The 483429-nt window shown below is 39.4% G+C and overlaps 6 protein-coding genes and 3 pseudogenes across 21 annotated transcripts; 4 read left to right on the top strand and 5 right to left on the bottom strand.

The window, feature by feature from the left end:
• Positions 1 to 8014: 8014 nt before the first annotated feature.
• On the bottom strand, positions 8015 to 26530 carry PAICS (phosphoribosylaminoimidazole carboxylase and phosphoribosylaminoimidazolesuccinocarboxamide synthase). Its single transcript, XM_045834253.1, has 9 exons — positions 26275 to 26530; positions 24388 to 24585; positions 17860 to 18038; positions 16962 to 17141; positions 16748 to 16861; positions 15976 to 16059; positions 14748 to 14928; positions 13662 to 13820; positions 8015 to 8823 (listed from the first exon to the last, which is right to left on the bottom strand). Exons 1-9 carry the CDS (start codon positions 26288 to 26290, stop codon positions 8657 to 8659), a joined length of 1278 nt encoding a protein of 425 aa, XP_045690209.1. The 5' UTR covers positions 26291 to 26530; the 3' UTR covers positions 8015 to 8656.
• Positions 26531 to 26965: 435 nt separating this feature from the next.
• PPAT (phosphoribosyl pyrophosphate amidotransferase) lies at positions 26966 to 62629 on the top strand. Its single transcript, XM_045834252.1, has 11 exons — positions 26966 to 27273; positions 51695 to 51761; positions 52324 to 52530; positions 54421 to 54533; positions 54635 to 54777; positions 55299 to 55371; positions 55961 to 56112; positions 56486 to 56613; positions 57556 to 57777; positions 59930 to 60050; positions 61312 to 62629. Exons 1-11 carry the CDS (start codon positions 27146 to 27148, stop codon positions 61506 to 61508), a joined length of 1551 nt encoding a protein of 516 aa, XP_045690208.1. The 5' UTR covers positions 26966 to 27145; the 3' UTR covers positions 61509 to 62629.
• A 10403-nt stretch (positions 62630 to 73032) lies between these two features.
• On the top strand, positions 73033 to 97229 carry AASDH (aminoadipate-semialdehyde dehydrogenase). 3 transcript variants are annotated; one of them, XM_045834389.1, is made up of 16 exons: positions 73033 to 73504; positions 74343 to 74425; positions 75612 to 75908; positions 77008 to 77128; positions 79335 to 79657; positions 81503 to 81695; positions 85360 to 85601; positions 85970 to 86076; positions 86529 to 86701; positions 87136 to 87328; positions 88528 to 88643; positions 89681 to 90476; positions 92929 to 93092; positions 94220 to 94342; positions 94856 to 94987; positions 96396 to 97229. In XM_045834389.1, the coding sequence occupies exons 3-16, from the start codon at positions 75679 to 75681 to the stop codon at positions 96813 to 96815; spliced, it is 3333 nt and encodes a 1110-aa protein (XP_045690345.1). In that variant the 5' UTR covers positions 73033 to 73504; positions 74343 to 74425; positions 75612 to 75678; the 3' UTR covers positions 96816 to 97229. The 3 variants fall into 3 exon arrangements, with proteins under 3 accessions (XP_045690345.1, XP_045690346.1, XP_045690347.1); XM_045834390.1 differs by having other exon boundaries at positions 73033 to 73904; XM_045834391.1 differs by lacking the exons at positions 73033 to 73504; positions 74343 to 74425; positions 75612 to 75908; ... (2 more) ...; positions 81503 to 81695; positions 85970 to 86076 and having other exon boundaries at positions 85492 to 85601.
• Positions 97230 to 101207: 3978 nt separating this feature from the next.
• Positions 101208 to 339530, bottom strand: CRACD (capping protein inhibiting regulator of actin dynamics). 5 transcript variants are annotated; one of them, XM_045834311.1, is made up of 12 exons: positions 339327 to 339530; positions 220912 to 221051; positions 209609 to 209692; positions 146191 to 146362; positions 126925 to 127060; positions 119476 to 119640; positions 116530 to 116598; positions 114263 to 114451; positions 110304 to 113199; positions 107025 to 107215; positions 106249 to 106411; positions 101208 to 104125 (listed from the first exon to the last, which is right to left on the bottom strand). In XM_045834311.1, the coding sequence occupies exons 3-12, from the start codon at positions 209673 to 209675 to the stop codon at positions 103965 to 103967; spliced, it is 4209 nt and encodes a 1402-aa protein (XP_045690267.1). In that variant the 5' UTR covers positions 209676 to 209692; positions 220912 to 221051; positions 339327 to 339530; the 3' UTR covers positions 101208 to 103964. The 5 variants fall into 5 exon arrangements, with proteins under 5 accessions (XP_045690267.1, XP_045690269.1, XP_045690268.1 ...); XM_045834313.1 differs by lacking the exon at positions 209609 to 209692 and having other exon boundaries at positions 220908 to 221051; XM_045834312.1 differs by lacking the exon at positions 209609 to 209692.
• Positions 104699 to 104795, bottom strand: LOC123815991 (annotated as a pseudogene).
• On the top strand, positions 331934 to 332302 carry LOC123815757 (annotated as a pseudogene).
• A 12437-nt stretch (positions 339531 to 351967) lies between the features above and the next one.
• On the bottom strand, positions 351968 to 413713 carry CEP135 (centrosomal protein 135). Of its 3 annotated transcripts, none has more exons than XM_045834636.1 (27): positions 413352 to 413713; positions 412156 to 412432; positions 410088 to 410245; positions 407784 to 407974; positions 406880 to 407047; positions 404601 to 404742; positions 402507 to 402591; positions 398492 to 398620; positions 396806 to 397021; positions 394687 to 394752; positions 392851 to 392989; positions 391856 to 392079; positions 388069 to 388221; positions 387030 to 387182; positions 383082 to 383159; positions 378064 to 378215; positions 371821 to 371936; positions 371593 to 371747; positions 371154 to 371209; positions 370140 to 370308; positions 368448 to 368558; positions 367985 to 368170; positions 363206 to 363415; positions 361920 to 362122; positions 360602 to 360706; positions 358300 to 358413; positions 351968 to 353459 (listed from the first exon to the last, which is right to left on the bottom strand). In XM_045834636.1, exons 3-26 carry the CDS (start codon positions 410198 to 410200, stop codon positions 358314 to 358316), a joined length of 3420 nt encoding a protein of 1139 aa, XP_045690592.1. In that variant the 5' UTR covers positions 410201 to 410245; positions 412156 to 412432; positions 413352 to 413713; the 3' UTR covers positions 351968 to 353459; positions 358300 to 358313. The 3 variants fall into 3 exon arrangements, with proteins under 3 accessions (XP_045690592.1, XP_045690593.1, XP_045690594.1); XM_045834637.1 differs by having other exon boundaries at positions 412170 to 412432; XM_045834638.1 differs by having other exon boundaries at positions 412430 to 412432.
• LOC123815919 lies at positions 378883 to 379622 on the top strand (annotated as a pseudogene).
• A 22688-nt stretch (positions 413714 to 436401) lies between the features above and the next one.
• On the bottom strand, positions 436402 to 482335 carry EXOC1 (exocyst complex component 1). Of its 8 annotated transcripts, none has more exons than XM_045834378.1 (21): positions 482197 to 482335; positions 477716 to 477849; positions 475234 to 475364; positions 472414 to 472573; positions 469355 to 469375; positions 467628 to 467815; positions 465612 to 465839; positions 465276 to 465408; positions 462704 to 462813; positions 461898 to 461951; positions 459378 to 459527; positions 455140 to 455245; positions 454181 to 454204; positions 449779 to 449942; positions 449122 to 449229; positions 447838 to 447914; positions 447075 to 447303; positions 443413 to 443596; positions 441686 to 441885; positions 438899 to 439093; positions 436402 to 437073 (listed from the first exon to the last, which is right to left on the bottom strand). In XM_045834378.1, the coding sequence occupies exons 2-21, from the start codon at positions 477837 to 477839 to the stop codon at positions 436921 to 436923; spliced, it is 2739 nt and encodes a 912-aa protein (XP_045690334.1). In that variant the 5' UTR covers positions 477840 to 477849; positions 482197 to 482335; the 3' UTR covers positions 436402 to 436920. The 8 variants fall into 8 exon arrangements, with proteins under 8 accessions (XP_045690334.1, XP_045690332.1, XP_045690335.1 ...); XM_045834376.1 differs by lacking the exon at positions 454181 to 454204 and adding an exon at positions 451186 to 451230; XM_045834379.1 differs by lacking the exon at positions 454181 to 454204.
• Between the last annotated feature and the right edge of the window lie 1094 nt (positions 482336 to 483429).

Genomic DNA, 483429 nt, shown 5'->3' with positions numbered 1-483429 from the left:
ACCTTAAGGAGTCGTTTGAAGAAGGGGGATAGGGAGAGAGACGGTTTCTTGCCGCCTGGGAATATTTCATACAGGAATTGACATTTGTAGGGGGTCTTGAAAGAGAATAGGAAAATCTGGGGTTGGTTATGAGTAATGTGGTAGAGAATCGAATCTGAGAAAACGCACGGAAGAACCTCCAAGTGCAAAGCATGTTTGGTGACACCCTTTGGCTGCCCTTTTAGTTCAGGAGCAGATGGCAGTATGACTGGAAAAGTGTTTTCAGGTGAGAATGTCCAGGTTAGTTCCTAGCTTTTCAACTCACTAGATGTCTGTGAAGAAATTACTTAATTTATCGAAGTATCGAAGCCTCAGTTTTACCGAATGCAAAACAGCGATAATATATAATTGTCCTGGGGAGAAAAGATAATTCAAGCATCCTCGCATAGCAAGGACTCAAGTAACAAATAGGCAGGAGGGTTAGGGGATTTTAAGCTCTAAAGTATCAAGATGTGTTTGAATGTCAGAAGAGGGTGAGTACCTATTGCGTACTCTTGAGGAAAAGACAGGCCATTTTAGTCCGGACTGGCGTCGCTAAGTGGATTGGGTGATATCCAGCAAACCGAAAGGTCACCCTGTCAAGGCACATAGCTGGGCCAGGTCCCATATTGGGGGCGTGAGAGAGGCAATCTATGGATGTTTCCCTTTCTCCTCCCTTCCCCTCTTTCTAAAAATAAATAAAATCTTAAAAAAAAAAAAAAAGGCAGGGCATGTCATTGAGCTGCTACTCTAGACTCCTGTCTTAGGTGAGGACCCTGCCACCTCCTGCCACTTTCCCTCTCCTGTTTTTCCCAGCAACCTGGCTAACTCCTTCCATCCTTCCCTATTTCTGCATCCTGGTTCTAGGTTTAAAATTACTACTTTGACATTCGTAGAGCTCTATGTTTCTGAGCATTGATCATTGTTTAACGCCTGTCTCTAGATGGACTATAATTTCTATGAGACCAGGGGACTGACTACATTTACCTTGGCTCAAGGATTTATCCCTAGGATCTAGCATATGGGCTGGAAGATAGTTGGTCCTCCACTTTTTTTTTCGTTTTGTGTCTGATACTAAACTTTTTAACTGAATGAGTTTTTCCTTCTATTTTCCCCCTAATCTGTGAGCTCCTTGAAGGCAGAAACTATGTCTGGCTCATGTTTTTTTCCAACAGTGCCTGGCACATTTCATGTCTGGTCAATATAATACAATGCAAAAACACGCATGGTAGAGGAAACTCTAACTCATGAGGATGTAATCTCTGTGAACTAATAAAAATCATGGGAAGAGCTGTGGACTTTTCACTGGCTGTGGAATTCACAGGTTTCAAGCCAATTATGCATAGACTTCAGCGGGTTAAGGGAGTTCTTGGCATATCCAAAATATTGTGTGAATATTTGAGAAAAGATTTTGTAGCTTCCATCGGCTACTCCAAAGGTGTTTCTACCTCTTTGAAGATTAAGAATCACTGCCTTAGTAGTGCTTTTCTAACTTTTAAGATCATTGACTTTAAGGATGTACAATTTTGGTTTCTCTTATCAGTCTGATCCCATATACTTTGTAGCTTCTATAAATTCCTCAGAATTCCTCTACCATGGATTCCCATGTTTCTGTTCTGTCATTTAAAAGAGTTTTCTGGCAAAAGGGATACAAATATACAGGTTTAATCTATTTTTGAAACAGAAGCTTTCCAAACCAGAGTGATCTTTTAAAGCATAATGCCACTCTCTGGGATAAAATCCAAACTACAAAGCCAAGCAATGTGAGCCCGGACCTGTGTGGTGCAGTTGGTTGGGCTGTGTCCTGCAAAGTGAAAGTTCGCCAGTTAAATCCGAGTCAGGGCACATGTCAGTGTTGTGGCACATACCAGCTTGGGGTACGTGCAAGAGATAACCCATCAATGTTTTTCTCCCTTTCTCCATCCCTTCCCCTCTCTCTAAAAGTAAATACCTTAAAAAAAAAAAGCCTAGTAATGTGAAGTCCTTTCTATGCTTGCCAACCCCTCACCCCACATAGGTCTTTTGTTACTTCCTATTCCCCTTACATATTATAGTCCTCTAATGTATGTGTAGTTCCATGTTCTACTTCTGTAAATTTGCACATTTATTTGTGCAACAAATATTTGAGTTCCTTATATGTGTTGGTGTCAGGCATTTTACTTGTTGCTAGGGATACAATTAAAAAGACAACACAGTGCACTCAATTTATCTTCTACTTGGGAGAGGCAGTAAATATGTACTATATTTGGTGGTTGTAAGTTCTACGAAGGAACTTAAGGTAAGAGAGATTGAGAATAGAATGCAAAGAGTTAAGAGTACCTCCTTTTCACTCACAATATACACTTAATTCTTTATACCCCCTCCTGCTTTGTGTGTTCAGAATACCCTATCCTTTACTCCATGTTATTGCAATAGTATTTTGAAATTGCCCAGGAAGACTCCCAACATTCACTGATGGCAGAAACTGGATGTTGTCCATTGTTGCATCCCCAGGATCAAAAACTTACTTTTGTATTAAACGGATTTAGCAATTTGATTTCTGAGAGGCTTTCGTGTAGTTATCATTTTTTCCAGAGGTAGGCAGAAAAAGTTATTTATAGTACACTTTACAAATGAGACTTGAAGCTCAAGAGGGATATGCCCAAGGGAATCTTTTTATTCCCATTCCACTGTTATATTCACAGTCCCACAATGCTTAACAATTCCACTGCAAGTATTTGAGGTTGTGAGCAGTTCCATGCAATAAATACCATTAAAAAGTCCAAACATTTTTGGACTTTTGGCCAAGATGGAGACATAGGTAGACACATTGTGCCTCGCTCAACCAAAACAAGGACAAAAAATTTAAAACCAAGAAATAACCAGAACTGACAGAAAAACCAAACAGTATGGAAGTCCAACAACCAAGGAGTTGAAGAAGAAACATTCATCCAGACTGGTCGGAGGGGCGGAGTCCAGCAGCCAGGTAGAGAGGACTCATGGCAAAGCAGCAGATGGCGGACTGGGGCAGGCAAGGCGGTGGCTTGTAGACTGGGCAGTCCCACATTTGCATGCAGATAAACTAGGAGGAACAACTGGGGAGCGAGACAGCACAACCCAGCGCCCCAGTGCAGGGAAATAAAGCCTCAAAACCTCTGACTGAAAACACCTGTGGGGGCTGAGGCGGTAGCAGAAGAAACTCCCAGCCTCACAGAAGAGTTTATTGGAGAGACCCACAAGGTCATAGAAAATACACAAACCCACCCACCCGGGAATCAGCACCAGATGGCCCTGGTTTGATTGTGGGAAGTGGGGGAAGTGACTGAAAGCCAGCAGAGAGCAGAGCAAGTAGCAATGCTCCCTATTAGACCCCTCCCTGACATACAGCACCACAAGGTAGCAACGTGAGTAGCCCAGCCTGGTGAACACTTAAGGCTCCACCCCTTACTACGTAATGGACAGACCGAGACCAAAGGTCCAAAGGAAAGAACAGTTCAAAGCTCCAGGAAAAAATACAACTAAGCGACAAATATACAGCCAACCTAACAGATACACAGTTCAGAACACTGCTTATCAGGATGCTCCGGGAACTCACTGGGTACTTCAACAGCATAAAAAAACACACAGGCAACAATGAAGGTCACATTATGTGAAATAAAGAAAAATCTACAGGGAACCAACGGTGACAGGAAGGAAACCAGGACTCAAATAAACAGTATGGAGCAGAAGGAAGAAAGAAACATTCAATCAGAACAAAATTAGGAAACAAGAATTTTAAAAAATGAGCTTAGGAACCTCTAGGATGTCTTTAAACTTTCCAACATCCGAATCATAGGGGTGCCAGAAGGAGAAGAGTAAGAGCAAGAAATCAAAAACTTATTTGAAAAAAATAATGAAGGAGAAATTCCCCAAACTGGCAAAGAAAATAGACTTTCAGGAAGTCCAGGAAGCTTAGAGTCCCAAAGTTGGACCCAAGGAGGAACACACCAAGGCACAGCAGATTTACATTACCCAAGATTAAAACTAAGGAAAGAATCTTAAAAGCAGCAAGAGAAAAGGAGACAGTTACCTACAAAGGAGTTCCCATCAGACTGTCAGCTGATTTCTCAAAAGAAACCTTACAGGCAAGAAGGGGCTGGAAAGAAGTATTCTAAGTCATGAAAGGCAAGGATTTACATCCAAGAATACTCTATCCAGCAAAATTATCATTTAGAATGGAAGTGCAGATAAAGTGCTTCCCAGATAAGGTCAAGTTCAAGGAGTTCATCATCACCAAGCCCTTATTATATGAAGTGTTAGAAGAACTCATCTAAGAAAAAGAAGATAAAAATTAAGAACACTGAAATGACAACAAACCCACAGCTATTAACAACCGAACCTAAAAAAAATAATAATAAAATGAACTAAGCAAACAACTAGAACAGGAACAGCATCACAGAAATGGAGATCACATGGATGATTATCAGTGGGGGAGTGGGATGGGGAGAGAGGAGGAAAAGGTACAGAGAATAAGTAGCATAGATGGTAGGTAGAAAATAGACAGGGGGAGGGTAAGAATAGTATAGGAAATGGAGAAGCCAAAGAACTTATATGTACAATCCATGAACATGAACTAAAGGGGGGAAATGTGGGTGGGAGGGGGTGTACAGGGCAGAGGGGAGTAAAGAGAGGAGAATGGGACAACTGTAATAGCATAATCAGTAAAGTATATTTTTTAAAAAGTAAACATGTTCATTGGCTTTCCAAGCACTGCTGGGCTGAAGATGGTGGGAAGAGGCTGTATGTTCCATGGCAAGTCATGCTTAATGCAAAGTATGCTTACCCTGCCCTCTCCCTCTATTTTTAAAAATAAGTAAGCTGAAGGGACTATCAAATTCAAGATAATTTTCATGGTGAATCAATTCCAGTCATTCCACCCACTAGTCTGCCAAATGGATATTACATAGTGGATTCATGTGTCAGGGTATAACTACATAGACTCATTTAGTTCTTATAACCACATGAGGTAGGTATTCGTCCCATTTTATGCATGAGAAAATTGAGGCACAAAAAAATAACTTGCTTAAGGTCACATCATTCCTTACCTGAGCTATAACAATCTCTGAACCAATCTCCTAGTTTCTTCTCTTGCCCAAACAATAGCCAGAGAGAACTTTGGAACATGTTAAATACATCATATCATGCCCTTGCTCCAACTTTCCAATGGTTATTCCTTTTACACTTTAGTGTGGCCTATAAGCAGTAACCTTTGCTTATGTCAACGTAGTCTCTCCTTCCACACTTACCCTTTCTCAGAGCTCCAGCGGTACAGCTGTTTGCTGGCCTCCAAAAAGGCAAAGCTGTTTTACTTCCTGTTCATCTAGAAAGTTAATTTCCTGTATCTTTACATGACTTGCTTGCTTTTATATCATAGCTGCTCTCTGAAAAACCTTATGCCCATCATTATCCTCTCACCTTGGTTATTCTTCATATGCACTTACACTTCCAGGAATCCATCCAATTTATCCTTTACAATTTGTTATCTCTGGTACAATGTAACTTTTGGGAGGTTGGGGGCCTTGTCTCTGTTCAGTGCTGCATTCTTAGGGCCTATATTATCAGGCAAGACAGGTATTTCTCAAATGGATGAATGAAGCTTCATACAGAGCTTATCTTTGTCTTTTATTTGGCTGCAATGTTTAAACCTAAGAAGGCAATAAAGCAACAGCAATCCTATGCATGGCTTTATGACACAGTTTTAGGTTCTGCAGTATTGGGCACAATTTATTTTTTCTTGTTTAGCTTTAAGTCCATAGAAAGCATAAACACCCAAAGATGGCAAACCAGTTAGGTTTAGGTGAGTTATTGTTTTACAAGTTAAAATACTTTCAAAAAAGTATTTACTCTAGCACTGATGAACTACTGAGGATGTATGTACTCTACTAAGAAACAGAAATGACAGTGGATAATGGTGAGTCCTATCCACCAGTCTCTATCAGTGATATTCCACCATTGTGCCACCAGATTTTTGTTTAATCCTCACCCGAGGACAATTATTTCATTGTTTTTCAGAGAGGAAAGGAGAAATATTGATTGGGTGCGTCCTGTATGTGGCCCAGACCAAGGATGGAACCTACAACCTTTTGGTTATGGGATGATGCTCCAACCGAGCCATACTGGCAGAGCACACAGTAATTTTTAAAATATGCAATAAGTCTGAATCACTGACCTTTTTTCCCCTTAGATTGTCAAATAAAAAAATGACAACAGCCAACACAATAGCCCTCTGGTGAGAATGAACCAAAATTGTACCTACTTTGTCAGATCAGCAAAAAAATAATTTTGATCTGCTGCAGAATTTGTGTGTGCCATAAGCTGAAAAAGTTTGAAAACCAATGGTCTACATCAATAAATTTTTTCATCTACTGCACAGAAACAGATGCAGTTTTTGCTAGATAGGGATAGAAGAGCTGAAATAGCAGCCATGACCACTGAGAGACCATGCAGCCAACGTTTAAAGATGTTAAACCAAAGTGTTTTTAATTTTCTGTGGAACACAGGAAATTAAAGAGTACATGATTTTTATAATTTCCCCATCTCAGTTAGGCATAGCATAGCAGATCATATGGCAGTTTGAGGGAAATAAAGTTTAAAATTATTTTCTCCAGAGCTTACAATCCAACAGAAGGAACTACTTGTAGCCATTGTAGCTAGAGGTCATTAGGGAATGTTTTGTAGAGACAGTGGAAATATAACTCTAGTAACTATGAATAGATTTTAATGCAGAAATAAGGACAATTTAAAAACTGAAGGTACAAAAAAGTACTAGTCCAAAAAGCACAAGGAAATAAAATTCCCTTGATGGCTTACATCAGCAATTCTTGACCCACAGACCATGGACAGGCTTCAGGGGAACCCAAGAACCAAAGGGTTCTATTGGTAACTTCTCAGGGTTCACTCTTCTAGAAAGAGGGGAAACAGCACTCATCATTTTCAAAGGTCAAAAAAGGTCTTTTTTGCAGTCAATGTTGCAAAAAAGATTTTAAGAGTTTATATTTTAAGTCCTTGGACAATCAACCTCTAAAAGGTTGGGTTGAGAATGAAGACCTTCTACATCAGGCCAATAATGTAGATTTTTTTTGACCTCTAATTGAGGCTTTTGTACAGACTTGGTAGACAGGGTAAATGCAAAACTTTGCGATGAGTTAGATGTGAAAGGTCAAGAAAAACATTGAGGATGAAATCAAGGTTTTGATTTGGAACAGTGAATATAGCCAGTTACAGTATTGGTGGAAGATGAAATAAGTTTGGAGCATTCAGAGACAAATGGACAGTTGAAAATACAGGTTTAGACATAGCTGGGAGTCAGTAATGCTAATTTTAGGTGAAAGAGTTAAGATGATCCAACCATTATTTGTAAATAATGGAGAGACACAATAGCAGAAAACATCAATATTTAAGAAGAGAAATATAAGAGGAATAATCAAAAAAGGTTGGAATATCTTGGTGTCTAGCCCAAAAAAGGAGTGGTAAGGTCAAGCACCCCCCTTCCAGGGATCAGCTGAAAGTAGTGGTAAGAAATGCCAGCTTGTTAGCGTTAGAGAGGTGAAAAAGTGCAAAGAATGTAGGCCACTGGTAAGGGTCTTGCCAAGATTTTATTTGTAGCAGATTGTTAACATTTTTAAAAAAATTAAATCACCCCCTTTTCATAAAAGTAAGGATATGCATCAAGTTTAAGGGGTTACAAGGATACCTGGATGAAAGCTTAGTGATCTATAAAATCCCCAGGGCTGAAAAATATTAACAGTGATTTCCAATCTATAAGGGTTTATAGATTGATGATGAACTATAACACCTCTCAGTAACAACTCCTTTAGAAAGGAATCTTAACTACTGTTAAGAAACTAATTATGGTTATCATTTGGCAGATTCCAATTTCTCAAAATGATGGTACACTGGGATTGTTAGTATGGCTAAAGTATGTATTATCAGAATTGAAAGAATTTTAAGATCCACAGAGACATACACCATAGCCAAGTAAGATTCACCGAATCTTTTATTTGGAAGCCAGTGGTGGCTCGACCCCATTACAAATTGCCCTCGCAGCCATCTGAAGTTCTTGCAGAAGTCACCCCTCCAAGGCTTCCACAATGTCCCTTCATCTTATGTTGTCTTTTCCCTACCCTTACCATCAATCTTAACTTTTCTTTAAAAAAAAATCAAAATCAAAACAAAACATCTCTATCAATAGCTAGAGATATACACCACTTTTTGAGATATTGACTGCAAATAAAAAACCATGTTGTTAGAATTTTGTAAAGATCATATTAAGAACTATATTGCTCTATCACCCTTTCTAAGATAAAATGATTTTAACTTTTTAGAACTTATGGGTTGAGATATAGTTCAAGTAGTAACTTCAGAGCTCTATAGTAGGACGTTATTGGCATTTAAGAAATATATTTGTTACCTACCTAACAATGACCATATAGTGCTAAGAGGTTCATTTAACCATGTCCTTAAGTTTGTATATATATTCTACTAATCCATGAATCCAGAGAAGCATTTATTCACTAATGGATTTTGTTTTCTCTGATTAAAAATCTTTTCATCTTATTTTTTCTGCAGCTAAACTAGAAAGTTATAATTTTTCTCCTAAAAAATGCAATGATGTTCTTTCTTAAATATTGCCATCTCGGATTTTCTTGTCAGCCTGCTTCAGGGAAATCCATGTGTTCAATATACTTGCTCGCAGTTTGGCCCACACCAAGTGGTTGTTTAATCCAAATATCTGAGCTGCAAACTGAGCTGATCCTTCTGGAGAAAGTATGGTTGAACAGCCAAGACCTATTGGTTCAGAAAGAGAAAATTGAGCTGTCAATTAATACTGAAAATACTACTTAAGCAAACTATTTTTAAAAAAACATTTTATTAATTTATTTTTAGAGAGAGGGAAAAGGAGAGAGGGAAACAAGATGTGCGGTTGCCTCTTGCACACCCCCAACTGGGGACCTGGCCAGAAACCCAGACATGTGTCCTGACTGGGAACCGAACCAGTGACACTTTGGTCCACAGGCCAGCATTCAATCCACTAAGCCACATCAGCCAGGGCTTAAGCAAACTATTTTATACTCAGAGAAGTCCTGTTAGCCAGATAATAAAAAGCTACTGCACTAGTCTTATTTCAAGTAGTTACCTGCAGAAGGAGTTACTACCCTTGCTATTGGAGTCATGAGGCAACTACAAGAGGAAAGTAATGTTTATATCTTTACTGCCATGATCAGGTGTTTTATACACATCGTCTATCACTCTGCTTTCTGAATCCACTGGCAAAGAAATTCACCTTTTTCAAAGTTCTTTTTACATACACAATCCCTTTAAACCCCTGGTGAAAGAAAAGAAAAATAAAGCAAGGGACAAGGTTAAGTGGGCAGAAGCACCTGTTTTTAGACAAACTTGAGGTATGCTAATTGCTTTTGATAATATCCTCGCTACTAATTTTGTCTTTACACTCAAACTATTGTAACATTTTTAAGTGGTAAAAAAGCCAAATCCAAGGGATAATCTTAATAAATATCAGGTTAGAAATAAATTCAATAGCAATAAGATCTAAAAGACCATAGAACAAAAAAGTAACTTCCTTAAGGGCCACATAATTTCCCAGGTAGAGTTTCATCAGGTGGTACTATTATGTCTGTCACTAAAGTCAAAGACTATAGTTTTAGTTTATGGATCCAAAAGCTCCACTTTTGTAATATTCGTCAAATTCATCAGGCTCTTTACTCTCAATATACTACTCCCAATAAGAACAGATTAAAGTACAAATCACAAAGTTAATTTATTTTGTATGAATACATTAATTTTTGCAGCTCTACCACTTATGTCACAATAGTCACTTTACTTAATGTTAATTTTAATGTCACTATCCCAAAGATAATGACACTAAAGATGGAATGATAATGTCGACATAAGAAACATCCAAACCTACAGAAAATTTGTATGAGTTTATTTGAGCCAAACTGACAATTGCCAGGAAGCAAAATCTCAATAGATGGAGAAAATGATCCAGATAATGGCAGTTTTACCTTTTACTTTATATATTGCACACCAGAATCAAAAGGGAAGACATAAGGGGGTTCCACAAAATCCACTGGTGACAGATTAGGGAGGTGGGAGGAAGCAAAGAGGGGGAAATCTCTGAGACTGGATAAAAAGTAAAATGAATAGACACATACTTCTTTTACATTGGTGGGTATAGGAGAGTTAACAATATTTACAGCACATAGAGATGACAGAATAAGATAAAGAGTTTCAGTGGTCTCAGGTTCTGGTGGGAGACTGTGCCCTGAGGGGTCAGGACAAGGGAGATTACTCTGACATTCCAAAGGTATGTTAATCATAGGTGCAAAAAGACAACAGGCAGGCTAAGTTAAGGTAAAGACTGATCTTTATCAAGAAAGATACCAGCCTAGGACATGACTACCATCATGACTCTCAGGAAGTTTTAATTTCAGACCATCCTATGTGGTTACTTTAGTTCTCTGAGTCTGTAAGGCCGCCATGCAGGCCTCCTCTGAGCTTGTCAGGTATAGTGTGTGGACCTTTTCATTGACAGTAACTAGTAGCTATCTTACTGAGGATTCAATGAGTTAACCCAGATATAGTGCTTGCAGCAGTGCTGGCACATAGTAAGTATTCAATGAATGTCAGCCTTTAATAGGAGTAGACTAAATAGAGTGTTCTACTCTAGCAACTGAAATACCTGTGCCTACCACACAGGACTCCCTTTCTGATACCAGGAAATCTTAATTAGCAAAATATTAGATTATCTAGAGAGCATGCCATAAGAGAAGAGAAATGGAGTTTTCGGGATTTTACTCAGGCCACTGCAATACTACTCCTCAAAAATCCCCAATTCTAGTTATCACAATGTACAATCCTTTGAATCCCTATTTCTCCCTAGCAGTAATAGATAAAAACTGCCTAATTTTACCACATTCCTATGGATAGCTTTTTCTAAGCTCCATGGATGACACCCACACTATATCTCTAGTATAGATTTGCTATTCTAGAGGAATATAAGCTTTGTTTATAGCTATAGATTTTAAACTTGAAAAGTTAATAAGATCTCTCTCTGAAATTGTTTAAAAAGTAGTAAAGGGAACAAAGAAAATAGACACAAGCACAGCTGAAAGGCAAAGAAGTGGTCACTACTTGGCATGACAAGAAAATTTAACGCTAAACCGGAAGCAGGGAAAGATGGGAAGCAGCCTGACTGACATTAGAGAACCAACTCAGAGGTCAAGGAATCAGTGGTACCAGACACATTAGGAGGGCGGAGTGGGGGGTGAAAATGGGGCTAACACGAAAACTGAAAGTCAAGAAGTAGTTTGGCTCACTAGTCCCCTTCCCCAGTCTACATACCTAAGCAATTGCCTCTTCTGGGTCACGACAGTTTTAAATTTTTCTGAAGGCAAAACAGACTTGTCCTGACTTCTATGGACTAGGGAACGCCAGGGACAGCAGAGGCAAGGAATGCCATTGTAAAATGAAGGGTTTAAGTTTACAGACAAATATTAAGATCCTCAGCTTCCCGAATGCCAGCAGCCAGGTTTACACAAGATAGGAGACTAAGACTAGAAAGGTACTGAGTCATTTTGGTCAAAGCACAAGAACAGACTGAAAGACACTGATGCGAGGGGCTATTCAAAGGACAACCCTATCAGATCACCCTGCAATGGAGCCCACTTTTGACAAGCCTCACCCACCTGCACAGAGCTTCTGACTGGTTTGTTCCAGTGCCCAACTCTAGGCACTGTAAAGAACCAAGGCAAGGAACCAATGTGAAAGACACAATAATAATCTCAGATAAAAGATGTTATGGCCAAGATTAAATAAGAGGATGCTTGGGGGATGGAGGAAGACCATAGAACAAAAAAGAGCTCCTGGAAGTTAAAAATACCATAACCAAAATTAAAAACTCAATAGAAAGGTTGGAATGTAAACTTGAGAAAATATTCCAGAAAGTACAGCAGCAAGAGAAAGAAAATAGAATAATATCAAGAAGGTCTAAATTTGAATCATAAATCTAAAATGACAGAGAAAATGGAAGAGGAAGGAAATTAAGTAATTCAAGAAAACTTCCCAGGCTTTCCTGTGGTGCCCTGGAGGCAGTCAGCTGCTTTGGGATGAAGCTGAACATCTCTTTCCCAGCCACCGGCTGCCAGATATTCACTGAAGTGGATGATAAACACAAACTCTGTACCTTTTATGAGAAGCGTATGGCCACAGAATTGCCACTGGTGTTCTGGGTGAAGAATGGGAGGTTGTATGTTTCGAATTAGTGGTGGGAATAACAAAATTTTCCCAGACAGCAGGGTGTTCTGACCCATGGTTGTGCCCGCCTGCTACTGAGTAAGGGGCATTCCTGTTATGGACCAAAGAAGGCTGGAGAAGGAAAGCGAAAATCTGTTCGGGGTTGCAGTGTGGATGCCTATCTCAGTGTTCTCAACTTGGTCATTATAAAAAAAGGGAGAAAGACATTCCTGGTCTCAATGATACTACCTTGTCTTGTTGCCTGAGGCCCAAAAGAGCTAGCAGAATCCACAAACTTTTCAACCTCTCTAAAGATCATGATGTCCACCAATACGCTGTGAGAAGGCCCCTAAACAAAGAAGGGGAGCAACCTAGGACCAAAGCACCCAAATTTCAGCATGTTACTCCACGTGTCCTGCAGCACAAACCTCGGCGTATTGCTCTGAAGAAACAGTGTACTGAGAAAAGGAAGAGGCCACAGAGTATGCTAAACTTTAGGCTAAGAGAATAAAGGAGACCAAAGAAAAATGCCAGGAACACATTGCCAAGAGATGTAGGCTTTCCTCTCAGAGCTTCTACCTCTAAGTCTGAGTCCAGTCAAAAATGAGATTTTCTTAGCGTAGCAAATAAGAACAGGCACCCAATTTAAAAGAAGAAGAGAAAGAAGTCTTCCCAGGACTAAAGAATCGGAGTTCTCTACATCAGAATGTGGAGTTCTACATTAAAAGCTCTCACTAAAAGCCCAGAATGAAAACAGACTCACCAAGACACATCTTTGAGAGATTTAAGGATGCATAAGCAAAATATCCTATAAGTGTCCCAAGGGAAAATTCATAAACAAATGAGAAGACTGGAAGAACCTGAACACTAACTGGAAATCAGATGATTTTAACAAAGTACCATTAATTTTTCTTAGGTGTCATAATTATGATTTAAAAACTCGAGTCCTTACCACTTAGAGGCCAATTTAAATATTTAAGTATGAAATATCTAAGATCTGCTTTAAAATAATCCAGAAGAGGGCTACTGATGCAACAAGACGTTAATTGCTGAAGCTAGGTAATGGGTATATGAGATTTTATTATTCTATTATTGTGCATGTTTATAACTTTTTAATGCAAGATAAGAAAAAATTTCAGTGTATATGCTCTGGCTGGTGTGGCTCAGTGGACTGAGTGCTGGACTGAGAACCGAAGAGTCACCAGTTCAATTCCCGGTCAGGGTACACACCTGAGTTGTGGGCCAGGTTCCCAGTAGGGGGTGCAAGAGAGGCAACCACACATTGATGTTTCTCTTCTTCTCTTTCTCCCTTCCCTTCCCCTATCTAAAAATAAGTAAAAATCTTAAAAAAAAATTTCAGTGTTTCTTACCACTGGGTAGTCGAAGAGAAGACCACACATCCTGAGCTCCCCAGTCTGGAGTGAGGGGAGGACAGCTGATAACTGGATACGCAGTGTTACCAGACATCACTGGTCCCAAACCATTGCTTCTGCCGGCCACAGCCACAAATACCGTAGGAATGCCATCCCCTAGGGAAATCACAAGTTTACAATCATGCTAAATATTTAAAAGCTATTTAAAGACAGGTTAAAAATAAAGGGGCTATGCTCAGCTCCTTCAGTTCTTTATCAGTTTCCAGAAAATGCATAAATAAGACATTATTAAATACATTTTCAAAGTACAAGGTTCACCCTGTCACTTATTGTATGTGAAGTAATGAAGAAGCATGAATGGGTTTGGCCATCTTCAAGGTCTAGAGCATAGAAGAGAGGAAGGGGGTACCAAGGTGCCAGTGAGAGAATGGCTCAAAGGCCCCTTCTACTGTTGCCATTTAGGCTCACCGAAACGCAAAATGACAATAGCCGAACCACCGTCGTTCAACTGGAGATTTAAGAGCACTTCTTTAAATAAGAGTTCAAGACAAACTCAATATAGTTCCCAAATATTTAAAACCATTCAATGTATTTTCTAACATTCTCTCTTAAAACATCTTATGATAAAACTTATAAATCGTTCCTTTGCATTTTTCTAGAGAGTTCTGGCTTTTATTACCTTATCAGAGGGTTCTGGAGACCCTCCCCAACCCTCCCAAAATTAGTAATTTTGCTCCTGTAGCTTCAACCTCAGGCCTCCTGTAATTGATATGGGCCCTATTTTCTGTTGGAACAGGTAAGAAATAGTATTTGAAGGGCTTCTTATTAGGCAAAGACTAATTCTAGTTTTTATCTTTCTTCTGTGCTTGAATTTTCAAATCATTCCCTTTGATCCATTCTTTTATGAGCTCCTACAACACCTTCAGCTCTTTGGAGGTGAGTACCATAAAAGCCTAGAATATCATATTCCACCCCACCTTGGAAATGTGGTAGAGCTCTTTTTCAGGATTATTAGTCTAAACATAAAATTCTTTGGCAAAATCAGAAGAACATAGTGAAATGCTCTAGTTATGTGAGGTTTACCTTCATACTCTGCTTTAATCCTCAGAGTTTCATCTGGTCCTTTATGAGCAGAGGTTACTCGAAGTTCACATGGAATGCCGAAATTTTCACAAGCTCTCCTGATTTTTTCACTGTGACTGATATCAGAAATTGATCCCATCAACACTACAACCCTGCATTGACTTTCTGGTTTTAGAAGCAACTGGAAAAGAAAAACATGGATACAGCAAAAGACAATAAGGACAAAAAAGCATATGAGTCAGTTTACAGAACTACATTTTTTTTTTAAATTTTCACATTTTTCACATTTTTTCATTGCTTTCAAGAGAAAAGAAGGGAGAGAAACCTCAATGCAAGAGAGAAGCGTCAACTGGTTGACTCCCATATGCTCCTGGATCAGAAATGGAACTCACAACCTACATATGTGCCCTGATGAGGAGTTGAACCTGCAACCTTTTGACTGTGGGATGATGCTCCAACCAACCAAGCCATACCAGCCAGGGCCAGAGCTACAGTTTACAGTAAAATTATATCTATCAGAATATTTTCTTCCTATATAGGCCAAATTTAAGATACATAGAACAAAATGATGAGATATTATTTTTCAAAATAATCTATAAAGTTCTTCATAATTAACTTAATGATTCTTAACCAGATAAATGTTTATTGTCATAATAAAAGGGGTAAATATATTTTATTCTAGGAATTTTAGTATATTGTTTAATGAAGGATTTAAGGCATAATCAGCCAAAATACAGAGGTCATTTATAAATCTTTTGTATGTTACTTGCATGGAATTCAAATGCATAGTCCTAGACATGATGTTCTTTCTAAAAGGAAGTTATGACCCTTGGGTAACCACAAACCCTATTCAATTTCCACAGAATTATAGTTATCAAAATACGATAAATGAAACGACATTTAATGTCCAATGGAGCTCCAATTCTAAACTCTGCTGATGGAACTCATGTTAATGAAACTCCAAGGAGCAGTGGAGAGATGGGTGGGAAATGTGAGCCTTCTCCTGCAGTGGCTGGGTAGAAACCCTTGTTTTTGGGAGGTGGGTACCGGCAAGCTTGACAGCAGGGAATCCAGTATGCCAATGAGGATAGCTCAGCTGGTACATATCATAAAGGTGCTCTTTCTTTAAAATTACTGAAAAAAGAAAAACACTGTACTCGCCCTTTTTGAATCAGAGAGTTCTTGGAGAAATACATAATACAATGTGGATGTACTACGCAAGGCTTACCTCTACTCTTTCAGCAACCCACTCAAAATTTTTCTTAACCATCTGGAGCCCTTCGGGAGTTACTTCCTTGAGGTCACGATATGACTAGAAAATAAGGTAGAAAGTTTAGAATGTAAGTATTCGATTAGTAATAGCCTTGCTATCTGAAATTTGGTTTCTGAGTTGTGGGTTACAGATTAGGATGAGCTTGAATAGCAAAGGATATATCTGAAAATGTATCCGAGCCTACAAATTCATTTCCTGAATTAGACTAAACAAAGTTTAGATAGTGAAGTATACTTATATTTTTATTTAAGGATAAGTGCTTTCTGCAATAGCAACTACAACTAACTCTCATGACAATTCTCATCTACAGTAAGTATAGAGAATCTTGTCCTTATTTGTTTTTCATTGGAAAGAACAGAAATAGAACCCAGTAAGATGCAGAAGACTTGGGACAGATTTCCAGATCTGCCACTTAATTGTAATTGTAAAGATATCTATCCTTTCAGAACCTCATCTTAAATTAGTCCAACAAGGATAACCCTTGCTCTGTTAGTCTACTGAAATAATAAGAAATCTGCATTGTATATGTAAAGTATTATTCCTACCTTTTTTTCAGGATATAAGAAACATAAGAAATATTTTTCTTTAAAATAAAAATAAATAGTAACCAACAACTCAGGTTCATACCATAAGAAATAATAATTGCCATCTTTTCGTCCCATTTTCCCTTTCTTCTGTACCCCAGCCTTACCTTACAAAGAACAAAAGACCCTTAAATATCACCTACCTGTTTGTCTTTTTGTTGGCTTCTATCTCCTGATGGCCAGAGTCTCCAAGAGTCATTATCAATAACATCAGCAAGAACAATTTCTTTGGTGGTGACATCAACACCAAATTCAATCTAGAAACAGATCACCAAAAAAAGTTTATCAAAACTATACTACTAAAGATATTTCTCAGTTGTAATTTTTTACTTTCAAATCTCCTTTTATTATTTGTACCTTCATATCAACCAGTGTACAGTCCTGGGGCAACCAGGACTTCTCCAGTATCTCGAAAATAGCCTGTGTAGCATGACTCATGATGTCCACCTCAGTCTGGCCTATATCAAGTCCAGCAAAGCAAAATTTTGCAGCAATGAGCTGCTCCTCGGACCACTGTGGATCATTATTGGCATCATCCTGAAAATAAAGTACAGAATTAAAATCAATTTAAATATAAGATTTTTGAACTTTTCTGATAATCTGAAGTCTTTTTTTTGAGCACGAGTGCCTCAGAAATATTCATTTCCTCCGCAGATTTAATTTTTATTTAAAATACCCTTTAATTCACAGCAATTATTTTTAATTTGTCTATTTGCAGTAGTTACTTTTAAATTCAAAATATATAGGTAACTTATTCTAGGTCATAAAGTATTGAATTTGCTCTCTATAAACTAATTTAAATAGTTTGGAAAGAGAAAAGCAGTATGAATAAAGAAAACCAATATAAATTTATAACTATGGATTCCTACATCCTTTATTTCATGCTTTCATTTATAAGAAACATTGCTAATAGTTTTTCTGTATTAGAATATAAAAAGATCCCTCATATTAACCTTTATTCCAAACTCTTCCACAGTAAATTAAAAAATTTTTTTGAATTGTTACTTTTCTTCCTAGTAACTGCTAATTTTAGTTTGTTCATTTTGTTAGTCAACTTGGTCAAAAGTTAGATAAATAGATTTTCACAAGTGTTTTCTTTCAAAAAGCTGAACTGTCATTGCTAATGGAAGTATACATTATTAACATTTCTGGAATGATAATTGCAATATAAAAAACTTTAATGCTTACATTTTTTACTTGGTAATTATGTTTGTCGCTACATTATAGTTAAGACACAGTCACATAAAATAAATACCTTAAAAAACATCTCCACTTTAGGAGGGTAAAATTTGTACCCTTCCTTGACACCAGGATTTCTTTTGAGGAAAGAACCAGTTGCTATTCTTCTACAAACCCATTCAATTGGAATCATTTCACACTTTGGTGCAATGAAAGCTGTCTCCCCACATTTTTTGGTGAAAGCAGTTTTGATACCTATATATTAATGATAAAAGGTAAAAAAGCAGCCATTAAAATTATATTTTAAGACTTAAAGTAGGTCTGAGGCATAATAAAACTCAAGCCTTTACAAAAAATCAAAACAATAACCCTATGTAGCTAAATGCACTACCCTTAAGTGGCCCTACCAAAAATAAATGTAATTTGGCTTTCTCCAACTTATCAAAATCTCAGGACTATTTCACTTTAATGTCACATGGAAAAATATACACTGGATCAGAAAATCTGAGTCCCTCAATGTCTTTACCATGCATTCATTAATCTATTCATTCAAAAAATATTTACTGAGTACCTCCTCTGCCAATGCATACTTAACTTTACACAAAGCACATAGGTTATCTAAGTAGCACTAAATTACCCCTAAATCAGTTCTGGTTGCAGGATTCTCATATTCTATGGCACATTATTATACAGGCCTTGTAAAATATCGATCTACTAGTCATAATCAGATATAACCTTAAATTTTGGGTAGTCCTTTTTCTATTAATATTGGAAGCAAGTAATCCTTGAAAAACCGTCCAACATGTAGCAATAGGAACATAATGGCCCATTTGGCCAAGAGCAAATAAAAGTATTTGTCCTTCCTCTCCCTTCTCTTTGAAAAGCTAGAAGGGAGTTTTGTTACTTAGTTTTGTTACTGAAAAACTAAGACAAAGAGCTGACTTATGATGTTTAGAATGGGAACTATTTTATGTGGTAGCCTTGGAAAATAACCATTTCTCTAAAAACAGTTACAATGTTTAATTATCAACCATATGATCCAGCATTCCACTTCTAGGCATTCTAGGTGCTAACTAATATTACAGCCTGAAAATGATTATGTTAAACACACCCAGATGTTTTATTTACCATTAGTGCTACGGTATTACTTTACACTGTGGTGTAGTAACACTTCCAGGAGAGGTAGTACCAAGAAGAATCGAAAGGAGGGACTCAAACAAGTAACTTGTATACCAATGTTCACAAGATCATAATTCATAGTAGCCCAAAGAGAGAAACTGCCTAAGTGTCCATCAAGAGGTGAATGGGTAAAGTGCAGTATATATACACAATGATTATTCAGTCACAAGGAGGAATGAAATTCTGACACATAGTACAACGATTAAACTTGGAAACACTACACTAAATGAAATAAAGAACAAATATTGTATAATTCATTTCACTTATGAGGTACCTAAAATAGGCAAATCTGTAGGGGAATAGAAAATTATTATTTAATAGGTCAGGGTTTCTGTCTGGGACCATGAATGTTATCAAAATGGACAGTGGTGATGGCTAAAGTACTGTATACTTAAACACGGTTAAAATGATCAATTTTATGCATTTATATTTCATCACAAATTAATTTTAAAGAGTCCTGACCTAATTTATGTCAGGAACTGTCAATTCATTTTCTTCTTGTTTAGTCCTCATTAACACCTGATAAGGTAGATAGTATGATCACCCAACAAAATAGGCAAGGACACCAGTTATGTCAGGCACAGAGGTTATGTCAGCTAATAGCAGGTACAGCAGCGTTTCCAACCCACACTGACCTCTGTGGGCTGCCTACAGGTTTATAGTTTGTTCTTGAGCGACAGCGAGAAAACTAGAATTCTGATTTACTGGTGCTCATGCTGGTGCTCTTCCCATTCTAATTTCCAGAAATACCTTAATTTGGAACATAAAAGCTGGTTGTAAAGACAGCAATTTTAAATAGACTACTGGTGATTAACTAGACATAGCATTTATTCAACTATTAGCAAACGAAAATTACACAAGGCTTTTAAAAGAACTCCTAATCTGTCACCTAAAACTGACTTAACAATTTTTAAAAACCTAGGTCTTCCTTAATTTCACAACATATATAAAACCAAGAAAACTTTGTTTCAACGTATCTTGTGAGCCAAATAAGTTTAAGCTATGCTAAATGTGCCAAAGACAGTACACTAAAGAGTACTTCTTTCAGGGTAATGAACTTCCCTGGTCACCTCAGATGCAGGACTTTCAAAGTCAAGACCAGGAGACTTCCTAAACAACTTGGAGCACCCTAGCCCCAGAAAGTACACTAAATAGTGCTTTACTGAACAAGCAAATAAAACCCTGAGCCTGCACTTACCCTCCATTACTATGAAGTATACGATAAAATCCCACAGCTATGTACAACTACCATGGGTACACAGAAACAAATTTATTAACAATTTATAGTGTTAAGTAACTTTTTAAGATTTTAATGTATATGGGGAGAAGGAAATAACTTAGGAGGTTAAAAATGGTTCACTTATCTGAACTGTGCAAGGAACTTAAAATTAGTTGATGCTCTTTAGAAATTTCCTCAGTCACTGGGAAACCACCAATCAAGGAGGCCTTAAAGTAAGAATATTGGATTGTACTACTTAGGAACTATGGGAAGTTCCTAAAATACTTACTCTGAATACACAATGGGATTTATTACGTGGATGACAATTTAAGTTGGTAATTAAACATTTTTTTTTACTTCTAAGTGTGAAATGGTACTTTAGAAGAGGCAAAACCATCAAAAAACTATTCTGTACTGACTAAGTGGATTTAATTTGAATTACATTATTTTGTGCAAGGCACTTAATCTATCTTGACTGGAAACAAAAGTAATAAATTTCCCTTTGGATTTCAGAAAGATTAATGTTTACTGGAAGCTCTAATAAATGAAAGGGCTGAGACTTCGGGTCAAGATGGAGGTATAGGTAAACATGGCTCACTTCCTCACACAACCACATCCAATTACAACTAAACTCTAGAACAATCACCACTCAGAACTGTCAGAACTTAAGTTGAGTGGAAATCCAACTACAGCGTTAAAGAAATCCAGCCAACCAGACAGGCAGCGGGCAAGATGTGGAACGGGCTGGTCCCACACCCATGTGTGGTGGTTAAAAACTCAGGACGGTTATCTTAGGAGTGGAGTCACGGCCCCACACCAGGCCCCCAAACCAGGGTTCCAGTGCCAAGAAGGTAAGACCCTATAACTTCTAGTTTCCAAAACTGGCAGGGATTGAATTGGTGGAAGAAACTGCTTTTCTTAAAGAACCCATACCTGGACTTCCTCAGACTCACTCCCTCCGAGCTCCAGCACTGAGATAGCAGCTTGAAAGGCATCAGTGGCTTACAGGAACCAAAGGTCTAGCCTCAAGGCATGAGCCGGGGGACAGTTTTCTCCCAGACAGAAAGATATAGAGAGGCCACTGTCCCTTTTCTGAACCCTCCCCACACAGTAACAGAGCTGACCAGCTTGGGGCCATTTCTGGAGACTCCATCAACCTGGCTGACACTGTTGGTCCTACTTTGGAGACTGCCTGAGGTTCTGTCCTACTCAATTCAGGGGCCCACCCAAGCTGCTAACTGATTTTTTCATACGAATGGCTGGTCTTGGCTCAGGCTTTACAAATTTCCTAAATCCTCTCAAACAAGCAACCACTGGCCTCAGTAAGCCCCAGCCCCAGTATCTCTTGCTAAGTGGGCCCAGGCCCTGCCCTAGCAGCAGCCAGCCTAACTTCACAGCCTGGCCTGAGAATCTCAAATCCCAGCACAATTAGCAGCCTTATGCTTTATAGCTCATGCAGGTGGCCCAGGCAGAACACAGGTGGGGACTGATCTTAGTTTGCACTACCCAGGAAACCCCAGAGTCTGTATACCGAGCGGACAGCTACAGACTACATTGGAGCACCACCACCCTATCCCTGCACAGCTCATCTTCTAGTGGGCAGAGGTCGTTAGTCAGTGATCACCGCCTGGCCTAGGCAAATCCCTCCCATGGCTCTGCCAACAACAAATAAGGCTCAACTACAAGAGGAGGGTATACCCAGCTGGGGTGATGGGGGAGGCTGTGCCACTGGACCCTACAGTACACCTACTACAGTAGGCCACACTACCAAGATAGGGAGTCATTGCAGCTCTACCTAATACATAAAAACAAACACAGGCAGGCTGTCAAAACCAGGAAACAAGGAAACATGACCCAAATGAAAGATCAAAGATCTAACAAAATGGAGATAAGCAATTACCAGATGCAGAGTTCAAAACAACGGTTATAAAGATGCTCAAGGAACTTAGTGAGGACTTCAACAGTATTAAGAAAGATCCATTTAGAAACGAAGGACACACTAATTGAAATAAAGAACAATTTACAGGGAGACAACAGTAGAGTAGATGAACCTGCAATCAAAGCAATGATTTGGAACATAAGGACCCAAAAAACAACCAATCAGAACAAGAAGAAGAAAAGAATCCAAAAAAATGAGGCCATGATCTGGAAAAACTTCAAGCATTCCAACATTTGCATCATAGGGGTGCCATAAGGGGAAGAGAAAAAGCAAGAAATTAGAAATCTATCTGAAAAAATAATGAAAGAAAACTTTAAAAAGAGGCCCACTCCAAGGCACACCATAATAAAATGCCAATGCTTAAAGATAAAGAAAGAATCTGAAAAGCAACAAGAGAAAAGAAGTTATCTACAGGGGAGTTCTCAGAAGACTGTCAGCTGATTTCTCAAAAGAAACTTTGCAGGCTAGAAGGGGTTGGCAAGGCTTTTCAAAGTCATGAAAAGCAGGGACCTGCAGCCAAGATTGCTCTACCCAGCAGAGCTATCATTTAGAATCAAAGAGCAGATAAAGAGTTCCCAGACAGAAAAAACTAAAGGAGTTCACCATCACCAAACCATTACTATATGAAATGTTAAAAGGACTTATTTGAGAAAGAAAAGCAAAACTATGAATAAAATGGCAAAAAATACGTATCTTACAACTACTGAATCTAAAAACCAAACTAAAGAAATAAAAAGAACAGAGAATCATTGATACAGAAAATTTTTTGATGGTTTCCACATAGGAGGTGTGGTGTGAGGAATGGGTGAAGAGGTGAGGGGATTAAGAAGTACAAACTGGTAGGTACAGAATAGCCATGGGGATGTAAAGTACAGTATAGGAAGTGGAGTAGCCAATGAACTTATAGGCATGACCCATGGACATCAACAACGGTGTGGGGCTGCCTCAGGGAGTGGGGGGTGCAGGGTAGAGGGGGCAAAATCGTGACAACTGAAATAGCATGATTAATAAAATATAAATTTGCCCTGGGTGGCGTGGCTCAGTGGATTGATAGAAGATTGTGAACCAGAGGGTCACCAGTTTGATCCCCGGTCAGGGCACATATCTGGGTTGCAGCCCAGGTCCCCAGTGAGGGCTTTGTGAGAGGCAACCACACATTGCTGTTTCTCTTCTTCTCTTTCTCCCTCCCTTCCCCTCTCTCTCTGAAAATGAATAAATAAAATCTTTAAAAAACAAGAAAATAAAAATTTAAAATATAATTACAAAAAAATGACAGGACAACTGGGAATACTGGAAATAAAAGGTGACAAAGTCATTAAATTATGAAATTAGAACTGAGATGATAAAGAACAAAGCTTTTATTTTACAGATAAAGAACTAGAGACATCAAAAGCTGAGTGATCTAAGGAAAGGAGGCCACTGAAGGGAAAAGCTTAAATGTTTTACTAGCTGAAATTTCACAGACAGACCAATCAGCTATCAACTGAATCCTGGCAGAAAACCCCATTATCCTAATTCCCCTTCCTTCACTTAAAATATTCTCCAAAGAATGTTCTGATCTTGGTTTTATCTTTCTAATAAATTTCTCTATTGAAAATAGTGTTTATTCAGTTTTGGAGTAGGAGGTAGCCCTGAAGATCTTTGATCTAGTCCAAATCCCTTAGTTGGGAAATGGCAGGATGAGGTGTGGTTAGTCTTCAAACACTTTTCAGAGCTTTCTGTATTAGCTCAAAGGAGTAGTATAAAGAATAGTTGCATAGAATTCCAGGGACTGAATTTCATTAATTAGAGCTGTCTAACACCAGAATCTGCTTTCTTCATAGGTACGTTCCTTAAGCTCCTTCATAGGTAAGTCTCTTAGGAAAATGTTATAGGAGAGAGAAGTTGCAGGGAAGATACATGTGTTAGGCAAAAACTATAGCAAATTGTTAAGATTCCTCTAAACTAACTAAATGACAGTACTTGCTAATTTCAAACCAAGTAAAGTGTTATAGTCAAATTTAAGAGTTTCTGGTTCAATTTAACTAAGCTTACTAGTGAGACGCCTCCAAACAAAACGTTGTTAATCCAAATAATGTCACCATTCTATGAAAAGAGATCAGAGTGTGTTGAAAGGAAGAGTTGGGGGTGGGGGGAGCCACTTACTTGCTTCATGTAATAAACTAAATAAATAAATAACATGCTAATACAATGTGTCATTTCCTCCTAAAAAGGACCAATATGTGTATGTGAGAGAGAAGGGGGAGGCAACTGGGAAAGGTACTTACCTGCTTCCTGTAACAACTGGAAAATACAACTAGTAATTTTATTTGATATTGCAGCTTTTCCTTCCAGGTGATTCTTTCTGGCTGCATTTCCTGCTGTAATCTGGTCCTTGGACTGCAGGAGGACTTTTCCAGGACTATCTACCAACTCATAGACTTCTTTTGTTTTACCCTCATAGAGTTTTTTACCAATGTTCAGTACTGTGGAGACAAAATGGAAACATCAAATTTCAGGAGGAAATTTCCCGAATATTAAAAACTAAATACTTAGGATGATGAATCAGTGAACATAGAAAGTGGTTAAGTAAAAACTCCATAGAATCTTATACTCTACAAAGTACTTTCGCATGCATCATCCCATTTCATTCACACGGTTTTGTGAAAAATTATTACATAAATAATTACAGAGCTTAAGAAACAAAGTTATCAAAAACATGGAGGTCACACAATTAGAAAATGGCAGAGTCAGACGAAATAAATCTGAGATCAAATTTTATGGTCTTTCCACTATCAACCTGACTCTCATGGAAGAACTTAAACACAATTAAGATCCATTAAAATTATATAGACTAGTTTTTCACATACATACTTACAACATAACTAAACTAGCTTGCATGGGGGGGGGGGGGTTTGCTTTCTTCCAGATGGGTTCTTTATTCCAAGTTAATGTGCAAGAGGAGGCACCTCCACCCACCATTAGCCCATTTGCAAGCAACTTTCCCTTATTTTTCAATCCTGTATCCCAATCCCACACCCTTAACCCTTTCTCTTAACAGTTGGCAGTATACTATGAGGATGTAAGGACGAGTATCCAATTTTGATGCAGGTTTTCAGCCCTAAAGAAAAGTAGACCCTCATCATTAGAAAAAATAACTTAGATGAAGATTAGAGGTAACAGAAGTTTAAGTACTTCAAATTTTCAAAGGCAGAAATCATTCTACATTTTCCCAGAACACTGACTCATTCCCAGTATCAGCATTTTTTAGTGTCCATGTGTCGGATAGTAGGGATATATACCAGTAAAAGGAGACTAAGTTCCTTCTATCAAGCGACTTGAGCCTGAGAGAAGGTAAAATTTTAGAATAAGGTATCATAATGTAAAACGTGAGAAACATACAGACTATGAGATCACAAGTTGCTAGCAGAGCCTAATTTAGTCCAGATATCACAAAAAAAGTCTAGAACATCTGAAGAATGATCAAAAAATTTAATCAGAAGAGGAAAAGGACCGATAACAACTAATGAAATTAAAGCAGCATAAATGGCACATTCTTTCCTGAGGATCTAATCACTTACTTGTGAACAAAATGATTATGTAAATATGACAAATGCAAGGTGAAGCAAGTAAATATTCTGCCTGGTGGTTTCGGAGCAGTCCAAAGGCCACCATGGCATCAAAATACTACTTTAAGAACACATACCCAAAGTCTGGAGAGAAAACAGCAAAATTTTCAGAAGGCTCAATTATTAAATTTCTGGCAAGACTTGGGTTTGAAGAGTCAACACTAGATGTTCCTGTGTTTTTCAGTGCCCATTGATTACAAAATTGATTCCCAGGCACCTCTCCAACCCCTGGCCACTTCTCGTTCCAATTATCCTCTTTCTCCATTTTGTTCCCTTTCCACATCTCAAGGGCAGTTCTGCGAGTTTCAAAAAGTTTGGGGAGGCCTGGGTGCGCTTTGTTTTCAACGCACCATTTGGCAGCGCCTGGGCCACGTGTCCACCCGCCCCCAGGTTTGCAGGGGTGGGGCACTGCCCCGGGAAGCTTACCGTCAGGCCCACGGGGCGCGCACGTGTCCGCGCCGAGCCTAGGAGCTCAGGGCCGGGGAGGCGGGAAGGCAGTGGAGAGCAGGGTTGCCCGGGGGACTCCTGGGCATGCCCGTTACTCACCCTGTGCTGTCGCCATTATCCTGGTGGGCTGGGGTCAGCCGTAGCGCTAGGACTACGTAAAAGAGGAGTGGTCAGAGAGACTGACGAGGCGAGGGGAGACGCGGCCCACAGACACTTCCCCGGCGGGGCGAGGTAACCTAGAGCGCGCGCTCTGGTCAATAACCACAGCAGACCCACGCGGTCTCTGCCCACCCGCAAGGACAGCGACTGCCGGGGCGAACGCTTCTACACAGGATTCCCGCCGCGCAGGCGCAGCGACGCAAACTGTCTGCTCCCGCCCTCGCCCCGCCTCCGCCCCGCCCGCGGGAAAGAGGGAGGAAAGTGGCGGGCACCGACGGCCCCCTCCAGTCCCAGCTAGACAGAATCTAGCTGAGCGTGTTCCCTTCTCCGCAAGGAGAGCAGTTCAGAGGTTGGAGTATACCAAGTAGTGACGGACGGGGGAAAACATGTAAGGAAGGGCATACAAAGTTTAAATCCTCTGGGAAAGAAATGAAGTTAACCCAGTCTCAAGCCTTTGGTGCTGAAAAATAACGGTGACTTCTACGTGCTGAGAAATTATCTTCCCTCCAGGATCCAGTGAAAGACTAGCTCCACCCCGCAGTGTCCGTGACACCGCCCCTCAGCCGCGGAGTGTGTGTGTTTGTGTGTGTGTCTCTCTCTCTCTTTCTCTCTTTCCCTCTCTCTCTCTCTCTCTCTCTCGCTCATTGGCAAGATCATCACGCCTGTTTAGTTGGGGAAAGCACGCGCCGCCGCAGTAGCGCGGGCTGAGCTCCTCGGAAGGAAGTTTAGGAGGCGTACAGGCCTTGCGGACCTCTGGTTGGCGCTTAGACCCCGGCGGCGGGAGTTCCCTCCACGTGCTTCCTCTGGCAACATGGAGCTGGAGGAGTTAGGGATCCGAGAGGAATGTGGCGTGTTCGGGTGCATCAGCTCAGGAGAGTGGCCCACGCAGCTAGATGTGCCACATGTGATCGCTCTGGGACTCGTGGGGCTGCAGCACCGGTGAGCTACCCGGTGAGGGGTGGGGGCGGCGTGGCGCGTGCTTCTCCATCAGCCCAGGTTGCTTTCTGCGGCCCGAGTTGGCGATCTCGCTTACGCCTGATAACCCCGGGGGCCAGACCTTTCTAACCTGAACCAGTACCTGCCTGCCTCTCCACCTTTCCCTTAGTGCTCTTTAGGGACTCTCCCGTCTCTGCGGTGTGTGCACTGCGAGTGCAGGCCCGTTTTAATTTCTCTGCGCCGAGAGCAGCACTTGTGATAGGCTTGTATCGGTGGCTGCTAGTGTTGGCGCAAAGCCTGTCTGCGAAGGCTTTTGATACGAAGGCAGTCATAGCTATAGGAACTTAGGAAGCCTTAGTTCAAACCCGAGGCCATAGGACTTACCGGTGTTCAAAACGACCGGTTCCAGTTCCTTTTAGATGTCATATAAATTATCTGGGGGGGGGGGGGGACGATTACAGGGAATAGTGCATCCGCAAGATTTATTGGTTTACGTTCTAGATACTGAAAAGGCTAGTGGTAAAAAAGGATACCAAAAAGTAACTGCCTTCTTTAAAATGAGGGAGTAGTTCTTGTGTGGCAAGATCAACATTCTGAAAAACTGGTAGATCCTTTTGAGTAAAGTAATTTTGCTTCCATGATCTTTTTCTTATATACTGTCTGACCTAACTGGAAGTTGATATAAATAGGTCTGATGGATTAAGAAATATAACGTAGGTTCGACTTCAACATTGAAATTATTCCGAAGTTTCAATAAGGCAAATACCACACCAACAACTTATAGAAGATCCTGGCAATAACACTTGTCAGCAATAGGGGTGCAACATGTATAAAGGCATTTCAAATGATTATGGTAGCTTTCCTTCAACAAGCTTGGAAGTTGTGTTTTTCCTCTTTCAGGGACCCACATACTTGAGCATGAGTTTCACATCTTGTATTCTATGTTTACTAAGAGACACTTAGAATCCTGGATGAATCAAAATTGATTATTTTTAACTTGAATGACTCTAATCTTGGCTAACTGGGTTGACTGTAATAAAGATCTTTTTTTAAAATACATTTATGGAGAGGACTAGCTATGTAATGCAACATCTACATGGTAATTCATTGCAACATTAATTTATAATATTCTTAGTAGTTATATTGGGTATTCTGTCATGGAAGAGGTGTGTAAAATATAGGGATCTATAGAGTTGCATGGTGGTCTGTGAAAAATATGAACTGACTTTGAACTTTTTTTTAATATTTACTTTTTAGCTAAAATAACTCAAAGTTTATTCCCATTATCTCCTCATTAAATATGAGGGGTGACCCCTCCAAAAATCGGAATTATGGTAGGTGAGCCCCTTGTAATACAGGCTTCCCCCCAGGTGAGTGTTCCAGGAACCCATCTGTATCAGGGTAGCAGCTGCCATTGTTGACAGAGGATGCATTTGGCTTCACTGAAATTTTTTTTTGAAGAATCTTTCAGTGCATTTGCCCATTTCATGATGGGTGATTTATGAGCTCACCTGCCCACTTGTTCAGCAGTTTTTGACCAAAAACAGCATGACCTCTGTGCTCCACTCTCCCTATTCACATGTCATCTCATGCACCCCAAGCGACATTTTGTTGTTTCTCCCAATGAAAAAAGCTCTCAAAGGGAAATGTTTTGCCAGAAACACTAAAAGATACCAAAATTGATGAGTTCAAAAACTGTTTTGAGCAGTGAAAAAAACATCCTGATAGGCATATTGCACCAAATGGAGAGTACTTTGAAGTTGACTGAAGTTTAAATACATAAAAATAAATATACAAATTTTTAAAAAATAAATTAGAGTTTTTGTGGATCCCCTCTGAAGGGGGCTGATTGTTTTTTTAATGATTACAGCTTAATGCCTAGTTACATGCACTTTTTACCTGTGCTTTTTTTAAAAAGATTTTTTATTTATTTTTGGACAGAAGGGAAGGGAGGAAGAAAGAGGGAAACATCAATGTGTGGTTGCCGCTGGCACATCCCCCCTGGGGACCTGGCCTGCAACCCAGGCATGTGCCCCAACTGGGAATTGAACAGGCGACTCTGGTTTGCAGGCCTGTGCTCAATCCACTGAGCCACACCAGCCAGGGCTCTACATGAGCTTTTATGTGAAATAATTATGAAATGAGATAATACAGGATAAGGACAATACATATGTGATTGTATGATTATACAAGATTTTCCTTGTGTGGGCATAGAATAATTAAGAGTGCCCTGAGAGGGCTAGTTCTCACCCATAATTTTAAGTCAGAATTTTAAATTAGCAAAGTCCTCACCCTTTATGGGAACTGACTCTGATTAGAACAATTAAATTGTTCCCTTAGGTCTGGAAGAAAATATCTGTCTACGCTGATAGGTAGGGTGTTAAAAATTAAGAACTAATTGAGTCAAGGAATGTCAAAACTATAAGCTTAGATAGGTTGTCATAGTTTAATATATAGTGGTTAGTTACACCATACATTGATAAATCATCTGTTGCCTACCTTCTGACCGCCCTACACTCAATGGTTAGTTTTAAAACAACAGCAACAAAATTTGATGTTTTTTTCCCTTTATTGATGCAGGAATTTCTCTCATACATTATCTTCCTAAAACATGGGAATCTAGAAGGTGATATTTCTACTGCTTTTGCATTATATATGGTTCTGTTTTTGTCTTAGGCATAATTCGACTTAAAATAGTCTCAGGGATAACAATCCATGAAAGTTATACTATTATGTATTTCACATAAAAACAGATGGATTATCAGTTGCTAAACAGTCATATTCTGGATACTTAAATCTATATAGGTTCATCCAGAAATACTTCTTTTTAGTAGTTTTGCTATTTGCAGATTTATTCCTTAGCTTTACTTTTCTGGGGGGCAATGTTAGTTTTTAACATTGGAAATTAAATTGTCCTCTTCAGCTGTGTAAGTTGTGTGCCGGTTTGTGCCAGATTTCATATAATCATCAAATGCTTTTTTTGGTCTTGAAAACATCAGTAGTTTGCAAAGCTCTGGACAAACCACACCCCCCTCTCAAAGAACAGTCTTAATCTTTAAACCATAGTCATATTTTATGGAGACTAGAATGATCTGGACATATTTGAAGATTCCATGAAAGGAATTACCAAAACTTCATAGATTTATAGCCCATCAATCAACTACTTGGTCTTTCTTTGGTTAGGAGATGAAAATGCCCTTCAGTAAATTATTGCTTCCCTGGATTAGGAAATGAACCCTATAGTTGGTAAATATTTTGATACCTCTCCTAAAAACTTATGAGATTTACCTGATGAAGCTGGGTCACGGAGGGGTTCTCCTGTCTACAGAAATAGTTTACGGGATCTTTTGGTTCTGTTATGCTTTGAGGAAACTGATTTGCGATGATCTCAGGAGCAGTTTTCTTAAGAGATACAGACACTGGCTCTGCAAACAGTGTATAACATCATCACAGAAAGACCATTGTCAGAAAGATGCGTTCAGATAAATCTTCATGGAATTAGTATCTGTTTTTTTTGTTGTTGGTTTTTTTTTTTTTTCATTTAGTTTGTTGGAGAACACAGCGTAAGTAGAGAATTTTCTTTGAGTTGCCAAATTAATGTTGGGGATAACTTTATTTTGACTTTAATCTTTTAGTAATAATGGCCAAATGTCACATTTCTATAGTGTTTTACATCCCCTAAGTTGGGAAAGTGACTTATTTTATTTTTTTAATATTTTATTGATGATGCTATTACAGTTGTTCTGATTTTCCCCCCCTTGCCCCTGCACATCCCACTCCCTCAGGCAATTCTCCCCACCATTGTTCCATGTCCAGGGGTCATGCTTGTAAATTCTTTGGCTACTCCATTTCCTACATTGTAGGTTTCATCCCCATGGCTATTCTGTAACTACCAATTTGTACCTTTTTTTTTTAAGATTGTATTTATTTATTTTTAGACAGAGGGGAAGGGATGGAGAAAGAGAGGGAGAGAAACATCAATGTGTGGTTGCCTCTCACACACTCCCTACCCGGGACCTGTCTGGCAACCCAGGCATGTGCCCTGACCGGGTATCAAGCCAGCCACCCTTTGGCTCACAGGCCTGCGCTCAATCCACTGAGCTACACCAACTGGGGCCCAATTTGTACTTCTTAATCCCCTTACCTCTTTACCCATTCCCTCACACCACACCTCCCATTCAGCAACCATCAAAACACTCTCTGTATCACTGATTCTGTTCTTGTTTCCTTGGTTTGTTTTTTAGATTCGATCGTTGAAAAATATGTATTTTTTTGCCATTTTATTGTTCATAGTTTTGATCTTCTTTCTCTTAAATAATTCCCTTTAACATTTCATATAATAATGGTTTGGTGATGATCAACTCCTTTGTCTGGGAAGCTCTTTATCTGCTCTTCAATTCTAAATGATAGCTTTGCTGGGTAGAGCAATCTTGGCTGCAGGTCCCTGCTTTTCATGACTTTGAAAAGTCTTGCCAACCCCTTCTAGCCTGTAAAGTTTCTTTTGAGAAATCAGCTGACAGTCTTCTGAGAACTCCCCTGTAGATAACTAACTTCTTTTCTCTTGTTGCTTTTCAGATTCCCTCTTTATCTTTAAGCATTGGCATTTTATTATGGTGTGCCTTGGAGTGGGCCTCTTTAGACCCATCTTGTTTGGGACTCTGTGCTTCCTAGACTTGCATGTCTTATTTCCTTCACCAAATTAGGGAAAGTTTTCTTTCATTATTTTTTCAAATAGATTTCCAAATTCTTGCTCTTTCTCTTCCCCTTATGGCACCCCTATGATGCAAATGTTGGAATGCTTGAAGTTTTCCCAGAGGCTGCTTATACTGTTCTCATTTTGGGGGGTTCTTTGTTCTGACTGGTTTGTTGTTGGTTTTTTGTTTGTGTGTGTGTGTGTGTGTGTGTTTTGCTTCCTTGTTTCCAAATTATTTGATTGTGGCTTCATCCACTCTACTGTTGTTTTCCTGTAAATTGTTCTTTACTTCAATTAGTGTGTCTTTCCTTTCTGACTGGATCTTATATGCTGTTGAGGTCCTCACTAAGTTCCTTGAGCATTCTTATAACCATTGTTTTGAACTCTGCATCTGAGAAATTGTTTATACCCATTTTCTTTAGGTTTTCTGGAGTTTTGATCTGCCCTTTCATTTGGGCCACGTTTCTTTGTCTCCTGCTTTTGGCAGCCTCCCTGTATTTGTTTTTATGTATTAGGTAGAGTTGCGTTGACTCCCTGTCTTGGTAGTGTGGCCTACTGTAGTAGGTGTCCTATAGGGTCCAGTCGCACAGCATCCACTATCACCCAAGCTGGATACTCACAGTGCATCCTTTATGTGGACTGAGTATACCCTCCTCATGTAGTTGAGCCTTGGTTGCTGTTAGTATCAATGGGAGGGATTACCCAGGCCAGTCAGGTACAAGGATTGATTGTGACCACTGACTACCATCCTCCACCCTCCATGGAGGATTAGCTATGCAGGGGCACGGTGACATCATCTGTATCCATTCACTGGGTACCCTGGCCCTGGGGATTTCTGAGGTGGTGCAGGCCAAGGTCAGGCATTCTCCTCCCTCCACCCCCGTGTTTGTTTTGCCTGGGGCCACCCTGCCTGAGCTATAAAGTAATCTGAGATGCCTGCTACTTGTGCCAGACTTGGAGATTCCCAGGCAAAGCCAAGCTGTGATTCTAATCTTTGGCTGCTAGTGCCCAGCCTGGGGCTCACTGAGGCCAGCTATTGATTTTTGATAGGATTTAGGAAGTTGTGTAGCATGAACCAAGACCAGCCTTTCATACAGAAAAGCAGCTTGGGTGGGCCCATAAGTTGTGTGGAGCTGAATCTCTGGGGATCTCTCGTGTGGATCAAACAGTATTAACCAGGTTGATGGAATGTCAGACATGGCATCAACCTGCCAGCTCTGTGGGGGGAAGGTTTAGCAAAGGGACAATGGCCTCTGTTCACCTTGATGCCAGACACGTCAGTTTCTCCCTGTATACCACTCGTGCCTTTCAAGCTGTTACTCCAGTGCTGGAGCTCAGAGGGAGTGAGTCTGAGTGTAGGTTCTTCGAGAGGAACTGCTTGGGGCTCCAGCAGTTTTTTCCACTGGACTACTCAATCCCCACTAGGTTTTGGAGCCAGAAGTGTGGGGACTTATCTTCCTGCTTACAGCAACCAAGGCTCTACTACAAGACGGGGGTGTACTCAGACCACAGGAAGAGTGCACATTGAGTACCCAGCTTGGGCGATAGGGGAGGCTGTGCCACTGGACCCTACAGGACACCCACTACATTAGGCCACATTACCAAGACATAGAGTCAAAGCAGCTCTACCTAATACATAGAAGGAAACAAGGGAGGCTGCAAAAATGAGGAGACTAAGAAACATGGCCCAAATGAAATAATGGATCAAAACTCCAGAAAAAGAGCTAAACAAAATGGAGATAAGTAATCTATCAGACACAGAGTTCAAAACACTTGTTATAAGGATGCTCAAGGAACTCAGCGAGGATCTCAGCAGCATAAAAAAGATACAGTCAGAAACAAAGGACACACTAATTGAAATGAAGAACAATTTATAGGGAAATAACAGTAGAATGGATAAAGCCAAGAATCAAATTAATGATTTGGAACATAAGGAAACAAAAAACAACCAGTGAGAACAACAAGAAGAAAATGTTCCCCCCAAAATGAGGATAGTATAAGCAGCCTCTGGGACAACTTCAAGAGATCTGACATTCGCACCATAGGGGTGTCAGATGGAGAAGAGAAAGAGTAAGAAATTGGAAATCTACCTGAAAAAATAATGCCAGGAAACATCCCTAATTTGGTGAAGGAAATAAGACATGCAAGTCCAAGAAGCACAGAGAGTCCCAAACAAGATGGATGCATGTAGGGTGGCCCACTCCAACATATCATAATTAAAATGCCAAATGTTAAAGAGAAAAGAAGTTAGTTACCAGACGTTAGTTACCAGGAAGAGAAAAGTTACCAGATGGTTGCCAAGTGGAAGGGGGTGTGGGAGAATGGGTGAAGAGGTGAGGGGATTAAGAAGTATAAATAGGGCCCAGGCTGGAGTGGCTCAGTTGATTGAGTGTCGGCCTGAAAACCGAAAGGTCGCCAGTTCAATTCCTAGTCAGGGCACATGCCTGGGTTGTGGGCCTGGTCCCCAGTTGGGGACGTGTGAGAGGCAACTGATGATATATCTCACACATCAGTGTTTCTCTTCCTATGTTTTTCCCTCCCTTTAAAAATAAATGAATACAATATTTTAAAATTTTTTACAAAAATGAAGTATAAATAGGTAGTTACAGAATTGCCATGGGGATCTAAAATAAAATATAGGAGATGGAGTAGTCAAAGATCTTATACACATGACCCATGGACATGGACAATGGTAGGGACAGTGGGGGCGGGGAGCGCCAATCAAAGGGGAAAAAGTCAAGACAAGCGTAATAACAATAAAATATAATTATAAAAAAATCCTAAGTTGACATAAAGCACTGAGAATTACAAAAATTTCAATATGAGGGTCAAGATATTTTTCATATATTTGCATTTGTAGAATATATTTTTAAAATTATAAGGCAGACTAATCCCCAATATTAATGAGGATTATTTAGCTGCATTTCATCAATAGGGAATCTTCACTGAGTATTTATAAATATGGAGAGTCTCAATGTTTACTAATTTCTTTTACTAAAAAGAATAGACATTTTCTTTCCTTCCCTGCCATATTCTCTATCAGCTCAGGTATAATGAGGCAATATACATTTATAGAGAGCTTCTCCATAAGTACTTAAACAGGTATATAGTAGACTTTAAATATCAAACGAACATTTAAAATTAAACAATTTAAATCCTGTACCTAGCCCAGTGGTCTTTTGTGATACTTTGGGGCCACCAAGTTCTGAAGCAGTACTTACGTTATCTTCTCTGTCAGAAAACAAAGAGAATAGTTTAAATTTGTTTACAAAACTAATATTTTGCAGTTGAAGAATGTGCTGAAAAACTAGCAAGGCACTGGGTCCCACAATCAAAACTAACCTTGAAGATAACATTTGCCACCTATAACTGAACTTTCAAATGGCCATGTAGGATTCACCACCATCAAAATCTTAGAATATTCTGCCTGAAAAGTCACAAGGCAGTACACTGTATACTCTATTTGGGAGTATGACAGCACTTGTAGACCCAGTTTGGTAACATCTTTCATTGTTACATTTTAATGCTTGACAAAGAGCGCTTACATGTGTTTTCTCATTTGATGTTCATTTTAAATAAGAGTGATCCTTATTGCAATGCAGGTAAAGGAGAATAGAGTAAGTGGTTTTAGCACCTTTCCCATTTAGACATTACAGCAGCCAGGTGATAAACATTTTAAGAAACTGATGGTGCTTAGCCCAGAAAATATAACATGGATTTATTCTAGTGTGCCAGTGTATGAATAGGATGTTTACAAGTCAGCTGTTTGTAATTTGGGGAGAGCTCCTCCTCAGACGCATATTTCTGTGTTGTATAACAATGAAATATTACTGTATAAATAGTATTCTTTTATGCCAGCTGTACTTAAACTCTGGGACATTATTTTTAAAAATTCTGTGTACAGGTGTCTATGCAGTTGCTTGTAATGTTTATTGTAAAACTAGGCAATGGTTTGTATTGACACACCAGTGAGGCCAAAGGTGGTTAGGGCCTTATTTGCATGGACAGCAATAGGTTTGTGGAGACTTACCTCAGGATAGGACCAGATTTTATTTAGGACATGTTTGCATGGTGAGACTGGGGTGAGTTTTAGCTTCTCAAGAAATATCAAGGTCTCAGGTGACAAGTTTTACTCTGGAGCCACATAGGGCTACCCAGTGAGTTAGTTTTTCTCTTGATTGAAATTTTTAGTAAGATAATTGTAGATTCACATGCAATTGTAAGAAATAACAGATCCCTTTTACACTTGGGCCAGTTTTATCCATTGGTGACATTTTGTACAATTGAAATATATACTGGTACATCAAGGAGTTTGATGTAATCCATTATTCTGATTCAGATTTCTCCAGTTTCACTGGTCATCATTTGTGAGAGTGTGCATGTGCACACACACACTTGCATGTGTGTGGTGCATAACAGTTTTGTTAGCTTTGTAGATTCAGGCTTCCACTATCAAGGTCAAGATAATTCCCAGTACCGTAAGGATTCCTCTGATTGCCCTTTTATAACTACACCTATCACCTCCATCCATGCCCAAACCCTTTCCACCCTTGCCCCAGTGGCTGCTTTTTGGAGAGGACAAGTCCAAGGTAAACTTTAATCTCAAACCTTATTTCAGCAGAATATGAATTTATAATTTATATAATTTTATTTAAGTGACTTAGAACTATCAGTTCTAGGCTCAGGTTCATGCCCTACCCCTGGGAAATAGAAACATTTATGGAGATTAGTTTAAGCACTGTGTAGAAATTTTGAATTAGTCAAAGAAAATAAGATGTTCTGTGGGGTGGGGAATCCTCAAATTTAACATCTTACATGGAAAGAGAATTTCGTCTCTTACTATGTTTCTGCCCCAACTGTGTGTACCGTGATTTAATTCTCACACTAACACACTAGCTACCCACAGTTAGCATCAGACTCGGGATCTTTATGGGCACCATCTTGAACAGGACTGCCCTTCAGTCAGATGCTGGCCACGCTGGCTACAAATTCGGGAGGGTGCCATGAGCCCCTGAAGTTCTGTAATTTGCTAAAACTATTCAAAGAACTCAGGAAAGTGCTATACTTAGGATTACAGTTTTATTATAAAAGAAAGAACTCAGAAACAGTCAAATGAAAAGATATGTAGGGCAAAGTCTGGGAGGGTTCTGGATACAGAGCTTCCATGTCCTCTTTCCATGGAGTCAGCCTATCTTCCTCCCAGAACATCAGTGTGTTCACCAGCCGAGAAGCTCCTCTGAGCCAGAGCTTTTACTGATGTGATTGATAATGACATGCTAAATTAAATCATTGGCCACACGGTTGAATTCAATCTCCAAATTCACTCCTGTGCTGTAGGTCAGGCTGGCCAAAAATTCCAGCCCTCTAATCACAAGGCTGACCTTTCTGGTGACCAGTCTAATCCTGAAGCTACCTAGAAATCCACCCTGGGTCACCTTATTAGAATAAAAAGATACTTCTGGCAGTAGCAATTCCAAAGGTTTTTGAAGCTTTGCCAGGAACTAGAGACAAAGACTAGATGTATTCTTTAATATATCGCAACTTCTTGAAAGTTAAAGTGAAAGCAGTAAGAATTTAAAATTCACACCTTTGTATTTAAAATGTTGCCTGTATTTGAATTTATCAGTTCACCTATGTCCGAGCTTTCCTTTTTCACATTTATAGTGTTTGGGTTTTTCTGAAATTTTAACATGTCTTTTTATTAGGTCTTCTATTGGCTTAATAATATTACAAGTTCTTAAATGTTTCCTGTGTGAATTTGTTTATATAATAAGTTTATTAGTAAGATTATCCAAATTATATGTAAAATGTACAAATGTGTTTAAATATTCTATTTTAAAGAAAATATTTCCAATTATTGGTCTATTAAAAAATAAATTAGTCAGTCCTGGCTTGTGTGGCTCACTGGATTGAGTACCGGCCTGCAAGCCAAAGGGTTGCCAGTTTGATTCCCAGTCAGGGCACATGTCTGGGTTGTGGGCCAGGTCCCCAATAGGGGGCACATGAGAGGCAACCGCACATTGATGTTTCCCTCTTTTCCTCTGTCTAAAAATGAATAAATAAAATCTTTAAAAAGAACATACCACTTTAACACTGAATTAACAATAAGAAAAATTAATAAATATAATATTTTAAAAAATGAATTAGAGACAAAAAAATGCTTGGCATACCTTCTGATACTAACAATACTTTAATAGATGCCCTCTGCTGGCTATCATATTGCTAAATTTTGTTAAATTATAGGGAGAGTGGAAATTTTATTTTTGGAAATAGCTTTTACTACAGCCAAAGAAAAATAGTTAATTTTTAAGATTATTCTTTTTTTATGATTTATTTTATTGTATTTTTCCATTACCATTTACCCCTTATACCCTCTTCCATTTCCACTTACCCCTCCTCCCCTCTGCAGTCACCACACTGTTGCCTGTGTTCATGAGTCTTTTTTCTTTTTTGCTCGATCCCTACACCCCCTCCAGAGTTTTAAGATTTTTTTTTTAAGATTTTATTTATTTATTTTTACAGAGATAGGGGAAGGGAGGGAGAGAAACATCACTGTGTGGTTGCCTCTCACACACACCCTACTGGGGACCTGGCCTGCAACCCAGGCATGTGCCCTGACTGGGAATTGAACCAGTGACACTTTGCTTCACAGTCCAGCACTCAATCCAGTGAGCCACCCCAGCCAGGGCAAGATTATTCTTTTTTTAAAGATTTATTTATTTATTTTTAGAGAGGGAAGGGAGGGAGAAAGAGAGAAACAGGAATGTACGGTTGCTGGGGGCCATGGCCTGCAACCCTGGCATGTGCCCTGGCTGGGAATCGAACCTGCAACACTATTATTCTTAAAAGAACAACATAGTCTTTCATTTGTGATTTTTAGGCTGAAGGTAAGAAAAACCCCCTTAAATGGGATATATTTAGTTCCTATAGAACTGTGTTACTTATGTCCAGCTTCACCCTTCTGAGCCCAAATTAACCTACCTGTGGCTGTCCTATACTAGAAGCAGTGACATGCAAGAATACCAAGATATTGAGACATTTCACCTCATATAAATGGCAACTGATATTGGAGATGATTAAGTCAATTTTGTTTCTCCTACCAGAAGAGATAAGTAGTTAAATAATCAAACAGAAGTTTCTAGGCAAATGGTCCTTCCTTCTCTGATTTAACACTCTAATAACACTCTAATTTATTTTTCCTGTTTATGCCTCACTCTACGAAGAAAAGTATATTTATTTTATTTTTTTAAAGATTTTACACATCATCGATCGGATGCCTCTTGCATGCCCCCAACTGGGGACCTGGCCCGCAACCCAGGCATGTGCTCTGACGAGGAATTGAACCAGTGACCTTCCTGTTTGTAGGCTGGCGCTCCATCCATTGAGCCACACCAGCCAGGGCAAAAAATACATTTACTTTAAACCCAAAGTAGTTTTGCATTTTTCATGAGCCTTTTTTTCTTACTTGTTGTACTAGGTATAGCCTAAGAATTCTATGATTTTTCCCAGTGGTTAACCCCCTTCATATTGCATTAGTCATGTACTTTTTAAAAAGATTTTATTTATTTACTTTTAGGGAGAGGGGAAGGAAGAGACAAAGGGAGGGAGAGACACATTAATGTGGGAATTTCCTCTCACATGCCTCCAGCTGGGGACCTGGCCCACAACCCAGGCATGTGCCCTGACTGGGAATCTAGCCAGTGACCTTTTGGTTCACAGGCTGGTGCTCAATTCACTGAGCCACACCAGCCAGGGCTAGTCATGCATTTTTAAGTGACAGTATATTAGAATTAGATCATTTTTCTCCACTGATTGGAATCAAATTGGAGTTTATACGTTACTCTTTTCAGCTCTCTACTAGTCTTACTCTCTAAACATGATGACCTAGCTGTGGTTTTCAACCCTGGCTGTGCTTGATGATCTTCTATTAAAATACAGTTGCCTGAATCCACTCCATTACCTATACTAGACCAAAATCTCCCAAGAGTTCTAAATTGGGAACTAAGTAGTTGTCCAGAATCCAGGGGGTCCATAGCTCTAGCTGAACTTTCTTTTCTGGGGCAGGGCTAGGGGGCATGGATTGAAAAAGAAGCCCCTACCACACATTTAAGATAGGAAAGAAATTACTTTGGGAGATCAGTTTTATGACCAAATGTCAATGTTAACAATAAGGAACAATGGCAATTCCAGGTACAACATCTCATTAGTAAAATATATAAAATGAAAATGAGGTAAACTCTACCTATTTTTACCTGAAAATATCCATCACTTTAATATGTTTTTGTTTTTAAAGAACATTTGATGTGAATTTTTTTTTCCTGAAGATAAATATTCCTATCTTTCTACCTCAACAAAACAACTTTCTAAATAGTGGAGTGACAATTTGTCCATCAATAGGTATATATTGCAGGTGTGCCTAAAATCCTTGCCTGTTTAATTTTTTTCATATGTATTTAGCCCCTAGGAGCCTTATGGGTTTATACCTTTGTTTCTATTTTCATGTAAAAGTTTAAAATAACAATTTTTAGATTGATTGTAAGTATGTCCCATGTCGCTTTCTGAATATACTCCATGTCAACATGAAAATCATTGGCGGTTAGGGCTGACTGAATTGGGATGACACCATTCAGTCCCTGGCAAGTTCTTAAACTAATATCTTACATATTTTGTCACACATACAAAAAAAAGAATGTTGTTAGGACTTCATTTTATATCTGTCTCTCTTAGTTCTTTTGACATATTACTGAGCAAGTCATTTTCAGTTGCATCTCTAGCACTGACTGTATAAACATAATGAGATATATAATGGGTTTTTTAAAATTCACTTTCAGTATTGTGTTTTAAACTCTATTATTGTTTTTCCACTTTAGAGTGAACCTGATACTAAATACTGTGATTATTTTTGCTTTCCTGTAGTTTAAATTCCCCATCCATAAACATCTTTTAGGCTTAGGTGGCTGTAGCTATCTGGTGTTACATCAACTAATTAGGTCTTCTGACATAGAAACTGATGAAATATCTTCAGCTGCATCTTCAGCAGTTACTATATAAACATAATTGTTGGGCTCCTTTATGTCTAGTCATTTTAACTTTAATGGGGCAGATGTGTTAAGTTCTCTAGCAGACCAGTATCTTTCTTGTCTACCAGTGAAAAACATCTTAGGACTTCCACCTCTACTTCCCAGTCCTAATTCTCTACCATTCCCCTCTCTCTCTGCTAGACACATGCTCATACTCTGAGAATTAGGACTACATCATTTAAGGCAGGTGTTGAGATCTAGAAACATTACGATTAGAAGAGATCTTTTAAACCGTCTTGTCCTGCCCTCTATTTTACAGTCAGGTCTAGAGGAGGCATTTGGTTGATTCAGCAATCCGAAGAGACTTAGAATTTGGATTTCCTGACTCCTGGTCTAGAAGTCATCCAGTGTATTTCATGCTGCCAAGTCCTTATGTGCATTGTACCTCAATCCTTTGGGATTAAACTCATTTTAAAAACCTTTATGATGTGTCCCAGAAGAACATACACTTCAAAAACATTCTCATGGGTTTTATACTCTTCTAAGTTCTTCAGTTTACCTGCCCTTTTCTGTTTACTTGCAGTTTTACCACACTTAGTATGGAGACTTCTTTTCACTTTTGCCATGTAGAGTTGAAGTTTTGCTTTATCAAAATTGATCTATCTTTAAACTCCACTGTGGAAATCAAATTTTACTTCCTCCTTTTGTATACTTTGTACTATTTTCTATGTTTTAGAGATCACATTAAATACTGTTTCATGATAAATTCAGCATTAGTTTACTGAATAGCTTGTAATGAAACCAATTTAACTTAGACTATATTTATGTTGTCATGCTATATTGGACATAAAAAAATTTTTGTAATCATTACTCAAGGATATATTAATTTTAGACAGCTGTGCTCTCTAAAATTAATATAAGTGTGCTGCCTGCAGCCTATGTATGTGTCCTGACTAGGAATTGAACCCACAACCTTTTGGATGATGCTCCAACCAACTGACCCATCTGGCCAGGGCCACGCTACTAGATATTTTATATAGTGCAGTATGATGTTAAGGTTACTTTTCTTTGCCTTCCTGCCTTTCTGGTTATCTTACATTTTTTCATTGTTACATTTGGTGACTTGTTCTCCATCATGGGATTCCTGTTCTTGTGATTTTTCTATTTTATTGTGTCCCAGAATAGCATCCAGTTCAGTAAAAAATTTCGTATTCTTAGTCATGCCTATGTCTTGAGCCATTCTTGTGATCTTACATTCATGTTTTAAGTTTTGGTACTTTGTTCTGCACTGCTTCTCGTCTCTATTCCAACTTCTGAAGCTTGGCAGCAATTTGTTCAAATATCCTTTTATTTCTCACTGTTCCCTCTAGTTGTATGCTTTTATCAGGTCAGGTGCCTATTATCAGGTCAGGTACAGTCCAGTGTTCCTCCTTCGTTTGCTACAGTTGGAATAAAAGGGGTTCCATGATTGATGTAGAGTTATCTGTATCAGGTAGGGAGACAAAGGGAGATATACATGGATTGCTTCCATCAGGTAACATTAGAAAGGAAAGTAATTTTCTTCATAGGAGATGGAATAACAAATCACAGCTTAGCTTTTTTCTTAAACTAATGGGGAAAAGAGCCTGAATGTGTTCCTTATCATGACAGCCACATCTTGAACATCTTTTTGTCTTTCATTTCTTTTTCATCCCACTTCTTTAGTATGTGGGGTATATGTTAGTATATAGTAAAAACTGAATGTATAATTATGTAATATTTACTTGGAGAAAACAATATAGTTAAATAGGAAAATGGCTCATCAAAGACAATTTTTGTTTTGTGATAGAACAGGTGCGAGCAGTGTATCTCCTTTCCTCCTTTTCCTTTAATGATTTCCAGTGCCTGCACATCAGAATCTCCTGGGGAGTTTTTAAAAACCTCTATTCTGGTGCCATCCCCCACCTGCAACTCCTCACCCCCAGATTATGATTCTACTTTGTGGTCAAGGTTGGGAACCAACAGTATTCATAAGTGAAAGGCTTGGATGAACTCCATTATAACAATTGGTGTATTTTACTTCTTGTGAAAATAAAAGCTATCCCATTGGTCAGACCAAATGTCATTTTGTGAAGTATTGTGTTCTTTTAATGCAAAGAAATGTGCCAGAAATGCCTTGCTCCTATACAGAATCTCCAGTTAAAAGTCCTTTAATGTAGCATGGTACCTTCATATTAGATTTCTAGCACAGTTTTTGAAACTCATTTTATGTGAATGATGTTACTTGACACTACATTGGTTATTTTACATAACCATACTATCCTGTGGTTTTCTTAGGTTTCATGTTCATGTTTAATAAAAATGTAGTTTGGACCCCAGCATATATAATGTAAGTCATTAAAAAACACGTTGTAGTATTTTTCTGAGGTAGGGAATTGTATTTATTTGTAGCTTATTTAATGTCTTTGTTTTGAAGTGCTTTTCAGTATTTTTCTTCATTTTGTTTAAACTTTGGTAAGAATTTAGAAGTAAAAAGGGGATTTATGTTGACTTTAATTGGGTGAAAAAATCATTGTTGACCTCTTTATGGATTTGATATTATTTACTTTCAAATGTAAAATTCTGTTTGTATCTTATACTCCCCAGAATGCTAAGTGATATTTAGCACCTACTACATGTAACTTTGGCCATCAGATTTCTTATTATACTTAAAGAATAAAGGTTAGAAATTTGAAGGCTAATCTTTCTAGGTAATTTATACTTCTAAAAGAAAACATTTGTTTTAAAAATGGTTTTTTTAGTATAGATTGGTAAAAATGAGGGAAACAAATTAATTCTAGACTGAGTCCCATTGGTCTGACATGAGAAACCGAAGGTAAAGGATTTCCTGAGACGTCTTCCTTATCTTCTAATGTAACTGGCATTTGGCCTGAAAAGAGAACAGAATTCCTTTTAGAAATAAGTACTAAGAAAAATAAAAATTAGACAAACATAACTAGTAATGCTAGTAGCTTGAGCTGAATATGATCATATCCATGAAGTTTTATAGATTTGTGACAGATGTGTATTGTAAGTTATGCTTAAATGGACAAAGAACGTGTCATTTAAAAGAACATGCCATCCTTGAAAAATGAAGTCTGTCCCTGATTTCCTTGTTTATAGTTTGGGGTTTTTATACAGGATTTTATAAAGTGAGGAATTGGCTACTTTTTCAGTTAATTAAAGGAGGAGGGTAATGTTGAGGGAAAAAGTAAACATTTCAAAGGAAGCCAGCAGGCAGAATTTGGAATTCGATTGGCACAGAGGTTGAAGATGATTATAATCAGAATGAGGTTGCCTACTGATCAGGAGGTAGCTAAGTACATTTTGATTGCTCTTTGTGATTTCTGAATTAAAGATTTATTCATCTTGTCCTGGCCCAGTGAATCAGTTGGTTGGAAAGTCTACACACACACACACACACACACACACACACACACACTCACTCACTTGCAGGATTGATTCCCAGTCAGGACACACACCTAGGCTGTGCATCTGATCCTGGGTTGGGTCTCATACTGGAGGCAACAGGTCCATGTTTCTGTCTCATATTGATGTTTCTCTTTCTCTCCTTCCCTCTTTTTCTCCCCCACTCCTTCCTTTCTCTCTAAAATCAGTAAACATGTCTTTGGTTGAGGATTTTTTAAAAAAGATTTATTTCATATCTTTTCATATATTTTTACAGTTTTGCTTACTGTGCAACAGAAATAGCATTACCTTTTACATTAGATCAACTGTTAGGTGTGGTTTTAAATGGCATGAACATTCATGTAAAATCAGGATTCACCATTTAGAGACATTCCATTAAAGAATAAAAAGAAGAATGTTGGTTGTCATTTCAAAAATTATATTAGGGATTTCTATATTGAAATAGAAAAACAAATGGAAAATAAAGGGAAGTACCATGATTTTCAAATGTCACAATTATATCAATTTAAAACTCTCAAACTAAAAGTTGTCAAAAACTTTAAATCAGGTTTTATAATTATTTGAGTCTAATTGTCAGTTAGGGAGTGTTTTGGGTTTAATTGAGAATATGAAAACTAAAAATCTGAAATGACATAAGAATTCTCTTTAGAGAGAATTATAGAAGACACAGATACACCCAGGTCACTTCACATCTTGGTGTGATGATGAGACCAGTAAGGAAAAAGGTAGGGTTTGCCTCGGTCTGGTTTGGGGCCTGGTTTTTACATCAGTAGAAAAGGGCCTGGAGCTTAACATACAGGTGGCCAGTGTAAAAGAACAACTCACCTTGGGATTTTTGTTTTTCCTTAAGTTAAATCATTTCTAGCATGAATCCCAAAAGTGTATGCAGAAGTCCCATGCCCTGGAGATGTTAAACTGAAACTCTTAATTATTATTCCCGATGTATTTGTATCAAGGTAAGAGGAGGGAGTTAGAGTGGAAACTTGGTCACTGGAGGAATGTGGCAGCAGTAGCCAAAGGTATTCTGAGGTTGAGGATGATTATAAGTTCCAGAGCGTGAAATGCCTCTTAGACTTTGTGTTTGGACCCTTTGCCAAAGCTCAGCCAGGCTACCTGCTGCCTAGAAAAGAGGACCAGCCCTGGCTGTTGTAGCTCAGTGGATTAAGTGCTGGCCTGCGAACCAACAGGTTGCTGGTTTGATTCCCAGTCAGGGCACATTGACTGGGTTGCAGGCTAGGTCCCCAGTTGGGGGTGTGCAAGAGGCAACCACACATTGATGTTTCTCTCCCTCTCTTTCTCCTTCCCTTCCCCTCTCTCTAAAAATACATAAATAAAATCTTTTTTAAAAAAAGAAGTATGATAAAACAACATAATAGACTCTACCAAAATACAAATTATTTTAAAAAAAAAAGGAAAGAGGACCAGATTCTTTGCCCTTACCACTTGCACGAGGTTGATCCCAACAGCATGTTTTCTTCTTTTCTTTAGTTTATCATACACCAATATAAATTTTGCTGGTTATGCAAAAAAAAAAAAAAAACAGAAGACATTGAAATTAATCAGATCTAGGTAAAGGGAAGCTTTCTATGCCTTATAAAAGGCCCTAACTGATTACATCAAAAACTTCTGAATTCTTTAGGTCACATAAAAATCAGCCAAAATTGTAAGGCAACAGAGGTCATGCATATTTCTTATATCTCAATTGACATGAAGTCAGGTTTTTTTTTTAAAGACTTAGTGACTGACCAAAGGTCAAAGATACCTCAAATGTTTCTATTGAAGTGATCAGGAATACAGTGATACTAAGGTGGAAACAATATGTAGCAGGATCAATTTTGATGGGAGAAGAGAGTTTGGTTTTTAAGCTGGGGGATTGAGATACCTTGGACATACATGGTTAAGCTGTAGTTATGGGCCATCTGCTCCTGAGTAAAACTGGGGAGTTTGCAGCCATGCAGGCAGCGGAATAGACTAGATGAAGACTCTGTTAAGAAGTAGAGATATTAGCACACACATCTTCAGTAGGCTAACCTCCTATAAAAATCAAGGCCTTTTTGAGAAGCTGAGTGATTTCTTATCAGTAGTCAATATTGAAAGTATTTAAATGATGGAAAGTGCAAGGTCATTAACTGAATAAAATAATGTAATTGCTGTATAACATGGTATTGACTGCAGAGCTTTCTCAGAATTTGGTATAGCATCAGGAATGTAAGGGGACTGACATCCAGCCAAGATAGAGACGTATGTAGATACACTTTGCCTCCTCACATAACTGAAAGAAGGATGACAACAAATTTAAAAACAAAAATCAACCAGAACAGCCACAAATTTGAAATGTATGGAAGTTGGACAACTAAGGAGTTACAGAACATTCATCTAGACCAGTAGGAGGGGCGGGTAGAGAAGACACGCAGCAAGGCAGTGGCTGGCACACCAGGCATTCCCACATTTGTGTGCGTACAAACTGGGAGGAACAACTAGGGAACGAGACAGATGGTGCAACCCAGGGTTCCAGCGCTTCAAAACCTCTGGCTGTAAGAATCTGTTGGGGTTGTGGTGGTGACAGAAACTCCTAGCCTCACAGGAGAGTTTGTTGGAGCAACCCACAGGGTTCTAGAACATACACAAACCCACCCACCAAGGAATCAGCACCAGAAGAGCCCAATTTGCTTGTGGGTAGCAGGGGAAGTGACCGAAAGCCAGCAGAGAGCCGAGCAAGTGGCATTGTTCCCTCCCTGACCCCTCTGCCACAATGCAGAGACGTGGGTTGCCCAACCCTGGTGAATACCTAAGGCTCTGCCCCTTACTATGTGACAGGTATGCTGAGACAAAGAAATATGGCCCAAATGAAAGAATAGATCAAAGCTCCAGAAAAAATACCTAACAAATGCAGAGTTCAAAACACTGGTAATCAGGATGCTCACAGAAATGGTTGAGTATGGTTGCAAAATAGAGGAAAAAGTAAAGGCTATGCAAAGTGAAATAAAGAAATATATACAGGGAACCAACAGTGAGGGGAAGGAAACTGGGTCTCAAAGGAACAGTTTGGAGCAGAAGGAAGAAATAAATATTCAACCAGAACAGAATTAAGAAACAAGAATTCAGAAAACTGAGGAGAGGCTTAGAAACCTCTGGCACAACTTTAAATGTTCCAACATCTGAATCATAGGGGTACCAGAAAGACAGGAGGAAGACCAAGAAATTGAAAACTTATTTGAAAAAATAATGAGAACTTCCCCAAACTGGCAAAGGATATAGACTTCTAGGAAGTCCAGGAAGCTCAGAGTCCCAAAGAAGTTGGACCCAAGGAGGAACCCACCAAGGCACATCATAATTATACCACCTAAGAATAAAGATAAGGAGAGAATCTTAAAAGCAGCGAGAGAAAAGGAGACAGTTACCTACAAATGAGTTTCCATAAGACTGTCAGCTGATTTCTCAAAAGAAACTTTGCAGGGAAGAAGGGGCAGGAAAGTAGTATTCAAAGTTATGCAAGGCAAGGACCTACATCCAAGATTACTTTATCCAGCAAAGGTAACATTTAGAATGGAAGGGCAGACAAAGTGCTTCCCAGATAAGGTCAAGTTAAAGGAGTTCATTATCACCAAGTCCTTGTTATATGAAATGTTAAAGGGACTTATGTAAGAAACAGATGATGAAAAATATCAAAAGTAAAATGACAACAAACTCACAACTAGCAACTGAACCAAAAACTAAGCAAACAACTAGAACAGGAACAGAATCACAGAAATGGAGATCACACAGAGGGTTATCAGTGGAGAAGGGGAGGGAGAGAATGGAGGAAAAGGTACAGGGAGTAAGAAACATAAATGGTAGGTACAAAATAGACATGGGGAGGTTAAGAATAGATGAGAAATGGAAAAGCCAAAGAACTTATATGCACATCCCATGGACATGAACTAAATTAAGAGGGGAGAATGCTGGTAGTAGGGTGCAGGGGAGAGGGAAATAAAGGGGAAAACATGGAACAATTGTAATATCAATCAGTAAAATATACTTTTAAAAAATGTAAAGGGAGTATGTAAGTGGAGTGGGGTTTTTTAACAAAATGACTTATTAATAAACTTTAAACAAGATGTCCAGATAACCCAGGTTAACCCAAATGCAACCACAATCTCTCATTTTAACCACCTTCTTTCTCATTTGGTACCTTTATTATAAGTTACCATATTCTCTTGGGTATTACATTTCTTCATGGTTCCCTCCGTTCTGTGGTTAGATTGCATACAATGGTGTACACACAAAGTAGGTATTATAGATTTTTAATTGAATTGAACATTTCTGCTCTTAAAAATAACATCTGTAAGACTTGGGCTGGGGGGAAATGTCATTACTGCTTTTGATTTCTCCACTTTGCCTAGTTATGTATTTGGTTTCTGCAGACAGTGAGCAATTTCTCTGTTAATAGTGCTGGATGTAACAATACAGCATGTTGGAACCTTGTTTTAATATCTAAATCATTTAACCTATGAAGTCTATTTTTATTTTATCTATTGTTAAAATGGAGCTGTTCTTCCAAACAAGTAATGAAGTTGTTTATCACGTCTTAGTATTGTAGTGCTTTTTAAATAACTTTTAAAAAATCCCTACCTGAGGATATGTTTGATTATGGAGAGAGAGGGAGAGCAAGGGAGGGAGGAGAGAAGAAGGAGAGGAGAAGGGAAGGAGAGGGGAGGGGGAGGGGGAGGGGAGGGGGAGGGGAGGGGGAGGGGAGGGGAGATATCAATGTGAGAAAAACATTGATTGGTTGCCTCCTAAACACACCCAGACCCGGGATGGAACCACAACCTTTTGGTGTACCAGACGGTTCCAAACACCTGACCCGCCTGGCCAGGGGTTTAGTGCTTTTCCTTATAAATTTAGGAAGATGGGAATGTTAATATAAAGCAGAAAGTTCTGTCTTTTTGGAGCTGTGGGAAAACAATAGTCAAACAATATATCAGATTTTTTTTTTTTTGCCACTCTTACAGGATTTAAACCTAAAATATTTTCAGAAACCATTCTGTTTTCCAAAAACATATCAGACATACATAAAGAGCAGTTGACAGTAGCAGTTAGTGTTATTTTAGTGCCTTTTTCCTCTGTTTTACAGATTTTAAAAATAGTGGTATTTTGGCCATTTTTGGAAATTAATTTTTACCTTATACAAAATAGCATGACAGGTCAATTGTTTCAATCATCTTTGACATTTCAGTCTGTATTTATCAAATGGACTCAGAAGTCCTGTATTTTGCAGCTGGCTGAGTAAAAACAAAAGAATGGCACTTTTCCTTTTTACCTTCCTGGTCTCTGGGGATGTACTTTGGCTCAGCGTTGCCAGGCACCTGCCATTTGCCTCTTCCTCTTTTAATTGAATGGCAGGCTCGTACTGCAGGATTGCATCCAAATCACAGAAGAATTTCACAGTTTTAGAGCTGTCTCCAGAGTTGTGAGCATATTTAACTGTTCTATATGTATATTTGAGATTTTTGTACTTTCCCAGGCATTGCTTTCAATCTCTGTATACTCCTAGAGCTTGCAGCCTCTTAGCAATGTAAATAAGTATTCCTTTATTTCTCAGTGTTCCGTGAAGTTTTCTTCATATGTTTTTTCCTGCCTAGACACATAGCAAGCAAAGCTTTAACCTCTTCAGTCCAGTGCTTTCCTGCTCCACTCTCCATGTTGAAAGTGACCTGGAAATGATTCACTATTTCTAGCCAAGGTTTTGTTACCTAGGAAACCAGACAGCTCATTTTCAATAAGCTCTAAATGGCTGGAAGGATCTAGTTTAACTGGTACAAGCTGCCTGAGGGGAGTAACGAGAAATTGCCAAATAAGCAGGCTGTGTGATTAAAGAAAACTGGACCTAAATGATCCCTGACCTTATTCATTCCAGCTTTTAAGGGAAAAAATTGCCCTCGAGACAAAAGGGAAAGAAAACCATTTTTAAAATAAGATTTATTTTCTTACATAATTTAGTCTGGTTTACTAAATGATTGTTGATTTTTTAAATTGGTCTGGAAATGGTTTGGTAGAGGATCTTCTTTCTGCCCTAAGGTTTATCACTAAGGTTAATTTTTTTTCCTCTGATATGAATCTCTCAGTCAGTCTTTTATTATCATTAACTCAAAGACCACATCATTTCACTAAGTAAATCCTGAGTCATAAATAATTCAGTCTGTTAGGGTGTGTAATATTTTCAGCATAGTATTTAATGCATCGATAATTTAGTAAAATCATTTCAATAATTTTTTAGATTTTTTTACTTTGCCAAGTACATTTAATGTTGTAGTTTTTCTTTTACTGAAATGCCTAAACAATTATAATATGTAATTTTGATAGAGATTCTTTTTACAAATAAATCAATGTATTATTAATGTATATGTACATATATGGTAGAGATTTACTTTATTTCTCTGTTGATATATATTTGGAACACAATTTTATTAATAGACATCTAATACTTATAGCTCTTGTTGAGAACAATTAAAAACTGCTGAACAATTAGAACCTTTACTTTATCATTTGAGTTTGTACTCCACAGTAGTGCACACCCTCTGAACCTTACCATGTGTCACCCTACCTCTGGGCTAGCTTTTGGTTTTCTTCTCTGTGTCATCACCTGAAATTACGAACGCAGGAAATGAGATACAGATTGCCTGATCAGCTTAAGGTTTTTAAATGCAGCATTTTTTTTTCTGATAGCAAAAGTGTCATTTGTTGGAGAAAATTTGAAAAGTGCAAGAAAGCAAAATCAAAATAAGTTTTGCTTATAATTCTAGTACTACAAGTAAGCATTTTAACTGCTATTTTATTTGGAGATTTTCATGTATAGCCATGTACTTATCTACATATTCAGCTTAGTTTAAGAGGTCACCCAGTATGCAGTGAGAAGCACAAATTCTGAGGGTTAGATTGTCTGTTCTAATCCTGGTTGTTCCACTTCTGTGTGATCTTGGACAAGTTATTTGACTTTCATTTCTTTAGTGTCCTCATCTGTAAAATGGGAATGGTAATCAGAGTAACTACTTCATAGGATTATTGTGAAAGCCTATAACTGAAATTATTCATGTAAATGTTTAAGGCAGTGCCTGGCACATGAGAAGTCAGACAATATCATCTACTGCTACTGCAAATTATTGTCATGAGTAGAATACTCAATGTTGTCAGAGTGAACTCATCAATTCTTTTGAGAAAAGGATGTTTCCTAAAGTTGATTAACTCAATGGGGTAAGTTTAAGTTGATATCTTCTTATATTTGCAGGGGCCAGGAGAGTGCTGGTATTGTCACCAGTGATGGGAATTCAGTACCAACATACAGAACACACAAGGTATATTTGAATATAAAAAAAGTTGATTATAAAAGTAACAATAGCCAGATGTTAACTGATATATGAGGGTGGGAGAAGGAAATCTGAATAAATAATTTGCACATAAAAGTTAATCTTTGTATCAACCATTTCTATTTGTCAAATTAGGGTGCATTTCTTTCCCAGTGATTGTTTGCTAGACTGATGCAAGCAGGTCATATATTTAAATACTTTAACATGCTTTGAATTTTTAAAATGCAAATAACTTAGTTTATGGTATTTGACAAATTTTATGCTTAATACACCAGCCCTTCAAATTCAACATTGTGAATGTATTAAATGCCACTGAACGGTTTTCTTTACAATGGTTAGTTTATTATGTGAATTTCACCTCAATTTTTAAAAAATGCTTTACAGTCCTTACAATTAAGTCCTTTTTTAAGATTAGCATTCTGAAGCACAGAGAAATTAAGTGAACTGCTCTAATTTGTGAGTGCCTGAGCAGAGCCTCATTAAAGCCTTTACTCACTAGCCACTAGTTTGTTTTTTTTTCTAAGATGAGTTTTTACTTTGACTTTGCAAGGGAATGGGTCTCATAAATCATGTCTTTACTGAAGACAATTTGAAGAAATTATATACTTCAAATCTTGGGATTGGACACACGAGGTATGCTACAACAGGAAACTGTGAATTAGAAAACTGTCAGCCCTTTGTTGTTGAAACACTTCATGGGAAAATAGCTGTGGCGCACAATGGTGAATTGGTCAATGCTGCTCGATTAAGGAAAAAGGTAAGTTTCTTTAAAACATTTTTTTAAAAAAGATTTATTTTTGGACAGAGGAGAAGGGAGGGAGACAGAGAGGGAGAGAAACATCAACGTGTGGTTGCCTGATGTGAACACCCCGCCCCCACTGCCCCCTCCCCCCCCCTCCCCGCACTGGGAACCCAGCCCGCAACCCAGATTTGGAAAAAGTTGATTTATGGTTGCTATTAGAAGCACAAAGTCAGGGTTCATAGTTTATGTACTCTTAACTATCACCTTAGCTTTGCCCCTGTGTTAAAAGCATAAGAAGAAAATGGAATGTAAACTTGCAGATGATAAATAGAAGAAGAGGTGATATGGAAACAATTACAGGACACAGCCTGAGAAAGGGGCATAGCAAGTTATATTCTGTTTTGTTCATATCGTGGGTTTTGGAGCTTTGTGTTTCATTTATTTATTTTTAAGATTTTGTTTATTTTTAGAGAGAAGGGAGGGTCAAAGAGAGGGAGACAAACATTAATATGTGGTTTCCTCTCGTGTACTCCCCACTGGGGACCTGGCTGCAACCCAGGTACCTGCCCTAGACTGGGGATTGAACTGCCAACCCTTTGGTTCGCAGGCTGGCACTCAGTCCACTAAGCCACATCAGCCAGGGCTGGAGCTTTTTGTTTTTATTGTGACTATCTTTTCGTCTATCATTTTGTTCCCTCCCCCTCTATTTAAACTACCTGGTATTTTTATATTCCTGGTAGCTTCTTACTTATCCATTGTTGCCATTCATTAATACATGCCAAGTTTCTTCAGTTCATTAGGGTCCAATAATCTTCATTTGGTAACCTCAGATAAAAACCTCAGGCAGTATTTAATAATAGGTAACACAGACACGCACATTCTCTCTGCCACCTCCACCCCCCAACCCCCGCCATTATCTCTTTAGCATTCCAGAGCCAGGCATTTCATGCTGGATTAATAGTTAAAGAAGTTGATCATGAATTGATGGGTGAAAAATATTTAGAAGCCACGTTTCTGTACAACTTGTCCTATTTTCAATTCTAGCTTAAGTTATTTCCCAAAGCTCTGTCCTTCCTGCCCTCTTCTTAGGCTCTGGCATTCTAAATAACAATAATATGTAGGGGGGTTTTGTCCCCAAATTAATTTTTTTTTAAATTGAGATAGGAGAATATAAAAATGAAATAAAATTAATTTTAAAACTCACCACTTGCAGATAACCACTACAAGTTCAGTTCAATTGCTAGACATAACACTTTAACCCAGGTGCTGGACTTCATCTGTACACATTCAGCATTCAGCTGCCCCCTGAAAATGTTCTGTGGTGTCTGTTTAACCTCATCCTCTGCGTGACAGTGGCGATGCCCATGTCCTGGTCAGACTTTCTCAGAACCTGCTCATCATCACAGAGTGTACTCATCCAAATTTTATTACATCTTTTATACGTTATCGTTCAGTACACTTGATTCCTTTCTTCCCCTCCATCAGTTAGTAACCAGTGAGCCAACAAACCCGGCTTGCGAGCCCCCCCTCTAGAGTGCCAGTCTCAGGGGACTGTGTCCTCTTTGTCAGCGATGTCAGGGGCCGAGGAAGCGAGAGCCACATTCCCAATCCTTGTGCCTTCTCAGCCCTTCCCTCCCCCTTTGCAGCTCTACATTCCTTCATACTTGGCTCTCAAAAGCTTTCCTGTACACTTCCTGAAGCACTTTCTTTCCTGCCTGAGAGCCTTCAGAGACTAACTTCCCGCAGCTGTTGTTCTCTGTTATCATATGCACATGCCATTAACAGAAGGCAGGATTTCCATAACGCGTCATCCACACAGTGCCTTATCTTTTCCCATTACAGTGGGCTACTGGGTGAGGAGTGCAGTGCAGCTCTAATGGTTACACTTTTCTTTCTTCTAACTAGCTTCTGCGCCATGGTATTGGTCTGTCAACAAGTTCTGACAGTGAGATGATCACCCAGTTACTGGCATATACCCCTCCACAGGAACGAGATGATACTCCAGACTGGGTAGCAAGGTAAATGTAGTAAATTTAAGCTTGCAGCTCTGATAATGAAAGCTTTGCCTAGCATGTGTTTATAAATGAAATTATTCATTCAATTATTTAATTAATTCTAGGATTAAAAACTTAATGAAGGAAGCACCCACAGCATATTCCCTACTTATTATGCACAGAGATGTTATTTATGCAGTACGAGATCCCTATGGAAATCGTCCTCTATGCATTGGTCGTCTCATTCCTGTATCTGATATAAATAAAGGTAATGAACTTCAGAAGGAATATACTTTCCTAATGCTTTTGTAGTTCCTGGTTCTGTTGGCACACCCTGAAATTGTTATGTATGTTGGAAGCATATGACTGAGAAGGGGCTGGGTGAAAAAGAAAAAAAATGCTACTTATTTTTAAAGTACATTTCCCTGAGTATTTCAGACAATGAGCCACTTTTAATATATTTAACATTCGTATTTTTTTGTATCTAAGTTGTCTATTCATATCCTTTGTCTAGCTTTTTCATTTGTGAAGTATGATTTCAGTGATTTTTCTTACTGATTTATCAGATGTCTTGTTTGAGCCATGAAATGCTTGAAGGAATCTTGGGATCATTAATTTTTACCTTTGGCTCAAGGCAAATGAGGATCCATGTGCTCTTAAAGTCATGGAAATGGATATTGTGTGGATTTTTAAAAATTATGTATCTATTTGGTATTTAATTGTCTTAAAATAAGTGGCCTCTTTTAAAATTTCTTGAATCCATTAACTGAATTGTCTTGTGATTTACAGAGAAAAAATCTTTAGAAACGGAAGGATGGGTGGTGTCTTCAGAATCATGTAGCTTTTTATCTATTGGTGCAAGGTAAGTTTTCTTACTTAGTATATTAGGTTTTTTTACATCAACAAAAATTTGTAAAAGCCTTTACATAAAAGTTTATTTTGATGTCTCCTAGAAGACATATTTATAAATGCAGGGTTTTCTGTACATGGTGCTCAGCGTTTACACTGACTTTAAAGTTCCAGTAGTATCTTCTAATTCTGAAACTGGCATTTTGCTTTCAAAATGCCATGAGACATTTTAGAAGGGAAGAATTCTTCTCAACAAGGAATAGCTACGATAAAAAAAAAAAATTAAGCCAGCATAAAAATGTTTTCTAGCCTTTATTCTTTGAAAAATCAATAAAAGTTAGGGCCTTTTCTGTTCCACCCCCCTCGTGTACAAAGAGGTTTTTTTGTTTTTTGGGGTTTTTTTTTATTAGAATTTAGGGGTAATATATTTACAGAAATTACTGCTAGAGGAGTATTATTTATTTTATAAAGCTATCTCTAGACTTTATATTAAATTGAACCATCTTTCCTTTATAAGGGAAGGGACTCTGTGTATACTTTATAATAAATGTTATTATCAGCTTTGAGTTTATTTAAAGTCTTTTTTAACACTGTTTCCTAAGATATTACCGTGAAGTCTTACCTGGAGAAATCGTGGAAATATCTAGACATAAAGTCCAAAGTCTTGCTGTCATACCAAGGTCTGGAGGAAACCCAATGGCTTTTTGTATCTTTGAGTATGTTTATTTTGCAAGACCAGATAGTATATTTGAAGGTGAGTAAAATTCCTTTATTAATATGAATCTGTTATCTCATTACACAAAGGCATCCTTTGGCTCTTTGAAGGCACATTGTAGATACGACACTGGGTCTCCAAGTCATAAGATCACAATTTTTACCTTTTATGTGACTCTTGAGTGTTGTTTTCCTTTAAGGAGTAAGTATTATGATCTTCAATATATGTATTGATGTCACTTTTTCAAAAATAGTGAATTTCCAAGTTTATGTATTTACACTTTAGTGCTTTTATATGTCTTTTTCCACTCAATCTGTAGAGTTCTAATAAGGTAGTTTCTTAGAATAGTGATATTATTCTATGTTATATTATACTATGTAAAAATAATCAATTTCCTTTTCAAACATTACAGACCAAATGGTTTACACAGTGAGGTACCGGTGTGGGCAGCAGCTGGCAATCGAAGCCCCTGTGGATGCGGATTTGGTTAGCACTGTGCCAGAATCGGCTACACCCGCTGCTCTTGGTTATGCTGGAAAGGTATTTTCTCTTAATGCTCAGTGAGTTGTTCTTCTAGCACTGGAATTGGGATTCCTTGTATATGGAGAGAAACTCAGTTTTTTTGTGAGTAAAAAGAAAATGTTGGTTCCTTTACAAGAGTTATTTATTTTCCAGCCTTTTCATTTCATGGTATTGTTTTAGTGGAGCCCGCAGAAAGGTTTACCTGAAGACTAGGAGAATAATCTTCATTTTGAAAAAATTACATCATGAGCCCTGGCTGGTGAAGCTCAGTGGATTGAGCGTGGGCTGAGAACCAAAGGGTCGTAGTTCAATTCCCAGTCAGGGCACATGCCTGGGTTGCAGGCCAGGTCCCCAGTGGGGGGGTATGTGAGAGGCAACTACACATTGTAGTTCCTTTCTCTCTCTTTCTCCTTCCCTTATCCTCTCTCTAAAAGTAAATAAATAAAGTCTTAAAAAAAGATAACATCATGAGTATATATAGACATTACTCAACATTCACTATATTGAAAAGTTTGGCTTACTAATTTTTAAAAGAAATAATGTGTGCTAATTTTAGTGAAGTATAGCCTTGAGATGGATAAATCACCTCCTAGACTGCATTTCCTTAGTCTCCTGGTTTTAAATAGGTTACTTTTTCTGACAGTAATTTATTCTTTGTCATGTCTTTACATGCTTAGTGTTCTCTTCCATTACAGAGAAATAATATTTAAGAGAGAAACATTACAAACTCTAGCAAAGTGAATTGGTTTTCCCACCAAGTATATTACTGCAGTGAATTTTATTTTTGCCTTTTCACCCTACAGTTTAAATAATGAAGGAAAATTGTAATTGCATAACAGAGAGTGCAGAATAACAACACTTTAAATTTTTACATACATACTGAAAATGACCTAGAGAAAATAGGAACCTAAAGTTCTCTGTATATTGCTGCTCATTGTCCTTTTATTTATTCTCTGTCAGTGTGGGCTCCCGTATGTGGAGGTGCTGTGTAAAAACCGGTATGTAGGAAGAACCTTCATTCAGCCAAACATGAGATTAAGACAGCTTGGTGTTGCAAAAAAATTCGGAGTATTGTCAGACAACTTTAAAGGCAAAAGAATTGTTCTTATAGATGATTCAATTGTGAGAGGCAATACCATCTCACCTATCATCAAGTTGCTCAAAGAATCTGGTGCAAAAGAGGTAAGTAATATTAAAACATATCCCAAAGCACCAATAATTAACAATATGGTACTGGCATAAAAATTGCAACTCAGGACAGTGAATGAAAATGCATAGTTCAATATAATAAACTGACATTTTTCAAGTTAAGTGTGTTTAGAAATAACTGCAACAATGTGGAAAACATGTAATAACCACTTTTAAACTAAATTAATTCTTAATAGATTACAAAGCTCAGTAGAAAAGCTTAAAGTTTTTTAAGCTTTTGGTTGCACTGTTGGTTGGAATGCAGACTGAAATCAATGTGCAAAGCAGTATAGAATTACCTAAAAATTCAAAATAGAACTGCCTTATGACCCAGAAATTCCATTTCTGGGAATTTATCCAAAGAAACTCAAAATACTGATTCAAAGGAATATATGCACCCTATGTTCATTTCAGTTTTATTTACATTAGCCAGGATTTGGAAGCAAGCCAAGTGTCTGTCAGTACATGAGTAGATTAAAAAAAAGCTTTGGTACTTGGGTATAAATAGAAGGAAATCTTACCCTTTGCAGCAGCATCGATGGACCTGGAGAGCATTATGCTAAATGAAATAAGCCAGTCAGAGAAAGACAAGTGTTGTAACAAAATGAACTGACAAGCAAAAGAAACACAGACTTATAGATAGAGAACAGTCTGGCAGCTGTCTCGGGTATATTAGTGAGGAAGGTGGAGGAGTTGAGCAAAGAGGAAAACAACTCATGGACACAGACAGCAGTGTGATGATTAAAGGAGGGAGGAGGGGCTGGGGGTGGTGGAGAAGGGTATGTGGGAATAAACAGTAATGGACAGAGATTTGGGGAAGTGAACACACAGTACAGTGTACAGATGATGTATTTTAAAATCGTGCACCTAAATCTTGTATAATTTTGTTAGCCAGTATGACTCCAATAAATTCAATGAAAAGGAAGAGGAGGAAAAAAAGAAAAGCTTAAAGTTTTTAAAAATTAATTTAAAAACTAACTAAAGCTACAAAACAGTACTTTAAATTTTGAGTATTAATTACTTTCTTTGAAGATGTAGAACCAATCCTACTGTAATAAATTTGACACACTAGGTTATATTTTTAAATTGCAAAGCTTATTCTAAGTCTAAATATTTCAGTAATTCAAATTACAGAAGTGAGATCATTTACAATTAATAGTTGGATGGATTTAAAAGTCAAATCTAGTGTAGGAGAAAGTGATATGGAAATGCTGTATGGCTATATTTAGAAAGCTTCAAAGATAATTATGATTTTTCATCCTTTTTTATGACTGATTATAATCTGGAATTCTATGAAAACTAATGTAATAAAAACAAAGAGGTATAAAGCAAATTCAGCATCTATTACAGTAATAAGAAAAAATAGACAAAGACAAAAGGAGAAATGGCTTATATATCTACCAGTAGGAAATAGTTTAGTAAACTGATACATCAATATGATGAAATATAATGCAACAATTAAAAAGACTTCATAATGAAGACTTCATAACTTGGGAAAGTCTTTGTTGTAACAATGATAAAAATTTAATGTGGACATTGATTGCAGCCATGTAAATATACCTGATAAAAAGCTGACAATAACACAAAATAATAGACAAAGACAGCTCTTTATAATAGGAAGGATTTTTTTATATCCTCATAATTGGTTATTATTCTTTTTAAAAAGGTAAAATAAGAGGTGGGGAAAGGGAACATTTAAGTGGTAAAATAGAGATGGTCCTAGAAAACTAAAGTTGTCATGTGATGAAAAATCGGAGAACAGAAGGGATGTCCTCGTTAACAGGTGACAGAAGGAAACAGTGGGCAGCTCTGTAACAGGAGTCCTCCTTTATCAGTGGCTGACATTTTTAAGTTCTTGACCCAGACACTGTGGAATGTAGAGCAAGGCTATTCAAGAAGGATTCGTTGGTAATGAATGAATTTTGAAAGTAGTTTTGACTGAATGTTGGAGTTCTGTATGTACGCCAAATGATTTTTCAGGATTCCTTTGCGTCTATCATTCAACAACAGAAATTTTGTAGTTTGCTTTATTTCCCATTATGTTGTTATTAAATATTCTGTAAAAATGATTTTATGTTACAATTTTCAATGACAGCATTTTGTATAATATTTTAACAATGAGTGTGTAAAATGATTTCTTTCCAAGGTACATATTCGAGTAGCTTCACCACCAATTAGATACCCATGCTTCATGGGAATAAACATACCAACAAAAGAAGAGCTTATTGCCAATAAACCAGAATTTGAGCAGCTTGCTGAGTATCTTGGTGGGTATTAAAGTTTCTGTAAACTTTGTTTTCAATCTTTACACTTTTTAAATAAAAAAGTGTCAAGTTTTAGTTAAAAGTAGATGCTGTCTATGTTGAGCAGATATTGAACATTATTCTGAATCGCGAGGGTGCCTGGTGTACATACACACCACACTGGGGTGCTGTGTTGGTGAGCTAGATCAAGGTGAGATCAGAGAAAAGGGATGAAAGGCTGTTCAGGCAGAGGAAACCGCATGCATATATCAGTTAATGTTTCCCAAAAGTCAGATCCTAAGAAAAACAAAAACGACTTCACCACAGATTCTAGTAGAATAATTTGGATGTGGACACAAATAAAATGAAGAGCTTATGTCAGCTTATCTTTAATAATGAGGTCAGAAGACTTGGAGAGCTAGGTTATCCTGCATAAGACATGTGCCTTTTAAATTCAGGTGAAGTATAAACTATTCCAATGGCACATAGATGTTCAGCCAGTGTTTCTTTTGACTGGTTATGCTTATGCCATGCCAGTTAAAATATTTTGAACATCACCCAATTGATACATTGTGAGCACTCACCCTTCTAGGAACGTTATCTGTATTATTGTAATAACATATCTGTATTATCACCAAACTCTACAGTGAGTCAGTGTTTCCCTTATCTTAGAGATAAAAAAGTAGACTTATGGAAAGAACCCAGATTTTCTTGACTTTAAAATCTACTTTCTTAATCATTAAAATTATTCCTGAAGCCTTATGAATCTGTTCTAGATTTGAAGCATTCACTGCTTTTTAAATCATCTCTTAAATTCCAATTTAAAATTTAAAAAAATAAAGGCCTCAAGTTTCATTGATTTTTCCCATACACACTTATTTTTTAAATTTATTTTTAGTTCTTTATTTATGTATTTTTTAAGAGAGGTAAAGGAGAAATTTTTAAACTGGCTTAAGTTTTTCTTTGTAAGTATTCTCTTTTTAACTTTTATTTTTTATTTTTATTTTTAACTCCTTATTTTATTTTTTTGGAATGAGACCTACAGTCTTATCTTTACAATTTAGAGGGAGAAAAAGAACCATTGATTTGGTGTTCCACTTATTTATACCTTCATTGATTGAGTCACCTTATGTGCCCTGACCAGGGATCGAACCTGCAACCTTGGTTTATTAACCTTGGTGTATTGTTTCAGTGATCTAACTAACTGAGCTACCCAGCCAGGGCCAGTCTTCCATTCCAAAAGAAGTCTCACATCCTTTTTCTTTTTCCCTCTTTTCTCCTACAGGAGCAAACAGTGTCGTATATCTGTCAGTAGAAGGACTGGTTTCATCTGTACAAGAAGGGATAACATTTAAAAAACAGAAAGTGAAAAAGCAAGATATTATGATTCAGGAAAATGGGAATGGTGTGGAATGCTTTGAAAAGAATGGTCATTGTACAGCTTGTCTCACTGGAAAATACCCTGTGGAATTGGATTGGTAGCTCGTAGCAATAGATGTGATGTTTCAAGATATGAAATTGGTCAAGGAGTTAGAGTGGTTACATCTTATCCATTAGTGTTACCCAGTTGGTCAATGTAAATGACACATGATTATGTTCACCTTTGTAAGTTTTGAGATCTTTTTTTTCCCTGAAAAGGGTACCAAAGTGCTTTGCTCTCTTTAGTAAACCTAAATATTTTGGTGTTATTTAGGAACTTGGATTATCTTCTCAGTTTTATTTTAGTAGTTTAGTACTTTGAGGCTATCCATTATGAGATCATCAACAGTAATATAAAGGTTGGGTAAATTTTCAATTTTAGAGGGGATTGCCACATACTATATACCTTACCACAAATTCTTATAGAATTTTGTGGAATGTTTCTTAGGTGTTATTGAAATTCAGTTATGGAATATTTTCATAATTGAACCTTGCTAGTTTCATATAATACAACAATATTGGCATTTTTTTTTTTTACACAGGCAACAGCTAGCCATTTTCACCTGGTCAGAAAAGGCAGGTGGTAAGTGGCACTTGCCAGGTCCGTGATTTAAAGAGTTTGCAAGCAGTTAGAATGAGATGATGTGACACAAACAAGACACATTAAGTATAACATTTCATGCAAATTTTGAATCTATTTTACCCCAAATGTGTCAAATCTGTAGAGTTCTGATTGTAAGCATGACTTTGGCATTCTTGTCTAACTTTAGACAAATCTTTTTTTAATGCCTTTTTGTGCCTCACTTTTCCCCCACGTGTGCAATGGGCTACTTACCATTTCTAAATTAAATAATAGGAATTTGAATATGTCACACCTTTGGTGGTTAGAGCCGTCATGTCACACCTGTGTGTTTTAAGATAGTGTGTGGTTATTACCTTTTGTAATGTTGGCTATTAGTCTGCCATTGAGATTTCATTATGACGAAGGGATAAACAGTTTAGCAGTGTTTCGCCCACCTGCCTTTGAGATGCCCTAACAATGATTATAAAAATATGTCTGTGGGAAGTTTTCCTGCATTTGACTAGGACGTGTGAATCATACTACTTAGTGTCCTGATAGTACAAAGCCCAGTGAACAACCCAGTACATTTGAAGTAAAAAATAAAATTTTAAATTCTAGAAAACCTTTCATTTTTACTTGATCATTTGCAAGCATGAGGTTTGTCCAGAAAAAGTCCAGCCATTGTTAATATGAGAACAGTTTGTGTGGCATCGATCTAAACCGGCAGCCAGAGAATGGGCTGGAATGCACATGCATGAACAACAATGACCTCACTGTACAAGTCAGTGGGGGTGGTAGACGCCCTTGAGTGAGCATGTGTGCTGTGTGGCTGTGTGTTCAAAATGACTGAGCGAGTAGAGCAACAAATCTGCATCAGATTTTGCGTTAAGCTTGAACACTTCTTCGCAGAAACTATTTGGATGATTCAGAAGGTCTTTGGGGACAATGCAATGAGTGCAGAGCAAATAAAAGTGTGGCACAAATGCTTCAGAGATTGTCAAGAATCTTTTGAAAGTGATCCACGTTCTGGAAGGCCTGCAACAAGCAGAACATCTGTGAATGTTCAACGTGTATGGACCGCAATCAATAAGGTGCTGACTTTGAAGACAACTGAGCCTTCATTTTGCTCTGTACAGTGTTTCTTGTAAATTGTATCTTCCTCAGTAAATGTCTGTTACCACGTGGCTGGGTAACTTCTGGACAGGCCTCATATACCTACATGTATATACACATGCATATCATTGCAGTTAAATGATCAAGTTCGAAATATTGTAGGGACCAATTTTATTTAAAGATCAAGGAGACAACTACTTTTTTGGAATTATCGTACCCATCTAATTTCAGACATCAACTTACGACTTTTTTCTGCTTAGTTTTATTGAGACTAATGGATTTGAATTTTTGAAGCTTTTTTCTTGTACTATCTAAAGATTTAAAATTTGACAGCTTTCCCCCAATTATTGTTTTTGTAAGATCTTTAAAACATAAAGTGTTTCTGTGTTACTGTTACCATAATTTGATGTATATAGTTTCTAAATCCATTTGCAAATTTAGTATTTATTAATAACTGAACTCTTTTGTTTTCATTTGGCATGTAGTCTCACATGTTGTATTATGGTAGGCCAAGATAAAACCCTGACAGCCCTTTAAGCCCAAGTGCATCCAGGCGGCAGGCGGTCGGGTAACCTTGTGGCAGTGACACAAGCGAACTGGCAATTAAATAAAGCCCTGGGACACTTGAGTATATATAGCCTCTTGTCTCAAGTGTATTTCTCACAGTGGTCTGAAGGAGGCAAGACTTATGGGTCAGTTTTGAGCAGCCTTACTTACATTTGATTTTTAAAAACAGGAGACTCAGGGAGAGTACTAAACCAAAATCGCTTATTTGACTTTTGTGTTTTCCATAGTTTTTGTTTTATTCAAATGTTTTTATAATGGAATATGATACTGTGACAGTTTGGTAATTCTTCAAATTTTTCCATCGTGGCCTTTTATTTCACAAGTTTCTGAAGTCTGAATTACAATTTTTTTAACCAACTTAATCTAAAAGGATTAACTGCTTTAAATTTATACAAGTAGAATATTGTAAACCAGAGAAGATGAAAAGTGTGTTTTCACAGGATCTATATTGTTGTAAATGAAACTAAGCCTACTTTTTTGTGACTTCATTGTGATGTGTCGGTGACAAATATATGTAATTAAGTATGTTTAAATGTGTGTGTGTTTTTAAAAAAAAAAAAGTGACTTAGTGAATTATGGTAAGCAGTGCCATGACAGTCATGTCACATCCAGGCTCCACACTTGACACCAGCTAGTCAGATCTTATTTCTCTGATCTAGGCCCTTAATAACTGGGCCATCTCTTAGGGAACACTGCTGGCTGAGTAGGAGGGACAAAGAAAGGAAAGTACTATTATCGTGGCGAGTTCTGTGGAAATATGAACGGGAACAGGGAGAGTGTCACAGAAGAGGCTTATATTTGCAAAGTGTGTGTGTGTGTGTGTGTTGGGGGAGCATTTTTTAAATCAAGTTAGGTAAATGAATAAACTGTGGCATATCCCACAATGGAATATCATTCAGCCCTAAAAAGAAATGGGGTATCAGCCATGAAAAGACTTGGAGGAAACTTAAATGCATATTACTGAGTCAAAGAAGCCAAGGTGAGAAGGCTGCACACTGTATGATTCCAACTATATGATATTCCGGAAAAGGTGAAACTATGGAAACAATAAAAAGACCAATGATTGTCAGGAGCTAGGGGACAGAGAAGGATGAATAGATGGAGCACAGAATTTTTAGGGCAGTGAAACTACTACAGTTGACCCTTGAGCAACTGGAGTTTGAACTCCACTCAGACACAGTTATTTTTTCAATGAAGACAGTAAAAGTATTTTATGATTTTCTTAACTTTTTCTTTCTAGCTTACTTTAAGAATACAGCACATATAACATACAAAATATATGTTAATAAACATTGGTAAGGCTTCTGGTCAACAGTAGACTATTAGTAAAGTTTTGGGGGAGTCCAAAGTTAATGCAGATTTTTGACTGGGGGGTGGTGCCCCTACACTCAGTGATATTCAAGGATCAATTGTCAATATACATTTATCCAAGCCCACAGAATTTGTAACACCAAGAGTGAACCCTAATGTAAACTATAGCCTTTGGGTGATACTAGTGCATCCACTTTTAAATACTTTTCTGTTTTAATCTGTATGCTTTAAATAGTTAACTTGTATTATTTCTTACTGTACCAATTTTAGATATCTTTCTCCTGCCCTAGAATTTAGCAAAATCTGCTTTAACAGGTAGGCTTAAACCATTCCATTATTTTAATATTGTTGCCTCAGAAAATCTTGCTCTAGAAGGGGTGTCCAACCCGAGGTCCAGGATGGCTATGAACGTGGCTCAAGACAAAATCGTAAAACATTAAAACATTATGAGATATTTTTATGATTATATGTCACAGTGTATTTAATGTGTGGCCCAGAGATGCCAAAAGTGGACAGCCCTGCTAGACCGTCACTTGAATCTCTAATGCCTTTTTCCTTTGTATTTCAAATACAGGCATACCTCAGAGATATCGAAGGTTCGGTTCCAGACCACCATCTAAAGAGAGTATCACAATAAAGTGAATCATATTTTTTTTTTTGCTGGTGGAGGGTCTTGCCTTCAATTTGCAAAAACAAAAACAAAAACAAAAAACACCTGTGAAGTGCAATAAAACAAAACAATAAAATGAGGTATGCCTGTAGAGCTTAGTCAACTCCGAGGAAAACTGGCTTCACGTTTCTTGAAGAGGTCAAAATGAAAATCCAGGACTCTCAGAAAAAGCTTCATGCTCCTTAGAGAGACATTGTAAACTGCAGTATACAGTGTAAATTTATGTTTCTATGTGCAGAAATACTCTTAAGTAGCTCAGAAGCTGTCGGATGGCGGGAGCCAATGCTTTTAACCTGGAAAGTACTCACAGGATTTACCAAACACTGAACTCCCTGCAGTGTGACTGAATGGAAAATGACTGCACAAAAGAGACCCACTTGGGCCCTTGTACTCTTCCTTGGTCCTTGAATTTGCTGTGTTGAAAATTACATTTCCTGTCACGACCGACATACCGATGGATATGTTAGATGTGATGGTTAATTTTATGTGTCAACTTGGCTAGTTTATGGTGCCCAGGTGTTTGTTCAAACACCAGTCTAAATGTTTTGAAGGTACTTTTGGATGAGATTAACATTTAGATCAGTAGACTTGAGTAAAGCAGATTAATCTTCATAATTAATGAAGGGTGGGCCTCATCCAGTCAGTCGAAGGCCTCAAGAATAGAGAGGTTTCTTGAAGAAGAAAGAATTCTCAAAATTGCAGCATGGAACCCCTGCCACAGTTGCCAACCTGCTGGATTGCCCTACAGATTTCAGACTTGCCAGCCTTCACGACAGTGTGAGCCAGTTTCTTAAAATCAATATATACGTACAAACACATGCATATATATTTTTTCTGTTGCTTCTTTTTCTTGAAAGAACCCTAATAGGCTTATTTTTCTTGCAAACAGAATGACCTCCCTCATCCCTTTATTCTTACCATTAGCCACCCACTAATTTTCTCTCTGCCTTCATTCAGGTGGGCAGCATTCCTTCAAATGAGGGCTCTAGATCCTCACCGTTTGATTGGTCCAAAGGCACTCTCCTGATTTGTCAGAACAGAGCCACTCTGGTTGCTCAGAGCTGTGCAAGTTCCCACTGACAGGGGAAGCCTCAGTCCTGTTGGTTGGAATAGGACCTCAGGAACTGGTGAGCTGGTTCAGATGGCAGAAACATGGTGCAGGCATGCCGCCCAGTGTGGAGTCAGGCTGTCCAGCACAGAGGCTTTTCCATGCAGTGCAGTTTGGGTGAGAGGCCCCTGTGCAGAAATGGCTGCTAAGCTTTGCTTTTTAATTTATTATTACATTTTTAATTTGACCCCAGTTAGCCCCCAGGAACCCTTCTTAGTCCTCCTTTTTTCTCCTTTAGTCCTTCACAAATTTCCCCTTTCATTCAGAACCTATCAACAGACAGCACTGATGACAGATCAGGTCATTGTGTCCTGTGTCTGCTTGCCACCTGCTCCGGCCCCATCTAGTCCCTAGGTGGGGCTCCTAGGTGGCAGGGCAGTAGCCAGTAGACCAGCTAGAGCCATTTGCTCTCAGGGATCCGCAAACTCCAAACTTCGGTCTCTTGCAAAAGCAGCTAGAACAACTTTGGAAAGGTTAAAGAACAACAAAAGCTCCCTGGCAGGTGTGGCTCAGTAGGTTAGAGCGTCATCCCGTGGACTAAAGGCTCATGGGGTTGATACCCAGTCAGGGCACATGCTTGGGTTGCAGATTTGGTCCTCAGTCAGTGCATGCAAGAAGCAACCAGTCGATGTTTCTAAAATCAATGTCTCCCCCTGCCCCACTGTCTCATCTCCTTCCTCTCCAAAACAATGAAAAAAATGTCCTCAGGTAAGGATAAAGACAACAACAAAAACAACAAAGGCATTTAATTTGTTAAGAAAAAATCATGGGTAATTGACAAAAGGTATTTGGCACCAGGAGTACAGAGGATTTCTGCCATCCTGAATTCCACACATGCAAGGCTCACAGTGGCTTGATGGATCATTTCCTACCCTTTATGTAACCATTACTTGAGTTTTTGTAGGTTTCAACATTTGGTTACACAAGGCATCAATAACTTGATAATGAAATTTATTGAACAGATTAGAATAACAATAAGGAAAAAAAAGTTTGCAACCCAGGCCTTAAAATAGCTCCAAGCCCAGTTGGGAACCAACTGAAAATGTCAAAAAATTTAAATCCTAACCAGCCATTGACACAAACAGTAAAACTGTAATGCCTCCTCAAGGGGTCTGGCAAGGTTTTTGGTTTCTAATTCCGCCTGGGAAGTATTTATCCAGATACAGCAGGAGGTACTGGCTATGGCACGAACTCCTTGCGCTGCAAACACGTAATCTAGGGTGACTCTGTTGAGGGCTACTCCTCAGGAGTTTAAAGATGTTTGCTGGGCTCAAATGGCTCTGGCAGTTGAGCGAACAATTTGGTCGATGGTTCTCATTAGCTTTCACATTATATCTAATTAAGCTGTGTCTAGGCCAGGCCCTGGAAACACAATTCTGCGAGAGCGATTACCCTCACCTGAAAAACCTTCCGGCAAGTCCACACCCCACAGAAAAGCCATAGGGGTTGCCTTCCTAAACGCAGGGATCCTTATCAGGGCAGTACTCTACTATTGATAAGGCCCTCTTTTTTCCTTTGATAAGAACTTGGCTGTTGTGGTTTTAAGGACAGTAAAAAAGAATGTCAATTGACCCAATGCTAAGGCTGATTTACACACAGACAAAAATATAACCTGTGGGGGCACAAAGGGTGCCCGGAAAACCTCTGCTCATTTTAGGGATTCGTTAACAGGAAGGGAGGTGAAAACATTTTCCAACCACGGCTCAGCATGGTTTGAACATCCCTCTAGGAGTTCTTCCCAGGATGTTTGTACATCGTGGGGTGGACATTTAGGTTCTTGACAGCGTGGGCTCTTTCCACTCTTGAAGGCCTTAGGGTTATTTCACAGCAATCACAACGAAATAGATGCAACCATATTCAAGGTATTTAAGATACAGGAAGTAATGTGATAAGGGTTGGCTAGTGACCAATTCAACTGTGGGAGATGGTTGGTTCCTACTTGGGAAGAGCGTGGCCAACGCAGAAGGTGGGTTTAGGTAGACACGAAAGCTGGAACTCCCTCTTGCAATTTAACCTGATAAGTTTCAGCAGAAAGAGGTTTAATGGAATCAATAGTAAGGTTAAGGACAGCTGAGAAATTGCTAACAAATGACTATGGGTTGTTGCGCGTGGGTCCCCGGCCAGCAGTGACCACGGAATGCTGCGGATGGCTCGACGATAAACACGCGAGAAAAAACGACATGCACAGAGACAGACTCGTTTCTGTGGGGAAGTAGGGACGGAATGGCCACCCCTTTTAGTGAGGAGCGCGCCAATTTACAGTCCATACCTGCTTTTATTGGGCTCATTCTGCATAATAATTCAGGTAAACTACAGAAGTCACTAGGGGAAGTAAGGAACTATAGAAAACAAAGAACTCTGCTGGTCTATTGAGTCAGGGTCAAAGAGCTGTAAGACTGAGGAACAAAATAACTTCCTCCTAAGACCCTTCTCATTCAACTGAGAGCATTCTAAACAAAGAAGGTTTCACAGTAATTTACATGTTCTTTCTTAGGCCTGATCACCCCGGGGAATCCGCACTTCCCAGTATAGAGCTGCACCACCCTGTCATTGTTTCAGGCTTAGGTGGAGCAAGGGAACTAAGGCAACTGGGAGACAAGGAGGTTTTTTTTCCCCAGACGCTGAGAACTCAGGCTATGTCAAAGCCGAGGAGTGAGGGTCCATCACCCCCTTTTGCTGCAGCCCCCCAAGTCCTTCTTTTGGGGGGCCTCCCAAAGTGATCGTGCCTGTCTTAGGTCGTTCCCCCCGTGGGGAATCTTACCCATCTTTGGCTAACCGACGAAGCTTTTTGGGGTTCAGTTATGAATAAAGCAGCAGAAGCAGCATTCCTGCCAGGAAGACAAGCTTTTGTCTCCTTGCTGGCTTACAGTTCCAAGGGCGTTCCCTTAGCCTTAGCCTAGGCAGGGGTTTCAGCTTCTGATACCAGTCAGGGCGGTTCCCAACAATGGGTCATCAGTTTTACTAGAGGTAGAAACTGGCATTGGATGACAATCCTGAAAGCATTGTATAACATACATCTATGCCCAAGGTTTGCCATTTTGTTTGCTAGCTCCAAAGCTAAAGAGCAGTGGACTAATGCACGTGCTTAATTAAACCAACATCCTTAGGCTACTTTTTATTTACTAAAGACAAATTCTAAATCATCTGCACTTCAAAAGCAATTGTATCAGTTTGTGTTACTTCTCCAATTTGTATAAAAAGTCTTTTGTTTTAAGCCAACTGAATGAGGCCCTTTCACAATCTAAATTTGAATTTACAAATCAATTTTTGGCAATATCATCCAGCCATAGGAACATACATTATCCATAACATAGACACACATAAAGGCACAGATAGCACAATAATACAAAACCAAAAAGAAAAATAATGGATCCAAAAGTAAAGAGAATGACTCCTAATTGACTTAAAAGCGACCAGTTTTCCTGGGGGGGAAGCTTGAACATCAGATGGCTGCTGCCCAACTAGAGACAACGATGGGGAAGGGAAAGTAGGCAGGGTGGTGGGCAAGGTGGGGGGCTGGAAAGTGAGGAATTTTCTGGGATTGTTTCAGTAAACCAGCTTTCTGAATCACAAGCACAAGGGCAAAGGAAAAGTTTTCCAACAATCCCACTTTTGTTCCAGTTTCCCTTTTAATTTAGCAAATGGTGACTGATCGGCATGTGAAAATTTAGAGCATGGGTTACCCATTTTGCACTCTTCCTTCTGGGTGGCATTCCCCTCGCCCCTGAATGCCTTTTAGTATGAGCATCCTCACAAACCTTAATGGACAAGGCCTAGTCCTAACCTGAAGGATACTCGCCCTAGGCACCAAACATGATGGAGGAAAGCCTTCCCTCCAGGATGCCTTCGCTGATGCCAAGTGCAAATTAGCGATACCCTTCCTAGGCATGAAACCCAAATCGTAAGAAGGGGTTCCCTGAGTCCAAACATACAAACTAAGGTCACCAAATAATGGTCCCCTATCTAAACTGAATGAAGTCTCTGAGACTTCGGTTGCAGACATGGGAGATCTAGGATTTGAAGAGACTTACCCGAGACCCTCAGGTGCCTCTGGGGAGATTACTGGAGCATGTTGGGAACAAGGAAATTAAGAACTAAATTTAACCTTAATAGACAAGAACCACATTGTAGCTAAAAAGAAATGATAAAAGAGACAAAGTACAGTTAAAGCAAACATCCTGTGTCTAGCAGACGCTCTCCCCTGGGTAGGCTAGATAAGCAGTGCTTTGTAGTTTTTAATGAGAAAATAGAAAACTAGCTAGCTAGAGCCAGGAGATTACTAGGTTAATGAACAAACATCCTGCCTTCCTGCCGTATGAAAGAATGCTTGGTTTGAAATTCCCGCGCGCGGTCTTTGTAAGTGAATTACTAACTGCCACGTCTGCTTCTGTATAACGCTTGCTTGCCCGCCCATATATAAGAACGTAGTTGTAAGCGCTCGGCACGGCTCTCGCTTTGCAGCTCCTTGTGGGCACTGTGTCGCTGGACACTTTGAGAGTTCGCCCCTGCGCAGGTTAAACTTGGCCAATAAAGTAACATCTTTGATACCCTGAAAGTCTCCGATATTTGTTCTCAAGTTTGCTGGATGCTACAGAGCACAGGGGTCGTTCAGGCTTCGGACAAGTTGGTTTCAGGATGGCGTCAGGAGATGCGGTCATCACTTCAGAGCCCCACAATAGGCTCCAAGGAATGTCAACTGATGGTCATTGGCCAACAAGAATTCCCAATTTGGATTTGGGGTACCATAAAGAAGGAAACTCTTCAATACAAACAGCGATACAACAGGATTGGGCTGTGAAAACGGCACAGGCATGGAACAAACACTAGGCCTAGGCAGCTCTGGAGCAAGGCTGCTTTTGCAGCCAGACAGCTTCAGTGTTCAGTTCCAGCCCAGCATTGCCAGCCCAGAAAGAGTTCAGCGGTAGGCTTTCATGGAAAGTAATCTCCCTGAACTGCACTGGAGCTGGCTTATATAGACACAAGTCCACACACCTGGTTCCTAATTGGTCCATTGTCATGCAAATTGTTCAGAATAGAGTCACCCTGGTCACAGCTGGGCAGCTCTTTGAAAGGGAAAGCCACAGTCCTATTGATTGAAGTGAGCCTCCTGGAAGTGGAAAGCTGGCCCAGGCTGCAGAAACCTAGTGCAGGCAGGCAGTTTAGTGTCAGGCACAAAGTACAGTACAGAGGCTTCTCCACGAGGTTCACATGAGAGGCCCCTGTGCAGAAATGCCTGTTAGATTCTGCTTTTCTTTTCTTTAAATTTGAGCTCAGTTGGCCACAAGGAGCCCTTCTTAATCCTCAGGGTTCACAGTGTACATTTCCAAGTATAGAAACAAAGATAAGTTACACCAGAGAGACCCTTCCCATACCCCACCCCTCACCCCTGCCCTCCTCCAAAAGACGTGATAGTTTAAGTGACTTGTACATTCTGGAGAAGGTCTTATGGGCAGGTGAGACCTTAGATTGCTGCTGCAGGTTCTTACCAGCAATACCTAGGGACACCAGAACACACTATGCGTTCTTCGTATATTGCTATCCATGCTGGGCTGCGTTCTCAGTCCGGCCAAAACAGAAAAACCCTCATCATTTTCTGTCTGCTACCTCACAGTAGCTTCAAATTATCACATTATGGCCCTTGCCACTTGCAGCAATTAATATGTCTCAAAGTACAATAACTCTCTTGGAAGCAGATCATTATTTACGTGTATAGGCTTTGTAAGTCCCCCTCAAAACTTTATTTCCTTCTACGTCCTACTGAAAGCTGAAGTTTTGTTACTGAAATCCGTCTCTTCTAATTAAAATGTCAGCCTAATTATGATAGGGATTTCATCTGCAGGTTTCATCGCTGCAGTCGAGGGCAAGTTCTCAGAAAATGTCAACGGGTGACGTTTACGCACTCTCACATTACACTGTGATTTCATCTTATTCACATCTAGGAAGTCTTATCTCCACTTATTGAACATAGAGACTGCAAATCAGAATTGAAGTATCTTGCCCAGAGTTTCTCGGCAAGTAAGAACGGGTACGGCTTCAAGCCAGTAAGCTCCAAAGTCCTCACGAGCCTATTCAAAACCCAGCACGACCACAGCAGGCCTCTGAGTTGAGAGCCCTCAGCGAGAACACGGTCAGCATAGCGGGCGGACCGGCTCCCTAACTTCGGCAGGGGGCAGGGCAACACCGCCAGTCCCGGGTCGCTCGCGTGACGTCAACGCAGCGACTCGGAAGATTTCCCAGAGAGCTAGAGCTTCCCAGATCCCCGCGGGCGGCGCAGTGGGCTAATCTTTAAGGCCTTGTGGGTGACCGACTGCTCTTTAGCAGTGTGTGGCTAGGTGTCTTGGGTGGGCTGCCAGGAGGTTTGGACGGGCTCGGATCTCCTGCCCACCCCTCAAGGCCTTCAGAATGGGGGGTGGCAGGAGCTTGAGTCCGGCAGGGGATTGTGTGAAGGAGGCAGGGCACCCCGAGACCTGGGGCTGGTTGTGCACCGGTTGTCCCAGCTTCAGGGCGACCGCTTGGCCTCTGATTTGAATCAGTGGTGTCTGGCGGGTTGGTGTCGTGCAAAGACTAAACCGATCTGTGTGATGTCCCCTGAGTCGTCCAGCCTTGGATCCCCTGCTCCTCCTTTGGAAATAATCCTGCCCTGCCTACTTGGTAGCTGGTTTCAAAGAGCGAATGAGAAATTGTTTGGGAAGCTATAAAGTGCATTGTTTTTAAACGTAATTAATAATGTAAGTTAAGAAGTTGGTGGGTACAGGGTTACGAGTTTCTAGATTACTTAACTTTCTTTAAAATACCAAGTAACCTTGGAAGAATCCCCAAAGCAAGAGAATTTGATGACACTCCTGTGATGACTAAGTAGCAGCTTCTGCAGTTGTAAAGAAAATAGTATCTTAAACTTAATGATCTCATTACTTACGAAATCTGTTTACCAGATTTTGCTTTTGTTTTTTCTTCTTGAAAGATCCAAGTCAGGCATCCAATAAGTATAGAATTCTTTGTTGGAGAGAATGTATTTGATTTAGTTAATGAAAATGAGAACCTTAAACAATAGATTTTGCATTAATTCTCTGGGGCAACCACTGGGAAACTCAAAAGTAGAAAAACATCTTAATCGAGTAGTTTTGTGTGGTGAGTGCTGTAATTTGTCATAAAAATGGCATTGTTAAAAATTCTCATCTGAGGATATGTTTATGAGGAGAGAGAGGTGAAAGGTGGAGACAGGTGAACGATGTGAGAGAGGTTACCACCTGAATGAGCACCCAACCAGGATAGAATCCACAGACCTTTTGGTGTATGGGAGGATACTGCAACCAACTTAGCCACCTAGTCAGGTGGCATTAAAAAAAACACTTCACTTTATAATTTTGCTCCTTACTTTGATGTTGAGTAATTTTAGAGTATAATCTATTGAGTAGATTGTCCTCAAATGAGAAATTAACTGCTATATGTGTTTTGGCATTAAATTTTTTTTTTGCATGTAAAACTACAAACATTTTGTAAACTACAAACTTTTGTAAAAATGCTTTAGTATAATACATTCTATAGTTTAGGCAGTTTGTTTTTTAGATTTGGCAGAGAGTAGCAGAAGGTATCCTTAGGCCCTGTTGCTTGGAAAGAGGTTCTTCCTCATAATCTGAGTGCATGCTATGGTAAGTCTTCCTAATATTTTACAATGATCATTTGTATGTGTAAAGGAAGCTTAAAATTTTTACCCTGTGCATCACAAAATCGTATTTGTAGAAATGCTTACTAAAAGGAATACTGTTAAGTACTAAAGATACCTTAAAATTTTAAGCATAACATTTCCTAACCTTATGGGTCTCAGCAGTTGTAGAATCATTTTGCTCTCTGTAGGAATATTTTATCAATGTTCTCTAATTGATAGTAAATGACATGGATGAAAATGTATTTTGAATCAGGAGGAAAATCAATAAGTATGAAAACTTTAAAAACTCGAATAACTAAAATCTTATTTACCTTGAAACCTGGAAAGTAGGCTTTAAAAAAATCACTTTTACCTTCAAGGAAATACTAGTAATTTTGAGTTTTTAAAAAGTTAGTGGTTCCTAAAATTTCTTTGATGAGTTTCAAATATTTTTATTTAATCTGCATTGAGAAGCCCTGAGAACATTGTATTGATATGGTGTTTTATTGAGTTGTGGTACTACATTTAGAGTCTAAATTTAAGTAAATTTATTGGCAATTTAAATATCAAATAGAATATAAAAACTTACTTCTTAACAATTATAAAGTGACTAGATGTGACTTGTGTAAAGTATTATATTAAATAGTAATTAGCATAGTTTATATATAGTGGATTAAAAATGGATGGATTGTGGGTAGAATTTTTTTCTATCAAAGGTTGATTTTGTTTCCTCCTAAATTCAGTTACTAAACCCAGACTTTATTTGCATTAGTCTTTTCAAAGTAACCATACAGGTTTTTAACCACTTTATCTGAGTCAACTTGTAACAATACTGAAGACAAAAATTAAGCATGTGGTGCTTTAATTTGGTTTTATTGGTTAACTTTATATATATGTATATATATATAATATGTATATTTTTACATTGTTGTCAATTGATAGAGAATTCTACATTTCTACCTGTTTTTGTCCTCATCTGTGTATATTACCACCCCCCTCCCAGATTTTCTTCCAGCTCTGACCCAGCATTGAGGTGATTGTATCATTAATTTTCAACATCATTTTTCTCAGCGAAGTTACCATAGACAGTTCATAAGTTCAGAGATTCATTAATTGTATGCCTTTGACACAGTTATTTTTATGAAGAGTGACTGTACGGAAGTTTCTCTTTCTCCGTCTCTCTCTACCAGGCTCCCTGAAACTCCCTATCTTCGTAACACTTCTCCTACCAGTGATGTTTAGATCAACTTCAGTGAAATGACTCTTCAGGAATTGGTGCATGAGGCTGCCTCCATTTATTCCAATAAAGTAGCTGTATGTTTTGATGACTGTAACAACCAACCTCCAGTTTATTACACCTACAAGACTCTGGTTAATACTGCTTCTGAATTATCAGATTTCCTGCAATTACACTGTGACTTCCAAGGAATTCGAGAAATTGGTCTCTACTGCCATCCTGGGATAAACGTACCCTCTTGGATTTTAGGGTAATATGTTTTAGAACAAAAAATTAGATGTTATTCTAACCTACTTTATGATGCTTTAATACATAGAATATATTGCAGGTTATTTTTCTCTTTACTATTGGATTTTTTGGTATTAGTTTGTATATTCTAGAGAGGCTAAAGGAGATCATATTTCCCCTAGGATTACTTTAAATTAATTCATCTGGGCTTATTTAGGAGAGACTAGAAGTTTTCACTAATAGTAGAACATTTAAATATTTCCAAAATATAAGGTCTTCATTTGTCTGCTAAAGGAAAAGTTACAAATTCTATTGCTAGATAAAACAAAACACGTATTTCAGAAATATTATGACTTTTTTTTCCCTTCTAAGACTGAAGGCTTAAGTATTCAAGTATTCAATAAGTGAATGAATAAATAATTGAGAGTTTTGCATAATACTCCCTAAAAATTGAGATATCAGTTGAGGAAGGTGCTAATTCAAACAAGTATTTGCAAAATGTTCAATTATTTAAGTTGTTCTAAAATATTATTCTTATGTAGTGATTTCTATATTAGGGTTCTGCAGTAAATACAAGCTGTAAAGAATTAGACAAGTTGATACTCCTCTCATAGTATGTGTGTTAATAGTTTAACTGTATAAATGTAAGATAAAAAAAGTTTAAAAATTTTTCATTAATGTTCTTTTCCCTTTTAAGGTATACTGGTTTTGGTGAAATATGTCTTTTTAGTATGCAGATTACTAGAGTCCCTCTGCATACTAATAAGTTACATGTGGACATTCAGTTTATTTTATGTTAGTCTACACAGATGAGTAAATAAGAGTCTGCTACCTGTTTGGTATCTAGTAGTGGCCAGTTAACCTAATTTATTTTACTGTGATACATTAGCTTTTAAAATCTTAGATTTCTCTGTATAGTAATGAGAATTTAATGTAGCAAACACTCAGGATATTCACTTTCAAGAGTTAGATAAAAAATAACTACTTATAAATAAAAATGTATCAACAAAAACATTGGGAATTTCCGTTTATGGCAATAGTAAAGTACGTAGAAAAATAGAAATGCTTAAAGATTATTTTCAATATACACTGTATGCTAACTGTATACTTTGTCTCTTTAGAATTCTCCAACTCCCTGCTGCTTATGCTCCCATTGATCCAGATTCACCACCAGCATTATCAACTCATTTTATGAAAAAATGTAATCTAAAGTATATCCTTGTTGAAAAACAGCAAATTAATGTAAGTATATATATTTAAGTGTTCTTCATGTGTTATATTTATCTTTCATTTGAAGGGTCTCCCCTTAATCCCCTCTTGATTTCTAAAAACACTAACTCTGCAGGGTTTTTCAGTCTCAGCACTGTTGACACGTTGAGTTGGGTAATTGTTTTTTTGTGAGGAGTCTCCTGTACATTGTAGGATGTTTAGCAACATCCCTGGCCTCCAGCCACCAGATGCCAGTAGCACCCCCTAGTTCTGACAGCCAAAACTGTCTCCAGACATTACTTAATGTCTGCTGGAAGTGCTCTCCACACCCCCCCACCCCCCCGCCGTCTGTTGAGAAACGCTGCTCTGTGGCATGAACATATCTTCTGGCTTTATTATAATAATGTATTGTGCTTTGTTTTGAATTTCCTTTCTCTCTCCAAAGTTGTTTTTATCCTAGGAAAGTTTTATACTACTTGAAACTTTTATTTTTATATATTTATGGTAATTTACAGTGGTCAGAACCATTAAAGAATTATAAGCAAGCTTAGATTTTGAAAAAGAGGTTGGTACTTAAGTCAGACCTTTCTGGAAGATTACATTTATTACATTTAAAAACTTTCTGACTGCCAACCAAAGAGCTAGCCAAGAAACACAGCTGTAGGGGCAAGTGTTGGTGTTATATGTTCAGCAAGATGCAGCCCATATTGCATTTCTTATTTAGAGTCAGGTCACCTGGGAGGGCACTGGTGTGTGAAAGAAGCCCATGACAGGATTCTTGCCCTTCAGCTGTCTGTCATTTAGTTGGAGGGAAAAGGATAATACTCCCAAACCTGTAAGGTCTGCATAGTGTGATATTGTCCTAAGTGAAGTAAATGTAACCTGGTAGAGATAGAAAAATTTTAATAGTAGATGATGGTTTTTGAGCTAAGTCTTTAGAATATGTAGTTTCCTAGTTGTTTGACTATTAGAGGCCACATTACACCCTACCTGTAATATATATATACTAAACAAACAGAGAACACCGCAGACTTCTGGGTTTTGATGTTTTTTCTCTCATTTATACTGAATGAAGACTTAAGTTATATTTCATTAAGCTGCTTCTTATCAAAATAAAAAGGTATATTCAGAGGAACCTCACTTTGGACATGTACAAACTGAATTTAGCATCTTTTCATCCAAACTTAGTTCTGTAGTTCTATATTAATCTATGTCTACCAAATACCTAACTCAGAAACTCAATCTTCTTGGGGCTCACTCTTTCCAGAAAGTTACCAAGCCCTATTGATTCTTTGGTCATAGACCCTTTCTGTTCACTCTGGTGGCAACACATTAGTTCAGGCTCATATAGCATATCTGAATTGTTGCAAACAGTTCATTAAGTGGCTCTCACTTATCAGAGTCTTGACAGAATAAAGTGTAGTCTATGTGGTTTCCATCTTCAATTGGACCCCATCACTCACACATTAAGGTCTTAACTCCTTAGTGCTGACTATGCAGAGTTATTCAGGATTAGCATTTCCTGTTAACGGCACTACTCACCTTCCCCTTGCCCAATTCTGCAGCTTGTTGGAATGCTTAATATTCTCCACAACACCAGTTTTCTTGGGTTTTATACTCTGTATTGGCTCTTTATTTGAAGAAGAGCTACTTATAAACACAAATATTACATATGAAGCAGCAATCTCTGACCTAGGCAGTTAAGTTCAACTTCCTTTGTTCCCATTAACATTTTAAGCATATTTCCTTGTCGTACTTAGCACATTATACTGCAGTTGTATGTTTTTATATGTCTTTATTTTGAAAATAAAGACAGCACTTTACTCTTGGAGGTTTGCAATTTATTTTTTTTTTTAATCCCTGGGTGTATAGCGAGTTCTCAAAAAAAAATTTAAAAAGCCATAATGAAGCCCTGGCTGGTGTAGCTCAGTGGATTGAGCGCGGGCTGGGAACCAAAGTGTCCCAGGTTCGATTCCCAGCCAGGGTACATTCCTGGGTTGCAGGCCATAACCCCCAGCAACCGCACATTGATGTTTCTCTCTCTCTCTCTCTCTCTCTCTCTCTCTCTCTCTCTCTCTCTCTCTCTCCCCCTCCCTCCCTTCCCTCCCCAAAAATAAATAAATAAAATCTTTAAAAAAAAAAAAGCCATAATGAATGAGTAAATGAACACTTCTTATTACTTCTAGGTAAAAAAGAATGTCTTTTAACATATTGGAAAATTTTGTTCTTCCTTGAACAGAAATTCAGATCTTCCTATGAAACATTATTGAATACATCTGAAACATCTACAGTAGAACATAATGACCTAGTACTCTTCAGACTTCACTGGAAAAATGCTGAGGTGAGCTGGATGCTTAATATTAGCAAGGAAGAATCTGAAAAAGAAAAAATGGCAAACAGCATGAGCTCTGAGAACAGCAATGAAGGAAAGTCAGAGGAGCTCATGGATGCGAGGCTGAAGCATTGTTTAGCCTATGTTCTCCATACATCAGGCACCACGGGGATACCTAAGATTGTCAGAGTCCCTCATGCGTGCATAGTGCCGAACATCCAGCATTTTCGGTAAGTTCTGGCCTCAGAGTCCTTCTTCAGTACTTGTAGCCCCAGTGTTATTCAACCATACACGTTTTATGTGACAGCCCTTCATAAGGAGTGAAGACTCAGAGATGGCAGAACCTGTGCTTGCTTTTGTATCAGGTTGAACAAAGTTGTGTTCAAAAAGTGACTAAGCTATGTGGGTAGGCCATGGGAAGATAAGAATTATTTTATCAAGGTCTGTTTGTGTAGAATTCTCTGAGTCTCAACTTCTGTTCCTTAATGATAAGAATGTTACTTTCCTTCTGGTGGAGAGAGGACAGTCTTTCATATGGGAATTTCAGCTCCTGCTTTTAAGGGGGGCGGGGGGGGGGGAAGAAGATCAGATTGTTTTTCTTTTATATGCTGTTTTTCCAAGTGCCCTTAACTCAACTCCATCATGAAAAGGTTAAAGTTAGAGGGCTTATATACCTAATTTGTTAGAGAGAGGGGAGGGGAAGAAAAGGCTTCTGTGGGAAGAACAAGTATGCTGCTTTAGGAAAGACAGACAGATAAGAAACTTTGTAATAATGTTGGTTTGTGCTGATGAGAATAGTCTTTCCTGCCGTGGGCCATAAAACTCCCCTGCAGAGGGGATTATGGTAGTTTACTCTTTGTGTCCTTACTGGAAGTAAAAGCCACTCTGAAGGGAATTTATGGCAGCCTCGTTTCCCAAAAGCTGCTGCTATAGTCAGATAAGGGATGCTGGAAGAAGGCTTTGTTCCTGCATCTGTTGAATCTAAAATGTCTTGAGCTTAAAATACTCATACCAACTCTGGGCTTCTGAATGGGTCCCCACATCACCATACTTGAAGATATTTTGAAGGTAAGGTAATCCCTGCTTTTAGATAGGTTAGGTTTTATGTGTTCAAATTGAAGTAGTGCCACAGGCTCAACAATGACTGTCCATGCTCTGTATTATCCTAGGTACATACGTTCTGTGCTGCTTTTTGTTTAGCTACTAAGAAAATGTGCCAGATAGTCAGAGAAGGGAGTCAGAGGTCTCTACTAAGCATCACTGAATAAGTAGGATAGAATAGGCCCAGATTCCTCCCAGAAGGGAAGAACCAGGAGGATATATCAGAGATTTATTGCAAGGAATTTGTTTATGGTTGTACGGGCTGGCTAAGCAACACTGAAGTCCGCAGGGTAGACAGAAAGGGATGGTCTTGAGTAGGTGGAACCTCATGGGCATGCGCTTGTCCACATGCAACTTAGGAAAGAAGATCCACGGGGTAGGGAGAGTAATTGCAGACTCAGCTGCTGTTTTAGAGACTCTTCTCCAGAAGAGACCTAAACATAAAGGCCTTCCAACTGACCAAGTCCAGCCAACCCAGTATGAGATCTCTTTTGATTAAAGTCAAGCTGATCAGGAACTTTAATCATCAACAAAAATCCCTTCACAGCAGCACCTAGAATAGTGTTTCATTGAATAACTGGCCAAAAGTGGGTGTGCTACCAAATGCAACTGCCTCCCTCTGTCTTCTAGCTTTCAAAAGAGAATGAATACCCTTGTCTTCTACCCAAATGGAAAACATACTAGAAAGGGAATTCTGGGGACTGTAGTTCAGTCCAGCCAAGTTGGCACATCAGAAAGCTATCACAGATGATAGAATAAGTCATAGTAAAAAAATAATATATTGCTTTAAGTGGCTGTTAATCCTTACATTTATAAAGAAGAGTTCTAGAATTAATAGCACTTTTGTTGAATCTTAAGAGAGAGAGTAAAAATCTGGCTTTTATCCAAAAACTTACTGATCATAAATTCTTTGTTAGGATATGTGGTTCCCAAATGTTAGACGTTTCTTATAACTGCACTCTGTTTTGCCTTAGGGTACTTTTTGAGATCACACAAGAGGATGTTTTGTTTCTGGCTTCACCGCTGACCTTTGATCCTTCAGTTGTGGAAATATTTGTTGCTCTATCAAGTGGTGCCTCTCTGCTGATTGTACCAACTGCTGTCAAGGTGTTCCCATCAAAATTAGCTGCTGTTCTCTTTTCCCATCACAGAGTGACTATTTTGCAGGTACATTTCAGAAGCAAATGAAATGTTTAGTTCTCCATGATTCAATGCTTTAAGTGTTTTAGAAAATATTTTGCACTCCTGTAGTTCTTTATAATGGATTCATGATAATGTAGTTCGATTATCAAAGACTGTCCCTGATGAGCTCACTTTTCTTTTCATTTGTTTGCAAATGAAAAAAATATCAGTTAATTCTGCCTACAAAATTACTTTATTGTGCATTTTGTGTATACTGTAATAACTAGAGGAACCCGGCTTTCACTCAGACTTGTTGGGATAGGCTGCCTTGCCTGTCTTAGAGTTTAAGTTTATTGTATTTCACACTAAAACCTCAGTCAGTTAAATTATAATTGAGTTAGAAATTTAGATTTTCTAATTTTTACATTAGCATATTTAACCTACAGAAACATATTAAGTTTGGCATTTTTAAAAATTAAAAAAAATATATTTGAAAGTATGTTACTGGTACATAAGCCTTAAGATATTAATTGCAAGTAGTTAGATACTAGAGAGAAATAATAAAATTATGTGTCTATCATGATAAACTAAAAACACCAGGATTATATATAGCATAATGAGACTCAAGAGGATGTTAAATTTCTGCCCCAAAGACAAAATTTGATACCAAGTTTGTTTTTTTGGCAGTGTATTTTTCATCCTGAAAAATAAATAAACACACATACACACACATATATACATACACATACCTATACGTGTGTACATGTATACATATATACACACACACCTACACTTACACATTCACAGAATGACTCACCAACAGATAAGAATTTATTGATACTTAGCAGGCCATATTGCTATACTCAATTCATATATATATATAAACATATCTGTTGGTGAGTCATTTTGTGAATCTGGGCAAGATTTTAATATAGCTTTTATTTTCATATAAAATTAGAGGAACATATTTTTCAGGCAATGTTTGCAAAGTGCCATAATAGATTTGAGTGATAGTTACCAAAGGAATCAGGAGACTTTACTTCTATGTCAAGTCAGTGAACTATACCTCTTTATTCCAATCCTCTTGCTTAATGTTTTAGCATAATCTCAAATATATTTACCTTAGCAGTGGTTTTTAACTTTTTTGACATCATTGCTCTTTTTGAGAAACTGATACACGTTCACTAACTCTGTTCCCAGAACACAGCAAATTTGCATATAGTTTCATGGTGATTTTATTTAACTGACAATACTTATTTTGGAATATTATCCACAGATCACATTTGACTTTGAGTAAGAAACTACAGAAACTGACAGGTTCTTCTTTCCTTTGTATAAAACACATGATCTTTAATTAATTAATTAACTAATTAATTTTATTGTTCAAGTACAGTTGTTTCCATTTTCCCCTCACCACTAACCCCGCCCCCTCATGTTGTCAGGGTTCATCTTTTACTTCCAAAGTCAGATTTCTTATTAAATGATATGTAAGTCCTCAAGAATTTGTGTGTGTTTAAAAAGAGCTCCCTGTACAGATTTTGTTTATAAATAATAACCTTACCCAAATATAATTTGATACTAAGCAAGGATCACAGAAGCTTAAAGAGAACACATGCTACTAAGATTTTGAAAGTTGGAAAAAATAGAACATGTTGAGTTATTGTGGAGGAGAAAGGCCCCAAAGTGAAATGGATTGAGCTTTTGAGGAAATTAAGGATCTGTTCTATTTGTTTCAGGAGTAAGGAGTTTCTTCTCTTGGGAAGAAAGGCCCAATTTTTCGTTCCTTACAAACCTAAAATATATTTGGGTATGTTTTGTTTACTTTGGGTAACAAAAGTTGTATTATTTATACCTTTTAAAAATATTTTTATTTATTTGTAGAGAGAAGGAAAGGGAGGGAGAAAAAGAGGGAGAGAAATATTAATGTGTGAGATGATCAGTTGTCTCTTGCACGCCCCCAACTGGGGACCAGGCCTGCAACCCAGGCATGTGCCCTGACTGGGAATCAAACCAGTGACCTTTCAGTTCACAGGTCCGAGCTCAATCCACTGCACCACACCAGCGAGGGCTATTTGTACCGTTTAATTAGAGAGGCAACTACGAGAACTAACAAGTTGGCCAAGATTGGAGGATATAGGCTCAATATACAGAATCAACGGTATTTCTACATAATAGAAAGAAAACCCCCAAAATTAAAATAATAAAATAATTATATTCACAATAGCATAAGAATAATAAAACAGGAATAAATTTAAAGAAGAGCAAAACTTGAACAGTGCAAACTATAAAATATTGTTGATGGATATTGAAGAGCTAGTTGGTGGCATGCAAGAAGTTGCCAACTAATGTTTCTCTCACATTGGTGTTTCTCTCCCTCTCTTTCCCCCTCCCTTCCCCTCTCTCTGAAAATAAATAAATAAATAAATAAATAAATCTTTATTAAAAAATTGAGGGGCTAAATACATGAAGAGATGTTTTATGTTTATGGATAAGAAGTCTCAATAATGTCAAGATTACAGTTCTTCCCCACATTGATCCATACATTAAATATGGTCCCTATCAAAATCCTGGCAGACTTTTTTGGGTAGAAATTGATAAGCTGATCCTAAATTTTATGTGGAAATGTAAAAGCCATTCATAAACCATGCCATGGAATACAACTCAGCAATAAAAAGTCATATGATCTGAGTGTATCTATCCACCACTCCTAAATTCACATTAGTGTGATGGTATTAGGAGGTGGGACCTTTGGGAGAGCTTCGGTCAGGAGGATGGAGCCTTATGAATGGGATTAGTGCCCTTGCAAAAGAGATCCCACAGAGCTCCCTAGCCTCTTCTACTTTGTGAGGACACAGCAAGAAGGCTGTCACTAGAACCCACCCATGCTGACACCCTGGTTTTGGAATTCCAGTGTCCAAGAACTGTGAGAAATAAATGCCTGTTGTTCATCATCTATCCAATCTGTGGTATTTTGTTACAGTAGCCTGAACAGAGTAAGTAAGACAAAAAGGAGTAAACTATTGATACACACAAATTAGAATAATCATGAAGTATTTGAGTGAAAGAAGCCAGATCAAAACAGAATACATGTTGTATGATCAAATTTTTAGAAAATCTAGAAAATTCCAGCTGATCATAAGTGACAGAAAATAGATCAGCACGTGTCTAGAGAAGGGGTTCAGTTGGAGGGAAGAATTGCAATGGTGTATAGGTAATTTTAAGGGTGATGAGTATGTTTATTTGGATTGTGATGGTCTCACAGATTATATTGTAAAATTTATATTCTATACCTTAAATATGTACAGTTTATTGTATGTCAGTTGTACCTCTATAAAGCTGTTTTTAAAAATATTCATATTGTTTTCTTTAAGCATCTTTTTTACCCCTTTTATGTACTTTTTACATAGAGATAACGGGAGAGGGGGTGTAAATTCTAGATTTTGTCATTTTTATCTTGAAACCTTTTTGTCTAGACTATATAATGAAACATAACTAATATTTTTCTCAAGTTTTTTGCTAAAGCAAAGTTGATACTCACTTTCAGAAGATAATGTTGCTCCAGGAGTTTTCAAAATATGATTTGCCATTTAATAAACATAGTCTTAATTTCCTTGTGGGCTCCCAATGTTAAGCTTTGAACCAATTATTGCAGTGTTTACCTTTTAAAGAAATGAAGGGGAAAAATAAATTATTTTTAATGTTTCTACAGGCAACCCCGACATTGCTTAGAAGATTTGGATCTCAGCTTATTAAGTCAACTGTTCTATCAACCAGTACTTCTCTTCGAGTACTAGCCCTTGGTGGTGAAGCATTTCCATCACTGACTGTCCTCAGAGGCTGGAGGGAAGAGGGCAATAGAACACAAATATTTAATGTTTATGGTATCACAGAGGTATCAAGTTGGGCGACTTTTTACAGGATTCCAGAGAAGATTCTTAACTCTACTTTGAAGTAAGAGTTTTAATAACTAAATAGGGGAGAATGAAACTATTTTTCCAGTATCTTAACACTAATAGAGCTTTTGATAGTCACTGGGGTAATAATTTTAGAACACTATTTAATCTAGAATTTTAAGCTGAGAATCCAGAACCTTTCTTATTATAACTGGTGCTACAGATCCTGCTAGAACTTTTTGTGACTTAACAGCAACAAATAACATGATAACTTTTTCATCTGACCTTTTCCTCTTGGTAATCTTTGAATTATAGCATAACAAAAAATATTTTGTTTATTTGATACAATGTGATTTAAATACATTGGAAAATATTCTATTCAAATGAAAGATGTTACATCTGGTTTGGATTGTTGTGTTTTCATAGATGTGAATTGCCTGTACAACTGGGATGTCCATTGCTTGGAACAGTAGTTGAAGTCAGAGATACTGATGGTTTCAGAATTCAAGAAGGCAATGGCCAAGTATATTTAGGTTGTTTTCTATTCATTGATTGGGATTTTTTTTTCAAGAAAAAATGAATGTTAATTTTATTTTTCCCTAGTTTTTCTTCTATCTAGTGTTCTTTTCAGTGATGATAATTTTAATCTCATCTTCACAGTGAGGAAACATTTAATAAGTTACTGTAATTGTTAGAGATAACAGAGGCTAACACTCTAAGGAAGTTGGACCTTTATATTTGTAGCCAAAACTCTATTTAATCAGTGTTCTAAGAATTTTTAAAATCACATTTGTTTTTAGAAATTTTTTTACCCTTATTTTACTTGAGGTTAGTATATCTAATTTTCTAATATTTAAAAGTGAGCCCACCTTTCTTATAAATCTGAAACTGAGTAACTGAACATTTGGAGATATTTTGATTTGAAGGTTTTTAATATGTTTTCCATGGATTTTTTTTATTACACTGATGTTTATATCTTGTGCAGGTGGCAGAAACAGAGTATGTTTTCTCGATGGTGAGATGACAGTAGCACTCGGCACCATGCGAGCCACAGGAGACTTCGTGACTGTGAAGGATGGCGAGTTATTTTTCTTGGGACGAAAGGACAGTCAGATCAAACGTCATGGCAAACGTCTGAACGTTGAACTTGTGCAACAGGTAGAAGTATTTAAATTAAATACTAAAATATCTATTCACATATGTGTGTATTAGAGGCAGCCACCACCAGTTTTCTATGCCAAGATTCTCTATCAGTGTCTTTGAAGCCTAAGATTTGGATATTAGTGATGAATTATAATATAAGGTAGGGATAATTCAGTGTGCTCTTTATTCCTAGCACGAAGAGATAGTTTTTTTAAAAACAAGTAACAAAATGGATTTTGATAACTGAAAATTGGTTTATTTTGCTGTAAAAGCAATTATTTTTGAAAAATATTAACCTGTGTATTGGCAAAAAGAACAGTCTTTTGAAATATTTAGTGTATTGCACAATATAATTTGACTGTGTTGATTTCAGACATAATGAGTTTGAGCATTTAGGAAGTTTGTTTTTAAATGTCCTCACTGGCAAATTGGGATGATCTCTCTCATAGGTTGCTGAAGGACTTCAGCAAGTGGAGTCCTGTGCAGTCATATGGTATAATCAGGAAAAAGTCATTCTGTTCATCGTGTCCAAAACTGAGTTAGTAAAGGATGACATCTTTAAAGAACTGGAGAAACAGCTTCCAAGTCATGCAGTCCCAGATGAGCTTGTGCCGGTTGATTCTCTGCCATTCACATCTCATGGTAAAATAATTTGAAGCAGATATGTTTTAGTGTCAAATGATACTAATTGTATTCATAAATAGTGTAAAGGACATGCAGATCCTTCTTATAAGTACTGTATTTTGCCGTGTATAATGTGCACCCACAGTTTTCTGCACATTATACACAGTATTGTTATACCCATGGTATGTAATCATCATACCCATATATAACACATACCCTTATTTTTCCCTCAAAATTTTGGGCAAAAAGTGACATTATACATGTTAAAATACAGTAATATGGAATATATTGTGGTAGACACTCTGTTAAATGCTTTGTGTGATTAACTCAGTTTATCTCCAGAAGATCTTGTGAGTAGGTATTATTATTCCTATTTGAAGATGTGGAAAGTAAGGTTTAAAGAGATTAAGTAATTTTTCTAAGATTACATTGCTGGTTAGTGGTAGAGCTGCAATTCTGTTTAGGATTGTTTGACTTCAAAACATTTGCTCTTAGGCCCTGGCTGGGTCGCTCAGTTAGAGCATCGTCCTGACATGCCAAGGTTGTGGGTTCAGTCCCTGTCAGGGCACATGAACATACAGCAGCCCGTGAATGCATAAATAAGTAGAACAACAAGTCAGTGTTTCTCTTTCTCTCTCACTTCCTCTGTATTAAAAAAAATCAGCCCTGGCTGGCATAGCTCAATGGATTGAGCGCGGGCTACAAACCAAAATGCCACAGGTTTGATTCCCACTCAGGGTACATGCCTGGGTTGCAGGCCATGACCCCCAGCAACCGCACATTGATGTTTCTCTCTCTCTCTCTTTCTCCCTCCCTTCCCTCTCTGAAAATAAATAAATAAAATCTAAAAAAAAAAGATCTTTAAAAAAATCAATAAAATTTTCTCTTAATTACCATATTATATTGCTTTCCCAATTTCATCTTTATTTAATATTTACTTCAAAATGTAATAATTTCCTTAACTCTTAATAGTACCATGTCTTTAACTCTTTAATTAGAAACATTAGCTAATCCTCTTTTCTTATCTGTATCTGTATAATTATTACCCATTACATTCTTGGTAGGATGGGACTGCTTTCTTTAGAATTGATTATCTATGACAAACTATGTAATAGATTTTCTAACCCTTACACTGAAAAATGTGTGTATTCTTGTGACTAACAAAAATAGAAACGGTTTGAGCTGAAATTTAAAAGTTATTTCTTTTTTATATTAAGGCAAAATTGATGTTTCTGAGTTAAGCAGAATTTATTTAAACTACACAAACTTGAAGTCTGAGCATAAGCTCAATGGAAAAGAGGAACTTTGGGAAAAATTACAGCATTTGTGGAAGGTACAACTTTTAAGATATAAACTTATTATTGTAAAGAGGTCGTTTAATATCTTTAGGGAATGATATCATCCTAATAAGTCCAATAAAATTTTCATAGAATGGTACTGCTGCCCATGTGATAAGGGGTACAGCTTCGTTTATTCAATTTCTATTAAAATAAGGGTTAAGTTCTCTGCTGTGAGATTAAATTAAGCTCCCTATAAAGCAATTTACTGGAAGTGAGGTAGTCAAAAAAGGCACAAGTGCACAAAACCTGTCTTGACGTAACTTATCCCTAAGAGGGCCAGTGGAGTGTAGTAATGCCCTTGTCACAGTTAGGAAAATAGCCAAATCTCGCTGTACCATAATCTGTGGTATAAGGGGGTACATCATTATTCCAGAAGAACTTTCAGCTACAACACATATTTCTGCTTAAGGGAATTTATATATTATATGATATACATCTCAAACAATTTTTAGAATTTATTTTGAAATATATATGTGTTTTTTATCATAACCATAGGTCAGTACAATTTTTCTTAGATAAAATGTGGAGTTTTTTAAAGGGTCCTGAAAAGAGGGTATAATTGTACAGTCTTGTCTGAAAATAAAGGGTATCCAGATAAAAGTCTTAATCTACTTCATTTTTGAATTTTCGAAAATGATTTTGGTTTGTATGAAGCAAATGAAGATAAATATTATTCCCATATTATAGAAATACCAGAAATTAGTAACTTGAGGGCTTTATAATTAGGAAATCAAATGTTTTTATAATTCCATTCCCTACTTTATGGTTAGGAAAACTGCTCTCTAAAGAGAAGTGTAATGTGAATTTTACAGTGAGTTCGTGGCAAAATTGGTAGCATAGAGATGGTTTCCTTTATTATAAAGAAAATAATTTTAAAATGTATTTTAATTATTAAAAACTTTTTTGTCTTATGTTTATATCATTACTGTAGGTGCTGTTATCTCTCCATATACTCCCTGTAAATGTTGAATCTAAATATTTTGATTTTAGGCCTTTATTTCACCATATTTCTCCCTTTTCTTATCTGTAGTCTATTCTGAGTCTCTCAGAAGATTCTTTGAAGGTTCCAGATGAGTCCCTCTTCTTAAACAGTGGTGGAGATTCCTTAAAGTCTGTACGGCTCCTCAACGAGATTGAAAAACTTGTTGGCATGTCGGTACCTGGGCTCCTGGAAATTATTCTCAGCAGTTCCATTTTAGAGATTTACAGTCACATCCTTCAAGCAGTGTTTCCAGACGAAGATCAGACGTTTAGCAAGAATTATGCCACAAAAAGAAAATACAGCGACATTAATCAAGAAGAAACTAGTGGAGAATCTTTACATCAGAAATCAGTTGTGCCTTTAAATTTAGACAACAAGATAAATGCTTTTATTGCACTGAGCAGAGGGAGTCAGATATTGCCTCTGAATGCTGCTGGGTTTTTATCTAAGTTAGGACATTGCCCTTCAGCCTGTTCTTCTGATTTAATTTCACAGCCTAATGTTCAAAAAGTGCAAAGCTTAAGTCCTCCAGCTTGTATTGGGATGTCAAAAGATTCAACCTGTGCTGAAAAAGTTTATGAAGATGAAACTCCTGTGATAGGGGCTGAGACAATGGAGTTACGTGTGAGGTGGAGGTCAGACACAGGCAAATGTGTAGACGCTTCGCCTCTGGTTGTAATACCTGCTGTTGAAATGTCATCTGCAACTGTGTACATCGGCTCCCATTCTCATAGAATGATGGCGATTGACCTTTACTCCGGGAAGGTGAAATGGGAACAGATTTTGGGAGATCGAATTGAATCCTCGGCATGTGTATCTAAGTGTGGAAACTTTATTGTAGTAGGTAAGTTTCTGAATTTGAGGTTTACAAAGTTATATTTAATTATTATACAATAATGTAGTTAAGACTAAGTTAAATAAAAAATAAAAACTTGCATATGGTGGATTGGGCTGTCAAAGAATAATGGTTAACCATGTGATTCTCAGTGTGAGCCATGGGGTAGAGTCTCTGGACCTGACCTTAGCTCTAAAGCTGTTACCAGCTCTGCGACCTTTGACAAGTTGCTGAATCTCTTAGAACTTCAGTTTTCTCTTGAATTTGTGGACACAGTAAATTAAACATGTTGCTGCCTCACAAATTATCCCAAAATGTAATGGTTTAGAGTAGCATATTTATTAAATCTCACAGCTTCTGTGAGTCAGGAATTCAGGAGCAGCTTAGCTGGAAGTTCCAGCTCAGGGTCTTTCATGTGGCTGCAGCCCTCTGAAAGCTTGACTGGGGCTCACTCACACTGCTGCTAGCAGGAGGCTGTAGTTCTTTGCTGGATCTTGGCAGGAAGCTTCAGTTTCTGCCCACATGGGCCTTTCCTTAAGCTGCTTGAATACCCTCACGCACGGCAGCAAACTTTCCTCAAGAGTAAGAGATTCAAGAGAGAAAGGAGGGATGCAGTGGTTTTATGACTTAGTCTCTAGAATTGCATACCATAATTTTTGCTTTATTCTGTTCATTGGAAGTATCTCATTAAATCTGGCCCACACTCAAGTGGGGCTCGGGGAGAGGGGAGGGGAGTGGGGGTGGAGGGATTAGGCTCTTGAAAGGAAGAGTATCAGATAATTTGTGGACAAAATTTAAAACCACCACAATCATAATAGAGCTTTTGAGAGGACTAAATGAGATCAGTGCTTGTGAACGTCTTAGTACATTGCTAGGCACAGACTGAGTGCTCATTAGGTATTAGCTGCTACGCAGTTTCATTAAGAGTGGGTGACTTTTACTTAACTAGGGCTGGGGGGGTTCAAGTGTGGTGCCTCTCCGTTTTACTTCCCCAACTGCATTAGGTTTCATTTTGCATGTTACAGAATCTTTTCATCAAAACTTTTCAACCTAAGTGTGTAGAAATACACCTCCCTGCTTGTGCTATTCTAGCTGGGATCTACTTGAATCTGTGTTTGATCCTTCCCTTTCAAACACCTACATTTTGAAAATTAAACTATAGGAAACTTGCAGTTACACATGTGAGTGATCATGAGTAATCCCCATCCAGGGAAGTCGGCTCATTGAGGTTACTGTCAGCATCCCATGTCTACACTGAAAACTTATGGTACATGGTGGTCGCTTAGTACTTTAAACAAGACATTTCTCTTTGCAAACTGCTCTCTGGCTACAAGCAGTAACTGCTAGGAAAAAAACAAAACGAAACAAAACAACCCAGCACAGCAAGTGTTCTGGAAATTGGGCTTCAAGTGAGCAGCAGTGGTTAAAACCATAGGTGGAAACAGCTAGTAGGGGTGTGCTGCCCACGGCCCACAGGCTGCATGCAGCCCAGGATGGCAATGAATGTGGCCCAACACAAAATTGTAAATTTACTTAAAACCTTTTTATTTATTTATTTTTGGCTTCTCAGTTTTCCTCAGTGTTTGTGTATTTAATGTGTGGCCCAAGACAACCCTTTTTCTTCCAGTGCGGCCCAGAGACACCGAAAGGTTGGACACCCCTGGTAGAGAGTGATGGGCCAACGCCCAAATTCAGCTTCCCCAGGGAACTTGAGTGATCCTTGCTTTCTGGATTTTGGCCGTCCCCACTTCCACCTGGGATATTTTGGCTACGCCAAGTCAGGGGCTCCTCATCCGTACCAGCAGTGTGGGAGAGGCAGTCCAGTGTCGCTGGAAGAGCACAGGCTCTGGAGCTGGATTTCTTAGATTCAGAGTCTTCTCTGCCACGTGTTAGCTGAGTGGTTCTGCCCTAGTAACTCACTCTCTGTGCTGCAATTTTGTCATCTATAAAATGTTGCTGTAATGACACTTGCTTCACTGTGAGGGTTAAATGAGTTAATAGATATGAAATTCTTAGAATAGCACCCTTCACAAGGTGAACACCATTTTTGCACTGGGCGTTTATCTTGATTTTCACAACAACCCCGAAAGTAGGTAAATCTGCATCAGCAGAAAAATAATCTGAGGCTTAGCAACGCTGGCTAATTTGCTCAAGGGTAGCCATGACTAGATTTGAGTCCTGCTCTGTCAGAGCTTCTCTCCGCTGCAGCAGGCTTCACTGTTTCCTCATCGGTGGAACACTCCACAGTATTTTTTAAAATAAGGTAAGCCTACTAAGTAGGTATTTTACATAAGTGATGACTGTTCGGTTTCTGCTTTGCGTTGATGCAGTTTGAACCCGAGCTGCACGTAGACCCTAAGTACACATGAAGAGCATCGAATATCAATTGTCATGATTTAGGCTAAAGAATTATTTCCTAGAGACATCTAAATGTCACCTTTTATATTTTGTTTCCCAACAGGCTGTTATAATGGGTTGGTTTATGTTCTGAAAAGTAATAATGGAGAAAAATACTGGACGTTTACTACTGAGGATGCTGTCAAAAGCTCTGCCACCATGGACCCAGCCACAGGACTCTTTCACCTTGGCTCTCATGACCAGCACGCGTACGCTTTGGACATTTATGTAAGAATTTGCCTCATCAGTCGCTTACCTGGCAGAGTGTGAAACTGTCCCATGCACTTGGCGAGGGATACAGGTGTTAGCTATTTTCCAAGTTTAGCATGGTGATCTGGGAAGAATAAGGAGTTAAACAGTCATATCTTATGACATTTTTTTACTTCCTTGCCAAATCTTCACAAATAAATTTGCTACTCAAAGTTTTGGAATATAAAGAACTTAGAATTACTCTCCTGATAATAGCAAAGAGTCACAAAGAAAAATATCAGTAAGACCTGATTACATAAAAATTTAAAAAGTTAGAATTACAAAATTTAAAAGAAGTTGGGGGAAAAAATTGAAACTCATGTGACAGTTAAAGCTAACTTATATTTATGAGTGGAAAAGCAAATACAAGTTAAAATGAAAAACATAAAGACCTAGAAGATGATCTGACTTTGGGTGGTAGGCACACAATGCAGTATACAGATCATGAAAAAAAAAAGGAAAGAAAAAGGAAAATTAAACAAGGGACTCCAAAGAAGAAATGGTAGTAAATGTATTTAAATATTTCAATCCTTTAATAATCAGAGGAACGAATATTAAAAACTGTAGGAGAAACAAAGAGCATTAGATTAGAATGATGACGTTAAGTGCTGAAGGGAGTGATGGAAGGCTGTGACCAGTGAAGCGCCTGAGGAGAACAGTTTGGCCAGAGGTGACTATCGCATACCCTTTGATTCAGTAAGATTCTTCTTCTCGGAATCTGTCCTGGCAAAATAATCAGAAACATGGACAGATATGTGCACCAGGACGTTTCTTTCCAAGTTGTTTATAATTCCAAGGAACTAGATGCAAACAGTTTCCAATGATGAGGTAGAGAGATAAATTATTTTTTGTTCATATGGGGTATTATGTATTAAAGTAATATTTAAAGAGTTTTACCAAATAAGTGAGCCAGATTAGACACCAAGTATATATTCTAAATGATCTCGGCTATATTAAGCTCTGTGTGTATGTGCATATACCATTTATTACTTTTATATTAAAAATAAAAACTTATATTAGTTAAATGGACATAGCATGTATGAGACAGGATGTGTGAATTTGTTAACCACCAGCAGAAACCAATGAATTTGCTTGCTTATTTGCAGGAAAAGAAGTGTGTTTGGAAGTTAAATTGTGGAGGAACTGTATTTTCTTCGCCTTGTTTGAACTTGATTCCACATCACTTGTATTTTGCTACACTGGGAGGACTTTTACTGGCTGTAGATCCTGTAGGTATAAAATAGTGTATATTGATTCTATTACCTGTTTTTATTTAATATTCTTTTATTTTTACTTCGAATTGTGAACATCAGAGGTAGTTTCAGTTACATAGAACCCAGATATCATTGATCTCATTAAGAATATGGCATGAAGGCTAGAAAGATGAGTAAAATCAACTAAGCTGTACATGGCTTTTATCTCATTTTTAAGTTTACAGAATTTTCTCATTCACATTAGAAATTCGAATGGTCTAAGGATGGAAATTATGTGCTAGTTATTTCTTACCTGGTTGTGCTGCAAGTTTTTACCTTAGCTCTCATAAATAGCACTGGTTGATTTAATAGCTGTGCGTATGCACACCAGCTCCGCTGATAATCTCGGCCTGTCAGTAATGTCAGCATGTCACTGTAGCATTTCCTGACTTTTATAACTTTGCCTCCAGGAGACTTAGGAGTTTGTTTTGTACAGGGTAATTGAGTACAGTGATTGAAATGGGAGGAATTGCTTTCTGCCCATGACAGGCCACTGGGAACAGAGTCTGGAGACATTCCTGTGGGAAACCACTCTTCTCTTCTCCTCGGTGTTGCCTGCAGTATGTGTGCATTGGCTGTGTGGATGGGAATTTACTGTGTTTTACTCATTCTGGAGAACAGGTAAAATTTTCTAGTTCAGTTTCATGTATCTTTCTCAAAGCAGTAGGAATTGATGACAACTGAAGTCAAATTTTAAATGTCATTATTCAAGCTGTGTCAAAAACTAGTTCTGTTTTGTCAGGCCATGGGTTTCTTAATTTGTAAATGGTGCAATAGTAGATTCAAAAGATTCTATCCAAACATTGTTATACTTGTGCCATTCTCCTTTCCCCAATCTTGAAAAACTTTGCAGTTTTAAGCCAGTCTTATTTTAACTTCTGTTGAGGTTATGAAAATTTGAAGAAGCCCCTGTTTTTCCTATGAAAACAAAAATCTGTTGTGTAACTCACATTCCGTGGCAGAGATCCCATCTTTAGCTTCATGACTGGCAGGGCAGGCCCCTTCCGGGCCGTAGCCGATCTTTTGTTGGGAGCAGTGCCTGCGCTCCTTTAAGTAACCGCAAGTGACTGTCACTGGTGGCACACGTGCAGCCAGGGGTTTGATTTGGGGGATTGCCTTATGGACTTACAGGTGCCCTAGCTCCAACATAAGTTAGCCCATGGATGGCTAGATTCGATTCTGTGTGCTTTCATTCCACACTCACCCCTCATTGCCTAGCAGTTTCCTTTGCTCTGTGTGACAATCACTTTTTGATGAAATCTTTTATTTTGTTCGTATAATGTTTTTATTTTCAAAGTTCTTACTAAGAAGTAAGAGGTGGCAAATGCAATTACTCCTGTTTGTGTGGATGAACCATAGACAGAGTAGTGACTTTGTCCACGTCAGGGTCAGAAATGAGATTATAAGTCATATTTCATGAATATGCCCATTCTTTATTACATTTGTTTTTTATTATGCTGCTGTTAACAGTGTGCGTTTGTAAACACTACCTTAGACTTGTGCCTTTTCTTCAAAATATTGGCCAACAGGTTTTTCTCTAGTAGAAGCTTTGAAATAAGCAAATAGTATATATCCACACGTCAGACACACATCTCATAGCTTCTTATTTAAAGCTTTAAGTTATTGAATATGAATTCTTCCTTTCAGTCCACTTACTTCCTTCTCCCTGCATTAGGAGACTACAATGAGATATAGTTTTTGATAATATACATTGAAAACTCAGTGCAGTTTTATTTTTAAACTCAGTGTCTCTAAAAATGCTAGTAATAACTCTTGAATGGGGTTCAAATTAATTTTATTTAATATTGTGCGTAGCAACGACTCATGCAATAAGTATACATGGTGTATTTTGTGCTGGATTTTAACACTGGACAGAGGGTGCTACTTTCAGAAATACCCATGTTTTCTGTGTGTAGTTACCATTCAATAGCCTCCATCCCTTACATTTTATTAAGAATTGCATGAAGCCTTAACATACAGAATTGTTGAAATGAAATAAATGAGTTATTTTTGCCTTTTCACCCTTCAGGTTTGGCAGTTCTCTACCAGTGAGCCAATCTTTTCATCCCCATGTACCTCCGCATCAGAGCAAGAAATATTTTTCGGTTCCCATGATTGCTTTGTCTACTGTTGCAGTATGAAAGGTCACCTCCAATGGAAATTCCAAACTACCTCCAGGGTGTATTCAACACCATTTGCTTTCCATAACCACGATCGTAGCGATGACATGTTGCTGGCAGCAGCATCTACTGATGGGAAACTGTGGATACTGGAATCCAAGAGTGGACAGTTGCGAAGTGTGTATGAACTTCCCGGGGAAGTGTTCTCCTCTCCTGTGGTCTGGGAATCAATGCTTATTATTGGATGTAGAAATAATTATGTTTATTGTCTGGATATGTTGGGGAGCAACAAAAATAATCAAGTACAGTCTTTAACAGAATATAGCTGAGGTGTTTGAAAGTATTTATCATTATAAAAAGCATGTGGATAGTTTTATTGCATGATAAAGATTATATTTTGTTTAAGAAACTTGTCTATTACACTTTATTGGAGAAAAACCATGTTTTATTTCCTGTAGGAACAACAGATACTTTTTAAAGGAGTTATAAAACAAAACACATCAGTATATTTAATAGCACTTTTTAAAAATCAGGCTAGAGCTATTTGCTTTTTTATAGAAGCTCTCTGTGGAAAAAAGATCAGAATACACTTGGTGACTTAAAAACTTAGTCTCTGAGGTAATACACCATTCACTTATTTATACTGAGATTCACAACAAAAGATTAAAAAAAAAAGATTTTATTTATTCATTTACAGAGAGCGGGAAAGGGAGAGAGAAAGATGGAAACATCAATGTGTGGTTGTCTCTCGTGCACCCCCTACTAGGGACCTGACCTGCAACCCAGGCGTGTGTCCTCACTGGGAATCAAACCTGTGACCCTTTGGTTTGCAGGTCTGCACTCAATCCACTGAGCCACACCAGCCAGGGCCATAACACAACATTTTTAAAGGTAGGATCTATTCATCAAATCACATTCCTTATTGAGTAATTTTAATTTTTTAAATTGAATTGTTTTGGATAACATTGGTAAATAACATACATTTCAGCTGTACAACTTTATAATATGACATCTGTATAGTCTGTTGTGTGCTTACCACCTGAAACCTATTCTCCTCTCACCATATATTTGACCCCCTTTACTCTCTTCATCCTACCCTAAACCCCTTCCACTCTGAGAACCACCATTCTGTTGTCTATGAGTTTGTTTGTGTGTTGGCTTTGCTAGTTCATTTGTTGCTTTTGGTTTTATATCCCATATATGAGTGAAATCATAGAGTTCTTGTCTTTTTCTACTTGACTCATTTCACTTAGGATAATACTCTCAACTTTCATCCATGTTTGGTCAAATGGGACTATCCCATCTTTTTTTATGGCTCAGTAGTATTCCATTGTGTATATACACCACATTTTTTTTCAAATATAAGAGAGTTTATTTAGGAAGTTACAGAGGTAGGAAACGTGAGCTCTAGAAGAAACGGGCTGAGGAAACAAGTTGCAGAGGCAAAAGAAGGGCCCTTGGAACTTAGGAAAGTGTACTCCAAAAGAAGATTTGAGCGGGCATGCGCTGGGGGAGAGGAGGAGAGAGAGCACTATACGTACTGCATTTTTATCCAGACATCCTTCGAAGGAACCTTAGGTTGTTTTCACACCTTGGCTATTGTGAATCATACTGCAATGAACATAGGGTACATACGTCTTTACAAGTGTTTGCAAACTTTCTGGGAAGATACCCTGAAGAGGGATTGCTGGGTCATATGGTATCTATCTTAATTTTTTAAGGACCCTTCACACTGTTTTCAATTGTGGCTGCATCAATTTACATTCCCACCAGCAATGTGCAAGTATTCCATTTTCTCCACATCCTCCCAACAATTGTGATTTCTTATTGATAATAGCCATTCTAAAGGGTGTGAGTTGTGGTGCTGATTTGCATTTCCCTTACAACTGGTGATGTTGAACGTCTCTTCATGTATCTGTTGGCCCTCTGTATGTTTTCCTTAGAAAAGTGTCTATTTAGGTCCTCCACCCATTTTTGAATTGGATTGTTTTTTGTTGTTATTGAGTTGGATGAGTTCTTTATATTGGATATTAGCCCCTTATTGGAGGTGTCGTTTGCAAATATATCCTATTCAGTTGGTGGCCTTTTTGTTTTGTTGATGGTTTCTTTTGCTGTGCAGAAGTTTTTTAGTTTAATGTAGTCCCATTCATTTGTTTTTGCTTTTACTTCCTTGCCTTTGGGGGTCAAGTTCACAAAAGTCCCTCTGAGACCAATATCCATAAAGTTAGTGCCTGTTTTTTCTTCTATGTATTTTGTTGTTTTAGGTCACACATTTAAGTTTTAATCCATTTTGAGTTACTTTTTGTGTGTGGTGACAGATAATAGTCTAATTTCATTATTTTGCATGTGGCTTTCCAGTTTTCCCAACACCATTTATTGAAGAGGCTTTCCTTTCTGCATTGTATGTTTTTGGTTCCTTTGTCAAAAATTAGTTGCTGTTCTATGTGTGGGTTTATTTCTGGGCTTTCAATTCTGTTCCATTGGTCTGTGTGGGTTTCTGCCAGTGACATACTGTTTTAATTATTGTAGCTTGTAGTAAAATTTGAAGTCAGGGAGTATGATATCTCTGCTTTGTTTTTCTTAGGATTTCTTTGGCTATTTGGCATCTTTTGTGGTTCCATAAAAATTTGAGAATTTTTAAAAACTTTTTGAACAATGCCATTGCAATTTTGATAGGGATTTCATTAAATCTGTATACTGCTTTAGGTAACATGGTCATTTTAACTATGTTTTTCCTTCCAATTCATGAACATGAAATATATTTGTATTTCTTTGTGTCATCTTCAATTTCTTTCAACAATATCTTATAGTTTTCAGTGTATAGGTCCTTCATTTCCTTTTTTAAATTAAAAAAATGTTTTTAAACTTTTTTTCAAGATTTTATTTATTTATTTTTAGAGAGAGGGGAAGGGAGGGAGGGAAACATCACTGTGTGGTTACCTCTCACACCCCCCCACCAAGGACCTGGCCCACAACCCAGGCATGTGCCATGGCTGGGAATTGAAACAGCAACTCTTGGGTTCCCAGGCTGGCACTCAATCTACCGAGCCACACAAGCCAGGGCCATTTTGCTGTTTTGATTGGGTGCTTTCCACTGTTCTGTATTCTAGGTTGCTAATCCATTCGTATGTATTAACTAATCCGATATTGATTCTAATGTATTCTTCACTTTGGGTAATATATTCTTCATCTCTGATTGGTTCTTTGTGTCCTAATTCTTCTCTCTTAATTTCTCTATTCTATTCTCAAGTTTGTTGAGCATCCTTATGACCACTTATTTGAATTCTTTATCAGCACATTACTTATCTACATTGAGGTTTTTTTTCTTGTTTTTTCATTTGGGGCATTTTTGTTTTGTTTTCCCATTCTGTTTGATGCTGTTCCTATGAGTTAGATGAAATAGTTATCTTTCCCAATCTTGAAAAAGTGGCCTCGGTGTAGACTGTTGCGGGATGGTTGGGGCAGGCCTGTTGTAGTTGGGAACTGTGGTTCCCAGGGTGCCACCTGACCAGGCGTTGGTTCCAGGTGGGGCAGCCTGGTGTGTGCTCACTTCCTTACCCTTCTGATCTGGGGCAGGCTTCCCGGGTGCCCTCAGTGCACCCTGTCGCTTATTTGTTGCCTGAGCCTGGTCTGGGTGGGGCTGCTGAGTTCGCGTGTTGCAGTGCCTACTAATTTCACACTTACCCTGGATGAGGCAGCCCCGTATGCACACACAACAGCACTTTGCTGGTTTCACCCTTGCTCCAGGCAGGGCAGCCCTACATGCTCGCATAGCATTGCCACACCAGTTCTGCACCCTCCAGGAAGGCAGCCCTGTGTGTGGGCACTGCAGCGTTTTGCTGGTTCATCGCTCTCTCCAGGCAGGGAGGCCCAGTTTGTGTAGTCCAGTGGGTGCCTGCGTCGGCACTCTGCTGTGCACACTCTATCAGTCTCCAGGGGAAAGGGCCCAGGTGTAAGGGCTGTAGCCCCCTCCTGATCCTGCTGGGTCTGCTCCAGGAAGCATGGCTGGGGACATGCCAAAGTGGCCCTGCAGGTCAGCCAGAGAACCTGGACAGAACTCCTGCCTGCTGTCCAAGGGCAGGGGAAACGTAAACAATGGTGCTCACCAGTTCTTCTGGTCCTAGACAGTCTCCTCAGCTCCCGGAGAGCTCCTGTGCTTCCCCCACCTTCTGTGCAGGCTCTCCTGTGTGCAGAAGCTGTTCAGTTGTCCCTCAGTTGTCTCTCAGAAGAAACTGCTTTCCATGAAGATACACATTTGATGTATCCTTAGGAGGGGGTAACTTCTTCATCCTCCTCCACCTCCACCTTGGAACTGCCTCCAAAACAGTGTCTGGGGTTGTTTTGCACCGGAGGTAAGTACCTCACTCACATTACCACTTCGACCTCATCCAGCTGCACAGGTCGGTAGGTCTGGCCCAGGGCTGTAAGCTCTCCACGTACGCCCGTGCTGCTGTTCTGTGACCCACGCTTTGGGGGAGGAGGTTGTCGGATCATATTCTCTGAGACACAGACCCTTGATTCCAACTTAGGATTGAGATAAACATTTTTATTTGACCCTATTCAGTATTCTTCTCCAAAAACACCTAGTAAAAAAAGTATAATAAAGTACCACATAAAATACTTTGAAATTTTTCTTTCTCAACAAGAGCTATGTAAATAGGAGGTCCCTTGAAATTGGTAAAAATGTCAACTTGCAAAGGAGATTCTGTCAGTGCTAGAGATCTTGTGGGTATTTTTTATTGAAAGATGATTTTCCTTCAACAATGGACATTTTACATTGAAACTTTATACAACCAAAATCTCAAAATAATATTAAAATCACACTAAGGTATTTTCATGGTTAAGCCTCTACTTAATTTTATTGTTGGTAAAAATATTGCAAGACGCTTGTAACTCTAATATTTCTGCTTTAAAATAAGCAATTAAACGTCACAAGAAGAGACAATGAATACATACTACAGTTTGCTGATAACTGGCTAAAATGATAATTTAATAGTGATTAATGTATAAGGAACAATTGCACTTGAAAAATTTAAAAAGTAAACAAAAAAATTCTAGTTTTATATATAGGTGTCTATGAATGGAGGTTAATCATCTATAACCTTGCCGGGACAAGTGTTTGCTTTAATTTTTTTAAAAAGCTGTATATGTAACATAGCAATGAGATTTTTTTGTCTTGAATCTTTTATGTTTTTACAGAATTTCCCCCAAAGTTTGTTGATGTGAAAAAGACTGCAACACAACTAAAGCAAAATAACACTTCACTGGTATTTAGTGCAAATCTGGAGTATTTTTATGTGAAATATTAAACATGTAGCCTTTAGGAGTTTTGGGAAGTCAGTGCTGTGACCGTGCCTTCCGCAGTATGCTCTCCTGTCAAGACTGGGAGGAAACTTCCACTGTGGCATTTCTCTTACTTTGTATGGGCCTTGCCAGAGGTGAGCCAGGGCAGTGGACTCGTCCACCATTCTTGGTTAATACGTCCGACTGCTTTGCTTGTTCTCTGTCATTACTCTGATATTATCTAAGGCTGATAGGATGAATGAAAAGGTCAATTCAGAAGAATTACTGTAGCACAGGACTCTAGGTGGAAAATTCCTATTAAAAAGTGTTATATTAGTGAGGAAATCATCGAAACTAACAAATGCTTACATATTTGATTTGGAAATGAACATCAGTTGGAAAATGTGCATGGACTATTGCTCTCCATAGCAACACAAAATTAGTTACACTGATTCTTAACAAACTGGAGGTCCAGTATATATCTATAAAAATCCAACTTGTAAGAGTACAGCTATCCGTACGACCCCACATCCTAGCTGCTACTATAAGGCTGAGCCATTGTTTGCAGAAAGAAAATGCCTTCTGTATGGTAAATAAGTTTGCTGTCATTCTTTCTTTAAGGTAAATGATAGAATAACAGCACAGAATAACAGCACATTGTCTATTGAGTAAACATAAAGGAAAATAACAATACATATAATAAAATGTGTTCTTGTAGGGGAGGAAAAAAAGGATGTATTTCTCCCTGGACTGGGCAAAAGATTTGTACTTATACTTTGGGGTCAGACGCGAAGGAAACGGGAATATGCCAACACCGTGGAATGTCAAGTTAGTAGCAGCAATGTGTGGGCTTGCCGTGTGACTATGTTTCACATAAAGCAAATTTCGGGAAATGAGAGAATGTATGTGGCTTTTAAATTGCCAGGTCCCTTCTGTGTATCGCATGTGTATGATAACAAGGCCACTTAAAACTCCAAGATGTTTTTCAAAGGTAGCGTGGTGAATGCTCTAAATTACAAATGCTATCGAATAGTTGACTCTAAGTATGGGTTACTCGATTATGGGAAAGAAAGGAACTTCTGCAGGAGGTTCTCAGTACAAAGGCTCCAAATCTCACCTTCCTGTTAACTTTCCCTACAGACTTAGGGGCTTTTCAGAGGCACGTAATGTCAATAGCCTCTTGTACCTTGTAATAAAGAGCTGGTTGGAGGAGGGGGCGTTATTATTTTTCTTGTCTCACTTTTGCTTCTCTGGGTGAAATGAGTCTCCCCTTCAGAGTTTTAAGAACTAGATTACACTAGAAGCAGTGTGTCCCGAGGTTCTCGGCCTTTGGGGTGTAACAGGATTCGTGTGAAGAGTTTTCGCCAGAATATGCATTTCTGGCCCTCTCCTCACAGTAGGCCTCAGGTGGAGCCTGGACGTCTTAAGAACAACTGCACTAGGTGGGGCTTCTCAGAAAGAGAATTTGTAGCTTCCTTTATCATATTAAAAATGTTCCCTAGGGGCCAAATGGGCCAAATGTTTAACGCGTCCTTAAAGGAGAGTACTGGTACTGTGGGGCCCGTGGATCAACGGTGCGGTGGAAGTGTGGACGGATTCGCTTTCTGTATCGCAGTGTCAGGTGGGCGAAATTCATGGAAACCAGACGCGAGCAGAGCTGGGAGGCAGACTGTGACTCGCAATTCCTAGTTAGTCGCTATGTTCCGGAGAATGGGAGTCCTTATTTCTATCTCTGTATGATCCTCCCACCATTACTGTAGAAAAAGGTAGAAATCCCGACATATGGCAGGGTAAATGTTTTGGATAAAAGAAATTGGAGTATAGAGTCAAAAAACCAGTACAAAGATTGGCAAAAGGACGTGTTCGAGGGAGCGTGGGCGAGTGTGGGAGGCTGCGGAGTGGGCATGGCAGGCTCTCCTGAGGGGTTCTGCGTCTGCAGGTTTTGCCTCGTGTGGTCCCTTGGACAGAACTGTCTCTTTAGAACGAGGAGGAGCTCAAGGCACCAGGACCTAGGGTTGTGCAAATACACTCTTTATAAGGAACACCACCAGTTCTGTTTCTAAACATTATTTCAGAGCCTATAAAACATGCTGCTTTTCCCTAGCTTGGTTTCTTTACCTCATATAAAAAATAAATAAATAAAAAGGGCAAGAGAGGAGCCAAGAACCAGGAACAGGATGGACAAGAGTCACTCTTTACTTAATGATCTGCGGGCAGTCGCTCCAGGCCTTGGCTTTCCTTTTGGCCAAAGCTAGCCAGGCCGGTTCTGTGGACGCGGGGGCGGCGTCCGGGGTGGAGAACCTCTTGGTGACTTCTTTCACCAGCGGCGCTGGGGCTGTCGAATCTGAGATCTCCACTGGGTTACATTTGGAAGGAAAAGGAGAAAGGTGTAAGTCAGAGCCATATTTTGATTTATCATACATAGGGGATTCAGAAAGGAAAACTCATTGAAACATGGGCATCTTCTGTGACAAGAATCAGAGAAGAAAGCTGGGTGAACGTTACTTTTACACGCATCATTACAGTGGCCACAGGGCAGTCAATTCTAATTTCAGAGGATTTCTAGAGGCACATTTTTCTCTGTGCACAGAAGTTATGCCTGCATGATAATAAAATGTAAGAGGTAAATTTTGTGGTTTTAGTCACATAGCCAATCAATTTCATGAAGAAAAAGATCAAACCAGCAGTTTGAATTTACCAAGCTGGTGAAGTCAAAAGTACTGCTCCACCAAGCATGCTCTGGGGTCTCTTCTTCCTCAGGCCCACAGATCCTGCCAACTCTTAGGACTCTCAGTCTTGTCTAACAATTGCTTTGCATCATTATCACGTCTTTACCACACCACAAAGGCTTCTGAAGGTGAGGGCTTCCATCTTACCTTTGGGTCATATTTAGTGCCTGGGGCAATGGCCCACACACAGCAGACTCAGGAAATACTGATGGAAAAGAAATGTTTCATCCTTGTGCAGGGGCCATGCTAATCTCTGTTTCATTCCAGTTTTAGTGTGTGTGCTGCCGAAGCAAGCACAGAAAAGAAATACTTCAGAACAAAGGCTTGCTCTATTAACCTGAGCTGCTCTGAAGTGCATGAACCCTTTGGAGCTTCCAAGAAATCAGGCAGGGAAAGGTGTAATCTCTTAGACTTTGCAGCGTTCACTTTGCTTTGAACTAATTCTCTCTGGCACACCCATGTAATGTATGGAACTCTCAATTCTTGGGTATAAAAGTCAAGGGAAATAGTACCCACAGAGGTTCTTGAGAAATGAGAAGTGCTCCAAAGCGGTTTTCAAAAAGGATTTTTTTCTTCACACCAAATAGTAAATATAGCTTTAATGGTGAGGCCTTGGTACATTTCCAGAAGTCAGCAAGCAGGTAACCAAGGCACACAAAACTCCAGGGTCTGGAGGTCAGGTGCCCTCCAGGAACAGGGCTGCCCGGTGGGGAAAACAGATGCCCTATGAGCCCCTGGAGGAAATTAATTTAGATTCATCCGTCCTCCAGGTGATTTGTAATAAGCAAATAGTTGGAAACATTCCTGGATTATTTTTCCTTTTATCAGAATAAAGAATTTTTTACAAATGTGTGTGTGTCTTTTACGTGTCGCGAACATGCAAACACTGCTGTTGTTCATCACCATCGAGGACTCCAGGCTGAACAGCCTGGCCTCTCCCAGTCACAGCCGGGTCAGACACTTGCCCTTTGACATCCAGTCCATGAAAGGGACCACCCACCCCACTTCTGCCGGGGGCATCTGAGCCGCCAGGTCACTGATTCAGAAACTCAGCTCCTATTTCTGCCCCGGGTGCCGGGCTCCAGCAGGGGTTCTCAGACAGGACCTCCGCACATCTGTTTTAACTTCCTAGTGTCAGAGGAAACAGGGCTCTGGGTGCACTTTTCTGCTCAGGCTTGACGCCAACCCCTTTATGTACACCTGCGCCCTTGCTTCGCTTTAAGCCTATCAAAACACTGCTCCATTTAAGTTTTACCTAAACTTCGCCCTTTCCCCAAATCCTACTGTAATCTTTTGCTTTGTGTAGAGGCCCTTATGGTCCATAGTCTCCCTTATTACAGCAAGTTCATAAACCTAATTTTATTGGACTATAGGCAGGGGGGCATAGGAGATGGCTCACATCACCTTGCCAGCAGTTCAGGAGTTTAGCACACTACCCTGGTAGCTTGCACCTGGCCATGGAGGGAATATTTACACCACAGTAAATGGCAAATACTACAAATCAGAGGTTCTAGCCCCTGAAGAGTGGATTGTTAAACACGTGCCATCACACCACTGACAGGGTGACTATCTGGTGATCATTACTGGGTGAGCTTTATCGGTGGCCCACTTTATGAATGGGGCTGTGAAACAGCCTGTGCTTTGAAATGCCTAAAGTGCTGCACCGTTACTACCCTGGGGGAATGAAAGCATGCTCTAAGAAGAAACACCTCTAACTCTGGTTAAGTTCAAACGGTCCTGCTCTCACTACCTGTCACAGATGTCGGGAGGGTGTTGGCCTTTTTCAGCTGGTCTCTGCGCTCCAGCCTGGACCCTGCTGTCTCCGGTTTCTTCTCTTCTGGCTGAGCCGAGGCCTTGTGCAGGGACCCAGATCTGCTCACACTGCTGCTTCCTGGCGGTGGACCGACGCCGGCCTGGGCGGGCAGAGAAAGGCAGGGAAAGTGTGTTTTGCACCCAAGCACATGGAGAGACTGACTGCACAGGGCCCTGGGGCTTCTGCCTGTCAGCCCCCATCCTCTGCTCCCAAAGGAGCAGCTGAATTGCATTTGGGACCAATGTGTACTCAACCCCAGCCCCAATCATGAAGCAGCTCAGTACGGAAGTCCCAAAGAGGGAAAGCCACTTCCCTAGAAGAGCCCCATCAAATTCACTATAAAAGCAGGAGCATGGAACAAGACATTCTTGCCAACTCCCTGCTCAAATACAATTATTTTCATATTTACCTAACTATTCACTTAACTAATCACTTAACTATTGTGTGTGTGTGGATTGCTGCTACTAATTACATCGTGAATTTGGCCAAATGAAATTACCCTAACAGCACAAGGAAACAATCAAATTTCTAACTGAAAATGCCTTCCTGGGCTAATGGTGGTTAATTTGTTTATTGCTCTACCCTTTTTCTCAATGTTCTATGCTATTCCCAGCTAGCCTTCTTTCTTCTTTTTTAAGTCCTTGCAACCACACACACAAAAAAAGAGCCAAGCTCAGAAAGGCAAAGTTTAAGCTGAAGACCGGGCAACTCACGGGATCCTTGGAGAGCTTTTCTGCCTGTTTGGCCTCCCTGGCTTGCTTCCTCTCCTCCCGAGTAGCTTGCTGCTCCCGAAAGCCCTTCTGTTTTTGCAGCGCTAACGTTATCCACAGTGGCTGCGCCGTTTCAGCTTTCTCCACAAGTTTGGAGCCATCTAAAGAGTGTCTGCTCTGAAGCACTGGCTTTTCTGTGGGAGGAAAAGACTGACATCGTGACTTATGATAACAAACATATACTTGGTCTTCACTCCATTTCTGGCACGGAGCGCCTATGAGATGGGAGCATAAAGGTGTCTCATGTTATGTTAATGAGGTTATCGTGGGACCACACTTAAGGATGGGGCCTGGTTGCCAGGGGAACCAGCTATGTGACAAGAGGGTTGGGGCTTTCAATTCCACCCTCCAACCTCCTGTGGGGGGAGAAGGCTGGAGGTGATATAATCAGTCAGGCCTATGTAATGAAGTCTCCATAAAAACCCGAAAGGACGGGGTTTGGAGAGCTAGCTTCTGGGGTGGTGAACACGTGGAGGTGCTGGGAGAGTGGCCGCCCAGAGAGAGAGGGCACGGAACCTCTGAGCCCTTTCCACACCTCGTCCTGTACATCTCTTCCATCTGGCTGTTCACGAGTTATAGCATTTATAACGAACCAATGCTCCAGAAAGTCAGATGTTTCTCAGAGTTCTGTGAGCTGCTCTAGCAAATTAATCAAACCCAAGGAGGGGGTTCATAGGAACCTCTGATTTTAAGCAGTCAGAAGCACCTGGGTCCTAAGGGACAGATGATGGGACTGAGGCCTTAAACTGGAGAATCTGGCCTATCTTGAGTTGAACTGTAAGACACCCAGCTGGTTTCTGAGAATTGCTTGGTGGTGAGGGAACCCCTCCCTCCCAACACGCACCTTGGAACTGTGATCAGAATCAGTAAAACAAAAGCTGGCTGGCAGTGAGACTATTCTCTTCTCTCAGTACTTCACCCCTTAAAACTGGTACCTTACTAATCAGCCCACTAAACATTCAACTGCCCCTTCCTAATTCAACTCTGTGCTGATGCCTGAGTGCCTCCTCTGAGTAGGAAAGTGCTACCTTTGATCAACAGAAAACAAGAGCATTTCTCTTCCCTGGACACAGAAAAAAAATTTTTTTCCAGGGTCATCAAATCTCAGACCTATAAGGAACCCAGGCAGTTATTTGACTCATTGTTCTTTTTTTAAATTAATTGCTTTTAAAATTTCTTTTTGCCAGAACATTTCCCCCCAACAAAGAATATCCTGTGTGGTACCCCAAAATATGCAAGAGGAAAATGGGGCTCCACTCTGCCTTGTGGAGCTGCTGAGGGTGGGGGCGGGGGGGGGGCGCTCTGAGGAACGCAATGGGCAACCGCAATCTGGATTCAGTGCCCGCCTTTGATAGATGGGAGTACTGGGGTCCACAGTGATCAAGTGTCGTGCCCAAGGTCAGCCAGCAGTTAGTGTCTGGACGGCAGTTTCCGACTTCCAGTCTCTTTCTCTTGCGGTTGACTGCCCCGCCTTCGCAGGGGGTCACCAGGCTTCACAGGTGGTGGCGGCAGAGGCGGGCTCTGGAACTGAGAGACCTGGGTTTGACCTTATGTGACCTTAGGAAAGCTACTTAACCCTACAAGCTTGAGTTTTCTAATCCACAAAGTGGGGAGGTATAACAGCCCAGTCCTCATCAGGAGACTGAAGATCCTGAATATCAGCACATTTAGAACAGTGCTCGGCATATTGAAACCACTCTACAAAAGTGAGTATTCTTATTGCTTATGTTTGAGACAATGATCCCCTTCTCCCTCAAGTAAAAGTTAAGTGCTTTTGCAGATAATCATTCTGGCATTTGAATCCTTTACCACCTTGAAGGAAAAGGGCTCACTATAGTCCTGTTCTTTTGAAACCCAATGGAAGGTTCCACTCCAACCATCCAGGACCTTACCGAACAGGGCTCTCAGTCAACGGAACTTTGTATTGAGGAGAAAGAAAAATAATAAATTTGAATTAGGAATTCAAGCACAAAAAAAGCACATGCTGCTTAATTTTCTATATACTTTAGATTCACAATGCTGTACAAAGAAAATGCATATTTATAATGAGGCTTTGGCAGTGTAATATCCCTAATCATCAAATAAAGATTCAGTTATGATCCAACACAGAAAGGAAAGGTTTGAAAAAACAAAACAAAATAAAAACAAACAATGGAACTCAAAGGAACTCCACTCAATCCAGAAGTTTTGCATGCACTGGAACTGATGAGTTTCAGGTATTTTTAGTCTAGGGCCGTGTAACACCTGTTTGTAAAATGCCTAAAAACCAAATTGTCAAGATCTCAATGATATTTGTTGAAGCTATTATGTAAAAGGATACCCTACACTAAACATTCCGTCTGAACTTGCTGAGGAAGGTCATGAAAGCAGCTGGCCAGTTTCCTGCCTACAACTCTGAACGGCAGTTATCACAAGAGTCAAAATACCTTTAAATCATAACTGCCTAAGCTTGTGATTGACTCAGATCATTTGAAAAGACAAATCTGTGGCCAGATTTTAATTTCCATAGGACTGTAGCTTGAATAGCTCATCCTAGAGTTATGCACCAGGCGCTAATAAGGTTATAACACAATATGTAAAGGGCCTAACAGGTCTGGGTTGTGGTTGGGGACTGTAGAAGGGAACCCTTGTTTTAGTTGCAGTCAAGGAAGTCCAAATGGCCTGCAACAAAATAATCAATGGCACCTACTCCCATGTGGTAAAGTAAAGGGCTACATCACCTAAGACAACCCAGATGCCACTGCCTCTTGCTTCCGCGTGAACTTCCAGGCTGTTGCCCACAGCCAATCCTCAGGGACTCTGCACCTATCCCAGTACTGGCTTGGCTCTCCCCTTTCACCTTATCCATAGTCAGCGTAAAGTCTTTGAAAACCAGCTCACATCTCTCTTCCCCACATCCATTATGTAAAAAGCTCCACCAGCTCCAGAACCAGCTTGTCATCTCCATCGAGGCCTGCCTGCTGCTTCAGACTGCCTGCCCCGGGACCTGGTCCTTTCTCTGGCTACCACGTGGCTCAATAAACTTTTTATTTCAGAAAAGCTTTGATCTGCAAAGGTTTTCTTTTAACACAAATGAAGAGCCTCACTGAGACTCACTGCCCCCGGGAATGGCAAATGGGTCGCAAAGGAAGGGAAGTGCTCCAACGCCAGCTCCACTGGCTCCTTCCAGTCTTGGGCGATGAGCTGGACAGAGGCAGAGTTTTCCTGCCTACGGCTACCTACCTTTCCTCCCGGCCTCGGGAGTCTGGGGAGGCTTCTCTTGCGGGGCAGCAGGCAGAACTAGGGACGCAGGTTTCCTCTCTGTTTCCATCTCTTCCTCCTTATCCCTCCTCTGGGCCTTCCTCTCCTCAGGGGGTGGCGGTGAGGGTGGCCAAGGGTCACCGCTCTCCTGGCTCTCCTTGCATGGCTCACTGGACCCCAGGTCAGGTTTCCCCGGCCTCGGAGCCAGCAGCTCCCCCAGGTAGGGCCTGCTCAGTTTGCAGAGTGGGGAGGGCGGTGGGGTCTTATCGGCTGGCTTGGGTGCCAGGGCTGGCTTCTGCACCACTGGCATTCTGTTTGCTGCCTTGTGCTCTGGAGCCGGGGTCTGGAGGCTGACTGGTGGGGGCCCAGGCGGGGCTGCAGGGGAGTGGCTGGAAGGGCTTTCAGCAGAGTCCTTCCAGGTGGGCGGGGCTTGCTTCCTCTCCAGGGGAAGGGATGGGCCGTGCTTGAGGGCCACACCTTCTGCCTCTTTCTCTCCATTTGTGCTCCCTGGAGCAGGCAGCACCCCGTCGACGCTGTCCCCAATGCTGCTGTGCCTTTTCTTCTTCTTCTGTTCTGTCTGTTGGTCACAGTGGAAGCGCAAGGAGTAGTTGGTCCTTCTCAACTTTATTCCAAAAGGTGAGGCTTTTTCCTCCCCACCTGGCATCATGGCGTCTGGCTTTCCTACGCCACTGGTGGTCTCATTATCCGACAAGGTCGCAGGCTCTGTGTGGGCCACTGCTTTCTGCAGAGGGTAAGGAGGGCTTGGAACAAGGAAAGATGGAAGGTCTTTGGCAAATTTGCATCCCTCAGTGGTGTCCGCTGGCTCCTGGTGCACCCCCAGATTCTCTGTGCCCTTCTGGTGCTCACTGCTATCAGCAGCCAGGGGCAGGGGCGCTGTCTCATCACTGGCTCCCAACACAGGTCTTTTTCGAATGCCTTCAGCTTCCGTGCTCTGTTTGGAGGTCTCTGTGCCCCCATCAGAGAATTTCTGCCAGGCGGGCATAATAGAGAACTTTGCATTCACTGGTGGAGTCTTCCGGAGGTTCCCCCGGGAGTCACATCGGCCCCTGGGGGTGTGCTCATCACCAGGCTGAGACTGGTCTCTCTTGCTGCACTGGTCACTCTCTGAGTTCTTCAGGATTCTGGAGCGAATGGAAGCCCATTCAGCCAGTGCGGCTACACTGCTCGGGGACTCCTGGGGGGGCCTAGCCTTTCTGCTGCCTGCCTTGGGGTCAGTGGGGGCTCGGGGTGCGTTCTCCAGAGTGGGGACATCCACATGCTTCTTTTCTTCTGACAAACCCAGGAGAGACTTGCAGGCTGTGTCCTTGATCTGGCTCAGGTTGACAGCTGGGCCGCACAGCTGTGCTCCCGTGACCAGAATGGCCGTGTGAGGGATGCTCAGTGATGAGGGCAGAGTGTGGGAGGCAGGGCTGGCTTTGGCAGCCTTTGGCTCGTGGGGAGGAGAGGAAACTCCTGCATCTTTCACGGGTGTCACAGGGCTCAGGTTGACTTTGGGGAAGAGAATTTGTTTCCCACCTGATGACACCTGGAAGGTATAGGGTCTGGGCATGGTCTGCCTCTCGTCCACTTCCTGCCACCTGAGTTCCTCCCCCTTTCTGTCTTTTTCTAGGGTGGCAGCTTCTTTCTTCTCCAGGGCACCCAGCATCTCTCTCACTTGCACCCCTCGTTTCTGGTGAGGGGATATGTTAGCTTCTCCTTCCTTTTCCTGATGGACACAACCATCTTGCCCGTGAACATCCCTCTGCTTTCCCTGCTGCTCTCCTGATGGTTCAGCCTCCTGGCTCTGCTTCTCGCAAACACCTGGTTCCTCAGCCTTTTCTCTTTGCCTCTCAGGTTTCGGGTGTTCTTGTTCTGGATTTTCAGCAAAGTCAATCTGAAGTGGGCTCCTGCTGTCTGACTGCAGCTGACTCTCCTCTTCCACACTCAGGGCTTCCCGAGGCTCCTTTCCCACTTCCCGCAGCCTCTGTGCCTCCATCTCCTCCTGCCTTTTTCTCAGCTCTTCCCTTCTCTTCGCCTCCTCCTCCCGCTGTTTCTGCTCCTCCAGCTCCTCCTGCCTTCTGAGCTCCTTCATCCGTTTCTCTTCTTCCTCCTGCTGCCTCTGCTCCTCCAGTCTCCTCTTCCTCTCCTCTTCCTCCAGCTGCTGCTTCTCAGCTTCCTGCCTCCTTTGCTCCTCCAGCCTCCTCTTCCTCTCCTCTTCCTCCAGCCTCTGCTTCTCAGCTTCCTGCTGCCTCTGCTCCTCCAGCCTCCTCTTCCTCTCCTCTTCCTCCAGCCTCTGCTTCTCAGCTTCCTGCTGCCTCTGCTCCTCCAGTCTTCGGAATTCCTTCAACTCTCTTTTCTCTTCTTCCTGCCGTTGCTTCTCTGCCTCTTGCCTGCTCTGCACCTCCAGCTCTTCCTGCTGGGGCTCAACCTGTTTCTCCAGATGCCTCTGCACCTGTACTTCCTGGGGCCTTCTTTCCTCTTGCTCCCTCTGCTCCTGGCCTCTGCCACCTTGCTCTTCCAGCCTCTGTCTCTCTTCCATGCATTGCCTCTTTCCGGCATGTAGCTGTGGTTCTCTCTCCTCTCCCTCCTCTTCCTCTTCCTCCTCTAAGAGCTCCTGCCTTCTGTTCTCTTCCCAAAGCCTCCTCTCCAGGGCCTGAAGCCTTTGCTCTTCCAGGCGTCTCCTCTCAGCCGCTTCAGCCTTCTGCCGTTTGCACTTGGCCTCCAGGTCTCGCCAGTATTCTTCCTGGCGTCTCTTTTCTTCCTCGGAGTCCAGTGGTTCTGGCTCCTCTTCATGCCACACTGGCTTGTCTTCTCCAGGGTGTCCGTTCTGGTCCAGGGGCAGCTGACTCAGAAGGCCACCTTGTTCATTTGATCGATCCTAATATTGGCAAGGGAAACACAATTAGCCTTCTTTTGCATAGGCAGCCATTACTCATCCTAATCACAAGGTAGGCAGTCCTCTTAATCTCTAAAGAAGGGGCAGTTCTCTTGGTTTGGGGATAGATTTTTAAATGCCCTTGTGTACCCCCTGGCAGCCCTGTGCACTGACCTTCTGCCCTAGGACTGTGGCAAAGGGAGCCCTTTCCTTTTCTGGACATGGGTCAGGGAGCTCAACAGGGCCCTGCTTTTTCAGGTGACTCCTTAGGGTTTTCATTGCTTCTTCCTCACTTAAACAGTGGGAAACCCCTTTTGTTACTGCCCAAAGGAGTCGGTTTGGGACTCAAAACTTGCTCATTTTCTCCATGGGTTTTCTTGATTTCACTGGACTGTAAGCTCCAGGAGTTCTATAAGGGCAAGAGTTTTAGTCTGTTTTATATGCTGCTGTTATCGCCAGCATCTAGATCAGTGTCTGGTGTATACAGTAGGTGCTCAATGAAAATGTGCTCAATGAGAAAAAAGAAAAGGGAAGAAGGGGCAACTCTGAGTGCAAGCTAGGTACACTCCGGCTGTCACGCCAAGAGTACATTGTGGGGTGGGGGGAGGAAAGAACTGCATGTTTACTCTCTAGTCTCTTTATCCTTCTCAAACTCCTTTTTCTTAACATGAATTATTGTAGGAAAACCAATAATCCAGGTTTAGAAAGAAGAGGAAAAAATTAGATTTACCCTTTGTATATGTCCCCTGAAATGTGTACCTTAGAAGTCCACCCTAAGCAAAGTGAAGAACCTTTGGTTGAGCCACGGCAGAGGAAGGCTGGGCCACCTTCCTGCGGCAAAGCAAATGCAAGGTTGCGGCAGCCCCTCGAAAGGCAGCCTCTCTGAGGCCCCCCTGGAAGGGCAACGTATTGGAAAGGGCGATGGGGAGCAAACGGGCTTGCGTACGCCCGTGCCCTGCCACACACCAAGTCCCTGCAGGTCCCTTTCGCCACTACCTGGCTTGGTAGCAGTGGTACCCAGGAAGCAAGAGCAGCTGCCTGGTCTGCCAGGCTAGGTTCCACGTACCCTGGCAAGTCCAAGTCGCCTGTGCTTCTTTGACACCCTCTGGTTTTTTGGCTTGACGGACAGTTTGTGCTTGGCAGCACTGTTGTCTAGGCGAGCGATGGCCAGGGGGATGGCATCCAGGTTGACACTTTCGATGGTGCCAGCAGAAGAGAAGTGCCTTTTTGGCCGAGACGGTTTAACTGGAGCTGCCTATGGTGGAGATTAAAATATATAATCAGTGTGGATGAGAAGGCAACCTATGGGGAATCTGGGAAGGGGAACACTTCTTGGCGCCTGCGCCGCGGTGAGCAGAGGCGGCACAAGGCTACCGGGAAGTGAGCACTGCTTTTGGAATCAGAAGACAGGACGTTGACTACTTGTCCTGCCGATGCCGTTCGGTTAGCTTGTACTGAGTAACCTTTCAGGGGCTAATTTTCCTACTCTGAATAATATGGAGATTAGACTAAGGGGTGACAAAACCGGAGTCCTGCCCGAAGTCTGTTCTGGTAAAGTTTCGCTGGCACATAGCCACACCCATCGTCACTGCCCTGGGCTGCTTTCACGCTACAACGGAAGAGCAGAACAGAGAGTCTCGTAGTGGGACCTTCTGGCCACAAGTCCTAACATAGATAGTAGTCTGCTGAGCCCTGGACAACCTTACCTCTACTACCTGTTCTCCTACCTTAGCAAGGAATGTGTCTTTTTCATCTTTGTATCAGTCCTCTTTGTGCCCAATAGCAAAGCTCATTTGTCAAGTGCTCAGTAAATATTTGTTGAAGGAATGAAGGAACAATAGTATAACATCTCTGACTAGGGCATGAAATTTCTCACCTGCAAAAATGTTTTAGCACCATCACTCCAAAGTCACAGGGCACTGGGGGCCCTGAGACGTTAAAGGGGGACCAGAAATGTGGCACACACGGGGGAGACGGCAATTCTTCAAAGGATGAATTGCAGCACCGCTTGCTTGCATTCTGTGATACGGTCGTGATCACCTTAAGCACCACACCTCAGATGAATTGCACAGATTTAGACAGACTGTGGCTCAGCCTGGACCCAGAGGCTGCAATGAATCAGATGTAAAAAGCCACATCTGAAACTACATATAGAGTGTTCATAGGCAGGCAGCAAAGGGCCGGTTCCTGGCTGTGACACACACCACGCCGACTTGCGGCAGGGGGTGCTCACAGCCCCACTGCCTGTGCTGGCGCTCTCAGGCACGGGGGCTACAATAGAGGAGGCCACGGTTCAGCTGACTGTCCGAGTTCTAATGGCAGTATCAGCGGGGTTTAACCGAAGGCTTTGCTTTTTGCAATGACCTTCCATATTTACCCAAGAAAGCTGAAGCACCGAGCTAGCTCCAAAAGCAAGAGGGATGCTCAGTAAATAACAATTTATGACAAGAAGTACAGAAGTAAGGAAAAATAATTCCAGCCGTTGGTCCCTAGCTTTTACTCATTTATGGTTATCTTTGAATACATATCAAAGTCTGAACTATTGTTGAAAAGAGATGAATTAAACATATATTTCCACCACCTAATAGATGCATGAGTAGAAGGAGCTGGAACCAAATGTAACAGATTGAAGATACAGATTAGGACTAGAAGCTGAGGTTTAAATGCAATGTTTCAATTCTAGTTATTCCAGCTGGGCCTCTTCACTGTCGGGGCAATACCACTGTCTCGGGCCACCTCCCTCAGAAGACCCGGGGACGTGCCCTGCTCCTGGTGCCGTCTGCCAGACCCTGGGCCACTCTGCAGGGGAAAGTCCTCACAGGAGTGGACTGGCCTCTCCAGGAGAGGTGCCCACGAGGCTCCACAGGGTTCCCTCCACTCCTGTGGGGAAGACGCAGGTTTCAATGGCACACAGAAAAGTTAAAAAACAAAAATACATACAAGTAGAAAACTGATAGGGTTCCTTTTTAGGCATCTCTAAAGAGATGGAAACTTTTTTCCTTACAGACTCGGGGACCTTCAGGAATGTCTTTTTCAGCAACTTAACAGTCCTGAAGTACGCAATATGCTTAGGAAAACTACCAATGCTTATAGAGCTCCGAACGTAGGCAGGCTGGGCAGGTGGCTATTGTTCAGAGCAGGACTCAGTCCCGGCATTTGCACAGCCATGGAAACAGACACTCCAATACCCGCCACTGGTTGCATTTTGAAGAAATTTGAAGTAATGGAAGAAGACAGCACTGATGAATGGGAAAACAAGGCAGAAGATAGTAAGGAAAAAAGGGGGGTAGACATAAGGAAGCTAAATAAATATACAAGCTCAAATCACATTACCTTCTCTTCCATCTCACTTCTGGCTCCAGGCAGATTCAGAGGACTCAGAGAACCTGGTGTGTCACTAGACTGGAACAGTGAAGAGAACAATTTGGTCAAACGCCAGGACAGGAAGTTTGGGGCAGCTAACCAGACGCCGTCTGGGCCTGGAACCACCCCCTCCTCCACACAGGGGGGCAGCTGGCTTCAAAGGGCCGGCCGGAGTCACGGTGGGGACTTTGCTAATGTCCAGACTCCACAAGGACGGCTGAGGCACAGAGTGTGCACTCCCTGTCCCCTGAGTCCTACACATTTCCGTCGGGGCCATCTCCAGCCGCAGTCCTTGGTGTGTTTCCCCACTGCTGAGAGAGTCTGGGGGTGGGGGCCGCACTACCTGGGAAGCAGGGCTCCAACCTCAGAGCTTTCACTTTGCTGGCTGCTTGCCACCCCCCTCCCCGGCCAAACCTCTCACCTGTATGCCAGGCCTCTTCTCTGTGAGACGAAGGGAAGCCCCTACCAATGCCGCATGCAAAGGACTGAGCGGGGAAGGTGAATGACCAGAAATGAAACAACCCAGGAAAGAAGGAAGGAAAAAACAAAAAAAGGCTGAAGATTCCCACCCTGGTCACGTCGGCCTGCCCCAGGAACACCCACACTCCATCACTTGCACCTTGCTTTTTTTTTTTTAAGATTCAATTTATTTATTTTAAAGAGAGAAGAAGGGAGGGAGAGAGAGAGGGGAAAGGAGGTAGAGAGAGAGGGAGAGAAACCCTGATGGGAGAGACAAACACGGATCTGTTGCCTCTCATCTGTGCCCTGACCAGGGACCGAACCCTCCACCCAGGCATGTGACTTGGCCAGGAATCATACTGGTGGCCTTTCACTTCACAGGACAATGCCCAACCCACTGAGCCACACCGGTCAGGGCTGCCCCTTTCTGATGACCCCTTCCACCTTCCACCTGGTATTGCCCATCTTCACAAAAGGGTCTTATTGTCCCTGCCAGAGTGGTAGTGGCGGCGTGCCCTCCCGCAAGTGTTTCCTGCACCGCACTTACAGCCTCTTAGGAAACACAAACCAGACTATGCCACTGTCCTGCTTCACAGGACTCTGAGGCTTCGAAGTCACCCACTTCCAGCGGTCTTCAGGGTCCAGCCCCTGGGCCACACTCCACCCTCCCATCATCCTCCACCAGAGTCCACTGGTCCAGCCTGGCCTGCTCCGCCTTCAGGACAAGCTCAGCCCCTTCTCTGGGCCCAGGCCTTGCTCCCCGCTCTGTCTAGAACACATCCCACCCCCAGGTCTGCTCAGGGCAGCTCTGACCTCTTTGTCTTTCCACTTGTCCCCAACAAGTCACTCACTTTTCCATTACCCTGTTCTATTTCCTGTGTAGCACTTTTAAAAAAGTTTTATTTATTTATTTTGAGAGAGAGGGGAGGGGAGGGAGAAAGAAGGAGAGGAAGATCACTGTGTGGTTGCCTCTCATGTGCCCCCTACTGGACACCTGGCCTGCAACCCAGGCATGTGCCCTGACTGAGAATCGAACGAGCAACTCTTTGGTTCTCAATCCGGTACTCAATCCACTGAGCCACACCAGCCAGGGCCTGTGTAGTACTTTTCTTGATCTGAAATTACTATATTTATCTACTTGTTGACTTATATGTCATCTGACTCTTCTCGTTACAATACCGACAAACTGAAACAGCCCCTTGTCTAATCTTGTTCGTCTCTGTCACACCCACAGCCGGGGTAGCGGCTGGCTGAACAGATGACCCTCCTCCTGCCCTCTGGACCACAGCACCTTGCGGGTATTAGGTTACCAGTAAGAGTGAAGACGCTCGTCTCCGGGAGATCCGTGCCGCAAGTGCTGCTGCACTGCAGAGGCTGCAGAGAGCATTTCTGGCCAAAGTGGGAGGAGTGGGCCCGTCCCCGCTCCGTCCACCCCCTACGTGTGTGAGCGCCGGGAGTCATCAGGGCAGGCCCAGACAGAGACAGATGACAGGCGGGACAGCCCTTTTTTTTCCTTTCTCACTTTGCTCTGAACATTGCTCATCTTTCTTCCTATCCTTAGGACATATTAGCCAATAACCAGCATGACTGCTGGCGGGGCACGCCCATTTCAGTAACACTCAACGAAATTTTGGCCACCTTGGTAGGCAGAGCACAGACGACGCTGTGAGACTGGAAGACTCAGTGCTTTACTTAGAGAACTCCTCCAGCTCCTTTTCCACAAGAGGCCTGAGGGTGTCCCTTTTGTTGCTAGAAGGAGTCTCATTTCAGGATAGGCTCATAGTGTTTTTTTTCAGTGTCAAAGGACCAAATCTGGAGAGGACAGTGCTGGGCCAATGTGACTTTCTTTCTACACTAAGTAGACAACATGCTGGTCTGTTTGATGTATTCTGTCTTGTTGACCTACTCCTGTCTTTTCTGATTTCCCTTTAAGTTGGTCCAGTCCAACAGATAATTACTCTGTGCTACTAAGTAATCACTAGCAAAGTCCTGGGGAGACAGAGATGTGTAAGATACAGTTTTATCCTTGAGGAACTCAACGTTTAGAAATGGAGGAAACAGTTAGGTGACACAGATACAGATGGGCTCCGGGTGTGTGAGGGCTGAGGATGCACAGCCAAGGCGTGGGGGAGATAGCACAGCCTCGGCGTGAGGCCAGGCGGGGCTTCCCAGAAGAGCGGGCCGACCTGCAGACCTGCATTGCGAAGGGTAACTGGAAGACACCGGGAGGAGCATGTGCAAAGGGTATGTCTCCTCCTCTGCCCCTCCTCCAAGGTGGACCCCTGCAGACCCAGGCCCTGCCCACAAAGTACCCTCCAGCCCCAGGCCACTCATCAGGAAAGCTTCTCCCACCTTCCCCCCTTGCACTGCAGCCCCCCGAGTTCCTGGATGCCTGTCTGGTGCCCGGGATCCTCCGGGGCTCATGAGCAGTCAAGGCATTGCCTGGAGGAGCCTTACTTTGTTCTCGGAGTCGGAGAGGACGATGTCCTGCTGAGTGACAATCTCCATGGGACTGGCCAGGAACAGGTCCTCTTCTAAGCTAGCCTCTCCACTGTCCGCCTTCTTCATGGGAGTGGCACTGGGTGGCGGCTGCCCAAACTTGATGTTCTTGCCCAACTGTCGCTGGAGGGAAACAGAAGAAAGATGTTCTGAAGCAGCAAAGCGGTTTCCAGTAACCACAATCAGGTCCTCCCACTTGTCTAGTAGGCACTGAGGCACGTTCTGATCACAGATGCTTCTAAACACCGTGCCGGTCCGAGCCCGCTGCCGTCCATCACAAGTGAGTGTGTCTCCCACCTTCTGCTCACTTTCCTTCCCACCTTCGAGCCATGAGCTTTCTCATCCGGCCACGTCTTCCGTGGAGCCGTCTGTTTCCCAGGGGTAGAGAGACCCACTTCCGAACCAAAAGCTGGGATATGTGTTATGACAAAAAAATTTTGATTGACCTCTAAGTTAATTTATTCAAAAAGTCTTTTTAAAGTATAAGCACTGCACAGAAAACAGTTTCATGAAATACAGGAGCCCCCGGGGAAATCCAGTCCCCTGTGATGGCTGCAACAAGGGAGCCCGGCAGGCCCCTCTGGACACATCCCCCTTGAGTATTTTTACTTCCACTACCTTCCGCACCAGCCTGAACATCACGTTCTAGTCACAGTGGGTGCCACTGCCAAGGTGATGAAGGCCCCAGGGCCAGCACATCTTTCCATGACCAACGCTGAAACCACAGGAGGGACAGAATCTTGTCCTGCCACCAGGACCTCCTCTTTGCCTCGCTGATGCTGCCCACTGTGCACTAGGGGACAGATGACACCACGTGGAGGAGGGACGGAGGAGTAGGCAGGAAAAAGCATCAAGGAGGGACTGCTTGCCCATGGGTGGTAGCTCACAGGATAGGAAGACGGGATGGAAAAACAGGGGGTAGAAATCAGGAGGAAAAATAGTGTTTGGAATTAGAGAAAAGCCAGATTAGAAAAGGAAATACTTGTATATTCTCTGAAGAAAATACATAAACACGATAGCTAAAGACGGGGCAAAATATTTCAAGGGCTGTGTCAGAGAAAACAAACGGCGTTCAGGAAGGAAAACAGGCGTGCCGTGCGTGGTGACCTGAGAGACCATGGAACTGAGTGCACCGTACAAGCCGCCTACTGCCTTGGGCTGGAGCGGGGTTTCTCCAGCCCGGTCCTGCCCACCTTTTGCGCCAAATAATTCTTTGCTGTGGAGGGGCTGTCCTGTGCATGACAGGGTATTTGGCAGCACCCATGGCCTATGGACACTAGATGGCAGCAGCAATCCCTCTTCCCCCAGTTGAGACTACCGAAATTGTCTTTAGATGTGGCCCAATGTCCCCAGGGTGGGGGTGGGGAGTGGAACTGCTTGCAGTTCAGAGCTGCTGCTCTAGATCTAGGTACTTGGATTTCATAGTCTTTTTATGCCTCAAAAAAAAAAAAAAAAAGAAAGAAAGAGTACACTATCTGATATTTGTCTTTAATTGGGCTAATATGTAATCCCACAGAGCTGCCGAGAGCCTTAGCGATCATGTAGTTCAACCCCTCAGTTTGCAAACAAGTCAGAGGCCCAGCAGGGAGAGGTGGCTGGCCCAGGCTTATGAAAAGAATGAGTGGCCCCGAAGGACTATGGATCTAGGTTTGCTAAACCCACATTCAGTGTTGTTTTCATTGTACTCCACCGGTTCTTACACATTTGACAGCACACCTCCTTCTTACAGGGGCAGGAATGAAAACCTGGTGCGGCATTTTATACCTTACTGAGGTTTCCTGTCCGAGAACCCCTCAGGGGAAATGCCCCTGCTCCCTCTGAATCCACCCACCTGCACCCAGCTCCCCCTCAGCCTTGCACGGTGGATGGTGAGATTGCAGAGACAGGAAAGAGATGAGCCTAAGACTCCCCTGCCCGCACCCCCCACCCCGGCACCCCAGCATGCCAAGTCAGGAGCACAGAACGACAGGGACTTGTGTTTGCTCAGCTGGGATTTCAGTCCCAGCCCGTCTCCCCCAACACCAGCCACAGGGAAGGCACACATATCAAAAGCCTGAGGCCAGCCAGTGAAGTACAGCTCCAGCAGCCTAAGAGCATTTTAGGGAACAGAAGGCTGAAAAAGGGCGTCTCTGAAAACAGGTTCAGCAGGAAGCGGCAGTTAGTATCTACTCTAAGCAGGTCCATAAGCAGGCACAGTTAGAACAGCAGATGGAGTTAGACAAGAGGACAACGTCACAGGCCCTTCTCACTCTGCTGCCCTGTGGGGAGGGGATGGGAACCTGGGAAGCAGGGGTGGGAATGGCTCCCAGCCCAGCCTCGGGTGTACCAGTTGGCCCTTCTCTAGGAGTGTGGGCTGAGAGCTGAAAACTGTGCTAAATGCCCGGAGATGGAGACCTCTCGTAGTCAGGCTCCGCCCTCTACTACTGCTCCTGAATGACTAAATGAGGGGGTTTCTTCTATGTACAATGGAAAGAATAATTCTGTAACAAGCTTCCAGGGAGAACCTGGCCTAATGCTATCATGCCATTTAGTTAGGATTTTTGCCACCATCACAAAACAGAATGAATGTGCCGATATTTTACTTCATTAGGGCCTTTTTCAGAATGCTGCTGTTGGTCCATCCTGATGCTTAGGGGACAGACGAGGATGTGGCAAAATGTCATCATGGTAATCACGACTACCAATGGAAAAATGAAAGATAAAATAGAAAAAAAAACCAACAAAAAAACAAAACTCTGAGTAAGTGAAGGAGAAATAAGGTCCATGGGACAAAGCTGGGAAATGGGAGGAGTAATGCAAAGAAGTGAAGTAGAATGTTAAGGACCAGAGATGAACAGAGAGGAAGGTGCAGGCTCAGAGGAAATGCATGCAGAGGAGATGCATGGAGAGGAAGAGTGGCCAGCCCAGGAAGAGCAGTGGGCCGGACTGGAGGTGAGGCAGCTGAAGTCTGGGTGAGGGGAGGAAGGATGTGCAGAAAGCAAAGGGCTGATTTATGTCACAGATACGTTCAATCTGGCAACAGAAACACATGCCGTTGCTGTTGTGCACGACAATGTGCACCTCTGTGAAACAGCTGATTTAAATTCCCTCCAGAGAAAATAAATTCAGGCTGGTAGCTACAGGCCTTAGGAGGAGGAAGTGGGATTGCGGGAGGGGAGGAATGAAGGGGAGGAACCAGGTCATCAAAGAAATGACAGCCACCGTTTAGGGACAGGGCTGCAAACTTCTGTCCAGACAAAGGACTGTCTTCACAGACATATCCTGCCACTATCAGAAAGGAGACCCTAAGTGGCCTGGGGACAGGACTCAGAGTTCAAGGCCATGGGGACTGATCCCTAGGCTCTTGAGGTCAAGGCTCCTGCACCTGCACATTTTCCCTTCTCCGTGGTTCCCGCTCCATCCAAATGCTTCCTTCAGCTGACGGGAAGATTGGGCCCTCACCACACTCTGTGATTTACTGACAATGAAAATGTTATTGTGAAAGCCTATTTGGCAGTCTCAGGTATTGTGTGAATTGAATACAGGGATAAATGTGGCTTTTTGGTGATTTTAATTCTGCCCACTATTCAAGCATTGTTACAGAGAAACTTTCATATAAGCAATCACTGAAAAAACAGATTGCTAAATGAACTTTCCCTTCAGTTTTCAGAGGAAAAAATAATTACTACTAAAAAAAATGCTCATGGATCCTTATACACATGAGTATAACCAGAGGGGAGAGTGGAAAGTTGTGCCTATATGGGGAGTCTGTGCTGCTTGCAGCTATGAATGGTGTATCTGTTGAGACTGGAATGTGAGCTGAAAGGGACTATATTTTATTCATTCAAACTGGGCCATTTTGTCATAATATGGAATGTTGGAGAGTGATGCTATAGGAATGTGCATCCATATTTATGAGGCTTTTTTTGTGCTGTGGAAATTCCAAGCATGTCATATTCTGCAGCTCTCACACTGCCAGTCTTTAGAGTCCCCCAGATGTTTCATTCTTCAGACTACGTCTGAAAGAATAAAACAGAGGAAAAATAAAATTGCCATCTTCTTGAGTGAACTGCAGACACTCCCACAGTGAAAACACGTTGAAAAGCAAAAGAAAAGGCATACAGGTTGGAAGACAGCTACTCTGCGAAGAAGTGAGTAAGAGCAGGTATCTATTCTTCGTGTCCTCGACAGCAGCATGAGGTGTCCAAATCCTCAAGCACCTGACACTGGGGCATTTTCAAGTGAAATCCAGCTCAGCAGGAGACAGCAGCTACTAAGGATGGAGGTTTTTCCTCTTGAGCTAAATAGTTTGTGGATTAATACGCTAAGGACTTTATGACAAAGGTGTGGTACAATTCTAAAAATTACCTGCAGGCTTAGACTGTGGCGTTCCTGAGTTTTATCATGGGCTGGTAGATACTTCACAGCCTGGTCTGATCTAAAATAAACGGGTACCTCCCTGATCCGTGCCCTGGGCGGCTGTGGGAAATGTCAAGGTCACTATAGTCCAAAGGCAATGAAGTGCACATCTTAACAAAGTTACTCATGCTATACCAGATGAACAGAGACTCAGTCGTTTGCCACAGAAATTTTCGCAGGTGGTAGGTTCACGTTATTCAGAAAAGTGTAGGCTTATTTATGCTGTATTCAGTCACTCTGTACCCCACAGAGAGATACTAACCGCTGCATGTGCAACAGACAACAGTTTTAGCAGAGATGACTACATAGGGCCACTAGGGGGCAACCTTTTCAAATACACTCATTACAGGCACAGTTCCGTGGGTTTCCGGGGGTTGGGAAGTTTCTTAACTCAGAGAAAAATGTTTGTTTTGTTTTGTTCTAAATGGCATTTCAGTAGAAATCTCATTTCAAAGGAATGCCTTAATAATGGTGGCTAATCAGCTTGCTAGGACATTTACTGTCAAATAGGTTTTATCCATTACTTCTCTCTTTTTAAAATAAACATACACAGATACACAAAGACAATTTCAGACACTAAAAGAAAAACATACATGCCTCTGACATAACTAAACACCCTCATTCCATGCTGGAGTCTGCGAAGGGCGGTCTGTTATGCTGCTTACTAAGCATTAATACCAGCATAATGTCATGGAAAAATGCAAAGCATTCATGCAATTTAATAGAGTTAACTACTATTTCTACGACTTACCAGGAACATACTGCTTAGTCGACTGAAAAATAAAGCACAGCCTTTTGGGGATGATACAGTTATATCTTAAGTCACTCCAAAAATTACATTTTCTATGATAATGGTCCCCATTTCCCTCTTCAAAAAGCAAAGCTTTTTATTTATTTTTAAAATAACTACTGAGCTGTAAGGAAGCTTATAAATCTGTCTCACAGAAACAAAATTAGGAAAAACTTCATATGAACAGATATTGTCAAAAGAGAGCCCTCAAATTAGATAGTTATTCTGCTTTCCTCACAGTGTTAATAGAAAGAATTGTTGCTTCAGGGAAGTTGGTTGTTTTATGTTTATTAATTATGAGATTGGATTCTCTAAAACTGTGCCTTCCCGTTCATGGGAATGACAGGCAGTCACACACCTTACTGAGTTTCTATATTTTCAATACTGTAGGATTACATATCACTTACCACTCCAAAGCCACTCCTCTTGGAGGAGTGGCATGTGTTGTGATGTTACAGAGCAGGTATCACTTAAGATAATAGATTCTTAAAGAAGTCCTAGAAAGCCCTCCTAAAATACAGCTGTTTCAGGGACTAAAATCTGTAAGTCACTCCTCTTAGAAAGCAGATGTTATAAGCCAGGGGTTCAGAGCTTCTGAGGAACAATATTCCAGGAATCAAAAGATTTCAAGATGGAAGGGTAATTTTTCAACCTGTGAGAAGTGACAGCTTGCTTTTTCTTCTGAGTCTATAGATAACAGCACAGCCGGCAAGCACAAGAGCGCAGCCTGGCTCGGAAAAGCCAGCATCTGAGGGCAGTGCCTCCTTGGCTCGGGGACAGGACTGTGGCCTTGGGCAGTGGTGCTAGTAGGTGCCAAGATCTAGACAAGTTTGGGTGCAGTTCCAGGGTGCTGGCTATTTTCCTGCTTGCCATATGCTATGTTCAGCTGAGTGTGTGTGTGTGTAATGTGCAACAAAACACCAATCACAAAATACATAGCTAATGTTCGGTAGAAACAAGAACATTTCAGAAAAACAGAAAAATCTGAGTATAACCCTTCATCGTGTCAGCACCTACTCGAGCCAGCTGTTCCTTTCTTTGTCTTGCTCATTCACTCACTGGCTCACCCACTGCTGGGGACTAGAGACAGATGGAAGCCAGTGGACCAGAGTTCCCTGTTCCTAATTTGGATCGCCTCCAGGCACTCCTGTCTCAGAGATGAGCCAGCTCAGGCACTTGTGCCTCATGAGCGAGCTCTCCAAAGCAATCGAGCAAACAAACCTGCATAGTCAGATCCCAGGTGCCTTCACTCCCTTGCTCTCCCTGGAATCCCCATTTATCTGAATCACATTCACAGAAGAATTATTTTATTATACAGTTGAGCCTTGAACAATGCAGGCGTTAGGGGCACCAACCCCTGGGGCAACTGAAAATCCACATACAACTTCTGACTCGCCCAAAACTTAACTACTAATAGCCTACTGTTGACCAGAATAGCCTTACCAAGAATGTAAACAGCTTATGAACACACATTTTGTCTGTTATACATATCACATACTGTATTCTTACGATAAAGTACTCTAGAGAAAAGACACTGTTATTAAGAGAATCCTAAGGGAGAGAAAATATATATATAGTCTTTATTGAAAAAAATCTACATATAAGTGGATCCGTGCATTTCAAACCCGTGCTGCTCAAGGGTCAACTGTATTTTCATTACTAAGGAGTTACCACCCAAGTCAATTTTTTTGTAGGAAAACTGCCCAGTTCTGCAGCCGGACGGAGGGAAGTTAAGAGCTTCATGGCAGTGCTCTGAGCCAAGGGGGCTCAGGCCGGGGCAGATTTATAACCACGGCTCCGTTCACTGTCCAAGCAGGGAGCCCCGGAGAGTGAGCACTTGCTGTGCATGCCCTCCGCCGACAGCCAGCCTGTGCTTGGGGATCACAGCACCACTTTAGGGGCCAGGAACTCCTTCCTCCCGTCCAAGTCATGGAGCTTGTCTCGCGTACTTGTCCTCATGATGTCCACTTAAAAATGAGGGAACAGTTTGAGAGAAAAAGAGCGGGGCTGTGATGAAGGTGGGTGCAGTGGTGACAGGGCCCCTCTCACAGGTGGAGGGAAGGAGTAGAGACTCAGGTTCAAATAAGCAAAAATTCTCACTGGGAGCTCTCCCTGGACCTCCCCAAACATTACTCAAGGCCAAGCTGGGGGTTTCCCCCACTTCCCTCCATAGCCAGGCCCCCTCTTGGCTCTAACCTTCCAGTCTCAAGCTGTCTTACCTGAAGAGTTTTGACTTTGCCCAGGATGTTGTCCTGTGACATTGCTTGAACTGTCTGCTCACTTTCTGCTCCCCCATCAGGGATAAAAATACTGTCATGGGAAAACGCCCGGGTTCCCATAGAATAGTTGAAGGACCTGGAATGCAAACCATGTGCTTCATTTTATTAGGATGATAAAATTTCTTTTGGCAATTAGTTTCCTGCTCCTCCAGATTTGGGAGCTCCACCCACATCCCCAGTCTCGCCCAGCGCGTGTCCTTTTCTGCTGCGGGTCAGCCAAGTGGCCGGGCAGACGGAGGGGCCCCACAGGGGTGAGGGACCGTGTCTCCACCACCACAACGTGTCCGAGCCACTGGCTGAGAGCTCAGGCAGTTCTGCACCTGCAGGGGACCCGGGACAGAAGGCCCTGCAGGACTTCTGACAGGGGGAGCCTTTCTCCTGACGAGCTGTCACCACCAGTTCTACCCCACCAGGTCTTGCCACTCACCCCTTTTTAAGTAACATTTGGATCTAGAGTATGAGGCAAGAGTTTTCTTCTTTCAGATTACAATTGAATTGGAAGAAAGATATATATATTTGAAACGAGAAGTAGAATTGCGGATAGGGACTATGGGAATAAATAATCTCTCGAGACTCCATAGGAAACAGGAGAAAGGGCCATTCTGATGGGCTTCATGCACATTGGTCGGCTTCCTGGTGCAGGTGCCCAACAATTAACATGTCAGTTGGAGGCCTGGACTGCGCGAGAGGTCCGGACTTCTACCTGACAGGGAGGCACAGGCAGGGTGAACTGCAGGAAGAAGCAGCAGCAGCAGAAGCCAACTGGTCTGACCTGATCTGGGAAACAAACGTATTTCTGGGAAGGAAGACACATCCAGGCTGTTCGAGGGGCAAGCAGATCTCACACCCTCCCGAGGTGAGGGAGGCCCCTCCCCCGGGGTGGGCACACAGGCAGCACCCGTGGGTGACAGAGCACCACTGCTCCCTCTCCATGCCCCAGAAAGGTTGTACCAGTGACCACCTGCAGGTTCATCAGTGACCATGTGCCAAATGCAATGGGCCGAGGCCCAGCCAAGTCTAGGCTGAGTTGGACAGACTGAGTACCAAATCTAATTTGCCAAATTATAGGCAGTACAGTTAAAAAAAAAAAAGGCCCACGTGGTTAAGAAACAAAAGGCTTGGATGTGAGCCTCCTGGCTATGTGATTTCAGGCAACAACAACAATGACAACACCACCACCACCCTGTACACTTTGATGAACGCACTGTGCCGAGTTTTACTTTCACCATCTCATCGCCAGCAGCTGGCTGCGGATGACACTCAGGGAGCAAACAACCTTATCTTGAGTCATCCAACCGGCTGCTCTAAGTGGAGTGAGAAACTGAATTCAGATCTGGTGTCTCAGCTTAGTGGAAGGCCTTAGGGCATCCCTCCCACGAGTGATGCTCTTAATAGACTACGAGAAGTCTATACGCTAAGAAGTCTATTTTATAGATGAGGAAACAGACTAAGGCTTAAAGACAGCAAGAGGCTTGCCATAAATTAAGTGACTGTGATTGCAGCGTGGATCTGTTTCTGGCCTCTGTCCCACTGGCTGACTTGTGTTGGTGCGCAAGTTCGTTTTTTTTGCTTTTCTTTTTTTTTTTTTAGAAATTATCCACACTATCTTAATTAGCAGAGCATTTTTTTAGTATAGAATGCTCTTTATTTTTGTTTTTTCTATTTTTTGAGATATAACTCAATAAAGTGCTAAAACCACAAGTATACAGCTTGATAAATTTTTACTCACGTATGCAACTGTGTAACCCCCACGAAGATCAAAATATAGCTATTTGCTTCACCCTGGAGGTTTCCTTGTGCTTTTTTCTAGACAAAAAAGTCCTCTACCGTTATTCTGGTAATCACTGTTCTGAGGTCTACCACCACAGATTACACTATAGCTTGTTAATGAGCCTCTGTACTTAGTAGTTTAAATTCTCCAGCTTTGATTTTTTTTTTTCAAGACGGCTACCCTTATCTCTGTATTTCTATGATCAGGTTGCCTGTGACAAAGGACAAGTTTTGTTTCTTCATTTTTAATCTTACTTTTTCTGTTGGCCACATTGCATTAGCTAGGATCTTCATAAAAAGCTGAACAGAAGTGGTGATGGTAGACTTTGTCATGTTCCCAAAATGGGCAAGAACACATTCACTATTTTACCATCAGTTATGATGTTGCCCTATAGGATTTCTGTAGATTATAGTACTGCTTCTTTGAAAAGATGGGTAGTCTAGCTTTTATTTATAGCTGATTTTAAGATGTTATTCTTTCTCATTGCTTTCTGGCAGTTGTGGGTAGGTGTGTAATTCTTCAGACTTACTCAGGTGGGGGTGTATAACACTTCTTAAACCTGTGGCTTGGTGTCTTTCCCCAGTTTTGGAAAACTCTCAGCCATTACCTACTTGAATATTGCTTCTGCCCCATTTTTCCTTTATTCCCCCTCTGACTCTTCACTGTTAGAACCTTTCATCATGAGCCATACGTCTATGCTGGTTTCTGTATCTGTCATTCTTTTTACTTAATGTGATTCAGTCTGGATTTTTCTACCAACTTAGCCTTCAGCCTATCGATTCCCTTTTGTCGTGTGCAGTCTGCTGTTAAAACTACCAACTGAGTTCTTAATTTCAGTAGTGTTTTTCAGATATAAAATTTCCATTTGACTCTTTTTAATAGATTCTAATTCTCTGGTGAAATTCTCCATCTTGCCAACTGTTTTTGGAATATATTAATCACAATTATTTAAAAGTCTCTGTCTGAAACTGTAGTATCTTAGGCCCCTTTGGGTATATTTGTATTATCTTGTTTTCCTCATAACCTCCTTCTTAGCTGCCTAGTAAGTTTTTAATTGAATTCCCCACATCATGCATGAAAAATTGTACAGGCTGGGTTGTTTTCTTCTTCCAGAGAGGATTCACTGGCTTCTCTAGCTGACCTCAACCCAATGACCTCAATCCAATCGGGGACTGAACTCATCATCGAGGCTGGCTAGCAACCCTGTCAGGCCCAGACGACCTCTACTTTGTCCCCTCTTCTAGGGTGTACGTCTCCTGGAGCCTCAGCTAAGGACCTGCATTATTTCCTGAGGTCTTCCTCCTTGGTGGGCCCCAAAGTCCACTTTTTGTCTTTCCAGTACCACTGACTGCCCCAAACCTTTCAGCCCCTAACCTGTGCTGCTTTATCAACAAATGCCTCAAAATAGTTGTTGTCTAGGGTTATGTTCATTCTTCTGGTCTTGTCTGCTCTTGGGGATTTTAGTGTCTCAAGTCCTAGTTGTCAGGGCCACCTCTACTTCTAACTTTCCTGTTGCTGGCCCCATGAGAGGGACTGCAGTGTTGCTGCCCTCTCCACCCTTGACAGCCATCCTCAGCTGGAGTCAACTAACGCCCACAGGAAAGAAGCCATATGCAGCTGGGCTCAACGTAATGGGCTTCCTTTCTCTCCAGGATCTCATCGCTCAAGTCTGGTTCCTCAGCAGCAATCTGATGCCTTCGAACAGATGTCTTTAATATTCTATCCGTTTTTCCCAGTTGTACTTGGAGGCAGCACTGATATGCTCTAAGCTACTTCATTACAGCCTTAAGTGAAAGGGATCGAATAACTTTTTGGCATCTATAATGTTTCTACACATTAGAACATACTTGTCAATATGGCCATTGCTCTTAAGAGGATTACTTTGCAAAGTGACCCAAAACATTTGTACCTTTTTCTCCTTAAATCTGGTTTTTGTCCCATTTTAAGAAGAAAGAGTGGAGGAGTACGCTTATTGTTTTATTAATTATAAGAATGAACAATCTTTCCTAATAATCCAGTTTCCATAATGCAAGTCAACATTAGATGCTTGTCAATTTGGTTAATATAAATTTGTTTGGTAATCATGGGTACCAGTTCTGGCTCCAAACGGCCCCACAACACAGTTCACTTCCTAGTCTCAGAAGGGAAGGCTGAGACAAAGAGCGGGAGGAAACGTTGCCCCAAGTTCCAGAGTCTGAAGCAGGGCTGGAACTGAAGCTGGATAGTCCACATGCAGAGATCTCAGTGTGAAACTGTGTTATTGCTTAAACACCAAATCTGTCAATGCCAAATAGGATTCCAGCATCCATGAATTTTTTCATATTTACATAATATTGACTGAGATGTTTTTACTGTGGTAAAATATATCTAACATAGAATTTACCATTTTAATTCTTTTTAAGCATACAGTTTAGCACCATTAGGTACCTTCATATTGTTCTACAGCTGTTTCCACCATCTGTCATCCCAAAACAAAACTCCACACTCACTCCACAGTAACTCTTCATCCTCCCTCTCCCTAGTCCCTGTAATCACTATTCTCCTTTTTGTCTTTATGAATTTGACTATTCCATGTACCACATATAAGTGGAATCATAATATAATTGTCCTTTTGTGTCTGGCTTATTTCACTTAGCATAATACCCTCAAGGTTCATCTGTGTGGTAGCATGTGTCAGAACTTCATTCCTTTTTAAGGCTGAATAATATTCCATTGCATGTACATAGCACATTTCACTTATGCATTCATCTGTTAAGGGCATTTGAGTTGTTTCTATCTTTTGGCTATTGTGAATAATGCTGCTGTGAACACTCGTGTGTTAATGAAGATTTAAAAAATGCATGAATGTAGCATTATGACTCAAAACTAGGTGTAGACATGGCTAAAAGACACTACGGTACACTACACACTAATGCACAGTAAGTACGTGTCCCATAAGTCCTCATTCCACACCAAAGATCTGACGTCACTTCCATATCCTCTACCTGAATTAAACAGTGACTCTCTGGAAAGATTAGTAGAGTCTACACCACAAGAGAAGGAAGAGAAGAATGAGGAGGAAGAGAAAGAAGAAAAGAAGGAGGGAGGTGATGGGAGGTGGAGAAAAATGAGAAGAAGAGAGAGGGAGAAGAGGAAGAGGATTCCTTCATGTTTGCCTGAAGTCATGGGAAATTTTGAGGTGCAATGCTTGAAAAGCTGATCCTGGTGTCTGATTCACAGGGCAACAGCCCCTGGGTTCCATCCTGACCCCTCCCACCACAGAAGGTTTAAACACCATGAACAGGACCTCTTAACAGGAGACCAGAAGCTTCTAATTCTAAGAGAAGGTGTCTTCTAGTAGCACTAAGATTGACTTGGAGTGGCTTAGGGGTCCTACATTGTATTACATTTAAGCCCTAGCACCTAAGTCATTACGGTGTTGGAAGAACAGGAAGAAAGAGATGCTACTGCTTCTCCCCTACTCCACCTCCTTCCCTTTCCCATAACCAAGGGCAGCTGCACTGACTGTCATAATTCTGCCTAAAAGTGCTAAGAAGCTGCTTAATCAATAACGTGGTATGGTATATGTGGGCACACTGTAGCAGCAATAGATCAAGATGCAGGGTTGTTTTGAATGGCCTTAAAAGTTGTGAATGATTTCGGAAAACTCAGCTGAGGCCTGGATGGGTTACCCCACTGTGCTCTAATACATACAAGGTTTGTCCAGAAAAGTCCAGCCATTGTCAATATAATGAGAATGGTTTGTGCAACATCAGTGTAACCAGGCAGCCAAAGAGAGTGGAATGGAATGCGCATGAGTGAATAATGATTACTTCACTTTATAAGTCAGTGGGGGCAGTAGATGACATTGAGTGAGCATGTGTACTGTGTGGCTGTCGCATTCAAATGACTGAGTAGAGCAATAAATACACATCAAATTTTGCGTTAAGCTTGAACAGTCCTCTGAAGAAACTATTCGGATGATTCAGAAGGCTTTCAGGGATGATGCAGTGAGTGGCAACACAACACAAATAAAAGTACGACACAAATGCTTCTAAGATGGTTGAGAATCTGTTGAAAATGATCCAAGTTCTGGAAGGCCTGTACCGAGCAGAACACCTGAGAATGTTGAATGTGAATGGGCTGCAATCAACAAAGACTGACAACTGACTGTGAGAACTAGGAGATTCCAAAAACTACTGTGTCTGAGATTTTGACGCAGGATCCTGGCATGAAACGCGTCACAGCAGTCTGTTTGTGGCTTCTGCTACCACAGTAGAAGGAACATTTTGCTGCAGTTGCTAATGACTTGATTCAAACCGCTATCAATGAACCAGGTTTCCTCAAGAAGATCATAACCAGAGATGAATTGTTGGTCTATGACTATGATCCAGAAACAAAGGCCCAGTCATCCCAATGCAAGTCTCCTGGTTCTCCACACCCAGAGAAGGCTCGGCAAAATCACAGCAAGATCAAGACCATGTTAATGTGTTCTTTGATTGGGAAGGTGTTGTCCATCACTAGTATGCCCTTCCAGGCCAAACAATCAATAAGGAGTACTACCTCAATGTTCTTCATCAGTTGAGAGATGTCATATGACAAAAATGGCCACACTTATGGGCAACTGGTGATCAGCAGCTTCATCACGACAACACGCCTACTCATGCATCATGTCTTATGCAGTTTTTTTGAGAAACGTCAAATCACCCAGGTAGCTCAGACCCCTTACAGCCTGGATTTGGTACCCCATGACTTCTGGCTTTTCCCAAAATTAAAGTCACCTTTGGAAGGGAAGATATTTCAGACCATTGACGAGATTCAGGAAAATGTGACAGGACAGCTGATGGCGATAACATCAAAGAATTTTGCAGTGTTTTGAACAGTGGAACAGACACTGGGAGAACTGTGTGATGTCCCAAGGTGCCTACTTTGAAGGGGACTGAGATGTCATTGTCCTATGTACAGTGTTTCTTCTTCAATAAATACCTGTGTTTTTCATGTTATATGGCTGGATACTTTCTGGACATGCCTCATAGGCTGGATTATGACGCTAATGACCTTGCCAAAAGCAATATAAAGGTCACACTTTTTATGTTTTGCTCAGAGGAGGTTTTTATTTTCATTACTATTTTTTATGTTGAAAGTATTTAAGACTTACACAAACACTGCGAGTGTGGTGTGATGAGCCTTTTGTTTTCCTGGACCACTGAGAGTAAGTTGCTGGCACGATGCTCTGACCCCTGAGCCAGGCAGGCAGTAGAGGCTCTCACAGTTTGTTCTTAAACACATAGGAAGATGTGAGTGAGAAACCTCAGGAAAAGTGGGGGGGCTTCTGAGGGCAGTGGAGGGCCAGTGAGTGTGCCATTGTCCCTGTTGCCTGGGTTTCACCTCCAGCCTCCTGTAAGATGACAGATACCTGTAGATGATCTCCACCTGAAGTCCTCTCCACTTCTGTTCTCTCTAACCATCTGTTAACCTTAGAGCAGTGAATTTGCTAGCTCAGAAACCTCCAGTGGTTCCCTTTTGCCTAAATCCTACCAGGTGAAGCTGCAATAGTTGCTTAACATTTAAGGCTCTTCATGGTGGGGCCCTAAACTCCTCTGGACAGGCCTTGGTTACTCATTTGTTAATAAGGATGGCAAGAGGACCTACCTCATGGAGCTTTTTTGGGAGTTCAATGAGCAGTGTAAGTGCTCGTGTAAGTGTTACCCATTGTTATCAAATGTTCGCCTACTTCAAACCCAACCACTCAGTTCCCCAAATATCCTCTCTGGGCTCTATCGGCTCTTCCTGTCCAGGGACAGCCCAAGGCCAATCTCTCAGTTCAGGTCCTACTCACTCTTCATGGTCCAGCTCAAACTTATCAACTCCACACAGCCCTTCCTGCTTCCCTGGGAGAAAGGGGTCATGTACCAAAGATGCATGGACAAGGACAATGGGGTGGGGATTATCTTTGAGAGTGGAGGGTTGAACAGGGCAGGGGAGAGCAATGGGGGGAAAGGAGACAACTGTAACTGAACAATTAAAAGAAAAAGAAAAGGGTCTCTTTTTTCACTGAGAGCCCTATGCACGTATCTCTTGCTGTTTCATGCTATGCTGACTATAATCATCCCTTAAATGAGAGGGGGAATAAAAGTTGCTCTGGTATTGTAAAAAGCTACACAGATGCGATTCCAATAATTACGGTATCTTCTTATCTCCACCGCAGTCCTATGAGTTGTACGATGGCAGGGATCACATGTATTATCTTTGTTTCTTGAAAGGTGCTTTATATGATAAATTTTTGAGTAAACTTTTTCAGTGGATGAATAAATGATTAATATTGTAGGGTGGGTAGTTTGTCAGCTGGGTTCTCCGTGGAGAGGTCTCTGAGGGAATGCAACGCATGATGCAAACATGGTGAGGGGGGAGGGGGATATTCCCAGGTCATGGGCCTCTTTCTGGGAGGGGAGGCCTACACAGGACGCCACTGTGGAAAGGTCTGAGAAGCCAGTGGATGCCAATTCAGGAGGATGTTCAGCATCTCTTTTTTAAAGGTTCCTTCTGAGCTTTCTTTTCAACTCAAACCGGGAAATTGCTCTAGACTTTGCTTCCCACCTTCTATTTCAAACCTCCCTCTCACCAAGTTTTCCTGGTTTCATTCTGCCTCAGTTACAGTTCTTAGCCACAAGCGACAGAACTATGTCTAACTCAACCAAAGAAAAATTTACCGGAAGAACAGCGGAGAAGCTACTGATGAGGCTTGGGAAAAGACAGGACTGAAGAGAGCTCTAGCAGCCTAGACATCAGGGCCCACAGCAGTAGTCACTGGGCAGGAAGAGCCTGGCTCCAGAAGGCTCTCCTAGTTATCTCCCTTACCTCCTCGATCCGCCTGCCAAGTCAAAGCCCAGGAAGGAGAGATTGATTGGCTAGGCTAGGGGTCATGTGCTCATGCCAGGCTATAGTGGGACAGGGAGTGGCCCTTTTGGCGTCTGTCATAGGAAGCTGGTACTATGTCCTATCAGCGGTAGATACAGCAAGACAAACTTGATTCCCTGAAAGGAAATTTGGGTGCTACTGAGAAGGGGAACTAGATGCTCACAGCTCAATTACCCAAAGCGGCCATCACACTGTGCTTTTGGAACTGTGGCTTGATTCTCCTTTCCAACCTAGCCCATTTGATTGACAACTAGGAGTGCAGCTCTCTGGTGTTTCGATTATACTTCTCTTTTAAGAGGTTGCCCCTCTTCCCTGGTGGCATGTGATGCTGCCTGAGAGCAAAGGGTGCCATGCTCCATGCTACTGGGATGCCCGAGACCAGGTCCAGCGTCCAAGCCCATGCTTATTCACAGGAGTGCTTGAAATTAGACAGGGTGCTTGATGGCCTGTGGCCTAGAGCTCAGGGCACTAGAAGGTCACAGTAGAGAGAAGGTGAGAAGCAAAGCAAAGCAAACGAAGTCAGCCCTGTAGTCACGCTGTTCCATCCCTCACCCACGACATACTTAGTGCTAAGGAGAGCAGGGAGGAGTCGAGAAGAGCCAGGTCCATGTTAAGTTCTCTCATCTGGAACTAATGTCTGCAGCAGGGCCTGGTGTGAGAGGAACAATGGAAAACTGGGGAGGCGTTCCTTGGAAAGTTCTCCTCATTCACAAACCATGACACAAGACAGGGACAGTCCCCTTTCTGTCACTGGTTTTTGTCATCTGCATGTGACACCTGGAACTGTGTTGAAGATACTAGTTGTGTTTTCTGTTATAGCTGAGATCATCCTCCCCGACACAGCCTTCTGGCCACTAGTCTAGGTGCTGGGCACATTCTAAGACTCACTGACATCATCTAACCTTGAAGCCTATAAAGGGACATTCTCCCCACCCAAAGAAGGAGAAGCTTCTGGCAGCTGCATAGTTAACATGTGTCTCAGGTCAGTCCCCCTCCTCCTCCTCCTTATTCTTTGTCTTCTTCTTTTTTTTTTTTTTGGATAAGTATCATGTAATTTGGGGCCATAGATATTGGGTAATTACCACAGCAATGATTAGGGATTCACTTCAGGAATAAGGAAATATAATTATAGTCCCGTTGCAGCTTGTTTCCATGACAACAGGGGCAACTGCAATTGATCAGCAGTTTTTTTCCTAAACAGATCCGTGAGTCTCATTCAAATGAAATGCTGAACAGCAATTAACTAGCCTCATCAAACAAACTAGAATTGCTGGAAGAGACTGGAGTCAGATTATATTTTGTGTGGCATCTTGGAGTCTCACCCCCCAACTTGAGTATTCTAATGAATTTATACGGTACCCCCTAGGCTACAGAGTACCCAATTACCTAATATAATTACAGTAGAAACATCATAAAAAATTCAAGGAAGAGGAGAAAAACCTAGAATCTTAAAACACAAACACTTAGAACTGGAAGTCCAAGGTTCATCTACTCCAGCCTCTGGGTCTAGACCTGCATCACACAGAACGAGCAATCAGTAGGGACTCTGGGGGCCTCGTATTAACTCTCCCACTCCTCAGCTGCCCCACCTGGAGAAAGGTCTTTTCTTTTTTCTTTTTTTTTTTTAAAGATTTTATTTATTTATTTTTTAGAGAGGGAAGGGAGGGAGATAGAGAGAGAGAGAAACATCAATGTGCGGTTGCTGGGGGTCATGGCCTGCAACCCAGGCATGTACCCTGACTGGGAATCAAACCTACGACACTTTGGTTCACAGCCTGAGCTCAATCCACTGAGCTACGCCAGCCAGGGCCAAGAGAAAGGTCTTTTCTTTTTTTTTTTTTTTAAGATTTTATTTATTTATTTTTAGAGAAGGAAGGGAGAGAGAGAGAAACATCAATGTGTGGTTGCTGGGGGTCATGGCCTGCAACCCAGGCATGTACCCTGACTGGGAATCGAACCTGCGACACTTTGGTTCGCAGCCCGCGCTCAGTCCACTGAGCTATGCCAGCCAGGGCTGAAAGGTCTTTTCATGTACACATTTTTATCCATTATCTGAATCAGCTGGGTCTTGCTCTGCACTCTGGAAGTAGAAAACTCCCATATTTTGCTGTGTATAATGTGCACCCAAGTTTTTGTGCACATTATACACGGATTATGGTGCCCATGGTGTGTACTCATTATACCCATGTATAATGGACACCCTTATTTTTCCCTCAAAGATTTGGGCAACCAAGTGCACATTATACATGGCAAAGTACAGTAGTTATCAACCTCCCCTTTATCTCAGTAATAATATTACCCTGTATTTGTAAAGTGCTATCTTAGAGCAGATAGTATAATGCCACATACATTTTTTTTGTCCTCATAATAATCCTAGGAGATAGCATATCCATGTAACAGATAAAGGAGCTGGCTTGGCGAAGGGCACACAGCTCATGAGTGAAAGCACCACATTCAAAAGAGGACCCTGGCCCCTGATCTGTTCTCTCCCACAAATTGTCTCCAATAACTGCTGTAACCAATTCATCAACTTTCTTCCCCACTAGACTTATTCAGCCCAGCTTTATTAATGTCCCTGCATCGTACCCAATTTTTATTCATCTAATTGTTTTGTACCTCTTTTCTAATCTCTGTTCAATTTCAGCACATGCCAAGTTTCTATGAGCAGAGGATAAATGACCAAGTAAAACAAGTCTATCCTGACTTCATCTTCTGCAATGCAGAAGGCCCAGTGACCGAAGGCACATGCCGGTAATTGGGATGCCTGAGCTTCACTCTCAGTTCATTACACCAGCTGTGTAATCTCCCTTTTCCAGCAGGTCAGAGGCACAGCGATGCTCTTCACCACAGTGAGAAGCTGAAGGATAAATCAGACGTACAAGGACTGTCTAATGCGAAGAGTCCAGTGGTAAAAAGAACAGCATTCACGTACTCATTCATCCAACAAATAATAAATGAACGCCTGCTGTGTGCCAGGCACCGTTCTAGAGGCCAGCAGTGAAAGGCCAGTTACACAGGCCCATCCTTCGGGAAAGGGAAAGGAGGCTGTGAGAACAATGGCAGCGGGCCTCACCTAGGCTGGGGGGTCAGAGAAAGCATGCTCTCCTGAGGAAGGCACCTTTGTACAAAAGAATGAAGGATGAAGGGGAATTAGCTGGAGGAGGGATGTAAGGATGGGGTTGTTCCAGACAAAAGGATTGTCACATGCAAAATCAGCGGACTTGGATTCTAGTCCCACCTCTAACACTAACACCACTGTGATCTCGTTGTGCCGCAGTTTCCCCATTTGTAAAGTGAAGGTAGTAGAGCAGGACTAAAAATTACTTTAAACCTTTGACATTAATATGTATGTATGTGTGTCGATGGAAGAAGTGTATCATGTAAGTAGAGAGCAGGATTTATATTAGCTTTTGGGGGTGGTGGCGTGCATAGGGTCAGCCAGAGCCATATAGTTTAAGTAGGCAGTTTTGAACATGACCTGTGTCTCTTTCCCCATCTCCTCTCCCTCATGAAGTCCCCACCCCCACCCCACCACACAGGGGCTCAAAACCTCAAGCAAACAGGACCAGCTGTTGGCCCTTCCGAGCTGGCCTGCTCTACTCTGCTACGATGTCCTGCTTCAAAGTGATCTCTTCTGGTTCATCCTAAATTTCAAATTCCTATTTTAGGGTTTTAGGGGAGGAAAATAAGCCCCTACGCTTCCCTGCCAGCATGAACTTATCACCTCAGCCAGACATGACCTTTTCAATGCCGCCTTCATTCCCTTTTTAAAAACGTCTTCATTGAGAGTCACATCCATTAAATTCAGCCTTTTAAAAGTACACTTCAGTGATTTTTAGTCTATTCAAAGAATTGTGTGACCATCAGCCCCACCTAAGTTGAGAAGATTTTTATCACCCCCGAAAGAAACCCCATGCCTGGCAACCATGAATCTTTCTATCTCTACAAACATGCCTATTTGGTATTTGTATGAATGGAATCATATAATAGGTGATCATTTTTAACTGGCATCTTTCAATTAGCAAAATGTTTTCAAAGTTTATTCATGTCAGAACATAGGTATTTCATTATTTTTTTGTTCCCAAATAATATCTCTTGATGGACATTTGGGCTCTTTCAGCTCTTTAGCTATTATGAATAATGCTGCTATGAACATTTCTGTACAAGTCTTTGCGTGGACAAATGCTTTCATTTCTTTTGGGTTCACATGTAGGAGTCGAATTGCTGGGTCACATGGTAAGGCTACGTTTTCTGTTTTGAGGACCTGTCAAACTGTTTCCCAAGGCAGCTGCGCCGTTTTCCGTTTTCCACTGCCACCAGCAATGCCTGAGGGTTCCAGTTTCTCCACCTCCTCACCAGCGCTTGCTGTTGTTGCTTTTTTATTACAGCCTTCCTAATGGGTGTGATGTGATTATCTCATTGTGGCTTTGACATGCCTTTCTCTGATGGCTACTGATGCTGAGCAAGTGTGTTAATGGATATTTTTATATCTCTGGAGAAATGTCTATACAAATCCTTTGCCCATTTTTAAAACTGCTCTTTTTTTTTATCTTTTTATATTGTTATAAGAGTACTTTACTTATTCTGAATATAGTCTTGTCAGATAAGTGTTATAAAAATGTTTTCTTCCATTCTGAGAATTGTCTTTTCACTTTCTTGATGGTATTACAGCACAAAGGTTATTTTTTCATTAACTCTACTGGAGTGACATCAGCTAGTACAGGTTTCAAGTGTACACTTCTGTGACACGTGACCTGCGCATTGCATCGTGTGCCCACCACCCAAAGTCAGATCACCTTCCAAAATAACTTCCAAGAAAATTTATTTTTGGTGAAGACCAATTTCTCGATTTTTCTTTTTTCACTTATGCTTTTTGGTACCTAAGAAATCATTGCCTAATCCAGGGTTATGGATTTACTCCCTTGTTTTCTCACGAGTTTCATAATTTTACATCTTCCATTTAGATCTGCTACCCACTTGGAGCTCGTTTTTGTGACTGGTATAAGAAAGGGGTCCAAATTTATTCTCTTGCACGTGGCTGTCCATTGTCCCAGCACCATTGGTTCAAGTTCTGTTATGAAAATCGTCTGACCACGACATATAAGGCTTTATTTCTGGACTCTCTCAAATCCATTGATCTCTATAGCCAATACCACATTGTGTTGATGACTGTGGTTGTGTAGCAAGTTTTTAACTCAGAAAATGTGAGCCCTTCAAGATAGCTCCAGCTATTCTGGGTCCCTTGCATTTCCATATGAATTTTAGAAGACTCTTGTCAACTTCTACAGAAAAGGCGGGTAAGTCTTGTCAGGGATTGCAATGAATCTGTAGGTCGATTTGGGGAGTACTGCCATCTTCACATTACGTTTTCTTGTACATAAATACAGGATGTCTTTCCATCTATTTGGAACTTCTTAAATTCCTTTTATTTTTGAGTATGTGCTTAAGTAACTTATTTATTGGGGTAACACTGGTTAATAAAATTTATAGGTTTCAAGCACATAATTCCTAATACATCACTCATACGCTGCATTGTGTGTCCACCATCCAAAGTCAAGCCCCCGTCACTGTTTATCCCCCCCGGTACCCTCTTCCACATCCCCCACCCCCTCCCTCCTGCAGCCACCATACTGCTGTCTGTGTTCATGAGTCCCCTTTTATTTTTTTGCTCAGTCCTTCACTTTTTTCACCCAGCCATCCAACCCACCTCCCCTCTGACAGCTTTCAGTCTGTTGTCTCTATCTATGACTCTGTCTCTATTTTGTCTGTTTATTTTGTTCATTAGATTCCACACATAAGTGAAATCATATGGTATCTGTCCTTCTCTGACTGGCTCACTTCATGCAGCATAACATTTTTCAGGTCCATCCATGCCATCATAAAAGGCAAGACTCCCCTCTTTTTCATGGCCAAGTAGTATTCCATTGCAAAAACTCACCCCAGCTCCCCCACCCACTCATCTACTGATGGGCACCAGGGCTGCCCCCAAATCCTGGCCGTTGTAAATAATACTGCAATGAATGTTGGTGTCATCACTGTGCTTCTTTAACTTCTTTCAATGATATTGTGACATTTCCGGAGAATAGGCCTTACATTTCATTTGTTAAATTTATTCCTAGGTAGTTTATTCCATTTGATGCTATTGTAAATGATATTGTTTTCCTATGTTCATTTTTGGATTGTTCATTGCTAGTGTGCAGAAATATCACTGAAATACAACAATTCCCATCTTGTATCCTGCAACCTTGACCACCCTTGCTTATTAGTCCAATAGTTCTTTTTGTAGATTCTTTAGGGTTTCCTACATATAAGATTGTGGCATCTGCAAACAGAGATAGTTTTACTTTTTCTTTGGCAAGGCTGATGGTTTTTATTTCTTTTTCTTGCCTAATTGTCCCAGATTTAACCTGTGCTATAGTGAAATACAGTGTTGAGTAAACACCTTGTCTTGTTCCTGATCTTGAGGAGAACACAGTTATTCTTTCACCATTAAGTAAGTTATTAGCTATGGATTTTTTGAAGTTGCCCTTTATTAAGCTAAAGAAGTTCCCTTTGATTCTATTCAGGTGCTTTTGTTATGAGAGGTTGTTGGCTTCTGTTGAATGCTTTTTCTGCTTCTCTTGACATGATCATGTGTTTTGTTCTTCATGTGTTTTATATTGATATAGTGTATTAATATTGAAGGATTTTTGTATATTAAATTAACCTTGCACTCCTGGGCTAAACCCCCCTTGATCATGGTGTATAATTCATCTGAATTCAGCTGAATTATGTGTGGCTGAATTCAGTTGCTAGTATTTTGTTGAGGACTTTTATGTCTATATTCGTAAGTGATATTGATCTGTAGCCTTTTGTCTTTGCCCAGTTTTTGTGTTAGGGTAACACTGGCTTCATAGAGTGAGTTGGAAAGTTCCCTCCTATTCTATTTGCCATAGTCATTCTTGTGTGGAAGTCTCTGCTCCTGCCATTCCAGATCTGAAATGTTTATGCCTTGTCTCTTAGCTGCTCCAAACCCTGCCCATCCTCTGGAGCCAGCTCCAGGGCTCCTCACTCCGGACCCCTCCCTGACAGCTGCAGTCCCAGAGTGAGCTCACCCTCATGGAGCCCCTTCAGTTCTCACTGTGGCATAGAGCTGACACTCACTAGACAGTGCTGTAGCTGTGCGTGACATAGTGGATGCTGGGTGTGAGGCAGAAAACTGCACGCAGAACAAGAGTCCCAGCGAGTAGGAGAGCCCCAGTCAAGTAGCAACAAGCAGGAAGACAAACACCCGAGTCTGGTGACTCAGGACCAGCAGGACAACTCAGGGCCACGTAACTAGCTTCCTTAGGGAGGCTGCCATAAAACAGTGGAGGGTTAAGAAGGTCTTCCTCACTGTTTGAATTGTGATTCAGTAACTTACCAGCAAGTCACTCTCCGGCCTTAGCTTTCTCATCTTTCAAATGGGGATAGTAATGTTAATCTCAGATGTCTTGGCAAATATTATGAGTTCATCTATACACAACACATTGTAACAAATTCAATAAGTGGCAGCTTTAATATATCCTACAGGATACTCTCTATGAAAAAAGCATTTGTGGTTAAAGCAATCTTGGAAATGCTCCATATTACATCCTCCCTCTTGCAGATTCCCTGGGCACATTAGCATAGGGAAGGCTCTCAAAAGTCCTATGTAAAGGATCCTGTTTAATTTGTTTTGGCCTGGTATTTCCAAAACCTATTTACCAAAATGACCCTCTCTCCCTTTTTAAATTTAACATCCATTTCACACACTTCAGGAAACATAATATTAGTTGTATTTAATTAATAAAGGAAGTTACATTAAGTTGTTAAAAACTGATCCTGTTTTACTGCTTAGCTTTTCCCACAGGCATGTATAATTTAAAAGCAGCAGCCAAGGAAAAATGAAGGCTTCTAACCTAGAGAAAGAACAGAATGCTTTAAAGGCCCAAAGGAAATGAGAGATTTCAGGCAGAGGGAGCAGATCAATAATGAGCTATTTTCGGCCATGGAGACATTTCTAGAATTACAAATTTTTGGAGTTAAAGTTCATTTCCTTTAAATTCTCACCAGCACCAGAATCCCCTACATCAGTCCCCACCCATGCTGACACACCCAGCCTCCCCATTTTCAGGCAGCTCTAGTAATTAGTAAATTCTCCCTCGCACTGGACTGAAATCTGCCTCCTTGGAACCTCTGCCCAAGATCATGTGAACGGAATCTTGTGTTTTAATGAGCGCTGTCCATTTTGGACATAGCAAGTAAAAGGTACCGAAATGTTGCGAATCATTACACAACGTAAAGTAACACGTCAACCGATGGAGCTGGAATTGAAACTAAGAATGGTTGGAAACATCTTTCTTTCTCTCCATCTGTAAATAGGACACATAATCAGAAGTTCAGCTATACTGTAAGCAGGGAATGTAATATTTACTTTGTGGGTGAATTTATATAGCAATTGCCGATTTCCAAGAAGAAAAGGGGAACATGTGTTTTAAGTGACTTGTATATTCCCATCTTTTTTATTTAAAAAATATTTAAAGACATGATGTTTGTTTGTTTGTTTGTTGTTATCCTCATCTGAGGACATGCTTATTGATTCTAGAGATAGGGGAAGGGATGGAGAGAAACATTGATCTGAGAGAGAAACATCATCAGTTGCCTCTCATATATACCCTGACTGGGATTGAACCCACAATCTAGGTATGTGCCCTGACTGGGAACTGAACCCATGACCTTTCAGTTTACAGGACAACACTCCAGCCAACCGAGACAGACCAGCTAGGGCTAAAGAGACACTTAAAAAAACCCTGCACCCAAAGCTTATCCTTCCAACTTCATTATAAAGACAGGATAAAATACAGCATCTGTCACATAAATGTAGGCTTATCAACAAGAGCCGACAGTAAGACCGCTGAGGAGCACTTGTAGAGCTTAGATGCACTGCTTGCCTAAGGATTTTGTAATTTGTGCTCAACTGTGGTGTCTACGAGAATTTGCTTACTGATACACACCACAGAGGATGTTTTTGTCCCTGTACTTGAAATACAGTAAAAATGTCATAGATTACATCATCTATCCCTTCAACGGACAGGAGGACAGCACTCAGAAACAGGTTCTCAGAAACTGCAACTTTAAGCAAAACAACACATAATGAAACCAATTTTACTATAGGCTGATATAAATAAGAGTTAAGATCTATATTTCTGGTCACAAGAACATCACTAAATGTCTAAAATAAAGACCCCCAATACTTCTAATATTAAACATTGAAATAAATGTGAGCTACGCACACATTTTTAAAAGATTAATAAAAATGAGCAAAATCCCTTATTCCCAACCCACTTGTTGCAGTTTGGGGTGGCGGGTGGCTGGAGTCTGTTCCTGCAGCTGAGCGCACGAGGGGAGACCCAACCCTGGACAGGACGCCCTCCCATGGCAGGGGTGCTCCCCCGCATGCTCACTCTGCCTGGGACGCTGCAGACAAGCCAGCTCACCTCGCACACACAGCTTGGGGGTGGGGAGGAAACACATGCCGACCACTGCCTGGTGGGGGTGTCGCTTTTTTTATCCTCATCAATGTTATAATTAAATGGTGTTGAAGCAAATGTTATTCAAGGACCCCCTGTACTACATTGGGGCAATTTATGCAGTGCCAGGCATTCTCAGGAAACAGTTTTTGATCACTTAAGATGAGGCTGAATAGAACCTGGTTCCTGACTTCATAGAACTAGTAGTCGAGTGAGAGAGACAGACAAGCAAATCGATGATTTCCATACAAAGTGACAAGAGCCAGCTGGAGCCAGGCGCGTGGTATTAAGGGAACGCAGGCAAGGGCAAGCGAATCAGATAGGGCAGTGGGACCGGGCAGTGGGCACGGCTTCTTGGAGGAGCGGACTTCTAAGCTGTCAGCAGCAGAATTTAACCAACTCTGAGTCCACCTTCAACTCTCAGCACTCAGGTGAGAGAGTACCCTCTGACCCTGCTTTTTTGCATTCTTTACACTGCCATGGCCAGGTTTAGTGCCTGTGTTTGCTCTCAGAGAGGGAGAGGGGGAGAGGAATAGAAAACAGAGAAGAATTTGATATGTTATTGCAGACAGGTTCTGGTAGTCACCAGAGATGGCCAGGGGCATGAAGGGTGACCACCCTGTGCCCAAGCAGTCTGTGTCCTTGATATGGGTGTAAAAGCTAATCTATGACCACCCCTTCTCTTTGCCAAACAAGGAGACATGGAAACAAGGTCCTTTTCAATCCAAGGAACCCTGTTGAGCTAAGCCAGTGACACGCAGCCTCCTAGCGCTGAGAGGGCAGCGGAATGAAGGTTCGGACCTCTGTGCTCTCCCAGGGAGTGAGGCCACACCTGCCTACCAACTCCCCCGGGTGACTTCTCCACAGAACACACCAGGCACCCTGGAGTCGTCCACCTTCCCAGAGAGGGAACACATCTGCGATTCTGCTCCTGCCTCCTTTGGGATCCCTCTGCCCACCCCGGCACTCTGCCCAAGATCCTCCCCCTCAAAAAGTGTGAGTTATTACCTTAGATTGTCCTCCAGGGTCTCCTCGTCGGAAGAGAAGGTTCCATTGCTGATGCTCGGAGGAGAGTGACTCTTCTTTCCTGCTGACGCCTCCCGGGAAAACGAAGTGTCTTTCTTTTTCCTTTTGCCGAACAATTTCTTAAAAGGCTGGAACTTGCCTCCCTTCTTCTTGTCTGTGGATTGCAAGACAAACACCTGCTGCAGTCGGACAGGGCTGTGCCTCGGAGCCTAGGAGCAAACTACAGCTGAGCTGCCTCCGGCCCGGGGAGCTGGGGCAAAGGGCAGCCATCAGAGGGAATGAGCGACGGAGCCCTGTGCCAGGAATGCCAGGGCCTGCCCCTGTTCACCCACAGTCAGGTGGACACAAGCCAAGAGCACAGCAAGTCTTCTGCTTCCCAGCTCCCAAGAAGCACCTGGAGGCAGACCCAAGGGGTTCCAGGCTTCATGGTGGCCGGCGCAGCTCCCCCTTGCACATGCCGGACAGAGATGGTGGTGTCTGCTTTCTTTAACAAAGCAGATGGCCCCTGCCCTTTGCCACGGAAGAAAAACACGTAAGCCAGACAGTTGTTTAAGAAAACTTACATGCGTATATAGTGTCTCCTGAGAATCACTCTGGTTTAGCTTTTAGACACAGAAGGAAACTGCTACCTCTCGGTGTAAGCTTTACCCCCCAGTTCTCTCCATGCCCATATATTTCTGGTTTATCTCTCATCTCCTTTAAAACTACAATGAAGAGCCCCCAAAAGAATTGCTACAAACATCTTTCCCTATATTATTACTTCATCTAGTCAGGACCGAGGCTCCTGGCCAGCATCTCCTACAGATATTTCAGGGAATACCTTTCAGTTCTGCTTCTTCAGATACAAACTCCTCCACATCACTCCACTCCTGTCTCAGAAGAGGAAGTATAAATCGTCCCATACCAGAAGCATCTTCGCAGGCCTTTCCTTTTTTTTTTAAAGAAGATTAAAGAACCACTTATCCAGTGGTCAGGCGATCTTTTCTTAAATTATTTAACTCTTACTATGCATCACTGTTCTAAGAACTTTTCAAATATTAGCTCGATCCTCACCACAATTCTATAAGGTAGACACCATTAAGACCCCTGTTTTACAGACGAGGGGCCCTGAGGCACAGCGAGATGAAATAACTTCTCTATGTTATGGGAAACATATCTTTGAAGCTGGAGCCAGGGAAAAGGAAACTTGAAAATGTACAACGTGAACAGAAAAACACCTGCATAGAACACAAAGGTAGGAACCCCCAACTTAGTATCAGAGGTCGCAAAGCTGGCTGGAGTCTTTAGAGAGATCTAGGTATAACAATGAGGTTAAAGATGTTTAAAGTGGTCGCCTCATTTCCTCTGGTGATCTTCAGTCCCAGCCTTTCTGAAATAAAATTTGCAGTGAGGAGGAAGTGTTTTAGGCTCCATTGCTCTAAGCAGTGGCATGAGACAGCGAGGAAGCAGGTAGTCGTCAATTACAAAGAGACGTACACTAGGATCCTTAGTACGGGTGCAGGACAGACCTCACACTCCAGAGGTCCCTGAAACAGTGCTGTATTAGATCACATTTAAAAGGAAAGCAGATTTCTGACATGCGAGATGCCTCCCATACCTCAGGCTTTGTGCCAGGCATGTAGTCCTCAAGAAAATTCAATTTTCACTGTGTGTTACTTAAAAGACAATGTATGCAGTGCAACTGAGACAATATCATTAAAAAATGGTAAAAATAAAAAAAATGGGAAGGTTTGATTTCAGAGTGTTTGTTTGCTTCCAGTGGTGACTTATTCAGGAGTACGGGCCCGAGATTTTCATGATATCTACTTCTGGTTCCCATGAGCAAAATCTCCAATGAGTAATTTTCTTAAATTATCATCAGTGGATTTTGAAGACCACCAAAGAACATCAGGCAAGTGCTAAAAGAATTGACCTTACCTAAAATGAGTCCATTAAAATTTTTAAATTAAAAAATTTCTATAAGGCATTATAGCTATCATTACATTATTATAATGGTCTTTGGCACTGACTGATGAAATAAGTGAATCTTTTCTCTGTGACAGTTCAAGGCTCAAAATACGTAAATGACACATTATAAATGGGCATCATTATAAATGGTCAAACAGCAATTTATGCTACATTTCACCTATTTCTGAGATAAATTCTTCCTCTTTCCCTTTATATCAATCGTCTTTTTCCCACTGCAGAAATAGGTAACCCCAAATTCTCTAATCGGGAATATTCTAAAAGAACATAGTGAAATTCTAAAAACATTAGTTATGACATCATTACTCCAAGTCTGGGCCCACTAATCCAGCTTTTAAGCTACCTAGAGAATTTTAGGTTACTTCAGAATTTATTATAGGAAAAAACTGCTCTAAACTCAAGGCAGAGTTGGTAATGTTCAGTTGAGCTGGAATCAAGGGAGTTAACTATTATTAGAGACAGATTACAGTTTCTCGAACAGGTTATTGTATGTTTAACTAATGGGTGGCTTGGTCCATTGTATTGCCTCATGTCCAGAATGGTGGCAGCCACCACATTAAATATTTGTTGCAGTGGTCATATTGGGGGGGGGGTGGTGGATAAAGTGAAGACAGCCTGGGAAGACTGAACACAAACACAAGGCCGGGACAAAAACGGCCTTGAGGAGGGTGCCAGGATATGGAAGCCTTGGCTTGGAGACCTGGTGGGCTGCCTGCAAGCACAGGGCGGCCTCCTGCAGGTGGCCCCATCCTTCAGGTGCAGAGCTGGCCCGTCTGAGGACTGCTGGTGAACCAGGTACTCTGGCGCTCTGCGCTGCACATTACGGGGCAGTGCCCTGGCATGAGTGCACACTTATCATCCTGGAAGACGTGCCAAAGTCCAAACGTCAGAGAGCATACTGCTCAGAAGTGCTTGGGGAAGGCTGGTTCAGCAATGCCTTGATTGTTATCAGGAAGATAAAAGACCAGTAAAACCTACCTGCACTCCCCATCTAACAGCCCCTTCATCTTACCATGAGAAACACCAATGTCTCTTTGGAGGAGGGGTCAGAAGGCAGAAGCTTACAAGTCTGCTCCAAAATCTTGGTGTTTGGTCAGATCTTGGTTATAAAAAGTAACTTCCCCCTTCCTCATTTTCAAAATTAATAATATGTTTTGTTATAAGTACCTTTATATTTTAAATAAAATTTAAAAGTTTGTTTTTATGATATTTTTACTATCAACTGTGGCAATTAATTTGCCAGCACTAACTTTATGAAAAGCCCCAGTAACTACGTTGAGGCCCACCCTACATTCACACAGCAAATTGTGACTGAGCAACATCCACAGGGAAGGAAACTTTATAAACCAGATTAGGAGTTATACTCGTATTTACTTGATCCCCCAGTTTTATTCTCTAAGTTCATCATAACATCTCTCACATCATACAAACAAGTACCTCATTTTTACAAAACATTTGCAATTCTGTGCCACAACAACCACTATGAAAACTTGAGCTGTGTCTAGAAATATGCATTAAATAAACTATTTTAAGGTCAATTTATAATTTGGGACTATATTAACAGTCTGTCTCCACAGAATCAACTGGATGAAGTGCATGGTCATCACTAGAAGCCATATCCTTGTCAAGAAACACCAACTGTTACTGTGAGTATATTTGTACTGATGGGGCCTAAAAGATCAAAGCAACTTTAACAGTGTAGTAAAACAGAGCACTTCTGCAATGTTAATGTGATATATTTCCCAAAACAACTGCCACAGAGAGGAAGTCTAGCTTAGCTAAGTGTTCTCCGACATTAAAGATGGCATTTTGGAACTTAACAACACAAATTTACTTTTGTTGGGTGGTTAGGGTAGTGGGGAGAAGCAGAGAGGGAGAAGGAAGAAATGTTCTATTAAACTGTTGTTTTAATTGGCTGCAGCTCTAGTTAGGGGTTAAGTACACGGGCCCCAGAGATAGGAATAGTTGGCCCAAATCCTGATCCCATCTCTTACTAGCTATGAAACATCTGCTTACCAGCCTCTCTGGAAATGTACCATCTTAAGATGTAAGAGTGAATTTATTGGAGAAAAGACAGTGGGTGCCACATTGTCTTAATATTTCACCGTCTTTGTCTTGTAATTTTTCACATGAAAGAACCTATATATGAATATATACCGCTTTCAGGGAGATGGCAATTATCATTCTTTAAGTATTGAAATGAATTAATTTATTTTCATCATCCAATAATGACTTTAGGGAATTTTTTTTTCATTTAAAAAAGTGCTCATTATCCATTATTTCATGGACATAATTACCATTTTCTGGCTGCATCATCATAATTGCTAGATTACATAGAAGATTCTGAAAATTAAAAATCACTGGGCAAGTCAAGCAAATGTGATTCATTTTCCATTTGTCATAAGGATGCAATTCTTACATTTTCCTTTCTAAACCTAAAATAATAAAGGCACACAATTTCTCTGCATTGGATTATTTATATGGTATGCTTTTAAATGAGAAGCAGAGTTTCCTATCACAGTTCATTTGGAGCATCACAAATGTTTGAGTCTGGGGTTTCTCAGACTGTGCTCTGTGGGTCGGTCCCAGGTTCTTATTCCAAGACCAGTACACTGGAGACTTCAGGTAAAATAAAGTTAAATATGTTTCTTCACCGTGAGACCTTCCAGAGTCTGTAATACGCTGATATCACTACTGCTCTTCAAAAGAGCAAAGGTTGTGTAGTGCTTCCCAAACCTGTCTGGTCATGGAGACTCGACTTTCTAGACTTCCTTCATGACTCGTGTTCCTCTGGACATACTCTGGAAACACTTGCCTTCACCGTTGCTTTCAAACATCACTCGGTTTCTTTAGGCACCATGCATTTCATACACACACCACCCCTACATGCCAGACCACCCTGCTCAGTGAACCTGAGGGAGTTGACAAAAACATTTTGGTTAAATAAACCTAACATTTTAGGTCAAGTTCTGATTTAAAATGTGTATACTTAACATATGTGAATAGCGTACATTAAAACACAGCAAATAGCAACTATCCGAATTTGTATACTTTCACTACTTAAGGGGAATTTTGCAATGCCTTTCTTAGCTTTGGAACTTTGGAATACTTCTGAGAAGGAACCGTCTAGTTAAAAAAAGACTGCTCACTAGAAATACCTTGTAATACACGAATTCTCGGTGACCGTCACATTTTTTACGGGACTCGACAATCCCTGCACATTTCAACAAAGAACTGGGGAGTTGGCAACATGCCAGATGGGCCGTCCTCTTCGGTGCCGGGAGATGACAAGATGGAGGACCGAGAGGAAGGCAGGGGTATCGCGGCAGCCTGTCAAGTCACACAGGCGAAGAAGGGACAGTTCTTTTCTGGGGAAGCACGGAGAGGGGAAGATATCTGCTGCTGTGTGAACTCTGACAACAAGAGACAGGATCAATAACACTCTCTTAGAAAAGGGCAGGGGTCCCAGGAACAAATGGTGAGAGGCCTGGGGTGGTAGTGACTGCAGTTGTCACAAGCCATGGGTCACAGTCACAGGCAGAGAACAGGGTGACCAGCCCGTATCTGGAATGCCAGATCCTGGGCACGTGGGTGGATGGGCTATGGCATGTGTCGTAGTCTTCTAAGAAAGGACTAGAGCTTGGATTTGTGTCGTTTCCTCACCCAGAAATGTCATTTTCATTCTTCTCAGTGTGATGAAATTCTATTTAAAGACCTAGATCCTTGAAGCTTTCCCAAGTCCCCAAGCCCAGTGATAATTCATCACACCTCCCTCTGGCTTCTGTGTACCTTGTTCATACTTCTGTGTGCCACACCAGGTGTCAGGAGCTGAACGGTGTCCCCCCAAATTCATGTGCCGAAGCCCTAACCCCCAGATACCTCAGAATGTGACTGTACTTGGAGAGAGGGTCTTTAAAGAGAACATTAAGGTAAAATGAGGCTGTTAGGTGGGCCCTAATCCAATATGACTGGTGTCCTCATAAGAAGAGATTAGGACACAGGCACATACAGAGGCACAGCCACTTGGTGACATGGGGAGAAGATGGCCATCTACAAGTCAGAAGACACCGATGACACCTTGATCTTGGACTTCTAGCCTCCAGAACCCTGAGAAAACAGTTGTGTTGTTTGAGCCGCCCAGTCTGTGGTGCTTTGTTATGGAGCCCCAGCAAATGAAGGCACCACGTGATAGTTGCATGGCATCAATGAGATCACTTTGGATCTGCCGATTTACGATTTTGTGCCTTCACACCTTTAATCATGTTCTCCTACCTGGAATGCCTTTCTCCATTTGCCTAGGGAACTCCTAACCATCTCCCCAAACACATTGCAGCTGTCACATTCCCTTGAAAGCCCTCCTTGAACACTCCAGCCAGGGAGAAGGACACCTCCTTGGCTCTCTGTCTGTGCACGTGCTGATGCCTATTACAATACCGCAAAGAGCACTGTTGCTCCCAGACCAAAAGTGCCCTGGAGATAGGGATGACCAAGCCTTGTTTATTCGGCCTCTCCAGCACCCACGGTGATGCCTGACACAGGGCAACACACACTGATGTGGATCCTTGTGCCCTGCTCCCTTAAGGCGAGACATATCTTAGAAGTCACAATTTTTCAGATAATACAAAGGTATATTTAGACTCCAGGGGGGCCCATGGCAGCACTTTATAACCAAATGCAATATTTCTCCAAGACATCTATACTCACCTTGAGTTTTGCTACCAGATAAACTTGCGCCAAACTCACAAAGAGCTGTGGGAGTGGCGATCTCTCTACACAGTATAGACAGCCATGCAGTCACACACTTGCTTTCATGCAGACCTGTTCCAAAGTGACTGACCTATGCTATCTCATCCACCAGAAACACGAGGGGAAGGCAGCAAACTGCACCCAGCTGAACCGAGGTGTGTAGAAATACATGAAACTCACCCACACATACACCCCAGATACCCACCAGTCACCACAGACTGCCATCTGTGTGATGAGGCACCCATACACAGCTTTCTTTCCAATTCCGGGTGACCCCCCTCCCACTGCCTCTCAGTAACTCACAAGCTGTCGTCCTCCAATGATTCCTCAGTTCCCAAGCAAACTTCAGCTCATTTTCAAGGTAAAATGTTATATTTATTGTAGTATTTATAGACTTTGTTACCATTTAACATGTGGAAACTGCCACATTTTTTAAAGTTAGGTTCCTATCATTTTAAAATGTCACTGGTATATTTTTTTGTGTTGTGTTACTATCCCATTTTTTTCCCCATCAGCCCTTGGTTTCATTTTGTGGTTTTGCATAACATGTGTTGATTTCAGCAATGCATATGTCACATTCTAGCTGAACTGACTGTACATGTCTAAAGAGAGCCTCCTGAAGTGTGTTTGTACTGCCCTAGGTCTGTGCAAGGATCTATCAATGAGCATGACTTGGCTCTGTCTTGGGCCCCCTGTTTCTTGAAACCACATCAATCTTCAATTTTTCTAGTTTTCCCCATTGGTCTGTCTCCGAACCCCCTTTTATGTTTCACGACAATTCAAAAGAAACAGTATTTATAAATAGTAACAGAGGCAGATTATGATTTTTAACGTGAAGTCTCAGTGTTGGGCCACATTGCTCCCACACACTGGAAGATGTGTGGGTGCTGAATCTTTTCACTGCCAATCTCTGCTGCTCCAGTTTCAGAGGGTGCTGTGGATCAGTGGCCAACTCTGGGTGGAAAATGATGGCAGGGGGAGCTGCCTGCTACCTTGACATGCACGCTTACTTAGTGTAGCAGCAAGCTACCTCAACAAAGGGTACCTCCACAGGAGGGCTGAACACGTGACATTCCTTCAGTCCCACACACTGAACACCCAACCCCTGCAGGACTGGTGCGGGCCCAGCTGACAGCACCGGTGGATAAAACAAAAGCTGTAGGGACACCGGAGGCTGTTTTGATCAGGGTTTCATCCGAGGAGTGGGACCAGTAGGAGATCGTGTGTGTGTATGTGTGTGTGAGACATATTAGGAGATTTATTGCAAGGAATTGGTTAAGCCAGGTGGGGGCTGGCTAAGCAAGTCTGAAATCCTCAGGGCAAGTCATCAGGAAAGGCACCTGGAATTCGCAGGCACAGGGGGAAGCTACTCTTCCCAGGGGGAATTTCTCTTCTTAGAGAAGCCTTGGCCCTGTTCTTAAGGCTTTTCAGCTCCCAGGCCCACCCAGACTATCTGGAAAAATCTCCCTTACTTAAATCAACTAATTACGGACTTTAATTACATCTACCAAATACCTTCAGAGCAAAAGCTCAATTAAACAATACTTGTGTTTAATTAAATCACTGGGGACTACAGTCTAGCCAAGTCAACACATCCAAATATCATCACACTCCATCCTTTGTTGACTTGGTGCCCATACACATCTCCTTAAACTATACTTAATCTCCAAATAGAGTCAATAACAAAATAATGGAACTTTCACTGACATGATACCAATGTCTCACATGCCTCTGAAGACACACTAACATGTTTCCCAGATGAGAAGGGCAAGTCCTTGGGCAATGTTCACCCTTATCCTGTAACTTATATACTGAGATATGTACGAAGTTCATATTTAATACATCTTGTGTCAGGTTATAAGAAGATAAGAGAAGGAAGAAATAAAATATGTGTTATATACACACCCCCCCAAGATATTTATAACAAAATGAAGAAGAAATACCCATAACTGCTAGAGTCCCTGTGTCTGCAGCTGGTCTTGTGGTCGTAGCTGGGCTGTATAGCCGTCTTCTCCCAACACCTATTCCACATTCCTGTTGACCTCAGCAAGGACCTCAGCAGGCTGTGGCTCTCTGCCTGGTGAGGGGAGCCCAATGTAGATTCCTGAAGAACCTGGCCATGAGCTGTCCTGAATTAGGCTGTTGTAGCTTTTGATTACCCCATAGCATATGAGAGTACTAGAGATGCCCTAAGGGATCACCTGTATTCTAGACACACTCCTCTTTACCTCCACTGTGTAGGAGCAGCCCGATTTTCCCTTGGTAGTTAGGATCAATCACTGTGATAAGAATAGTAACCCCCTTCTTTGCCTGTGGATTGAGAGACACAAGGAGCTCAAAGGGACTTTTTGGCAGTCCCAACCACCAGTTCAATGGAGTGAATCTCTGCTGTGTCTCCTGGTGAAAACTTTCTTCCCATTGGAACTAAGAACTCTAGACAAGCAGAACCTAAAGTCAAGGGGATGGAGAGCAAAAGTTTTCCTAAGCGGTCACTAAGGGTAATAGTGAATGGAGCCACTCCCATTTCTAACCCTTGACTCCTGGACCAATGAAGCCCGGGTATGAAACAGCACCACAGATTGGATACTGACTTATACTACATCCTAGAGGACACAGTCCCAGCCCTACAAAGTATTGCCACCTAGCCAGCACCATAACTGAGTCATCCAAAGGCCGTTCCACCATTTGGCCAAGCCAGCAGCTTCAAGATGATGGAGAATGTAGTGAGACCAGTGAATTCCATGAACATGGCCTATTAATTTCTTCAGTCAGAAGTGATGTCTGTATAGAGTGCCATTATAGCAAATAGGGCATCCCATAAGTCCTGGATGACAGTTTTGGCAGAAGCACTGTATACAGAAAAGGCAAATCCATATCTGGAGTATCTACTTTAGTAAGAACAAAGCACTGTTTCTTTCACAATGGAAGTGGTCCAATGTAATGAATCTGCATCAGCTAGGGAGCTCATCACCCCAGGAAATGGTGCTATGTTGAGGACTCAGTATTGGTCTCTGTCAGCCTTGATGAGCGGGTCAATGAAGCTGAGCTCACGAATAACTCCTATCCCTGACACCATGGCCATTTTTCACAGGTCCATTGACAAGTGGCTGGGTAAAGAGGCTGACAAATATTCAGAGAATGGCTCCTTCAATGGACTTGATTAATAAAAACCTTCTGAAGTTATCCTTGGGTGAGCAGTCACACGAGACCAAATACATTCAAATCCTCTGCCCATTCAGAGAGGTCTATCCTCATACCCCTTCCCCAGACCTCTGTGCCACCAGATTATCTAATCACATTCCTTCCAAGTCCACCACCATCCAGCCAAAACACTGGCACTACCCAAGAATTGTTATAGACTTGTACCTCTGGCCATTTCTCCTTACAAGTAAAATGAAAAATCACGTGCATTGACTGAAGTTCTGGCCACTGGGAGAGTTTCCCATCACCACTGTCTTTCAGGGCTGTCCCAGAATGGGGCTAAAGCAGTACAGCTTTCAAGTGGTGCCTGAAGATCATGCAAAACCATCCATGAGCCAGGCCTGCGTTTTCTCTTCCTCAGTCAGCTAGTTGTGGGGAGCTCTCCATGAGGTCATCAGAGCAGACTGGGAGAGGGAACGGGGGTGTGGTAGGTGTGGGGACCATGGGTATTTGAGCCACTTCTTACATTTGTATAAGGTATTTGTGCCTTCGAGGCCTGCTTGAACCTCATATCATACATACCACTTCCTCTTTTTTGTCATAAACTTCATCTAAAAAACTTCAGTGTATAACCCAGAATGAGAATGAGGTATCTTTGTCATAATTCAGATAAAAAAAAAAGACTTGGGATTATAGCTAAACCCAGGGTATTGGTTTCCTGGAGTTGCCGTTAAAAACAACACAAATGGCTTACAACAACAGAAATGTATTCTCTTGCAGGTCTGGAGTCTGGAAGTCCAAAGTCAAGCTCTCAGCTGGGCCACACTAGTTCTGCGGGCTCTAGGAGAGAAGCTTCCTCTCCTGTTCTCGTTTCTGGTGTTCCTGGTATGCCACTTCCCTTTGATAGGGAGTGCCGCTGCGCACACCCAGTTTTATAGCTGGTGGGTCAGGCAACACCCAGTTCATAGTGGGCAGCTCTTAACCATAGGTGACGTATGGTTAGGCCTTCAGTATTTACTAATGCCCATTAGCAAGACAAAGGCTGTTTCTCAAAAGGTTCACTGTTATCTGCAGAGGATGGCAAGGTTTTGCTTCAACATGGTAAGGGCCTGTGCTGTGATTCCCCAAGAGATCTGCCAAAGGCTCCCAACAGCATCCCTCTCTGTCAGTGGCACTTCAAGCACCACTGGATCTGCTGGATCCTGCAGCCCGAATGGCAGGGCAGTCTGCACAGCAGACTGGACCTGCTGCAGAACCTTCTCTAATTCTGGACACTATTTCTTAACAACAAGGAGTAATGCTCATTTCAAGCAGTTGTGTGAAGGTGAAGAATCATGCCCCAGAATCTTAAAGATCTATGTTTATATGGTCATCTGCGCCATTTTCTAGCTCCTTAAGACCTCAGTTTTCACATCTGTAAAATGGGGTGACTAAACTGTATATTATGATCAAAAGTCCCTCCTGTTCTGAAATTCTATAAACAGTTCCTTTAAAAAGCTAGGCAAGTTTAGACTATATATTCTTGCTCATGAAACTTACTACTCTTTTCATAAATTATCTATTAACTATATTCATTATGCTTTCTCCATTCCTTTTTTGGTCTCCAAATTACACTGGTTTTGTTACCATTGTACTTATTTAGTAAAAGTAAGGAACTTCAGGGCTTGGGAGAAGAAAAAGCATAGTCTGTAAGTCAGTGAAAGAGAGCCCAGTCATTCCATCTGTTCGTGGCAGGACCCAGGTCCCTATTCCTAGGATGGGCAATGCCGAAGGAGAAGGAATGGTGTCCCAGAACCTCCACCCTCAATGCCCACCACCCCACTGCCATCCTGCGATCTGTCTCAGTAAGATGTTCTGAGAAAGGTGACTAATGTGTTGACTCACACATTAAATGTTTGCCTCAGATCTGGGCAAAACAAGTGAACCTGCCTTCAGACACACTTCTAAGATATCCGAGATGACATGAGCCACTCAGGGCTCCTCTAAAGTTCTGAGGGACAAAGTCAGATGGGCCCCAGAGAGCCTCTGACTTATGGGCCAATGATACAAATAAAGGCAGCTTTAGTTGCTGGACCAATTCTGCCCCAGCAGATTCAGATTTTGCTAGCCCTGCATTTTGCCTGCCTGCTTTTCTTGGTGTCTTGTATATTCAGGAATGTATGCCCCACCCAGACTCTTACTCCACCTAACAATCCTACAACTTTATATCCTGTCTGCAAACTCAGCCCATCCATGGCGAAGCCGTGTTATTCTGTCTAGCACAGATCAGCGCTACCTCTGCAAGAGCCCTGTTTCCACGGGTGCATAATTGGGACTGCTAGGACTGATGAACAAATGTTGACTGTGGTCCTACTGTGTGCAGAGCACTGAGCTAGCACTGACATATCACAGGAGTTAGTAAGTTTCTGATACCAGCTAATAGGGGGAATTAGTAAATTTAGCAGACAGAAATTAGTAAGTTGTTTTTCAATTCATACAGTTTTTAGGATTCCGGCCCCCTATGAGAAAAAGTGGAGTCTTACTAGGGGTAAAAGCCCTGTGAGCAGCAGATGGCACTCTGTCTACCTGAGTGCCTAAAGGGTTTATTGATAGGGGCAATGGTGTGATGATGAGGGTGGGGTGAGCTAGAAAGAGTGTGTAAGTCTTTCCTCAAGGGTATGTGAAGTCCAAGGAGGTTTCGACTAAGGGGAATCCCAGGCCAGTTTTCTTTAATTAGTGGGTGACAGCCCATTTAATGGATCCTGCAATCGATTTAGTGGGCTATGACCAAGAGTCCTTGGAAACTAAGTGAAAGAGAATAGAGTGGAATACAAAATTGAATGAGTACTATTTTATGAAGTTTTTGTTTCCAGATTATATGAGGTCTGTCTGGAAAAAGTGTAGCCACTGTTAATACAATGAGGATGGTTTGCGTGACATAGACGTAACCAGGAAGCCAAGGAGAATGGACTGGAATGCTCATGTGTGAGCAGTGACAGCTTCACTGTACTAGTCAGTGTAGGTGGCAGATGCCGTTGAGTGAGCATGTGTACTGTGTGGCCGTTCCATTCAAAATGACTGAGCAGAGCAATGAATGTGCATCAAATTTTGTGTGAAGCTTGAACATGCCTCCACAAAAACTATACAGGTGATTCAGAAGGCTTTCAGGAATGATGCAATGAGTGACTGGCAGCTTCATCACAATAACATGCCTGCTCATGCATCATGTCTTGTGCAGGGTTTTCTGAAGAAACATCAAATCACCTAGGTGACTTGGTGACTCAGCTCCCCTACAGCCCAGATATGGCACCCTGTGACTTCTGGCTTTTCCCAAAACTAAAATCACCTTTGAAAGGGAATAGATTTCAGACCATCAATGAGATTCAGGAAAATACGATGGGGCAGCTGACGGTGATTGGGAGAACTATGTGAGGTCCCAAGGTGCCTACTTTGAAGGGGACTGAAGCATTTATGTACATTTCTTGTATCCCATCTTCTTCAATAAATGTCTCTATTTTTCATACCACATGGCTGGATACCTTCTGAACAGACCTTGTATGTGTGTTTGTGTGTGTGTATACACAACTTTATACACACATACGTTCTGATATAAAGCATATTTCTTGCTTTAGATCCAAGTCAAAAATATTTGAGAAAGGCTAATCAAGAAAAATCACCATACTTCCAAGTAAGTGAGGCATTTCCACGCAAGAGTCAACAACTATTTATCAACACAAGCCACTGCATATGTGGCAGTCAATTTGGCTAAATGAAGATGAGAAAGCACTGCATACAAAAACAAGCTGAGAGCTGCCAAAGCCATTAACTGAGCTCCCAGACACCACCAGAGCTGGAGCCGACGTGCGGACTGCTGACATCTCCGCTTGGCTTTGATTATGTTGCTTCGCAAGTATTGAAACTTTATCTCGGGATCAACAAAATCTTCCATTTCCTAACTGAAGAAGGAAGAAAGCTTCATTAAACTTAAGACCTTGTGGCTGCTGAGCTTGGTTTTGGAACATAACAACTTATAACTTGGGGCATAACTTTACAAAAGAATTATGCCTTCTTTACCTTTTGTATATGCTGCACTTTCAATAGGAAATTCCTTCAATATGAAATTTCATGCAGGAAATCAAATCTGCATGCACCGGATTCATTTCTGCTGAATCGTATCACTTGGTATTTTTCAAGTGCCCTTCACAGGACAATTTTAAAGAGTTGGGAGTGACGGTGAAATCACTGCTTGCCTTGCACGTCAGACTACAGAAGCTAAGTTAGCTGAACAAGGTCAGAGGGTCGGTGAAGACACCGGGTCTCTGAACTGGGAGCTCGATGTCCAGCTGTCTAGGTGCTCAAATCAGAAGACACATGGTTGAGGAATACTCTATTCCATTCCATCAGTTTTTCAGGGATCCTTCCCTAGACGAATATCCAAAGTACTAACGAAGCCCGAGGGTATTAGGCAAAAGGCTGAAAAAAGACCATTCAGGAACCGTTAAATGGAAGTGCTACATAATGCTCCTTCACACATCTTATGGAACATTTCAGAACTTGTTATTAACCTCTAGAACTGTACAGAATGAAGACATTGACGGATTCGAGAAATCTTCAGACACAGTCATTAATGATAAATTCCCAATGGTTATGAAGGATATAAAGATATTTTGTAATATGTTTGTAATTAAATGAAGCTGATAGCAGAGGGGCAAATGCTATTTTCCCCATAAATAATATTATCAGTAAACTTTATTAAACTTTGGGTATGTGCCAGGCTTAAAATTTTACACATACTGTCTCACAATAACTCTGTAAATTCTTTCCCACATTTTACAGATAAGGAAACTGAGGCTCAGAGGGGAAATGCTTTTGCCTAGAGTTGCATGGCAGTAAGTGGCAGTGCTGAAATTCAATCTAAGTCTGTTTAAATCCAAACACCAAGCCCTTGCCATTGTGCCACACCTGAAAGTGTGTCTTGGTGACACTATCTGACTGAGAGCTCACTCTCTGCAAGTCCCCTGAGCTCTGGAGTCAGACACTGGGTTTGAGTCTCAATTCACTGACTAGCCATTAGACTTTGGGCAAGTTCCATAATCTCTTAAGCCTTTTGCCTGTAACATAGGGATAATAGTAATATTCAGCTTATTGACTTGGAAGGATTAAATTAAATACTGTGTATAAAGCATTTAGCAGAATGACTAGCATATAGTAAGTAGGCAAAAAAAGCTGCTATAATGCTAGTATTTAGAAATTAATTGACTGGTAAAGTACCTGATTGATTGTTTGACTACAATGCTATATACCTGAAACTAATACAAAATAATACTGAATGTAAACTGTAATTGAAAAATAAAAATAAATTAATTAAAAAGAAAAGAAATTCATTGAATTAACAAATGGGTGTGTGTTGACCATTATGTGGCCTTTCTTAGTTATTGTGAAAAAGAGAAAAGAGATGAGGAAAGGAGACAAGGAAAGGAAATGTGGAGGCAAAATGGGGAAAGAAGAGAACAAAGAGGAACAAAGAAAGTTAAGGAGCTTTAGATATTTTTCAGAGTAACTCAGATTTTCTCAAACATGCAAAAAAAGTTTCACTATCTTATTTCACCTCAATCTCAGAACGTTAAACCTCACTGGGATGTGACAGTATTCTGAGTAGCGAGAAAATAATATTAACCCTCTTTCAAGTTGCCTATGATTCTGGATAAACAAGTAATGTTTGTAATATGTCAGGTACTCAGGCCATAATGGATACATAGACAATTTAAAATGAGAGATCAAGGAAGTGCACCAGATAGAGTATTTTCCTTTTTTCTAGGAGGGCTAGAAACCAACCTATATCCTGATAATGGCACTGAACTCCACAGACAGGCTGCAAGGCTCTGGGTAAAGGACAAATAGACACGTTCTGAGGGGCATCATTCTCCCTCTAAAATGCTCCAAGGGGTCTTTGCGGAGATGGAGACTTTAGCAGACTCGGAACGACGACTGCCACGGTAGGTGCCTGGTATTTCAGTGAAATTTAGTGCCTCTAAAGAGTTCATTCAGCCTTGATTGCACCTTCCTATTTAAAAATCCATGCGTATGTTCCCACTCCAAGCTGAGCTGAGTGTGAGCTCCATGAGGGCAGCGCTCCTGTCCCCTGCTTGCTTGCACCTTTATGTGGCCAACCTAACTGTGGGGGGAGCAGAGAGCCACTTACTGACTACTGCCTGGCTGAGCTGTGGTTTCGGCTCATTGCAAGTGAGTGGACTGGCAAAAGTGGAAAACACAGCCTTTTGTATCTGAGCAACACCAGTTCCCTCAAAATGTGCAATTTTCCTCAGAAGACGCCAGGTCTGACTCGGTACGAGTTATTTCAGGCAATGTTTTTTCTTTTTTACAGCCAAGTAGTTTTCTACCATGTAAATGTCCCATAGTTGTTTCATCCACTCATCTACTGATGGACACTTGGGCTGCTTCTAAATCTTGGCAATTGTAAATGATGCTGCAGTGAATATAAGGTATTTATGTTTTTTCAAATATAGTAATTCAGGTTTCTTCAGATAAATTCCGAGAAGTGGAATCACTGGGTCATTAGCAGTGCCATTTTTCATTTTTGAGGTAACTCCATACTGCTTTCCACAGTGGCTGCAGCAGTTTGCATTCCCACCAATAGCACAAAATGGTTCCCCTTTCCCCACATCCTGGCCAGCACTTATTTTTTGACTTACTGATGACAGCCATTCTGGCAGGTGTGAGATATCTCACTGCGGTTTTGTGTGTGGGTGTGCGTTTACAGTTGTATGTGAAACAGAGTTTATCTTTGTATTATTTTAAAATTTTATTTTATTGCTTATGCTGTTATAGTTGTCCCAATTTGCCCTGCTTTGCCCTCCTCCACCCAGCATCCCCCACTAGCCACACCTTTGTTCATGTCCATAGGTCATGCGTCTAAGTTCTTTGGCTACTCCATATCCTATCCTGTACTTTATAACCCCATGGCTATTCTGTAACTACATATTGTACTTCTTTTAAAAAAATCTTTATTATATTTTCCCATTACCATTTAGTCCCCTTATATCCCCCTCCCCCCAGTTCATTGTGGTTTTAATTTGCATTTCTCTGATGATTAGTGACGTTGAACATATTTTCATTTGCCTATTGGCCATCTGTATGTCCTCTTTGGAAAAGTGTCCATTCAGGTCCTTTGACCATTTTTTTTAACTGGATTTTTTTTTTGGTGGGAGGGGCTGTTGGGTTTTGTAAGTTCTTTATAAGTTTTGGATATTGATCCCTCACCAGATGTATCAGGCAATATGTCTTCCATTCAGTAGGCTGTCTTTTCATTTTGTTGATGGTTTCCTTTGCTGAGCAAAACCTTTTTAGTTTGTTATAGTCCCATTTGTTTATTTTTTTCTCTTGGTTCCCTTGTCTGAAGGGGAATATCAGAAAAAAATACTGCTACGAGCAATGTCTGAGATTTTACCACCTATGTTTTCTTCCAGGATTTTTATGTTTCAGACCTAATAGTTAAGACTTTAATCCATTGTGCTAAGTGAAATAAGCCAGTCAGAGAAAGACAAATATCATATGATTTCACTCATGTGTGGAATCTAATGAACAAACTGAACTAACAAGCAAAGTACAGACAGACTCCCAGACAGAAAGCAGGCTCACAGCTCTGGGGTTGGAGGACTAGGGGGTGGAGGGATCAAGCAAAAAGGAAAAAGGACTCATGGACATGGACAATGGTGTGGTGACTATGGTGGGGAGGGGAAAAGGGGAGAGGCAGGAGAGGGTACAAGAGAGATAAATGGTAATGGAAAAAATACAATGAAAAAATAAATTTGTAATGTTAAAAGAAATATTTTCTAATAACTTGCATGAAGGAGGTACTCTGAAAACAAACTGCAGTGCACCGTTCTCTGCGACGCTCTGACTTTCCAGTGGGAAACAAACAAATCATGCTCCTGGTCTGTCTACACAAAGAACCTGCATCAGGACGATAAGCTGAGTGGCCTCCAATTGGATCCCGCAGCCCTGCCACTAAAAGATTAATCCACCTTCGGCGCTGCTGAGATGTTTTATTCATTTACTTATGTATTCTGGGGGTCTACCACATAGAGTCCTCAGCCTCACATGTTATTTATCTTGATAAAATCCTGTGGCACACTTTAAGTACAAAGTGTCTCATGCCAAACCCAGCAGAACTCTCTAGGTGTCTCCCCTTCCCAGTTATTAACTGGAAGGCTTCAGACTATGGGGGAAGAGCAACTGAGTTGAGATCCCTCTATAACTCTGACAGCCAAAACAGGCTTTTCTTTAGATTACAGAGTTACTGCCAGCTGCCACTCAACAACTGCTAGGTCACACAACAGCAAACCTAGCTGATGTATTACCAGTCACTCACAACACTGGAGCCCGGTGAGAAAAGGCTATTCTCATGTAGGATGGATCTAGCAGGAGCTTCAAAAGGTCCTGATGACATCTGGGCCCCCACTCTTAGCTTATGAGGCAGAAAGAGAAAACATAGTTTGTGAAAGGGTCTCACGCCCCAGTGGTTTTTAGCCTTATTTGTCCCACACGCTCCCATGACGGATGATCGCCACAGCCCACAAAGCTTGGATTACATGCAGTTCCCTTGCCCTAGTGACAACGCATCCCTTTCTCTCACATTCAACAGCGCTTGTTAAAAGGCAGGTAAATGGGAAGGACTTCCAGAGGGCCACCTCTGCTTGCATTCTAATTGTTTGAGAACTAAGGTACTTTACTAATAATAACAGAGTGCTTGAAGGATACACCTTTGTAGAATACGCTGCCATAGGGGCCAGAAGCGGGAGGCCATTCTCTGATGTCAGTAAGGGTAACAATGACTGCTTATCTCCCTTCACCCCCCACCCCCCCGCCCCACTTCCCAATTTCAGATGATGTGTCCAGGGCCTTCTCTTCACATGCCACACGCTTACCTTCGGCGCTGACTGAAGCCTAAAGTTTCCCAATCAAACAACAGATTCTTCCATCTAGTCAATTGTCCTAGCTGAAGACACTGCAGGGTGGCCCACTGGATGAGCTCAGGAGGGCATTCAATATGTTACAATAAAAAGTCTGCAGTCTGACTCAGGGGAGGTCCAAGCGCAGCTGGGCTGACTCTTGCCATAGTTCTAATTCCAGTAAGGAGGAAAACGGCCAGTGGAGTCTTCCACTCAGGATTCTGCCTCCGACAGTTGCTCTGAGAAACAGTGTGTACAACAGAATAACTGCCCTCCACACCACGGCGCCTGCTTTCCTTCCTGCCCCATGAGTTATCTATGCCTCAATGACCGTATTTCGCTGTGTATAATGGGCACTTTTTTGCCCAAATTTTTGAGGGAAAAATAAGGATGTGCATTATACATGGGTAGTACTAATTCCATATCTATACAAATGTTTTTAATTCTTTGATTTATGCTTATGTATTAAGAATATAACTCTAGAAAGCAAGAATGATATCTGTATGCAAAATAATACCCTGGGATATGATAACCGGCTTTGTTTCTAAATATAGATAAATAAAAAATTGAATTAAAAAAATTAAAAGATTTTTTTTCTTGAAAATTTGGACTCAAAATGTGGGTGCACAGTATACATGGGAGCACATTATACACAGCAAAATATAGCAGCTTCATTTACCCTCACCTCCCACATACAGCCCCATGTGAAGATATAAATGACCTTTTCATGAAAAGGTATCAATGAAAAAGGAGGAGAAGTGAGAGGAAAGACATTAGATACTTTCATTCCAGTCAGCGTTTTCTAGCTTTAGAGGAAGAAAATAACATCTCAGGGAAGTTTTATTTCCCCTCTATCTGACAAAGCTTTGCCAAGAAACTGCATTGCAGAGCAGGAGATCTTGCTGGGTGCTGAGGCCAACAGGGTGGGGCTGGCAATCAGAGCCTCCTGAACCCGGCAGGACTTGGCCATCGTCTCCTGCCCACACCCTTCTCCATCACAATCTACCTTGGGCAAACTAGATCAAGTCAGAGTCATCATGTGAGGAACCTATCAGGGCCAATATTTTGCCTGTATCTTATTTAAAAGAAGAGAAAAAGCAATTAGACGTATGCTAGGGGAAAGAAAACCTGTCTAGATACCAAGGACGTTAAGTGCACATTATTTGCAACCACGACCCAATACTGGAAGTTTGATTTTTAACTTCACTTCTGTGAAGGGCAATAGGAGAGTGAGGGGTAGAGAGAGATTATTGGGAGCAAGGTACCATTGGTATTCTGCTCTTGAATCTGACCTCAGGCAACGTTTGTCCCAGCCAAAGCAATGACTCATCCTCTGCTGCCAGTGTCACAACAGGAGCTTGAATTGCTGCAGTCCAGCAAACAGTGCAACACTCCTTAGAAGAAAAAGCTCTGCTCTAGCATTTCAGAAAAACTAATTAAATTCAAATCAGTGCAGAAAATGGAAAATTCCCATCACCATTTTATATCAGAGAGAGGCGACCAAAACACAACTTGAGAGTACCAGAAGCTTTACTTTAAACATCAACAAACATATCTGCATTTGTTTGTTTTTGGTTGTTTCAGTTATTTATTTATTTTTGGCATGCAGTAACATTATATTATAAAAATCAGACCCAGAGAGACTTTTGGGGAATGTAAGATTATTCCACATAGCCATACTAAAGAAGTGATGAAACTGCTGGCAACTAGATGCCAAAGATAATGGCTAGAGTCCTTTAATTTGGATTCATACTTTCATTTATGCAGCAATTAATTATCCCCTATCTACTATGAAAAAGACTATAGAAAATACTAAGATATTGTCAATGTAAGATGGGATGTAGTATGTTCTATGAGAAAGGGGTGGTTGTTTCAAGAAGGGATTTACCATTTCAAGAGAGGAAGGCTTCCTGGTAGAAGGAGAAAACGAACCGGGCCCTGGAAGCATGAATAAAACTCCTAAGTCAGGGAAAACTCTTTCTGAATAATGAGCACAAAGACATGACGGGAGAATATGGAGGGAGTCAGGGTGCCGTGCGCAGATCAGATTGCCAGAGCGATGTGCCAGGGACTCAGAAAGGAGGGGTACTAGGTTTGTGATGGTGACAATGTAGACTAAGCACGTGGATATGCAGAAAATGTGTTTGGCCTTCAGGAACCGTAAGCAGGAGTTAAATGGAAGGTTTTGACAATTAGAGCAGACAGGACAGCTAGGGGCTGGGACGGGGTTCTGGAGGCCCACTTCCGGGTGGTGTGTCAACCTGTCAGTTGCCGGGCTGCGGGGTGGTGTGAGCATGTCAAGGAAGGCTTACTACGGTAGGATGCTGGGGGAGGCACGGCATTTAGGGGGTGGGGAGTCTGAAGTATTTACCAATGGTCGCGGAGTATTTCTGAATTTTACCAGCCAGTACAGCCAAACCAACGTATAGTCGCTGAATCTCAGTTCTGTCTATGGTTAAAAAAATTGTCAAAAGCTAATAAAAGCTTGTGTTTTTCAGATCTATAGACTAAACATTTACTTTGATGTCAAATGCAGTATGTTAAAACTAAACCCACCATATTCTTTACTTAAACATGTGGCATCTTATGATTACATCAGGAATTGGCACAGTAAGTTACTCAGGCACTCATTTCAGAAATCTGGGAATCATTCGCAGGCCCACAACACCAGAGCCATCACGTGAACCCCCTTCCCAGTTTTCAGGAATTGTTACTGGGTGAATTGTGATGGCAGCCAGGGCTACTCTCTCTTCCTGACCCCACCTTTTGACTTTTTCATCAACTTATATTTTAGGGATTTAGTTGAATTACAGAAAAATGTGTTGTTAAAATATATTAATTTAAGCCCTGGCTGGTTAGCTCAGTGGATTGAGCGCGGGCTGTGAACCAAAGTGTCGCAGGTTCGATTCCCAGTCAGGGTACATGCCTGGGTTGCAGGCCATGACCCCCAGCAACCACACATTGATGTTTCTCTCTCTCTCTCTATCTCCCTCCCTTCCCTCTCTAAAAATAAATAAACAAAATCTTTGAAATATATATATATTAATTTAAAATACTATAATTTAATTATGCCTATATATTTGATTAAATAATATATCAATCTGAAAATACCGTATTATTCAACTCTGACATTTTATAAATCAATAATATAGAAATTGTTTTTGATGATTTTTGATAATTATGCTTGCTATTTTTTCTTCTCACTCTTTCCGAAACTCACATTAGTAATATGTCAGACTTAATGCATTATTCTCCACTTTCCTGATTTTTCTCACCATTGCCCATCCTTTTGTTCTTAATTCACTTTTTGGGAATTTTCTGAAACTTTATCTGGCAACCATTTATTGAACTATCTGACTCAAATGATTAATTTCCAAGCGTTCTTTTTTATTCCCTGAATGAATACCATCCTGCTCTTTTTCTTGTAGGCCAGGTCTCTCTCTTATCTCTGAGCATTTGGCTACATTTCCTTTGAAGCCTTCTTCCGCTCCGCTCCCCGCATTGCTTCTGATTCCTCTGAATTCCCTTTTCCTGTTTCTTCACTTGGGTTGCTGCCTTTCATGCTGGATGCTTTAATCACAAGGCTACTGATTCTTAGCTGTCCATTCATATATTAATAACGAAGCACTAAAAAGCTGTTTTGAAGCTAGCACATGTTATGAACTGGCAGGCTTCACTGTAGAGTATTCAGACAAAAAGCCAAGTGTTTGTCTGTTGTTTTTTAAATATACACAGCACAGTAGTTAGGTTACAGGCTAAGTTGCTACAACAAAGAGGCCCCCAGATAGAGTGATGCAAACAAGGTAGGATTTCATTTCTTTCTCTTTTAACATTCCACAGTTGATGGGTGGTGCGGGACAAATTGGTGCTACTGGGCTTTCTGTGCTATTTGCTGCTCCACTGTCCTCAGGGTCCTGTCCTTGCCTCTAGCACCACACTCCCAACTCACCCTGGCAGGGAATGGGAAAAGCAGGAACACAAGCTAGTTCTTTTTAAGAGGGTGAAGTGGAAGCTGCTCATACCATTGATAAGAATTTAGTTAGTGTTCACACCTCACTGCAGGGGAACCTGGGAAATGTGGCAGCCAGGGGAACCTATCTAGGCAGCCAGGTTCCTTGCCAAAACTTGGGGGCATTCTTTCAGTAAAAAGGACCAGGGGCAGAATAGATACTGGTGGACATTAGAGTCTTCTCTACTTAGGGGCTCTCAAGTGTTAGAATCTCCAGGTTTTTCTCTGGGGTGGTTCATTTTCTCTAGATGTGGGTCCTTCAGCGTCTGTATATCCAGGCTGCTGGAATTCACTGTCAAGTGTAGAAATTAGGGCTCCCCACTCCAGACCTCCACTGTGCCTGAGATCTCAGAGTCTGGTTGTCCTCTGGTTTACTTTCTCCAAAGAATAACTTTCTGATTTTATGTGGGGGAGGAGGAGGCCTTGTTACCTGTCTGTATGGAATGGTGTAAAACTGCTCCTCCTGAAATCTGTGTTCTCAGCTCCCTGACCCCCCTCCCATGACTGTCTCCTGTGGTCCCCAGTGCCTTTATTTCTAAGCTTTTCATGGGTTCTTTGGGCTCATGTACTGTGGGCACTTAGATTTGACCTTTTTGCTTTCTCGCCATTCCTCCATCAATTTTCAGTCTTCACAAATCCTAGTTCAGGGTCACACACCTCTCCTAGCAGCCTCGAAAATGACTTCTGCCTTTCTGTTTCTTGTTCTCCTTATTCTTTGCGGGATTTGAAAAAGGAGAAGGAAGTGAAAATGGCTGTTACTCTACTACCTTGAAACTAAAAAATTCATCTGTACATGATGCTATCATTGGAAATTTTATCTCAGGCCACAAACATCCATTTGCTTAAAATAAGAACAGTTTTATTTTTCAGTTCATCCTGTGGGAGTATACTCATGATTCTCCACAAAGTGACCACTAATTGTACTTCATTTTAAAGTGATTTTTAAAAGGCTTATTTGCAATGATATCTTAGACTTGCAATTGTGAAGTCATTTCTCACTCCCACCTCCCCAAATATTTACAAATCTATATTGAATTTCTTTGCTTCTTTTTTAAAAAATATTTTTCAAGTTGACTTTAGAGAGAGAAGAGGGAGAGAAAGAAAGAGAAACATCGATTTGTTGTTCCACACATCTATACATTCATTGGTTGATTCTTGTATGTGCCTTGACTGGGATCAAACCCACAGCCTTGGAGTATGGGGATGACACTCTAACCAGCTGAGATCCCCAGCAAGGGCTCTTTGCTTCTTTTATCAAATGATCTCTATGAACATACAAACCAGCAGTGACAGAGGCTACCGTGTCTTTCCTAAACAATTCTATATGGTACAAAATAAAATAATTGAGAGAGTGCTCTGTAATATAAAAGGTCTTTAAAGGCCTGCAGATAAGTCAACTAACTCTCTTTGTTCTGAAAGATAATTTTGGGGAGCAAAACTTTATACAAAAACTGTAATTTGCCATGAAGAACCTAGACTCTCACTTTCTTGTTTTTGCCCATTAGGCCATGTACACGGCACATGTACATGGCACGGCACATTCTTCTTCAGCCTTTTCCTCTGGCTGCCTCCTACTCATCCTTCCAGACTCAGTTCCCCTGTCAGCTCCTGCAAAAAGCCTTCCTTGTCCACCTCCCAGAGATATCCCCCAGGCTGATTGGGGGCTGCGCCTGTGTACTTCCATGGCACCCTGCGTTGCCCCTAAATAGCATTTACTTCATTGTAATCACTAGTTTATCTGTCAGTCTCCCCCACCTAACTGTGGGCTCTGAGAGGCCAAGGTCCATGTCCTATTTATCTTTATATTCCTGGCACCTATAAACCATGCCTGGAACACATGTTGCTAGTTACATATTCACTTACTGAGTGAATAAGACAAATGCTGGTTGTCAATTGGAAATTAAAATTCCTCAGTGAAATTAGAAGCAGACAAATCAGGAGGAATAACTCACTTTGGTTACTTTCAATCACTCATTCCCTCAGTGGCTAAATATTAACTGAGCCAAGAATAGAAAATTTCTCCTATAATACTCAAGTAAATGGGATTTCAGAAATAGATATACCTGAGGGATTTAAGCCATTGGCTTCCTGGCCAGATAAAAAGATGCATAAACTTGTACTTCTGGTATTTGTTTTAGTCCAGGCCCTTTGGTTGTAATGGAGAGAAAATCACCCTGGTTAGAAATGGGGGTTAATGCAACCAGAAAGCATACCACTTCTGTGATGAGCCGTCACAGTGGGGAGAAGAGCTGGAGAGGGTGAGCACTTCGGGTTATAGTCTGCCCCTTTCCACATGTCAGCTGGACACATGGGAGAAAACGGCAACTGCTCTTAGACTTGAACTTGCAGATTGCTTTGTTTTTTGTTTTGGGGAGGCAGCAAAAGTTATACTCAGAGACTATTTCTGTCATTGCCAGTAATGTATTTTGCACAAGTTCACTGTGGGAATTATAATTTCACAAGCCAATAGCATACACAATAATCTCACTTAATAAGCCAAATAAAGATATAACATGCTCCACATGAATGACAGCTTAATCACACTGTTCCAGGCAAGGGGAGGTGAAGGAATAAAGTCCAAATTTAATGAGGTGTACCTTTTCAGACAAGGAGGCACTCAGGAGACTCGGTGACCAACCAAAGAGCTGGGTTCCAGTGTTGGTAGGTGGGCAGATGAGGAGGGCCTCGCCAAGACAGGAACCGATGCCCCAAGGGTCTTCAGAGAGTTTTTAGGTTGATGAAGAGTCACCTTACCCAAACTGAAAATCTAAGTAGTCCTCACAAACTCTCAGTATTTGTAGTCCAAATGTTCCTCCCTTGCCATAGCTGCTTCTCCACAAGTTCCTATTGATAAGCCCCCAGCCGGGCTGCTCTGCAGCTGGGCTGCTGGCTGCTTGCTTATCAATGACAGCAGATGCAGAATGATGACATCCGGGCATGACTTACTCTGTTCTTGTACCAAGGCAACTTTCCTTCTGAAAAAACTTTTTCTTCAGTCTTTGTCATTGTTGTAATAAACAAATAGATTCAAGCAACTAAAGTCATGAACAAGTGGATTTGAAATCGCATGAAACCTATACACGATACAGGCTGAACAGCTGACCAGGAGACCCCTGCCATGAAGGGGCCCACCCACCATGCCGACAGGGCAGCCAGATGCCTCCAGAACCACGGTGGCCTTGCAAACAGACTTGATCACTGCTGCACTAACGGGACTCTCGGGGGCGGGCAACGTATGAGTAAGTTTCTAAAATGCAGGAGAATTGTTGAAGGAGCAGAAGACACACCTAAGAATCCCCTTTTTCTTTTTTTAAGATTTATTTATTTTTAGAGAGAGGGGAAGGGAAGAAAAGAGGGAGAGGAATATCCCAATTGGTTGTCTTTCACAAGACCCCAACTGGGGATCTGGTCTGCAACCCAGGCATGTGCCCTGACAGGAATCAAGCTGGTGCCCTTTTGGTTTGCAGGCTAGTGCTCAATCCACTGGGCCACACCAGCCAAGGCATTTAAAGATCATAGCTAAACGGAAGAGCAACTCTGTGGCTGAGCCCATCCACATATACTGTGCTTGAATTGTGGTGTGTCTCCTAGGACCAAGTTAGCAAGAAAAGAGGCCAGCAGAGCAAAACCTGAACACATATTGAGCAAGACTGTGTTGACAGTTTTGGTGTAGCCTATTGATTCGTCTCTGGGGGTGCCCCACTCCCCCACCCCAATCTGTGTTAGGTGTCCCCGTCCTCATCCACTCTGTGTCATGGCAGATCTTTGGCATAGCTCTACCAGGGTGTTTATCGTCAGCATCCTTGTCAATCTTCTCCACCTTGAGGTTGGGAATGATGTCATTTATTATAAACCATTTCATATACCTTTTAGTATGAGGAAGGGTACACATATTTAGTAAATGAATAAATGCCTTATAGTTCTGTATTCTTAGAGCCTAGCATGTGCCCAGATCATGTTAGACAGATGAATAATAATCATAATAAAAGAATGAATGAAATTAAAATATCTGGAATTTAATTGCTTCTAAAAAGCTCTGTAGTAAGAAGCATAGGCTTAATTTCTATGGCTTGCGTCTAATTTTATCTCACATATAAACACTAGAAGAGCAGATGTTCGCTGTCCTGTTTGAAATGCTTGTGTTCCAGAAGTCTGTAAGTTTTGATGTAAGTACGAGAAAAGCTTTTTATTTTGGTGTAGTGTTCTTAACACACTGGAGACTGGGAAAGGGCGTGGGGGTGGGGCCCACAGCTACCTGAGGCTGAGTGCTAACTGACTCTGCTGGTGGCAGTGTCTCACCACAGTCAATTTAACCCGACAACATCTATCCTATTTCTACATTTTGACACTTGCTTTAGGTGCAAGGATGACTTGAATTCGTTCCAGGTTCTGTCCTGTTTAAATGCACTTAGATGGCATTTAAGCCATTGCTCATTTCAGCTAAACTAGGGGAGAAGTGAAGTTTTGATGACTCTCTTCATCATTCTTCTATGAAAACAGAGAGTAGATAATGATGTTTCACATGAAAGATCAATTTCTGTATCTGTGAATTGAGCATGAGAACACCCATCTCACAGAGGCACGGTGAGGGATAAACGAGAGATGTCAGTTCCCCACAGTGCCCGGTGCGCACACAGCAGGTTCTTGGTATCTATTTGCAGATCTGAATCAATTTAATATGATAAGACTTCTAGTTCAAAGATGCTTCTTTTTTTTACCTCCTCATGGAAGACAACTTTTCTTATAAAGGATTTCTTTCTCAGGAGACTGCAGCCAAAAAATCGGAAGTTTTGATAAAACAATGGGGACCATCAAGCCTGCAACACAGAGGAACCCCCTCTCATTCCCATTTCCCTCTGAACTGCTCCAGCCCCACTCTGTTGTATTCTGCTGGGAAAGCCTCCGCTGCCTCCCTGCTCTTCCTCCTCTGCCTCAGGCGTGGAGCGATAAGAAGGCAGAGAGGAGTCAGGGGGCATCTTGCCCTCCCTGGCCTGTTGGAGCATCAGATCAGAAAACCACCTCTCACTCTGGACAGCCTCGGCACCACACCACCATGCTGAAGCCACTCTGCTGTCTTAGTGACAGATTTAGAAGGGGACACTGTCAGTAAGGGTTAAACACTCCAGTGCCCTGTGATACACAAAGAACCAAGGACTAGACTGAAATACCAAGTGAAAGTCCAGTAACTCTGTGCCCATCCACCACCAGCACCCTTGTCCAAGACACTCTCATTTTTGCCTGGATGACTAGTCCATTTACTCAGTACATGCTTACCTAACTCTAGCCCTTTCTCTGCATAGCAGCCAAGGGATCTCTAAACAAGGTGGTCAGAGGAGGTCCAGAATCTTTTTACTATTGCCTCACTTGCCCTGGCCTTGCCTGCCTCTCCAGCCTCATCTCTGCCCACAGGTCACACTGATTTCCTTTCAGTTCCTCAAACACACCAACTTTCCCCCTTTCTTTGGGTCTTTGTAGCCTCAGTGAAAACCCTTCCCCTAACTCTTGCCTAGATATCTCCTCTCTATCTTTCAGGTTTCAGCTGCCATGTCACTTCCTCAATGATATTTAAGTAGATATTTAAACAGACCCCCCTGCTCTGTGCTTCATGCACCCCGCAGTTTCCTTCACAACACTCACTGTGACTCACAGTTTCGTATTTATATTTTTTACTGTTTAACGTCCAGGGCTCCTAGCAGTGGAAAAGCTCCATGAGCGCAGACGGGCTGTTTGCATCCCACTGCGTGTGCAGACTCAACACGGAGCTAGACTCACACTGAGTTAGTGCAAGCAAAAAGGAGTTTGTTAATCATATACCATTTTGTTGGGGATATACTTTGGAACTGTACTGAAAACTTTTCTAGGAGATGTTATATAGGTAGGATCCTCTCCACAGACACAGGGTTCCTTTTTACATTTCTACAATAATGTTATTTTCAATCCACTATAGTCCTGAATGGGAAATTATTTTTAATCACTTGCCACATCTACCCAAAGTGTTGACTATCAATTCGAAGTGCTGAGTTACCTGACATAAGCTTTGTATGAGCTTATAGAACTTTGAACTTCGGGCTCTTCATGACCGAATTTCCCTATCAGTAAAAGGGGGTGGGGGGGGTAGGAACTAACTGCTCTCTGACTCTAATTCAGAATTTCAGCTATTATGGCTATCTTATTTTTCTGAAAGACATGAACCAGCAGCTCACAAAAGAAATAAAAATGTCCAATAAGCTTTAGTAGTAACCAAAAGTGTAAATTAAAAACAATGAGATCATCTTTGCAGATCAGAGTGGCAAATTTGGGAATGAATAATACCCTTGTGTAACAGTTTCAAGAAGAATCATTTTCATCACTGTACAGTATTTGGAGTGGCTATTTGGTGGTATGTATCAAAAGTCTTAACGAGTGAAGTGGACTGCATTTTCCAAAGATGACCGCACAAATGCAGCCCCTCAATCCCATTCCCGCGTCCTACAGGGTTGACGCTTCCCCCCTGACAGGTGGGAGTCACTGTGCCCTCCTCAGCCTGGGTGGGCCTGTAAACTGAAAGTGGTGTCTCATGGTTTCCAGGGCTAAGTTAGAAAAGGTGACAGTGCTCCACGTGGTTCTCTATTGGGACGCCCTTGGTGCCGTGTAAGAAGTCTAGCTCTCCTGAAGTCGACATGCTAGCGAACCCACATCCAAATGCAGGAAGATGCCTGAGGAGGCCCAGCTGTTCCAGCTTCCAGCTGTTTGGCTCCTTCCAGCCCTAGCACCAGCCATGGGAGTGAAGGAGCCTTCAGAGACTCCAGCCTCTCACCTTTGAGTCACCCAGTCTGTATCAAGTGATAAGCTATTGTAACTGAGCCCTGCCCAGGCTGCAGATTCATTAGTAAAATAAATACTGTTGTTTGATGTGCGAGGTTTAGGGGAGTTTGTGATGTGGCACTAGATAAATAGAACACTATATATACTGCTGGGTTAAAAGGTATCTATATATCTGTTCATACATATACATATACAGCTATAAAGTGTTCTGAGGTAGTTTGTTACGTAATACCAGATAACTAGATTATTATATATAACATATAAAAATATATATTGCTGGTCCTGGCTGGTGTGGCTCAGTGGATTGAGTGCTGACCTTTGAACCAAAGGGTCACTGGTTTGATTCCCAGTCAGGGCACATACCTGCATTGCAGGCCAGGTCCCCAGTTGGAGGCATGTAAGAGGCATTCATACACTGATGTTTCTCTTTCTGTCTTTCTCCCTCCCTTCCCACCTTTCTAAAATTAAATAAATAAAATATTTTTAAAAAAGTCCTGGCAGGTGTGGCTCAGTGGATTGAGTGCCGATCTGTGAACCAAAGGGTTGCTGGTTCAATTCCCAATCAGGTAACATGCCTGGGTTGCAGGCCAGGTCCCCAGTAGGGGGCATGTGAGAGGCAACCACACATTGATGCTTCCCTCTGTCCCTTCCCATCTCTCTAAAAATAAATAAAATATTTAAAAATAAAAAATATATTGCTGGGTTAAAAGATATCTATATCTCTACAAATTTTTGTATGTACATCTGTGTACATACATATAGGTATAGATAGAGGTATTTCTTTAACCTAGCAATTTCAGTTCTAGGAATTTGTGCTAAGAAAATATTTGGAAAGTATACAAAAATAGCTACCTAGCATTATTAACCAAATAAAATATTTTGAAACCATATAAAATGTTCAGCAACAGGCAACTGATTAAATATATTATTTTATATTCATAGAATCAATGACTAGGCTGCCACACAAAAATGTGTTTACTGTCCAGATAGTGAGTTATGAATAAAAAATTATAATTAATCCTATTCTTTGCACCTAAGGTCTATTTTTCTTATAATTTTTATAGGACTTTATGTGCAAATAAATGTATATTAGGTACAAAAAAAACACAAACTAATCATACTCATCATTGGTTCATGCCTGGCTCTCATTATTTATTTATTCATACAAAGGTATTAATGCATAATAATTGATATTTTGTTTTTAAAAATATTTTAAACAGATTTCATTTATTTATTTTTAGAGAGAGGAAAGGAAAGGAGGGAGAAAGAGAGGGAGTGAAACATCAGTGTGTGGTTGCCTCTTGCACAACCCCCACTGGGGACCTGGCCCACAACCAAGGGATGTGTCCCAACTGGGAATCGAACCAGCAACCCTTTGGTTTGCAGGCTGGCACTCAATCCGCTGAGCTACACCAGCCAAGGCTATTATTTTCTTTTTTAACAAAAAGGCATTAGACTCTACAAGTTATTCTGCAATTTGCTCCTTTATTTCATAATATATTATAAATATATTTAACATATCATAACCCTCCAGGTCATAGGTTTGGATTTAACTCATTCTAATAAATGTACCATAATTTATTTAACCTCTCTCCCATTAATGGACATTCGAGTTGTTCCATTTTTTCTTTTACATAACTACAAGCAATGCTAAAGTAAATATTTTGGTCCATTTATCTTCAGGCACTGATACTTTTATTTTAATAAAACAAATTCCAAAGAATGGTATTGCTGGGTCAATGTGAACTTAAACTTTGATGTACACTGCTAGATTACTTTCCAAAAAGGTTATAGCAATTCACATTCCCACAGCAATGTGTGAGATTCCCCTGAACCCTGAACAGTGACACATTCTCTTTCTTTCTCATTCTTTAAAATGGGTAGAAAATGGTGTCAAGGTTATACACTTTTTACATATTTAAGATGCAAACCCTGTCATCTGTTGAAAGCTTTTATTTTTTTGTCTTGGCATATTTTGCAGCACAAAAGTTTTAAATTTTATGTGGTCCAATCTATCAATCTTATCCTTTATGGCTGTTTGAACCTTTGTTTTAAAAGCTGAATATACTGTCAAATGAATTAGCAGCTGTGGGCATGGGAGTGGTTGAACAGGCTCATCTGGACAGGCTTTTCCTTTCAACACTGAACCCTGAAGTCTGACCTTCAGTTAGTACTTTGCTGCCACTACCCAGGGAGACCGTACACTAGCGTGACTGAATTCTAGAAATGGTTTGTCTGATATCTTTGTTCAAAATGAGCAATTCTATTCCACAAAGAACTCAGTTTTACTGATGGAGATGTGAACTGGTGTTTAATGAGTCTGCAGCACTACATGCTCATAGAACATGCTAATCTATTTCTTGTTCTTCTGAGGCAATAAAAATTATCTTCAAAATAATCTTTTCATAGACATCTCACAAAATGCAAGTTTCTAAGTCCTATAATATTTCATTTTTCTTAACAGAATCCTTTAGTGGTCTATGCAAATCCAAGCAGCTCCAGCTTTAGATATCTTATCGGTTTTTGATGAAAGCCTTGACTTGACAAATACTCCGAGATTTATTGCTTTATGGCATGTGGTCAGATATGAGTTAACAAAAACATTTACAATTTCTTACCCTGCTCCCACTGTACCTTCTGAAGCCCAGAACCTTGCATTTTTCTCTATCTGATGGAAACAAGGTGAGGCATTTAAATTATTTTAAAACTCACAGTTTGTAGACACCTTAAAAGTCTATTTTATCATAATAAGTATACAAATGTTAATGAATCGTTGAAAAACACTTTCTTAAACACAACAGGACTCTCCCCTGTAAGTAAGATTGGAGTGTGAAATGGAGGGCAGTGTGTGCTTAACTCCCTGATAGCGCCTGAGAAGAAACCAGAGAGCTCTCTTGGCTTTAACAGTACTGCTACGGCACTTTCTTACATTTTCATGCTTAACATTTCACCCAAGTTTTAATGTCCACCAGAACTTTCACTCTAGTCATGTCGTGTAATTACATCATATGAAAGCAAATTAATCAAAGTCTCTACCACTTCCTGATCTCTGTCAACGGCTTTAAAACTTCCCTGCTACCTTTCCTTTACCTTCTCATATTCTGTCGACTTTTTAAGCATTTATTTAGTCAACAAACATTTATTGCACATCTACTATATTTTTATGATGATAGAATTACATAACATAAAATTTAACATTTTAAGCATTTCTAAGGGTACATTCGCACTGTTGTGAAACCACCACCACCATCAATTTCCAGAACCTTTTCACTATACCAAACCAAAATTCTATATCTACTAAATGATAACTCCCCAGTCCCATCTCCCTCCCACCCAGGGCCTGGCAACTAACATGCTACTCTCTGTCTTCAAGAATTTGACTACTCTGGGTACATCATGTGAGTAGAATCATACAATACTTATCCTTTTGTGGCTGGCTTCTTTTGCTTAGCATAATGCTATGAAGGTTCATCCATGTCACGCCATATATGAGAATTTCTTTCCTTTTAAAGACTAAATAACATCCCATGTATGTATAAAGCACATTAAGTTGACCCAGACCCTTGACAATGGGGTTCTGGGTTGCTCCCACATTCTAGCTACTGTGAATCACGCTGTTATGAACATAAGCATACAACAAACACATATTTATATTCCTGCTCTCATTTCAGACGGGGGGAGTAAATATCCAGAGGTGGAATTACTCAATCATATGGTACTTTTATTTTTAATTTTGATGAATTGCCGTGGCCATTTTCCACAGCAGTTTCATCATTATACATTGCTACCCACATACACAAGGGTTCCAATTTCTCCACATTCTCACTAACACCTTTTATTATTTTCTATAACAGTCATCCTAGTGGGTGTGAAATAGTATTTCATTGTTGTTTTGATTTGCATTACTCTAATTATTAGTGATGTTGAACACTGTTTCATGTGCTTAATGACCACTTATATATCTTTTTGGAGAAATGTTTATTTAAGTCTTTTGCCCATTTTCTAATCAGGTTTTTGTTATTGAGTTGTAGTTATTTATATATTCTGGATATCAATCCCTTATCAGACATATGACTTGCAAAATATTTTTTCCTCTTCTGCTCACTACCTTTTCACTTAATAGTATCCTTTGCTGCTTCAAAGTTTTTAATTTTGATGAAGTCTAATTTTGGGTGTCATACTAAGAAATCATTGCTAAATCCAATATCATGAAACTTTTCCTTATGTTTTCCTCTAAGTTTTATAGTTTTAACTCTTACATTTAGATCTTTGATCTATGTTGAATTTAGATATGATGTGAGGTAACAGTCCTCATTTTTTAAATTTTGCATGTGGATATCCAGTTTTCTCAGCATCATTGGTTGAAAAGATTATCCTTTCTCCATTGAATAGTCTTGGCACCCCTGTTAAAAATCATTTTAGCATTTATACAAGGGATTACTTCTGGACCCTCTATTCTATTCTGTTGGCCCATATGTCTGTCTTTATGCCAGTACCACACTATTTTGATTACTATAACTTTGTAGTATGTTCTTTCCAGTGTTATTGAGAAATAATTAATATGCATCACTGTATAAGTTTAAGGCAGACAGCACCATGGTTTGACTAATATATACTGTGAAATGATTTCAGTAAGTTTAGTTAATATCATATGATTGTAATATAAGAAAAAGAAAAAAATTCTCCTTGTGATGAGAACTATTAGGATCTATTACCTGAACCATTTTCTTATATATCATATAGCAGTTTAACTATAATCATCATGTGCATTACATCCCTAATACTTACTTATCTTATAACTGAAAATTTATACCTTTTGACCGTCTCCTTCCAAATCACCTCCCCTATACTAAGTTTTGAACTCAGGAAGTATGAGACCTCCAACTTTGCTCTCTTTCAAGACTGTTTGGCTATTCTGAGACTCTTGAGATTCCATGTTAATTTTAGGATGGATTTTTCTACTTTTGTTGGGATTGCACATCTACTATACTTGAGGCAGTGTTACTTTCATTTATTCCTTTATTTCCACTTTACTGGACACAATGGCCTCCTTTCTGGTACAGGAGGCCCTGGAATAATGTTGTTTCATTATAATGTTGATGAGATGCTGTAGAAATTTAACACTAGTTTATATTAATTACCCTATGGTAAGATTGATTTTCTTATAGTCATTTCACTTAGAAGTTACAGAACCTATTGATAGTGTTAAGTGAGGACTTACTGAATTTCTTTCACAAATCCTCCACATTTTATGTAATACATTGTATCCACTACTATGAGATAAATATCCCTAAAACATCACATTATTATATTACTCATTGGAACAAAGACTTATAGTGCTTCCTAGTGCCTGAATACTCATGTCCATGCACCTTTGCTTGGTGTTTAAGACCCTCCATCGTGCCCTTGATCTGCCTATAATATTTATTCTCTACCCCTTCCTGGCACCAAGCCTGGGCTCCAGGCAATGTCCTTTCCTTCCCTCACATTCCCCTTCAGTTTTCTACAATAACCTGACCCATCCTATAAGGCCATTTCTAGTTTCATTTCTTCTTTTAAATCTTCAGTGACAGTGCTATTTACCATGATTGTTTCTTCTCCTCCACCCACCACTGTTTTTCCTTTTTGCAAAAAGAAATATTTTTGTTGTAACAAACTGAGTTTAAAATTAATGGAATCACCATACAAAAACTTGTATACAAATATTCATAGCAGCATTACAAATAATAGTTTAAAAGTAGAAACAATCAAATTGTCCATCAACTGAGCAATGAATAGAAGAATCCATATAATATAATGTTATTCATCCATAAAAAAGAATGCTACAACATGGATAAGCCTCGAAAGCGTCATGTTAAGAGAAAGAAGGCAGTAGCAAAAGGCCACATATTGTATGATCCCATGTAAATGATGTTCTGGTAAAGACAAAACTGAAGGCACAGAAAATGTATCAGTTATTGCCAGGGGCTATTGAGACGGGAGAAATGGGGAGGGATTGCTAATGGGTATTGATTTGTTTTGGAGGGTGATAAAAATGTTCTAAAACTAGAGAGGGGCGATGGTTGCATGACACTGAATGCACCCAAAACCATTGAATTGTATACTTTAAAAGAGTGAACTTCATTATCTGTGAACTGCATCTCCATAAAACTTATAAAAAATTATGAAAACTACAAATAAGCTATCAGAACTAGTAAGTAAGTATAGCAAGACTGCAGGATACAAGACCAATATATTAAAATAAAATGTATTTTTATGTGATAGTGACACTGTTGGAAATTAAAAAGGTGAAAACAATATCATGAGTAAAATACAACATACTTAAGATAAATCTGGCAAAAGATGTGAAAGACCCATACACTGAAAAACTACAGAACACCGATACAATATCTTTAAGCTATTAAAGATAGCTTAAATAAGGAGAAAGATATTCCATATCCACATATTGGAAGACTTGGTCTTGTCAAATTTTCCTTTATAGACTCAACATAATCCCAAATTCTCATCAGGCTTTTTTCTTGAAACTGACTGACTGTAAAATTCATATGAAACTGTAAAGTATCTGGAGCTGTTAAAACAATTTTTAAAAGATGAGCAAAAGTGGAGAAATAACACTGTTTGGTTTCCAGACTTATAAAGATACAACAATCAATGCGGCATGGTATTGGCATAAATATAAACAAATAGATAAAAGACAAACTAGAAGGTTTATGTGATAAACAAAATAGTCCAGCACACATATAAATATATAGATGACTGATTTTTGATAAGGATGTAAAACCAATTTAGTTAGAAATGTTAGTCTTTTCAAACAATGATGCTAGAAAACTTGGATATTCATATGCAAATAACTAGCTTTGACCCACATCTCATACCATATATAAAAATGAACTCAAAATGGAACAGAGGCCTAACTATAAAACCCCAAACTGGGAACCTCCAGAAGAAAAGTTAAGAGAAAAGTTTTGAGAATTTGGATTAGGCAAAGATGTCTTTATGTACAACACCAATACCATGATCAATAAAAGAACATATTGTTAAAATGGTCTTCATCAAAATTAAAAACTGTTCTTCAAAAGATACCATTATCAGAACAAAATAAGCCATAGGTGGGAGAAAATATGTCTAAATCATGTATCCGATAAAGGATTTGTGTCTAAAAGATAAAAAAAATTCTTGCAACTAAACAATAAGAAAATAATTCACTCAAATAAAATGGGGAAAGAATTGAACAAACATTTCACCAAAGTAAATATGCAAGTGCTAACTAAGCACATGAAAAGATGTGCAATAAAATTAGTTATGAGAGAATTACATATTTTAAGCGACAGTGAGATACCATTACACACCTATTGACATTCGCTAAAATTAAAATTATTGACTAAACATACCAACTGTTGGCAGGTAGAGGACCTGGAATTCATATACTGTTGGTGGGAAGGCAACTTTTTGAAAAATACTGGCAATTTCTTAAAATGTTAAGCACACAACTACCATGTGATCAGCCATTTCATGCTTAGGAATTTCCCCAAGACAAATGAAAACATACCCAAGAGACATAGAAGACTTGTACTAGAATGTTCGTTCACAGCCACTCCAGCAGGGAAACAGCCTAAATGTCCATCAACAGGTGAACTGGTAAGCAAACATGGGTATATCCACACAGCGGCACACCCTTGGCCACAAAAAGGATGAACTATGGATACATGCTGCAACAGGTGAATCTGAGTTATTCGAAATAATTATGCTGAGTTAAAGAAGCCAGACAAAAAGAACATACAGTGTGATTCTATAACACTATAAAATTTTAGAAAATGTGAACTATATATTGTGACAGAAAGCACTGTAGTGGTTGCTCAGGGGTGGGAATGGGGAAAGAAGCAGGAAGGAGGGATTACATATGCCCCTACTGTTCAAAGTTGTGTTGGTTTCCATTTTTCTCCAGGCCAATAACTTATAACTGCAATAAATACCATTACACACTAATATTTTTTGCATATAAGTATTTTTGAAATCCTCATTTGAGGACAGGTTTGCATTGATTTGAGAGACAGAGAAAAAGAAACATCTATGTGAAAGAGAAATATCAATTGGGTGCCTTCCACACATGCCCCAAATTGGGATTGAACCTGCAACCTAGGTATGTGCCCTGACCAGGAATCAAACTGGCAACCAGAATCAAATCAGTGTACAGGATGATGTTCCAACAAACTGAGCCACATGGCCAGGGCTGCGCATAAGTATTTTTTAATGGTGCACAGTATATATTCAATAAATGTCTTTTAGTAAATTAAACATTGGAAGATCAATTTTATATCTGCTTTAACGTAAAGTCTAAAAAGCTAAATTGCTGGGTCAAAGAATAGCCAGATTTTAATACTTTTTATACACTGGCAAATGTTACTCTAAAAAATGCCAATTGTTGGGTGGGTGGGCTGGAATGGGAGTAAAAGGGAGAAAACTGTACTTGAACAATGATTAAAATAAAATAAAAAAAATGCCAATTGTTAAGAGATTATATTTTCTATACCATACCATGGTTTTTATCCATACAAACCAGTTGCTGATTCATAAGTAAAAATGTTTACCCTTGTTTTTTTTTAAATTAAACTTATTGGGGTGACATTTGTTAATAAAATTATATAGGTTTCAAGTATATCATTCTATGATTTGTCATCTGGATATTGCATTGTGTGCCCACCACCCAAAGCCAAATCTTCTACTGTCACCATATATTTGACTCCCTTGACCCTTTACTACACCCCAACTCTTGTTCCTTCTATGTTTACCCTTGTTTTAATCTACTGTTATTTATATATTAATGAGTTTGATTATTTTTCATTGTTCATTTGCTTATTAGACATTTTCATTCCTTCTTCCAGCTCTTTTTGCACCAAATTTGTATAGCACACAATTAGCACTGCATTATATATTTTCATTTGTATTGGACAACTCAGTTATCATCTTAATATGCGATGTGGTTATATATGTTGCTGTTCTTGTTTCTGTGGCTTACATGGAAGCTTGACAGGGACTCTTAGGAGAAGCAACTGTTAGTCTTACAATCCTAGCATGCTTTATTATTATTTGCCGATTGTTTTTTTCCATGTACATATAGAATATATTTTTTTCTTTTTTCCCCTCTATATTTTTATGTAGATTTTAAGGTAACTGATATAAGGCCCATACTAATTATACATTACCAATATAAAGGCAGATTATATAATTGAGTTATAGATAATTAGTAGATGAGCTGATTCAGAAATAGAAGATTATCAAAGGATAGGGTGGAGTATTGGTCTGATGATTCCAACTGCAGTTCTTACAGCACCATTTTTTAATGTGACTTGGAGCATATTCTTTTATCTGCAGTTTTCTTCCCTATAAACTGCGCAAACTCGGGAGAGCATCAGCTTGGCAGAACATCAGAAATAAAACACAAGAATGGCCACCAGGAACCCGGGACAGTGTAAGAGTGATCGTCTTCAAGTGTAGGATCTACTAGCATCTTTTTTCCTATTTTCTATATTTTCTAGGAGTTCTAACCTTTTATATTAGACATACATTTTCATCTGAATCCAAAGAGTGCCTAACTGAAGATACCTATGATGTTCAGCAGCTATAATATTCTCCAATCTGCAAGGAAGTTAGTGAATGTTTGTTGAGTGACCGGTAACAGAATCCTATGTCACACATCTGGTACATGCTTACATATGTTCTTATATTTTGTTGCAAAGTCTTAGGCTCACATAAAATCAGAACTGGAAGAGATGTTAGGACTCGTTTTGTCTACTTGCTTTCAAATACCTTTAGTTCTGGAAGATTTTATTTGAACATTTATATAGAAACTAATATATAAAAGTAAGAGACTCAGAGCATTGAGAAGAGGCCTTGCGAACCATAGCCCTAAAGGTAAGCAGGTCCCAAATGTCAAAAATCTTTAAGAGACACTTTGAAAACCATTGATTCAATCCAATCCAATCATTTGCCAGAAAAAGAAACTCAAGCAAAGCCATAAAGCAAGTTAACTACAGAATCAGATCTTCTGACTTGGAGTCTAATCCTTTCTAACACAACACTGCTTTTCAGGTGGACTCGATGCTCTCTTATGGGAACAATGCCTTATGCCTCTGTCTCCCTTCTGGGCCAGCACAGAGAGCAGTGCTAAGGGCATCTTTTTAAATCAAACAATTGATGTATACCTGTTATTCAACTGGAAAAGGATAGATTGCCACCCAAGGTTAATTAGATACAGAAAAAACTATGCATGCTTTTTTAAAAAAAGGAGCTAAGGATCTTTTCAGTCTCCATACCTAACCTCCTCTGTAGCACCAAGGACATTGCCCAATACCAATGCAAGGAAGATTAAGAAGTTGAACAATAGAGTGGACAAGGTATGTAATAGACTTACAACCAAAAGCAGGAAGGAGATCTATACTGAAGAAACTTCTTCCTGCCCAGAGCAATTAATGTGGTGAACAGATGGGAAGGCAAGCGAATTATTTTCAAGCTTTACAGGGAAGATAAAAGACATGAAGAAATAATAAGCAGTAAGCCTACAGGGCAGGGACAAACAGGAAGGTATGTTTTTCTTCCTTCCAAAATTTTTTTTTTACTGTTGGCAGTAATTGCTCAAAGTTTTACCCTGTTACTTGTTATCCATTGATTATGGAGAGACAGAATAAAACTTCCAGAGAGAAATCGCATACCAGAGCAATGGGGATGAAAACGAGCTCCCCAAATCCGGTACATGCCTTACTCCTAGCTGAATTTATAAAAAGGCAAGCTCCCCTTTGTTCAGAGGGGAACATACAGTTCTGTTAGAACTGATGATTATAATGATCATGAAGTGGTGTTTGTATTAGTGAAGAAACCACATGGTACATGTTCACTTAAGTTTGATTGGGGATTTCCAATTGTGGAAATCTACAACCCACACACAACATAGTACAGGTCCTCTTCTGTCCATTCATGTGCCACTGGAACAAGCTCATCTCCTACCTACAGATGTATTCATCCTGATTCGCCCATGTCATAATATCCCTGCAATTTCTGACATATGCAGAGAACTTTACGATTTTCAAAACATGTTTCACAGCTATTTTCTCATTTACCTTCATGACATCTTTGTGATGGGTACCTGCATGTGACAAATAAAGAAACTTAAACTCCAAGACTATAAATGATGACTCCAAGGCTGCATAGTTAATAGTAGCAGGGCCAAAATGGGAACCTTGAATTTCTGGTTGTTAGTACCTCATTCTCCTATTACAACTTACTTCCCACTAAACCACAGAAAACACCATCAGATGTTCTTTATTGCCCTCGATAAACTCCACAGCCTCAGTGTGGCTTCCCAGTTCCTCCCCATCTGGCACCTGTCCCATCCTAACCTTCTCTCCCACTTCTCTCCAACATGCACTAGCTGCTTGTTCATAATAATACTTTCACCTGGAATGTCCTCCCTTCTTTCCTTTCTTTTTATTTATTTTAATTTTTATTTTCTCCATTACCATTTATCCCCATTATACCCTCTTCTACCTCCACTGTCCCCCTCCTACCACAATCCTCCCTCCTTGTCATTTTACTAAATTCTACACAGTCTTTAAGGTTAAACAGAAGGGTCAAGTACATATAATCTTCCAACAAAAGCAATTTATGTCTGAATTACATATTTTGACATTTTATTATACAGTCAATATCATTTTCAGTAAAACATAGCTATAAATCACTTCTTATACCACATGAGCTAAATTATTTCATATTTAGTTGTTTAATGTGTCAAAGTCTTGTTTCTGTTAAACACCAAAATCTTTGGTGGTAAGGGAGGTATCATACACTTTTATTCATGAACTTGTATCAGTATTTAGAACAGAGTAGGTACTCAATAACAGAAATTAATGTTTTTTTGGTTTGGTTTCAATGTGGTTTCTATCATTATATGACAATATTGTCACTGAAATGACTGGAGTAAAGGGGGGATAAGGCAGAATTTTAGTTTACAGGAATTGGGGTCCCCGGAGAGCTTGGAAGTAGGGACTCAAACCTGAAACTGGGTACACAATGAAAGCAGAGAAGCAGCAAGACTGACTTGATACTCTGCATATATCTCCTGCTTAAGGAAGAAGACTAACTTCAGTACTGGGCTAGAACTGAACTGTGTGTGGAGGTTACGTAGTCCCTAAGAGACACAGAGAAAGAGGGAGATAAAAAGAGAGAGACAGTGACTAGCCAGATTATCAGTGGACTGTGTCCTAGGAAATAGTTACCTTGTATAGGATAGTTTGTAGTTATATTACACCTGTTGCTGATCATGAGAAATGGCACTCATTTCGAAATTCCACATTTGATTTTTCAAATATCCATACTACCCAAAGCAATTTATAGATTCAACTCAATGACATATTAAATAGATATGCCACTGGCTATTAAAATAGATTGGCTATTAAGATACCAATGACATATTTCAAAGATACAGAACAAACATTTCAAAATTTATATGAAAACATAAACAACCCTGAACAGCCTCAGCAATCTTGAGAAAGAAGAACAAAGTAGGAGGGCTCATGATACCTGGTGTCAAACTATATTACAAGGCCACGGTAATCAAAACAGTCTGGTATTGGCGTAAGAACAGATACATAGATCAATGTAACAGAATAGAGGGCCCAGAAATAAACCCAAGTCTCTATGGTCAATTAATATTTGACAAAGGGGGCAGAAGCATAAAATGGAGTAAAATTAGCCTCTTCAACAAATGGTGTTGAGAGATCTGGACAGCTACATGCAAAAAAATCAAACTTGACCACCAACTTACACCATACACAAAAATAAACTCAAGGTGGATAAAAGACTTAAATATAAGTCACAACACCATAAAAGTCCTCGGGGAGAACATAGGTAAGAAAATCTCAGATATTCCATGCAACAATATTTTTACCGATATATCCCCAAGAGCAAGGGACATAAATGAAAGAATAAATGAATGGGACTTCATCAAAATAAAAAGCTTCTGCATGGCTAAAGAAAACATCAGCAAAATGAAAAGGGAACCAATTGTGTAAGAAAACATATTTGCAAAAATACCTCAGACAAGGGTTTGATCTCCAAAATATGTAAAGAACTCATACAACTCCACTCCAGGAAGACAAACAACCCAATTAAGAAATGGGCAAAGGACCTGAATGGAACTTCTCCAAGGAGGACATACAGAGGGCCCAGAGACAGGTGAAAGGAAGCTCAGCATCACTAGCCATCAGAGAGGTGCAAATTAAAAGAACAATGAGATACTACTTCACACCAGTCAGAATGGCCATCATAACCAAATCAGCAAACAAGTGCTGGCGAGGTTGTAGAGAAAAGGGAACCCTAGTGCACTATTGGTGGGAATGCAGACTGGTAAAGCCACTGGGGAAAACAGTATGGAATTTCCTCACAAAACTGAAAACAGAATTGCCTTTTGACCTGGCAATTCCACTGCTGGGACTATACCCTAAGAATCCTGAAACACTAATTCAAAAGCACCTGTGCACCCCAATGTTCACAGCAGCACAATTTATAATAGTCAAGTGTTGGAAGCAACCTAAGTGTCCATCAGTAAGTGAATGGATCAAAAAACTGTGGTACATTTACACAATAGAACACTATGCAGCAGAAAGAAAGAAAGGAGCTCCTACCCTTCATGACAGCATGGATGGATCTGGAGAGCATTAAGCTAAGTGAAATAAACCAGGCAGTGAAAGACAAATACCATATGATCTCACCTATAAGTGGAACCTGATCAACAAAACAAGAACCCAATCAACAAAATAAACAAGCAAGCAAAATAGAAACAGAGACACTGAAATAAAGAACAGACTGACAATAATCAGAGGGGAGGTGGGAAGGGATAATAGGAAAAATAGAGGAAGGGTCATCAAGGAACATGTGTAAAGGACACATGGACAAAGCCACAGGGGGTAGGACCTAGGGTGGGAGGTGGAGGTGGGTGAGTGGAGGAGTGGAGGAGGCAAAATGGAGACAACTGTACTTGAAAAAACCATAAAAAAAATCCCACACTTGATTTCTCAAATAAAGTGTTATTGGGACACAGCCACACCTATTTCTGCGAGCACTGTCTATGGCTACTTTTACACGACAAGGATGGAGTTGTTGCAGCAGACCTTAAAATATCTGGCCCCATACAGATGTTTGCTGACTTCTGCTCTAAAATCTAGTCCTGCTTTCCATAAGGAGATCAGGAAGCAATTTTTGGCAAGGAATACCCAGAAGCTGTCAGTAGATTCAGAAAGGCCAGAATGTTTCCTTCTGTTACTAAAAATCCATTTGCTCTGGCCTATGAACTCATCATTTGGCTATTCTGTCTTACAGCATCTATTTGTGATGCTGAGATTATTCTACCCTTTCCTGTGTCTTGGGTCTAAAGTTTTCTAGCAGTTGTGCAGTGTGTCTAGCTATGATTATTCCCTAACGCTCATCATCACATGAAATATTAGGGCAGAAAAAGAATGTGTTGTTTATACAGTGGTCAGTAAAAGGAGTTACAACAACAACTTGCTTATTTGCCCATAAGGAAGGAGCACATTTTGAGTTGACAAAATGTATATCCTTGTCATTATGTTTACCATTCTCACTGGAATCATTTCTTGAATAGATTTCATGGATTTTGTCTTAGCAAGAGTGAGAAAATATAATTTAACCATTTTTTTTTACTTCTTGCTGACTCAGGATCATCATAATGAAATTTTGCATTATAACCTCTGGGGCCACAAAGGAATGGAGGCTAACTGAGCTAACACCAAAAAGCTGAGCAACTGGTTTCATAGTTCTTTCATCTGCTTTTCTCTCTCTCTCACCTTCAGGAGCCATTCTGCTGTGGATTGCCAAGACGGGAAAGGATCTACAGCAACCACCAATCTCATGCCAAAATACCTAGATTAAAAAAAAAAGCCTATCTAATAGAATGGTCTTTGTCTTGGCCTGCTCAGGCTGCTATAATAAAATGCCATAGGCTGGGTGACTTATAAACAACATAAACCTATTTCTCACAGCCCTAGAGACTGGAAGTTCCATATTAGGGTGCCAGCATGGCCGGTTGATGGCCCTTTCATTATATTCTCTCTGGAAGGGGGCAAGGGATCTCGCTAGGGCCTCTTTTATGAAGCTACTAATAATGCCATTCATGAAGGCTCTGTTTCATGCCCTAATCACCCCCCAAAGACCTTACTTCCCCAAACCATCGCAGTGGGCATTAGGATTTCAACATCAGATTTTGGGAGAAGACACAAACATTCAAACCATAGCAGTCTGATCTAGTTTAATTCACCAAATCATCAAATATATACAATATGCCTTTTCTGGGCCAGCCATAATCTTATTCAAAGATGATTAAGACATAGTTTCTGCCTTTATGAAGCAAAAGATCCCAACCTTGCTAGAAAGCCCAATGCTCTTATATACGATTGTATGTGAATAAGAAGGGCCCACTTTTGAGAGCTTCACACTGTGCTCATTCAATGCTACCTGATAAAGCTGTTTTGCTTCCAGGGCTTCATTCACACATTAGTTAGATTTTCTAATGACATTGAGCAATCTCTAAATAGATAAGAAGAAAGTTCATGAGCAATCAGTGCACTTGCTTTCCACAATCAAGATTTTGCCTCACAAGAGTTTTAAAATGTGGTTTCTAAGAATAAATACTATGTAAAACTGAAGGGTTCTTTGTATCATCAAGTAATACCTCAAAGAATCATTTCTACAACAACTAATATTCCGATCCTAAATTTCTTGCAAAAGGTCCAAGGTAGAATTCAACATGATGCTCCCACTACACTAATTTAAAATTCCTGTCTGTTTCACAATGATGAGCTAAATGAAATAAAGTCCTAAATATTTATACCAAATAAAGCATGGTAAGTCCAGCTGTAAGATTTTTCTTTTATAAAAAGATTTTAACCATAGCATGACTCAAAATCAATTGTAATACAAAGAAAATGGGTTACCTGGGAAAGAAAAAGATGGAAGAGAGGGAAGAGAGAACTAAATGAAAGAGAGGTAAGAAGAAAGGGTTCAGGAAAGCAGGGGAAATGGAGGCAACAAAAAAGACAAGATCAAGAAGAAAAGACAAAAAAAGATAAATATTTAATCAAAATGTCTTTATTCAAAAAATTGCAATGTTGTGAGAAGATCACAAATAGAGAGCGATTTACCTAATACCCTTACAAGGGTCAGGGTGTAAAGAGCATAAAGTTTAGACTGAGGGGCACGGCCCAAGGCTTGCGTCTTCTGACGCCAACCCTCTCTAGATCTGATTCCAGTTGATCACAATTGGCCCTCAGATGCAGGGCAAAGGAAGCAGGTATGTCACCTCCTGCCAACGAGTCCTGGAAAAGCTGGATTTAAGCCAAAAACATCTATGTGGTAAAACAGTTCTACAACTGAGGAAAATAAGAGGTTTGAACGAGGATTAAGTGGAAGGTTTAGCCAATGCAATAGAAAGGAATTAGATGGACAAAGAGTGGAACAGAGTAGGTTAAATCGTCACTACTTATAGATGACATGATGAAAAACCCAAGTCAACAAAAAACTACGAAAACAGAAGAGAATTTAGTGAGTCTGATGGAGAATGAAACAAGGCCACTCATAAACAACAAACAGAAGATGTAATGGATAAAAAGACCTCAATGATAATAACAGCCAAAACAACAAAACACCTAGGAATAAACTTAACAGGAACGTGAAGGAAATACATGAAGGAAACTTCAAGACACTTCTAAAGGCCAGATAAGCGACCAAAAGAAAAGGCATGGCATGGTCTTGGGAAGAAAGCCTGACGTTATGAAGATATCATTCTCCTTAATTTAACCTAGAAGTCAAATGCCAATTTCAATAAAAAAGAACAGTAAGGGGAGCTCTGGGGGGAAAAAAGAGTAATAAAGGGAAAGTAGCCCTATCAGATATTAAGATGTTTTATAGATCCCCAGTAATGAAACCAGTATGACATCATTGCATGAATATACAGATAGATCAATAGAACAGAATAGAAAGCCCCTAAAATGGATCCAAATGCATTTGGGGATTTACTATATGATATGACTGGCATCTTCAATCAGTGAGGCAGACAGACCATTCAAATATGCTGTTGGGCTAGCTGGATAGACAACCGGAAGAAGGTAAATTTGGAGCCACACTCACACTACACACCAAGATAAACTCCAAGTGGAGCAAAGATTAAAATGTTAAAAATGGAAGAACACACCACTTATGAAGTAATGTTGAGAAAAAAAAATAATCTAAATTTGATAGCACCTGGCTTGGTACAACTACCAACTTAAAGAAAATGCAGAGGACGGAGGAACCGAGGTATCAACCACACTGTAGGAAGACGAAGAGCTAAGTCCAGACTGTGGGAGACTCCACAGGACACCCACGGTGCAGTACTCCAGTGAGAAAGCACGTAAAGTGAGTCTGACATACAGATTCATTTTAAGGGGCAAAAGAATATAGATTAATAAATTCCTGGATTTTCATAAAAAATTTCTACAGAGACTCACAGAAAACTAAAAACTGTGGTATCTTGGAGCAATTGGTATGAGAAATAGGGTGGAAAGAAGAGTTCACTTTATGCCATTTAAACTTCTGAATTTTTGATCTATGGAAATTCATTACCTATTCTAAAATTAAATTAAAGGAAGAAAGAAAGAAAGAAAAATTAAAGGACCAGTGAACTTAAAAAAAAAAAAAAGTAGCAGCTTTTAAACTCGTAATGACCATGATGAAAGCTCCCATGTAGAAGTTACGGGAAGGGTTCACAGCAGGCCAGGAACAGCGAGCACCTGAACTGGGCAATGCGTCTTGCTCCTTTCACCGGAGTGTGGCAACAGTGTTCCAACATGTTTTTCTGACTGCAGTCTTGCACTTTCCAAGCCATGCTCCATGTGTCTATCAGAATGCTATCCCTAAAATGCAGGTCTAATCATGTTTAAAAACATCCAGGGATTTCCTCAAAAATCTAAAAATAGAACTACCACATGATCCAGCAATTCCATTTCTGAAACTGAAAACAAAATTCCAATTCTGAAGCAAATGAAAACACGAACCCCAAAAGTTACCAGCGCTCTCATATTTATTGCAGCGTTACTTCCAATAGTCACGATGTGGAAACGACTTAAGTGTCCATGGATGGTGAACGGATAAAGAAAATGTGGTTGTGCACACACACACACACACATATACAACAGAATATTACTCAGACAAAAAAAGGAGAAAATCTTGCCATTTGCAACAGCATGGATTAAACTCGAAAGTATTATGCTAGGTGAAATAAATCAGACAGAGAAAGACAAATACTGTGTGATCTCACTTATACGTAGAATCTAAAAAGAAACTAAAAGCCCCAGGCTCATAGGTACAGGGTACAGACTGGTGGTTGCCAGAGGCAGGGGGCGGGGGGGAGAAGTGAAATGGGTGAAGGGGGTCGAAGGTACAAACTTTTAGTTATAAAACAAGTAAGTCATTAGGATGGAACACACTGCATGGTGACTATAGTTAATACTGTATCGCATATTTGTAAGTTGCCGTGAGAGTAGATCTTAAAAATTCTCATCACAAAAAAATTATAACTATGGTGACAGATATTAATCAGACTTACTGTGGTGATCATTTCATATTATATGCAAATATTGAATCATTATGCTGTACACCTGAAACTAATATAATGTTATATGCCAATTATTCCTCAATAAAAAAAATTTTCAGTGTCTCTCTTTCTCTCTCTCTCTCAGGATCACGTTCAACTCCCTAGCATGGCACAACATTCACATCTTTCATAATCTAGCCTTGACTTACAGGCTTTCCAGAGGTTGGCCCTATAACTTCTTACTACAAACCTCCCCGCTCCCTCTCACTAATTACAGGTACTGATCAAACTAAAATGCTACATTCTTCAGGAAGCCTGCCCTCACTTACCCCTGCATAAGTTCCAGGGACCATGCTCCCCTAGTACAAGTAATTCCCCCCTTCCACTAGGCTCACAGATTGCTTTGCTCAAACCTATAATACAGTGCGTGTCACAGCATGTTGTAACTATTATTTGTTCTACTCAGTATTTAATAAATGAATAATCATGCCTTACGGCCAACCCAACTCCTTTCCCAAAGGTCCTAAGTTCAATGAAAATGATTCCAAAAGAGAGTACCAAAAGCCAGGCTTGCAAAAATAATTTACTAGCCCACTGAAATGAATTTATTGGCTTATCTTCATTCCAGATGGTCCCTGAAATCAACATTCCGTACTACTCACACGGCATACCAAGAGCTGCAGCCAGGCTTGTGTTCTTTTCTGACAGGCTCCAGCAGGCTATCTGACCAGGGGCATTTACCAAGTAAACCCCCACCATCTGTTTCTTAGGGAGCAGAGTGAGGCTCAAAGAGCTTGTTTATAAAGTGCCGAGTGGCTCATAAGTGCAGAAACTAGACATTATAAGTGCTCCTAATTAGATCCCTGTGCTAATCTAGAAAGCAAAGGAAGCCTGCAATCTTACTACTTTTTTCTTATGGGGAAAGTAAGAATTTGGCTGCAGAAACACTCTTGAAAGGTGGTAAAGGCACTCGTGTGGCTGCCGATCAAAGCGCTGGAGTAGAGGAGGCCCCTCCCGACCAGTACCTGCCTACGGTCCCCATGTGTAGGTTTCTGAACACTTTGGCTCCTTTTCTTTCTTTTATTCAGATGTGATCTTTTGGTATCCTTTCTCATATTTTTTACAATCAAATTTCCCTAATTAGTTTTTTTATTGTACTTCCCTGCAGCACTATACTGTAAGCCTCAATGTCCTGAGTAATCATTTGTTTTCACAGATTATGTTGAGTCTCTTACCCACACCTTCTAAGATTTCACCCAACACATATATTTGGGTATTGATCTAAGTCATTACTATCAGCCTGAAGAAGAGTCTCACGCAATAGTAACCCTGGAATCACAGGGCTTTAGGCTGGAAGCTATCTGAGAAATCACCTAGTGATCCAAAGCCCACACTGTTCAGTTAGTAAACAGAAAGAGGAATTTACTTGCCCAAGATCACATTAGTTCATTGCAGAATGTTGATTAATCTGTTTTCCTACTATCTAGCTCATTTATTTCTATCACATCAAGCAATCCCAGTTCCTTCCATTTTATTTCCTTAACTTTAGATATGGTTTTCAAAGTTCTGTTTCATAATAAACTGTGGTCTAGACACCGGAATCTTCAGAGGAATTTTCTGATACCAGGAACATCCTCTTGAATTATATTCAAGAAGTGGATAGCAGAAGCAGGGGCAGGGAAAGAACTGAGGTTGGGGCTGAGACTCACGTAATATGCATCTCCAACTGCATGAATTCATCTTCAATTCATCTACCAGTTAAACAGTTCTGAGGGGACCTGACATTACTGATTTTTTCCCTAGTATCTTGTACTCAGTAAGCTGTATTCAGGGCAGTGAAGGTCAAACACATCAGGCTCTGCCGCAAGTACGTGGCCCTGTGTGAGGAAAGACTGTAGATTTAATTGTTCTGTGTTACAGCCCAAAAATAAATGAAAGAAACAATATCATTATAAAATAAATAATTCTTGTGAGAGTCTTTCTGTAATTATCCAAAAGCATTTTAGGGCACAAATTGTTTGCAACCATTATGAGAAAAAAAAATCCTGCCTAGTCAAGTGCATATCTGTTATGGGTTGAATTTTGTCCCTGTTGAAAAGAAATGTTGGAGTACCAACCCCCAGCACCTCAAAATGGAACCTTATTTGAAGATAGAGCCTTTACAGAAGTAATCAAGTTAAAATGAGGTCATTAGGGTGGGCCCCAATCTAATATGACTGATATCCTTATAAAAAGGGAACATTTGGACAGAGACGCATACACAGAGGGAAGACAATGTGAAGACACAGGAAAAACATCATGTTCGAGCCAAGGATCACCTGAGGTTATCAGAAGCCAGGAAAGAGGAATGACACATATTCCCCCCCAACAGCACTCAGAAGGCATCAACCCTGCCAACACCTTGATTTTGAACTTCAGTCTCCAGAACAGTGGGACAATCAATTTCTGTGGTTTATGCCACCCACTCCATGGTACTTTCTCATGAAAGCCCTGGCAAACTAATACAACATCCGATGACCAGTGGGTCTCCAATACTCCCCAGGCGATGCTGGCAGGAATCAAGCTCATGTTAACAGAGAGACTGCCTCTGAAAGTTAACAGAAGTTATATTGCTTATTGCAGAAAACAAATCCAAGAGTTTTTCCACTTCAGAATAATTGACTAATGTCTATAAAGGCCAATAAACACCACCCTGCCACTTTTGGCAAACCAGGGTACAAAAAGTAGCTATATACACACACCTACACACATAGGAAGAATATCCCTATATTTGGCCTTGGATAGATCGGAAGTTCCCACAGTTGCTGGGACTATGATTCCAATAATTCCTGTCAGTTTTTACCAGATGAGACTGAGCAGCTGCGTCTTCAATACACATCATTGTCTTAAAAAGATGCTCAGAGTGAATTACAATTAAATTACAGAGCTGTCAAAAAGGGTTATAATTATAGCATTTATTCACCACATTTACAAGGCCAGACATACACAAAAAGAACTAAAAGCTGAAGAAAAAAACACACAGAAAACCCAGTCTATATTACTTACCTCAGCAGGAAATCTGGATGAGGGAAGAGGAGTTAGTTATCATGCAAAGAGCCCATTTATTGCAAAACAAAAAAACCCAAAAACCCCACAATGCTTTGTGTTTCCAGAGGGTCTTCCATTCCAGCAGTCAGAGGCACTTTAAGACATCATCTGGTAGCAACTCATTTCCCTTTTACAACTGTAAAAAGGAGGGCTAGCAAGGTGGCAGTGACTCACCCAGTTACAGACAAGCAAGGGGGAGGGTGCTGGGACCTGAACCAAGAGCAAGGGAGACTCCGTCAGTGGGCTGAACACGGAAAGCAAAACCAGGACAGCCAGACCCCCCCCTGGTTGTGCTCTCATCTAGAAGAGGATATTAATTTATCCCGAAATTATTTATCATGCAGCTCTTGGAGAGGCCTGAAAACTGTCTTTCACTTCTCCTGCCAAAACAACACAAGGGAAAAGAGAGGAAGAAAATCTTCAACTGACATTTATGCTAGTCAATTCTGCACCTAATCAATAATGCATTCAGAATTGCTGGGAGAATGGTACAATTCACTTAGTCACCTTCAACCTCAGCGCTGGAAAAATAAATTGAGGCTAGTAATGCTCATGCAGTCAGCAAACTCTTTGAATACAAAAAAAAACCCCACAACCAACCCAAAACCCAACACCAAACAAACACTAATTTGATCACCATGCACAGTTTAAATCCAGCAATGAACAAATATCTATTGTGCGTTCTCTTCGTGTAAGGTGTTGTGCTAGAGACTGTCAGGGACACAGAGAGGTGTCACATTTTGACTTGTATCTCAAGAGCTCGTAGTAAAAGAGACATACAAGAGAGATAAAGCAAAACAAGGCAATAGATATCCAGTATTTTAAACTATCAGTTCAGAGGGGAGAGGAGAGGGAATTTCAGGAGAAACAGGAAAGGGTTTACAGGAACAAGTATAAAGGACACATGGATAAACTATCAGTTCAGTCACATAAACAAGTTCAGAACAAGGAGAAAACCAATTCTTTCTGATCTGTTTTTCACCCTTTCTTCCCTGAATACAATCATATAATGGTGGTTTGCTTGGTGCCTTTGGATGTATCTGAGTGTTCAAAATGTTTGCTCCGATTGGCCAATTAAACTTTCCTTTCCACTGTGTGTGCTACATACCATTGAATCGGTTCCGACTCCTGACAACCCTCTGAAGGAGTGACGTCCACAATATCCCGTCCTCAGCAGCCCTGCCCAGTTCCTACGGCCTCTTTTATGGAGTCAGTCCGTCTCTTGGTCTGTGTCCCTCATGTCCCGCCGCCTTCCATTTGCCCAGCATTACTGTGTTTTCCAAAGAACCCTGCCCTCTCTTCATGTGCCCAAAGTAGGGCAGCTTCAGTTTTGTCATTTTTGCTTCTGGTGATGTTTCAGGCTTAAATTCAGCTTTCTGGCGGCCCATGTATCCATGCAGCTCTCCTCCAACACTCCACTTCAAATGAATCAATCTGTTTCCCATCAGCCTCCGTCACTGTCCAACTTGCACATCCGTATGTAGTAACTGAGAATACAAGGGTGTAGGTGACCTGAGCCTTCCTTGGTCTCTAGTGACACATCTTTGCTTGTAGCCATCTTTCCTAATGCCTCCATTACTGTGCTACTGAGTCTCAGCCTTCTCTCATTTTTTTTGGTTGCAGCCTCCATTTCAATTGATGACTGAACCAAGGTAAGCAAAATCTTTAACAATTTCAATGTTTTCATTGTTCAAGTTGTGTATTTCTTCTGTAGTCATGACTTTTGTTTTCTAGATGTTCAAATGCAGCCCAGCTTTGGCACTTTGTTCCTTCACTTTCATCAGAAGTCATTTCGAATCATTGCTACTTTCTGCCAGTGCGATGGTGTCATGTGTGTATCGTAAGGTACTGAAACTTTTCTTCCACCAATTTTCACTCCTTCTCCTCTGTGTCTCAGAGGACAGTTTTTCATATGATATATTCTACGTACAGATGAAACAAACAGAGATGACATGCACCCCTGTCTGATTCCTTCGCCTAGAGGAGACCAGTCTCTCTATCTTCTGTCCTGACAGTGGCTTCCTGCCCAGAGCACAGGTTACTCACCAGGACAATCCAAAGCCGAGGCAGTCAAGCCTAGTCCAGAGCGCCCACAGCACTCCCTGACCCAGTCAAAGGTTTTACCGTAGTCTATGAAACACAGACTATATGTCTTCTGAAATTCTTTGGTACTTCCATACTATAGAAATCCTCAATGTGTCCCTCAATTTAAACCCTTTTGGTGGCGGTGAAATGAATCACTGGGGAAAAACAAAAATGTCTCTAACAGAAAGGCTGATGATAAAATCTGTAACTTTATAGAAGTTCTTCTCTGAATTAAGATTAAATATAGCAAATACATGACGTTATTCTTTTACCCTGTGCCCAGGGCAGGTATCTCTTATTGATCATGTAATTAGTTCCCTGCTCAGTCTGAGTGCAGCCCCACTGTCCCTCTTAGTACCATGGCAGCCACTGGCAAAGGGCCACAACTGACCTGTGAAAATGGAAGCTATTTGCAATTAAAGTCATATTTTTGTGTCTAACTTCTTAATAAGGTAATCATGTCATACGTTTAGTGATCTGGGTTCAAAATGTAATGAGCAGAATATGACCTCAAAGAAAATTGTGACAAAGATAGCTGTGTCCCGGTATCCATTGTCCTTTTCTGCAATGATGTTAATTAAACTCTATGATTTTCATTGGGTGCCTGGCTGTCCACTGGAAAGTTTATGGCTAAGCTCTGGCTAGTGGGATACAGGCAATTTCCAGAATGTGTGTTGAAAGGAAAGGCATAGGTTGTTTTCCTTCCCCTTCCTCCATTCTGGACCACATGGGTGGACACACACGAGGGATGACCAAGCAGGAAGTACAAGGAACTTAGGTCCCATATGTCCTTATGGAGTAGAGCCACTCCTCCTGTACTGTCCCTAACTGTCAAGCCCTGAGCAGTTATAAGAGACTGAAATAAATTTCTGTCATATTTAAGTTATAGTTATTTTGGGCCCTGCTCTTCATGGCTAAGCTTACATCCTAACTAGTAAAATAAGCATGTATTAATTTACGCCAACCTGGAGATCCAATTCTCTTATCAGCAACAAAACAATATGGAAAGAAAAAGGCAGTTTCTAAGTATAAATCAAAGAAAATATTCTTCTAGTTTGCCTTAAATATTTTTAATGTAAGAATCTCATGTTCCTATAAATTCTAGATTTATCTAGAGGAAAGATGAGCAAGCACACATGCATACATATTATATATCTTAATTTATAAATCTGCATACATATAGTATCTCTAAGTTCATAGGCACAATGCTGAACCACAGGGTACTGAATTCTGTTTCAAAGCCCTAGACCCTGAGGTTTTGCCACCAAAAATGACAGGAAAATCTGAGACAAATCTGAGGATCTAAGCAAGTAAACAAAACAAGGTATTTGTTTTCTATAATGGGCATTGGACTTTTAATTTCTAACCCTCTCCCCAACACACACACATAACACACACAGCTCGCACATTCACATGCTTGCACACTCAAAAACATTTAAATGTGTTATAAAAGAGTTTAGAAAAGTTCATGGGGGCTTATTTGTCAGTTTTGTATAATTTTGGCTTCTTTAACGTACATCCCCATAGTCCCTGACCCTCCGCAATCTACTCCTTGGTGCTACTGCAGCCTGAACACCAGGCTCGATGGTCATGTAGCCACTCAGCATGCCCCTTCCGCTACTCCAATATCATTTCATGGTAGGAATGTATGTGCAGTTTAGAAGCCAATATAAACAGAATTCCATCTCCCGTAGCTGCTTCTGAGTGTGTGTGTACATTTATTTATTTTTGGTGGGTGTGAAAAGGGAAGGGAATCTGATGTCCCTTCAATTTTTAATGTCAAAACTCAGTTATAAAAGACTTTCAAGAGCCTGACCTTGCTTGCCCTTTTTTTCTTAGTTCAGTCCTCACCTCTCCCTGGCTTACTTTCAGGTAAAGCTAGCCAAGAATTACAGATGCTATAAAGATTATAATAATTCATTTTTCTCTTTTTACATTTCATTAATTTATTTCCTTTTTTTAATACATATATCATTTTAGGAATGAGATGTAAAACTCTACCCACTTAGAATAGAAAGCTGAAGAAACATTCTAATGGACCTGTCTGCCCGCCACTAAAGGAACCCATTTTGTGACCCAGGCAGATGGGTTGCCAGATTCCAGTAATAGACTGTTTTCCATCACAAGAAAAGGAGTTTTAAAAATAAGTGAGCAAAAACAACCAATAAAAAGGATGAAGAGTACAGCATCAAGTGCAACCAGAGAAGCCTAAGTACTCACAAACCCCACATCAAGGGATTTGGGTTGTCATGTGGGAACTATTAAGGAGAAAGGACAGTCTAGCCTGGTGATCTTGCCATTCTGTGGGCAAGGAAGCAGCCAGATTGTCCCCTAAGCAAGCCAACTGTAGAGGATTTATGCAGGCTGTTCCTCACATGAGGATGCCCAGGCAGGCATGCTAGAGGTGAATGAAATCCAGCCTGCCAGGATACTTTCACTGAGTGCCAGGCTAGGTGCCCTAGCATAGGACTGTGTCTACTCGAAGGAAGGGTAGTCTTTTTTTCACTATGCACAGGGTTTCAAGTCATGGGCCCATGGGACTGTATCTGCCCAGAGAGGACACTGTAGGATAACAGAGAATGTATCCCAGAATATGCCCCTTTAGCATAAGGATGATTTTGAGCGGAAGGCAATTGAGAAAAAGGAGATTCACGAAAAACTCTCTGCCCTCTTCTCATATGCCTAAAAGCAGGACATAATTTACAAAGGTGTCCCACCACACCACCAAAAGGACATAAGTTAACTATTGGTGACAACTTTAGACCCTCATCAGCCTGGAGATGGCACTGGGAGAATCTATATAATGAACATTACCAACTAGCTCTTATCTTCCATAAGCATCCCCTTATATTTGCCTTCCAACAGTTTGCTGCCCCTGGAAACTCAAAGTCTTTTTCCATTGTCTTCTTCTGTAAACAGTTACTGGTCCTTTGCTAAGATGCTTTAGAAGCCCACATCCTAACCACCTCTTAGAGTTACTCATATCTGGGTACTCCCATATGTAAGCACAGTACACGTGGTAATAAACTCCTGTTTGTTTTCACTTGTTAATATGTCTTTTGTTAGTCTCATTTAGAAGGCCCCAGAGAGAGAACTTAGGAGGGTAGTAGGAAAAAGCATTTTGTTACTCCCCTGCAACACCCGTCCTTCCTTCTCAAAGAGTAGGTTTAGAAAGCCAGTGGCCCTATTAAGAGGTAAATAGTAGATGACCTCAAAAAAGGAAAGGAGGAGGATTGGGATACTATCTGCATGCCCTCTCTCAGTAACAGGATGCCCCTGGTCAGGAGGTGAGGCTAAGGTGACTAGAGCCGAATTCTTGAGCATGCAAGGTGTATAGCCCCCAAGGGCCCCACACTAGTGTTAGTGCTTTGCTTGTGTTGTCTTACAATTCTTAATTTTTGAACAGGGGGGACTGCATTTCCATTTTGCACCAGATCCACAAATGACATAGCCATTCCTTAAGGTGAAGGTGGCATAGCAAAATGCTGAGGAGTTAGAAACTACTCAGTGCTGCACAGAATTCAATATGCAATTCTGGACTTGGGGGTGAAGGAAGAAAGGGACCTCAAGAAGGTACTGACCAGACCCACCTGTAATCTAAGAATGGATGATGATAGAGTACCCAGAGTCTATTATGGAAAAGGGGGGACTTTTAAATCGTAATGGCAGGGGTGAGGAGTTTAGGATGGTTAACTTTGTAATCCAGTCACTCATCCTATAACTCTGAGTATTTGGTGAGGATTTGAATCCCTCAGTGAATTACTTTCCACCAAATAATATAGGCATTCCGGGCTAGTGATGGTCCTTCCCACTGTCACCAGCCTCTGACAATTACTGGCAGGCTGCCTATCAGAGCAGGACAGCTGGAGAGAAGCAGCAAAGATAAATTTCTTCACTGGTTGGTTTGGTCACAGACACTTTTACTCCCTTCTTTAATTAGTAATGTGAAAATTTAGGATTTGGTTGTCATACTTGTTTGCCCTCGTAGTTCCTTCTTTTTACCATTCCACATAATTATCCTTCTCTTTGATTTCTTATTAACAATGTGCAATGTCACCAAAGCTAATTTTTGATAGGTAAAATTCAGGAAATTTCATTAAGATTGTATGTAATCCCCTCCCCAAATATTTCAGCAATTAAACAAATGACTAGAGTGAAGCATACTCTCACTGTGAGAATAAAATCTTTCTGAAATTTCAAAGAAACAGAGGAAATGAGTTTTAAAACTCAGCCTACTGTGATCTCTAGGTGATAGAATCAGAGGTAATTTTATTATCTTATTTATAGCCTTGTTTTTGCAAACTGTTTTATAATGATATTTTACCTTTATGATTAGAAAAAAATAAAAATTATTTCAAAAGATTTAACCTGAGTAAAAGCTTTTTCCATATACTTTAGACACATCCTTTTCCATATAAACTGTTGATATACTAATTAGGAATCATTTTTATATGTTCATTAAAGTTAGTTTCTAAAAGCTTGATATTTCAGCTCAAATTGCTGTATTTTTTCCTCTTTGAAAGCCTTAGGAACAGCACCTAATTTTTCAAATTTTGGGTTTTAAGAACACAGAAAGGAAAAAAGTAAAAGTCACTTACAATTCAATCCATTAAAAATCATATAAAATAAGAAGTGAGTTATGTCCCAATCCCAGTTTTCCTACAAAAAAACAGTTATCTACAAATGCACTCTTTTTTAAAAGAAAGGGGGATTATAATATTTCTACTTTTTTCACATACAAGTGCATCACACACGTCTTCACTGGGAAGCTCACATCTACATCTACGTGTCTTACCCTCCTTTATGACAGCCTGGGCCGTGACTTCTTTGGCCAGGTTTCCTGTTGCTGAGCCGCAGATTGTTTCCAACTTCTCATTATTGCAAACAAGGCTTCTGTGACTGTCTTTGCACATGTGTTCTTTATCTAATGCTATCCTATCACTTCTACAAAATTCTTAATAGTACAATTCTTCAAAGAAGACAGACATTTCAAATTTTAATAAGTACCATCAAATTAGCTTCTTAAAAGTTGATCAATTACATGCTTAGAGCATATAAATATCCCATTTTCCACTTAACATTAACGATTTTTTCAAACATTCTTAATGTGATTCTCAGGGGAAAAATGCTTTCCTTCACATCTCCAGAGCATCTTTCCACATGTTCTTGGCCATGTGTGACACTTCTATACATGTGTTCGAGTTCCACTGTCCATGTTTCTACTGGCTGGTGTTCTCTTGTTCACTCTTATTTACTCATTGCTCGGTCCCTCCCACTGATGCTAGTTCAAATCACTCCTTCAAAATGTCCAACGTTTGCTCTCAGTTTGAGGGAACAGCATCATCCAAGGACACACCAGCTTTATTAATTAACGTAAGCTTTCAATGTTTTCACACCTTGGCACGAAGGAATAAAAGACATCATCTATCCATTCCTAATGATCGGAAGTCTGAAGCTGTAGCAGTACTCTGGAATGCCCAAATACCAGCAGAGATGACTTAGTGGAAAGCATCACACCACAGCATATACAGCCATGAAGTTATTTTCTTCACTTGAATAATTTCATGTGTACACACAGCAATAGGAATCACAGCACACCTCATCACACTGTGAGCAGCGTTAAAGAGACAGAGCCGTAAATTCTCACGAGAAAATTTAAAAATAAGCGCAGAGAACACTCTCATCATTCTCTGTAAAGTTCTCTGCACATAAAGAAAACTAAAGTAAGATGTACAAAAAGTGATAAGCGTTTGTTTAGAATGGTGAATTTGGGAGATATTTCTCTAAATTCTCTAAATGGCATTTTAATTTTGTCATCTAAAAGTAAATTTTAATTCTGAAATTAGAGAACAGTGATGGTTATATAACTCCATGAATATACTAAAATACAGAATTGTACACTTTAAAACCGCAATTTTGTGATATGTGTATTATATCTCAATAAGGTTATTTTTATAAAAGTAAAAATTAAAAGTTAAAGTATTACACTGCAGGGACAGGAAGTAAATGGGAATTGTACTCAGTTTGGCTGTGAACCTACAACTACTCTAAAAAATAAAGTTTATTTTTTTAAACTACAGTTCACTCTTTGTTAATTTTTGATGAGTTTTATGTTGACGATTCTGGAAGGCAGCAGCACACCCAGGCGCTACAGTAAGGCAAGCCTGTCCACAACCCTGTGTTCTTAGCTTCGATATCTGATGAGCAGTTGAAAGTAGCTCCTTATAGTACAGTGAAAGGAGTGTCCAAAACCTTCTGGGTGATTTTTTTATTCTGGAACAATTCCAGACCCTGTGTAGGGGGATCTACACTCCCACTGTGATTATTAGAATGAACAGTGTTAACACTGGAAGAGAAATATCCATTTCTTTTCTTTCTGTTCTGGCTCAGCTCTGGGGGCCCAGCTGATAATTAATGAAAATTTCATTGTGTAGAACTATTTCACAGAAAAAAATGTTCTAGGTTAATTAAAAACCCACAGAAGAGAAATGAGGTCCATTTCTCACCAGTGTGATGTGATGGATGAGAGCACTCGGGGCTGGCTGTTCTTTCAGAACTTTCCATTTAAGTGCTTGGCCAGAAAGACAGGGCTTGCAGCAAATATTGCCTCTAGAATGCTAACAAGAAGCCAGAGGAACATCAAGATGTTAAGTAACACACTTTCATTATAATGAATTTGGTAAAAATAGACTTCTGAATATTTTACAGTTTCTACTCTTTGAAAGGAAAGAAAAATACAATCCACCTTTATTCCTAAGTGATGAATGGGAAGAGAAGGATATTCCTGTGTCAGAGGGGTCTGGTCTATGGGAAGAGCTACTACCCCCAACTCGGGATCATACAAGTAGGAAGTTCAGCTTTCAGTGATGCGAAATCTGTTCCTGGAAGCTCAGGGAAGACAACACTTCTTTTTGGAAGGAAACTTAAGGAGTTTTTAGGCCTGAGGCGTAAAACATACCTGTGTTAGACTGGAAAGGAAGGACATAAAGAAATGTCAAGGAATCTCCAACCAAGCCTGTTGCTCACACCTACACCAACGTGCTGCTAAAAGCATAAAAAAGACCTAAACAATATCTGTGACAAAATTTCAGCATTTCTTTGACTTTTAGTCTGCTACCTTGATGGTAGTTTTTTTGGCTATTTCTCCTCACTCAAGGGGCTGCTTTTTCAGGTCATCTTCCCTGAAAAGGACAGTGTAACTTAGGGGGAGCATCTATGACTAGAGACAAATATCTTTAGGATTTGTTGTGCATGCGATGCCTCAAGCTGTGGGGGCTGACCTCCCCAAAATGCCACTCTGCTCTGAAAAAGCTGAGAGGGAGCCCAGCGAAACACAAACGAAAACCCAGAAGCTGATAAAATATAAGGGGATCCGTCTGAATGAAAAGCATAGGAAACATATTACTGAACTCAAGCAATCAGGTTCAGGCTACTCAGATTATACTCAATTTGAATTATCAATCATCAAGACAAAAACTGGTACCCTAAAGTTAATACTTTGGTCTCATTCTAAGGTATATTATTTTTTCTATGCCATTTATTTTCCCCTTCAACTTTAAGGGCGCAAATCTATTCTGCCTTTTTTTTTCTTTAGAGTCAACATTGGGAAAGGACAAATGGTTTTTTCTATCCCGTGGATACTAAAGAACATGGCTCTAAGGAAAATAATACTTGTGAAGGAACATTAGAGCACAGTGCCTGGCACACTGTAGGTAATAAATGCTCGTAAGTAGAGAAACAGACCTCTGCTGATGAAGGTTTCATATACCCACTTCTTCACAGATACTAAGTAGTTCAGCCCTTCCTTCCTTCCTTCCTTCCTTCCTTCCTTCCTTCGTTCCTTCCTTCCTTTTCTTCCATCCTTCTTCCCTCCCTCCCTTCCTATTTCCAGTCTAAATACTACCTCCTACCCCATCCAAGAAACAAATAGGAATCTCTTGCTGTATTATAGGAGAGTAGGAATGAGATCATTATGAATCTGTTTCTTCCCAGATTAAATACTAGAGTCAACTTCTATCACCAAAGACCTATGATAACACAAATTCCCTCACGAGAAAGTGGTCAATGGGCTGCAAAATTTCTCGTGCCTCAAATAAATAACAACTTAAAATATATGGCAGGTGTACTATTATGTATATGGCAGTATGCATACTTTTTTTCCTAACCCAAAATGAAATCTGGTTGCCTTGGAGTTTAGATAAGAGAAACTTGAGGAATCAACTCCTTTATACCCCAAACAACAAATAACTGTAGAAGTGTATAGATGAATCACAGAGCAAAGTAAAATTGTGATTTCCAGTGAGGAACGATAAGAAATAATATAGTCAAGGGAATCATCTGAACAAGGCAAATAAAATACATTTCTTTAAAAAATTCAACCTACACAATAAGGAAACAAGGAGAACAAATAGATTTTGTAACCTCCCTAGAGACATAGTAAAATCCTCACAGTATGAGTCACACAGATTACTGGCCCAGGGCGTGTATTGGTGAGCTGTGGGTGAGGAGGGGGAAGGGAAGCTTACTGCAACCATAGTGCAGAATGCCTTCCAAAGCTCTCACGTACCCTAACTTTGATATGTACTTTCCAAAAGAGAAAAGTGTGTAACATCTAAATAAGTTAATTTTAAGCTATTATTTTATTTTTTCCTTCTATAGAATTTATTGGGGTGACACTGGTTATCAAAATTATACAGGTGCAGGTGTGCAATTCCGCAACACATCATGTGTGTTCACCACCCTAACCTACTATTTTTTTAAGGGAGAAAAACTGCTCTGCCTAAAATAAAACAAAAGCATTGACCCTAGGAAATTGAACCAGTATACACGAATCTCTTCACCTCTGCCAAGAAAGTGGGGTAAATCCAATCACTGATAGTTTCCATGTAACTCATTTGGAGGAATTTTGAAAAAAAAAATTGAAATGGGAATTTAAAATCAAAATGTTCTGATCAGTAATGATAAGAATATGTATTTTAGGGCTTATTCAATGTACTGTGTTATGACAATTCTCATTTATATGATATTGTTAAAGGATGAGGCTAACGAACTGTTATCCCTACCAGTATCAAAATTTTAAAAAACAAAAAAGCATTTTATTTATTCTTGTATTATTATTTATTTATTTAAACCATATTTTTATTGTTTACACTAGTACAGATATTCCCATTTCCCCCACCTTTACCTGCCTCCCCTTTCTATACTAGATTACACAGTGAGTAGAATCTAAACTGTTCTTGATGTTTCAGGGCTATTATTATGAAGCTTAGATGAGATAAAATGGTATCTTGAGGGGAAACTGAAGTAGACAGGATAGTCTGTTCCAATGAATGGCCCTTCTGCCTCAAAGCCTGTTTGTGTCTATTTTAAAATAAGTATTCTGAGAGGGGCATGGGAAGATCTGGGTGCTGGCCCATTACAGAGGCCACCCAGTCTCAGACGTGTGCACACTTATCACTGGTCCAGTATGACCACCCCCTGCCTTCACACGCATCACCGCCATCAGCCTTTCCCCACATCACTGACCCTTCCATAAAACAAAACAAAACAAAACAAAAATAATAAATAAATAAAATAAGCATTCTGCCTCCTTTTTTCATGTCTTTAACTGTTACTACTTATTAGGTTGGTGAGTCTAATTCTCATAATTCCTTCTTTCTAGTTTAGCATAAGCTTATTGTGCCTGTGACATAGGAAAATAGATAATCAAACTGATGGAATTATTTGTATACAGAGAATCTCCAAGTGCAGAGCGAAAGCCTAATATGCTTCCCCGCTGGGTTAGGATGAATGGTATCTGTCCTAGCTGCCTCTGCTTTGCTTTGCTTACTTCTGGATGTCTTTGCTGCCCCCAGACAGTGGAAGTTAATGCACAAGTTATTTATGGTTAAATCCAGGTATTTCTGTACACTAAAAACAAACAGGGAAAAGACGGCTTCTGTCTCTTTAATGTGCAACTCAGAGTTTGTACCATACCTGCAACATCAGCACCCAGAGCCTCATTATGGACATTCTGTGTAAGTTTAATTTCCTCCATGGCCATGGTTTTGTTAAATGTTACTGAAATAAAAAGCACAGCATGCAATCTATGAGCACAAAGCTTAGGAAAATGGCGGGGGGAGTGCCCCACACTTACACGATCAATCCTGCCCTACACGTTCCACTTCAGTAAAAGAAAGCACTTTATCCTTCAGCATGTTGATGCATATAATATGTCATAAAATGGAAGAGATGGAGGAAACAAAGTGATACCTGTAATAAAACACTGAAATTATTATTACATTTCACAGTCTATAAAAACTGCACATTAACTGAATTATAGTCTCCACCAAAATCGCTGACCCCGGCAGTGGAAAGAGGTTGACTGTATTCCTCAGGCCTGAAAAGGAAAGGCAGGATTAGCTCAGTGTTAACAGAGTCGAGGTTTATACCGGATGCAACTGCATAATTCCCAAACCGTGCACACGAAAAATGTATCTTGCCAAATTGACAACCCTTTCACATCTCATCGCTTCTGCTTCAAAACACTCTCAAATATCCAAAGATTTGTACTCTGTTACTGCAATCTAATTTTCATAATATTTAGGATAGCATAATAGGTTTACATCATCATAATGAGAATTCTTTTTTTTTTCCTGCATTATTTTTCAAGTAATTCTAAGTTCTGTTCAGCTATTTATTCTCACAGAGGTTTTTGTGTGTTTTTTGTTGTTTTTGTTGTTGTTTTGTTTTAGAGAAAGAATATCCTGCATTGACAAGCTAAGGCAAAAAGAACTTTTGAAACATTCAATTTATATAAGGTCCATTTTTATTCTCCTGTTTTGCCAGATATAACACATTTCCATTATAAGTTCTGTTTCTTTAGAAAAATTAAATTCCATGTGCTTTCTAGCATATGCCCAGAGGTTCCTCTGGGATCCATCTTCCTACTCGGTATAATCACCTAAGTTGTCTTAATACCATGATGTCACTATTTTTAACCTTTTTCTACCTTTTCAAGTTATATTTTTGAAGTATCCATTTCTCTGCATTTCTGTAAATTTTCACATTTTGATTTCTGTAACCTGTATAGTTTTTAATCAGCTATACAATATCTTGCCATGAAATGTTTGTGTATCTTTTCCCTACATATTTATCACCACGTGTTGAATACGTTCCCTTCCGTGCCTTGAAACACCCACATTCTGCCACAGTGGCCGCATTAAGGAAGCTGTGTGTCCTCCCTACTTCCGCATCACAGAATGAAATATTTCCTTGAACTCAGAATATCCTTCTCATGACCTCTTCCTTTCCAAGGTCTTATCCTTGGAATCATATCACTCACAAAAAATCTCAAAACAGAAAGATGAAAATGATTACTTTTCTTATGTTTTATTAGCATTATAATAAAAAGTCTCTTTCTTTAAAAATTCCTGTTTATTACTTCCATCCTCCTAATGTTATTAAATTTACTGCTATGACAATTCACACAGTCGCAACACAAATGTCCTCTCTCCACTTAGACTTGGCCAGATCTATCTGAGAGGCTCAAGCCACTGGAAGAGGCCAATCAACCCTCGGAGAATGATCTGTTTTCCCCATGTTTTCACTTCTCATTTTGAAACATAAGCTACAATATTATAAGCTTATAATATCATAAGAAGGAATGGATCCTTCTTTAATTTTGATTCCTTTTACATATCTCTTAGCTGATTCCTTAGCTTCATTACTCTGTGAGTGGTAACCTGAAATTCCATTATCGCTGAAGAACTGGAGCTTTTGAAGCTTCACTACTCTTTTATGAATTGGTTACCACCGTCATATTGCTGTGAATGTCACGATATTACTTCTGAAAGCGATTTCCCAGGCCTGACTTACAAACGTCCTTTATTAGACTGGTCTGAAATCAGTTACGTGTTTTTTATTATAGGATCTATTGCCACTGTATTCTGCAAAGTACTGCCTATAAATCTGTCTTTTATAATGTATCCATCTGATCATGGAATGTTAGCAAAGAGTTGGGAAAATACAATATATCAATAGAGTTCATTGTATACAGGAATGTGTTTCATTTTATGCCTCTCCACACTGACTTTTACAGTGCTTATATTGGTCTGTGTTTCCCTCTAATCCAAGCCATCAACTACTTACCGTGTGCCCAGAAAGTCCCCTGTAAGTCATCATCTGTCCTCAGCAAATTTATAATCTCAACAGATGCAGCAAAGAATATAAAAAATAGAAATTCTTCTTCCTGTTTTTCTAAATAAAACACAGTAACCTATAAGCATTCTTGATTTAGGATTGGCCAATCTGATTATTTGCAAGTGACTCCCTGAGATGATGTATACAGTAGTGGGCAGACAAGAAGTAGCAATTTGCAATTTAGTTGAAGAATGATTCTCATTACTTAAAAGGAACATCTGAATCTCAATATACATTTTTTCTTCTCTACTCTTAGTGCATATGTTGCTTTGGTGGAAAATTACATGATGTAGTGAGTGAAATGAATGATTTGGGAATGAAGAAAATACTGACACGTGTCCTTTGAATTCGATAGTGTACTTCATATCGCACTGTTTAATCATCTTTTCTTATTATACCCCTTCTCTTGTCAGTTTCTTTTAAATAATTTCTTTCAAATGAATCAGTGCTGTGGTGGGCAGGAAGGGACTAATTCTGCAATCATTTTACCTGGTGTTCAAGGAACATGATGGCAACATGCCAAACTATGTGCTATGTATGGTTGGGGACTCCAAGATTAATCAGATGTTGTCCCTGCTCTGGAGGAATTCGGTTTTCTGAGATAGTGTTGTCTGTGTCTCATGAAGGGAGGCTGATACTCTCAATCTTATACCACTCCTTGTTACTGTCCGATACCATAATTCTCTGTGGCATTTCAGAGATCTTTTATGCTTAAATCTTGTAAGCTAAAGTTCACTGTTTTTGAGACTGGCAAAAAGTTTTCTCACTCGACTTATTTGAAATCAAGTATCTTTCTTAGGTTATTTGGTTTCCTCTGCATAGGACAATGTTCACATTTTTAATTTTTCCTAAAGTCTTTTAAAACATGACACCTGTCAGACATTGAGGCATTTTTCTATCCCTTGGTCAGCTTTCTTCTCTTGTTCATTTCTCTATTCTTCCCCTTAGTCAACCTCTTTCCACAAGTCTTCGCATTATTAGCCTCCTCATACATTGTGCTTTGTTTCCATGTTAACACTTGTCTCGTGGCCTCCTCACAGACTCCGCCGCTGGAGAATGTTGTGGAAGTCCACGGGTCAGTGGGCATGACATGGTGGAAAGTGAGACTGCCAGCACAGCACGGCTTCTTGAACAATGAGTAAAAACTCATTACAAAATGATGAGTTTGCTCTTCTTCCAATGTATAGTAGGTTAACATTTATATAGACTTTAAAAAGTCTTGAAAAACTGACAGGAAAAAAAAAATCTTACCGGGCATTTCTACCACATGATTTGTCTGGAGTATTGTGAAAACAGGACTGTACGCCCGAGGCCGTGAGAGAAGCGAGGTGAAGCAGATTCGTGTGCAGGAAGGCCATTAGTGATCTTTACTGTTAGGACTGCTGAGGTTGCCATAAAAAAGTTTACAGTTATCCATGGTTGTGTATCAGATGTACATTTGTTTTGCCGCACAGATTAGAATTATTTGCCCTTAGAAATAATGTTAATAATGTTAATAATAATAAGTGGGGGTTGTGCTGTTCTACCCGGATCTCCACTGAGGAATGAGGGAAGGGCTTCCTTACCTGACTGCTACAGAATGCATGTCCTGGGGTAGGTAGAATACTGGTCCCCCCGAGTTGACCACTTTCTAATCCCTGGAAACTGTGACTACATTACTTGCCATGACAAAAGGACTTTGCAGATTCAATTACATTAAGAATGCTGAGATGGGAAGATTATCCTGGATTTTCAAGGTAGACCCAGTGGAATCACAACCATCCTTTTAAAAGGGTGGCACTCATGCCAAGAGTCACAGGAAGAGATGCAATGACAGAAGCAGAGGTCAGAGAAAGAGAGAGATTAGAAAATGCTACCTTGTTGGCTTTGAAGATGGAGGAAGGGGCCAAAAACCAAGGAAAACAGTGGCCTCCAGAAGCTGGAGAAGGCAAAGAAAGGGATTCTCACCTCAAGTGTATAGGAGGAAACCAGCCATGCTGACTCATTTTAGACTTCTAGCCTCCAGAACTATAAGATGATAAACGTGTGTTGTTTTGAGCCACTAACTCTATGGTAATTTGTTATAGCAGCAAACAAAAGACTAATACACACCCTGAAAATAATTGTCAAGGTTTCTGTGGTCAAACAATTCTGGGAAGCATTATTCACTATATCGCCTTCTCAATGCCTACAGTTTGAAGAGTCCTATAGTAAAGAATCCTGTTTCACTTGTTTAAATCAAACCATTGATATTTTAAGGACTATCTTTTAACATTCCTCAGAATTACTGTTCATGGAGCCTACTTTAGGAAACAACGGTTTAAGGCTTTATGTTATGGATGTCAGAAATGAATTACAAAAGAGTTGGCATTTGAATTCATCCTTTATGCACAACTAGGCCTTGATGAGAAGAGAGGGAGGGCAGTCTGAAACGACAGCAGCAGGACGAACAGCCTTATCTATTAAGGCACTACCTAACTCAAGAACTAAGTTTTTCCCAGGGCTCTAAATTGGGATTCCAGTTTTAGAAAATTATTAAGTCCCAGAAAAAACACCAATATTCATCACAAATAAAAACAAAATGATACACAGATGCTTTTTGAAATAACCTAAGTATATATAACCAAATACTTAATATTCAGTCCTTAAATAGTATTAATGCTCCTTTTGGGGGTATTTTTCTGCATGGAAAGGATTTTCAAAGGTGTTTTTTCCTTTTCCTGGTAAATCTTCCAGTGGTAAGTACAGCTTTCTTCATAAATCCTTGGACCTCTGAACTTCAGTTCGGAAACAGAATGGTCTATTTTAAAATGTTTCAGTGCCAATTCTATGTGCATGGCTGGACCTAAAGACTTGGCTTTAATAGTAAATGGCCGAGGAGCTGTGCTGACATGCGCTTCCTGTTTGGTGTCAGCTGAGCTTCCAGCGGGGCAGAAACCATCTCTCTGTTCGGACACCCAGCCTCCGGAGCACTGCCTTTTCTGTGGGAGGCACTCATTGCATGCTTGTCGAAATGACGAAAGAACCATGGAAGAGGATGGGATTTGGGCAGGCGGCCCCAGAATGTACCACATTGGCATGTGGATTATTTCAAGCTGAAGACAATTAAGGCCCAGCAGACTCATGGAGAATTTTTTACCTTCCCCTTAACTGTCTAAGAGAATTTAGATAGGGGCCTGTATCAGGAAGAGACCTATTAGCAGAGAAAACTTGTTATATCAGAAAGAATTCTCTTCATGACACGGCAAACATTTGTTTACCAAACATTTGCTCTTCCCATCTTCCCATGAACCATCTTCCTCCCTTTTGAAGTCTCAGACCCCACCCCCTGCTCCTGAGCACAGGATGGCATGTGAGCCTCCATTGCCATATGGCTGTCTATGAGCCTTTTATGTCTCTGAGGGGCTCCTGTATGTATGAAATTAAATTTTCTTTTCTCCTATTAATATTTTTATGTCAATTTAATTCTTAGGCCAGTCAAAGAACCTAGAAAGGAAAGAGGGAAAAGGTTTCCTCCCCATCAAAGTGAAATCTTGGCTCCACTTAAGCCAAATCAGAAAAGGAAATAGTGTTTTTTTTTTCCTATTTATTTCAACAAGGAAAAGGAAAATTAGGGTAGGTGGCATTTTAGGGGTAAAGAATCCAGCAGAACTTTTCGGTGTGGGAGGGGCTTTCAGGCCTAAGAAGAAACTAGGCTATGGCTTTCTGGAAGAGATGCCTATATTGTCCCTGGGCTTGATCCAAAGCTACTGGTGGAGCAAACAGTCACTTCCTGAAGTTTCATTAAAGAAAGAAAGGGAAGGATTTAGAGGATCAAAGGGCCCCTCCCCCAAAACCTCCACGTGGTGTGACCTACGGAGATTGTGCGCCCCCCTTGCTTGTCTGGCAAACACCTTCTCGTCTTTCAAGACAGCTCCAATGACACCGCTGGGAGGCCCCCCAGCTCCCTTTGGCAGTTGTTTACTCTACCCTTTGTGCTTCCCGGGCACTCTGAGTAAAACTCTCTCAAATATCACTAATCACATTTTATCCGGTATCTGTTTACATATCTGAATTCAATTCAATAAAGTTCTGCTAGGGCAAGGCTAGATCCAATGGCTCAAAGGCAGGAAGGACTCTGGCCTTTAGAAGCGACTTCCTATTCTGGAAGACAGACAACTACACAGCTATGATTCTCTGTAATAGCAGGAGAACATAATGCAGAGAACAGAGAACAGGAAGGACAGAGTGACCATGAACTCCTGGATGGCAGGATCTTACTGCATATCTTTAACCCTTGGCAAGGTGTCTGGCACAGAACAAGTTCCATAGGTGCTAGTGGCAAGAGGGAGAGATAAGAGAAGAAAGGAGGGAGGGAAGGAGGGAGGGAGGGAGGGAGGGACGAAGGGGAAAGGAATCAACAAAAACATCCCCCATTTCATCTCCTCCATTCTGTTCTAAATTGTCAAACCAATCAATTAAGCTAAAGGTGTTATTTTCAGGCTCCTGGAAGATGTATTTTAGAGCAGATACTTGATGATTAAGTCACATCTAGCACATAATACAGTACCTGATAACCACCATTTGAAGGAGACAAGCCATAATCTGTCCTGTACTTAAGTCCCACAGCACATGTCACTAACACTCATAGGGGGTCTAAAGAGACTTACTGAGGTTGTATTGGCTGAAACCACTAGCACTGCACCGATTTAATTCTTGGGTTTTGCATTATTAGACCAGCAGACTCTTTTGCTCCTGTAAAAGGCTTCAGCTAGAATTTTGGTCCCCTCTGAACCTCGTTTGCCATCCAGGTCTCTATTTCTCTGCCAGCTTCATCTGTGCAACTCATCTTGGGTTACGTCTGGCAGATGGAGAGAGGAATCTTATTTCAAGCCTCTGCTGTCTGCATCCCAGAGCCCTCCCTGAGTAGCCTATATTTCACCGGGCAGAGAAGAGAAGAGGGGGGATGATCAGCCTCCCCAAGAGATGAGAGTGTAAAGTATTTCTCAAATTTTCATCTTCAACGGCTGGTATCATTTAACTCCCTGTGGGGGAGACTATGCTTTGTTGCTTAGGCTAGCAATATAATCTCTAGCTATCCCAATGCCAAAATATCAATTACAGGTTCATTTGGATGATGGGATAAACTGGTGTTCAGACCACTAGACAATGACATAAATTAGGGTGGGGGGAGAAGGTGCTGGAGGAGGTTGAGTCTCAAGAGAGAGATGAAGCTAGGTAAAGTTGAACTCTTCATATCCTTGCAGACTAGGTAGCTGAATTCCAAACTGCTATCTGCCTTCTGAAGAGAAATGCCTGCCCCTCCCTGCCCCCCGCCAGCGCCAGGAACGAACCTGAAGCAGGTATTCCTGAAGAGGTTTTCTTCTTGGAGGTTGTAATTAAAAGAGATGTTAACATGCCCATAGCACCCCTTTTTTCTGTCTTCCACAGACAGAAAGCAGATGGGTAATCACCAGGGTCATTGAAGGGAAGGGGAAATGAAGAGTTAACTGCTTAATGGGTACTGTGTTTTATTTTGGGGTGATGGAAATGTTTTGGGATGAAATAGAGGTGGTGGTTGCACAACATTATGAATGCACTAAGCACCAATGAACTGTTCACGTTTATAATGGTTAATTTCATGCTATGTGAATTTCACCCAAACAAAAAAAAATTAATAAATACTTTATAATAAAATGTTTTCCAACTAAAGGCCTCATTGTTTCTCATTGCTCAACAGTCTACCACTATTGGGAAATAAGGACGATTTTATTCCTATTCCACAGTGATAAGAGGGATTAAATAGGTTTCTAAGTTCTAATATTTGTCACCGTTTGGCCTTGCCTGTGAAAAGCCTAGTTTTTTCCCAGAATGCCTGTAGCTGTGAAGTAATTCAAACCACTGACCCCTGACTTGCTTGGCCATTCACAATCAGCAGCAGCAGCAACTGTTTCTCTGCGGTTGCAAAGTGCCGACTACACAATCAAAAGTCAGTGGGGTGCACCTGTGTTTATTAGACTGTGAGTCCCCTGGCAGACCCTTGGGATCCAGCGAGTTCTGGGGAGCGGTGGTGACATCGGACAATGACTGGAGGTCATTTTAATTCAGTAGAAAAATAGAAAGACCTTGCTCTTTCCACACTCTTTAAGGATCTAAAAGGAAACTTGATTTCAACAAAGAGTAGAAGCATCTTTGGAAGACAGGCAGCTTTTCCCCCTTCCTTTTGATACTAAGAAAAACACAGGCTTCAACACACAGATCCAAAGCAGTCAGCCCAAGGACTTAGGGGGAATAAAAACATACTGAGAAAAGAGTTTTTTTTTTTTTTTAAGGAACCTTGAAAAGAAACTATAAGACTATGTAACACAACAAAAAATGACTAACAACCATAGTTACAGTCACACTGTACAGTAAGGGCCATGGACAAACAGGCCTTCCAAACCCTCACCCCATTTTCAGAACCACTCAGTTTGTCTACTACACTACTTATTGATAGAGCTCTGATCTTCCCAGTTTTGACCATGTAATATTTTTTTCCAACCATGGTTTTGTCTCATCTCCCAGACTTAAGGTTTGGCTTTAAGCGTCTGCTTTTCTTGACTGAGATTTAGACACTCCTGTGGGGACTATAGCTTTTGGTGGCTGCACAGCATTTAGCCTGGTCCAGGGATGTCACACGTCACTGTGACTCATGGAAAAGCATTCCATTGTGTTTTAGTGTGCCCTTCCTTTTCTCAGGTGTATTCCGCAAGACTAAGCCTGAAATAAGGCTTTAGAGTTGACTTCAGACTCACAAGTGGTTAGACAAATTCCAAGTTAAGAAGGAATTGTTAAATGTAATGAGAAAGGAAACCATATTCAATGTTTTCGAATCCCCTATTTCCACTGGTATATTCCACCTGACTCGGAGAGCCATATGTTTTTTCTTATGTTGTGTGAGGAAAAAACACAAAACTGGTCCTGTCACAAAATGTTCACACACCACAGACACTGCAGTATTGGTCTTCCGGAAAAGTTCCTAAAGGAGGGAAAAAGCATCCGAGTCCTACGTTTGTCACGCTATGGAATGAGATGTGAAATGGGGAGTGGTGTATGGAAGGGACATCTATTTCTCACCGACAGGAATGCTGAAATAGAGCATCAATTTTGAGCTACGTATTAGGCAGCGCCATACAGATGGGGACTGCCATGTTGTATGTGTGCGATTCCCTGTCCCCTGCGACCTCATCTCCCTGCCACAGTGGCGCGAGAGCAGCGTGGTAAAGGTGCACCGACCTGGATCTTCTGCTTATTGACTCTGACCTTGTACATGTCATTTAAGTGTTCTGGGCCTGTGTCCCCACTTATAAGATGGAACCAGTAATACTTATTGTTTACTATTAAAAGTGGCTGTTATAGGTTGAGTTGTGTTTCCTCAAAAAAAACATTGAAGTCCTAACTCCCAGTGTCTATAGGGTTGCTGTAGATAGAATAGTTAAAGTGAGGTCATACTGAAGTAGGGTGGGCCCTTAATCCAATATGTCTGGTATCTCTATAAAAACAGAAAAGATGGCCACGTGAAGACAAACACACGGAGATAATGCCATGTGATGAGACAGGCAGAGATTAGAGCAATGCAGCTGCAGACCAAGGAACACCAAGGATTGGTGGCCACCGCCAGAAGCCAAGAAGAGGCAAGGAAGGATTCCTTCCTACATGTGTCAGGGGGAGCATGGCCCCACCTTGACTTTGGACTTCGAGCCTGCATAACTGTGAGATGATAAACTTCTGTTGTTTTAAGCCCCCCAGCTTGTGGTAGTGTGTTACAGCAGCCATAGGACACTAACACAGTGGTTGTTTTGTAATTTATTTAGTGTGTGTGCACTTGTGTGCTTTAATTGCAGAGAAAACAGACTGAGAATAAACAAAGTAGATAAAAAGTAAAAAAGGTAATTTTTCTTACATATCTAAAACAAGGAAATAGCATTTCCTTTAGAGCCAAAACTGCTTCTCCAAACTCATCTCCTAATACCTACCTCCACCGCAGCCCCATTTAATCTGCTCCAGGACACTGGCCCTCTGTCTGTGCCTGTAATGCCCCACCATGTTCCTTCCTTAGGCAGGGCCTTTGCATCCGCTTCTTCTTCTGCCTGGCACATGCCCAGGGCTAACCCCTGACTGCCTGTCTTTCCTCAAGGAGGCCAACCCTGGCCCCTCCATTTACAGCAGCAGTTTGTACTCCTGTCCCACCCAGCACCCCAAAATCCTCTTACTTGTCTACTTTTTCTCTTTTCCATGTTCTTATTGGCTTCTAATATCTTAGTAACTTACTTCTTTCTCTAGTGTGTACATCATTTGTGATCTGTCTCCCTCCTTGCTAGAACATAGGCTCCATGAAGGAACAAGTACCTACCACAGCACCTAGGTCATAATATGTGCTCAACAAGGATTTTTAAAAATCCATTTTTTATTTTTAATTAACCAGTGCTTGCCAAAACAACTAACACAGATGTTTTCTTTCCCTTGATACTTGTCTTTCACGTCTATCTTTTCCCCTACCTCCCAAAAGCAGTTAGTAGATATCTGCAGCCAAAGGAACAGTACGACGCTGTGCTTGCAGGGGAAGGAGGCAGGTGGGGAACAGGACGAAATTCCCAAGTTCACGGTACCAGGCTCTACGGTCCACACACACCACGGGACACGAGGCCTCTAACTACTCCATAGGATTTTTAGCAGCAGCAAAACAATAAACAATGATAATTACATGTTATTGTAATTTCTGCCATTACCATTGATACCCCTATACCCTCTTTCACCTCCACCTGTTCCCTCCCCCCCAGATAAACTGCATTTTATATTACTCTCTCCCATTTGCAAAACATTTTCATATGAAATTTTCCTTTATAGAGGAAAGAACTGGGGCTCAGAGAATTTAAGTGACTTGTCCAAGTTTGCTCAGCTGGTAGTAGAAGGGCTGGGGATTAAATCTAGAATTAGAAGATCATCAGCAACAGGATCTTTAATTTGGTATTCAGTGAAATGCGTGCTAACCATTTCTAAAGTCCCACTCACAGTACTCACAGTACAGGAAATGCAGGTTAGCATTTTCTCCATAAGCTACTTCCCACCCTCCCCATCTTCTAAACAAATGACTTACCTACCTTAATAGCCACGTGTGCTTTCCCTGTTGGGTAGCCTCCACCAAAATTTTCTTGTCAAAAGGAGAATTCACCTTCAGTGGTGAGTGCGCCAGAAAATGAGGTACATTTCTCGAAAGCCTGGGAATCACGGCTCTTGTGAACTGTTGGCAAAAAACACAAAACATCAAGAGTTAATATATCTCCAGTCTGCTCTCGGAATACCTTCAAAATGAATCTCTTTTCCATTCCTTGGCACAAGCCAGTACAAAAGAGTTTTTTTTTTTTTTGCTGAGATTTCCAATTAAATTTAATAATATTAAACTTGCATTCCTTAGCTTAAATTTATTCTAGGGCCTTAATAACATTTATTATAAACTGTTTCCACTTTTGAAGGGACTGAAAGAATCACATCCATGAATATTGAGGCTCCCATCCTTCTTGCACACAGAACTCTTACTCCTCATGGCAGTTTAGCTAAAATTCAAGGAGCTCGAAGACACAAATGAAACCCAGCAGAAGTGATGGCGGTAATCATTAGATTATTTCTTCCTCCTGAGATATCGAAAGCATCTTTTTCTTCAAATACCAATCACCGAGTTAACTAGGTTAATGGGATCCCTCTGGGGAGGGCATGCATGATACCTTCTAAAAATGGCCAGAGTGAAAACCATGACTGAAGGACTAGATTTTAACTGGAATGGAAGTGGAAATGTCTGGGCACCAACCCCAGATTCAAATACACCCTTTGCAAAGCCCAGGAAAAGAAGACAACTTTCTGGGGCAGTGATACAGGAAGAAACCTAATCTCAGGCTGACGATGGCTGTCTGGCCCTTGTGGGGAGATCGCTGTGTGGATTTAGAGGAGTCCCAGTTCTGGCTCTGAGAGGCTAGCTTGTGTCAGACTACCACCTTCCCACTGAACACAATGAGAAACACTAGATAAAAAATATTTGGAAAACCCATTTAAAGACATTGGAGAGCTACTAAGGTGGCCAGGGCATGAGAGGCCAAGGTCTTAGGGAGAAGAGAAATAAAATTAAGTCACGGTACCACTTGTCTTCTTAGGGCGCCCACTGATCTTGAAGGGGCACACTCCAGAACTGCTGAGAAGCCAAGCAGAAAGCAGCTGCTCAGAGGCACACAAAGTGAGCCAACCTCCTGGCAGACGAAGGAAATCGCAGAGAGAAGGGACATGCAGAGAAGCGAACTGGACATTCTGCCTCCCTAAGCACTTGCTAATTGATAAATGAGGCAAACTGAGCAGAAAGCAGCGCCAGGAGGCTGGGGAATTCAACAGAGCTTTTGACAGTTTCATGATGTTGGAGGAATTAATATCAGAGTTCAGGGCCCACCCAAAAAAGGAAAAGCCCAGGTGAATAGTCCCTGCTTTTATTTGGGGCCCCTGAAGGGCTGGCTCCTACCATGAAAGCCTGAAATAATACCCCAACTGAGCCTTTGATCGGTTCAGTCCCTCATCGGATTAAGGCAGTCTGCCCTACTGTGTCTTTCAGAAGCAAAAGGATCCCATGGAGAAGGATGCCATCATCTAAAGCAGGGGTATCAAACTCATGTTCATTGGGGGGCCACATCAGCCTCGCGGTTGCCTTTAAAGGGCCAAATGTAATTTCAGCTCCTTAACAGTTAAGGGGTAATTACATTTATACAGTCCTCGAATTATTTCAGCCCTTTGAAGGCAACTGTCAGGCTGATGTGGTACCCAGCGAAAATGATTCTGACACCCCTGATCTAGAGTATTTATGATTCTTTATACAAAATGTCTGCATTCAATCAACAATTACTAGGTATACCAGGGCACAAGTCCAAGAAAGAAAGAGACAATAAAAACAGATCCAGACATGATCCAAATAGAGTCATAGGATATGGTCTTTAAAATAACTGTAATTCATATGCTCAAAGTTGTAAAGATTGTAAAATATTTTAACTCACAGAACAAGCCCCCCAAATTAAGTAAAGATACAAAAGATTTGAAGAACACGATTAATGAACTCAACTGAAGTAATTGCTCTAGAATACTGTACCCAACACTTACACGAAACACAGAAATTAATCACATTGGGTCATAAAGTTAAGTCCCCAAATATTTAAACAAATGGTAATCATAGTGTACTTTTTGAACCTACGATTTTGAAATAAAACAGATTCATAGGACATTACAAAAATACTATTGTTTTCTACTAAAAATGTTTTTCTTTCATTGATTCCAGAGAGAGGAGAAAAGAGGGAGAAAGAGAGGGAGAGAAACACCAACGTGAGAGAGAAACATCAGTGGGTTGTCTCCTGCACGCACCCTGACTGGGGAACTGAACCTGCAACCCAGGCATGTGACTGAACTGGGAATCAAACCTTTGCCTCTTTAGTTTGTGGGACAACACCCAACCAACTGAGCCACATTGGCCAGGGCCAAAAATACTACAGTTTTTTAAATTGAGGGGAAATTTACATAGAGTAAAATACAGACTGCTCTTAGGTATACAATTTGACACATTTTGATAAAGAAATCCAACTATGTGACTGCCAACAGAATACAAACACAGAGCATTTCCATCACTCCAGAAAGCTCCCTCATGCCCCCTTCAGTCAATTTCCACATCTCAAACACAACACTGTTCTCATTTCTACCACCACAGATTGATTTGGTCTGTTCCTGAGCTTCACACAAATTGGCTCATGTAGTATATGTACCCTTGTGTCTGGTTTTACTCACTCAGTGTGTCTCTGAGATTCATCTGCACTGTTGAGTTTATCAGTAGTTTACTCCTCATCAATAAATAATCCATTATATAAAAATACCACAACTTATTGTATATTCTCCTATGGATAAATTTGGTTGTTTCCATTTAGAGATATTATGAAAAAAATACTATAAATATTCTTATACAAGTCTAATATATTGTGAATATATTATTTTTCTTTGGTAAATAGGAGTGGAACTACCAGATTACAGGATTGATAAGCATTTAACTTTATAAGAGATTGACACACATTTTTCCAAAATGGCTATATCACTTTATATCCCCATCCGTCATACCTGAGAGTTCTAGTTTACACTGCCTGGTCAGCATGTGGTGTGGGCAGACTTTTAGTTTGAGCCATTCTAGTGTGAGGTTTTGATTTGCATTTCCCTGGGGACTAATGATGGTCGTTTTTTGTGTATCTCCTTCTGTGTAATGTCTGTTCAGATCTTTTGTCCATTTTTAAAATTGTAGGTAGGTTCAGTATTGATTTATAGAAGATTTTTACATATTCTGATCACAGTCCTTTTGTTAGATATATGTATTACATACATTTTTTCCCAGTCTGTGGTTTATCTTTTCAATTTCTTTTTTCTAAAATATTTTATTTATTTATTTTTAGAGGGAGGGGAAGGGAAGGAGAAAGAAAGAGAGAGAAACATCAATGTGTGGTTGCCTCTCTCATGCCCCCTACTGGACACCTGGCCCACAACCCAGGCATGTGCCCTGACTGGGAATCAAACCAGCAACCCTTTGGTTCACAGACCAGTGCTCAATCCACTGAGCTACACTAGACAGGGATATCTTTTCAATTTCTAACAGTCTTTTGGTGACAGACGTTTTTAATGTTGATGAGTACCAACATCATTTTTTCTTTATGTAAAGAAAAATACACTCTGCTTTGGGTGTCCTTCAAGAAATCTCTGCCTATGTCAAAGTCTAGAAGATCTTCCTATGTTTTTCCTAGAAGTTCTATAGTTTTAGCCTTACATTTAGGTCTGTGATCTCTTTCAAATTAATTTTTGTGTACTATGTAAGGTAGGGGTAAGAGGTCAATTTTACTCCCATTTGTTCCAGCAACATTTATTGAAAAGATTTTTCCTTCCACACCGCATCGTCATAGCACCTTCACTGATAAATGGAAATATAGCCTAGTTTGTTTTCAGTTAAGCTACATATTAATGCAAAATTATAACCAGAGAATCCTCAAATGTTGACAATTATGCAGTGCACCTCTAAACATGGGTCAAGAAATAAATCACAAGGGTAACAGGAAAAAGTTCTTGACTTAAGTAATGATGTGGTGATGACAAATAAAAAATGAAATGTAGCTAAAGCTATATTCAAAAAAGTTTGGACATTAATTATTTATATATTCATCTCAAGAAAATAGAAAAATAGGGAAATAAATCCAAAGAAAGGAGGAGAAAGCGCCGAATAACAGTAGGAGTAGAAATAAATGAACTAACTGGCAGTATCCAGAGGGGAGAAGAGAGGGGATAACGGGGGAAAGGAGGGAAGGGTCATCAAGGCACATGTATAAAGGTCACATGGACAAAGCCAAAGTGGGGTAGGATTGAGGGTGAGGAGGGGAGCGGCCAGGGCTGGGGGTGGGGGAATGGAGACAACTGTACTTAAACAACAACAAAAAAACAATTTATTATCAGTAAAAAAAAAAACAAAAAAGAGAAAAAGACATGAACTAGAAAACCACCATAAGTAGAAAAAAATCAACAAAGGCAAAAGTGGGTTCCTTGAAAAAGACCAATAACACTGATAAGCCTTGCAGAGCCCTCGAAGGCAGAGCCGAAGCTTCTGGTCTCACTCTAGGACCCCAATTCTTCTCCCACTGCTTTCATACAGAGTCTCCTCAGTTCCCCTACTGCTGTTGCCGAAGACAAGCACAGGGTCTATTTCACTTGTAAGAGTTTTGCTTTTCTTCTTTACAGAGAAACAAATACAGAATAACAAATAAAGAGGGGAACATTGCCAAGCTTCCAGAATCTTGAAAATTAGCTCTTTGTCAGCAACTTTATGAGGTTTAAACAATGCTGACCTTATACTTGACAAGCCATTAGCCCCCAATATGTGAAACTGACTTTAAGACTATCTGAAATACTGATTTACATCCACTATTATTATGAGTGGCTTCATGCTGGATGGATAAGGTGCTTTAAAAGGGCAACTAACAATACTCACTATAAAGCCAATGTGATTAGCAAGACATTTTAAAATTAAGCCTCGAAGAAAAAAGAACCCTCATACACTGCCATGGGAATGTAAACTGATACAGCCACTAATGGAAAACAGTATGGAGGATCCTCAAAAAAAATTAAGAATAGAGTTATCATATGACCCAACAATCCTGCTTCTGGATATCTACTCCAAAAATTTGAAAACATTTATTAGTAAAAATATATGAAGTCTGTCCAGACAGTATCCAGCCATGTAATATGAAAAATAAAGACATTTGTTGAACAAGATACAAGGTACAATAAACATTATACATAGGACAAATGACACCTCAGTCCCCTTCAAAGTAGGCACTGTGGGACCTCACACAGTTCTCCCAGCATTTCTTCCACTGTTCAAAACACTCTGCAAAATCCTTTGTTGGAATTGCCATCAGCTGCCCCATCATATTTTCCTTAATTTTGACGGTCAGAAATCTCTTCCCTTTCAAAGGTGATTTTAGGTTTAGAAAAAGCCAGAAGTCACAGGGTGCCAAATCTGGGCTGTAGAGGGGCTGAGTCACCTGGGAGATTTGATGTTTCTCCAAAAAATTCTGTGAGAGGTGATGCATTATCGGGTGTGTTGTCCTGATAAAGCTGCCAATCACCAGTTGCCCACAGTTGTGGCCGATTTCATCGTTTCCATCTCTCTACTGATGAAGAACAGTGAGGGTAGTACTCCTTATTAATTGTTTGGCCTGGAGGGGCGTATTTGTGATCAACAACACTTGTGATCAAAAACCACAGTTACCATGGTCTTGATCTTGCTGCAACTTTGCCACTCTTTCAGACATGGAGAACCAGGTGACTTCCTTTGGGGTGACTGAGCCTTCATTCCCAGATCATAGCCGTAGACCCACCATTCATCTCCAGTTATGACCTTCTGGCTCATTGGTAGTGGTTTGAATCAAGTTGTTAGCATATGCAGCAAGATGTCTCTTCTGCTCTGGCAGCAGAAGCCACAAATGAATTTTGCCCTGACACGTTTCATGCCAAGATCCTGCATCAAAATCTCAGACACAGTAATTTTTAGAATCTCCAAATTAGCTTCTAGTTCTCACACTGTCAGTTGCCAATCTTTGTTGACTGCAGCCTGTACATGTTTAAAATTCTCAGGTGTTCTGCTTGTTGCAGGCATTCCAGGACATGGATCACTTTCAACAAATTCTTGACCATCTTTGCAGCATTTGTGCCACAATGTTATTTGTGCTACATTCATTGAATTGTCCCCAGAAGCCTTCTCAATGATCCAAATAGTTTCTGTGGAGGAATGTTCAAGCTTAACACAAAATTTGATGCAGATTTGTTGCTCTACTTACACAGTCATTTTGAATGTGATGGCCACACAGTACGCATGCTCACTCAGTGGCATATACTGCCCCCACTGACTAGTACAGTGAAGTCATCATTGTTCATGCATGTGAATTCCAGCCCTCTTTCCATGGCTGCCAGTTTCCTCTGATATTGCGAAAACTGTCCTCGTTATATTAACAATGGCTGATTTTTTTCTGGACAGACCTGGCATTTATCCCTATGTTCATTGCAGCATTATTCATGGTGGCCAAGACATGGAAACAACCTAGGTGTCCTTCAATGGATGACTGGCTAAAGAAGACATGGTACACATATATAATGGAATACTACCGAGCCATAAGAAAAGATAAAATATTGCCATTTGTGACAACATGGATGGATCTTGAGAATATCATGCTAAGCAAAATAAATGGGACAGAAAAGGACAAGAACTATATGATTTCAGACATAAGTGGGATATGAAATAGGAAGCAACAAATAAACAAAACTCGTAGAAAGAGACAACAGTATGGTGGTTACTTGGGGAGAGGGGTTTGAGGGGAGGTTGAGAGGGTAAAGGGGTCAAATATGTGGTGACAGAAGGATCTGTTTTGGGTTGGTGAGCATGCAATACAATACAGAGATGATACATTACACAATTGTACTTTATCTTTTATTTAATCTATACTTTAAATGTATTGATACAATCTTACTCATGAATGTCACCCCAATAAATTTAATTTTTTAAAAAATTAAGTTTTTTTAATTTAAAAACTTAGGATGTGCATACAAATCTCTATAGTTTCTAATGATCTTAAGTCCTGGTATGTAATACAATACTTAATAAGTATTTTCAAACAGAAGATAAAAAGCCACACACCAGCTGTGAAATATCTGTTCTCCTGCCACTGTAAAAATGATTTAAATAATACACAAAACCAACTACTTGTATTAATAATTTATCGACAATTAAATAATGCACAGATAAAATATGGCAATCAGTCAAATACATTCCTTAATTAATAGTTAAAGAAAATGTGTTGGAGGTTTGAGGAAATAAATATTTAAAAATTACTCAACATGCAAAATTTATAATACTGTTCAATGAAAGTACAGATGTTTCTGTCTCAATAATGAAATACATGAAGGACTATTTTTTTAGTGAGCCACTGAAGAAGGAAGTAGAGTGGAAGAATACATGTTCTAATAAATGACTTCTTCAATACAAACAATGTTTTATGGAGAGCCTATGCACATTGATCAAGTAAAGAGTCCAGGAAAAGAAAATAACACACCTGAAATGCATGCATTGCACCATTCATAGGCAAGCTATTATAGAAAGGAAATTGACTCCAGAAGAGCACCAAGTGCTACAGAATGTCAAGGGCACAGTTAATTTAGTGGAATCATTATAAATCCTTGTAATGAGATGGGCAGTGATCATGAAAGTTTTCATGCTACACGGTGGCTCCTTGGTTATTTCATACCAGAGCACCAAGAAGAGCTGTCAAATTTTAAGCTGCCTCACATTTTTCTTTTGCAGATAGAGAAGTGTTCTAAAATATCCTCACTGCTTCAGTGGCGGCAACTGAACATCAGTTGTATGCTTCAGGAAGAGGTATTTTTGGTTAAAAATAAAAAGTGAGCATCTTTATTTTTTCCAAAATATTTTCTAAATAGCAATACTGCAGATACCCCATTGTTATTCACTTGTCCGATAAAGTTAATGCTTTAACAAAGAGTGATAAAGTAACTACTTTTCAAGGAAATTCACTCTATGGGAAAGAATATCTGAAAAGGTGCGTTTGAAGAGGTTTTGATCATGTGATTTCACTGTTACTGAAAAGGATGGAAGTCATCACCTTGAGGAGTCATCTTTGAATTCTCTCTTTGTCACACTAATTGTCAGCAAGGCTGGTGTGATCTCCCTTCAAAATACATCAAGAACACAACCAGTGCTGAAAGAACCAGTAGACTACAAGAACCTTGATATCTGCACTACTGCTCATCTTCCACGCTGCTATCGCACGAGTCCTGGCCACTTCCTTGTCATTCCTAGATTATAGCAACAGCTTCCCAGGGAATCTTCCTGTGCATACTCCTCCCCCAACTTTTCTACCACACCACTGCCCCCAGCAGCCAGACTCACCTTATTAACACCTAAGTATGTATATTGTAGATCATGCCACTCATCTGCTCAGAGCCATCGATTAGTTTCCCCAATACCTCAGAGTAAAAGCCAAATTCTCTACTACGGCCTACAAGTCCCTATATGATTTGGCCAGTGCCTCACTGACATCATTTCCTGTTTAATTCTTCTTCACTTGATCCCCTCTGTCCTCTATGGTGCCGAACATCAAAGAGGCCAGGCACACTCTGCCTCAGGGCCTTTGCACTGGCTGTTCCCTTTGCCTGGACTATTTCCCCAGATATTTACCCTCCCCTTCTTCAAGTCTGTACTTAAATATCACTTTTGCATGAGTCACTCCCTGGCCTCCCTATCTGAAAGAGCAATTACTCCCAACACTTCCCATTCGCCCCTTTTGCTTTATTTTTCTCTTTAATGCCTGGCACCATCAAACATATTTTACCATAACTATAAATATTTGTTTATCTGTTTATTACCTATCTCTCTCCCCCACAGAATGAGGGAAGAATTTTAGTCATGTGTTCACTGTTCTACCTCCAAAGTCTAGGACAATGACTAGCATTCATACTTGAATAAGTGAATGTTGAAAGGGCCAGTAGACTATAAAAACCTTAATGTTTTCACACTTTAAAAACTTGGAAACAGTTTTCTGTATCTCTCAAATTATGAATTTTAATGGGTTTTGAACTGTTTTTCAGAAATACAAAAACATAACACCTTAAAAATAATTTGTAAAAATAACTGAATGACATGAGAAAATAAAACTTATTAGCTGAACTGAAACAAAAATCTTGGCAAAACTGGTGGATGGTACTGAAAAACATATATTATGATTTACTAAGTATAGCCAATTATGTATATGAACATTCTTGTATTTGAATCAACATCTCTTATGAGTTATCTTTTTTTAGCTATTAAAATCAATTAGCAAAATAAAGTGAACTTATAACCACACCATCAAATGTCTGTATCACACAGGGTTAAACCAAAATAATGCAGAGCAAAAAATAATGACATATTCAATTACTGTGCTCTCATGGAGCAAAGGAATTTTTGTACTGTTAATCAATAAAAGTTTTAAATATTTTATCTTTATCTCAGCCTTGAAACCTTCAACTTTGTAAATGTTTTAGGATACTCAAAATATTCATATATTCAATATTTAGAAACAAACATTTGTAGGAAGTGAATCTTCATTTACAGCTTGGTAACCACTGTGCTGGCTACTTGGGAAAGATGGAGGAGGCACAACTTGCCCTCGTTGATAGTAACAGAAAAGTAATCACATAATCACCACAATGTGACAGGTATTATGATAAAAGGTCCTTTACGACTTGGCCTCTGCCCTCCTCTGGGGCCTAATTACTCAAACTCTACAAAGTCCACGCTCCAACAACACCTAACCTCTGGCAATTTATCACGCACAACTTGTGATTTTGGACCCCTGTGCTTAGATCACCAGGTGAACAACAAATAATTTTAGTGTAAGTACAGTCAGTGCAGTATCTGAGTGTTCTGTATTTTATCTGGCACCTCTATGCCACAGAAACCCTTAAGTAGGGCCCCTAACTCAGAATTGGAAATGCTCCCCAAAAGAGGTGATACTTGAGAACTCTTTTTTCCTCTTCCTTTTCTTAGATGAATGAACCCTTAAAGGATTCAAAACACTGATGGCAACTTAACATTAATAATTTGGGGGGATACATTTGGCTACTTTACTAAAATTTTGGAATAAAAATGGAATGAGAAAACTTAAGATAGATAATATGGTAGCATACTATACTTGTTAGGATTCATTTAGCTGCAAGTAACAAAAATCAACTTAAGTACGTGTGAGGAAAAAATAAAATCTATTATAATTATATTTCAGTATTTAAACAGAAACTTGAGAACAGGTGTATAGCCCGGCTGCGGAAAAACATTTTAAACAGGAACTACAGACCTTGTCTCATATCTGCTTCCCTCTTGGTGTATACTTTTTCCCCCCTCTCTCTACACGTCTTCCCCCCAACCCCCGTTCTCAGTTCATAGGACAGGCAAAAGAGGGTCATGCCATATCTTTTAGATCTCTTCTGTTCAATGCTACAGTCCAGATTAAAGTTTAATCTCTTAATTTCAATTCAAAATTTCCACAAGAAGGACCGTAATTAGGCCCAGCTTGGGTCAGTACAATTTACTATGGTCTGAGACATAATTGTATGATATAGTAATGGGTGCCAGGGAATCATTCCTGAAGGCTTGAGATGGGGAGACTATAATTCCCAAAGAAAAAGGAATTGAAGGTATTGAAACGTTAGGAACTACAAAAGGGCAGCCAGCACCTATATCCAACTGTGGGTTACAAAGAACCCTCACATACACCAGTATCACCTTCACCATTACCATCCTTTGCCGCTGCCATGGCCACCACCACCACCACCACCACCTCCTTCTGCTACCTTCTCTACCTTTTCCACCTCTTCCACCACCTACAACCGTGACCTCTCCCCACTACCACCACCACCACCATTTAACACAACCACCTTCAAAGTGCACATTCTTCTCTCAACCTCTGCTGTTTTTATCAAGGAGATAAGGCTTTAAGGAAGAGATTAGGCAACAAAACACTGTGGCATTTGCCCCTGGCTATGTCTTCCTGACCTAAACTGGATGTTAGTCTACCCTGAAGGATTACTATAAAAGGACAGAGAAAAGTATCTAGAATCTTTGCTTTTAAAATCAGCTGAACACGAAAAGGCTACAAATGATTCATGGTGTTTAATGATTTAAAATAAATTCCAATAAAAATAAACACAGGCATTATTGCTTACCCCTTTCAGTTTATCTTTGTTTCAGGTTTGCTACAATAAGAGTAGAAAACAAACAACATCCTTCTCAACCCCACTCCAAAAAGGAAGCACAAAAAAGGAAGTCAACTCAGAAGACATTTTCTGGTGACTGGGATCAAAATAATGAGCAACATCGATTTTCCTAATGAAACATTAAAGGCAGTGGTAGAAACAGAAGTGAAAGAAAGGTAAAAAAAAGATAGTCATCAAAAAATTATTCTTCCTGCTCTTCTTCCCAATAGTGTCCAGAGGTGACCTCTGAAAATAGTTCACTATTCACTTGACCCAGAAAAACCCACAAAATCAAGAGGCTCAAATCTTCGTGTTCACTTTACGAACACTTGTGAAACCACTCACGTTGCCAAGGGTATGCATATTTGAAAAGCCACCAAGTAGCTGAAGGGTGTCACTTTACAGAAGCAATGTGTGTTACTCCGTCATTACAACGGTGGAGTTGGTAGGTGTGCCCAGGCCAAGCAGTGGGGTCAGTGGCCCAAAAAGCATGCTGAATTGTTGCTGCACATGCTTGCAAATGCAGAGAGTAATGCTGAACCTTAAAAGTTTAGATGTAGATTCTCTGGTTATGGAGCACATTCAGGTTAATAAAGCTCCCAAGATACGGCGTAGAACTTACAGAGCTCATGGGCAGATTTATACATACACGAGCTCTTCCTGCCACACTGAGATGATCCTACTAAAAAAGGGCAGATTGTTCCTAAGTCAGAGAAGGAAGTTGCACAGAAGAAAAGATATCCCTGAAGAAATAAAAGCTAATGTCCTGGGAGTAAATTCAGCATAAAGTAAATACTAATGAAAGCAAACAAAACGAAACAAAACAAAACAAAATTCTTCCTCCTCTCAACTCTTTAACCTCCTGTTAATGGCAACTAAGAAAAAAATTAGCATGAAATCACTGAGCAGAACCTTCTAGAGAGTCTCCCACAATGAACCAGGTGCTGAATAAGCTCCTCCTCCTTTCACAGGGCTCAAGCACCTAGCAATACCTAGGCTTCTCAGGCTTTTAAAGACTAGATCAAATCTTGCAATGTTTATACTTTTCATTAGCTATTTGGGATGATATTTAATATTCACTAATAACCCAACATTATTAGTGAAATAAATATATCTCATTCTAAAGGAAGCACTTGCTTATATACAGTTGACTCTCATTAATTGCAGCAGGTATGTTTTAAAGTAGCCGCAGATACTGAATTAAGGAATGCGGGACCAGAGCTGCCAGGGGAAATACAGGGCTAGGTGCCTGAGAACCTCTGGTCCCCTGTTCTCATCAAGCAGTCCATACATATACATAATCTTATTTTATGTGTGTTTCTGTTTAATGACACCTTATTTAATATATATGGTCAGCCCTGAACTCACAGCCAAGGGCACTATAACACATGCCTAAATGAAGCTCATCTAACACGCGTATTTCTCCATAAAGCACATCACAGCCTTCCTGAACGTAGGGAACACTAAACAGCACTTTGCCACTATACCGGGGGGCCATATTAAACAGAAAAATAGCCAACAAAAAATACAAAAATGCAAAAACCATAGCACTAAATCAGCTGGGAGAAGGACACTTGCTTACAGTGGAAGAGCAGGAAAAAGATGGCAGTGTTGCCTTGTTTGACATCAGCTGAGAACATGCATGTCAGGCAGCTCAAATCTTTCACCTCTCTGTGCATGTCTGCAAATGGCCACTCAAGGGTTGCAAGCATTCTTGGGGTAGTGAGCACACAGTATAATATACAGATGATTATACAGATGTATTGCAGAACTGTACACCTGAAACCTGCATCATTTTATTAACCAATGTCACCCCAATAAATTCAATAAAAAATAAAAAGAGAAAAACAAAATTACCAAAAGGATTGCATGAAACTGTACATCCATATTAAAAACAAATTAAATGATAATCATGAGTATTACATAAAAATATTAAAGTGAGTAGCTGCTTGAAGTAAACTATCAGGCATATTTTTATGTTTATTCTTTAATTAATTGCTCTATAATCTGAAAGCTTTTCTGCCTCTTCCTATGCTTCTCAGTGTAATATTATATATCCTTCCCCAGAACTCACTAACAGCTAAATACTTTGTACAGTACAGCATGGCATGAAAGAAACACATATTGGGTTGGCCAAAAAGTCTGTATGTTGTTTTTTTTTTTCTTCATAAAATAAAAGACACATTTTTCATTTTCACCAATAACTTTACTGATTTGGATATTTTGAGTATGTTTGCTACCTCCTGCATGGTGTAATGTTGACTGTTCTCAATTAATGTCTTGATTTGATCCCTATCAACTTCAACTGGTCTACTCAACCATGGAGCATCATCCAGCGAGAAATCTCTAGCAGGAAACTTCACAAACTACTTTTGACACATTTGACCAGTCACAGCACCTTCTCCATACACTGCACAAATCTGTTTTTGCCTTTCAATTACATTTTGACCTTTCTTGAAATAATAAAGCATAATACACCTAAAATGTTGGTTATTTTCTTTCATCTTCAATACTAAAATGGCTACACAAGAATTTACCAATTTTGATAAGTTTTTTTAAAAATGCATGCTGATATGACAGTGGTCACAATACAATCTAACAAAATTGTTTTGAATGAAATTAAACACATCTAAGCACTACTAGAGCCATCTTACAGAAAAAACAAATGAGGTTTTTGGCCAACCTAATGGTTATGTAGGAAAACAACCTATGTGTGGCTGCTACTTGGACTTCAGTATTGAATTAATATAAAGTCCATTGTCTGAATGACCACTGTTCCTCTGGGAGCCATAAATGTCCCCCTGCACTCACTGGGTAGGGAGTTCGGGCACAGAAGCCAGATAAGGCCACTCCAGAACTCCAAGGAAGGCAGCTCTGATCTCTGCCCCGTAGAGCATCTCAGAGATGCTGATCCAGGTGGTGGCCCATCCCAGTAACAGCCAAGAGGAAATGCAATCACAGCTGACTTTTCATTCTTCAGAAGTGTCAATTACACAGTCATTCATCAATAAACACTTTTAAAGCATAAATAAATAAAGTGTTACAAGCATTGATTTTAGGGTTATAAATGAATATAGCCAGTAGGCAAACTGGCAAATACAGAATCTCAGAATGAGAACTGACTGTACACATGGTTCTAAGTCTGAAATCTGGTTTTCCTCTTTCAAATTTCTTTCCACTCAGACAAGAGGCCTGGTGAAGCCCCAAGTGAATTTCATGACGCTCAGCAGTGTTTTAGCCCAACTAAACTAGCTTCATGGAAGCTCACTCACTGTTGAGGTATGAGTTTAAAATACTTTGTCCATCTCTATTCATTTCTTTTCTCACATCCTCAGGGGGTACTTTACAGAACACCTGAAATGTTAACAGTTTGTAATTCAAGAATAACTATAACCAGAGAGGAGGGGGAAGGGGACAGTAGGGTAGGGGGAAGAAGGGGAAAGATCCTTAAGGAACATGTATAAAGGACCCAGAACAAAGCCAAAGGGGAAAAGGATTGAGGGTGGCAGGGTTGGGGGAGTGACGGGCGAAAATGAGGACAATTGTTGTTAAACAATTAAAAAAAAGAGTGACTATATCTGGACACATTTTTCAGATATAAAACACAATCAGCAATAATGGGGCCATCTATGGTGCTACACCCTGGAGACGAACGGGAAGAGGAAGGAGATGGAAGAAAACTGTGACCCTTCAGTGGACCCAGAGTACGCACATCCAGATAAACTCCTATGAATACATCAACCAGTGGACTTTTCCCATTTGCCATGGCCATGTACAGGACGTTGCACAGCCCCTGCTCTCTGAGGGGTCCACCCTAAAAACAAGGGCTGAGAATGAGTCTCCCGTGTTCCAAGCTCTCAGCCCAGCAGTTGGGAAGAGTGGCTGTGAGGACCCCACCTCCAGGATTCATTTACTTCTGCGAGTTGGGATGCCGTGACCTGCCACTTGAGAACAGATTGTAACAGAGAAACCACAGCTGAGTTACTCAGAAGGTTTCTGTCTGGAGTAGTAATTGTGCTGCTGGTTCTGGCCAGCTGGAATTAGGTTTCTATCTGGGTGGCTTTGGCTTTGCAGACCCACAAAACATGGTCACTTTGAGCAGTGCATTCTCTGCCCATTCTCAATAGCAATTGGCAAGAGAAGCTGTGACACCAGTTTTAGTGTCTCCCAGTGGACAGCAGGACCCGAGTAGTGATGCTGTCCTCTTTCCCCTCCTCTAAGGCCCCCAATCTGACAGCAGCATGCAGTAGGAATGGTCTGCACTTTGGGCCAGGAGACCCATATTCCAGTCTTGGCTGGATGTGAAATTATACTGTGATATTGGAGGGGGAAAATATAAATCATCTCCTTCTCTTTCTCTTCTACTTCCATGGGCTAGCAGAAGGAGTATTGAAAATCTGCTTCTTCACCTCCTGCTTTCCCAGCCTCTTACCCAACAGAACTTCTGAGACCATGTAAGTGCAAAAGATCTAACTAAAACTGTGTGGCTGCATCAATAAAAGAGGAAAATCTAAAGCCATTAATATGTAGAAACATCTTCACAGTGTCTTATACATAGGAGTCCAGCTCAGGGGTTGAAATCTACCCCTATTCACCTCATGCAACCCCAACTCCAGATTGTATAATTTTCCACTATTCCTCTACACACACACACACACACACACACACACACACACACACACTTAGCCAAACTACAAGTTCTGGTTTTCTGTAAAGTTGCTGCTCTGAATTTCATTTCTTACCATTCTACTCAAATTGCATTTCTGACAGTTGCCAATGACCTCTGAATCCCAAAAAAAAAGTCTTGCTCAACTAGTTCATATTTGTCTTGATACCACCCTCCCCTCCACAGAGCCCTGATATGTGATGCTGCTAATAGGATACCACTATCTGAAATTGTCTATTACTTTAGTTTCCTTGATAACTCTCTTCCTGGTTGCTTTTAACCCTCTACAAACTCTTTTTCACCTCCACACATAAATCTTTAGAGCAAAGCAGATATCTATTCCTCACCAGCTGTAATAATAACAGTCTTTCTAAGATGGACACCTGTCTTTTTTTTTTCATTCTTATTTTCCATGCCTGATTAGTTTTTAAATTTTATTTGTTTGTTTCCTTGACCACCTCTTTAATCTGTTCTCGCTGTCACCATCCTGATCGAGGCTCTCATCTACTCATGCCTGACGTGCTGCAATAGCATATTATCCAGTTAGTCTGCCTCTGCTGTGCCCTACACATGAACACCAGGGTAATTCAGCCACTTCTGCTTGCAGTAAGTTACTCCCTTTCTATAAAGCATGCAGTCACTCCCCATTATTCACAGGGTAAATTTCTAGCTGAGCCTGGCAATCAAGGCCCCCCAAATCTGGCCCCACTCAACCCAGCCAAGCCTTTTCTATTATCTAACATCTACCACCCCCAATACAAATTGTCTACTCTGGACAGATCAGTGGCCTTGCACCCCATCACTATCCAGGATGAGTCTCAACTCTAAGCCTTCCTTATTTTCTATCAACAACATAGAATAAAACTTGCTTTTCCTTGGACATTGCACTTAATATCCCCATTACCACTGTGATCCACATTCCCAACAGAGCAACAGGAGATGCATGATCCCCACAAAGAGCCTGCACTCTTCAGAGCCAAGTGGATTCTACCAGGAACACTTACTCCACTGAAACAAGAAAGCATGTGGCTGGTAGGGAGCTTCAAGTCAAGAAATGAAGGGTCCTCTGTGTTTGTAAAGTTGGTATAGGGAGGTTATTCCAGTACAGAGGGTGGAGGAGGAAGAGCAGGGAAAAGGAGGGTGTTTTGTTCTGCTGGTCAGTGAAAGTAAAAACAGAACCTGAGCACCATAGACTGAACTCATTCAATTCCTTGCAGTAAAGTAGCTCACCCGATAAATACCTCTGCTTGTTGTTTGAATTACAAATGAGTAAACTAATCTGTTTCTTTATTTTCAACTTCTCAAAGGCAACTGTTCACAAACACATCTTAGGAAATAAATTGCATCTCCCCGATACTTGGCTGGAGAATAAATGGCTATTAATTTTTTATATTCTCAAAGGAAAATCTAAGTTTCAGGCATGAAAGGATAGGCATGATATAGGGTCACGAATCTGTTCACCTACTGAGACAGATGGACCACAATCCTCACCTTTTGGGAGTACTATGACTGAGCCAACGCTGGGAACACACGGTTCTTGGTGAGATGATAAAAATTATTCATACTTTAGACGTGATGCTCAGACAACAGCACTCTAATCTGTAAATTTCTTGAAGGCTCTTCTGAATTTCCTTTCTCCTATTTTCATTTTTCCATCTCTTTACCACCTTGTTTTATCTTGTAAAATATTTTTTGACTCAACTCAGGTCTGGTCTTCTTTGCTGACATTTGAGAATACAGTAGAGAAGCCTCGTGATTTAGCTAAAAAGAAACAGCTTAACTCCCTTCTCTGTTTGTTTGCTCTCTAGCAGTAGGCACAGACTTCCACTATTCCATGAACACTCTAGCCCCTGGTGACTCTTACCAGTGTCAGTAATGCCTGTGTGTATTGTCAACACAGGTAGTCTTCAACCTTAAAAATGTGGTTTGTTTTATGTGCTGGTTTGTAAAGTCAGTTGTTGAAATGCTGATGGTCTTTTCCTAAAGAAACTATGTGATAAATGGTGATTTATTTATTATAAATGCTTAGGTCCCCAGGCTAGCTCTCACTCCTAATTACCCTTAACACTGCAGGAGTAAGGGATCCAAAGTCTTTGTTCCTAGAAAGGGGAAAAGGATGGTCCAGTTTCTCTGTGTCTTTCCAGGGATCCTTTGTGCACACATATACAGCCATACATGCACATGTCTTCACCCCTTTCTCCCTTTCTGTTCCTTAAAGTGAAAATTAGATACAACACACACTGTCCTACACATTTCTGTTTTTCCTTAACAAGAGAGCTGGGAGATCATTGCATATCAGTACAGTAGTGGGTCATGTTCCTTTTAATAACTCTACAAATGTAACAACATATACTTTTTACAAATAAAAATAATTTATAAATTTATTCATAATGTAATAAAATGGGTTATTATTAAGGTAAATATAAAAATCTCCTTTCTTCATTGTAAAATCAGTAAATAACCACCACCACCAAAGAAAAATGAAGAAGTGAAAAAAACTTATCCACAATCCCATTAAAACTATGTTCTTCAAAAAATAAAAATACCACTTTGTAAAACAAAAGCTCCCAAATAATACCAATACTACTGCTTGTGGACCATACCAAAGGAACAAGAGGGACTCTCCCATATGTGCCAAGGAAGCAAAGATAAGAACATTTGCTGCAGCCCTGGCTTGTATAGCTTAGTGGAGTGAGCACTGGCTGCGAACCAAAGTGTCATCAGCTCGATTCCCAGTCACAGCACATGCCTGGGTTGCAGACCAGGTCCCCAGTAGGGGGTGCATGAGAGGCAACCACACACTGATATTTCTCTCCCTCTCTTCCTCCCTCTTTTCCCCTTTCTCTATAAAAATAAATAAAATCTTAAAAAAAGGAATGTTTGCTGCCAAGTTGTATTAGCAAATCTTTAGATAAAGCTTTAATACCATCTTGAGAAGAATTGATAAATTGTAGCATATCTTAAAACAGAAAACTATAGAACATGGAAAATTAATAAAATGAAGCTACATATATCAACATTATTAAATCACACAAAACTGTGTTAAGCATAAAAATAAAGTTCCAGGATGTTGTATACAGTATGATAGCATTTTTTGTTTCTTTCTCTACTTCCATTATTAGAGTTAACTGTGGTTCCCATTAATGCTTTAATGCTTTGTTTCTGTATGTAAATACAAGAAAGTATCTCATGAACTCATTTCTATTTTCAGTGTATGTATTTGGGCTAAGGTGAATACTTTTAAATCTTTTTATTGCTTATGTTATTATAGTTGTCCCAGTTTTCCCCCTTTGCTCCCCTCCCCACAGCCTGCCCCCCATTCTGATAGTCAATCCCCACACCACTGTTCATGTCCAAGGGTGATGCATATATGTTCTTTGTCTAGTCCCTTCACATGTTTTCAGTTAGCCCCATGTCCCTCCTCCCCTCCCACAGGTGTCAGTATGTTCCATGTTGCTATGTCTCTGATTCTATTTTGCTCGTTAGTTTATTTTGTTCCTTAGATTCCTCTTACAAGTGAGATCATATGGTATTTGTCTTTCATTGACTGGCTTATTTCACTTAGCATCATATCCAGTTCCATCCATGCTGTCGAAAAAAGTAAGTCTTCCTTCTTTTTCACTGCTGCACTATATTCCATTGTGTAAATGTACCACAGCTTTTTTTTATCCACTCACCTACTGACAGGCACTTACATTGTTTCCAAATCTTGACTATAGTAAATAACACTGCTATGAACATAGGGGTGCATATACTTTTTTGAATTGGAGTTTTGGGATTCTTTGGATATATTCCCAGCAGTGGAATCGCTGAGTTAAAAGGCAGTTTAATTTTTAATTTTGTGCAGAAACTCCATACTGTTTCCCAGAGTGGCTGCACCAGTCTGCATTCCCACCAACAGAGTGCACTAGGGTTCCCTTTTCTTCACATCCTTGCCAGCTTTTTGTTTGTTGATAGGTTAATGATCACCATTTTGGCAGGTGTGAGGTGATATCTCATTGTGGTTTTAATTTGCATCTCTCTGATGGCCAGTGATGAGCATTTTTTCATGTGTATCTGGGCCATCTGTATGTCCTCCTTAGAGAAGGTCCTTTGCCCATTTTTTAATGGGATTGTCTTCCTGGTGTTGAGTCATATGAGTTCTTTATATATTTTGGCGATTAATTCCTTGTCTGATGTACCTTGGCATAATAGCATTTAAATAAAATTTAAAACATGTAAAGTAATTTTAAATATTGCTTAGGTATTAGCACATGTGTTTTAAAAGCATTAAATCATGCTAGCAAATGATAACACCAAATTCAGAACACTTTTTTCAAAAGGAACAGAGAACATAAGGCAAAATGTTACTACTTTGCAAAGATAGACTGGTGGGTCCATGGATGTTTAAAATATGCTTATGCAACTTAGCAATTTCAAATATATATGTGTTAAAATGAAGTCATACTTGCAAAATTTCTGGATAAAAGTAAGATCTCTGAATTTTAAAAAAAAATTAAACAATTTCCATTTCATTTTACATTCAATGTTATTTTGTATTAGTTTCAAATGTACATCATAGTTGGTAGATAATCATATACTTTACAAAGTGATCCCCCTAATGTTTCCAGGACCCACTTGGCACCAGAAATAGTTGTTATAATACTATTGATTGTATTTCCTACGCTGTACTTTACATCCCTATGACTATTCTGTAACTACCAATCTGTACTTTTCAATCCCTTCACCTTTTTCACCCAGTCCCTCAACCTCCCTCCCCTCTGGCAAGTATTAGTCTGTTCTCTGTATCTATGAGTCTGTTTCTGTTTTGTTTGTTCTTTTATATTGTTCTTTAGGTTCCACACATAAGTGGAATAATGTGGTATTTGTCTTTCTCTGACTGATTTACTTCAACTAGCACAAAACCCTCTAGGTCCATTCATGTTGTCACAAATGGTGAGATTTCATTCTTTTTATGGCCAAGTAATATTCCATTATATATATGTACCACAGCTTTTTTTTATCTGCTCGTCTATCTATGGGCACTTGGACTTGGGCTGCTTCCAGAGCTTGGCAATTATAAATAACACTGCGATGAGGACATGAGTATATTCTTTTGAATTAGTGTTTTGGGTTTCTTCAGATACACTGATACAGTTTTTTTAAGACTGTGTTCTTAAAATCTGGTGGTTTGGAGAGTTCACACCAGAATCACCTTTGGTGCCTATTAAACAGGCAGATTCCAGGGCATAGTCCCACACATTAAATCACAATTTCTAAGTATGGGGCTTTGGCACTGCAAGATTTATAGGTGAAATTTGAAAGCTAATGTTTTATACATATGTTACTAAATTGTCTTCACTATCATTTTAATTGTCTGCATGATATACCACTGAATAAGTTAACTTATCTTTTCAACTGTTGTTGGACATTTAGGATCACTCATATTTCATCTTCATAATTCTTGGTCTTTCAAATTGTCCTTTGAAATCAAGTACGGGGTTAACAGCCAAGGCTAATACTTTTAGGAAAATTAGTCAAGTAGTGCCCAACTAACACAACTTTACTTTCACTTAAGACATGTATGTATACCAAAGCCCACCATTTCCAAGATACACTGGGGGACAACTAAGATGAGAAATTAAAGAGTCTACTTGTCAAGGAGTTTAAAACTTACTAGTTACTTTGCAATTTACAAATACTCAACCATGGTTCTGTTTACTGTCTTGGTCTGGGGCAGGGTGGGGGTGGTCAACTTTTGATGCCTCCAAGGCAGTGGCTCTGATGATCTCTGTTTTGCAGATGAAGAAACTGAGGCTTCGAATAATCAAGCAGCTTGCTCAGCATCACACAGTTAAGTGGAAGAGTTGAGATTTGAACCTGGACAGTGTGAGTCTAAGTCAGGGGTTACAAAATTTTTTCTGTAAAGGGCCAGATAGTATGTATTTTGGGCTTTGGGGCCAGATGATCCCTGATGCAAATACTCAGCTCTGCTGCTGTAGAGTAAAAGCATCCATAGACAAAACTTTAAGGAATGGGCATGGCTGTCTTCCAACAGAACTTCACTTGCAAGAACAGGCTCCTGCTCCAAGGCATAAACTCTTTACTTCCAGGCTACTGTGCTGCCTCATTCAGCCAGATATACTGAGCATCTTCTCTGAACTCGATAGACAAAGTTCTACAGAAAGAATGAAATGAATCTCTGCCCTCAAGAAGTGTTAAGAGAAAAAGATCATGTGATTTGAAGTAAGATTAATCCACACCAATGACTCAAATTTAAAGCTACAAACATTGAAAAATAGTATTTTTTCCTTACACAACACAGACGTTGTGAAGATTAATGGACAGTTTGTGTACGGGGATTGCCTCAGCTGAATTTTTTAAAGGTTAAATTGATGCTTGCTCTTTAGCAGTACCAAAGGAGATGAGTAACTAAAGCAATGTATCTTTTGCTTGCATAGGAGTCCTTATATGTTAATAAACCAGCAATTTTTATCCAGTTTGATTGCTATATAGTTTATATTTATGAAGCACTTTTTAAATTTGTTATATTAAATTTTTTATTGGGGCCAAATAGCTTTTAAAATTTTATTTAATACAATGGGAAAGAAAGAAATCTTTATCATTCAGAAACACTGCAATATGTGCTCAGCAACTTATATATCCACAATATCTCCCTGTTATTTAGATTTTCTGAGTTACCAAAGTTCTTTACCTATATCTCATGGGCATTCTGACACTCACAGAGCTTCTGCAAAAACAGGCAGGAAGAGTCAGACATTTATTGTTAGGAGGTAAAGAGGATGGTTTTTCAATTGCTCCAAAAATCATATACTCAGGGATAAGAGGAAATGAACTCCTGATCTGTGCAACAACATGAATGAATCTCAAAAGCATTATGGTGAAGGAAAGAAGTACAGAAGACTAGGTACTGTATGATTCCATTGATATGACATTTGGGAAAGCACAAAACTATAAGGATGTATTTCAAACTGGTGGTTGCCAGGGATTGGGGACAGGAAGAAGGGACTAATGGAAAATGGATACAAGGGACTTTTGTTCCTTTTTATGGAATTTGGGGTGACACTTGTTAACAAAATCATATGGGTTTCAGGTGCACAGTTCTACAACACATCATCGCTACACTGTATTGTGTGTTCACTACCCAGCAAGGGACTGTTTGGAGTGATGGAAATGTTCTATACTTTGTGATATAGTCACATAACTATACATATGTCTAAACTATCTTAATAAGTTTAAATGTAAATTAGACCTTAATCAACCTGTCCAGAACTGTTATAAAGAGCTCCTTGGGCAAAGATAAATGAAGAATAGCTTAATAGGTTCCAATGAATAGTTAATACTGAGATTTGGGTCAGAAGCATGCCATTTGTTTACTTTCAAGGCTGACCCCTCGAGGACTTGGGGCAGAGCTGGTCTCTGAAAGCAAGTGGGAGGAAGAGACACAGCTCGGGCAGCTGGAATGTCCTGACCCAGATGGCAGCTTCTGGCCATCCTTCACAGATTCCTGAGAAGCTCGTTTCACTGTGTTAAAGAAGTTGAGATAAATTATATCACTTTCTACTGTGTTCAGTCTGACCCACATTTTGACCTGAAACTGTCCCAGAAAGTGCAAAGTGCCGACTGCAGACACTCTAGCGGTCCTGTTACTGCTTCCCATAATGTTTCTAGGGCTGGTCATTTAAAGAATAGCCACTGAGAGCCTTACTGGCACCGACACAGCAGCAAACAAAGCCGAAATCTCTGCTTCCCTGGAACCTTACAAGAAGGATGGCAGGGAGTTGCTTCCTGTACCCCCCCTGCAGGTGGTCAAATAAACCGGAGCACCTTGTGTACATTTCCTCATTAAATAATGAAATAAAAATACATTGTTATACAGTTTAAAAATCCAAGCTTAGAAATAAAATAAAACATAAACACCTTTGTTTCAAAATTATACTTTTCAACAAAGTAGGTATTTGTAGTCTCACCTGCCCCAGCTGTGCTGCGGTTAATATCAGCTAGAAAGTATGCATATGTAGAAATGTGTCAAAACACAAAAGATGTATCACGGGTTTAAAAAGCAAGAGATTTCATTTGTCAGAAATGTGAAGATCTGGTGGGCATATGGAGCAAAACCATTTTCAGGCCCCAAATTACATCAATCTGTGTGGCTCTTTTATTTTTCCATTCTCTTCCCCAAATGCCAGAAGAAATTGGTTTTCCCTTCCACAGTCCCTCCTAATTTTGCAGACTGCCTAAACACGTGAGTTTATGCAAAAGCAAAATGCTATTTTAGTCCTGAGAGACTCACTCTCATTCAGTGATCTTCCTATAGAAAAGAAGCATCTCACGTTGCGTTACACCTACCAACCTAAAAGACTGAGAACTAGTCGTTACAATTACCAGGAACAATGAACATTTTTCAGCTAATTATTTTCTTTGTAGACATTAATGGGATTTTTTAAGCTATAGACCTCACTTAGGATGGGGGATACCTCCGTAGTTTTCTTACAGAGATATTTTTCTACCCAGAATCCCCAGGTAAAGGCTTCGTCTGGAGTCCTTTGTCTTCCTCTACATCTTTTTCCAGCACTAGTGCGCATCTTCAGGATAACAGACAATGAGGAAACATGTATAAGGTATTCTGATCTATTCGACACATTGCAAGAGGGTGAAGTGACAGGAACACAGTGGGCAATGAGTACCGAGAATGAAGCCAGACAGGTAGGCAGAGGTGAACAGACTCAAACTTATGGAGCAGATGCATGTGTGTGCGCCAAATCACTTCACTTACAGAGTGTTCAGAGTGCCTGGAAAGGGTAGGCATAATTGTCCCCCTTTTACTGAAGAAACTGAGGCTTCCAAGGTTTAAGCATCTTGTCCAAGTCACACCACTGACAAGGGGCAAAAGCAGAAATCCAATCCTGATTCAGGGCACAGTCTCTTTATCTGGTGTCCTTAATGATCCCTCAGTGCGGCACCTGTCTTCCGCAGAAGGGGGTGTGTCTTCCATAGAGTCTGTTCATGTTAGTGTGAACTTTATAAGTAGCTTTCTTGAAAAAGCAGGTATTGAGACAGTATAAGCCTTTCCCCCCATCAAAATACAGGATGGTTAACATACCAAAATATGAGAGTGACTTAGCTATGAGTTTTCTAGTATGGCTGCTTTTGCTGGATTTTCTGCAATAAACATGTATAAACTTTTATACAAAGAAAAATTCCAATAAAAATTATTTTTATTTTTTTCATATTGTGAAAGTCCAGGATAAGAGCAAGGTATTATGGAGCACTGTGCCCAGCAGGGTAGAGAAGAGGCTGCTAGGGTTGGCGAGCATGGTGATGATAGCATTTGCACAGTGTGAGTACATTTAGAAAGACTTTGTTTTGTGTAAGCTTTACTAAAGAGACTCTCTCAGAAACCAGGGGAAAATGTACTACAGATATGGCAGCAAGTGCTAGAATATTTTTCTCCCCTATGAATGCTAATGATAAACTTTTCCCCCTTTGCGTGATAACTTCGAAACAGGACTTGAAGAGTGATTCGTCCCCAGAGGGGTGAGGTGCCACAACACCACAGAGTGACAACGGCCATCATCTAACATACAGTATGCAACAGTTTCTGCGTAGAGGAGCTGGGAAGTGTTCTGCAGAGAGAATGACTCAGGACTGAATAGAAAAAGTCAGAGTTTTGCCAGATAGGAAAGCAAGAAAGAAAAGAGCATTTGGTTCAAGGGAGCAAAAGTGTAAGCTTGTGTGTCTCTGGAGTTCAGAAAACAATACTGAAAAAAAGCTCAGTGTGGTAATTGTGGTGGGGAGGTGGAGGGAGGTGGAAGAGGGTATAAGGGGGATAAATGGTGATGGACAGAGACTTGATTTGGGGTGGTGAACACACACTACAGTGTACCAATGATGTGTTGTAAAGCTGTGCACCTGAAACCTGTATAATTCTGTTAATCAGTGTTACCCAACGATTTCAATAAGAAGGAAAAACCTGTGCTCTAAGACTTGTCCTGAAATACTGGGTTGGCCAAAAGTTCATGGAGTTTTTTCCATATGATGGCTCTAGCAGTGCTTAGTTGTTTTAACTTTATTTGAAACCATTTTGTTAGATTGTATTGTGACAGCTATCATATCAGTGTGCATTTTAAAAAACTTTATCAAAATTGGTGAATTTTTGTGTAGCAATTTTAATACTGAAGATGGAAGAAAATATGCAACATTTTCAGCATATTATGCTTTATTATTTCAAAAAAGGTAAAAACGCAACTGAAGGGCAAAAAAAGATTTGTGCAGTATATGGAGAAGGTACTGTGACTAATCAAAAGTGCTTTGTGAAGTTTCTTGGTACCACTGACATTCTGGCCAAATAGTATTTTGCTATGGGGCTGCGTTATGCATTGGAAGCTGTTTAGCAGCACCCCTGGCCTCTACCACTGGAAGCCAATATAGGAGATAGCCAACATATAATATCCAAATCAATAAAGTTATTGGTGAAAATGAAAAATGTGTCTTGTATTTTATGGAAAAAACTAAACAGACTTTTTGGCCAACCCTGTAGTTCTCTATCTTCCATCAATATATGAGTTTAGAATTCAGCCAGAATCCTTAAAGAGCTGACCGAGGGCAGTGCCAGCTCAGTGACATCGCCCTGATGGATGTGGCAGTTTGCTGTCACCTCGTGATGCACATTCTTCTCTCTCCATCTTGACATATCATTGCACAGGTGACAGCCAGCCACAAAGATAAGGCATTATTTTCTCCTAAAACAAATACCAAGTAGACAAGCTGTGGGTTCTATGCAAAGACACTCTTGTGGCAAGCTAAAAGAACACAAAAATGGGCTGCTCATTTTCTGAAAGCTACATGTGTGTAGTCCAAACATTTTAAAGCCCATATTTATGCCATAGAAGGCTTGGGGGCAGCAGAGACACAGCGCCGGGTGTTTTTACTTGGCCTGTGGCAGGGAGGTTCTTCCTCCTAAGTGTCGGCAACCAAATTCAGAGGCCCTTCTGCAAATTGTCTTAGAACTGTAGGAATGCAAGCATGCATGTGTGTTTATTTATAATGTGCCTTGTTCCATAGGCATCCAAGATGGCTTTAAATAAGTACGTGCCTAACCAAATATTAACAGATATGTTGAAGTCCAGACACAGAAAATATAAGTGGGAATAGAAATTCAAGACCACTGAAATGAAAGACACAAATATGCATGCCGTAATTAAATTTCCACTTTGGCTTTGAGGCTCCAGGCAGTCCAAATAAAAAAGGCTCAGCCAGTCACATCACACTCATGAGCAGAAAGAAGGAGACAGGCAACACCTCGGGCAAGCAGAGAGTTCCTGGTCCGGGTTTGAAAAGGAAATTCTCAAAAAGGAGCCTTCTTTGGGGAGCACTAAATTAAGACAGCAGACACTGTCATCAAAACTTCCCTAGTAATTGTAGTTATTGATTTCATGTTATTTTTTCCTCTTCTATCATCCTTCGACTAAATTTAAAAAAAAAAAAACAAACAGAACCTAACAGGACAAAACATTAAAACCCAACTTTATGAAGGGAATTCTTTAAGATGCTAATGCAATTTTGCTCAGCAAAGAAAGATGGATGGGAGATATTTCTTATGATCAATCCTCCACAGAACAGGCACTCATGATTCAGTTATTTGTTCCTTTTGAGCTTCTACTAGGAGATGCTAGGAATCAAGATGGGTACTGTAGATTCAAAGCCATAGTAACACATGGTCCCAATCCTTGAAGAATTCAGTTTGGTAAACTCTGATTTCCAAAGATATTTTTTGTCAGTGACCTTATTTCCACACATTTTTACTGTAACTGGTCATGGAAACTTGGAATGGATGATACAAACAACAGTGTTTTCACCATGTTTCACTAAAAGAACTTATGACATGATTTCACACTTAATTCTCTAAAAAAATTGTTTTCTCCACAATTCATGTTGACATATTCACTCAGTCACTTAAAAAATATGTACTGAGTGTCTATTACGTCCAGGCACTGTTCTTAGCACCAGGTGATAGCCATGAAAAACACAAACAAAACCTCCCTGCCCTGTGGAGAGCACACATTCTATTGGGAAATACTGGGTGGGCCAAAAAAGTTCATTTGTCTTTTTTTCTGTAAAATGGCTCTAGCAGCACTTAGTTGTATTTAACTTCATTAGAAAGAATTTTGTTAGATTGTATTGTGACAGTTGTCATATCAACATGCATGTAAAAAAACATCAAAATCGGTGTGTTTGTGTAGCCAGTTTAATACTGAAGATAGAAGAAAATAAGCAACATTTTTGGCATAATATGCTTTATTATTTCAAGAAAGGTAAAGACACAACTGAAACACAAAAAAATATTTGTTCAGTGTATGGAGAAAGTGCTGTGACTGATTGAGTGTGTCAAAAGTGGTTTGTGAAGTTTCGTGCTAAAGATTTCTCACTTGATGATGCTCCATGGTCAGGTAGACCAGCTGAAGTTGATAGAGATCCAATCAAGACATTAATTGAGAACAATCAATATTATACCACATGGGAGATAGCCAACATACTCAAAATATCCAAATCAAGAAAGTTAGTGGTGAAAATGAAGAATGTGTATTTTATAGAAAAAAAAAACTAAATGGACTTTTTGGCCAACTCAATAAGTAATATGTACCAGAAAGAGTTCTAAGCTAACTCTGTATATCAATTCATTTGATCCTCACAAAAGGCCAAGGATAAAGTACTATCACTATTTCCATTTTACAGATTACGGACTGGGTAAGGTTCAATACCAAGGGTACACAGCTGGGAAGAGGTAGAGCAAGGATTTAAACTCAGGCAGTCTGGCCCCAAAGTGCAAGTCTCAACACACTGCAGTGACTGTCACTAAGAGCAGGTGCCCAGGAAGTATCTGCTGAGTGGATGAACAGAAGAGAGGAGGACAGAAAGGTCAGAGAAGAAGTCAGGAAGGATGCTGTAAAGATGAATCAAATCCTTACACTTTGCAGAAATCCTTAATGGTCCCAATGTTCAAATGAAATGTCCCTGAAGTTTTATGACCACCCTGTGAGGTATGTATTCGGATCCTCCTTATTCAGAGGAGACAGAGCCTGCCCCAGGTCATGCAGTTGCCAAGTGGTGAAGCTGTGTCTCCTGTGCCCTTTCTAAGGCGCCTCAGAGGCGGGAGAGGCGAACTCAGCTTGAAGTGCCAAGTAAGCTTCCCAGAGGAACAGGCATGGAGCTACCTTTAAGTGAGCAAGCAGAATTTTAAAGTCACACTTCCAGAAGATTAAGGAAATTAAACAAACAAACAAACAAACAAATAAATAAATAAGACTAGGCTTATAGTAATCACTCAATAAATATTTGAGCCAAAATGTCTGCCGATGTGGTGCACTGAACCAAAATGAACCTAGTGTTTGCCAATGCATTACATTGTACTACTGTTTCCAAATACTCAGTCCCCTTCCTGGTTCCTCAGGTATCCCCAGGATATCCCTGGTGCCTTCATGAATTCCACTGGGTTTGCAGGATCCTGAGGAAGGATTATTTACCCCCAACTCATTGACAGTAGGCTTGGCCCTGTTATCTGTCTTGGCCTTTAGCCTGTGAGTAGACATGACACACATAGTATCTGAGACGTTTCAACAGCCAGTGTATGCTTCCACTTGCAGCCTCTGCTCTCTGCTACAAGTACACCCTGCCCCAAATAGGGGCTGCCCTTCGGCCTGCATTATGGAATGAAAAGAACAGGGAGCAGAAGATCCAATGCCAGTCTGCCAAAGACACAGAATGCGTGCAAGAAATAACCTTCTCCCAAAAGAATTTTGAAAAACTTTTAAAAGTTAATCAAAATTCCAACTTGTCACAAGAGATTTCTCACAACAGATTGGAGTGTGTCTGATTTTAATAAATATGTCACAGAAATATTCTGTATTCCTATTCTGAAAGGTCCTTCTTTTTTTCCCTTACCTGCGAACCCTGTCTCCTGACAAACCTTACAGGTAATGACAGCACCTCTCTCTAGCTCATTTTCCACTCTCCGTTCACATTCTCTCTGGGAGACGTAATTTACAAAATGAAGTCAGGACACTGGCTTTTGAAGGCCTTTCTTATAAGCTCTATAGCCTTGTCAAATAAGCTATTTTTCATTTGAAGATAAAATAATTCACTGATGCAGGTTTCCTCATCATTTATTAATAGATTCTCACCTATTTTCTTTTCCTAGCTCAGTCTTTTGTAGTTTTTAGGAAAATTAGCTTCTAAAAATTATTTTATTGTTTTATATCAACAAGAGCATGTATGCTTCTTTTAGGCAAATGCTCTGTGTTCAGTTCCAGCAGTGTTGAGCACTGAGCCACTGCCACTCTCCTCTGACACTCTGTCATGTTAGCGCACGGGCACAAGCCGCTCTTCTCAGGAGCCTTAAGTCTAACGGGGAAAACAGGACAATAAGCAAGTAAGTAACCAAATGCCTTCAATCCTGTAAGGACTGTGAAGAAGAGAGGGTTTTAGTCCCATTATGACTCCCTTCCCCCCAGGATAAAGAAAAATAAAACAAAACAGAAAGCTGACAAATCTCCCATACAGAATAATTCAAAATAATGTATGTGCCTACTCTGCCCCCAAGGAGGTGAGGCATCACTCCCTACGCCTTAAGTGTGGGGTGTGCAGAGTAACTTCCTTCCACAGAATACGGTGTAGAAGGGAAGAGGAGTGAGTAACTTTACAGTGGAGACACCTGACCGGTGCCTCAGCCAGACGATCAAAGTCAGCATCACAAGTCATACTAATAATATAGACCCTTGATGTGATATAATGAGAATGATACTCATCTGAGAATGGTCTCCCTTCCAAAATACATACCACCTAAGTGTCATCATCATGAGAAAAACTCTCACAGAGGGACAGGCTGCAACATGCATGACCAATACTCCCCCAAACTGTCAAGGACACCAAAAACAAAGGAACCTGGGAAATTGCCACAACTAAGGAGACACAACTAAATGTGTGTGGTATCCTCGATAGACTCCTGAAACAGAAAAAGGCATTAGGAAAAAACTAAAGAAATGTGAATAAAATATGGAATTCAGTTAATGATGATATATCAACATTTGTTCATCAGCTGTGACAAGTGTACCACATTACATTAAGATGTTAATAACAGGGAAATCAGGTATATAGAAACTACCTTGAACTGTCCTCATACTTTTCCTATAAATATGAAACTGTCTTAATAAAAAGTCCATTTGAAATTTTAAAAAAAGAAAAGAGAGGGTTTTAAGAGAGAACAATGAGGTATGGGATGAGATGAACTTAACTGCTAACAGGGAAGACCCACCTGAGTGAGGGGCAGTTTCCTTTCACATCCTGAGCAGGGCAGGAAGACAAGTGTTCCCATGAGTCCCTGAGGTAGAAAGGGCCTCCAAATGGTTAAGAACTGAAAGGAGTCAGTGCCTCCCTTGCTCTCCACATTGTAGCAAGAGGAAGAGGTTGAGGAATGTGAGGTGGAACTGAAGAGCAAAGCATAGGTCGGGTCGGGCGGAGCATTGTTGGTCTGGATCTTATTGTGAGAGGAATGAGAAGACAGAGCAGGGTGTTCAGCAAGGATGTGATGCGGTATGATCTGCACTGATAAGAGATGTGTGGGAACAGACTACAGGGAAGCAGGAGGGAAAGTGCAGAATCCCATGAAGAGGTCGCTGCAAACATCCAAGAGGAAGGAGAGAGTGAGCCAAGAGGAACTGGAGAGAAGTAGAAAGACAGGAGGTCTATTTTGGAGGCGAATGTACAAAATTTTCTGACAGGCTGGAGCTGGGCATGGGGAAGAGAACAGATACTGAAGGCTGACATCTAGGTTTCCGGCCTGAGGAGGGAGGTAGAGGGTGATGCAACTGAATGAGGTGGAGAACACAAGGGGTAGAATCCACTTAATGGATGAGGTCAGAAATTCTGTTTTGAACAACTAAAACATAGGATGCCTGTGAGATATCCAACTGGATATCAGATAGCTTTTTCTGATTTCCCCAAATCTGGAATAGGAGCTCCTCCTATTTTTAACCCATACCCTTATTTCAGCATTTACAACACTGTGTTTTAATATCTTGTTTTCTTAACTCCATCCTTTAACAGACTAAGGCTCCAAGATGGCAGAGATTTTATTGTCTTGTCCACCAATTAATGCCTAGTACCCAACAGTATTCTGGGTACATAATAGAAATTCAATATAAGTTTATTGAAGAAATTAATTTTGTCATTGACACCAAAGATAAAAATGAAAGCACCCATAATAAAACTATTAGTCCATCTCATCTATGAATATGAATGTAAAATTTGAAGTAAAATATTAGTAAGTCAAATCCTGCAGTCTAATAAAAGAATAATGCATCAGGTCAATTAGGATGAGATTACAATAATAAGAGATTTATATATAAACTTCATCCTTGAAAATAGATACAAAATAAACAATTCTAAGACTTTAACGACAACTCAGCATTAGGAAATCTCAGAAGAAAAATTATATAATTCTTTGGATAAATGATAAAGAACACTTGATAGACTTTAAAGTTCATCATGACAACCATTTAGTAAATTTAAAATAAAAAGATGTTTAAACTGTTTATTAGAAAATTCAATCTTGATGAATCTACAGAGGAAAAAAACAAGTAAGACAGGAGGAGGCCTGTGTAAACTATTATTGCTTTGAACACTTTAGTTAAAAGTCAGTTAAGACCAAAAAAAGAAAGTGTAAAAGTTTTGGAAAAGAGACAAAAATTATCATTCTCTTCAGCTTATGACTATCTGCCTTGATACTACTTAGGATTAACTGGAAATTTTACTGTTTTCCAGATATAAGATAACAACTTTCCCACATTAATTAGTAGAAAATATGATGGAGAAAAAAAGTACCATTCATGAAAGCACCAAAAATATAAAATTCCTGGGACTAAACGTAACAAAAAAATACAAAACTTAAGTAAAGAAAAAAATCCCCAAGTTAATTTCTAATATAACTCCAGTCCAACCAAGTCAATAAAAATTTTGTGTTTACAACTGGATGTTATAATCTAAAATTCTTCTAATAAAAGAAGTGACTTATAATATGTACAAAAAAAGTGAAAAAGAAAATCAACAAAAAGGGGAATGCCTTACCAGATAGTGAAATGGAATATGATACTGAAATGTAAATACTGTGCTACTAGAATTAAAAATATCAAAAATAATAACGGAACCATGCTAAAATACATATGGATTAAAAAATTTACTGGAACTTAGGGTAAGTCTCATTTGAATTGATAAGTTAGTGTGGAAAAATGTATTATTTAATAATTTCTCTTCTGACAACCAAATACACATTTGGGAAAAATTAAGATAGATGACTACTTTATAAGTTATACCTAAGTATATCCCAGGTAGATTAAAAGAGCAGATGTTTTGAAAACGCATTAGAATACTCAAAGACATCATTATACTGCTGAAAGATGAAGGCTTTTATAAGCATCAAAACATAAGAGACTGGTAGATATAATTACACAAAAATTTCAATTCCAGTCTTGGCTCATGTGGCTCAGTTGGTTGGATGTCATTCCACAAAGCAAAGGGTCACTAGTTCAATTCCAGGTCAGGGTACATGCCTAAGCTACAGGTTCAGTCCCTGGTTGGGGTGCATGTGGGAGGCAACAGATCGATATTTCTCTCTCACATCTATGTTTCTCTCTCTCTCCCTTTCCTTCTTTCTAAATCGATATCCTCAAGTGAGGATAAAAAACAAATCTCAACTAGCATAAAATACCTAGCATAAAAGTTCTTTTTAAAGGTATTGGGAAAAGATTTGATAATTTCAAAATTTCTCCAGGATACGGGGAAAGGAATTTTTTTTTACAAGGTTGATAGTACAAATAATATAACCTTTCAGAAGGGTACTCTGGAAGTTTTTCTACCAAAAAAAAAATGAAGAAATGAAATAAGCCTAAATACCATAATTAGAGAAGTAGTTCATTAAATTGTGGTATGCAACAGAATACTATCTAACTAGTAAATATCATAGTGCAGGTCTATATTTTTTGATATGGAAAGATACCCATGATATATTTAAAAACATTTAGGAAATAATCTGTGTAGCATAATCCCTTTGTTGTTAAAATTTACATATATAAGCACAGATAATAAAATGGTAACAATGGTTATTTCTGAGTATAGGAAAATGGAAGATTTTTATATTTTTAAAAAATTTTTTTATGTTCTCATTTTTTTCAATGAATACCTATTACTTTCATAATGATTGAAGGGTATTTAAGCAAACTCAATCAAAACAAGAGAAGTTGAAATTTGTAACATAACTCATAAGTGAAAGTAAATAACTAAACTAAAAAAGAACAATCTTTATGGAACTTTTATTCCAAGTGCTGGGGTATCTCTTGAAAGCTTTAGTGACAGGTAAATCACTGTTAGATGACAGGTAATCACAACGAAATATTTCCAATATGTTTTGCAATCCTCTGTCAAGCATTTCAAGATCTTGCATCACCTGGCTCAACTTTATCTTCCAGCCTCCTGCTACTCCCTATATAAACTCTCTGTCAAGCCAGTCTTTTTTTCTTCAGTGCAAGACACAAAAAAAATCTGTTTGGTGTTTACCTCTGGTAAGTAGGATTTAAACAATTTTAGTTTTGTTGTTAAATGTTTGGGCTTGGCTCTCCATAAAATCCCACTTGGTGGGATTACCAGAAATAATAATAGAAAAGTGAAGAGAAGTTAAACCTTATCCCTTCTCTGATTATCCTGATCCAGAATGATCTCCCCTCTCCCTGACTTCTAGAACAATTATGCTGTGCCACCACAACTTTTTAGTTGTATGTATACGGGTGAATACTACTTTCTTTACATTCGTTTGTTCGTTTGTTCGTTCATTCATTCATTCATTCATTCATGCTTGGTTGTATGACTTTTTGTTTTCCAATGACCTCAGCAGCCTGAGAACAGGTACAGAAAAAGCAAACAGTTGGAATTCATCCACGGTTTAATTTTTGCTGGGCTTCCATTTGGGAACAGCAAGAAAGTTCACAATATTGCCAAGAGAGTAGCTGTTAGAATGGACTACGGATTCAATATGGATGGAACAAAAAAGAGGACAAGAGAACTGACAGATAAAGTGGATATTTCAGAGAACTAGCCCTGTGAAATGCTAACTAGGCTTTTCAGAATTGTTTTTCATTTATCTTTCATTACCTGGGACTACCAATACACATTTTTCAGATAATAAGAATGTGTGCACAACTGTTATATAATGTAGAATATTTATGTCATTCTATGTGGAATAAAAAATGTAGAAATCCAATAGTAGAGGGAAGTCCCTTCAATCAAACTCATTAAGGAAATATTTGTCTCTCACTGATGTGTAAGTGTATTCTTCAGAGACTGAGGTTATTAAAATGGCAAACAAACACAAATACCAAAGGACAGCTGTAGTAGAAGGTGCACAGGACAAGAAAAAGAGCATGCTAATAAATAACGTTCCATCCCCAAACCCACTCGGAATCATCTGCAGCCTCTGCTGTGACCCAGAGTAAATACTGAAGAATGAGGCAAGTCTGATGCTCAGTGACAGTACCTGAGAGACTTCCAGCCCTTCCTGAGCTCAGGTAACATGAACCTTGGAGAGTATCTCTGCACAGAAGGGATAAAGGGCAGCAGAGGAAAAATGATTCTGTCTTCTGTGACCATACTTTATAAATATGTGTAGTGAGAAAAAATACTAAACAAATTTACAGTAATGCATAAAAAATTGTTGAACACATACAAAATTTATACTATGTGAAGTTAACTTAAAAAACCTGAATACTAGGTTGTATTTGTTACCATTTTTTATTTCAAAATCATTATGTGGATGGGCAAATATTGAAAGGGAATACCAAAGTTAAAATATATGGGGGTGGTTATGGACATTTTCCTTTTTTACATGTAAATATATTTGTGCAAAAAAGAAAAATGCGAAAACACCATTTTTTCTCTTATGTAAAAATGTCCACCTGCACTGTATCCTCAGGGACGTGTTCCACCTATACCGTCAATCATCCCAGCACACCGAAGCACATCCCTTCCTCTTAGGGAGTCACTGTCTCATTTGCAAGCATTCCTTCTGAGGTAGTTAAGGCACTCAGGGGCTATGAAATAAAATGAAAGCTGAGCAGGCAATGCCTCAGCATCCTCTCAGAACCTTCTCTTTCTTTCATTATCTATTCAAAAACAAAGGGCAGCTCTAAACTTTTCAGATACAAGATTTAAAGAGGATCACTTTTCTCCTCTACATCCTTGCCTATGAAGATGATGTAAAAAGGAAAAAACAAGGCTCTTTCCCAAGTATCAAGATAGCAGAGAGACATGGGGGGAGGGGAGAGAACTTTATCTCCAGACTCAAAAAAAAAAAGAGAAAAAGGTAAAGCAAGGTCATTTTTTTCCTTGCTTGTAAGAAAGCTTTAGAGGCATGACTATAATATTATGACAAATGATGATTACTAAATATTGAAGCAATTTCACAAGTCATGTACCATAAAGGAAAAAATGATCACTTAAAGACATTTGTAATTGAATATATGGAAGCACCTTTTGATGAAAACAAATGTAAAAATAAATTTTCCAGCTTAATTTGGACCCACTGATAAATAGACACCAGCAACAATTTCATTAGTACTTTTCTTCATATCATCAGTAGGCCTTTTATCAGAAGAATTATTATACACACAGCCTAATTCTGACATCTACTAAAGTTATACTTATTATTGGAGACTCTAATAATCAGAGCTTTTTGAAATCTTATGAGAAAATGGAAGATACCTTTAGGAAAGGATGGGGAATAAGAATCATCAAATGTGTTTTCTTTGTTGATTAAAAGGAGAAGCTATTTCCAGTTCCTAGGTTAAAGGGCTTAAAGTTAGTAAAGGCATTTCTAGTCTTCAGTAGGGTCAAACCATTTCAAATCTCCTATTTCAGACTCTTCTGACAGGATGGTAAACTGTCCTTTTATACACAGAGTTCAAGTGCAGTCACAGGGTACAGGACAGTTAATAGATTAAGTCTGAATTTAGAATCAGAGAACTGGATTATTAGTGATTTAATATCATTCCCTTATCAACCCACCTATCTTTTAAGTCAATGATTTAAACCTTTAGATTATAATCTCAGAGAAAGTCACCAAGAACAAATGTAGGACAATCAGGGGTCACTGTCACCCAAACTTAGACTGTCTAATCCTCTGAAACATAATCAAAGGAAACACTTAATCAGGTAGAATAGGCTAATACAAAACCTTTCCATTGAAGTTCAGTGGAGAAAGGGGCCTCATCCAATTTGTTACCCCTTCCCGTAAGGCAAAAAGATCAGAATACCTGAAGTAATACTGTATAAATCCATATTGTTGTTTTAATTAAAAAACATTTTTAATGTTACCTGAACTATGGCCATGATGAAGTAAGAGGGACCCTATTGTCCTTCTCAGAGTAAACAACTAAAAAACTGGACAAAATATACGAAGTAATGTTTTTCTGACACTAGATGACAGTCAATGCAGGACAGTGCCCAAGAAAAGGAATAATAAAAGAGAAATAAAAGAGGTGAGCCCCATTTGTTGCCTGGAGAGAATGTACAGCCTATAGTGCAGGTGGAAGGAGGCCAAGGGCAGCCCCGTGATTTCTCTTGAGTTGAGGAGATAGAGTTGAGAGTTAGGGAAACAAGCAGCTGGAATTCAGGGACAGGGTAATAATAAAGAGAGAGCTACTACACAGAGACAAAGGTCTAAAGATTTGCAGAGGATTACCCCTGAGGCTTTAGCTGAGTACTGACTGGCACAAGACAGTGAGGAAACTACCTAAACTGTGCATTAGAGGGCACAGTAAGTGGAGTTCACACAAGACCATGAATCATTCATGTTCCCACCAGCCAGATGGGAAAGACTTTCTAGCACATGGCAAGAAGTATAATCTTTAAAGGAAAGGTAGTGCCTGAGTATTGGGAATAATTGAACACCAGACAAAAGACTTAATTAGTTTCTATGAAAAAGGCTAATGGGAAAACTTGAACACATCAACTGTTTCCCAAGAAGATCAAGCTGTTCCCCAGTTAACTATATCCTAGTACAAAGTCTAATCTTATTTCAAGGAACTTTTCACAAATTCCAGGACTCAATAACACAAGATTCACCCTGCTCAATATCCAATTAAAATTCTAGACATGCAAACGAGCAAAAATATGAGCAATAATTAGAAGAAAAATCAATCATTAGAAAGGGACTCAGAAATGACATAGTTGAGAAACTTAGTAGACAAAGTGTTAAAACAACTATCAACCAGAAGGTTTGTTTATCAGATCCTGAGAATATATAAAATATTCCCCATCTGTTCCAGAAGGCAGAGGAAAGTAGGAGCATGATAGGGAAATAAAAGATAAGGAAGACCAAGTCAAACTTCTAGAGATGAAAAATATGCTGGATGGGATTAACAGTAGTTAAGATAGTACAGAAGAAAAAAATTATTAAATGTGAAGGCAATAAAAACTCTCCAAAATGCAATACAAAGAGCAAAATTACTGAAATGAAGTAAATGAACAGATCAACAGCAAGCTGTGGGACAACATTAGGCGGCCCAACATAAGTATAATTGGAGTTTCAGAGGGAGAAGATAGAGGTGAGAAGAGAAAAAAAAATTTGAAGAACGAGTATTGTCTGAAAATTTCCTGTTTCCTGAAAACTACAAATTCAGGTCCAGTTAGCTAAACAAAAACTCAGGCAGAGGAATATGAATAAGACCATTCCAACATACAACAAAATCAAGTTACTGAAAGCTAGTGGTAAAGAGGAAAGTCTTTAAAGAACCACAGGGGAAAAAGGCACAGTATACTCAGAAGAATAAAAATAAGAATAACAACAAAAAAACAAACCCACAACCACCAACTCACACCATACGCAACTATAAACTCAAGATGTATAAAAGACACTGCTGGGAATATGCCCTAAGAATCCTGAAACACTAATTCAAAAGAACCTATGCACCCCAATATTCATAGCAGCACGATTTACAATAGCCAAGTGTTGGAAGCAACCTAGGTGCCCATCAGTAAATGAGTGGATCAAAAAACTGTGGTTCATTTTACACAATGGAATGCTACAGCAGCAGAGAGAAAGAAGGAGCTTCTACTCTTCACAACAGCATGGATGCATCTGGAGAGCATTATGTAAGTGAAATAAGACAGGCAGTGAAAGACAAATCCCATATGATCTCATCTCTAAGTGGAGCCTAATTAACAAAACAAACAAGCAAGCAAAATATAACCTGAGACATTGAAATAAAGAACAAACTGACAGTAACCAGAGGGGAGAGGAGAGGGAGATAACAGGGAAAGAAAGGGAAGAGTTGCCAAGGAACACATGTAAAGGACCCATGGACAAAGCCAAAGGGGGTAAGGATGGAGGGTGGGAGGTGGGGGTGGGTGGGTGGGGGAGTGGTGGCAGGAAAATGGAGACAATTGTATTCAAACAACAATAAAAATAAATAAATGATTTTTAAAGAAAGATATATATTCTTTTTTATATATTATGTATATATATAATATAAAAGAATGACAGATTTCAATAGGGGCCAGAAAACTAGGGCACATGTGTAAAGTCTAAAAGAAAGAAAGAAAAAAAACCCCAATGCACTATTAACTGAGAATTCTCTATTCCATAAAAATATCTTTCAAAACCAAACATAAAATAAAACAGCCCTGGCAGAACAGCACTACAAGAAATTTTAAAGAAAGTTCTGTAGGTAGAAGAAAAGTGATACCATGTGGAAATCTGTATCTAGAAAAGCATGAAGAGCCCCCAAAATGGTAAATATGGGTGTAAATACAAAATACTTGTTTTTCTTAAACTTGAAGTGTCCTTAAAAATAATTAAAATGTTTAAAACAATAATAATAATAACTTATAGAGTTTATAACCAAAAATCATATACAAGCAAAATGTATGACAACAACATACAAAAGTTGGTAGGGGGAAATGGAAATTCTATATACTATTGTAATATTCTTACAGTAGATGTGAAGTAGTATAATGTTACTTGGATATGGAATTTGATAAGTTAAAAAAGTACACTGTAAATTCTAGAATAACCACAAAAAATATAAATAATAAGCCAAGAGTGGAAATAACTGGAATCATAAAAAAGACTATTCCTGCCCAAAAAGAGGGGAAAAGGACAAAGAACAAACAAAAAAACAAATAGATGGTAGCTTTAAATTCAACCATATCAGTAATCAAATTAATTCCAACTAAAAACAGGAGAGATTGTCAGGTTATATAAAAAAGAAAAGAAACTCATTTCAAATATAAAGACAAAGATAGGCTAAAAGTAAAAGAGTGGGGAAATATATACCATAATAACACTAACCAAAAGAAAGCTAGAATGGCTATGTTGGTACCAAAGTAAAATTCAGAGCAATATGTATGACCAGAGGTAAAGGGGATCATTTCAGCCCTGACCAGGTGGTTCAGGTCGTTGGCATTTTGTCCCATGCACTAGAATGTTGAGGATTTGATTCCAGTCAGGGCACATACCTAGGTTGTAGGTTCCATCCCCAGTTGGGGCATGTACAGGAGGCAACCCATCAATGTTTCTCTCTTACATCAGTGTTTCTCTTTCTCTCTTTCAATGTATCTCCCTTCCTTTCTCTTTAAAATCAATAAACATACCTCCTCAGGTGAAGATTTTAAAAAAGGGTCATTTCATAAAGAAAAATATTTATGTACTTAATAACAATGTTTCAAAATATATGAAGCAAAAACTGATCAAAGTGAAAGGAGGAATAAACAAACTGACAACAAGAATCAGAGATATTAATACTGCTTTTAATAATTAATAGAATGAGCAGAAAGAAAGAACATAGAAAACTTGTACAACACTACCAACAATCTAGCCTAATTGGCATTTGTAGGACAATCGACCTAAAATTCTTCTCAGATGACCACAAAACCAAGGCCAAATGAATTCAAACGTATTAAAATTATACAAAGTATTTTCACAGAACACAGTGAAATTAGATATCAATAGGAGAAAGATGTCTGGAATATCTAAAAGGTAAAAAAAATAAACCTCTACTAACAAACCCCTGAGGCAAAGAGGAAATCAACAGGGAAATTAGAAAATGTTTTGAATGGCATAAAAATGAAAAGATGACATATCAAAATTTGGGAGATGCTGCTAAAGCCATAGAGAGGGAAATTTCAGGTGACTGAAATGTCAAAGCTCATCAAATTACACACTTTAAATATGTGCAAGGTGCCATATGCTAATTTTACCTCAATAGAATTGTGAAAAAGTACCCTGAGCATTCAACTGTTCCCTGCTCCTTTAATTCACAACTTCACATTTCTTCATTCCCAGCCCACTCAGCAACACCTACTAAAGAGTTCCGGAAGTCTGTCTTCACAGTGTTGGCATCATCCATGAAATGTATTTAAAATAAGAGATCTATTTTCCCTTACCAAAAAAGCAGGTGGAGGTGAAGGGATCAGGAAACAATAGAATGGATAGTTGAGCCACAATAATTTGGAGAATGCAGGGAGCCTGGAAAGCAACTGACATCCTTTGCTCCCTTTTATGCCACCTGGGTACCCCCTTTACCTGGAATTGCTTTGGAGCTTGGTACTCCCAAAGTCAATCTGTTTTCTTGGACAAATAATGTGTTGTTAAACAACAACAACAACAACAACAACAAAAACTGCTTGAGTTGCCACATGGTTCTTAGAACCAAAAACAAAGAAACCCACACATAAAAATCAGCTTTTCTACTGATGTACATGCTACTCAGAAAAGAACAACCAGGATGCATCTGTTCTTTCCATTTGAGTCACAGGTACCGCTCAAGTTCTACTCCCTCAAAGGCAACCAGCCTTCTTGGACAACTCTGAGACCTGCTGACTTGCTTCTCCCTGACCTCTGATCTCTGTAGAATTCTCAGATTGAATCATGCAATTTATCATTAAAACTGTTTTCTTAACCTAGTGTATGGTGGGTGATTTCTTCAATTCTCCCCACCCCCAAATTTCAGCTTTGCCTATGAGAACTTCTGCCCATACTTCTGCACTCTTAGGGAAGTAATGAGGGAGAAACTTTCACTCTTACCATTATTCTTATCTCCTCCTCTCAAGAGACATAAACAGCCTGGTTGGGGAGGTCAGCACCCCTGCAAAACCTGCTTATGGACCTTCCCTTCTCATGGGCAGAACTGCTGGCCCATCAGCAGAGCATATCCCCCGCTTGAAGGCAGCTTGCAGTTTTCCAACTGTCCTGCCTCCAGCGGAGTTGACCCATTAATTTAAGGAAAAAGGAGAAATGCTGTGGGCCTCATTTTGACCTGGGGTCCAAGCCACATTTCTCAATCCAGCTTGATCAGCAAAACAGCTGATGATACCCGGACATCAACAGGAGTGGAGGAGTGGTATGATCAATACCACCAACATCCTTTCTTTATTGGACTGTCAAAATGTCTGCCATTCTAGAATGACTTTTTAGCCATGGAGTCTCTCATAATTCTCAAGGACCTGATACATCATTTCCTAGCCTTTGCCCCCAAGTACTATCTTTGTGTCCTTTCTACAATATTTATTCTGCTGGGCACTCTAGTTAGTTGTATACATCTCTTGACAGTTGAATTATAAGCTCTTAGAAGAGGCTGGTTATATCATAGTGATCTTCATATCAATTCGATTTAACTTTTAAAGACATTTAATTTGGATCGCCTTTGTAATTCTTTGTTTACTGTTTGTTTTTAGGCAGACTGTGAATTCAATGAGGCAGGGAGTCACTTCCTGGAACTGCTGTATCTCTTCCACCAGCACAGGGCTTGACACAGATTAAATGCTCTACAAATATTTGTTGAATTGTACATTTTCTCTTACACATTCATATCAATGCCTAATAAATATTTGTTGGCTGATCAATTTATTAATTGATAGGGGAAGGTGAGATGTGGAAGATGAATCTAAAAATCAAAGTGCCATCTTATTTAATTTCAGAATAACTGATGTTAAAACATTACCAACAAATACGTACCTTTGAAGGTAACGGTAAAATGATGAAAATCATTCCTTTACCCACCTTTGGAATTTTCACAACTATAAATTGCTATGCTACTTAGTGTACTCAATACAAAGGGCAAAATCCAATTTGCGTAATCACATTGCTCTTGTTTCTAAATGATAACTCCCTAATGAAAAATAGGTTTTCACATTGCAGATATAAGGAAATTTGGGACATAGAATCCAGACAATCTAATAGTTCTGAAATAGTGACTCAGCAAAAGAGTGCAAGCTACAAGGGCAGTCTGACCTCCAAAAGCTTTTTGCTATTGCAAAATGGACCAGATATTCAAGTTCTCTGCCATACAGGGCCAATGGCAACCGGTGAGTCTTGGCCTCACAAAGGTCCCTTGATTTTCTTTCTTTCTTTTTTAAATGGTTTGTTTGTTTTTAAATACTTTATTTTTATGGAGAGGGGAAGGTAGGGAGAAGGACAGGGAGAGAAACATCAATTGGTTGCCTCTGTATGTGGCCCTACTGGGGACCAAACCCGCAACCCAGGCATGTTCCCTGATCAGGAATCAAACCTTTCACTTTGCAGGATGATGCCCAATGAACTAAGCCACACCAGTCAGGGCCCATGACTTTCTTTCAATAGCTCAGTAGCACTAGAACAAATATTTATTTTAGATATTTAAATTTAGATTTATTATTTCTAATTGATTAGAAAGGGGAAAAAATAAAGTCTAAGAAAGTGTCCAATAACTTAAACAAAAAACACATGCATACAGAAAGTGACTACTCATTGTCCAGTCTTAGGCTGGGGCCTTGACAAGAACGTGTCTGTCCTTTAGAAGTATATACTGTGTTTGATTCATACTGAAATAGTATAGCCTACAATATGACTGATTTGTACTGAGGCCAATACAGAAGAATGTAAAGTGGAATATAAGGAAGTGTGAAAGTGTGTGATTTCGCCAATCAGAACAGAGAAGAATGATAAGAAGGATGCTCCACAGTGAGCTTTAAAGAAAAAAAAATGTAGCAGGTAAAATGGAGATGAGTAGAGATGAATAGGGATGTTCAAGAAAGGGGGCAAATCTCAAGAGTTACAGTCTATTTGCCATAAGAATGCATTCAAAAGTCTATGTTGAATCTGATCTCCCTCAGAGAAGGTAATAATCCATTGACTGATCTGGGCGGCAAACTCAAACCTGATTAAGACTCTCCTGCGGGGCCTCTGAGTGGGTCCCATTTTCCAAGATGCCCTGAAAGTTCTGCAACCACTAAAGGCCAGGAAAGGGACATCACACAGTTAACACATATCTAATAGGACATTAATTACGACCATCCAATGATTATTATTTACTGCCATTTTTCTGGAGGAAGATGTCAATAACTTCACTGGCAAACCAGGTGGCCCTGGGTGACAGGTCCACATTAGATAGCTGAGCTGGTTATCTAGTGCAGTAGTTCCCAATTTGTGGGAAATATGAAGTTATTCCAAGGATCCCAGTGAATTCGTAGGAGCACCAAGCATTGTCTGAACACCATATAAATGTTTCACAAAAAGATACTGTAATGTTCCAAATATAAATAATTACTATGGTTTTAACTTTAAAATAGATATTTTAAAATGTAATTGAACTCAAAAAAATTTTTCCAGAAGGAACTGTCTGAGGGATCATGAGGATTTCTAAACATGGGAAAGGGAAGATTAAATCACTTGTTGAAAAATCATGTATTTTTTCCAGGTCTAAAGACAGAACAAAACATGTATAATGAAATCCAACTCTTTGAAGACATCAAAAAAGGAATTTTCAAAAAATTTCTTGTACAATTGAGCTGTTCAAATTTGTACATAATCATTTCATTTAAAAAATATTTTATTTATTTATTTTTAGAGAGAGGGTAAGGGAAGGAGAAAGAGAGGGAATGAAACATCAATGTGTGGTTGCCTCTCATATCCCATCACTAGAGACCTGGCCCGCAACCCAGGCATGTGCCCTGACTGGGAATCGAACCGGTGACATTTAGGTTTGCAGGCCCACACTCAATCCACTGAGCTACACCAGCCAGGGCTGCACAGAATCATTTCAGTCTTTACAAATAAATACATTTTTTTTAGCCTTCAGAAAAATGCAATTAAATTCATAGCCAGTTTCTTTACCACTATCATTTAGGACTCCTCAAGGAACTTAAAGATAATTACCCAACAAATGATGAATCGTAAGGAAAGAAGCACAGAAAAGAGGTTCATCTCACAGAGGGCAGTGGGGTGTAGAGGTGCCAGCAAGGGCTTCTCAGAGAGATGCTTGAGTTAGTATTTTTTAAAGAGGGAAGGTCTCAGAAGTCTGAACATTTTATGAAAGAATAATTTAGCTTATGTTTTTTCTCTAGTAGCATTCTTAAACACACACACACACACACACACACACACACACACACACACACATTCTGGATCATCTGGATGCCCTCCCACCTTGTAACTGAGCATGGTAGCAAGGTAAATGGGGATTTGCGGTTACGAAGTAGTCAGGTGCCTGATCTCCTGAGCTGAATTATATACTAGGCCACTGATAGGTTTAAAATAAAAGTGACACAATCTGAATTATATTTCTAAGAGATGATTCTTGTGAATGTATGCAGAATGGATAATGCAGACAGGCAGCAGTAGTAGCAGAAATACCAGTTAGGGAGCTTTTAGAGAAGTCCTGACATGTAATAATGGTTGTTTAGACTAGAGGTGCTGAAACGGAGATCGAAGGAAAGATTAAAAGGAAAACCTGAGTCTAAACTCAGGACTAAAGGATGAGTAGTTTGCCAGCAAAGGGGAAGAGAAAGGAAGACAGTGGGCAGAGCAAGTCCTGGAGGTAAGAAACATCACGGTACATTCGAAATACGGAGAGAAGGTCAGTTGTCTGGGATCTGCACAATGAGTGGAGGAGCGTGGTAAGAGATAAGTCTCCAGGCATGAGTGGGGTCAGATGGGGCCACATTAAGAAGTCTGAACTTCATCCTAAAAACAATGGGGAAACAATGGTTTTAAGCAAAGAAGTGACGACCTTTTCAAGGAAAGATGTGCACTGAGAAATGCCTGTGAGATTTAGTGACAAGGAGTAACCTGGTGAAAGGAGCCTCACAGGATGGAGTGCAAGTCCAGTTGGCAGGCATCCAATTTTGTCTCAGGCAAGGAAACAGAAAACAGCCATGTGATTATGGCATATTCTGCACTATCCAACTAGAGAATGAGAACATTAACAAGAATACATATTTTTTTTTCATTCCAACCTACCTAGAAGTCACAGATTAGACAGACAGATAAATAGCAACTAAAATAGACCAAAAGAAGTAGGGAAGGGAGGATCCACTGAGTTTTGATCTTAATGGATTTAGGCTAATTTTAAGATGGTTTTAAATCAAGATTAGAATAAAATTGGTTGTCAACAATGAGAGATTAATCAGAAGATAATGAAATATATTAATCTATATTCTTTTAAATCTTGCCCTAAGTAATTTTCCTACATGTATTCTATTTATGATTATTTTTAGTAACTGGAGATTTAGAAGTGTTTTTTATTTTTTAATTTGAGCTTTTTAAATTTTAGTTTATGGTCACAGTTTTACAGAAAAACACAACTTACATAAGTCTTAGAATCAGTTACCTGCGAGACTATCCTCACCTTAACCTAATTCATAAGTCAACCCTCAAGATGCCGCTCAGACGGAAGTTCCCTTACGGACAGCTTCCATAACATAAAGATTAGTCATGGTTTTTTCTTTGTCCTTCTGTTACCCTGTATGCATAACTCTATCACTTTATTGGTTTTGGGTCTGTCTCTCACAGGCAGGGATTCTGTCTTACTCTCCTGTGCATCCCCAGCATCTAGCACAGTGCTTGAGGCACAGGAAGGTCAATAAAGGCTTGCTGAACTAGCAAATGACGGGGATGCCCTTCAGTTTGGACTAAGTAATTATGCTGAGGCCCCAGCATCCACCTGGTGGCGGCAGCCCCACAGTGCAGCATGCCCAGGAGAGAGTGGGCAGTTGGTGGAGAGTTCCTCTAATAAGCCCAAAACATCTATAAAGTAGCAGCAAATGTACCTATACTCCCTACTCCCCTACTTCTTCTCCACCTCTTCTTCCACCTAAATGTCTAAACCCATCAGCAAAAGAGCAAGTTCAAAGTTTTAATGCTCTATCTTTGTTTTCTCAGAATCAATCAGCAACTTATGATGAATATTAAAAGAAAAAAAGGTTTATAAGTAGGTAAAAATCCAGTAGTACTGCTAGTAGTACTGCTAGCAGATTCCCACAATACTACTTCAAGAAATTTTACCTTAGAAACATTTTCTTGTTGGTTCAAACAATATTAATCAATACAGCCAAATCTAATACTTATTTTAAAGTATCTTTAGCATTTGTCCAGTTATCACAAAATATGGTCTTTGATTTTTAAAAATGTAGAAGAGAACATTTTATGGGGGAGGTTCAAAAACAAGAAATATTTTATTGGCATCTTATTTGAACTATTATTTTTATTCATCCAATTCATAAAAATCAAAATTGAAACATTTCTCTAATTGCTTTCCAGTTTGGCTGCATCTTGAAATAGCAGAAACTGACCCAGTCACCCTTGTTTAAAGGCATTTACAGCGATGGAATGAGGGATCTCCCCGGCAAACAAATTAATTACAAGGCCAGGCACCAGACTCCAGAATGCCAAAGTCAGCAGTGACCGAGGATTCCTTTACACAGGAGGAGAGGAAAACAGGAACTGTTTCATCCTAACAAAACTCTGCTGTGTTTGCAGAAGTCTTAGGGCTCTGAAAAGCACTAAGTTAAAATCATCTGTTATTTTACAGACTCTCAGACTAGCCAGTTTGGTTTGCCTACATTTTAATGGCTATATTTTCCAGGATTATTTAACATCCAGACCCCTCTACACACCACCACTACTCCTACACACACACACACACACACACACACGCACGCACACCAGAAACTGTTGATAATATAGGACATAGTGATGACTCCCATCTTATTTTGCTTGAATTGTAGAGCCTCCTTGTACTATCTCTTCCACTACAAGGAAACACTAGAGAGAAAATAGTAACATTTCCCTCTTCCACTCATTATGATCCAAGGACAATGTAATAGAAGCAGCCCTCTGTGCAAACAGAGCCTACACTCAGCTTTGAGATGTGCTGCCTTGGAGCTGGCCTTGGCTCTCTGGAACAAGGTGGAGATTTGATGAGGCTTTCCAGACCGAAGGTCACGGTGTGCTGAATAACAGTTTCTGCAAAGAGCCATACATTCTTCCTCAAGAGTTGCAGACAGCTCACAGACAACTAACAGATGACACTGAACGACTGATGACAGTTTCATAAAGCCAGCCACACGTGCACAGTGATCTATCTGGTGAGACCCCACGGTTACAGGTACTGTGCTAGAGGTACTGTACTGTACTACCCATGAACACCTCCTGTTCATCGGTAGAAAATTTCCATAATCTATGCACTTCCCAAAACTCCATGTTTGGCCTCTGCCTTGAAAATCATCACCCACTTTTCACATTAAATATTAGGGAAAGAAATTCTGGAAAACATTGATTTCAATAACAAAGAATTCTATTCTTCTTACACTGGAAAACTTAGGTGCCCTGCTTCTGTGGACTTTTGTTCTTAAAATAAAAATATTCTCCTCCTCTCTTCACAAGGCCATTCTCTTCGTTTGAAGGTCTTTTTCTCACTACATTCCAGAACTATTAGGAAATATAAGTGGGAATAGACCAGTTCTTTTTCATGAGAATAAAAACCAAACAAAAAACCCAAGGATTTTAGTTTGTTTCTGCTAACGTGTGACCTTAAGGAAATCACTTAAACCTTCACTGATCCCAAACTTCCTTACATCTAACACAGGGTTGAAGCATTGCCTGGGATCATAAGGAAGGTTTCTTATAGATGACTGGGCTTTAGAAATCCAAGAACCAAAAAAAAAAAAACTGTATGTAAGAAAATTTGTGTATGAGCAGTTTTCCAGGGCTAGAGTCCACTTTCATCAAATTTTTAAAATGGGCTGAGATTCAAAACTGGTAGAGAACTACTGGCTAAGACAATTTCTCAGTAAAAAGTTATTAACTCCAAAGAGTCTACAACTCCCTGATTTTCTGAGAACAAAAGACAAGGTAAAACTTTAAGTCAGTGAGAAAAGAGCCTACAAGTGTTCATCCTCAGAGAACAGAAAAACTAGAAATACTCCTTATCCAACCACTGACAATCCTAATGGATCTTGGGGCTGTCTGAGCAGGGATGAAGGATCTGGTACCTCCTCCCCATCCCCGACCGAACACCTAAGGCCATATCAAAAGGGGCATGGAAAGAAGCAGTCAGTACACCTAGCGCCCAGATCTTGGGTTCTGAACACCATTTTTCACTACAGAGGTGGGGATGCTTAAAGAAATGGCTAAGTTATCATCGGGGGTGAAAAACATAGGAGTTTCTTGGGGAAGAGAGCAAGGAATTACTCAAAGAGTAATCGATTAGGTTCAAAATTGACAGGAACTGGTTTGAGGGAGATCCCACTGGCCAAATTTGGGCAATATAAGTATTGAAAAGAATGACAGTAAAAGATTATAAATACTCAAAACTTAAAATCCATGAGTACAAAATAATTAAAGAGAGGGAGTGTAATCAGAGAGCAACTAAAAAAGAAAAATAAGAAAAGTTTTTCTTTATAAAAGAAATGCCAACTAATAAATGTAGAAGAAACAATCAAATTGGGAAAAAAATCACCATTTTCAACCCCATATAATAACTTATTTAGACAAGAATCAACAATGTATGTAAAGAATCCCCCAATATATTCTTACTACCAAGATTTCCATTCCCTGGATCTAGATTTTAAGAACAAACATAGGACTGGATATTCTAATTAAATGACATCCTGGTTAATTGAGATTAATTTTATCAAACACCTGTAAACTTACCAGTTTTCACAGAATTAGAACATATCACTTAATATACACACCGCATCATTTGGTAAGTATTTGAGAATTTATTAGGTACTGCTAGTACCTTACTACACTGCTTCATTATCAGTATGAACATAAAAGATAAAAGAATCACTGCACAGAAAGAGGTCCCCAACAGCACACTGGGGTTGTCAAGCCGGCTGTTATCCCTCGTGGCTTCCCAGTGGCCAGTGGTTCCACTTAGGGATATCACAGTCCACAATTGTTCTACTATCCTCTCCTTGGCTTTAGAAAAATAAACAGCAACTCTTTCTCAACCAAAGGTAGGGTGAGACAACATAGAAAATTCTACCAAACAAATGACCATGTTTCTTCAACAAATGGTAATAGAGAAAGAAAAGGGAGAGAAAATGCTTAGGGATTAAAAGAGACTTAAGAAACATATCACCCAAATAAATGCAATTTTATTTGGATCCTGATTCAAATAAACCAACTATAAAAATATATTTATGAAATGGGAAAACTTGAACACCGACTAGACATTAGATATTAATTTTAATTTTTAGGTGTAATAATGTAATTGAGGTTATATTTCTAAGAGTGCTTTTTGATAAGACACATAATGAAGAATCTACAGATAAAATATTATGATGACTGGAATTTGCCTTAAAACATTTCATTAGGGGTGGTAGTGGGAGGATATAGAGAAAATGATATTGGTCATGTGTTAATTGTCAAATCTGGGTGATGGGTTGCAAGGGTTCATTATACTATCCCCTCTAGTTTTGCTTATGTTTAGAAGTTTCCATCATGGAAGAATTTCTTTAAAGTAAGGAAGCCCTATTGGTTACAGGTATGGACAAATTGTTCCTAGTCAGGATGTGCCATTTTTCAAATTTCAGATTTATGTAGAATAGATTTTATTTCAGTAATCATTTATTGTATGCCTGCTAGCTTCCGGCATTTCTAGAACTCAGTGACATCCAATGGTCCTTTTAAGGACCATGGAGAGTGCAGTGGCTCACAGCACAGTCCCCGGAGCCAGACTGTCCACACTGGAATTCCAGGTCTGCCACTACTACCTGTGTGTCATGGAGAAAATTGCTTGATCTCTCTATGCCTCAGTTTCCTCATCTATAAAATGGGAATAATGAATCCCTAAGTCAGCAAACCCACATGAAGTAGTTAGAAGTGTCTCACACATAACAAGCACTCGATAGAAGTTAGCTATTATTATTAACATTCATCAGTTAATCATACGAAAAGGAAATCTATTATTTCTACTCTTGGGCCATTAAATCTCATATAAAACACTTTAATACCATTCCAGAGTGTCTAAAATTTAATGGATATGGCATTTGGCTGTGACACATCTATGCTTATAACAGTTTGAGAAAACAGTATGTTCCTTCATCTTAATTGACAGAAAAATATACCAGGATGCAGAATAATAAGAAGCCACCCCAGCTGCCCTTTAGTGAACCAATTTATTTGGGAACACATTTTGTCCTCAGGCAATGCATCACTGATATTCATCTGTGGATTTAAGGTCACACCAGCATCAGCAGGGCTCGAAAATGCATATCAGGTTGATTTACCAATAACCATTTCTACTATTGAGATTTTGAAGTGCAATAAAGCCAGAGCTCAGTTAAGAGGGATGAGACGTCCTGCTTCTTCTCTGACAACAAACATTTGGTGAAATTGGTAACGTTACTGGGGATGGGGAGTGAAGGTCAGAAGAGAAGGCAGCGGAAGACTGCTGAGTCCAAAACAGAGATCAGATGCCAGCTAAGCAGATAATGTATGTTTATCAGAGCAGGTTATAATAAATGGACACGTGGAAGAGAAGTCAAAACAATAATTCAAGACTGATCAGTGGTGTCTCAAGCGCCGGGCGGTGAGCGTGGTCTGCGCCAGGTGTAGACAACAAGGGATGTCAAGTCTGTGGACTATTTCAAAGCCTGGGTAAGCTGCCTGAACACAGTCTGCTTTTTCTTATCATCATGCATTGCTAATTCAAAATCGTGTCAGTGATAAAATATTCCTCCCCCCAAAAAATCTTTTGTTAGTCTAAATTCTAAACTGTCAAGTCACTGTCAAGTTTTAATAGCACATATGTAAGCTTCAGGACAGCACATTTTAAATTTTGTATCTCTAATAAACATTTATTCTATAGAGAAGTTGTTTTGGAGAATGCCCATTTATCCATCTGTGGAAGTAGTTCAGACTCACAGACTCATTTTCAGAAAAATTTGTGACAGTTCCGAATTGTTACATCTGGGCTCGCAGTCCATGTAAACCCTGCCATGCCACAGATCCCCACACTTCAACAGCATGTTCAAATAGACGACAATAGTCTAGTAATTATAAGAAGAAAAAATAGAATTTTAGTTCCTTTATTTCTGTCATTTAGATGACCATTTTAAGTTTTTAATTTGCATTTAAAACTGTGAAACAGTATGAATTGCAAAATGTATTATTTTGCTTGGTAAGTGCAAATTTTATTTTATACAGCAAATATTTTACTATTTGAAATTGATTATTGTTTATTACTTTGTTTAAACTAAAGAACACTGTAAGTGTTTTATAAAATAATGACTACTTACTAATATTACAGTGATCATTATATAGAAAATAATGACTTATTGAAAATAAATTATTATTAGCAAACATAACTATGTTGTACAGAAGAGGGAGTGCTAAAAATGACCTTCCCAGGTTAAATACATTAGGTACACCACTTTCTGTGATACTCTTCTGTTCTGCAATTAATCCCTTAATAGCACATGTTAAAAAACCCAAGACCTTGAAGATAAGCATCAGACCTAGTTGTGTTGACTGGTACTGCATTCTAGCTGTGAAATGCAAGGACAGGCTAATCTCTGTTATTTTGTGATATCACATGTATGAGTCAACACATTTCTTCAAAGGCCAGGACAACTCAGGTCAAATAGATAATTGTCTTTCACAAAAGAAGCATGAAACAAGACCCGAACGGCTGACTGCTGGTCTGAAGGGTACTGAGTTATGGTTCACACACAGGTGTTCACAAACATTCTCCTAGTTACTTGGCACACTGTCTATCTCATTTTCACATCCGATTTTTAGATCCTTCAGGTAAGAAATCATACACTGGGGCTCTATAATCAGAGCTGAAAAGACATTTGGTTAGTAGGTAATGAATAGCCACTCAAGATTTTTAAGTAGAAAACTGTATGATCTGACATTTAACTAATTTTACTGTGTGAATTAATGTAAATAAGGCTAAGATTTTCTAAAATTATTTGATCGGCTGCTTATTAATAGAGAACAATATGGTAACATCTTAGAAAATTAAATTATGCATGCCTACCCTAGTTGGAGTTCATTTTTGATGTTAAAATTATGTGAATTGTTCCTCTAACCTTCCAACATTAGTAAATGGTTGCCCTGTGTCTGGCACTGTGCTTGCTGGTGGAGACTGGGCTTCAGAGACATACAGGACTGGAGTCCGCTACTCAACAGAATGATAAATATAAGCAAATAATTATGAAAATGTAACTAGCGAGAAAGAAATATACAAAGTGCCACAGGAGCAAAAAGAAGTAGCTCACAGTAAGCTCCAAATTTCAACTACTTTGAGATCAAGACAATTCTGACAGGTATGTCAGAATTAAACTGTAATCAGTGAAAGTTGACTTAGCATAAACTTTTTCTTCACATCCAAGCAATCTGATCATGTTGACTAGTCTCAATATCATGAGACCTATTAAATTAACTTCACCACCAAATCCCCAAATCAGAATATTTTAGATAAATGACTGGAAGCAATGAACCATAGATGAGAGCAGAGTCAGCTATGGGGCGGCAGGAGAAACAAAGGGCAACATCTGGAAGCTTATGTTTTGGGGAAGGGCAGAGACAGCGATTCCTTAACGAATTCTGGAACAGAATGAGCAGATGCCATGAGCAGCTCTTAAGTTCATCTTTAGACACACTGTGTATGAGGTGCCCACAGAACAACTGTGCGCAGATGTCCCACAGACGTTGGAAAAGCAGGTTTGAGGTCATAAGAGAGATGGGGTCTGCTGGTAAAGTTTTAGAAGTCACCCATCGAGAGACAGAGATTAGAATCACGGGGCTGGAGGAGAATGGTGAGGGAGTGTGGGACAGAAAAGAATGGGAATGGAACTTGATTATATATGGTGGCTCCCTGGTGGCCTAGTGGCTAGGATTATATATGGTGTCATATTATTCCTTAACATTTTACTTTGCAATAAAAAGTATAAACTTTCCTAAATGACAGGTCCCTCTCCTTTCCTTCTTTTATCCAGAGCAGTTGTTAGGAGCCTGGGCTCAGAGACTGGCAGTCCTGACTCTGCCACAAAGGAGCCAGGTGATCATGGGTAACATGATCTCTCTGTGCCTTGGTTTCCTTATCCACACAATGGGGACATCCCAGTAACCACCTGTATGGTTTTTGTGAAGATTAGATGAGGTGATGCATTTAAAGTTCTTAGTACAGTGTCTGACACAGAGAAAACTATAATTGTTAGCTACTATTATGGTGACAATGATGAATTTTACTACAGTTCTAGCTGTATGGCAGGAACTTAATAAATACTAGCTGTATTGTTGTAGTTGTTTTTAAAATCTATGTTCATCTCTCAGTAGATGTTCTATATAGAGAGTATTTTGTTGCTATGAGTAAAAAATAATTCAGTATATAGTAAATAAAGACTGAGGCCATTCTCTAATTATGTACATACAACTGTCACTACATAATCAAGAACTTGACTGAGAAGTAATTGCATTCTTATATTCCTTCCATGTTGATATTAAGTAACAATCTGCTGCCTCTGATCTGTTTCTGCTTTAAACATTCTAAGTATCCATGAGCAAAAAAAAAAAAAACAAAACCCTGAATTTCCTAATCATTCATTACAACAAAGGATGAAAATGTTTAGGCAGAATGAACCCTATTGGTCCTCAAAGCTCTCATAGTTTACGGCAACATTACTGCACTTATTATATTGTATTGTAGCCATATGTGAGTCTGTTTATTCCTAGATTCATAGGTACTGTGAAGTCAAAGAAGGTTTTATATTCATCACTGTAGCCTCAGTATCCAACCCAGTACTTAGCACGGTGGTAGATACTCAGTAAGTGTCATGAATGGATGGATGGCCTCACTCACTCATTCATTCATTCACTCAGGAGCATGTGGAACAGGGAAAGAGATAGTTTAGATTGTACCAAGTAAGGAGGGTGGGCCAAATACACCGTGGTTCCTTCTAGTTCAGTTGATGATCAGTCTATGGTTGATGTATCTTATTATAATATTATCACATATATTACACTGTCATTGATGGTAAAAATCTGTCATTTGAAAAATAAATAATGTGAAAGAGGGACTTGGTTTTTTAGCAGTTTCAATATTGGAAAAGTAATTTTAAAACAAAAAAACCACCCTGGCTGGCGTAGCTCAGTGGATTGAGCAAGGACTGCTAACCAAAGCATCACAGGTTCGATTTCCAGTCAGGGCACATGACTGGGTTGCAGGCCACAACCCCCAGCAACTGTACATTGATGTTTCTCTTTCTCTCTCTTTCTCCCTCCCTTCCCTCTCTAAAAATAAAAATAAAATCTTTTAAAAAAAACTAAAAAACCCAGTCACTTGGGAAAAAACAAAAAGAAGCTATATTATGTCACTTGTTTAAATTGCATGAGTTTACTTACAATAAGGAAGCTAAAAAGAGATAGGACAGAGGTATGATAGATAAATTTGATGAGAACTGGAATTGTGACAGCAAAGCCTGTGAATATTCAGTCCTTTTAAGAAATCTATTAAGCAAAGCTCCCTTTCTAAAGTCCTATATGATCACCATGGTGCAGTACTAAGTGGAATGAAAAGGATCTGGGATTGAATTACAGCTCCATTATTTACTCTGACCTTGTAAAATGAAGACAAGAATGTCCACCCCATAGAAATGAAGACAATAATGCCGACAATGACTGCACAAAGGGTCCACCCTGCCACATCTAGGCTCTAGGTAAAATGTGTTTGATTTATTTTTTTCTTAAAAAATTCCTTGTCCCCTGTGCTATTATGAAACCGGAACATCGGTGCTATGCTTCCTGAGAAAAAGAGCAGGAGTTGTGTCATTCACGGAACTGGATAATACCTACGTGTGCAAAACCATGAAGAAAATTTATTACAATCTCTTACAGGATAGGACTGTTACAACTTACAATCTTCCACACTCCACAGAGAAGATGACTAAGCTTGTCGATTAAAGCAATTATTGAAGAGCGCAGGCAGAGGAAAACAAGGAGCAGCAAACACCTAACACTGACTGGCAAGGAGACAGATTGGCTGATCTTTTGATTCTGAAAATGGGTCACTGTATCCTCAGCAGTAACCTCAGAATTCTAATGACTGCAGAACCCAGGGAATGCTGACCAAGGAACAGGGCAGTGGGGATGAAAACAACTCACTTTGGTAGTTCTGACTGCGTTAGTATCAAATAACTTACAAGGTGTGAAATCATTCTTTTCTAGCAAGAATAGAAGGTCCTGAAATAGCATTCCCCTGGGTTCTCACTTCCTATTACTAAGTGGAGACAGTGAAAAAGCAGCAGTGGGCTAGGAAGCCGCTGACCCAGGTTGGGTTGCTGGCTTATACTTCATTACTTTAATCGCTTTGACTCCCCACTTCCTCAGTGTGAGCTACGTGAGACTGGACCACATGTATCTGAAACATCTTCCAACATTAAAACTCTGTGAGTCTTGGAGCACTTGGATTTTTAAAAGACTTTTGTTTTACTCTGTTGGCAGCACCAATCTTATAGTTCTATATAGCTTTGCCATTATCTCACCGGTAAAATAATGCAGCACATACATGACCCTATTTTTCCAGTAAGATAAGAATGCCAATTATTATTTGAGAAATGGTGGTAAAGATGATTTGCCCAAAAATCACTCTGATATCCTGGGATTTAGACAATGCAGTCATTTTTAGAAGAGACAAAAATAAACAGGTCTAGAATAAAATCAAGATATTCTTAGTTTTTATAATTCTAAAACATCTTGAATGTGAGGTAACTTAGGGTTCTGAGATGGGCACAATCAGCTAGCTCTAACACAGATGTGAATGGTCATTACAGGGGTAGAGGAAGAGGAGGACCCTCCAAGTCTCAGTCAAATGCCACCCCCTTCACAGACCTCTCCAAACCTTTGCTCCCTGTTAGAATTACTATAAACCCAGCTCCACTGACCTTCCATAGCACTTTTTATTGGTATTCTCTATAGATTTCTTCCTGTATTACAACACGTATTGCACATGTTTTTTTCCTCTATTATAAGTTTGCCATTTACTTCCAAATTGAAAGAATAAATATGTATAAAATCAATGGTTCTCCAGAACAATGGCTTTCAAAGTTTTTAGCTAGAATGCATAAGAAATATTTTACATTGTGACCCAGTACCCATCTACTACATATAAATATAAATACATAAATGAAACAAGTGTTTCACAAAATATTTGCATAATAAATTAAAATATACTCATAATTGATTTTACTCTATTTCATTCTTTTTAATAATGGCAGCAACTGATTAGGATGATGTTTATCAACCTCCAAGCCTCATTCTACAGCTTGAAAAACAGTACTCCAGAAGAGCTATTTAAAAAGGAAAAAAAAACATTAAAGGGAGATCTATTTCCTGAAATTCATTTTATAGTTTGATTACCCAAAAGTCATTCACAATCTACTTACTCCTCGCCTTCCCACAGATGCTAAAAAGCTATATATTTATCAGCCTAGGCTCCCTTGCAGCTAGGCACAGCCAGGCCCTACTTCTGGCCAATGAAAGGTAAGCAGAAGTCGTGGGAGTATTTTCTAGGAAAGTTTCTTTTAAAGGAGCTGGATTTTCCTGACATGACCTTCTGCCTTTGTCCTTCTTTCCCTTCTTCTTGCCTCAAATGTAGAGATAACACCTGAAGGCACAACAGGCATCTACTGACAAGCATGAGAACAAGGCCTCCCAGGAAGAATGAAAGACTAGAAGCCTAAGTCCATCATGACTTCATGGAGCCCCCAGGTCAGCCATGGGCTGCCTACCCCAGGCATTTTATTATATGAGACAAAGCCCTCACTTGGCTTAAACCACTGTTAGGTTTTCAATTACTTATAGTTGAATATATTGATCAAACTGACCTTATGCTAAATAAACATGTTTAGACTCAGTGATCCTCCATGAGAGGTAAATTTTTTAAAAAGAAAGAGCAGCTCTTTTTGAATTTATTTTGGAAGGGCATAGATTCTTCTATTTATTTTATTTTATTTTTTTATACTTTATATTTTTATTGGCAAGAAACTTTATTTTAATTATTTTTTATTATTTTTTTTTAATCATTGTTCAAATACAGTTTTCTCCTTTTTACTCCCAATCCAGTCCCCCCTCCCACCCAGATTCTTCTATTTATACAAGAAAGGCTCCGGTGACCTCCAGAATGGAAAATGCCTCCAGTGATCAGTTCACAGAAAAGAGCCCTCTTTGTAAAAATTTTAATCATGAGTTCATTTAATTTCATCCCCAGGCACAGTACTAGTCACTGAAGACACCACAGAAAGAATCCAACGCCTGTTCCTCAGAGGCTTATAAACTGGTGCGAGCAGCAAAGAAGTAACAGGCTTGTCCCACACTGTGAGATGGGTGCTACGGGAGGGTGCGGTCAGCGCTCTCGGGGAGAACAGATATGAGGTGGAAGGGATTCACATGCCTTTTAAAGAGTCACGGGCAATAAAAACTAGGAAATTTCTCTCTTCTTTCAAAGATTTTATTTATATATATATATATATATTTTAGAGAGAGGGGAAGGGAGGGAGAAAGAGAGGGCGAGAAACATCGATCTGTTGCCTCTTGCATGGGTCCCAACCAAGGACTAGGCCCACAACCCAGGCATGTGCCCTGACCAGGAACTGAATGGGAGACCTTTTGGTTCCAGGAAGATGCCTAGCCTAGCCACACCAGTCAAGGCAAAACTAAAACTAGGAAATTGTCTTCAATCATCTTAGCAAAATAATTTCTCCTCTAAAAGTGTATTTAAAAGGATCATTTTTAAAAATGGAATAATGCAGAAAAATATCTTCCCCTGGCCTCCAATGAAACCCTTCTATGATCACTAGAAATATCCCATGGGAAAGAATTTCATTTTTTTTCAATTAAGTCTTGAAATAGCTTCTGCAAACTATAAAACTTACTGCTTGTCATCTTGCATTACATTTATTTTTCATTTGTCAGTTAAACTGGTGCAGTTGTGGGTGTTAATTGACTTCTATTTTAGCACTTTGAAAAGAACAACAAAGATAATTTTTATTGATTTTTATTCATCAACACGCACTAAAATAAAGAAAATAGTCTAGAACAATCAGACAGTAAACTGTGTCAGATAAAGAAGACAAAAATTCAAAACAACAGATACTGACTAGGTTGATTTTTATTAATATGGAGATTTAATTAATCGAGTCAAACTACTGGAGCCAAGTCCATGTGTAGATGAGGTTGACCACAATGCAGAGGTTTCACATGAGCACCAGACAGACAGACAGGCCTACTATAGGGGAATTAAAGTATTTTAGTTACTTATTTTCTGATCTAGGATACAACACTTTTAAATGCAGTGACCATATTTGCAAACCAAAAATTAATACTTTAATTGCTGAAATTGAAACTAACCTAAAAAATCCAATAACCCAGTACAAATAACTACCACTGCCTGACCCCCACCTAGCCAGAAGAAATGGTTGAGAGAGAGAGAGAGAGAGAGAAAAGGACTGTGTTAAACACATATTGGGAGTAATATGGTCTAGGTACAATTTCAGCCCATGAGCATCTTTTTTTCCTTGAAGAAAACAAAAGGCTCTTAAGAAGCCTCAGATAACCAGGACAACTGGGAAAATGTCTTGTGTGCAAAGGTGGTGCTTCCTCTAACCGTAAATCCTTCAGTTGCTTTTTTATCACTCTGTCTCTTACCTGGTAGGGTCCATAAAAAATTCACTTCTCAGCTTAAATCAAATACTTAAGACTTTTCCAATGACTTACATTTGGGGAATTAGCTTCCACTTTTTTATTTACTCACTTTCATTTTTCATATTTATGTTATGTTTCCTTTAACACCAAAGTTGTACAGACAAGTAGTTTAAATAATCAAATAGTTCTACGTGGCTCATTATACCAAACAGTAGTGACTTCCCACTTCCCAGAGGGAGCCACATTATAGTCTTTTTAGTTATTTCTTTTGGCGTTCACCCCCATATCTTCAAATGGAATGTTGCTATATATTTATTTTTAGACAGAGGGGAAGGGAGGGAGAAAGAGAGGGAGAGAAACATCAATGTGTGGTTGCCTCTCATGTACCCCCAATGGGGGACCTGGCCCACAACCCAGGTATGTGCCCTGACTGGGAGTTGAACTGGTGACCCTTTGGTTCACAGGCTGGTGCTCAATCCACTAAGCCACACCAGCCAGGGTTATGTTGCTACTATTGAGTTTTTAGTTAGAAAGGTTTATCTTTTCACTTCCCATTATGAAAGTCACCACGTCCCCAACCCATACCCACATGCCCACACTTCCCATCCTCCCACTATAGTGAGATCATCATTTTGTGTGGTTCTATATCCAGTGTCTATCTTGTTACTGCTTAAATGCTATTTATAGCTCAGCCATGTCATATATTAAGGATTATTTTTCTTTTCTTGAACAATCGTATCATCACCGTAACCCCATCCTGAGTGACTAATTGCCTTATACATTTCTTTTAGTTTTTTATGTCTTTAACACCAATTATTTTGAAAAAAATTCCACAAATTGTTTAATCCTTCTCTTAAATTAAATTAAAAATTCTGTCAATTTCATCTTCTTAGACAAAGGGTCTCTGAAAATTTCTAACCTCAAAGTTGGACTATCTTGCTCCCAAGACTACTGCAAAGCTGTCACCTTGAGGTTTTCCTTCACCATCATCTTGGGGATTTCCTTTACCTTACTTTTGTGTTACATTTACTATTTCCTGCTTTCCATGTTTGCTCTGTCTTTCTTTTTTACATTCTCTGATGAGGCATATCTCCAAGTACCTTCCTGAGAAGTAAAATTTTTGAGACCCTGGATGTCTGGAAGTATATTTATTTCTCCCTCATATACTATTGGTCTGAAGATAGAATCTGAGGTTGAAAATACTTCCCTCAGAATTTCAAAAACATTGCCTCATTTCCTTCCTGTATTCTTCTAGTGCTTTACTGTGTCTATGTTTTTCAAGTTTGATGCCATCTGGCCTATTGTCAACAAGACAGGTAACAGTGGAGAAAAATGAACGCTCATTCACTGCTGGTAAGAATGTAAACTGGTACAGCTACCATGGGAAATAGAATGGCAGTTCTTCAAAAAATTAATAGAGTTACCAAATGACCCACAACCCCTCTTCTGGGTATCCACCTAAAAAACTCAAAAACATTTATTCACAAAGATATATGCACTCTTATTATGTTCATTGCAGTATTATTTACAGTGGGCAAGACATGGAGACAACCAAAGTGTCCTTCAACAGAAGATTGGATAAAGAAGGTATTATATATATAAATACATATACATACATATATATATACACACACACACACACACACACACACATACACACACACACAATGGAACACTACTCAGCCATAAAAAAGATAAAATACTGTCATTTGTGACAAAATGGATGGACCTTGAGAATATTATGCTATGCGAAATGAGTCATTCAGAAAAACAAACAGCCATATAATTTTACTTATGTGTGGGATATGAAACTGAAACTCATAGACACAGACAATGGAATGGTGGTTACCAGAGGGAAGAGGATGGGGTAAGTAAAGGGTAAGGGGGCCAAATATATGGCAATGGAAGATGATCTGACTTTGGGTGGTGGGCACACAATGCAATGTACAGATCATGTATCATGTATACTTGAAACCTACATGATCAGATTAACCAATATCACCACAATAAATTTAATTAAAAATTTTTTTAAAGTTTGATGCCATTTTGATTCTTAGCTTTGGATGTGTAACCTGTTTATTATCTCCCTTTTCTCTGAAAACTTTTTATCTCACATATTTTGCAATGCCACACCACTAAGCTTCAGTATGGGTCTATTTGCATATATTGTGCTAAGAGCTTAATGGGCCTTTTCAACATGGAAACTCATGCCTACAGTTCTGTGACTGTACTGACTGATTTCTTCGATAATGTTCTCCCTCCCATTTCTCCTTCGTGGATTTCCTGTGATTGAGATGTCGGTCCTCCAGTACTGATACTCTAATTTTCTTGTATTTTCTATCTGTCTTCTTTCCTCCACTTCCTGGGAGTTTTCCTCAACATTATCTTCCAAACCTTTTTATTACATTTAAAAATTTGCCTATGGTATTTTAATTCCTTCTTTTTTAATATTTAATTTTAAATTTATATTAAAGTTGCAAAAATTTTACCAGGTTAATATATACCTTTCACTCAGCTTTCCCTAATTTTAATAACCTATATAACCATAATTATTGAAACCAGCAAATTAACAATGATATATACTATTAGCTAAACTACAGACCTTACTCCAATTTCACCAGTTATTAATGACCCTCTTCAGCTCTAAGATCCAAACCAGGACCCCTCACTGCATTTAGTTGTTATGGCTCCTTAATCTCCTCCAATCTGTGACAAGTCCTCAATCTTATCTTGCATGACCTTGACACTTCGGATGAATGTTGGCCATTTATTAGTATCATGAATATTCTCTCCATTGAACTTGTCTGATGTTTTCTCATGATTGTATTGAGGCTATGCATTCTTATATACTGTGATGCTGTCTCCTTCACAGTACATCATAGGGGCATATTAACATACTGGATTGTTGGCAGTGTTAATTTTGGCTGCTTAATTAAGGTGATGTCTGCCATGTTTCTCAACTGTAAATATGTTTTTCCCTTTGTAATTGAAAAAAAGGAAACAGGCAGGCAGGCAACTAAGCTAACTGCCCCATTTTTAACCAAAAATAATTGCTGTGGGTTAACTAGTTACTGCTTTTCATGCACTTCATCCAAAACAAAAGAAAAAGACTTTTTCCCCTATGAAAACTTCAGAAATAAGTAGATCTCCAGGGCAACAAGACTCTCAGCATCTTCAGATCTGACACAGTCTGGACATCTACGTACACATTCTTTATGTTTATTGTCCCCTTTGCCAAATGACACTGAAAACTTGGCAAGCAGCTAGCAATGGCCTAATATTTGAATCCCAACTTAGACAGAAGTGTAGGTGCCTCCCCAAGGAGAAAAGAGTTCCTATACAAATGTGTCATCCCCGTGGCCTGTAATATGATCTACATCTGAATAACACTTCTTGCCTCCCACTAATAAATGCCCATCTCAGCTAGGGCACTACATATGGTGAAAGCTAAATGCCAAACTCAAGATACACTTACCTCTGGGGGACAGAAGGGAAATATGACCAAGGAAGGGGTTTTAAAATAATTTGTAATATTTTAATAGCTTAAAGTGGATGGTGAGTGCTCAGGTAACTATTACGTTATTCTTTACGCCTTTTTGTATGTGAAAAATATTCTTAACGTTAAAAGGAAGGAGGGAGGGGAAGAAATACAGGTTGCTTTTCTAAATTAATTTTGCCAAAACAACAGAACCTAATTACATATAGATACAGCCCTGGGAAGAAAAAGGGCTGGGTCCAACCTCAAAGCAGAAAGAGAGAGACCTGGTTTCTAGGTAGAGATGTGCCAATAACTAACCATGAGCCCCTGGATGACTCCTCGAAGCACTCCAGGGGTCAGTTTCCTCCTCTATAAATAAGGAGGTGCAATAGATGATGTCTAAGGTCCTTCCAGGTCTAAGGGTGCCTGGTTTCCTCCTGTAGCCCACTTCCTTACTGGCAACTGTCAATAGAGGGGCTAAATCATGGTTGGGTAAACTCATTTGTAATTCCATGAAGTTTTCAAAATTTGCATTTACCTTTACCTATAAAATAAATATCTTTTTATTCTCTTGCTCACAGTTGGTTCCTGTACTAGTTTGCCAGGGCTTCTATAACAGAATACCACCAGGCTATGTGGCTTAAATGAGACATTTATTGTCTCACAAGTCTGTAGGCTGAAGTCAAGATCCAGATGTTGGGAGTATTAGTTTCTTTGGCTTGTAGATGGCCATCTTTTCCATGTGTTTTTATAGTATCTTTCATTTGTGTGTCTCTGTGTCCAAAATTTCCTCTTTTTACAAGGATACCTGTCATATCGGAGTGGGGCCCACCCACATAACTTCACTTTAAATTAAGTGCCTCTGTGAAGACCCTCTCTCCAAATACAGTCACATTCTGAGAAACAAGGGGGTAGGACTTCAACTTATCCATTTTGATGGGGGATGTAATTCAACCCATAACATAGGAAAACCCTAAGTCTTTGTACCGATAGGCTTATGGAAGGAGGTGGCAAAATTAATCACTAATTTAAATTTATTACTCACTCTAACTCTGTTTACTTCTTATCACTAACTGTCATGTCTTTTCATAATTAACCTAGGGACAATTTATATGTAAGGCTGGTTAAAACTGAGTAAATCAATGATTAGATTTAGCTATTTATGCTATTCAAGCAAGGCTAATGCTTTCTGACATTGAAATTAAATTATGATGCTTTTTCCTTTAACAAAAACTCATTCATTTTCTAGAAATAATCTGGTTGGAAAAACACCACGCAACTGGTTCCTGAGGACAAACATCTGGTGCCAGAGTGGCACATACATGATTTCTCCAGGCTCTGCTCATGGAGCGACATGGCCGTTTTGGAGTTAGTTGGCAGCAACACATAAGGTATAGTATGATGTACAGTTGGCCAGTCTGTCCCACTTCCAGCACGCTACTCACTCAATTTAGCCCAGTGAGTGACAAATTGAACGGTGCTGGCTTGGCCTGCGGAAGTCCCAGTGACTGCTAACCCACACAGAGCTGCCTTTCTTGAGCCTGAAAGTCATAGGAAAGACAGCCAGGTCTCATTAGCGCAAAACTATCAAAGGACACTGGGAATCATGGAAACTGGCCATTTCGGAACAGTCAATATGCCAAAACCTAAAATGTCCTGCAAGGGCAGCTGACGGATACTGTTCCTTAAGCCAGAAACGCATCTATTTTTAACTTGGGGAAACCTGTGGTATTGGCCAAATCACACCTTTCTCCAAAGGCAGGCGAGCACATTGTCAAGACATGTCCCCAAAGCATGGGTATTTATAAGGTCCAACTCCATTTGAAAAAAGTAAAGGAGCCAGAGGAAACAGAGAACATCAAATATTAATGTCGGATCCTAGCCCTAAGAAAGGCACTGACTTGCATAGCATAGTCACCAGCAGACAGACACAAGTCCAGCCTACCCAGAGTTTTCTGTGTTGACTCTAAAGGCACCTACAATGCTCCTGAAAGATAGTCCAAGTTCTTAAAACAAACTTTGATGCTTCAGACAGAGGTCCACAATTACCTGTCCTTTCAAGTGAAACTAAATAGCCACTGCTCCTTAAGGAATAGTCAGCAAAATCTACCCAAATGCTGTCTCTAATGTAATTAACACTCAGGAATTCAACAGAGTCTGGTGCTGTTCACCTCGTTGAAGCACAGCTGCTGGGGGCAGGGTCAAGTTGAAACTCGGAGACCTCCTGGGAAACAGTTTGTTCACTCCTGGGAATTATCCTACTGACACCTCAAGTTCTCGTTATTAAGTGGAAGAAGTGCTAATTATATCAGTTATTAAAAATTAAGTGACATGCTCTAAATCAGTGACAACTAAAATTATTCTTAAAGAGTAAGTCAGGATAAGCCTCAATATTTTTTAAAAGTTGACCACATTTTGCAAAATTTCCCAAGACTATAATATTTACTTACATTTTTTACCAAAGTAGCATAAATATATGCACATATAAGGAGTTTGCATTGTCATCATATGTGAAAATTAAAAAAACAAATTTTTTAAAATTTCAATATGAAAAATCAAGGCAGATTTTACAAACGGCCCATAGCAGCACCTAACGCACTGCTCCACCAGAAAACCTTAAGTCCTTCACACTTTTCACAATATGCTTTATGTGCCAGCTACTGCCACTTCAATTTCACAGTAACTTTACTATGCAGCCTCATGTGCTGCAGTAAAACATTCAAGTCAGTGTGCAAAGCTAGCTTAAAGCACCAGAACTCTACACAAGAAAGTCTAAATTCATTGGATTTGCCAGAGGCATTTTGAAAAATGTCTTAAAGGACCAGCAAAACACATTTATGGTTTTTAAAAAACTTTTTTTTGAAAACTAAACAAGCATACAAATTTTTTTTTCATTTTAGAGTTCCTTTAGAGAAATTTAAGTGTTGATTCATAGAGTATCAACAACTGGGGTGAGAATAGGTTAGACAAACACACTTCTTTAAAGTAACCACCAAGTAAAAATCAGATTAAATACAAAAATGCTACTTCTCTAAAATTATCAATAACAGCAACTCCTGCATCCAACTCTCTGTATGTAGCTTCCTTTTCTCCCTCCCAGTATCTCGAAGAATTCCTTGACCCCACTGCACCTGCAAGCCATTGACCTATAATGTTTTCATCTGTCACTATTTTCCTGTACTCAAATTTCTTCTTAGCCAGCTGAGACCCAGGGTCCATCATAATAATCACTTCCTGGTACACACCTTCACCTCCCTAGCCCCTCTTCTCATTTCATCCTATTCACCAACCAAAACACTAACCCTAGCTAAACCCAATCCTTACCTCTTCCACAACAGTACCAATGTTTGAACTTGGCTAGAGAAACACACTCAACTAGACTAATTGGTCACATTTTCAATTCATGATCATGAACCTCAACAGCAGAGCCCCTAGTGTGGTCAGACAATGCTGAAATTGGATATATATTACCATATTGTCCATTCTTCCACCATCCTGGACAGCTGTTCCATACCTTGCCCCTCTTTCCTCAAACCTCCAACATGGGCTCCCACACCCTCATTCTTAGCTAATGGAACAGAGGGAATCGGAACAGAGGGAATCAGAAGAGAACTTCCAAGGCCTTCACACTGCATCAACTTACCTACCTGTAGCTGGGTCCACATATGGTATTCTCTCTTTCCTCCTATTACTACGGATGTCTACTTCCACAAAGCCAACCCTTCCACTCTGTGCACTAGATTCCATCCACTCTTATCCACTCACATGGAAGGCTCCAGCAATTCTCCCCGCTTCTCCTACATCATTGACTCCCCATTCTACTGAAGCATCCATTGGTATATATGCGATCATATAAACATGCTATCTTTCCCTTTAAAAAAAAAACCTCTTGAACCTTGTTTCTCTTTACAGTTTCTGTCCCATTCCTCTGCTCCACATGATGGTGAAACTCAAAAAGTTATCTCTAGTTGCTGTCCCCAGTTCAACTCTTTCTACTATCCTTTAAATTTATTCTAATCAATCTGTCACCACCACCATTCCACTAAACTTCTCTGGCCGGTGTCACTGATGATCACACCTGTAAACCCAACAGCCAATTCTCAGTCCTCCTCATCACTGGCCTCTCAGCAGCATCGAAGATGGTGGATTACTCCCCCTTCTTGAAATACTGTCTTCTCTTGGCTCCAGAACTTCATCATCATGACCTCACTGGAGAATCTCTCAGTCTCTGCTGAGACTCAGTCTCCTCATACCCCAAGCCTCTAAAGATAGAAGTGCTCCCAAGATCAGTCCTTGAACCTCTTCTTTTTGTGATTTATACTCACTTTCTGGGTAACTTCACCCAGTCTCATAGCTTTAAATACCAATGATACGCTGATGTTTCCCATTTGTATATTGCCAACCCAGATCTCTCTCCTGAACTCCAGCCTTGCATATCCCTCTGCCTCTTCTACATGTCCACTCGGATGTTAAATAGCAGTCCAAACTTATAAGTCCTAAACTGAACCTCTGGTCTTCCTCTCCACATCTGCTCCTTCCACATCTTCTGCAGAAAACAGACATCAGTTCTATCCTTCCAATGGCTCAGACAGGAAACTTCTCAGATGGAAGAGTCATCTTGACTCCTCTTTCTCTCACCTCCCACATCCAATTCATTATCCAATCCTGTTGGTTCTACTTTTGAAAAAATATGAAATCTATCAAAACTATTTAAAGCCTGACCACTTCTCACTACTCCATCATGAACAGCAAGAGTCTCCTACCTGGTCTCTCGGCCCCTTCACTGTTATTCTGCACAAAGATGCCAGAGGGACCCCTATAAGTGAGATTATATCACTCCCCTGTCAGAACACTCCAGTGACTTTCCATCCCTCTGAGGTAAAAGTCAAGGTCTTGAATAAGGGTACCAGGTTTTCTCATCTCCCACTGCTCTTCCTCCAACTCACTCCACTCCTGCCACACAGGTCCTGCTGTTCCTTGAACAAGCCAGGCACACCCCCCACTCGGAGCCCTCCCTCGGGCTCTGTCCCCAGATTGATTCACTCTTTCCTATAATAGCCACAGGCCGCCACCTCTGTTCTGTGCTCAAATGTTACCTTCTGAGTGCTTTTCTCCTGCTTTTTCTCAATGGAGGTCATTGCATATTTCTCCAATACAATACTAATTGTCCTAGTATTGATAGTACTAATAACCTGCATGTACTTGATTTTTAGTTTATTATCTGTCTCAATCACTGAAATGTAAATGCAGGAAAGCAGGGATTTTTTTAACATAGTACATCTTCAGAGCATAGAAGAGCTCCTGGCACACTGTAAGCAATAAATATTGTTGAATGAATGAAGGAAAGAATGAACATATATGATTCAAACTATATATTGTTTTAAATTTTAATGTAACTTACTATATCAATATTTTTGTTTATTAGGTATGCATTTAACATCTTGTTTTAAAAACCCTTCTTGTCTCAGATATAGCTTTATGCCATTTCTTTGAAAAGAAACAAAAAGTACAAGTCATGAAGGAAGGAATTAATAAGTTTCCTTATTTCTTCCTGACTAAAGACAATATAAATAAAAGTAAAAGGCAAAGGGCAGATGGAGAGAAGATCCAAAATATGTAAAGATCTCCTTGAAATAGGAAAGAAGACAAAAACAAAACATAATTAAGTAACTGGCAACACTGGATGAGGAAGTAGTGCACAGAAGAGAAGGTTCAATAGGACATTGATCCTAAGATGCCAGCCACACTGCTGTCCAGAAAATGGAAGTTAAACCAACTCTGAAATACCATTTTATACAAATAAAATGGACAAAAAACATTGAGCTATCTGTCAACAGTGAGTGGTGATTAAGAATAGTGATAAATTATAACTCGTACTTTTCCAGTGGGTGTGTAAACTGGTATACAAAATAAATTACATCTCTTTGCTTTTATTACAAAAATGTAATTTTAAGATTCCTGATAGATATTTCTGATAAATGTATATAGATCATTGTACACGGAACTATGGAATCCATGTAAATGAAATCATGTATGTCACTCTACAAATTCCTTCTGTAATTTCCTATGCCTACATTTGCAAGTGAACGACTGCAGTAGCCATGGACTAGTCTCCATCATCATCATGACTTACCAGGGAAGAAGGTGAATACGCTTGAGATGCAGGATTCAAAAGAAGTAGCTACTGGAAGAAAATATATGTAAACCAACCCAGCTTTCATTGTATTTTGAACAGTTTTCTTTTAAACATGACTTTAAAATCCCTCAGATATTTAATAAAACATCAAACAATTTTCCAACATGGGACTCAATAAATGTTCTCTGAATTAAATTAAAATTCAAGCAAACTTCTCCATGCTATCATGTCGACTTCTGGTGACCATCTGAACAGGGAGCCAAAATCAGTCCTGCAAATACTTTAAAGTTTCCTTATTTAAACCAAATGATCAAGACTCCCAGTGTCCCAGTTTGAAACCCAGGAACTGCCAGCCACGGTGCACACCTCAGAAGGAAAGACCTTTGTGCTTCTGCCAAAATGAAAAGCATCAGTATTTTCTTCCAACCAATCACTATCTCAAATGGCCTTGGGCCAGAGGGCCTCTAATTACCCAATCTCTTAAACCATAAACAAGTTCTTCAGGACTCTGATATTGTCACTTTTGTAGAACAAGAGTATCAAAAACATTCAGAAGATAAGGCATCAATCAGTTTGGCATGAAACCTGGCACCAGAATTCCTATTCAGGGCTTCCAAGGGAAGGACTCACCTACCTTGTGGAGAAAGACTATAACGTTTAAAGGAAGGGAAGTTAGCCTGGAGGCAGGAAACAGAAGGCCAGGCTCTGTGTGCCCAGGGAACTCTACAGAACCACTCAGGATACAATGCAATCTCTTTATTTGTAAAATGGAAATGACTAGCCTTAGCAGAGTAGCTCAGTTGGTTCCAGTGTTGTCCCAATACGCAAGGTTGCAGGTTCGATCTCAGGTCAGGATACATACAAGAATCAATCAATCAATGCATAAATGAGTGGAACAACAAATCAATCTCTCTCTCTCTGTCTAAAATTAATAAATTTTAAAATAGGCATAATTATTTTCACTTTAAAATAAAGACCTCAGAAACTCCACTTGAAGAGAATTAAGGCAAGAATGCAAATTAACATAGTGTCATGAACCTGCACAGCAATTTCTGAACACAGTCACTCTCTTCATTCCAAATACATTCCCAGGCATGACTAACTTATGTCACATAAGGAAGTGACATTTCTAAATGAGAGGCTAGCATGATTTTCCAGAGCCTAGCATACAACAGGCACTGTACCATATCTGATTTAATCCTCAAAACAGCGTGCAAGGTAGTACGATTAGCCCTCTTTGATGGATGGAAACAAAACAAACAAACAAACAAACAAAACTGAGGAGAATTAAGTAAACTGTCCATAGTAAAACAAATTCAGAGACTACAACAAAACCCGGTAAGTACTCCAAGCCCCATCAGTCTGAGTGTAGCTCTAGCTAATTCATCTCCACCAGCACTGTCCAACATTACATAACACGAGTCACAGGCACAGTTTTTAATTTTCTAGTAGTTACAAATGAAAAGAAAAAGAGCCCTTGCAGTGTGACTCAGTTGGAGTGTCGTCTGGTACACTAAAAGCTTTGCAGGTTCGATTCCCAGTCGGGGCATATACCTAAATTGTTGGCCCAAGCCTCACTTGGGGCAAATGGGAATAATCAATCAATGTTTCTCACATTGGTGTTTCTCTCTCTCTCTCCTTTCTCCCCCACCTCCCTCCCTCTCTAAAATCAATTAAAAATATATATCCTTGGATAAGGATTTTAAAAAATTAAAAAGAAACCAGTGAGTATTTTAATCATGTATTTTATATAACCAACATATCAAAATATTATCAATTCATTGTATAATCTATATAAAGTTATTGAAAATGTATACTTTTTATTTCCAATTTGGTGTGGCCACCTTTAGTGCTCAACTGCCACTACAGCTACTGGCCACGGTGAGAAGCTGGTGCAGGTCTCCACCTGATGACCCCCATAAGCAGAGAGACTGTTCCTCGAGCTCCAATTCTAATGGGAGCTTTCCACCTCAGAGCTGGAGGCGTGGAGAGGCACAATCCTGGAGGCACCGTGTCTCCTCCTTTCCCTGGTGAGGTGCATCTCACCTGGAAAGCTCTCTCCTCAGCGATGCCTTCCTTGACCCTGAACTCACTCTCCTCCCCTCATATCCCCAGTCACCCTCCTCCCCAGTATCCTTTTATTTTTCTTCATGGCCTGTATCATTAAATAAATTATCTGTTCATTTATTTTTTTCATGGTTCATTGCCAATCTTACCCCCTAAAATTTAAGAACCATGACAACAGAACCTTTTCTGTGTCTTTCATCACTGTTTCAAACCTTAGAACAGTACCTGAAATGAAAAGAAGGTGTTCTAAGACTATTTGTTGTATTAATAAACTGCTATATCTAAAGGGCAAAAACTATCTTCTCCACCAACTGGGAAATGCATTTGCCATAGAAACAATGTTATATGGAAATTAGTTTCCCAGACTGAATCCCCAAAGTCTACTCAATCCATAATGTAGCTGAAAGCTAGGAACAGCTAACAGCACATGACAATGTCAGCAAGTGGTTTAGTAGAAAGCAGGGGCTCCTCGAAGGCCCCGTGCATCGTAATCACCTTCATTTCCCCAGTGCCTAGTACAACCCCAGGAACATGGCGGGCCTTCAATATGAATGGAAGAATCCATTCTGAGGAGACACAGAAATCGATTCCAACTACACTGCAGGTTAAATGATCATTTGTGGGCTATTCTGGGAATCCAACCAACAATTACAATACTGTGTAAAACCATTACAACTTTTCCTGATTCTTTAATTTAGGTCAGGTCCTTGTGCTATACCTGTCTGTGTTAGAAAATAACTGCTCTGGGGTCATACAACAGACATTCAACCCAAACTACCTTAATCCAAACTGAATGAATGAATGAGAAATGTATTGCAAAGGTTCTGGGTACAGTATACTGGTTGGGTCTCATGAAGTTCTCTAACCAGAAGCCCAAATGCTGCCAGAACTGTCTCTCCATCTCTGGTACCCACAGCTCTGAGTACCAAATTTGTTGCCACCATTCTCTTTTTGGGGCTTCCTCCCCTGCTCCAGGTCTATGGTGGTGACCCTAACAGCTCCCATGCTTTCACACCACTTTTTAGACACCTAAAAATTCCTTGACTTTCCTGCCTCTGTTCCACTTCAAAAATTCTTAAAATCTGGACAGGTGCCCACCTTTGAACCAATCACCTGTGATCTCAGCACTGGTTCAAGTTATACTAACAATAACCATGTGGACAGCTGGGGTAAAAGCGGTGATTCCTAGAAAAGGGGAGCCAGGCAGAGGACCCCACTGCAGTCCATCACAGCTCCCCTAAACTGTGTCTTTCCAGTTTCATTATATTCCTCACCTGTGAGTGTAACTACCTGTTTGAAGTTTACCTTTCAGATTAAGCCATAAGATCAAGGGAGGAAGAATATGTTTCTTTTGGTCTCTATTCTAACCTCTCACAGGGAGTAGTTTCTGGCTCATTAGATGCCCTTCAAGATACTTCTGTTAAACAAGTGGAAACTATTTTAAAATGAAATTTTAAGGTGAAGACACATAGTAAATGTAAAACTCATCAAGAACTTTTTAATACATTAATGATAGACTGAAACTCTATCAGCCCATGAAATAAATCCTCCTTAAGAGGTAGGCACCTGGAGAATTCAACTGGAGATCCAGTATTGCAAACCATAAAATCCTAAAATACCCTCACCAAACGACTTTGTCCGATGACCCCTGCACACACAATAGCGAGGTCCCCTCCGGGAAGTGATGCCCATAGGCGGCAACTTAACAGCAGACATTCTATCAAGAAAAGTGATAGGGCTCAGAAAAAAAAAATCTGCAAAGTGAACCCTCGGGTAACAAAAGCAGCAGCAGAGCAGAGAGGGAGAGGGAAGCATCGTGTTTACAGCTTCACAAAAGGAAGGATAAGAAGCCCTCTGACAGGAGCAACACAAGCTCCTTTCACGCAGAACATGACCCAGTTTAGCTGGCACAGGAAATCCCACTTCGGGTTAAGGTAGGAACTCTTCAAAGTACTCCCCAACTTTTATAGGGCATTCTAAAGAGTACACGTCACGGGTACATTACATATTAATTCATTTACTCAAATTTAAAGGAAAATATCTCTGGTTTGTAAAGAAACTGAGGCATAATACTGTGAAAAAAAAAAAACTAAAAGAATTGCTGGAATCTGGTCTCTGAGGTGTACCCACATACATAAACTGAAATGAGAAATGAAGTAATAAGTCGTTAGTACAGCCGTTACAAAAAGCACTTCCATAGGCAGCATATGGTTTGTTCAGTTATTATTATGCCCCTTTGGAAAACAAGAAAGGCTAAGAGGGCATAAGTAACTTAGCACACATCACTTTACTAGTAATGGCCAAAAGAACACTCCAACCCAGGACTTTGAAACTAAATTCATTGTTCTTTCTACTGCCTCACACGAAAACATTGTTTGGGTAAAAATGAGTATTTCTTAAATTTACAACTGTAAATTATTGTTTCATTCTCGATATATAACTAGAGGTGTCAATACTGACAAAACCCCAGCTCTCTTGCTACACTAGCTACATAACATTGCGCAAGAGGTTTATTCAGCTCCTTTTGAGCTTCAGTTTCCTCACCCATTGACTAAGTATAACAATGGCAACTGCACGGGGCATCATAAGAGTTAAATTAGGGGAGGCTTTTGGATTCGGTGAGAAACAGACAAGACTCCTTCCTCTTGGAGGAGTGCACCGTGCATAAGGGAGGCAGATAACAAACAAACAAAAGCGGTGAAAGAAAGGGATGCACGATTCGTGACAGCAAACCTGCTCTGAGTTTGAAGCACACGTAGAGTGAGCCAGGACCACAGAAATGGCACAGGGAAGGGCGCAGAAGCAGGAAGGAGCAGGGGCTGCTCCAGGAACTCAAGAACATGGTGTTACCAGAAGGCAGAGTGGACAAAGAGGGCCAGGAAACAGGTCTGGAGAGGTGGAGGGCCAGATCAGAAAGAGGCATGTAGGCACTACGGAAGTTGGGTTTCATTCTGTTAGCAACGGGTTGTCACTGAAGAATCTGACAGCATGTGACATGTCACAGGTTTGATTTGGCTATGGCTACAGAGTGAAGGATGGATTTACAGACAGAGGTAGAGGAAAAGATAGCAGAGAGGGATGATGAGGGCCTGAATTAATGATGTGGCAGCAGAGTGTGCATCTAAAACTAATACAGAACAATACTGAATGGGAACTGTAATTGAAAAAATAAATTCTAAAAAATGACATGGTAGCAGAGGAGAGATACAGAAGAGACAGGGTTGTACAGTAAAACCAACAGAACTTGGTAAGTGACTGGGTGGGGAGGGCGTAGACAACAGAGAAACTTCAGGGTGTAGGAAGATGCTCATGCTTCTGGGCTTGGGTAACTTGTGTAACTGAGCTGGGAAAAGAGGAACTTTAGGTTTTGGGGGAGAAGTATTGAGGTCAGTTTCGTATATACTGATTTTTGTGTGTCTCTGGGGCATCCGTCTAGTCGCCCAGCAGGCATTCAGGAGAAGGAGTGTGAAGTTAGGAGGAAAGGTCAGGTTTGAGATGCCCAAACAGTTAAGCAGCCACAAACACAGAGATGACAGTTAACACTTCAAGAATGAATGGACCCAGCTGAAGAGAGCATGAAGAAGAAGAGGGTTTTGGAAACGCAGTGGGCAGAGGGCGAACTCACAGAGGAGATGACACAAGGGGGCCGTGAGAAGCACTGGAAGGATCCAAGAAACCCCCATAATCGAGCATTTCGGCGCGTCAATGGCCAACAGTGTCTCTGCAACAAAGATGTTCAGTTAGGAAGGGAAGGAAAAAGTGTCCCTTCCATTTATCAAGGCCAAAATCAGCAGTAAGCCTCCTGAAAGGAAAAAGAGGCAGAGAGAGCAAGTTTGTGGAGTGGAAGAGGCTAGTGCCACATTTTTTTGTGGCAGGGAAGTGAAGAGAAGGTGGAAAAGTGGAGTGTAGGCTTCTTTTGCAAATGTGCCTGTCTGAGGACAGAAGGCAAGTGTGCAAAGTGGCTCTGGAATCAAAGCCCCAAAGTAACGAGACCCCAAGGCATTCAGGGGGCCAGGCCTATTCGCCAACTATACCAGCCAGCAGGAAAGGGGAACAGGTAGGAAGAAACCCATGGGGCAGTGCTGGAAAAGTGATGTGGATGGACAGTTCCTGACTGCCACGGAAGTCAGACAAGAGGGGCGGAGAAGAGGAGAAACACAGGAGGAGGCACGGGACCTGGGTGTCTAGGTGGGGGAAGACCTGGGCGGGGTCCACAGCACCCTCTTCTGGGTCCAGTCCTCCAGGTAACCAAAATGGCTGCACATTCCAACACTGGCTAAGAAGACTCTTTAAGTAGAGCTGTGGGCCATTTGTTTGGTGTGGATAACGGGATTCAACACTATCCGAAAGGAAAGACTGAGGTATTTCTTACCATTCGCTCCCCATCTCCCCCTAACATTCCCTGCTGCCTCCCAGAATTCAGAGTTCCTGAGGTCAGCCTGTTTAATGATCATTTCTTTGCTTAGGGCTCCAAGGGCAATAAAATGACTATTTCTCTTTTTTTGTAAGTGAAAGGTCACATATCCAACCGTAAAGAAAGCCATTCCTCCCTGTTTGCTTCTGGTGGCAATTTGTTTGGGGCTAGGATTGGTAAAGAGCAGTATACTTGGGAGAGTTGAAGATGAACAGGAGATAAGAGTGAAATACAATTTAAAATAGGAAATTATAAAAGGAAACTATATATCATGAATAGGCAATACTTAAAATAAAACAAAACACAAACGAACAAAACCCTTGCCTCCAGGATCTGCCCTTTAGCCTGGTGTTCCTCAGAGGACATCACAGTCCTAGGTCTAAAAACTGTCGGTTCGAATGTACCCTTTATTTTTGTCTCTCCTTTTTTGCTCTGTAGATCAGAGGTCATCAGACTAAGGCAAGGGGGCCAAATCCAGCCCACAACTTGCATCTGTGTGGCCCAGGAGCTCAGAATGATTTTTCTGCTTCTTAAGGGTTATAACAAACATGTAAAACCAAAGGAGACTATTCCACAGAGAACACACGAGGCCTGGGAAGTCTGAAGGGTTCGATTTCTGGTCCATTCCAGAAACAGGTTGTCAACTCCTGGTACAGATGAAGACTTTGGTGACCAGCAGGGTCCAGACTTTCTGGAGGCCACACAGCAGATTAGCGGGGGAGGGGTGGGAGGTGGCACTCACACAAGAATCACTGCCTCGGCTCTGGGTCCAGGGTGCCCTCCCCGCCGCCACACTCAGCACTGATGACTGTCAGCCAAACACAGACTTGCGATGGTTCCCACTTGAAGGTGGGTGGGTAGCAGGGGGAGTCTTTAAGGTTTCTGAGGCAGCCACATTAATAAACTAATATTTTATTTATTTTATTTTAATCATTGTTCAAGTACAGTTTTCTCCCTTTTTAAACTAATATTTTTAAGAACTCCTGGCTGAGTAACATGAAATGGAAGAAAATACTTAGTGATGATGGGCTACACACATCTCAAACTCTCCCTTTCTACTCTTTTCCTCTTAAAGTGCCTCCTGAAATCTACTCTTTGTCACCTGGATGGGGATGTTTGTAGAGAAGGCACGTCAGGAAGTATGGTTTGTCTTGGCCCAGAACCCACACTCACACACAAAAGCAAATTGTGCAGCTGTGTGGCAACCTACAGGCATGGCCTGCAGTGAAGGTTATGCCCGAAAAAGACTTTCACGTGGTTAAGTGCTAATCCAGGTCGAAATGTTTCTTCTAATACTTAAAACACTTTCACATGTAATCCATTCACCCAACCCTTTGAAGAAGTTAGAAGTAATAATCAAAACTCACCTTGAAACCTCCAAGGAAAATTCAAAGGGTAATACTTCCTGCAAAAAGCTTGCCATGCTAACCGGGCTATTTTCCGTCTCAGCTCTCTATCCTGAATGGCCAATCATAAACAGCTCCTCTTGTGGCAGCTATTTAGTATCAATCACTAAGAAAGACCAGCGGTAATTTTTCTGTCTTTATAAATCACAACACATCCCTGGTCATTTTATCAGACATTTCTCAGGGCCCGTGGCCTCGTTCTGCCCTGGAGTCAGCAAGGGCTTACCCTGGCGGGAAACAGCGTGATGAGCAGCATCGTAAGTAGCCTGAAAGGCAAGAAGCCAGGACAAATGCAAATTTCATATAAGAATTATTATTAGGATGTTAAATTACAATAGATTTTAGTAATCTAGTCTAGTTTTTCACGGAAGTACTAGGGCATAATCATAAATAACAGAACCGAGGTGTGATGTCTTAATTGAGTGTTCTTTCCATGTCCTTTTAAGGAAATGTTGTATAAGAATTTAAAAATAAAAATAAAAAAGGAAGGAGGAGGAAGAAAGGGAAGAGGGAGGGAGAAGAGGGGAGGGGATAAAAAGAAAAATCCTCAACCAAATGTTGGTCCTGACTTCTCAGCCCAATGTAGTTCCATAGCTTTTAAACTTTCTTAATTATTTTTTAAAATTTATTTTTACTATTTGTGCCAGAGTTTCACTGGCCTTTTGGAGTAAAAGAGAGTGGAGGCCCCCAAAACATACCCCTCTTACAGTGCAACAGTAATCTTCTTGGTCTTCTAATAATACATTTATCTAAAATCTTGTTCCTCATATTTCCCTGTTACATTGATTTATTTGTAGGTTCTTATGTATTTCTAGCAATCACATTTTAAACCAATAACCAACTTTTAAGAAAATTAATGGTTCTAGGATAGATGTAGATCTAATAATAATAATTTTTAAAACACCCTCAAAGTGTTTTTCCATTCTAAATGGAGCCTATTTATTATGTCAAAAAATTCAGGTGGATTTAGGGTATTGTATAGTATGGTATGGAGTGTATGAATGTATTTGTTCATGTGTTTATTCCTGCAACTCAACTTTACCTATTAACGGATGGTTCATTTCTCACTCTTTCCATTAAGGAGTGAGAACCATTTTTAAAGAGCCAATTTTGGGATCCTCTTTTCTTTTTCTTTGTTATTATGTTTATTGATTTTAGAAAGAGGGAAGGGAGAGAGAGACACACACACACATATCAATGTGAGAAAGAAGCATCGATTGGTTACCTACAATACACAATCCATCTGGGGATTGAATCTGCAACCTAGGTATGTGCCCTGACTAGGAATCAAACCTTTGATGCACGGGACAACACTCCAACCAACTGATCCACACTGGCAAGATCAAGAGCATCTTTTCTTTACAAAATGAATAACTGTACACTGCTACTGATATATTTTTCAGGTCATTTTTGAACCTACTGCTTAGCTAATAACAAATTGAAAAAAACATTTCATCCTGGAAATATTTCAGGGTGCAAGATCATTCGCTGATAGTTGAAAAAAAAAACAACAAGGCAATTTTCCTACTTCTGAAATGATTTGGTCTCATTTGCCTTTGGTTGGTCTCTTGGTATGACTTCCACAGTTAATTACAATAAAGAAAAAAAATGTTCTGGCCTCCTTACAACTGCCTCTAGCATCTCTCTCTTTAGTTCTAAGTGCAGCATGCAGGGGAATACTCATTCTGTATGTCTTGTGTCTCAATTTTCAGTGTTTCTTATTTCTGTAACTTTCCTTTCTGTATCTCTCCATCACTGTGTCTTTCTCTGACTTGCTCATTCCTCTTGTTTCTATTTTACACTCTTTCATTTCCCCAAATTTCCTGGTTTACTTCTTCTCCTAACAGCCCATCATGTAGGAAAGTAGTATTTATTTATAATGGTTTTAATTTATTGAATACTGAAAAGTCTCTGTTTTTTTTTAAGATTTTATTTATTTAATTTTAGAGAGAGGGGAAGAAGAAAGAGAGGGAAACATCAATGTATGGTTGCCTCTCACACGCCCCCTACTGGGGACCAGGCCCACAACCCAGGCGTGTACCCAGACTGGGAATCGAACCAGCAACCCTTCGGTTTTCAGGCCCATGCTCAATCCACTGAGCTACACCAGCCAGGGCAAAAAGTCTTTGTTTTTACAAAATCTTAAAAGCCTACCACATAAGCCATATCTTTTCCTACCTCTATAATTAAGATTCCTGGCTCCTTTTATCCAAATCATATTTTTTTCTTCAGAGATCACCATCATTTGTCCAGTTGCTTAAACTAGAAATTTATAGTCATCTTCGATTTCTATTTCTCTCACATCCCATTTCAAATCCAGGTCCTGTAGGATCTATACCCAAAACACATCCCAAATCTATGCATCTCACCCCATCCACCTTACTATCCTCCTTGGAAAAGACACTGTAATTTCTTGCATGGCCTTCTATAGTCTCTCCCTCATTTGTATCTCTGCTTCTGCTCCTGCCATGCTTCAATCTATTCTTTACACAGAGACCAGAATAAAATTTTAAAACTGAAATCAGCTCATGGCCTTCTTTTGCTTAAAGCTGTCCCATGGCTTACCACTGCGATCGGCATTGAATCCAAACTATCAAAAAACCCCAACAAGTCTTACATGATTTCATTTCTCCAACCTTTCCGATTTCAACTTTTTGTTCCCGTGAACACATCAGGCTCCTTCCCGCCTGAGGGTCTGGGCCCGGTGTGCCCAGGTCACTGCAGGGCTGGCTCCTTCTCATCAATTCAGGTCTCAGCTTAAATGTCACACTTGCAAAGCAGACTACGTGGACCAGCAATCTCAAATATCCTCTCCAGGCACTCTATCATAGCGCCCTACACTAAAGTTCTGCAGAGTCATTATCAGATATTTCTCATTAAATAGATTTTTAAAAAATTTACTGTCTTCTCCCACCAGAAAGTAAACACTTTAAGAGCAGAAAACTGGCCAGTCTTGTCCACTGCTGCATGCCCCATACCTAGAGGGGTTCCAGGAACTTAGTAAGCTTTAAACAAATTTTTCATAAAAGAATGAACAAAAATCCTAGTTTTCCCAAAGCTCTCTCTTCCTACTCTGGCCTATGATATTATTTTTCCTTTATGACTTCACAGCATCATTTTGGCTCCTAATGTCTTGCTACATCTCTTATGCTGATGCTTTAAGTATCTTATTTACTTTTTCCCAATGTCATCATTATCAGCCAAAAACATTAAATACATACCTCCTATTGTTGAATGAAAAAAAGACAGGAAACAAAAAAATTATTTTATCAGAAAATTAATCAGCCCTTTTACCTGAGCATTATATCTCAGTCAGATCCTTATATTTCTGGGTGTCATTCTGTTCAGGTACCTAGATCACTAAAAATAAAGCTGTATGTGTCACATTATCTGTCAGACTTCCAGCTAGGTCTCAGGCAAAGTGGTGCTAAAAACAAAGTGTTGTTGATGTTAAAGAGTCTGGAGACTTCTGGCCAAGATGGAAGTGTAGGTAGATACACTTTGCCTCCTCACAAAACCAAAAAGCACATACCAAGGCACAAAACCAAAAGAAGGACAACAAAAAATTTAAAAACAAAAACTAACCAGAACTTCCAGAAAATCAAACTGTATGGAAGCCTGACAACCAAGGAGTTAAAGAAGAAACATTCATCCAGACCAGTAGGAGGGGTGGAGACAGGCAGCCAGGCGGAGAGGACTCGAGGCAGGGCAGCAGCTGGAGGACTGGTGCAGGCAAGGCGGCAGCTGGCTGAATGGGTAGTAGTGCATTTTCGTGGGGATAAACCAGGAAGAACAACTGGAGACAGAGATGGACCAAGCAACCCAGAGTTCTAGATAGGGGAAACAGAGCCTCAAAACCTCTGACTGAAAACAGTCAGGGGGTTGAGGCAGTGAGAGAGACTCCCAGTCTCACAGGAGAGTTCACTGGAGAGACCCACAGGGTCCTAGAATGTACACAAACCCACCCAGAATCAGTGCCAGAAGGGCCCAATTTGCTTGTGGGTAGCAGAGGAAGTGACCGAAAGCCAGCTGACAGCTGAACAAGCAGCATTGTTCCCTCTTGGACCTCTCCCCCACTTATAGCACAACAACACAGCTACGTGGGTTGCCCTACCCTGACGAATACCTAAGGCTCCGCCGCTTACAATATAATAGACACACTGAGACAAAAAATATGGCTCAAATGAAAGAACAGATCAAAGCTCCAGAAAAAATACAACTAAGAGATGAAGAGATAGCCAACCTATCAGATGCACAGTTCAAAACACTGGTGATCAGGATGCTCACAGAAATGGTTGAGTATGGTTGTAAAATAGAGGAAAAAGTGAAGGCTCTGAAAAGTGAAATAAAGGGAACCAATAGTGAGGGGAAGGAAACTGGGACTTAAGTCAATGTTCTGGATCAGAAAGAAGAAATAAACATTCAACTAGAATAGAATGAGGAAACAAGAATTCAAAAAAAAAATGAGGAAAGGCTCAGGAACCTCCAGGACAACTTTAAACGTTCCAACATCCAAATCATAGGGGTGCCAGAAGGAGAAGAGGAAGAACAAGAAATTGAAAACTTATTTGAAAGCATAATGAAGGAGAACTTCCCTAACCTGGCAAAGAAAATAGACTTCCAGGAAGTCCCAGAAGCTCAAAGAGTCCCAAAGAAGTTGGACTCAAGGAAGCACACACCAAGGTACATCATAATTACATTACTCAAGGTAAAAATGAAGGAGAGAATCCTAGAAGCAGCAAGAGAAAAGGAGACAGTTACCTACAAAGGAGAACCCATAAGACTATCAGCTGATTTCTCAAAAGAAATCTTACAGGCAAGAAGGGGCTGGAAAGAAGTACTCAAAGTCATGAAAGGCAAGGACCTACATCCAAGATCACTCTATCCAGCAAAGCTATCATTTAGAATGGAAATGCAGATAAAGTGCTTCCCAGATAAAATAAAGGAGTTCCTCATCACCAAGCCCTTATCTAATGAAATGTTAAAGGAACTTATCTAAGAAAAGAAGAAAATAAAAAATATGAACAGTAAAATGGCAACAAACTCACAACTATCAACAATGGAACCTAAAAAAACAAAAACAAAAACAAAAAAATGAACTAAGCAAACAACTAGAATGGGAACAGAATCACAGAAATGGAGATCACATGGAGGGTTATTAGTGGGGAAACGGGGAGGCTGTGAGGGGGGGGAGAATGGGGGAAAAGATACAGGGAATAAGAAGCATAAATGGTAGGTACAAAATAAATTAGACAGGGGGAAGTTAAGAAAGTATGGGAAATGGAGAAGCCGAAGAACTTCTATGTGTGACCCATGGACATTAACTAAGGTGGGAGAATGATGGTGGGAGGGAGTATAGGGCAGAAGGAAATAAAGGGTAGAAACAAATGGGACAACTGCAATAGCATACTCAATAAAATGTATTTTAAAAAAAGGAAAAAAATAATCTGAAACAAGGACTATCAAGCAAGTGTCTAATTTGGTTTAAAGTAACAAGATAATTGGGGTAAGAGAAAATGAGTGGATAGATCTAATGCAGCTTCAAAATTATACATTTTGCTAATTTTATTAAATGTATTGAGGTGACACTGGCTAATGAATGAGATTATATAGGTTTCGAGTGTATAATTCTACAGTGGATCACTGTGTACTGTACTGTATCGTGTGCATTTTAGAATTTCTTCTTTTAGAGAGAAGGCCATCACGACTCCAAACACACCCGTTGTCTTTGTTAATGAAGGTCTGGTGCCTGGGTTGCTGGTCTCTGAAGGGTAGATGCCTTTGAAAGTCATAAATATTTTAAGTCTTGTCACCTTGGCTTTGCCACTTAAACTATCTGTTGATGAGAGAGGGGCCTTTATTTTGTAACTATATCTTCTAGAAAACTGACCTTACTAATGAGCAGGCAAGCTACCACCATTTGCCACGCATATGTACTACTCAAGTTCAAAGGAAGGCCCATAAAAGTGGGAGCCACCCTTTAGTTTATAATCAGAGACTGTGTGACAAACAAGAATTCTTTAGCCACCCATACAGTCATGTGTGTGTATGTGTGTTGAGATAGCAGTGAAAAGGATTAAAAAATTATGTAGGACCCCCTTAGGCAGAGGTGATATTTGATCTTTGGACTTAAGCCATACCAGGCCCCAAGAGGAGTGAAAATCTGGTGCAATTTAATATCAGATCCAGTGTACTTGGCTGCCTGCAAATAACCTACTAAGATGATTTATACACATCAAATTTACAATCGTTTACACCATCTCTGAAGAAAAAAAAAAGTATTTTATGGGCCAGAACACATAATCGTATTTCCAGCAAATGTTACCACTTTGGATAATTTCTTCTCATTTTTTTACCACCATTTAAAAAATATTTTATTTTTTAAGTATAGTTGGTAGACAACATTGTATCAGTTATAGTCATTTCCAGTGTACAATACAGTGATTTGACATTTTTAATACCTTACAATGTGATCACCCCACTATTTCTAGCAATCATCTGTCACCAGGCAAGCTTACCATGATGTTATTACCACCGTTTTTAACACAGTTCTGGATGGTATTTTAATATATTAAATACTCAGCTAATGACACAAATTAAAGGCCACTAGAACACGGTGTTTCTAAGTCAGTTTCCCTCGTCCCGTCCCATGCAGGACCCCATGCCCCCCTTCCGGTACTCACTTCTCATCATTCGGATGACGAAACTCTCCTAGTGGAAATCCTCTGCTTGCCTTGCATCGGTGCGAAAAGGTTAATCTGTTATTGCACAAAGTTGAAGTTTTTATATTTTTAAAGAAGAGAAAATTTTTTTTTAATTATTAGGAAGACATTAGGAATAAGATTGGTTTTGACCCAGATCAAATAAAAAATTGTTTGGCAAAAGAGACAAAGAAAAACAGTCTTTGGAGAGGAAAAATGTGATAATTCAAATAATTTAAAAGTAATTTTAAATCTTTTTTAAAAAACCTTCCTTCCACAAGTCAAGTCAGAGAAGAGACATCTTTGCTTGTACACCTTTAGAGCTGGTCATAACCTTCGCTGTATCACAGTGAACAGAGAAGCCTATTCAGCCTCTAAAGTTGTTTTGGGAAAACCTCCAAAGCCTGGTGTCTGGGCCGGCGGGGTGCCTTTCAGTGGCTTCCCCTGCCCTGGCAAGCAAGACGTGCTGGACTCCACATAAAAAGGGCCTTCCACCACCAGCCAAGTGTCTGCCGACTTGGTTTCCTGTACAGCCCGACTTCACCTGCCGTGTTTCCTGCTCCTCCATCCTCGGACCTGAGGTGCCCTCTGAGCGTTCCACCTGTGGATTCTTCCCTTTTAACTAAAACAGTCCACTGTCTCCAGGGTCCCTCCCAGCCACCCTGTGGTCTCACCTTCTCAGCTGAGCGCACACCACTAATCGCATGCAGGGTAAACGAACTCTGCTCAACCAGGTTAAAAGACGCCGGTATGCTTCAGCAAGGGGTAAACTCCCACCAGGCCTATCCTGGCCTCCCAGATGAGAATCAGTGAACGGAAACTCGGAAACTCAAGGGAAAAGGAAACTCGGGTCTGTTTATCAAAAAAGGAACCAAGTCGTATCCTGTTCTGTGCCCTCTACTAAAAAAAAAAAAAAAAACCTAACAATTTAGTCAATTAGGCAATGCTAGTTTAAGCTGGATGTTAAATTAAGTACAAATAAGGTCCTGGCTGGCGTAGCTCAGTGGATTGAGCACAGGATGCAAACCAAAGCATCGCAGGTTTGATTCCCAGCCAGGGCACACACCTGGGTTGCAGGCCACTGCCCCCAGCAACCACACATTGATGTTTCTCTCTCTCTCTCTCTCTTTCTCCCTCCCTTTCCTCTCTAAAAATAAATAAATAAATCTTAAAAAAATTAAGTACAAATATAGGCAATAAGAAATAAATCAATTCATTGATAAAATAGTCACAAGCTTTTATTTAATTTTTAGTTATAAAAAATATGGCAACAATATTTTTTTAAAATTTCTGAAAAAAGCCCTGGCTGGTATGATTTAGTGGCTTGAGTACCAGCCTGTAAACCAAAGAGTCACCAGTTCGATTCCCAGTTAGGGTGCATGCCTGGGTTGGGGGCCACGTCCCCTGTAGGGGGCGCACAAGAGGCAACCACACATTGATGTTTCTCTCCCTCTCTTTCTCCCTCCCTTCCTCTCTCTCTAAAAATAAATAAATAAAAGCTTTTAAAAATTTCTGGAAGAAAAATCTACCTATAATTCTACAACCATAAAACACCAACAATTCAACTATTCATTCGGGGATATTCCTTTTCCGTTTTTTTTTTTTTGCCATATACATACTCATTTTTAAACCAGATATTCCATAGATTGGTTCCCTTGTGCATTTCTTTCCCACTTTTCATCTGGCAAATTCCTACTCTCCTTTCAAAGTCCAGCTCACACACGATGCCTTCCCAAAATACCTCCAGGCAGAGAGCAGCTGCTGAGCTTGTCAGGCCTCGCAGCGTCCTGTTCCTATCTCTGTTATAACGCTAATGCTAACCCTGCTGCAGGAGAATTCATCTGTTCCCATGGCTCATCTTCAATAAAACTGTATACTTCATGCAAGCAGAGGCCTTGCTGAATCACCTTTATATCCCAGGACCTAACACACTACCAGCAGGGTCTATGTGAAAAGAAGGAACAAAACAATTACAGTTGTGGTGTGCATTTAATTTGGATTCAGCTTTGTTAACTTCAGGATACACACTAAACATTGTCCAATGCCCATCTCTGGCAACTGCCAAAAAGGAGAAGGAATCTGTATCCCAATCTCCAATAGGAGGTTACTGGGACACTACAAAAGGACTAGCAGGAGGTGTTTGGAATGTGGTAGGAAGCGTGAAATCCTTTCAGGAACCAGTCAAGCTTGAGTCCATTATGCACAAACATACACATGGACTCATACATGCACGCATACATGCCACGCTGCCTGAATGTGAGAGGGGCCTGCAGCACGGTGCAGACAGCAGACCCCACTAGCATCCTTTCATACCCAGAGACAAAACCACGCCCATTAGGACAAATCAGATGAATTATTGAGAAGCATCATGGTATCACTGAGAAAACTGATTGCAGATGCTAAAAAACTAAGTTCAAGTTATTAGCTATAGGATCTGATTCATTGATAACAACATATCCTGGCACTCTGCCGGGTGCTGGAAGTTCGGTTTTGAAAGGAAGAGTTCCTCCTCACCAGGCTGCCCAGGTGGGAGAGGAAATGGACAATAACCAGACAACTGTTTATTGTGCAGGACGACTGGCACCACCATGGGGAGCCACTGAGTGCTAAGGCAGTGTGTCGGAGGACCACAGAAGGCCTCCTGAGGGAAGCTGTGTGCTGCAAGAAGTTAGCAGAGAAAAGGGATGCCGTGTGAGGAGTAGAACGTGTCTTTCTAGGCAGGGAAAGGGCAATGTGTGTATAAATGTCCAGAGGCATCTACACAATAGGAAACTTAATACCTAATCACCATATAAAGCAATTTTGAGGTTTAAATTAGATATTGATGTGGAAGGTGCTCAGTAATAAGATTATAGAATTGAAAACCAATTTTGCAATTCTCAGTAATACAGAGAATCAGAAAGAAACAGACCTGAAGTGAACATGACATAAAAGGGAGTAAGTTTTTCTGCATCAGTGTTTCTCAACCTTCCTGTCATTATCAGCCCCGCTAGTAGTTCGGTAGGGCTGCCATAAGGAACTACCACAGACTGGCTGGCTTACACAACAGAATCTTATTTCTCCAGAGACCTAGAGGCTGGAAGTCCTAAATCATGGTGTTAGCAGGGCTGGTTTCTTCTGAGGCCTCCTTCCTTGGCTGCAGATGGCCGCCTTCTCCCTTTGTTTCCTCATGGTCTCTCCACTACGCTTGTCTTTGTGCCAATCTTGTCTTCTCACAAGGGCACCAGTCCTGCTGGGTTAGGGCCCATCTCAAGACCTCATTTTATCTATAAGACCCCATCTCCAAATGCAGTCACACGCTGGGGTACCAGGGTGTTAGACCACGACATGTGAATCTGAGGGAGAAGCACCCCCCAAAAGGAGCCTTGTTAGGTATTTTTTCCTAGTGACCTCCCTCCCCCGTGACATTTAAATATCTGTTTATGCACTGTGGCCCTTTGGAGGAGTGTATTCTGTCAAAGATTCTGCCGCCCACCCCGCCAGCAATCCATTTTTGTCCCCCGTGCAGGCACCATCACCTCTGTTGAGAAGGTGTGCTCCACATTTAGAAGCGAACCAGATCAGCTTCTGGGTCAAGGGCATGAGATAGTAAATAACTCTGAACTAAAATTTCATGTGACCCCAATGTGGCTAATGGAATAATTTTTCATTTCTTTTAATACTTTTCTGAGTTTCATAGTTTTACAATGATTCAATTGCATTCTTTTCTATCGGGAAAATAATCAAACATGCTTTTAAAAAAAATTATTACTTATTTGTCCCTCCATCTACCACGAGCCTGCGATCTTCTGGCAGACCTTGGTAATCTGATGCCAGCACGGTAGTGACCAAACTGAACTAAGTGTTAGGAAACTGCTCAAGTAAAGAAGATTGCTTACTAGCTGCTCGCAAGGGCTGTGTTCAGAGAGCGGTCACACTGCACACTCCTGCCCCTGCCCTACCCTCTCCAAGACCAATGCAGAAGGCCACTGACTGGTAAGAAGTCACCCAAAGGCAGATGGGGAGATGCATGTGGGATTGGAGAAGGGCAATCCCTCATTAGCACATCGTGTGTGTGTGTGTGTGTGTGTGTGTGCGCGCGCGCGCGCACGCGTGCGTGCAGGTCCTAAGGTTTGTTTCTTTAACAGCACCAGATGGTCAGTTAATCACCTCCCCCACCCCGGCCAGCAGCAGCTGCGACCCTCAGAAGTATCCCCTACAGGCTAAAGTCATGTCCAACTGCTTGCTACAAAGACACATTAAATGTTAAAATCAAAACTATCAGAGACAAAGGTCGGTTCATTTTGTATACAGTTTAATTTGGGGTTATAATAAGTCATATCGCAGCCACAGGAAGATACAGAAATTCAGCAAAGTGTACTGGAGGATGGGAGGGGAACCAAAAGAAAGAGGGAGGAGAAAAAAAGGAAGAAAGAGGAGGGAAGGAAGAAGGGGGCAGACGGGGGCGGGGGGGGGGGTGGGGAGAGGGAGAGGGAAGCGGAAAGGGGCAGAAGAAAGACGGGAGAGAGTAGGAGAGAGGGGAGGAAGGGACAATAGAAATGAATGACGAGCAATTCTGAGAGCCTCCAGTCAGCGGGCATATGTGCAGTGCGGGCTTGGCAAAGGCATGTGAATCAGTTTGGACCCAATTTCTGTGCACACTGAAATTCTTGTGTTTCCAGGTAAGTATTTTTCAAATAGCAGAGGCTATTTCAACTCCTCAGAAGGAGTTGAAAGTCAACTCCTTCAGTTGGTCTCCAAACACAGAAACGACTAGGTGAAAACTGTCAGTACTGAACCAATTAAAATCCGTGCTTCCTCTCCAACACTGCACCTTCCTAAGGATTTTCGGGGGTAACTGCACCTGGGTTTGTTTTGTGTCTTTCCAACTGGCTTTAATGCCGTATCCAGTAAGAGACAACTCCACTGTCCACAATTTAATATGCCTTTTTTTTTTTTTTGTAATGGGAGTATTAAAAGAAGGGGAGTAAAGCCACACTAAGACAATGTGGCACTGGCATAAGGATACGTATATAGGGCAAATGAAATAAAATTTCACAGTCCAGAAATAAACCCTCACATTTGCAGTCAATTGATTTTCAACAAGGGTGTCAAGACAATCCCATGAGGGAAAGAGCTGTCTTTTCAACAGACGGTGCTGGGACAACTGCACAGCCACGTGCAAAGGAATGAAGCTGGAGCGCTCACCTGCACCACATACAAAATGAACCCAAGTGGATCAACGACCTAAATGTGAAGGTTCAACGATAAAGGTCTTAGAAGGAAACATAGGTGTAAGCCTTCATGACCATGGATTAGGCAGTGGTTTCTTACATGCGACATCAAAAGCACAAATGACAAAAGAAAACAAAAGAAATTGTTCTATGTCACAATTTAAAACTTGTATGCTTAAAGAATACCATCAAGAAAGAAAGAAGACAACCCACAGCATGAAAAAAAATTTGCAAATCATATCTGTTAAGGAAATTTGTATCTATCATATATCTTACAAAACATTTTAAAAAAACAACCCTATATAAAATTGACCAAGGATCTTTTTTTTAATTTTAATTGTTCAAAAATTGACCAAGGATCTTAATAAACATTTCTCCAAAGAAGATCTACAAATGGCTCCTAAGCACATGAAATATGCTCTACATCATTAGCCATCAGGGAAATGCAAATCACAATCACACTGAGACACCACTTCACAGCCACTAAGATAGTTATAACCCAAAACACTCATAATAACACTCATAAATGTGTTGGCAAGGATGTGGAGAAAACAGAACCCTCATACACTGCCGGTGGGAACAAAAACTGGTGCAGCCACTTTGGAAAAAGGTCTGGCAGCGCCTCAAATTTTAAGCATACAGTTACCATATGATCCAGAAATTCCACTCCTAGGAATATATCCAAGAGATTGAAAACATACATCCACTCAAAAACTTGTACACATGTTCATTATATAAAAATATAAAATTATGTATCCATTTACTCAAAGTTTTAATGAACAGCTTTATGGAACACAAGATAAAATGTCTGATATAAAAAGAATTTATGAGAGTGAAACTATAAACAGAAGTATAATTTATGTTTCTTATACTATGAACCTTAGTCAGAGTTCAGACTTTAATTTGGGCCCAGATATTCCAATTCTGCAGCTTTTGATAAGAATTTAAAAAATAGGCCCTGGCTGGGTGACTCCCTTGCTTAGAGTATCATCCTGATACTCCAAGGTTGCAGGTTCGATCCCTAGTCAGGACACATACAAGAATCAACCAATGAATGCATAACTAAGCAGAACAATAAATCACTCTCTCTCTTCCCCGCTCCCTCCCTCCCTTGTTCCTTCTCCCTTTCCCTCTCCCTACCTCCCTCTTTAAAATCAATAAATAAAAATAAATAAGTACAACTTGTCCTAACATTAATTGTTACTATCACACATTTTAAGGTAGAGGAAAATAATTTAGATTGTCTAATGACAAGGTAAATACAATTTTAGAGAGAAGAGCAAAGGTAAATACGAGGGGATAAATTCTTCATTACTGTCACCAAGGCTGATTTGGTATTTCTCTGCCCTTGAAGGAAGAAAGCATCTACACAAAAAGATTCTGGTTACTGTGCATATCACTGTTATCAGTACCTTTCTTGCAAGAAATCAATTTTCTCTTTTCCTGGGTTATCTTAAGTTTATCCTAGTGCAAAAACTTCAGGAGAATATAAGTCCTATCAAAAGAAGCAAGCTATTTGATTATTAGAAATTATCCTTTAAAAAAGGGCTATTATGGTAGCTATTTTAATTCTGGTAATATTCTGAGAGGGGTCCAAGTTTAAAGCCTTATGAGGTATTTTTACAACAAGGTAATAAATGATGGCAAAATGTCACACAGGCCATGCCAGACACAACACAAACTTCTGTTAGCAGAATGTTATCAGGGCAGCAGCCAAGCAAAAAAAACGATGGTTCTTTTCTTCTGTCCAAGACCCCAAAGGTGTACACACGCACACTGCACAGCCCCTGGGCTGCTTCTCTCTCTCTCTCTCTCTCTCTCTCTCTCTCACACACACACACACACACACACACACACACACTGCACAGCCCCTGCAGCACCCAGTTTGTGTCCTGGGAATCATGCTAGAGAATTTCAAAGAAGAGAATAACATAGCTAGATAGGTCAGGAAAGAATTCACAGGGGTTGTTAGAGCTGTGAAAATGAGCACAGATCTGTGCTACCTCCCTCAGGGAGGGAGGAAGTAGAAGGGACTGCAGGCAAAGTACACATGGGAAAAGCGTGGAATCCAGAGGGACTGGTGCTATTCACAGACAACAGCAGGGGCACTGGAGGCACTGAGCGGACGGGCACGGAGTTGGAACCAGATGGCAGAGGGCTTGGCGTGGCAAACTAAGAACTTTTCGCTGTGTTCCCTTTCATTCTGTGCAGCTTAAGGGAATTACTTTTGGTTCCTGAATATTTGGATCTCAATTTCCTCATTTGTAAAATGAAAGCTTAGGATTAGAAAATAGCTATTAACTAATAACAATTACATTAAGTTGCTCACCTATTTTATGTAGAGCTGTATGCTAAGCCTGTACACACACTAGCACATTAATTAAGCCCCTTCCAGTCTCAACCTGCTATGACTATTTGAAAGGACTGTGTATCTCTAATTGATTCTAATTCCTCCTTTGATCTGGTATATTCCCTCTTCTGGAGTGAGTAAAGGACTGAAGACATAGCTTCTTTGCTGCTCCAGTAATATGCTGGCAGCTTTCCACACATTCTTGAACAGGACAGAAGGTCCTCCCTATCCTTTTGTCCTCCCCTGATACAAAATGTCCCCTGGTGGAAGATATCTGAATTTAGCATAGAACTAATGCTAAGTGAACATCTTAGAAGTAGGAGGTCTCTAATTCAATATATCATTTCCTCCCTTGATACTCAGAAAGGGAGAAAGATTCAGGGTCCCCTCCCCACCCCCAGGCCCACCCATACTTCTGCCCAAATGAGCTTACCAGCTGCTCTTCCTAAATCCTCTGCACCTGCCCAACCTCTGAACCTGAGAGAGCCCTGGGGCTTGGTCCTTGGACCTGCTCTCTTCTCAAGATACTTTCTCTCTGGGATCTCATCCACTCTCCTTTTAAACATTACCTCCATACTGAAGGCTCACAGTTTTATATCTCCAAGCCAGATCTTTCCCCTGAAATCCAAATTCATTGGTCACTTCATCTCCACTCTGATGTCTAATAGGCATTAGTATGAGTTTCTTAGAGCTACCACAGCAACTACACAAAACCTTTCTGCTTTAAAACAACAGAAATTTATTCTCTCACAGTTCTGAAGCCAGAAGTCTGAACTTGAGGTGTCAGAAAGGCCATGGCTTCCTCCCAAAGCTCTGGGGGAAGACCCTACGCTGCCCCTCCCAGCTACAGTAGCTCCTAGCATTCCTCAGATTGTGGCAGCATCACTCTGATCCCTGCCTCCACCTCCATATGCTCTTCTCCCTTGTGCAGTGTCCTCTCCCTCCAAAAAATATCCAGGATCTGACACGTCTCCATCACTCCCACTCCAGCCCAAGCTATGACTGACCTTTCCGACGGTCTCCCTGCTGTTATCCTTTTTCTCCTAAAGTCATGCCACTCTGATGCTTAAGCCCCTCCAATGTTTTCCTATCTCGACTGGAATAAAAGCCAAAGGCCTTCCAATGGTTCCCAAGGCCATGCAGAGTCCACTCCAACTTTCCTCAGACCCTTTCTCCTGCTACTCTCTCCCTTCCTTCAGCAAGGGCTGCAGGGACTCCTCGCTTTCTTCCCTCAGACATGCCCGGCAGGCTCTGCCTCAGGCCCACGGCACTTGTTCCCTCTGTATGAAATCCTTTTCCTCCAGATAACCGCATGGCTCCTTGCTCCCTCACCTCCTTCAAGTGGCAGCTTCTCAGAGGGGCTGTCCCTGACCACCCTTTCTAAAAGTGCCACCACCACCATCTCCCCATCCTCCTTCCTGGCTTTTTTTCCTCCAAACTTAAACCATGAACTGAAATATGATATGTTTCACTTATTCATTTGTTTACTGCCTGCCCTGTTCACATGCACACTAGAATGAGAGCTCTACAAGGGCAGGGTGTCTAGTGTTTTGCTCACTTTTGTTGCTCCAGGATCTAAAACAATGTCTAGCACATAGCAGCCACTCAACGACTATTCGTGAATGTATGAAGGAATCCAGTTCAACTATCTGATCTGAACCACGAGGGGGAGAGAACTAAATTTGCCACACAGTGAGTTGCAGAATCAGGACCTGTTTTTCTGTTAAACAATTTATGCTAATTAAATACATTAATCCATGTTAATAACAGGCTACCCCTCCCACACAAAGAACTTCATTTTTAAGAGGACCCCTTTAGATCAGGAATGCAGATCCAAAGAAGTAAAGCAAATGATAGAAATTTGAGATATGACAAGACACATTTGGAGACAGGCCAGATTTCTTCAGCAAACCAAGTCACTGCAGGCTTGAAAAGGGTAGGGGGTTGGCTCCCGGTCCACAAGACTCATCCCCTTCCCTTCCCCATGGATGGAGACCCAATCTTTCCTCAAAAGCCAACCATCCTATCTAATCTTGTGACCCAGGCAATCCTTATTCTATGGTATTTTGCAACTTTCCACCTGAACCACTTTGGCTAATTCGAAATTCCTTATTACATTTCTTTTCAGTGCATCTGGCTCTAATTTTTACTGTTTCTTTTTTGTCTCACTCCATTTACTTTTCTCTATTTATCACCATCTCCTTTCCTCCCCTATGCTGTTTTCCAGTCGCCTGTAACACTCAGGCACTCCCAGTCCTCATGGGCTCGTTTATTTTTATGCACTAACTCAATGAGCTACTTACTTATTTTCTTCACTGCATACAGAGCACCATAACAGGCCTTCCCCATAGTGTGTGAGAGTGTGTGTGTGTGTGTGTGTGTATTCCATCTACACGTGGAGGAAGGACCAGAGCAAAACAATCCTGTTTACCAAGAGAGTAACCATCACTGTTAGCCACCTGCCTCTGAGCCACACCACTAGGAATGATGACAGCAGTGAAAATTTTAGACACACTACTGATCCCCACATGAGGTGTAAAATTCCTCAGGCAAAATCTTGGTGCTTTGATATGTATTGAACAATGTTCCCAAGACAACTTAAAGATGGAGGTAAAAATACAATAGTCTAATTTCTTATATCTAGATGGAGTGTTCAAAATGAACCGACTGCAGTGGCTGCCTTCTGGTATTTGTGGAGGATTGCAGTCCCTGGTCTGCATCTTATGATGCCTTCAAACCTCTGAGCCCAGCATAGGCCAGCACACGCTCAGAGCGAAGATGAACTGGCTGAGCTTTAGCTCCCTGGGAATTGTAGGTGTTACAGAGAAGTTGGAGCTCACTTGTAGGCACAGGAGGAAAAGGCAGAGGTATTTTTGCCAGTGGCCTCATCCCATCAGCAAGTAACTACAGAAGGAAGGCTATGAATCACAGAAAATGATGGTTCCCTGTCACCTGTGTGGTCATAAAGACTCACATCAAGAGGTTCCAGAGGCACTTCATCACCTTCTTCAGGAACTGAGAGCTCCTGACAGCCTACGTACTGCATTTGGCTGTCTCCTTCACCCACAGCCCAAGACCCGCCGCTAGGTGTCCTGAACTGCAATGCCAAAACCTCAGATGACTTCAGGGTGAAGAATTATTTCATATGTCTGTGACTAGCCTGAGATCAGACATAGATTATAAAATGGGCTCTTTGGGGTACTGTGGTTGATATTTTTGGTGAGTCAGTAAAAGGTAGTCTAGTTCAAGATGGGAATAGGAAGCCAGAATTCACAAGACAAGGAATGAGTAGAACATTTAAAAGTTAAAGTTGAGACGTGAGGCTATACTTATGAAAATCTCTGAGTGAGTAGAAGAAAAAAGATAGAATGGCTCGAGGATGGAGTAAGCCCTGGGAGCTTTTTTTGTATGTATGTTTTTAAATAACAGCCCCCCTGCCAAAGGTATTTATATCAGGAAGCAAAAGAACTAATGGGAGGAAGGAGATCATCTAAGACCGAAGTTCCTGAGGAGAAGGGAAATAAGATTAAAAGAACAAATAGGAGGTTTGGTTTTGGAAAAAGGAAGCTTTATTTCTGAAACATTATAGAAGGTGAGCTTGGATAATGATTTTGTGAGAGAATGTATATGCAAGTACCTAGTAATGTGTACTGATCCATTCTAATATAAGTTATTATTATGCAGCACCTACCAAGTATCAATGTGCAGGCACTGAAAAAAATATCTGTGAAGCCCTGGCCAGGTAGTCCAGTTGGTTAGAGCGTGATCCCAATACACCAAGGTCACAGGTTTGATCCCAGTCAGCTTACACGCAAGAATCAAACAATGAATGCGTAAATAAGTGGAACAACAAATCAATCAATCAATCTGTCTTTTTTCTCTCTTTCTCCACCCCCTACCTATCTCCCCTCCAGCTTCTCTCTAAAAACTCAATACGTTAAAAAAATATATATGTTAAAATAACTGAGTTGTAGAGAAAACCTAACATAGTGAAGTAGCTATAGGAACTGAAATACTTGAGAGAAGGAAGAAAAGCAAGTTCTTGCTGACTTTGCTAAGAAAAGCAAGAGATTAAGTCATTCAGAAATGAAGGCGGATTTGAAGTGTGTGGAAAAGCTTTGAAATAACTGCTTTGAAAATGTTGCTGAGGAGTGAAGGACAATAAAATAATACGTCATTGTCATTTTAATTGGTATTTTATTGGAAACCTTGTAGTCCTAACAAACAGTGACGGCTCCCTCAAGGACAGGCGGTATAAAGGTGTAACAGGGCCGGTGAAGAGGGCTGGAGGCAGAGGGAAGTGCACGGTGTGCAGCAGCGGGGCTTGGGCGGGTGTTTAAGGGTGCTAGAAAGGCACTGACGATTACTGAAATGATGGCTCATGGGGTCTAGGCTGGACGTGAGGGTAGATAAAACTGGAAAACTGATATTCTAGGAAAACGGGAAGGGGGAGAAAAGAGGCATAAGTCATAAACAAGGCAGAAAAGACAGATTATGACTCTGAGCAAATGGTGGAACTGAAAGGCAAGAAGAGTGTGGTCCGAGAGGAGAGCTGCAGTCTGTCAGGTTTGGAGCGAGAAGTCCACAGCATCCGGGTAGGTGGCCATGAGACCTATGAGCTCATAGTTCAATCAGGAATCCTGGCTGTCTCCACCCTTTAAACAGCACAGAGATATTTAAAGATGTTGGGTGAAATAAAACCTGCCAAGGCCAGGGTCTGCAAGTTTCACTCTACTGAAAAAGGGAAAATCCTTATTTATTTCTTCTCTTGTTGCAAGGATGGTGGTGGTAGGGAATTAACTATTCTTAGCTCTGGAACAAATGCGAACACATTCGTTGTAGCTGAAGCAAGGGGGCCAAAAATACTGCAAGAGTATAACCTGAAGCTATGTACAGAAATGGCTCGTTTCTTTTATACTGAAACATTACTCAGTACAGTAAACTCTGAAACATCCTGAGGAAATACTTCTTCCCTTATTACCTTTCTAAAGATACTGTCTCTCTAACCAATCAAGTTCAAATACTACATTTTGAGAAACTATTTATAAATAAGATTGCACAAAAACTAAGTCATAGGTATATATCCACACATTTATATACCTCAGAAGTTCAGTTGCCATAAAATTATTCCAGCAGAGCAGCTTTGTAATATTATTAGTCCACTAATAAAAATAAAGATTCAACTATATCTAGAAGAACTCTTGTTCTTTTATAAGAAGACAAAAGTCCCCAATCTTCCAATTCTCTATTGACTAAACCTATTAGTGCAATATTGGGGTCATAAAATTTACCCATTCTCCAGAACTGATACGGTACCCTGGGAGTGGAAACAGGACATGATTAAAAGCTCTATTTTTGGTGTATGTCAACCTATTTGTCAATGATAATTCCAGAGCTCGCCATACTTGGAGTTAATCTCATGCACAAAAAGTGGGCTCTTCTACTAACCCCTCTTATCAATTAAAGACAGAAGTGTGGAGGTTAGTACCTTTGCACCTGTGCAGAGACATGTCAGAAAACTTCACTATTTCTGAACGTTTTAATGACCTTCATTCTCTAAAGAGTTTGTTCTGTTTTGTTTTGATTTTACTTACTGGAATTAAAGACAAAGAACCATGTACTAAATTCTTATCCTGTTCCTTCGTGCTGTTTCTCCATTGACCACATTGCAGAGATGATTTCCTGAAAGTATGTATAGCAAGTTTTTTGCTTACTTACTCAGCTTCATGTATCACCACAAAGAAGTATTTGCCACACTGAGAGAGCCAGTAAGGATACACTGGTATTTTCTCCCCATTGTCCTAAGTATGGGTTTGAGGAGAGTAGTCAAGGCAATTTTCTTCAACTTGACAGTGAAAAGCATAAGCATACCACTGAAGCTTCAAGTTGTAAACAAGCAAGAACAATTTCGGTAAAAAAAGAAAATTTCTTGAGAAAGTTGGAGATAGTAGTTGCAAACATAAGACTTATAATGAAAAACATCTTTAAGATGGAACTGTAATGCATAATCCCATCCCCAAAAGAACTAACCAGAGTAAAGTTTATCTGGCTACTCACTGAACTAGTAAGTAGTGCACCAATGAACTATGGGCATGTCAGGACAAAGGTGCAGTTAGCAAAATGTGTATTTTGCACAGAGGGAGCTTTGACAGGGAAAAGCAGGTGAATGGCATGGACAGAATATCAGTGCTGATCAAAGAGGATAGAGATATACAATATAAGAAAACCAAAATATGAGGGCTATCAGCAATGTCTGGGAAGGAACGTGGAAGAAAAATACATAAATAACCTATACCTGACTCCACTCTGTGTCAGAGCCATGACTTGAAGGAGTTCTACATTTTCTCAGGGTTCACTCATGGCCTTGCCCGCTGGCTTCCCAGGGGCAGCAGGTATAAACTCTCAGGGAAGCTGAGATCAGACTGTAACTAAGAAACTGTGGTCATCTTGTCTTCTCCTGGGAGCCTTCGTCATACAGCACCAGCATTCACATTACTTAAACAGCTAGGTTTGTGTTTGCTGCTTGATTTTTATGTTAATTTCCTTTTCCCATTCATGTGTAACTATTATAGTAAAGAAAGCACATGAACACTATCACGAGAGTTAAAAGACAACCAAGAGAATGAAAGAAAATATTGTAAATCACATATCTGATAAGTGCTTAATATCCAGAATATATAAAGAATCCCTACAACTCAACAACAAAAAGCCAGCATCCAACTTCAAAAATGGGCTAAGAGGACAGAACTCTGGGGAAGAAAGCAGAGTTGGAAGTACCAGGAATCTGCCTCCCCATCTAGAAAACAACTGCGTAACAGAATCTGCCTGATATAACTATTTTGGAACTCTGCAGTCTGTTGAAGGATTACAGCTTCCAGGGGGAGACTTGGAAGACTGTAAATTGTGATTAATTTCAGCCAATTTCAGCTCTTAGCACAGAGGCAGCTATACCTCCCCATACCTCTGCCAAATGGCAGGCAGCTGTGCTGGGTTCCTGGCACAGCACGCACACAATCTGAGGAAACCAGGGTGGGAAAAAGAACTCTGTCTTCCAAATACTAGGGATGTTTGCTCTGATTACAGTGTCTTATCACAGAAGTACAGTCAAAGAAGCTAAATAGCCAATGTTCTTGCACCTCCCCCACTGTAGCAAGCCCCACCTCCTCTGTTAAAATGATTTCCAGGGCATTTAAAAGACCAAAGCCCTTCTTCCACCCTCCATTTTTCCCTCTTTCTTCTTTGGGGATCTAGACATTACAGACTAAGATATGTAAAAAACGACAGCATATGCAAAGAAATCAGAAAATAACCATGCATGCCCAAGGGAAGTCTCACAAAAGAGCTGAGAAGATATTAAATTTGCATTTCAGGCTAATCCTCAGCACAGAGACAAATACAACAATCAAAAAGACAAAAACAATAACAAAAAAGCCCCCAGCAAAACTGGGGAGGAGGAAAAATCTGTTTTCCAGAATTATCACATTATTAGATTCAAAGATCCAGTGTTTAACAACAAAAATGTCACAACACACACAAAGAAACAGGAAAGTATGACACATTCAAAGAAAAAGAATAAACCAACAAACTGTCCCTGAAAAAAGACCTAATGGCAGGGATACTAGACAATGACTTTAAAACAACTGTCTCAAAGATGCTAAAAGAACTAAAGGGAGATGTGGAGAAAGTCAAGAGAACAATGTGTGAGCAAAATAAAACTATTCATATAAAGTTTGAAAACCTAAAAAAAAAAAACAAAAATTCTAGAACTTTAAAAGTACAACAGAAATTTTAAAAATCACTACATAGAATCAAAGGCAAATTTGAGCAGGGAGAAAAAAAGAATCAGTGAACTTTAAAACAGGACTATGGAAATTATTGATGCTGAGAAGTAGAAAAAAGGTATTGAAGAAAAGTGAACAGAGCTTAAGAACCCCATTAAGTGGACCAACACATGCCTCATGGAAATCCAAGAATAAAAAAGAGAGAAAGCAGCAGGGAGAATATTCGAAGAAATAATAGCTGAAACTTCCCAAATTTGATGAGATACATTAATATAAACATACAAGAAATTCAACAAACTCAGGGAGAACACACTGAACTCAGGGAGATACACACTGAAACACTTTACAGCCAAACTTTAAAAAGACATGGAGAGAATCTTGAACACACCAACAGAGAAGTGAATCATCAGCAGCAGATTTCTCAGAAACTTTGGAGGTCAGAAGACAGTGGGCTGATATAGTCAAAGCAATAAAAGAAAAAACTGTCAACCAAGAATCTTATAACTGGTAAAACTGCCTTTCAAAAGTGAAAGAGAAATTAAAACATTCCCAGCAAACGAAAGCTTAGGCAATTTATGACCACTAGATCAGCCCTGCAAAAAAATGCTAAAGAGAATCCTGCAAGGTAAAATGAAAGGACGCTACACAGAAATTCAACACTGTATGGAGAAATTTCTATCTCAAAGTTAAATACATGAGCAATTATTAAAAGTTAGTATTATTGTAACTATGATTTGTAATTGTCTTTTGTTTGCTTTCTACATGATTTAAGAGACCAATACATTTAAAGAAAAAATTAGTGTAAAAGCTAGAATTACTACATCTTTGGCATATAACCCCAAATATTGTTTTCTATACAATTTGGGAAACAATGCATTTAAAAGAATTATTAGTTCATACTTCTGGGCACATATGTATAAAATTATAATTTTGTGACAACAACCAAAAGGGGTGGGGGTAGACCTGTAAAGGAGCAGAGTTTTTGCATGAACCAGTATAAAAGCATGTAATATACAAATAATTTATACAAATTAGTGTGTAATAACTTTAGGATGTTAAATGTAATCCCCATGGTAACCACTAAAGGTAACTACTGAATATACACAAAAGGAAATGAGAAAGAAAAGTAAACATTTCACCAAAAAACATCAACTAAACACAAAAATACAGTAATGCAGGAAATGAGGGACAAAAAAGGCTACCGAGCATAAAGAAAATAAATAGTACAATGACAAAAGTAAATCCCTCATTAACAGTAATTACTTAAAATGTAATTCAATTAAATTCTCCAATCAAAAGACAGCAATTGGCAGAGTTGATAAAAAATACATGACCCAACTATATGCTATCGACAAGATCCAAAGATACAAACAGGGTAAAAGTAAGGACCCATGGACAAAGACAATAGGGAAAGGGAAAGAACTGAATGTGGGAGGTGGGGGTGGGTACGGTGGGGGAGAGTAATGGGAGAAAAAATGTGGACAACTGTGATTGAACAACAATAAAAAATAGTAATAAATCTTAAAAAAAACACATCTAATGAGAGACCATCAAATATATGTAGTAAAACTGACAGACCAAAGGAAGACATATCTACAGTAATAGTTGGAGATTTCAATACTCCACTCACAATAATGCATAAAACAACTGGACAGAGGTTAAATAAAGAAATAGAAAGCAAGCCCTGGCTGGCATAGCTCAGTGGATTGAGCGCGGGCTGGGAACCAAAGTGTCGCAGGTTTGATTCCCAGTCAGGGTACATGCCTGGGTTGCAGGCCATGACCCCCAGCAACCACACATTGATCTCTCTCTCTCTCTCTCTCTTTCTCTCTCCCACTCCCTCCCTTCCCTCCCTAAAAATAAATAAATAAAATATTAAAAAAAAAAGAAATAGAAAGCTTAAACAGGATAATGAAACAACCAGATCTTAAAGACATATAGGACACTCTACCCAAAAATAGCATACACATTCTCCTTAACTGCACATGGAACATTTTCCAGGATAGAACATATGTTAGACCACAAATTAAGTCTCAGTAAATTTTAAAAAACAGACTGATCATACAAAGTATCTTCTCTGACCATAATAGGATGAAGTTATGAATTAATTAAAAAAATAAGACTAGAAAATTCACAAAATTCTGTAAATTAGACAATACATTTTTAAACAACCAATGGATCAAAGAAGAAATCACAAGGGAAATTAGGAAATATTTGGAGACAAATGAAAATGAAAACAAAACATACCAAAACATATGGGATACAGCAGAACATATGCTAAGGGGAAAATTTATAGCTATAAACATTTATATTGAAAATAAGAAAGATCTCAAATCAACAACTTTACAACTTAGGGAGGAAAAAGAACAAATGAAACTCAAAGCTAGCAGAGAAAGTAGATAATAAAGATTAGAGCAGAAATAAACAAAATAGAGAATAGAGAAAAAATAAAGAATATAAGTGAATCTGGAAGTTGATTCTTTGAAAAGGTGAACAAAATTGACAAACCTTTAGCTAGATGGACTAAGAAATAAAAGAGAGAAGATTCAAATTACTACAATCAGAAATGAAAGTGGGAACATAACTAATGATTCTATAGAAGTAAAAAGGAGAAATAGAAGACAGTACTATGAGCAATTATATGCCAAAAAATTGGATAGCCTAGATGAGCTGAACAAATTCCTTGAAACACAAAACATACCAAAATTAAATCACAAAGAAATGAAAAATAGAAAATCTGAATAGAAAAGAAAATAGAATCAGTGATCTAAAATCTCCCAAAGAAAGCTTTACTAGTAAATTCTACTAAACATTTAAAGAGGAGCACAATCCTCAAACTTTTTCACACCAAAAAAAAAAAAAGAAGAGAGAACACTTCCTAGGACTCAATCTATAAGGCCAGCATAACACTGATACAAAGCAAGACAAATACACCACGAGAAAAGGAAACTACAGACCAATATCACTTAGAAACATTGATGTAAAAATACTCAGTAAAATAATAGCAAACATAATTCATCAGCATACTAAAATAATTAATACCATGGCCAAGTGGAATCTATTCCTGAAATCCAGTGATGATTTAACACACAAAAATTGATCAATGTAACTCATCATATCAACAGGATGAAGGAAAATACCCCATGTCCACTTCAACTGACGCAGAAAAATACATGACAAAATTCAACACTCTTCCATAATAAAAATACTTAACAAAATAGGAATAGAAGAAAACTACCTCAACATAATACCAACCATATATTAAAAACTCACAGCAAACATCATACTCAATGATGAATGACTGAAAGCTTTTCCTTTCAGATCAGGAAAAAGGCAAAGATACCTGGTTTCACCACTTCTATTGAAAACAGTACTGAAAGTTGTAGCCAGAGCAAGTAGGAAAGAAAATGAAATAAAAGGCATTCAAATTGGAAAGAAAGAAGTAAAATCATCTTTGTCTGCAGATGATGATGATCTTATACGTGGAAAACCACAAGGACTCCACAAAGAAGCTGACAAAACAAATGAATTCACCAAGGCAGCAATATTCCAAGTAAACATACAAAATCAGTTTTATTTCTATATACAAACAATAAGCAACCTGAAAAGAAAATTATAAAATAGTTCAATTTTTAACAGCATAAAAAAGAATAAAATACTTAGGAATTAACTAAGAAAGTGAAAGACCTATGCCATGAGAACTACAAAATACTGCTGAAAGAAAGTAAAGAAGACATAAATAAATGGAAACATATCCCATGTTCATGGATTAGAAGACTGAACATTGTTAAAATATCAATACTATACAAAGCAATCTACAGATTCAATGCTATCCCTATCAAAGTCCTGATGACTTGTATTGCAGAAACAGAAAAACTTGCCCTAACATTCACATGGACTATCAGGGAGCCCCTGAGAGCCAAAACAATCTTGAAGAAGAACAAAAGTGAAGGACTCACACCTCCTGATTTCAAAACTTAGTACAAAGGTACAGTAATCAAAAAAGTATAGGGTTCTGGCCAAGATGGAGGTGTAGGCAGAAACACTTCACTTCCTCACACAACCAAAAGAAGGATAACAACCAATTTAAAAACAAAGAACAACCAGAACTGCCAGAAAATCATTTGCATGTCAATCCAACAACCAAGGAGTTAAAGAAACATTCATCAAGGCTGATGTGCCAAGGCAAAATATGGCCCACATGAAAGAACAGATCAAAACTCCAGAAAAATAACTAAGCAACAAGGAGATAGCCAACCTACCTGATGCAGAGTTCAAAACACTAGTAATCAGGATGCTCACAGAATTGATTGAGCCTGGTTGCAAAATGAAGAAGAAGTGAAGGATACACAAAGTGAAATAAAGGAAAATATACAGAGAACCAACAGTGAAGGGAAGGAAACTGGGGCTCAAATCAATGATTTGGAACAAAAGGAAGAAATAAGCATCCAGCCAGAACAGAATGAAAAACAACAACGCAAAAAAATGAGGAGAAGATTAGGAACCTCTGGGACAACTTTAAACATTCCAACATCTGAATCATGGGGGTGCTGGAATGAGAAGAGGAAGAGCAAGAAATTGAAAACTTATTTGAACAAATAATGAAGGAAAACTTCCCCAAACTGGCAAAGGAAATAGACTTCCAGGAAGTCCAAGAAGTTCAGAGTCCCAAAGAAATTGGACCCAAGGAGGAACACACCAAAACATATTATAATTAAGTTAACCAAGATTAAAATAAGGAGAGAATCTTAAAAGCAGCAAAAGAAAAGGAAACAGTTACCTACAAAGGAGTTCCCATAAGGCTATCAGCTGATTTCTCAAAAGAGACCTTATAGGCAAGAAGGGGCTGGAAAGAAGTACTCAAAATCATGAAAGGCAAGGACCTACTTCCAAGATTACTCTATCCAGCAAAGCTATCATTTAGAATGGAAGTGCAGATAAAGTGCTTCCCAGGCAAGGTATAGTTAAAGGAGTTCATCATCACCAAGCCTTTATTATATGACATTTTAATGGGACTTATCTAAGAAAGAGAAGATAAAAAATCACGAGCAGTAAAATGGCAACAAACTCACAACTATCAACAACTGAATCTAAAAAACAAAACAAAAAACTAAGCAAAGAACTTGAAAAGGAACAGAATCACAGAAATGTATATAATATGGAGGGTCATCAGCAGGGAGGGGGCGGGAGAGAAGGGAAGGAAATGGTGTAGGGAATAAGAAGCATAATAGGTAGACACTAAATAGACAGGGGGAGATTAAGAATAGTATAGGAAATGTAGAAGCCAAAGAACTTATATGCACAACTCATGGAAGTGAACTAAGGGGGGGAGGGGAATGGTGGAGGGTGGGGGACGGTTTAGGGAGAACGGGAATAAAAGGGAGAAAAATTGGGACAACTGTAATAGCATAACCAATAAAATATACTTAAAAACAGCATAGTACTAGCATAAAGACACACATGTTTTCTGATGGAGGAAAACAGTCCTTAAATAAACTCTCGCATATACGGTCAAATGATTTTTGACAAGGGTGCTATGACCACTCAATGGCGAAAGGACAGTCTTTTCAACAAATGGCACTAAGAAAAATGGATATCAACATGTAAAAAACTGAAGTGGGACCTTTACCTAACACCACATCTGAAAATTAATTCAAAATGGGTGAAGGACCAAAATGCAAAACCTAAAACAATAAAACTCTGAAGAAAATGTAGGACAAATGCTTCTCAACATTGGATTTGGCAATCATTTCTTGGAAATGACACCAAAGGCAGAGATGATAAGAGAAAAGAATAGACAAATTGAAATTTATAAAAATTTTATGCATCAAAACACCACCCATGGAGTAACCCACAGAATGAAAGAAAATTATTTGCAAATCACTATCAGAAAGGGATTAATACCCAGAATACACAGAGAACTTCTAAAACTCAATAACAAAAAAAAACCCCAAACAATCCAATTTAAAAGAGGAGAAAGGACTTGAATAGACATTTCTACAAAGATGACATAAAAGTGGCCAATCAGTACATAAAAATATGCTCCACATCACTAATCATCAGGGAAATGCAAATCAAAGCCACAGTGAGATACCAATTCACACCTGTCAGGGTGGCTATTATGGAAAGAAAAAAAGACAAGTGTTGGAGAGGATGTAGAGAAATTGGAACCCTTGTGCACTGTTGGTGGGAGTGTAAAATATAAAACAGCCACTGCAGAATGCAGTATGGCAGTTCCTGGAAAAACTAAAAATAGCATTACTGTATGATCCGGCCACCTCTCTTCTTTTCAATACTCAAAAGAATTGAAAGCAGGGTCTTGAAGAGGTATTTGTACACCTTTGTTCAGAGTAGCATTATTTACAACATCTAAAACATGGAAGCAACCCAAGTGTCCATCAACAGATAAATGGATTTTTAAAAAATGTTATATACATAAAATGGGATCTTATTCAGCCATAAAATGGAATAAAGGTCTAACATATGCTACAACATGAATGAACCTTGAAGACATTATACTAAGTGAAATAAGTCAGCCACGAAAGGACAAATACTGTATGATCCCACTTACATAAGGTACCTAGAATAGGCAAATTCATAGAAAATAGAATCAGGACTGGGGGAATGAGTATTTTTTAAACAGCTACAGAGTTTCTGTTTGGAATGGTGAAAAAGTTCTGGAAATGGGTTGTGGCTGGTGATGGTTGTGTGACTTTGAATGTAGTTAATGCCAGCAAACTGTACACTTAAAATGGTTAAAACAGTAAATTTTATGTTATTTTTTAAAAATTTTTAAGAGATTATTTATTTATTTATTTTTAGAGAGGGAAGGGAGGGAGAAAGAGAGAGAGAAAGAAAAACATCAATGTGTGGTTGCTGGGGGCCATGGCCTGCAACCAAGGCATATGCCCTGACTGGGAATCGAACCTATGATACTTTGGTTCATGGCCCGCGCTCATCCACTGAGCTACGCCAGCCAGGGCATTTTATGGTATTAATATATAAATTTTTCTATAATAAAAATTTTAATATTTGAGGAAAAACAGTATTAAAAATTCAGATATAAGTAAATCAAATACTAACATGACCTGTTAGTGTCTCAACAGACTTCTTCCTCCCTCTCTCCTTTTCTCCTTTCTTTCCTTCTGTTCTATACCAAATAATTAAACATGCTGAGTAAGACAGATGCATGAGGGAATTATAGTGAGAATTTAATTTTTAAAAGATAAATCATATAACAACAGGGACTGGCAGAATGAAGTAATCTAGGGCAGGGATTATAAAAAACCAGAAGGCAGAACCAAAGACACAGGAGATACTTTTATATTCAGCAAAAGGAAAAGTGAAGAAAGAACAAAAATACATGGGTAAACCCCAAATATGTAAGTCACTTAGTTCTATAACAACCCCCTGTAAGTCCCATAGAATGATTTACATAATTTAGGCAGGGCCAGCTCCACTGGCTGTAAACTACTAGGCATGGAAACACAGCAACGTAGCTTGGATTCCATGCCAGCATAAGGTCAGGGATCACATCTTACACTATCTCTAAAAGTATAGCATTCCACTGTAGCTTCCCAACCTGCAGATACAATTTGTGGGACATCAATTTCAAACTCTATGGGAATGGTCCTCAATAAACGGTAAGTCCAGATTTAGTGTCTCAGATATAGAACAAGTCAGTTTTAGGCATACTCTCCTACTGATTACCATCTCCAAGAAAACGGTTTAGGGCCAAAGAAGAATGTTTGCATTCTTCAGCCTTTCACTTGATTTGACAAGAATCATCTACACGCCAAACTTGGAGAGCTCAGGAAAGACCCAGCTTATTAATGATTCTTTTAAAAAATCATAATGCCACTGTTACGATTTTAACTGGCAGAAATGGTCTCCTAAGACACATTCCAACTCTAATTAAAGCAGGGCTATCCCAGAGCTCCCACTTAACTTTAATTTATATTAAAATAACTTAGAAGAGCTATTCAATATATTGAACAACTACCCAAATCTGGTTAGGTAAAGGTTAGCATCTTCCCCCTTCCAAAGCCACAAAGCTTTGAGATGGAAAATGTACTGAGGGAGACAGGCAGGATTCAAATTACCAACACGAGTGGCATTTTTCCAAAATGCCAAAGAAGCTGTTTTCTAAAATGAGATTCTGTGGTACCTAGCCAAATCACATATAAAAGGTGGAGTGCTAAAAACATTCTGCCCCATCAATAACCATATTGGTGGAATTAATCGAAACTATAAGAACATCTATACGGAAATCAATTTAAATCAATGTTGAAGAACTTGAACTCCCATAGCTTTTCAGTTAATTATGCCTATGATTTGAGATCTGGAAGAGATTCCCAATATTTCCAAGGCTTCTTCTTCCACCTCATCCAAAGTTCCCTAGGCGACTCCATCTGTAAGAAGCACTACTTTTTACTCCACTCACTCAGTTTTACTTTCCTCACAGCACTTCTCACGACCTGACATGCTCTTACACACTTATTTCTTCACTGTTAATTGTCTGCCTCTCCCACCAGAAGATCACCTCCACAGTACAGGGGGCCTGCGTTTGCTCCCATACTCCAGTGCCAACAGCCACACCTGGCACAGACGAGGCCCTTAGTAACTACAGTATTTGTTTGCTGACAGACTGAGCAACTCTTGCCCAAACCTTTCATCGTACACATGAGATTATTTGAGGCTCAGAGAAGTGAACTGACTTGCCCAAGCTCATGAGGCTAGAGGGAGAGCTGACCTTAGAACCAAGCCTCTTAACTCCCAGTCATCCTTCCAGAGTAGACTCAGTTATGCCACTCCCTGCTTTTGATAGTTCCCCGTTGCCTATAAAACGTCAGCCTTCTCTGCCTTTTAAGCTCTCCAAATTTTGCCTTACTTTTCTAGTCTTGTCTCCTGCCACTCCCTTCTATGCCCCATGTTCCTGCCACCTCAGCACCTCAGCAAGGCTTTCATGCTTCCAGATCTTTGCTCACTCTGTTCCCTACCTCTAGAATACCTTTCCACCTGCCAAAATTCTACCCATCTGTCAAGACCCAGCGCAAATGTCACTTCCTCTGTGAGCTTCCTTCCTATCTGTCTTCATTCTACCCTTCTTCACCAGAATATTCCTTCCTGTGAGTTCCCACAGCACTTTGACCCTCTATCACAGCACACTACATTCTGCTGTGTCTTTCTTCTTTACTAGACTCTGAGTCCTTCATTCTCATATTCACTGACAGCCCCACGGTGCCTGGTACAAACAGCTGGAACCAGAAGAGAAGGAGGGAAAACAGGGGACAGGTGCTGCCCTGCTATGTTCAGTGAGATTCCCAATGGGATGGCCAGCATCCCAGTCTCCCAGCTCACTGTCCCAGTGACCCGAAGGGAAAAATCAGTGAGTGCTAGAAATGGGACATGACATTTAACGTGACAGCACATGAAATCACTAGTGAATTACAGAATATTAATCAAAATGCATTTGTTGTACGACAATGCTTCTGTAAAATTTGTTCTATAAAAATGCTACATTCTTTTTCCAGATTAGAAATGACAACAAGAGTTTTGAGTGTTCTGGTCTGAGGTCTACTATTGTCGTATTCAAATGCTCTGTATTGCCTCCACCCTTGTTCTTTTCGCACCGCGCCCATGGTGCCCAGCACATGTGTGTGCTCGGTACATGTGCAATGACACGCCATAAACTGGGTTCATGCCGACTCGGTTGAGTGGGATGTGGGTGGTCATGGTACCTCGCATTAAACTTCACACCACAGGGGGCAATTACTTTTTTGGCCTACTAACTTTGTAGGAATCTTCAAATTGCTATCTTGTTTTGTTTCTCTGTACCTAGGATCAATGGGGGTTGTTTGTGACAGACAAAAAGCATAGAAAAATGATAATCTGGAAATGTTTTTATAAGCCACTATTCTGGAATTAGTCACTTGTTTTCTTTGAACCTCTAAAATACCCTTCCTAAAAGGTGAATTTATACATATTGCTATCTGGTATGGATGATGAAATTAACTGAAGTACCAGAGGCTGCCTTACAAAGTCCTTGTTCGTTAGTTGTCATTGGGTCACTGACAATAGACTCAGAATGACTTAAAACTCTGTGTGGGCCAGAAAAGAAAGGCTAGATCTGAAGCCACATAAAGAAAATATCTTTAAGATGTTAATTTGAAATGGGAGAAAGGTACAGGGAGTAAGAAGCATAAACGGTAGGTACAAAATAGACAGGGGGAGGTTAAGAAAGTATGGGAAATGGAGAAGCCAAAGAACTTGTATGTATGACCCATGGACATGAACTAAAGTGGGGGAATGATGGTGGAAGGAAGGGGATGCAGGATGAAGAGAAAAAATGGGACAACTGTAATAGCATAATCAATAAAACATATTTTTAAAAGATGTTCATTTGAGCTACCTTTATTGATTTGGAAAACAAAACTCTCAGCTAAAAACAACAAACAACAAATCTGGTCCTGGGGTTTTCTTCCTTCTTATCTTTGCCAAGTAAAGACCATTACTCTCACAAAACTGAAAACACTCTGGGTTTACACGAGCTCAGTACTGGAACACCCAGAGCATCCAAGGATAAGAGATAGTAGCTAATTGCTCATAATCTCTTTCTTCAGAACACAGGCTAAGCAATCTCTCTTCACTCAACTCTCCTTCATCCAAAAGACATACAGCCAGAAAATCTTGCTGCTTTTCTATCAAGGTTCATTTAAAATCATATGAAATCTTCTTTGTAATAAGAAATACATATTAAAAGTATCCATTAAAATGAGCAGCATATATTATTTATCCCAGAGTTACAACTATTAGTGTCTAATATTTTAATGTGCTTTTCTTAGAAGTAAATAAAGCTGTAGGGCCTCTGACCTATATAGGGAGGTAAAACTGCACCTAAACATCAATATTATAAACAAAACAAACTCCCACTTCTATATATGCCCACACACACAAACACATACACACACACACACCCCGACCGGCATCACACCTAATATGTAATGACTCAGGCACAGATCTTGCAACATATGGTGACTGCCATGCACTAAATGGTCCTTAATGGTTCAGAGATCCATCTTCCTGAGCACCCAACCTATTAGCAGGGAGAGATTACAGGCGATGGAAAGAACTCAACTCAGTTACTTAACCTCTGAACGTTAGCTTTCTTATCTGTAAAATGAGGGGTTGGTCTAGGACAGCACTGCCCAGCAAAAATACAATGCAAACCACAAATGTGAGCCACATACATTATTTTTTATTTTCTAGTAGGCATATTTGAAAGAGTTCAAGGTAAAATAAATTTAAAAATTTTTTTATTCAATCTAACACAGTTAAAACACTATTTTAATATGTAATCAATATTTTAATATAATTAATGACATATTTTACATTTCTTTTCATACCAAATGTTTGAAACTTATGGCACATCTCAATGTGCACAAGCTGTATTTCAATGAGGCTTTGAGCTGCCTGCCTCCCTTGAGCCGGGGCCTGGGGGCTTGGGAGCTGGAGCCAGAGCCGGAGCTGGTTCCCCTGAGGTAGAGCGTCCGCCATGGCCAAGTGCCTGGCCCAGAGCATTGTGATGAGGGTACAGGTGGTGGGCAGGGCTTTTGCCGGGACCCGTGGCAGGAGCTTGCAGCCAGCCGGGCCGCAAGGGGGATGTGTCCGACACCAGTCTGCAGCTGCCTCTAACCTCTCTGGCCTCAGCCTCCAGGAGGCACCGCAGATCCTCAATGTCTCCAAGCTGAACCCCAGGGATATTCAGAAGAATTATGAATATCTATTCAAGGTGAATGATAAATCTGTGGGCAGCCCCTTCTACCTGCAGTCAAAGGTGGTCTGAGCAAAGGAGCACCTTGAGAAGGAACTCTGAATCCAGGCCCAGGAGGACAGAGAGAAAGAGCAGAAGCCCCAGACGTGACCACTTGGCTCCTCCTGCCCCACTCTGCCCACCATCTCTAATTTATAGTTTGGTAATAAATGTCTTTTCCATGTTTCTCAAGTACAAAAAAATATATATATATATATATACCATATATATATATATATAAACCATATATATATGGTTTATATGGAACCAGTGGCTACCGTAGGAGACAGCACAGGTCTAGATGACCTCTGACACTTCTCTCAACAATAAAAATAATTTTAATGAAGGGAACATGAGATTTGTAGACCAGGAATAGTTAGAAAAACTATAAAATGCATCCCAGAAGATTCTAAGTGTGCCTATTCTCATTCAAAATGGCCCTTTGCTTTTTTTGTTTTCACTTTTAAAAAATTCAGTGGCGTTGGGTCTGTGAACAGCTGAGTAGGTGGTTTGATCTCCGACCTGCAGACTCACCCTGGTCTCCCCACCACAGCTAGCGCCCTACAAACCTCGAGGGAGGTTAAGACCATTCAGGAGAATGTGCAACTGCTGAATGAATGAGACTTCTAAAAAATCCTGACTTGAAAAACAACTGTCAAAATGAGAGTTTAACACAACTGACAAAAATATTTGACAACTATGTTATCTTCTACATGTTAAGATAATGTAAGAAGCACAATTTGCACATGATTTTGGAATTATTTTCCCAGTTACTCGACATCTACTGAGAAAGATTCATGCTGCTCCCCCACAGTGTCTCACTTATTAGTCCCTTTGTGATCAGTGACCTGCCCACGCCAGATGGCTGGTCTGGGTGAAGAGTACCATATGAGACGAGAGAACAAAGCTAAGTTAACTGTCTTTCCCGGGCATTGAACCTGTGACCCTGATCTCATTAACTCTAGATCACAGTCAACACATCACAAATATGGTTGGGGCAGCTTCATCGCAAGTGCCAAGAAAGTTCATTGTGTCTGTCACAATGATACTCGGGCCGACGAAAAGTCACTAAACATATTTAAAACTTTTCACAATGAAGAAAATCCAAAATGCAATCATTTAGGGCAGCCTAGAATTCATCAGCAGTATCTTATCAGCTCTGTTCAATCTGTCACAAGGTTCCCCAAGAACATCAGCTGTGGTCCCCACCTGAGACCATATACAGCTTTGACAATGGAGTTGTGATGTCTTCTCTTCTCAAAATAGGGATCTTGGGACCATGACCTTTCCTTTTGACTTCTCCCAAGTGAAGAAACCATGGGCTACTTACCAACTGTATACAAGAATCATCACTGATTATTTATTGAATCCAGCTTATCCTAGCTTTCAATAATAACTAAGTTACTGTGTTGCACCCCCTCCCCTCTCCCTCTTAGAGCCAGCCAATCCCTCACCAGGTGAGGGGGGCCCAGACAGTGGGCTCTGTGTGGGTTGTTCTTCCCTTCCCTGGTAAAAAGCCAACACCTTTTTGAGCAAGTCGTCCTTCCTCCCTTGTTATTGGAAATAATCCTCTTAGCAGCTGCTATATGCTCTTGAATTCTATTCTCACAATCTGCCTCTACTGAGCTGAGTGCTTACTTCTGATTTAAATATCTCCCAAAGTGTTTCAGGGGTGTAGTTTCTCTATCTTTTCCTAAAATGCTTAATAATTAATACCATGCTGTTTTCAGAAATAACTTTATTAAAGAACTGGTCAAGATTTTAAAATCTGAAAATAGCCCCGGCTGGTGTGGCTCAGTGGATTAAGAACTAACCTGTGAACTGATATGTTGCTGGTTCGAGTCCCAGTCAGGACACATGCCTGGGTTACAGGCCAGGTGCCCAGTTGGGGCAGGCAAGAGGCAACCACACATTGATGTTTCTCTCCCTCTCTTTCTCTCTCCCTGTCTCTCTCTCTCAAAATAAATAAAAAATAAAAATAAATAAAATAAAATCTAAAAATATTTCCACTTTTCATTTTTGACAATTTAAGTGAAATCACTTTTCTACATACAGACTTACTAGGACATAAAAGCTATTACATATGGTTGTGCTATTTGGCTTCTTGAATATTTCCGATAACATGTGGCTATAAGGCATTCAACATCTCTTTGAGATATTTACTGTTATTTTTATTTCCACACAGTTACTTAAAATAATTTTTTAACTTATGGATTAAGAGTTTGTGATCTTGCACTTCTCATATATCTGTAGAAATCATACCTATATACAAACCTAAAATATTTGTACATATCTGCCTCAAAGTCACTTGTACAAATAAATACCTAAATTGATTTTGTTCTTATCTCTAAGAATTTCCACATCAAGAATAACAGTAGTACAGAATGTAATGGTAACTGAGTTTAGTATCTGCCTGAATATACAAATTACAGTAAACAATTACTGAAATGTTCCTTAGTGCTCACAAAAACCATACCAATCCACTAAGGGTTAAATGTTAGGCAAAAGGAGTAAAAGAATAAAATAAACATAAAATGTAAGCTTACTACATTTGTACACATAATTTCATTAGGGGCAAAACGATTTTTTGAGGGCTAACCTAAGCATGAAATCTGTTAACAATAAAGAAAACTACATTCATTCTTATCTAATCTTAACACAAAATGATGATGATTAACAGAAATAAAGATTTTCAAACCACATTTTTAAACCATGAAACTGCTGTTTGTCTAAAATATCATCATGATCTACCCAAACCCTGATTTCAAAATTAACAGTTTGAAAAGACTAACCTTAACTCAACAAATAAACTCTTTTAACACATGGCAAGTGTAAAGTTCCGTGCCATAGAAGCTGCAAGCAAAAGCGAGCACCTGATAATCATCTTCTGTGTATGGCACACCCTACATGTCACGGCAACACACACACCACACAGCGTGAGAGTCAGCTTGTAAGATACAGTTGGAAAGAAACAGTGAAATTCGTCTTTCCATTATCAGTTAAACTCATCTATCTGTATATACTAAGTACTTTTTATAATAAAATATATTTCCTTAACAGTCTCTAATTATTTCTCAATATTTTTTAAATAGGAGGAAAGTCCAAGAAATGCCCTAAATTTAAAATTAAAATAGTGCTGAAAATTTAAGAAACACTTGCAAAAACTGAAATACAAAAAAAAATTAGTAGGACAGTTAGTGGTGGTTTCTTACAAGTATTTTACACAATAATGCTGCCTGGTGACTCTGTGACAAATCGGGACACCATAAAGTACCCTCTGTAGCTCTGAGGTCTTCACGCTGAGCCTTACCAAAAGCTGGCAATCATTCCTAATGAAGTCTTTTTATAGTTACATAGTTTTCATGTCTCTTCTGAAGATATATTAGACCTTTGGGTGCTCAATAAAGCCAACCAATTAATTGACTCTACCATCAAAACCTGAGAAGTTATTTTAAAATATTTACATTAAAGACCAGCGAAGTCAAAATAAGTTACTACTCTACCTGCTATACTCTTTCACTTTATTTACTAAGTTCACATTTTTTTTCCAAGTGGGTTCTTTCAAAGGAAACAGTAAAAGAGATATCATAATAGGTAATTTCTGAATATTGCCACTCAAATTTACCTAAACTAAGAAATGACACATCAGAAGTTACTGAGAGAGAACATCAGAACAGAGTGTGGAGGAAAGAGGAGAGCTTCGGGGTCAAACAGAACTCATGAATTCCTGATTCACCTCTCATGAACTTCATGATGTTGGGCAAGTTCGCAAAGCCTCTTTCAGTCTTACTTTCAATTATCAAATGGAAACACAAGGCCAAACTACAGGCTGCTATGAGCACTGAATTAGAAAACATGTAATAGTAGCACAGTACCTAGACCATCATAAACACTCAATAAATGGCTATAATTACTAAGAAGTGTTTAATAACTCATACTCAGTATAATTTAATATTCAAATTCCAACTGAAGTTGTAAATCATTAGAAGGAAAAATATAAAAATTCAGTAACATTTTTCTTTAATGAACTTAACCGTATTATCCTTTACATTAGTGTTTTTCAAACTGCAGGTGATGATCCTTAATAGGATTGAAATCATTTAGTGGATCTCAAGCAGCTTTTCTAAATAAAATAGAATAATATAAGAATGCATTGCACAGAGAAAATTCCAGCATTGATTCACAATATTTTTTTAATTAAACACATTTGTAATGTATCTATATACTGGATAGAAAAATAAAATGTATCACTTATTGTGCAAAAAAAATTTAAAACCAGTACTTTATATTATAATAAAAATAAAAATAATTAGCTGACACTGAATGCTTAGTTTCTACTAGACACTGTGCTAAGCACATACACTATTTCATTTCATCTTCCCCCAAATCCTATAAGATAGATACTATAATTTCCCCAATTTTCCTGATGAGGAAACCGGGACGTAGAGAGATTAAGTCACTTGCCGAGGATGCACAGCTAGTAACTGGTAAATCCAGGGTTCAAATTTAATCACCTGACTAAAGAACCTGCACATTTAACCACTTCACAAGTGTTAGATTATAGAATATAACTTCTCTTTACGTAAAAGTTATTCAAAAAATAGATGTTTTCATGAAGCCTAATTGGAGAGCGCTGCTTCTGGAGGTACGGCCTATCCGGGAGAAGGCAGTGTGATTCAGAGGTGAAAGCGTTGGGCGTGAGAGCCAGCTTCGGTCCCTGGCATTGTTGCTTCAGTGGCGAGGAACTGGCAAGTCATTTAATCTCTCTGTGTCTGGATTTCCTCACCTACAAAACAGGAATGATAATATCTGCCCTGCCTCCCCACAGGCCACTGTGAGCAAGTATATGTACATATTACAAGTGAAATGTTCCTTTGTGCTACTCAGTTATATGAGATGATCATTAATACCACCCAAGAGGCCCCATCCGTCACAGACACACACATCAAATATGATCAAAACAGGAAGGCCAGCGGGCCTTTATAAACTATGTGGAAACACTCCACACAGTTCTTGGCACACAGGAGGCCTCCATTAAACTAAAAGAAGTAAACCCACTTGATTTTTATACATGTTTTATCCATTTGTATTTTATTTTTAATTGATTCATCCTTTTGTACTGAATACCTACTATACACCAGATTAGAAATGTGGGCTACAAAACAAACCAACCTGAAGGGCCATCCCTTGCTCTGGAAAATCTCATATTAATTTCAATTAACTTTTCCAAAATTGTGTAAGAGAAAATCGTAAAATGCAGCTTCCTCCTCTAGTAACAATAATAACTTAGGTTTATTATAGTGCTTTAGACTTCAGAAAGAACTACAGGCATACCTTGGAGATACTGTAGGTTCGGTTCCAGACCACCGCTTCCTTTTGTAAGTGGAGGGCCTTGCTTTCAATTTGTTTAAAAAAAAAAAAAGCAACACCTGTGAGGTGCAATAAAACCAAGTTCAATAAAACGAGGTATACTTGTGTATGGCAGCTTTTGTTTCTCACACTAATTGCCTAAATAAGTCAAGTCTGTATTATGTTCCTGACTCCAAATCCAGAGCCAAGTATGCTAAGTCTTTAGAGGGAAAGTTTCTCGATGTCAGAGGTGACTGTAAAAACAGGGTTCTGAAGAATATACATTCTTCAGTAACGCTGGGGCGGGGTGATGCAGCAGCATGATTGTTCTCCCTTCGCATTCCTGAGTTGATCTGTAGTCTATAGTGCGACCATGTCGTCTATATAAGAGGCATTTTCCCAAATGTTTTTTTTTTAAACCTGCCTTTGAATTTATTTTCTTACAGGCAATTTTCTGTCGAATATCTTGAACTAGGATTCAGTCTTCTCACAGAGTAAAGGTGGTAGCAGAGAAGGTGTCCTTCCTTTGTTGACTTTTTTAAATTACTCAAAACTGATTGTTCTATTCAGACTCCTAAGTCACATAACAATGCCAAATAATTGTTAGCCATTTTATATATAATTCAACAACTGCTGTAGGTGATTTTTACAGGGACACAATGATTTGATGACAACTTAATGAATTGAAAATTTGCTACAGGAAATTTACTGAGAATCTTACTAAAATTGCCTTATCCTTTGTATTCTAACCACTCCCTCTCCATCAGCCCCCCCAACACACACACACACACACACACACACACACACACACACGCTCCCTCACCTACACGAGATCAGTTTCCTGGCTATTATTCATAAAACCATATTAAAATTTCACAACACATGGCCATAGTTCCTAGGTTTTGTCCCCCCCCCTCCCCGCACCCAAGGAACCAAAATATCTTTAAATATGCACATTCTCTCTTAAAATCCAGAATCCAGTTAATGATTCTGATGTCTCTATGCTGAGAATATCTAGTATCAAATGTGAACGTCAGCCCTTCTGTTTACTGATAACCATGAATAAAGGCCGTACCCCACCCACCGTATCCATAGGGTTAGGGGGTGCAATCTCGCCACTACAGAGCTCTGCAAGAAAGGACGATTATAGAACCAGGAAAACCATAGCCAGACCTCTGGGAGAAGATAAGAAAAACACATTTTACACTACTGGCAACGTGTAATCTCCTGGCTCCAGCCCTCGGTAAACAGGGAAAACCTTTGTCTGGTTCCAGCCATCCAACTGGGGCTCATCGGAATTGGGGCAACAAGGGTTTGTGCGAAATGACTTAGCAGAGGTGAAACAAAGCAATGCAGCCCCGGCAGGGGAGAGGGCTGACCCTGGTCAGCGTCTCATATCCCAGACGGCGAGGTCTCGCTCTGTCCTGCGCCGCCACCCGGACTGGAGCAGGGGACCCCAGGACAGGCACCCGCAGCGCAGCGCGGGAAGGAAAGAGGGAATTGAAAGGTCCCACGCTCTCGGCAAGTTCCCGTAGTGCTGCCCGTTCGCAGGTTCCCTCGAGTGGGATCCTAAACGGCGCACGCCACGCGCGGGTTGCTCGGGGAGTGTCCACAGCCGGCCACGCCAAGCCCACGCTCCCAGGGCAAGGGCAAAGTCAAGGTCGGAAATCCCCGAGCGCCTCGGGGACCCCGCCTGGTGACCCCGCCCGGGATCGCGAGTGGAGGGGAGAAGCCCGCCCGCTGCCCCCATTGTCTGGCTCCGGCCGCGGCCCGAGAGGGCGCTCACCTGAGGTCCCCGCCCGGCGCCGAGGCTGGAAGAGCGGCTGGACAGTGACGAGCGGTCCCGCGCGGGCGGCAGACGCGACTGCCCAGCCCGCTGCGGCCCCGCAACACCAGGAGCCCGCCCAGCAGTCCCAGGAGCGCACCCGCCTCTCAGGCGGCCGCGGCCTCCATTGCTCTCCCCGCCGCCGCCACCGCGCGGCACTGCTCGCCCGGCCCCGCGCGGCGTGGTCACATGCTCCGCCGGCGCTTCGGGCGCTCGGACCCGCGCCGCGGCCCCGCCCGGCTTCACCCCTGGACCGCCGGGCGCCGCCACGAGGCACTGGACGCTCGGAGTTTCCGCTGGCTTCCACCCGGAGTGGCGCGCACCAGACGGCCCCCGAGTAGAAGGTGCCCAGAAACCAGGAGCCGTCCACAGGGAAGGGCGTGGGATTGATCACTGCCCAACCCACCACTGCAAGGGACCGCCAGAGGGACATCCGAACGCGTGGGTTCTGAAGTTATTGCCACGGGTTCACTGCGAGGCTTTCATGGTACAAGAACCCTGGACTATTCAGTCACCACCCCACGGGATGCACATCCGGCCCTTGGTACCTGGATGAGTCAGAGACTAACGGGATCGATGTGGGCTCCGGAGGGAGTTTCGACCTGCAAAGCCCCTAGGGTGGGAAATGGCACTGGGACTCCTGAAAGTCAACAAGTTGAAAGATACCACACAGAAATAGAAAAGCTCGAAATTGCTTTGCTGAGTCGCTCTACATCAGAACTAAGTGACAGTGACATTCAGCATTATTGTCCGCAGCCACAATGAAATTAGATATTGACTTTGATGTTTTAGAGAAAACATGTATCCTTTCCTTTTTTGGCCTCACTGGAAATACTGAGATTTTTTCTCCATAGTTTTTGTTATGAAACTCAAGGGTTTTGGGGCTTGGAGTGTTCTAGTCAAGAACCAGATGTGGTCGTCCTTAGGTAGTTTCATTTGCTTGCAGCAAGTAAAGGAGACAGGGCATTCACATCCAAAGCTCTGTCTCTGAGAAGGGAGGTTTAGTGTCTGCTTTCACACTGTTTGGTTAATTACATGTTAATTTCATCTTTGTAGTTGGCTATACTTGTCAAATTGGGTTCCTAAGTTCAGGTCAAGTTCATCCTGTTAACATCTGCTTCTGCAAAATTTTGTGCTATATTTTAACATTTAGCAAGAATAGTTTTTAGAAAGAGCTGCCCAGACCTTGAGACTTGTCCTATCTAAATAGAAATCAGTTTCTGGTGATCTTTTCCTTCACTATTCATTCAAAGATGCTAAAAATAATTTAACATCATTATTAAGAAGGAAATTTAAAACAAAGAAAAAATCTCAATGACAAAGATGCAAAAGATGAAAGGTAACCCCAAAATGTACTCAATCTTGAGCCAGATGTCTCAATGCCAAAAACAGGACTAATAATTTTAAGATAGATGCATGACTTAGAAGAAGCAACTTTGATACTGCAAAGAGGTAATGCATCTTACCTTATCCAACTGGGTCTAAATAAACACTTAAATTAATACTAGCATAAAACATGGTTGTGTATTTTTATGAATATAGATATCATTCAGTTGTTCAATGCTTACACATTCTAAAGTATGTCTGCTTTATTCCTAATAAGAATAATGAAGAATTTTATAAAGGTTAGGCAAGTCACTTTTGATTTAATACAAAGCACTAGACGTTCCCCAAAGCCCAAAATTAAATCCGTGTAGATCATATAACCGGGGTCTTTTTCTTGATGTAGATTTGTCAACTACAAGAGAACACAGTCTACAAAAATTAAAATTTACATAAATCAAGTTTGGGTCTACTGTCTTTTGATTTTGCAGGGCAAGGTATCCCAAATTATACACCCTTGAAATATTGAAAGAGTTCTGGAGAACTCATATTAGAGCTTTCTAGCTAGACTTTGTGTCCACAGGCCTCAGAAGTCAGAGCACCACTATAGATAGGGGCTGTTTTTCCCTCACTTTTCAAACACATTGGTTCATCATTACTACAGATGGGGCTATAAAAACTGTGGCTCATCAAACCAGGTACCAGTCCACTGTTGAAATAGCTAACTGCCTTTCAGTTAAGACATTTTCAGAGACCGTAATACAATGCAAAAGAAAAATGCAGAACATTGGGCATGTTAAAAATATTTAACCATTCATTTGTTTTGTGAGGATGATAGAAAGGATGTGAGAAAGAAACTATATAGCTAAAACAGTCATTCTCAAGTATGGGTAATTTTGTCCTCTAAAAGCTGTTTGGCAACGTCTAGAGACATTTTTGATTGTCATGACTGGTTGGCAGATGCTACTACTGGCATCTAGTGGGTAGAGGCCAGAGATGCTGCTAAACATCGTATAGTGCATAGGACAGTCTCCACAACAAAGAACAAACTGATCAAAACATCAATAATGACAAGGAAGAGAGACCCCAAGTCAGACCACGGACTAACAAAGCCTCTTGAGTCTACCCTGCACCAGGTTTGCTTGGCATCCCTTTCTCTGTGTATTCGCAGGGCATATTTTCAGAGCTCTGGAAAGGAGTACAGCAGTAAAAACTCACACTCAGAAAAGAGAGTAATACACTGAGTGGGCAAAAAAAAGCATATGGATAATAAAGAGAAAAAGATAGGGAAAAGCTAAAGTAGTAGAAATATTGTGGTATAAGATGTGTTTCAATTGTCCCTTGCAGCTTCTTCAGAATCCTGTTGTGCCTTCCCAAAAGCTCTGACTTCCAAATGAGAAAATTGTAGTATACCATCATTTTCAAAGTTTCCGTTAGTCAGTCATAAGGTTAGTAATTCCCTCCTGGCTACTCTGGGCAACAGGCTGTTGTGAATAAGCAGAGTTCAAGGTGAGCGAGGTGGGCTTATTTAAGTGGCTCATAGGTGAGGCTGTATGTAGCTCCTGGGATGGGGTGAGAAAGAACGAGAACAACTTTCCTATCTATAGTGCTACCTTTCTGTCCCTAGGCAAGGGTCCCTGGATAATTCACCACGGACTTTTCCTCAAATCTGGAAAATGGGGATAACTGTTGCATCTCACATATCTTACTTCTAAATTACAAAGTTATGCTGGCATCTAAAACTAAAGTAATGGGAAAGCATTCTAGGCAAATACTAACAAAAAGAAAACATATGGGACAACTGGATATCCATATAAAAAACGGAGCTTGGGGAAAATGCTATGAAACTGGACCAGTATATCACACCAAATAAAACAATTACTTCAAAATCAATCATTGATCTAAAGGTGAGAGCTGAAACTCTTAAAAGAAAACACAGGAGTAAGCCTTCACATCCTTGGGTGAGACAACAGTTTCTTAGATATGACATCAAAAGTACAAACAACAAAAGAAAAACTAAATGAAATTAGACTACATCAAAATGAAAAACTTTTTTTTTGCTGCAATGATACCACAAAGGGAGTGAAACTATGACCCACAGAATGGGAAAAGATATTTGCAAATCCTGTATCTGACAAGAGACTTGTAAACAGAGTACACAAAGGACTTTTACAACTTAGTAATTAAAGGGACAAACATCCCAATTTTAAAATGGACAAAAGATCTCAATAGATGTTTCTTCAGTGAAGATGTGCAAATGGCCAAGAAGCAAATGATAGATATGTGACACTATTAACCAACCATGATGGAAAGGTAAATCAGAAGTATAACGAAATACCACTCTCTGCCCGCTGGGACAGCTACAATAAAAAGGACAATAGCAAGTCTGGTAAGGACGCAGAAAAACTGGAGCCCTCAAACATTGCCGGTGATAATGTAAAATGGTGCAGCCCCTTTGGGAAACAGCTGGCACTTCTAAAAATTGTTAAATATGGAGTTACCGTATGACCCAGAACTTCTACTCCGTATACATCCAAGAGGAATGGAAACATATATCCACACAAATACATACGTGAACATTTATAGTAGCATTATTTATAATGGCCAAAAAGTAGAAACAATCCAAATGTCCCTCAACTGATGGATGATTAAACAAAATGTGGTGTACCCATATAATGAAATATTATTGGCAATAAAAGAGAATGAAGTACTGATACACGCTATTGTATGGGTAAACCTTGGAATGTTCTGCTAAGTGAAAGAAGCCAAAACAAAAGACTACATGTTATATGATTCCATTTATAGCAAATGTCTAGACAGGCAAATCTGTAGAGACAGTTGGATTCATGCTTGGCGGAGAGGAGCCGGGGGAAAATGGTGGGCAGCTCTATGTGAGTATGGGGTTTCTTTGTGGGATGATGAAATGTCCAAAAACTGATGGAGGTAATAGCTGAACAACTGTCTGAATATATTAATGATAATCAAATTATACAATTCAAATGTGTGATTATATAGAGAAATATAAGTGATATCTTAAGGCTGTTACAAGAGAAGAAAGTGTAAGTAGCAACATTAATATCTGATGAAGAGATTTGAAGGTAAAAAGTATCAGATGCTAAAAGGTACAAGCTAATAAAATACCCTTAAGAGTCCTGAAACTTTACATATCTAATGATAGAGTTTTTTAATTACTTAAGCCAAAGAGTGAAATACAATGAAAAGTTAAATATCTATTCTCATAATGGGAAACTTTTTCACTTTTCTTAGAAATTGATATATTACTTAGACAAAGATAACTAAATGGAGCATTAGCAACTGAAAGGTGTTTGTCTAGAAAAGACCATGTGAAGAGGCAGGAGAGGGGCCATCTGCAAGCCAAGGAGGGAGTCCTCAGCAGAAAGCAAACCTGCCAAGCCAGCACCTTAATCTTGGACTTCCAGCCTGTGGAGCCGTGAAAAAATAAATCTCTGTTGCTCTATCAAAAAAAAAGAGATGTTTATCTAAAAGATATCAAGAAATGTATACTGAACAAATAGAAAATATTTATTCTATACAAAACCATTTGGAACAGTCAGAAAAATTAACCAAGTTTTAGACAAAAAACAAGTCATACAACCTCAATAGATTTCAAAAAACAACACCCATGCAAACTACAGTTTTTATCAAAATTCACTAAATTAGTTATTTCCAACAAAATCTTATGTGAAAAATTTAAATTCCCTTCTAAATAACTTGTGTTAAAAGTAGGGCGACCATACTTGCTGATTTAACCAGAACGGTCCTGGTTTACACCTGTTTTCCTGACCTAAAAGATACAGTTAATTGACAAAAGTGCCCAGTTTAGATGATGAATCATATAGTGATTCCATCTAAGAAATAATCCACAGACACAGCCAGAATCCAGTTAGAAAGCAATGACAGAAGTATGACAAAAACCCCGGCATAGCCCAAGTTTCTCAGAGGAAGTTTTGTAGCCTCTGTTGCATACATTAGTAAATTAAAAAACAACTAATTTTATAACTCCAGAGGGAAAACAAAAACAAAGGAAGCAGAAAGAGGAAAGGAGTAAAGCAGAAGTTAATGAAAGAGAAAACAAAGCAAACAGCAGATTTGATCAACAAAATAAGAAGTTGATTCTTAGGAGAAAAAAGTGGCCAGTTGTAGTCAAGCAGTGAAGAAACAAAAATCAAAATTTCTCAAGAGACGTGACTAAGGTATAGATTTTTAAAAATCTAGATGAAATCAATTTTCCAGAAAAACGGAATTACCAAAACTGACTTCAGAAGGGGGAGATGCTCTGAACAGATCAATATTTGTAACAGAAATTGAAAAAGTGGTCAAAGATTTTCCTCTTAAAAATATACCTTACCCAGGTGATTTCATGAGTCAGTGATAAACTTTCAAAGAGCCAGGAGTTCCCATGTAATGCAAAAGGTTTCAGCATCTGGGAAAGGAGAAGTTTCAGTCCGCCTTCCAGGAGCTGGGTCAGAGCCACACGGCGCTGCTGCTGCTTTCCACGAAACAGGACCATGGCCATCCTGCCTATGAGCACAGATAAAAAAATCTGAATAAAATTCTAGAAAATTCCAACCAGCAGTGCATTTAAAATAATATTACAGCTCTGGAAATGGGTAACTGATAGTTGTGAATGTATTTACTGTCAATGCATTGTACATCAGAAAGTTGTTAAAATGGTAAATTTTATGTAGAAACATAAATATCTCAATTTAAAAAAATTACTTTTTTATTTACTCATCTACAGGTGGGCATTTGAGCTGTTTCCAGATCTTGGCTACTATAAATAATGCTAATATAAACATAAAAAAGCATATATTTTTTTGTATTGGTGTTTCAGGATCCTTGGTTTATATTCTCAGAAGTAGAATCACTGGGTCATAAGGCAGTTCCATTTTTAATTTTTAAAGGATACCCCATACTGCTTTCCACAGTGGCTGCACCAGTCTGCATTCCCACCAACAGTGCCCTAGGGTCACTTTTCTTCCACATCCTCACCAGCACTTGTCTGTTGAGAGAAGTAACAAAGAAGAAACTCTTATGTTTTGCAACAGCATGAACGGACCTAAAGAAAATTATGCTAAGTTAATTAAACCAATCAGTGAAAGACAAATACCACATGATCTCACTTATATGTGGAATCTAATGAACACAATAAACTAATAAACAAAATAGTAACAGAAGCTTAGATACATTAAACAGACTGACAGCTGTCGGAAAGGAGGCTGCAGGGACGGGGTGAAAGATGGTGGAGGGATTAACATTTGTGTGCAACCGATGGACACAAACAGCAGTCTGGGGGTTGGCCAGGGGTAGGGAGAAGAGGGGTAAGAGAAAAAGTGAGCAAGAACAATGGTAACTGCATAAATGATAAAAATAAAATTTAAAAAATTACTAGTGTTAGAAGACAATTCTCTACAGAGCTCTTATTTCTGTGTGTCTTTTTAGCAAAGGCACTGACAGTTTACATTCTGGACTATCTGTTCAAGGATGTTTGCCAGCTTTGAGAGATACAGGGTCACCCCAGAGCAGGGGGCAGATTTGTTTGCCGTCCAATATAAGAAAGGTAACATCTCCCTCTAAGGCAAAGGTTGGCAGGTTTGCAGGAAGTCCCTTACACAGGAGCATCCAGTTCCTCAGCTGTGATGTAAACCCACTGCACACACAGCATCCATCTAGGCCTACCTGCATGGTCCCCACGGGATTTGGGGACATGAGGGACAGGTGCAAAACTCATGCTGCCTGCTTGCAGTAATAGTTTTGTTTCTGACCCAGAAGTCTCTTGTCTTCTGCTCGCACTCATGAACCCGTGGCAGGCTAACTTGCCAGGTTGGGAGTGGGGCAAACATCTCACACTGCTCACAGTTCCTCAGAGTTTGGACAGCAAGAATAGGCTGCTGACAAGATCGGCTATCTGGAAGAGAGGGGATGAGGTTAGGAGGTATGAGAAGGTGTGTGGGAAGTAGTGAATGCCTTCGCCCAAGTGTGAGGTGGAGGGAAATAGGGATCCCTGACTGTCCTACTTGTTCATGAATACAATGAGAGGGGGGATTAAAAGGAACTGTTTGAATGGCTTTCTCCTCTGCACATGGGATAAGAAAAGGGTATCATCATGATAATTGGACAGTAATCCCCGAGTCCCCTGTGAAAAGATGATTTAACTATGGCTACTGAGTCAGGGGGTCTCCAAAGGTGACATAAATGGTGCCAGCAGTAAGGATACAGAATTTTGGCTTTGTTGAGTCTGGGCCACCATCAGCCACTTGAAAGTGAAAGTCAATGCAAAGCCTTGCTCACTGGGGAGGAAGTTCTGCCTCTCTCCCTCTGCATTCTCTGCTATCCCTTCCTCCTCTTTCCTGCACTCAAGAAAATCCTTTTGTTTGTGTCTGCCTTGATTTCTTTCTTCAGTGTTGTGCAGTTTTCTGAGTACAGGTTTTTTTTCTCCTTGGTTAGGTTTATTCCTAGGTATTTTATTTTTCTTGTTGCTGTATCAAGTGGGATTTTATCCAGAGACACATGAAAAGATGCTCAGTATCGCTAGCTATCAGAAAGGTGAAAATTAAAACCACAATGGGATACCACTTCACACCGGTCAGAATGGCCATCATAAACAAAACAACAAACAGCAAGGTTGTGGAGAAAAGGAAACCCTAGTGCACTGTTGGTGGGACTGCAGACTGGTACAACCACTATGGAAAGCAGTATGAAACTTCCTCAGAAAAGTAAAAATGGATCTGCCTTTTGACCCAGGAATTCCACTGCTAGGATTATATCCTAAGAACACAGAAACACCAGTCCAGAAGAACCTATGCACCCCAATGTTCATAGCAGCACAATTTACAATAGCCAAGTGCTGGGAGCAACCTAGGTGCCCATCAGTAAATGAATCCCAAAACTATGGTACATTTACATAATGGAATACTATGCAGCAGAAAGAAAGAAGGAAATCCTACCCTTCATGACAGTATGGTTGCTGGAAAGCATTATGCTAAGCTAAATAAGCCAGGCGGTGAAAGGCAAATACCATATGATCTCACCTTTAACAGGAACCTAATCAACAAAACAAACAAACAGGCAAAATATAACCAAAGACCCTGAAATTGAGAATAGGATGATGGTGACCAGAGGGGAGAGGGGAGGGAATTTTAGAGGAAAAGGGGAAGGGTTTGCAGGAACAAGTATAAAGGACACATGGACAATAACAAGGGAGGGGTGGAAATGGGAGAGAGGTGGAGAAGGCGGGGTGGCTGGGCTGGGATGGGGGTAAAAGGCAGAAAACTGTACCAGAATAACAATAAAATAAAAATAAAAATTAAAATTAAAAAAATATATAAAATACTTCAAAAAAAAGAAGAAAGACCTGATACTTTAAGGAACCAAGTGACTGGGTCAAGTTCTTTCTGTCCCCAAGGAAGACTGAAGGCCATACACACTCTGTATGAATATACTAACTTCAGGGAGAGAGGGAACTCAACTTTCTATAGTTCCCAAGGATCTAAGCACCTAATCACCATCCTCCCTGGTCTAATGATGGGGACTGGACAAGGTTCTGAATGGGGCAACAAAGTTAACATTGCCTTATGAGGAGGCCTTTTGGACTAATCCGAAGCAGCATTGTTGCTCGTACATCTGAATGAGGCATAGGAATTGCAGTATTAGATGCTTACACCCCATCCTGTGTCAGAGGGGACTATCACCATCAGGGAGGGTCTGAAGTAGAGATCGCTAGTAGGATGGACAGACTCTCTGTCTTTTGTCACTAATGAGTGAGCCAGGATTCAGTGTGTGACTCTATCCTCTGACTTCAAAGTTTTCACCCTACAGATGATGTCCTGTTAGTTGGCAAGTAGGAAACATCCATCTCAAAACTCCTGACCATCACACTTGGAGCGGCAGGGGTGGCTGTTAAAACCCCAGCAAAATTCAGTGTCCTGCTTGTCAACTGAAGTTTCTTGGAACTATGTGGGCAGATTCACAAGATTCAATTCCTCTGGCACCCCAGGAAAAGTGCTGTATCTCTGGGACCACACCACCCAAAAAGAGGTTCAGCTCCTTGTTGGACTTTTGGGAACTGGAGACAGTCTGCACCTCACTTGGGCATTCAGTTTGGTCCTTGATAACAGCTAATCCACAAATCAGCATTCTCTGAGTGGGGCCCAAACCAATAGCAGTGAATGTTCTCTTTGTCTCCTACAATGAGCCTGTACTGCAGCTGGCCAAAAATCATATGGTCTGCTGCAGTCTAGAAACTGCAGCGGCTGGCATTTTGACTGCTCTGTCATTCCCATCCATTTACTATGGAAACAGAAAAACTCATGTGGGCATGGCCTCTTGGAACCATTTTGCTATGCTTAATGCCATCAAGGGCAGCTCCTGAACATGGACTCTGCCTTGCACATGTAGAAACACAAAGACCAGCACGCACTTTAAAAACTCGATTGATGTTGTACAAATGCACACGCTTCTGGCTGCTGAGCAGTCTTTGGTATGCCATGTGTAGCTCTCCAGGCTGCAACTACTCAGCAACATGACCCAGGTTTCTTTAACCAACCAATGTAATGATGATCCAAGTCAAGTTTGACAACAACTCCCAAGCTGGAGGGACTTGTGACCCCTTGGCCTACCCATTTGTATGTGGGAGAGATAGTCACGGACTATTCCTGCATCATGGATGAGCGATGCTTTGGGCAATGACACCAGAGGTAGCAGGCCAGTCTAAACTGCATGACTAATAATGGATAGCAGGCTGACTCTAGCCCTGGCTGCTGTGGCTCAGTGGAATGCGTGCCAGCCTGTGAACCAAAAGGTTGCTGGTTTAATTTCTGGTCAGGGTACAGGCCTGGTTATGGTCCAGGTCCCGATGCAGGCATGTGAGAGGCAACCGATTGATGATTCTTTCCCTATCTCCTTCTCTTCCTCTCTCTCTAAAAATAAAATAATAATAGAATTTTTAAGAAAGATTGGCTTTAGACTACATCCTGGATGTCTAAAATAACACCCAGTACTACCCTTGACAGTCACAACTGGCTGGCTGGGAACCTAGAAGTCATGATTGAGGTCAATACTGCTGGTTGACCTCTTCCTGCTTTTTGGAACCCTATTGATATTAGCCTTAACTAATGCTATATGAAACAAGTTGAACAGGTTTGGTCCCAGCATCTGTTGATCAGATTAAGCAGGGTGGTCAATATATGAAAACTCAAGTCTGGCTAAGAATGTTATAGGGTCAAAGGGTGGATTATCCTTGGAAAAGACAATTTACTACAGACCCTTGAGTATCCCTGTATATTTCTGTTGTAGGTATGCCAAGAATGCAAGACCCTGATCAATCTTTACCCAGGTTATTTCTCAGCATTGTGTTTGTAGTGAGCGGCCTTGAGGGATAAGGCAGTGCCTCCTTCTGGAACAGAGAGCGGGCTTACTGGTTGCTTGCTGTAGCAGAGGCAGATTCCTTAAACTCGATGTTCCTAGGTTTGTGACGTGAACGTGTCTGCATGCACACTCATCTAGGTGCCCCCATATTGTCCCTGTGGGGTTTGGGAGATTAGGAAGAACCGATGCAAACATGTTTATGCTGCTTACTGTGCCATGAGAAATCGAGAGCTTTGTCTCTGACCCTGTAGTCTCACATCTTCTGCAGGTATATAGGAAGCAGTGAGGTTGACTAGTACAAGGAATGGGTACTGGTCACTAGATGGAATAACTGGAGGGTAGAGATGGTTCATCTTATAATAGGAGGGAAGGAAGTTATATGGATACAGATGTGTTGTTAATAAGTCCAAAGGTTGAGAAAGTTCTTTTCTTATTGTTTCCATTTTCTCAGTGAAAAAATAAACAAGCTGAGAATGAGGAGGATAGGCAGCCTGGGTAAAGAGGAGGTGTGAAATGCTTGGGGAGAAGGTGTGAAATACTTGGATAAGGTCTGAGCAGAGAAGGTGTGAAATACTTGGGGAGAGGTTAAAATGTATGACTGTCACAGTGCTGTGGACACTTGATTTTCAGGGCTATAAATTTTAAGTGAAAAGATGCAGCAGGTTAGATCCCTCTCCCCACACCCAAGTTCATTTGGCTGTTTAGGGGCAGATGCAGAGCAGGTGAAGTAGTTGGAAACGAGCAAGATTTGAATGTTCAGTTCAGAGGACAAGATTATCCAGGGTACATGCAAGGAAAGGGAGGTCTCTGCTAGATGAAGAGGAAAGGGAGAGTGATGGAGTGACAGGCAAGGGATAGGTGATGAAATCAACTGGAGATCCTGCTAGTCAAGAATTGTTGGACTAGGCATTAATATACAGTGTGACTTAGAAAGAGGGGTGAGTAGGATTTCGGAAGTTGAGATATTGGAGGTAATTTTAAGATTTACAGCCTTGTTTTCATTATTGAGTCATGACATTAATTTGGTGGGTCAGTTTCTCAATTAGCATTTTAAATCCTTGCTACACATTAGAATCATCTAGAGAGAGAAAACAACCCACACCTAACTCCCAGAGTTTGATTTATTTGGATGATGTAGATTTCAGAAATCAGTTTTTCATTAAATTTGTCCAGGTAACTCCAATGTGCAGGCCTGCCAATAACCATTGTTCCAAGAAAATACTGACATAAAAAGAATGATACAATTAATGGTAGGAAGTCAGTATACCAGGTACTAAATTATTCTAATAATTGGAAGGGATATGAGATCAGATGTGTGATAAATTGTAACAGGTGAGGGAGCAGGGGGCATAGTGGATGGTAATTCTAGTTCTCAACAAAAAACATCTGCAAGAGAGAAAAATGTGCACACACGAAGCTATTTAACCATTTTGTAGATGAGTTTCAAACAGAAACTATAACTTAATTTCTTATATTTTGAACTGATTGAAAATAAATTAAAGTCAGTAAAAAAAAAAACCTCAAAACTGCCTGGCACCTAAGTTCAGATAATTCCCCACATCTCACCATGATAAAGTTTGATTTGAATAGACTACTTAATTTTATAATTACAAATATTGCCAAAATTATTGAAAAGCTAGCTGTAAGAAAGAGAAAATAAATTGACTGGAATGTTTACTGGAAAATCTATGTCAAGCTTCATAATTTAAAACAAATTAAAAACATCTACAAAAGTTCGGAACATTCGGTATTTTAAGATAAAACTAATTTTAGAAAACTGGAGTGTCATGGTTATAAAAGCAACGTTTATGGCAAGAAATACATTTTTAATTACAGAAAACATTAAAAATAAAATACATCTAACAAATATGTACAGCTGTTGCTTTGGGGGACAAGTTGGAAAATATTTTTATTTTATTCACATATATTTATTTATTAAGAGATTTTCCATTAGACATTGCAAATAGTCCATTTTTCTTGTATGTTGCTATAATACATGGATTCACACAAAGGACATGGAATACATAAAATCACAAAGATGGTGGCAAAGTAAGGCACATCACACTCAATACAGACTGAATTACTGCAAAGGGTGTAACTCAGACAGAGAAGGCACAGTAGTTTTGGAGAAGGAGCACCACCTACCTCCAGGTACACACAAATGCACACACACAACCTCCCCTTTATTAAACCACAAGAGGAAACAGAAGGTATCATAAATAATTGACCTTCCACTTCCTATGTTAAAAGTTTTTTTTTCAATCATAATGAAATTTATTAGAGAATAGGATTTTCTTCAAATGTATATAGTTCAAACACGATTAGTTTTTGTATCCAATTTTCTATTTTATACTACTGTTATTTTATTAATATATGCATATATCTATATTCTTTAAAATTAAAACTTTAAAATTTAATTGTAAAAAGCTGTTTTCTAATTAATATGCCATAGTTCAGTGCTTACATACCATTCTGGAAGGCTGATTAAATTACAACATATCAGTTTAGAAACAAAAATCTAATGTTATTAAATGTATTTGGAATTTTAGAAAAATATTTTACTATATTCACCCCAAATACTTTATATTATGAAATTTTAGATTAATACAAGTGAAGAATTTTATTTACTGAAAAAAGTCCCAAATTTCTGTTCTATGGTTTTACGAAGTTTTGAATGCAGCTTTAGTTTGATTTTGATAACATTTGTATTTTGTGAAGAGTCCACATGACGGCGAAAATTATGTTGTGTTTAATATATGAATGTGTCCATTGCAGTTCTTCTAGTTGGCAGTAACAAATTATATATAGTAATCGTTATCTTTCAAGACCTCTGCTATTGTAAGAACAGACCTGAATATATTCCCCTCAATGATAGACAGCAAATTGGCAAGTAATTTTACATTCAGAACAAAAAAGCTAAGCGTGACTGCATGACATCAAAGTTGATAATCCTTTGGGCATGTGTTGAAGTTATGGCTTATAAACATATGAAAACTAATAACATGTTAAAACAAGTACTATAAGACTATTTATATACAAATATCATGGCTCATAAAAAGATTATTAAGCATAATGTGAACAATACATTATATTATTTCACAGTATAAACACACTTTGAGGAGTAATTTAAGTCAGGAATAATAAAAATACAGATATAACATCAGTAAGCACTATTAATATATATTTTGTTCTGTCATATGTATGAAAATATACATAGGTATAGCTCTTTTACACCAATTTTTAACATAAATATTCACTGATTTAAATAAAAGTTGACAGAGGTAGAATTTGTATCAATGTTCATGATTTTCAGGAACTTCAAACACATCATTACTGTTCTGTCCTCTCACAAGTCCATACAGCCACTCATTGAAAGTCGTCATTCTGAAAAGGCAGGGAGGGGACAGGTGGGTTAAGAGAAAAATGAACAACCAAGTTACTCAGTACAGCATGGAAAACTGAAATTCAGTAATGTTTTCATTAAAACTAGAGTCTCTAATAAAACTTCTGCTTACAATTAAATTATATTTAAGGTTTAAGAAGCACTGTTCTCTGCTTCAAGAAGATGTTCCCTTCAAACTACCACAGCACATCAAAACGCACAAGGACTAAGAGAAGGACACGTGGTAACAGATCGGAATAAGGGCATGTTAACTGAGAAAAATCACTCAGAATCAGGGGTAACATGATGTCTAAGTTAAATAAAATTGTAGACAAATACTGGAAATTATGTTGTTTAAGTCTTTGAATGTTACGGAAAGCAAATATTTTTCAAAAGATTTTCACCTTATGTGCTATCTAATCATCCTCCCAAATGAAAACACACATATTAAAATGTGAAAAATCCCACATTGGCAACATTGGAAAGCAATGATATTTTCTGTACTGAGGAAGACATACTTCAGAGGATGTTACCAGACACGCTCTCTAATACTGATGTAAAACATTATTGATAAGAGAAAAAATGGGAAACAAGTATGTCCTGTAAGAGGAGAATGATAAATAAATCCCAGAATATCCATGTGATAAACTATTAGTTCACTGTTTTAAAATGGCATTTTTGAAAATGCTTTTAATGATATCCATAAATCCTCACAACAGTATTGGGAGGTGGGGAGGAACCACAAAGAACAAAACAGAACAAAAAAAACAGGGTAAAAACTGACTCAAGTATGATCTCTGTTAGAATTATATATGGGTGTCTATGCATGTGTGCATATGTTAACTACAGATTAAATACAAGAAGGAAGTGTATCAAAATGCTGATTGCTATTTTCTCTGGGTTGTAGGATTAAAAGCGATTTTGATTTGTATATCCATGTTAGTAGCAGTGTTTTCATAACAGCAACCCAAGTGTCCATCAACTGATGAATGGATACACAAAATGTGGTGTGTATGTACACTGGCATATTCTTCAGCCTTAACAAGAAAGGGAATTCCGGGAGAAGCTCCAACGTGGGTGAACCCTGAAAACGTTATGCTAAGTACCATCAGCCAGTCACAAAGGACAAACACTGCAGGGTTCCATGTATGTGAGGTGCACAGGACAGGCAAGTTCATAGAGACAAACTGTAATGGCGCTGGGTTAGGGGCTGGGGCCACGGGAGAATGGGGAATTAGCAGCTGCTGAAGATAAAGTTCTGAGGTTGGATAATAAAAATCATTTGTGTAACAATGGAAATGTACTCACTGCCAGAGAAGTTTACGCTTGCAAATGGTTAAAATGATAAATTTAATGTTATATGTATTTTCCATATAAAAGTGTAAAGAAACTGATTTTGATTTATACTTCGTTATACTTTTGTATTTTGTTTTTTTTCAGTGAGCATGTATTAGATATAATGATCAAAAAAGTAAAAACCAAACTGGGTTATATATTTTAACCATTATAGACACTGTAAATATGAGCTGATATGACTATTTCATATTCATTTTTTAGTACTTATGGGGAAATTCCTTAAAACTAGTTTTGGTGACAGTATTTAGAAAATATGAATGGAAATGGGTTCCAATTAACAACATCAGTAGGATACCTTGGGACTTGCTAATGGTTGTATAAGAGTCTAATTCACCTCCACCATGATGTTTATAATAAAAAAATAAAAAATAACAAGGGTTGACAAGATCTGAAAAACCAGAGCCCTTGCACTGCTGATGGAAATGTATAATGGTACAGCTGTGTGAAAAAGCTTGTCAGGTACCCAAGAAGTTAAACATAGAATTTTCACACGACCCATATGATAGCAATTTCTACATGGTAACAATGTTTTCAGCAGCATTATTCACAACAGCTAAGCAGTGAAAACAATCCAGGTGTCCATCAACTGATGAATAAATAAACAAAATGTGGTGTAAGCATACAAAGGAATATTCTCCAGGCATAAAAAAGAACGAAGTTCTAAGACACTCTATGACATAGATTGAACCTTGAAAGCATTATCTGAGGTGAAATGAGGCAGACACAAAAGGGCAAATGCTGTATGATTTCACTTACATGAGAACCTAAATAGGCAAATTCATAGGGACAGAAAAGTACATTCGAGGTTACCAGGGGCTGGGGAAGGGAGGCCAGGGGACTGAAGCTTTCTTGCTTCCTAGATGCAGAGTGTCTGTTTGGGATGATGAAAAAGTTTTAGAAATAGTGGTGATGGCTATACAACACGGAGTTTTAGGCCACTGAGTTTTCACTTAAAAATAGTTAAGATGGCAAAGTTCATGTTATATACATTTTATTGCAATTAAAAAATGTTTTCTAATTCATCACATCTTTAGAGATTGCTAGAATCCACTAAGTTCTGTATCAGTGATTCTTAAAATATAGTCTGGGGATTCCTGGAAGTCCCCGAGACTCTTTCACGGGATCCTCACTCATTCCTTCCCAGGAGCACTGTGGGGTTTCCCGCAGGCTACGTGATGCAACAGGCCAAGCGGTAAGTATTTTAGATTTGTGTGCCACCAGGTCTCTGTCACAACTACATACATACTTTTCAGACCATAAGATGCCCTAGGTTTTAGAGGAAAATAAGATAAAAAGAGTTTGAAGCAAAAAATGTGGTAAAACATTTAATAACATAAATAACATAATATTTCACCAATGTAAATGTAAACAGAACTCAACAGCAGCATTAATAACCATTATTCCTCCCAAATTTGGGGGGGAAAAAGTGCATCTTATAGTCTGAAAAATACAGTAATTCTGCCACTGTAGAAAAGCCGTCTCACACAGTATGTATACAATGGGTGTGACTATGCTCCAATAAAGCTTAATTTACAGAAACAGGGAGTAGGAAGACTTGTCCCACAGGCCTACCTTACCACCCCTGAGGTAAAATGCAGCTGCGGATCAGACATGAGAAAATGTTAGTCACAACTGTTACGCAGCTTCATAACAAGAAATTGAACCTCCACCTAATCACATTCAAATTAATGCAGCAGGCAGAAGTTGTGAGGACACAGTGATTGCAGCCCGCACTGAGAAGTGGTCCTCAAAGTGACGAGGAAAGTAAATGTTTTACTCAAACAAACAAACAAAAAAGCAAAAGCACAGCAATCAGAAATCATTTAAACACAGACCCTTCAAATACCAATAAGCCCTGGGAGCATCTGTATGTTAAAGCAGAGCACATAGCTAATGTTATAAGGAGATTCTGAGGCATCGAGGAAATGCTTATCTCCTATGTACTTCTATGAAAAGAAGCAAAAAAATGCATATTTTTTTGAAAAACTGACTTTACCATTTCTGTAAATGAGCTTGTACTTTTCACAGTCACCTACCTCTGAAACCCTGACATGCTTCTTTCCCATTTGCTCCTGTCTCCACTGAATGGGCACACTCTTTGATTCCCTCAGTCTAATGTGTCCCAGCACTCTGGAAAACCATCCTGCCATGCCCACTCAGGGCCAAACATGTGCATGTCCCATGACCTGACAAGCCCTGAACATGTATGTTCAGTGACCTGACAATTTCACTCTGAAGTATATACCCAAAAGAAATGCACGCTTCTGTTCACCAGCATACAGGTGCCAGAATGATCATAACTCTTTGTCGTAGCCTGGACTAGAAACTACCAGTGTCCATCAACAACAGAATGAGAATAAGGGTTGCGGTAAATTAATGTAATGGAAATGCAATGCAGCAGCAAGACTGAGCAATCTACAAATGCACCCAATAATGGGATGAATCTCAGAAATGTACTGTTGAGGCAAAGAAGCCATAAATATATCATCTCACTTTTAAAATGTCCAAAAAGAGGCCAAACAATGTATGCTCTTAATAGAACGGTTACTTTTAGAGCAGAGCTTATGACCAGAAGGGAGCCCCAATGAGATGCTTTGTTTCTTGCCCTTAGTACAGGTTGCATAGGAGTGTGTGCCCAGTTTGTAAAAATCACTGAGCTGTGTATCATGACACGACACTTTTCTGTGTATGTAAGTTATTTTTAAAGTCTGCCCTGGCCAAGCCGCTCAGTTTTCAGAGTGTGGTCCTGCCACACCAACGTTATGGGTTTGATCCCCAGTCGGGGCACAATCAAGAATCAACCAACAAATGTATGGTAAGTAGAACAACAAATTGATGTTTCCGTGTCTCTCTCTAAAATCAATTTTTTAAAAAATCTGCCCTAGCTTTCGATATTATTATACTGATCCTGAGCTGACTACACTGTTCATTTCATATCTCTTTCTGGTCTCCCTGCCTCTGGCTTCTACCCTCCTCAATAAAACCCAAATACAATTTTGAAGTTAATCTGCCAAGAACAGTTCTTTCATCTTAATGCCTCCCTTGCTTGCATCCTGTACACAGGAAGACCTTCAAAGGCTCCCCCTGACTTACACAATAGTAAGTCTACAATCTCTAATATAGTTTCACATTAAATCATTATAAACATCCCGCTCCGTCTCCACACCTTTATCTCTCATTATTCCCCAACAACCTGCCATTCCAACCAGATTCAGTCTATTGTGTCACATACATTCCTAACCTTGAACCTGGCACTCCATAAACCATTTCTCTGTGATGTCTCACATTGTCATGGAGGTTTTACAGTCATATATACCCATGTAACCATTACCACCAAACAGAACGTTCCATCATTCCCACCAAAGGTGGTCAGAAATTCCCCCTGACCACTACTGTACACAATCTCCCTGCCTCCCCCGGAATGCTACATCCTGATTTTTTATAACCACAGATTCATTTTGCTTGTCCATGGTGTTACATACACACCTTTCTGATAATTGTCAGTTCATGTGTTCAGGAGAATGTAAAGGAGACTTCAGAGTAGAACTAAGAGGTGGCGTGGGAAGACCATGTCGACGCATCTCTTGGATTGCTCGTTCTCTGCCAAATAGATCAAATAAGGGATTATACCAAAAAGGATTACACAAATATAAGGCACTGTTATTGTTGTTAATTAATAATTTCTACTCCATTTCTACTTCTACTAAATTTAAATCCCATGTCTTTATGTGATTTTTAAGTAGCAGATAAAAAAGACTTCAATGAAAGGAACTGTACTATTATAGAAGACTGTTCAAAGCCCCTCTGAATACAGGTTTCCAAAGTTGTATGGTTCCCCCTCTTCCCCTTCCTTTCCCACCTCTTCTTGAATACAAATCTAGCCTTCTTCCTGCCTCAAAACTCCCAAATGTCAGAAGTAAAGTAACCCGTTCTTTGTTATGCTTTCCTTCCCTGTGTCTGTGTATGCCCCATGAAGCATGGGGACTGCATTGCCACCTTCTTTGGGAGCTATGCATACCTCTGGCCTGGACTTCTTCTGTCTCGAGTTCCTCAGTATCCAAGATTTCTTCCTAGTTGGGGGATTTGCAATCTAACTCCTTCCACTATTATTTCCCTAAAGAAACTTTTATACGTATTCCACCCCCCCTCCAAATTATCTCCACACTCTATGAAATTTTAACACATTGGTACATTGCTTACACACTGTGGCCCTCTGGAGGGCCATCAAATACTGTAATACCTCAGGGCTTTTGCTACTCAAAGAACCAATTTTTCCCATGGGGTGGCAGCAATATTGTCCTTTTAAGAATGCACCATCTAGTTGAATGGTGAGAAGGAAAGACATGGTCATGTAGGTCAAGATTTTTTGGGGACTGGGGTAAGGAAAAAGGAGAGAAATTAAGGGGGCCTATAACCGCAGGCAATAGAGAACTTGACTTAGGAGCCTTGAATTGAAAGAATTTATCATGAAGAAATGGAAATCATTATATATACAGTTTAACATTTTAAGAACCTAGGTCTTCCAAATTACGAGATAAAAAACACACCTTTCATGACACTTATGCCATCTCAGGCTTCATTTCCCACTAAATCATATTGAATTCCTAGCAAATTCTGTCTGTACTTCAAATAGCACATCACTGATGCCAATGGATAAGAATGAGAACTCAAAAACTGACCTAATAAGCTATTTGAACATTATTTGAGAATCAAATCTCAGAAATGTTGATATCCATGGCATTAATCTAATAGGAAAAAATAATGGAAGAAAAGAAATGTGACAGGTAACTTGCAAATTAGACTTTGATTTTAACTGTTAAAACAGGTATCATTCCTGATTGTAACACTTGGGGATCAAAATTTTTAACATAACGAAGGATATGAACTAAAGTTTAAGTGAGTATGAAAATTACTAAGGTGTACCCTGACTGGTGTGGCTCAGTTGGTTGGGCATCGGACTGCAAACTGAAGGGTCACTGGTTCAATTCCCAGTCAAGGCACTTGCCTGTATTGCACATTCGGTCCCTAGTTCGGGTGCCTATAAGAGGCAGTCAACTGATGTTTCTCTCCTTTTTCCCTTCCCCTCTCTCTAAACATAAATAAATAAAATCTTAAAAAAAAATTACTAACGTGTAGCCCTGGCTGGTGTGGCTCAGTGGATTGAGTGTTGGCCTGCAAACCAAAGGATCACCAGTTCGATTCCCAGTCAGGCACATGCCCAGTCAGGCACATTGCAGGGCACATGTGGCACGAGAGAGGCAACCACGAATTGATGTTTCTTTCCCTCTCTTCCTCCCTCCCTTCCCCTCTGTCTAAAAGTAAATAAATAAAATCTTTTAAAAAATTACTAAGGTGTAGAGAATATATTGTAGAAGTTAGGAGAATAGGCTTTAAAATTACCTGCCTGAATTTCATTCTTCACTCTGCTATTTACTATTTGTGTGACCCCAGTTTCCTATAATATAGGCATAATAATAAACTGTTTTGACTCTTGTGGAATCCTTACTAGCTTGTTCATTTGCTAACTATATCCTCTAAAATAATGCCCTAATTTTGCCTTGAGAAACACTATGGGAAACATTAAAATAATACTTGCTACTTTATTTACTATAAGGTATATTATCTTCCACAACACTTGTTGCCTCTTTAAGAAGAAGTACTAAAGAAATTTATTTTGAGTATTAATGCTAAAAGAAAAAGTTTGCTATTTGTAAACCACATTAAATCCTTTTTAGACTGGGATAGGAAATAAATAAAAACACTGTCTAATGCTAAAAATTTTTCTTACCGTTCGTATCTTTCTGTTGCAATCTGCCTTTTCAGGGTGTCGTGATCGGTTTGTAACTGTACCACTGTAGCCCGAAGCATGGTGTTCTCCCGGCTCTGACTAGTTCTTAGAAACAAATTTTAAAAGTCAAAGAAATAAATAACGAATGTTTTGTTTTATACAGTTAAGTGCTACAGATTTTTGTTTTTGTTATTAATAAATATAGAGGAGATAACACTTAAGGGGGAAAAAAAGAGAAGGTCCAGACTTTCAACTGTAATTCTCTAAACTTCTGGAGCTTCTATTATAAAGTTTACTTTTTGTGCACGTCACTTATCTAATAAACATTTACTGAGCCTGCACCATGTGCTAGGTGTGGTAGCAATGCTGTGGTAGCAATCTGAGTAAGACACGGACTGGAACATCTAGTTGAAGGAAAGTATCTTCACTGGCTCTTTCTTGACCCTTGCCTCAGAAAGAAATATTTCTAACTCTTTTTAAAAATGTGTTATTCCAGCTCTGGCTGAGTGGCGCAGTTGGTTGGAACGTCCTCCCGTGCAACAAAAGGTGCAGGTTCCATCCCCGGTCAGGGCACATACATAAGTTTCAGGTTCAGTCCCAGGGTAGAGAGCATATGGGAGGGAACTGATCAATGTCTCTCTCTCACACTGATATCTCTCTCTCCCTCTCTCCTGCCCCCTCTTCTCTCTCTCTAAAGTCAACTAAAAAAAATATCCTGGTATGAGGATTTGAACAAAAAAACAAAAAAAATGGTTAATTACTCCATTTGTACTATCGACTCAGGTTTCCTCTCTTCTTCCAACAAATATGCTTAAAACATCTCCATTCTAAAAAGATACCATCATCAATCTCCTAAAAGGTAATCAATACACACTAGGGTCAAATTGCACAGCTTTTCTGAAGTCTTTTTCCCAGCCCACAGGGTGAGACACTGCTAACACTCCCTCGTTAAATGCTCTCTCCTTGGCTGACTCCTCTCTTCCTTGCTGAAATGGAGGCATTTTCCCAAAGTTCACTCCCTGACTTCCATGGGAACCACCTCTGTGGTGAAGATACATAAACCAGCACCTCCAAACATGATGTCTCTTCTGAACTAAACCCCTAAACTTCGAAAGCAGCAGCCACATGAGCCATATTTTGGTTTTTATTACACTTCATATACCCATTATCCTCTCCCTCCAAAAGTTGAAAATATTATGGGTCCACCAGTGTTTTTTAATTATTTGTTTTATGCTACAAATCTACAAAAAATTTACTCATATTAAAAAGTATTTTTGAGAAGCTATTTTCCTCACATGGATTGATTTATGACACTTACAATTTGCTTTCTGAAAGGGTTAACTTCTCTTTAAGTAGCTGAATTTCTGTATCCTTCTCATGGGAGTTTAAGTGAGAATGAAATTCTTTATCCCTATTTGTAGCCAACAATGATTCAAGGTTTTTAATTGTATGTCTCTCACTCGACAGTTGTTTTTTTAACAGCTCTGATTCTGATTTTATATTTTCTAATTCCACCACAACCTGCAAGAAAAACAAAGTAAGATTGCTTCAGTACAATTTCAGACTTACTCTGAAAAATTACCTGCAGGGCTATGAACACAGACATCAGTTCCTTCATTTTGGGTATTGGTTAAAGATTCCTGAACCACTGTTTCAGTATAAGAAAAGCATCTTATTTCCAAAATCATCTTTGCTATTTTAGAAAAGACTTGTTTGGCTATTTTAAAAAGGACTCCAAACTTCAAACAGTTTTTTCTAGTACTATCTTGTCAGGACAGGGTCATTGCCATAAAATTTTAAAATACGGCCACCCTATCAGCAAGGAGGCCCTTCTGCTCTATTAAATCTGAGTCCTCTGACTACAGAGTCAAGCCAGTACCTGAAAACTAGTATGTTAAACGAGTAAAACCTAAAAACACTGATGTTTGAAAACACACACTGTGTTGTTTAAAGTAATGCTTCAGTTTGGGAACGAGAAATTCCAGCTAACTAGACTTTCAGAGATTAAAATTCCTTGAGATTTTTATTAGAAAAAATATTCTACTTAAGAAGCAGTGAAGTGCTCATTCTTCCATTTAAGTCTTACTTTTAAACAGAGAAAGAATGTATTGGGATATGCCCCTGTTCTATGATGAGAAGACTAATATTCTCCTAAACATGCATCTACTCTAAAATAGCACCTAATTTCATCACCATGTTTACCAAAGAAATCTTGGCAAAGAATCTAGTAGTCAAATTTAGTTCTCGAAATCCTGCAGTCTAAAGTAGTTCCTCCAGCCCTGATCAGGGCGGATTAGATGGTTGGGTGATGTCCCGCAAACTGAAAGGACACTGGTTTGCTCCCAGTCAGGGCACGGGCCTGTGTTGCGGTTCAGTCCCCGAGTCGGAGCGCATACAAGAGACAATAGATCCATGTGTCTCTCACACTGATGTTTCCCTCTCTTTCTTCCTCTCTTACCCTCTCTCTAAAAATAAATAAATCTTTTTAAATAAGTAACTACTCCAAAGAGGAACAAATATATTAGGTACTAAATGATAAAGTAAGATAATTAGTGTAGGGCTGAATAAAACCATGTGTTAGGACAATAACTTATAAATGCTTACCCTCTCTAATTCAAGGTTTTTAGCATTCAATTGCTGGGTCAGAATGTCTTTGCCCGAATCAAGCTTAATACAGAGTTCTCTGAGAGATGACAGATCACTGAATACTGCTGCTTTCTCATCCTCTTGCTGTCTCAGCTCTTCTTCCAATCTAGATATGGCTTTTGTCATTGACGAGATCTGAGCTTCATAAGCATGATGTGCATTTATGTGCTGAAAATAAAAACAGAAACAGGTAAAAGTTAAAGTAACCCAATAATTTTAAAGGCTTGGATCTGTGCAGCTACAACCTCACTTTATAAAAACATAAGCCAATGTCTACATATTTTAAGACACTCTAAAGAAGTTGCCTGCTATTTAAAGATAGCATATTTCATGCGTAACAAAATAAACTGTATATAATTATTCATCATGGTACTAAGTACTTCCTGTTATAGATTTAGAAAACACAAAAATAAAAATTATTATTGTAGGGCTTCCAGCCAAAATGGAGGTGTAGGTAGACACACTGTGCCTCCTCACACAACCAAAATAAGGACAGCAACAATTCAGAAACAAGATAACAACCAGAACTGACAGAAAATTGAACTGTATGGAAGTCGGACAACCAAGGAGTTAAAACAGACACGTTCATCCAGACTGGTAGGAGGGGCAGAGTCGGGCAGCTGGGAGGAGAGGGGTCGTGGCACAAAAAGCGGTGAGACCGGGGGCATTAAGGCATCCGGAGCCTGCAAGACTGCAGCGGGCAAACCCTGGGCATGCAGGCCACGGCTGGCAGACCTCGGGCCCAGAGTGGCAACAGGGCAGACCCAGCGAGGTGGTGATTGTGAAGCAAGGCACTGCTCACAACCCAGGGTCTCAGCGCTGGGAAATAGAGCTTCGGGGCACTGATTGAAAACACCTGTGGGGGGTTGAAGCGCAGGGAGAGACTCGTAGCCTCACAGGAGAGTTCGTTGGAGAGACCCACAGGGTCCTAGAACATGCACAAACCCACCCACATGGGAATCAGCACCAGAAAGGCCCAGTTTGCTTGGGGGAAGTGGCAGAAGGGACTCAAATCCGGCAGAGAGTGGAGCAAGAGCCATAGTTCTATTTCGAACCCCGCCCCCACATACAGCGTCACAACCCAGTGCTGGGTTGCCCCACCCTGGTGAACACCTAAGGCTCTGCCCCTCATACGTAACAGGTGTGTCAAGACAAAAAAAAAATGGCCCAAATGGAAGAACAAATCAAAGCTCCACAGCAAATACAAATAAGTGACTAAGAGATAGCCAACCTATCAGATGCACAGTTCAAAACACTGGTGATCAGGATGCTCACAGAATTGGTTGAATTTGGTCACAAATTAGATGAAAAAATGAAGGCTTCGCTAAGTGAAATGAAGAAAAATGCACAGGGAACCAATAGTAATGGGAAGAAAACTGGGACCCAAATCAATGGAGTGGACCAGAAGGAAGAAAGAAACAACCAAACAGAAAAGAACAAAGAAAGAATTCAAAAAAATGAAGAGAGGCTTAGGAACCTCCAGGACATCTTTTAAATGTCCCCACATCCGAATCATAGGGGTACCAGAAAGGGGAAGAAGAAGAGCAGCAAGTGGAAAAGTTATTTAAACAAATAATAAAAGAGAACTTCCCCAATCTGGCAAAGGAAATAGACTTCCAGGAAGTCCAGGAAGCTCAGAGAGTCCCAAAGAAGTTGGACCCAAGGAGGAACACACCAAGGTACATCATAATTACATTAGCCAAGGTAAAAATGAAGGAGAGAATCCTAGAAGCAGCGAGAGATAAGGAGACAGTAACCTATAAAGGAGTTCCCATCAGACTGTCAGCTGATTTCTCAAAAGAGACCTTGCAGGCAAGAAGGGGCTGGAAAGAAGTACTCAAAATCATGAAAGGCAAGGGCTACATCCAGGATTGCTCTATCCAGCAAAGCTGTCATTTAGAATGGAAGGGCAGATAAAGTGCTTCTCAGATAAGGTCAAGTTAAAGGAGTTCATCATCACCAAGCCCTTATTTTATGAAATGTTAAAGAAACTTAACTAAGAAAAAGAAGATAAAAAACATGTATAGTAAAATGACAGCAAACTCACAATTATTAAAAACACACCTAAAACAAAAACAAAAACTAGCTAAGTAAACAACTAGAACAGGAACAGAACCATAGAAATGGAGATCACATGGAGGGTTAGCAATGGGAGAGTGGGAGGAGGAGAGAGGGGGAAAAGATACAGAAAATAAGTAGCATAGATGGTAGGTAGAAAATAGACAGGGGGAGGGCAAGAATAGTATGGGAAATGTAGAAGCTAAAGAACTTATGACACATGGACATGAACTAAAGGGGGGGATGTAGGTGAGAGAGGGTGGAGGGGAATGAAGGGGGGAAATGGGACAACTGTAATAGCATAATCAATGAAATATATTAAAAAATAAAAGCATATAAAGACAGGAAAAAAATCATTATTGTAGGGTATTGTGAATATAAGAGATCTTTGAAGTTATATTAAATTTTACTTCATAAATTCTTTGTTATAATAATGCCTTTTCAAGAAAACATATATACAGGGTGGGGCAAAAGTAAGTTCACAGTTGTTCATATGGAAAATAATATAATAATTAATAATAGTACTAGAATAAGCTGTATTTCGTGTACTCAAAACTGTACACCTACTTCTGAATTTTAAAAATGGAGTTTGCTTTAAAACCAAATACCTAAAGTTATATTTATATTTAATTTAATAACATACTACTTTATAAGATATTAATAACTGAAATAATAAGCAAATTTTGAAATACTGATATTTTTTCTTGGAAATACATGCAATTTAAATTTCTTACCATTTAAATTTTCAGTATTAAACAAAAACTGACTTAAACTCTACTTCTAGAGTTTATGAACAAGTCCATACTTGAAAACGAATTCAGAATGACTCTACTGAAATGAATCAACATTAAAAATCAAATACTATGTGTACAGATTTAATAAATGTCAACAGTTGAAGAAAAACTAAATTTTGGATTTTCCAAATATTAATGAATTAATAAAATCAAAGGTTTCCGCAAACTCAATATAAATATGTAAATCAATTTCATGCACCACACACATGAACAATGACAGAGAACGAAAGGAAGTTTCTCCTGAGAGCTCTTTTGGAGGTTCGGAAGCATGCTTTTAGTTATACTCTTAATAGAAAGCTTACAGAAATGGTGTATCCGCTTCCTAGGACTGCTGTAACAAATTACTGCAAATTATTCGGTGTTCTAAAACACTGAAAACGTATGCCCTTCTAATTCTGGAGGTTAGAAATCTAAAATTTAGACGTCAACAGAGTTGGCTTTTTCTGGAGGTTCTGAGGGTGAATTTGTTCTGTGCCTCTCCCCATCTTCTAGTGGCTGCTGACAATCTTCGGGGCTCCTTGCCTTGAAGATGCATCGCTTGGATCTCTGCCTCCATCTTTCCCTGCCATTCTCCCTGTGTCTTCTGTGTCCAGATTTCTTGTATCTTATAAGGTAGTGATTTTCAACCCTTTTCATCTTGTGGCACACGTAAAGTAATTACTATAATTCTGTGCCACACCAAAAAATATGTTTTTTGCCAACTGGACAAATAAAAATAGGTATAATATTGATTCATTCATACCAGATGGCTATTGTGTTGGCTGCTGTCATTTTTCTATTTGACAATCTAAGGGAAAAGAGATTAGTGCCCCTAATTAAATAGTCAGGTATTGCAATGTTTTAAAAATTCTGTGGCACCCCGGCTGAAAATCACTGTTACGAGGACACAAGGCATTGGTTATGGCCTGCCCTAATCTAGTGTAACCTCATTTTAACCTACTTATAACTGCAAAGACACCGTTTTCAAAAAAGATTATATTCACAGACAGGTACTTGGGGCTAGGACTTAAATATATGTTTTGGAGGGCTTAAGTCTACCTATTATAAAAAACTCAGAAAAATAACAAGTGGAGAAACTGAAATCCTTACATGGCTAGTGGGAATGTAAAATGGTGTAGTTCTTGTAGAAAATTGTATAAGAGTTCCTCAAAAAATTAAACATAAAATAATCATATGCTCCAGCAATTCCCCTTGTAGGTATGTTCTACAGAAACCGAGGACTCACAGAGATACTCTGCAACCATGTTCACAGCGGCATTACTGTCAATGGTCAAAGATGGAAACAACCATATGTCCACTGATGAATGAATGAACAAACAAAATGTGGTTTCTACATACAATGCAGTATTATTCAGCCTTAAAAAGAAATGAAATTCTGACACATGCTAAAACATTCATAAACTTGAGGTTAAGTGAATTTTATGGTCAAGTAAAACAAACCAGTCACAAAAACCAAATATTGTATGATTCTACTTATAGGAGATACTACACAGAGTAGTCACATGCACAGACAGAGAAAGCAGAACGGTGGCTGCCAGAAGCTGGGGGTGTGGATAATGAGGAGCTAGTGTTTAGTGGTAGAGTTCTGGTTGCAGAAGGTGAAAACGTTCTGGAGACAGACTGGGCAGTGACAGCTGCCCAATAATGTAAATGTAGGGATTGCCACAGAACTGTACACTTAAAAATGGATAAAATGGTAAATTTCATGTTGGGTATATTTCACTACATTAAAAAAAGTAATGGGGCTCCTAAGCAAACTATCAGAACTAATGACGAAAGATCAGCATTAAACTTGATTTTACCAATGCTCGATCCTCATTTCAAATGAAGTACTTTTGAACACTTTCTATTAAATAAAGTCTTCACAGGACAAACAAAAATTTACCTCCTGGATTTCTTTTTCTAATAGTTCCACTCTTTCACGAAGGTGCCTCCTCTCGGTGTCGATAGAAAGAAGTTCTAGTCGAACGGAGCTGCTTTCTCCCTCAGCTTGATGGGCTTTGACCTCCCAGTCTTCAGCACGGTTATGAAGCATCTGAAATCTGTCTAACAAATCTTGATTTTCTTTTTCCTGGTTCAAGCATAATTAAATTGTTTCAAAATTAGTAATTCTTACTTTCTGGAATACCTATGTCAGAAACACATACACACATTAGGATTTTTGTTTTAATTTAGGAAGCATAAGCCATCTGTTCAGACACTAAAGTAACATATGTGGGGAAATACAAAGAGACAGGAGGCGAGGTCTCCAATCTCACATGTTAGTAACAGAGGAGGCAGAATAAAGAAATATAACATAGTGAAAAAAAAAATCAGTCTTAAATCCAACCTAAACAATGTTATTTTACCTTAGCGGACATTAGGCTCTCCCATCGTGACACCTCAGTTATGTAATTATGAACTCTACTCTTCATTTCTTCTTTTTCCTGCACTGCTGCTTCCAATTCCAATGAGATTTCCTATAAATCAGAATATTGAAGACAAATCTAAAATGAACAGAGCACCTAATGACTTCTATTTCTATTTGAACAGCTACTTTTGAATTTGGGGAACAAGAGAGAGTAGGATTAAAGGAAAACTGTTCCTAAGTGTTACTTGCACTTGTTTTTCCTAGCTGATCTTGACTTTCTTCTAATCCTCACCAGAGGACATGCCCACCGATTTTAGAGAGGGTAGGAGGGAGGGAGGGAGAGAGAAACATTAACTGGCTGCCTCCTGAACACACCCCAACAGGGCACCAAACCCACAACCCAGGCAAGTACCCTGATGGAGAACTGAACCCATGACCATTCCATTTGACAGGACGACACTTCAACCAACTGAGCCATACTGGCCAGGGCTGCTCTTGACTTTTTAACTAAATGTTACCACACATCTTCCACAATAGTCCTAACCATGTATCTGGCTCAAGGGTTGGCATTTTTAGAAATTCATATATCAGCAATATGCTTTACATGGAATAATGTTGAAAGTAATTTTAAAAAAGCCAAAATATTAAAAATAGGAAAATTACTGGTTTTCTGGGTACCAGCACAAACAAAACTAATACCTTTAAGTATCTGACACTTAAAATGTTCATTAATTGGCCTTGGCCAAGTGGCTCAGTTGGTTGGAGTATCATCCCATACACCAAAAGGATGTGGGTTAGATTTCCGATCAGGGCACATACCTAGGCTGTGGGTTCCATGTTCAGCTGGGGCACAGATGGGAAACAACTGATCAATGTTTTTCTCTCCTTTCTCTTTATCTCTTTCTAAAATCAATAAACATATCCTCAGGTGAGGATTATATATATATGTGTGTGTGTGTACTGTATATATATATATATATATATATATATATATATATATATATATATATATATTCATTAATTTCCTTATACCCCTAAGTAAAGTAAGCCACTGGAAGTAAGTACAGGTAATTAAAATCTGCCATGTAATTAAAACAGGTAATCTACAGGTAATTAAAACACAGCAACTTTGCCCTGGAAGTGATGCTGAGGTCCTCATCCAGTAGGGTGATGACAATTTCTGCCTCAAGGGATAAATACCGTGCTACCAGCTTTAGAAGGCCTTACAGCACAGGTGGCAAACGCAAGGCCCGCAGGCTGAATCCGGCCCTCCACCTCGTTTTATCCGGCCCGGCACCTTGTTTCTACCTGGTGGCAATGCCAAGCTCTCGCTTAACTGTTAAGGAGTAGTTACACTTATATAGTCTTAAAATCATATTTGGTCCTTTGAAGGCAACCACGAGGCTGATGTGGCCTCCCATGAAAATGAGTTTGACACCCGTGCCTTACAGTAAAGACGAAAATGATGAGGGGACCACAGCTGTATCCATTAGATACCCTATAATATACAGCGGCATTTTAAACTACATTTTAAAATACCATTTAATGGTGTATAAACACCATTACCCTTAAAGAATTATTTTTGTTGTTATTATTAAAATAAAAAGAACTTAGAGTTTAAGGTTTAACAAAAATACACTGTAAAACTGTATAATATAAAGCTATCAAAATTTATGCATTGTACTCATACCTGGTTTTCTCTTGCCATTGTAGCCAGATCATCCTGTAATCTTCTATTTTCCTTAAAAGATATTTCTTTAGCTCTTCCTACTTCTTCAAGTTCTTTGTTAGTTGCATCAAGCTGGCGCCGGAGGCTGGCTATCTCACGGTCCCGATTTGTCAGTGTTTCCTTCAGCTGGCTGTTACATGAATAATGTAAAAATAAAAAAGAAAGCTTTTTGAAAAATTTCGTTCATTGAAAAGAAAACTGTTCACAGACAACAGTGTGGTAATTGTGGGGGCAGGGACGGGGTAGAGGTGAAAAAGGGCATGGGGGAGATAAATGGTGATAGAAAATAAAACTGTTGTCCTCTGAATTAAGTATACTAAGAATATAAGAAATTATAACTACTGCATTAAGACACTGATTAATTAGGTAAAGCAGGTATTTTTAGCTTTCTACCAATCATTATGAGCAAAGGAAGTCATAAAATAATTTTATTATTCTAAAAGTCTAGTAAAAACAGAAGACATTCAAGTGTTAGGAGATTCATTTAGCAAATAATAGAATAATAACAGATTCTATTGGCAAATATTTACTTAATATTTCAGTCCCCACTATGACATAATATCAAAGGGTATACAGAATAAATATGAGTAGTGACTTTGTCTCGAAGTAGAGAGACGAGATATAAAATGTAAAATTTTGTTCAAGATGGGGTTAGATGTAGAATAAATTTAAGGCTGGCTACTACCTAAATTTTAATAATTAGGGCCTGCATAGGGTAGTTCCAGTAGAAACAAAGAGCGAGTAGGCATGTAAAAGAATAATTAGTAAGTATTTAGATGTGGACGACGGAAGATAGCAGAAAGTTAAAGAGAATAACACTTTCATGCAGAAGACTGAGAAAATAATGCTACTGCCATTGGCAAAAATAGAAAAATTGAAAATGGAAATTAAACTATGGACAGATGCTACTTAAATAAAGCTGCATTCAAGGAAACCTTCTAAAAAAAGCTGGATGCCATTACATTGATTACTTACTTCAGAGAAGATTCATACTCAGAGAACGTTATCTTCATCTGAGCAATAGCTTTTTCCTGTAGAAGAAATATATATGATTCGAAACAATTCATATAGAAATGTCTTAAGTTGAATTTATACAATTTAGCACATTCATGCAATTCAAGTCTAATTACATAACTTAGGCTATAAATGAAAGCTTCACATACTACCATGTTCCTACTCACTCTAAGAACTTACACTATTTCCTCGAGTTTGCTGTAATCACATCTGATGAAATTACATTCAAGAAACAGAACTTTTTGAAGATCCAAATTATCGAGGTAAAATGAAATTTAAATATATTACAAGATACAGCCTAGGTGTTAACTTGTACACAGGTAATAACTGCATATTTGAAACAGAATGAAATAATCTTTTCTGTTCAGATGCTGGATAACCATATGTGACAGTGACATACTTTATTAGCAAGGTTTTCCTGCAAGTTTGCAATCTGTTCTGTCTTCTCATCTACAGCTTCCTGAAGAAAGTCTTTTTCTTTATCAATAACACCAATGGTCTTTTTCATTACATGAGCCTCTTGATCCTGTGAAGTCATTTTAAGGTGTAGTTTACCTATAAATGAGTAGAAATGTTTGTTAGCCAAAGTAAATTAGGGTTAGCAAAAACAAAACTTGAAAACACTTACCTATATTTTCCTCCAGTATTTTTATTTGTGCTTGGGCTGATTCAAGTTCACTTGTTTTTATGGAAAGTCGGTGCTGATAATCATCAAGTGACTGCTGTAGCTGCTCATTTACTATCCTAAAGAATCAGTGGACAAAAACAAATGGTATTCTTTATCTCTAGCAGAAATAATTTTTAAAAAGTGAGAGATCTCAAAAAATCTTTTTCTTATTTTTAAGGTTTCTTTTATTTCTTATTTTAAAGCTCTTCCAGTATAATCAATGGTATATTATATATTATTTCTTGCCGTCCACCTTCCTTCTTCAAAACGTTTCATCTTCCTAAAAATAATACAGTATAAAAATCAAATTAATTGTGCGCTCCTTTCTAGAGTCTTCCTGGTAGTTTTAAAGCTCTTCTCAGTTTCCTAATATCAACCCTCTTTCTCCTAAAGTCTGTTTCCAACAGTGGAGGCAAAAAGAAAGTCCTGTTTTTCAGCGTGGCCTGGCACTCAAAGGATTATCCTTAAATCCTGACCATCCAGACCAGTGAGCTTTTAAATTTGTTTCCTCTTCTAACTTTGTTGGCGTGTAATCAACTGGAGGCCGTAGTAAACTGGGAAATTAGGCATTAATTGTAGTGCAATAAGGATTTAAGACTAAAGATTGGTTTTAGGGAGCAAAAGAAAGAATGGACAAAGGAAATAAAGACAATTTCAGAGTAATCTCTTACTGATTAGTAAGACTATTTTTCAGAAGTAACAAGAATTTGTTCTCCTGTCATCTGGAGACTTTGGAATGCTTTCAGCCCTGACCTACAAGTTCTTAACCCTGCCTCGCTGGAAAGACAAAGCTTTCACCTAGGGTAGTTATTGGGAACTCCCACAGGGATGTAACCACAAGAAGTAGTCATTGCATTGATACTTTATATATATTAGCTCATTTATTCCTAGAGCAGTTCTATAATTAGAACTATTATTTCAGTGTTATTGAAACAAATAAATAATAATTTGTCCAAGGTAACAAAGCAAAGAAAAAATATAAATCCAGGCTAGCTGCACTTGATGTCGACGTTTTTCTACCACACCAAGTTGCCTTTTATGAAGAACACAGGGAGACCGACATCCTCTATGTGGGAGGGAGAATGTCCACCAGTAAGCTACACAGTGGCCCCCAGAGTCCCAAGTAGTTGGCTGTGCTTGAAATCTTAAGTAGAAATGTAAAGATCCCTTTACATCTAAATTCATTAGCAGGGTTAATTCCCCACGAAAGTAGGGTTGGTAAAGTAACGTCTTGACTGATTACACATATGAGGGGGTCCTAAAAATAGCTTTGTCTTTTCATATTCTAGTATAGAGAGGGAAGGTGACAACAGAGATTTCTATGCCAGGCCTTGGACATAACTTTTGAGACATAAGTACTGCTGCTAAGATAAAGGTCTTCTTAATAAAAGAATTGAGGTATGGTATAGAGTTCATTGTGAGGAATAGCCGATGACTATCAGATTATTTGTTCATGGTAGTCTCTGGAAAGAGAATTCTGAGAATTTTTTAAAAAGGTAAATGTATTTGGGTGATGCTCTGACCAGTGTGGCTCAGTTGGTAGAGCGTTTTCCTACAATGCAAAAGGTCACAGATTCAATTCCGAGTCAGGGCACAAGCCTGGGTGGCAGGTTCGGTCCCTGGTCGAGGCACCTATACAAGAGGCACCTGATTGATGTTTTTCACATCACTGTTTCTCTCCCTCTCTTCCCTTCTCTCTAAAAATAAAATCTTTAAAAAAATTAATCGGGGTGACACTGCTTAATAAGATCATATAGGTTTCAAGTGTACATTTCTGTGATACAAGATCTATACATTGCATTGCATGCTCACAACCCAAAGTCAAACCATCTTTTCAGAGAACCTATTGAGAACTAAGTTATTAGGAAAATTGAAGCAATTTCTTAGCTTTGAAAGTGCTATAAACATAGCAAAGGGAAGTGATGACTTCTCACCAGAAAGTAAATCGATGAAACTTCACTTAGAATCAAAGTCCTAGCTCTCTACTACCCATGTGGCTGTACCTCAAATTCCTCAGTTATATTACTTTACTTTACATGAAGGCATACATGTTTTCATTTTAGGGAGCAAAGTAATTACTTTCTTTCATAATGGACAGTATCTTAAAGAGTCTGTTCGTTTTTCATAAAAAGTGTTCAAGTTCTAAAACTTGAATGGAGCTGAAGCTCCATCTAAGAGGAGTAGGCTAGGAATTTTAATGTCCTATTAGAGGAAACAGACTGATATGATATCCCTATTTTGGATGTCTCTAAAAGTCCATAGTCATGGCCCGCCATTAACTGAAAGGCTACTATTAAGTATCATCCTTTGGTGAGCCAGAGAGAGGAAAATGATCAGGATGGGCTTTCCTTTCACCTTTCTGTAAAGGGATAATGATTTGTCTCTGGGGGCCCTAGTTCCCTTGGCCCTTTTGAGTCCAGCTACATGAGCTCAGCTATGGTCCCTTAGGGCCCTGCCTTCTCTCCCCGTCTTGGTAGAAAAATGTTCGACATGCCCAGAAGACAGTTTTTAGGCATCCTAAGAAATCTATGAGCATTCTTTTCCATATCTACAATGGTTTTCAATTCTCTTAACAAATAAATACTTCTCAAGGGAAAACAGTTATATTTGGTTTTCTGAATACACCTAAATCCTACGGTAACAACTGATACCTACTGCCGTAATATTAACTCTAACGAGAGTTTATGAGCCCTTCCAAGGAAAGTCTGCTAACGCATTTCTTTGATCCTCGGTTAATTATATAACCCTGTAGTTTTGAAGAACGTTCACAAATAACTAAAGACTAAGGTGAAATGAAAACAGTCTGAAAGTGTTCTCAGCTGCAGGACTCTAACCATTTGGAGACTCATAGCTGGCAATGGTGAGGACTAGGACTGTTAACAGTGGGGTTAACTGAGAAACGTTAGCTCTCTAACTGGGCTGGAAACTATTTATTCTCAAGCAGGTCATGGCGAACTATGGCCTACTACCAATTTTTATAAATCCTAAGTGCAAGGAATGGCTTTTACTTGTTTAAATCACTGAAAAAAATTACAATAGAAGATCAGTATTTTGTGACATAAAAATTATATGAAGTTTAACTGCAGTGTCCATAAAGGTGTACTGAACCACAGCCATACTCCCTTGTTCGAACATCGTCTGCAGCTGAGTTTGCACTACAAAGGCAGGACTGAGTATGGGCAACAGGGACTACCTGGCCCGCAAGTCTAAAATACTCACTCTGTCCTTTTCAGAATAAGTTCACTGACCCCCAGCTCCAGAGGATGGCTAGCAAGCATCCTCTGAGGGGCTAAGACCATCTTTTTTGGGTAGAGTAAAGTTGCTTTATAGCATTTTTTTCTACGAAGTTTTGATTTGGGACATAAAATGCCAGGTCTTATTAAATGCTAAAATTCAAGGAAGACAATAGTCATTCGTTTAACTTCAATGGGTGGTTACAAAGTGGGATTTTGTATTATGCCCTCCGGTGCTGCATCAAAAGACCAGACCACAGACCCTGTATTTGGACAATTAGAGATGACGCTTGAAATAGTCTGCTTGGTTTAAATACAAAAACAGGAAGAAAAAAAAACAAGTCTTTCTCAAAAAGAAAAGACTGTTTGGTGGCACTGAAATTTGGTGGAAAGCAAAGGGAAAGGAAAGAGAAGGGAAGGGAAAGAAGATGGGTTCACCAAGTAGATGGAAAGGAATATACGATTCATCTGAGTATCAGATTCTTAAGTGTCTTCATGACAGGGGAAAGAGAACTTGATGTGACTGAAGGGGTAGCAAGATCTCTACTGACCATATTGAAAGTGGCATGAGGGCCCTTGCCAGTGTGGCTCAGTGGACTGAGTGCTGGCCTGCAAACCAATGGGTTGCTGGTTCAATTCCCAGTCAGGGCACATGCCTGGGTTGTGGGCAAGGTCCCCAACAGGGGACATATGAGAAGCAACCACACACTGATGCTTCTCCCCCTTTCTTTCTCCTTCCCTTCTCCTCTCTAAAAATAAATAAATAAAATAAAATAAAACAAAATAAAGAACGTGGCATGAGGTTTGAATAACATGGCTTTGCCTCTACAGAGTGCTTGGCATTACAATTTGTACCGAGTTTAGCTTTGGATTTGGACCTGACGGTTTGAACTCATGGTTCTGCCAACCCATGCTGATATGAAGAACATGAATGACATACTTTCCTCGGAAGCAAGGTACGTCAGATTTTCCTGCCAGGGCAAAACAAAGGTATAGAACCACTCTTAGGTGAGGGAAGCACCAGACTGAGCTCACAGGAGAAAAGGGTATTAGTATAACAAAGAAAACAGCAAAGGAGCTGTATGCTGGGGTGTCCAAGAGAGCCCTGCCTTAAGTGCCTGAGACTATGGAGGGCCTCCTGCAAGGAGAGGAAAGGAGAGTGTGGTCTAGTCTGAAGAAGAAAAGTAAAATGGATTAAATACCAGATCCAGTTAGCTGCTGGACAAAAAAGAAAAGGGAAGACTAATAATTCTGTGTGTCAAAATACACCACAGTGCCTGTACTATGGAGTTGAATATGGACATGAACCAGAAGAAGTGGGGCTGGTCCATTCAGTTAGCTCTCCTTCACAGGATGTATGTAGTGCTTGCAAAAATACGAAGAAAGAAAAAAGGAGGAGGGGAAAAGCAGCTTCTAATTTAGTTCTTTATCTAACATTTGACTTATCAAAGACTTGTAGTCAGAGAGCAGCAAAGGAGCAAAATTAAAGATACCCTATGAAAATGAGAGAAAAAAAAAAAGATACCCTATGAGTCCCTGAAAGAGCATTCCTTAATTAAATGGACACATCCAGCTCTTGGTCTTATTTCATCAAGTTTTGTTTGATAATCAGGAACCGCTTATGAATATGACCTCAGGCTGTTTCCTAATTATTCCTTTGATTGTCAATTCTGTTTATGTTATATATTTTTACAATTATGAGTGTTTATATGTTAGATCTGTGTCTTTTTTTGCTTATTTCTTTTTAACCTTGAGTTTTGAATTCTAGGGAATTTCTTGAGTCTGTTTTCTATTTGGGCAACTCAGTTTTCTGACAGTATATCCATCCTGTTCACTAACACTTTCAGTTTTAATTTATCAGTCTTTTTCTCTAACCATCACTAACCATCTGATCTCAGGTTGTGACTACACTCCAGGACTGACTTAGTTTCACATGTGCAATGTCATGCTGACATCTGAAAAGCTTTTCCTATTTCTTACTGCAAATGTATTTAGGGAGAAATATTTCCTTGATTCTTCAGAGTGTTGCCCTCTTCTGACTTTCAGTATCTTTTACTTATCGCAGCTGCTCAGTCCAGAAAAAAACCAACTTTGTTGACCTTTTCCCTCCAGTCTTCTGTATTCTAAATTGATTAATGGTTAACCAACACAAGATCCTAAGGTAAACATTCTGCATTACTGTATATTTTTCTCATTTCCATATAAGTCATGCAGTCCTTTTGATTTTATGTAAGAAGTGTTTCCTAAATCTGGCCTCTGTTCTCCAAGTTCACTGTCACTGTTTCAGTCCAGACACATGGTCTCTATTGTTTGCCATCAGCCTATTAAGACTCTAAGTCCATCTTTCCTATTTCTGCCAGAATTCACTTTTTAAAAAGCATGCTACGCGTGTCAGCCCCTGGGTGAAAAATTTCTGTTTCTTCTCTATGTTTATAAGGTAAAATCCAGACACTCTAGGTTACCATACTAACTTCTTCATAACCTGACTCCCACCTGTAGATACACCCTCTTTTTACATACTGACCTTCTTACCATTTTTCAGACTCTGTATAAAAATACTTTGATTTTACATTTCTTTGAAAGAAGAAAGATAAGAACAATGATGTAAGTAGCAAAAAATTCTGTAACTTTCAGCAACCCTAGGCTATGGAGTACAAATGATCTGAAGCATCCGTTAGGGGGATTTTTGAAAGAGGTAGGTACAAAAACTTGCCGGCAATCATATCAGTCTACGAAAGTCTTTAAAAATACAGATACGCAAAACCTACCCAGATTCACTCGGTAAATAAGAACTTCCAGGGATCATCCCTAAATCCATAATTTTCAAAAGCTCCCCAGGTGACTCCACTCACTGCAAGGCCAACTCTGGGGACCACCGCTCAAAGGCCTAGGCCAAAGATGCCACCGTAACGGGCCTCACAGAGTCACTTCCCAGAGGTGAGAGAAATAAGGAAACATTGAATGAACTTACCTAAGTGAGTTCATCTCTGTCTTCTGAAGAGATGAGTCACCGGCCACATGGCTGAGTTTCTGAGCTTGGAGCTTTGCTTTGTTCTCTAATGACTCCATCGATTCTTTCATTACTAACATTTTAGACTTTAATTCACAGTTCTCGTTTTCAAGCTACAATTCAAATTTTAAAAATTAATAGGTAATGTCTCAGTTTTTTTCCCTTAAGCATATTTTAACATTTCTGAAAGAAAACTAAGGAAATAAATAAGATTTATTTAAAAGTCCTTTACAAGTCATGTGTATACTTTAGGTTCTACACATCAGGGTAGGCATATACATTTAGCTCTCCTTTTCAATATCACTGAAATGAAAGAAAAGATAGAAAAAAGAAAGAAAGAAAAGAGAATAATATATCCATAACAACAATAAAAACAGAAAGGGAAACAATTAGCAGAGCAAAAATTTTAAGGAATTTCTCAAGAACAGTAAGCAGGTAGGCCTGATTGAAAGAAAAATTCTTAACAGAAAATACAGTAACCCAAACACAAACAGGCAAGATATATGGAAAAAGATGTAAAAATTTTCTGGAGGGCATAACATAACCCAACTTAATGTAAAGACACACCATGTTTCTGAATGAGAACACAGTATTGGAAATGTAATAAAATTTCCTGAAATAACTGTGAATTCAATGAAATTTCAGTAAGAATCCTAACAGAACCTTTTAAAAATAAGAGGAGTAGTTTAGATTTCATTCTAAAATTCATTTAGGAAAAAAGAAATTTAAGAAGAAACAGGTCTTTCCCACGGTGCCTCAATGGTGGCTGGTTATTTCAGGATGAAGCTGAACCTCTCTTTCCCAGCCACTGGCTGCCAGAAACGCACTGAAGTGAATGAGGAATGCAAACTTCGTACCTTTAATGAGAAGTGGATGGCAACAGAAGTTGATGCTGATGCTCTGGGTGAAGAATGGAAGGTTATGTGTTTCAAATCAGAGGTGGAAATGACAAAGTTTTCCCAGACAGCCTGGTGCCCTGACCTATGGTTGTGTCTGCCTGCTACTGAGTAAGGAGTGTTCCTTTTATGGACCATGGAGGACTGAAGAAGGAAAGCAAAAATCTGTTTGGGGTTGCAGTATGGATGCCATTCTCAGTGTCCTCAACTTGGTCATTGCAAAAAAAGGGAGAAAGACATTCCTGGTCTCACTGATACTACCATGTCTTGTTGCCTGGGGCCCAAAAGAGCTAGCAGAATCCACAAACTTTTCAACCTCTCTAAAGATTATGATGTCCACCAATATGCTGTGAGAAGGCCCCTAAACAAAGAAGGGGAGCAACCTAGGACCAAAGCACCCAAATTTCAGCATCTTGTTACTCCACGTGTCCTGCAGCACAAACCTCGGCATATTGCTCTGAAGAAACAGTGTACTGAGAAAAGGAAGAGGCCACAGAATGTGCTAAACTTTAGGCTAAGAGAATAAAGGAGACCAAAGAAAAATGCCAGGAACACATTGCCAAGAGATGTAGGTTTTCCTCTCTGAGAGATTCTACCTCTAAGTCTGAGCCCAGTCAAAAATGAGATTTTCTACAAGGAACAAATAAATAAGATCTGACATTTAAAAAAGAAAAAAAAACAGGAAAAACTGAGGGTGGGGGAAGAATGCAAGTAGATTTGCCTTGTGAGATATGAATCAATTAGAAAGCTACCATGATTAACACTGTGGATTTCACATAGAAATGGACAAGCAACTATGTGTATGCAGATTTCAATTTGGAAAAGGTAGCACATTAGGGAAGTGGGAAAAGAATAAACTCTTTATAAACAGAGTTGGAACAATCACTCATTAGAGGAAAAAAATAGGTAGATTTTTATTTTACTTTACATACAAAAATAAATACTAAATGGAATAATAATTATATATACAATTCAAAACCAAGAAATATTAGTGATAAATATGAGTCTTCCAGTTAAAACTGTAAACTGACCACACACATTTTATCTCCCCCCACCTCTGGAAACAGTGCTAAAATGACAGTAAAGGAATAAGAAGGCCATAAGAACATAGAGAACAAGAAAGAAAATAAGAGTAGACAAGTGCCTTCGACAACTTGTGGAAGACAAAGAGTAGATTGAGTAATGACTCAAAATGGAAGAAAGGTATCATCTAAAGCAGTTTCTGAACCTAGGAACTACTGGCATTTGAAGCCAGATCATTCTTTGTTGGGGGCAGAGCCGTCCTGTGCACTGCAGGATGTTTAGGAGCATCCCTGGCCAATACCTGCTGGACATGAGAAGCACCTTCCCCCTTGTTGTGACAACCAAAAATTCTCCGGGTACTGCCACATATCTCTGAGGAGGCAGAGCTGACCCCAGTTGATCTGAAGTGACCACAGCAGGAAATACCACTGTGCAGCCAGATGATTTATCCCGAAGAAGCTTAGCTCATGGAGACACCAAATGGTAGGCTGGGCTCAGGAGCAGAAAGAACAACAAACCTACCGAATGGGAGAACATATTTGCCAATACACATCTGATAAGAGGTTAATCTCCAAAAAATATAAAGAACTTATATAAGTCAACACCAGGAAGACCAACAAGAACTCAGGAACATGGACAACAGTGTGGTGATTGTGGGGGCAGGGAGGTGGGCGGAGGTGGAAAGGTATACAGGGGATAAATGGTGATGGGAAAAAGTGAAATAATATAATAAAACTTTAATAAATGGGTAAAGGACCTGAATAGACACTTCTCCAAAGAAAATATACACACAGCCAAAAGACGTATGAAAAGATGTTCAACATCACTAATCATCAGAGAGATGCAAATTAAAACCACAATGAGATATTGCCTCACACCCGCCAGAATGACCACTATCTATAAATCAACAAACAAGTGTTGGGGAGGATGTGGAGAAAAGGGAATCCTAGTGCACTGTTGGTGGGAGTGCAGACGGGTGCAGCCACTGTGGAAAACAGCATGGAAATTCCTCAGAAAACTAAAAATGGAACTGCCTTTTGACCCAGTGATTTCACTTCTGGGAATCTATCCTAAGAATACTGAAATACTGATTTGAAAGAATATAGGTACCCCCATATTCACAGCAGCATTATTTACAATAGCCAAGATCTGGAAAATGCCCAAGTGTCCATCAGTAGAAGAATGGATAAAAAAAAGCTATGGCACATTTACACAATGGAATACTACATGGCCATAAAAAAGATGGAACTCTTACTTTTAGAAACAGCATGGATGGACCTGGAGATTATTATGCTGAGTGAACTAAGCCCATCAGAGAAAGACAAATATATGATCTCACCTACATGTGGAATCTAATGAACAAAATAAACTGACAAACAAAACAGAAAAAGAGGCATGGACATATGGAGTAGACTGACAGCTGTCAGAGAGGAGTGAGGGGACTGGATGGAAAGGTGAAGGGATCAGCCGAAGAACATATATGTATAACCCATGGACAGAGACAACAGTGTGGTGATGGCCAGAGGGAAGGGGGAGTGACGGATGGGAGGAGGGCAAAGAGGGGAAGATGGGGACATCTGCAACAGTGTCAGTAATAAAAATAAAGAAAAAAGAGAACTGAACAAGGAATTCCAGGGAGGACAAGACAACGCGGGTTTGCAGGGCAGACAGTGGAGGAGCGCTGCACAGAATGAGAGCTCCAGACATCTACAAACATGGCCCCTGAGCCTTTAGCTGAGCAGAGCTCAGCATGGATGGTGCTACCCCAAGGCAAGGGAAGAACCATCAAAGAATTCGAGGGAACAATGCTCAGGACTCATGCAGGACCAGGAGTAGATCCTGTTCTCATTAGCCATTTGAAAACAACATAATTCATGGGGAAACAGGTAGTGTACTCAAAAGGGTTTTGTCTCAGTAGTGAAACAGAATTAGTTCAACACTAAATGTTACTCTGATGCCACCCAATGAAGCTTACATGCATAAGCAAAAAGGATTAAGGTGCTTCTATCTGTATCTTAACTGTACCTCAGATCAAACCTCAAGAGTACCCATAGGAATATAAGTTATCCAGCAACCAAGAAGGTCAAATTCACAATGCCTGACACACACCTAAAGTCACCAGGTATGCAAAGAAGCAGGAAACAATAACTGGTGATGGGGAAGGAAAAAAAATCAACTGACCCAAAGTTGATAGAAACAGATGAAAAAATTAGTAGACAAAAAAAGTGAGGACATAGTAAAGACAACTAGGAAAATGAAATAGAGAGAAAAAAAGACTGTCAGAACTCATATTAATTTTAAAAAACCCTATCTCTAGAGAGAGCAATAAGAAATAGAAGTGCATTTACCATGTACTCTATGTCTGTACGAGTATATGATTTTTTAATAAGAGCAAAACAATAATAAGCATGATATCTACTGAGTGCTTACAATATGCCAGTGACTATTCTAAGTTCCTAAATATGTATTAAATCATTTAATCTCTATAAATTAGGCACTAGCACTACTCTTATTTTACAAATAAAGAAATTGAGGGATGGAAAGTTTAAGTAACTTGCCTATAGGTAATAGGTGACAGAGATGGATTTGAACCAAGTAGCCTTTAAAGTACATACTCTATCATCACTACTTAAAAAAATTTTTTTATCCTCACCTGAGGACATTTTTTTATTGCTTTTAGAGAGAGTAGGGGCAGAGAAATATCGATGCAAGAGAGAAGCATTGACTGGTTGCCTCCTGTACACACCCAGACCAGGGACAGTAACCGGACCCGGAATCGTACGTGTCCAGACTGGGGATTACACACGCTGGCGCCTGGACAAGGGGCTGAACCTGCAACCTAGGTATGTGCCCTGGCAGGGAATCAAACCCGCAACCCTTCAGTTAGGGAACAACACTCCAACCAACTGAGCCACACTGGCTGGGGCATATTCCATCATTATTATACAGCTTTTCTAGCATACTCTTTTGTAATATCAAAAATATACAGTATATTAAAACTATAATTGATATAGTCATTCACACAGCACAATATACCCCACATCCAGTTTGAAAAATTACCTGGTGATTAACATATGTTAAATGTTCAATAGTTTTCTCGAATTCTGATTTTCCAAAAAGATTCATTTCCTGGAGAGTCTGAAAGAGAATTTTATAAAAGATGTTCATTCACATCAGACAATGCAAGACAATTACCAAAGTAAGCAACACAAGTGTTCACTACTATTCTACTTGTTTTTTGAACAACAGAATGTTTTAGAAAGAAAATCATTGCACATTTTACAAAAACAATGCTTTTGGTGGAGAAAAAACCACTCTGTCTCCATGTGTTATTTTAACAGAAGACACAGATTAGTATAAATTCATTTATAAAGATTTATACAGACTGATTCATTAGCACAACCATAAAAGGAAAAAAACAGCAGGTTAAGGAAGCTCAGGAGTACGTCCTCACAGAGGAGGAGTAAGGGAAACAGACTGTAAAGGAAGAAAAGATGAGATCAGAAGGACACAGGAACAGGATACCACAGGACTGTGGAAGCCATCAGAGTTTCAAGGATGAGCTGGTCGACAGTGTGAACACGAGAGCTGTTTTCTGGCTACACCACCTTATCTAACTCTTGTTGATGCTAAGTCTAGGTAGGCAAGTGATAAAAGCTGATGTTTCCTGAGAATTCTTCTAGTGGACTCATACTTCCACCCATATTATTCATTAAAAATAAATACAGACATTGGATTGGACTATACATTTGGTTGAAAGAGTCACTGTGCTGCATGCATTTTTTTAGTTTATTAAGTCATGCAACAAGTATTGAGTACATACTACATACCAAGCACCCAGCAAGGTGTTAGAAATACAGTAGTGAGTAAAACGTATTCTCTGATGCCATAGATACTATAGTCTAGTAGAAAAAAAAAACCTTAAAAAGATACTAGAATAAAATCCATGCATATTTTGCTAGAAAAAGGAACTTTATGAAAATATATTGAAAGGAAATCTAGAGTCTAGCATTCATTTCCTGTGTGAGAAAATATTTAACCTGGCTCTAAAGGATGAACAGAAATCAGCCAGGTAAGAGAACTGAAAAGTGTAAAGGAATGCCCCCAACAGCTATGAAAGTTGGGGCAAGAGAAAGTCCATTAAACCTGGAGTGGAGAAAACAAAGGGTGGGGAAAAGGGGAAGATGAGCTTGGGGAAAAGAGGCTACACCTCAAAGCAGGCACTGAAGACGATCACTGAAACCCTTGAAAACAGTTAATGAGTTTTAAGTGGGAAGTGACGTGATTGGATTTATATTTTTGAAAGACAACTCGGACTTCAGTTTGAAATAGATGTGGAGGGAGCTAATATAATACCCTAACGCAGTTGAGAGAGAATAATGGCCAGAACAACTAGAACTAGACAGGTTCAAGAGAAACACATGTGACCTCAGGAGCCAGACTCCTTGTGACTTCATAGTAGGTGACCTTGGGCAAATACTTAAACTCACTGTGACTCAGAGATCACCCATCTGAAAAGGCAGCTATCAAGAGTGACTCAAAAAGTCTGTGAAAAGCACTTAGTATAGAGCCTCCTGCACGGAAAGGACTTAATAAATGTTAAATACTACTTAAGAGGTAGTACTGACAAGACTTGGTGACCGCGAGACAGGAGCTTTCAGGGAGGGAGGAGTCGGTGGTGGTCCTGGGTTCGACACTTGGGTTGATGGTGGCATAACAGGACACCACTAGAGGAGGCTTAAGGATTGAGATGATTATTTCAGGTTTTAAGTAAAAGACCTGTAATAAACTCATAAATCCTCGCTCCTACTATCCAGAGAGATTCTGGCCATATGAGTATCACTTTTCCCAAGTTTTCAACACTACTGCAGTTTCCAAACCCTGTTTTTACATTCCTTGGTCACTTCAACATACAGAAAACAATAAATCAGTAGCTTGTACTAAAAACTGTCATAGTACGACAAGTTCCCCATTTGGTAATATAAACACTGTTTTTTTAATGACAAATTACTTTTGGGAAGGCAGTATTCCAAAGGATCCCAATTGAAAGTATTCTTTTGGAGTAAAACTCTAACTGGAATTTTATGACATAAAGACTGCCCTAATAATGCTTAAATGTTCTTATTGCTAATTTTAGTCACTAATTTCTAAACATTAATTCCATAACATTTTTGGATACAAAGTATAAACTCCATACTAGTAACAAGAATAGTTAATATTGAGTTCTTATTATGTATTAAGTACTTGCTTTATATATATTAACATATGTATTTGTTTGGAGATTATAAAAGGAGTTATAAAAGACTACCCCAGATATGACATCAAAAGCATACACGACAAAAGAAAAAATAAATTGGACTTCCCCAAAATTAAAAATTTTTGTGCTTTAGCAGACACCATTTAAAAAATGAAAAGATAACCCACAGAATGGGGGAAAGTATTTGCAGATCATATCTGATGAAGGAAATTTTATTGAGGATATATAGTCTTACAACTCAATAATGAGACAAATAATGCAAATTAAAAATGGGCGAAGGATGATCTACATTGACATTTCTCCAAAACAGGATAAACAAATGGCCAAGCAAGCACATGAAAAGATGATGGACATCATTAGCCATCATGAAAATGCAAAGCAAAACCATGGATACCTACCAGCATGACTACCATGAAAAAGACAGACAATAACAAGTGTTGCTGAGGACGTGTATGCACTGCTGGTGGGAAGAAAAATGGTGCAGCTGCTATGGAAAATGGCCTGGCAACTGTTCACAGGGTTAAATACTGTCATCATATGAACCCAGGTGCACGCCCAAGATAAGTGAAAACATACATCCCCACAAAAAGCTGTACCTGAATATTCATAGCACCATTATTATTTATAGCCAAAAAGTAGAAACCACACAAATGATAAATAATGGAATGTTACTCCATAATAAAAAAGAATAAAATATTAATACATACTATAACATGAATGGATTGCTTGAAACCATTATGCTAAATGAGAGAAGCCAGACATAAAAACTGCATACTGAATGACTCCGTTTATGTGAAACGTCCAGAGTACGTAAACCTACAGAGACAGAAAGTAGACTAGTGGTTGCCTCAGACTGAGGAGGTGAGGGGCAAATGGAGAGCAGGTGACAATGGGTACAGAGTTTCTTCTGAATTAATGAAAATGCTCTCTTGGGGGGGGGTGCTGGATTGGGAGTAAAAGGGAGAAAACTGTACTTGCACAATGATTAAAATAAAAAAAAGAAAATGCTCTAAAATTGATTGAGGTGATGGTTGAACAAGTCTGTAAATATACAAAACACCACCTGAAATGGGTGAAGTATATGGTATGTGAATATCTCAATGAAACTGTTTTACGAAAAGAAGATAATGTCCCTCCACATAAGGAACTGCCTACTGAAATCAGAGACTAGTTATTTTCTATAAAGAACAAGATAACAAATATTGCTGGCCTTATGAGCCACTGTTCCTACAGCCATTACTGAACTCTGCCACTGCAGCAAAAAAGAAGCCACACTGAACGTGTAAATGAAGGAGCATCGTATTCCAATAACATTTACCAACAATGAAATCTGAATTTCAAAAAGTTCATGTGTCATGAAATATTCTTCTTTTCACAGTTTTTCAATGATTTCAAAAAGTAAACATCAGTTTGCAGGAACTAGTATAAAGGACACATGGACAATAAGAGGGGAGGAGTGGAGAAGGGAGGGAGGTGGGGAGGGTTGAAGGGGTGGGCTGGGATGGGGGTAAAGGGAAGAAAACTGTACTTGAACAATAATTAAAATAAAAAAAAAGTAAACATCATTCCTAGGACACAGGCCAGACGGAAACACTGCGGTCTGGATGTGGCCCGTGCGCCACTGTTGGCCAAGCCCTGACCTGTCAGTCGTACGTTCTGAAAGGAAACTTCAAAAAACAACATACAGAAAGGCCTCTCTTTTTCTCAATACATTACCTTTCAAAAATCAGTCAATCTTATTACTTACTTACTTTTAGCTTGTCTTTTAAAGCTTCGTTTTCTGCCAAAATCCTTCTTAAGTCAGATATTGCAACTTCTTTTTCCTTTTCCATAAGACTAACAATATTATGGGAGACTGTGCTTTGGGAGGATTCTTGTCGTAGTAAAGATAATTCTTCCCGAGCCTTCAAGAATTAAAAAGATATAAATAACACTTTGGATATGTCCCCAGTTAAAAAAAACAAAAACCAAAAAACTAAGCACATGCTACCTTTGCTCTCTTTCCAAATCCCCCAAAATGAGTAAAAGGATGAAAATAATCATAATCATAATCATAAGGAAATTGAGGGACGTGCCAGCCACAAAATCATGGAAACCAGACAGCAGATGGAAAACTAGTAATGAAGCAGACCCCAAACAGCTGAACTCTAAGCCAACAGTAAGAAAAGCCTAGAAATGGATTACTGTGTCCTGCAAAATCCCTAAAGTGAAAACACCTTTTTGAATTGATCTTCTAACCTGCATGTCCTTCTCCCCCTCTTGAAGTAGCAGGAGGATTTCTCGGGAGACTGAGAGGGGAACGAATTTAGGTGACAGCTACTGCGCCTTGTCTACACTCACCTTGGCCTGGCCGCTGAGGCTCTGTGACTTGGCCAAGCTGCTAGGGTTCCCTCTCCCCGAGTTTCCTCACCAGAGCCTAAGTCCTTAATATCCAATAGGCCCCCATAGCGGCTGCCACTCACTGTTTAATAGTCATATTCCAACACATCTGAATCCCATGAATTAATTTGGTTGGCTCAGAGTCAGCCTAAGACATGTTCCAGACAGTTTTAGAAATAGATTATCTCTAACCGACCTGACAAATAGTTAGAAAAAAAGAAGAAATACGAAAAAATAATAGAAATCTCTGCTTTGGGAACAGGATCATAAGTAGAAACTACTACTTATAATTCTAATTCTGAAGGAATACCATGAGATCCCTGCATTACAATAATTTCAAGGATATATTCTGGTTCCATTATAGTTAACTAGTTCTGTATAATGTTGGCTTAATTATAACCAATTTCTTACTTCATTATATAAAACACTCAGTTTATCTCTTTCTGCTGTCAATAATTTAACATTGGACTGTATATCCTCCATATGTTTTTCAAATCTTTCCAGCATATGCTGAAGTTCATCTCTTTCTCTTGCGATCAGATGAATTTCACAATTGTAATCACCCTGAAACATAAATTAAAAACAGAAGTTATCATTTGTTATAATTACAACCATAAGGTAATCACAAGGATGCTGGTGATGAGACTGACCTAAAGATGCTGACAAAAAACCCAAAAGTTTTTTCAATGTAATTGTGGAACACAATTCTTAACCCATAGTGAGAGGACATGAGAGGGCTGGTGGTAGTGGGGCAAATTTCCTGGCCTTCAAATTCCCAGGAGGGGATGCAGCCGCCAAGGATACTATTTGATCAGATCCCACCTGATGCTTCAACTGTCATTCCCTTGAAGTTACTTATACTGGTGGTACCTAAAGTGTCATCCCCAGGCCAGAAGTATCAGCAGAATCTAGGAACCCATTAGACATCCAAGTTTCGGGAACTGACCCAGACCTACTCAATCAAAAACTTTCGAGACAAGCCCTAGTAACTGGTTTATCGAGGCCTCCAGGTGATTCTGGTGTGTGCTAATTGTGGGGAAACACTAGTTCACAACCATCTCTGGGGCAGAGACTAGGTGCACTGTGTGCCTGCTCACCCAGTGCAAGTAACTGTAACAGACTAGCACATTCCTCAGTGCTTTTCTGTGACAACCTAAGATCAATGGCCTAGACACACCAACCCCCGGCTGTCCCAGCTTTAAACCAATATGAGGTCTACTTTTGTGATCAGGTAAATATAAATATTTCTACCAGGCAGTGTATGTACATTAATCAACTACATCCAACATGTCTAAAACAAGATTGTAGCAATCATTCCAGTACAATTCAACAGACCCACTATCTTCACAACAATTGTGGAAAATAAAGATGATAAATGCCGACTTGGGATCTATGGTATCTCACTGTTAAAGTACTAAGTTCAGAAGACCTGGGTAGGGATAATCAGATAATTTGATACACTGGCCATCATCCTGATCTGTGTTATTCAGTATCTCCTGTGCACATACCACATCCCATGTGGAGCTGGTAAATGGTAGATATTTGTGGGGTACCCCTTGCCTGTAACTTGGAAATGAACTATCCTCTTGGCGAAATAAGGAAAATCAAGGCATAATAGATGAGGTTAGTTATCTGGACACCTTATCACCTCCTATAAGACATTTTATCAGCAGATTAAAATTTGAGGACTTAAGGCTTGAGTAACTATAGAAAATCTATAACCTGAATAAAAATATCTTACAGACAGGAGGTGGTCTACATGGATTTCAGAGAAGGAGCACCTAGTGAGTAAGGATTTGACGGTCTATTTTTTCTATCGTCTAGGTCTCAGCTTAAATGCCACTTTCTGTAAGGAGTTCTTCCAGATTCTCCAATCTAACTTAGACCTCCCCCTCTATACGCTCTCATAGCCTTCTGAATCTTTCCTGAATTCTTTTTTCATTAACATTTATATCAATAAGATTCTAAAGTAATTCACACGCGTATGCATTTAATCTATGTTTTAACCACTAAAACGTAAGCTTTATGAGGGACGCAGTAGGTGTCTGCTCTTACTCACCACATCTTCAGTGCCTAGCATGGTACCTGGCAGAATGTGTGCATTCCCCTAGCATTTGCTGACTGGCCTTCTGAAGCAGGAACTCTAGCTCTTTTCTAAATGTATCTTGTATGTGGATATTTATACTTGTGTTAACATATAATTATTGATAAACTTCCTTTTATCACTCTATTGTTTTCAATACACATATGCACCTACACGATGCTCAAGGTGATAAGGCTAAGAATTATGTCTTCTTTACCTCGTATTTCTGGTGCCTTGGCATATATTTGATGAACTGAATCTGACTTTTGACATAGATTTGATTTGCTTTGAACCAGAAAATGATAAAGAAATGAAACATTTACTAGGAACTAGATTTTATACTAGACTCTTATGCAAATCATCTCATATAATCTTCACAAGAGATTTTAGTCACTTTCCTCACTTTGCAAATGAGGAAACCAAAGTTCCAAGAGGTTAGATAACTTGTCCAAGTTCATAAAGCTGATTTGTGGAGTTAGTACTTTCAACAGGCCTCCAACTCCAACGCACTTTCCACTACACAAAACTTGTGATTGGAACCATATACTCAAAACTTGCAATTGGAACCACAGTGGGTACAAGGTGAAAGGGGACAGTGCCCCCTCCAGTCCTCAGCACTCACGACTGTCTTACACTCCACCCGTTTCACTAGTGAACATGCCCACTTCCCTTCTATGCCTCCAATTTACCGCCGGGGCTCTAAAATGCTCTGAACGCCTCAACTTCTAAACTCTGGAAAATGAATTCCTTATCCATATTAGTTAACATTAGAAAATTTCAAGAAAGTGAGTAAAATTGAAAGGGGAAAATGTCTCTTGATTTTACCAGTACCTTAATAAAATCTCTCATTTGTCTTTCAATTGTGAACCTATACCATCAACTGAATTGAATCTTTAGGTTGAAAGCTCTGAAATATTTATCTACTCAGTTCTATTTAATAAATATTTGATTAAATTAACCAACCATTTTTGTGGAAGATTCTCCTACACAATGAAAGTGACAAATTTGGTGAGTTATTTTTCATGAGTCTCAACTATATATGGGGATTAAAAAATAACTCTATAACATAAATTAATTTATACTGTATTTTCCCAATTGTTCTCCTTATAAAATAAAATACTGTCTATACTGACTCTTGTATAACAGAATGACAAATTCAGCCATTAGTCAATGAGGTTAAAAAACAGTCTAATCAGAATATGACTGAAAACCATTTGACAACTGACAGGATCTTCAGGAAAAGGATGACGGAATTGGCCAATTCAGCCAAGTCTGAAATCAAATGTTTTGAGTTTTAATGACCTTACTCCCAGCTTCCCCTAATTTGATCTAGTATGCAGTAATGTTATGGTAATAAAGCCCCAGGACTCCTATGGCTCCAAAGCCAGAAAACAAAACAAAACAAAAAAAACCTACAGAATTCAAATGATACTCACAAAATAATGATACTCATAAAACAGTGAAAATAATTAAGACCTAAAATAGAGACTCATGATTGTAATCTCTCAGGAATCATGACTAACTTCACCTCATGTATATCTTTAGACTGCCAACTTGTGAAGGTGGCTGCAGCGGGAACAGGCTGACCTGCCTGGCACCCTGGCACCCACCTCCATTCACTATTTTCTCCCATTGTGTGATTAACACGGAGATGCCTGGCCTGCACCACGTGATCTGCTCTTCTGACTAGTCCAAGGCTGGGAATGGCATGAAACCATGGGGCCTGCCATGCGGACAAAGCCATTCTGCTTCGAGAGAGAAAGTGCAGCTGATGCCAAAAGCAAAGGTTAGAAAGAGAAGAAACGTCCACTAGCTCAAGTTCCGGGTTCCGGTTTCTGGAAGCCCAGAAGCCCTTACACTCCTCCCATGTATGTAACGAGCTATTCAATCTTCCCTTAAGTTCCAGAAATCAGTATATCATGCTTTGTTCTTGAGTAGTTTCCTAATTAATGCAGTATTCCTGTAGTTTAGGTCATGGAAGGAAACAAAAATCAAAATTGAGAAAGAGTTTTTAAAAGCAAGTATGAAAACAGTTAGAATTCATACAGTAACAAACCAGAGAAGTTTGTTCAAAAAGATATTCTCTTATCAATTACACTGATAAAGAGATATTACCTTTTCTAGCATTTTAGATGTTGGAATTTTTTCACGTACAGAACAATTTGTAGAGCAAGATCTTCGCTGTATTATATGCTGGAGTCTTTCGAGCTCTTTTTTATAAAAATCTCGTTCTTCTTCTATACTTTTCAGAAATGCATCTAAACGAGAAGGTGACTTGTCTCGACGTTTTATCCCATGCTCCAGCCTCATCCTCTCAACTTCCAAAGTAAGTTCTCTTTCTGAAAATGAAAAATAATTCAATCTTAAAAGTGCTGCATTTAAATTATATAATTAGCCAAATAAATTGTATCTATTATTTTTAGAATGCAAGCCACTAAAAATCATTAACTGTTTTGTACATTGCCTATAATTGCCAGATACTGAAGAAGCAAATACTGAGAGAAAAGGAGAAAAATAGTCTTTAGAGAGACACCAGTTTGCTTCTCTGACGAGAACAAAGGTACCACGAGAGCAGGGACCTTGTGCATCTTCTTTACCTTCCCGTCCCAGTACCCAAAACATCTGGCACACAGCAGGCTCATAAACATTTGTCTAATGAATGAGTGAGTGCATGAATGAATGAATGAATTCTTACATGTTTCTTAAAAAATCTCATTTAGGACTGGCACCGGGCAGAAAAGTAGCCTACTTCATTTGTGTGTGTGTATACTTTCAAGTGGAAGAACTACATTTCCTTATAAATATTCTGTTCTTTCATTTTTCACTTTTAGAATAGTCTTCCCCTTAGTCTTATATAATTCTATTGTTGTTTTGCCTCAAAGAATACACTTCTATTTGAAACTATTGAAGCAGGGTTTCCTTTACTAGTCAAAACAAAAGGAATTCTGCCAGGCCCTCGAGGGGTAAAGGTTTCCTACAGCGCTACAGTGCCTCGTATGGCTTCTGTTGCACACAAGCACTGAATGGATGCGAGACCATCTACTAAGGAAAATAATACATCAAGAGAAAATAACAATCACTTTGTAAGTTGTCAACATTTTACATTTTACCTGTAACTCCAAAACTTTCAATTTTTTTGCTAAGTCTTTGCTTTTCTTGTTCAAGCTGATGAATAACAGTTTCCAGGTCTGATTTTATAAGGAGTTCATCACTCAGTCTCTCTTTCTCTTTACGGCATAAGCTTAATTCCTGCAAATTTAATACTATAATCAAGATTTCAAACAATTTTATAAAATATCATAGCACTTAAAAGAGATATGTTTAAAAGCATGTTTATTTAAGAGTAGCTCAAATACACACACACACTTTAGTCAAATGTATGGTTTCAACCAAATTAATGATCAGTTATGGCTAAAAGCAACATAAAACCTAAATATCAATGGTGTTCTTTTCTGAGTAGCAGAATTATTAGGTTTTTATTCTTTTAATTTGTTTAGCAAATTGTCCTATATTTAAAAAATAAATATGTACTTGTATAATAAAAAAATTAAAGCTTTTTCACTTTTAAAGGGGGGCAGAAGAAAGACATAGTGTTCTAAGAGTACCATGGGCATCTGTAACTACATTATTCTCTCAACCTCATCTGCACAGTGGAGATCGGACCAGTAACTGGATGCCAACAATGCACTGGCGAGAAGGAATCTATGGAGGTGAAGCATTCTGCACAGTGTCCAGCACATGGCAAGTGCTTAATTACTGCTAGCTGTAGAAATTAATATTTTCCTTAAAATACATAAACATGGCACTATTAGAAAAGACAGAAAAGGTCAGAAAGTAAGCACAGCAACATCTTACTGTCTGCCAACCAACACAGGATAATGTGGTCACAGTTCTGACACCAGCACTGTCAATTGCACTGAACTGCGTATAGTGTGCACAACAGTAGCAGCAAACAAACAGCAAAAATCCCTGCTCTCGTGGAGCTTATGCAGAGTTTAATGATGTAAAAACATCATCAAACATGTAGATGTTTGTCTACTTTCTGTTTACTGACCTCATGGGAGAAATTTATAGTATCTATGAGACTAAAGAACGGACAACATTTAGCAGGTTTAGCTAATTCTATTATTCAATATTGAATTGAACTGAATACCTATAGTTGAATAAAAAGAGTCATTGAGATGTTGCCCACAGTGAGCATATAAAAATCAACAAGCATCTGAGCTCATACTATGTGCCAGCATATCACAGTGGCTTCACTTCTAAGTTTGCCCTATGCCAGCAGCACACCGCGCACTAGAATGTACGCAGAGCACGCAGAGCAAGAAAACCTGGAAATTAGCACTAGTCTGTTTCCAATCTTAGCAGAAACTCATCCAATTTAACAAGCTATTAAAAAACCCCTCAATAATCATTTGGGTGACCACCCAGGAATTTCTACCCATAAGCAAGACATTCTGCCAGTTTTAGACTATATAAGACAATATTGTATGTCTAGGCTTATGTTGGAATCATTGCTAGCATTCTGACTTGAAGAACAAGTAATATGACTAGGAAAATGGTTTGCACTACCAAACAAAGCTATTAAAAGAGGAATGAGTACTTTAATAAAAGTCAAGAATGTCATCAATTATTGATTTCTAGTTTTAATATTTATAAAAATATTAAATATTTAATAAATATTTATAAGTTGTCAGGGGCTGAACAGAGGAAAACGGGGAGTGCCTACTAGTGGTATAGTTTCTTTCTGGAGTGATGAAGACGTCCTGTCATGTGACAGCAGTGATGGCTGCACTGCTTAGTGACTATACAAAAACCACTAAATTGTACACTTAAGAGAGTATTATAATGTGTAAATTATATTTAAGTAAAAAATATGTATGTAAAATAAAGCATAAAAATTTTCTTACCAGAAGTTCTGGTGATTCAACATGACACGTACTTACCAGTTGAAGTTTTGCCATTGTTTCTTCAAGATTCCGCATCTCAGAAAGATTTCTTTTAATCTCTTTCTAGGAATAAAAAGTCTATTAGATAAATACCTAAAAATCAAGAATACTTAGCACTAAGTCACAGTGCAAATGAGATCATTTTTTAAGTAATTCATGCTCCCTCTCACCAGTGATTTCTGAGGCTTTAGACCTAAGCCTACATTTCAACGAAGAGGAGGCCAAGTTGAGGCTTCTCTTTAATTTCTTGGTATCGTGAATGCTTACAGGGAGCTAGATGCGAGAACTGAAAACTCTTTTTGGCCTGTGTACCTGAAGGACTGTCCTGGAACCCTGGTTTTAGAATTCGTCTTACAGCACTCTTGTTTCCTCATCTTACTATCCCATTGCTCTCCCCGCACGGATGACGACCAGCCTGGATCCTCCGTACTACAACTGTCTTCTTTAATTTCCTTCAGCAATACTGTATGGTTTCCAGTGCACACTTCCTTGGTTAAGTATATTCCTAAGTATTTTATTCTTTTTGATGCTATTGTAAATGGGATTATTCATTTGCTTTTTGGATTTTAATTATTAGCGTGTCAAAACACACCTGATTTTTGCATGTTGTTTTGTATCCTGCTACTTTGCTGGATTTATCCGTTCTGCTGTGTGTGTGTGTGTGTGTGTGTGAAATCTTTATGGAGTTTTCTACATATACGGTCACGTCATTTGCAAACATAATTTTACTTCTTTCTTCCCAATGTGAATGCATTTTATCTCTTTTTCTTGCCTAAGTGCTCTGGCTAGGATTTCTAGTACTCTGTTGAACAGAAGTGGTGAGAATGAACATCCCTGTCTTATTCCTGATCTTAGAGGAAAAGCGTTCAGTCTTTTCACCACTGGGTATGATGTTAGCTGTGGGCTCTTCACACATGCCCTTTATTATGGTGAGGTAGTTTCCAATCTATTTAACTAGTTAGTGGTGGTGACACTATAAACTTAATTCAGTGATGTATAATAATGGTGTTCTTCAAACTAGGTTATACCCATTCCTGAGATAACATGAAGACTTTCCAAATATTATGTAAAACTATCACATACACATGGTTTTAAGGAATCAATGTCTGGAATCTTAATTTGCACATATAGTCCCTCTTACATATTATTTACCTGAGAATCTGCTTGTGGTCTTGTCATGTGGGTTCTCCTTTCCTACTTTCTCTCTCACAACTGCCTTTCCCCCACTTTTCAAACTAAAGACATACACGTAATGTCTGTCTCAAGATACAAGCAACTTTTGGAGTGCCATACAAAAAGATAATCTACAATGTTGGGGCTAGCCAAAAAAAATTTTAAGTAAGACACTATTTTCTCCCATTTCACCTCATTAAGAAATGTATTTCCAATAAAATTTTAGTTTTTTATTTAATAAGTATTTATCAAAATTTGTGATGTATTTGTCACTTTGATCACTAATAAGTGTAAAGATAGTGCTATTTGGAGGAATAATGCTACTTTTAACCTTAGAGTTACAGGACACTGTGAAAAATGAAACATTTCACTTTATGTATTTTTTATTGCAAACCCATTTGATAGGGTGATCATAAAAAGATATTCAAACATAGGATAAAATTTTGTGTGGATCTCAAGAAAGGGTCATTTGGATTCTAGTGGCTACATTTAGAAGATGACGTGACAGTTTTATTCTAAGAGATCAATATTTAAAATAGATGAAATTATATCCTTTGCATCTATGTAAATTTAAAGATAAAAGCTACCAACTTAAAAATTTCCAAGGGCATATATAGTTGGAGTTTTTTTTAAGCCTTTAATGGCTTTATGAGCACAACATGATAAAGACAACAAACTTCTGAAGTTCACTCACAATGCAGAGGTAAAAGAACAGATGGAAATATTGAAGGAAAATAGGGCACAGTGTGGAGAACTACCTTAATAGGTGTGTTTCACAAATGCAAACAACCAGAACAAGTGCAAGCATTTAGAGCATGTAAAACACTTTAGAAAAACATGAATTACAAAACAAAAAACCCAAAAGGCCTGAATGTGTATCAACAGGGCTCAAGCTCACTACATTCTAGGAGAAGTAAGGAGCACTCCCCGCACCTGAACATACCTTTGCTTCCCCAAGTTCTTTATCGGCAGTCTCAAGCACTTCTTCTTTATGTCTTTCCAACTGCTGTGCTAAATGGTCTATTTCAGTTAGTTCTTGGCAGAGTTTTTCATTTTTGTTACTTAAATTAACTACTTCAGTGGTCACTGTTTCCTTGGTTTCCATAAGCTCTTGTATATGCTTCTCCAGGTCTTTATTAGCTTGCTGAAGAAAGTCAACCTAAGTTGAATTTGTAATTTATAAGAAATATGAAATGGAAAATTATCCTAAATACTAAACTTTCAAAAAAAATGTCAAAATACTATATTTTTAAAATACCAAAAATTAAAGCCACAACTATTTTAAATTTGCAAACTTATAGTTTTCATTTGCAAAACTGAAAATGTATGGTTTAATAAAACCACCCATTTTTTGTGTGAACATTTTTCCAACATACATCAAGTTCTAAAAATCTGATGAGAATATCACTACAATGATACTATTACTCTAGACTATGATATCCAATGTAGTGGCCAACAGCCTCCACATGTGGCTACTGAGCACTCTGAATGTGGCTAGTCCAAACTGAGATGTGCTATAAAGGTAAAACAGACACAAGATTTCAAAGACTTAGCACAGAAAAATAATGTAAAATACTTCAGTTATATTTTATAACGTGAATTTCATATGATATAATATTTCAGCTACATTAAGATAAATACACTATTAAATCCATTTTACCTGTTTCTTGCTTTTTACTTTTGTAATGTGGCTACTAGAAAATTTTAAGTTACATACGTGGCTCATAAAGTTTTTTTTTTACTGGACAGTAGTACTCCAGGAACTACTGCTGACATTGGTGCCTTACTGTGTTCTGGTTCACCCCAGGCAGCACTGGTATGTCTGCATTTCTAAAGCTCATGCATTATGCTTTATGGACCTGATCTTTCACTTTTAGGTCAAGTGCATGGCAGGGAATCTACTATATAGGTAGTTAAAAACTACAAGTTTAATATTTGTATTTATTTTTTGAGTCCTCTTTTCTACATTATAAAGAAATATTGTCACGAAATTTTTGAAAATAAAGAAAGTGATGAAGAATAACCTATCACATAAAGATAAACTTTGTTATCATATTTTGGCTTATTTTCTTCCAGTTTCCTCTCTTTGAGTTTATATATACATTTTTAAAAAGCAAATTAAAGCCCTGGCTGGTGTAGCTCAGTGGATTGAGCTCGGGCTGAGAACCAAAGCATTGCAGGTTCAATTCCCAGTCAGGGTACATGCCTGGGTTGCGAGCCACATCCCCAGTGGGGGCCATGTGAGAGGCAACCACACACTGATGTTTCTCTCTCTTTCTCCCTCCCTTCCCCTCCCTAAAATAAATAAATAAATAAATAAATAAATAAAAAAAATCTTAAAAAGTATATTTTAAAAGAAAGCAAATTAAAGATCACATTGTCACTATAGTTTATTCTCTTCTTTTAAATATCTAACATTGTGGTGTATATGTTCCTGCCTCATTAAATATTCTTTACAAACAGGATTTTTCAATAGTGGTCCTTTTTATCTGGATGCACGTACTCTACCACCTTTTCCCCACTGTGCACAACACTTCAGGGAACAATCCTATTCCTCCCACAAGCTCGTGGGCGACCATAAACAGCCAGGAGTGTATACCCTCAGTAAAATAATGATAAAAGTCATTACCTGAATATTTAAATGTGCGATGAGCTTTTCGTTGGATTTGTTTCTGCTCTCCAGAGAGAGGATGTCCGAGGAGCGGCCGCCGTCCAGTGCGATGGACAGCCGTTCTATCTCCCTTTCTCTCAGCTCAATCTACAGACACACAGTCATGGCATCATTTTTAAAAGTACAGTTTTGAGCCAAAATGATTAACACTGAATAAACATTTATTTGGCTATACTTCCATTTTCTTATGTTGAACAATGCAGATGAGATTAACATTCATATATGTACCCACACATTATGAGATTGTGAAATACATATATGTTGAGCAAAAATAAAAAACACAGAAAATGTCAACATAAGAATTGTCAACATAGCTTTCATAAATATTCAATTATATAGATATTTCCTAATTTTGTTTTCTTTCCTTCTCTAAATTAGCATATTTACATAAAAACAAACTTGAGTATTGAAACCGAGTCTGAATTACTTCAGTGCTTAGTTCAATAAATGTAAAATAAACAAACAAATGTAAAACAAAAGAAAAATAAACTGCTACTGAAACTCAATATTGAAAAGGATAGAAAGTGTATGTGAATTTAATTATCATCATTTAGAAAACAACAAATTATTTATCATTCAGAAAACAACAAAAATCATGATCACTGTCAATCATGAATTCGCACTCATTCACATGCAAGAACTTGGAAAAATCCACACACATTCAAGCTTTGGTTTAAAAACAAAAAAACAAAACCGAAAAAAAACCCCACCAAGCATTCAATTCACCAATTCTTGAGCACAGTTCTAGGTATACAAAGATAAATAAAACATGGCACCTGACTTTCAGGAACACAGCTTTACAGAGAAAACTAGCAATTAAACCAATGATTGCTGTGTAATATGTTTGTTAATGGTAGAATAAAAGAAATAGGCATATGGCATCAAAGTACTTAAGGGAATAAAGTGATTCACTCTTCGTGATATGTGTACAACTGTGGAAATTAGTGCAGGTCTTACCAAATAAATTATGCTCAGAGAAGTTATAAATGATGCTGTGAAGAGGAAGGATGCTCCAGGCAGTGGCACAGAGCATAGAACAACATGGCTTGTTTGAGGGAGCAGAAATGGCTCAGTATGACTGGACTACAATGTGCAAGAAAACCAATGGTTGGGGATGAGTCTGAAGAATTGCACAGGAACTAATCATGGTAAACACTGAATATTTAGCCAAGGAGAAAGATTACTCTGGACTAAAGGATGAATTTGAAAGAATAAAACCAGAGGCAGGGAAATGTACTATAGGGAAGGAGGAGAGATGATTAAGGCCAAAAATAAAACAGAGGGATAGAGCAGAGCAGAAGGAATAACCGTAAGGAGTGCTCAGGCAGGAGAACGACAGAACTTGGCCAGCAGGGTGTGAAGGACAGAGCATGAGGTCTGGAAAGACTACAGAGTGTTGGCTGGGCAGACGGTGACGCTACCAAACACAGGGGGACACTCAGGAGGCACAGCATATTTGAGGCAGAAGCCAGGTTCAGTACTAGGCAGATGAGTATGAAGAGCCTTTACCCAAGTGGAAATGGCCAGTATTAAGCTGGACATATGGGTCTGGAGCTCAGGAGAGAGGTTCACGTCTGAAGTAGTCTGGGGGAGGCATCGACATAAGGCAATATTTTAAATCAAGAAAGTGGATGAGAACACCTGGGAAAACGTACAGGGACAGTAGAAAAGGTCAAAGACAGAATCCTGGAACACAGTAATATTTCAGGGAATGGGCAAAGTAAAAAACAAAGACAAAATTAGAAGATGTGGAGAAAAAAAAAAGAAAGCCAAAAGAAAATGGAAGGGTTTCAATGAGAAATTATAAATAATGTCAAATACTACATAGTAGGTCAGGAAAATAAAGACTAAATGTATCCTTTTGGATCTAGCAATTAATGTCACTAGTGTTATTAACCAGACTGATTTATGTAGTGGGGGGCGGGGTGGGGTAGGGAGAAGCCAGGCTGCAATAGGCTAAGCAGTGAGCAGGAGGTAAAGAAGTGGAGATGAGAGTCAGAGGCTCTAGAGAAGCTGCAATGAGAAGGAAGGAGGAGGCATGAGCAAGCTGGAAAGGCAGTTAAGGAAAGATTTTTAAGGGATGGTAGCGATGACTATCACAATACCTTCTCCTGAAGCTTGAAGGAATAATTACAATGTAACCATGTAAGTGTTTGGTAAAGAAAGAATAATTCATTAAAGTAAGGTCTTAAGAGGGGAGAGGGGAGGAAATTTCAGGGGAATTTCAGGGGAGAATGGGAAGGGTTTACAGGAACAAATATAAAGGACACATGGACAAAAATTAGGGGGGTGGAAATGGGAGGGAGGTGTGGGTGGGCTGGGATGGGAATAAAGCACAGAAAACTGTACTTGAACAATAATTAAAATAAAATTAGAAAAAATACAATTTTTTAAAAAACGCATTACTGGACTGAAATCAGACACAAAGAATATATACTTTATGCAGTTTCATTTCCATAAGTTTCAAATACAGGTCACACTATCTGATGATGTTAGAATCCTTGGAGTGCACAGGGGGGTTTCTGGGAGACAACTCATGTTTTGTTTCTTGATCTAGGTGCTGGTTACTTGGGTGTGTACACTGTGTAAAAATTAATTGATCTGTTGTTATCTTTTTGTGTACTTTCCTGTACATGTATTATGCTTAAGTAAAATGTTTAAAAAGTTGGGGAAAAAAAGGAGAAGAGGGGAAATGGGACCAAACACAGAAGCAAGAAAGACTAAACCTTACTTGAAGAACATTATCCTACCCATCAAGTCTTGAGAGCCTGAGTGTGAATACTGCTACTTTTAAAGACAGAGATAGGAGGTTGAAACAAGCTGATATCCTGAGGAGGAGGGTATTATAGGTTGGGGAAATAGTTTGAAAGAACAGCAAAATTTAGAATACAAGCTGAGAAAAACAAAACTCAAGGAGAAAAAAACAGGCAGCAGACTGGACTCAGCTGAGATTGCTAACTGCAAGAAATTGGCAGCTTCCATCAGAACAGTCAGGCTATGTTCCCCAGACACCTCAGCCATCTCGCAGATGGTGAAGACTGGTGGGTTTACATTCATAAAGTACTTCAAAAAAAATGTGATGAAAATGTGATTAAAGGTTAAAAAATACCAATAATATTCAACTCATGTACATATTTATATTATAAACATCTCTCCATAAAGTTAGTTTTTTTGGCTGACATTACTATCATTTCTTTTCTTTTAACTCCGTTTTTATCCAAATAATCTTCAAAGTACTTTATAAATATAAGAGTTATACCAACCAAAACATAAGTTAAATCTATATTTGCATGTGCAAATCACATCACTCCAAAAAAGTACAAAAAATGAAAAATGTGTTACCCAATTTAAACTTCAGTAAGCATATTAAGAAAAGAAGCCCGTAATTACCCAAATCAGCATTTAGTCAGGACACCGGCAGGAAGTGTGAGAGAACAAAGGTCGTGTGGCTGTGACCTGTGCCTGTGTCTACTGACTCTCCCACCTCTTCTGAAAACTGTTATGAGACACTATTTCTTGTAGGGAAACAAAACCACAAAAATATACAGCAACAAAGGAGTAACTTTCAAAGAGACTTACGTTCAAGATGACAAAATTTGTAAGTTTAGAGTAAAAAAAATTAAAAGACCATTATAAAGCATTGTATACTTTAATAAAATATCTCCTAGATGAAAACAGTAATACAGTCATAAAATTATATTTGAGGAAGTAGATGATTCACCTAAAACAAAAACAAAATAACAAAACAAATGAAAAACTCCTATTCACCTAAATGAATAATGAAGTGAATAGGCCAGAATTGCTCTAAAACCATCTAAGCCACTCAGGCTATTAACTCTATTAACACGTTGGTGAAAAAGATAAAGCTGTATAGAAAACTCAGTTATCAGTAGTATCAAATGTAACCACTTCTATTTACAATGCAAGTATACCCATCTCAATCCTTCCTATTGTAAATAAATAAAAATCCTACCTGCTTGTTGTAATCTCTCAGTCCACTTTCCATCACTGCTAGTTTTTCTTGTAACTGATGGACTTCCTGTTGAAGCTCTTGAATTCTGAAACACATTCATAAATAATGCCAATATACTTTTGTTAAGAAATACAAAATAACAAGAAATAAAACTAGATATATTCCTTTATAAATCCTCTACTTTCTGTTTCTTAATGAATTATGAAGTGTTGTACCATGCATAGAGAATATCATCTTGTAAAGTTAATCTCATAAAAACAGCTAAAAAATTGAGTGGTAAATAATTTTAAACTCAAACCTACTTATTGAATTTTGATCCTTAGGACAACCCTTTCAGATGCTGCTGCTAACTGTTAGGTTCAGAAAATTGAGAGTATCCAAAATTTGTAAGATTATTAAGTGAAATAAGGGCCTTACATGGGTTTCCTGATCCTTACTGAGCCTGTATTTTATAATAAACTATCTACCCTGTAATCCTGGAATGAAGGAAAATATTGAGAAATTCTACAATTTTCCAAGTAATTACAGCAAAAAAAATAGCTACTCTTTTCTGGCACTTGTTAATTCTAACTGCATCAAGATTTGTCCAAATTACCTGAATTCTACAATTGCCCAAATGTATTTGTATTACATCCAACCTTTCCAAGCATTAACATATATTACACACCACTTTCATACTGGAAAGATAAAGCCTGAGGCCAGGTCTGCTTTTCCATGGGGTGGAGTAAGAGAAGCTGGACACAGCTCGTCACTGCTATCACTGGAACCAACGTTTTCTACTGATCTACCTTTAGGAGAAGAGTACATACGCAACTGCACTCATACTTATGCACGAATGACTGAATGAAAACACAACATGCATGTGCAAATTAAAACAAACAAGATAATCAAGAGACTAATGCCACCTACAATGGTTTGATAGAAAAGAAAAATGATAAGGAGAAGATAAAAACAAAAATTATATATATATATATAATTATTATATATATATATATTTATATATATTTATATATAATTATATATATATATAATTATATATATATATATATAATTTTTGTTTTTATATAATATATGTAATTATACACACACACACACACACACACACACACACACCCAAAAAACTCCTTAAATAATACTAACACATTGCCTAATAAGTCCTAGATTATAACTGCAATGGAGGAACACAAACTGTTTCAGGGTTAAGGTCAGATAACCATAGAAATACAGGTACATAATATTGCGTGAGGATAACTAAATTAAGGGATCTTAATGAGTACCTCAACCAAAGTACTTTTTTAGATTGTTATGTTAAAAATAATAAAATGGAAAAACTGCCTCATACTCTCCGCATAATCTGCAAAATTAAAAGTTATCTGCACTGTCTCCAGCGGGGTTCCATACTGGAAAATGTTTCTCCAGCTGTGATGGCGGAAGCTGTCACTAGGGCTCTCTTGCTCCTCTGAGCCCCTTGCACTTCTCTCGATGGCATTTGTGTATTTCTCCTGTCTCACCCTCACCGCCAGATCGCAAACTTCTCTAAAGTGGCGACACCGTCTTACTCAATTTTATATCATGCCCGAGACACTGATATTGTGCCTTTCCTCGACAGCTTAACAAAGTTAAAAAAAAAAAAAAAGAAATTTATATCTGATTCAAATTTAAGCAAATACAAACATACAGAGCTAAAGACTCATGAAGCAAGATATTCAAAGCCAGTTAAACCTATCCATGTCCATCTGCATTTGACGTAAATCTGAAGTAAGAGAGTCTTGGAAAATATAACTTTACTTTGGATGACGAAACTAAATGTCAAAGCAACTCCTACTGAAAGAGGTTCTAGACTGCACTAAACTGTTTTAAAAGCAAATATGGACAGAAACATTAGGCATGTAATCTATCTGAAATCAAAGTTTCAACACAAGTAACAATATTCTATATTCAGAATACATTCAGAAAGTTATAAACTTAGTGCTTGTTCAAAGTTCTCTGCCAGGCACTGGAGATACAGCAATTAAAGAGACAAGAGCCCTACAGTCAAGAAATTTACAGTTAATCAAGTGGTCAGTTAAGTCAACAAAAGATTATGTAATGTACCTATTATCAGCCACTTGTAGGAGGTCTGCAATGTAAGGGTCATCTGGCTGAGGAACTGGATAGGAAGTGACTTCAGAAGGAGGGACTGGTTCGTCGATTTGCATACGCTGGCGCCTGAAAGCAATATTTCTTTTCTTGCCACCTAAGAGAACAAATGTGTATTTCAAAAAATTAAAAAGAAAGAAACCATTGTCTTAGAATTAAATATTCCAGAAGGTTACCCTTTTTGTTAAAAACTATGTCTCTAGCTCATATTATACATGGATAAGATGCTTTCTCCCCCATATGCAAATACCCACCCTGATCTTTACATGGTGCCTTCCTGGAAACCTCAACAGATGTGGTATGACACAAGGCTTATTTTCTGCATGCTTGGCATGTGTGTCCAGATTTAATCTGCTCTTTCAGTAGATGGGGACCAGATATTGTCAAGATTAAAAGTTGAGTGTACCCTATGGTGTTTATTGCGTGAGCTCGAGAAGCCACCTCCAACAGAAAACTGTGGAACAGGGAGCTCAGGGCAGTGAGGACTGCCTTAGCACATATGCTCATTAAGCAATGCCAAAAGAGCAGATAATTGAAATTTTAAGTAGCAAAACTAGTCTATAATGGAATGTCACCTGTAATATAAAGTCATGCTATAACTGGAATTAGTGGGGAATGTTTTAATTCATTATCCTTAAAAATAGCAGGAGTAATTTCTTTTTATGAATGAGTATACCCTGCCTTAGTGCAAACCACATGGATACCTTTTCTAGCATCTAACCAAAATTAGACATGTACTTAAAAGCTCACTGATCCTCACAAAGAAAAACATAACCCACAACTCTGTCTTCCTTAGAATCTTAACAAATTTGGTATACTCTTACCTCTCATTTTCAAGATGAAGCAACAGACTCAACAGTATTTAAATGACCTATTGTACTTATACACTTATACAGGACAAACCATTTTCTTCTTCCCTTATCTACTGATTTTCTTTCTTGGTTGCTCCTCAGTTTTTTTCAGTGAACTTCTTCCATGAGTCCCTTCCCTAGGGTCTTTGGTTCCCCTCTTCCCGACTACACAATCTCACCAGAAATTCCTACCACATCCCTAGCTTCAATTCCCAAAATACCCCAATGACTCCCAACTTGAATCTCCATCTGGGATTCTACCAACAGATCTACATAACCCACCATACCAGAAATCTCAACGTTCCATGTAACACCCTCAACACATGCAAAAGTGGACTCCTGCTCCACCTCCCACATTCTCTATTTTAAGAAATAGTACCACCACCCACCCATAAGTCACGTGAAACAGAAATCTGAGATTCCCTCTCACTGTCCAAGTCCACCACATTCAGTTACTATCTAGAGACCCTACCTCCTGAATCTCTCTTGAATCTGTCCTTCTTTTCTCAGAAAACCAGATTACCCTCTTTTTTTTCTCAACCTTCTAGTTACTTCTGAGATCTTTCCCACTTTTCCCCGTCTTTTCTGCCACGGGCTCACAGTCCACTTCTCCATCTCATTTCCTGCCATCTTGAGCTCCACTGATTCTTCTCCACCTAATCTGTCAACTCTCCTGAGTTTCCTCTCTGCTCAGCCTGAAGCACACAACAACACGATTGTGCCACTTGGAACTATGCTAACTTCTAGATCTTCAATTCCCTTCTGACCATAACCTTCATCTGACCAAATTACTATTGGTCCACACCATGCTCCTTAATCTCTCAGCCTCTACCCAGTCTCATTACCCAACACCTTTCTGTTGTGCCTCAGTTACTTCTGTATCTTGATCCCATGGTTCATGTATCTCAACAATCTTGTCACTAGTTTTGGACATTCTTCTGACCTTATGTCTAGACAGCCATCAACCTGGATATGCCCCATCATTTCTTTTCTCTTCTTTAAGAACTACTGAGCATAAAATTAAAAGTAGTAAAATAAATTAAGAAAGTATATATTTTCCAAATTCTCTGAGTATGGATTACTTTTACAACTAACATAACAACAAAGGAAAGAGAATTTAAAATAGTGATTAAGGAAATAAAATCCTGGGTCCTGAAGTTAAACTTCTTACATCTAAGAAGCTATTATAAGTTTCTAAGCACAGGTAAGAAGTACCACAGGACTATTCAGAAATAAATGGAAACGTTTACGTGGCTACCCAAATATGTCTTTTCATATACTAAGGTCCAAGCATGAATTACCAAGGTCCTATTTCAGTCAATAGCTGAAATGTCTCTAAAAATTTAAATGTATGTAATTTGTTTGGAGAAGAAAGAGACTTACCTGGAGTTTGTACAACAGCATGCAAATTCTTCTCTTGAAGTTGTTGAATTTTTTCATTCTTAGCTTTACTCTCTTTCTCCACAAGTTTGAGTTTGTGAACATATTGGTTATTTAGAAATTTCAGATCAGCTGTTTCACGTGCACACTTCTTCAATGTGGTTTTCAACTCTTAAAAGATTCAAAGACTATTTTACAGATTAAGAAATCTATAAAATTCCTCCAGTTCACAAAATACAAAAAGTCATCAAATTGAAAGGCTCTACCTGATTCTCATGCATGCTTTTTTTGAAAGGCTGTTACCTTTTCTAACACTATCAACAAAACTGCAAATAAGTCATTAAGCACAAAAAGGAATTATGTTTTTCTTCTGCTATATGAGCTTAATCTAAAACCATCACTTCTGATCCAGTAAATTGGGTATGAAGCTAAGAAATCAGAATTCATATCAGGTTTTGGACAGGGCTTTCAACTAAATAGGAAGAATTTATAATTTATAAAATATAGCCACATAATTACCCTTTTCCCAGTACTTTTGAAAATCATCTTATTGTACCTTCCAGCTCAAAGATGGAGCATTCAAGAATCAGAATGATATATGACTTTTAACTGACTTGATCCTCCTATTTTCAGTACAGGAAAAACAAAAGTTGCTTCAAGAATAGTCCCTCAGTTCCAGCATTTAATCTGTTCTACAGCAATTGTAAATCTAAAAACTTAATCCAGATATAGTATAGACAAATACAGATATGGAATGAAAATTTGTTTTACTTCTCAGGAAATGTTCTTGCTGTTAGCAAGATTATCACATTTTTTAATCAATAGTTTTAAAATTAGACTAATCTTTCCTACATATAAAATGAAAAGGGCAAAAATACGGCATTTAAAAAAAATCACAAAATTTTACCTTTAATGTCCTGGGCTGATTGTTCTCTCAGTTTCATTAATTCCAGGTATAATTCATTATTTTCCCTGCTCAATCTTGTATTTTCAAGTTTATAAGGTTCCAAGAGAAAATCAAAATTGGCACTTTCCTTTTCAGCTTTCACAGCAGATAATTTTGATTTCCGAAGACTTTCTGTTGTATGAACTAGGTCACTAGAATTAAAGAACAGAAAACATAAATACAAGGAAACATTATATTAGCTTTCTAATAACTAAAAATATAATTATAAAAGGTTTCAATATGTTAATGCTAAGTCAACCCAAGTCTAAAAACAAATACTAGGAGACTTTCAAGGTACCAGAAGTATCAAAAAACTTCTCAAAACAAGATCTGATTGAAAGTTACACACTATACACTCATAGTTAGAAACATCTTGAATCTCCCCTCTCACTCATTCCCATGCCCTATTAGTCACCTGATCCTGCAGAATCTGTGAAACTTATTTGTTCATTCAGCAAATATCTGAGTGACTGTTATATGCCAAGTGCCAGGTACACAATAAATACGAATTAGTTCCTTACTTTGAAGAACATAGATCAGTGGAATATTTACTCCACCAATATTTACTGAACAGAAGACACAATAAAGAATCCATTGTCATCATGGAGCTGATATTCTACTGATAGTTTGTCAGAAAGTTGTAATATTATGTGATAAACTCAACAAATATTTCAGTGTCTACTCTTTGTTCAGTCTGTCCTAGGTACAGCAGTGATACAGTTAATCTCTAGTCTCATGGAGTTTGAATTCTAAAGGGAAGTCAAAAGGAAGTTTCCAATAATAATAATAAGTTAACACAGGTGTGACAAGAGTCCTAAGGACCATGTAGCCAACCAAGCACACAGGCAGCGGGAAAGCAGAAAGGACCTTCGCAGGCAGACAGAACAGCACACAGAGAGACCAGCAGTGAGAGTGCACATATGTTTAGGGAGCTGCGAGTGCTCAATACATGGGAGACAAAGCTGCAGGGAGTAGATCAGGAGGGGTTTTGACGGCCATACCGAAGACCACAAAATATTTTCCATCCATTCTCTCTTTTTTATCATTGTTTCTCAAGCTCCTATTGCAGTGATTTTTAACCTTTTTTATCTCATGGCCCACATAAACTAATTACTAAAATCCTTCAGCATAGCAAAAAAATGTATTTTTTGCCAATCTGAAAAAAAAAATAGGTATAATTTTGATTCAGTCACACCGGACTACTATTACTGCATTGGCTGCTGTCATTTTTTAATTTAACAATCTAAGGGAAAAGAGGTCAGTGCCTCTGACTAAATAGGCAGGTATTGCATTTTTTAAAAAGATTTTATTTATTTTCATTTTTATTTTTTTAAAAGATTTTATTCATTTTTATTTTTTAGAGAGGGAAGGGAGGGAGATAGAGAGAGAGAGAGAAACATCAATGTGTGGTTGCTGGGGGTTATGGCCTGCAACCCAGGCATGTACCCTGGCTGGGAATCGAACTTGCAACACTTTGGTTCACAGCCTGCGCACAATCCACTGAGCTATGCCAGCCAGGGCTCAATTTATTTATTTTTAGAGAAAGGGGAAGGGAGGGAGGAAAAGAGGGAGAGAACTATCAATGCCCAAGACAAACATCAATCAGTTGCCTCTCTTATACCCCCAACTGGGGACCTGGCCCACAACCCGTGCATGTGACCTGATTGAGAATTGAACCAGTGACCTTTCAGTTTGTGGGTCGATGCCCAACCCACTGAGCTACACCAGTCAGGGTTGGTATTGCAGGTTTTAAAAATTCTCGTGGCACACTCGTTAAAAATCATTGTCCTACTGCAATAGCTCCCTAAGCAATTTCCCTGCTCCAGTCTCAAACCACAGTAATAGAGCTCATGTAGAAAATAAAATCACAAAGGATCTTTTAGTTAAAATAACATATAATAGCTAAAGAAATGGCTAACAACATGTTAGAGAACCATTAATAGTAATTAAAGACCAGTGAGTGAGGCAGACACAGAACTCCCAATTATATCAGAAAATCACATTAAAAAACCTATAATTCTACTCACAGGGAAAACCCTCAGAAATGTGTACTCTGGATGCTATTGTGTGACTGGTAACCCCTATATGTGGAGGCCCTGAACCAATGATGGAGGAGTAGAATCTAAGATGAAGAGATGAGCTTCAGATGATTTAAGGGCTTTTTGAAAACCTACCCATTGCTTTACTGGAGTATGAAGTTCAATCAGAAACCAGGTAAGTTGCATTAAGGATCATACAGGTTTAGAAGTATAGTCTCATCTTTACCTGAAAAGTTTTTCTACCAAAGGTAAACACTCCACTGTCAGAGTCTGGCGGTATCCCAGCTGATCCAGTCTTTTTCTAATATTAATATACTTTCTTTCTGCAGCTGTAGTCATCTTGTCTTCCAAAACCAGTTTTATTCGCTTCCAAAAATTAAAGTCCTAAAAGAAAAGAGTGAAATGTCCTTCTATTATTATAACTATTATTATTATTATTTAGAGATTTTATTTATTTATTTTTAAACAGAGACAAAGGGAAAGAAACACCCATCTTGCCTCTCACATACTCCCAACTAGGGAAAATGGCCTGCAACCCAGACTCATGTCCCGACCAGGAATCGAACTGGTGACCTTTACGCTTGCAGGATGACGCCCAACCCACTGAACTGCACTGGTCAGGTCAGGGCTACAGCTATTATTTCATGATAAGAAGAAAACACTTTTTTAATAGGAAGCAATTATTTTTCTCTTTAGGTAGGCAGACTTTAGGAATATTTAGATTTATTGAAATAGAGTACTTATGATATTCTTATTGCTGCATTAACATGAATATCTGTTCATTAAACTATATGTAAAAGTGAAAACAATAATGCTTCTAGAAGAAAATATTTTCCTGAGCCTGAGGTAGGCAGAGAACCCTTGGAGAAGTCTCTTTAGAAAACACTAAACATAAAAGAAAAACTCAAAAAATTTGATTTCATCAAATTAAAAATGTTTGGTCATCAAAATATTCCATTAAGAAAACAAAGGCAAACAAAAGTGGGAGAAAATGTTCATTATATCTAACAAAGGATTTGTATAAGGAACACATAAAGAACTCTTGCAATTCAACTCTTAATAAAGATAAATAGCCTCAGGAGAAAATGGGCTAAAGACTTGAATAGGCACCTTGCAAAAGATATGTGAATGGGAATAATCATATGAAAATGTGCTTAACACCATTAGTCATCAAAGAAATACAAACTAAAACCACAATGAGGTACAATTTCACCCACACTAGAATGGCCGTAATTAAAGGTACAATATCAAAGGTTGTCAAGGATTTGGAGCAACTGGAATCCTTACACTGTTGATTAGAGTGTAAAATTAGCAGAAAATATCTAGTAATTTCCTTTAAAGTTAAACATACTCTTACTAGATAACTCTGTAATTCTACTCCTGGGTATTTATTCAAGGACATAAAAATAAAAATGTACAAAGAGACTCTACAAGAATATTCATAGCAGCTTTATTCATAATGGCCCAAACTTGAAACAAACTATGTATTCATCAACAGCAGGACAATTAACTGATATATTTATACAATGTAATACTGCCCAGGAATAAAAGGAAACTACACATACATATTAACCACACAGATGAATTTGAATAACATTATCTGAGCAACAGAAGCCACACATGCACACAGTATGATTCCATTTATATGAAGTTCAAGAATAAACAAAATTAAACTATGTAGACAGAAAGTATAACACCAAGTAGCCTGGGGCTGTGGATGGGTGCAGATCAACTGGGAGGGTGAAGAGGGAACTTTCTGGGGTGAAAATATTATTCTGATTGGGGTAGAGGCTGCACAAGTGTGCATATTTACCAAAGCTTTTCAATTAAGTACACTTAAGATCTGTGAGTTTTGCCATGTAAATTCTACTTCGATTATAAAAAGCACACAAACACATATGTGTCTCTATACATTTTATGCTTGTTTTTGGAAATATTTACATTTTCTATCAATCTGCCCAAAATGTAGTTAGTTATCCAAAGATCACTTCTTTAGAAACTATGCTCTTTTCTAACCTTTGCCAGAAAAATATAGTCCTAGTACTCTAAACCAAGTAAAAACTTTTACATCTTTACTGTTCTTCATGATTTGTAAACCATGAATACATGGAAAATTTGATCCTCACAACTTCTGAGTCAGGCAGAAGAGGTCAAAGACGACCTCCTTATTCAAAGGTGAGGAAAGGCTGACCCCCAAGAGAGGAACTTTCCCAAACCACAGGGCCAGGTGGGCAGTCAGGTCTCTCGGGGGGTGTCCAGCACTCTGGTTTCTGTATCACGCCACCTCGACTTACCCAATCACGTGTACCTGTCCTTGATTACTCCATTCTACCAATCTGTCAATCTGTCTTTTTCCACTCTCCCTAAGCTCTTCTTCTGAGTGGTGTCCCTTTGGACTTTCTAGGTTCCTTCCACAAAAGGAGGCTGACTGATGCACGGTGTTAGAGAGAAACTCCCGGAGATGTCAGAATTACACCTGTCAAACCGAGAACTAGCAGGCCTTCACCACTCAAACATCTCTCTTTGTCTGGGACCAACTTTGGTTATTCAGAAATAATACTTCCTCACATCCTGGAGAGGGAAGGAGGGAAAGGGAGGGGGAGAGGGGGAGAGAGAGAAAGAGAATGAATGAATGAATGTGAATTTAAAAAAACCATCAACAAAGATCAGATGAAAAAGATTAACAAATATCCTCCCAAGGACAAAAACGCATGTATTAGACATTCCTCCTCCATGGGGCTACTGTCTCCATCCCCTGCCCTGACTCCATTATCCAACATCGTGGCTATACTGAATGTTTCTAGCAAAACAACTCAAAACGTTAGGTTTGGCGTCCCCCAAGATACACAGATGCGTTTGGAACTATCCACCTGCTTAACTAGGCGGGGGTGACGTCTGAAAACTGGTACGTCTTAATTTACAAAAGTCTCCTGTGTGTATGTATGCACAGGGGCTAAGTCAAGCCAAAACACAGCTTTAAGTGAGATTGTCTCGGCGACCTTCCTTCCTTAAAATAATTGAGACTGGAAGGTAGAGAGGATGTATTCCAAGTTGTGGGACGAAGATGAACAAATAGCCTTCGTTCTCCACTCTGGGGCATTTCCGTGTTTACAAAGAGCAAGTATGATTCTTAAACGAAGAGGGCATTTTAACTTAAATCGACCCATCTGTCGGAATTGGCAGATCTGCGCTAACAGCACTGACGCCAAAGGAGAGTCGGACAGGAGGCAATCCTGGAGCCGCAGTAGCCCCAGGATGACCTCTGGACGCAGCTCACGGTCCGGGTAGAGCGGACGGTGTGTCGGAACCGGAGCCTGCGGGGACTCTCTCCACCCCGCCCTGCCCCGACCCACTTCCCCTCCGCGGCCGCGCGGCCTTGCTCCCGGCAGCGCCCAGGCCCGGCCCGCGGAGACCTCCGGGGAGGCGAAGGCGGCGCCGCCGCCCGGCCAAGTCCTACGGCAACCACCCCGCACCCCGCGACCGCCCTCACCCGCAGCTCCGGCCGCCGCCCCCTCCGCCTGCTGTAGCATCGCCCTCGAGCCTGCCTTCTTCCTTGGCTGTTTCCGCCCCAAACACTGGCTCCAGCGCTAGGACAGTTTGAAAATGGCGCCGAGAGAGGATCCCGGCTGGTGCGCAGGAGGCGCCGCCGTTGCCTCGGTAACGGGAGCGGTACACCGGGAAGCGCGCGGCAAGAGCGCGCTCGGCGGCGGCGACGGCGGCGGCGGCGATGGCGGAGCTGGGCCCATGTCCCGGAAACGGGTCGGCTGGGGCGGTGCGAGGCCACGGCGCCCCCAGGCGGCCAGCAGACCCAGAAACTCAGAGGATGTCAGAGGTGGCGCCCGCCTCTGGGTCGGATGCGGGCTTAAAACGCGGCCCCAACCCGATTCCTGCAGAGGATTAACCTTCACGGACAAGGTGGACGTCTACTCACCAGGTAAACTCCAGCTTAAAAGTCACGTCTTTGCAGCTTTCCCCCGACAGCTATCCAATACAACCTTTGCTCCCACACCCATGTCCCAATAAGGCTCTGTAAAGATCCTTACACAGCCAGCCCTCAGCCTGTTGACTTTAAGCAAAAGGATGTGTAACAAAACCAATTCATCATAGGCTAGTTGATCAAACAAGAACTACTGCATATTTCTGGTCACAAAAACATCACCAAATGTACCAAAAAAGACTCAAAACACCTTTAATATTAAACATTGAAATAAATGTGATCTATACATATATTTAAGAAAGAGTAATTAAAATAAGTAACATTATTTTCCAACCTGCTTATTCCCGCTCTGGGCAGCTGGTGGCCAGAGCCTATTCCTGAAGCTCAGGGCACAAGATGGACCCATTCTGAACAGGATGCCCTTCCAGCCCAGGGTGCACTCACACCCACACCCACACCCTCTCAGACAGGGACAATCTGGACACCCCAAGTAACCCAAATTGCACATTTTTGGGATGGAGGAGGAAACCAGAGGCGCAGAGAAAGCCCACACAGATGAGGGGAGAACAAACTACACAGACAGTGGCCCCTGCCAGGATTTTTTTTTCTCATCAATGTGATAACAAAAGGACCTTTAACAAAAGGATATTATTGAAGGACCTGCTGTGTTATAGAATTCATCTCACTAAAAAACATAATTATTTGTTTCTATAGCTTTCCCTGATGCCCCTAATTATGAATTTCTTTAGTTAGAGATTATCTTATTCAGCTATGTTTATTTAGCACTGACCATATTAAGCATTTGCAAATGTAATTAAATTTAAATCATCCGGTTTTAAAGAACCTCCTCACATAAGGAAGGCACATAATCAAACCCTAGAATTCTATTTCTCTCCTGCGATCTTCTGCGTGATGAGAGAGGAACTCAATTCCTTTCTATTTACTACTTTTCCAAGTAGGCCTTCCATTCTGAACATGTACTTTTTGTCTATCATGTAACTGCACTACAGTTGCGAATCATTTTGTAGACATTCATACATTGCTTCACCACTTCTGCTTTGTGTGCCTTGTCTGTTTCCCTCCTGCCTGCCTGCCTTAATGAGCTGTTGCATGGAATTTCAAGGAGACCATGAGTTAGTTTCTGTAGATGTCTTTTGTAGTCTTGGAACAGGTACAATTATTTTCTGCTGAGCAGCAATTATTTTTAAAACAGGGAGCCATAAACAAATTAATATCATAGCAAAATGGCTATACAACAGCCATCCAGTCTAGGTAACTTTTTGGCTCCCCTTTGCCCCAAATACAAAGCACTCAGAAGATGTAAATATGAGATCCTTTCATAGTTCTGAAGGCCAGAAGTCTGCAATTGAGGAGGCATCATCAGGGCCACACTCCCTCTAGAGGCTCTAGGGAAGAATCCTTGCTTGCATTTTCCAGTTTCCAGTTGGCATTCATGGCTTCCTTGGCTTGTGACCACATCAATCCAGTCTCTGCCTCCATCTCCACAATGCCCTCTTCTCTGTATCTGTCAAATGTCCTCTGTGTCTCTGTATAAGGACACTTGTCATTGGAGTTAGAGCCCACCGGGCTAATCCAGATGATCTCTTCAATTCTAGGTCCTTAATTATATCTGCAAAGATCCATTTTCCCAAATAAGGTAACATTGGATGATTCTGGGGATTAGGATGTAGACAAATCCTTGGAGGGGCTGCTTTTCAACATGCCACACTCCCCTAGTTCTTGACATTTTTATTTAGTTGGGGTGAGCAGGAAGATGAGACCATGTTACATATCCTACAGAGCCTTACATTTGCATAAAGGTTTTTCATTTTCCATTTTCTTCCACCCTTCCTCCTTCCTTTCAGTTAAAAGCCAAGAATTTTCCATCTTTGTTTATTTGTCTAGCTGTGGCTGGGGTAGGAGAGGGATGGGAAGGCTCCAGGTAAAAGTGGAAGAATTCAGTGACACATAAGAGCAGCAGAGCAGCGTACAAAATAGCATCTTCTTGGAAGTTAGATTATAAAGCCAGCCTATAAGGCAAATATCACATATTATTAAATTAAATTTTTACTAAATCACATTCGGAAGAGGAAATTGCAACTGACTGGTAAACAGCACATCAGCATTTTCCATTATTCAGTTGTGACTTTTCTTTTGCCTTCTTTCTGTACTTCTTGACTGAGAGCATTTTCTTAAATTTATGTTAGTAAGTACTTATGATAAAACTCCTTTACATATCGTTATGGGTTGAATTGTGTCTTCCCCAAAATTCATATGTTGAAATGTCACCTTCTTTGGGAGTAGGGTCATTGTAGATAAAATTGTTTAAGATAAAGTCATAGTGGAGTGGGGTAGGCCCCTAATCTAATATCCCTGTTGTCCTTATAAAAAGAATGGCATGTGAGGATAAAGGGACACAAAGAGAGGGAAGACAGTGTGAAGACACAGGGAGAACCCCTTGTGTAAGGAAAGTCCAATGAATATTCCTAGCAGGCCCCCCAGAAGTTAGGAGAGCAGCCTGGAACAGATTCTGTCTGATTCACAGCTCTCAGGAGGAACCAGCCCTGCCGACACCTTCTTGGACTCATCTTGGACTTCTGGCCTCCGGAAATGTGAAACAATAAATTTCTTTTGTTTAAAGTACCCAATCTGTTGTACTTTGTTCCAGCAGCCCTAACAAGCGAGTACATATATGTTTAGATGCCACTTTATGGCACGGAATAAATGGCACAGGAATTCACAAAAGAAAAAAAAAATCCTCTGAGGACAAGAACAACCACTCAAATTTGCATTGAGCAGATGGGACTTGGAGTTGAACCTTGAAGCAACCATAACTTGAATGCGCACAGAAGAGGGAGAGAGAGGTCTGGGCAAGGGAGAAAGGGGAGGAGGTAATATGATGAGCCAGACACTGTTGCGAAGCGTGGTTGCTTGGATGACAACAAAGGCAGCTGTCTGATGGGCAGGGCAGCATGATAAGACTGGGAGTGGACAGGGACATCACATGACTAAAGGACTCAGCAAATGTTAGATTTCAGTGGTTGAATTTTACCCACTATGTGCTAGAGAGTTAGTGAACATTTTAAAACAAGAAAATCACATAATGAAATTAGTTTGGGGAAAATTATTCTGGGTGGTAGGAGGATGGAATGGTGAATGGTGTAGAAAATGTTACTATGTAGGACAAGAGTTAGAAGATTATTTTAATAATGAGATAAAGGTCTGAGGGAAATACGAGAACTATTACAAAGGAAGAATGGGCAGGGCAGAGTGAGGGACCAGACTCTGAGTGAAGGAGCAGAAGGAATCCAGGTGACTGTCGAGGCTTTCAGCTTCAGAGACTGAACAGTGTGTTTCCATGAAATGGTATTATTAGAAACTCATGCAGGAGTGTGCTGGGGGAGGAAGGGGACAAGGGGTAGTTAGTAAGTTCCACCTGTGATATCAGGGGCTTGAAGTGATATCACAAAAGTGTCCAGGTGTGGCATAATGAGAGATGTTTGGTCCTTATCCCTGGGCCTGGCACCAAGCTTCTAAGTCCTTGGAATTTTCTTGTGACAAGGGTAATAGGACTGTCTTTTGTTCTAATTAGGTGATTCTCAGCAGGGCCCTGGATAGCTTCAGGATGGGGGTTAGAAAGACTAAGCTTTCATTAGAAGCTTGGAACTTTCAGCCTCACTCCCCAACATCTAGAGAGGGGACAGGGAGATTGAGATAATCACCAATTTCCAATGATTTGATCAATTGTACCTATGTAATAGAACCTCCATAAAAATCCTAAATGACAGGATTTGAAGAATCTGGGTTGGTGAGCACACCGAGGAGCTGGGAGGGTGGAACCCCTGGAGAGGGCATGGGAACTCCACGCTCCTTTCCCCGTACCTGGCCCCGTGCATCTCTGCCTTCTGGCTTTGTATAGTACATAGGTAACAGTAAGTACTCTGTCTTCCTGAGTTCTGTGAGCCATCCTAGGAAATCCTCTAACCTGAAAAGGGTCATGGGAACCCCCGATCTATAGCCGGTCAGAAGTACAGGAGGCCCAGGGCTTGTGACTGGCATCTGAAGTGGGAGGGAGTCTTGTGAGACTGAACCCTGACCCTGTGTCATCTGCGAAACTCTGGCTGTCAGTGTCAGACTTGAGCTTTGGACCAGTGGATGTCCTGAGAGTTGGAGAGGCAGTTTTGTAAAAGGCACCATGTATTTGGTGTCAGGAGGTAGGGTGGGGACTCTCTCATTGGATGTCATCTGTGTTTGAGTAAAAATGACTCACGAGGAAACACCTGGGCACATATGCAGGTAATGTGTAAGAGGAACCTGACAGAGATACATCGAGGCTGTTTTCCAGGGTTTTTCTCTATATACTGTGCCTGGATGCTAACTCTATTGTATTCATTGATTATCCTGTTTCTGTCTTTATTTATTTATTTTTATCCTCATCTGAGGACATTTTTTTTTCATTGCTTTTAGTTGGGGAGAGAGAGAGAAAGACAGAAAGAGAAACTTTGATGTGAGAGAGAAACATCAGTTGGCTGCCTCCTCATACACTTCCCGACTGGGAATTAAACCTGTAACCTGGGCATGTGCCCTGACCAGGAATCAAACCCGTGACCTTTTGGCCTATAGATCGACACTCCAGCTGAGCCTCACGGGCCAGGGCCTGTTTCTGTCTTTAGATTGTGAGCTCCTTACAGTACACAGAAGATTAATGTGTTCTCTATACCCATAACCCAACCAGAGTATCTGGAGTTTAATAAAAGATCAAAAACAATGTGAATTGAATCAAGTTGAATTGAAGTGAACTGAACTGAACTGAATGAAGGAGGCCTTCTCACACCAAGACTAGTTAGTATGGCAAAGTTGCCTGCCTTCGGTGAGTAGCCCAGAGATAGGACTAAAATGCCCTTAGTATTGCCGGCTAACTCAGGTCATTTTATTTAAGCACCAGGGACTCAATCTCTCTGTTGCCACAGGTGTATGGCGTGGCTGGCAATCTGATTATTCCGGGCCAATAAGGACAATGGTTATGCTAGTTCCAGTCTGTCTGGAGCCTTGCAGTGGAGCCTGCACAGTGACCTGGCTACGAAAGGCACTCAAGCTGTATAAATGATCAGATGTTATGAGAGAAGCTGTTACTTAGCAGCAGAGACCATGGAAAATAATTCTCAAGAAAGGGTCCCTTTTAAAAGCACAATGCTAAGGCATCTTGATAATGTAGCAGTTTATTTTGTGTGTCTACAAAGACATCAGAAAGAGATAAACTTTTGACCAAAGGAAAAGCATTTACAACTATTACAGTAGCCCAGACATGCAAAGAGCTCCTGTAAATTGACAGTGAGGTGAATAACAAATAATAGAATATATTAGGAAAATAATTTTTGAATGGGCAAAGTTAAAATCTGCCTCTCCATGTGAGCAATTTGTTCTGAGCAATCAAAAGAATGCGAATCTTTTCCCTCACATAGGTGGGGATGCCCCAGATCCTTCAGTCTCTGCCCACGTGACATGGTCTTGAAGCCCATCCCTTACCTGGCTTCCTCCTCTGGAGTAGAAACATTCTAGTTTCTCAGTCTTCTCATTGAAATTGATACGCAGAAGTGATTGCATCAGATTAGGGGTAAGCACTGAGCTATGTTTATTTCCTTTGCTGTATCTGCACAGCACATTCAATGTATATCAACATAGTGTAGTCTCACATTAGTCATTTTAGCGACTGAGTCACATATTATCCAGTGAAGACACAAACAAAAGCCTGTTTCTCTGCTACGTTTTTAATATCTATTTTTATGTATAGTATCCCAAATGCAAATACGAGGCTTCTGGACCAGAGATCAAAGTTATTACTTACGTCAATAACTATCACTTCCCTTGCCCAACACCCCAGGGTGACATGAGGAGAACCACATGGCAACCTCTATGTCCTGGGTTCTGTACTGCAGGGAGGAAGTTTCCCCTGCCACAGCCCCTCCTCCTGCAAGTTAAGAGTCTGAGAGTTTGTATATGAGAGGGACAGCTCCCTCCCTTCCTTGCCTGAGAAAGGGAGAGAAACCTTTGCTGCCCAGCACATACTCCTCGTCCCAGGGAAGAGAAGGGAAAGGTCCTGAGTTCCTGTCTTTGGGAATGTAAATAAATGTCTGGAGGAGAAAGAAAAGAGAAGCCGGCTGTTCCTGGAAGGTCACCTGGGTTCCAGGTTAGAGCCCCACTTTGAAATGTAAACACACCCCAGGGAGGTAAATGTCTCCAGGGTTCTCTCACCATCCAGCCACAGTCATAATTTAGCTTCCCCGGATTGTTCTTTAACCCAGGTTCTGATAAAACTTGCAGAGGGTCCTAACTGCAGAAACAGGAAAATACTCACTGGGCTTGATCCAAATCGCTTCCGTAGGCACAGTCTCTTAGTTTCTCTGTGTCTCTACTTCTGTTTCTGTTTCAGCAGGTTCTAGGGACTCAGCCTGAGCACCTGTCAGCGCGCATTTGCCTGCAAGGATCAGAATGCCTGAGTAACAATCGGTTAAGTAATAAAAGCATTTTGTGGTCTCCCTTGACAAAATAGCTGGCAGTAGCAGGTCCTACTCTGGTTTGCAGATCAATGGTACCACCAAGGACCTGCTCTGACCCCTTTTCATCCTTCCACACTCTCTCCCCAGTGGGAGGCTTTTATCCTAGGACCTTTCGATCTGTGGTCACAGAATGGCTGTCACAAGGCTAAGAAACAGGTCTGTTTTCAGCAGTACCCAAAACGAGAAGTGAGGGCAGGGAACAGGAATTTCATGACAAGGAAAAAAAAACAAAGTTTTGCCTCATAAGCTTCTTTTCCCTGAGGGATACAAATGTCTCCCAGAATCCCTGAGGAGAGTTCCCTGTCGGGGTCACAGCTGGGTTCTGTGTTCACCTCTGGAGCAGTCACTGGCAGAGAAGACTTGAGCCAGTTATGACTTATTTCCAGACCAAGTTAGGTTTCTAAAAGTGTAAATTTTAAAGTTGATTCAGGAATTTCTGGAGAACTTCTCTCTTCATCTCAAATTGGGAGGGGATTTAAAGAGACCACTTAATACGTATCCTTCGAGTGAAGAAGAAAATCCCGAGTTCATGCCCTCTCAGAGTTGGTGGCATCTTTTCCACAACCAGGTGTGAGCCTCATGTGAGAGAAGATCATGGTTCCTGTACCAGATCCTGGGAGCTGGGTCCCTTTGCTTTCACTCCAGGCTCCTGGTGTGTCTTCCTGTGTGAGACTGGACAGCTAAGCTAAATCCATGTGTTTCTCGGGCTCCCTTAAGCTGAAGTTCTGCCTCATGAGCACTCATGTGAGACTTGCATTAGGGGCTGGATGAAGGAAGGAGAGCAGCAAGATATGAGGCATCCTTTTGGCGGGAGTGGGTAGTGGCAGAGGTAGTAGCATCAGGAGCTTCCTGCACAAGGGTGGACGCTGTGACCACAAAGGAGCTGTGACCCTGGGAGTGGGAGTTGTTTCTAGATGTTTTGCCTAAAGCCTGTTCTTCTAGCCCTTCCAAACAATTTTGTAGGCCTCCTACAGCCTAGTTCAGTCTCTCGTTTAAGCTGTCTAAAGGGGTTCTGTGGTCTACAACTGAAAGCTAACAGAAAAGGAGCCTAGCTAGGAAGGCCTCCAGGGAAGACGAAGAGTCTTCCGGAAAGAAGCTGGACATAGTGCCGGTTGCAGGGGTGGAGGAAGTGGTATGAGAGCCCTGGAAAGAGAAATACATTTACTCTTGGCAAGTGAGCTGCTAGTGATAGACCCTCAGAGAAGGGAGGGGCATTCCCAAAGCACCCACGACAAAAAAAGAGTCAGGTTTAACCATCTAGCAGGGCGGGAGAGCAGAAGCTGGTTCCCTGAAATACTGTTGGAGTAGGAACTCTCCCGCCCCTTTCCCTCCTCTCCCTCCCTTCGCAGTCTGGGTAGAAGAGGAACGGAAGTTGGGAACTGGAAAAGAGGAGAGCAATGACAACCTCCCTTTTCTCTCTGCGTGCGGCAGGCCCAAGCTAGGGAAGGGTGGGAGCGCTGACCATTTAGCCGCATTTAAAGTTTTGGTTATGACAGTGAAGTAGACATTTTAATTACTGACCAAAGGCTTATTCTATTTCAGAGACCAAAAAGTCATGGGCTCTGCCTGAATTATCATGCAGGTCAAGGAGAAGAAATGGATGTGATGAGAAAAAAATGTATATTTTGAGCTATTCTGAGCAAACTATACTCACTATCTAATCCTTGAACATAAATACACTTCGGCCTTTCTCCCTGCCTTAAAGTGGGGAAAAACACCTAAGAGAAAGATTCTGATAAACAAATAGAACCTGCCTCACTTCAGTCTTCCTAACTCACCAAAATGGGATGATAACAACCAGAACTTTCAGAAACGTCCTCTGCAGAGACTTCAAACCTCCAGGAGATGGTGCAGATATATAAAAATGTTCATGCAGAGTTGGAGAAATCAGTGGATTCCAAATATGTAATGGAATATTATGGGAAACTGGTGATATTTTAATGAATACTCTTAATTTTCCAGTTGACAAAATGCAAAGTCAAAATCAGCCGTGCCCCCTCACCCCACCCTCTGCAGATGTACCCCCGGTCTCACTGGGGAGACCAAATCCCGGGCTGGACTCTGTGGGTCTGATCCAACACAGCAATTACTTTTGATGCGTGGAGCTCCCATGGCACCCGAGGCTTCTTTTCATAGTATTTAATACCCGGCATTGTAATTGATTTTTAAATTTATTTAGCGGGATCATGAATTTAACTCACACCCCATCTCAGAAGCATGGAGAAATTGTAGTCCATTTGTTAACTCCTCCAGCTGTCTTCCTCAGTCCCCACCTTCTGGTAAAGAAGAAAAATAATTAATGTTTAAATCCTTCCTTATTCAAACTTAATCTGATCCAATAATCTAAACAGTCCCTTTAGGTGATGTTACTCTGTCTGGGAAAACAAAAGCCTCGTTTGTCAGATTTCTTACCCTATCAGCTCCAAGATGTTAACCGCATCTTTGCTTACGGGGAGGTGTGAGGTTGCCTGGCCAGGTGACCCAGGGGAAGACTGTGGTCCTTGGGAACCTCTTCTACCCTTGTCCACCTGGTTGCTCTCGGTGATGCTGGCACTGCAGCTGAAGCTTGTGTCTGGTATGATACACGAACTCTCTCTCTCTCTCTCTCTCCGTGCCCCACCCCCTGCCCTCCCCTGGGCTCCTCTCAGTATTACACACTCTTTTGCCTCCTGGCTGAGACTCTCATTTCATCCTGGCCCATCCTGCAGTTCCTTACCCACCTCATCAGCACTGTAGATCCTTGGCAATATTTTCAAGATATTCTTGGTCATAAGGGCACCATGTGGTAGGTAGAGGTGACTCTAAAGTTAAACCTCATGACCTCCCTTAACCTGGGCATGCTGGCCCCACTAGGATTGATACAAGGCAGCCTGCAATGTGGCCTCTGCTCAGGGTCTCAGGGAGTCAGGGAGAACCCTCTTCTGCCACAGTGTCTCCCCCGCTCACCTGGTACACAGTCAGAACACTCAGTAACACACCTTCTTTGTACTATAGTATAGTTACACCCCTTCTGTGGAGTGTCTTCCCCACCCCAGCAGAGAACTCTCATCCAAGCTTCGTTCTAATGGATAGAAGATGAAAGCTAATGAAAAAAAATTTAGAAAATCTCCTCCCAATTCAATAGCCTGGTTTCTGAAACTATTGATTGGCTGTACAATCCTATTCTGAAGGTCAGAAGCTGAATATTAATTCTGTCTTTCTTGCATTACAACTAAATTGCTTAGAACAGTGCCCAGCACCCAGTAAACAATCAGTGTTCTCTTTCTGTATCATATCCCTTACTCTCCCTCTGAAACTGGTTGCTGTCTTGGGCCACATAGAAAAAATTATGTGCTAGGAAAAGCAAAAGAGAAAGATTATGTTAATTTCTAAGATATTAACTTTATTAACATTCACATTTTACCATATTTCAAATCTTTCAACGAGTATATACTTGTAGAGGGATTCAAACAATACAGAATTATCAAAATTAGTGAGTGAAAGTCCCATTTAACTTGTAATATTTTCTGTCCTGGCCCCTGATTCTACTCTTTTCCCTAAAGGTAATGACCGTAAGCATTTCAGTTGGATCTCTTTACTTATTCATCTTCCCCATTGTGCTGTGAGCTTTTTGAGCTGGTCTCCATACTCCCACAGGCCATCAATAAATACTTGATGATGAATAAATGATTGAATAATGAATGCTCAACTAATATAGAGCAAATGAAATACCTTTAAGAAAAAATTCACTGTTATGTAAACTTGTTAAGATGTTGCTTAATTTTGAGTTTTCTTGGTAGGATTACATCTGATTAAAATAGAACCAAGATTCAATGAAGAGACATCCTTTTCCTAGGCTCTGGAGATAACAGGTGAATCAGAGGTAAGATTCCTGCTTTCAAAGAGCTTACCTTCCAGTGGGGAGTGTGGAAGATAGAAAATAAATGAGTAAAAATAAATAAGCGAGTAACTGGCTGTAAGATTATGATAGGTGATATGAAGAGATGAGATGTAATAACATAAAAAACAATGACGGGAGGAGAGTGGTTTTCCACTGGGTGGTCAGGAAAGGCTCCTCTGAGGAGTGGCATATGAGCTAAGATTTGAATGACAAGAAAACAGACTTACAGAGATCTGGTGTCAGAGTATTTCAGGGAAAAGAAATGAACTTACTTTAGTGGGTCCATGGACAGAAAAAATGCAACTGTGACAGCAAATGAAGGTGAGGGCTAGGAGATGAGTTCAGAGAGGTGGGTGGTGATGTCCAGGCCGCATAGGGCCCAGCAGGCCATGATAAGGAGTTTGACTTTTTCTAAGAGCAACGAGGAGCCATCAAAAGGTATGGCAGATGGGACTTTCTAAAGATAGCTACACCCATATATAATGCTCCCCATGCTCTTCTTACAGAGTGACCGAAACTCTGCCATTGAGAGATGGGATCTCTGGTTCCTCAGTACGAGTCTGAGCATGAGGCTTGCCACTTCTCTGACAAATAGAGTATGGCGGAAGTGGAGCTGTGTGAATTATAAGTAGATCATAACAAAAATAGTTTGCCCCTGTTTCTCTCTCTCAGCACTTTCCTGTGGAACCTAGACGCCACGCTGTGACAGAGTCCAAACTAGTCTTCATAGAGACATTACCTGAAGGGTCCCTGTGGAGAGGAGCTGAAGCTCCCAGCCAACAGCCAGCATCACCACTAGTTGTATGAGAGAATGAGTTCAGAGATCTTTGTAGAATACGTTTACGGACAGTGGCTCTTGGTATGACCATCAGAATAATTTAACTCCATGTGTCTTTGTTCTATGCAGTGTCACTCAGCTCAAGATGCAGGTTTCTGGCAGAGTCAGAGAGTCTGATGGGTCAGCCGGTAGAGTCACCTGCCTGATAATTGTAGAGCAAGGGGACTGTGATGGATGGTCACCAGGATCCAGAGTGAGTCTACTATGATCTAGAATGAGCAATAGTTCAACTCACTTCTGGAGAACTGATAAATTTTATAGCCCCTGATGAAGAACAATATAATTTTTCAGGCAGAAAAAAAAGAAACTGTGGTCCAAAGAAACAGCTAAGAGGCAAGAAATTATTTTGGTTAAGGGACCCTGACCATAAACATAGACATCACAATCCTTAGGATGATGTCCCAGGGAGAAGCACATCCCTTCGGGCTTCATCAATAGAAGCCAAAGTTTTCTATCTATAATCCTCATTAAATATACCTACTCTTTCTGTTAACCATGATTGATTTTATGGTTTGGCTAATCTTACAGCAGATTATGCCACTTCAATAAACAAATATGGAAATGAATTTTATGGGCATAGTTCACAAGTAGTGTGTTTATAGCTATAGTTAAACTTGTTTTGCAAATTTCAAGTAAAGTTATAATACTAAATTTTATTTTTTGAAATTATTTCTTGTATTACTTTAAAATTTTTTTTCTTTTTTTCTTTTTAAAAATTGTTCAAGTACAGTTGTCTTCATTTTTCCCCTACCATGCCCCCGCAACCCCACCCATCCCCACCTCCTACCCTCAACCCTACCCCACTTTGGCTTTGTTCATGGGTCCTTTATACATGTTCTTTGGTGACCCTTCCCCTTCTTTCCCCCTTTATCCCTCTCCCCCTCCACCTCTCTCTGGTCACTGTCAGTTTGTTCTTTATTTCAATGTCTCTGATTATATTTTGCTTGCTTGTTTTGTTGATTAGGTTCCACTTAATAGGTGAGATCATATGGTATTTGTCTTTCATCTCCTGGCTTATGTCACTTAGCATAATGCTCTCCAGTTCCATCCATGCTGTCACAAAGGGTAAGAGTTCCTTCTTTCTTTCTGTTGTGTAGTATTCCATTGTGTAAATGTAGCACAGATTTTTGATTCACTCATTTACTGATGGGCACTGAGGTTGCTTCCAGCATTTGGCTGTTATAAATTGTGCTGCTATGAACACTGGGGTGCATAGGTTCTTTTGAATTGGTGTTTCAGGATTCTTAGGGTATAATCCCAGCAGTGGAATTGCCAGGTCAAAAGGCAGATCCATTTTTAGTTTTTTGAGGAAATTCCATACTGTTTTCCATCATGGCTGTATTCCCACCAACAGTGCACTAGGGTTCCCTTTTCTCCACAACCTCTCCAGCACTTAATATTTGTTGATTTGTTTATGATGGCCATTCTGACTGGTGTGAAGTGGTATCTCATTATGATAATAGTACGTTTTAATATAAATCAGTTCAAGAATTTTTTTCTCCTATTAAATTTTAGGACCTACAAACTTTCTTATAAGAGTATGTGGTATTTGGTTAAATGTTGTATTCCATTACTTAGAAATTCTTTTATAAAGTTCTCTTTCTCTAAGTGCTATAATATTGACTGGTCAATGCTGAGCTCAAAGTAATTGCAGAGAATTGATATTGGCGTAGTTACAGCTTGGTGATGCCAAGAGGGTAAACTAATAAGAGCTATTGGACCAGAAAAACCATCTAAAGATAAAAAGCTCTTCTTAAAAGTATAGAGATGCATGATATGTTAGACTCTAATGAAACAATACAAAATTTCTTCCAAATTTCTTCAACCTCCCTGTATATTTTATTTAAATCATCTACAAAACCCAAAAACATCATGATTGTGCTTCTCAAGACTCCAAATTGTTAAATCACTTGCTTAAAGTTACCCAGTAAATTACTGTAAAAGTTTGGGCAAAAATTTTTGCAACATATATTTAATCCACTATGCAATGAAAGTTAAATATAAAACTTCTATATGTTACTGTGAATCACAGTAACCTTTATATTTTAGAGGGATTTAAACATTTCCCCAGTGATCTGAATATACAGCAGGTTGAGTTCCAATGGTTTATGCCAATATTGATTTTTCACATTAGTTTGAGCATGTTATTATTCTACAAAAGTGAGCTGTTAGCAAGGAAGAGTAGGCAGATCCCACAGCCCACAGTGCCGACCAGAGGAACTTACAGAAGTAGGTCTAGAGAACCCTTATCCCAAAGAGAGCATATCTGAATTCTACAGAAGACATTGTTCTGTGAATTAAATTCATCAAGCATTTGTTGAACTTATACTACTTAAATGTGCAAGATTGCTATATGTGTATACAGTAAAAACTGGCAGTAGAGCACAATTTTTCTTTAGCCTCTGGGTTAATTTCCTTATAACAATTCCTGCATTCAGCACCTAGGAGTATTAGTCTTCAACATCCAGTTACTGATCACTTAAAGCAAGGCTGCAGATTAGGTACTGGGCTCAAGCCGTGAACAAAGCAGGCAGAGCCTCTGCCCTAATGGAACTTATGTTCAGGAGTATGGTCATGCTCTGGACATTGAAGGGAATAGTAAAGAAGTATGAGTGATAGTTCCCTCCTTCCATGAATTAACAATTCAGCTTTTACCTGTTCACTTTCTAAGGTCAACATTTATTAAGTACAATGTGCTGATCCACAGTGGTAAACAGAATGGTCTTTATCCTAGCCATAAAACTTGCAGTCTAAATGGGGGAGACAAGATACCTAGGAAGAAAAAAGACAAATAGATAGATTCCAAATTATGGTAAATGCCATGAAGAACAAGAACAGGCTCTTCTGAGAGAAATACAGGGCAATGTACTGTAAATTATAGGAGGTCAGGAAAGGCTGTTTAAAATTAAATGGGGGCAGTGACTTGGAAATCTTATCCAGAAACATGTTTTTTTGCAGGGGTAGTGCACCAACCACAAGGAATGACAAGCTAAATTGGCACTCAAGAGCAAGGCTCCTGGCTTCAGTTCAAGATGGCAGAGTAGGAAGATCCTGAGCTCAGCTCCTCTCAGTGACACCAAAACTTCAACTACATATAGAACAGCTCTCTCTAAGAATGACTTGAAGACTGGTGGGAACAGATTTTCTACAACTACGGTATAAAGAAAAAGTCACATTGAAATGGGTAGGATGGGTAGAGACTAAGTTCAGTCAGGACCTACCCTACCCACCACTCACTATGTGGTGATTCAAAAGTGGGGGGGATATCACAATCACAGAGGCCATCCCCAAAGAATCAGGGATCTAAGTCCTAGCCTAGGGAACCTGCCCCAGGAAGAGGAGCCCCCATGACATTTGGTTTTGAAAACCAGTGGGGCTTATGTCTGAGAGAGCCAAACAGCTATAGGAAACCCAGGTTATGCTCTTTCTGAATGCTGGCACAGACACAGCAGTTTGGACAACATGTAGGTCATATGTGAAGGTGATATATTGACTACTTTAGGGTGTGTGCTGAAGGGACAGGGATCTATTGGAACTTTTGAGTCAGAGGGGCTGGTGGGCACCATCTCCCCACCACAGCACTTTCTTTAATCTAGCTGGTCTGACACTGGCAGGTGCCATATCTGACACTCTCCATTAATCTCCCTAATACTGTTCACCTCACCCTGGCATTTTCTTGATGACCCACCCAGGCTAGCACCCCTCCAAAGCAGCTCCTGACCTGCCATAGCAAGTGTGTGGCCTAAGTTGGCACCAGCACACAACAGTGTCTGCAAAAGCATGGCTGGGCCTTGCAGACAGCCACAACAAAGGATTGCCCAGCACACCAGTGAGCCTGCAGCAGTTGTGGGCAGACTTCACAATCAGCAGGCTAGGGACCAGCCTCGCCTGCCAATGTATCCACAGGAGTTGTAGCCCTGCCATAACAGGAGGCCACACTAGTCCACCCAGGGAGCACCTCTGAAGCACCTGGCTCTGGTGACAAGGGAGGTTCCACCACTGGGCTCTACAGGACTCCTTCTAAATAAGGCCACTTCTTTAGGCCTTATTTAGAAGAGATTTAGCTGACTTACCAAATACATAGAAACAAACCGGCAAAATGAGGAGAGGAAAGAATGTTTTCCAACCAGGAGATTTAGCTGACTTACCAAATACATAGAAACAAACCGGCAAAATGAGGAGAGGAAAGAATGTTTTCCAAACAAAAGAAAATAGGACAAAACCCAGAAAAAGAACTAAATGAAACTGAAGTAAGTTGTTTACTAGAAAAAGGGTTCGAAGCAGTAGTCATAAAGATGCTCATCAAACCTGTAGACAGGTGGATAAACTCATTGAGAACTTAAACAAAGAGATAAAAAATTATAAAAAGGACCTGCCCTGGCTGGGTGACTCAGTTTGTTGGAACATTGCCCCATGCACCAATAGGTTTGGGTTTGATCCCTGGTCAGGGCACATATCTAAGTTACAGGTTCAATCCCTGGTCAGGGTGCATATGGGAGGCAACCAATCAATGTTTCTGTCTCACCTGGATTTTTTTTCTCTTTTCCCTCTCTCACTCTCTCTCTCCCCCTTCCTCTCTAAAATCAGCATATGTTCTTAGATGAGGATTAAAATATATAAATAAAGATATATTTTAAAAGGATCTATCAGAACTGAAGAATATAACAACTGAAATGATAAATACACTGGAGGGAATCAACATCAGTTCAGATGACACAGAAAAGTAGATTAGCAATCAGGAAGACAGGATAGTGGAAATCACCCAATTGAAAGATCAAAAAGGAAAAAGAAAAAGAATGAGGACAGCATGAGGGACCTTTGGGACAACAAGTGTATTGATATTCAAATCAGAGGGATCCCAGAGAGAGAAGGGGATGGAAAACCTATTTGAAGAAATAATGGCTGAAAACTTCCCTAACCTGGTGAAGGGAACAGACAACCAAGTCCAGGAAACACAGAGAGTCCCAGACAAGATGAACCCAAAGAGACCCACATCGAAACATGTTTTAATTAAATTGTTAAAAGTTAAAGATGAAGAATCTTAAATGCAGCAAGTGAAAGACAACTAGTTACATACAAAAGTCAGACTGTCTTCTGACTTTTCAACAGAAATTTTGCAGGCCAGAACAAAGTGGCATGATATATTCAACGTAGTGAAGGGAGAAAAACCTACAACCAAGTACACTCTACCCAGTAAGGTTATCATTCAGAATTGAAGGAGAGATCAACATTTTCCCAGACAAGCAAAAGCTGAAGGAGTTTATCATCACTAAGCAAGAAATGTTAAAGGGAATTCTTTAAGTGGAAAAGAAAGACCAAAACTAGAAATAAGAAAATATATGAAAGAAAAAAACAACAACTCACTATTAAAAGCAAACATATAGTAAAGATAGTAGACCAACCACTTATAAATTTAGTATGCAAACAATTAAAATGACAATAAGTACATTACCTGTCAGTAATTTCGTTAAATGTAAATTGATTAAGTGCTCCATTAAAAAAAAAAAGGGGGTGACTGAATGGATCAAAAACAAGACCCTTACATATGCTGCCTATGTAAGACTCCAGATTGAAAGACATGAATAGACTGAAAGTAAAAACATGGAAAAGATGTTTCATGAAAATGGAAATGAAAAACAAGGGTCTGGGATAGCAATACTTATATCAGACAGAATAGACTTTAAAACTAAGGCTATAACAAGATATAAAGAAGTACCCAGCAATTCCACTTCAGGTGCTTATCTGAACAAAATACTGATTCAGAAAGATGCATCCCTATGTTTACTGCATTGTTATTTACAATCACCAAGATATGGAAGCAACCTAGGTGTTCCTCAATAGATTAGTGGATAAAGAAGTCGACAAACATGCATGTGCGTGTGCACACACGTGCACACGCACACACCCCCTGGACTATTACTCAGCTATGAAAAAGAATGAAATCTTGCCATTTGTGACAACATGGACAGACCTACAGGGTATTATGTTAAGTGAAAGAAGTCAGAAAAAGACAAATATCACGTCATTTCACTTATGTGTGGAATCTAAAAAACTAAACAAGTGAACAAACAAAACAAACAGGCTCATAAATGCAGAAAAACTGACACTTGTCAGAGGCTTGGGTGGTGGGACTATGAGTAAAAAGGGTGAAGGAGATTAAAAGGTACAAACTATAAGCCAGTCATGGGAACATAAGGTGCATCATGGGGAGTACAGTCAATAATATTAAAATGACCTGTTATGGTGACAGATGGATAGTGGACTGTGGTGGTGATCACTTTTTAGGGTGTGTAAATATGAAATCTCACTATGTTACACACCTGAAACTAACATAATATTGCACATCACTATACTTTTAAAAAGAGCTTTACATCCAGAATGAGAATTTCTAAAAAGTTTAAAAGGAGACAAGTATAAAATCCATGTTAAAGCACATTCCTTCAATTTCTTAATTTCTTCTTTACTATCCTCTCTTCTGGCCAACTAGATAAAATATTTAACTTGTAGGAAGGCCCACCATCTTACACAGACAATTTAAATTGATTGAGATGCTGATCTCAGAGAAGCTGCTTTCTCAAGATTGCTGGGCAAGCAGTTTGCTCATACTGCTCACAGATTGATGTCACTCTGTCTTCCTATGTTCCCCATTGCCTCTTAGCACCTGCTTTCCCCACCTTTTGAAAATATTTGTCTCCTGCCTCTCATTTTCCCCACTGCCTTTTGACCACTCCTCAATTCTCTTTTGAAAATACACATCACTCCTAAATGCACTTAGTGCAATATGTATTTAGGAGTTTGGGTAAGTGAGCATTACATGAGAGTGCCACCAAGTTGAACAAACTGAGAATCTTTAAATCACAAGCACTAATGTCAGCCATGTCCTAAGGGATTGAAAAAGAAATAATCCTGATTTGTTTGGGGATATGAGTGATATAACTCTACTTTGTAAAGCTGTGCATTTCCAACTGTAGGATGCAGACAGATAGGCAGCAGCCCTGGTATTAGCTGGGATCTTGTTAGAAGTGCAGCATCTTGGACCACACCAAAACCTGTTGTATCAGAATCTGCATCTCAACAAAATCCCCGTTTGTCTCATATGTACACTAATAAAGTTTGAGAAGCACATACGTAGAGGGTCCCAAAGTGGACAGTTATGAGAATTAGCAGTCTTTGACATCACTCTGATATTGCATATTTAACTTTACTGGCATAGCCATTTTTTTACTTTCCTAGCAGTTTTTCATCTACAGTTATTCTCTAAATTATCTTCAATTATTGCTCAAATCTTTTATGTTCCTGTTTGCTTATCCCTTCTAACAAACAATGGCACAGATCTCTAAGGTCTAGAAAACTATAGCTGCTGAGAGTCATTTTATCTTTTAAGTAAGAACCACACAACCTCAGTTATGTGAGTGCAGATATTAGGCAGTGTTTGGTCCTTAGATGTGACATATATTTATATCTGCATCATTTCTGCTGGGAGAAGAGGGAAGGGTCAGCTCTTTGAGAGGAGTTTGGTGCTGTGTGGAACCTCAGCTCTGTTAATACTTGGCTTGGACCCTGATCAAGTCACTGGCTTCCTTTGGCCCCAGATTGTCATCTTAAACGTTCAGATTTTCTTATATATAGCAGTAAAAATATACACACAAATATAATTTAAAGCTTTTAAATTAAATATCAAACTGATATAAAGTAAAATTTATAAGGCATGTATAAGGGATTAAAGTATCATGGTACACTGATAACCACTGCCCAGTTTAGAAATATTACTTACATGCCTTTAACACCCAGTGTATCCCTGCCAGGTACCAACACTGCCTTTCCAGCCCCCACTCACCCTTCCGGAATTTTGCCATCATTCCCTTGCTTTGCTTTTCTTGCATATTTGTAACTCTAAACAACATATTGTTTAATTTTAAAGGTTTTTGAACTTTTATATTAATAGGCTCACATTGTATTTATTCTTCTACTGATTTTTTTCATCTGACATTACTTTCCTGGCATTTACCTACTCTATAATGTACAGTTAAAATTAATTTTTGATGTACTTGGATTAATAGCTACAATATTGGTTACTGTTTTCTATTTGTTGCCCTCATTTTTTGTCCCTACATTTGTCTCCCATTCTTTTTGCTTTTCGTGGTTTTAACTAATTTTATGATTCCATTTTCTCTCCTTTTTTAGCATATCAATTATACTTTAAAAAGTTTTTAAAGTGGTTGCCCTAGAGTTTGCAATATACAACTAATCGAAGTCTTTTGAACCACCTCGAACCACCTTATATTGCTTCATGAATAGTAAGCATGCTTATAAAAACAAAACTAAATAATCCTAACCTCTTCGCTCTCATCTCGTTATCACTGCTGTCATTCATTTCACTTCTACATAAGCATATGAGTGCATGTGCATAAATAATTGAATACATTTTGCTATTATTTTGAGCAAACTCTGTTAGATCAAGTAAAAGTTTTTATTTTACCTTCACTTACTCCTTCAATCTCTTCCTTTCTTTATGTATTTCTGAGTTTCTGACCTATATCATTTTCCTTCTCTCTAAAGAAGTTCTCTTAACACTTCTTTCAAGGCAGGTCTACTGGCAACAAATTCTCTTGGTTTTTGTTTTTCTGAGAAAATATCTCTCATTTACTTCTGAAGGATAATTTCACAGGGTACAGAATTCTAGGTTGGCTGTTTTCTTGTCTTAATACTATAAACAAGTCACTCCACTCTCTTCTCACTTGCGTAGTTTCTGAGAAGTCAGGTGTTGCTCTTATCTTTGTTCTTCTATAGATAAGGGCTTTTTAAACTCTGGCTTCTTTAGGCTTTTTTATCTTTGATTTTCTGTAGCTTGAAAATGATATGCATAGATGTAGTTTTTCAGGCACTCATTCTGTTTGCTGTTCTCTAAGCTTCCGGGGTCTGTGGTTTGGCATCGGACATTAACTTGGAAAAATTCTCAGTCATTATTGTCTCAAATGTTTCTTCTGTTCCTTTCTTCTCTTGTATTCTCAATACATGCACGTTACTCCTTTTGTAGTTGTCCCACAGTCCTCGGATATTCTGGGGTTTTTTTTGGTCTTTGTTCTTTTTGCGGTTTCTATTGATATATGCTGTACTTCAGAGATTTTTTTTCCTCAGCCTTGACTGGCATACTAAGCCCATCAAAGGCATTCTTTATTTCTGTTAGTGTTTTGGTACTTTAGCATTTTCTTCTGGTGCTTTTTAAGAATTTCCATCTCTCTGCTAACATTGCCAATCTGGTCTTACATGCTCTTTATCCATTACAGTGCTTAGAATATTAATCGCAGTTATTGTAAATTCATGGTCTGATAATTCCAACATCCTTGCCATAGCTGAGTCTTATTCTAATGCTTGTTCTGTCTCTTCAAACTTTTATTTTCCCCTTTTAGTATGTCTTGCAATTTTTTCTTGATAGTCAGACATGATGCTGGGTAAAACGAAGTGCTGTAAATTGCCCTTTAGTAATGCATTGCTAAAGTTGTTGGGAGAGTGTAGGTGTTCTGTGGTCCTGTAAATAAGTCTGTCTTTCAGTGATGCTGTACTTCTGGATTGTGAACATCAGCAGTGCTTTTTGGTCCACTTTCCCCCGTTAGATGGGAAAGGATAACCAGAGGGGGTTGAATTTTGGTATTTCCAATTTTCCATGTAGAAGTCCTCAGCCAGCTGGAGTTGGGTATTTCCCTCTCCCAGGTCAGTTAGGCTCTGGTTAAATAGTTTCTCCTGAGGACAGAACTTGTTCAAACCAGAATGCTCTGGCATAATTCAAAATGGTTCCTTTCCCCCTCCCCTGCCAGAATACAGATTTTCCTTGTTACTCACTGTGAGACCTGGTAGAACTACAGGAGGCGAAACTCAAACTGTGTGCGGGGCTCCCAATGACTGGGTCCCCCAGGATTTTTTATTTGACTTATCCACACACAGCCTCCAGCAATTAGTCAATTACAATTTCTCAGCTTTCCCTACCTACTGGTTCCTGTGGGTGTTTCAGCTTACGTGTTTCTGCTCCATTAAATTGTTTCTCTGTATTCTCCTGCCAGCCTGCCCAGCTATGGCAGTGGTTTGCCTTGTGACCTCATTTCTCTTGCAGATCTAATAAGTTGATTTTTCAGTTTATTCGTTTTTTTAAAAAAGAGGCAACATTTTGTTAAAGAGTTTATTTATTTAGCTTTAGACAGAGGGGAAGGGAGAAAGAGAGGGACAGAAACATCAGTGTGTGGTTGCTGCTTGCATGCCCCCTACTGGGGACATGGCCCATAACCCAGGCATATGTTCTGACTGGAAATTGAACCAGCAACCCTTTGGTTCACAGGCTATCACAAAATCCACTGAGCCACACCAGCCAGGGCAGTTTAAGATTTTTATTTGTTAGGATGGAGAAGTGACTTCCAAGCTTCTTATTTGCTGGACTGGAAACTGGAAATCTGCACTGAATCTTTAAATTTGAGAATAACCACCATATCTATTATGTTAGGTGTTCTCATCCAGAAACAAGAAATATTACTCCACTTATCTTAGCCTTCCTTAATATCTTTCATTAGTTTTACAATGTTCTCAAAAAGGTCTTATTAGTCAGCTCGGGTTTGCATAACAAAATACCATAAGAGTAGGTGGCTTTAAATCCAAAAATTTATTTTCTGTTTTTGACGCTAAAATTTTGAGATTAGGTGCCAGCATCCTGGGTTCTGCTGGGAACTCTTTTCCTGGCTTGCAGATGGCTGCCTTCTTATCATCTCCTCCATCAGAAAGACAACTCTGGTGTCTCTTCTCCTAAAGGCATCAGTTCTGTTGGATCAGAGCCCTACCCTTATGACCTCATTTAACCTTAATCACCTCCTTAAAGGCCTTATTGCTAAACACAGTCACGTGGGGGGACTCCCACATATGAATCTCAGGGAGAGACACAATTTAACCTATAGCATGTTGGATTTAGTCCTAAATAATAAATATTTTATGCTATTATTTATTTTTCTTATACTTTTTAAAAAAATTCTCACTTGAGGGTATTTTACTGATTTTTGAGAGAGAGGAAGGGAGAGAGAGAAACATTGCTGTGAGAGAGAAACATCAATGGGTTGCCTCCTGTACATGCTCCAACCAAGGACTGAACCTGCAACCTAGGTATGTGCCCCAAGCAGAAATCAAACCTACAACCTTTTGGTGCATGGGATGATGTTCCAACCAAATGAAACACTGGCCAGGACTTCTTATTATTCTTTTAAGTGTTTTATAGTAAATGGATATGTATTTTTGTGTATTGATTTTATAAGAACTTTTTTGTGTACTGATCTCTTAAACATGCAACAGATCTAATTTTCAACTTTTTTGAAAATTTATTTCAGAATCATCACTACATAATCACATGTTCCTCAGAATCCACGTTTACAACTCATCATTACAAGATCCCTTATCCATATACACATTAGACAGAGGGAAAAAGTCTGTACAATATTTAGTAGTTACATGATTTGTAAGCAATAGTAAATTAGTTGGAAGCTGAAAAACTCCCGATGCATTACTCATAGAATAACCACTCACAAATACAAGAAGCTAGGTAATAAGGAAAATTTCCTGTTCAGTCAGAGAAAAATGCTAAAGGTATTTTGTAAGATAAATGTTTTATATTAGTACACAACCTATTGACCAAATAACTGTTATATAAGTTGGTACTTGTACTTCTGAATATTTGTAGCATGGTATTATCATTTATCTGACATTTAATACTGCATAAAATTTCAAGTCTGAGATCTCAAAACAGTTGCTGGTATTTTTTATAGTGTCTAGTATACTCAGTGTTTTCTTCATGTATCCCTTCTCCTTTCACAAGGTTCAGTGGGACTGTGCAATGCTGGAGCAATAATCTAGGATGTCCTGAATAGTGAATTCCATTGTAACACCAGATCCAGGGTAACAGCGAGCTATCAAACCTTCAAAGTGCTTGTACTGGCGTATAAATTCATCTTGCATGGAGTGCCATACTACCTATTTTGAAAATGAAAATAAAAGTCATTAAACTATAAATGGAAATAATATATAATCAAATATGCAAGAATGTCAAGACATATGAGGTGGGAACCCAAAGAAACCCCAGAATTATCTTCTGGAGGGCAGGGACCTTGCAGTACAGGCTTACCCTGCTAGGTGAGTGTTCCAGGAACCCATGTGTATCAGTGTGCCAGCTGATGGTGTTGTGACAGATTGAGTTCAGCTTCAGTGAATTTTTTTCTTAAGACTCTTTCAATGTATTTGCCCATTTCATGATGGGTGACTTACAAGTGCACCTGCCCACACCACACTGAGTATTGAGCATTTTTTGACCAAAAATGGCATGACCCCTCTTCTTCCCTCTCATTCACCCAATCTTTCCCTGAGAGATGTTTTTTGTTTTCCTGGATGAAAAAATCCCTCAAAGGGGATTTTGCCAATGTGGATAAGGTAAAACAGAAAAACAGCAGAAGCTCTAAAAGGCATCAGAATTGGCTCTGGCTTGTGTGGCTCAGTGGACTGAGTGATGTCCTGAGAACTGAAAGGTCACCGATCCGATTCCCAGTCAGGGCACATGCCTGGGTTGCAGGCCAGGTCCCTGGTTGGGGGCGGCAAGAGGCAACCAATCGATGTTTCTCTCCCTCTCTTTGCCCCTTCCTTTCCCTCTCTCTAAAAATAAAATCTTTAAAAAAATAAGTTATTTCACAAAAAATATAAAAATAAGAGGCATCAAAATGGAAAAGTTCAAAAACTCTTTTGAGCAGTGGAAAAAACATTTTGATATGTGTATTGCATCAAATGGAGAGGACTTTGAAGGTTACTGAAGTTCAAACATAAAGAAAACACACAATTTTTTTTAGTTATTTATTTTTAGAGAGAGGGGAAGGGAGGGAGAAAGAGAGGGAGAGAAACATCAATGTGTGGTTGCCTCTCACACGCCCCCCACTGGGGACCTGGCCTGCAACCCAGGCATGTGCCCTGACTGGGAATTGAACCGGCGACTCTTTGGTTTGCAGGCCCATGCTCAATCTACTGAGCCACACCAGCCAGGGCCACACACAATTTCTTATAAATAAATTCTGGGGGTTTTGGGGCCCCCCTCCTCACATTCTAAGAATTAAGCAGAGTGTAATAGTTAAAAATATGCATCCTAGCTCCTTCTACTTATAAGATATGTGACCTCGAGTATGTTACACCATCACTCTGTACCTCAAGTTCTTCATCTGTAAACCGGGATAATAGTAATACCTTCCTCATAAGTTTCTTGCGAGACTTAAATGAGTGAATGTATGTAAAGTCCTCAGAAAAATGTCTGGCACAGTAAGCATTCATTGTAGTAATGTCTACTGTAATAGTAATGTCTACTATAATGTCTTCCACCTTTCGAATAAGGAAATTGAGGCTCAGAGAGGTTAACTAATTTGCCAAAGACATGTAGCTTACTCTGGACCCAGATTATGAACTCATTTTTAACTCCAACCCCCATGCTCAGAATCACTCCACTGTTCTATACTATATTCCATTTACTTCTCCCAAGTATAAAAAAATCCCCCCAAACCCACAAAAAGTCCATCCCCAAACAAAAGAAAACAACTTAGTGGCTCAAAACAATAAAACATAAATATAAAATGAAGAATAAATGACATATAAACTTATATAAATATCATTCCTTTCTCCCTCAGAATTCATTAGTCTGGTCTATATGTTACGGAACTTTCTTCCTAAAATGAGAAAATCTACGGCCTTTCCAGAGGGAAGTTTTGGAGAAAAGCAATGTATGTAAGGACCCGCAATCTAGGATGGCTAAAAGAAGGAAGCATACCTGAAGTAAGTTCTCCTCTTCACATAAATGTTTATCAACCTTCTTGTAGAGGTTGTCTAGACCTTTTTTCACTTCCTTTCCAGGATACTCTTTAATAACTTTACGAAGTTCTTGTTTGTTAAATGCAAGTTGGTAGCTTACTTCCTCCTCTCTTATGCCCTGTGCCACACGAGCTTCGACCCCTTCAAAGAAATGCTTCAAGGAAATGAAAAGAAGTGATGGCTGAAAACTGCTTGTATTTTCACTTAAAAAAATCTGATTATAAAATAATATATATTTACTAAGTAAAAAACAGGCAATATGTAAAAGTATAAATGATAAAAGAACAATCACCTATTATGCCACCACTCAGAGATAACCACTGCTAACATTTTAGATTTCCTTCTAGTCTTCTGATGTGTGGGTATATAAAAGAGATTATAATTTTGTATGTTGTATTTTCCATTTAATATTTTATATTTTCCCCCTAAATATAAATTTTAATGGCTGTATTTATTGTATTCCATCCAATGACTGAACTAAAATTTATTTATTCATTCCTCCAGTATTGGATATTTAATAATTTTTACTTTTTTTCCAGAGTTAGCAGTATCAACTCAGATTTAAAACAATCTATATGAATACAATTGTCTTAAATATCTTTTGTACGTAAGTATTTACCCACATTACTGATTACTTTCCAGCATCAATTTCTAGGACTCTAATTCTAATTCCTCAGTTGAAGAGTATACTTGTAAAAGTATTCTGAAGATTCTTCATATACTCAAACTGCATCTAAGAAAAGTTCAGTCAATTTATATTTCTGTTAACTATATTCAATTTCTGTCAATATGAGACAGTTATTTTACCATAATACCATGAGTATTAGCACAATTTAAAAAGTCATTTCCATTTTGATGAATGAAAAATGTTTATTTGTTTTACTTCCTAATTTTTGTTACCTTGCTTTCCTATGTTTAGTAGTTATACTCAGAATGCCTGACCATTTATATATTAGGGTCTTAGTACTTTTCTTATTTCAAAAAGATCATCTATATTAAATATAATGACTATTGTATTGATATACATTTCAGGTTGACTTCACTTTTTTAAATATGTAACATATATTTTTTTCTAAATATGTGATTTTATTGATTGGCACGCCTCTATTTGACCATTATTTTATGATTTAATACTGATAGGCCAAATCCACTCTCATTACTTTGCTCTCAAATTTTCTTAGCAATTATTATTTATTCTTATTAAGTGATTTTTTGATAATAATCTTTTGGTCAGTCTAATCCTGGTGCTTTTAAAATTTAAAATTTTGTTTCTACATAAACTTTTAATTGGTTATTATAACATAAAAAATAAGTTATTTTTCAATATACTTAGTTTGAATCCTACCACTTTGCCAGAGACCAATCATTTCAGCATATTATACAGGTAAGTATAATCTTGGCCGTCTTGTCTTTGTTTCAAAGATTTTATTTATTTATTTTTAGACAGAGAGGAAGGCAGGGAGAAAGAGAAGGAGAGAAACAACAATGTGTGGTTGCTTCTCACATGCCTCCTACTGGAGACCTGGCCTGCAACCTAGACATGTATCCTCACTGGGAATTGAACTGGTGACCCTTAGGTTCACAGGCCAGCACTCAATCCTCTGAGCCACACCAGCCAGGGCTTGACTGTCCTTTCTTTGTCTTTTATTTATTTCATGTCTTTTTGCATTGGCTAGAGCTTCCATAACAATGTTAAAAAATGAAGGATCTAGCAATGTTTCTGCTTTAAATTTGATTTCTAAGGGAATGCTTTTGTGTTATAGTTACGTGTTATAACTACGTGTTATAATTACGTGTTATAGTTTTGTGTTATAACTTTAAGTCTGAGGCAGACCATTTCCCCTAAAGGGGAAATATTTCTGAATTATTCTCTGAAATATTTCTTTGAATTGTTGACAACAGATGCATATTTTTTATTTGCCTCTAATTTCAAGTTAAAAATGTATAGGAGATAACTAATTACACTGTGGACAAAGTTAGAAGGATCCATTTCAGCTTATACAGTAAGTCTTAATGGTGTCGATAAGTTCTATGACTAAATGAAACAATGTATCAGCTAAGTGAAAACATGTATAACAAAACTAATTTTACCATAGGCTAATTAATAGAAACAAGAATTAAGTTTCTGGCATCTCATCAACCTTATAAAGAAACAACATTGAAAGAAACGACGTTAGTGGAGGACCTGCTGTACTATGTTGCAAAGTTTTCTAAAATCATCATTTCTTAATTTTAATGATTGAACTTGCTCTGGGGAATGATTCCAGTCAGGAAAGGAAGGGAAAGGAAAAGACAATAAAGAAAACACTTTTTGGTTTTTCTTTTATACCTTGATGAAGTTTCAAAATCTTCATCTGAACTAGTGATAAAGATTAACCATTTATAAAGCAAGAAATGGCAACGTCTGGTAAGTGAAAAATTCTTACATCTAGGGTTCATCCTCCCATTTTGCTACTTGCCAGTTATAACTTCAAGCAAATTTATTTACTTTCAGTTTCTTCATTTTAAAATAGGGCTAAACTACCTTACCCCACATCACTGTCTGTCAGCATGACAAGAAACAATGCATACAGTACGAACATCTAGCGGTGTCTTAGCAGCTTCAGTGATGGAGTCCCTCCCTCCTTAGCCTTCTGCATCCACACAGGAGCACACTTAGGGTAAGTGTCTGTCGTGCTTTTCATATATAAACATACACGTATGTGTTCAAAACCAGAAAAAATACGCTAAGTGAAAATACACTTACATTTAGTTTTTCAAGAGGTTGTCCTAAAGAGTAAATGACATAAGACTGAAGGTGATCTGTATATTTTTGTTTGGCTTCCTTTTTCTCAGCTTCTAGACATGAGATTTTCAAACGAGAAAGTGTTGCAAAAATATGATGAAAGTTTTCCATCATAACTACATCCCTGGGGGTCTTCTGGCTTTCGTTTGCTACCTTCTCCACTAAATAAAAACAGAAAGAAAAACCCATCCTGATATGAATATGGCCATATTTAGCTATAAAAATATTTACATGATTTTTTCATTTGTAAGTTTAAGAAGGCACATTTCTGGACTGAATAAAATATACCGCATTGAAGGATCTTCACAGCCACCTAACACTACTAAAAAAATCATTCTAAAACAGTCCTATAGCTATTAGTATATAATAAAGGTGGCTTTTGTAATCTGTGGGGAAATGGTGAATTATTCAGAACGTACTGGGACAATGAGCTGGTCCTTTTGAATACATTTGATTACTATTTCACATGTCAGCCAAATAAATTCTAAATTACTTAAGTACTTAAAATGTAAAAGCAAATAAATAAAAATATAAAAAGCAAATATAAAATCATAAAACTAAGTAAAAAACAAAACTAATTAAAAAATAATTTTGTGACAGTATTTCCTTTCTAAGACTGCTCCTCAAACCTAGAAGTCATAATGGGAAAGGTGGATAAATTTGACATAAAATTTGAAAGCTCTTGCATGGTAAAAAATACCATAAGCAGAATAAATATGTAGCCTGTCAATTAGACAAAGATGAAAACAAAGGATGATACTGTGCTAGTGATCTTCCTCACCGGTGCAGATGTGACAGAAATCCTAACCAACTGCTCACAGCACTGAACTGGTGTCACCTCCCTGGCGTGGCAGTTTGGCAAAAGCCTTGAGATGTTTACCTTTTGCTCCAGTAATTACATTTCTAGTAATCTCCCTGTGGAAATTATTGGACAAGTACACAAAAATATATGCAAGGAACTGGATACAAAATGCCTATTTACTAAATAATAATTACAAATTATCTGATTTTTAAAATCTGTCTTCTGATTTTTGGGGTTGTGTAATGAACATATGCTACTTTAAAAATCAGATAAAACAAAGCTACTTTGAATTTTAAAAGAAATATCAACTATACATTGAATCATGTAATTTATGTTACATGTAATCAATGAGATGATCCTACTTCCCATCAATTGTTTTAGCATTTAAAATTCCTGAATATGTGCAATCAGATCATTTATTTCAAGTTAAAGGACACATCCATGCTGTTTCTCCATGACTAAATTGTGGGATCTGCCACAGGAAGACAGTGAACTACATACAGAAGTCCAGCATGAATCTACTTCACGTGATGGATGTGAACTGAGGCCCCCAAAGTGAACCAATTTACTTCAGGTCACATAGACATCACTGCGTGACTGTCTGCCATCGAACTAAAATGCAAACATAATCTGGCAGGTCATTTTTTCCGAAGTTCAATTGTGCATAGAGATAAGGCCATGTGAACTATGAACTCTGTGGTTCCTGACAAATATGAATGCATTTTATATGTTGCTGTTTTTCAAATTTAAGCAGTCTTGAATTTCAGAAAACTTTAAAAAGACTATAGAATATGAAAAATAACGGACATATCTGCCCTACAGCTTCCAAGTTACCAGAAATAATAAAAACTGACCAAAAATTCTGTAGAACATAACAAAAGCTTACCGTTAACAAATACTCCTCTGATAAGTTTAGTGTATGCTTTATCTAGATCTCCACGACGCTCAGCATTTTTAAAGATTGATTCTGCAAGTCCAGCAAATTCTTCAAATTCAGCAACAAATGGAAGAATTCCTACTTTACTCTTCTTTGAGATCTTTACTTCTTCCATTTGCCTTATTTGGTTGCTCTAAAGTTGGGCAGAAAGCAATGGAGAGAAATAGCCAAGCAACTTAAAAACAACATATAATTATAACCAAATGTATACATCATAGAGGAAGGATATAATTGAGTACCTAGAACAATCTGGATGCTTACTAATTAAAGATTAATATTTAAATAGGGATAACTAATAAAACTATCTCTATAGATTAAGAAGTACAGATATTTTATTTAAGAAAATAAAGTCAAGAAAAAAATCCAAATTATTTAAAGCAAGATGTAATCAAGGCCTATGAACCTCAAGTTCTTTGTTCTAAGTAAAAACAACCCATTACCATTTTTACCATTTATGAAAGATAAGTACAGGCAATCGCCCACTTTGGGAAACAGCTGATACCAGAGCACACAGGATCTCCCGGTTTCTTCTGGCTGGTGCCCATGTGGTCAAGTCTGAGAACCACAGCCATTCTCAGTTCTCATCAGCCCCAAATTTCTGTTTGGATAGACAAGTTCTGTATTTTGGGGGTGTGAAAACAGAGGAGGAACAGGCATTTCTACTATGGATTTAGATTATATAGTTTCCTATATATGTATTTGTTACTTATTCTAAATTAGTTTAGGAAAGTGCTTGTGGATGATGGTGACAAAGTACAAAAGGGATGTTTCATATAGACGGAATCTAGACATTTGGATTCATGAAGATCCATGGATTCAACTACGGTTCTGGGTACTCCTCAGGGGACCCAGTATCTATTCACAGGTAGAATCACACTGTCAAATACTGTTGGACCGTTTTCAACTTCTACCTAAAATTTCATTGTGTTGAGATTTTGATGATATTACTTAAAAACCATAGACATGTGGATTAGAAATAGAATTATTTAGGCTATGGGCATTAGTGTAAGAAAATCCTGTGATTACTATCAACTGTTTCATATTATCTTCACTACTATTGCACTTCATCAGTGTAAGTAAGTGTGAATAATAAAAATAGATGCAGTAGAGAATGCAGTATATGATTCTAGGTACTGAAAGTAGACCATGGGGTATGAATAACAACTCCATCACTTTAACTGTTGACCTTGGGAAAGTAACATAACCTCTAGGGACAACTACATTTTGTGGGAGGGAGGAGGTTGTCAGGATTAGATGAGAGATAATGTGTACAAAGTATTAGAACAGTGCCTGGTACATATTAACTATTAACTTGTGAATGCTACTCTCTGTTGTTACTAAGCTACACAAAGATTTTTGTTCTTTGTGGCATTTAAAGGCACAGAATATAATTATAGCTTGAATACACTTGAAAATTAATAGGCAATGTTCTAAATGACAATTGTCTTCTCTGGCTTTGTAACTGGTAGGAAGAAACAGTGCATTCGTTTAAGAAAAGAGCCATTAATGAACTAAATCTCACAAAAATAACACTTTTCTCAGGCTAAAGACATGCATAACTTCCAGCTGATTGCCCAATCATACTGCCGTCACTAGAAGGACATAGGAGTTATTTGGTATCTAGGCTACAACTTTGATGCTAGCCACATATCACTGTATTGCTTGTTCATTCTCTGTCCATGGCAATTTAACCAAGTCACATCATTCTTAAAGGTTTGAGAGTGCAATTCCATGTCATTACAGTGTGAGGAATCCTGAAAAGCAAATTAAACGCAGTTAAGACATGTACTGGACTGCAGAGTCCAGCTTGGTAGTTCTTGATGTATCAGTTGCTTTTCCATTTTGGCTCTAGTTCAGGCTAGGCTAGCTTCCTTAGTCCCATTCTCTGAAGAACACCAGATACTCTGGGCACGGCCACCAAATGACGGGCCACACAGGTGCTATCTCTTCCATTTTCCGCAGCCGTCTGGTATTCATGCTTTTGGCTCAGTACACACAGACCCATTCATTACTTTTCCAAGGTATGTTCTAGGTCCTGATCTTGTGCCAAATACCAAAACATATAACACAGAGCACACACAATCTACCAGACAGTGTGAGAATATGTGAGTTAAAACAAGAGGAGAGACTGAGATGATAGGCAGCAGAAGGAGCCATTCCTCCTTTATTGACAAAATGTAGATCCTTTAAAAATAATGAAATTTAGGAGAAAACATGAGTTTATACCATTGTCTAGGTTAATTTTACTGCGTTTCCCCACTGTCCTATCTTGAGGGTAACATGAAGTTCTCTAAGAAATCACTGTAGTTTCTGCTACTATTACTGTTACTATCACCATCACCACCAGCATTCCCCACCACAACCACCACCATCATTACGAGCTATCAGTTGGTAAGCTCTTACTCTGGGCCAGGCAATGTGCTAAGCATTTCATTTGGATCCACATTGACATCTCCCTGATGTCACATCCTATGCTTTTAACAATAATGTCTACTGGGTTGAAAGGTATTCTATAAAGTTATATTTTACTGATAAAAGCAACAAAGTCTTCCTATTCTGGAAATGTAGTGTCCACATGATTTAGTGTTCCAGCTGTGTCATGTGACTCATCATCTTAGCCTTTGGTGGCTCTTCCTTTTCCTTTTGGCTCTCAGCTTGCAATCAGACTTGCCAGGTTTGTCATCACCTCTGGAGGTGAGACAGGGAAGAGGGTAAGTCTTAAATGGTCAAATTTCAAACACTAAGTGAAATCCTTTTGTAGGGCAGGAGGATTAACAAGCTTATTGAGGCAACAGATTCCACAGTAGACATAGATTGCTTTTTATACATTCAAAAACTCAATAAACTTTATTTTTTTAAGGTATGAAAAATTATATGGATTTTAATTGCCCTTACTATTTTTATCTCCTAGTATTATATGAATATTCAAGAGCTATATATAACCTAAAGATTACATAGGAGAAATATTCATGATACATATCTATTTTTATAAACCAAGTACATTAATTTAAAAACAAACTTTTTTTTAGCATCTGGCTCAGCCCAATTCATACCTATAAGATTACCAAAAATTAACAGACAAAAACAAAATTGTTAATGATTTTTTCTTTCTTGTTAGAGGAAAAAGATGATTTCTGGAAGTTATTAAAGGAACAATTCTTAAAGTGCTACGATTATTAACTAAAGCTATTAAACATAAAATTAAGTAATTTATACAATCAGTTAAATAATCTTATTATTAATGTTCTTATTAGAATATATTAGAAAAACAACAATAAATCCAAATAGTTCAATTGTTTCATTAACTCTACGGTCACTAATTGGCTAACTGAGATTTCAGTTACCTAGTGGATCTCTTAAGTAGCTGCAGTTTCTATGTCCCCTACCCCAGCACTCACCACGATCTGCAGTGAAGAAGAGAAGCTCACTGGCACAGTATCACCCAACTACCTCTGTTCACATATACTGCAGCCAATACCCTGCTTCAAGGTACTAGGGGATGTGAGCTGTAGACCCCACAAAGGAAAGCTGGAAATCTCTTGACTTAAATACATTTACCTATTTTTTGCAATGACTACAATTCTGAGTTACTTAAAAAAAAATAAACTTACAATGCATTTGTCAAAGTTCCTTTTGACAGTCACCAAAACATTTCCCAACGTAGTACTCAAAAAAGAAGCAGGGTCCACGTTTTGTGCAGTCCACACATGATGGCTCATTTTGACCAGCATGTAAAGGGAGTTAAAGCTATCGATTTTGTCTCCTAATGCAATTAGGTTGTTCAGTTCTGGCTCAATGCAGCGAAATATTTTAGTCATCATTTGGCGGATCATATCTTTCCTGTTCAGAAAACACACAAAATATAGAAAGTTATTACAAGCTTTAGGTGTATTCATCTTTAACATTAACCAACAGGGTATATACAAAATGACTAAAAGATGGTATTTTCATTAAAAATATCTAAATGTTATGAACTAGTTATTCTACAGCAGTTCCCATATAAAAACTTTTTTGAAGTTAAGTGTTATCACTCAAAGTAACTGTCATTTGCAAAAAAGCTGGATCCTGAAATGTGCTTTGGGATTTCCAAGAAATACATGGCAATTCACATGCTACTTCCTGTCAGCAAATGTCAACACTGACTGCATTTGTTGTGAGCACTAGAGCAAAGGAGCCACAGAGTCGTCACACAACAGGACTCTGTTCATTCAGTAAGATGTTTAGCAAGACCACGGGCACACGTGTGTGTCTTGGAGCTGAGTGCTGTCAGGTTACTGAGAGCCATTTGGATGCCTCATTGAGCTGTACTCCTCTATCCAAAATTCAGAGTTCACTTTTTTCCAAAATAAATAATAGATAGTAACAAACACATACTCAGATGAAACGGGCAGTGCTGTACCAGAATTATGTTGCCTGGATAACAGTCCTCCATCTAGGTCATCTGCTTCAGTCTGCAAAAATTATTCAGGTACTTTATATATTAAAAGACCAACAATTTGACTAGTTTACATAGCAAAAGCCTGCTCAGTCTTAAAATTCCTAGGAGAGAATACATTATGAAAAATAATGATTTTTAAAGGAAGCATTACCAATGAAACTATAATTTAGTATGCTATTTAAGACTGTGCATGAAACTTTGTTCGTACATCATATCTGAGAATTATCGGGGGGAGCTGTGTTTGTGTGCACACCAGGGGACCATGGGGAGAAAGGAGGTACAGAAGGCTGGAGGGCGGAGATGGGAATGAGTGGGCAGCTCAACAAAAAACAGAAAACATCTAGGAGCAACAAACTGCGATAGAGAATTTTAAAACTTAAAGAAATCTCATCAATAGTTCTGAAAACTTTGGCATTTAAAAACATGCTATCAAAAATTCTTAGAGAAGAAGTCAGCAAATTTACTACCACAAGTCCCTACCCATTTGAGAGAACAATTGCTCATTTATTTTATAACAGCTTTTTTATATGTGGGTTCTTTTTTAAGATGACCTTAATTTTAAAATCATTTGCATTGTACTTTTCAGTTCTTCATATTCTAGCAAATATTTTATTTTCCTAAATTTTTGCTATGTGAGAGTCATACTTTATAGGAATTATTACATCCATTGAACAGAAGAGAGATGAGGGAACTGGGGATTAAGTAATTGGGTTAAAGCTCATGGCTAGTTAATAAGAAAGCCATAGAAAAAAAACAGATTTGAGGCCTCACCTTTCCTTCCTTCTTTCCTTAATTAATTAATTAATTAATTAATTTTACTAGACCTATAGACTAGACCTGTAGACCTACAGACTAGAGTATATATACTCTAACATCATACATCTTTTGGGGGGAAATTACATTTTTTTTCTTTACTTGATGACTACTAAAATACTAAAATTGCTTTTTAAATAATGTTTTTTGCAAAATAAATTCAGACATTTCCCTCCTCTGTAACCTAGAGAATGTTTAGGCCTAAGACAGTCTGGAATATTAAATTAGCTGCATAAACTCTATCTATCACTGTTTTTATCATCTTGTAGTATGACAAAAATTACCTTAGAAGTTCTTACATCATAAATCCTTTCTTTTTCTCTACTGATACTGAAATTGTGACAATATATTAAGCTAATTATATTACAGATCATACACTCTATGCAATCAATAAACAGGAGCCGTACCACAGTTCCAGGCATACTTGGATGTTGCTGTAGTTTGAAAAATTTACTTATGAAGTCCTGTTCTGCTAGACACAGGGGTTCCAGTTCACTTAGTACCTGTTCAAAGATCTAAAGAAAACCAAAATAAAAGAACCGCACTAGATTCTTAAAACAACATTCCACATTTAAATCACTTCTGTGCAAGGACCACAATACTTTATCCATATCTCATTAGAATCCCCAAACTCTTCTAAGACTGACAGGATAATGCAGTATATCAAGGCGTAGTAGGACCAGAACATACCTAAAATGAAACTCACAGTAATTATTTACTTGAAATCTGGAAAGAGGAACACACACTTTTAAGCTTATTTAATGCACTGCAGAGAATATTCCACTTTCATAAAAGCTATTATTTCCTCTTTGTAGTTGCTCAAAGAACTTAGATTTGAGATGTAAGCACTTTACGATTCATAACAAAATTTAATAAAGCTATAATGTCATTTAATTGATGATTCACACTTTAGTGGCCATTTAGTATTTTTTCAGATTCAAAATTGGAAAGAAGTGGTTAACTAGGAGAAAGCCCAAATCTTTGAACCCACTTAAAGCAATAACAAACTGCTGTTAGAAAACTGATAATATTCATGTTTAGGAAGTACCTGTCATTCTATTTACCTTATCAAATTTGGTTCTGTCAGCAACATCAAGATCAGAGGCAGACATGTTTCCCATATCCAGCAAGGAAGATGACTGGGATCTGCGATTCCCTGAACTCTGAACACTGAGTTTATTTAGACTAGAAGTAGATCCAGTTAATTTCCCAGAACTTCCATGAAGACCTAAGAAACAATAAAACTTTGAAAGTTGTGACCTTCATGAATAAAAGATCCACAGCATAAGTCAGGGCTACCTCCCCATCTTGGTTTTCAGGGCTCGTACTAGTTAGTGTACAAGTCTACCACGTGGGACAGGTTGTTGAGTGTCCTTCTCTTTCATCAACATTTGTGTCCTATTTCTGGGCATATTGTAAAGAGTAGTGGAAACTACACAGATCTACAGAATAGGAGTGAAAAGGATCTTAATGATTACAAAATCTATGCCCTGCCCAGTCTCATCATAAATACAAAGCTTCCTAATGATATCTCTAAAGTAGATGAGGATTTATTTTTTCCCCACTGAAAAAAGACATGAATATGGACGGTTACTGACCCCCTAGTGTACTAGCTTAACATGATTTTGTTATAAAAAACTGCCATATCCCAGACCCCCCCACAAGATAAATCAACATATTAGGTTGAAGCACATGAAACTGCCAATACTCTATCAATCTGGCTCTACAAAAAAAGTCAATTACATACAGATCAACTTAATACATCCTGAACCCAGAGACTCTGCTTTTATGTTAAGTGAATTGATTAACAGCAGTTCTTTAAAAACAAAACAAGGGGGGAAAAATCACCTTGACAACTTGCATTTAAAATACAACCACAATATAATACATCACTAATTATATTAATATAGGACATCTGTGTTTAGGTATGAACATAGGTATCCATCATGGCTATGAAAAAAAAATTAGAACAATATGGCTGGACAGTATCTTACATATATCAAAGAATTAAAGGAGTCCATATTTATAAGAAAATGTGATACTTTTATTTGGAATTACATATAAATGAATTTTTTTATTCTGCTTTGAGTGTCTCTCAGTTAACCTATATTATTTGCTGATGGTCAGAAGGGACAAATGAAAATATAATAAGGACAATTAAAGACAAGTTTTGGTTTCACTATGTAAAACCTGACCGTATGTAAAAATTTTTATAGTTTCTTACCACAGCCTGAAAACTGAAGTATAATGGCTAAGCCTTTTCACACACTTCTTATTACCCACCGTGTAGTTTTAATGATACAGATATTTCTTTGATGTAGTCACACCACTACCACCATATTGGTTTTCCTTCACCGATACCTGGCAGCAACTCAGAGCAGTCAATATTTTGTTGTAACTTTTTTCCAGACAAACGACTAATTTCTAGACATTAAACAAACATGCATTGAGAATACCCTAGGCATACTCACTCTCTGTTTCCTGTTTGACAGCACTTTCTTTTCGAGGAAGTGTAGCTGTGATGGATTAGGTTGCAAGCATCAAAGACAAAGACAAGTTAATAAACTGCAATTTGCACAAACCATGCACAAGAGGAAGTTAAGCTCTAGTTAAAAGACACATGCAGAGAACCATGAGCATCAAGTAACAAGAGGTGCAACATGTGTTTAGTTGGTCAGCTACTGTCTGAAAAATTATATGGAAGAAAATCATTGTCTTTTTATGTATTTAATATTCAGATAAAAATATCTGTATTTGTAAAATCACCCCCATACTTTTATGTGATTATTTTAAGTTTATGAAGCCAGTATCCTTAAATTTAAAAGACTGTATTTGCAAGTTTTGGTTTCTGAAGAAAATATGGTTCAAGTAAGTAATTTAATACAGTAGAAATTTATTAGAATGGAGTTGTAGATTTAGACATTAAATGCAGCAACAATTTCAGATTCCCTAAAAGCTCCTGAAAGGAACCTCCACTGTACTAAATAATTTTGTATTATATCTGATAAAAATTTATATGATCGGGGTTTAAAAACCATTTCAAATATCAAGCTACTCTACTTAGTAACTGGCTTTGTGAACACCTAGAATGAAAGGTTTGTATCAAAATACTATTTATCAGGAGATGGGTGAATGGAAGAGTAAAGCTGAAGGAACAGGTTTAATACAGGAATTTGAGCTTTTAAAAGACCATTTGGTTTTACTCTAAAACTTCTGTATATATAATATTTATTAGGTCAGTTGTAGAGATCATCTTGTGAAACACTCTAAACTCAAATTAGAAGTAGATATGAACGGCAAAGAAAGAAATTACAGAATAAAACAGAAAATTAAAGAGCATGACCCAGAAATATTTTTAAAACAAAAAACAATGTGTCAACTTTCACTGCCAACTTTAAGGCAAATGCCCAAGTATAAGCTACTAACTTATCACACCAGCAATATGTGTATCTTCCCAGCCTTGGCTGAAGCTCAAGAAAATAAAAACAATAATGCTGCACATTGAAACTGCAAGCAAGGGTCATGCTGGAGCAACTAGCTGGCCACTCTGAACAGTACCTTCTGATGGCCTTAAGGTGTCCGGTCACTATATAAGTCACCAGTTCCAAAGCAAGACCCAATACTTTATATACATTTTTTAATAGCCAATAAAGAACACAGAATTACTACTGGAGTTTATTAACTATAATTTGGGGCTCATAAAAAGTCCATATTATTTATCAGCAATAAGCAACAATGTTCAGGTAAACTTTTAAATATCTCTAAATAATCCCCAATAGACTATAAATATCATGAGGGGAGGATCTTTATAATTAATAAATATTATTCCACCTTCCTGCCAGCCATGAATTCAGTCTTGTATTCAAGACTTGCTTTGGAATTAATAAGATTTCTTAGTTTAGTGAAGAAACAGAAAATGAAAAAATAATTTTGGCATACCATTTAAAAATTTTTCTAATATTAAAATAAATGTGAGAAAGGCAGTAATTATGTAAATGCATATGGTAATGAACCAAAATAATGTGTGTTATCTTAGCTGTAGAAAGAAAAAACTGGTGATTTACAAAATAATTACTAAACTTCCTGCCTGTCATTTCATTAAGTACTGTTGTGGAATATAAAACAGAAAAAAGCCCCACTAAAATATCAATCTTGGGGAGAAAATTCCACACCTTTGAGGATATCAAAGTAAACCTATTAGTCAAAAAAGGCAATGACCTATATAAAGCCATGTTCACAAAGAAAAGATAATCTACTGGCATTTTAACATTATTTTGAGTTATTTGAACTAAGTGGATGTTAAAGATTTGAGTTCAGAGTGGTTCAAAAAGAGAGTACTCCCCTGAATGTGCTTTGCAATTTACTTTTGCAAAGCACATTCAATCTGACTTTCTATTCTTATGACCCATCATTTTCAGAGCAAGAGAAAAATAGAACACATTTAAATGTTATGTATTATTACTGAGTTTTACTCATTAAAAAGTTATCTAAAATTTCAGGTTTCTATTTTAATTATAATTACTATGAAAGTTGACAAACATAATTTGAATTACAGAAAAGATATCTTTTAAAAATTTTATATTCTACCTTATTTAGAACTTGGCTTTGTATTTAACTTGAAATTTATTTTTAAATGTTGGGTAACAAGTTATATCTTCAGAGATGAACCAAACTGTTTTTATTCTGAGTTCTGTTTAGTTTATTCTTCTGTTATAGGTGGTATCAAAATAACTGAAATTTTGAAATTTTCTGGTACCATCAACCTCCTATTCCTTATGTAATAGACTACTATTAATCTATTAGAAGAGATACAATTTTTAAGTTTTAAAACTATAAAAGTGCCTTCTACATTTGTATTATGTTAATATAAAAATATCTTCAACAAGATAATTTAAGAACTTTTTAAGAAATGAAAAAACTTAATGGTATCATTATATTAACCTGAAACCTAAGATACTCTTGTATTTGATTTAAATTATATTTTTATTATGTCATTTATCTCAATGTGAATCCTAGGCTTGATACTCTGTTGTGATACTGGTATTAATGACCTACTGAGGAGATAATTTTATAAAGATTTCCTTTTTACCTCCAGTTTTCATATACTGTAGAGAAGTACTCTCAAAATAAAATGAAAACACTAACAAGTGGTGACAAATATACTAAATGAAAACATCAAACATGTAACTGCATTAATAATATGTGTTTACTAAAAAAAGCATAACATATTCACAGTGAAACATTAACAAGGATATAAACACACTGCTGTTTATAACAATTAACCTTTAGGATGAGTTAGCATTTCTGTTTCCAAAAGCCCATTGTCCCAAGATTCTCATTAGTATCTATACCTAAGTGTAACATATTTGTACAGATTCAAACCATTTCAAAAGTCTGGACTAGTATAATCAATATATTAGTGTCGTATTGAAAAAAAAACCACTCAGTGAATTTCAAAATAATTACCCACTAGAGACAGTCTTCTCTGTCCTAAAGAAAAGAATGGAAAGATGAGCTATCAATTTCAATCCTGTTTGCTGAATACAGAAGTGGCTTAGGGCATAGGCTCCTTTCAACAAGCAAATGCTAAGCTCATTTTTCTAAAGGGAGCTACGCAGACACACTGAGGAATACACATTGTAGCCACTTAAGGCCAGGTTTTGACTTGATAGGCACAGAACTCCATCCAAAAAGGACTCCATTCATGGGTACATGCAAGAGCAGAATGTGGCCTTGGCAAATCGCCTTCCTCACAACTTGATACTTTCACTGGTTATCCTTTCAAATCATTGTTTTTTTTTCTTTTTTGTCCATTTAACATATTTAGAAGCAACAAAAAATAACATACTTCAAAACTACATCTTTGGAAAAATAAGGTATAATTACAAAAGAAATTTTAGTTACATACTTATAGCTCCTTGGAAGGAGATAAAACACTTATAAACTTTTTAATTCGAAATAGCCAGTGAGAAGTAAGAAGCCAGGAATCACTTTCATTTCCCTGTGGAGAATGATGACTTAAGAAAGCGATCAGTGATTTGCCCACAACTGTTAAATAAATGTCTTTTAGAAAATCAGAAACTGAACTCTCAACACCTGTCTCTTAGTCTAATACTCTCTGTACCAGACTGCACTTCATTTTCTGGCCAACTGTTTTTCCAATGAATATATACCTTTAATTACAGCAGAAATACAAAACTGCTGTCGAATTCACATACTACAGACTTTTAATTAATAAAAAACCATTTTTTGCAGATATAAATATTTCTTCTATGAAATACCTATAGACCAAACCAATGTATTGGACTTACTCTCTCATTAATTCTACTGTATCTTCTTCCTCCTTGTTTAAAATGTCTTAGAATTAACTGTCATAAATAAAACCATTTTTAATAGAATAGAAAACATGAGGAGCCTAGGCTTACCAAACTTCTTGCTTTCTTTAGTTGTGCCAGTCATCTTGATCTTGGCAACTTCAAAGAAATCTTTAATTTCTCTCTCATATAGTCGTGACAAATAATCCATGTAATTCTTAAATAAAAGTAACATGTACTTCTTATTAATACAACAGATATAACAATTCCCACTTTTTAACGTCCCCAAATCCTTCGTGCTTGCTTTAAATTTTGTGGTCTAAAATTGTGATGCACTTCACAGGAAATAAAAAGTAGGCTATTTTCTGTCTTTTTTAAAAAACTGAACATTAACAATTTACAAAAATATGAAGTAAAACAATTACGTTTTCATCTTTGTATGTTAACTTTCACATATTTTAAGTGCAGTTGCAACCTTACTGTATTGGATATTTGAGTTACAACAGTCACGTGTCTCCAGGCTCACGCCTTCACTGACTGCAGAGTATTACGCTTTGCTGATGCGCCACTATTTGTAGCAAACCTATCCCCAACAAAGGTCACTTAAGTGGTTTCAGTGTTTTGCTATGATAGATAATATTACAATAAGCTTTTCATCTCCAATGAATTGTTTCCTAGGAATAATTACCTAAGGGTAGAATTACTGGGCCCAACAATATGGGAATCTTTATAACTCTTCCTCCATACTGCCATGTTGCTTTAAAAACAATGATACCAGTGGACAGTGCCAGTGGCAAAAACAGAGTACACTCAGTTTCACTGTACGCTGTCTGGGGTACTGTCCCCAAATAGGTTATTATCAATATGAATTTAATTAGTACATCTTACAGTTTTCATAAATAAATAATTTATTTTTTATAAACAAATTTGATTTACTCTAACTCAATGAAAACATCTATTATTCAGCATACACACTCATTTCTTCATTATATCTGCTTATCATCACATACCCTCAGGAAAGATTCTTCCACAGTGGGAGACCATGTATGTTTCCAAGTCCTAAGTTAAATGCCATACACAGAGTTTGACAAAATTTAAATAAATCCATAGCAGAAAAATTATACATAGCTATTCTTTTAAATTGTATTGTGGAATCAAGCTTCGATTTCCTTTATTATTTCAAATTAATGTAGTCAGTTTTAGAACAGGTTTACCTTGCTTTAAACATCAGGTGCACCTTTCAAACATTCTTAGATATTTTATAGACATATCCTTATAAAACAGTATTTGGAGTAAATATAGATTTTTTTTTTCAATTTATAGGCCATGTTACTCTCTATAAGAAAAGTAAAATGGGCAGTTCTTTCCCATGATCTTTGCATAACTTTAAAAGCAAATATCAATTAAAATATACCCTACAATTAATGTGTAGTTCATTGGATTGTCTCCCTTTTTCAGTGTCTCATTTTTCAAGGTCAAATTCTCATAAAAATATTGGCCACTGCAAATCAGTAAATGACTGACAAATGGGAAAGCAGCTTTGCATTACTTATAAAATCTTCGTTAGTGGTTTTCTACTGAAATCAGTCAATATAGGAGGCTATATTCCAATACCTAACTTGTGAAAAGTACACATTACCATCCAAGCAATTTAAATGGTTTCAAAATAGCTACTTTGTTATTTAGAAGACAGTGACTTGAGCAGAATATTGAAAATCACCCCTTTTCAACGGGACCCAGCTGATGGGGATTCCTTTTTCTCAGGTACTCAACAGAACTCATTGGTGAGCAAGGCCACAGACAGATGTGACTATTAGTTCATTCATTTACCAAATTCTGAAAGCTCTCTCTCACTGTGAGTATTTTTCCTCTTAGTACCTTATATGCAGCACCTAATTTAAAATTTAACTATCATCAGTTTAAATCTTATCTCAAGCAGTCTTTTCATTTTTATTTGGTGCTGACTGTAGGGTACTGTGGAGACCTCCAGGTTTACTTTTCCTTTAAACACAAGGCAAATCCACAGATGGAGACCAGTGGTTACAGGAAGGTGTCTGAGTGATCTTCAAGACTGTCTATAGCCTCAGAAAGTTATTATGAGAGGAAAGCTCACTTCCTACCAAGCCGGATGGACCATCTCTATTAATTACCCTATATGCAAAACATGGAGCCACAGATAAGGGTCGTGGTTTTGGGGAAGAAGGAATCGGGGCAGCTGAGCCCATTACATGACCAAGGCACTCCTATTTTCCATAGGCTCTAACTATGTATACCGAAAATCAGGGCTTTTCTTACATGTAGCCAAAGTAGAGCTGGGGTAGTACCTAGTGATACTTATCCTGAAAGAATCTGAAACAGGCTTTTCCTGTTCCCACCAAAAAAAATGTGAGCTGTGTACACCAAACCAAGTGCAAATAGTGTCTGGGTTTTTTTTTCTTAGTGAAGAAACATTGGTTTGTCTGTCTCCTTCTTTCTTTTCTTCTTTCATTCCTTCCCTCCTTCTTCCTTTTTAATACAATGCCTGTTTTTGATAACACTTCAGCAACCAAATTCAATTATGAGGTAAAATACATAGTCTATCAAAAGTTCAAACCACAGGATCAAGTAACATTCTTGGGAAATGAGTCAATTTCATTTAAAAAAGCTAATTAATACTGTCAATCAAAAATATACTTTGAGCAGACAAAAACTCCATAAATCACTAGACTGGCTATGGTCTTGTTTCTTCACTTTAAATTACATTCAAGAATACTGCATTATATATAAAGGTAGGGCAATAATACTCACTGAGAACACAATTAGGCAAAAAGCTTATTGATTACTTATTTGAATATTCACTAGGGGACAAAGCACATGTTGGCACAAAACTCTTAAGGAGATATAATATTGTTTAATTATTCAAAATATTAATCCTCCTAAAATTTCAAAAGGCAAAGAATTCCAGTAATGTAAGTATTTTTTCTTAAGATATCTCCAAATCAGAATTCTGTTGAATGAAAACAAAACAAAAGAAGATATAACACAATAGTAGAGTTGCATAATACTTAAAAGGCTAATTCTGATGAACAACAATAATTTAACTAAAATGGCTAGCCAGATAAAATATATGTAAACACCTCAGAATATAACATATATTTTTTTAAAAAGCATTTTTAAACTTTAACCTAAAAATATTTTTTACCAAAGTTTATATCCAATTTCTTATGATCACAGTATAGAAGAGGGAGCCAGATTTTACTTTAAATGGGCAAAGACACTTTGACGAGAAAATCTATGAAGACTGATACGAGTGAATGATTCTCATCCTCCCCAACAGCTGACATTCAGTCAGTGGCAGATACCAGTGTTCTAACCTCCAAGCCTAGCAATTTGGCATCATCCTGTCCCTCCTGTCTCTGGAGTCTATTTTGGTTATGTTCTCTCTCTGTTCCTACTACCACCTTCCTGGTTCAAGATTTCATTTCTTTTGAATTATTGCATTAGGTTCTTATTTCCTCCATCTAGTGTTTTCTGATGTGTGGGGAGGATGCTGTTAGGTCTCATGGCTCATCTTTTTCAACATAATTTCTCATTACTCCAGAATATAAAATTTCTGGTTCAGTCAGGTTGCCTCGTTGTTGTCCTGGGAAAAGGGCATTTTCCCAGCTTTGTCCGGACACCTTGCTCCTCCTCACCCCTGGAATGCCCGTCCTCTTATTCCTGGCTTTCCTAATCCCACTCATTATTCAAAACTCATTTCCAAGTCCAATATCTTCCATAAAGATTGTCCCCATAGCTTCAGGTCATAGATGTCCCTTCTCTAAACTAACTTAGATTTCCCTTCTCATATATTTAAACTCATTTCCAGTTTTGAACTTAATTTTTTGCTGATTATTTTTCTTTCACAGTCAGACTTAAAGTTCTTTAGAAGTACACACCTGTTTGTTAGGCCACACATACCTGAAATAGTGAAATGCTTGCTTAATAAAGAGGTACTCTGCACTTGTTTGATAGAACAGATTATAAATTCTTAAAGGGTGAATGCCTCACATCTTTATACTCTCTACTTTCTATAGTGCATGTAAAGAAACTCAGGAAATATTTATAGCATTTCATAAAACTAAATGATGCCTCAGATTACATACAGTATGGCCTAATACTGTATTACACTGAAATTCAAAATTTATCCAAGTAAATAAAATAAATGTTCTCCCTCATTAATGAGCACTCAGAAACTCAATTATTTTGTGTTTTGCTAAGAATGTACTAGAATATTTCAAATGTCACTTGGAAAACTAAATACATAACCTCCTGATTTTAAAAGATTATGTTCTGTGCTCAGTGATGTTAAATTGATATCAAATTCATACCTTTGTCAGTCCCTCATATTTTCCATAATCTGTACTCTTTAGCCACTCCATCAGCTTGGCGTATCGGAGCAAGTCTCTATGAAATGGATGATGATTGGGTAAAGTCAGCTCAACAGAGTGTTGCGCAAGGGTTGAACTCTGATCGTGACCCTAGAGTGAGTGAGTGAGTAAATAAATAAATAAATATGTATCATCGACACTAATAACATTGTTGTAAATGAAAATTATAAACAATGGCCAAATGTGACCAAACAAAGCTAACAGAATAGAAAAATAAAAACTGAGGACTTACTTGTCTTCTTTTTTTCATCGTGTGTACAACAACTGAACATTACCACCATAAAATAATCATAAACACTCAAGAATGGCACTTTGACAAGTGAACTATTCATTTCACCTTCTAAAGGAGTTGAGAATGAATGTTTTAATCAAGCTTGTCTATCATTTTACAATTTACTAGGCAAATAAACATGATGATACAAACTGTATTAAGAAACACACCAAATAGGGAAGTATTTAAAACATATTGCTTACATCCATGGTATTTCCATTTGAGTCTATAATATTTAAAACAATATATATAGGATATTGAATTTTAGAAGTAAAAAGGACTATAGATGTCTTTATCTGGGCTTTCCAGGATAACCACTAATGATAATATAACTTTAATTTTTCTATTACTCTGTTAAATAAATAACTATATTATTCAAAAAATTAAATGATGACATAAAGTTTCTCATAGAGATAATTGTATTAATTTTAAAAGTCTGCAATTATGTTTTTCTATTTTAGTGCCAAAACATCATTTTTAAAATAGAACGATAGTGCAAGTAGATGGCTGTATTTCTATTTAAGGTTTTTGCTTGGTAAAATATAAAATTGGTAACTTGGTCAGTAACCAAATTTTATTTCTTTTAGTTACTGATGTGTGAATTTTAAAGACTAGTAATTCATAAATTACTGTTATATTTTGATCAGTAGGTTATTTACACTGTATTCTTCTGTACAGTAGTTATAAATGTTATAAAATCTATACATTTGCTATACACTGCACTGCAGGGACTCTGTTCAAGTCTTAACCTGTGATGCCATATCTGACCACTAGGATCCTCAATAAACTCCCTCTTTTTTTTGGTAATCCTCATCCAAGAACATGTTTATTGATTTGAGAGAGAGAGAGGAAGAGGAATGGAGGGAGGGAGAGAGACAGAGAGGCATCAATTGGTTGCTTCCCATATGCATCCTGACCCAGAGATTGAACCCACAACATTTTGGGGTACGAAATGACGTTCCAACCAATGGAGCCACCTGGCCAGAGCCTCAGTAAACTCACTTTTAATTAAACCTCATTACTACTTACATATTGACATATGTATACTATGTATATGTAGTTATACAATTATCACTTTAATATACACATTGTAGAATTTTAAGAACATTAGCCTCCTTACAAGTATCTTGAGGGTAGGGAGTTATTTCTTATTCTTACATATGAACAACAGTAAGTATATAATAGGCTCACGATGAAAATTTGACAAAGAAAGTACCATAATAAGGTAATCAAATTTTCCCAGCTAGTTTGTCTGACAACCAGGAATAGAAATACCCAGAATTCCCAACTCTTTTGCTAGCTGACCTGATGCACTGAATTCAACACACAGAAAATCTCTTTTCTGTACTTGGTACATCCTCTTCTACCTTCTTCAGCATATCCCAGGATATTGCAACATCGTGGTTTTTAACATGCATCATTCACATATAATAATACATATATATTAGATTTTCAGAACTGCGAAGCATTCACTTTAAATAAGCCATTAGTTTATAAGGCAAAAAAGCAAAATCATAAGCACTTGCATGTTACAACAAACAATTAAGGGTGAAGAAAGGACTATTGTTTACAAATGGTATTCTCAATACCATCAACAAGTGTGGATAACATCACTGTCAACAGTGTCATATTAAAGACTAAGGATATATAAGGACAATGTGAATTATTATTTCCTATGTAACTTCTAGGTTTACTTTTTTCTTGACACTTTTCAAGTCAAGTGAAATGTTAACACAGTGTTTCCCGATTCCTGCCCCACCGCCACATGCTTAGTTAGGTCGTCCTCTTCTTTGATGCCACATAGCACTATCATAACGTTTACCCTCCCTGAGTATGTCTATCTCCCTTCCCTAGGCTGGGAGCTACTTGCAGGCAGGACCAGCTGCTCATCTATCCCAAATAAACATCTGGTATGAATTTCAATCAACTGGCAAATACTTCTAAATAAATGAAGGAGTGAGTGAGTAAAAGAATGATAAGAAGAAAGGCAAGCAGAATGAGATTAGATGCCTTTTTGGCCAAAATAAACTTTTACTATGGGACATTTAAAAACAGCTACAAATATGGTTAACAGGTAGCTTAAATCAGTAAGTTATAATCTATAAAGATTTTGCTGCTGTTAAGTTTAGCAAACTTTAGATAAAAAAAAAAAGAATCAGAGATGCTTGAGCCAAATTGGATGTACTCACAGGCACCGAAAGAAAGGAGGACCTGTTATAGAGTTGAAGGAGGGCCTGAGTAAACTATCAGAAATAAAATACAGTAAATACAGTCATTTTAGAATACTGCAGAGTGAAAACAAAATAAGAATCCAATGTTTCAGACAGCATTTCTTGATGTACAAAATTTCCCACAATTTTTTTTGCCCAAAAACCATAATAAAAGAGATGAAGAACATAAGAAATCTATTATACCAGATATTAAAATGCCTTCTATTCAAGTCCCTCTAAAGTAGTGTTAATATTAACATTATTGCCACAACCTTAATTATAACATCTTTTTCCATATAAAAATGTAGACAAACAATTCACATAAGATTAAATCAACTAGGATTTACAATTGAGCTAAAGTCATTTTTCTCATGTATATAAGTACATGGAGCCAAAGAAACATTTTATACACTGGATCAAGTCCTGGTTCTCACCTCAAATGTTGAAAAATGTAACAGGCCAAATAGTAATCATGTAGAAAAGATCACACTTATTTTTATAAACAAGATTATCTTAATAGCATATGTACTAAGAAAGCATATTTATGTGATTTGTAGAAGCAGAGTTTAGCTGAAAGGAACCAAGGTTTACCTACAGAGGCATTTGAGGCCCAAAATACATCTACGAGGAAATATGCACATATTTAAAAATCTTAAAATCAAATAAATATGTGAATATGCTGTGATCCCAATGAAATACATTAAAATATTTGTGGGAACGGAAGTTTAAGGTAATACAATGTATAACAAGCTACAGGAACTTGCCAGTATTAATGCTAAAATTACCTGTTGAACAAAAACATTGTTGAGGTGACTGGCCAGCCTCCGGGCAAAATGCTCTCGCAAATCACTGAAACGCTGCTGCTGCTGCTGCACTGCCAGGAGCATGTCGTGGCCTGAAATCAGAGTGTTTCTTGACTGCTTTAGTGGGTAAGAAAAAGATTTTCCTGCTGTGTCATGTGTGTATTCATCACAGCATTCACATTTCAGTTTTGAAGAACCCAAAGTTTTCCTGGTTTATTGCTTTGCTTTTATGAAAGAAAGGTAAGGATAAAAACAGTATGCACAGTAGTTCTCAAAGAGAGTATCATCTGGGAAATGTTAGAAATGTGGATTCTTTTTTTTTTCCTCTCAGTCTATTTATTTTTTTATTTTTTAATATATTTTATTGATTATGCTATTACAGTTGTCCCATTTCCCCCCTTCTCTCCCCTCCACCCTGCACCCCCTCTCCCACCTATGTTCCCCCCCTTTAGTTCATGTCCATGTGTCATACTTATGAGTTCTTTAGCTTCTACATTTCCCACACTATTCTTGCCCTCCCGCTATTTTCAACCTACATTCTATGCTACTTAATCTCTATATCTTTTCCCCCCCTCTCCTCCTCCCACCCCCCCCTGCTGCTAGCCCTCCATGTGCCCTCCATTTCTGTGGTTCTGTTCCTGTTCTAGTTGTTTACTTAGTTTCTTTTGGTTTTGCTTTAGGTGTGGTTGTTAATAATTGTGAGTTTGCTGTCCTTTTACTATAAATGTCTTTTTCTTTATCTTCTTTTCTTAGATAAGCCCCTTTAGCATTTCATAAAATAAGGGCTTGGTGATGATGAACTCCTTTAACTTGACCTTATCTGAAAAGCACTTTATCTGCCCTTCCATTCTAAATGAGAGCTTTGCTGGATAGAGCAATCTGGGATGTAGGTCCTTGTCTTTCATGACTTGGAATATTTCTTTCCAGCCCCTTCTTGCCTGTAAGGTCTCTTTGGAGAAATCAGCTGACAGTCTGATGGGAACTCCTTTGTAGGCTACTGTCCCCTTATCTCTTGCTGCTTCTAGGATTCTCTCCTTCGTTTTTACCTTGGCTAATGTAATTATGATGTGCCTTGGTGTGTTTCTTCTTGGGTCCAACTTCTTTGGGGCTCTCTGAGCTTTTTGGATTTCTTGGAAGACTGTTCCCTTTGCCAGATTGAGGAAGTTCTCCTTTATTATTTGTTCAAATACGTGCTCCATCTGTTGCTTTTCTCCTTCCTGTTCTGGTACCCCTATAATTCGGATGTTGGAATGTTTAAAGGTGTCCTGGATGCTCTTAAGCTTTTCCTCGATTTTTTGAATTCTTATTTCATCATGCTTTCCTGCTTGGTTGATTCTATCTTCCTTCTGGTCCACTGTATTGTTTTGAGACTCAGATTCCTTCCTTTCACTATTGGCTCTCCTCCGCGTATCTTCCTGCATCTCTTTTATGGTAACCTGCATCCTTTCATCTAAATTGCACGCAAAATCAACCAATTCTGTGAGCTTTCTGATTACCAGTGTTTTGAACTGTACATCTGATAGATTGGCTATTTCTTGGTTGCTCAAAAGGATGAGTCCTGGGGGACTGATCTGTTCTGTTGGATACGTCTTATGTCTTTCCCTGTCTCTGGTCGCTCTTGTTACGGTGGGGGGCGGAGCCTTAGGTGTTCACCGGGGCTGGGAACCCTGGTCGCTAGATTGTGACGTTATATGTGTGGGCGGGAGCGGGAGGGGACAATGGCGATAGTTTCGTTCTCCCGGGCTCAGGCCCTTCCTTGGGTTCCTGGGCTGCGAGCTCTGCCCTGGTCCACAATCGCTGCCCCACAGGGTCCGCCAGCCGCAGCTTGCGTACTCAGGGATCACCGCTGCGTTCTTGCGCCCGGATGGCTGTGGCGCCGATTTCGCGCCAAATTTTCCCCGACATCCGCGCGCCGACCTACACCCGCCCCGCACCAGCCCCGCGCCTGCCCAGCTCGGTCTCCTACCAGTCTGGATGTACGGGTCTACTTCAACTTCTTGGCTGTCTGACTTCCATTCAGGTAAATCCTCTCAGTTCTGAGTGTTATTCTATCTGTAAATTATTGTTGTTCTAATCTTGGTTGTGCGAGGAGGTACGGTGCGTCCAACTATTCCTCCATCTTGCCGGAAGTCCGGGAAATGTGGATTCTAAGGCTTCAGCCCAGACATACTGAATCTGGGGTTAGGGCCTGTAACCTGTACCTTACTTAACAAGCCTTCTGGGTGATTCTGATGCAAAGTCAAGTTTCTGGCCTAGCAAAACCTTATGCTCTCTGATCTAACCAAAGTATCTATTTTGTGCTAGGTTCTGTGGACTACACTGAAGGAAAATCATAATGTTAACTTGGGCCACTGATGGTCAATCAGAAGGAACTGAAATGAAAAATTCTTGGTGCCAATAGAAACATGTTTGGAAATGGGTGAAACTTGTTTGAATAGCTAATAATACAACCCTAAACCACTTGCCCCATGTACTTCTTGTCAAAAGCATCATGCTAAGTTACAGGCTTAGTCTCAGGTTCTTAGTCACATTTTATCATCTCCAATGAACATACCCGGTCGAAGAGCTACATTCATGCACTGTAGAAGGGCATCGGCGGCATTGGTGCAGGCCTCGATGCCTCGAGAAGAAGCGAGATCGCCTTCCTGAAGGGCCTTTATATGACCTTTGGCCAAGTCCATGTGGTTCTGGGAAGTACGGAAATGTAACATTTTCACATGTAATTTTGAAAAATTCACAGGTAAGTGCTATTCAATCCTATCACTAGGTCTTTGTAATTATTTTAAATCTTGCTTTCATAAGGAAATTAGAAAATGTTTACAAATGGGTTTTATGTGTTATCATGAGATTTTGTTTTTTGTTGCTGTTGGTAAGTTATAATCATACTTACCACAAGGAACTCTATCTCAGACAGGAGTTTTACATTATTGGTGTTACTAAGATGAATTAGGTGGTTGCTTTCAGAGATCTGATTCATTTGTTCTTTTACACTTTGGAGCATTTCCTCATAACTGCTGAGTTTCAGTTCAATCTGATCCACCTCCTTTAGAGCCTCATCCAACAGCTTCATCAGGATGTTCACTTGCTTTTCAGAGGCCATGATTGACTGGATGTTAGCCTACAAAGTTAAAAGCAGAAGTAACACTTCATATTATTTCAATGTGTAAAAGAACCATAAAGATGAAATACTGCCAAATGTCATTAACAGAAGAGTAACCAAGATTGATGGATACATCTGCACATCTACTTTAGTTTATCCCTTTATGTTTATATCCCAGTATTTCAGGAAGATACACCTGCCTCTCTTTTGAGGTCAGGGACCAGAACTCAGTGTTTTATATTTCCACAGACTGCACAAGTGTGGTTCTGCCCAACTGTGTAATGGTATATTCTCATTTCTGTAAACTGAGCACCATTGGAGCATGTCATTTCCAACATTTCTTTCCATTCTACTGGCTATAGGAATTTTTTGTACTTCTTAACATTATGTAAAACCCTAAATAAAAGCATAATAACTTATGCAATACCTTAGTCTCAAGAGACTACCAATGGTATACCAATCTCTGAAGGTTACATGGGACTAATTTATAACTGTAGTACATTTGTATTAATAGGATGTGGAAGAGCATGTGGCCATAAGATAGCTCTTTTTATGGTCTTGTCTTCTTTCTTTTCTTTTTCGTTTACAACTACATTTTTTTCTAGGCAAAGTAGTAACAAACCACCATTCCCTTATCACAATATTTTAAATGCCTCTGACTGCTGATTCTCAATTTCCTGAAATATGGATGTTGCCAAATCCAAAATTAAACAGCAAAGCAATATGACTGGGAACATATATGCAATATTAATTGGGAAATGTAAACTACTATGCCACATTAAGAAGGCAGGTAAACATAGTATGAGGAAAAACCTTGCACAAGGAATTAAAAGAATATTATTGTACAGCTAATGGTGTAATTTCACATGTGTTATTTTATGTAATATTCATAATAACTCAACTGTAAGTATAGGCCAATAATAAAGTCAAGAGTGCTCAGAACCATTAATATCTCTTATGTAGCGGAGCTGGAGCTTGAATCTGTCCAGGACAATTCCACTTTAACATTCCAAAGCCTCTTAATGCTTTACTTCTAGTGATTCTGTGAACTGGCAAGCTAGGACTATTCATGTGATCTCTGAGCCTGAGTTCAACCTTGAAACTTTTGTACCTTTTGTACATAAAATACCAAAATTCTTTAATTCTTAAAATATTCTTTATTCTCCAAGGGTTTTTCTTAAATGCTTACCTCGTCTAAACAAAACAAAAAAACCCCAACTGATCATATTAGATTTTTTCACATCAGTACGCCTCCTTTTAACTCTTTATGTTCTAAAGATGTACATTTAGATACTCAGACACTGTGCATACAAGTTAAAGGATCTATTCCAAAACTTTTCAGCAGAGGAGCCAGACATCCTTTTCCCTTGACTCTCCTGTTCCCCCCACACTTATTCTGCTCCCTTTCAATAAATGATTCACTTACTTCAGCCCAACTTCTCTCTTTCTAATTTGTACCTGTTTTTTTCAAACCACAAAAATGCTATTCTTTTATACTGAACTATTGTGAGGTGCTTCAGAGACTGGAGGAATCAACTCCAAAGTTGGTCTGTGGTTGGCTACTTTTTATTTCCATCATTTCGTATCAAAAACTTCTCAAAATCCAGAACCTTAGCCAAGTGCCTTCACTGTCCTAGTAGGAATGCTTCTTCCATTTGATCAAGAACATTGAAAGACGGAAGGCAGCCACTGATGTACTTGTAGAGAAAGACCGTAAGAATCACACTACATGGCAGTAAATATGATTATCACCAGTCTTCTCAACCCACTACACATCACTATTCATAGATTACAAGATAGTCTTACCCCATCTAGCACCTGTAGCTCTCTGGACAACTTTTCTGCAAAGGCCTCAGCATTAGAAATTGCACATTCACAGCCTTCCATCATTATTTCAATATCCTGCTCTTCTCTTGCATTTAACTCTTGGTATTCATCTACCACTTCTTCATCACCTCCTGTCACACTCTGGTTTTCTCCACTTGGAACCGATTCTTAAAGGGGGTAAAAATTAAAAATAAAAAAGTGAAAAAGCAGGACAGTAACATGGTACCTATAGGTAAAGTCAATTATAAGCACGGGTCACATTTAGTGGCTGAAAAATAGGAAAGAATGATTCAGAATATATGAAAAAAAAAACCTACTTTTATAAAAATGGCATATGTTAATATGTTTATTATAATAAAAGCATGCAGTCTAGTTCACTGACGTGTTAAAATAGGCTTTAGTCACAATTTCCCAAAGCACAATTAAACTAAAAAATAAAAACAGAAACAGAAACAAAACACATAAAACAAACCTAACCTTTTTTTCCTACTTGAGTTGATTTTTGCTCTAACAAAACAACATTATTAATTCAGGAAAAATGAAAACAATCTTTCTTTTTTTTTCCCCCAGGTAACATTTTTCTTCTGTTATTTTTGTTCTTTTCATCTTTATAACATTTTCTTCAGTAACTTTTAATTGAAATGAAAAATACATCTACAATTCACAATTTATTTGGGGCACTGAAAATATTAACTGAATTTTTCTCTTTTTTTGTTTAAAAAAATTTCACATGAATTGATAAAATTTCTAAAGATCAGCTACAGAGAAGCTTTCTCAACAACTCTATAGTAAAAAGAGCAACAACATGGCTGTTTGAAATTACAAAAATTTACATGGGCCTTTATGCTTCATAACACAAGAACAAGAGGTCAAATCTGAGGTACTTTCTAGATAAATGTTTCAGTTCAATTTTTTGAATACACTCAGCATGTGCGAGTATATATAAAGCTTGAGGTTAAAAGAGGTAAAATGAAAAAAATAATTTTTATCCCCTAAATCTCTAAATAAAATTACAGATTTTCATAAATTTAATGGGACATGATTTAAATCACAAACTCTGGATGCTTTAAATATTCATTATTTTCTATGAAAATGAATTTACATTCAATGTAACTTAATATATGTTAATTTGTCCTAGAACAAAACTCAGTAATTTCAAAGCAAGAAAGGATTTACTCTTAAGAACTGATAATTAGGCAGATTTAGATAATGTCCCAGAAAGAAAAAAAAAGGAGACTAAAACTTTTGGCAATTGCATTTTACAGTATATAAATATAAGTTCTTTTGAGCGACATCACCAAGCTCCTTGCCCTCACAATGAGTCCATTTCAGTTCACTGTGGAAATGATCCACTTCATGTGTGACAGCTCATTAGCCACTAGGGAGTAGGGACTACCCAAAACATTCAGTACATTCAGTACAGCTCTTTACTACACAAGTAGATATTTAAAATAAACAAAAAATTTTAAAGTCTATAACTTTAAATTTTAGAAGTTAAACAGCTTCAGAAGAAGTATTTTCTCTCCCATGAAACAATCCTTTGGAAGTTAATAATTAATAGTATCATTAATTTTATTACCATATGGATTTTGTAGTAATAAAGTTGTCCCTAAACACAATTTCATAAAATATGCAACCAACAGTACATAACAATGGCAAGTAATAAAAATATACAGAATACAATAAGAAGAAAAGGTGTTACGCACCTTCTGTAACTTTAGGCAGTTCTGGAGAGTAAAAAGGTATGAAAAAAGCAGAGGAAAGTAAGCAAAGAATATTAGCTGGGTAGAAAAGTACACAGGTTTAAATTTTTAAAAATACTACCCATATTTCATTTACACTTCATGCTAAATCAAGGTGTAAAAGACAATGTCAAAATTAACTACAAAGTGGAAAGGTCCATGAAAAGCCAAATTTCTGGAGCTCCTTTTCCTTATTAATTTTCTGACATTTACTAAAAATACAACAAATCTTTCTATTTTCTCTCAGTCTTTTAAGTAACAGTACTGACTAGCCCTTGGAGGGCAAAACTGGGAAACAAATCACTTCCTGGGGATTATTTTAGGTCAGTTGTGACTAAGCATTTAGTCTAGTTATTTTCACTCAGGGCCCCAAAACCTTTACTCAGACTAACACACCCTCACAATGGATTAGTCATAAAACACTGTTAAAAAGGACAAAATTGAAGCAATTAGAAAACACACAATATAGCAGTTCAAGCTGGCATTTAACTATTCAAGTCAAAGATTTTTTAAAAATCTAGTTACAAAAATGAAAAAGAAAAGGCCAAATAAAAACTTTACTTCAACTGCTAACAAAGTCCTCTTTTAAAAATCATATTCTGTTGAGCAGCCCCAATTATTAGCATGAACATTCAACTGTCACCAATAAAAAGTACTGAAGTCACCACTGCTAACATTCACAATGAACAAATAAAAGGAGATAGTGATCATTTGTTTTCTAACATCACCCAAAGCTTGGAGACATCTATTTTTTTTTTTTAAACTGGGAATTAACAGCCATGAATTTCAAATCCAGTAAAACATTAAAACAGGTATGTAAACTTTAAGAAAACTACTCTCTGAACTCCACTAAACCAAACCAATGGTTATTTGATTTACAGAAAGTAATTTTCAAAATGAGATCCTTAAAGATCTCAGTATTCTTAAAATTGATCTCAATATGGGTTAATATTTATAAAAATGAAAATGTCTACACCTTCGATTTAGGCCCTAAAAAATTAAATTGTCTTTTTTTAAAGCTAGGCACTTCAATCTCAATGGTGGTAATACTCATTGGTTTTGGTAATATTTCTTACCAAATACAGGTAGGGGATACAGGTAGGGGATATATTTTCCCATATTGTTGATTTAATAAAATACATTGTTTTAAAATACATTTTAGGCAATAAATAACAATTGGAGTTATATAATACTTGAAAACAAGACAGCCTGCTTTTAAATTCACTTAACAGAATGTTCAACCCTGAAATAGTAAAAATAAACAAACAAACAAACAAATAAATAAATGGCATTAAAAAAATTAAACCACTATTCAAGGCATGAAAAACTATCATAAATTTTTTGAAGGTTATTTCCTCTGCACCCTCCATCACCAAGACTCTGGGCTCCAGTGTCAGTGTGAGGGCAGCCCGGAGGGCTCTTACACAAGGCCAGCCTCCCAGGGGAAGGAGTGCAGGGGCCTGGCAGATGGGACTTGTCCCTGACAGTTCCAAGCAATAAGCCTGAAACCAGTATCAGACTCACTAATTTATAACTAACGAGAAAGAATACTAAATTTAAGGAGAGAAAGATCCATGACCAAACAAAGGAATAAGTAAAAGAACACAGAGAAGACAGAGGCAAGTGACTAAGAAAAGGCAAGTGACTAAGAAAATAGTTTGAAGCATCTGAAACTACTGTTTTTATAGGTCAGATTGATTGAATATAGGCACTTTCAGAGGTTTCCACCAGAAAGAATAGAAGCTTCTATTTTTAAGTGTTAATATACAACACAGGACAAATCTAAGTTTTCTTTCTAATATATAATTTAGGACTAATCCAAAGTTTTTTCCTCCATTAAGAAGAGTAACAACTCGGTTCTTTCAACTGCTTTCTTTGAGGTAAAGAATACAACATAAATTGTATCTACAAGGCATAGAGAACCATTTTCTTAACCATGTTTATATCTTTATGAAAGAAACTTTAAAGGAATAAAACTTCATGTATTTTTAATAATTAACAATAAAGCTTTTATCTTGTAAAACAAAATAATCTTTAGTAACATTCCTGAAGATAGACTGATCAAAGTTATCCTAATTAACTTCATGTCTAAGGATTTTATCCTGATAATATAGTAACTAATATTTATTGAGTACTTAATATATGTCTGGCATTGCTCTCATCGTGTTCATATGTTATGTAATTTAACCCTCACAGCAATCCTATGGGATAGATCAGGGGTGTCAAACTCATTTTCACCGGGGCCACATCAGCCTCGAGGTTGCCTTCAAAGGGCCAAAATAATTTTAGGACTGTGTAAATGCAACTACTCCTTAACAGTTAAGGAGTTGAAATTACATTCGGCCCTTTGAAGGCAACCAAGAGGCTGATGTGGCCCCCAGAGAAAGTAAGTTTGACCCGCCCTGAGATATATTACTATTGTCTCCATTTCTGAGATAAGGGACACTGAAACACAGAATAACCAAAATCACATAGCTAGGAAGTAACAAAGCCAGGATCTGAACTCAGGCAGTCTCCCTCCAGAGTGCTGTTCATAACCACTACACCTATGTTCTGCACAAAAATACAACCACGAAGATATTAATCTCAGAGTTTTTAAAATTAAGCAAAGACTGGAAAATTAAAAATAAATGATAAATCAACTATAGCATATCCATACAATAGAATACTATGGTGCAATTAAAAACACTGTTGGCTAAGTATTTAATAACATAGAAAATGTTCAATACATTATATGAAAAAGTTATGTTAGGAAACAATGTAAATTTCTTTAGTTAATGTGCACAGAGAAAAGACTAGAAGAAGTCTAGCAAAATGTTATCTCTGAGCATTAAGTTTATATGTGATTTTTATTTATTTAACAATGTATCAATTTCTGTACGGAACAATCATCACTTCAATAAAATTATGTTTAAATTCCTTTACAAAAAGGTAAGTGTTTTAATTACTTTGAATAATGTCAAATTACATATTCAGTTATAGATACACTGGATTTCACATGTACATTTTTCATTTAACTTTACCTTCCAAAAGCTGTGAACTGACATTAACAAAATCAATTTTCTTCCGGAGATAGCGCTGATTCAATTTCCAAATGCATGAAATAAATGCATTCTTTTCAGCAGTGCTGCTGGCAACCCATTTATATATTTTTTCAAAATGTAAATCAAATTCAGGATTTTCCTGAAATAAAAACACAAGATATGGTTTTGGATCAAATCCCATTTTCATTATTGTAAAAATCTACATTTGGATAAAACAAAAGTAAGCTGAAGCTGTTCTTGAAAAAAACAGATCGCCATTAAAAATCAGCTAAGTGACTCACAGAGAATGGCTCAGAAAATTCAATTTATAGCAAAATAATAATGTTATTTACCTCCTAAAACAAGCTGGATTAAAAAAAAAACCAACATAGTGTATTGATAATTTTCTTCCCATCCCCCTGAAGTATTTGAGTAAAAGTACAGGATGTCTACATAACAGCTTTGTGTCTCAGCTTCCTAATCTGTAAAATGACAATGGTCTCTACTTTTGATATGGACCTACTTTTTCTTTTTAAACTGCCTATGGAGTTTTCGAGTTACATTTCTTCTTTGATAATGAATTATTATTCAAAACTGTGATTTGACACTAATCCCTTGATAAAGAATATATCGTTTCATTATCACATATGAGAAAAAAATCCAATCTATATCCTAGTGTGGTTTTCAAGAACATATCCAGTAAAAAAGCAGAGATTGCCTCTGTTTTCAATTCTGAAAATAAAGAATGACTGTATGTATCTCAAAAGTCAAAAGTTCAACTGACGTGAAGAAGCTGCACCATGCTCTATGCATGTCTCTTCAGCCCCACTACAGCAACAGTTTCATGCCAGCCTAATTCACCTTTGACTGTGGAACTACTTGACTACTATATAAAAAAATGAAAGTGTGTGGTACAATCATATATATCATAGTAGCACAGAACTACTACTTTGTTTAATTTATAGCTCAATAAGCTGAATTGAGTGTCAAAAGATTAAAAATCTATATTTACAACGAAAAGGTAGTTTCCTTATTACTTACCAAAAAACCTAAGAGCACTGGCAACTAATATGAAACCTGATGGGAAACAATCCCTTCCCTGGGAATATTTCCCATAATGCCATAAACCAAGCTGAGTGCTCCAGTGGCAACACTCACACAAATCAATGTGTGATACTAAATGGCTAATGTCAGGCTGTGTATAAAAATTTTATGTTTGATATCCATATATAGCATATACACATCAGGTTGCCTACATAAAATGGAAAAAAATCCATTAAGCAACTCAGCAATGAGGCATCATCTGTGAGAAAGCGTTCAAATAAGCATTCAGCCAAGTTAGCGAATTATGCAACTCAATGGGGTTATGAAGTGCAAAATTATTGAAGGAAAAAGGCTTTAAACAAAGGTGTGTTTCTAAAAAGCCCTTAAAGTATTTTCTCTTAAGCAAAAACCTGCCAGAAGTCTCTACTCTCAATCTGTCCTCATGGTAACAGAAATTATTTGTTAAATAATTTATTAAAGATTTTTAAAAATCCCATTTTAATTTTCTTTCCAAATACATACACACGCATATGCTCAAAGCATGTACCAAACACTGGTTCCACATTTTTCTAAAAACTGGGCGCTCCTTCGGGTTTAAGCAAAGGCCCAGTTTGCTTAAAATACTTAAAGAAAAAGCATTCTCTATATTTGAAAGAAATCTGAATTCTACAGATACACAGGGCTCTCCTAAAGTTGTTTTTGCTTCATTTAAAAATTCTGCACTTGACTCAGCCAACTGTCATTCTGTCCAGCTTTCAGTTCCTCTTACAGGTTTGCACCAAAGTCAGCGTAAAACCAGAACTTTATGTTATCAGATTGCTCTACAAAGGTGGTTTATACTTCTTTGTGCCTTTTTAATAAATGTACCAGACTTGAAATCAAAGGGCACCTATAATGACCTGAATATAAGCCTTGCAATTAGCCTCATCAACAGTACCGGTGGCCGTGGTTCCAAGCATTCCCTGGAGCTCTGCAGGTGCCTTTGGGCTGTGAAGGAAGATGAGGGATGGGCTTAGAGAGAATGAGGAGGGGGAAGCACCTAATTTAAACAGAGGAGCTCTACTTAATTTCTTTGAAAAATGTATTGCTGTGAAAAGCGTTGAACTGTCAGGAATCCTCCAACATGATTACCATTTTATTCAACTTTCTTGGAGTCTGAGTAGGGCTAAAATGAAAGGTGTAAGATTTATATCCCTATAGCTTATTCTTTAAATTCATTAAAATAAGGTGTGTAAGTCACTACCATTTCCTTTACCTGCGCCACAGTCATCAGACCACGGCCTCAAAAGGCCAGCTTGGCTGCCTCAGCTGGTGAACTGACGTTAATTCATGAGGACTAAGAAAGACTCTCTTTGTTTATATTATATGTGATTTTAAACTAGGTTTTACTACAACAATGATTTTTAAAAAGCTACTCACAACATACTGCTTTAAAATATGTACTAATTTATGGATTTCATACTAGGTATACCTGACTTAAATACAGAAATGTACAGAGTCAAGATTATTTTGCTGTAGTTTATGTAGCTTGTGCATAAACATAACTGTCACTCAATAAAGCAAAAACAAACATACATATGTGCCTATATTCAGTAGTGTTAAGAGTCAGGAGTGGGAGAATGGAAGGTTGAATGATACAGTTTAGATGAATTCTTGGTTAGTTGGTAGACCAGAGGGTCACAAAACATCAAGCTTAGGTCATTTTAAAAGACAATATTATGCTATAAAATGCAAGATACTTCTGAACACCGGTTGAAAGAAATTAAATAAACATACTTTAATAGCATCCTTGGCATCTACCACAGCAAGGTCTCGAAGGGCCCAAGCAATCTGCCTTTTGTAGAAATCTCCTTTATCAGACTTCTTGACTTTGACCACCTTCACCTGCACAGGGCGTTCAGTTGTCACTGTTGAATGAAACACACACTTTCCTTAGAAATATTACTCACTCATTTTTCATTCATTCATTACTCATTGCAAATATAGTTGTCTGTACACAATACTAAAAAAGGAGCAATATTTCATAACAAATACTATGAGTGAGGAATGCTCAGAACACTAATGAAAGATTCTAAATCATACTAGAGGGTCAGAGGCAGATTCCTTGGGAAATAAAACACTTCAAACTCAACAATAAGAAAAAAAATCTGATTAAAAAATGGGCCAAAGATCTTAACAGACACCTCACCAAAGAGGAGACATGGATCACAAAGAAGTATATGAAAAGAAGCTCCGTGAATTAAAATAATAAGATAACACTACAAGCCTATCAGTGTGGCCAAAGTCTGAAACACTGAGGCCACCAAATGCTGACGAGGATGTGAAGCAACAGGAACTCTCATGCATTCCTGGTAGAAATGCAAACAGTAAGCTACTTTGGAAAAGTTTCTAGGTTTCTTACAAAACTGAACATACTCCAACCATACAACCTAGCCACTGTGCTCCTTTGTATCTACTCAAAGGAGTTGAAAACCTATGTCTGCCCCAAAACCTGCACACAGATGTTTATAGCTTCTTTATTCATAATTGCCAACACTTGGAAGCAATCAAGATGTCCTTCAGTAGTGAGTGGATAAACTGTGGTATATCCAGACAATGGTGTTACTCAGACTACAAAGGCATGAAGTATCAAGCCAGAAAAAGACGTGGGGGACCCTTAAATGCCAGTAACTAAGTGAAAGAAACCAATGTGAGAAGGCAATATACTGTGTGATTCCCACTAAATGACATTCCAGAAAAGGCAACACTATAGAGACAGTAAAAAGACCAGTGATTGCCAGGGATGAGGGAGAGATGAACAGGCAGAATGCACAGAGGTCTTTTAGGGCAGCAAAAATACTCTGTATGATACTTTAATGATGGATATATATCATTATACATTACCCAAAACCATAGAAAGTGCAATACCAAGAGTGAACCTTTGGCCTCTGGGTGACTGTGATGTGTCAATGTAGGTAACAACATTCATTCTTAGTAACAAATGTACCACTGTTGTGAGTGGTATCAATAAAGGGAGAGGGAGGCTATGTATGTGTGGGGGCAAGGATGGGGTAGATGGGAAATCTCTACCTCCCTCTCAATTTTGTTGTAAACTTAAAAGTGCTCTAAAAAATAAAGTCTTAAAAAATGTATTACTGCTAATGAGTTATTATTATGATAGTATCAAAAAATCTAGGAATAACAAAATACCTAGGTAAAAATACAACACATGCACAAAGCTTTTAAAACATAAACCTTACTGAAAGACATTAAAGAGGACCTAGGTAAATGGAGAACTACACCACGTTCATGGATAACACCCAATTCAAAATGCAAGTTCTCTCCAAAGTGAACTACAGATTCAAAACAATTCCAGTCAAAATCCCAACAGGATCTGGAACTTGACAAGGTGATTCTAACTCCAGATCCAACAGGATCTGGAACTTGACATAGGTGAGAGAATAAAGAACCAAAACAAGACAAAATAAAAACCAGATATAAGAAAGAACAGATACACTCACATCACTACAAACATGGACACAGGTAAATTAAAGACTAAAATATGGAAGGTAAAATTGTAAAACTTTCAGAAGATAACACAGGTGAATACTTTTATTTCCAGGATAGAAAAGGATATCCTAGGTAAAACACAAAAAGGGGAAGCCATAAAAAATAAGATTAATTTGACCGGGCGGGGGAGAGCAATAGGGAAAAAGACAGGACAATTCTAACTGAATAACAATCAATCAATCATTCAATCAATCAATCAACTGAACAATTGTGACACTTAAAAAATAACAATAAATTTCATTAAAAGGCATCATAAAAATTGAAAGCACAAGCCACAAACTGGGATACATATAAACAATGAAAGATTAGTATACAGATTATATAAAGAATTTTTTAAAAAATCAGTAAAAGGACAACCAACACAAGAGGCAAAATTTCTTAGAACAAGGAAACTAAATGGCTAATTTGTGAAATGAGGCTTAATCTCATTATTAATTAAGGAGTTGCTATTTAAAACCACAACAAAACACTATTTCACACCTACCAGACTGAGAACATTAACAGCACATGAAAACCCAAATATCATACCTTATATATGAGATAGAAATTCTTTTGTATCTATTCAATATTTAATTTCAAACAATTAAAAAATGCATTTGCTGGCCCAACAGATTTTACAAGTATAGAGATAACATTTAAAACAAGGAGGAAAAGTTCTTTAAGGAATAAAAGAATGCCAAATGAGAACTTTTTCTTACTAAATACCCACCCGTGGCACATAAAAAACAGTTCTTTTTCTTTTTTCCTGCTTTGCAGACATTGACAATACTCAGCAGGCGCTCATCATTTGGTGTGAAAATGTCTCTTTGTAATGCGTGTTTGATTGCTGTCATCTTCACTCAGCTGAAAAGATTGGGAGCACAGATATTAAGCTCATTCTCGGAATCATTCTCTCTTACATGTTTCCATTTATGATTAAAAGTTATCTTATTTATGGCTAATAAGCTCAGGAAAAATGATTTCTTGCATTAATACACTTATAATATAAAAAGCTGTATATTTGGAAAAGAAACTAGAGACCTGGTGGTGTTATCAAACTCTAAAATCTTTGGAGGTGCTCATCAAATATTACAATACAAAAAAAAAGATTTAAGAAAAAAATTAAAAACCCACGCTCAATGTTTAAATACACATTTTCTATACAAAGAGCTTTTATCACTCAATTACAACTTAACAAGAAAAGGACAAATAACCCAATTAAAGACTGAGCAAAGGATTTAAAAAAATTTTTTAAAGATTTTATTTATTTATTTTTAGAGAGAGAGGAAGGTAGGGAGAGAAACATCAATGTGTGGTTGCCTCTCGTGCACCTCCTACTGGAGATCTGGCCCGCAACTCAGGCATGTGCCCTGACTAGGAATTGAACCAGCGACCCTTCGGTTCACAGGCTGGCACTCAATCCACTGAGCCACACTAGCCAGGGCAGAGCAAAGGATTTTAAGAACATGAATGATGCTCTACCTCACTAACATTATAGAAATGCAAATCAAAACCACAATGAGATACCTACCACTTTACACCCACTGGGATGGCTAAAAGTTAAAAGATAATTGTTGGTAAAGATGTGGAGAAAAAGGAACTTTCATACTGTGGTTGTAATATGGTGAACCACTTTGGAAAACAGGTTAGCAATTCCTCAAAAAGTTGAATATGGAGTTAACATATGATCCAGCAATTCCACTCCTAGGTATATAGTCAGGAGAACTGAAAACTTATGTCCACACGAAAACTTGCACTTGGTCACAGCAGTATCAATAGTCAAATAGTGGCCAACTGATAAATTGATATAAAAAAAACTGACATGCAATCCATGCAGTGTAATATTATTCAGCCATAAAAAGGAACAATGTAGTGACAGATGTTAAAATGTTGATAAATCCTGAAAACATACTAAGTGAAGGAAGCCAGGTACAATGGGCCACATACTTTATGATTCCACTTATATAAAATGTCGAGTAGACAAATCCACAGACAGAATGATTTCTGGTTGCCAGGGGCTGGATCAAAGAGGAATGGGGAATGACTAATGGGTATGGGGCTTCTTTTTTGTGTGATGAAAACATCTTTGACTTAGATAGTAGTGGCATATACTAAAAAGCACTGAATTATACACTTGAAAAGGGTAAATTTTATGGTGTATGAATTCTCTCTCAATAGGGTTGTTATAAAAAAACAGGTTTCCATTTATCTCCCTTTTTGCATGTAATTCAACATCTTTCTAAAATATCAGCTTAAGTTAAATATTTTTAAAAATCTCTTTTCAATCTTATTTTTTGAATATATATTTTCTGCGTGTTATATATATATTACTATTTTCCAATGCAAATGTAGTACTTCATATATGTGAGCTTGCTTAGGAAATTAACTTCTAACACCATTTCTAGGGAAAAAATGAATTATGAGTTTTAAATAAATGACTTGTAATGAATTTTTGTAATACAAAATTTTTGTAAGAGGAGACACTTTTGTAAACTAGGTGTCTCCTCTATTTTACTCAGTGTGTGAAAATTGTATCTTTGTTCCAACTCAAAAAATTGCTTTTCTCACAAAAATCAGATCTTACCCCTTTCACCTCATCCCAGCCTCTCGTCTTCTGACCTTCTATTTCCTATTTTCTTTGTCCATCTGACCTCTCTGAGCTTCTTTTCCAACCTGGCCTGGAAGCAGTGTTCATTTCTCTACACCCACACTACCCCTTCGGTTATCTTACTCTGCAGGTCAGTTAGCCCTGTTTATAAATCTCCATAAGCTGTATTTTTTTGCCCACCCCTCTTGGGCTATTACATGCCACTTAAGAATACCACATGTCCTTGTTCCCTGCATTCATTACAAACATCTAAACTTTCAATGTTGTTCAGCAATCTTTAACACTTCCCTTGATGATTCCTCTTCCTATTCTGCATCAGTGTTGTTGCAAATCCTTATTTCTCTTTGCCAACCCCCAGCTCTAGCGTCAGCCTCCTCCCTCTCGGCAAAAGAATTCACCATCTACTCTGCGGAGAATACAGAAGCCATGAAGTACAACTTTTACCAACTGCTTTCTTTTCCATCTCTGTACAGCTTAACCTCCATTTGCCTATTACTACATGTCCTTGTTACCAATTCCTTACTATGTTCTAGGGCCTACACACTGTGTTAAAAGCTCTACTCCACCCTATCCCCAAGCCACATGGGATACTGGCCAGCTTATTTTTCTATCTCTGTGTTTTGTTAATGCAATTTCCATTTTCTAGGATGCTTTTCTCCCTGAGAAAGGCCAACTTATCCCTCAAAATCTGTGAAGTAGTCACACACAAGGAATAATCCCTCTCTGTTTCTCTAATATTTCCTCCCTACTCTGCTAACACAGCACTGAAAAACCTATTTTCTAGCTAGTTGTAATCTCTGCCCCACTGAAAGTAGCTCCTGACAGACAAGGATGGTGTCTTTCTCATCTTTGTATTACAGAACTTGGCAAGGACATGGTAGGTATCTAATAAATTAACCAAAATGATAGCACCAAATAACATGACAACTGCAGCTTCCCTAAGTTTAGTTCCCCCTTTCCAACTCGCACACTCAGTTCAAAATCTGTCATATTTGATTCTCTTCCTCTAATGTCAACATGAAATCTGCCACCACATTCTGTTGATTTCCCCTTGTCTACATGTAATTTATCCTTCCATTTTGTTCCCACTGTCAACACACTACACCAGGTTCATATCAACTATATTTATGTATCAGTATCTGATCATCTCTTTGCAGGCTTCCATACCCCCAAAACCCTCAACAAATAAGTCATATTAAAACACAGCTTTCATCACAACATGCCCTTGTTGAACTTTTACTAAGGTTCCCAAATACAAACCTTCCACTCCAAGCCCTGTTGTTCATTCTAGACTTTAAATTTTTGCTTAGGTGCTTCTCCATGCCGGGAATATCATCTATCCAAACCCTGATTATACTTCACAGTTTACATAAAGTTAATTCAATTAAGATATTAATCCAAATTGATCTCTCAATTGCTATAGCACTTAACTATTTACTAACCAATCAAGCACTTACTGCAAATTGCTTCATGAGGTGGTAAGCTTGGGGATCTCAGGCACTCTCTTGGGAGAGAGAGAAGCGGGCGGGGGTGGGGGCGGTAAGAAAGACACACTTTGGTCTAGTTTTGTGTTTTCTCAGTAGGTACTCAAAATATATCTCTTGAGGTAGCCTCAAGAGTAAAAACAGGTCAAATGAATGGCTATTAGTAGCCAATGCTTACATCACTGTCCCTCTTTGATGAAAAGCAGTAACTGAGTATATTGTAAGTGGTAAAAAGAGAGGACTGCCTATACTTCATAAAGGAGTTAGACATAATAAAAGGCACTCTGTGACCCTCAATCAATCAGCAAATACGGATGTCTACTAAATGAGAGGCGCTGTTCTAGGTTACAGCGGTGACTATGACAGATGCGTTCAAGAGACCACCAGGGGCTCCATGGCATTTACATTACGAGGGTCAAGTGACCAGTCTTTACAAGGCACTTTTCTGTTAAGACAGTGAATAATACATCACCAGAGATCCTAAAACTATTTTCCAGATTTAAGAACCCATGCCTGACCGCCTTCCAGACGCAGACACTGCCTACTCTGTTGGTTCTTGTTTCCTTAAATCTAGCCGGACCATTACAATGAGTGACAAACGGCTTGTCAATGTAAGTGTCCGTGTGGGTTGGGCCCCGTGTGCTAGGGAGACATCTCAGCGCGTGCAGCATTGTCTTTCAGAGGAGAAAAATGTGCTCGGACACAGAAAAATGTACTTAAGAGATTTTGCGGGGGGTGTATTTGGACAAAAAGGGGAAGGCATTGTCACTCCGGTCCTGGTCCACACCCAAGGGCAAATGATCAGGGTCGTTTGTCCAAATGAAATGTGGTTCCTATGGGAGGATCCCTTAAGGGATGTGTGAGGATTGCTCTCTCCGTGCCCCTAAGGCAGCAAGGAGCTGGGGGTGCTCCGAATGAACTCTGCGCCTCAACCAGGGGCGGGGAAAGGAAGGGAGGCCTGACAGGAGCGAGAGGTACCGACCCCGGGCTCCGAGCCAGCACCGGGCTGAACAGCCGCCTGAGACCCTGGCGCCCGCCTGTCCGCTCGACTATCCACCGCCGCCGGGGCTACTGGGCAGCCGCCGCGGGACTACTGCGCAGCCGCCGCCCAAGGCTTACCGCAAGGCCGGACCGAGCCCGGCTGTGCCGAGGCGGGTCCTCCAAAACCGAGACGCGAAGGGGCGGGAGTGCCACCACTAGTAAGGAGCAGCCCTCAATAGAACAGCGAACGGGAAGCGACGGTTCAGTCACCACTTCCTATATCCGGGCACGTGACAAGCCACCACGCCGGAAGTCTCCCGGGTAGAAAAAGAAGAGGCGGTGACGGGAGTAGAGAGGTGGGACCAGGTCTCGCGGGTTGGGCGTGTCAAGGACGGGCAGTGGCGGGACTTCCATGGCTCAGAGAAGGACTTGGGATCTGAGATTTGGTGCTTTATCGTATTGCTTTCTCTACAGGAGTTATTTATTCAGATATTTTAAGCAGTTCATTTAAGAAGAGACCCGATTAAGTGTTAGCGAAATGACGCCTATGCACAGTTAAGTTTGAGAAGCACAGATGATACCAATGTTGCTGGTTGCAAGGCAGGTGATGCATTCCCTGTATGTTCTCGGTAACTGTTATATGCCAGGCACTTCGAGGGAGGTGCAGAGGTGATTCAGGCATGAATCCTACCCTGAAGAAGTTCACAGATGGTAGGACTAAACAAGATACACACGAATACATATAAAATAAAACAAAGTGACCAAAATTAGGTACAGGACAAAAGTGGGCTGGGAATTAAAAGGAGCGATTTCTTTGCTCCTGCACAAAGCAGTCCTTTGCAAGGGTTCTGCAGACATCCATTCATGACAAACCGTGCCACTTCTATGCCAAGCACTGTGTTAAGTGCTGGAGCTACAAAGACTGAGATCCCACTCAGAAGAGGGCATACTGTCATCGGGGAGACAGAATTAAGTAGGTGGATAAATTACAGTCTAGTGAGGTAAACCCAACGACCAAGGTAGAAAAAAATAGACTAAGTTCCATGGGAATGCAAAAGAAGTAGTAAGTATTGATAACTCACTCTGTCAGGGGTGGATTCACTAGGTAGAGACAAATGAGCTGTGTAAAGCGTCTGCCAGCGTTTATCTAAAGATATAATTTGTTGGAAAGATCAGCAGAAATAGGGACATGTTTGCTACTGGTATCAATATGTTCTAGTCAGTGATACTTGGAATACTTTTTAATTTCATTGAATAACTTCCCTTTTAAGAGCAGAATCTGCATTTAATCTTATTTTTACAAAGACCCCTTAGGTCCTTCCTGCTTGATCTCAAAACACTTACTGTGGAAACTCTTTATGTAACAACTGC

This window comes from Phyllostomus hastatus, unplaced genomic scaffold (assembly GCF_019186645.2).
Source record: "Phyllostomus hastatus isolate PE091 unplaced genomic scaffold, TTU_PhHast_1.1 phas_contig_196, whole genome shotgun sequence".
In the NCBI taxonomy this organism is placed as follows: Eukaryota; Metazoa; Chordata; class Mammalia; order Chiroptera; family Phyllostomidae; genus Phyllostomus; species Phyllostomus hastatus.
This window is presented reverse-complemented; position numbering and strand designations above follow the sequence as displayed.

Bases quoted from the DNA above. Each gene is read 5' to 3' on its own strand.
- PAICS (XM_045834253.1), bottom strand. The intron at 16,060-16,747 runs GTAGGTGATATT...CTTATTTTCTAG, and splicing joins GCCAACAAAAAGACAAACAG to TCATATCGTGACCTCAAGGA. The intron at 14,929-15,975 runs GTAAGCCTTGCG...TTTCTTTTCCAG, and splicing joins GGGTTGCTGAAAGAGTAGAG to TTGCTTCTAAAACCAGAAAG.
- PPAT (XM_045834252.1), top strand. From the start codon at position 27,146: ATGGAGCTGGAGGAGTTAGGGATCCGAGAGGAATGTGGCGTGTTCGGG. The intron at 27,274-51,694 runs GTGAGCTACCCG...TTATATTTGCAG, and splicing joins CTCGTGGGGCTGCAGCACCG to GGGCCAGGAGAGTGCTGGTA. The intron at 56,113-56,485 runs GTGAGTAAAATT...CAAACATTACAG, and splicing joins ACCAGATAGTATATTTGAAG to ACCAAATGGTTTACACAGTG.
- AASDH (XM_045834389.1), top strand. From the start codon at position 75,679: ATGACTCTTCAGGAATTGGTGCATGAGGCTGCCTCCATTTATTCCAAT. The intron at 77,129-79,334 runs GTAAGTATATAT...TTCCTTGAACAG, and splicing joins TTGAAAAACAGCAAATTAAT to AAATTCAGATCTTCCTATGA. The intron at 90,477-92,928 runs GTAAGTTTCTGA...GTTTCCCAACAG, and splicing joins TGGAAACTTTATTGTAGTAG to GCTGTTATAATGGGTTGGTT.
- CRACD (XM_045834311.1), bottom strand. From the start codon at position 209,675: ATGGCCATGGAGGAAATTAAACTTACACAGAATGTCCATAATGAGGCT. The intron at 146,363-209,608 runs GTATGGTACAAA...TGCAATCCACAG, and splicing joins TCTGGGTGCTGATGTTGCAG to ACAAGAAGAAGGGAGGCAAG. The intron at 114,452-116,529 runs GTAATGTGATTT...TCTCCACCATAG, and splicing joins GAAGTGAGATGGAAGAGAAG to GCAGCTCCAGTTAAACCGTC.
- CEP135 (XM_045834636.1), bottom strand. From the start codon at position 410,200: ATGACTACAGCTGCAGAAAGAAAGTATATTAATATTAGAAAAAGACTG. The intron at 407,975-410,087 runs GTAAAGATGAGA...CTTTAATTCTAG, and splicing joins TTGGTAGAAAAACTTTTCAG to TGACCTAGTTCATACAACAG. The intron at 371,937-378,063 runs GTAAGTTCATTC...CTGATTCTTTAG, and splicing joins ACAGAGATGAACTCACTTAG to GATAGTAAATGAGCAGCTAC.
- EXOC1 (XM_045834376.1), bottom strand. From the start codon at position 477,839: ATGACAGCAATCAAACACGCATTACAAAGAGACATTTTCACACCAAAT. The intron at 469,376-472,413 runs GTAAAGTTAAAT...TTTACTCTCCAG, and splicing joins CAGTTCACAGCTTTTGGAAG to AACTGCCTAAAGTTACAGAA. The intron at 461,952-462,703 runs GTAATTTTAGCA...TATTTCTGATAG, and splicing joins ACAATGTTTTTGTTCAACAG to TTTACTCAGGCCCTCCTTCA.